The sequence below is a fragment of the Arvicola amphibius genome, chromosome 7 (assembly GCF_903992535.2).
Source record: "Arvicola amphibius chromosome 7, mArvAmp1.2, whole genome shotgun sequence".
Taxonomy (NCBI): Eukaryota; Metazoa; Chordata; class Mammalia; order Rodentia; family Cricetidae; genus Arvicola; species Arvicola amphibius.
In genome coordinates this window covers 14051570-14628285 of record NC_052053.1, presented here as the reverse complement: position 1 = coordinate 14628285, position 576716 = coordinate 14051570, and the positions used below count along the sequence as shown (strand labels likewise).

The following is a 576716-nucleotide window of genomic DNA, read 5'->3' as shown; positions in this document are numbered from 1 at the left end:
GGTTGCAGCTATGACAATATTTTAGGGTTAAACACATTTATTCTCCACGAGTTTTATTGGCAGTTTACAAATTGCTACGTTGGAATTGAAAAAGATTACCCCTTGCAGGTACTCCCAACCAAAGAAATTTTGCTGTCTTCCCTGCTACTACGTAACAGGTGCTACATATGAATGGATTCTCCTGTATTCTCTTCTACACTCAGTATCAATCTTTGGCATCAAGCAAGAGGAAATTTGTGAAAAATGAAAACGCATCCTCAACTTTACACAAGCATGTATGTAACTCTGATTTTTAGTAGGGCAGAGAATCCTTTTCCTACTCAAAGGTGTGGGGTTTCTCTAGAACATCATTAGATCCAAATCACTTCTTATTTTCATCATGGACTGGACAGGAATAACCCCAGAAGAGAGCCCGATGAAGCAGCTTCCCTACCTGCAATGTGCGGCCTGGTGGGGTACTGTTCTAGAAGTAATTTGGGATTTTCGAATCCATCCACTTCCTGCAGGCGACTCTCTAGTTCCTTAAGCCTCAACTTCTTCATTGTTTTTATTTTAATTTGGGCTCCCAGGGTTTAACAGCACAGGATCTGCAGGGAAATCTACCTAACCCGGGACCTCTCTAGCGGTGCAGGCCGGGAGCGGGCAGACTATTGAGGATTCAGAGGGAATCTCGCGGAGATCGCCGGAGATCGCCTCACCGGGACGCAGGACCGCACCACGAAGCAACCTGACGATCCTCACAGGCCCTCCCTGCAGCGCCGGAAGCGCCAATGAGCACGCGCACACGCTGCTGGCGCCGAGCGGCAACCTCCGCCAGGCGCGGGGGTTCCGCCTAGCACTGGAATGCATTTTGGTCCGCTTGGGAGACGTCGGAAGAAGTGGCCATCGTGTCCGGTCACAAACCAGTCAAGACGGTCCCCGGGAATGCCAACTATACCTATATGTACCTATATGTACCTAAATGTACCTATAGCCGTGCAAAGCTTGAGAGAAAGAATTGAAGGCGATAAAGGACTCTAAGGCAATGCGACCTTTTCTCTAGGTTTCTCCCAAGTTTCAGAAAGTAGCGATCTACACCCATTTCGGAGTCCTCCATTCGAATGCTCGGCTTTAACTTCGCGTCCCTCTTCTAAGGGACCGTCTTCCTTCCTTCCTTCCTTCCTTCCTTCCTTCCTTCCTTCCTTCCTTCCTTCCTTCCTTCCTTCCATTCGTGTCCCTCTTTCTGAGGCATCGTGTCCCCCCCCCCCCTTATTTATTATGTATACAGTCTTTTGCCTACATGCGTGCCTGAATGCCAGAAGAGGGCACCAACTCTAATTATAGGTAGCTGCTGGGAATTGAACTCAGGTGCCCTGGAAGAGCAGCCCATGCTCTTAACCTCTGAGCCATCTCTGCAGCCCGGCATCGCAGTTAGTGATGCTAGTGAAGCCAGAAGAAAAGAAAAGTCAAAAGAGTGTTTAAAAGAAAAGACTGTGAGGCTGGAGAGATAGCTCAGAGGTTAAGACCATTGGCTGTTCTTTCAGAGGTCCAAAATTCGATTCACACAAACCACATGGTGGCTCACAACCACCTATAATGATATCTGGTGCCCCCTTCTGTCATGTAGGCAGAACACTGTATACATATTTAAAAAGAAAAGAAAAGAAATATGTCTGCATGGGTAGCATACGTACATTTTAGTCCCAGGAGGATCTCTGTGAGTTCAAGACCAGCCTGGTTAACATAGAGAGCTCCAAGCCAGTCAGGGCTACACACGCGCGCGCGCACACACACACACCACACACACACACACACACACACACACACACACACACACAAAATAAAGAATAAGGTTATGGTATGAAATGAGAGAAAAGTGATAGAACTTGTTAAACTGGGAGCAAAGTTGGATTTTGGGAAAAATGAAGTTTAGGAAATAGGCACAATAACAGCCAACTTAAAAAAATAATTATAACAGATTCAACGCAATGCCTATCAAAATCCCAGCAAAATTCTTCAAAGACCTCGAAAGAACAGTATTCAACTTCATATGGAAAAGCAAAAAACCCAGGATAGCCAAAACAGTCCTGTACAATAAAAGAACTTCTGGAGGCATCACAATCCCTGACTTCAAACTCTACTATAGAGCTACAATAATGAAAACAGTCTGGTATTGGCATAAGAACAGACAGGAGAAACAATGGAACCGAATAGAAGACCCAGATATCAATCCACACATCTTCAAACACCTGACTTTTGACAAGGAAACAAAAAAATATCAACTGGAAAAATGAAAGCATATTTAACAAGTGGTGCTGGCATAACTGGATATCAACATGTAGAAGAATGAAAATAGACCCATATCTATCACCATGCACAAAACCCAAGTCCAAATGAATCAAAGACCTCAACAAAAAGCCAGCCACACTGAACCTTATAGAAGAGAAAGTGGGAAGTACACTTGAACGCATTGGCACAGGGAACCACTTCCTAAATATAACCCCAGCAGCACAGACACTGAGAGAAACAATTAATAAATGGGACCTCCTGAAACTGAAAAGCTTCTGTAAAGCAAAGGACACGGTCAACAAGACAAAATGACAGCCTACAGAATGGGGAAAGATCTTTACTAACCCCACTTCGACAGAGGTCTGATCTCCAAAATATACAAAGAACTCAAGAAATTGGACACCAAAAGAACAAATAGTCCAATAAAAATGGAGTGCAGACCTAAACATAGAACTCTCAACAGAGGAATCTAAAATGGCTGAAAGACACTTAAGGAAATGTTCAACATTCTTAGTCATCAGAGAAATGCAAATCAAAACAACTCTGAGATTCCATCTTATACCTGGAAGAATGGCCAAGATCAAAAACACTGATGACAACTTATGCTGGAGAGGTTGTGGGAAAAAGGGAACACTCCTGCATTGCTGGTGGGAATGCAAGCTGGTACAACCCCTTTGGATGTCAGTGTGGCGATTTCTCAGAAAATTAGGAAACAACCTTCCTCAAGACCCAGTAATACCACTTTTGGGTATAAATCCAAAGGATGCTCAATCGTGCCACAAGGACATGTGCTCAATTATGTTGATAGCTGCATTGTTTGTCATAGCCAGAACCTGGAAACAACCTAAATGCTCCTTGACCGAAGAATGGATAAGGAAAATGTGATACATTTACACAATGGAGTACTACACAGCAGAAAAAAATTGACACCTTGAATTTTGCAGGAAAATGGATGGAGCTAGAAAACATTATTTTGAGTGAGGTATCCCAGACATAGAAAGACAATTATCACATGTACTCACTCGTAGGTGGTTTTTAAACATAAAACAAAGAAAGCCAGCCTACAAACCACAATCCCAGAGAATTTAGACAACAATGAGGACACTAAGAGAGACTTACATAGATCTAATCTATATGGGAAGTAGAAATTAGAAAAAGACAAGATCCCCTGAGTAAATTGGGAGCATGGGGACCTTGGGGGAAGGTTGAAGGGGGGGGGTAGAGGCAAGGAGGGGAGCAGGGAAAAATGTAGAGCTCAATAAATGTCAATAAAAAAGTCAAAAGAAAAAAAACATTCTGAACATAGTTAAGTCATGCCTTCGCATTGTATATTATGAGTAAAACATTTGACAATCATCAGTTAACAGTGTTACATAATTTAAAGTTTTCTCAGTATTTCTCTAATGGATCACCAAATTATAACCCAAACAAGGGGCTGGCGAGATGGCTCAGAAGCTAAGAACACTTGATCTTCGTGCTGGGCTCAGGTCCCAGCACTTACATGGAGGCTGACACCCATCTGTAAGTCCAATTCCAGGGGATTCAGTGCTCTCATCTGGCCTCTGAGGGCATTGAATGCACGTAGTGCACAGATATTCATGTAGATTAAAACACCCGAACACATAAAATTAAAAAGTAAATAAAAAAGAATTTTGGAAAACCTAGCTGGGTGTTGTGATCCACACCTTTAATCCCAGCATTTGGGAGGCAGAGGCAGGTCAATCCCTCTGAGTCTAAGGTTAGCCTGGTCTATATAGTAGGTTGTAGGCCAGCCAGGGCTATGAAATGAGACCCTGTCTCAACAAAACAAAACAACAACAACCAAACAAACCCCAAACCATAAAAAGGCAAATAAAACATAGGAACACTTTTAACTGCTAACTGTGTAGAAATAGTGTGTCCACCAGCACACACTAATCATTGTCTGTGAGGCGAAGCACATATTGATCAGTGTCTGTGGGATGTGTGTTGGTTTCTCTGCAGGACCACATTCCCCTGGAGAAAAACAAGGACCTTGGGCCCACGTATGCACGATGATGCCTGCTGACACACGCAGCCTTCCAACATACCTCAGGAGTCTCCACACATCCATGCATTCTACAAAATCCGAGCATCTATCAACCTGTTCCTCAGCCCTAGGACAGGCATAGCAAGAATGTTTAAATGCCACCCGGCTAATTCAGTAGCAGGGGCATAGCTGTCTATGTACAGAGGCCCAGGTATTTAGCAGGTTTCTTAGCTATACTGGTCATGATGTCAAAATTAGAGGACCATTCAATATAATCATCAGTAACATGACTTAAAAAAAAACACAGCTAGTAATTAAAGAAATACAAATTAAACTCCAATGAGATGCCTACCCTAGAATGGCAATAAGAAGATACACAATAACTGCTGGCCCAAACCTTTGATCCCAGAACTCAGGAGGCAGAGACAGAGGCAGGTGGATCCCTGATTTACAAGCCAGCCTGGTCTGCAGAGTGAATTACAGGACAGCCAAGGCTACACTGAGAAACCTTGTCTCAAAAAGAAAAAAAAAAGGAAGAAGAAGATACACAATAACTGTTGTCAGTGAGAGCTGGGTCCAGCATGGCGGCTCATGCCTGGAAGCCCAGGATTAGTGAGGTGGACCAGGAGCAACAGGAGCCGGGGGCCAGCCTTGACTGTATGTGGAATTCAAAACCAGAGTAGGTTACTTACTTAAGACCATGTCTCAAAAAACAAAAACAAGACAAAATGCTCTTTTGGGAAGACAGGTGATGTCCTGTGTCACTGTAGAATGTAAAATGAGTCTCCCTTTCTTGGTACTTTCTTGTTCCTTCGTTGTCTCGCTCTGTAGCCCAGGTTGATTTCAAACTAACCACTCTCCTGCTTCCGCCTCCAGCGTGCTGAGTTACAGATGTGAGCCACCTTGCCTGGCTCATGGTCCAACTTAACTAAGAGTGGCTAGCAGTTGGGGCATTGTTTAGTGAAATACTAGCATTTCAAAGTGTTAAGCCAACTCTTTGATAATCTCCTTTCTCGATTTTCAATTTTCTTAGGCAACGAAAATGAGATTCTGTCTCAAGAAAACTATTAAGAGAGGCTGGCGAGAGGATCAGAATTCAGTTTCCAACACCTAAATCACAACCTGTAAAGTCAGTTTCAGGGAATCTCGCGCCTTCTGGCCTCTGCTGGCAGAGTCTCAATCTCTCTCTCTCTCTCTCTCTCTCTCTCTCTCTCTCTCTCTCTCTCTCTCTCTCTCTCTCTCTCTAACACACACACACACATACACACTCACACACACATTAATAATGAAATAAATCTTTGAAAATATTTTATTTTTATTTCATATGTGTTTTGCCTTCACATGCATGCAGTTCATGCAGAGGCCAGAAGAGGGCACCAGTACCCTTGGAACTCAAGTTCCATGGATTTTTGTGAGCTGCCATGTTGGTGCTGGGAATTGAACCTGAGTCCTCTGGAAGAGCAGTGTGTAAGTGCTCTTAACCACCGAACCATCTCTCTAGCTCTTTTTATTTTTTATTTATTTTGTGAGACATGATATCATTATTATTATTAAGATGGCCTTGAATTTGTGGTGATTCCTATTGTCTCAAACTCTCAAGTACATATATCCTAGGCTAGCCTAGAAATTGGGATCTTCCTGCCTCAATGTCCCAATGCTGGGATTATAAGCATGAGTTGTTATCCCCGGGCCTCAAGCACACTAAGCAAGGGCTCCACCATGGAACTATAGCCCTAGTGACCACGGTGACCAAGTTGCCTTTGAAATGAAAATAAAACCACACAGAAAAAAAGTCATGACTGAAAGATAAACGCAGTTTCTTCCAAAAGGCTGTTAACAGAAAATTTGCATTTATTAAAGTTCTCACCATTGTAAGAGGAAGAAAACTCTATTTTAAGCCTAAAATGAGAATTCCATGTTGTGGGATATTTGTTTGCACTGACTCAGAGACTGCCGATCAAGTTTAACCTTGAATCGCTGGACAGAGTTAGCAACTGGCTGAATACTTGACCATAGAGGTTTGGAAGGACCCAGAATACATATAGAGGGACCCAGAAGTAGTAGAGAGAGGCTTAGAAAGATTCCTGGTCCCTTTTGGATAGGGGAAGGAAAGAGAGGAGGTCACAGATCTCTTCTCCATCCCTTCCCTGATCAATCAGTTTTACCATGATATCTAACTCCTGAGTTTGATTTGATAATTGAACATACAACATATCGAAGCATCAACCATCCTTGGAATCCCGTATTTGTCATTAAAAAGAAATCTGGGAAATGGAGGATGGTAATGATCTAAGAGCAATTAATAAGATGATCCAGTCAATGGGCTCTTTACAGCCTGAAATTCCCGTCTGCTTTATTATCTAAAGGCTGGTGTATTATAGTGATTGATTTAAAAGACCACTTTTTAACTATAGCTTTACATGAACAGGAGAGAGAAAATTTGCCTTCACAGTGCCTACTTATAATAATTCTCAACCTGTTAAAAGGTATCAGTGGAAATACAAATTAGTAGTCATCTATAGCAATCAAATTTGTGGCCATGTTTGGTATGTTTTTTTTAGGCCAAACAGAGATATAGTTTAGATAGATACATGATTGTCTTTTTTTTTTAAAGATTTTATTTTTTATATTTATTTATTTATTTATTATGTATACAATATTCTGTCTGTGTGTCTGCTTACAGGCCAGAAGAGGGTATCAGATCTCATTACAGATGGTTGTGAGCCACCATGTGGTTGCTGGGAATTGAACTCAGGACCTTTGGAAGAGCAGGCAATGCTCTTAACTACTGAGCCATCTCTCCAGCCCCCCATGATTGTCTTTAAACACTTCAGAGAACTACAGATATGGCATTTAAGATGTTCTAATAACATAAGGCTTTTCATGGCAGTGAGACACATCTACTCCTGGAAGTATCAATTTACTTCAAAAAGGATGATGGGCACCAAAGAACCTCCATTTGGAATTGCTTTTATTGTGCAAAGTTAGCCACTGTGCAATAAACTACCCTTGCCTTGAATGCTGATGGTATAGTGTCTAAACTGGGCAAGCAGGACTCAAAAGAAAGCGACCGCTGAACTTTATGAAGCCAAGGTGAGACAGTCTTTCAAAATTTCTGCTTCACAAACTGTCAGATATTCTAGGCATGTAGGCTGAGGATAAATACCCCAATATTACAGAGAAAAGTCTGGTGACTGTCCAGGCAGCCAGATGTCTCTTTCTGAACCTTTAGAAGTTGTTTGCTCTGTACTTCCTGTTTACTCAAGTAATATTATATCCTTCTCAGATTGCTGATGGGGTTGGAGACTAAATAATTAAAGTTACAATTTTCTTGTTACCAACTTCAGAAAAGAATCTCACAAAAATGTGAGTTCGAGACCAGCCTGGTCTACAAGAGCTAGTTCCAGGACAGGCTCCAAAGCCACAGAGAAACCCTGTCTCGAAAAACCAAAAAAAAAAAAAAAAAATCTCACAAAAGAGATGTAAAATGTAGAAGACTGAGAGACATAAAAGTTTAAGTTGTTTATCTAAGGAAATGTTTTTAGGTCTAAAAAGATATTTCTAGGTTGTTAATACAAGTTATGATAGAAAGTGAATTAGATATAAAACTTTGTCCTTACCAAGAGAAGATAAATAAATGAGTATTTTCTCTGAATTTGCCTAATACAAATGGGCTGGACATTGTGAATGTAATTCTTACCTGATAATTGTTCTTATTGTTTATAGTTTTACCATGTTAGAGTTAAAACGTTTCCTTTTTATTTAGACCAAAGGGGGAAATGTTGCTGGAGATATGTTTGTACTGTTGCTCTGAGACAGCCGATGGAGTTAAACCTTGATTCAGTGGGTGGAGTCCATGTTCAGCTGCCCTGAATAAATTATAGAGTTTTCTGGTGAACTCAGATGAAGAGAAAGAGAGGAAGAAAGAGGGGCTTGGAAAGATTCGCTGGCCCTTTGGACCTGGGAGGGTGGAGAGGAGGGAAGCTGACCTTCTCTGTTGTTTTGTGGACAAATCATATTTATACAATAAAAGAAGCCACTATAATTATATTCAACCTTTCGCACAGTGAAGGACGAAGAGCTGTCTGTAGGCACCCGTGACTGTGATCTGAGTCATCAGCTCCTCTTTCTCCAACACAGACTTTGTCCATGGCTTTCTCTTCACCCCAGCTCCATGCTGAACTCTCTACAAAGCTGAATATCTCTTTTCTTTCAGGTCAACTCAGAACCCTGAAGAAGTGACCACCCTAGCTAGTGGCTTGTGTCCCTTTCTCGGCAAGAAGCAAGAAGATAGTCATGGAAGAGGATGCTCACAACAATATTAACATTTTCAATGTCTATTTGGTCTCCAAATGCAGGTCATCTCCAAATGGCAGGCACAGTACATTCACAAATCTTTTGAAATCATATCATAAGAACCATTGTGCCTGCCACATGGCAAGTTACTCTGCTAGATGATCTCACATTGAGACTAACTTGGAACTGGGTTGTGGTGGCCCACGCCTTTAATCCCAACACTTGTGAGGCATTGTCAGGCAGATCTCTGTGAGTTTGAGGCCAGCTTGGTCTATAGAGTGCATCCAAGGACAGACTCCAAAGCTATAGAGAAACACTGTCTCGAGGGCGGGGGGGGGGGGAATAAACAAAAAACCACCCCCCTCCAAAAGTCTTAACCTGCATAGGTCATTGTGTTTGTTTCTTTGTTTGTCTTTTTTCCTTCTAAAGGGTTTCTCTGTGTAGCCCCAGGTGTCCTGGAACTCGCTCTGTAGACCATGCTGGCCTTGAACTCATAGATCCACCTACCACTGCCTCCCAAGTGCTGATTAAAGGTGTGCACCACCTAGCCGGGCGGTGGTGGTGCATGCCTTTAATCCCAGCATTCGGGAGGCAGAGGCAAGCGGATCTCTGTGAGTTTGAGACCAGCCTGGTCTACAAGAGCTAGCTCCAGGACAGGCTCTAAAGCTGCAGAGAAACCCTGTCTCGAAAAAACCAAAAAATAAAATAAAATAAAATAAAATAAAATAAAAGGTGTGCACCACCACCACCCTGCACAAAGGTCATTGTTATTTTACCTGTTTTATACGTAGCAGTAATACTCCTTACATAGCCTTTGAAACAGCTCTTCTCTTGTCCTTTCTTCAATTTCTGATTTTTTTTTATTTTTTATTTTTTTGTGAGCTAGGGTATCATGTAGTTGAAGCCGGTCTTGAACTTGGTTATGTAGGAGAGAATGATTTTGAAGTCCGTTCTGCCTTTACTCCCAAACTCTGGGATGAAGCCCGGTGTGGTGGTGCACGTCTCCGATTCTAGCATATAGGAAGGCAGAGGAAGGCATATCTCTATGGATTTCAGGCCAGCTGCAACCTTGTCTCAAAACAGAGAAACAGCTGGAGAGATGACTCAGTGGTTATGAGCACCAGTTGCTCTTCCAGAGGTCTTGAGTTCAAGTCCCAGCAACCATATAGTGACTTCCAACCATCTCTAGTGGGATCCTGATCTGATATGCTGGTGTACATGCAGATAGAGTACTCATATATATAAAATAAATAAACAAATCTTAAAAAAAACCAGAGAGACAACAAAACAACACAGAAATAGGCACAAAAATAAATAAATAAATGAAAAAAACTGAAACCAAGTGTCGGCACATACCAAACCCAGCTCCAGTCTGTTTTTCTATTAGTAAGTATTAGCTTCTTCAGCCATACTCATAAAAATGTTCACAGGAAAAATGTTCAGTTTTCTCTTTCAACATTAATTATTGCCTAACTTTTTTTTTTTTCATTTTGTTTTGTTTCTTGGGTTTTGCTATGTTGTCTAGGCTAGCCTCCAACTCCTAAGGCCTGAAGGATTTTTTTTTTTAAAGGCCAATTGGGTTCTTTTCGTTGGGCCCTGCCAAGGTATGCCACTGAGGGGGAGCATGCCACTGGCAAGAGAGTCAGTGCAAGAGGTTTATTGATGAAAGGGGAAAGGAGTGCAAAACAGAGAAAGGCATTCTGGGAATGGGGACGTGAGAGGGACAGGTAGTCAGGCAGGCAGGCAGGCAGGCAGGCAGACAGGTAAGCAAGAGGAGCAAGAGACAGAAGAAGAGAGCAGGAGACGAGAAAGGCAAGAGAGAGACTGTGCCTGACGGACACCTTTAAGGGGTGGGCATAGCGATAGGTGATGATGTAACTTTCTGGGCGCCAAGGTTGGCTGCTCTTGCAGTGGGAACTAACAAGGCCCAAGTTGTGCTCCTGCCTCAAGTGTCCGGAGCATCTGGGAGTGTAGGTGTACACCGTCGCGTCTGCCTTCATTGTTTAGTTTTGAGATGGGTCCTCAGGTAGCCCAGGATGGCCTTGAATTCCCTACGTGGCTGAGGATGACCTTGAACGTCTGACCTTCCTGACTTTTTTTTTTTCTGAAGTGCTGGGATTACATCAGTTGCCACCATGGATGGGGGGGTTCGTTTTCTTTTTTTTCTTTGGAAACATCCGAGTCTTTTAGACCTTGCTGCTATACTTTCTGCTGTTCTCTCATTTGTTTAATATTGAAACAAGAGCATTTTTAGTAAGTTTCTCAGCTCCTGTTTTAGAATATTTTTGGGCAAAAAGCATGACAGTGCATTTACAATCTGGCCTACATTAACTCCTCTGCAGTCTGCTCCTCAAGACACTGTGAAGGTACATATGAGGTTCTCAGGAGTTTTGTCTGTTTGTTATCATCTAATATCTTAAACACATTCCTAGGGAATGTTCTTTACCTGCATCCGTCAAAGCCCAAAGATTTCTAGACGCCTTGTTCACGCTGTGTAACACAGTCTTAGCGCAAACTGACTCCATGGTGGAAGTACCATTCAGGCTGTAAACTTCAGCACGTAGACAGCACCACTTGCCAAAAATGAGAACAAAGACCTAATCCATCAAAGGCCATGGTTATGGGAAAGTCTCTAAATGTACTAACCTCACTTTTTGGCTTCTGTAGTTCTGTTCTGCCTGTGTTTGTTAACTTAAGTATGCCAACCCAGAACATGGTTTTTGTGCTCCTGACAAAGGTTCGGGGCTACACTGGGATCCCAAACACTCAGTGTGGTCGCTGACCAGCTAATAAAGACTTTCCATGGGCTTAAGCCCATGTTCGAGTAGTCTTCTCTGGTAAATACCCCACAACAGCAACCAATTATTTACCAGATGTCTGCCAGGTTGCAGTCAGTTGCTCCCTGGGACAGCTGAGGAACAAGACAGATGATGCTGCCTGCTGTGTGTTTTTGCGCATATGAATTACTTAAAATTTTGTTTCCTCTACTGCCACTTAACAGGCTTATTAAGCAGGTTAGAAGAAAGACCATCAAAGAGCTGGTAGGCACTAGAAAGTCTAGAAATGTGTTGCCGATTGGAATTATTTCTCATTTAGCAATATCAGACAGATGTTTGACTGTTTGCCAGCAGTGATAAAGACTGATTCTTTGCCCTTGAGAAGTTTATCAGCTGGAGTGGAGGAACAAGCTTGCAATCCTGGCTCTAAGGCAGGAGGAGGCTCTGGTTTGAGGGTAGCCTGGGCTACACATTGCTTCAGAACAAACAACCCATTCCAACCTATAACAACACAGGAAAACGACCAATTAACAGTAATGTGGTGGGAATAAAAATTTTCTGCTCAAAACAGTTATCAAATAAACCATAACCTTTTATTTTCTATTTAAAAAGTTTTTATGTACGGGCAGTTTGCCTGCATGTATTTCTGTGCCCATAGAGCCCAGAAGAGGCCTTTGAGTTTCCTGAAACTGGAGTTAAAGACAGTTGTGAGCTGCTCTCTCTCTGGGCGCTGGGAATCAAACCTGGATCTTAACCACTGACTCATCTCTCCAGCAACCCCCACTAAATTAAACGAGAGCTGGGGATGTGGCTCAGTTGTTATAGTGTTTACGTAGCACACACGAGCCTCTGGGTTCAGTCCCTGTTATTGTATAAAACCAGGGGGAGCAGTAGTTCCAGCACCGGGAGAAGGAGGTCAGAGTTCAAAGTCATCCTATGCTATATAGAATGCTTGAGGCCAGTTGGGGCCACGGAAGATATTCTCTTAAAGCAAATGAGCAAACAAACCAACCTAACCAAAACCCTCCTGATACAGTGATCAGGTTCCAGTGGTCATCTTCTGTCTGTCTCTGCTCCAGACAGTGAGAAATTGTGATGTTGGCGCGTTTAAGAGACAATTTAAGGAGCTTGGTTTTTCCTTGAAGAGTTTGGGTAAGAGATAACAAGACAGCCATGGACCCGGTCAGCAAGGAAAAGTGCCTGCTGCCAAGCCTAAGAACTTGAGTTCAATCCCCAGGAAACCACACAATGGAAGGAGCGAGAACCAACTCCCACCACACCCGCATCAGAGAGCCCCTACTCAAATAAATGGAATGGAATTTAAAAAACACAGTAAGAACATATCTTACTTTTTAAAAAGAATGTATCTTAGGAGATTCACATCGAAGAATTGTGAGGCTGAAAACTCACTCAGGGAAATATTTAGCAGGCAGTTTTAATAATAGCAGGAATCCAGCAGTAATTAAGACTCTGGTACCAGGAATCAACATCTGAAGCCTAGATACAGATGCCTAAAATACATCTGGTAGATGTGTATAATTCCTATGTTCCAGGCAAATAAAGAAAGCCCACTCTTACTAAAGATGGCCTTTGGGCCGAGTTCCTGTGTAAGTGGTTGTCAGTTTCCAGAATAGGGCCAACAGGTTGGGAGGGAAAATAGAAACCGGCCCCAGACCGGCGAGGGGAGGAGCCCGACAAGGGGCGGGGAGTGCGCGGAGGTGTTTCGCGGAGCCGGGTATCGCGAGAGTTGGGCGGGCCGGGGCCTCGCAGCCGTCAGTTCCCCCACCCTCCCGGGAGGAGCCGTGGGCTCTGGACTCTCCAAATTCTGAGCTCTCATCATGGCGGCGGCGGCCGCGGCGGCCGTCGGGGGGCCGCAGGCGGCCCAGTCGGAGGTGCCCGAGCAGGGGCCGGCCCTAGACAAGGCGGCCACGGCCGCGCATCTGAAGGCCGCTCTCAGCCGGCCCGACAACCGTGCGGGCGCCGAGGAGCTGCAGGCGCTGCTGGAGCGGGTGCTGAACGCAGAGCGGCCGCTGGCGGGGGCTGCGGGCGGCGAGGAGGCGGCGGGCGGCGGCGGCGGCCCCGGCGCGGCCGAGGAGGATGCCCTGGAGTGGTGTAAGTGCCTTCTGGCCGGCGGCGGCGGCTACGATGAGTTCTGCGCGGCCGTGCGGGCCTACGACCCCGCGGCGCTCTGCGGCCTGGTCTGGACGGCCAACTTCGTGGCCTACCGCTGCCGGACGTGCGGCATCTCCCCTTGCATGTCGCTGTGTGCCGAGTGCTTCCACCAGGGCGACCACACCGGACACGACTTCAACATGTTCCGCAGCCAGGCCGGGGGCGCTTGCGATTGCGGGGACAGCAACGTAATGCGGGAGAGTGGGTGAGTGGAGCCCCGGTGAGGCGACACGGGCCGTGTGGTCCTGTGGGGTCGGGGGGAGGCCTAAGGGGAAATCTGGGAGCTGACCCCCATCTGTCGGGGGACGTTTGGGGGAGGGCGCAGACCCGAGGGGCTAGAGGTGACTGAGCTGTCACTGGTGGGAAGGGGGTGGGGAGGATGGGAGAGCAGCATGTGCGGGGAACCGGGCTGGGGATTTTTGAGGAGGTCAGGGTGGGCGAGTGATGGGGGAGACAGGAGTCAGTGCGTGGGGCGAGAGGGCAAGGAAGACGAGCGGATACTTGGGGGAACCTGGCGTGGAGCTGTCAGTTGTGTACTTGCTGGGGAAAAGCTGTACAGCTGCCTGCCCGGTTCTGGAGAAGAGCCTTAGAAGTGATTTGGATTGACTGGGAGTGGTTTGGGATCTGAATTGGGTCACCTGATGCTGAGGGCCAGGGAGATGGTCTTGTACTGCAAGGAAGGACCCTTGGGGGAAAAGCTGAACTGTCTGTGTGTGTCTGTCTGTCTGAAGGACCCAGCTCTGGAGCTGACGGGAGCTGAGGGAGGAGGGAAGAGGAGGGGCTTGCATAAAAAGGGACTGTTGAGCTGTCAGTAGAGTATTTGGTGTGCTGGAGTGACTTCGAGGTTTGGGCTCCCAAGCAGTCAGATATAGAATATCCCTCACACCAGGAGAAGGAAGAAATCGCCGAGTGAATTAGGAGTTAAGTGCTAGATCTTATCTAGTTAAGGGCACCTTAATCATTAATACGAGAACATCCGTCTGAAGGAGACACTCAACACATGCATCTTCGACAAACGCATGCGTTTTTTGGTATCTGCAGCACACCTGGTGTTGGCACCTATGTCTTAATTCACTTACCCTACAGTCGTTAGTGATAAATTCCTTAAATAGTCAAGAAGTTAGTGGCCAGGGAAAAGGTTTCTGAGCAGAAGGATTAAGAAAAAGGATTTAGAAGGAGATAGTAAGAGCTTGCAAATAATAATCAGGGCCAGCAATTAGACGTTGAAATTTTTTGCTTCACTTTTAGCGTTTTAATATTTATATATTATTGAATATATAAGACAAAATATAATAGACTGTTGGAAGTTTTCCTCCTTTCTGGTCTCTTGTCTGCCAGTCCTTTCTCATGGCTGAGTTTTTCTAGTGCAAAGCAAGCAACAATAAATGTTGTTTCCTACTTATGCTGTTTCCTTTCATCCAAAAGGTAACGTTGTTTTACATCTTGTCGTCTTCACTTTGATGTCTTTCATATCAGTAAATCAGTTTCCGGATTCCATTGTGTAAAAACCACTACACAATGTCCACGAGTCTTCTGCCCTTAATTAATTCATCTGATAGGCACGAAGAGTTCTAGTACAAAATAAAACCCGTGCATGGTGTAGGAGCCTTCTCTCACCTGTGCAAATATATCAGTGGGGTAAATTAAAAAGCTGAGATGTAGAAACATTCCTTCCCAAGGCTTGTTATAATTAATGTATGGAGTAGCCTATTTTCCAGTAGCCTCTTTATCAGTGTTATCAAACAGTGTTATCAAAACTTTGGATTTTTTTTCTGTTTGGTGAAAGTGTCAAATTTTAACTCCTTCATATAATTTAATTCATTTAATCTTTAACAATTTTGAGATACTTACTGTTATTATTCCCATTGAATTGGAGAGAAAAATAGGGCACAGATTTTTAAAACTTGCTAAAGATCACTCAGGTAGTAAACTAGGCATGCTGGCTCCATATCCTCTCCTCTCAGTTACTTCTGCCTACTGCCTGTATTAAATAGTATTCTTTAATTTGTTTGGTTTTGGGGACTTATCTCTGTGCTGTGCGTGCTAAGAAGGTGCACTTCCACCTTCTTCCACATCCAGCCTCTAAATACTCTTACTGGTTTTTCTCTTCAGTACTGTTTTGTCTTTTTGATTTTAAATGTCATTTTTTTTGAAACCTCCAATTAAAAAATAACAGACACACAGCACATGTGCAGATTTCAGAAGACAACTTTGAGTTGTGGGATCTGGGGATTAAATTTAGGTAGTCAGGAGTCAGGCTTGTGTGCTTTTTTTTTTCTTTTTGCTTTTTTGAAACAGGGTTTTTCTGTGTAGCCCTGGCTGTCCTGGAACTTGCTTTGTAGACCAGGCTGGTCTCGAACTCACTGAGATCCGCCTGCCTCTGCCTCTCAAGTGCTGGGATTATAGTTTGCACCACTGATGCCTGACTGTGATGCTCTTTCTATACTGAGCCTCCTGCTGCCACATCATACTCCTTTAAAAAGAGGTGCATCAAGTCATGGAGGATTTATAGCTGTCTCACTGAGGCATTTTTACTCCTTGTTCTAGGTTATCATTCAGGGGAACTAATAATGAAAGAAGTAATGTTGGTTCTTTCTGAATTTGGAACAAAGTGATAATTATCAGATTGTTCTGGAGGAAATGCAAACCTGGCACTTTAAAATTATGATGCTTTGTTCTGGAAGTGGAAATAATATTAGTAAGGTTTTTGTTTTGTTTGACATAGGGTCCTGGAGCTTGGTGTGCAGACCAGGCTGGCCTTGAACTTTCAGTGACTCTCTTGCTGCTGTCTTTCAAGTGTGAGTATAGGTGTGAGTCACCATGCTGGGGACTCAGTTCTCTCTGTCTTTCTCTTGAGACAGGGTCAGTTTTGATGCCTAATCCCAGCTGGCAGCGAATTGTCTCCCTGCCTCATTCCTCCAAATGCTAGGATTATAGGTGTGAGTCATCATGCCCAGCTTCCAATGATTTATTTATTTATTTAAAAAATACAAACATAGCTAGGCAGCGGTGGCACACGCCTTTTCTCCTAGTGCTGGTGGGGGGGTGGCGGAGGCAGGTGGATCACTGAGTTTGAGGCCAGCCTGGTCTACAGAGCAAGTTCCAGGACAGCGAGGCTACACAGAGAAACCTACATCAAAAACTCAAAACAATAACAACAAATTAAAACAAAACAAAAACAGGTTTAGGGCATCCATGCTCTAGATAAGTACATGTATTTTTATTGAGGTTTCAGGGAATTTATTTTGTCCATGGTAGCACTTGTACGTGACTTGACAATTAATATTTATTGATTTAATTGTTTGTTCCAGGAGTTGCCATGTCCAGTGTCAATGGACAAGACTGAAACAGCATTGGAACCATGTGTTTATTCTAAAATTTCTACACCTTTAGTGGTTTAGATAGACTAGTTCTGGGCTGAATACCTACTCTGCTCCCTTTAGAGAGCTAGGTGATGATGACTGGGAGTGTAGGCTGAGGTGCAGCTTCTGGAGTCATTTTAGAACTAGAACCAACGTTTTATTACAGTGTTCCAGGTGGACAGCACTGTGTTACCCTGGCATGGGCAGCAGTCCCTACAGGTAGCTAAAACTGAGAATTCATATATTTTGAAGTTGCTTTTCTCATTAATAAAAGCTTGTGAGTTCCACTGTACTGCTCAGGAAATCTCAGAAAGATCCTACTTTCCCTGGGCTCTTACTACTGGATTGGCTATTTGCAGTGTTGGGGATTGTAACTAGGAATGTGCTTTATCCCAGAGTTGTACTTTGTCCTTGTCTCGTCATACTCAAAAGAAGAAGCCTTGCTGTGCCTTAGTCCTTTTCCCTGTGTCTGACTGCTGTGGTTGGAGATGGTCCGTCACAACTATTAGCATTTCATTTATAAATTTGCAATTATAGAAATAAGGGAAAGAAAGATTCAGTTTTTTGGGGGGGGGCAGGTTCTCTTTACTTAGCTCTGACTGCCTTAAAATTCACTGTGTATACCAGACTGGACTTGAACTCACAGAGATCTGCCTGCCTCTGCCTCCTGAGTGCTGAGATTTAAAGCATGTGCCACCAGTCCTGGCTTGAATTATTTTAGATTTAGTAACACTGATATTGTCAGTGTAGTAGTGGTTTTAGCAGATATAGGAAACAAAGAGTAATTGAGGACTCATTGTGAGATGATATCACAAAGCATATGGGAACGATGTATTAACAGCCACGTGTACCTGGGCTAGGGAGATGGCCTGGTGGTGAAGAGTACTTGCTGCTCTTGCAGAGAACCTGAGTTCAGTTTCCAGCACTCACATGACGACTTACAACCATTGTTGCTCTAGTTCCAGGGAACCTAGCATCCTCTTTTAGCCTCTGGGGCTACTTTACACATGTGATGCACATGAATGTAGAAAAACACATACACATAAAAATAAAATAAATCTTGAAAAGGGAAACAATTATAACAATATGATGTTTTTGTCTGTGGTGCTGGAGAGCGAGCTGTGCTTCCCACATGCACAAGAGTCATTATTATTTAATGTTAGTCATTATTATTCAATACAAGATGGGTGGGTGAACTTAAAAACAAACAAAAACAATGTGATAAAAAAATCTAAAATAATAAAGCCAGGTGTGGTGGCACATGCCTTTAATCCCAGCACATGGGAGGCAGAGGCAGATCTGTGAGTTTGAGGCCAGCCTGGTCTATAGAATGAGTTCCAGGACAGCCAAAGATACACAGAGAATCCCTGTCTTCAAAAACAAAGCAAAAAAAAAAAAATCTAAAATAATTTCTGACTTGGTGTGGGAGGTCCTTCTGTCTATGTGTTGCTTTTATTGGTTAATGAATAAAGAAACTGGCTTGGCCTGATAGGGTAGAACAGAGCTAGGTGGGAAGACTAAGCTGAATGCTGGGAGAAAGGAGGCAGACTCAGAGAGAAGCCATGAAGTCCCACCAAAGACAGACACCTGAACTTTAGCTGGTAAGCCATAGTTACGTGGCGATACATGGATTAATAGAAATGGATTAAATTAGTATGTAAGAGTCAGCCAATAAGAACCTAGAGATAATGGGCCAAGCAGTGATTTAATTAAGATGGTTTCTGTGTGATTATTTCGGTTCTGGGTGGCCGGTACAAACAAGTGGCCTCCTTACTACACTGACTAGCTGGTTTTAGGTTATGATGGGAAACTGAACAGAACTGTGATTTTAAACATTTCCCAAATTTTGATGTAGTTATTTTAACATATTATCATGTCTTATAGATTTTTTTGCTACTTTGCTCACTTTCTGTCAGATTTTAAGGTATTTACAAATAGGCACCCTAGATGCCAGAATAAATGCTTCCTAAATGTTAAGTTGTCCTTTATCTGAAAGGTCACCCTAAGATAAATTATTTTATTATTCAGGAAATGGCTCCCTTCCCCCACCTTTAAAATGTCAAAAGTAGTCCATATGGGCTATGCCATGTATGAGTGGGTAGAGCGAAAGGTCCTTTCCCACCGTTCCTCACTAAGGGATCGCTCCCATCTTCATTTGACCTTAATTATGCACTTCAAAGATGTTAGCAATAATGGATCAGTACTTTAGCTGTCTTGTTGGAAATATTTTGGTAGTTTGGTTTGTGACAGTGCTGAAGTGGAGGCAGTGAATATCTGGCTAACACTCTTTTTCTGCAGTTATTTCCCCTATGTGTATTGGGCAGTATCTCATATTAGCACACGGTGCATTTTCTTTTCTTGTTTTAAAAAATACTTTCATCTGTTTTATTTTATGTGTTATAAGTGGTTTGCTTGAATGTATGTCCATGAACCACTTGCATGCCAGGAACTAGAGTTACAGATGGTTTTGAGTCACCATATTGGTACTGGGAATTGACTGGGTCCTCTGGAAGGTCAGTCAGTGCTCTTAACTTCTGAGCATCTCTTTAGCACCCCGCCCCCTTTTTTGAGACAGGTTTTCAGGATGTTGTCCCAGTTGGCCTTGAACTCCTAGGGTTCTGCCTGCCCCGCCTCCTGAGTGCTGGGATTAAAGTGGGATCAGCAGTCTCACCTATTCTCTGTTCAGTGGTTACTTAGTATTCCAGTGCATTTTAATGGGGCTGTTGGCTGGTTTAGTCAGTATTGTCATATAGTTTGTGTGTGCACACATATGTGTGAAGATAAACGCCCAAAAACTACAACTCAGTTAAAGAAGGTGTACACTGTAGTCTTTGATAGACCCATTTAAAGTAACCAATTTATACTCACCTCAGTGTATGAATTGGTTTCTTTCCATCCTGGCCCACATAACATGTGTAATATTTTATTTTTGATTTTCCACTTGCATTTTTCTTCCATACAGAAAACTCAGCAGTCTACATTTAACTCACCCTAGTGATAGGTTCAGTATAGCCTTTTCCATTTCCTATCTTGGCAGTGTGGCTTTTCTATCAAGCCGTGAGTTTTGTAGTTGTTACCATTGGTCCTGGGGACTTCTACCAGCTTAGCCAGGACTCTTCTTTTTCTGAGTTAACCTGTTGAAGCAATGGTGGTATGAACTGCTCTGGGATGATGCTCTTGTACTCTGTAAAGTTTTGTCACTTGTATTGGTTTAATAAAATGCTGATTGGCCAGTAGCCAGGCAGGAAGTATAGGTGGGGCAACCAGACTAAAAGAATTATGGGAAGAGGAAAGGCAGAGATGCAGTCACAGCCAGATGCAGAGAAAGCAAGATGAGAATGCTGAACTGAGAAAAGGTACCAAGCTACATGGCTAAACATAAACAAGAATCATAGGTTAATTTAAGTTGTAAGAGCTAGTTAATAGTAAGCCTGAGCTAATAGGCCAAACAGTTTATAATTAATATAAGCCTCTGTGTGTTTCTTTGGGACTGAATGGCTACAGGACTAGGCAGGAGAGAAACTTCCAGCTACAATGAACTTTCAGTATAAGTTTGATAATAAAGATATGTGCCTTTACTCTCACATTTATATCCCATTTATACATACTGACATTTTAGCAAATTAATTGTGTTATGTAATATGGTTAATGGTTGAAGTACTAGTATTATTTATTTTTTCTTTTTTTGAGACAGGGTCACACTGTGTACACTTGGCTAGCCTGGAACTCACTATGTAAACTGGATTGGCCTCAAACTCATGGAGGTCTCTTGAGTGCTAGGTTTAAAGGCATGCACTACAACTCCTGATAGAGATAATCTCTTAGATTATATGTCTGCATATATTTGTATGGACTGCTTATTAAATTTCTTCCCTATGAACTTGGAATTTTCTTTAATGAAACAGTCATCTAACTGTGAAGCTAACAATTCAAACAAAGGAGCAAAACACCTTTTGTGATATAAAAAGCTTTAAGTCTGTTGCCTTGTTTTCTAGTTATCTTGTCTGTTCTTTCTTCCTTCTTTGGAGTGTGTGTGTGTGTGTGTGTGTGTGTGTGTGTGTGTGTGTGTTATGAAACTCATTCTGTAGCCAGGCTGGCCTGGAACTTTACTTAGCCAAGCTTGGCTTATGACTCAAATTTATGACGGTCCTCCTGCCTCAGCCTACCAAATGCTGAGGTTACAGGAGTCAGTTCCTATGCCCAACTTGATTCTTTAAAAAAAATTTTTTTTTTGGTTTAGCTATATTTGTATTTCCTTTGCTAGTTTATGAGCTATAATTTTTACTGTACTGTGGTATGCAGCAAGAGATTGGTGCCCAGTGCCAATACACTGGTACTGGTGTTTGCAAAAAGAAGAGCTTTAGCGTAGGCCTTTTGACAAGGAGATAAGAAGAATGGTAAACTCTCTCCCTGACTACCGGCAGCAAAGGGATTTAAGTGGACTGAGCTGATTGCTTGAAGTCAGGAATTTTGGTTTCAGATACATTAGACTAGATGGAATTTGTGGATCCTTTGTAATTGAGGAGTGTCTGGCTCTATCCTGCAGCTGTGGATGGTACCCCTTACTTCTAGCCTGTGATGTATTATGTGCACACACTGATGGGTATGCAGTTGTGTTAGTATGCAGGGAGGTGTTGAGGCCAGGGGTAGATAGATACTGGGTGCCTTTCTTTTCACTATTGTTTGAGACTGGGTCTCTTGTTGAACTTAGAACTTGGTGTTTGGGCTAGACTTTCTGGCCAATGTCTGCCTGTCTCCCCTCTGCTGTTGCTGGGGTTACAGATGGGTGCTACTCTCCCTCACTTGTTTTTGTGGGTGCTAAGGATCTGAATTCAGGACCTCATGTGTGTTTAACAAGGACTTTACCCACTGGGCCATTTCCCTGACTTGTCTGCTTTTCCTTTGGGCTTTTAGTGATCTTTGCCTAATTCTCACATGTGTGTTCTGAGTCAATTGTAATCAATGATTCTCATAGTTTTGGTTCCTTCCATCTCTGTCTTCTGTATATTCCGTGCTTGGCACTGTTAGTTGTGCCTTGCTGGTTGTGCTATATATTTTTCTTTTAAGCATTTTTTTAACTTTGTTTTTTGTGTAAAGTTATTTTCCTGGAGACACTTTGGTCTTTTGGGTCTTTTATGATTTGTTAGGAGGGTCTGAAGTACTTAGTGTAGGGCTAAGTTTTGTCTTCTGAGGAAAAATGCTTTTGAGTTGTTGACTTAATGAATGAATGTAATTTTGGCTGAGGATGTAGTTAAGTGGGAAAGTGCTTGTCTAGCAGTTGCAAGGTCCATGGTTTATTCTCTGGAGCCTTAAAACTTAATTCTTGCCTGAATTTCTATCTGCTTGCCTGCCTGCCTGCCTGCCTGCCTGCCTGCCTGTCTGTCTGTCTGTCTATCTATCTTTTTAGATAGGGTCTCAACTGTGTAACCTTAGTTATTCTGGAATTCACTAGGCTGGCCTCAAACTCAGAGATCTGCCTGTCATTGTCTCTTGAATGTTGGGATTAAAGACCTGTTCTACCACATCTGGCTTTTTGCCTGAATTTTGTAGTTTCCAGGGTGATTATAAGAACAGATGCCATCCTTCCATTCTTGGTCCAAGTGTCTGTGCGTTTTCTGTGCTTTCAGAGGTGTTTACCCTTGGCCTTGGGTAATTTTCTTACATTTGTGTGCTGTTCAGTACTCAAGGATTCAGGAGTATTCTCTATGCCTTCAGTGATTAATTTCTCTGGATTTTTTTTTTTTTTTTTGATGGCTGTCCTACAAAGTGTAGCTGCGCTTATCTTCCTAGACTTCCTAAGAGTCTTCCAAAGTCAGGAAATTTGCCTGGACCATTTATATTCTCCTTTGTGTTGTACCCTGGAATCCTATAAGAAAAGTAAGTTGACATTGGTAGGCCTCACTTTGTTTCCTATCTATTAGAGATTATTGTCTTTCTTTGATGTCTAGTGTGTTGAAAAACACTGCTTTATATTTTATCTGGCCTTGAACGCACAGAGATCCACCTATCTCTGCCTCCCAAGTGCTAGGATTAAAGACATGTGCCGCCACCGCCTGGCATTACCTTTTTTTAAAACATACTATTTTTAATGATTACTTGGAAATTTCATATCATATACCCAAATCACACTACCTTCTCATTCCTCCCAGTTCTGCCCTGCTACCTCTGTTACCTCCCTCCCCCAAAGGAAAACAAACAAGTAACAAAGGTCCAATTTGTGTTGCTCATATTTTCTCTGGGGCATGGTCAAACTCCCAGTGGCCAGCCCCTTAAAGAAAACTGAGTCCTTTTCCACCACACCCTGATTAGAAACTACTAATGTGGAGAGCTACACTGCAGCGTCCTTATCACAATTTTTAAGAGTTCTCATCAATGGCTTTCTGTGTAGACTGTTTCTTTTTTGGGGTGGGGTGGGGTAGGGACAGGGACTGTCACAGAAGCCTTTCATGTCGCTCTTTCTCAGCTATGAAATCTGCAGTCATCAATACCATGGCAAAAGTAGCTTCCTTGCCCTTTACAGTCAGTGGGAGCACAGGTCATTGGACACACATAGATTTTGGGACAGCACGGACCATGGACAGCGACATGGTGTCAGCTTGTGCCATGGACCTCAGCATGTTCTCCTGTGGCAATACAGACTACCGACGTCAACATGGCCCTCTGCTGCAGTCGATCACCGGCAGCAGCATGGACCACAGCTATCAGCATGGCCTCAGGTGGCCGTCCAGCTAGTCACATCAACATGGCTCCCAGCAGTAGCTTGGCCCACATACATCAACATGGCTTCAGGCAGCAGCACAGACTACTGATATTTGCATGGCCTTTAGTAGTAATATGGGCCACACACATCAACATGGCCACAGCTGCAGTAGGAGAGTGGACCCAAACATGGCCCTTAGTGACAGCTCGGACCACAGATATCAACATGGCCTCCTGCAGCGCCTGGAGCATGGACACTAATATGGCCTCCTGGAGTTGGCCATCACCATGCTTCTAGTGGCAGCCCAGATTTCAGACATCCATCTGCGTGAGCCTTGGGCTTCAGCATGCATGGTCTGCGGCAGTGGACCAGGAACAGCAGCATGTCCTCTGCAGCAGCACAGACCATAGAGGTCTCTCAAGGAGGTCCATTCCAGAAAATGAACTGACTTCCTGTTGTTGCTCAGAACCAGGTTGATTGTCAGCTGGGCATTGTTTTCAGGGCCTGAGTCTGCTCAAGCTCCAGGCTGCTGCTTACCACCTTGTTGAACTTACTCGGCAACAACATGTTCTCCTGTCCACTGCAGCCTTTCACGCCTGTCATTGCAGTTGCATCTCTAGTTCCCTCTTTTACTGCTCACTCTCTGCACTGTTCCTCCATCTTTCCCACCTCTCCATCAAATATTCGTTTGTTATAGTGGCATTGGAAGCTGCAGTATGTCACATAGTATATATGTTTTTAAAGATTTATTTATTAATTATGTACACGGCATTCTACTTGCATGTGTCCCTGCAGGCCAGAAGAAGGCACCAGATCTCATTACAGATGGTTGTGAGTCATCATGTGGTTGCTGGGAATTGAACTCAGAACCTCTGGAAGAACAGTCAATGCTCTTAACCTCTGAGCCATCTCTCCAGCCTCCCATAGTATATTTTTTGCTCAGCTTTACATGCAAATACTCATTGCAACGAGTCTGGTTGAAAGTTTCTAATTTCTGAACACGTAAATAAATACTGGACCATTGCTATTGCCCAGAGTCAGAGTGATGTTGCTGCTGAGCAGCACATCCCGGGGCAGGTTCTGTGAGAGCGCTTGGCTATCACACACCTCCCTGCCATCAGTGTCTGCAACCCCAGGCTTGCTGGGCTCAACTTTTGTGCTTAGAGCCTATGGGTAGTGCCACTGCTGGGCTCCTTCCCAGCAAGGCAAGGAGTGCAGGCTGCATTGGCAGTGACTCCATGCTGGGGGGTGGCCAGAGAGTCTAGGACTGGTCCTATTTCAGTAATGTCTTGTTTCTGTGGGAGCTCCAGGCCTCTGCTCATTACCCACCATGGCTCACCAAGTACTACTGTTGAGTTTGTAGGCTTACTGCTGTTATCAGTGTCCCAGTAGGACAAGTCACATGGCTCCCTGCCATGGTGGCTCCGTGCTGGTTGTTGGCTGGTGGGCCTAGGGACAGCCCTATTCAGTATTGACCCGTTACTGTGGGCGCTCCATGCTGCTGCCTTGTGCTGGCGAACACGCTGCCTCTGTGCTTGCAGCCTGTTGGTGGTGAAGGGTATAGATTTGTTATTTTCACCGCTCTTGGCTGTTTCACCATCTTTCTTTCCAGTTTCATGAGTCCACTTGTTTTTTGTTTTTTTGTTTTTTTTTGTTTTTTTTGGTTTTTCGAGACAGGGTTTCTCTGTGGCTTTGGAGCCTGTCCTGGAACTAGCTCTGTAGACCAGGCTGGCCTCGAACTCAGAGATCCACCTGCCTCTGCCTCCCGTGTGCTGGGATTAAAGGCGTGCGCCACCATCGCCTGGCTATGAGTCCACTTTTTAAAAGCATAAGACTTGCCTTTTTATGTAGTTGTTCTGAGCCTCCATGGGTCTATCAGACCCCTTGGAGCTCCAGTGTCTTGAGGCTGCTGCTGTCTTTGTTTTTCCCAGTAATCACTAATGTATGTTTTTATTTTATTTTATTTTATTTTATTTTTTTGGTTTTTCGAGACAGGGTTTCTCTGTAGCTTTGGAGCCTGTCCTGGAACTAGCTCTTGTAGACCAGGCTGGCCTCGAACTCACAGAGATCCGCCTGACTCTGCCTCCCGAGTGCTGGGATTAAAGGCGTGCGCCACCACCGCCCGGCTGTTTTTATTTTCTTTACAGTTAAGTGGTGTTTTGATTAAAACGTATTGAAGAAAAGGTGATATTGCTTATCTTCTCTTCTGGAAAACAAATATTTTTTATGAGATGCTTAATTCCTTTAATTATGTACATATATTTGTAGTACAGTCTATGTGTTAAACTCATTCCCCTCTCTTTTTCTATCCTTTCTCCACTGACCATAATACTAGGAATTCTGCCACCTGGTTTTGGTCGCAGTCTGTGGGCATTCACCTACTGCTTTCTGCAGTCTTGGTCCTCTGCTGCGTTTTTGGGAGGGAATTATCTCCTTCTAGAAAAGGACCCACACTTGGTGGACGTTTATCCCCATCTGCTATGTAAAGACTTTCTTGGAAACCTGTCATATTAGCTTCTACTTATTGTGTATAATTAATTAATTAGTTAGAGACACAGTACTTCGTAGTTCTAGCTGGCCTGGAACTCACAGAAGTCCTCTTGCCTTTGTTTCCTGGGTGCTGGAATTAAAGGAATGTGTAATCACACCTGACTAGAATGAAAAATGTTAGACACTTTTATTTATTTTGATTGGTCATGACATGCTCGAATATATAGGTAAAATATTTTTTATCTTTTCAACTTATATAAACCTATATATCTTTATAGTTCAGATGCTTTTTTGAAACCAGGTATGGTGGCAAAGTCCTGTAGTTCTAGCACTTGGGAGGTCGAGGCAGTTAGTGAGCTACATAGTGAGGCTGATGTAGGAGACATTGTCTCAAAACAACAAACAAAATCAAAAGAATGCTTTGTGTGCATGTGTGTGTGTGTGTGTGTGTGTGTGTAGATGATGTATTTAGATATTGTTCTTAAAACTTTATTCTTGCCGGGCGGTGGTGGCGCATGCCTTTAATCCCATCACTCAGGAGGCAGAGGGAGGCGGATCTCTGTGAGTTCGAGGCCAGCCTGGTCTACAAGAGCTAGCTCCAGGACAGGCTCTAAAGCTGCAGAGAAATCCTGTCTCGAAAAACAAAAAACAAAAAACAAAAAAAAACAAAAAAAAACTTTATTCTTTGTCTTTCCCCCTTGGTTTCATTTTATTTTCTCCTGTAAGGGATATAGATCTTGCTGCATTGCCCATACTGTTCTCCAGCTCCTGTCCTGAGGTTTATACATGGGTGCATAGAATTTTAATATCGGAACCTGTCCTTGAGATGATTTACTTTCATCTCTTCATTTGTGATTGAGATTTACCTTACATCTTTGGTGCAGATTCAGATTTCTGTGTGTAAAACACTTCACAGTCTAAGAGGACTTTATTTGATTAATAGATCAGTGCAATAATGGGCTAGTTTGATTACTGGATTAAGAAGACATTTGCGTTTTCTGTTCTCTGGCTGTATACCTTTTGGACCCCTTTGTTGGCAAACTATTCTCTGAAAGTTTCATGCTTGTTTTTGAAAATAACATTTAATTAGATCACATCACACTCCAGGCGATAGTGGCCCAGGACTTTAGTCCCAGTACTTGGGAAGCAAAGGTAGGAGGATCTCTGTGAGTTTGAGGCGGTCTACAGAGCAACTTTCAGGACAGCCAGGGTTAACTCCCTGACCTTAAAAATATAAACTTATCATACTCATTTATTTGCATATTGTTCATGCTTTCTTTCACTTTATAAAAGTAGCATTGATTGTTTATAATAGACTATATGGCCCTAAAGGCAGAATATATTATCTGTTCCTTTAAAACAAAACAAAACATCAGAAACATGGTTAAATTCTGTACTATAGTTACAGGTTTTGTGAACTTAAAAATTATATTCTTTTTTTAAGCAAATAAAATTGTTAGGAAACATGTGGATACATGTTAATTTAAGATCTCATCCAAACTAAGAACAATAAAAGAGTAACTATAAATGATACATTTTTGGTTTTACCATGACTTTTTTAAAAAATCATATACTAATCTAAATGTAGCAGTCACTTAGCCATTTAAATTTCATCCTGAAAGTTGAAAGTGTTACTTATAAATACTTGGGGAAATGATGCTGTTATTATCTGCAGTAAGGAGTCTGGATATAGAAAACAGGTTAACAAGGTTTGTACAAGAGTTAGGCGGTGGTACATGTTTTTTATGGACTTTCTTCTTTTTACTAGCAATGACTTATTTATTATTAATCAGGATTTGGTCTAAGCTACAAACAGAATATTTTAGTCAGACAGTTACAAAGATGTACAATTTCTTTCTTTCTTTCTTTTTTTTTTTTTTTGTTTTTTCGAGACAGGGTTTCTCTTTGGCTTTGGAGCCTGTCCTGGAACTAGCTCTGTAGACCAGGCTGGTCTCGAACTCACAGAGATCTGCCTGCCTCTGCCTCCCGAGTGCTAGGATTAAAGGTGTGCGCCACCATCGCCCGGCAAGATGTACAATTTCTTTTCCTTCCTCCTTCCCTCCCTCCCTTCTTCCCTCCCTTTCTTTTTTTTAAAGATTTGCTTATTATGTATACAGTGTGTGTATGCCTACAGGCCATAAGAGGGCACCAGATCTCATTACAGATGGTTGTGAGCCACCATGTGGTTGCTGGGAATTGAACTCAGGACCTCTGGAAGAACAGCAAGTGCTCTTAACCTCTGAGCCATCTCTCCAGCCCCAGATGTACAATTTCTTATATAGACACTACCATTCCTCCTTATAAAGAGATTTATGACTTTTTTTTTTAAATCTGCAAGCATCGCTTCTTGGCCTTTTGGCTAAGATCAAGTGTAAAAAATCTGCAAGCATTTAAGTATGAGTATGGTGTATGGGAATGGAGTTTTGAATATACACTGGCAAATATTTTGTAAATAGCGGGAAAATCTATAAAGTAGGAGCTCTAGTTCTGAAAAGTATATTGTCATAATTTTCATAATTTCAGTTTTAATATCTGCTCAGTTACTCATCCTCTAATTTACTCTAAAGTAAAAGAGGGTTAGATTTCTACACACTGGGACTTTAACGCTGCAAATAGTTGTTATTCTTTTTCTCATTGAGAAAACAGGAAGTGCTCGATTGCTTATGTTTAAAGTTACACACATGTGATGTATCTGTGTTTATGGACTTCCTCCCTCTTTACTTTGATACTGGGAATCTAACCAGGATCCTACACATGCTAAGCATGAACTATACCTCAAGCTTGCAGAAATAGTGAGTAGAGATCTAATGTAAGTTATAAGTCCCTATGTTAATAAATCTTGCATTTTTTTCTGGTCACCTAATTTATAAACAAAGGAGAGAGTTTATAAAATGTCTCTGTATAGTTATGAGAATTTCTGGGGTCATGTATGGTAGTCTGTGCCTGTAATCCCAGCAATGGAATGTGGAAAGATTGGGGTTTAAAGGAAACTTTAGTTACGTTAGGGATTTTGAAGCCAGTCTGGGTCATGAGACCTTGCCTAAAAAACCCCACAATGTGGGTATTCATGTATCACTGTCAACGTTAGGAAATGTGACAGAATATTATCTCATAACTGAATTATAATTTAGAATGAACTCAAACTAATGTAGTTACAAAATTTGAAAGTAAATTTTTTCAAAAGGTTTTAAAGAACTGCAGAGAGTCTGGAGAGATGGCTCAGGAGTTCAGAGTGCTTGGGAGGCAGAGGCAGGTGGATCTTTGTGAGTTTGAAGCCAACCTGATCTACAGAGCAAGTTTGGGACAGCCAGGGCAACACAGAAAAATGTTGTCTCAAAAACTGCCACCAAGAAAAAACACGCAAACAAGACTGTTTTCTGCTCTTCCAGAAGGTCTAAGTTTGGTTCCTAGTACGTAACACCTGACAGCTCACAACCACCTGTTTCTCTAACTGCAAAGGATCTGGCACTAGGCCTCCTCCAGCATGCACCCACCGCCCTGCCAATGTGGTATACAAACATACACATAAACCTGAAAAAAAATAAATATTTTAAGAACCAATCTTAGAAGGTTAAAGGATTATGTCCTAAGATTAGAAAGAGAGTAGAGAAGTTTATCCTTAATGTTAGGGTAGTAAGCTATGTGTACTGAGTCCAGGACTAAGATGGAGCATTGTGCCATTCTGGGACTAAAACACAGGGTTGTATTCAGTTAGCCCTTTGGCTAACTCTGAATTATAAACATTTTTCTGTTTTGTCATTGACAAATGAATGTGTGTGATATTTTTCCTTATAGGGCTTTTCCTGATAAGTTTCTGTGTTCATTAATCATCAATGGTGGCTAGATTTTGTTAGGCTTAAATTGTCCCCTTTCTTTCCTCCCCTTTTCCTCCTCCTTTTCTCCTCTCTCTCTCTATCTTTTTTTGGAGACAGGTACTTGCTGTACTATCCAGGCTGGCCTAGAACTGCTATGTAAATCAGTCCTATTGCAAATTACAGAGACCTGCCTACCTCTGCTTCCCAAATACTGGGATTAAAGACACATGCTCACACATGCTCCCACATGTTCCCATCCTGACTCAGATAATTTCTTCTTTTTATTCTAATGCTTTTTCTCCCTTTAGATTTTCCCTCTTATATAATATATTCTGATTATAGATTCTCCTTCCTCTGCTCCTCCCACTTCCTCCCAATTCCCCTCCTATTCAGATCCACCCTTTTCTGTCTTTCATTAGAAAACAAACAGACTTATAAGGGCTAATAGTAAAATAAAATAAGATAGAACAAAAACTAACTCATTGGAGTATGACAAAATAAACAAAGAGAAGGCAAAGAGCTCAAGAAAAGGCACAAGAAACAGTTACAGATATAGAGATACTCAGAAATCCCATAAAAACACTAGACTAGGTGCTTTTATGTAGACTCAAAGAACTGTAGAATAAAAAGAAAGAAGAAAAAAGTGTAGGGGGACTGCCATTATGAGACAAGATCCTAAAGAGGCCATTGAGTTTGTTTTCTGTTGACATCTACTGCTGGGCGTGCAATCTACCCTCAAGAGTAGGTTTGTTTCTCAGTGAGAGTCCCTTGGAGAGATCTAAAATTTTATTTGCAAGTGGCTATCAATTGGAGACAGCTCCTGGGTTGGGCATGCATCTACTTCTCCTTTCAGTTCTAGGACCCCCATCTGGTGCAGACCCATGCAGGCCCTGTGCACACTGCCTCGGTCTCTGAGTTCATGTGTGCATTGGCTGATTTAGGAAGTCTTGTTTCCTTGGTGTCCTCCACCCTTTCTGACTTTTATGCTTGTTTCACTTCCACTTCCACAGGGTTCTCGGAGCTCTGGGAGGGATTGATGGAATACCTATACAACAGTGCCTTGCTTTGCCATCATTAGAGAAGCTGCCTCCTGCAGCAGATGGGAACAAATAGAGAGGCCAGTAGCCAGACAATATGCAGAGAGTGAGAGACCGCAGAACATTCATCCTAAATGGGGATATCTACACATGTTAAAAGGAATGTCTCCCCCAAATAATTTCTTTGTCATTAAATATCCATGAACATATTCTAGGATCAAAATGCCATTGTCATATCTAATAAAATTCACTGTAGTGAATTAGTGTGCAGTAGTTAATCAGATCACCTTGGCTGTTCACACATTTTATCTGATTACTTGATCTCTCAAACCCCTTAGACTAGCCTTTTTACCTGCTTGATCCCTCTGAAACTGACAGCTTGCAGAGAAACTGAAACCAATTTTCCTATGTATAATGTCCCATTCTAAGTTTGTCTGTTTTCTTGAGGTGTCAACTAGTTCCTTCATTTTGCATACTTCTCATAAGGAGTTGGCCCTTGAGGCTGGTGCCGGTCACTTTCTGTGTTCATGCTGTGCGCTTCATATGCATTGCAGTGCCCATTCTTTTACTCCAGGATACCAAGATCAGTATGGTTATAGTTCAGTTCCTTAGTGGGGTGCTTTCCCTTAAGCTTTCTCTTAACAAATACCTTCTAGAGACAGACTGAGAGGGGGGAGAGAGGGCAAGAAGGAGAGGGGAGGAGGGAAAGAGAGGGAGGCAGGGAGAGAGGGAGAGAGGACTATTAGACCATAACAAAATCTAGCAGATACTGCAAAATAATTTTCTCATTACTATTTTTTTGTTTGAAAATTACTTTGTTAGAGAACCAGAGCATCTTTTCATATATTTACTAAAAAGTACTTCTTTTGCTAATTTTGATATCATGTCCTGATTTTTCTATTGTTTTCTTTTTTCATTTTAAAGAGTTTCTAATTATAGTAATTATCTGCTTTACATATTGTATTTTTCCAGTTACTTTGTATAGAAGCTAAATCTTACTAGATAGGCTTTCTATACTCCAAGATAATGAAGAATATTATTTTATTTCAGACTTTTTGTATATAATTTTTAATGTTATATAAAATATATAATGGTATATATTTTGTGTTGTGTAAGGTAGGGATAGAATTTATTTTCTGAGTTTAATAATCAATTTTTGACCTAAAAGAGCTTGTTAAAAGTCTTTAGATAGGGTAGAGAGAGCTCAGCAGCTAAGAGTTCACCTTGTTTTTGCAAAGGATCCCAGTTTGGTTCTTAGTACCCACATTGGATGCTCACAAACTGCTGCATCTCAAGCCTCAGGGGATCTGATGCCTTCGGCTTCTGTGGGCACCTGTACTCTTGTGTACACACAAGCAATTGATATAAAACTCTTTATTTATTTATTTATTTATTTATTTATTTATTTATTTATTTATTTATTATGTATACAATATTCTGTCTGTGTGTATGCCTGAAGGCCAGAAGAGGGCACCAGACCTCATTACAGATGGTTGTGAGCCACCATGTGGTTGCTGGGAATTGAATTCAGGACCTTTGGAAGAGCAGGCAATGCTCTTAACCTCTGAGCCATCTCTCCAGCCCCCATATAAAACTCTTATATAAATCAGCTGGGTGATGATGGTGCACGCCTTTAATCCCAGCACTTAGGAGACAGAGGCAGGTGGAGCTCTGTGAGTTCGAGGCTAGCTTGGTCTACAGAGTGAGTACCAGGAAAGCCAGGGCTACACAGTAAAACCCTTTCTTGAAAAGCAAAACAAAAACAATAACCAACCAAACAAAAATCTTTTAAGTCTTTTCACCATATTGGGTTGTTATGCTGTGTTAGTCATATGTTAAACCCATGAATTTGCATATCTTTATCTTAGACTCAGTTGTAGTCTATGTTATTAAATTACCATAGAATTTTGGTTAAAATAGTTTGTACTGTGTTTTATAGATCAGCTTGTTGTCATTAATTATTTCTTGCAAATGTTGCTGTCACTTTTCACACATTGACTCTTTCACATGATAGAATTAGTTTTGATTGATTCCATTGCACTTTAAATTTAATGACATTTAAGTTTAGAAGAATTTCTGTGTTTTATGAAATAAAATCATTCTTCTACTTAAGAGTGCTGTTTTGTATTCAGATTATTAATCTTTGCTTTTCTTTTTTAAAGCCAAAATAGCTTTTGTATTATTCCTATTAAGTTTATTTTTTAGACATTTTATATGTTTAATTAGTAATTTTATGTTTGATAGCAAAGTAACTTATTTGTGATGATTTGGGTTGTGAATATTTGTCTTTGTTGCTCAATGTACCAGTCATTTTTTTCAATACTGTGTAATGGAGATTAACTAGAGTATATACGCTTGAATGCATAAACTTCTAAGATAAACTTCAATTACTTATATCACTGATTAATTCATTGAGGTAGGAATGGAAAATGTAAATACTTCAGATAACTACCAAGTTGTGCTTACAGGTTTATATTATTTTTTTTACTTTATGTTTTTTTGAAGCAGGATTTCTCTGTGTAACAGCCCTGGCTGTCCTGGAACTTGCTTTGTAGACCAGGCTAGCCTTCGACTCAAAGAGATCTGTCTGCCTCTGCCTCCCGAGTGCGTACTTACAGGTTTATAAAGGATGGAAATAATAAAATAGCTCTTGGAAGTAATATATTACAGTCAGAAATGTAAAACTGTGGTGGTTTTCTTTTTGTGTTCTGTTTGGGGCTATTATGGTCTTTCTCAGAAAGAGTCTCTTTGGGTGCCACTTTTAATTTAAAGGCCTACTAAAGTTGTATTCGTTTAGCTTGCTGCTTTAAAATTCACAAAGAAGGATTATTCTCGCTTTAATATTTGCTTGTATTTTTTATGAATATTATAAATAGAAGTAAAAAATTTGCCTGGCTAGACATTGTTATTTTTCCCCTTTTCTCAGTTCCTTTTTCCCCCATTACAGGTTTTGCAGAAGACATCAGATTAAATCAAGTTCAAATATTCCCTGTGTCCCCAAAGACTTATTGATGATGTCTGAATTTGTTCTTCCAAGATTTATTTTTTGTCTTATTCAGTACTTAAGAGAAGGCTATAATGAACCAGGTATGTTTTAATATGTTCATCGAAATACTCTTAAATAATCACATCACAGAATTTTAGCACTAATAATAAAGTGAAAATATAAAGCAATTAAAGTTTTATATTTTTAACAATGTGTGTATTTGTGTGTGTGGTCTTTGTGTGTTTTAGTGCATGTGAGTGCAGGTGCCTAGGGAGGCCGGAGGTGTCAGATTTCTTAAAGCTTGAGTTTTAGGCAACTGTAAGCCTTCAGATGTAGGTGCTGAGAATCGAACTCAGGTCTTCTGTAGGAGCAGCGCATGCTTCAAACCACTGAGCCATTTCTCCAGCCCAAGATAGCACTCGTTTTTAATATTTTGTTGGTACTTTTTTGAGACAGGTTTCTCCCATTTAACCACCCTGACTATACTGGAGTTTGTTCTGTAGATCGGACTGGCCTCAAACTCAGAAATTCATCTGCCTCTACCTCCCGAGTGTTAGGATTAAAGATGTGCACTACCACTGCACAGATTTATTTAAACATTTTCAATACTTAAAAAAAATAAATATAGTATATAAACTAAAGGGCTTCATGATGGCATTTTTATAAATTATATTTTATCGTAAGTAACCTTATCCCCTCTCTGCACTGTCTTCTGCTGTGCCTTATGCTCCTTTGCTTAACATTTTAAAGTATTGACTATGAAAAAGAGAAAAATAATGGTATGTATAACTTTATAGATATATTATAGGAGGCATAGTTTGGTACTTTTGCCTCTAAATAGTGATTTGCAATTATATTATGATTGAGAAAAATTATATAATTGAGAAATGTTTGAATTTGATAAATTTTTAGAAAATAAATTGCTATTGTTTTCCTCCCTGAGATATTTTATATAACAACTTATGATAGACTGAAATTGTTTGCTTTCATATTACTGTATCAGTGCTAAGTGTGCATTAAGTTAGTACTTAAAAAGAGGAAAAACACTCAACTTACACTTACTGTATTAAGATTTTTGTCATAATCTTGAGTAATGTGCTTTAAATGGTTGATTTAGGCACATATTAGAGTTTGTTGTAAGACATCATGAATTAGAGATGATAGTGGATAGAAAAAATTTATTAGCTTTTTATAATGTCTTCTGCAGTTCTAATGATAGTGGCTTTTTATCCTGTGGTACCACTTTTTATACTTTTCTATGTTTTAAACAATTTAATCTGTAAATCTTATGTTCAGTTTGAAGCTAGGATATGTCTATCTTCTAGCCTCTTTCTTAAATAGGAGTAATATCTCTGTTTTTTTTTATTTTATTTATTGTATTTTTACTTTTTTGAGGCAGGATCTTGCTTTGTATTTCTGTCTGGCTTGAAGCTCACTGTGTAGACTGACCTCAGATTTGTGGTGCTCCTTTGCCGCTGTCTCCTGGGGCTGGGATTGCAAGGTGTACATCACCATGGGCATTCTATAATCTCCTTACCATTCCTGAGAGTCTCTGTTGTGAGCAAGCCATTACACTCCCTTAATTGTGTTTTAGGCAACAACATAGAATTATTTTTGAAGTACTTTTCTCAGAATATGTATCTTAAAATAAAGAAGAATATTGTTTTGATTGAGTCCCAGGCCGCCGTCTCTTCAGAGTGAGGAAACTGCAGATACTAGACGAGCTATGTCTAAAGTTGTTTTCTGCGTTATTTCTCGTGAACTTGCTAAGCTTTTTGGAAATTTGCATTTTATATTACAGGCATTCTATTTTTAAAAAATAATAAAACATTTTTTTGTGAGAATTAAAAAAAATTACAATTACTTTAAAGAATATTCACACAAAAGTGTCTCATTTTTCCTTCGGTAACATTCAGTGTTAAAAAGGTAGGTAGCTTAAGTACAGTGCATATCCATGATAGTTTTACGCTACTGCTATCTGGTTTATTTATTTATTTAGAGACTAGGTCTCACTATGTAGTCTGGCTCACCTGGCTCTCTGTGTAGACCAGGCTGGTCTTAAACTCAGAGATTACCTGCCTCTGTCTTCAGAGTGTTGGGACTAAAGGTGTGTGCTACCACACCTGGCTTTTTACTTCATTATTATTTCCTTTCCTTTCCTTTCCTTTCCTTTCCTTTCCTTTCCTTTCCTTTCCTTTCTTTTCCTTTCCTTTTTTTTTTTTTTTTTTTTTTTTTTTTGGTTTTTGGAGACAGGGTTTCTTTGTGTAACAGCCCTAGCTGTCCTGGAACTAGCTCTGTAGACCAGGCTGGCCTTTAACTGATGGAGCTAGATCCGCCTGGCTCTGCCTCCCAATTGCTGGGATTAAAGGCATGTGCTACCACCGCCTAGCCCCCCCCCCCTTTTTTTTAAAGTGCTGTACACAGAGAGCATTTTTTTTTTAGATTTATTTATTTATTATGTATACAGTGTTCTGTCTGTCTGTATGCTTGCTGGCCAGAAGAGGGCACCAGATCTCATTACAGATGGCTGTGAGCCACCATGTGGTTGCTGGGAATTGAACTCAGGACCTTTGGAAGAGCAGTCAGTGCTCTTAACCTCTGAGCCATCTCTCCAGCCCCTGTTTTGTTTTGTTTTAATCTGAAATTATGAAGAAACTAGTGGAAGCATTTTTGTCTAAGGATGAGTTTCATGAACATACATTCATTAAGTTTTCTTCTCTTGCTTAACATTAATTTCTTAGACAATCAAAAAAGAAAAAAAAGGGAAAAAAAACCCTCACCAAAAGCTGTGCTTGTTTGTGACCACACTATAAATTCAAGATTATAGAAACTCATGGATTCACAGAAATCTTGTGGATTCATAGTTGCTTTGGGTTCTTTTTCTTTTCTTTCTTTTCTTTTTTTTTTTAAAGATTTATTTATTTATTATGTATACAGTATTCTCAGTAGTCTATCTGCATGTATGCCTCAGGCCAGATTTCATTACAGATGGTTGTGAGCCACCATGTGGTTGCTGGGAATTGAACTCAGGACCTTTGGAAGAGCAGGCAATGCTCTTAACCACTGAGCATCTCTCTAGCCCCTGGGTTCTTTTTCTTTACCCCTAAAATGTCTATTAGATGTCAAAATCCCTGGAAACTAAAGCAAACATCAGTTATACATCTCCTGTGTTCCCATGTAAGTCACTGGGAACTTTGGAACCCGTTCTGGAACTGTTATAGACCAGGATGGCCTTGAACTCACATAGATCCGCCTGCTTCTTGCCTCCTGCCTCCTGAGTGTTGGGATTAAAGGCGTGTGCCACCATGGTCCGGCTTTTAAAATTATTCTTAATTATACAATTATGTAAATATATATACATACACATATGTTTCATAAAAAACTCTTTCTTTTTAGCAGCTGATGTGCCATCAGAAAAAGATCTTAACAAAGTCCTGCAGCTTTTGGAGCCTCAAATTTCCTTTTTAGAAGACCTGACTAAAATGGGAGGAGCAATGAGGTCTGTTCTTACTCAGGTGTTAACAAACCAGCAAAACTACAAAGATCTGACTTCTGGTAAGTGGTAGGAGAAGTTTACAATCTACTTATTTGTTGTAGTAAAAAGTAGCATCTTTTAGAATTTAAAAGTGAAGTTAATATTTTTCATAGACTTATTTTATTTTATTTTTTTTATTTTTTTGGTTTTTCGAGGCAGGGTTTCTCTGCAGCTTTAGAGCCTGTCCTGGAGCTAGCTCTTGTAGATCAGGCTGGCCTCGAACTCACAGAGATCCGCCTGCCTCTGCCTCCCGAGTGCTGGGATTAAAGGCATGCGCCACCACTGCCTGGCTTTTCATAGACTTCTAAGGCTTGAAATTATTAAGGAAACTTATAGATGAAGAAACTGAACTTCAGAAAAGTTATGTGGCCTTTTAAAGACTTCTAAACTAATTTCTATTGGAGCATCCAGTCTCTTCATTAGGCATGATGGAACTTGAGAGAGTTCAGCTCAGGTTGCTGGTCGCTGACAAGTGCCTTTACCTGCTGAGCCATCTCACTAGACAAGAATATCAATTCCCTGTTGTTGGGGTGGGGACATGCTAATACCTCACCAAGAAGGCAATGTTTATTCAAAGTAAAATCTCACAGCAGAAGTCATGAGCTAGATGGTCATGGTATTGGGTGGTAAAGGGGTTAGATCCTAGGAAGATGTTCTAGTGTTTGTCATAAGTAACATGCAACAGGACAAAAGACGAGGCAATTGTTTGAAAGCATAGCAAAGCAGGTAGTACACACTGTAGACTCTTGGGAAAAGGAATAGGATGAGTCTTATGATTGTTCTGGGAGACTTCCTGACTGTACATGATGGCCCTGAAGCAGATCATGGTGGTCCTGCTGAGTTAAAAAAAATGCACAAATTGGGGGCTGGAGAGATGCTCAGAGGTTAAGAGCATTGCCTGCTCTTCCAAAGGTCCTGAGTTCAATTCCCAGCAACCACATGGTGGCTCACAACCATCTGTAATGGGGTCTGGTTCCCTCTTCTGGCCTGCGGGCATACACACAGACAGAATATTGTATACACAATAAGTAAATAAATAAATGAAAGATTTAAAAAAATACACAAATTGATCATCATATTGGTCTGCTGAAGCTGGTGGAAACTGGAATTTTGGGGGCAGAATACCAAGGAGTGGTGGGCAGAGTTTTGGAGAACCAGTGAATATTCACTGTGATACTACCTAGGCCTTTTTTTGTTGTTGTTGTTGTTTTGTTTTTTGTTTTTTGTTTTTTCCTTTTTAGATTTACTTACTTTATATGTGTGAATATTTCACTTGCATGTGTGCCTGTGAACCACTTGCATGTCTGGCATCTGTGGAGGTCATCAGATCCCCCGGAACTGGAGTTGGAGAACTAGGCTTTAAGTTTAACACACTAAACTGCTGTGTGATTACATAATAAGCAGCATTCAGAGCTTAAGTAAGACACAAATCACCTAAGAGTTGGCAAATGCCATGGAATTAGACTTTTATATAGGGAATAAGTTTTCCTTAAGAATTCTGAATTACGGGGCTGGAGAGATGGCTCAGAGGTTAAGAGCATTGCCTGCTCTTCCAAAAGTCCTGAGTTCAATTCCCAGCAACCACATGGTGGCTCACAACCATCTGTAATGGGGTCTGGTGCCCTCTTCTGGCCTGCAGGCATACACACAGACAGAATATTGTATACATAATAAAATAAAATAAAATCTTAAAAAAAAAGAATTCTGAATTACTACTCATTTCTTTCACTATTTTTTCATTTTCCATAATATATTAAAAAAACAAGAAGAAAAACAGCAATAATTAGTAAATTGAAATGCCTGAATGAAAGTTCTAAGATGAACTGTGGAACCTAAATGTTGTGGAGAGAAATTGTTCAGTGGTGCTTCAATAGAATTTTTACTTTTTGTTTTTTCCTGCCTGCCTCCCTCCCTCCCTCCCTCCCTCCCTCCCTCCCTCCCTCCCTCCCTCCCTCCCTTCCTTCCTTCATGTAGGGTTTCTCTTTTTGTTTTTCATTTTTTCAAGACAGAGTTTCTCTTTGTAGCCTTGGCTGTCCTGGAACTCACTTTGTAGTCCTGGCCGGCCTCAAACTCAGAGATCTGCCTACCTCTGCGTCCCAAGTGCTGGGATTAAAGGCATGTGCTACCGCCTGGCTATACATTATACTTTTAGTTTCTTAAATGTGGTAAGATTGGAAAAAATAAGAATCAAATGTAATTTTATTTGCAATATTTGAAAATTTCTACTGAAGCTTTATCTCCTCAGGAATGCCTTTCTGAGCACTCTTCTCTGGATAAGTCTTTCATGGTTGGTGTCCTAACACCACAGATGCTCAGGTCACCTGCAGAATTCTGCTTAGCAATTGTCATTGTAGCATTTTCTTTTGCCTTTCTTTACCACTGATTTACAACAGTATTTCATTCCTGTTATAAACTGTTGCTCATTCTGGAATTGTCAGTGCCAAGCATAAGCACAAAATATTATATGAAACAAATTTTATGTTTATTGTAGTTTCCTCTTCCATTAAAATATTTAGTTATGTGTATTCACAGGATGACTATTTAGATTTTGAGTGGAATATTTTCTTCTGACTCTAACTTTATTTTAAATATTAGGTCTTGGAGAAAATGCTTGTGCAAAGAAAAGTCATGAGAAGTACCTTATAGCTTTGAAGAGCTCTGGACTCACATACCCTGAGGATAAGCTTGTATATGGGATGCAGGAGCCGTCTGCTGGCACTAGCACTCTGTTAGTTCAAGGTTTGTCTAAATATTTAATTTGAACCGTAGCGATATTATTTTATTAAAACAGAAAGCTCCTCAAACTTTCCTCATGATTTAACAAATTTATTTTGAGCTTTAACAGTATCATTCTTTATATTAGAATCAAGAAAGAATTGATTGGCCTTTCCTTTCTGCTGAAGAGGTGGGGGGATATCCAGACCATGAAGAATCTTTTACTTTTACTTAAATGCGAGTTGTTGAGTGTTTAGTGCTGTGGCTCTGATGTGCGAGAGAAGTGCAGTAGTTGCTACTTAGGTGTTACCAGCTTAGTGTTTAGCAGTCATGTCTCAGACCTGACAAGCAAGCTCCTCTGGAAGCACCACTTGTAGTTATTAAATTTAGGTTTTCACTGGCATTTTTCTATTGAAGTACCAGGTTATCCTTGAACCTTGCCAAGGTAATGTTTAGAATGTGGTGTTTTCCCTCATAGAAAGTTCTGATATTTTCATATCTCAGAGTAATTTTCAAGATGGCCAACCTCTTTTTCTTCTACCCGAAGGTCTCACAGGTGCTTCGGGAGCACTGGGACAGGTGGAGTCTTCAGATGAGGTGAGTTTACATTTTAAATCATTTTAGAAATAGAATTTTTAGTGTTTCTGAGCTATAAAGATTGGTAGTTTGGGGGTGGGTAGACTACTCAGTGGACAGAGTGTTCACAGTGCAAGCATGAAGGCCTGAGTTTGGATTTAAGCACCCAAGCCAGGTGTGCGCTTGTACCTGTAACCCTAGTGCTAGGAGTTGGAGAGAGGGACAGGAGGTGACCCCAGCCTAGGCAAAATGGAGAGTTCCAGGTTTAGTGAGAGCCCCTCTCCCGAAAAATATAGAAGAAATTGATAGAGGCAGGTACCCATTGTTGATTCTGGCCTTTGGAAGTACAGGCAGGAGCACACACCTGCACATAACACGCATACATCTGGCTCCCCAACTCAAAATTAACGTAGAATTAAGGTAGGATTTATGGAAAAAAAAAACCAACAACAAAGGTTTATGGTTGTTATTTAGTGTAAGTTTCTTATGCATCTAGATACATTCTGAAGCTCAAGAGTAGCTCTGGGATCACAGTTACTTTGTGACAGGACAAAGGATTATGTTAGATTGTTACTTTTCTTATGTAGAATGAAAAATTTAAAGCATTTACTTAGGTAGCTGGGCAAGGCGGCTACTGTAATCACTGTAATCCTAGCACTTGGGAGGGAGGCAGAGTCATAAAACCTGTTGGGTGGCTCATGCCTGTGATCCCATCATTTGAAGGTGGAGGCAGGAGGTTCAGTTTAATAACTCAGTAAAGAACAGAATGTGCACATTGAGGAGGAAATTGAAAGGATGAGATGGAGTTGGGGCCTAGATGTAGAGCTTTATCAGTGACTCACTTCTGCCATTTGCAAATTTCACTAAGGCTTTTAAAACCTTCTGCCCCCACCTCCTTCCTTCTTTCCATTTTCTTTTACTGTTTAGTATCTGGAAGCCTTAGTGTTCATATTGAAATCTGATGAGGCCTGACGATAGGAATTCCTGCATTCTTACTCTGCAGACCACAGATCAGCAAGCCAGCCCTTTCATTGTTTTCGTCTGCTAATCCAACAAATTGTGAGAGAACGGTGATAGCATGAGAAGAGAACAGCGACATTTTAATCGCCCTGTTCTTAGAGCAGTGAAAAAGTGTTTTAAAGGCTAGGCGTGTAGCTAGCTAGCAGGGCAGCTGTTCCAGCAACACACTGCCCTGGGTTGATCTGCAACATATGCAGAATAACAAAACTAGAATTTTGAATTGGAAGAGATACCTAATTTAACTTTCGGTTTTAAGATGAATAAACAGACTTGAGGAATGGCTCGGTGTTAAAAGCACCGCTCTTCCCGAGGGTCCGAGTCTGGTTCCCACACCCACCTGTAGCTCTAGCTCCAGTGGTTCTGAATCTGACACCCTATTCGGGCCTCTGAGAGCACCCACACGTGTGGCATACCAACATACATGTAGATAAAATATTTAAATAAAAGAAACAGACTTGAAACTGCAATAGTAGCAAGATTTATTTCTATCTTGGAGTTTTATTTGAATGAGTATATATATATTGCAATCCACTTAATTTTGATCCTGTCAGTGTGTCAGATACTTATCTTTGTTGTCCCCAGAGTAACAGAACATTGTGTACTCAACAGTGCTATTTATATACGTGACATTTTTCATAATATCACTTCTTGTTTCTTTCTTGTATAGCTCATCTGAAATAACAGAAAATGTTGTTTGTGCTATATGGAACCAAAAATAAAATCAAGAACACATCAAATTTTTATGAAATATTTTAAAATTTAATATACATACTTTTAAAACTTGTGACTATCAGATAATCTAGTTCACTAGAAAGTCATCATCAGTCTGATCTGTGAGTGGGACTAGTTATAATTAGATGCTTCTGAGAGGGAAGGAAGTGTGTTGTACGGTAAGGCATTTTCCTCCATTTTAGTCATGATCTTGTTATGTAACCCAGGCTGCTTTAGGCTTTTGATACTCCCACTGTGGCCTTCTGAGTACTGGGATTACAGGTGTGCATCATCATTCCAGCATACAGATAGCTTCTTACAGGAAGTTTAGATAGACCGAGGTCCATAGCAATGTCTATGTGAACCGTAAGTGGATCATTAGTTTCTGTGACTTTGAGGTACACATGAAATAAAACTCTTTTCTCTCATAAAACTATGACCATCCGAATGTCCAATTTAAAGAAATGGAAGAATAGGGGCAAAAAGAAAGGAAAAACAAAAAGGAAATGTTTGCTTTCAGCCTGCCATCATTGTTATTAGTTTTGCTTACTCATGACTATTTTTTTCCTTTACACACTTATATAGTTGAAAATAATCATTAGCAAAATGTTTAAGTATTTTTGTAGACATTATTTGATTATTCTTGCTGCTATTCAGTGCTGAATCATAGTTAGAGAGAAAAAAACTCTTAGTTCTGCATCAAAGGAAACTGGAACCTTCCCAGCTCCGTTTTAAGAAAATTAGTTCGCATGTCTTGCCCTCAGCTCAGGACCCCTCCCCAGGAGACACACCTGCAGCTTTCCCTTTCCCTTTATTCATTTTTTTTCTGTTTTGGGTCTGGCTTTTACAGAGCTCTGGCCTCTGTTACTGGGGTCTGCATTTGTTAGCTGTCTCATTCTATTGTACAGTCTCAAGCATCCTCTGAGACAGCCGAAACCATCCCATGATATTTTCTTTGCATACAAAATGAGTTTTTGTATCAATTAGAGTTTATATACTTCTTTGGCTATGAAGTTGAATAGGTTCTGAGTACTCTCCCTAATTAATACATTTTATTTGTAAAGTTTTTCACAAATGTGTGCATTATAAGTGAGCAGAAATTGCTTTTATTCTTGAATGTTTTTCCAAAGCATATTATTATATTTTACAATGTCAGTTTCAGCTTCTAGTATGTTATGCTTATTTCAGAATTCGATCCCTCCCTTTTCCCTTTTGTATGTGTGCTGTGCATATGTCTTGGTTTGCTTTCTGTTCTGTGATAAACACAATTAACACAAAGTTAGGAGAGGAAATAGTTTATTTGGCTGACACATTCTGATCACAGTCATCGAAGGAAGCCAGAGCAGGAACTGAAGCAGAGACCATGTAGGAATGCTGCTTCCCAGCTTTGCTCCACATGGGTTGCTTAACTGCTGTTTGTATACAGTGCAGGACTACCTGCCCAAGGCATGGCACTGTCCTCAGTGGGCACTGCCATATCAGTCATTAAGGTAATACCTTGCAGAGTTGCCTACAGGTTGGTCCGATAGAGGCAATTCCTCAATTGATATTACTTCCCAGAAAACTCTAGTTTATGTCAAATTGGCAAAACAAACTAGTATAGTACGTGTGCTCATGCACGTGTGTACATATTTGTGTGTGTGTGATGGAGGAGTGTTTATGTGTTACTTTCATTATTAATAAAGATACTGCCTTGGCCCTTTAAGAGAACAGAAAATTAGGTAGGCGGAGTAGACAGAACAGAATGCTGGGTAGCAGGCAGTGGGGAGACGCTTCAGGCAATTGCCATATGCAGTTGCCATGGTTCTCCTCTCTGAGATGGACGCAGGTTAAGACCTCTCCTGGTAAGCCACCCCTTGTGGTGCTATATAAATTACTAAATATGGGTTAAAGCAAGATATGAGAATCAATCAATAAGCTACAGATAACGGGCCAGGGGCCAGGCAGTATTTAAATGAATACAGTTTCTGTGTAATTACTTTGGGTAAAGCTAGCTGGGTGGCGGGACACAGCCCCGCCGTTCCCTTCTACATGTGTGTGTGTGTGCGCGTGCTTGCGTCCATGCACATGTAGGGGTACATGTGTGCATGTACCTGTGCTTGAATTTGATATTGGGATCATCTCCCATCATTCTCCCACCTTATTCAGGGTTTCCATGTTAAATGAGGTTAGTCTTGATAGCCTGCTTGCTCTAAGAATTCTGTCTCCAACACCAGAAAGCTGGAATTATAGACAGGCTACACATCCATCTGGCATTTACGTAGGTTCTGGGTATCTGAACTCTGGCTGGTCCTCATGTATGGCAAACACTTAAACCACTCAGTTATCTCCTCAGCCCCTCCTTTCTTGCCTTGCCTTGTCCGTCCTTCCGTCCTTCCGTCCTTCCTTCCTTCCTTCCTTCCTTCCTTCCTTCCTTCCTTCCTTCCTTCCTTCCTTCCTTCCTCCTCTTCCTCCTCCTCCTTCCTATGAATTTCAATAAAGATGCATTAAAACATTTGTAGTTACATAGAAGTGAATTATGTTGGTCAATTGTATGTAAGAATGTATATGTTACATTTATTTATTTATTTTCTTAGCTATATGTCACATTTATATAAAACATACATTTATGAGCATGGCTATGGGTAATGTTGACTTTTTCTTCCAGGAGGACCAGGATGGGAGTCAAGGCTTGGGCAAGAGAAAGAGAGTAAAGCTAAGCAGTGGAACCAAAGGTATTTATATTTTGTCCCCCTTTTCTTTTTGAGATAGGGTTTTACTACATAATCTAGACTAGCTTTGACACCTGATGACAGGTGTGTGCCACTACACCTGGTTGTATTCTGTTTTTTTTTCTTTAAAAATGATAAAAAAAAAACAACAACAACAACAAAACACTTAATCTTTAGGAATCCCAGCTACATAGTAAGACCCAAGACCCTGGGTTTATTTAAACTTAAATAAATTTAAAATGTAGTTAACTTTGAATTTTATGTTTTCAGTAATTAGTTTTAGCTTTAGATTGTTTTAAATTTGTATCATGACATTATTCTTGTTAGGAAATGGCAGTTCTGAAACACTTGGGGGCAGTTTCTGGTTTTAGTGTTTTAAATTTTTTTTATTATTATTTTCTGTCTATGTGTGTGCACAGTGCTTGCTGAGGCCAGAAGAGGGAGGACAGAGGACCCCTTGAAACAGCAGTTACAGACAGTTGTGAACTGCCCTGTGGGGGTTGGAAATTGAACCTGGGTCTTTGGGAGGACAGCCAGTGCTTCTAACTGCTGAGCGCCCCCCCCCCCCCCTTTTTTTTTTGGTCTTTGATAGGATCTTGGTTGTCCTTGAGGTCTGTGTACATTCAAACTGACCTTGAACTCACTAAGAGCCACCTTCCTCCCCTCTCTAATGCTGGAAAAAAGGCTTTTGCTACTATTGCTACCATGCTTTTTAAATTTAGAAAAACTTTGAAAATTTTTCATAGAGTTTTCTATTTATGTGCCCAATTTCAGATTTTGGAGCATTTCACGTTTTGGATTAGTAATGTCAAGTCTAAAATTTGGAGTAGTGAAATTTTAGATAGAGGGCTATATTTAAGAACGAGTACTATATCTCAGTGTGGTGGCCCACGTCTGTAATCCCAGCGCTCAGGAGGCAGAGGCAGGTGGATCTCTGAGTTCGAGGCCAGCCTGGTATACAGAGCGAGTTCCAGGACGGCAAGGACTGTTTACACAGAGAAACCAAAAACCAAAACCAAACCAAACCAAACAAAAACCCAGAAAGACAAATAATACTTAATTTTGAATAACTGCTTTATATTAAGATTTTAGGATTAACTGCGTTGTTGTTGTGCCCTGTGGAAGTTGTGTTTATTTCAGTGCGCTGCTGAAAGGGTTGCCTTATTGGAGGTTCTGTCAGGTGTGTGTGATGGCTGCTGGGGTGTATGATAAAGTTTAAATGAGATGAGCAACTTCATTAGTGATAAATTTTCTCTTATGCAGATCAATCCATAATGGATGTTTTGAAACATAAAAGTTTTTTAGAAGAACTATTGTTTTGGACAATAAAGTATGAGTTCCCTCAGAAGATGGTAACTTTCTTACTCAATATGCTTCCAGATCAAGAGTATAAGGTATCTATTTCTTTCTTCATTTTGGAACTTTGGTTTCATTCTTTTTTTGTCCTTAAATTTTTTTTTTTGATTTATTCCTGAGCTGAGGCTCATAATAATATAACACAACGGGACATTGGTTATTCTCTTGTTTGTTCAAGTCTGCTCAGAATCCACAGAATCCAGCTCTCCCTCAAAGGAGCATTACTCAGCAGAATTCCAAAGCATTGCCATTTTTGAATTTAAGTTTTAAGACAATTATAAACACTATGGTTTAAGAATATAAGATTTTACTTACAATTGCACATCACTTTTTTGAAAAATTATCTTTGTTCTGTGATTTTTACAACAATAAAATCTAAAGTCTTAGCTAAAACCACCTGAGTCATATTACTAAACAAATGAGTTTCAGGTTCTAACCAAGTGGAGCTAGGTGTGAAGGGAATGATGGGAGATAATAATAAAATAATTCAGGAAGCAAGTAGTCTGTAAAATGTCAAGTCCAGTGTAGAACAATGACAAGGTACTATGAGAACATGTAATGGGTGATTGAGAGTAGATTATGGATTTAGCATAGGTTAGTAGTTGCTGGTTACATTGTTAATGGGAGAATAGTTACTAACTCACATACAAGTATAGGAAGGTGTAGTTTCTAGTCCCAGGAGGATGTGGACCCAGCTCTGAGCACTATATGTTATTGCAAAATGACATAGCACAGTTTATGAAAACCATAAAGCTTTCATGGCCCTGTGCACATCAGGAGAGACACTCCTGAGCAGCGTTATTTTGTATGTCTTTATACACACTAAAAAGTGCAGCAGGAAATGTACTTGTGACTTAGAAAGGGAATAACACCAACTGTAATTAATACTGCAGAGCATTGGGTCCGACTGCTGCTGGTCAACTTTCAGAGCCAGGGGCTGGGGGCTGGGGAGTTACTTATTGTGGGGTAATCACACCAACTCTCTTGGTTAGTGATGTTAGTTTCTAGCTAAGATTTCAGATTTTAAAGACAAAGATAATCTCCATTTCCTCTTTCCCCCCATCAGGAACAGGAGTTTTCTTGTAGGCTGGCTGCCTTGGAACTCACTCTGTAGACCAGACTAGCCTCGAACTCAGGTCCAACTGACTGTCTCCTGAGTCCTGGAATTAAAGGTGTGTGTCATCACCACCTGGCTAAACATACTTTTCCAAAAAAAATTGATGAATAATTTTAAGTAAAATTTTATGGTTTTTTTTTTTTTTTTTTTTTTTTTTGAGACAGGGTTTCTCTGTAGCTTTGGAGCCTGTCCTGAACTAGCTCTTGTGGACCAGGCTTGCCTTGAACGCACAGAGATCCTCCTGCCTCTGCCTCCCGAGTGCTGGGATTAAAGGCGTGAGCCACCACTGCCCGGCTAAATTTTATGTTCTTAAACCATAGTTTATAATTGTTTTAAAACTTAAATAGGTTAACTTTAAAAACCATCAAAGCATTTTACTAATGTTCCAAAAAAGGCAAACTGTGACTTAAAATTACATTTTAATTTTTAAGCCTACATTATTTAATTACCTTTTCATTTAACTTGCCTTGCTTCATAAGCTACTAGTGACTTTAAAAGCTGATTATAATATGCAGTGTAGAGTAGTAACAGCAGTTTACATTTGCAGTTAAACTGATTTTTTTCTATTTAAATTTTTACAGGTTGCTTTCACAAAGACTTTTGTTCAGCATTATGCTTTTATTATGAAAACACTGAAGAAAAGTCATGAATCAGACACAATGTCTAACAGAATTGTGCATATTAGTGTCCAGTTGTTCAGCAATGAGGAGCTGGCCAGGCAGGTGACAGAAGAGTGTCAGCTCCTGGATATTATGGTCACTGTGCTGTTATACATGATGGAAAGTTGCCTTATTAAAAGTGAACTGCAAGGTAAACTCAGAATTATATTCATTTGTTTATTATTAGGTCTAAACATACTTTGTATCCTTAAAAATAACTTTAAAATACTATAAAAATAATGCATGTTTGGAAAACAAGTATTTGACAGTTTGTAGTTTAGTGTAAAGAAAAAGTTAAAATCATTCCTATTTAGTCAATTCCAAATAACTTATGTTAACACTTTATTATTGTTGCTGTTGTTACTTGAGACCGAGTTTCTCTGTGTAGCCGAGACTTTCTGGGACCTAGCTCTGTAGACCAGGCTGGCCTCGAACTCACAGAGATCCGCCTACCTCTGCCTCCTGAGTGCTGGGATTAAAGGCGTGCGCCACCACCACCCAATGTCCAGGCTCCTATTTTGTTTCCTCCCCCCCCCCAATAAATTTGTTGCTGTTTACCTTAGATAGTTTAATACAATCATTCTTAAAATTTTTTTGAATTGGAATAAACCTTTCATTGTCTATATATCTATAGGAAGAACTTTTGTAATCTTTTATTCCCACCATGTGTTTGCTACTTCCTGACGTAATGTTTTCACACATTTTCCATTCTTCTTTTCTGTCCTCTTCATCTACCTTCCCTTAAATAATTCATGCCATTGATTATTTGCTGTGTACCAGGGACTGTGGTTGAATACTATAAATGTGTTATCTCAGCTCAGTGTCTGAAGTCTCTGAGATTACCTTTGGCATTTTTATTTTTAAGATGAAAACTTAAGATGTGCTGGTGAAGGGTTGCTAGATGTCTGAGTTATTTTGGGCAATGCTGGACTCCTTGGTTTGTGATTTTCCTTCTATTACTTTCTGTAAGGCTGGATTTGTGGCTACGTACTGTTTAAATGTGTTTTTATCTTGGAATATTTTGTTTTCTCCATTTCTGTTGAACGAAAGCTTGGCTGGGTATAGTAATCTGGGCTTGCATCCATGGTCTCTTAGTTTCTGCAAAACATCTATCCAGGACCCTCTGGCTTTCATGGTTTCCATAGAGAAGTCAGGTGTAAGTCTGATAGGTTTACCTTTATAAGTTACTTGACCTTTTTCCTTTGCAGCTCTTAATATTCTTTCTTTATTCTGAGTTTTTTCCCATTTGTTTTCCAATAACTATTGTATTGAGACCATTCTTCATGAAAACTGTGTGACTCATGTGCCTATTGGTTAAGTATGTTACATCAATTACAATCTCCCAGCCAAATTCTAAAGCTACAATTAGCAACCTTTACTTTACCATGATTTTTTAAAACCACTTTCAATAATAGCATGCCATTTCAGAATGCATACTTTTGCTTTTCCAAAAGTACCATAAATTTGTGCATTTTTATGTTAACAGTATTAGAATGTGGCTAAACTTTATTGAGTAGTTATAGATTCTACAAGGTCTGTTTTTAAAATTTTTAAATATTTGCAATAGCTTCTGTTTAGCCTTTGTATGAATTGTTACTAGGTACTATTCTATTTTTAAAATTTAGTTTCTCACAGTAGTTGATTAAATCCAGAACCTATCCATGCTAGACATGTGTTTCATCACTGAGCCAAATTCTTAACTTCTAGATAACATTTAAAAATTACTTTATTAGCCGGGCGGTGGTGGCGCACGCCTTTAATCCCAGCACTCGGGAGGCAGAGGCAGGCGGATCTCTGTGAGTTCGAGACCAGCCTGGTCTACAAGAGCTAGTTCCAGGACAGGCTCCAAAGCCGCAGAGAAACCCTGTCTCGAAAAACCAAAAAAAAAAATTACTTTATTGTTAGTAATGACTAAAGAGAATATAATGAGGATTCTCAATGCCACAGCAACAGCTAAAGAATAAAAGGAAAAAGCCTTCTAGTGGTCCTAGAGCCCTACCTTATATGCTTACTTTATTATATACACAGTTGTTTTGCATACTTTTAAATTTTTACTGTAACTCATTTTTCATGTCTCTGAAATTTTATAATTTGTCTTTTGAAACAGTTTGTGTAAAATGGAATTTATAACTGTACATCATATAACTATAGAAATGCAGATACTGATAACCACCAATTGATCTATCTTGGAAATATGACTATATATTGAAGCATATTTTTTGGTTGTTTATATGTGTCTTCAACATGTAAAATGCACAAGAAAACCCCACCAGGCTTGTGTCCTTTTCCATTACCCTGTGTCAGACCCATGGAACTGAGTTACAGACGGTTGTGAGCTGCCACATGGGTGCTGGAAATTGTTCCCAGGTCCTCTGGAAAGGGAGTCAGTGTTCTTAACGGCTGAGCCATCTCTCTAGCTCTAAATTTATTAATTTTTATTTTATTTACATTGGTCTTTTGTCTGCATGTCTGTGTGAGGGTGTTGGAACCCTGGAACTGGAGTTACAGATAGTTGTGAACTGCCATGTGGATACTGGGAATTGAACCTGGGTCCTCTGAGCTATCTCTAGCCACAACAAGTATTTCTTTTTGTTTTTTTTGTTTTGTTTTGTTTTTTCGAGACAGGGTTTCCCTGTAGTTTCTAGAGCCTGTCCTGGAACTAGCTCTTGTAGACCAGGCTGGCCTCGAACTCAGAGATCCGCCTGCCTCTGCCTCCTGAGTGCTGGGATTAAAGGCGTGTGCCACCATGGCCCGGCAACAAGTATTTCTTGATGAGTGTATTTCATTTAACTGTGAATCATTGCTCTTTACATCTTTAGTCAGAAAGTACCAGCTTGGATAAAAAAAGAATCGTAATTGCCTTATTTCTTTAAAGATTACAAGGTGTTTTTTTTTTTCCTTCACAAGAACAGTTGTATTTAAAGCACTGTTAGAAAAAAGTGTTTTTTTAAATTATTGTTTCTGCTTATTTATTTTCTAGTCTCAGTTAAATAGGTCAGCAATTCTAAATTTTACTTAGTTTATTTTGTTATTCCCAACATCCTGGAACACTGGCTCATCAGCATCTCTGGCTCATCAGTTTGCATTGTCGGAGTTTTAGCTGGGAATTTTCTTCAGAATTTTGGATGTAGGCGATTCCTCTTCCATAATGGAGTTATGTAGTTTCCCCTTTTTTGTTCATCTGAAATCAGAGTAACAGGCAAACTTAACTTTTCATGGGTCCTGGTTTTATTTGCTATAACTTACAAGTAGGGTACAATTATTCTGTGGACTGAAGTATAAATTTAGTGTGCAGAAATAAAGAAGTTCAGTAGAGGCCCTCCTTTACTGATGAATTTGGCAAATGCATGGTTAGTTGAAAAGTCTGATAAGGTGAGGAATCATTTAAATGTGATACATTGTTTTTTAACTTTAAACATAGAGAAGAATTTTTTATTTTCCACTTCTTAATAAAAAACATACCGTGGATGCAGGTTGAGGTCAGAGGTCAACCTTGTAGAGTCAGTTTCTTCCTCCACCTTCGTATGGATTATAGGGATTGACTCAGGTTGCCAGGCTTGTGGGACGAGCATCTTCACCTGCTGCATTATCTCAGTGGTTCTCATTCTTCAGTCTTTTAATTCTTTGTAAAAATTGCTTTTAGAATGTGGTTTCCTTGGTTGGATTTTATCTTATCTATACTGTATCTGTAAATTCATTTTCAGTCTGTTTAAAGTAGAATTAGCATATTTTTGAAACAATCTTGCTTTTCTGCCCTGAGGTTGCTGTTTTTTTTTTTTTTTAAAGATTTATTTCTTTATTTTACATATGTGAGTGCTCTATCTGCATGTATGATGTTATGCCAGAAGAGGGCATCAGATCCTAATAGAGATGGTTGTGAGCCACCATATAGTTGTTGGGAATTGAACTCAGAACCTTTGGAAGAGCAGCCAGTGCTCTTAACTGCTGAGCCATCTTTCCAGCTCCATCCCTGAGATTTTTTTAAACCCCTGTATCGCTATGCATTTATTTTAATTGTATCTCAAAGCATATGATTTAGTTTTTGTAGTACCTCTTAATGTGAATTTATATTTCATTATTTGTTATACTCTTTGTTTAAATCTATAATTATGATAAAAAGAACATCAGCATGAACAGAAAAGAATGGACTTTTGGTAACTGTATACCTCAGTGTGTACTAGAAACTAGTACTGGTGTTGAGCATTTGGTGTGCTGTGAGTATGGTGTATTTCATAGTGGGGATGGAGGCTCCGTAGTCCAGTATGCTAGTTAAGGAGTAGGTTAAAAGGATTTTTGGGTGAGGAGGTGTTAAAGAGGTTTCAGTGCTTTTTGTGTATTTATTTCAGAGATAATACTGCTTGCTAAAAAATTGCATTTACACATATTCTTTGACTAGAAGATAACAATATGTCCCATTTGAAATCAGCAGACTTGAACGATAAACTAGAATGAGATTAATCTAGTGATAATGTTTTTGATTGAAACAGAATCCAGGAAGTGAGGTTTTGTAATCATTGTAGCTGCTCGGTTTCAGCAGTGAAGAGGACATGTAGTATTGAGTACAGTCACAGTGCACTCAGGGCTTCATGTTAACAGTCCATTTAATGCCTCGGAGAGACACTCCTTACTTTATTTTAAGAATGAAGAGTCTAGAGTCATACAGATTTTAAATGCTATGCTGGGGCTAGGATTTAAGTGTTTCTGATTCTAACGTCTATAATAATATTTTGTATTGTTAGTGAAGTTGTTTTTTTAAAAAAATAATCTTTGGATTTTTTTTAGATGAAGAAAATAGTTTACATGTTGTGGTGAACTGTGGAGAAGCCTTACTGAAGAATAACACGTACTGGCCTCTTGTTAGTGATTTTATTAATATTCTTTCTCATCAAAGTGTGGCCAAGAGGTTTTTGGAGGATCATGGCCTGTTAGTTACATGGATGAACTTTGTTTCTTTCTTTCAAGGTATGAATTTAACCTTTGTTGGTTTGAAAGATACCTAATGCTAAAATATTAAATACTAATTAAAAATAATAGCACACCATTAAGGTTATAAACCAGATGTCTCATTATTTAGATTAGTTATTATTTATAAGAACTTTAATATTCATAGTAACATAGCAAGGGTTTATTAAGAAATGAGTGTGGTTTTCTGGTAGCACATTAAACCATTAGTTTAGAAACTTGAAATCTGTTTTCTCAGGTTTGTAACATTTATAACAATTTGGACAGTCAGCAATTAAAATTGTTTTTCATTTTCTTTCTTTTTCTTATTTTATTTTATTTTTTCTGAGACAGGGTTTCTCTGTGTAACAGCTCCAGCTGTCCTGGACCAGGCTTGCCTGGAAATCATAGAGATCCGCCTACCTCTTCCTCACAAGTGCTTTAATCCTTTAAGGGATTAAAGGTGTGCACCACCACCGCTTAGCAGTTTTTGATTTTTTTTTTATTTAAAGATATTCAGTTCTGTTTGTGACATTTACAAAGTTTCTTTTTTTTTAATTTTTAAATTTTAATTTTTTGGTATTTTGAGACAGGGTTTCTCTGTAGCTTTGGAGCCTGTCCTGGAACTAGCTCTTGTAGACCAGACTGGCCTTGGACTCACAGAGATTCACCTGTCTCTGCCTCCCCGGTGCTGGGATTAAAGGCGTGTACCACCACTGCTGGGCTATTTACAAATTTTCTTATGAATGTTAGTTTGTAAAATTCTAAGAAAAAGTACTAGCTGTTTTTGTATTTCATTGTAAACTTATTTATATGTTCTGTGTAATTAATTAATTGAGACTACTTGATTAAAACATGTTGAGTATAGGGAAGTGTTTGATTTTAATCTGTATACTTGTGTCTACTTGACAAAGTCCATGTGTGCTTTACTCTTTACAAGGTATGAACTTGAACAAGCGAGAACTCAATGAGCATGTGGAGTTTGAGTCTCAGACATACTATGCTGCATTTGCTGCTGAGCTTGAAGCCTGTGCACAGCCGATGTGGGGACTCTTATCACATTGTAAAGTTAGGGTATGTTTGAAGTATTTTTATTAATTTCTGCATTTTAAAAATGACTTAAGAAAGAAAACACACCTGCAAATATATTTAATGTGTAGTGTTTAGTTCTGTTTCAAGTTGAATTCATCTTTGTGAAAGCTTTTCTGAAACAATATATTTTATTCTTGGGCATATTGAAATTCATTTATATCACCAGACCTCCCCAGCTGCCCCTATTTGGAACAGTTGTTGAAACTCCATAATACTCCACCTTTAGCATTATTGGTTTGTTTTAACTGTCCCTAGCTATCTAATACTTTGTGTCTTTCCAAAGATAACGATGTCTTCAAAAAAAAGTTTATCATTTTATACAGAGTTTTGCTATATAGCTCAGGCTGGCCTTGAACTCAGTTTGTCTAACAAGCTGGACTTGAGTTTTCAGTCCTTTCGCTTCAGTTGTCCACGTGTTGGCATTCTAGGTGTGTGCTATCATGACTGGCTTAAAGTTTCTAATTTTAAGGTTCTAAGCACAAAATAGTTTTATACAATTTGCAGTTGTTTTTTATATATACTTAGTCATTAGTTTGATGGGTCTTTAGAAATCAGAACGACTTTTCTAAATCTATTAAGCTAAGGATTACATGAAGATTTTGATATAAAACCCCATGAAGCTCAGCCCATTAGCCTGTATCAGTAAACATTCTACAGGTCTCACTACATATCATTGACTAGTCAGGAGCTTGCTCTGTAGCCCAGGCTGGCCTGGCACTCACAGAGATCTGCCTGCCTGTGCCTCCTGAGTGCTGGGATTAAAGGCATGCGCCAGCACTCCTTGCATAGGTAGCCTCTTACATTGGGAACACTTTAAAGCCCATTGTTTTAGTTTCTGCTTTCTCTTTATATGGGGTGACTAGGTCAACCCATGAACATCTTTTTGAGATTTGTGTCTTTTTTTTTTTTTGAGTATTTTCTCCCACGGACTTATCTATTCTCTAAATTCAATTCCTTAGAACTTAGTGTAGTTCAAATTTCAAAGTTCAAAGCATCATGCTAGTCATGCCGATTTTATAGGCATGTGAAATGTCTCAAATCTCTAATAACCGTGTGTGTGTGTGTGTGTGGGAGACAAAGATTATAAATGAATGAATATGGATATGTTTAGTGCTAGGGACTTATCTGTTAAATAAAAATCCAGGGCCTTATATGTTTTAAAAAGCAAGGACAAACCTCAGTTACCCTGCTTCATTAGATTTTGTTTTTATTTTTGATGTACATTCTCACTGTTGAGTCTCAAACTCATGATCCTCTCAGATTGGCCTCCCAAGTGCTGGGACTACAGATGTGTATACCATGACAGCTTAAAAAAAAATTACCCATCCACACTGTATTTCATGTTGTGTTCTTCATGCCATTTACTGTATCATTAATGATTTAAGCTTGACTACAGTTTGCCTTAACTTAGATGTGGACTCGTCCTCTTACACCACCTCCGTGCTGTGCCCCATGATTGTTCCTTTCTTAGTTTCCAAGCCCTGGTTCAGGCAAGCCCTCCACTCTCCCATTTTGGAGTGCATGCTTTCCTGCAGATGTCACACAGGGAAACAACCCCACAAATAAATAATAATGAAAACCCAGTGCAAATTGACTTCATCAACTTGGACCAGACATCAGGCAGTCTAATAATACCAGGTGATTCATTGTCAGCATATTTAAAACAGGACTATTTGGGAAAAGGTATCCAGGCAATTATCAGTCCAATCAGTTCAATTCCAGGTACTCAATAAAGCATAAGGTATGACCACATAGAGACTCTTTTACAAAGTACATGTGACTGAGAGGGTTGGGTTCTGTAGCTAAAAGACCTAGAATCTAGTGTGGTCTCTGACCAATAGTATAGAGGTCAGCAGGCCATAAAATACATGCGACATCTCCCCTAGTGATGGGTTGATGGGTAATGGTCTAGGAAGGAAAGAGTCTGGAATAACTATTCTAGGGAATTAGGGAGAGGTCTGCCTCCACAGATAGCAAAAAGGTCACCAGGTTGTTAACAAAATCCACTCTCAGCTTTCTGGATGGACTGCGGGTATTTGATTTTATCGTCTCCATTGAGGAGACAACTCTATGTGATTAACATTCCTGGTTCTCAGCCGGGCAGCGGTGGCGCACGCCTTTAATCCCAGCACTCGGGAGGCAGAGGCAGGCGGATCTCTGTGAGTTCGAGACCAGCCTGGTCTACAAGAGCTAGTTCCAGGACAGGCTCCAAAGCTACAGAGAAACCCTGTCTCGAAAAACCAAAAAAAAAAAAAAAAAAAAAAAAAAAAAAAAAAAAAAAAAAAAAAAAATTCCTGGTTCTCTAAGTGCCTCTCTGTAAGTACAAGGAGGACCTCTGTGCCCCCAACACTTTCTCATTCTCTTTCCTTGCTTGGCCCAGTGATTTTCTTTCATGGAAAGTTATCTGGGAAGTAAAAATAAATAAACAAATCCCCCAAAAAACAAACCGACAAACAAAAAAGAATACATTCCTAAGCTCCAGTGTTAGAGGTTTTGATTGATCTGATATGCAGATGAATCTGAGTAGCAATTCTAACTAGAGTGAAGAACTGTTAGGGTTAACTTTTGAAAAAGTTTGTAAGATTCAAGTTGATAGCTTAATGTCTTTTTTTTTTTTGTTTTTTTTTTTTTTGGTTTTTTCGAGACAGGGTTTCTCTGTAGCTTTGGAGCCTGTCCTGGAGCTAGCTCTTGTAGACCAGGCTGGTCTCGAACTCACAGAGATCCGCCTGCCTCTGCCTCCCGAGTGCTGGGATTAAAGGCGTGCGCCACCACCGCCCGGCAACAGCTTAATGTCTTTTCATCAAATAGCATTCCTTGTGTGTTCGTAGTTCCTTGTTTAATCTCAGCTGTAGCATTTATTTAAGAACTGTTTGTTGGTCATTTACTCAAAAACCTTTGTTAAATGCTGGTCTGTGTTAGATACTATATTTTAGGTATTTTGGTATTAAACCAGATAGACGTGGTTGTTATTTTCATGAACACAGTGTAAACATATGAATTTACTTTGTTATTATGCTCTGTGGCAAAGTAACACTGTTTTTGTGTGAGAGAAAAGCATGTTAAATCTGAATATCAGAAAAGGCCTTTCTGAAAAAAGAATATGAAGGAACCAGCTGTGTGAAGAATAAAAAGAGGGTGGGTTAGTGGTGGTTGTGGAGAGGTAGATGGGAAAGTGTTTGGATAGGGAGTTGGTGTCTAGACTACAAGAGTAGATATGCTTCACTGGAGAGAGAGGGATCAGATTACAGTTCAGGTTTTTGAAGAGACTTTGAAGAGTCCTGGGTTTAATTAAAGAGTAGTCTGTGAATATTTTAAAACAGTTTGCTGTCAGATTTCTATATAGACGACTACGTAGAGGAGGGTGTAGCATGGTGGTGGAGCTCTTGCCTAGCACATGCAAGGCGCAAAAACACAATATACCCACGATTAGGAACAGATGAATTAAGATGTTTTGATAAGCCAATTTCATGGATATTTCACTTCTGATTCTTAAAAAGCACTTCTAGGCCGGGCGGTGGTGGCGCATGCCTTTAATCCCAGCACTCGGGAGGCAGAGGCAGGCGGATCTCTGAGTTCGAGGCCAGCCTGGTCTACAAGAGCTAGTTCCAGGACAGGCTCTAAAAAAGCTGCAGAGAAACCCTGTCTCGAAAAAAAAAAAACAAAAAAACAAAACAAAACAAAACAAAAAACAAACAAACAAAAAAAGCACTTCTAGAGGTGAGGAGAAGAACCATGCTCTCTGGAAACTGATAGTGAGGGAACTTTGGAAAAAGGGGAGATTTTGAGCCGGGCGGTGGTGGCGCACGCCTTTAATCCCAGCACTCGGGAGGCAGAGGCAGGCAGATCTCTGTGAGTTCGAGGCCAGCCTGGTCTACAAGAGCTAGTTCCAGGATAGGCTCTAAAAAAGCTGCAGAGAAACCCTGTCTCGAAAAACCAAAAAAGAAAAAAGAAAAAATTAAATAAATAAAAGGGGAGATTTTGACCAATGATTACAAGGCTTAAAACTGACCAAAGGAATATTTTTGAGATTTGAAGCTTAGCATGGTGATCAACATTAATAAAGTGTATATTTCAAACTTTTTTTGGGGGGGATTTGTTTTAACATTTGCACATTTTTCTTTTTAAAAATTTGACAAATTTTTAAACTTAGTATACATAGGCATGCACATCCTATGGCTCACATGTGAGGATCAGATTGCAGTGTGCTGGAATTGATGCTCTCCTTTTATCATACGGGTCCAGAGATCAAACTTACATCATTAGGTGTTGGAGGCATGCACCTTTACATGATGAGCTATCGCTCTGTGCCTACCTCACTATTTCAAATTCTCTAAAAAAATAGATTTTGAATACTCTCATTATTAAAAAAACCTCACAAAATACCATTTCTCTTTTTTCTCTTCCATCTCTTCTTCCTCTTCCTCCTCCTCCTCCTCCTTTTGACCTAAGGGGGCTAGAGGAATCAGTGGTTAAGAGCACTTGCTTTTCTAGAAGACCTGAGTTTGGTTCCCACCACTCACATCAGGCAGCTAGCAACATCTGTAATTAAAACTCCAGGGGAATCTGATGCTTTTGGGCACCTGCACTCACATGCAGGCACACCTACACATAACTAAAAATAATAAAAAATAAATCTTTTTTTTTTTTTTTTCCGAGACAGGGTTTCTCTGTGGCTTTGGAGCCTGTTTAGGAACTAGTTCTCGTAGACCAGGCTGGTCTCGAACTCACAGAGATCCGCCTGCCTCTGCCTCCCAAGTGCTGGGATTAAAGGCGTGCGCCACCACTGCTCGGCTAAAAAAATAAATCTTAAGAAATAAAAAAGATAAGCATCTGAGATGATTGTCGATACCTTTATATAATCATTCATTGTGTACACACACATCAAAATGTCACATTTTACTCTATAAATAAATTCAAGTTAATTTAAATGATGTCACAATAATAGTTTAAACATGAGATCATAAGCATAAACATGAAATTGTCATATTCAAGATACGTATTTTGAATATTCAAAATGTATTGTAGAGACATAATTAATAGACTTGGTGATGTATATTTTTGTTGAGAAGACTTGACTGTCAGATAATGTGTACAGAGGTGGGCAGAGTGACAGAAGGAGGGGCGGAGTTAGTTTTAGAGGTGTGTGACATGTCTGTGAGATGTCCTGATGGAAACCGTGAGAAGACAGTCGCTGTGAGGCTCTCGCTGATGAGAGAGACCTGGACTGAGGCTGTACGCTTTAAGTCCTTTGGCATGTAGATTATGTTTAGTGCTGTAGAGAATGGGATCACGAGGGGAGATGAGACATGAACCGTGAAGAGAGAAGGGAGAGGAGGAGACACAGAGGAGGAGGCCTTGTCAGCAGCGCAGTGATGCAGGAAGGTAGACTGACCCACGGAGGTGAAAGTTTTAGGCAGGTTATTTGGTCAGTTTTGCTTAGGGTGAATTTGGATTGTGAAGCTGGATTTATATTTATCTGTGTGATAAATCATTGGTTCTAAGCAATGGTTTATTTTTTGTCTCTGAAGGCCAGAATCATAGTATGCTATATAAGTTTCCCTTAATCTAAGAGGTATAGAAGACTGAGAAAACAGTCCTGTTGAATTTATTTTGTAGTCTTTGCAGTAACCCAGAGAGTGACTTTTCAGTTAAAGAAGCATTCAGTTTCTAGAGAGGTGTTTTCCTGATGAGCATCAAGATGATACCAGATGCTGTGCTAGGCATTCTGTAGATACTTTCAGAGCATCTCTTAGGAAGCATCAGCCCTTTCCTTCAGAGATTAGACAACTTTCTTGTTTCACCAAGCTACAAGTAGAAGCTGAATCTGAAAGCATGTCTCTCTGATTTCAGAGCCAGTGCTTTTTACCAAATTATTGTTATTTATTTTTCAGTGAGAATGGCCAGAGCTGTTTTTAGCAGTCCTGACAGTTTTTAGAAATAGAAACTAGAACAAACAATTCTATTTAAAGTTAAGCATCTATTTTTTATCTACATTTTCCATTATAAAATATAAAAATAAAGGATTAAGAATTAAACAAGTTGTGATTCATATGATTTATTGCTTTGTATAATTGCTTCCATCTAGTGGCATATTTGGTTACTGCAGATTCAATGAATCTCTCCTTGATTCTTGGCACATACCACTACTTGCTAATGAGACCTAGTGCTAGACAGACATAGAGCATCTTATGCGCATAATTTCGCTTGTATCTTCATGACTACTGGGAGGTAGGTTGGGTTATGCCCATCTTACAGACAGAATTAAAGTTGCTTCTAGCAGGTTATAAAATGATGAATATCAATCAGTATGTACACTAAGGTGGGGAATGTACGTGGGAGGTTGAGAAGAGATCAACTGAACACAGTATTGAAATACACTACATTTGGAAATGGAATTAATAGGCCATCTTCAGAAGCACTCTCGGTGCCTTGGCTAAGTTGTTCTGTGGTAAAGTTTTGTTGTTTAGACACTCAGGTAACAGCCTGTTCAGACTTTGAAAGTGGTATATTTGGTTTTCAAAGTTTCTTTTTCTTAAAAAATAAACCTTATTTTACACTTTATCTATTTTTGATTGACCGACTGGCTGATTGTTGGAGGGTGTTGAATGTGTACGAGTGTACCACAGGGTGGATGTGGAGATCAGGAGTCAGTTCTCTTCTTCCACGATTGGAGTCCTGGCTGGTGAGCTCGGTCAGGCTTGGTGGCCATTGCCTTTACCTACAGAACCTTCTTTCTTTCTGGACCTTCAAAGTTTCTTTATACATGAATTAACTTCCATTTTAGTTTGTTTAAGACAGATTATTTATTATTAACTTGTCAGTGTCATTAAATTTTTTTCAGTGAGAAATGGAGAGCAGAATGTGTAAGATAATATTTTTATAAAGATAAATCTTATACAGGATAGGTTGGGACAGAGTGAGGCTGTTGGCAAGGTGACCAGATAAGTGATGTTTGGACTGGATGGTGGCAGCAAAATAGGCGAGGACCTATTGATAATGTCGTGGAAGAAGTGACAGGACGTGGAGAAGAGCAAGGTAAAGGAGAAATGAAGACTGAATGGGGAGTGTGGTGTGGTGGATGCAGAGGCTCAGGAGTTCAAGGCCAGCCTGGGATACATGAGACTCTGTCTCAGGAAAAGAAAGGAAGGAATGTAAGATTTGCCTTGGGTTTTGAAGGCATGGTGGTTTATATAGGTAGCTATGGAGGTTGAGCCACTGACTTAGATGCTTCATGCACTTCTATGCTATACATTGCTTCCTGAAGTACATTTCATAATGGTCTTAATTTAGTTAAATTTGTTGTTCTAGCCATTTTAATTATAAAACTCAGTTGTTAATAGTGTATTTTCAAAGTTGTGCAACCACACTACACTAACTATAGAACATTGTCTTGTCCACCAAAATAACCATTTACTTTCCAATTCTGACCTCCCAGTATCTTCCGGGAACTACACATACTTTTGGAGAGAAGGGGGAAGAGATTTTTATTTCAGTCCTTGCATATATAGTTCTTTTTTAAATAGGAGCCTTCTTTAGAGTCACATTTTCATCTAACTTAGAACTTAACTGAGTGGATCCATTTTACTATAAGACATTGAATTGCTTTTCACAGCCCTCATGCTGTAAATGGCTTGCACCGTTTCTTCTTCCAAACCAAGATATTACAGGCAAATTCTAGCACGTATATATTGTAGCCTTCTTTTTATTGTCTGTAATAGCCATTGAAAATTGCTCTTTAACCATTTTCAGGTGATTTTTAGACATCACCATTATTTCTGTCTAGTACTTTTTCATCATCTACAAAGAGACTTTATTGAGTAATAGTAATAATAGCAATGAATTTGTAATATTTTGGGGGAGCCATTGAAATAGAACTTGCATTTAATTTATTTAAAGTTTTTGCCAACTTCGCTTCAATTTCAAGAATATATAGAAGGCAGCACATTGTACTCGGTAATTTACATAATTGTCATTGGTTCCCACTTTTAGTTTATGAAGGAATGGTTTCTTGAAACAGAAAATATAGGTTATCTTGAAAATATACACATTTTACCATTATATATGCAATGCTTATAATTATTATTACATGTAATTTAATGTTGAAAATATGCATGTTTATGTACTATGAAATTTCGTAACTTTTTTTCGTTCTAAAGGAAACTCAAGAGTATACCCGAAATGTTGTAAGGTACTGCCTTGAAGCACTTCAAGATTGGTTTGATGCTATTAACTTTGTAGATGAGGTATGTTTATGTATATTTTGTATAAAAAATGCTTAAAATTTTGTTTTGTTGGGGATTGAATCCAGGACTCTGTGCACACTAGACAAGTGCTGCCCTACTGAACTGCGTCTCTAGCCTGTCTAGGTATGGGTGGTTGTTTTGGCATATATAAAAGCATTTAAGGAAAAAGTGTTAGATTTCATTTAACATTGAAAATTATGAGTATTTTTTTATGGGGTTTAGAGTAGAAGAATTAGTATCATAAAGACTTCACAGAGCAAATGGAAAAGGGACGGCTAGTCCTTTGACATCTTGGAAATTGCAGAGTACCTTAATTATGTTTGCTTATATCCTAGAGGACAGAAGCATATTTTTTCCATTTTAAGTTTATATGTGTCATTTCTCAGAAGAGAAAATTAGCTTCAGTTGAAGAAGTAAAAGTGTTGACATAAATGTGAATGGGGCAGAAGAAGTTAATAAAAAGTATATTCCAGTTTTATTATTTGAGCAGTGTTCTTGATAGAGAATGGAAGAATGGCTGGAACCAAGGTGTGTTTTATTAATAATGAACAGAGCTGGCACAGGGCACACTCTGTTGGCATTGAAGAAGTCACTCCTTTTATTAGAAGTAGCTCAGAACACACAATGCAGAAGAAAGACTAGACAGTGCTCCCCAATTGCCCAACTCCCCAATTTAAGTTCTGAACCTTGTACAGGTAGGACTCCGGTTGTGCATGTGTGTAAAGGTGGTGAATTCTTTTTTAAAATTTAGCATACAAAAGTCATGGGCATCTTCATATATAGTTTGTTTTTCTGAAAAATTTTTTAATACAGTAAGAAATTTAGAAAAGTTAGGAATACAAAGAACTTTCTTTTCTAAAATCCGAGTTACTGATTCTATCCCCATTTCTACCCAAAGCTTTAATATGCACTCACTGTAAGTTAGAATATTCACTTACATTAGCGGAATATAACTTTATAGCAATTCATGTCGTCTAAGAATCTAATTTTTAGAAAACATTTGTCTTAGTAGTTGATATATATATATATTTTGTGTGTGTGTGCACATGCATGTGTGTGCGCGCGCACATACATATGTACATGCAAATCACACAAATGCCTGTGGATGTCACAATCAAGTTTGAGTGTCATTCCTTAGGAGCTGTCCACCTTGTTTTTGAGACAAGATCTCATTGTCAGGCTGCTCACCAAGTAGGCCAGTCTGATTGGATAGCTCTAGGATCTTCTAGGATCTGCCTTCCTCTTCTCTTCCCAGTGCTGGGATTATAGGGAAGTAACAGGATACCTGACATTTTTGACCTGAGTTCTGGGGAGCTGGAGTATAGTTCTCATGTACATTTTACTATCTCTCCAGTTCTTACTGATGCTCCTCTTGGGGTTCAGTCACTTGGTGAATTTTGTTACCGTATCTCAGATCTCTTTCTGGAACACTTAATGTTTCTTTATCTTTCTAGAGAGTGGCAGTTTGAAAGGCATAGATTATTTGTCATCCTTCAAAAATAATAAAAAAAAATAATAAAAAATAAAAAGGTTAGTTATCTTGTAGTGTAGTAGCCTCAGTTTAGGTTTGCCTCATTATTAAATTCAGATTATATATATTTTCCAGGAACATTCCAGAAAGACTGTTGGAGTCTTTCGTTGTGTCTAGTCTGATGGTCTGTGACGTGTCTGTCCCAGTGCTTGTTCACTGTGATCACGCACTCAGTATGATTGTTGCTGGGCTGCTTCAACATGAAGTTCTTTTTCTCACTGTAATAAGATCTTTTGTGAGGATACACCTTGAAACTATGCAAATATTTCTATGTTCTCATTCAGTTTTCAGTTCACTAACCTACTTTTATATGGTAGGGGTTCATAATTTCTGTTTTACTCAGGGTGCTCTATCTGTTTGATGCTCAGATTGTTTCAGATAGTTGTATTGAACTTGATACCAGTGAGGACCCCTGCAAGTTGGTTTCTGTGTCCACGTCCGTGCTTTATGTCCCTTCAGATGTTTTAGGCTTATTGTATAGTTTTCCCATTCCTTTCCTGGAGTCAACATTTGTAAGACTGTCTGGTGATTTCTAGTGGAGAAAAGTGTTTAGAAAGCAAGAATTGGGTGTAGTTGTGTTCATGCTGTGGACTTTCCTTCTTCCTGGGGTTAACTAAGCAGTAAGAGTGTAGATAGGAATATAGATAAATCTGCATCTGTCTGTATTTTTATAGCTACATCTATAGTGATGAGGTCAAACTTACATTTTAACACCAAAGAAATTATTCTAATTTGGTATTTGTAACTGCAGAAGTTATTGCTGAGATGGTCTTTTCAAAGCTTCTAAGGTTTTAAGTGCTGATTAAAAACGAGTGTAGGAGTTAATCTAGGTGGGACTGTGTCTACAATGTTAAAGCCTTGGAACATGTGCTAAACCTTCTTTGACTTGTGTACTTTGTTTACTGCAGCCAGCACCTAACCAGGTCAGCTTTCACCTGCCACTGCATCGCTATTATGCTATGTTTTTAAGTAAGGTGAGACTGTCAGTCACAAATTCCCCTGGTGGTGTTGTTTGTAATTTAGGGAGAATATTGAATTACTAACATTCTAATCATGGATTTTTTTAGGCTGTGAAATGTCAAGAATTAGATTTGGATTCCCTTTTGCCGGATCAGGAGATGTTAATGAAACTGATGATTCATCCCCTCCAAATTCAAGTATGTATGTGGCTTCTAGAACACTGTGAATGGGATTTCTTGTAGTCTCATCCTCTTTTAGTTGATGCTGACATGAAGAATTAAGTTCTAATAGAATAAGAACAATTTCTAATCTGAGGTTTGATTTTAGTTCCATTTATTTATGAGATTTTTTTTTTTAGGTTGAAAGTTGAGTTAGATTGAGCTAAAATAGAGTGTATTCATCGACCTTGACCAAATAGATTTGTTTTATGGTCGTTCTTTAAGCATTATGTGTATATTTTGTATGGCGAGAATTGAAGGAAAAATAGAATGAAAAATAAGCATTGAATTCTCAAAAAGATTTTAGTGAAGTTACTATAGATGAATCCAGAGACCATAGTGAAAACTAGCTCATTCTTAAACTTCAATGATGAGAACTATATAAAATACAGTCATTAGTTTGGATATTTAAAAATAAGTCTACATAGTGGAACAGAGAGAGGCTAACCTGAGGAGCATAGTGAATTTGTGGTCAGCCTGGGCTATGTAGTGAGACCCTATCCTAAATATAAAAGCAAAACTAAAACAAGCAAACAAAAAAGTGTATTTAAACTGAATAATGTTGGACAGAATGCTAAGCTTGTATTATGATTAAGTCAACATTTTAAATAATTGCTTGATACAATATATTTTACTGAATTTAGATGATATATTTTTAATTCACTTTTTGTTAGGCTAGTCTTGCTGAAATTCATAGCAACATGTGGGTACGAAATGGTCTGCAAATCAAAGGACAAGCCATGACCTATGTCCAGTCTCATTTCTGCAATTCCATGATTGATCCAGACATTTACTTATTACAGGTGAGCCACCTTGATCTTCAGATGTTGTGCTTTATAAGTGCCTTGTTGTGCCTGGTACCTTAATTCACGGAAGTAACAGTGATGATGGGAGAACTTAGTTCACTGAGAAAAGAATATGTTACTTCAGTTTCCCAAAGGAAGGATGCTGTACCATATGAACCACAAGGGAAGCATCACGTTTTAGTTAAGAGGCAGAAGCAGGAGCCTGGAGAAAGCCCAGGCAAGTACTGTTCTGAGGGTTTCCGTAGGAAAGACCAGATAGAATGGAGGAAGGAGTTTAAATAGTTCTGGCAGGCTTTGCAGCGTAAGTGCTATACCTACTTGTGCTGCATGCAGCCTTAGATTCATTGAGGGCTTGGGAGACACTGCATTCACATGAGAGTTAGATGAACTGGGTGGACACTTGTGTGGGACTGCATTCCTACATGGATTTTCTACTGTTGAGGAATTAGGTATCCCCAGCTATCATTAGTATATAAGACTTCGATGCTTTTTCTCGTTTTGTGTGTCTTATGGCTTGTAGAAGAAAACAGAAAATTTAAAAACATGACTAATCTAAGAAGCAACACTAAATGTGAGAAATAAAGTTTTCCTTGTGTTTTAAAGGTCTGTGCTTCTAGACTTGATCCAGATTACTTTATATCGTCTGTCTTTGAAAGGTAAGCATATGCATAATAAGACAGGTATTAGGAGGTATCGGGAATTGAACTTAATTTTGTTTTATTCTCTAAAAATGAATTTGCAATATTTCTTCTTCTAGATTTAAGGTGGTGGACTTACTGACCATGGCTTCCCAGCACCACAATACCATACTTGATGTGGAGCATGAGCGGTCAATGCTGGAGGGCGCACTCACCTTCCTTGTGATTCTTCTGAGTCTTCGCTTACACTTAGGTAAACCATGAATTGTGATATCAATGACTGTTTCTTTCTCTTCTCTAGTCCTCTGTTAGTATTGGGTTTATGGATGTGGATATATTTAAACATACCTTTAAAATCTTGACATGTACAATTCACACATGGTTTAGAATAATCTTTAAAAAGTTCTTGCTTACAGGAGCAGCAATATCAAGGCAGTGAAACTGCAGTTCAATTTGGGCTTTGTACTTGTTACTCTTTATCTTAAGGCATTTCACATTTTGTAGATCATTATCATAAAATATGTGATGAATTTTTATAATGCATCTCTATATAGATTAATTCTGTTTTTAATAATTTTAGGAATGTCTGATGATGAGATTCTCAGGGCAGAGATGGTGGCCCAGCTGTGTATGAATGACAGGACACATAGCTCTTTGCTTGACCTCATATCCTTTAAAACTGTAATTTTGTGCTTGTGGTAAAAATTACTTTTGTGGATTAAAAATGTCTCAATTTTTAAAGATTTTTTTTTTTAAACTTGAAAATACGAAAAAAGAAAAGGGAGAAAAATCTCTGTTGTTTGCTGAAGGATATGTGCGGGCAGGTGGTAAGTGTTTGTCTCCTCTTACTGTCTCTCAGGAAGATTTTTTTAGACCTCAGGTTGACCTCAGAACTGATAGTTCTGGACACATAGGACCCAATCCTCTAAAACAGTATTAGGGAGAAGAAGCTGAACATTTTGTAAATGGAACCTTATGTAGCTAGCCTGGAATGCATAGAGCTTAGAGAGAGTCTTTATAATTACCATTAGGGTTTTAAACATCCTCAAGATTTTTTTAGAATTGGGTCTTGAATTTTCAAGTTTATGAATTATCCTCTGCCTACTGGCAGCATGATCCTTGGTGTTGAACTTATTGTTTAGTAGTGGGTTTTTGAGACAGGGTTTCTCTATGTAGCTCTTACAGTCCTGAAACTTGCTCTGTAGACCAGGTTGGCCTCGAACTCATACAGATCCACCTGCCTCTGCCTCCTGAATATTGGGATTAAATGTGTGCTACCACTGCCCTGCTCTTTCTGGGTTTCTGAAGAAGGGTATAGCATATTTATACATTGATGAAAATGGAGATATTAAAATTGCTTTTCCTCTCATTTGATGTAGTTTGATGAATTTATTCAGGGGAAAGTATGCTTGGGACTACTTCACTGTATAGTTTATTAACTAGCTCCTAGATTTAAATTATTGAAAAAGACATCATAATAAAGTTAATACTGATCGATTATGTGGCCCTCTTGTGGCCAACCTTATACATTACGGCTAGTCATTTTCTATTTTGGTAAAATTAGAAGTGAGTAATTTGCAGTCTTTAAAGCTTGTCCTAGTCATTGTTTTTTCTTGACAAATGCATCATATCCCAGAAAATCCCAACCCCAAAAGTGGCATTATTCCTGGAAGTTACAGCTTTGAATCAGTTTTATCTGCTGTAGCTGATTTTAAGGCTCCTGTTTTTGAACCTGGAGGCTCTATGCAACAAGGCATGTATACTCCTAAAGGTATGTTTACACATGTAAATAAATTCTTTCCTGTGTACACTGAAAGAAAATGCTTGTTTGTGTATTTACTTATTTAGTGTGCATGCGTGTTTGTATGGGTGTGTGTATTCATAGAGCCAGAGGTCAGCTTTGAATGTGTTGTTCATTCCTCCAGCTGTTCACCTTGTTCTTTGCAACAGCTCTTTCAGTGAAACCGGATCTCACTTCACAGGCTGATTGTTGGTTGAGGGCCCGAGAGATGTGCCTGTCCCCACCTCCTTAGCTCTGGGGTTGGAAGTGCATGCCACCTGGCCTTTTCATGTGTGTTCTTGGGTGGAACTCAGATCCTTGTACTCTAAAACAAGAACTTACTGACTTTACCCCTAACACAGTAACCTTTTATTAATTCAGGTTTGATATTCTTCTGCCAGATTTATCATAAATGTATGTTTTTTTTTTATATTTAACAGTGGTATTCCTTCCATTTAGGAGGCAGAGGCTGGTGGATCTCTATGAATTCAAGGCCTGCTCAGTCTACATAGCTAGTTCCAGGATAACCAGGGCTACATAATAAAGAGACCTTGTCTCAAATAACAACAGAAAGTATTCATGTTATATTATGGTCTTCTAAAATGATTGTTACAAAAACAGCCTTAGCTAGGAGCTCTAGTTCATTCTGTAAGTGACCACTAACATAAATGAACCATAAATTATAAAAGAAAGAAGGTATCTTTTAAAATTTAATTTGAAGCAGTTTTCATTATATTTATTCATTTATTTTGTTGAATTTAAAAAAAATTATTTCTTTATTTTATGTGCATTGGTGTGAGGATGTCAGAGCTGGAACTGGAGTTACAGACAGTGTGAGCTGCCATGTGGGTGCTGGGAATTAAACCTGGGTCCTTTGGAAGGGCAGCCAGAGCTCTTAACTGCTGAGCCATCTCTCCAGCCCCTGTTGAATTTTTTTTTAAAGACAAAGTCTTACTATGTAACTTTGGCTGACCTGGAACTTGCTGTATCCACCAGACTGGCCTCAAACTCACAGAGATCTACTTCCTCTGTCTCCCATGTGCTGGGATTCAAGGCATTTCCCCTAATGCTGAGCTCACTAACTTTTAACCTGAGACAGGTAAAGTCTGTATAGGATGCTGATGGTTCTTTCAGCATAATAAGTTTAAATTTACAGAGGTCTTTCCCTTAAGTGGTTGATTTTCTAAGGGTTTCCTCTTATGTTTTTATATGATTTGATTGACAAGAGTGAAAAATAGGTGGGATTTTGATTGGCAGAGAGGTCTTAATAGAAAAAAACACTGCTTTTCACATTAAAAATTTGATAGGGTTGGAACTGAAGAAATGGCTCTTCCAGAGGTCCTGAGTTCAGTTCCCAGCAACCATATGGTGGTTCACAACCATCTGTAATGAGATCTGGTGCTCTCTTCTGGCCTGCAGGGATACATACAGGCATAATATTGTGCACATAATAAATAAGTCTTTAAAAAAAAAAAGCAATTACTGCTCTTTAAAAATCAAGAAAATGAAAGGGTTTAAGTTTGTATTCTTTGACCTCCTCAGCATTATTTTGTAAATGAAAGTTCAGTATGCATTTTGAAGTTACATATAGCATGTACTACATTTAAAGGATAGAAGAAAAGCCTTATGTGTTGTTTACTGTGGCATTCCTAAGTCGAAGGAATAATCCAGTGTCCAGGTAGAATATGATCCCAATAAAGAGAAGCGGAGTATGTCTTTATTATTATTTAAAGAGCACATTGTTTCGGAAGTTGAGAAGAACTTAGGAATGGACTAGCCTTCCTGTATGATACAATGCTTTATGAGGTACACCAGGCTCACCCCATGCCTCATTTCCTCTCTGCTTTCACCAGAATTTTTCTGGGCAAAATCTGGGAACTGCTTGATAGACAAGCTCTGTGGATGGTTGTTGTGCACAGTAGAGTTCAGGATAGACGAGGGACTGCTCTCAACAGTTCCTGTGCTAGAGGGAAGTGAGATTAAGCTCTGTCTGGCTTTGCGAGAGTGGAGAGCAGAAAAACCATCCAAACTAGTGAAACATATGCTGTTTCTAAAATTATTCTCAGGTCATATTTTAGTATTTATGTTCAATTTAAACCATTTTGAAATTAAAATATATTTACATAATATCTCCCTTTCTCTTTTTTTTTAACCCCTCTCATGTTTCCCCTTTTTGCTCACTCAAATTGATGGCCTCTTAATTGTTACTTTCTCTCTCTCATATATATAAATATATAAATACAAATTGCTTAGTCTACCCAGTGTTACTTGTATATGTGATTTCAGAGCTGAACAGTTATTTTTTGAGGCAGGATCTCACTATGTAACCATGATCTGGAGCTTCCTATGTAGAATTTACTGGCCTTGAAGCCACATAGCTCACCTGCTTCTGCCTCATGATGCTATGATTAAAGGTGTGAGCCACCACATGTGATATATTTTTTTGTTACCATTATTTCTTTATTTTTATTTTTTGTTTTTTTCAAGACAGAGTTTCTCTGTGCAGTCCTGGCTGTCCTGGAACTCACTCTGTAGACCATGTTGGCCTTGAACTCACAGATATCCACCTGCCTCTGCTGGGATTAAAGATGTGTGCTACCACTGCCTGGATGGTGACATATTTTTTAAATTATTATAAAACTTTTATGAGTGTTTGTCATGCATGTATGTGTGCCAAGTATGTGTCACATGTATGTCATATGCCTTTGGAGGTCAGAAGAAGGCATAAGATCTTCTGGAACTAGAGTTAAAAGTATCTGTGAACAATCATGTAGGTGCTGGAAATTGAACCCTGGGCCTTCTGGAAGAGCAGACTGTGTTTTTAACTGGCGAGCCATCTTTCCAACTCCTTGGGACACCTTTTAGACATACTTAGGTTACTTACTTAGGGTTTTACTGCTTACCACCCCCCTCCCCCGTGGGTTAATTTTTTTAATATCTCTTTATCCAGACATGATTATTAATGAGGTTATATGTTTTATTTGTATCTTATAGTTACTTATTAAATCTGAAAATTTCATGTTGAAAATAATTATATAAGTATTAAAAGAAAATGCTGTATATACACTTAATACTAAAAACAACCTGTGCATCATCAGTTGTACACATTTAGTATATGGGATCGTGACTCTTAATTGTACAGAACGGAAGGAGAATCATCACTGATTTTTAGCTGAGGGGCAAAAAGCAACAGCTTATAAAGTGACCTTGTAATTCAGCTGATCAGTACATTTTTTAGTTTTCATAATTTTACAGTTGAATTATTTTAAAGGTATTTCACTCTTTCTAATATGTACCTTACCAAGAAAATAAGAAAACAAATGCTTAAATCCAACAGCAATAATCTAAATTATATAGTGGGGCATTGTTATGTTATAAAACTTTTGCTTATTGAGGCTTGTAGAACCCCAGAGGACATTCCTAAGATTGAAATTATGGTTTTTAACTTAGTAAAAGTAATCATAGCATCAAGATCTCATTAAGGAAATTTAATTAAATTTAACTTTCAATTTTTGAATTTAAAATGTTCTCAATGAATTTGATAAGTAATTTGAGTTTGATTTATTCCTAAAAAGTCAGGTTTCTGTTTCTGCTTCTTTTGTCTAATAGCTGAAGTCTGGGATCAGGAATTTGACCCCGTCATGGTCATTCTTCGAACAGTTTACCGCCGGGATGTGCAATCTGCAATGGACAGATATACAGCCTTGTAAGTCTGAGGAGTTGGTTAATGTCATTATGGAAAAGTTTGTATTTCTATAGGAAAGTTTCCATTGTAACACATGATATGGTCTCATTAAAATATACCTAAGAGAAAATGCTATCTAAAGGTTTTTTTAAAAACAATTTAGCTGAGATTTATTTTCTCAAAATCTTTATAAAAATTTGATATAAAGCTAGATGTAGTCTCCTAGTAGGCAGTCATATAGTAAGTATTTGTCAGACAAGTAAAACTGAAAAGTTCATGTTGAAAAATTGGAACATACCAGGCATGGTTACACACACCTTTAATCCTATCACTCAGGAGGCTGAGGTGGGCATATTTCTGTGAATTTAAGGCTAGCTTGGTCTACATAGCCCTTTCAAGGACAGTCAGAACTATTACGAGATTTTGTCTCAAAGAACAAGCAAACCAAATCAAAAAAGAAAGAAAAAGTAAAAATTGAAAGATAAGCCGGGCAGTGCTGGCAGCACTTGATCCCAGCACTCGGAGGCTGTGATCTTGAGGCCAGCTTGGTCTGCAAAGCAAGTTCCAGAAAAGCCCTGTTTTGAAAAACAAAATACAACAAAACTAACAAAAATTAAAAGATGTAAAATTCAAAGGAAACATTTGCTAGGAAAATCTATAAGTTGTTATGACTTTTTCAATGATTATGGATGTTAGCCATTTTGAATATATAAGGAAGCATACAATAAATTTAATAGTCTATTACTTTGTAACTAATAGAAATTTATTAAATTTATTAAATTCATTAAACTAATACAAATTTAATGAAAGTTCTATTTAATTATTTCACATACAGGCTGGAGCTGTGGCTCAGCACTGGCTACTCTTCCAAAGGACCTGGGTTCAATTTCCAGCACCCATATGGCAGTTTGCAACTGTCTACAACTCCCAGGGATCTGACACCCTTATATAGACATCCATGCAGACAAGATATCAATGCGTATAAAATAAGAATAAACAAATCATTAAAAAATTATTTCACGTAGGGCCTTGGTGGCACACGCCTTTAATTCCAGCATTTGGGAGGCAGAGGCAGGCGGATCTCTGAGTTCAAGGCCAGCCTTGTCTACAAGAGCTAGTTCCAGGACAGGCCCCAAAGCTACAGAGAAACCTTGTCTCAAACCAAAAAAAGAAAAAAAAATTCACATAAACAGTTTGGTAGGGGGAAATTTTATTTTATAGTGTCTGTCTGTTGTTATGTGCCAGGCACTGGGCTAGGAAAGCAGTTGTCTGTCTGTCTTTCTGTCTCTCTCTTTCTTCTTTTTGATACAGGTTCTTTCTATGTAGAACAAACTGGCCTCAAATTCAGAGATCCTTTGCCCCCAGAGTGTTGGGGTTAAAGGAATGCATCACCATGCCAGCTTTTCATATAATTCTGAGCCCTTCCTTCCTTCCTTCCTTCCTTCCTTCCTTCCTTCCTTCCTTCCTTCCTTCCTTCCTTCCTTCCTTCCTATTATTTTCTCTTTAAGAGCAGAATTCTCAAGTAGGCACAGTCTTGTCTCCAGGGAGTTTGGCTTTCCCTAATGACTGGTCGAGTTGCTGCTGACAGCTGATCCCTACACCCTGATTTTCTTGACTCCAGTGTCATGGTTACTAGTGAAGAGAAACCTGTTGGCACAAACTGACTTAGAACTTTTCTTGAGGGATAATGTGTCTCCTAATTAATGTTCTGTCGTTAGCTGTTTAGGTCTAAGTAATTTTTTATTGATAACTACTTCATACAGTCACATAAAATCACATCTCCAAAGCGGTTTTTAAACTATTATTTTCTACTTTCCTATTTTATTCTTTGTCTTTCCATACTTCTCCATTTGTCTCATTTGTCTTTTTAGTTCCTGCCCGTATATGTACTCCCCCTTGTAGGCATATCTGGAGGTCAGAGGTTGACATTAGGACGTTTTCTTTAATCATTTCTCCATCTTAAATTTTGAGATAGGATCTCTCACTGAATTTAGAGCTGACTGTTTTGTTGACCATCCCCCTGGGATCTGCTTATCTCTGCCCTCTAGTGCTGGAGTTACAAGAGTGCTACCACTCCTGGCTTTTATGTGGGTTATAGGGTTGAAACTCAGGTCCTCACGTTGTGCAGCAAGTGCTTTACCATTGGGCCATCTTGTGCCTGCAGTCGCAGTGCAGCTCCTTTTGATCCCGTGTCAATGATGTTTACTTTAGTCCTCTTTCCCTGGCATCTCTTGCCCCTGAGACATGCTATCTACTGTTCCATCTCTAGCTTCCAGGTCATGGGCATTCCTCAGATTCTGATATTTCCCGGTGCCCGTGAATAAGAGCTTTCATAGACTATGTTGTAGGTAGGTTTGTAAGAAGCCTTGTGTCTGGTTGTTTAGATTAACCTTCTCAGAGAAGTATCTTTAAATATCTTCCCAGAGGTAATGGCCTCTTTCACATTAGTCTGTGAACCAAATGGGAGGGAGACAGGGTTCGATGGTTTGTACGAAAATGGCTTCCAAAGGGAGTGACACTATTAGCAGGTGTGGCCTTGTTGGAGGAAGATGTTGCTATGGGGATGGGCTTTCAGGTCTCTTGCTCAAGCTTCCCTCAGTTTGATAGTCAGTTCACTTCCTGTTGTCTACAAGATGTAGCACTCTCAACTCCAGCACCATGTCTGCCCACATTCCACCGTGCTCCCCTTCATGATCATAATGGACTGAACCCTGAAACTGTAAACAAGGCAAGGACTGCCGTGGTCATGATGTTTCTTCACAGCAATAGAGACCCAAACTGAGACACAAGGCTTAGTGGTTTTGAATCAAATTCAAATCATGACTTTAATATTGTCTTCTCCCTTTTACCGTGCTTGACATTTTGTCCTCAGGGAGAGGAATCCTTCCAGCAGAATTCTTTACAGTGGTAAGGGCAACTTACGCCCTTATTGGTTTTAGCTTTTACTGTCCCACCTATAATTATTGATACAGCAGATACTGATAGTGTCATTGTGTATTTAAAATTTCCAATTACAATTATATTCTATATGTGTGTATGATGTTTTTGTGTAGATGCATGCGTGCCATGAAGTGTGGTGCTCAGAGGGCAATTTTGTAAGCTGGTTCTCCTTTTCCACCTTTATGTGGGTTCAGGGATAGAGCTCAGGTCACTAGACCTGTGGTCGTGCTTTTACTTACTGAGCCGTCATGTCAGCCTCTGCTGCACAAATTTCTTTTGCCTTTAGTTATGTGTAGGCATGGGGGTGTGTGCACTGGAGAGATGTTGGGTCCCCTAGAGCCGGAGTTACAGGTGGTTCTAAACCCCTGATGTGGGTGCTGGGAAACACACTCTGGACCCATAAACTGCTGGGCTTTCTCTCCAGCTCTTATTGACTATTGAACAGGGCATCCTGCATTATTTAGCAACTTTTTATAAATCCTCTGAGTGCACTTTGTATAAATGTATTAAATGTACTTAATAAGCCATAGACTTGGACTTATTGTTTTGTTAAAACTCTTCCTTTCCCCTCCCCTTGAGCTATGAGTAACATGGGTCTGTCAACTTTTCTATGTAATTTTCTCAAAAATTTTTTTTATTGTGCTTTGAGCCTGCTATTATTTGCATGTAGGATTGTAATTACTGTCTTTCTGGGGTCCTCCTGTTTCTTTGTTCAGATACAGATAAACACATCTCCTTGAGAGTTAGTCTCCTCATTTAGATGTAAAAGATATTCTAGGTCTCAGCAATAGAGGTATCTCATTTCCATGTCTGGGCCTTGTGTGAATCCAAACACAAGCAGTGCTAGGCCTCCTTAGCCCCCTTATTCCCCAGGGAAAGGTAAGTGTACTGTCCACCCGCTCAGCAGTCCAATGATGCAGGATAATCAGATGTGCTAGGGAGTCGAGTCAAAGCAGGAACTCAGTTTATTACTGTTAGCATCAACTTATATAGGCTAAGTGACATGGTGTGATGTGGGGCACCTCCAGCCAGTGAGAGACAGCCAAGCCCTCCCTCTGGCTGGAGCCTCTACCTAGTTTCTGCTGTCTCCTCCACACTTGGTTCCCTCAAACTTGAGCCAGGCCTTTCTCTGTCCTACAGGCCTTGAGGTACAGGTCCTGAGATAATTTTGGCCCAATAAAGCAGAGCAAGTAGACATACTACTGAAATACTGTATTTATTAAATTGTATTTGTTTAGTGTGTGTGCCTGTGGCCACGTGTTCCTACCATAGGTGGTTGTGTGGAGGCCAGAGGACAACCTGTAGGAGTCAGTTCTCTTCTGCTGTGTGGGACATTAGGCTTGGTGGCAAGTGTCTTTGCCTAGTAAGCCATCTCACTAGCCCAAAAGACTTCAAAACTATCTCCATAGCGTCAGTGACTACTGGTGACCCTTTCCTCTGACGCCTCTAGTGGGGGTCAGAAGAATGTGCCTCTTTTTATCTGCTTTCCAGCCACTAGCAGTGGGAACACTTTGAGATGACTGATTTTGTCAAGTGTTTGACGAGGAAATTGCTTTGCTATACGTTCTTTTTGTTAGTATTTTTATATTTATCTTTAGTTTTTAGCCTAGCTTTTTTGATAAACTTTTATCCAATAGGAAAGGAAAAAAAATAATGTTCATTGTGTAGTGAATAAGTATCTAGCCTTTTAAAACATTTATGATCAATTAGTAATGTTTAGAAGATGTGATAGAAATTAATGCCTGTAAATCAGTTTAAACTGTAGTTTAAATTTGAGTCTATCATGTACTTTTGATTTTGTTTTATTTTTACAGTTTAAAACAGAGTGGGAAGTTCCCTGGCAATCCCTGGCCTCCTTATAAGAAAAGAACACCATTGCACCCCAGCTATAAAGGCCTCATGAGACTTCTGCATTGCAAAACTTTGCACATTGTGCTCTTCACTCTGCTCTACAAGGTATAGTAGAATTTGATTAGAATGACTGAGATTCTAATATGTTTTCATATTTTTCAAGTCAAAATGCTAAATGATAATATTTATATGAAAGTACCACGTATAAAGAGCAAAGTGTGTTTATAAATTTTTTACTGTGTGAATATAAGTTATGATTACATGTATTTGAAGTCCTAATTGAAAATTATGAAGCAGTTATACTTGTCTGAGGAATTATATAGTGGACTAAGGGAATAAATAGCCAGCGAGCCTCCTGCTTGACAGGCAGCATTGTGTGAACTGTTGACCTTACTTTAGAGTGGCTTTCTCTGCTTTTTACCTTTTATAGGAACTTGACAAAGAAAATTTTCTATGTGGGTTCTTTAGAAACTTGAAACAGCTTCCATTTTCCTGTTACCTAGAATTTGTTTCATTTTTGGGGTGTTCTGTCACAAAGCTGACTTGTCTTATAGTATTCTAGAAGTTGCATGAAATATGTTATGGAGTGTTGCACATGTGTGTGTATAGGTGTGTGTGTGTGTGTGTGTGTGTGTGTGTACAGACACATGTATACTCTGGGATTTATAATGATTTAAGCTGTATAAGAGATGAAAGATCAGATAATCATACCTGGAGAATACTGCTCAAATACATAAGCATCTATAAAATAATAGGCATAGGTGTTATCTAATTAGAAATAAAGAAAATGTATAATTTTTATTCCTTCATTTGAAAAATTAAAAAGATAACTGAGAATATTCTATTCTGTATATAGATCTCCATTGACTGTGTACAGATAATTTTTAATTATTCAAGAAAGCATGATTTAATTAGTTAAGTAGAACTCTTAGTGTTAGTGTTTCTATTCATGTCTTCCTTTTTTTGATATTTATTGAGCTCTACATTTCTCTCTGCTCCCCTCCATGCCTCTCCCCTTCCCCTTTCAGTCCTCCCCCAAGGTCCCCATGCTCCCAATTTACTCAAGAGATCTTGTCTTTTTCTACTTTTTACTTCCCATGTAGATTAGATATATGTACGTCTCTCTTAGTGTCCACATTGTTGTCTAAATTCTCTGGGATTGTGGTTTGTAGGCTGGCTTTTTTGCTTTATGTTTAAAAACCACCTATGAGTGAGTACATGTGATGATTGTCTTTCTGTGGCTGGGTTACCTCACTCAAAATAATGTTTTCTAGCTCCATCCATTTTCCTGCAAAATTCAAGATGTTATTTTTTTTCTGCTGTGTAGTACTTCATTGTGTAAATGCATCACATTTCCCCCATCTCTTCTTCAGTCGAGGGGCATTAGGTTGTTTCCAGGTTCTGGCTATGACAAACAATGCTGCTATGAACATAATTGAGCACATGTCCTTGTGGCACGATTGAGCATCCTTTGGATATATACCCAAAAGTGGTATTACTGGGTCTTGAGGAAGGTTGTTCCTTAATTTTCTGAGAAATCGCCATACTGACATCCAAAGGGGTTGTACCAGCTTGCATTCCCACCAGCAATGCAGAAGTGTTCCCTTTATCACACAACCTCTCCAGCATAAGTTGTCATTAGTGTTTTTGATCTTGGTCATTCTTACAGGTGTAAGATGGAATCTCAGAGTTGTTTTGATTGGCATTTCTCTGATGACTAAGAATGTTGAACATTTCCTTAAGTGTCTTTCAGCCATTTTAGATTCCTCTGTTGAGAATTCTCTGTTTAGGTCTGCACTTCATTTTTTCTTTTTTAAAATTGGATTATTTGTTCTTTTGATGACCAGTTTCTTGAGTTCTTTGTATATTTTGGAGATCAGACCTCTGTCTGCTGTGGGGTTTGTGAAGATCTTTTCCCATTCCGTAGGTTGTCATTTTGTCTTATTGACCATCTCCTTTGCTTTACAGAAAATTTTCAGTTTCAGGAGGTCCCATTTATTAATTGTTTCTCTCAGTGTCTGTGCTGCTGGGGTTACATTTAGGAAGTGGTTCCCTGTGCCAATGCATTCAATTGTACTTCCCACTTTCTCTTCTATAAGGTTCAGTGTGGCTGGCTTTATGTTGAGGTCTTTGATTCATTTGGACTCGAGTTTTGTGCATGGTGATAGATATGGGTCTGTTTTCATTCTTCTACATGTTGATATCCAGTTATGCCAGCACCACTTGTTAAATATGCTTTCTTTTTTTTCCATTTGATATTTTTTTGCTTCTTTGTCAAAAATCAGGTGCTCAAAGATGTGTGGATTGATATCCAGGTCTTCTATTTGGTTCCATTGTTTCTCCTGTCTGTACTTATGCCAATCAATACCAGGGTGTTTTCATTACTGTAGCTCTGTAGTAGAGTTTGAAGTCAGGGATTATGATGCCTCCAGAAGTTCTTTTATTGTACAGGGTTGTTTTGGCTCTCCTGAGTCTTTTGCATTTCCATATGAAGTTGAGTACAGGCTTTTCCCTGTTACTGATTCTGTATACCACAGACATTGTAGTCTCTCAGTTAGTTCTGTGTTATTCTCAGTTTTTAATGAGAGGATGGAGTTTTTGAGGTTAGACAACTAGTTCAGACAACCTGAGTACTGTTTTCAATAATAGCTAAGAACTTGTGATAAATGAAGAAAGCCTTACTGGAAATCTCTTCTAAGTTAATCTTTTTCAACTTTTAAAATTTGCTTAATCTAGAAGAATTTAATCAGAGATGAAAGATGAGTGCTTTGGTTGTTTGAAGACTCGAATGACCATTTTTTTAAATTTCACATTTCGTTTATAACAGCTTTTCTGACGCACTTAGTTGTCGTGCTCTGCTGAGTCAACTCTACAGAAGGCGCTTGCGGCGCCACCGTCGTTCCTCACCATGTGTGATGCTAAAGAGCATGGTGACACTTCCCAGAAAATGGCTTCAATGTTTTGTTCAGGATCTTTAGCTTTTATTTTTCTCGGCTAAATCTGTAATACCACCGGATTTCAATTCAAAATTTTTTTTTTTATTTAGACAGTAATGCTTTCTTATCGAGAGGAGACAGAAATGGCAGGCATCGGCCTGGGCGGCTGAGAGCTGTGTGTAGTGCTCAGACAACTGAGTTTGGTGTGAGCCTTGATTTTCCTCCATGATGCGATGGGCTAGAAAGGGTGACCTCTGCAACTCCTGCTCTTAGGCTCCCCCATGGCCTCTTTCTAGTCTTCGCACTCTTGGCACCATCTGCCTGCTGTTTGCTGGGACTCCAGCTGCTAGGCCTGTTGTAAGCAAATGACAGATGCCAAGGGAACCCAATCTCAGATAATTCTGGACTTCTTTGCCCTTAGGTATGGGAAAAATGAGGCCAAAGATTGTTGCTTCAGTAGGTACAAACAGACTTAAGGGTGAGGTTTTACAAGAGACAATGGAGACACCCTCCTGATTGTCAAATAGTAGGAAATCCGTCAGTGCATGTCTGCACTCTTAAGTTACAAAGAATTGTTTTTTTCCCCTTGTCACCTCTTTTGGACTGTTCTTGTGAGGCTCAGCTTACTTACCATCCTTTTCAGCTGACAGGGCCACTTCCTCACTGAATCCTTCCTTCTGTCCTTCCCCTCATTTGGTCACATGCCTACTTATAATGAGGACAAGCTGCGTGCCATCTTGTTCCTGTAGTAGTCCAGATATCTTTAGACCAATCACTGGCTATCACAGTCCTTACATCCTGTAGAAAATGAGTAAGGCTTGAGTTGTGTGATCTATGTATAAGGTAAGGTTCATTGCATTTTCCTTTTTCCATTCTTACCATGTAAAACATACACTGACTTACATATTTATATAGTCACACACAAAATTTAGAGGCCAAGAAGGTTAAAGACAGAATTAATATTAATGATTCATGTTGGATTTCAGCTGTTAGCCAAATACAATTGCATTTAAATGAGTGATGCTAGTTAGCTAACTCATTATTTGGCACCCTGTCTTCAGGAGATTATAATGTAAAGTGTTCTTGGTAAATTTTTTAAGTAAATACTGCTGTATTTATATTAGTGACTTTTGTGTCTGTTAAATGTGGTACTCTTTATTTAGGAAGTCTTTAAACTGCTATTTCCAGATACTGCATAATATTCCTATGTAGGCCTGGTCACTTAGCTCTTGCAGAGGATGCTGAGTTTCCAGCACCCTCATTGTTTTTTTTTTTTTTTTTTTTTTTTTTTTTTTTTTTTAAATTTATTTATTTATTATGTATACAATATTCTGTCTGTATGCCTGCAGGCCAGAAGAGGGCACCAGACCCCATTACAGATGGTTGTGAGCCACCATGTGGTTGCTGGGAATTGAACTCAGGACCTTTGGAAGAGCAGGCAATGCTCTTAACCTCTGAGCCATCTCTCCAGCCCCCTCAGCACCCTCATTGTATAGCTCATAACCACCTGTGACTCCAGCCTCGGAGGATTCAATATATGACTCTGACTGATGAGAATGTCTGCAGTTATGTGCATACACACCCCATGCACATCATTAAAAATAAATGTAGCAAAAGTTCTATATAATCTTCAGAGGAAACCTAGTGTTCTAGACTGTATTTCACTAAGATTTGCATTTTTATATCTGATAATTATCTGATTGTGATTTTTGTTTGTAATAGATTGTTTTCATCTCTTTAACTGCAATATATAATGTGAAAAAGTTAATTATGAGGTGTTTTCTTCTTTTTCTTCAAGATTCTAATGGATCATCAGAATCTGTCGGAACATGTGCTGTGCATGGTGTTGTATCTGATTGAATTAGGTTTGGAAAACTCTGCTGAGGATGATTCTGAGGAAGAGGTAAGCACTGCCTCTGTCTTAGAACATTTAAGAGGGAGCAGCCTCTGTCTGCCATCAGGCAGTTCTTTTCAAGAAGTGTAATTTGGATTTTTTTTCTTTTTCTTTTTCGGTTTTTTAAGACAGGTTTCTCTGTGTAGCCCTGGCTGTCCTGGAACTCACTCTGTAGACCAGGCTGGCCTTGAACTCACTGAGACCCACCTGCCTCTGTTTCCCCGCGTGTTGGAATTAAAGACATGCATCGCCACCACCAGACTAACATTACCTTTGTTTATATATGGACAATTGCCTGCACCTTTATCCAGGCATCACTTACATGCAGTGCCCATGGAGGCCAGAAGAGGGCATCAGGTTCCCCAGAACTGGAGTTAGAGATGGTCATGAGCTGCTAAAATGTGTTGGGAATTGAACCCAAGTTTTCTGGGAGAGCAGATGGTGCTCTTAACCACTGAGCTATCTCTCTAGCTTTTAGTTTTGTATTCTTATTTATTTACTTGTTTGTTTGTTTGTTTTATTTATTGTGTATGCAGTGTTCTATCTGCATGTATGCCTGCACACCAGAAGAGGGCATCAGATTTCATTATAGATGGTTGTGAACCTCCATGTGGTTGCTGGGAATTGAACTCAGGAACTCTGGAAGAGCAGCAGATGTAGGGGGCGAGGTCGATTAATAAATAACCAGACCAGCTCTATTCAAAAGATTTTAATAATTGAGGGAAAACTTACACGACCAAAGATCCCGTGAATGCCAGGAGCGCAGGAAACCAAAGAGGAAGGGGCAAGCACACCTGGATGTTTTATATGTTTCCTTTGGCCTCAGGGGAACACACCCAAAACAGAATGTGATTGGCTGAAGTTCCCCATCAAGCAGATTTCATTATAGATGGTTGTGAACCTCCCTGTGGTTGCTGGGAATTGAACTCAGGAACTCTGGAAGAGCAGCCAGTGCTCTTAATTCTTAAATTTGAAGACCTGACAAGACGATCCTGTTCATATATTTATTTAGCATCTGGGTGGGGTGCACACCACATGCACGTGTGCAGGTGGAGGACAGCTTGCAGGATTTGGTTCTTTCCTTCTGCTATATGGGACCTGGTGGTTTAACTTAAATTGTAGGGCTTGGCAGATAGTGTACCTGCTGAGCCAACTCTCTGGCCTAAAAAAGCCTTTATTCTTAAAATATATATGGTCCTTTGAAGCTTTCCTCTAAACGGAATTACATTATATGTGGAACTGTTGAAATTGAAGATTTAGTATTCAAATGAAAAAAATTAAGGAAAGCTGTTTGTGTATTTTTTGGTATTATGGTGAGAACATCAATTATGAAGAAGCACTCACTGAGTTAGAACTTCATTGTATCTCAGACTCGAAGTGACAAGTTTCTGGTGTACACATATTTATTCATCCTATCTATCATCCATCCATCCATCTACCAATCTACCAATCTATCATCTGTTTATGTCTTAGGTATCAATGGGTGGACCAGAACGTTGTCATGACAGTTGGTTCCCTGGAAGTAACTTGGTATCAAATATGCGACATTTTATAAATTACGTCAGAGTGCGAGTCCCAGAGACGGCTCCTGAGTTGAAAAGGGACTCACTTGCCGGCACGAGCTCTGATGATCTGGGCTCCTTACAAGTAAGTTTAAAAGTGAGGGAAATGGAAAGGGAACGGTTTACATTATGCTGAGATATTGCATAGATAATCTATGGCATTCAGAAGGAAATGCTGGAAGTTGTCATCTATTTTCTGATATGTCTAAATATTGTTGCTTAACTAGTCTTTTTCCTTTAACCTGATATAGAATTCCCGACGGCCTAAAGTTCTTCAAAGAGAGGTAGATGTGTATGATATTTGTATTAACTAGCAGCCTGACTAATTGCAAATGAGGGGGAAAAACCCACTAGAGTATGTGTGTGTATGTATATGATTAATATAATAAAATTTAAAACATTAATTTAATTTAATGTTTTTTACTTTTAATAAAGTTATTTATATTTAATTTCAAATAAGTTTATGTTATTGATTAAAAATGCAGAGTGGTTAGTAGCAAAGTTTTCTTGCTGGTGTTAAAGTATTCTGGACCAGTGACAAGTAGCCCACTTGGCTCTGCTTCCATTAGCACTGCAGTTGTTTTACTAACCTCTTACAGATGACTCCACTGCTTCCTAAGCCAAATCAAATGCAATGCTGCAGCATGGCCATCAAAAGATTGTGGGTTTTTTTTTTGAATTTGAAGGAGGCGCTTTTGTGGCAATTAACTGAAACAGGCCCATAAATACTTGTATCCTGTATATTGTGTTTGGGAACTCAGTGTGAAAAGCAGCTCTTTGCATGAAGCTCAATTAATCTTTAAAAATAAAATGAGAAGTGGGTCTGGAGAAAAGGCTCAGCAGTTAAGAGCACTAGTATCCCTTCCAGAGACCTGGGTTCAGTACCAACACCCACATGACTACTCACAACTGCCTGTAACTCCAGTCCCAAGTATCAGACATGCATACAGCCATAGCACCCATAGCATATGACATGCCAAATAATTAAGTAGTATTTTCCTGTAAGCTAGGTGTCATGTGAGTGGAGAGAGAGAACTGAATTCAATGTTTTTTTGTGTCAAGCAACATGTTTTTTTTTTGCTTTTAGCAACATGTTTTTGTGAATACTATAAAAGGTTTTAATTAAAAACTTGAAACCTCTGTCTGAGGCTCTTTTGCTTCTAATGTTATAAAATACTTTTAAAATCGTGGATGTAAAAAAAAATTGAATACTATAATTTGACTTAGAAAAGCATACTTCTTATGCCCATTTTAGAAAAATGAACAAAATTCATTAAACTGATACCTTAATTAAGATGATTTCTAAGAGGCCTGATGTGTGTTTGCTTTAGCAAAAATGCTGTTTAAGAGACAAATTATTGAGATGAACACTTGACTAAAAATGTCTATTCAAATAACATATGGTGATATACTGTTTGAAGCAAATTAATTTATTCCTTTATTCTTACATTTCAGTTTTATAACTTGAAATCTGTAATTTTCAAACTTTTGAAGTTCCTTAAATGTGAAATTAATTTTCACTATAGATTTACTGTCTTAAAGAAATACGAAGAAAGCCAGGCGGTAGTGGCACATGCCTTAATTCCCAACACTCAGGTGGCAGAGGCAGGCAGATCTCTGTAGGTTCAAGGACAGGCAGGGCTACACAGAGAAACCCTGTCTCAAAAAACAAAAAAGCAAAAACAAAAAATAACAAAAAGAAAAGAAAAAGAAAAACAACTTTTCTTATTAATGTGAAAGCTGTAGCAGGCTTTCCGAAGTGAATAAAGAATTTCTTGATGTGTGGTGGATAATACAGAAGCTTCCCTTATTGAGAAACTTAGTTTATAGGTTTTTTGTTTTGGTAATATGGCTGCAGGTATGGCACAAGCTTTGTTTGTTTTTTGTGGAACATAGAGTCAGGCGGTTGCACTGAGGTGACAGGTGACCTCCTTTTCCTCACCACTGTCCCTTTTAAAGCGGGGCTGTATCCATTTGAGAAAGAAATGGAAGAAACATGTTTATCTGCTGGAGAGATCTTTGGAAAAATACAGAAAAGTACAGTAGAATTGGTATTGAGTAATTCTTCTTTTTTCTGTTTTCTTGTCTTTACTGGTAGAATTCCGGTACAGCTCAAGTTTTCAGCTTAGTAGCAGAGCGTAGAAAGAAATTTCAGGAGATCATCAATAGAAGCAGCAGTGAAGCAAATCAGGTGATTCGCCCGCCCTACACTCCAAAGAAATGGTCAGCTCCTGGTTCAGCTCCCCAGTTAACCACAGCCATTTTGGAAATTAAGGAAAGCATATTGTCTTTGCTAATCAAACTTCACCACAAACTCTCAGGAAAGCAAAACTCTTACTATCCTCCATGGCTTGATGATATAGAAATCTTAATACAACCAGAAATTCCTAAATACAATCATGGGGATGGTATAACTGCAGTAGAAAGAATTTTGCTAAAAGCTGCAATGCAAAGCAGAATGAACAAACGCATCATTGAAGAGATATGCAGAAAAGTAACTCCTCCTGTGCCACCCAAAAAAATCACTGCAGCAGAGAAGAAGACTCTGGACAAGGAGGAAAGGTATTTTTATCTTTAGTGTCTTAAATCTGTATTGTACAGTTGATGACTTGGGTTTTTCTGGTTCTCAGTCGCTCAGGGCTCATGACCTGGTTGTTTCAGTTACAACTTTACTTGGTAAAGTATGTGATTGAACATAGCCTGTGCTAGTGTGTGTGATGCTCAGTTCTTTGGGGGGTAAAAACATGAGTGTTGCTGGCCCCAGTGTTAAATTACTGTTGAAAGTTGGAAGCCTCTTCAGAAACATTGCAAATATATTATTGCTGTGTCACCTTAGAATGCTCTTGTAACTTTAAGTAAAAATAGAAGTATGTTAGATAAGTTTTAAAAAATTTTTATTTTGTGTATATACATGTGTGCATATTTGCATGTCAACACACATACCGTAAGTGTGCATGTGGAGGTCAGAGGACAGCTTTTGGAAATCTGTTCCCTTTTTCCATCTTGTGTGTCCTAGGTTTGAACTCAGGTCATCAGGCTTACTTGCAAGGGTCTTTCCTGCTGAGCCATCTCACCAGCCCTTAAGTATTTTTTGAAATAGAAATCAAACTATTTGAATTTTTGGTACTTGTGTTTATTGCTATATGATTATCAATTATTAGAGAAAGCAGTGTTTCTTAAAACATTTTTCTTTTGCCAACTTTTGTTTCCTAATTTTCAAAGGTAAAAAATTTAAATTAGATTTATTCTTTTTATGTGTAAGTATTTTTCCCAAATGTATGTATTTGCACCACATGTATGCTTGGTACATATGAAAGTCTGAAGAAGTTATCAGGATATCAGATTTCCTGGAACTCGAGTTGCAGCAACCATGGAAGAGTGCTCCTTGTTGGCTCATTCACAGGTTCTTGGTTAACTGTCTTTCTTATATGTATAGCCCAAGGCAACATTCCCAGGGAATAGTGGTGCCCACTGTGGGCTGGACCATCTTACATCAGTTAACAATCAAGACAACTCCCTGCTAATCGGCATAGGCCAGTGTGATCTGGGCAATCCCTCAACTCAGGCTCCCTTCTCAGTTGACTCTGGACTATGTAACATTGATAGTTAAAGCTGACTAGTACAAGTGGCATTAAAGAAGATATAAGAGGCCAGAAAGGAAAACCTGTATCAAGATTTTCTGATGTTATGAGTTTGGCAGTCCTGTGTGATTTGCTAGTTATGAAGGATGGGAAGGATCCTGTGATAACTGTATGAGAAGCCATTTTAGTCACAAGGTACAAGTGGAAGTCTTGGACAGTTTTCATAATTTGCTACTTCAGTGTCCTCAACTTTAAGGATAATTTTGAAATGTACTAAATCTGTCAGAATTGTCATTTGTTAATGGTCTTTAATTTACATGTTTACCTAATTTAGAAAAGCAATAATGTAGTTTTTTTTAATGCTGGTTTCACAGAAAGCTGATAAACACATTAAAACAAGATTTATGTATTTTACATGCATGGGTATTTGTATGACTGTATACCATGTGTGTGCCTGGTACCTGTGGAGGTCAGAAGAGGGTGCTGGATACGCTGAAACAAATTACAGATGGTTGTGAGCTGCCACATGGTGGTTGGGAACCAAACCCAGATTCTCTGCAAGATCAGTGAATGCTCTTAGCTACTGAGCCATCCTCTCAGCACTTGAGAAATGAATTTTGATTTTAGTTATACCAGAGATTCTCTTATATTTGAATTGCAGATTTACTTTTGGTATATTGTTTTACTGGAATATACTTAGAAGTGAGATGTAGATTGGCATTAATGAAAAAAAAATCCTGAAACTTTAGAGCTCACCTAGTTCTGGTAAAAGAGACCACCCATGGATTAATCAAAGTTACTATCTATCAGAACATTTCTACATCACTCGTGGAGTGCTTCGAGTGTCCACACGATGAACAGTTCTTCTCTGAGGATACACTTAGATTTTTATGGGCTTTCATTTCAAAGTAATATTAAATGTAGAGAAATGGATTAAGGACAGTACCAGGAACTTGCTGAAGGTTTCAGAGTAAGTTGCTGGTATGTTACCCTCCACACTGGGATACTTCAGTGTGTAGTTCTTAGGGGTAAAAGCCCTTTTTTTATATAATCAAAGTAGAACTACAAGATTAAGGAGTTAACCTTGTGTTTAAGTATGATCACATAAGATCCCATGTTTAAACAGTTGTTCAGAGTTTCTCATCAAAGAAACATCCACTTCATAATTGCTCATTGAATTTAGTTGTTGAATCTTTTTAAATCTCTTTTAAAGTGGAACAGTTTCTCCATCTTTCCTTTATTTTCATGATTTTGAATCTCTGAAGGGTTAGGACAGTGGGTCATTTTAGACTGCCTCACCATGGGCTAATCTGCCATTGGCAGGCACATCAGTGAGATATTGCTGCTTCCACCAGGTCACTTGACTTATGTTTGTTTGTTAGTAGTGTTTACAATTGACTGCTGGTTAGGGAACTGCCTGCTAGATTTCTGCACCGTCTGTTTATGCTGTTCCTTTGTAATTATTACATCATTTAAAGTAGGGTGATTCTTTGAGATTCTGTAATTTCCCATTTATCACCTTTGAAGGTACTATTTATTTTCATTAGTCATGGGCTCATGAAGTTCTTGCTTTAGTTTGAGTTATCATCTACTTGATGTATTCTGATGATCAAATGTTCCAGATTTAGCCACTAAGAGTTCTTAAATGGTAAGTTCTTTATCCCTTTTGATCAGTTCTTATCATGCCTTAAACATACTCCTTTTTGTAGGCAGAGTGATCTTCCAGGCTAATCTTGCACTTGAAGCCAGCCATTTCCTGTGGAGTTCTCATTGCTTTTTACTAGAGAATGGGATTTAGAAACTTAATCCTTGTTCTTTTTCTGATGAAATATAGCTATTTTCATGTATTCTTAGTGAATAGAACTGGAAAAATTTATGTGTGTGTCTTTTTTTTGGCATTAGAGGCTGAAGAGAAAAGACATTATTTTTTTTACCTGTTCTTATGCATTCAAAACTATCCTCTCCAACATGAACTGTCACTTGTGTGATTGATCTTAGCCATTCTGACAGGTGTATAAGGGAATCTCAGAGTTATTTTGATTTGCATTTCCCTGATGGCTAAGGATGTTGAACATTTCTTTAAGTGCCTCTCATCCATTTGAGTTTCCTCTAATTGAGAATTCTATTTATTTCTGTACTCCTCTTTTTAATTGGGTTTGTTGTTTTTTGGATACCTAATTTCTTGAGTTCTTTATGTATTTTGGAAATTAGTCCTCTGTTAGATGTGGAGTTGGTAAAAATCTTTTTCCATTTGATATGCTGCTGTTTTGTCCTATTGATGATATCCTTTGCCTTACAGAAGCTTTTCAGTTTCATTTCTTGAGGTTCCATTTATTAATTGTTGATCTTAGTGCCTTTGCTATTGGTGTTCTGTTCAGAAAGTTGTTTCCTGGGCCAATGCATTCAAGGCTATTCTCTACTTCCTCTTCTATCAGATTTAGCATATTTGGTTTTCTTTTGAGGTCTTGGATCCACCTGGACTTGAGTTTTATGCAGGGTGATAAATATGGACTTTTTCACATTCTTCTACATGCAGATGCCCAGTTTGACCAGCATCATTTTGTTGAAGATTCTGTCTTTTCTCCAGTGTGTATTTTTGTCTTCTCTATCAAAACTCAGATGCATATAGGTGTATAGATTTATGTCTTGGTCTTCAATCAGTTCCATTAATCAGCATGACTGTTTTTATGCCAATATCATGTGGTTTTTATTGCTGTAGTACAACTTGAAATTAGGGATGGTGGGACATCCTGCAATTCTTTTATTGTTCAGGATTGTGTAGCTATCCTGGGCATTTTGTTTTTCCATTTGAAGTTGATAATTGTCCTTTCAAGGTCTGTAAGGAATTGTGTTGGAATTTTCATGGGAATTGTGTTGAATCTGTTGATTGTTTTTGGAAAGATGGCCATTTTTACTATATTAATCATAATTAATTTTTACTATATTAAACTTGATCCATGAGGATGGGAGAGCTTTCCATCTTCTCTAGTTTCTTTCTTCAAAGATTTGAAGTTCTTGTCATACAGTTCTTTCACTTGCTTGATTAGTGTTACCCCAAGATATTTTATATTATTTAGGCTGTTTGTGAAAGGTGTTGTTTCCATGATTTCTTTCTCAGTCTGTTTGTCATTTATATAGGAGGGCTACTGATTTTTTTTTTAAATTAATCTTGTACCCAGTCACTTTGCTGAAAATGTTTACCAACTGTCAGAGTTCCCTGGTAGGACGTTTTGGGTTTTATGTCTACCCCATTGTTTCATACTGTAGGTGCTGCTTTAGTTTTGCTTATGCAAATAGTGGCTTGAAGTCTTTTAGAAGGGATAGAATTGTTTCAGAGACATTCAAATCTTACATGATATTTCATATGTAATATAGAAAACAGGTTGTTCTTGATTGTGTGGCCACCAATCAATAGATTAGTGTTGAGCACACATGTACTCACAACTTCATTTCTCTTTAGGCGACAAAAGGCTAGAGAAAGGCAGCAGAAATTGCTCGCAGAGTTTGCCTCACGACAGAAAAGCTTTATGGAAACTGCAATGGATGTTGGTAAGTCAGAATTTTAGCTTGAAACTCTCACAGTTAGTTCTTATTTATAGGAATAGTTTGATTTAAACTCTCAGCAGCTCTAAATAGTATAGATAATTTACAGTCTTTATTTAAACAGTAGAGAAATTGAGGGATTAGAATAATTCTTAACTATGGTGTGTGTGCACATGGGCACAGGTGAGCCGGTTCCACAGCACAGCTACGTGGAGTCAGTTTTCTACTTCTGTCAGGCAGGTTCAGGCATGGAACTCAGGTGGTCAGGCTCGGGGGAAATACCCTTCTTACCTACTGCACCGTCTTGCCTGCCTCAGATCAGATCTTTATTATAGCCATTGTGTTGTAGAACAAAGGCAGTAGTTAAGAAAAGCCCTCTCTGTTCTCTATAAATCTGTCCCTCACGTGTGTCAAGTCTGTCAGTAAGTGTTTGATGATTTATTTTGGTGTTGTTCTCTGATGTTAGCCTAAGATCCTTGTAATGATTTCTAAGAACACTTTTGGGTGTCTCTTTGTGTCATCACATTGATATTTCGAAAAATCACGCACACCTTTTAATTCATATTGGCCTTAGGATTTTTATAATGATAAGGAATACCATTTTTCTGTATGGTGGTAGAACTATGAATAGTCTTTTAAAAAATATATTTATGCTTTCCCTTCCTTCTTCCCCTTTCCTCATCCTATAATATTTCCTTCACTACTTTCAGATTATTGTCTTTAAGTTTATCATTTTCTGAATATATGAGAAAATAACTAATGATTATCTTTCTGCATCTGCTGATGTGTTTTAATTCCTTGTTGTTTATGATATATATATATCATGATATATATATATGATATATAACAGATCACTGTTATATTCTGTATTCTGTTTATTAATATAAAATATAGGAATATACAATGATTTCCTTATATAAACATTGATGGCTATTACTTAAAATATATTACTGAAATAGAGAATTAGGAAGCAGTTTTCCCTCTATTATCCCCTAGTATATACTACTACCAATTTTCAAAGAGTTGCCATCTTATAAATTTCTTTTCTTCCTAATCTCAAAATAAATTGAAACTAATGATTTATTTGTTCCTTAAAAATTTAATTAAAGGGGGCTGGAGAGATGACTCAGTGGTTAAGAGCACTGCTCTTCTAGAGGTCCTGAGTTCAATTCCCAGCAACCACATGATAGCTCACACCTATCTGTAATGAGATCTGATGCCCTCTTCTGGCCTGCAGACAAACATGCAGACACAACATTGTATTCATAATAAATAAATAAATTGTTTTTAAAAATTTAATTAAAATTTTCTCTTACATAGATTAAAAAGCTTTTAATGTATGTATATGAATGTTCTATTTGCATGCATGCCTTCATAACAGAAGAGATCATCAGATTATAGATGGTTATGAGCCACCACGTTGTTGCTGGGAATTGAACTTAGGACCTCTGGAAGAACAGTCAGTGCTCTTAACTGCTGAGCCATCTCTCTGGCCCCTTACATAGATGTTTTTGTTTCTGTTTTTTAGTGTCAATTTTTATCTGTAATTGGTACAACATAAAAAATATTTAATCATAAATTACTCAAAGTTGTTTTTATCACTTCACATTTGTGGTCTTAGAGTTAACATTTTACTTGAATAAGAATCTCAGTAGTTGTGTTATGATGCAACTTTGTTAGTATTTGACCTGAAAAGTATTTGAAGTAGGTCTTTGGGAATAAGAGTTTATTGAAAAGGACTTTTCTTCTAAGAGGTATGGCTTTCCTTTCCAGATTCTCCTGAGAACGAGATTCCTATGGAAATTGCCACAGCAGAGCCACAAGTGTCTGAGGCTGTGTACGACTGTGTTATCTGCGGACAGAGTGGGCCTTCTTCTGAGGACAGACCTGCAGGACTGGTTGTACTATTGCAAGCATCATCAGGTGAAGTCAAAGAAGCTTTTTAATAGAAACATTGTAGACAGTGGCATCCAGAAGCTGTTAGTATGAGATGAGAGCTAGTGTTAGAATTCAGCTTTCTTGTTCACTGTTCTAGAATTTACAAACCTCCTACCTATCATTGTTCGCTTCAGTATTCTAATTACATGTGGCGGGTCCCACCAGTTCTGTTTTTGATTCTTGGGTTTTTAAAACAGCAGACAGAAGTTGTTCTTGACACAGCATGGAGATTGCTCTCTGTTTGCCAGTCTATCTGTCGAAATGTTGTCCTTCCTTTCCCATTCTGAGGAATTTTGAAGTAGTAATAGTTCTTAGACAATGTAGTCTATATGGATTTAGTTCTTCTACAACAGGATATATGAGGAAATTAGTCTGTATATCTAGATTTTAAATTAGATTTTGGTGTATTCTTACATAAATAGTGTAGGTATTACACAGAAACAACAGAGGTGAAGGTGGAGGATGAAATGGAAAAGAGGTTTATATGTTATTGAAAATAAGTAAATATTAATTCAAAGTTCACTATTACTAAGTGAAGTTGTTAATTCTGTCCTTCAAGTAACCACAAAAAGATCTTCTTAGCATAATAATAATAATAATAATAATAATAATAATAATAATAAATCCATATTAAAAGAAAATGGGAAGGGACTCAAAATTCCATCCTAGAAAATTTAGTTATGAAAGAGAACAATAATGACTGAATTAAGGAACAAATAGAAAACAAAAAAGCATAATTGCAGAATCAAGTTCTTTGTCAGCAATCACTTGAAATACAATGAACTTAATTTTCTAGTTAGAATGTGGAGATTGACATATTTTAAAAAATGACCATACTGTATGCTAGGATAAGAACTTCACTGTAGGACTGACGAGCTGGCTCGTGGTTAAGAGCACTGACTGCTCATCCAGAGGACCAAGACTGAATCCTTAGCTCCCAGATGGCAGTTCTTAACTGTCTATAACTCCAGTTCTAGAAGATCTGACACCCTTACCCAGACAAATATGCAGCCAAAACACCAATGCACATAAGGTAAAAATAAAATAATTTTTTTTAAAAAAAAAAAAAAAAAAGAAATTTACTTTAGACTTGAAGATGCAAATAGATTGAAGTTGAAATGCTTGAGCTCACTATGCAGCTCAATTGGTAGAATACATGCTTACATGCACAAAACTTTGAGTTGAATGCATGAATAGGAGGTAATGGTGCATGAATATAATCTCTGGACTCAGGAGGCATGTAGGCAGGAGGATCAGAACTCCTGTCAGCAAAGTATAGGATAGTGAATTCTGTTGAAAATGAAAAGAATTAGTACCAAGCCATCTAAACTTGTTCAAAAAATACAGAGGAAGGAACATTTTCAAAAATACCCTGTGAGGTTTAGCATTCCCTTGATAACCAAGTGTTGGTGGAGGCTGCTTGTTTGTTCCCAGGTCCCCAGACCATGAAATAATCACTCAGAAACTATATTATTTGCAATACTGTTTGGCCAATAGCTTGATCATATTGCTAGCTTACTCTTATACCCTAAACTAACCCATCTCCATTAGTCTGCATCACCATGAGGTCGTGGCCTATGGGCAAAGCTTTGGCGGGCTCCAGTGGAAGCATCTGTCCCCAGTGGTGGCTACATGGCTTCTCTTTGGCTCTGTCTACTCTTTCTGGCTTTACTCGTTTAAGCCATTGGCAGAAAACAGCTTCTTTATTAACCAATAAAAGCAACACATAGACAGAAGGATTTTCCACACCACACAAGTACTAGCATGCATTACCAAGTGTAGATGCAAAAAAGCCTTCATCAGAATTCTTGTGAATGAATTTGGGAGTGTATAGTGGATTGTACATTGTGTGTTTTGTCTGTGAGCATCCCCTTGATTCTTTGCTTTATTTCTATAGCGACTATGAATCTCCAAAACCCAGCTGCAATGTGATATACCTTAGAGTCCCATCCTCCAAAGCAGCTCTTTCCATGCAAATGCATTAAAAAATTACCATTCTTTTTTCAATTAAAAAATTACCATTCTTTTTTCAATGACACATTAAAAACAAACAATGTAAACTCTTGGCAGTGGTGCTTTGGAAGTGTGCACTGTGTGATAGTCTTGTCTGTCTAGTCCTTCTTTTGGTTTTTGACATTTTATACTTACAAAATTGTAGCCTTAGTCATATTTATGTCTGTCTTCCTATTTTTTTCTCAGTGTTTTGTGTCTACAGACAATTGAATACCTTTTACCTGCTGCTAGTTGTACCTATATTGCCACATTTGATACTTTGTGCACCAGAAAACACATGCATACATAGGCCTGTGAACGTAAACACCCTTTTCCAGAAGAAAATAAAGGACATTATCTTATATAATAACAACACTACTGTCATACTCAGTAAATTTAATATTAATATTATATATTATGTCTATATTCATATTCTCCTAATTATCTGACTTTTTGTGTCTCTGACTAGTAATTGTGATGTTTTAATACATATATATATATATTATAGAGTGAGTTATGTACAGCTAATTGATATATCTTTCACCTCACCTACCCGTCATTTCTTTGTATAGCATGTATTTCTTGTCTTTAGTGGTCATTTATGTGGCTCTCCTTTATTTAGAGCAGTTTCTCAGAGCCTTTCTCTGATTGGCTGTTCGCTAGACAGAACATGTGGATTTGTGTGATTATTTTCTTACTGTGAGGTCCAGAGTAAACACTTTGGAGAGGGTATTCCACAGCATGTTCCTTCTGATGGCATCACTTTAGGAGGGTTCCATGTCAGAGTGCTCCATCAGTGACACATTGGCCTTTTGTCTTTTCACTGGGTGTTTCTTGCCTGAGTCCGTGAGTGTAACATCTGACTTTGGCATCATTCTTTCTGCTACTAAATTTCTTTAATTTGGCTTAGGTTCTTATAGATTATCTGCTCAGTAATGGAACCCTTCTCTTTGTCACATGTAATTCAGGCTCACCTCCTGTTTTTCTCCAACCGTGGGCTCATTGCTTTCTCTAAGCAGCTCTGCTTTCTTTTAATAACATATTAAAAATGAGGTAGGTTAATATGGGAAAGTTATTGTTTCTAGGTTGTTTTTTTGTGACAGACTTAGGAAGTCATCCATCATTCACTTACAGTCACTTCATTTTTATTATCGTGACAGGGTCTCACTTTGTAGCCCTGACTGGCCTGGAACTCATAGAGTTCCTCCTCCTCTCCTCTCAAGTGCTGAGTTTAAAGGACTGTGCCACCACATCTCAATGTTATTTTAATAGTAAATGCTGTCCTATTTGGGCCTTTATTTATTAAAAAAAATACCTACTTTTTTTGTTTTGTTTTGTTGAGACAGGGTCTCTTTACATAGTCCTGGTTGTCCTGAAACTCGTTCACTCTGTAGACCAGACTGGCCTCAAATTCACAGAGATCTGCCTGCCTCTGCTTTCCTAGTGCTGGGATTAAAGGTGTGCACCACCAGGCTTGGCAACCACTCTTTTTTTTTTTTTTTTTATTAAGGTCTTCAGAATATTTTAATAAGAGATTTAAACATTAATGACTGATACTTAAGTATAATTTTAATTTTTGATATTTAAAAATATTTGAAAAATTTGAAACTTACTGTTAGTTATTGTGAAGGACCTGGGTTGTTATTTAGATCTTTGTATTATTTAGTGAACTTTTGTCTCTGTTGTTACTTAGTTTTAGGGCAGTGCCGGGATAATGCTGAGCCAAAAAAGCTGCCTATCACTGAGGAGGAACAGATTTTCCCGTGGGACACATGTGCAGCAGTTCATGATGTGAGACTTTCCTTATTGCAGCGTTATTTTAAAGATGTAAGTATTCTTATTATCAAACAATTTCAACTCTTTTAAAATGGTGCTAGAGATTGAATCTAGGGTCTTACGCATGCTAAGCAAGAGTTCTACCACTGAGCTATAGCCCTAGCACCCAATAGCTTGCTTTATTTATTTGTTTTCTATCTATCTATTTGTCTATCTATCTATCTATCTATCTATCTATCTATCTATCTATCTATCTATCTATCTATCATCTATCTATCAATCAATCTATCTTATCTATCTATCATCTATCTATCTATCTATCTATCTATCTATCTATCTATCTATCTATCTATCTTCATTTGTCTGTTTATTTATTTTTATGTATATACCTGTTTTACCTGCATGTATGTAAGTGTGTCATGTGTGTACCTGCTTCCTTTGGAAGTCATAGGAGGGCATCAGTTCTGGGAGTTCTTACTTCTACCAATGCTCAGATCAAAAGGGGGCATCTGTCTCTATGAATTCTTAGACTGAGTCTCTCTCTACAAAACCTTAGACTGCATGCTGTCTCCACGATACCTCAGACTGACTCTCTCTCCGAAACCTCAGACTGCTGTTGTCTCTATGAAACCTCAGACTGCATCTGAGTTCTTCTGTCTAGCCATATCACTCCTGTCTTCACCTCCCTAGTGCTGGGATTAATGGCATGGGATCCCAAGTGCTGGGGGCATCTTTGTATGAGCTCTGTTTCTCTTTTAGACAGATTCAGTCTTGTGTAGCCCAGGGTGACCTTGAACTCAGAGAGATCTGTCTACCTTTGTCTCTTGAGTCCTGGGATTAAATGTGTGTGCCACCACTACCTGGTCTCTATGGCTAACTAGGGGCTTAGCTCTGCATTCTGATATTCAGGCAAGCTTTATTTATTAGATTACACACAAAATATCACTAAATTTCCCCCCCTTTTGTCTACAATAAAGAAGGCTATAGCTAATATAAGAAAAACTATATACAATATATATATATATATATATATATATATATATATATATATATATATATATAGGAAATAAGTACACCAACAATGTCCAGTCCATTTGCATTTGCCAAATTCAGAGAAAATATCCTATCTTGCTGAGTCCCAAGTGTTGTACCTAATTCACTTTTTATTCTAACTTGCATTACCATCTGAAACTATCTTTTGATGTCTCTCAACTTTATACAAAAAGTCAAGCAGTGTGATATATGTTTTAAATGTTGTTTATTGTGTAATCTACATAATTTGTTTTAATGAAATAATAAGTATTAACTCTTCAAATAATTCATGTAGTGTGAATATTTTATGCAGGTTTTTTTTTTTTTACCACATTTTACTTTTGTGAAAGGATGAATACTAGAATTTTCATGTGGTATTTTAAAAATGTAATAGACTGTGTTCTCTTACTTCCTGTGAGCTTGGTCGCTTATTTTCCAGCTTCTTTTCAGCTGTAACTTCTAGCGTTAGTAGTGTCCCAAGACTTTAAACGTTACCTCAACAGCAGTGACATTGCTAACTTCTTTTTAAGGTCACTGGAACACTTCCCTACCATGTGTGAGGCCATGGCTTCCATCTGCAACACTGAGGAAAAAAAGTAAAATTGCTGTGCCGATTTTTATTTTTTCTATTTTTTGAGGGGGTTATAAATAAGATCTCCTTCCTTTTGTAGATTGAAACTAATGAATTCTGAATTAGATAAACATATAATAGTTTAAAATACTTATAAAGTGTTATTTTTAGTTACTGTAGATTATTGTTTTGATTGCTTTCCAAATAGATCTTTCTTGCCTGTGAATCTGTTAAGATGTGCAATGTCAGTAGCACAGGTGCAAGACACACTACTTCCTTATTGTCAACAATCATTGGCAAGATGATAAGACAGTTCAAGCAGTTTGCTTCCACAGCCCAAGGAAGTGAGGTTTCTGATGGCCTCAGGAGGAACTTACAGTTCAAGTAAGGAAGGCATTGTGTACATTAGAATGAGTCCTAGTCAATGGACAATTTTGTGGATAAATACTACTTACCAAAATTAAATCAAGACCAGATAAGCAAATTAAACAGACCTATAACTGCTAAAGAAATAGAAGCAGTCATCAGAAGGCTCCCAACCAAAAAAAGCCCAGGGCCAGATGGTTTCAGCGCAGAATTCAATAAGATTTTCAAAGAAGAACTAATGCCAATACTCCTCAAATTGTTCCACACAATAGAAACAGAAGTAACATTGTCAGACTCCTTTTATAAGGCTACAATTACTCTGATGTCCAAACCACACAAAGACATTACTAAGAAAGAATTACTAATCAGTTTCACCCATGAACATTGATGCAAAAAATACTAAATAAAATACTGGCAAACTAATCCAAGAACACATCAGAAAAATTATCTACCATGATCAAGTAGTCTTCATCCCACAGATGTAGGGATGGTTCAACATACGAAAATCTGTCAATGTAATACACCATAAAAACAAACCGAAAAAAAAATCACATGATCATCTCATTGGATGTTGAAAAAGCCTTCGACAAAATACAACATCCCTTCATGATAAAGGTCTTGGAAAGAGCAGGGATACAAACACCAGACCTAAAAATAATAAAGGTAATATACAGCAAGCCAACAGCCAACATCAAACTAAATGGAGAGAAACAGCGATCCCACTGAAATCAGGAACAAGACAAGGTTGACCATTCTCTCCGTATCTATTCAATATAGTTCCTGAGGTCCTAGCTAGAACAATAAGACAATCAGAAAAGAAGAAGTCAACTCTCACTATTTACTGATGATATGATAGTTTACATAAGCAACCCCATAAATTCTACCAAGGAACTTCTACAACTCATAAACACCTTCATTAAGTAGCAGGATACAAGATTAACTTGAAAAAATCAGTAGCCCTCCTTTACACAGATGATAAATGAGCCGAGAAAGAAATCAGAGAAGCATCACCTTTCACAATAGCCACAAATAGCATAAAATATCTTGGAGTAACTCTAACCAAACAAGTGGAAGACCTGTATGACAAGAACTTTAAATCTTTGAAGAAGACACCAGAAAATAGAAAGATCTCCCATGCTCTTGGGTAGGCAAAATTAACATAATAAAAATGATAATCTTCCCAAAAGCAACCTACAGATTCAATGCAATAATGCCCATCAAAATCCCATCAAAATTCTTCACAGACTCGAAAGAACAATACCCAACTTCATATGAAAAGCAAAAAACCCAGGATAGCCAAGAAAAATCCTGCACAATAAATGAACTTCTGGAGGTATCACAATCTCTGACTTCAAACACTAATACAGAGCTACAATACTAAAAACAGCCTGGTATTGGCATAGAAATAGATAGAGAGGACCAATGGAACCAAATCGATGACCCAAATGTCAACCCACACATCTACAAACACCTGATTTTTGACAAAGAAGCAAAAACTATAAAGTGGAAAAAGAAAGCATATTCAACAAATGGTGCTAGTATAACTTCATATCAACCTGTAGAAAAATTAAAATAGATCCATATCTATTGCCATGCACAAAACTCAAGTCTAAATGGATCAAAGACCTCAACGTAAAACCAGTCACACTAAACCTCATAGAAGAGAAAGTGGGTGGTAAGTACACTTGAACACATTGGCACAGGAGACCACTTCCTAAATATAATCCCAGTAGCACAGACACTGAGAACAACAATTAATAAATGGGACCTCCCAAAACTGAGACGCTTCTGTAAAGCAAAGGACACGGTCAACAAGACAAAACAGCAGTCTACAGAATGGGTAAAGATCTTCACCATTGGACAGAAAGCTCATCTCCAAAATATATAAAGAATTCAAGAAATTTGTCATCAAAAGAACAAATAATCCAATAAAAAAAGGGTGGGGGGCTACAGACCTAAACAGAGAACTCTCGACAGAGGAATCTAAAATGGCTTAAGGACAGTTAAGGAAATGCTCATCATCCTTAGTCATCAGAGAAATGCAAATCAAAACAACTCTTGAGATTTCATCTTATACCTGTAAGAATGGCCAAGACCAAAAACACTGATGACAACTTATGCTGGAGAGTATGTGGGGTAAAGGGAACACTCCTCCATTGCTGGTGGGAGTGCAAACTGGTACAGCCCCTTTGTATATCAGTGTGGTGATTTCTCAGAAAATTAGAACACAACCTTCCTCAAGACCCAACAATACCACTTTTGGGTATATACCCAAAGGATGCTCAATCATGCCACAAGGACATGTGCTCAGCTATGTTCATAGCAGCATTGATTGTCATAGTCAGAACCTGGAAACAACGTAAAGGTCCCTCGAATTGATAAGGAAAATGTGGTACATTTATACCACAACAGAAAAAAAACAATTACATCTTGAAATTTGTGGGTAAATGGTTGGACCTAGAAAACATCATATTGAGTGAGGTAACCCAGACCCAGAAGAACAAATATGTGTAGTCAGTCATAAATAGCTTTTAGACATAAAGCAAAGAAAACCAGCCTACAATTCACAATCCCAGAGAACCTAGACAACAGTGAGGACACTAAGAGAGAGATACATGGATCTAGTTAATCTACATGGGAAGTAGAAGAAAGAAAGGATCTCCTGAGTAAATTGGGAGCATGGGGAGCATGGGAGAGTAGAATGGAAGGGGAGCAGAGAAAAATATATAGCTCAATTAAAAACAGTTATAAAAACAAAAAAGGAATGAGTCTTAGTCCAGAAAAAAAAAAAGCTGTTTCTGATCTATGTGTGTGTGGCTAAACCTACTAAACTTCTAGTTCCTTATCCGTAAAGGGTTCAAAAGGTCTTTTTTACTCTAGCTTTTTGGGCTAGGTCAACATAAATGTAAAGTGAACTTTATACTATTTATGGTGCCTAATTAGGACATCTCGTATTAGCCCTTATAATTTGGATAAGATAATATAGGATCATGGCTCTATTTGTTTTTAGAGTTTCCAAAGTGAATTTATGTTGTTAAAAATGTATTATGTTTTTATGTTTTATTAATGTCTGTATTATTAGTGTTTATGAGATCATATTTGATGTGTGTATGGTGGGGCATGTAGACCATGATGTATTTGTAGAGGTCAGAAGACAACTTTGGGTTCTATTCTCCCCTTCTCCCCTAAAAAAGTTGCTTTGGCCGGGCGGTGGTGGCGCACGCCTTTAATCCCAGCACTTGGGAGGCAGAGGCAGGTGGATCTCTGAGTTCGAGGCCAGCCTGGTCTACAAGAGCTAGTTCCAGGACAGGATCTAGAAACTACAGGGAAACCCTGTCTCGAAAAACCAAAAAAAAAGTTGCTTTGGAGATTTATTTTGTTTTATATGTATGAGTTGCTTAGTTACTTTTCCATTGCTGTGAAGAGGCAGATTCTTCAGGCAAGCAGGCTAGTTAGACACATAAACACCACACATCACACATGCAAAATAAAAAAATGGTTCTATTTAGATTTGGTATTTACCTTTATGTATTTAATTTAACATATTCAAATATAGTGCAAAGTATTATGACAAAAATTCATCTAATAAGGTGGCAACAAAATTGTACAAAGTAGGGTGCTAGAAAGATGGATGACCCGGGGGTTATGAACACTTGCTGGATCTGAATTCTGTTCCCAGCACACATATCAGGTGACCTCTGATTCCAACTCCTAGAATCCAGTATTCTTCTTTTGGCCTCCATGGCTATCTGTACACATGTGGCACATACATATTCATAGACATATACATATAAATAAAAATAAATATTCAAAAAAGTTGCACACAAAAAATATCTTAGCATAGTTATTTTTTTTTTCTTTCAAGACAGGGTTTCTCTGTGTAGCCCTAGCTGTCCTGGAACTTACTCTGTAGACCAGACTAGCTTCAAATTCACAGAGATCTTCTTGCCTCTTCCTCCCAAGTGCTGGTATTAAAGGCGTGCGCCATCACTGCCTGGCCTATCTTAGCATAATCTAATCAACAGTACTTTCCTGGAAAATACTTATTTGAGGGCTGAGGAGATGACTCAGCAGTTAAGAGCACTTACTGCTTTTCTAGAGGACCCAGGTTTAATTCCCAGATCCACATAGTAGCTCACAACTGCATATAATTCCAGTACTAGAAGATCTGACAGGCTCTTCTGACTTCTGCAGGCTCTCTGCAGACATGTGGTACCCAGTTGACTGTTGTACCTGCCTGGCTTTTGTGTGCTGCTGGGATCTAAAGTGCTCGCTGAGCCATATCCCAGTCCTGAAAAGGTGGTTTTGTTTGTTTGTTTGTTTTTTAATTTAGTCAAAATATAACACAGTGTGATAATTTTGAAGAAAAGAGATCTAATAATAAAGAAGATTGATTGTGTATCTGTAGATTGTGTGAGCAGAAGACTAACTTAATTGGCATTGATACGGATCATAGAATTAAGCTATGCATGTTACAGAATTTTGGTTATGTAAAATAGTGTATATGTTCTCTGTAGAAACACACAGTAAATGTGGCACAGTGGAAGCAGGGACTTGAGTCTTGGGTTAGGTTTGGACTTGGCCTCTGTTGTTTATAACTCAATAACCCTAATAGTGTTTTATTCTTCTAAAAAGAGACAGCACTGTTTACTGTATGGGATTTTCACAAGTACCGACTTTATAGAGATGGTAAGCACTTAGCACAGCAGTGAGTAGCTATATAGTTGAAATCTTTCTAAAATATTTCTCATGGCAGTTTTCCTGTGCTTTTGACTCTAGCAAACTCATATAAGACCTCTGTTACATAAGAGTTACCAGTATCTTCAGTTTTTAAGCTAGCTACTGGTTAGGGACTGTAGCACGAATAATAAAATCCAAAGACAGATATTGGGGCTCAACCTGAAGATCAGAAAAGCATAATATCCAGTTACTGGCTCTTACCTCTACCTTAGACTGAAAATGGCAATCCTGCCTCCACTAATTCTTAGAATAAGACTGAGAACTGTCTCCTCCCATTTTATATTCCTTTCTAATGCTGGAATTATAGCTGTGCACCACCACTGCCCAGCCTCTATGACTAGTGTGGCTGCTGGGATTAAATGTGTGTGCAACCACTGCCTGGTGAAGGGGCGTGGTCGGTCAGCAATTGGAATTAACCAAAATAGCTTTATTATAAAATACTCAGCTTTAATAAAAGGAGGGAAAGGGAAAAACTTACAAAGCCAGAGTTCCAGTGAAGCGCAGGAAACAGAGAGCGAAAACAAAAGCACAGGGATGCCCCTCAAACAAGGGGATTGGTTAGCTCCCCTATCAGCCTGGCCTGTATGGCTGACTAGTGTTGCTGCTTTGCACTGACCTTCAGGCAAGCTTTATTTATTACAGCATAAATAAAATGCTACCATAAGGGGCTGTTGGAATACCTGTAATTCTTGCACTTTGAAGGTGGAGGGAGGCATGAGGATCAAGAGTTTAAGGTCATCCTGGACCACAGAGTGAGTCAAGAGCAGACTTGTCTCCAAAGAACTTAATGGACAAAGAGAACAACTAGCTCCTGTCACTAGAGGTTAAGACCACTCCCACTTTTATGATACTGTGCTGAAGAACAGAGTGCTTGTTAATTGACAACTCATTGACTCTGAATTGATTTAGCCCTCAATCTGTTTCATGTAGACAGAAGTTTCTGTCCCACCTGGCCCCACAGCCATTCAGCCCCAAAGAAACACATGGAGTCTTACATTAATTATAAACTGTTTGGCCTATTAGCTCAGGCTTACAAACTAGCTCTTGCAACTTAAATTAACCCATAATTCTTATCTATATTTAGCCATGTGGCTTGGTACCTTTTTTCAGTAAGGCATTCCCATCTTTCTTCCTCTGCATCTGGCTGGTAACTGACTCTCTCTCTGCCTTTCTTCTTCCCAGAATTGTTCATATCTAGTTGCCTTGCTTATACTTTCTGCCTGGCTATTGGCCAATCAGCATTTTATTAAACCAATATGAGTGACAAATCTTTACAGTGTACAAGAGCATTCTCCCACAGCAGTTTCTATTTTAAGGATCTCCAAAACGTAAAGCAGAGATGAGTAGGCCTCCTGTTATTTTTCTAAATGGTAATGGTGGAACCTTGTTACCTGTTGTGTTTGGTTTATACTTCTGCAGACCTTTGTCTGGGGAGGCATTTTATACTGTAGTCTTGTTTCTTCATGTTTTAGATGTGTGTATGTATGTATGTGTGTGGGTCATGTATATACCATCACTTGTGAGGAGGTCAAACTTTGGGGGACTCAGTTGTTGCCTTTCCCCTGTGGTTTCTGGAGATTGAACTCTGGTCCTCATCCTTGCATGGCAAATGCTTTTACCTGCTGAGCTGTCTTGCCAGCTCCTGTGCAGTATTTTCAACTTTTGTGTTTTCATGAAGAATTTTTATTTACTGTTGGAACATTGGATTTAAAGAACATTTATATCACCTTGTGTTATGATATGTAATATTCTTTCCAACATAAAAAGTAAAGATTTATAATTTTAAGCATATAGAAACTTATATGACAGCTATCAAGTATTTGATCATGTGACTGTCACTCATGTTGTCTCTTGTGCCTCTTATGACTCTGTTTGTCCTATTACTACAAATCCTACAGGATGAATTCTGGCTTAGTCCTAAATGCTGGTTGGCAGATCAAATGATAAAATGAGAGACAGGAAAAGGAGAAAGGGTGGGAGCATTGATTTTTTTTTTTTCAAGTCTTTGGCTTCTTTGTAATGTGAGATAGTGGTTGGGAACTAACGTGTGGTGTATAGTTAAATAAGGGCTGATAAAGAATGACTCTTAATTTTTTTGACAATGAGTAAGCACTTGTGTAATTTTAAGCCAAGAGGAAGAGAATGGGGGAGAATAATAGAGTTAATATAACATAGTAATTTTATGTTAACTGAGGGACACTAAACTAGAAATTTCTAGTTTCTGGCTTAGGAAAAAACCCCATGTTTTAGAGTCTCCTATCTATATCTTTTTTTTTTTTTTGCATCTTCTATCACTTTATTCCAAACAGAGAATTTTATTGTAATTATGTACAACTGTACTGAATTTTGTCCTAATGCACTGCCCAGTGCTCTCTCTTGAGCCATTCTGGCAGAACACTGCTGTGTGTGGATTTCTCAATTCCTTTTTCATTTATGGAAGATAAAGAATCAAGATCATATGTGAAATTCCTATCTATATCTTTGTCTGTCTTTCTGTGTGTCTCTCTTCTATCCGTTTGCCCGTCCATCCATCCATCCATCCATCCATCCATCCATCCATCCATCCATCCATCCATCCATCCATCCGGTAAGGCACCCAGGATTATAGGATAGATGAAATTATGAACTAATTCCCTAGGTGGCACAGTTAATAATGGCAAGAGAATGGCACTCCCTTGAGAAGTGCATACATTGAAGGGGTGGGTAAACAAAGGAAGAGTAAGTATAATGGGGAGGGGAACTTAAGAGAGATTGACATTATGGAAGTTAGGGGTAGGTCTGCATTCCAAAACAGAAACTGAGTTGATGTTAGAAATGGAGAGGTTAGTGCCATACAGAACATCTAAAATGATCAACAGCAGTATATATAATTCATACCCAACCGTAGTTTTTTTTGTATATGAATGTGTGTATGTGCACGTGTGAATATGTACACACAGTCTGTAGGTTGATGTTGAGTGCCTTCCTCAGTCACGCTCTACTTTATGTTCAGAGGTAGAGTTTCTTGTTACATTTGACATGGGTACTGAACTCAAGTCCTTATGCTTTTATGGAAGGCACTTTACAGACTGAGCCATTCTTCCAGCCCCTGAATGATAATATTGAGAGCATATATGTTATAAGATAGAAAAAAATATTGTTTATGATGTTTATTCTTTTTTATTGTAAGTGTAGATATTTGGAAATTAAAACTTACAGTATTCTAATTTTAGAGATTTTGCTTTAGGACTGTCTAGTAATTTATTAATTTATGTCATAAAACTACAACCTGTGTATTAGGCTATGCATAAAAAGATGGCAGGTTTGGTTGGATGTATTTCTTGGGTGTATTTTAGTATGTTCATAATTTTATGTTAATAATTTTTAAAGTTAATTTTCTTTTGTCTTTTTTTTTCTCTTTGAAGAGTTCTTGCCTTTTGGCAGTATCAATTGGCTGGGAAGGAGGTGTTTATGTACAAACTTGTGGCCACACGTTACACATAGATTGTCATAAATCTTATATGGAATCATTACGGGTAAGTTGATTAGAAAAAAAAATTTAAAGATACCTGTTTTCTTTCCAGGCATTAATTTTTTTTATACCATACACACCCAGTTCCCATCTCCAGTCTGAGGGATTGTGTTTTTTATATGTATTAGCTGCTAACTCCCATGACTTCCCATTAGTCTTGGTTATTGTTGCTCTAAGTGCTATCTGGATCATGTTTTTGCATGATCACCCTGTCTTATTTTCCCTGCCATCAGCACTTTTAATCTTTGCACACTTCCTAGTTGATTAGTTTCACTTTCTTGTACTGAGCCCTGTCTGTCTTTATTCCCAAGCATCGATCAGCTGCCTTTGATTTGATGTAGAAGTGAGCCAGAAGATGGTAGGAAATCACAAGACAAAGTGAACTGTTGTCTAAACATAGGATTTCCTATGTCAGAGACTGAGATTATGTTCATGGCCTATAAATAAACTTATTCATTTATATCTCTGTTTTCATCATGTCTCTTTCCTGTTTGCCTCAGCAGCTATTTCAGGTCTTTGTCTTCTTACACCCAGATACTTCTAAATCCTAAAAACTTCACTCATCAGATTCTGTTTCTGCTTATGCCACCAAGATTTCAGTGCGTCTTCATCACACCCCTTATCTCCTTTCATGTAAAGTACAGTTCCCTAGCAAGTGCTGTATGCCAGCATGTCTTTCCTTTCTGCTTCTGGAACAGTGTTTCTACTGCGGCCAGGAGCCGCCTCCCTGTCTGTACTCTAGGAGCCCCCTTGTTTCCAGCACTGCAGAAGCCATGATCGAAGATAACATCTTTTTTATTATGTTGCTTTGCTGTATGTGGAGTGAGGCTCTTCATCTCAGCTGACTCAGTCTAGACACTCCATCAGAAGCTCTAGGTCTGTCACGTTGACATTCAAATCAGCCGTCTTTGTGCACCAAAGTGGACAAGAGTGCTAACTGTTGTAAGATATATACAGGGTCCTAGTGACCATTTGCAGTGTGCCAGAACATTTTATGAATGAAGGTACTTTTGAGTCATTGTATCTAGATCTGTACATTGGAAGAACTAATTAGAAATCTGATTGTAAAGAGCTTTGTGGTCCATATAAACAATTGAGACTTTATATAACTTCCCCAGAGAAAGATATTAAAGGTTTGCATATGGAGGAAAAGTGCACTATTGCTTAGGAAAGAGGATAGTGTCTTGTATGTGACCTGGCATAATGCTGTATTATAAGAAGTGCTTTAGGCCAGGTCATGGTAGCGCACGCCTTTCAGCCCAGCACTCAGGAGACAGAGGCAGGTGGATCTCTGTGAGATTGAGACCAGCCTGGTCTACAGAGTGAGTTCCAGTACAACCAGGGTTATTATACAGAAAAACCCTGTTTCAAAAACCAACTCCCCCCCCCCAAAAAAAAACCCAAAAACCCTTTGATAACTAAACTAGAGATTTTATTTCTTTGTGACATTTTAGAGATGCCTTTGATATGTATGTGAGTTTACTGTAAAATCTGGTAGTGCAATTTTTGTTTGCTGCAAATGTGTGCATCAGATATCTGCATGTTTATTTCATCTTTCAGAATGACCAGGTTCTTCAGGGCTTCTCAGTGGACAAAGGAGAATTCACATGTCCCCTCTGTAGACAGTTTGCTAACAGTGTTCTTCCATGTTATCCTGGAAGCAATGTGGAAAGTAACCTTTGGCAACGTCCTAGTAACAAAAGCACACAAGATCTCATAAAGGAAGTGGAGGAGCTGCAGGGACGACCGGGAGCTTTCCCAGTAAGCATCAGTGTAAGGCAGAAAATATCCTGGTTAATTTATTAACTTAGTTTGTTTTTCATTTCCCTCTGTCCCTCCCTCCCTTCCTCCCTTCGTCCCTTCGTCCCTTCGTCCCTCCCTCCGTCCCTCCCTCCCTCCCTTCCTTTCTCCCCACATCTTCCCTGCTATATCTACACTCTTTTCTTTTTTCCCTAAATTATCCTGGGCCTTTATACATTTAGTAGAAATGTATAAAGAAATTCATTTACTAGAAATTGATCTTTAGATGTTTTTGATTGTGCTTATTAAAAACAGAATGAAAATATTAGAAATTATTAGACCCTATACTTTTCCTTAGTCAAAATCATTATAATTTAATGTATTAAGGCTATCTTCCAGATTGTGAACTTAAGCTTTGTCCTAGTTAGGGTTGTCATTGCTGTGACAAAACACCATGGCCAAAAGTAACTTGGGGAGGAAAGGATTTGCTTGGCTTACACTTCCACAGCACTATTCATCACTGAAGGAAGTCAGGACAGGAGCTCACACAGGGAAAGAACTTGGAGGCAGGAGCTGATGTAGAGGCAGGCCATGGAGTGGTGCTGCTTACTGCCTTTCTCCAAGTGGATTGCTCAGCCTCTTTCTTATAGAACCCAGGACCACTAGCCCAGGGGTGGCCCCACCCACAGTAGGCTGGGCCTTCCTCCATCTATAACTAAGAAAATGCCTTACAGGCTTGCCTGGAGCCTGACCTTATGGAGGCATTTTCTCAGCTGAGTCTCCCTGTGCTCTGATGATTCTAGCTTGTATCAAATTGACATAATAATAGCCAGCACAAGCTTAAATGGTTAGGCTTTTTAAAGAAGTTGAAATATTTAAAAACAAAGCAAAACAAAAAGTATATATATGTTATATTGCTTATTTAGCAATAGATACATTTGGAAAATGGTATCAGTAGATAATTTTGCCATTGTGTGAATATCAGAGTACATTTATATAAACCAAATGGCTTTGATGTCTGCAGGTACTATCTTTTAAAGGGACTATTATAGTATATCTGTGGCCCATTCTGTACCACTACAAGATATGCAACTCTCTCTGTTTTTGTCTCTATGTACAAATATAATATACAACGTAAGTGTCAAATACAATGTATCATTTGAAAATATATTTGTTACATTAAGATTAAGTTTGACAATGTGAGTTTAATCTCTAAGGACCCACATGGTGGAAGGAGAGAACTGACTACCCCAAGTTGTCCTCTGGCCTCTGCTACCCATGTGCCATAGTATGCACAAGCCCACTCACCAAATAATGTAATAAAAAGAATGTATTTACACACATCTTTATTTACTCTGTGTATGTTAGAAAATAGTATGTGACAATTCACTATAAATTAGTCTACTATAATGTGAATTTGGCATAAATGAATCTGTTTTGTAATCTCCACCAACAGAATTTATGTGATTTAAGTTCTTAAAATGTTTTACCTATATTGTAGATTTCTGTTAACGGTCTCTACAGAAGTGACAGATGCCTACCACCCTGTAGTTTTATAGTGCTGGGAACTGAACTTAAGGCCTCTTATGCTCTAGACGGGTGCTGTGCCACTGAGCTATATGTTCCTAGCCCCTAAAGATGCTGAGCTATATGTTCCTAGCCCCTAAAGACACTTAGCTTTTGGAACCAAAATTTGTATTAAACAACTCAGTTTCGTTTCTTGGCATTTACTTTCTCAAGTTAGAATTTGAGGGTGTGTGTGTGTGTGTGCGCGCGCGCGTGCAAATTTATGTGTTTAAAATTTGCCTAAAAGTAAGGGAAACTGATAATATATTTCTTTGAAACCAATCTTAAATGAAGTCAGGCTTTTTGCAAACCTAAAATGGTTCTAAAATATTATTTAGTGTTATGTACTCATTAGATTAAGATAGAATTTTTGTGGCTAACTCATAATAATTTATAATTGGCTTAGTCATAATTGAGTATTATTAATTGCCATCCAGAATTTGAATAAACAATTATAAGACAATTCATCCAGAGGTCCTGAGCTCAATTCCTAGCAACTACATGGTGGGTCCAACCATCTGTAATGAGACCTGGTGCCCTCTTCTGTCCTGCAGGTGTACATGTAGGCAGAATACTTTATATATACTGAATAAATAAATCTTTAAAAAACGATTTATTTTCTTTGCACACTAAATTGTGCAAAGTTTTTCATGTTACGTCTCTTTTGACTTGTGTTAATTTTCTAATGTGTTCATTTGATAAATATTTCAATTTTAAGCTTTTATTAAAGAAAATGAATATAAACTTTACATGTATGTTCACTTTTTTATAGTCAGAAACCAACTTAAGTAAAGAAATGGAATCTGTAATGAAAGATATTAAAAATACCACTCAGAAGAAATACAGAGACTATAGCAAGACCCCAGGCTCACCAGACAATGATTTTCTCTTTATGTACTCTGTTGCTAGGTAGGTATGTGTAATAATTATTAGTATTTTCTTAATATTAGTTTCTCTTTTTTGTTCAGTTGATCTTTGTTTTATCTGTTGCTATTTATATTTGTTTAAAGAAGGGATAAGTATCTTTAATATTGGTTAAAAGAATAGCTCATTTTTAAAACTCCCAGGAGATTATTTCCTGAAGTTATTTTTAAAATTACTTTGATGCACAGTTTGGATGTTGTTGAACATTATGGAACATAAGGGGAAGATATAATGCTTACTTGGGATAGATAAGTTCCTTAAAGTATGACATTTTATGTGTGATTAAGTCCTGTCAAGTGCTAATGCCAACAACTAAAACCTAATGTTATGTTCCTTCATTACAGAAAACACAGCATCAAGAGAACTTGTTTCTTTGTTGGCCCTCACAGTGTTTTAGGAAATGACAGCTGGTTTAGAGAGACAGAGAGACAGAGAGAGAGAGGAGAGCGCGGGAAGGCAGGTGTTCTGAGCTTGGTGGAAGGCTCAGGAAGCATTAGTCTAGTTGCTGAGTAGGTGGACCATCACCAATGAACATATTGAAACAGGAATTTTGGAAAATGTGTGAAAATGGAGAGACACAAAAGAAGTAAGTAGGAAGGAAGCAGTACATACAGCTAGGCACCTACAAACACATTCTTCAAAGCTGACACTGTAGAACCTTGGATGTCTTTTGTAGTCATACTACTTATTTTTTCTTCCTTCCTTCTTTCCTTCCTTCCTTCCTTCCTTCCTTCCTTCCTTCCTTCCTTCCTTCCTTCCTTCCTTCCTTTCTTTTTTTCAAGACTAGGTTTCTCTGTAGCTTTGGGTCATACTTTTTATTATGTTCAAATAGTATTGTATTCAATAAGATTTAGAGAGATGATGTGACAGCTTCCTGGGTATAAAGGACTGGAATTCAGATCATTTGAGTCAAGAGTCAGCGGCTTTGTTTTCCCACTAGTTATCTCTTTTCCTGTCTTGTGCTCAGCTTTCATAGGGGTGTTATGCTTTCTAATCTCTTTGCCTCTAGCAGTGCAACGAAACAGTAAATGAAAGAGTATATGTAACTTTTAAACCCAGGAAAAATGGTTCCAGACTTAGAAGATTTATAGCAAGCAAGATAGAGCTCTTTAAGAGCTCTTCCGTGTGGAAATATAAATGTTGGACCCAGGTTGATACAGAAGGGTCTGCTGGATTAGAAAATGACTTTCTAATCTGTGTGTTCTTAGGCTGTTGTTTATCCAGAATGATTTTTTTTTTGTGTGTGTATGGTGGTGGTGGAGAGGTATACAGTAATTATTTTGTTTCTGGAGTTACCGATTATTGCGTATTTATAACTAAATATACTTATAACATTAAATTTAATATAGATTTTATATATTTAACTTTACTAAGGATCTAGGATAATGCTTATTTCTATATAAAATATAATAACATTGTAGTTGAATGCAGGTCAGCTATTATACTCACACATACATTCTCTCTCTGTCTCTCATGTCACTTGTATATTATGCCTTCAGTTTCACTAGAGTTAGCATTATCGGAAGATCCTGAGATTCTGATTGAATGGAAATGATCAATACATGGAATTTATCCAAATGATTGATTGTTTTTCTTTGTACGCTGAATTGTGCAATGGAATGCAATTCCAAAAATGGAATTTTCCTGTAGTACAAATTTGATTAAAGTATAATTTGGGTGATATTTTAGATCCTTGTTTTCTTGCCATAAATTATAATAACTTTTACAGAGAAGAAAGGACAGGTATCAGATGCTAAAGGTATAGGTAGAGAGAGCAAAGTCATGTACCATCTCCATCCTTCTCTGAAGCCCAATAATAATCTGAAGTAGCAAGACAGTGACTGGCTAGCAGATCAGCTCATCTATCCCACTCTCATGATGAGCTTGCAGTGCTTAGTCACTGCAGTAAGTGCTGAACAAGCGAAGGCCAAAGTGACCAAGATCAAAATCTAAACGGAAGGACAAAGGTTTTTATGGTATTGAGTCGGTAATGTCAAGATATGATACTAGGCCTTTATCTTAGTCTAACACACAGCTTATTTTGTTAAGATATTTTAATCCTGCTAAATATTTTAGAGCCTACTTTTCAGGAAAGATATTTTTGAAACTAAATGTTTATGAAATAAGTTACAATAAACTTACTTTGAATTACTTAACTTTTGAATTAATTGTGATTCTCAGAACTTGAAGATATATTTGGCATTTTAATAAAACACAATTCTAGTTTCTTAGTTGAATTTCTAGCTGTGTAAATATTTTGTCTGTTCTTTTTTTTTTTTTTTTTTTTTTGTTTTTTTGTTTTTTTGTTTTTTTGTTTTTCGAGACAGGGTTTCTCTGTGGCTTTGGAGCCTGTCCTGGAACTAGCTCTTGTAGACCAGGCTGGTCTCGAACTCACAGAGATCCGCCTGCCTCTGCCTCCCGAGTGCTGGGATTAAAGGCGTGCGCCACCACCGCCCGGCTTTGTCTGTTCTTTAGGAAGCATAACAGTTCTGCTACTTGGGATGAGAGTACCCATTAGGATAGCTGCAGAACTCATTCTCCTAAAGAAGAAGGCACATGTCTTTGTTTTTAGTTTGATTTGTATGACGACTCTCTGGAAGATTTTTCCTGAAAGCAACAGAGGAGAAATTGTTGGAATGTGCTTTTGAAAATTAATTCTCAAATTAACCATAGCTGCTTTATTCAAATTTCAACTTGTTTCTGAAATTTTCATTCTGTTGCAAATATTAGTCATAACAATGGATTATGAAAAGGTTATGACAGGTACGAAGGTGTCCTTCAATAGTCACTCATTATTGTTTACTGACACTAAGAAAGACACGGCTTTCCGTAATTGATTTCCCCTAAGGGCTTTTGTATCTAAGTTACAAATAATTTAGAGGTATTGGCTCATGGCTCTTGGTGTTTATATTGTAAGAAAAATGGAAATGGTAGAAAGAAGTAGGAGCATCTGAGTTGAGGATGAACAGATGTCTTTTCATCATGAGTGGACTGGTGTTCAGGAGAGTGAATCTACCTGTCTTCATAAGATGTGTTGTAAGTCTAGGTCTCTGAAAGGAGTTATGCTGGAAATAGGAAGAATACTTTCTAAAGTGCCAAGTGATCGGCCTTTTGTCTTTTGTAAGTAGAGTCTGACTGTGCTGTGCATGCTAATTTCCAGATTCTAAGCTTAAGCAATCCACTTCAGCTTCTTGAGTAGCTGGGACTGTGGACAAAACCCACCATATCCAGTGTCAAACTGAACCTTTGAGTTTACTTTTGTTTCATGTCTCTTTTTTCCCTTGGGGAAAAAAAAAATCTATCCCCCCATTAGTTGTTCTTGCTTTTAAGGATTGTAAGGGTCAGCAAAAGGAGATAACTACAAATCAAAAAATAGAAGTTGTTAATTGTGTGTGCGTGTGTGGGTGTTTCCCCTGCAGCTGGTATGGAGTTTCTTCTTCAGCCACTCTTCACCTTTGAGGCTAGTCTTACTGGCCCTGGAGCTTTCTGGTGGTATGCTAAATGTGCCTGGCTTTATGTAGGTATAGGAGATCTTAACTCTAGACCTCATGCTTGCAAAGCAAGCATTTTACCCCCTGAGCTGTCTCCCCATCTTACCATGTTTTTTGTTTTTTATGTAAAGCATGTAAATAAGTATCATTGAGGATTTAGACACTAAGATATGGTCACTGTTCTTCAGGAATTTACAATTTAGTTGGAGAGCCCAAACTGAGAAACACTGTATATAAAGCAGAATAAAATAGGTTCTAAATCAGAATATAATAAGAAAAAATGTTATATAGGGAGGATGCTGTAGAACTTCCAAAGAGAATGTCAGTGTATCTGTTGCTGCAATGAAACACCATAACCAAAAGTAAGTTGGGGAGGTCAAGAATATTCCAGTTTAGCCGGGCGGTGGTGGCGCACGCCTTTAATCCCAGCACTCGGGAGGCAGAGACAGGCGGATCTATGAGTTCAAGGCCAGCCTGGTCTACAAGAGCTAGTTCCAGGACAGGCTCTAGAAACTACAGGGAAACCCTGTCTCGAAAAAAACTAAAAAAAAAAAAAAAAGAATATTCAGCTTACCCTTTTACATTGCTGTTCATTACCAAAGGAATGAACTTTAACAGACAAGGACTTAAACAGGTCAGCAACCTGAATGCAGGAGCTGATACAGAGGCATGGGGAGTGCTGCTTACTGGCTTGCTTCCTGTGGCTTGCTCAGCCTGCTTTCTTGTAGAACCTAGGAAACTAGTCCAGGGTGGACTCTGGGCCCTGCCTATCAATGACTAATTAAGAAAGTGCCTTACAGCTGGATTTTCCTCCTTTCAGGTAATTCTAGTTTGTATGTGAATTAGGCATAAGACTAGCTAGTACAAGGAATATAAACAAATCGAAACAAAGTATATGAAATAATTTATTTTCTGTCTCAGAAAGGCTTCCTAGAAGAGCTGCATCTTCAATGTAGGCTATGCTTTGGATGAAAGTATGCTTCCCAACCTCCAAACCCTGCTGAGAAACTGAGTAGCTTGCTCAGAGAATAAAGTGGCAGGTTCAAGTTCTTAGATCTGCAGATTTCTGAAACCTTTACCCTCTCTATTGTCCCAGTTTGGTTTGATTGATTGATTAATATTGTGTGTGTGTGTGTGTGTGTGTGTGTGTGTGTATGCATGCATGCATGCACATGCACTTTTTTGGTGGCTGTGTGTGTACATGCGTACATCTGTTTTTCAGATTATTGCTCTAAAAATAACAGCAAGAAGGGGAACATAACAGGAGCACAAACTTTGATTAAGGATAATATGCAGTTAAAGGATTTTTTTAATGCATGGTGTATATAAGTGGTCCAGTGATAGCTTTCGGCAGGCTTGTCATTTTTTGGATGGAGAGGTTTTCTCTGCTGCCAAATTCACTTGGATATATTTTGTGCTAGAAAATTCAGGATAGAATTTACTTTTCTTCAAGAATAAAATGCATAGAAAATTCATTCCCAAATTATATTTATTTTTGTATTTTCCATTCAGGAAAGAAAACCAGATTGCAGTGGTTTTCAACTGTGAGGTGTAATAGACAGGGGGCACATGGCCACCTGGGTGGTTTTCTCTAGTACTAAAGGTCCAGTTTTGGTATAAATGACGCAAGGAGATAGTGATGGTTAGGGCCTGTGACATTGATTTTTTTGTAATTCTAGATATTATATATTAATCCTTTGTATAGACAGTTTTAAAAGATGAAATAGAAATATGTACAAGAGATCTTCCAGCCATATTTTAAAATAATGTCAGACTTAACAGGCTTATCTCTTTTAGAATAAAATTCACATAACTTATTTGTTATCCTTCTAAAGTATATATGGTGATCCAATAAACAGAATTGTTTTTATAATTTAATGAACATTTTTGTAAATAGTGAGATGAAAGTTGACATTCATTTGTTAAGATTTGTTGCTGTGTTTGGTTGGCACTTTAAAAAGTACTATCTAGGAAATCATAGTTTTTATAAGAGAATATAGCCATTAATTTTTTTCTACAGATTAGGCAACAGAAGATTTGTGAAAACAAAATGTATTGATCTCATTTATATTCCCTTGATGAAGGAACACATGCTGGTCTCCGCGCTCGCTTTCTGTCCACTAATATGAAATCCTTGTCCCTGCTTCCTTGCTGGTAGGTTTTTAGAAGTTCAGTGAGCATTGCAAATCTCCTGAAGGGTGGAAAATTCCCTTGTCACACAGATGCCCTTATCAGCAGCAACCAGATGGAGCTCTGAGCAGGAACATTATCAGTGTTAAATTGCATCTTCCCCACCCCAAGAAGATTAAACCATCCTTTAGAAATGGGTGGAAAATTTACTGACTCAGGAATATTAATATTTTAAAGTTTGCATTTATAAGTTATACATGAAAATACCATTTTAAAATGTAGCCAAAGCCAGTTTAAATATTTTGTTTATAAATAAAATAGGATGTAGTTTTTCTTAAATTCACAACAGAGTAAGCTTGAAGCCTTGCCTCTCTTTAAGGCAGGGTTGAGGTGGTTGGTGTCTCATTAGCATATTTTGGATACAAACTAGTTAATTCGGTTTTGTTTGTTGAAAAAAATATTTAAGGTGATAAGTACTATTGAAATGCAGCAAACTGATGTTATAACTCAAAATTAAATTTTTTATTTTGGTAAATCATTCTTCTACTGTTATTCTTTGTGAGTAAATATTTCAGTTCTGCATAGGTTTGCTTTTTAAAACATCAGTTTACTAATAGTTGCTATTCTGTAACTAATAAATATTGAACACTTTGTAATTTCAGATGTTTTGTGAGCAATACTGATCTTTATCTATCAATAGTTGCATAATGCATTTTAATAATTGTAGAAGTTTATAAAAGAGACCATGATTAATTAATTATGTGTTGATCATAGTCACTTCAGTGTTTGTTTTGTTTCATGATACTGATTTCCAGATACAACCTAATTTCCAATGAATGAGAACCATTTCTTTCATAGAAAAAAAAATCGGTATTTTTTTTAATAACAGTAATTATATCTACCTGGTAGCTGGCAGCTGAAGTACATATATTTTCATGTAATTTATAGATAAGCTTATGAAATACATTGCAGATTTTTGTTGTTGAGGCCTAGTTTTTAGTATTTGCCAAGGGCTGAGACTTTGCAGCAATCACATAGTTGTATGTGTAAATTTTTTTACAGGTATAAATTTGAGCATCTAAACAAAGATGGATAACTTGTTACTTTTAATTTCTAAATATAAGAAAAAATCATTACTCTATAAGCTGTGATTTTTACAAGCAATAAAGTTGAAGAATTTTATTGTTTAGCTTGATTGAACTCTGTCAGTAAAGCAGAAAAATCTTTTTGCCTTTGACTGAGATGGGTTTTAATGCTTTGCTTACAGAACCAATTTGGAACTGGAATTGATTCATCGAGGAGGCAGCCTTTGCTCAGGCGGTGCAAGCACAGCTGGCAAAAGATCTTGTTTGAGTAAGTACTGAGCAGTGTTAAATTTGAGAAGATTTCTATTTATGTCAGATTTGAAAGCCTGTACAGGGAAAGTAGTCTTTCAGTATTGTTGATTTTCTTCAAATTCTGTTCATATGTTAGTTTTCAAATGTTTAAAATGCTGCTATCTTTAGAAGAACAATATGAATATCTGTATTATGATAGGTCAGCAATATAAATGTCTAATTGGGCAGATTTACATTAGTTCAAAAATTTTTTAAATGTATTATTCAAAGAAATAAAATAAATTTAAGTTTTTGAAAGAAATTTTACATTGAGTTGATTAAAATATAGTCTTATAAAGATAGTTATGTTTATTATATTGTTGCTGTTAAGATAATGTGCTCCGTTTTGCTGTATATTAACTAACATGTATTAAAATAATATCTATTTCCTTTATGTGTATGCTTTATCTTATAGACATAATTCTTCAACACCATTTGTAAAGATATGCTTAAGAGAAGTGTAATTTGCAACCTAGACTAGGTTTTTCAAGAACATGGCTTTTCATGATGTTTGCTCATTGATTAGAGAGCTTATGAATACTAGGAGTAATATTACCTAATGTCACAATATCCATTATTAACCCCAGAATGCTAGAGTTGAAATGTTATCTAAGGTGCTGGCATAGGGAATAAAACTTGTTTAAAATAAAATGAATTTATTTTGTTACATACTAAAAATAATATCCAATAGCAATACATAACAGCTTTTAAACATAATATATGCATATATTATTTTGAAAAGCTATCTATTAGGATGAATTTAAAAGTAAAGTACCTCAAATTTTGCATCATAAAAATATAAATATAAAATTTTGACGAAGCTATTTAACAGTTTTTAATGTTTATAATTGTTTTGGGTATTGTGGGGTTATCTCTTGATTTCTAGAATCAAAGATTTGGGAAGTTCTTTTTTTATTACATGTTTAGTGACCTCTAATGTATGCACTTAAACCCTATGTATATCTATAGTGTATGTAATATGTTTTAAATGGGCAATTGTTGAGATGAAGAAAGTATAGTTTATAATATGTTTGAATTAGTTCAAAGTACAGTTACATAAGTTTAAATAGTTTGGCACTATTCTAGAGAATTGTTCTAGAAGGTTTTCAGTAAAGGAATTTTAGGGTTTTTGCACATTTTTCTTCAAAGACAGTCACATTTACTCAGAGACTTAGAATTGGTGAATTTATCCATAATCTTGACAAGAGTGAATGAAATTCTAGTGGCATCTTTTTGAGTTCTTCTTTGGCTTCCAGTTGTTCTGTTTCTTACCACTTTTCTGGTTGCTTCCCCCTTGATCCTGAAGAGTTCCATCTGCAGACGTCCATAGCAGTTCCTGCAGTGTTGCCCGATTCCTAAGTCAGACTCTGAGGCCTCCTCATCCAACAGGGACCCCAGACAGACCCTTAGGGTACTGTGTCCAGCAGATGAAACAAACACTTGGTCCTTGACTGTAAGACAGGTTGTTGCCTGTCACTGTTCTAGAAATTTGAAGGTTGGGGATCATTTTATATGGTGGAACTGGTGAAGCTTTTGGTGGGCATGCCATTGCACCAAGGCTTTGAAAGATAAATGAGAGAGTGTCCATTGTAAATTAGGCAAGAAGAACTTTGTATCAATATGCCTTCAATAGCTGTAGGACCAAGCAAATATAAAAATAATGCATAACTTTTTATTAAGAGAAAGCTATTACTAATGTTATTCTGTTTACTTCTTTATTAAAATAATTTGAAAATAGATATGAAACTCCATAGATTCTAGTGACATTATAGGCTATAAGGTTTTTTCCTTTCCAAAAGTAGAAATTGTTGAAGCCATTGGCAGGTATCACTGGGTAGTTATTAGTGTCGGAACATCACGAGAGTCAGTTATCTCTCAGCAGGAAAATGAGCACTCTTCTGAACCTAGGTCTGAGACTTTCTGCTTATTACTGTAGTTGAGAAGCCACAGGTTACAACTCTAGTGGATTCTGTGATTTCATAGAGGTTAAATACTGACATTAGGGGTATAGCTCAAGTGGTAGAGCACTTGCCTGGTTGTTCAAGACTTGTACCACACCATCACCATAAACAAGAATAGATCACAAAATTAGCCTAAGTTTTAGTCAGAAAAGGTAACTTCTCGTTCTGATACCTTCATTCGGGAAGTTCTAATAATTTAGATATAATTCATGATCTACACTAAATAGCTTCTATCTGTGTATGCTATTTCTAACAAGCAACTTCACCAAAGAAGAACTTTTCTCTGAACTGCTAAGAATGTTGTTATCCATAACACCCAGGTAGGGACTTAAAGGCAGCAGATTTCAGTTAGAACATGGCTCTAATACTGAGAAGTACAAATGGGCGTAACCGCATCATGAGATCAGATGAGGACAGCAGACGACTTGTGGGGGGCGCTGAGCATAGGATGGTCTGGATTCTGTGAGAGACCACGTGGAGTCGTGCTTAGAGCACCGTAGAAGGGAATGAAGTAGTGCAGCTTATAATGCTGATCTTGGTTGTACTAGTTACTTTTTGTCAACTTGGTGTAAGCCTAGACATATCTGGGAAGAGGGGGTATTAACTGAGAAAATTCCTTCATAAGATTGGCCAGCAGGTAGTTCTGTAGGGCATTTTCTTGAGCAATGATGTTGGTGGCCCAGCTCATTGGAGGGAGTGCCCCTCATGGGGAGGCGGTCCTAGATGGTATGTGAAAGCCGCAAACAAGCCATAGGCAGCAAGAGTGAGCTTCTCTTCCCTGGCTTCTGCTTCAATTCCTGCTTCCAGGCTCATGCCTTGACTTTTCTCAGTGATGGAGTGTTACCTGAGAGTTGAAAGATGAAATAAGCTTTTTTCCTCAAGGTGCTTTGGTAATGTCCTTTGTTAAAACAATAAAAACCTAAGCAAGATACAGGGTAAACTTTATTAATTATATATAATGACTGAACAGAATAAAATGATTATATTTCCTTATTAAAGGTAACTAGAAAAAAAGTAACTAAAACTTTGAGAACATTTTGTCCTGGAAGAATTGTATCAACTTTCTCATTAGTTTTTTTCCCCCAATTTATTCAGATCAGCTGTTCCACGTATTAGCCTTGCACATGCGGCTTTATACCATTGATTCTGAGTATAATCCCTGGAAAAAACTCACCCAGTTAGTAGAAGATATGAATTCACAGTAAGTATTATTGAAAGGTTAAAATCAGTTAAAATTCTTTTTAGAAAAATAGTCATTAAATTTAAAAATGGTATTTAAGTTCTATATGGATACATTTCCTTATGAAACATTAAGTGTATTATAAAAATTTAAAACTACTCACCATTATACTTTCTGTAAAAATTACACAAAAAGATTCTACTAAGTGAGACAATCTCTAGACGAATCCTGCTGGTTTTTAAGCAAATGACACATTCCAATAGAGGTACATAAAGGTTGATTGCTATTTTCTGTTAGAATTTGGTCAGTGGGTTCATTCAGCCTTTGTAAATGCTCACATTAGTTTTCAGCTGATGACTTGATCACCTCTGATGAAAACTGCCCGTCTGCTGACTTCGAAAGGCAGTTTGACAGCATGACTGCTTGATTCTTTCCCAGGTTGTACATTTTGAGGGTAATGAGTTAGTGCTCTGGCAGCTCTTGTTAATGCCCAGTAAGTTGCACTTGTTTGTTTATTTTATATTATGTTATTTTTATACATTTAATGCATTTCATTGTAGTCATTCTCTCCAGTGCACATTGTTCCCCTAGTCTAGAGAAGCTCCTGGGTTGGCTGTTTCACTTCTGACATGTTTTAATAGTCTTATGTAATACCTTTTGGGTAATGCTGATTTTGAACACTTTATTCCTGGAACCTGCCATTTCTCTGTGTAATTCTCTTTATTTAGAAAGCATGGTCTGGGTCCTCAGGGGTCTAGCACAGCTGCTGGGTTGTTTTCACACCATTTCTGCCGGCTTGCTTGCCTCGCTGCCTATCTTTTCTGTCCACCCACCCGCCCTTCCTTCCTCCTTACAGTGTGTTTTGTATGTGTGTGTGAGTTTGAGTGAAGGTATGCCATGTATGCAGGGTGCCATGTATGCAGGGTGCCATGTATGCAGGGTGCCATGTATGCAGGGTGCCATGTATGCAGGGTGCCATGTATGCAGGGTGCCATGTATGCAGGGTGCCATGTATGCAGGGTGCCATGTATGCAGGGTGCCATGTATGCAGGATGCCATGGAAGCCAGAACTCTGTATCTGGGGTTATGGGAGGATGGGAGGGCAGTGAGCACCTGATGTGGGTGCTGGGAACCAAACCTGGGTTCTTTTTTTTTTTTTTTGAGAAAAGATCGATCTTGAATTCTTACTGATATTTCTAAGTCAGGTTATTGTAATATTATAGAACCTTTAAGTCATAACATTTTGTCATGTTTATCTTTTTGTTTGGAAAAAACCCTTGATTCTTGATATTAATGTTACTACTCATTTGCATAATTATCTGCTGTTACTGCTGGCCAGATAAATTACTTTCTTCACTGCTAGGACAAAATACTTGACAAAAGCAACTTAAGAAAGAGCTGGTTTCAGCTCATAATTTAAGGGTGCAGCTATCGTGGCAGGGAAGTGGCAGGGAAGTGGCAGAGGCAGGAGTGAGAGGTAGTGGGTCGCAGTACACGCACAGTCAGGGATCAGCTACTGTTGCATGTCGTGTGCATTTAAGGTGGGTATTTCCACCTCATTTAACCCAAGCTAGAAACTTCCTCACAGACACATTCAGAGGTTCATTTCCTCAGTTATCCTAGGTCCTGTCAAATAGACAGCATAAACTACCACACCAGATACCTTTATTGTTCTCAGAATATGTGTCATTATAGGTGTATATAGTAAAAAAACAAACAAAAAAAAGCTTCATAACAATGTTGCTTCACTGTACCATCAGCTTTATGTATGGCTTAATTTATCTTTTTCCTCACTATTTAAAGACATTTTCTCTTCAGGCAGTGGTAGCACACACTTTTAATCCCATCACTTGGGAGGAAGAGGCAGGTGGATTTTAGAGTTTGAGGTTAGCCAGCGCTACACAAAGAAACCCTGCCTTGAAAAACCCTAAATCAATCAATCAGTCAATCAGTCAATCAATCAATCAATCAATCAATCATTTCCCTCAGAGTAAAGCCTCAGTAATAAAGTAAATTTAGCCTTATATGTCTTCCATGAACTACTTATCGTGAGGCCTCTTATCTGTTAACTAATTCTAATTTCCTGTCATGCTTAAGAGTATGGATGTGAGCCCTTTGTGTTGTGAGCTGAAAATACTGGTCACCGGATTCTCAGATGTTTTTTTTACTTGTTTTATTTTTTTGTTAAAGCTTTAAAATTAGGGATTTATTAATTTTTCATTTTCAGTCAACAGGTTTTCTCCCACTCTGTTTTTAATAACACAATTTACCCATGGTTTCTTCTAGTACTTTCATGATTTTAATCTGTTTGGAATTTATTATAGTGTATGGTATAGATATTATACAGAACTTTATTTTATTTGTCTATATAGCTGTAAAATATCTTATTATTTACCTTTACTTAGTAGCAAATTTAAATGGACTTACAGTTTAACAAGAAAGAATAAGGTAAAGGTGCTTTTGTTTACTGCCATGGAGTTGAAAGAGAACAACCAGGAGAAAAGATGGAGACTGTACTACTGTCTGTGTAGAAAAAAGACAGTAAACCAGACCCCATGTGTTGAGATAGTGGGTTTATGGCAGATGAGTTTATGGAGCAGCTGGGAGCATATTCTTTCTGATATTGTTCTGAGTTAATTGGATAGTCTCATGGAAAGCAATATTGACAACTACCTCATACAAATTCTATTGAAGGTTTGCCCATTGCTTGGAGAAAGATGTAGCAAAAGAACATTACAAATTTAAAGATCATGTTTGCATCTGATTTTAGTGTCTCTTTAATTTTTTTGTAATTTGAAATTGATTCTTTGAAATTGATTCTGAATGTTTCTTTGCATTTCATGACATCTGATTTTTTTTGAAAAGAGCTAAGACCAGCCAATTATTTTATAGATTGTTTTTAAAATTTATTTTTGTCCATTATCTCCCAGTGATCAGATTATGAACTTTTTGTAAACCACCACACTGATGTGCTCCTGATGTGTAACGTCAGCAGGCATGATCTGTCCTATGACTTACCACAGGTCGTCTGGCTGTGGGAGTGATTGCCAAGCTATTTTATTCTTTGTATCTACAAATTGAGTATCATGTAGGAAAATGCTTTTGAGACAAGATGTGTGTGTGTGTGTGTGTGTGTGTGTGTGTGTGTGAGAGAGAGAGAGAGAGAGAGAGAGAGAGAGAGAGAGAGAGAGAGAGAGAGAGAGAGAGGGAGGCTCAAGGGCTGCATCTCTGAAGATAACTGATTCTCCCAGCCTTGGTAGCCATCAGCTAGGGGTGGGACTTGATGAGCTCCGCTCTCCATCCTGGGATTATGGCTGGCTTGATCTTGTGAAGATCTTGTGCATGGTCTTACAGCCATTGAGTTTATGTGTGCAGTGGTGCTATCATGACATTCTCTGCCGCTGTGATGCCCACTACCTCTTTCTCTTACATTTTCTCTGTCCCATCTTCCATGATGATCCCTGAGCTTTAGGGAGAGAGACTATGATATATCTATATAGTATAGAGGTGGGCACACCAATCTTTTGTTCTCTGCACCTTGACTAAGGTGCTTGTGTCTGTATCAATCACCATGTGCTGTAAAAAGAAGCTCCTCTCATGAGGGAACCAAGCTTCAGATCTCCCCAAGAGCAGTAAGAGCTCTTAATCACTGGCCCATCACTTCAGCCCTTTTGTAATTGAAAGGATAGTGCAAGTGCAGTGTAGCCAAGGCTGTCCTTGAACTAATGGAGCTGCTGCTTCAGCCACTGAATGCTAGGATTACAAGGCATGTACTATCTTGCCTTGCTCTTTGTGAACTTTGTTTTTAGGATCATTGTTCTTTTTTTCTGCTGGCATCTTATTTTTTGTTGTTGTTTGGTTGGATTTTTGAGTCAGGGTTTTTCTGTGTAGCTCTATCTGTCCTGGAACTTGTTCTGTAGACCAGACTGTCCTCCAATTCAGAGATCCACCTGCCTCTGCCTCCTGAGTGCTGGGATTAAAGGTGTGGGCCACCACTGCATTGCTAGCATCTTATTTTTTAAAGTAACTGAATAATTTTTTATTGTTTAAGATACTGAATTTTTATTTTGTTCACAGTCAGGTTAAGAGGTACATGTGAGGGTCTATTTATGTTGTTTTTTTCTTCATAGTTTCCCAAAAGTATATTTGCCTTTTGACCTTATAATTACTTTGCTCTGCATTTAGAAAATTGAAATTTTTGTGACACAAATTAAATTTGGTTTTTATCTTTTTTAATTGCTTTTATACATTGAATCCCCATTTCACTCAAGATCTGTTGGTTACTTTCATAACCAGTAGTCTTTTTCCCAGTCTTAAGATTCATAGTATTTACCTAAATTTTCTTCTCAGAGTTTTTTCGTGGGATTATATCTAATATTTAATATATAAATATGTGTATATAGAACTTGGAATTGATTTTCATTGGCAGTATCAGGAAAGATAACCATAATTCCAGGTAGTTGTATCCAAGTATATATAAAGTCAAGGGTCAATGAGATGATGACTTAGAATGTCCACTAAAGTTTATAATTAAGAAATCATTATTGATCATATGGAAAATTTATTTCCATGATGGAGTTTGATAATGAAATGGTACTCTCCTTCTTTCCCTTCCCAATTTTAGTCTTATGAAGTTAGGTGCATAGAAAACTGGGGAGACAAGATAATAGGAGCCATGGTCTTAGGGAGGAAGACAAGTATAGTATGTGAAGATATATATGTAGATAATGGAGAATTTCAAAGAGCTGTCTTTCATTGGCAGTCATAAAATTTACAGAAGCTTGAACTGTCTTATCCAGCTGTATGTCCAATGCCTGGCACATAGTAGCAGCCAGCACTTACTGATGACTTTGCTGATTACAGCCTAATCACAGACTCAGACAACACTACTCAAGCCTCGACAGATGTATAGCTTCAGAATTTAGTCAGTTTTGGAAGCTTGAGATTTACTGTTTTATTAAAATTTAAACCTGCAATAAAAATAATTAACTCTCCAATATTAGGGCTATACTCATGATAGAGTACTTGTTAGGTAGATATGTATGAGCCCTGAGTTCAGTTTTAGCAGGACAAACAGGCAGGCAGGCAGATACACAGACACACAAACACACCCACACACGCACACACACCCACACATGCACACACACCCTCCCACCTTCCCTACTAAAAGCACTTAGGGAATTCTTTAGTATGGGCTCTGCTTTGAGGTCTGTGTTTTCATAGTGCTGTGCATCTCTAGGTCTTTTGTAGTGTGTGTGAGATGTTCTGCTTTGATTATTCTGTGTTGAAATGGCAAATGTTAAGGCTTTTGTTAGAATTTGTGTCAGCAATAAAGTTTTAACAGTTTTTAATGAGACTATTAAGCAGAGAAGATCGGTGCCCCTGCTTCCTTGTAAGGTGAGCATTTCCCTTGAGCTAGTTGTGATGGCGCCTGAGCTGCCTCATCTGTCTTGTTTTCTCGTGTTCTAGTCAATGCCTCACTTAGCTTCTGTGATTTCAGTGATTCCAGTGACTCAGTGTCACGTTAATGCAGCTTAGATGTTTACTTAGGTAACGCTTAATAAAATTCCTATGTGGTGTTTTCAAATTAGAAAAAGGAAGTGTATGCATTACCAAAATGATCATATTATTAGTAAAACAAAAAACGGCCTTCTACTTCAGTTAAGATTTCTTTCTTATTTTTATTTCTGTTTTGTAGACATACTTATTAGATACAAAATGAATTAGAAAGATATAAACTGCACTAGAATGTAACCATGCAATCTTTTTTTTTAGGCTGGGGAATGAAGAACAGCAGCCTGAAGTTCCAATCCTTTATCATGATGTGACATCCCTTCTGCTCATCCAGATCTTAATGATGCCACAGCCCTTACGCAAAGGTAGTTCTTTAAAATTCAGACTCGCAGATTACATTTGGAATATTCTGGAAATTATAGAAGCAAATAGGACATCTAGGCTGGTAGAATGACTGTGAAGATGATGCAGAAAAAATGATGGTCCCTATGCAGTTGGGACCAGCCCATGCATGGGGTGCACTCCAGCTGAATAGAACAGAGAACGCAAGCTCAGCACTGCTGGTCACTTTCCTTCAATTACTTCCACTGCCCCTTTACTACAGATGGTATGGGACACAGCGCCTTGTGCTCCTGCTTCCTCTAACTGTGAATCAAGTAAAACTTTCTTTCTTTAAAAAAAAGAAATTTTTTTATGATAAATAGCATTTTATTAGTAGCATATTTTAATCACAACCAGGAAGTGTGAGAGAGAAATAAAGTTGCTTTTTTGGGGTGATTTTATCCTTTATTGTTTTTTATCAATAAGAAATGAAATGTGTAAGAAAGCACTCTCAATATTGTTGTTCAAAAAATTGAAGTATTCTTACAAAAGAAAAGTTGAAAAGCAAAGCAAAGTGTCAGCTTTAATATCTCCACCCCATTTATGTGCACACAGTGGTTAATTGTAGATCTATTAAAAATGTGATATACTAAAAAATGTTCTATCATTTTAAATTAGTGGTAGTATTCTGACATTAGATGAACAGCTTCAATATTAAATTAGCAACTTTTCATTATTGCCCCATAGTTTTCAGAGGATTTATTTTAAAGCATTTAAAATATTTTGTCAGCAAATTAACTTTCTTTTGTTTGAAAGATAGTTTATTTATTTTGTTTTGTTTTTGAGGTAAGCCATCATTATGTAGTCCTTCCTAGTCTAGAACTTTCTGTGTAGACCAAGTTGACTTAGAACTCTTAAAACCCCCTACTTCTGCCTCTTGAGTGCTGGGATTATTGGTGTGCACTACCATACCTAACTGTTTTGCTGTTCTAAGTTACAGTTTAATGTGGGCATAAAAAGGCTTTCTCCCCATGGACAACATTCTTTGTGTCTATTTCAGTTTTAATAAAATCAACCTAGGGGAAGAAGTGACCATTTATTTCAAATATAGACAGATTACAATATGTCATGTAAATTATATTTGTTAAAGGATAATGTCGTTAATATGCAAATCATATTTGTAGCAGCTCTGTGAATTTTGATGTAATTATTTGATTGATTTTTGTTTTTAGTTTTTTCTGAGACAGGGTTTCTCTGTGTAGTCCTGCTATCCTGGAGCTCTCTCTGTAGACCATGTTGGCCTTGAACTTGAGATTTACTTGCCTCTGCCTCCTGGGTGCTGGTATTAAAGGCATGCACCACCTGGCTTAATTACAGTATTCACATAACATACAATATGCTGCTTAGACATCTTTAGGGTTGTGATTGCATTGGCATTTGATACATCATTACCATTGCTAAATTCCAGAACAATTTAATCAGCACAAAAAGAATAACTATCAGTAGTTACTCCTCATGTCCTCCTTCTTTTGACATTAAGTTTTTTTAAATATTGTTTTTGTGGGATTGACTATGGCTTTGAGTTTATTCATTTATTTTGTAACTTGTCAAGGAGCCTAATTCTTTACAAAATAATGTGAGGGAGAATTTTTGGTTAGTCTCCATTACTTGAGGGAAACAACTATAAGGGGTCTATAACGTGCTAGAGCAGTAGACATCTTATGTCTTATTTGCAAGATGGAGGCAGAAAGAGACTGGGCCTGGCATGAGCTTTTGGAACCTCAAAGTCCACCTCCAGTGACGCACCTCCTCCAGCAAGGCCACGCCTCTTCATCTGTCCTAAGCAGTCTCCCAGCTGGAAACCAAACATTTAATTTAATTCTATCAGCCTCATTCTCATTCTCATTCAGACCACATACAGTCAGTCAACATTTGCAGAATGGAATGAGTGTAGGGTCCGAGAGAAACCCTCAAAGAAGACCAACAGACATGTATGCAATAACAAGAGCGCTTTATTAATTCCAACATTGGGGTAGCACTTGGCGACCCCCAAAGAAGGTCACAAGCTCCTTTAAAGCAGAGTTAGGGGAATTCCAGAGAGGAGGGATTAATCTGCGGTTGATTGGCAGAGGAAAGATTAGTTCGGGCGCTGATTGGTGGAAGGTCCTAGTGATTAGGGACCTTCCAGTAGCAGGGTAGGGAAAGCTATCTTTAGTTATCAGGAGACTGGGGGTGCCTGCTGAGCCAGCAGAAGACTGTGGTTTTTCTGAAGATTGACTATTTAGCTCTGTCTCATTTTATAAACTGAAACTAAAACTTAGATTTCTGATTACCCTCCCCCCCCCCCATTCTCTCAATGAGAGAGAGAGAACTGTATAATTGTTTTCTGTATAATGTTTATTTTCTATTTGGAAATTCAAAAACACTATTACTCTCACTTCAATATTTAGCTCTTCTGTTGTGATCACTTATATAATGTTCTTGAGGATATTGACAGTGTTAGGTATTTTGTCTTAGACCAGCCTCTCCACTGACGTAAATAATTCCAATCAGACCCAATTAAACCAAATTATGTTTAATGCAATACTTCTAGGTAGCCCTGGGAAAACATGGAGAGGGAAAGAGAGAAAAAGGGAGACCACGTGTTTGTTCTCTGGGGGGCAGTTTAAATAGACTGTGGGAGTAGATCCGACCTTACTGGGGAGGGGTCACCATTTGGCAGGCTTTAGACTGAGGCAACTCTCAGGGGAGGGAGCTTATTCCAGGAGCTGGGGTGAAGCTCCCAGCCAAACAATCTGGACTTTTGTATAAAGGGTGTTAGGGAGCTGAGGTGATGCTTTCGACCAAACAGGCAGATTATTAGAAACAAAATTCAGTTGCCTGAAGTATACTCAAGGGACCAGCATCAACTGCCTTAGTAAGTGTGAGGTACACTTTGGGATCTTTTCTTAGTGCTATCATAATTAAGGCAAATAAAATCTTATTAAACTATTTGGGTTCTTCACTCATCAAAGAGAAAATGGAATGTAGCTTCTGACCTGACCTAGAAAAGTATATCAGAAATTAATTTTTTGTAGGCTATATTTTGGGGGAGGGTTGGATCACATGTAATTAGTAACGCTAGATGATAAAAGGGAAGAATAAGAAGGTTTGGTATTTCCATGTAGTGCAAAGTACTCCATAGAAGGGCCCCCTTTCTCTCTCTCTTCTTTGTTTTGTTTTTGTTTTTCAAGGCAGGGTTTCTTTGTGTAGCCCTGTCTGTCCTAGAGCTCACTCTGTAGAGTAGACCAGGCTGGCCTTGATCGCTGCCTCTGGAGTGCTAGGATTAAAAGCACACACCACCACCATCCTGTTTTTTGTTTTTGTTTTAACAAAAATTTTCTGTGGCACTTTTAGGAGAAGGCGAAAGCATCTAATGCATCTTCATATTCTGTCCTTTTTCTCGCACACTTTTCCCTAGGGCTGTTGCATTGTATATTTACCTCATCCTAAAATGAAATTTAGAGCCTTTTGTATTTTTTAACTCCAAAACAATTTATGCGAAAAGAGCTTTTATAGTTCTTCAAGATTTCATCTTTATGAAGAAATAGGAAATATAGGCAAAATTTAATACATTATTTATTTCAAATGTTAGTTTCCCGAGTTATGACACCCCCTTTGACATGGTGTAATGTTTGGGTGCGGCAGCTTATCCTTGTTTTACCACTTTTCAGCAGCCAAGAATCAGAGATTAAGAATGTACACGGGGGCCGGGCGGCGGTGGCGCACGCCTTTAATCCCAGCACTCAGGAGGCAGAGGCAGGCGGATCTCTGTGAGTTCGAGACCAGCCTGGTCTACAAGAGCTAGTTCCAGGACAGGTTCCAAAGCTATATAGAAACTTTGTCTCGAAAAACAAAAAACAAACAAAAAAGAATGTGATGTGTTACTTTAAGGAAAAATTCACTTTTTAAGTCCCAGGTTCATATTTCTACCTTAGCATCTCCTTATCTATCCTTATTTTTCTTAGGTTAAACATTTAGGAGCAGACCTTTTCTCCTTAATGAATGTCTTATGCTGGTATTGAACCCCAGGCCTGTGCCTGCAATGCCAACACTGTGCCACTGTCAGTGTCAGTCTGGTAGTAGAGACAAAGTCCATGGCCTCCCCAGGCCCTGCTCCTAAGGTGGGGCACCACTGTGACGCCTGAAGTCTGCACTGTTGGCTGGAGTCTGTTTGCTTTAGAAGCATTTTAAGTAGGGATTGATCTTTTGTTCAACTTCATGTTTGTGTGCCAAGCACTTTAATAACTGATCTCCCTCCCCAGGTCCCATCTTTTTTCTTTTTTCTTAAGGCAAGGTCATTAATTGCCCAGGCTAACCTTGGGCTCACTCTACAGGCAGGGTATGTTTTGAACTTGCAATTCTTTTGCCTCAAGCTTCCAAGTAGCTGGAATGACAGCTCTGCTCTACCAGGCCCAGGTGAGAGCACCTTCTAGAAGACACTGCTTCTCACTGACACAAATCCTCTAGAGGTGTGTTTCATAATTTCATAGTAGAGGTGCTTACATAAATTTGAATTTGTTGGGAAGTATGATTTTGGCTGTCAATTTGGTTGAATTTTAAGAAGTGCCTAGCAGAGATAGTGAGAGTCTTTCTCTAGGAGATTAGAGGAACAGTTTGGCTGTGTCTGTGAGGGGGTTTCTTGGGAGGAGAAGCCAACCATGAATGTGGGCAGTATTATTCCACAGGCTGGGTGCCAGTGGGAGAGGAGAAGGGAAAGCAGCCGAGAGTCCCAACGTCATGCTCTCATGTGCCCCCGACTGATGCTACAGCTGAGGTGATGAGGCAGCAATCTCCTGCCCTAGAAGTCGTTGTGTCATGAATATTCGTCACAACAACAATAAAAGGAATATAGCACATAATTTTGTGTTACTAACTGCATAAATGCTGAAAAATTACACATGCAGGGAAAGGTAGAGACATGTGAAACTTTCTTGGGTTCAGAATGTCAGCCTTCCTATCCAACGGTGCTGTTGTCTTCCTGCTGCAGAGCACTTCAGCTGCATTGTGAAGGTGCTCTTCACCCTGCTGTACACACAGGCTCTGGCAGCACTCTCAGTGAAGGGCAGTGAAGAGGATCGGTCGGCCTGGAAACACGCTGGAGCTCTTAGGAAGGTAGTCTCCCCTGAACTCCGTCTCACTCACTCAGTAGTTTGGGAAGCCATTCAAGTTGGGGATGGAATGAATGAGAGTATGTATTTGGAATGTTTTTCTGTGTGTATGAATTTTGTTCTTGTTTTGCTTTTGTGTTGTTGGGGGTTTCAGGCCTCCTGAATGTGCTATATCACTTAGTCCAAGAGTGGTTGTTTGAGAGGCAAAATGAATTAAAGTTGTTTTAATTGGAAATGGAGCACCTTTGGGGGAAAAAAAGAAAAAAAATAGGAAAATGTTTTGTTGCATGTCTTGATTGTTACTATTGCTGTGATAAAATGTAATGACCAAAAGCATCTTAGAGAAGAAAAGTTTATTTGGTTCACCTGGCCTGCGTCACAGTCCATCGAAGGAAATCAAGGCAGGAACTCAAAGCCTAGTAGGAGCTGGAGGCAGAGGCTGATGGAGAGGTCATGGAGGAATGCAGCTGCTTACTGGCTTACTCACCATGGCTTTGCTTAGCTTGCTTTTTTTTTTTTTTAAATGTAAATAGAACCCAGGACCAATAGTCCAGGGCTGTCTCCACCCACGATTGACTGGGCCCTTCCCATCAATCACTAGTCAAGAACATACACTACAGGCTTGCCTGCCCACAGCCTGATCTTATGGAGGCATTTTCTCAATTGAGGTTCCTTCCTCTCGGATGACCTTAGCTTGTCTCAACTTGACACAGATCTAGCCAGTACTGTACTGTTAGGCTTTCTTTATCTCTAAATTTGGCCTCCATCAACTTATTTAACAGTTTTGTCTTGATTTTGTAGTAAGCCTTAAACCTGGAGAATTATGCTAAAAAAAAATGCCCGTTTAAATTGTCTCTGTTTCAAAAGAGCTAGATCCACTTATAAATGCATGAAATGTATTGAACGTGACCTGCACTTTCCTACCGGTTCACTCCCAGATCACAGTTACACCCACTGAAATTTAACATAGTATATCACAAAGTGCATTATGCTTTAATTTGGGATGTTGGTCAGTTGATCATCTGAAATACTATGAAATAGTATGCCAGACTGCTTTTGAGGACAGAAGTTAGTTTTAGACAAAGAATTGACAACTGTCTGAGCCACAGCTCTCTTAAAGGTAAATAAACTACAGGCTGGGCTGTATGATTTATAAAGGCACCTGCCAGTGTTCCTAGCAAGGGGAAGAGGGGAGGCTAAAGAATTACAAGTTCAAGCCAGTCTGGGCCAGCCTGGATCACATAAGGAACTTGGGTTAACCTGGAGTACTCTCAAAACAAAAAAGAGAATGAATCTTTATAGCAGAATTTCTTAGTGTGGACCTTTGAATATTTTTGAGTTGCTTTGTGAAAGTGGCATCATAGCATCTGAAATATGCTTTAAGGACATGAACCCACCCCAAAGTTCATAAAGAAGTATTTAGACAAAAGCATTAAACCAATATAGACCTTATGTATTCCTGAATTCCTTTTTTCAAAAGAGGTATATGTGTGTGCATACATGCATGTGCGTGTGTGTATACATACATTCATGTGCATGTGGATAGCTGCAGAGAGCAGAAGATGTCAGATTCCCCAGAGCCAGAGTTACAGATGGGCGTAAGATGAGCATAAAAGCGCTCAACCACTGAGCTGTTCCTTCAGCCCAGTGCCTCTGGATTATGATCCCATTCTCTGTTCAAGTCATTTGCTTTTGCTACCTCTTCCCTAGAGTTTGCCAGGTCTTGATTTTAGTGTCCCTGCTCTCATTAGTCCTGTCCTAAGCTTTGTGAGTCTACTCTTTCATTGTTCAAAAATTGCCTGTGTGCGTGCGTGCGTGCGTGCGTGCGTGTGTGTGTGTGTGTGTATAAAATAAAGTTTCCCATTCAGTACCATTTACAGAAAGGGAGAGGAAAGATAGTAAAACCCAGAGGGCCAGGATGTCTGCAGGGAGATTTTTATCATCTGTATATGATAGGGAAGTTGCATTCAGGAAATCCCAACAATATGGTCACTTAAATGAGACCTGCACAGTGGCTCCAGTTGACATGCCAAGGTGGATGAGAAAAATCTAAGGCCTCACCCCTAGATGAAGACCCACAGGTGGTTGGTTAATGGCTGCTGAATGGAAGAATCAGTCTTCTCTAGGTTCAAGCCCCCTGATAGATTATCAAATGGTCAGCCCTAAATACTTGTACATACAAGCAACACTAATTGTCCCACAGAAGTTGTACATACACACACACACACACACACACATAAAGGAGTAAGTCACAAAGCAAAACAATCCCACACCAATTAGGAATTATGATTAATAAAAGGGTTATTTATTTAAAGGGAAAAAAAAAGTTAACAGATCACCGTCCTAGACAACAGCCTCCTGCACGACCAGGAAAAGCATCTGATAGCCAGAAGCGGAATCTGAAGCAAGCAAGCAAGAGAGCGCAAGGGCTGCCGCCGCTTATTTTTAAAGCGAAAGATACCACATCCCAGTGGGCTGGTATCTCAAAGGCTATTGGCTAAAGGAACAAAAGTAGCTCCCACAGCGCACACATGCATGCACGCACGCACACACACACACACACACACACACACTAAAGAAGAGGTTGTGAATTTGAGAACGAGTAGGGCACATGGAAAGAGATGAGGAAGAGGGAGAGTGGGAATTATGTAAATTAACACAGTACTCTTGTGCAGTTCTCAGATTTCCAACACTGCTCCAGTAAGAAGAGTTGTCAGTGCAAAGCAGTAATCCTTGCACATGTAAAGTTCTGCGTGTGAAATACTTTAAGTGTGTTTGATGATAGTTTTACAACTTATTGTCTCCTAGTAACTGACTTCAGTGATCTAAGCATAAAGTTGCTCTTTAAAACTTCTCTTTTGTAATATTCTAGAAATACTTAATTTGAAAGAGTGAGTATATTAAACTTAGGAAGCTTTCAAGCTGGGTCATGTACTAGAAATCTCATTTATTAACATAGTAAATCTATGTTCTCACTCTCTTTCATTCTCCTTTTTCTCTCTTCCTCTCCTCTCTCTCTCTCTCTCTCTCTCTCTCTCTCTCTCTCTCTCTCTCTCTCTCTCTCTGTGTGTGTGTGTGTGTGTGAAAGAGAAATTTAAACCTTTTGGATTAAGTGAACTCTGCCTAAATATTTAAGGAATAATTTAATTAAATAAAATTTTACTGTTTTGATGTTTAGTAAGGTATTGACTTGTGTAAGTTATGTGTAATAGATAGTGATCATATTTATGAAATAATCATTGTTAATTGGGCAAGAGTAAGGCAAATCACACTATGAGAGCAGTTGTAAAATCAGGAATGTTTTGTAATTTAGAATTAGGTCATAATATACACAACTAGGTACAGTAGAAAGTAGAAGAGAAAACTTTAAATAAGAATTTGCTTATTAAAAAAAAGCATGTTCAGACAAGTTCTAAGGTCAGAGCTGCAAATTATCAAAAAAAAGTTCCACTCATTAGCCAGCACCTATTTGTTGTTAGAGTTTCTTTATGAAGAGGACTGTGGGAAATAGAAAGCATAGTTATGGACACTGTGCAAGTCACAGTCTAGGTAAAAAGAATGCAGAAGCGTGGATGAAACATTGAGGATAAATGAGCCAAGGGTCACCAGATAGCAGATTCTGTTCTCCAGGCTGGGGTGGTGCTGGAGGCGCACTCAGTGGTAGAGTTCGTGCTTAGCATGCCCTCACCCCTGAATTTGGTCCCTAGAGGGAAGGGTTTGATAGGGGTGGTAGGGAGGTGGGAGATGAGAGTGGACGGTATGTATTATATACATGTATGAATGTGAATTAGTTAATTTAAAATTTAATTAATAACAGTAAGAGTTCAGAACAAACTTACATTCCTTGGTATTTATTCAATTATTCTTTGTTTTAAAAGTATAGTTAATAAGTAGAATGATATCCTAGAAAAATATTTCTTCTAATTTATGCATTATTATTATAATTTTATATTTATGCTATCCTTTAATATATCAATGAGTAAGATATATTTCTTTGATACGAAATTTTTATTGAAAATTTTTTTGTTTTGATTTTTGAGACAAAATTTGTTTCTCTATGTAACAACTCTGGCTGTCCTGGAACTCGCTCTTGTAAACCAGGCTGGCCTCAAACTCACAGAGATCTGCCTGCCTCTGCCTCCCAGTGCTGAGATTAGTGTACACCACTATGCCCAGCTATTGAAAAGTTTTAAATCATAACTTTTCCCTTTCTTATAAAAATGTAAATGGTTATTAAGCTTCATTTATAATCCATTATTTAATGCAGCTATTGAATATTATATGGTAAATATTTTATCACAGTTAGATTTTTTTGCGTTAAACTTTTAAAAAATATCTTTAGGGAATTTGTAGACATTGTGATCTTTTTTTTTTAAATTACATACGAAAAGATTTGTACCACTGTCAGGAGGCTGTTAAATTTTCCATATAGTTCAGATTTGTTGTATTTGTTGCCTGTAAAGTACCTCTTTAAATTAGTGCTCCATAATTCAGGGGGCTCCTCTTCAGGATGCGTTCTCAGGAATAAAAGGCCTTTTGTGATATTTACATACATCACACACACACACACACACACACACACACACACACACAGATATTACAGTCATCTTTTTTTTGGATTTTATTTATTTGGGTTTTTGAGACAGGGTTTCTCTGTAGCTTTGGGGCCTGTCCTGGAACTAGCTCTGTAGACCAGGCTGGCCTCGAACTCACAGACCCACCTGCCTCTGCCTCCTAGGTGCTGGGATTAAAGGCGTACAGTTGTCTTTTAAAGACATAATTGGGATAGTTTTAACCACTTACTCAATTTTGTGAATATAGTATGTAGTTAATCTGGATTTAGAAGCAATGAAATTCATGTGTTTGAGAAAAAGTATAATTGCAGTAATTACAGTTTTACTACATTAAAGGGGATTATTTTCAGTGAACTTTTTTCAGTTCCCAATGTAAAGTTGATATTTTGTTTCCCAGAATACGTGTGATGCAGAAAAGTCTTGTGAAGTGCTGCTGAGCTTTGTTATAAGCGAACTGTCTAAAGGGAAGTTATATTGTGAAGAAGGAACCCAGGAGTGCGCGATGGTATGTCTGTGTTAAGTTAGACTTTGTTGCCACTAAGAATGAACTTTTGAAAAGCTGCATGCGCATTTTTCTTTTTTAACTTTAGGTTAGTCCTATTGCTTGGTCTCCCGAGTCCATGGAAAAATACATCCAGGCCTTCTGTTTACCCTTCCTCAGGATCAGCAGCCTTCTTCAGCACCACCTCTTTGGGGAAGATCTACCAAGTTGCCAGGTATAATTTGGGGTAAAGAGTTAGGGGCTTTGTTACAGTAGGCTAATTTCTGAGTCATACTGGTTCATAGTAGAATTCTTATGTCTCTAGTAGGCAGAACTGTGTTATCAGGGTAAGTTGGTCTAGCTCAAAGGACTAGATGTCCACAGTATTACTCCTTTGTGTTTATTAACATCTGCTTTTTTTTTTTTTGATAACCTTGCTAATTTTGGGTGATTCAGCAGTTTTAGATCAATTTAGTGCAAATTCAGGCCAAACGCTTGAGTAAGAATGGTGTTTATTCTGCTGGGTTTACCCCTGCCTCACATGCTTTTAATATTCTTAAGGGTTACTTTGTTCAGAAGAGAAGGTGGTAGACATTATTGTAAGATTTTCTGGCAATAAAAAGTTTGCTTTATAGCCAGTTGTGTTTAAAAATTGGATGATGGGATTACTCATGGTTTAATCTAGTTCATAGAGCCCTGGGTTCAGTAGAGCAGGCAAGAGAGAAACGTGGCGGGAAACTAGAAGGCCAGTAAACCCCCAGTGTGTGGATTGACTCGGGCCTGACAAGGGCTGCCAACTCAGAGAATTTGATGTAAAATTGTAACTCACCATATTTATGGCCTTTAAAGCCTGAATTATATCAGACATAGATAATTTTTTTGTTTCTTTTGTGCTAAGAAGTTGAATATGATAAGTAGTTTGATAGTTTGATTTTTATCAAGTGCTCAAAGGTAAACTGTTACCAGTACCATCTACTTAGAGTAATAAGATGTTGCTCCAATTTAAAACATTCAATAATGAGGTATTCCCCCAGACACACTTTTTGGATGAGATTTTTGATTCTTTAAAAAAAAAATTTAACTTTATAGAAAGCTTGTTCTCTGATATATCGAACATATTTAAGTATGAAGATTGCCCAAGAAAAGTTAGCATCTTTCTTTACCAGTGTCCTCCCTGCACACTCACAGGCTACCAGCCAGGTTGTGCTTGCTACTTATTGCTTCTGTTTCTGTTTTTATTAGCAGGTAGTTTGCCCTCTAACTTGGTGCCTGGAGGCAGAAACTCTGGAACTGGTGTGGCATTTGTGTCAGCATCCAGTGGTGCTTGTTCTAGAGCACCAGATGCTGAGGCAGACCAAGGAGAAATAGGCTGAATCAGGTGTATGAAGCAGCCAGTGCTTTCAACTGCTGAGCCATATCTCCACCCCTAGAAGTCATTTTTAAAAATTACTAGAGCTAATGAGCAAGTTTCACAAAGTTTCAGGATATAAGAACAATCTGTTAAAATTTATTTTATTTCTATGTTTTAGGAATAATTATCCTCAAAATGAACTTAAACTAGGTGTGGTGGTGCCTTCATTCTTAGCTCTTGGGAGGGAGCAGGCAGGTAAATCTCTATGAGTTTTTCGTCAGTCTGTTCTACATAAAGAGTTCCAGACCACACAGGACTACATATAAAGACCTAGACTCAAGGGAGATAGATACAAATAAGTATTAATAAAAATGAAATTAGGGAGTAGTTTTATTACAACAGAGTCAGAGGGTCAGTGGTGCTGGTGCTGCCCTTCTGACATGCCATTGGTAGTGTTGGGGTTTACAAACCGTATCTCACATTCTCACAACTGTGTGACAAAGGACTTGTATCCAGTATGTATCAGAAATCTTCAAACTCAGTAATCAAGTTTAAAAAGTCAACATAAAAATGAGCAAAAAAATTCAACACTTTGTGAAAAGCATATGTAAATGTATATGAATGAGCAACAAGTAGAAGAGAAGTGCTTGATGCATTCCTCCTTCAAGAAGAACAAGTAATGGGACCAAGTTAACTCCGCAAGCAGTGGTCAAGTGTTGCTGAGGATGTGGAGAGCCAGATTGTCACTCACTGCTGGTGGGGATGGAGAACGGAACAGTCTATTTGGAAAAGATTTCTTAGTTTCTCTTAAGAATTAGGCATATGTTTCCTTTACAGCACAGCTGTTCTGTGTCTAGATGTCCAGCAAAATATATGAAGGCATATGAAGACTTGAAAGCACATTTATAACAACCTGATCCATGATAATGAAAAACTAGTTCAGACATCTAGAAATGCACAAATGAAACTTAGTATGTCTATACAGTATACCAGCAATTACCAGGCATAGCTGTTGTCGTGGCATGTACTGGTAGCATATGCCAAAAGGTAGAGGCAAGAGGATGATGCCAGATGTAGTGGCTTACACCTTTAACTCTAGTACTTGGGCAGCATGGGCATGCAGATCTTTGTGAGTTGAAGACCAGCTTGCTCTATCTACATAGTGAGTTCTAGACCAGCCAGGACTGCATAGTGAGACCCTGTCTCTAGGGGGGTAGGGGTTATGGAAAACTGATATATATATATAAAATGTATGAATCTGAAAATTATTCTAAGTGAAAAGGTATCAGATACAAAACACTATGCTGTATGATTCCATTTAATATGAAAAATTTAAAGCCAACGTTGTGATGGTAGAAAGCATATCAGTGGTTGCCTGGTTGCTAAGAATATGGGCTGGGCTAGGATTAACTGCATAGGGGCATGAATGAATATTAGAAGTGTTCAAAATTTTTGCTACAGTGGGTGCATTATATGCATATATGAAATTCACCAAACTGCAGCTAGAATGAGTGTTATTTCATGGCATATAAGTTGTGCTTCAGTAAAGCTGGATTTTAAAGTCATTTCTTTGTATAGTTGTATAAAATGGAGGATCTGTAGTTTCAGCCTGCATATCATTGTGTCATTGTGATTTTTTTTTTCTTGCAACAGAGTTCGGAATGTTGTACTTCATGCATAAAATTAGCTCAGTTATAAAAGTTCACTAAATGTCAAGCACTGGTGGATCTAGACTTATAGGGAGGTGAAGTTATTTTTCATGTTATTAGTGAAAAAAGCAAATATGCAGGAATTGAAGCATCTGCAAGTGTTGGTTTCTTTCCTGAATGAAGCTGGGTGCTAGGCAGTGCCCTTAGTTACATCTCTGGGAAGATGGGCTTTGAGTGGGATAGGAACTGGCCCAGCATACGAAGGAGAGGAGATTTACTAACCTCCACACAGTCTTCAGTAAAAAAGAGGGCCAGGTAATCTTTGTTCATGTCTATAAGACTGACAAGCATCTTTAAAAGTAAGCTTAAGGGGGCTGCTGGTGTGGCTCAGTTGGAGAGCTCTTTTATGGCCTGCAGAGAGCCTTGTGTGCAGACCCTGGCACTGGACGTGGCATTTTATCCCAGAGGCAAGAAGACCAGACTACTTAGGGAATGTGAAGTGAGCCTTGGGTATGTATGCAAGACATAGTCTTAGAAAGAAAATAAAACTTTTGAAGTCAGTCTGGTTTAGAGAGTCCAGGTCAGCCAATGTGATGTAGCGTGATCCTGTCTCAAAAAAAAAGGAAGAAAAACAAGAAAACTTAAATAATATATAAGTTATTCATTCTCATTTCTCTACTTCTTTTATTAATGAACAGAGCTTCAGACCTGACAGATCATTCTATGGATTTAAAAAACCACACACACACACACCCACACCACACATACACTTTAAAAAAAAAACAAAAAACAGACTTTGTTTTCTGTGAATTGAGAACCCGAGAAAATTATTTAGCTCTTCTTCCTGTGAATTCTATGCTTTTGTTGTTCTTTACATTGGCAACCAGTCCACCACAGCCCCAGTGCGTGGGCTGGTGAGCAGACACAGAGCCCTGCAAGCACCCTGCCACTCAGCTCTACCCCAGACATTAGTTTTTTGAGACAGGGTTTCTCTGTGTACCTTTGGATTCAGTCCTGGAACTCACTTTGTAGACCAGACTGGCTTCGAACTCACAGAGGTCTGCCTGTCTCTGCCTTCCGAGTGCTGGGGTTAAAGGCGTGCTCCACCACCTCCCTGCATTGGTAATCGCCAGCTGAGCTGCTCAAACCCAGCCAGTTTGAATGAAAGCTCCGCAAGATGGTGGTGGCTGGAGCCGAGGCACTGAGAGCCTGGTGTGTGCCCTGCCCGGTGTATGCCTTGCCCAGTTTCACTTAATACTCTTCAGGAATTACATAGAAAAGAAAAGCTCACGTGCAAGTTGATTGGAATCACCAAAGGGAATTTAAACAGTTATGAGGCGCAGTACTTGTGTGGCTACAGGTAGTAAAGGGAATTTAAACAATTATGAGGCGCAGTACTTGTGTGGCTACAGGTAGTAAAGGGAATTTAAACAATTATGAGGCGCAGTACTTGTGTGGCTACAGTAGTAAAGGGAATTTAAACAATTATGAGGCACAGTACTTGTGTGGCTACAGTAGTAAAGGGAATTTAAACAATTATGAGGCGCAGTACTTGTGTGGCTACAGTAGTAAAGGGGATCACAAGTGAAGAGGCTGAAAAGCACGGTCAGTTATGACAGCCAAGGAATCGCGTATCTTTTTGATCTAGACAATGAATCTGATGAATTCACAGTGGATGCAGCACGAAATGGAAATACATCTCATTTTGTGATTCATAGTTGCCACCCAAATCTGCATCCCTTGGTTTTTGAGGCATAGTCCAAGGTGCCTTCAAACTCTCTTCAAATGTGAGCGTTTATATTTCTGCTTCTGCCTCCAAGTGTTAGATTACAGGTGTACCACCACACTTGGCTCAATGTATATGCTTTCTAAACTCAAAATAGCTCTTTTGTTTTTTAAAGAGCTTTTATAGAGTTGCTACCTTATGTAAACTGTTCATCAGATATGGCAGCTGTATAAAGACAGCAGATGTTAAGACTCATAGGAATCAACTTCTAATTAAAGAAAACATATTTGGAGGATCTGTGGATAAAATAGAAAGAGGAACCGTCTCTCTCTCCTTGTTGTTACTTCTGCTTCCTTCACTTATTTTCAGTTGAGAAAGTTCCCTATTGTCCCATAATAATTGGTGAGGATGAAAATTAAATATCTTGAAAATTTTCTATGTCATGCCTAAAAGGAAGAAGAAGAATTTTCAGTTCTTGCCAGCTGCCTGGGACTTCTGCCAACATTTTACCAAACAGATCACCCATTCCTCAGTGCCTCATGTCTGGACTGGCCAGTCACAGCATTGGACATTATCACTCAGTGGTGTTCTGAGATCAGATCATTCACGGAGCGGCATGCAGAGCAAGGGAAGGTATGTAGAAAGAAAGAGTGAATCATGTACCGTGGTGACAGTGTGCTTGCTCATGGCTAAGAGAGTAATGGGAATATTCAAATTTCAGGTCATCTGTGGCAGCAGGCTACAAACGGATAGAGTTGTAAAAATAGTTGACTCATAAGTAGTAAAGCAGAAATGTGTCAGTTAAAAGGGTATATTAGTTGTTCCTTTTAGGTTAAGCCAGTAGATTTTGATTAAATAATTTAAGCAACTGTCACAGTAGTGTTGAAAGAGGAAAAAAAATTAAAGTTAGTAAATTATATTCTTAGTGTAAATGTTTAAAAGTATTTGAACTGAAAACTAAAAGATTATGTCTATAACTTTTGAAAGTGGGTTATGTGCCAGCTTGGTTGGTAAAGGGGTTTGTGAAGACATTGGCCAGTGACTTGAGAGTGGAGAAGTAGGCAACAGGGCTCGCTGCTTTTGCCATGGTTTCTATACAGCCTTTTTAAAAAAGCAATTGCCGGTACTGAGAAATGGAGTGATATGATGAAAATATTATTCCGCAGAGTAATTCTGTTGCCCATTACTGGATACAGTAAGGCAGGAAGACACCAGAGAGTGTTTAGATGTGAAGAGACTAGAGTGGTTTTCTGATAGTAAAAGTCAGAAAGTAACTAGTGCAAAAGTCCATGCACATGACTTTCTGATCTTAGATGCAAATCATCAGCATCTCCTAGTTCTCATGGAACATGTTCCCGCCTATCTAGGTGCTGTCTGCACATTTAGGAAGAATCTATCACATTTTGAGGCTTTACCTCTTCCTTCAAGATTGTCTGCTAGTGCATCTTTATATTCCTAACATCCTCCATCTCTTGTGCTGTGTCTAATCATTGCTGTATTTGTGGACAAGATTCAACACAGGGCCTCAAGTGTGATTAACCCTGAATCCCCAAGTGCCACTGAGCTCAGCTTCTGTTTATCACATTTGTTTCTTTGCTTTTGGAAACAGGATTTCTCTTTGTAGCTTTGACTGTCCTAGAACTCATAGAGATCCACCTTCCTTTGCCTCCCCAAATCTGGGATTAAAGGCGTGGGCCACCACTGTCCAGCTCTTTAATGTATCTTAATGAAGAGTTCACAGAACAAAAATTCTTATTTTTCTTTAAATTTCCCAATTTCTAGAAAGTGTCTTATAGAAATTAGTCACTGAAAAGTTTTTGCATCCAAATAAACCTCTCCGCTGAAGCAGTAATCCCAATCAGACCAAATCAAACTGAATTAGAAAAAGCCCAGGTTTAATGGACACCAGCATTCCCCGGTGGCCTTCCAGCTCCCCAGAGATGAGATGGGGAAGGAAGACCAGAAAACCACGTGTTTGTTCTCTGGGTGGCAGTTTAAATACCCTGTGGGAGTGGTCTTGAGCATCTCTGGGGAGGGGTCACCATTTGGCATGCTTTCTCAGAGGTAGAGTCTGGATTGAGGCAACTCCCGGAGTTGTTTGAGATAGAATTTCCACCCAAACATTCCAGACTCTTTGTATATGTGGATGCCAGGGCTGTGGTGAAGCTTAATCCAAACAGTGACCTAATAAATATATGGAACTATACTGTGAATGGAGTACCATCTAGAGAAAACACCACCAGCACCTCTTTACAGCTGGGGGTCAGAAATAAAGTTTGCCCTGCGGGAAGCTTTAACTGACTTGGAGTTTTCATACAGGAATGCAAATAGAAAGTTTATTCAAAGAGTTATGGGCTGGTACTTAGTTACAAGTGACCTTGATAGCCTAGAGTTTATGATGTTACCTATTCTAGGAAGGAGAGCTCATATAAAGCATTGAGATAGGAATCGTGACTTCTGCTAAAGAACAGCTTAAGAGTCAAGACCTGGTGTCAGAAAATGTTTATTTTATTTACAGATGTATTTTCATGCATGTTCAGAGATACTAATTTTTTTCCTCTTAAAAAATAGCATGTTTTAGGGTGCTTATCTTAAATTTTTACATCTGTTATAATCAAAATCTGTATAGAAATAAAAACTAATAAAAATCTATTTTTATTGCTTGTAAAATGGAAAAGGAAGGGTTTTCATTAAATAAGTCACATTCTTGAAGGCAAATTTTCTTTCCTAAAATAAAATCCTTTTAAAAATTGAATATGTAAATTTAATAACCTATATACATGGGACTGATGACTATGTTTTTGGATGTTTTAGGCTTTGCTTATCCAAGAATCAAGATGGAAATTACCACACCTGTTACAGTTGCCTGAGAATTACAACACCATCTTTCAGTACTACCATAGGAAAACCTGCAGTGTCTGCACCAAGGTTCCTAAGGACCCAGCTGTTTGCCTTGTTTGTGGCACTTTTGTGTGCCTGAAAGGACTGTGCTGCAAGCAGCAGAGCTACTGCGAGTGTGTGCTGGTAAGGACGGTTACCGTGAGTGTGCGCTGGTGGCACAGTTACTCTGAGCATGAGCTGGTGAGCACAGTTACCCTGAGCGTGCATTGGTGAGCACGGTTACCGTGAGCGTGCACTGGTGAGCACCGTTACCGTGAGTGTGTGCTGGTAAGCAAGTGGCAGAGGTGTAAAATCCAGCCTTGGGGAAGTGTGGTGCAGTGAGAGCTTCAGCTCCTCAGACTGTGAGTTAAACAGTGCATTCAGAGGTAAACCCAGGCTGTACTTAGGACATAAACCTCTCTTAAGTACAATTTCAGTTCTCCTTTCTCTTGCCCACTGTTCAACCAGCTGGGAAACAGCCTTCACTGATGCCCCAAGGGTGCTAGCCTCAGCTAGGTGAGCTATGGCTGCTTCTTACACAATGCTTACCCAGACTCTTCCCAATGTATTAAAGAGCTGTGGGGGCTGGGGTTATGGCTTTAAATAGATGAATTCTTATTTTAAAACTAAATAGCTTTATATTGTTAACTATTAGTTAAAATGTTCTTGATTTTTATATAAAGGCCATTTGATTTAAAAACCATTTTTTTTTTTTTTTAAGCATTCTCAGAATTGTGGAGCCGGAACCGGAATTTTCCTTTTAATCAATGCGTCAGTGATTATCATCATCCGAGGCCATCGCTTCTGCCTCTGGGGTTCCGTCTACCTGGATGCCCATGGAGAAGAGGACCGCGACCTTAGGTCAGCCATGGAGACCGATGTGCCACCTGGCTTTGTAATTATAACTGTTGCAATATTACAAAGTCTGACAATCTTAATTGACATAGTTATTTCTAGCTTTGAGTTATTTTTCCTATGCAAAATACAGACCACATACAATAAAATCATAATGTTATCTTTGCCACGGAATGTTAAAGAAGAAGTGCATAGGAAGGCCGGGTCGGATTGTATGACGTAACACTCTGTCTTGGTCTGTGTTGCAGGCGAGGCAAGCCTCTCTACATCTGTGAGGAGCGGTACCGAGTACTCGAGCAGCAGTGGATCTCACACACTTTTGATCACATCAATAAAAGATGGGGTCCGCACTACAATGGACTGTGACCCCCACCTCAGCACCGCATATGTTACCATTCTCATTGATACTGATTTCATCAACAATAAGCTTTAATTTAATTTGGGGGAATTGATGTCTTTGCTGAGGGATTAAAAAGAAAACATTATGAAGCCTTTTCAAAATTAGGTGCTTGGTAACCACATTAATGGTATAATAATTTTCTCAAGTATCTGGATAACAAATAAGTTAAATCATTCTTTAGTGGTCATTTTTTTTAAGTGCACAATTAATAAAAAGCACAACTTGTCCACAAAAATCATTCAGAAACGATTTTCCCTAAATACCCTGACCGGCTGTTCACTGATAGAGTGGATGTGATTTATTTGAAGTTTACTACTCTTTCTGTGTTTTCATTTGCATCTGCTAAACATAATGCATCTTTTCCTTTGTCACCCTTGTATTGATTTGAGGTTTTTGCTGTATGTAATTAGAAAATGTAAAACATGATTTATGTGAAATATTGTATAGTAAAAATTGGTCTAATAGTAGAACTTTAAAATTTTTTCTTATTGTGAGGAATCTGTTAAAAGTTTAAGGCTTTGCTGAAAACTTAATTCATTCTCAGGAATTTCATAAACGCTTTCCCCGGGTAAATAATTGAACTAGCTGTAAAATAGATAGCTGCTGTCAGTATAGGGAGTGCAGTGTGCTGGGGTGGGCGGAGCTTATGTGTGGTTGGGGAGGTCCTCAAGAATAAGAGCTTATGGACTGAGGGTCTAGCTCAGTGCTAGACTGCTTAGCTAACATTCACAGAACCTGAGTTTCAGCTTAAGCACCACACACACTCAAAAATCAATTTGCCATTTCAGTGGAATGAACTATTAAAGTTGTTCGTGACAAATAGATTTTACAATAAAATCAAAGGGTTAAGAACGTACACACGGCAGAGTTTTGACTCTGTGCATGCTCACCTTCATCACCAACCAAGCTTGTGTTTCTGTGATCAGATTGAAAATGCTCCCTCACCCCAACAGATGAACTTTAATTTTTGGAACTTTCCTACCGACTGGAGCACTCATCTGTATGATGCTCATGCAATATAATCACTGCGATTTGTGTGTGGTTTCCTGCAGGGAGAAGGCTCAGAGGTGCTGGTCCTCGTGAATGAGTCATGCCTCTGCTTTCAGAAACTGCTGTGAAGATCAGCTTATGTAGTAGGGGTTTTTAGTTCAGAATGGGAGTGGTTGAGCTAAAATACACTCAGTAAGAGGGAAGGAAGTTGACAGAAAAGCATGTTTTATTGGTTCCAAGATTTTTTTTTATAGGCAATTTAATAATTTGATGATTATTTCACATATGTAGTACTATCAAGCAATTCCTGGTACTTTGAATTTCCATGGCTTGTTATATAAAATTGCGTTTTTACTTGTAAAGGTAAAATGGTGGTGGCACACACCTTTAATACCAGCTTTTGGGAGGCAGAAACAGGTAGATCTCTGTGAGTTCGAGACCAGCCTGTTTTACAAAGCAAGTTCCAGGATAGCCAGGACTATTACACAGAGAAACCCTGTCTCACTAAAATAAAATAAAATAAAATAAGCATCAAATGAGAAAATAAAAAGTAACATCAGACCCATGTTCTAAACTTCTGGGATGACATGCGTTACCGAATATGAAAGTTAGCATGAAATGTGGATGGCGTTGTGCTAGAGTGAGGGGAACGGTGGTGCACACACAGAAGAGTTCACAGTCAGGTCACCTGGAGCGCTTTCTGTGTGGAGCTGGCTTGCTGTGTTTATGTCCGTTTCCCGTTCTGAGATAACCTCTGTAAGACAGAATGGTTTGTCCAGCGAGCCACTGTCCTCCCAGCACTAGCTCTTTCAAACAATCCTGCGTTGTAAGTTCAGCCTGTTCCCTGTTTTGCATCGGTCATTATGAATACCAGACCATTCGTAAGTGTGGTTGAGGAGAAAAACGCTAACTGCATCTCTAGTAAATACTCTTACAGGTTTCATGAACTTGAATAATTCTACAGTTTGGAATCTGATGCTCTATATACATGGTATACTGTATTCAGACTTTGGTCACTACATATTTAAATGGAATGTCTATGGTTGTGCATATGGATGTGAAGTGAAAATATTAGCCTTAACTTTAAAATTTGGATATTTGATAGTGTTTATTTTGATATTGGTGAATTAGTCACCAGTAAATTTTAAAAAAGCACTTGGTTGAAAATTGTACTTGAATCCATACGTGCATGCTGCTAAATTAGAACTCCCATTTCCCCTAGCTTTTATAAGTCCCATTTATAAACCCACTTTCAAAAATAACAGGTCCAAGTTAGAGTGATGTGTGTATATTCAAAACCATGTACTGGTGTGATCTTGTGTGAATGATCATTTAAATACAGTACATTACTGTAGAAGCGAAGTCAACCTTTATAATTAAGCAGAAATGACAAAACTAGGAATAAGTGGCGTTGTAAGATATGTTAATAAAACCTACTGTCATTTGCTTTGTGCAAGATCCTTAAAATGTTGAATGTTTATGTTCTTTTCCAATGATATTCCCAGTGAATGATGTAACTAGGAACCACCTTGCAAAGGTCAGCAACAGCCTGGGTGCCCTCTTGCTTCCTCCTGCAGGACAGGCCCCGCTTTTGTGTGCTCTCCCAAGCATGCCTTGGTGAAGTGCCTGTGTTTGGGGAATGGAATAGAGATGCACATGTAGACCCGAGGCACGCTGCCCTGGTCCTTCTTTCCACGGGGAGTTCCCATTTACACTTGGAAACAGCTTCCTAAGGGCATTTGTAGTCTGTGGTCCTACATGAACTGACAGTTCTCATCAGATCTATACAAGATGCTGACCATAAACCCAAGACCCTCCATACCATTTTCGGGAAAGTAACTGCTCATTCTCAAATTCTTTTTCTTGGCTTTTCTGAAGTCATGTTGGAAAACAACAAAATAAAGCATCAACGAAACAAAACCTGTGGTTTTAACCTCTAAAATTAGATCACCAAGGAACATCTCCTGTGATCTATTTGATAGCTACACCTGTGAGGGGGATGAATGAAGACTGGCTCCACCCATCCTGTTCACATCAGTCCTTTCCTCAGGCCTTACTCTCTGGCTGGATTACATTAAGCATTCTTTAATTCAAGAGTGAACAGCTGAAAAGGGCAGAGTTCATTCGAGCAATGTGATTCCTTCTCTGTTTACAACACTTAAAAAAACTCCCTGTTAATCAGGCGTGACTTGAGAGATGAAGTCACTGTATGGTTTAAGGAGCAGATTTTTTATTTACATATATATTTTTTTCTGAGTTAGGGTTTCTCTGTAGCTTTGGAGCTTGTCCTTGAACTAGCTCTGTAGACCAGGCTGGCCTCAAACTCACAAAGATCCACCTGCCTCTGCCTCCTGAGTGCTGGGATTAAAGGCGTGCACCACCACCGCCTGACTAAGGAGCAGCTTTAAAATATTTGTATGTGCACAAGCATGTGCATGAGCACACATGGGTAGGATATTTCTGTGTGTCGGGGCAGGTGTAACAGTATATGGAGGTCAAAGGACAACTTGGTAGACTCAGTTCTCTTGGTTCCAGGATCAAACTCGAGTCGTCCGACTTCTCGACAAGCGTCTTTACCCGCTGGGCCACCCGTCTCCCTGGAGATTAGATTGAACGGGAGCTGCCAGTTTTCTTTTGGAATTGTAAAAATAGCTTCAGTATGGAAGTGTTTAAAGTTCATTTATTGCTGGGCAGTGGTGGCACATGCTTGCAATACTAGCATTCAGGAGGCAGAGGCAGGTGTAGCTTGGTCTACAGAGCAAATTTCTCTCTGTTCACATAGGGGTGTGGGCAGAATCAGAAGAGACTTGACAGGACCAGAGTGGACACCTAATACTCAGATAAGTGCTGGGGACTCCGTGCCCAACAAGACAGAAAAGCCCTGCATCTGCTTACTCTCTAGTAGAAAGCATCACATTGCTCTGCGGGGCACAAGATACTACCTGCAGGTTAGACAGGACTGGGAACCTATTGACCCTTAACATGGGGGAGTTCACGAGTGGTCACACAGAAGTGGTGTTTAAGCTGAGGACAGAAAAGAAAGGTGAACCACTGACAGCGGGGAGTCAAGGTGTGTGTTTAGTGTGCAGGCCCTGATGTAGGTGCACGCGGGGAGATGAAACATAGGAAGCAGACAGAGTTTGAGATGGTGCAGAGAAACCGGAATGGGGTTGTGGCCTCTTGAACCATCTTATGGTCTTGATGGCCTTTAGCCTCAATTCATAGTAGGTCAGCAAACTTTTTCCATAAAGCACTTGTGTGTGTGTGTGTGTGTGTGTGTGTGTGTGTGCGCATGCGCATCTGTCACTCTGTAAGGCAGAAGCGTCCATGGGCATATGTGAGAGTGGTCGCGACTGTTCCAATAAAGACGGTCACAGGCTGTACTGCTAGTCGTTGGTATAAGGAAGAGCTGGAGCATGACTCAGAAGCTGCAGAAGAGAGGGTGTTTTGTACCGGGAAAATGACAGAAACCACTTGGGTTTCAGTCGTTGCTGGGAGTCTTTTAAGAATTAGAAAGCAGTTGGGGGATCGCATTGGGTGATGTACACAGATTTGGACACTGATTGGGAGACCTGGTCCTCTGGTCACAGACAGCTGCTGGTGAATGATGTTTGACTGTGCAGTGCTCTGTGTCACGCGGGAGATGCAGAGCCAGAAGTCAGTTACAGATTGTACCTGAAGCTGCTGTAGGTGACCTCCTGGAGAGAAGACCATCTAGATAGTGCCCTGATAGTGTCTTCATTTAAAGGGTGGGGCTGAAGAGGAGAGTAGATAGGGAAAAAAAGCTGGTGTGTGAAATCCCAGAAGGAAGGGTATCTAAGAGAAGGAAGTCATTGCAAGCATCCAGTGCTGGTGAGAGGTTAAGACAAGAGCCCAAAGGGCATCATTGGATTTCTCTGACAAAGAAACTGATTGATGCCCAGAAGCCCAAATTTCACTACTGTAGCAACAAAAGCAATGAAGTTTGAGAATAATGTGGAGGAATAGGAAATAATTGTCTAGTTCTCTCAAGCATAGCCAGGACTTGACCTGTTTGCACAGCATCTGAGTACAAAGGGAGAGAGGAAGACAGACTGCAGAAGAGTCAGGGTAGGCAGCTCGTTAGCCAGGAAGAAAGCATTTTGATGTCCCGGTCCCCTTATGTGATTTACCAATAATTCACAAGGGCTCAATAAGTAAAAAGCTTTCCATGCAAATGAGGACCTGAGTTCAGCTCCCCAGCACTCACTACAAAGCTAGGTACAACGGCCTGTGCCCACAATCCCCTCCCTGGGGACAAAGAGACAGGAGGATTGAGGTCTTACTGGGTAGCCAGTCTAGATGAAACGGTCAGCTCCAGGTTCACAGAGATCCTGTCTAAAAGATTGGGTGGGGGAGCCAGTAAGACAGCTCAGTGCGTAAAGGCCCTGTCACTCAGCAACGAAGGCCTGGCGACCCGAGTTCAATCCCCAAAATCCACATAAAGGTGGAAGGTGAGGGCCAATCCCACAAAGTTATCCTCTGACTTTCACATGATCTCCAAAGCTACCCCACCTTCCAAATTCTCTCTCTCCCTCTCTCCCTCCCTTCCTCCCTCCCTCCCCCCCCCCCAGTGGTGCAACATGGGAGAGGGAGAGTTGGGGGTTGGTGGGTTCACATTCAGCAGGAGGTTTGGCTGGAGGGGCATCTGGTTTACTGCCATCCTGGAGACCTTAGGCAGCTTTTCCTTGAGGGAGATGAGAAGGCAGGTGGCTAGGAGAAAGAAATATATTGTTATTATTGGTCCTATGAGTGGGGCTAGCCATGAGAAGGGAAGAGTCATTAACTGCCAGAAAGAATGGGACAGAGAAGTTCCCTGGGAAGAGGCACAGGTGAATAAGTGAGACACAAGAGCAAATATGCCCTTTAAAACTAGACTTTAGTTGGTAGGTGTCCTTTGGAGCCAGGAGAGTTGGTACCAATGGTGAAGTCCCAGGAGCTGGTGCAGGTGTTGACATTGTTTAGAAGGCCCTCTGTAAGCTGGTCTTGGTCCAGACAGCAGGAGTGACCTGTAAAATATGCTTGAAAATGGGTGAGGTTAAAATGGGCTCTAGAGACTGTTAGATTTTACCAGACCAGATTTTTGATACAACAGTAGAACTTTTCCCAGGAACCTGCAGACAGCTGGAACAGGAACATTTTAGAAGATATATATATTTTTAATGTGTAGCCCAGGCTGGCCTCAAACTCGTGATCCTCCTGCCTCTGCCTCCTTCAGCAAATCCTACTGGCGTGTGCCACCTTAACCAGCATTTTAGAAGATAATTGAAGGGAACTGGAAACTCGGGATCTTTTAAGATCCACCTGAAACCTGTTAATCCTGGACTATGAAGCCTGTGAATGAGGCACACCTGTCTGGATTTTAGTAGGAAACTTAACAAATGAAGTAACGAGTTACCAGTACTCTAAGTCATCAAATGCCATTGGACAGATCTAAGAGGGATAAATGAGCAGAAATGAGACAGCTTTTTTAGCTACGCAGGCAATCCCATGTCTCTCTGTAGTCTCAAGTGAACACTAGCCTAAGAAACGATACTTGCCTTTAGCTTCTGTGTCCAAGAGGTCTGAAGATTTTCCTGTGGGGGGAAGATTTAGTCTCCACCTTCGAGAAAACCCACCAAACTGTGACCCATCTCCAGGGAGGGTCAAGACCACTCCCACAGGCTATTTAAACTGCCCCTCAGAGACCAAACGTGGTCTTTCCAGTTCTCTTTTTCCCTCTCGTGGTCACCCAACCCCACCCCACCCCACCCCATCTCCCACCTGGTCTTCTTCCCTGGAGAGCCTAAAGGGCCACCTAGGAGCACTGGCATCCATTAAACCTGGGCTTTTTAAAAATCTGTTTGATTTGGTCTGATTTGGATTATTGAGTCAGTGGAGAGGCTTATTGGGCTGAAAAAACTGTACAGTGGTGGTGCACACCTTTAATCCCAGCACTCTTGAAGGAAAGGCAGGAGGATCTCTGAGTACAAGGCCAGCCTCGTCTACAGAGCGAGTTAAAGGATAGTCAGAACTACACAGAAACCCTGTCTTGAAAAACCAAAAACTAAAATAAAATTTAGCCAACCGGTGGTGGCTCATACCTTTAGTCCCAGCCCACGGGAGGCAGAGGCAGGTGGATCTCTATGAGTTTGAGGCCAGCCTGGTCTACAGAGCTAGTTCCAGGACAGTCAGAGCTGTTACACAGAGAAACCCTGTCTCAAAAAACCCAAATCAACCAATCAACCAAACAAACTGTTATGATTTCAGTCACATTAAGGCTGACACTTCCAGGTTCCAGGGCCACGCATGTGTGGACAAATGATCAGGCAGGTCGTGCCGCATGGTTGCATGCAGCTGTGTGAGCCCTTACATGCGTGTGTGAGCTCCGTCACCTGTGTATGACACAGCCACGTCATTCCCCTGTGTGCATGCGCTAGGCAGCCACACCATCTTCAGCTCCAGCTCGCTCTCTCTCTCTCTCTCTCTCTCTCTCTCTCTCTCTCTCTCTCTCTCTCTCTCTCTCTCTCTCTCTCCCCTCTCTCTCTGCACACTGACTTCCCCAGGCATAAACTCCCCCCCCCATAAACTCCTAAGTGGGTTCATTGCGTGTTTTGTGTTCCCTTCTCACGTATGCCAGGTAATTTCACAAACAAGCAAAAAACAAGCCAGGTTAGTATCCTACCAATGAGCTAACATTTCCAGACAGGTCCAACACTTTTATATACATACACAGTATCACTATCACTATCAGGATACTTTTATGTAGTCAATTTTGGGGAAAAAAGTGAATTAGAGCCGGGCGATGGTGGCACACACCTTTAATCCCAGCACTTGGGAGGCAGAGGCAGGCGGATCTCTGTGAGTTCAAGACCAGCCTGGTCTACAGAGCTAGTTCCAGGACAGGCTCCAAAGCCACAGAGAAATTCTGTCTCAAAAAACCAAAAAAAAAAAAAAAGTGAATTAGAATTCTCTAAAGGTCTTTATGTACTTTGCGCATCCAGTATCGTATTGATTCAAAGATGAAAACCAACATAAAGAGTTATTTTTATTAAAATGCTGATAATTTAAGTGGGGGTAAAATGCTATAAAGGAAAATACAAAAACAAAGTATCTGACAGATGAAAAGGTGCATTGTTGGGCCAGTTGGCCAACTGTTGTGCAGGTCTAGACCCTGAAAGCAGGCTAACTTCTGTAGCCACCAGTTGTGTTTTAAAGCCTTGCTTGGAGATGAATGGCTCCTGTCTTCTTTCAGGTCACAACTCTCCTCTAAGAATGCATTCATTTTCTTTGAGGCCCTGCTCATTTGTAAGTTCTTCTGATTTAATATGAGACCCCTCCCACAATGCTCGCATCGAGGTTTGGTGCAAACAGTGCAGGTAATGGAGCAGCACGCTTTTGCATGGATGTCTCCTTGCCTGACAGTGCGCAGAAGTATTTTGAACCAGTCGGTAACTTCACTGTCTGTTCCAGGCAAATGGCGCTCAGATTCATTCAGAGATCCTGGGATTCTGTTGGAAGGTGTCCAGGAGCCGACAAATTATCCATTTGCCAAGGGACATTTTCATCCTTGATGTGTCACACGTCACTTGCTCAGAAATGATTTCTTTGTTCCTCTGATGTTACCATTTGTGAAACAGCAATTGCGGCTGGAGAGGTTTTACTTCCAGGAGTTCCGCATTTAGGATTCAAATCCTTCAAGATTGCAGACTGGAAGATTTCAAAGTTTAGGGAACTTGCCCATTCAGGATCTTAGCATTTGTTGTTGTGTCCAGGGGTGGTGACACTGGTGTTTTACACCAGCTCCATCTCCACTTGGAGGAATGTACTCCAGGGACACTTTCTGCACGTTCTCTAAGGTATCCACTTGCTACCCATCATAAGAGGGAAATGTTTATGAAGCAAGCAGTAACTGCACACCAAGGAGGCTCTGCAGCTGTCAAAAACCATGAGGGGAATGTGTACAGGGCAGAGGGTAACTCATAACATGCGGGGTGAGAGAAGAAAATGGACTACATCTAAAGTAGAAACCATTTATGAACAATTAAAATGCATATATGACAAAAAAACTACACAATTTAAGAGAATAGGTTTATACCCAGGGGTTGAGGACATTCTCTGAGTACCTGTGTTGAGAGACAGGGGGGATGGGGGTGAGCTGGATAAGGAATTGACAGTGCTGGAAGGAGCCAAACCAATGCAGACTTTGATACTGCTCTCTGACCCTAAGGCCACCACTCTCCAAATGGAAGCACCTGTTATGAGACTGATTGATGCCAGTCACAATGCCCACAGTCCTTGCCACCAATGCGTAAGGATAGGAAAACGCGGCACTAGCTGACTCAATCTCTATGAAATAGGCTTTTCTAGAGAGGCAATGATATTTCTAAGTTAGGTGAGGTGAGAGGAACATATTACTCAGATCATCCTGCTCATGGAGAAGCCTAGGAGGATGCTTCCAGGAACGCCTTCAAATGATGGAGACACAGTGGAGTGGAAAATGCACACACAGGAGGCTACTCTAGTCAACCGTCCGTCCCCGGCTTTTTGTCCAATGTTTTGCAGGCAGTGGACACTAAAGCCCATTTAATACATGTGCATCTCTGGGCAAGCATCCTCCTGTACGGACTATAACGTCAAATAACAATAGCTGCCACCTCTTTTGGCTCCAACACTGTGAGTCAATGAAGGGTTTGAAATTGTGCACTAACTTGTCTTTCCATCTCCGCAGAGAATAGAACGGGAGTTGATGGGTCTTGCAGTGAGAGAAGTGATTAAATCTAAGGAAGAACTTTCCTAAGCTGAAGGTCTATTAACCACTGGAATGACTTTGCATGGAAGCTGGGACTCTTGCTCCCTTGTGATCACTGGGGAGAGGCGGCAGCTGCTGTGGGCAGTGTACACTTGCTGAGAGCTCTGCCACAGTCAGAGCGGAGCTAGGAGCTCTGAGGGTCCAGGTCCTGGGGTGACTGCTGTTTGGGGTACAGAAATGGAAGGGAATGTCTGTGACTAAGTGTCTTTTGTCTCAAACGACTTTTGCCTCCTCGGTCCCTTGCCTTCTGTCAAGTTGACGCAGGGCAGGCAATTGGCCTCCTGTGCCTTTGGCTCCTCTCCCCAGTCAGAGAATCAGATTTTGTCTGACTCGATGTCTAAGTGTGCCATTCAGCTTGGTGGGGTCGGGGGGTCAGGCAGTGGTCATCATTACCGTTGAAGTCGCTCAATGAGGTGCTTCTGCCTAAAGAAACACCCTTCATGTTCAGGCTCACAAAGTTTGCCCCATAGCAAGCTGAGGTCACTTAGTTTGTGGTCATTCCAAACTGATTCTAAGAGTTTCTTCTAGTAGATTCTCAGGACATACCTTGCTCCCTCTCCCATAGATGATCTTGGTCTTATTTGGATTGTTTGACTACAAAAGCCCAGAGCTTTTTTTTTTTTTTTTTTTTTAGAAATTTATTTATTTAGAAATATTAAGAATCTGCATCAAAATGAGATTGAGATTTTGTAGATCTCCCATTTAGGAAGAGTTCACACAAGACCCCATTAGTCAAGCCATGGTAGTGGTTAGTCTGATTTTTTCAGGCAAAAGGCAAAAAGTCATCCCAAATGCCCAGAGACTGTTTAAAACCAACCACCCCGTAAAGAATGTCTGCGAAGAACTCCTGCTGGGTCCGAAGTATTTTCTATTAACTAAATGTTCACATTGAGATCAATAGATGAACTTGTGAGCAAAATGACTGCTTATAAATGTGTGCTTGTTTTCAAATGGCAGATCTTAGGTCTGTTACTTATGACCCTCAATGACAGAGAGATGGAAAGGGGTTAATACCAACACCACAAGATGTAAATTATGATCTAAGCTTAATAGATAAAGCCACAGGGGCCTGAAGAAGGGCAATCACTCCTCCCCCCAACACATGATGACTTGGTGTCAGAGCTGGGATTCACTGGGCTGAAACAAACGTGGAACTCAGGAAGGAAGCAGCATTGTACTGGGAAAGATGGAGGCAGGCAGGCTAGCTGTCAGGAGAGCTACAGGGTGATGCAGCTGTAGTCCCATGTCCTCTCAAGGCTGGAATATGCTAACCAAGTGCTAAATTTGAAGCCAGAGATTCAGATTTGGTAGGCCTGGCATTTAGAGTCAGATGCCTTATTTGTAACCAGCTTCTCTTCCGGCATGGAAGGCAGATTGAGAAGCACATACAGGGCCTTCGAGCCCTGACTGTTTATCTGTCTTGCTCTCTGCTGAGTTCTTATGGAGAGGACAAAGGCTCTGTCTCCTCATTTTGTTTTCTAGACAAGTACCAGGAACAGGGAGACATCAACAAACATTTCTCGCAGAATTGCCGTTCTGTTTGAATAGCATGTTCCTCCTGTGTTAACTGGTCTTTTCATGGCTGACGATGGGTATTTTATCCAGGGCATCACACCCAGAGCCACAGGATGGCATCTGCCTCACAGGAATGTAGTTAATTTTGATTTCTTAGTTAAGGAGTCCTGCAGTGTCGCCATTGTCTGGTGAATATTCTGGGTGTTTTTATTATTGAAAATAATAATAGTGATAATAATAATAATGTCAATAAAACCTGGTGATTCAGTTTAAAAAGATCCCACAGAACCCTCACAGCCTCATGATGAAGAAGAGGAACCTCTGACTTTCTGAACCCCAGGAGAACCGTGTGAACTCCTAACTGTACACAGTCATTTCAGAACTTAGTAGAAGGCAAGAAGCCTGACAGAATTGAGCTATGCTGGGAACAAACCAGTCCAACCAGTCACTGAGACATTCTGCCCAGGACACCAGGGTTTCCTCCAGCTCTTTGGTAAAATCAAAAAGCAAACAACAGAATCTTCATTAATGTGTTCTATTATATGAACCCTAGCTAGGCTTAGGAGACACCCTTTGATTGATAGGTCCTGAATAAATATTATGAGGATTCTATCATTGTTGAGAAGTCACCTTGACTATGGCCACGTAGACATATTTCCATCTGTCTGTCTGTCTCTCTGGCAATCCATCCATCCTTTGGATCAGTGGTACTTCTTGAGTAGCAACTCTTTCTAGAGACCCAGACGTGGAGCCAGGGAGGAAGAGAAGATGAAACTCCCCATAAATAAAAGGAAACGTAGTTCTGTCCTGGTGGTGAATAGGAAAAACCTTAGTATCTTGGCATTAAAAAATATATATGTGTGTGTGCATCTATATACATATACACATACACATACACATACATATACATATAGGAGTACAGACCTAAATAGAGAACTCTCAACAGAGGAATCTAAAATGGCTGAAAGACATTTAAGGAAATGTTCAACGTCCTTAGCCATCAGAGAAACGCAAATCAAAACAACTCTGAGATTCCATCTTACACCTGTAAGAATGGCCAACATAAAAAACACTGATGACAGCTTATGCTGGAGAGGATGTGGGGTAAAGGGAACACTCCTCCATTGCTGGTGGGAGTGCAAACTGTACAGCTCCTTTGGATATCAGTATGGCCATTTCTCAGAAAATTAGGAAACAACCTATCTCAAGACCCAGCAATACCACTTTTGGTTATATACCCAAAGGATGCTCAATCATACCACAAGGACATGTGCTCAACTCTGTTCATAGCAGCATTGTTTGTCATAGCCAGAACCTGGAAACAACCTAAATGCCCCTCAACTGAAGAATGGACAAGGAAAATGTGGTACATTTACACAATGGAGCACTACACAGCAGAAAAAAAAAAAAACAATGACATCTTGAAATTTGCGGGCAAATGGATGGATCTAGAAAACATCACATTGAGTGAGGTGACCCAGACCCAGAAAGACAAATATTATATGTACTCACTCATAAGTGGCTTTTAGACATAAAGCAAAGAAAAACCAGCTAACAATTTACAATCTCAGAGAACCTAGACAACAAAGAGTACTCTAAGAGAGATATACATGAATCTAAACTACATGGAAAGTAGAAAAAGACAAGATCTCCTAAGTAAATTGGAAGCATGGGGACCATGGGAGAGGGCGGAAGGGGAGGGAATGGGAAGGAAGGGGAGCGGAGAAAAATAAGAAAAATATATAGCTCAATAAAAACAATAAAATATATTTATATATTGCTAATAATATATATATGTGTGTGTATATACAGAATCTACTGGGGAAGGCTATTCTACTTTTATTATAGGGGAAGGAAAATGAAGAAATATAAGCTGGCTATTTATTTATTTATTTATTTATTATTTTTCGAGACAGGGTTTTTCTGTGTAACAGTTCTAGCTGTCCTGGAACTCACTCTGTAGACCAGGCTGGCCTGGAATGCACAGAGCTCACTGAGATCTGCCTGACTATGTCTCCTAAGTGCTGGGATTAAAGGCGTGTGCCACCACTGCCCACTGCCCGGCTAAGTTGGGCATTTATTCGACAGGACGGCAAACTTGGGAGGTGAGGGGCTGCTCAAAGGCGGTGTTTCACAATGACAGTGGAATTTATAGCTGGGGTAAGACAACACACAGTGGTTGGATATCTTTCTCTGTCCTCTGTCTTGAACTAAGGGACCCAGTGGGAAAGACAAGAGAGCTGTTCACAGGCAGCCTGTCTGAGGATCAGCGTCTGCCGACAGAAGTCTACCTTTGCCCAAGAGCAAGTCCCTGCTACTGGGGGAACCCAGTGTGTTGGCAGTTCTCTGCCAGGGGCTGCCAAGGGGTTGGAGCAGCAGGGCTCTTTCTGACTCAGTGCTCAGACTCCTGGGAACAGTTGGGATTTCTGCTGCTTAAGGAATTAAATCGTTCGAATCTCACTCACCCATTGATAAAACTCCCCAAGATGGTACTGAATGTTGGTCAGAGGAGTTTCTCCTGGTGTAAAGAAATGTGGGGCTACGGGGAGAGGACCCAGAGGAAGGAGCCCGTCTTTTAAACCATTTCTTCAGGGGTGGGGAGCCGGGAGTCTGACAGCTGGCACTCTGGAGCCTCGTGGGCAATGGGCCCACTTCACACTAAGCCTGTTTGTGGAGCAGGGGTTTCTCTGGGCTGGGGAAAGGCTTCATGTTCCATAATTTTTTGCAAGGAAGGAAAACTTTTTAAAAAAATGTTATTTATTTATTTGTTTGTTTGCTTGTTTGTTTATTTTTGTGAGGGGATCTTTCTTCTAGGCCTTTCTGCCTTCTACTCCGGTCACCCAGGAATCTTTCTAAGCTAGGCCAGCTGATCCACATGACTACTAGTGTACACATTTAAGTGATGATGGGGAGGGGGGAGCGCCTAACTGGTGTAGAGCATGACGGGAGTCACCAAGTCACAGAAACAGAAAGGAGAAAAACAAAGCAAGGATAGTAAAACATCCAAGAAGCCAGTGTGGATGCAACCGGAGTTGCGCCTGTCTTCCTCATCATGAGAGACGCACCAGACCAGCGACGGCATACCCGATGTGAAACACCCTGCACCCGAACTCATTCACGTGAACGTCACATGGAACTCTAAGAAAGAATGTAAACTCTCAGATACACAAGGCAGCAAATAGACGGATGGGGAGGAACTACTCCCCCATAGGTGAAGAAGAAGGACAGACTGGTAAGTTTCAAACCTGGGACAAACGGCTGAGGTGCCTATTTAACGGACCTGGCCTCCGGGTTCTCCCAGCATCCCTCAGTCCCCACCTGTTACAGAGTATGGCCTGCATACCCTGCTCTCTACCCCTGACCTCTCTAACCCAGGGTCTGGGCTCCCCTTCCCCTAAAGGCTCTTTGCTGTATAATCCAGACATTTTGGTTACCCGCTGCTTTTGTACCCTTGGTCTCCTGGCTGCTGCACTTGGTGTCCCTCCTCCCCCATAACACAGGTCAGTCTGGTCATGTCCCAGGGAAGTCATGGATTTTTTCCTTTTAATTTCTTTCTTTCTTTCTTTCTTTCTTTCTTTCTTTCTTTCTTTCTTTCTTTCTTTCTTTCTTTCTCTCTTATTTTCTTTCAGAAACAACAATTGCAATGGTCCTAAGAACTCCACACTGAATTTCTGGGTTTATTTAGGGTAGAGTTAAACAATCCCTGTAGACTTAAGTCTGTTCTAGATGGGACAAGTAGTATTCATACATATATAATACATACATAATACATACATACATATAGACTCTGCATTTCTAGACTAGACATTATGGCCATTTTACTTTGTCCTGAAACTTGAAATATATTTGTTCAGAAACCGTTTTGTCTTATAAAACTGAAATTAAAAAAAAACTTTCTGTGTCAGAGCTTGTAGGTACCTGGAGATTTACTCACCTGATGGGCCTTGGGGGGGATGAGGTTCAGCTGGAGAGCAGGTGTGTTTGGGTTTGAATCAGTCTATTTTTGTTACAAATTATATTTCCTGCCTTGAGAGGTATAATCTGAGATTTCACACAGACATTTGAAAATAGCATCAATTCATGCAGAAATTATCCAGAAGCACAAAAGGCCAAGTTGACACCTGGAATCCATGCAGGTTACAAACAGGTGACTGAATACATTTGGTACTTTTCAAATTAAAAAGAGAACTCCAGAAATAGAATTTGAAGTGTTTGAGCTCGTCCCAAGGCTGTTAGGCAGATTACAGTTTTGTTTTGCCTGATATGTTAGACTTTTTGTTACTGTGACCACATGCGGGCTGGAAGCAATTTATGAAGAGGTGGATTTGTGGCTGGGCGGTGGTGGCGCACGCCTTCAATCCCAGCTCTTGGGAGGCAGAGGCAGGCGGATCCCTTTGAGCTCGAGACCAGTCTAGTCTACAAGAGCTAGCTAGTTCTAGGACAGGTTCCAAAGCTATAGAGAAACCACGTCTCGAAAAACAAAAACAAACAAACAAACAGAAAGAGGCGGATTTGTTGGTACTCATTACCTCAGAGAATCCAGTTCACCACAGCACAGGGCCATGGCAGACTCAAGCAAGTTCACTCAAGCCCCGAAGGAGAGAATCGGCCTTGGTTGGCTTCCTCCTTTTAGTCTATTCAGAACCCGCCCAGCAGAGGGCGCTGTCCGCATACAGGGCAGGTCTTTCCCCCAGGTTCATCTTCTTTGAAGACACAGACAAAACAGAGCTCTGCTTCTCCAATCAAGTTGGTGATCAAACTTAACAATGATTACTATGTCCTCCATTTCCTGGACCTCCTCATGTAGAGTGAGCACCAGATTTGGCTCAGGATGGAACCCTAAGGAGACCTTCACAGAAGACCAGAGAGAAAGAGCAGACCTCAAAGGAAACAAAGCAACAGCCGGAGAATAGGGACCAAAAGACCATCAGGTACTGGAAAACGAAAGATGCAAAATTACAAAGAAAGAGGAGCTTGACTGTTTCTATGCCTCTAAGGATCAAGACTGAGAATAGAATGATCATGACTATTATGGCAAAATGGGATATAAACAGGCATCATACTATGTGTTAACAAAGTATGTTATGAAATAATGTCAGCCACGCTGCTGGCTTCAAGTTCCAGCTTTCCCCATAACTTCAGAACCTGCCTCAGAGGGCACCTAAAGGGCCAGCACTTGTTGGCTGTAGTTCTTCTCAGAGCTCAGGCCCAGCTCTGTGGTACCTGCCTTAAGCATATCTGGTTAAAATATAATAATAATATTGGAGAGTCCTCGCCCAGCCACAGAAGAAGCAAGATGTGACTGCCTTGCTGAATAAGGTATCAAGTCACGTGGCTAACATAGACAAGAATAATGGGCTGATATAAATTATAAGAGTTAATAAGAAGCCTGAGCTAATGGGCCAATCAGTTTATAAATAATAATGATAATGATAATGATGATGATAATAATAATAATAATAATAATAATAATAATAATAATAATGGACTAGCCAGGCATAGTGTCTGGTTTACTTTTGTAACTCCAGAATTTGAGAGACTAAAGCAGGAGGATAAGACACAAATTCAAGGCCATCCTGGGCCACGTAGTGCCAGCTTGGATTAGAGAGCAAGCCCCTGTCCCTGATTCACCCAGCCCTGAGCAAAGGCTGCATTTTGCAGTGGACACCTCTATGATCACCCCATTTGTCTTCTAGACACCCTGTGCTTAGTAAGGACTATGAGACTGTGGGAATCCCTGTACGAGTTCTGTTTCCAAACAGGCTCTGACATAAAAGCACGATTTCAGGACAGACCTGAGCCCAGGACACCCAGAACTGCCCTTCGTTGAGATAGACGAGTCCGTGAGGGGAGCAGGCTTGGAATCTGGCTTTGACATATTAAATGAATGTTGGCTCTGAACTACGGGGGGCAGTTTGTGCTCCCAGGAGAAACCTGGGCTGACAAGCCACCTGGAGGCCCCTAACATAGGGGATTAGCCTCCCCAGACTCACTGTCTGGAGATGTTCTGGGCCTGCCTTTTTTGTTCTTAGTCCTAACGACAGCACAGAGAGGGGCTTCATAAATATCTGTTACGTGAAGGCCATGTAGGTAAACCCACAGTGTTTGTTGAATAATTGTGCTTACAGCAGTAAACTGTTTTGAAAAGAAACTTTCTCAGGAACTGAGCCAAGAGGTCAGGGAAGGGCATTGATGATACCTCCGCATCCGCTAGGAGACCAAGCAGATACAAGCGGTCCCTTGAGATGCTTGGGGCTCTGAGGCCTGGTCTCCATCCCAGGTTGATGTTTGGATACAAAGCTTCAGTTCCAGCACAGATCATGGGCCTCCTCTCTCTGAGGAAGAAATTGTGGTCTTTCCCACCTAGCATTCTTTCCCTTCTTCACCGGGGCCTCCCGCTTCCCAGCCGCTTCAAGTTCTGGTGGCTTATTCATTATTCATCCCCTCTCATCTTTGTTCTTAGGAGCGGGGCTCCCCTGGGTTTAGTCCCATCCCTGGGCTGCTTGAACAATGGCAGGTAAGGCCCTTGCTGCTTTGGCCGGGAACTAAGTGAAAACTAATGCCTAGACCCTGGTGTCCCGGTGTCCCAGGCGACCCCACTGGGTTGACAGCAGTTGGAGGGCCTCTGGTGTCAGGTGTCTGTCATGATTCTGCTTTTGCTTGTCCCCTGCAGCAGCCTTGAAGGTGAACAGTGAACACACAGAAGACAAACCAGGGTAAGAAAAAATTTCTCAGGCTCTTTCTACTTGGGAGAACCAGGCTGGGGCCAGTTGGACATGCAGAGTGGGGAGGGGGGGCTTTCTGCTATGCGTTACTTGTTTTCATCCTGAAGAATTTACACACACACACACACAGGCACACATGCATGCACACACGTATGCACGTGTGTGCACATGCACTAATCTGTTACCAAAATTATGCCAGCTATGGTACAGAGTTAAAATTAGCGAGGTTCAGTAGATTTGATTTAAATATGATTGAAAATTTTTACTGTCTACCCTCTTTCTTTTGTTTGATGTGTTCTTAAATTAAAAAAAAAAGCAACAGCCGGGCGGTGGTGGCGCACGCCTTTAATCCCAGCACTCGGGAGGCAGAGACAGGCGGATCTCTGAGTTCGAGGCCAGCCTGGTCTACAAGAGCTAGTTCCAGGACAGGCTCTAGAAACTACAGGGAAACCCTGTCTCGAAAAACCAAAAAAAAAAAAAAAAAAAAAAAAAAAAGCAACAGCTGGGAGTTTTAGTGCAATTCTGAGTGAGTACTAAGCATGTAAAATTATTATTATTTTTTTTTGTTGTTGTTTTTTCGAGACAGGGTTTCTCTGCAGCTTTTTTAGAGCCTGTTCTGGAACTAGCTCTTGTAGACCAGGCTGGCCTCGAACTCACAGAGATCCGCCTGCCTCTGCCTCCCGAGTGCTGGGATTAAAGGCGTGCGCCACCACCGCCCAGCCATGTAAAATTATTTGCCATCTAACTAGATCCCTGGGTAAAGCTTGCTCTCTCTCTCTCTCTCTCTCTCTCTCTCTCTCTCTCTTTGTGTGTGTGTGTGTGCGTGTGCGTGTATGTGTGTGTATGAGAGAGACAGAGAGAGAGAGAGAGAGAGAGAGAGAGAGAGAGAGAGAGAGAGAGAGAGAGAGAGAGAGAGAGAGAGAGACTGAGGACGGAGCCCAGGGCCTTGTGAATGCTAGGCAAGTGCTTTTCAGGACACTAGCATTCCCTTCCTTTTTCTAACGGATCTTGTTGAGACAGGATCTTGCTATGTTGCTCAGGCTAGCAAGGAAGTTGCTACATAACCCAGGCTAGTCTCAAACTTTCCATTCTTCTGCCTCTGCTTCCCAAGTGCTGGGATTATAGGTCTATCCCATAATGGCTCAGCTCCTATATATGCCTGCTGTTTAATCAGAAAGTGATCGGTTAACCCCGTAACCTTCATATCACGATCGCGCCAGTGGCCATATCTTGTTTGTAGGTCAGTGACGTGCAGGGGCCAGCATTGGGTAAGACCATAAAAATTCAGTACGATGAGACAGTAAAACACAGTATTGTGGAATAAGTGGGGTGGGGTGAGGGTGGGAACACTTTACTTGGGGTTAAAGGCTTGAGTGGGGATAGAGGAGTTGGAGGGATAACAGTGGAGGGGTTGACTTAGTCAAAACTAAGGATCCATGAAGAAACTTCATGGAAATCCACTAGTTGGTAAGATAATGAAAATATGTAATATGTTAATATGTTTACATTCGTTATTTTTAAAATCATGTGTGGGTGGGTTGTTTGCACGGGAGTGTGTGGACTTGGGTGGCCGTGTCTGTGACAACCAATCAGATTTCAGGAGCTGGAGTCGAGACAGCTGTGAGCTGCCTGATGTGGGTGCTGGGAACCAAACGTACGTTCTCAGGAGGAGAAGCCAAGTGTTCTTTGCATAATAAAATGTTAACTGTGCGTACAATCATTGAGAAGTTTCTGGAAGGATCTATTCCCTGCTCCCCTACCACTCTGTTTTGGTTGCAGTTGCCTGAGCGAGGAGACTATGCATGCTTTTCTCCTTCATCAATGTCAATACTTTTGAATTTTAAAAAGTGAGTGTGTGTGTGTGTGTGTGTGTGTGTGTATACATCCTTAGAAATGGCAACAAAAATGTGGATCTTAACCATCTTACAGGGAAAGGTGGGAGTGGGTTGTGCAAAGGCACAAGGAGGTACCGCGTGGATGGGAACGTCTGTGGGGTTGGAGGCTGGTCCTCTGTGGCTTTCCAGGTTTAGGGCAGTAGCATAAACATGGTGTTTCTGGAGTGAGTAGTTAGACAATGCTCTGCGTTGAAGGGAAGGCAATTCTGGAGGAGACAATGTCCCATTTTCCAGATGATTTCCAGTAAAATCTTATGCCACTTGACATAAGTAAAGTATTAGTAGATTATAACTAAAAAGATATGATTTAGGGAGAACCTAATATGTCTCTTATTTTGAGCTCTAAGAACTTTTTATTAGAAAAAAATGCTAAGAAAAAAGGTCTAGGAGTGGCTGTCTCTGGAGAAAAATAAATCTGACATTTTTTTTCTTTAAAGCAAATGTGTATTCTGCAGAGGGGCTAAATTATTAACATTTGATCACATGTTAAACATACCTGTAACAGCCAGTGTGGGGTGTAGGGAAAGCTTCATTCTCTCTCTGACACCCTGTTTCTTTATAGGAGGAAGGCTAATGGATTCCTCTGGAGTGGGTTGCTCCCCCTACGGGAGAGTGACCTTATTGTCTCCCCACTCCACACAATCTTGGTGTTCAGCCAGGCGAAGCAGACAGACCAGCTGTGAGGCGGTTCCCTGGCTCAGGGAGCACAGCCCCTGCGGGCAGCTTTCAACCAGCCACCTGCAAGTGTCTGGGCTAAAGAAGACGCTGGTTAGGCAGCTAGTAAAACGCCGCTCTGCTTCTAGCAGGGAGAGTCATGGCAGCTGTTGCCTGGTATGCTTGGTAGAGGAGCTTCCTGAAATTCTCTCTGCGGCTGAGCACTCTGGGCGGAGAATCGACATCCGGATTCTTTCCTCAAATCCCGTGTCTAGCTGTCAATTCTCTATTATATCACGCGGATGTCTGTGGAGGATTGTTTGCCGAGGGAATCTTTTCTTCTTATTTTATTTTATTTTGGATAAGCAATCACCAATAGTTAAGTGTTGCAGCGGTGGCAGTTGCTTGAGGACTCGAGACATGCCTTTTGCTTATGGAGCAGTGACTTTACTCCCTGGGCATGTTGAGAAGAATCTTGTGAGGAAATAAATTAACCTTTAATTTTGTCCAGTGAAAGGCCTTTAGATTTTTTTTTAAGAGAAAGTCTTAAATGGATTTTTAAAAAATGTTAAAATGATATTTCAAAGGTCTGAACATTTCAACACGGGAGCTCCTCGAGCAGCTGGTGTTTTAGCTCCTCAGCTAAAACATCCCCTCAAGTGTAAGCAGCTTGCTGACTTCCCACGTCTATCCGCCACTCTGTCTAAACTCCTGCTCCCGTTCCTGGAACGGCATTGTCTGTGAATGGCTTGCCCGGAGGACAGAGCAGGTAACCTGCCTAATACTGATGGGTGACCCGTGTCTCTGCTACCAGCCCTGTGTGCCCACTGTGAACACATCAGCCCCTTGGGCTCAGCTGAGAAACTAGAGCCTCCGATAGAGAAAGAGGACTCTGGAAATGAACCTTTGGACGCGTTTGTGGCCTCTCTCATGGCATTTTCCTTATTTCCTATGTGCTCCTCCTTTCCGCTCATTCAATATAGGTGCGCTAAAATGGTTAAAGAGCTGAGCCGGGTGGTGGCGCACGCCTTTAATCCCAGCACTCGGGAGGCAGAGGCAGGCGGATCTCTGTGAGTTCGAGGCCAGTCTGGTCTACAAGAGCTAGTTCCAGGACAGGCACCAAAGCTACAGAGAAACCTTATCTCGAATCCCCCTCCCCATAAAAAGACAAGTGAAGGCTGTACTTCTTCCTGTGCAGAAATTCCATGCTTGTGTTGATGAGGGCCATTTATTTACTAGATGGTCAGCTGATATTAGATTGTCTCTGCAGTCTGCTATCTACCTTGACTGGGATACTAGAAGGAAATTATTTCTTAATGTAATTTTATACTTAATTTATAGATTCTATGCCTGTGCTCTTTATCATTATTTCTGCTAGATTTAAAAACTCTATTAATGCTTTAATTGCGATTTTTTTTCTAGCCTAAGGCTATCTGATGGGTAGATAGGGTTTTATAGATTAAGTAAGTAGATGTGGGAAGAAGAAAATGAGAGAAAGAAAATTTTTTTTGGGGGGGGGGGATGATTATAATCAGTTCCCTAATTTAAACAAAGATCCACACACAACATGTAGCTTTGGCTCTGGCCTATATCATTGCTTTTGGAAATTAGGGAGTCTTATCTCTCTGGCTGCCACTAGGCTGACCTTGGATACCAAGGCATGGAACAGTTCAGAAACCTGAAGGCATGTAGTCACTGCTCTTGCCACTTATTAACCAGGCATGTGAACCTGGGCAAGTGACTGGCCTTCTCTGGGTGTCCGTTTCTCTGTCCCTAGGGTGTCAGTAATAATACCTATGTTCCCGGTCTTTCCAGCATCTTCATAAGAAATGATACAATGGCTACAAATCTGTTTTCTAAACTGTGAGGCAAACAGAAGGAACAGGCCCTGCGCTGACACTTCTCTGGTCACACACGGCACGCACGTTTTATTTTCAATGACCTGTATATATCTGTATATTTTGAGATAGGATCTCAGCATGTGGTCATTGCTGGTCTGGAACACTACATAGAGACCAGGCTGTCACTGAGTGTTCAGCTATCAGTCTGCCTCTGCCTGCTGAGTGGGATCAGAAGTGTGAGCCGTCATGTGCTGCCCTGACTTGGATTGTTTTTATTTAAAAAGAGTTCCATATGATGTATTCTGATTATGCGTTTTTTTCTCCCCCGATTCCTCCCAGATTCTTCCCACCTCCCTACCCACTCAATTGCATGACCTTTTTTTAAAACAAGCAAAAATCAAGAAACACACACAACTCCCACCTGAAAAAAAACAAAAACACCAGAAACTAAAATATACAAGCAAAAGGCCAATAAGACAAAAAAGACAAACAAACAAAAAATGCCCAAACAAAGCAAAATGAGATACGATGTCTACAAAAATACCACTGTTTGTTCTGGCTATGGTGCCTACCCTAAGGTGTGGTATACCCAATGAGACTCCATTGGAAAAAACTAAATTTTTTTCCTTTGCCAGAGGGTATCAATTGAAGATAGCTTCTTTTTTAAAAAAATAATGTATTTATTTTTATATGCATTAGTGTTTTGCCTGCATGCATGTCTATTCCCTAGAACTGAAGCTGAGATGGTTATAAGCACCATGTGGGGGCTGGGAATTGACCCCTGGAAGAGCAGTCAGTGCTCTTAATTGCTGCACCATCTCCCCAGCTCTGCAAATGGCACATTGGTTTGGTGTGGGAGCCTGTGTCCACTTTCCCCTCTGAACACTCGGGATACTTGTATTTTTTTTTAAATATTTATTTATTTATTATGTATACAATATTCTGTCTGTGCGTGTACCTGCAGGCCAGAAGAGGGCACCAGACCCCATTACAGATGGTTGTGAGCCACCATGTGGTTGCTGGGAATTGAACTCAGGACCTTTGGAAGAGCAGGCAGCGCTCTTAACCTCTGAGCCATCTCTCCAGCCCCCGGGATACTTGTATTTTTAAAAGAGAGTTGACTGTTGAAAAATAGAATGATTTACAGTAAATCTTGGATTTCTGACTTCTCTTGAAAAAGCAAGCAATGCAGCAACTTGGTCCGTTTCTGTATGTTGACTGTGAATCCCAAGCTGAGCTGTCTTTGCTTGTAGCCACATGCTGCTGTTCAGTCCCTAAATCTGAACCTCCCTTGGCAGCCTTCTGACAGCAGAGAGCTCTTTTGTTATGCGCATGCCTGGCTCTTGCCTTTGAGGTCATGATGCTTGGGCAAGATTTTCAATGGATATTCAAGTTTTGAAGCACAGCACAGTGGAGGGTAGGGTTTCAGAGCTAAAGCTTTCATTCTTGCTGAGACAGGGAAACAGGACAAGGCAATGTGGGAATATGGGACACAACCTTCCTTAATAACATTTAGGACCAGGATTGGTATCAACTCTCTGGGCAGTGGGAGAACACACCTGCCCTTCCCCTGACTGCCTGTAGGTGCATCTAGATAGATTCCCTTTAACGAGGCACTTGAAGCAGTTCTGCCGGACAGTCTGTGGGATGCTGCATGTGTGTGTGTGTGTGTGTGTGTGTGTGTGTGTGTGTGTGGTTACGGAAGAGTGGAGCAGTCACCTCCCTGGTTGCCCACATGGCATTTCTCTGGTCACTCCCATTTGCTGTGTCAGTGACTGCGTAGGGCCATTCATGTTGAAATCACAAGGCACCCTGGCATCTTTACAGAGAGAACAGTACCAAAGGCCCAGTGTAGCAGGGATAATAAAAACCCAGAGACAGATATTGGCACTCAACCCGAAGATCAGAAAAGCAAAGCAGTCAACTCTAGAGAGACCCTTTACGTCCTCCAAATCTTCACACCGAAGGGGTGAGATCCTGTCTCCATGAACCCTCAAACTCCTTACTCCTCTGAGTTCCTGTCTCTTCCCCTTTATATTCCTCTCTCTGCCCAGCCATATTGCTCCTGTCTCCATCTCCCTAGTGCTGGGATTAAAGACATGGGATTCCGAGTGCTGGGATCACCTGTGTGTGAGCTCTGTTTCTCTTTTAGACACATTCAATCTCGTGTAGCCCAGGGTGAGCTCACAGAGCTCCGTCTGCCTCTGTCTTCCGAGTCCTGGGATTAAAGGTGTGTGCCACCACTGCCTAGCCTGTATGGCTGACTAGTAGGGATGCTTTGCCCTCTAATCTTCAGGCAAGTCTTATTTATTAAAAACACAAATAATACACCACTATAGCCCAGTGATGGAGAAAGATTCTTAGCACAGGGAGGGGACAGAAGCGGGAGCCTGGTGTCTGCTTTGTGGGCCTGTAGTACTAACTGAGCTCTGAGACACTCACCTGACTGGGATCTGACCTTGCTCAGAGTGACATCTGTATGGCGTGGTCCCCTACACAGTGAGCTGTGCGCTGCCCTCGTGGGGCTGCTTCCAATGTGCCATAAAGGTTCTGTTGTGCGGCTTTCATTTTCATTTAGCTCCAGGAGAATTTTTCTCTCTCTTGATTTCTTCTTTGACATCATTCAGTGCCGAATAAATCTCCAAAAGTTTGTCTGTTCTACTGGAGATTTGTTTGCTGTACATTTAGACTTTTAATGCATTGTGTTTAGTTAAGATACATGAAGTGATTATCAATCTTTTGAATTGGTAAAGATTTGCTTTATGTCCCAGGATGTGATCTGTTTTAGATAAGCTTCCATGTACTGCTGAGTAGAATGTGTAGTCTTTGGTGTTTGGGTAGAATATTCTGTAGATATCTGTTGTAGAGTATTAGTTAAAGATGTCTTAAATTTGTTTATGCTGTGGAACATTTGTTTAATGATGCAAAGATGTGTTGCATTCTTTTATGTTGCATTTGTTTAACTCGGTGAAGCTGTGTTACTTTCCCTGTCTAAACACCTGATTGGTCTAGTAAAGAACTGAATGGCCGATGGCTAGCCAGGAGAACGGATAGGCAGGGCTGACAGGCAGGCAGGGAGAATAAATAGGAGAACTCTGGGGGGGGGGGGAGGAGATTGAGGAGCAAGAAAAGAGGAGGAGAATACGAGCGGTGGGAAGCCACATCACAGCCAGACACAGAGTAAGACATAAAGAAAGACACACAGAAGTAGAGAAAGATAAAAGCCCAGACGCAAAAGGATAATTTAAGAAAAGTTGACTAGACAAGTCAAGGTAAGGCTGGGTATTCATAAGAAAGAATAAGCCCCTATGTGATTTATTTGGGAGCTGGGTAGTGGGCACCCCAAAATAGTCAAAGAGTAAAAAACAACCAACTACAGATATCTCTTAAGTCCATTTGATGTGTGATGCCATTTAATTCGGATGTTTCTCTGTTTATTAAAAAAAAAAAAGTGGGACAGCAAAATCCCCCATTCTTCATGAGCTGGTGTCAGTCTGTGTCTTTAAAGCAAGCAATGCGTTTAGATCTTTAAGAAGATTTATTTCTATCTTATGTGATTAGGTATTTTGCCTGCGTGTTTTTCTGTGTACCCCATGCACACAGTGCTTGCAAAAGCCAGAAGTGAGCATCAGATCCCCTGGAACTGGAGTCAAAGGTGTCGCAGCCATATGCATGCTGGGAACCAAAGCCAGTTCCTCTGGAAGAGCAACCAGTGCTCTTAATCACCGAGATATCTTTCCAGCCCATACTGATTCAGGAATATTGCTTCAGTGCATTCCCTGAGGCAACTACTAAAAACTTTAAAAATATAGCTGCAGCAAGAACACAGAGTAAATAAGGTTGAGAAAAATTTTGAAAAATGTGTGAAAATCCAAAAAAGAAAACAAACTCCAGATAATATTAACAAAAATTTAGATCATCCAATGAATGAAACAAAAAGTTCTAACCAAGGACAATAATGGCAGCAAAACAGAACAAAAGAAAACAAAGACAAATGCTAGCTAGACCTAACGTAAACTTATCAACGCTTACTAAAGGCTAAGTGGCCTTGGCATATTCCGTCTCTGAGACACTCAGTTAACTGTCATGGCACGGGTAGAAGGTGGGAGAGCATACTTGTTTCCTCCGTCACTCAAACAGTGGCGCAGGACAACGTGCACTCTTCGTCTGGAGTCCTATCTGTCAGGAACCTGGCACGGCTTAGCTAGGTTTTCTACCTTTGGATTTCACAGGTTGCATTTGGGACATTGTTTGGGGTTGTGACCTAACTAGAAATTCAACTGGAAAAAATGTGAATTGGCTGGGAGGATTCAATTTTTTTTTTTGATTTTTCGAGACAGGCTTTCTCAGTAACTATGGAGCCTGTTATTGAACTCACTCTGTGGACCAGACTGGCCTCGAACTCACAGAGATCCTCCTGGCTCTGCCTCCTGAGGGCTGGGATTAAAGGTGTGTGCCTTCACTGCCTGATTTCAATTTTTTTGTGTGTGACTGTAAGACTGAGGCATTGGTTTATTTATTTTTTAAATAATTATACTACTTTTATAAATTATTTTAATTTCATAATTCATACAGTGTATTTTGGTCATATTCATTCCCCCTTTTCCGTACTCCTTTCAGATCCACCTCCCATTCCTCCCAACCCCAACTCTGTGTCATTTCTATTTTTTATCACCCACTGAGTACAATTTATGCTCTCCGTATATTTATGGGTGTGGAGCCATCCACTAGAACATGGTGGACCTAGCTGGTCAACCAGAGCCCACACTTTTAAAGAAACTGTCTGTAGTAGTTTGAATGTAATTGGCCCCCTTAATCTTATAGGGAGTGACACTATTAGGAGGTGTGTCTTTGTTGGAGGGAGTGTGTCACTGTGGGTGGACTTTGAGGTCTCTTTTGCTCAAGCTTCCCTCAGTGTGATAGTCAGTCAACTTCCTGTTGCCTGCAAAATGTAGCACTCTCAGCTCCAGCACCACATCTGCCATGCTCTCCCTCATAATGACAATGGACTGAACCTCTGAAAGCTGTAAGCGAATCTCCTCAATTAAATGTTTTTTGTTTTAAAATAAAAGTTGCCATCATCATGGTGTCTCTTCAGAGCAACAAAAACCCTAATAAAGATATTGTCCCTTCCCCAGAAGCCATTAACTGTCAGTAATTCCTCAGCTAGGAGTGAGAGTTCATAATATGTCTCTCCCCTCTCCAGAAGGAGCTATCCTATATGAAACAGGCCAGTTCTTTACAAAATTAGGGACTACTAAAACTAACCGAAAATTAAACAGAGTAGTCTTGCAATTGTTAAAAGTAGGAGCTGGAGAGATTGCTCAGTGGTTAAGACCGTTGGCTGCTCTTCCAGAGGACCCAGGTTTGAGTCTTAGCACCCACATGGTGGCTCACAACTGTCTTTCACTCCAGTTCTAGGGGATCCATTGCTCTCTTATGATCTCCTCAAACAACAGGCATGCACCATGATTTATAGACATACATGCAGGGAAAATAGGAATGCACATAAAAATTGTGATAACAATTGTCAAAGGGAACAGGATCCATAATCAAAATCCATCCAAAGCTATCATTTTATTAAACACATCAAATATTAAAGAAAACAACTCTATATAGGATCTTTCAGAAAACAGAAATGAAGTACTTCCCAACTCATTGTAGGGGGCCAGCTCTACGTGGGAACCCAAACTGGGTAAAGTTAACATGAAAAAAAAAATCTTCAGACCAATATTCGTGGAACATGGCCACAGAATTCCCAGCAAAACATCCAGCATATCCACTCAGGCAGTGTGAGAAAAGACTATCTCATGGCACCACGACTGGGTGGAGAGGAACCTGGAAAGGTAGGACCTCATGTGACAACTGGTTGACATCTTCTGCCCTGTGAACAGTCTAAAGGAGAGCACCTGGTCATCAGTCGATGCAGAAGAATCATTTGGGGGAAAAAAAAACCCACAATATTCATTCATGATTAAAACAAAATGTCCAAAACACCAACAGCAACTGTGGCAATGGTAAAATCAGCAGATTCCTAATTTTCCAGGTCACTTTACACTGGAGGGCTGCTTTTTGCTGTTGTTCTACCATGTTCCAGCAACACCATCCTAAGGCAATGCTGTTCCCCAAACTGTGCTTGGGTTGTGATTGCAGATTGCTGATCCAGATTGCAGCACAGGGCATGCACTGGGCTCATCTCCATCTGCTGAATGGTTGGGACAGTCAAAGTGAAAAGGTCAGCAAGAACCACTCCATCTTGTGCTCTGGTTGACATTATTTCTATCCCATGGCCACTCCTACCACAGTATAGCACAGTGATGTATCTGCACCTCCCCCCAAGCATGCTCCTTAACTTCAGGGTACAAGCCTTACTTTCTCAGTACCCCTCTCTTCTTTCCCCTGGTCCTCACACTTGGCTGAGGGATCTGCAGGAAATGGTCCTCTAACACGAGTCTGCGGAAGGAATCTACAGAAGAACCTCTCCTGGCTGACTCCCCAGATGTTTACAATGGAGCCTAGACAGGGAATGAACCAAACAGAAACAGAGGCAGTGGGAAAACCCTGTCTCCATCACAAAGGCCTTTGCAGTATTAATACGGTGGAAGATACGAATCTTAATTAGTGTGTGGAAAAACTGATGGTGTATCAAGGTTCTCAAAATGTCAGCTGGTGGATGCTCAGTCCATTCATTCCTAGCTGCAAACCAAGGCCCCGGTGCTGCCGAAGCCAATACTGCTAATTAAAGGTGTAATGACAATCAGCCACCTCACTGCTAATTGATTCTTAATACTCCAATTACTTGTTTTTATGCCAGTTGGATTTAATCAGAAGGGGGGAGTCAGAAAAGTCCTCCAAAGCTTATAATTTTAAAATGATTCGCATATATTAATACGTGCATGCATCATTGCCTGGGTCCAAGCAGAAGTTTATTCATATATACCTTACTTACTCATTAAAGTTTTGGAAAAGTGAAAATAGTGGCATAAATATTTCACCAATAAGAGGAAAATGATATTGTGCCTTAGACTTTGGTTTCCTGTTCTGTTTCTTTATCGTTGGATGAAAAATGACTCTGAAGTTTTCTAATTTCAGTTGGTCATATAACTCACTCTCCAGCATCTTATTTTTCCCTTTTTTGTCTTTGACAAGATTGTGTGTGTGTGTGTGTGTTCTGTTTATCATCTCTACTGGCTGGCTTCTGCTTCTACTGCAATTTTGAAAGCCACTGTCAGAGCCCTTACCAGCAAGGTCAATGGCCTTTTCATGGTTCCTAGCTTTCTTCAAGCTTTTAATTCTACTTCTAGCTCTTTGAAAATTTGCCCTCTTTGGCTGGGATCCCTGCTAGATGTGTTGCTGGAAGCCAATTAACATAGCCTGCCCAACAGCAAGCATAGAGGCCTCATGGGCAGAAGGAGGAAACAACCCTAAGAACTTGGTGGGTTCCTGGTGGGAGGGTGGGAAGCCATTGTACGTGAACACCCAGACCAAAGAGAATAGGAAATCCCAGTCCAATTCTGAGCCCTAGCTGGCTGTAAAGGGGTGTATCAGGAGCAGGTGCCTAAAAGGGTGGTGTGCACACATGGGGTAGAGGGTGTTGTACACATATGGGTAGCAGATGCCATCCTTAGTCAAATCCTTTTCTAGGCCAGGGGAGGACCTTCAGGAAAGCAGTCAGCCTGGGAAACAATGGGAAAAGGAGAAAGCAGTCTCAGTGGCTGAAGCAACCCTATGGAGGACTCTGTGGGGGGTAGGTGGGGTGAACAAGATCCCCATGCCCTTCCCCAACTACTGCCAGGCTCTACTTTTGACTCGCATATTGGATTTTTAAGTGGGTCAAACTTAGGAAGGAAAATTATAAAGTTTACCTGAAACCAAAGAAGAGCCTAGCCAACAATTCTGTCCCTGGGTTTACCCACCAAACAGGAAAACTTGCCCCCCCCCCCCAACACACAAAATAGCTTCGTACAAGACTCAGAGCAACTATATGGAAGAGTTCCTAACTGGAAGCAATGGGGAGTGAGTGAGCTGCGGTGAGACACACACATACACTCTCATACACAAACACACATATGTAGACTCTCACACACATACCCTGTCACACACACACACACTCACACACATGCACTCTTTCCCTCTCTTAGGCACACCACACCACACACACACACACACACACACACACACACACACGCAACAGCAAGGATCAATACCAAAATATACTAAATTGAAGAAATCTATTTCTTTTCCATTGTTTTATTAGTTTGCCATTTAAACTGCTGCAGTCTTTTGAATGTTTTAAGGCGTTGTCCAACAAGCCCACTGATTTACTGCTCAACTGTGTTTTCTTCATTCCCTTCAACAGTAATCAATCTCATGCCAATACAGTAAAAATCACATTGCACTTGGTTAGTTTCAGGCTACTGTACCTTTAAATGCACATGCAGAGGGGACAGGGCTCTCACGTGTATTCAGCATCTACTTGGAGCCAGGCATTTTTGCTCACCCTTTTTCTAATCTTTGTAAATATCGGCTCCAATTTACAGACTAAAAACTCAGAAAGTTTGACTCTATGGATCAGCCTCTCACAGTCAGCAAGGGTCCAAAACCAAGACTCAAGTCGTGATCTCCCTCTCGCCCCAAATATGTTTCATACCATATCCTTACAACATTACATGCCGATCGCAGATTTAGAAGGTGTGGTGGAGAGAATGATGATGCCCAAAGATGCCTGCATCCTCATCCTGCCATCTGTAAATTTGCCACCAGACATGGCAGGCAATGCTGCAGCAGTAGTTAGGTATAGGATGGGGAGGAAACCCTGGAGAGTTTCCTGTCATGGCGTGGTCCTGTGAGGAAGAGGGGAAATCACAGTTAAAGGTGCAGTCATAGATGGGTTGGCCTTGAAGCTGGAGGGGCCAGGAGCAGAGGAAGGACTGAAAAGGCAGACAGAGTCTTCTCTGAACCTCCAGGGGGAACACGGCTCACTCAGAGCCACGGCTGACATCTGCCCTTCAGACCGGCGTGGCAGGTTGAAGTTGGCATTGTTTTCAGATGTGAACTTCAAATGAACGTGCAGGGCAATAGAAACTAATGGAAGAGATAATGGTTAACTAATCCAAAACAAATTTTATTTTCTTTTTTGATAGCTGTGTCTTAATAGGAAATCCTTATAGCTAGTGCCAAGTTAAGATAATACTTGTAGAGGGGAGGAGTGTGGGCAAAAGACATGATGTGCTTATGTGAAAACCACAATGCAACCCATTGTTAGAATGTAACATGTGGTCCTGCTTGTTGGGATTTCTGTTCTGCCTGGTTCCCACAGTTATTAGGTCCAAAAGACCTAATACAGTTATTAGGACCAAAAGAAAAATCACACAGAATTCTACATAAGTTATAAACTGATTGGACCATTAGCTCAGGCTTCGTGTTAGCTCTTATAACATATTAATCCATTCTTCTTATCTATGTTAGCCACATGGCTCGGTACCTTTTTCAGCAGGGCAGGTCACATCTTTCTTCTTCCGTGTCTGGGCAGGACTGCAGGAAGAAAGCTTCCTTCTTCCTAGAATACTCCTGTTCTTAGTGCTCCACCTCTACTTCCTGTCTGGTTGTCCTGCCTATATTTCCTGCTTGGCTACTGGCCAATCAGCATTTATTTAAAACATAATTGACAGAATATAGAATTGTCTCTCACCAGTGCCACAAGAGTCATAGGGTGGGAGGAGAAATTGAGCCCTGATTTTCCTAAAGAAACAGCAACAATAAGGGCAGTTATATTAAAATTCATAGACTAACCAAATAATTGGATAAGTTATTGCTCTCTCTACCATGGTGGACATTATCTGATTTGTCATCTTAAGCCACAAAATTTATTAACGTATTCATCATTCAACAGCCACCACAATTCATTATTCCTTCATGATCATTTTGATTCACAGCATGTCATATGACCACACAGGCACAATTATTTTAGCGAGCGAGCATATATTCAGGCAGACAAAAACGGACACACAAATTCTTCAGGGCCTCAAGATTTCTGTGGCCAGTATTGGTTTACTTACCATCTTTGAGTTAAGTTGATGCATTAATATTTAAAAGTTTATCAGGTATCTTATTACAAGAGACTATAAATAATTCATTACAGAAAATTACCCCTCTGGAGTTGATATACTTGACACACAATATAAATTTAATATAAACAAAGAATTTCAATCTTAGACTAAGTTGCTTTGGTCATTAATCTTTTCTCCACAAAAAAAAAAAAAAGGATTAGAACTTCTACTGAGGAAAGAGCACTCTGACATCTATTAGATCTTATAAAAGCTTGATTTATTTCTTTTCTATTGGAGTTAATTTTGAAAGTTAGAGGGAAATCTTGATACTAACAGATATGGAAAATCCTCTGGTGCAGTGTAACTGTCCTGCAGGAATTCAAATCTCAATTAAATTGCAGAGTTGCTCATTCATCATTAGGCTTTCTTTTTTGGTGGGGAGTTTCAAGACAGGGTTTCTCTGCATAACAGCCCTGGCCATCCTGGAACTCACTCTGTAGATCAGGCTGGTCTTGAACTCACAGGAATCCACTTGCTTCTGCCTCCAAGATTAAAGTTGTGCTCCACCACATCCCAGCCAGACTTTCTCATTGATATCTCACAGGTGGTCCTATAGGAGGCTGAGTGTTATTTGAGGCCTATGCTAACACAAAATTAAATTGACCTCTGACTTGGCTAAGAGTACTATTCCTCTTCTAGAAGTTTACGTGACCTATCGAAACTCATTTTCCTACTAAACGAGGAAGGTACACTATCTGAATTCTCCTCAAACGCTAAAGTGATATTTGATCCCAAGTGAGCAAATTGTGATTCTACCGAGACTTTCCCTCCCTTCTCAGCATTTCTTAATATCTGTTAGCAATACACTCATTCAGTCTGGCTAATGCTTATAGATGCAGCACCTGCCATCTTTAAGAGCGTTGCTACATTAGGTAAACAGAAGACACAGCCGATGTGCCCTGACCAGTGCTTTCATGAGAACTGTGAAAGATGCCGCATCTGACGTGCAGCTAGCTACGCCTGCATGGTGGTTTCAAAGAGCTGTCCTTTTCTCTGGGCAGATGAAGCCTGGATGAGCGAGGGCTCACACACACAGCGAGCAGAGTCTTTGGCTGGATTTCCTTAGCTTCTGTTTCTTTTCTTTTCTTTTCTTTTCTTTTTTTTTCTTTTCTTTTCTTTTCTTTTCTTTTCTTTTCTTTTCTTTTCTTTTCTTTTCTTTTCTTTTCCTTTCCTTTCTTTTCTTTTCTTTTCTTTTTGGGGGCTGGGAGACTTTGAGCAGTCCGCAACCTCTCCAATTGTCGCTTGAAAAGCCAGAGCCAGACAGTAAAGTGCGTCTGTATTCGGTTCTTAGGCATCCCTCCCTGCGACGCTGTTGATTCTCCAAACGGAATCAGAGGAAGCTGGGTGCTCAGGGAGCGTTCACATTTTTCACGTCTCTTCTGAGGTAACCACCATATGGCTGTTTGCAAACTGTTTTGTCGAGTTCGTTTTTTAAATGCCCCAAGTGCCTATGCATTTCGCGAGTTTTGCGTACAAAAATGAGCTTGCTAAACCCCATCCATTCACCCAGCAAACATGTTTTGAGAACTCTTGCCAGGCACTGGGTTAGGAACAGTTGGTGCGTAGGCACCATCCCCTCTCTGCACCAAGAAATATTCTGGCAAGGGGGGTTGGGCACTGTAAAAGATCCCAGATCCTGATAAAGAGGTCTTGTTCTTTGCTAATGCCAGGGCTTCCTGAGCAGGAGGGGTGGGGGCAGTGATGTGGACGGTTGCCAAGGAAACCTCTCTGAGTTGAAAGAATTGCAGGTGGGGGCTGTGCAGGCCTGCATGTCCTCATTCTTAGCCTTTTCAAACTGGAAAGGACTGGGAGATGGACGTCTGCCTGTGGTAGACGTATGGGCAGTTAGAGAAGGCCAGAGGTGCCTAGGAGAATCAAGAGGCTAACTAACCCGTCCTCCTGAGATGGGGCGTCTCTGAAGCCATGGTGATGGGAACGGATCCCAGGAGCCCTGGGCGCAGTGTCTGAAGTGCTCAGCGCCTTAGTGAGACAGAGAAAGCAGAGCCAGTGGCTGAAGACAGCTCATCCAAGCCATGAGAAAGAGTCTTCAGATATATAAGCGTTTTGATTTCTTTAGATCATGCCTAGTCATTCCATGTCTTTTTCCAAACGAGTTTTAGAAACCTTCTGCATGTTCAGTTCATGTTTCCAGTAGCAGAGCTTTAACACGAAATCACTAGGTAGGGGTATGTGAGTGGAAAGGGTTGCTGTCGTGCAAAAGTGTTCATGGGGGTTCACAGTTGACGGCACATGGACCTTCTTCCTCCCTCCCTCCCTCCCTCCCTCCCTCCCTCCCTCCCTCCCTCCCTCCCTTCCTTTCTTCCTTCCTTCCCTCTTCTGTCAATCCTCCCTTCCTCACTTTTTCTTTTCTTTCCTCTTCCCCTTCTTTCCTCCCCACTTCCTTCTTTCCCCTTCATGACAGTGGTGGTCTGCACCCAGGGCTTGGGGCATGTTAGACAAATGCTCGAACACAGAGTGACACTCTCAGCCCTCATTCCAAGAGTTCTAGAAGAACCAGAAGAGGTGAAATTTGCAAAGGGATCATGAAATATGCAAAATGTTATGCTTACATAATACGTTGCCTGCCTTTCAAAAATAAACCAGCGGCCCCCCCCCCCCCCGATTTTGAATAATTAGAGAGTTAAGGGCCAAGTGATGGGGGAAACACTGCTGTGTGGATTTCCTTGAAAAGATCAGTTTTAAACCACACCTGTATTCCCAACTACTCAGGGAGGTTGAGGCAGGAAGGTTGAGCGCTCAAGGCACGCCTAGACTACGGAGCGAGTTCAAGGACAGCCTGGGCAGTTTAGTGAAGCCTAACGCAAAGTAAAAAGTAAAACAGGCCAGAGGCATGGGAAGGGCCCGCCAAGTCATTTCTCCCTTCATTGAAAACTGCAGATGTCAGAAGCAGGTAGACGCCCACCTGCTATTAGCTAAGCTACAGGAAGTTGCTTGCCCATATGTTGTCTCATCTCCTGGCCTTTCAATGGTGCTCCCCTTCACAGAGCACAGGTTGTTCTCCTTCCCTCCCCCGTCCCTGGAGCACTGTTTCTCTTGGTGTAGTCCAGCATCATCTCCTGATAGCTCCTTAGATACATGTGGTATGAAGCCCTCATCCTCAGGGAATGTCAGGGCTGTGTAGCCAGCCTATAGTCTGTTTACAAGCCCTGCAGGGACCTCCTGCTGGCCGGGGTTGAGGAACACACAGGGGTCCTCAGATTCTGTCCTTCAGCTAGGAGGCTTTAAAACCCAGAGGCGCAGCTGCGCGGTGGTAGTGCATGCAATCCCAGCACTCTGGAGGCAAGGGCAAGTTGATCTCTCTGAGTTTGAGGCCAGCCTGGTCTACAGAGCTAGTACTAGGACAGCCACGGCTGTCTCAAAACCCTGTCTAGAAACACAAAACACAACAATACTCTAAATGAACAAACAAAAACCCAAAGGTGTTCAATGCTATAACCCAGACCAATTGCACTAGTGTCCCCAAGGGTGGCACCTGGGGACCAGGATGTTAAAATCTCACACATATGAAACCCCAATGGGATAAACACCATGGGGGATTTTGACCCAGATGCTCATAATACCTCGTATGTCTTTGTGAAACACTTAGGCCATGAGCCCAGTGATGTCACTTCCTAGGGACCTTTGCGTATTTGTTGACAGAATAAGTCACACTGTCCTTCGATTGGAGGGTATATTAGAAGGATTCACTTAAAAACACCAATTTTAAAAGTGTTTCAACATGGTCTCATTTAAAGTGTGATTAGGGGACCAGTAGGACAATATCTCATAGTTTTAAGTATTCGAGAAGATGGAAGATGGTCTTCTTTGTAGAAACAGGCGTAGAAGCTGCGTTGGGGGGGGGGGGCATGAACCATAGTAAAGGCATAGTCCTCAGCCTGTCTCTCCCCCTCCAACTATTCTTTCTATATGTCCTTTTGAGCACAGGTGAGGTCTTCACGTACTTAGCACTGTGCATACACACACGTGCCTATCACCAATAGGGCATGTCTGATTCATACAGTTTTTTTTCTTTTCTTTTTTTTTTTTTTTTTTTTTTTTTTTTGGTTTTTCGAGACAGAGTTTCTCTGTGGCTTTGGAGCCTGTCCTGGAACTAGCTCTTGTAGACCAGGCTGGCCTCGAACTCACAGAGATCCGTCTGCCTCTGCCTCCCGAGTGCTGGGATTAAAGGCGTGCGCCACCACCGCCCGGCGATTCATATAGTTTTAAATCTCACCGGATACATTGCCTGTTCTGTTTTCCATTCAGGGCAGATTTAATACCCAAGGGTCCTTTTTTTCACCACCAATATTTATTTTTAAAAAACAATTAGCTGGTGACTTTGGTTAAATTCTCATTTGACTTAGAATGTCATTTGAAATTGAGGGATAACACCCATGAAATGAAAATGCGGGTATTAAAATAGAGCAGAAAATGGATGATTTGGCTCTGTCTGAAATGCATCTGTTTAGAGCAAAACATAATAGGATGTTCTTGGGGAAAGTTCACCAGAGGGAAGAAAGCCAAACCTTAACTCTAGCAAGCCAAACCTTAACTCTTTTGTTTACCTTTGCAGCTTTTTGGCCACTAAGTAGCTGGTATCCCATAAACGGATGAGGATGTTCTTTTTCAAAACAGTCTCCTTTTTTTGGAGGTCTTCCTACTTGTGTGTGCTGGAGCATGCTCTTGTGCATACATGTGGGCATATGTGATTATGAATTGGTGTGATGAAAGATTCTGCTTCTGTCTACTAGGAAAACAATGCATCTCATGCACATATTTTCCCAGGTTATTAATGATCTGTTTTGTGGAATAAAACCACACTCATTCATGTGTCCCACCATTGACTTATTTTAATTTTATGTGGTCCCATACCTAGCACAAGGTCTGGTGAGGTGTTGGGGGTGGCACATGACATGCATGCTAGCTCCCTGTCTAAATGATGTGATGTTTTGGACATCTTAAAAGCTATGTGTGGCATTCTTTTGTTTATGAAGGTTTTGTGTGTGCGCGCGTGCGTGCGTGCGCGCATGCATGTGTGCACACACATATCTCTATAGTGCTTTCGTTGTTACTTCCATCAGAGATAATAGCCCAAGCAAATCTAAAATTAATAGACTCTATCTGCCTTGGTGGGCTTAGAGATAAGAAGTCAGGTGTGTGACTGCCAGGCTGCTGCTTTCACACTGGGAAGGTGACGTAACTCAGTTCTTCATGTGGAAACACTTGATGTGGACCAGAACTGAGCTAGCTTCTTTCAGGATGGTGACCCTGTCTCCAAAGGCCCCTCTGAGCTAAGCAATGCTGTCAGGATTAAGGTGAAGGGTGGGGAGACCAGAGGCACTGCTAGGACACACCCCCTAAGAGGGCAGGGACCAGTCCTGGTACAGTCGGTTTGGCCACTCCTTTGCAGGGGCACCTGGTATTTTGTCCTCAGCCTGAGCAGGCTGTCTGTGACTCTGTGTCCTGTTTCACAGGCTGAAGTGGGAGCCGGCTGCTTCCCTGTTTTGATACCTACCCCTGCAATAGCTGCTAGAACAATGATTCTCAAAGCAAATCCCCAGCATTTGTCCATTGGTGTGACTCCCCTCACTTCTGAGATAAAGACCTCAGCTCTTCCTTGCATGCTGTTGGAAAGTTCTGCCCTGGATTAGTGAGACTGTTGCTCACCAATCCAGAGCCATCCTTCAGCGCCCTGAGGATCCTTCTTCTGGTACCAGACTGGTCTGTGTAACATCCTGCTCACCCAGCAAGTAGATGGGATGGGGCAGATGCTCATTCCAATGGTGTCCATGGAGGCCAGAAGAGGCCATTGAATCCCTGGAATTGAAGTTGCTGCGTGGGTGCTGGGACTCAAATCTGGGTCCTCTGGTAGAGCAGCAAGTGCTCTTAACCACGGAACCATCTCTCCAGCTCCCATGTTCCGTTTAAGACTCCCGAGGCAGTAAATGGAAAGGCAAAAGATCATTGTTGACCAACATCAACAAGATACTTGCTCTCTTAACCACATCCTTGCTTCTGCATCCTCACGTGCTGTTGCTGGACGCTGACTTTCCCTCCTGCTGCGTGCGCACCAACCCTTTCATTGCTTCCCCAAAACTGCATCTGATCCTCCCTCTCCAGGAAGTTCTCCAACTTGAGTCTTGATCCTGGACTGATCAGATGCTTTTCTGTGCATCTGTGGGCTCAGCAGACACAGCATTGTTTGGCTCCCGCTGCTCTGCAGCCTTTAGCTGCTGCACACAAATCTTATGTAAATCATGATTAATAAAAACTCAGGGAGAGAAACTGAGTTCAACCTGAAGATCTGAAAAGCAAAGCAGTCAACCTCTGGCTCTTACCTCGACCTCAGTCTGAAATGGCGATCCTGCCTCCAAGAATCTCAGAATGAGACTGTGTCTGAGAGCTGTCTCCTCCCATTTTATAGTCCTCTCTAGGGCTGGGATTAAAGGCATGCACCGCCCGGTTTCTACGGCAAACTAGTGTGGCTATTGGGATTAAAGGTGTGTGTTATTACACCCAGTCTGTAAGGCTGGCCAGTGCGGCTGTTTTACTGTCTGAACTTCAGGCAAGCTTTATTTATGAAAATACAAATGAAATATCACTACACTTACGGGTCTTCCATGGTGTGCTGACCTGATGGGAAGATCCCTGAAGAACAGCTAGCCTTGACTTTCTATTCCTGGTTTCCCTTCTCCCTCTTTACCTCAGTCCTCTGCACACAACCCAGGGTGAGGCGCTGAAGGCTATGGCAAGCTTCTCCAACTTCAGAAACTAACCCCAGGCAACCATGGTGTTTGTCCCACCGTTCTGAAGAGTGAGCCTGGCAACTGTACCTGAAGCGACCAAGATGAGCACTCAGGGAGATGACTTGTTTTGGTTGGGCAGTGTTTGGAAGGGAAGGGCCTTTGCAGCTTAAAATCAGGTCATAAAGGATTATAATTATCAAATGACATGCCCAGGGATCCCTCAAGATTGACTGTCCTTGTGCCCAGTGTGCTGACAGGAGACACAAGTAGATTGTGTTCACTATTAACATAGGCTAATCTTGAATAAGGGAGGAGTGAAGCCAGCCAGGAGTTGATGGGTTTGTCAGTTGCTCCCCTAATAGTCACCTGAGGCTAACCCGCTTGAAACCTGGGTGGGGATAAAGTCCTGTCCTCTGGGGCTGGAGAGATGGCTCAGCAGTTAAGAGCACTTCCCATAGTTCCAGAGAACTGGAGTCCTGTTAGGCGGCTCTCATCAGGGGGGTCTGATACTCTCCCCTGTTCTCCACAGGCACCTACCCACAGACAGACGGCAGAACACCGACACAAAACAGAAACTATCTTTAAGGGAAGTCCTTTTGTGGGGCGAGCAGCACATTCCGCTCAGCGCAGTCTGCTCGGTTTTCTGGAAAGGTCCTGCCGTCCCCAGAAGACGTGAAAGCCACGCAAAAGCTGGATGCGGGAAACAGGCCATCCGTGTCAGCCACAGTTATTTTCCTTTCAGCTTTCTCAGCTCACTCGAGATTGCCTTTCTGCAAAGGGCAGCTGTGGCTGCCCTGGCTGAAAGGCAATTGAGGAGGGTGACAGGCTTTGGCCTTGGGCCACTGCCAGGCACCGCTGATTTTGGGTCCCCAGAGGTAGCTCTGCTTCTGTCTGGGCTGCTGGACTCCCTCCACGTAGAGGAAACACCCTCTCTAAATACTGATTTTCACACGGACGTACACACACACACACACACACACACACACATACACACACACACACACACACACACACACACACACTACACCCTCACAACCACACGCTGTAAGGTTCATAGTCCCCACATACCTCACAAACACGGCACACACAGAGCACACACATGCAGCACGGAGTTCACAGCCACTTGATTTGTCCCCTGCAGCCTATAATAGAGCAGGCCTGTGGGATTATAAACCACTTTATTTCTGCACACCATCTCTCAGCTTGAGGCCAAATGGAAGGGCATTAGTCACCAGTAATTTGCAGTTGCTTTTAAATGTGTTTTGCTCAGAGAGGTTTAAGGCAGCTACAGCTCAGATTTCCCCAGGCTTGGGTAAAGAAGTGAGGACTCTGATCATGGAGCCAATCATTGTCACAGCAGTGGCTACTATTGTTCCTCAGTGACTGCAACTTCGTGACCGGCCTGTGAATTAGGTAGCGATTTAAGCCTCTGCATCAGTTCCTGCCCTGTTTGGGTTCCTGTCCTGACATCCTTCAACAATGAACGGTGATGTGGAAGTATAAACTAAATAAACCCTTTCCTCCCCAAGTTGTTTTGGTCGTGGTGTTTCATCCCAGCAATAGTGACTCCAATTAAGACAGGTTGGAGGTTAGATAAACGCCAGGCATTGTGTAGTTATAACGTAAAGGTTATCCAAACACAAATACGCAGTACCTCAGCGCCTAAGTAGGGAATGGGCCAGTACGGTACACAGCGTGGCTACAACGGGTAGAGAGATCTCTATGTCAAGTGAGATAGCACGAGATGATAAGATAGTTCACCGCGTTACTAAGAACCTCACGTAACAGAAAGCCTGTCAACTGCTTTGGGACTTTCTGTTTAACACTTATTTGGACTGCAGTTCACTGATAGGAACTACAGCTAAGGAAAGATAAAAACGGAGAATTGTGACCTTGGGTTGGAGCTGAAGAAAGGAACTAGTGCTGTAGAGAGAAGAAGCCACAGACTATGACACGCTGGTAAAGTCCTAGGTGAGGGTGATATAGGTGGGGGTCTGGGGAAAGAATAAAGCCAGGGCTTTGATTGGATGTTCTCTCACGAGGAAGACGGAAATTGGGCAGGAGACAGAAAGCATAAGAGGACCGAGGAAAGCAGGGTGTAAAGACACAAGAAAAAGAAAAGGGGTGTTTTAGGACGATAGACCTGCTGAGAAGCGGCTGATATTGTAGTAGATTGCAACAAGGATTGGGTAAGTGCATTCAGCTGTCTGATGGAAACCTTTGCTATGCTAGGGATCGGGTCCCACACCCTATGAAACAAACAAGAATAGTTCTACATCCATATGTGCGTATATATGTGCACGTGTGTGCGTTTGTAGAGGTTTGTTTGTTTGTTTATTTTAGACAAGGTCTCACAGTGTAGCCCTGGCTAGCCTGGAAATTATTTATATATATTAGGTTGGACTTGAATTCATAGAGATCAGCCTTCCTTCCTCTGTCTCCCGAATGCTGGGATTAAATGCACGTGCCACCATGCCTAACAGTAGATGTAATTACATTAAGAAAGAGTATATTGGAATTGTAGGGTTTAATCAATGTTGTAATAGTCTTATTTATTAATAATCTATGAAGCCATACTTTTTACAAAGACTTTTAAATTATTTTTTTATTATGCGTACATGTATTTGTCTATGTGTAGGGAGGTGCGTGTGAGGGTAGGTGTGCTGGTCAGAAGTGAGCCTCAGATTCTCTGGTGCTGGAATTACAGGTGATTGTGAGCTGCTTGATTTGGGTGCGAGGAACGGTACCCAGGTCCTCGCAAGAGCAGTAAACGCTCTTAACCACCAAGCCATCTATCTAACCCAGCAACTCTTTCTTTTCAATTAGTTGTTTATTTGAGACAGGGTCTACCTTAGTTTGGGTTTCTGTGGCTGTGATCAGCCACCATGACCAAGAGCAGTTTGGGGAGGGAACCGTTTGTTTGGCTTACATGGTTTGTAGCCCATGGAAGGAAACCAAGGCAAGAACCTGAAAAGGTCAGAATCTTGGAGGCAGGAGCTGATGCAGAGCCCATGGAAGAGTGCTGCTTACTGGCTCGCTCCTTATAGCTTGCTCAGTCTGCTTTCTTATAGAACCCAGAGATGGCTGCGCCCTCCTCCATCAGCCACTAATTAAGAAAATGCCCTACAGGCTTGCCTAAAGCCTGATCTCACAGAGGCATTTTCTTAATTGAGGTTCCCTCTTCTCAGATGATTCTAGCTTGTGCCAAATTAAAATAAAAACTCTGTAACCCAGACTGGTCTTAAATGCCATGCACAACCAGGGTGACCTTGAACACCAGATCCTTCTGCCTCAAGCTCCCAGCCCTAAGATCCTAGGTGTGCACTATCAACTTCACAGGTTTTAATTCCAGTACGGAACACCTATTCGGCATGAGTTGAATGGATATTTGCCTATAGGTCAGCAAAAGGAACTAAGAGATGGCCTCTATGTTGAGCGGACTCACTGGTGGAGAAGACCAATGTGTGAACAATGAGATGTCAGGTCACACGGTTAGTACTGGAAAAAGAGTGTCTAACCAGTGGGGCCAGCACAGGAAGGTCATTGCCAGTGGGAAAATGAGGGCAGCCTCCCGGAAGAGATGGCATTTGAGAAGTACTCAAATTGGTCCTGGCTCTCTGTGTGCAGACAAGTTCCTTCCTACCTGACAGTATAATGATGTGGTAGTAGCTTGTGTTTGGGCCAGGAATTCCCTCATGTGTTCAGGTTACCAGGGATGTGTGTTCTTACCGTGTATATCTCTGGATATTGGCTATATTTAATGTATACTATTATATATAGGATATATGATTATATATGATAATATATAATGTATAAGCTCCTTCTGGTTTTTAAACCCTTTTTCTTCCTAAAAGCACTATAGGATGGGAAGCAATCTTCTCTGGTGTGTGGTTTATAGATATCAATCTCTACCATCTAGAAGAGGCTTCGGAAATGGCATCCTCCTCCCGAGCACAGCATGTTGCTGGACAGGTTTCTATTTATAGCCTACTGGATATGCTTGGCCAGCCCTGGGAGGTCCAGGGCACAGGCTGCGAGTTGCTTTGGTGTGAACCTGGTGCAGGTAAGGCCGCACTTCCATGAGGGATTAAAGAAGGTATTCCGCAAGGGTTGAGGCCAGCCTACCCGGGTTATTAAGGAAAAAGTCAGCTTGTGAGTATCTCAGATCGGCCTCTGTGTGTGTGTTAGGGTTGGGGTGCTTCTGAGAAGATTGCCTTAGGAGGTGTCTAAGGGGATCTAAGGACAGAGTTTATGGCTTCTAAGGATCTAAGCTAGGTGGCCCTCATAGGGCCAGATTTGGAATTCCTAGAGAACTTTCCAGACAGGGCCCTGCTTCTCTCTTTCCCCGCTCTTCTCAGGGAGGCCATCTACTGGGTCCTGTGGTTCCTCTTCCACCCAGACTTCACTACACCTCCGGGCAGGAAGACTCTTTTCTCCAGAAATTATGCATTTGCTCCTTCTTTAATTTACTTTTTCTTAATTTACCTTTTAAAATAGAGTAAATATGTGCATCACAAAAAAAGACTTTTATAAAAAGACAGATTTTAAAACCATTATGTTATCTTCCTCTTTTTCTGATGTCTCTTTTTCCTGGTTTCACTCTCTAAAGCTTGGGACTTTTTGTCCAGTCTGGGGATGTGGCTACGTGGACGAGTGTGTGCTTGTCTCGCATGAGGGCCTGGATTTGATGGTTAGCCTTTCCGCCTAAGTTTTCTGACTGCCCCACCCTCCGAAAAACCCATACATAACATTTTTATACCCTATAAATATATTTATTTTAAATTATACAGACTTGTAGAGGCACAAGCTCAGAAATATGCACATAAATTGACTATAAATACAAACACTCTATACAACAGTTATCTTCCCTCTGCACAATTTAAGAATGAAGAAAGGCCTGTCAGGGTGGTGTCAGACAGGTGTAATTACAGCAGCAGTTGGCTGGTGGAGGCAGGCAGATGACAAGTTGAAGGCCAGCCTGAGTTATTAGCAAGGTCCCCTCACACACAAACAAAGGGCTAGACGGTATTTCATTTTACCTAACAATTAGAACAGATAATTTGGGTTGTGTCTAATTTCTTTATTGAAAACAATATTGCAGTAATCATCTTTGTACAGTCACCTACTGGAAATTATACTGTTTTCGCTTTTACATTTATTCCATGTTTAATTTAATGTTTATGCGTTGTGTGAGGACATGTCTTCATATTTCTGCATATTTTTTTTCAGTACTGTCTGTTGAAAAGTTTTCCTTCTAGTACGCAGAGAAACAGTTGAGTTTTAAAAACTGACCACATATCTCATTTTCAACACATGCCTCACACTTAGTTTTCATGGTTTCCAAAGAAATTCCATGAGGTTTTTAATGCTAATGAGCGTGCCATCTGCAAGTAAAGTCCATGTTACTTCCCCCTCTTCAATCTAGAGGCTTCTAATTTCTTTTCTTGTCTTATTGCTTTGCTTCTACACAGTACTCAAGTTGCAGGATGAGAAGACACACGTTTGCATTGTTTCTGATCCTAAAGGGAAACATTCATTAGGTATTTTAAAAATCATTAAGCACGACTTTAGGCATATCTAAATGTCTGTATCAGGTTAAAGAGATTTTCTTTTATTTCTACTGTGGTAAGAGTTTTATTATTTAAATTATTTTGTCCTGAATATATTTGTATTTCTTTGGAAATTTATTACATTAAGAGAGGAGCAATCTGTTTCTAATTTTTGAAGTTATTTCTTTCCATCATAAATAGATGTTCAGTATTATCAGATGATATTTTTACAAGTTTTTCTGTTTTTTAAAAACTACTTTGACTTATTTTTGGTTGATTTGAAATGTTACTTATCCTATTACAATATTTCATTTGAATATCTAATGTGTGTGTGTGTTCTAATGTGTGTGTGTGTGTGTGTGTGGAGGTCAGAGGACAGTTTTGTGGGGTTTTTTCTCTTCTTTTACCTTTGGGTGGGTTTGGGAATAGAACTCAGGCCACCATGCTCATGTAGTGAGCACCTTTATCCCCTGAGCCACTCACCAACTGAGTTCATGGTTTTTAGTGTCCTTTCTGTACCTACCGAAATAGTCGAATATGCTTTCTTCTTTTAAAGTTTATATGATTAACTTATTGTTTAGATCAACATCATAATTTTGTTTTTAGCATACTTACCTGGCTTATGGCTGGCTTTTTTTTTTTAGTCTCTATTCATTGATATTACAAATTTTTAACCTTAAAACTTTGGGAGTGGGGAGAAGATAGAATTAAACCAAGGGCCTAAGTGTTCTGTCACTGAACTATGCGACCCTAGCTGCTAGTCTTGGTATTTTCCACATTATATTTTGTTTTCTTGTTTTAATGGTTTTTTTTTTTTTTTTTTTTTTTTTGGTTTTTCGAGACAGGGTTTCTCTGCAGCTTTTTTAAAGAGCCTGTCCTGGAACTAGCTCTTGTAGACCAGGCTGGCCTCGAACTCACAAAGATCCGTCTGCCTCTGCCTCCCGAGTGCTGGGATTAAAGGCGTGCGGCACCACCGCCCGGCTTTCCTTTCCTTTTCTTTAACTCATGCCACCTCCTGACTCATGGCTTGTATGTCTTCCTTTTATGTATGCCTCTAACATGAGTATAATTTCCTTATGATACAGTCAAAATTTTATAACCTATTTGCCGATCTCTTAGAGATTCCTTTGATAATTTTATATAGCAGTTCTAGCCTCTGTCCTTATCCCATTGTCTACTTACTGACATAATTAGAAAAATTGGCAGATGTGTATTTTCTCCTTATTGTTAATTCTATTATTTTGCTTTACAAGTGTAATAATTTCAAATAATCTCAATTTCATTATAAAAATTTAAAATGTTTATTTTGTGTGCATATTTATACATGGCAAGTTGCATGTATGGAGGTCAGAGGACAATTTTCTGGAATCAATTCTCTCCTACCATGTGGGTCCTAGGCATTGAGTTCTGGTTGTTAGGCTTGGTGAGCACCTGTACTCACTGAGCTGATTTGCCTGCCCCTTCTTGTTTTATTTTTAAAGTGTGTGTGTGTGCGTGTGTACATGCATGTGCGTGTATGTGTGTGTGTGCATGCATGTGTGTGTGTGTGTGTCCTAGACAAACCTCTCTGTGGATGCGATAATCAAAATCAGACCAAATCAGACTAAATTTTAAAAAGGTCCAGGTTTAATGGATGCCAGCGCTCCTGGGTGGCCCCCCAAAAAAACATGGAGAGGAAAAAGGGGAGACCACATGTTCATTCTCTGGGTAACAGTTTAAATAGCCTATGGGAGTGGTCTTGACCCTCCCTGGGGAGGGGTCACCATTTGGTGGGCTTTCTTGGAGGTGGAGTCTGAACTGAGGCCACTCCCAAGGGAGAGGCTTGGAACTTTCCACCAAACATTCCCGACTCCTTGTACATATGGATGACAGGGGGCTGGGGTGAGGTTTCCAACCAAACATTCCAGACTCTTTAGATAAACGGGTTGCAGGCTCAAGTCTGGCTATTTCCTGTGGGCATGGGGAAATGTGGGAGAGGAGAGAGTTGGGAGTTGGTGGGCTCACGCTCAGCGAGAGGTGTGGCTGGGGAGGCATCTGGTTTATTGCCATCCTGGAGACCTTAGGCAGCTGTTCCTTGAGGGAGATGAGAAGGCAGGTGGCTAGGAGAAAAAATTTATTGTTATTATTGGTCCTATGAATGGGGCTAGCCCATGGGAAGGGTCATTAACTGCCAGAAAGAATGGGACAGAGAAGAGCCCTGGTGGTACACAAGAGGTATGGGTGAATAAGTGAGACATGAGAGCAGATATGCCCTTTAAAACCAGGTTTTAGTTGCTAGATGTCCTTTTGAGCCAGGAGAGTTGGTACCAATGGTGAAGTCCCTGGAGCTGGTGAAGGTGTTGGCATTGTCTGGAGAGAGCTTTGTAAGTTGGTCTTGGCTCAAACAGTAGGAGTGACCTGTAAAATATGCTTGAAAATTGGTGGGGTTAAAATAGACTATGGAGATTGTTTTAATAGACCTGATTTTTTTATTGATTTTTATTGAGCTATACATTTTTCTCTGCTCCCCTCCCTGCCTCTACCTTCCCCATCAACCCTCTCCCAAGGTCCCCATGCTCCCAATTTACTCAGGAGATCTTGTCTTTATCTACTTCCCATGTATATTAGATCTATGTATGTTTCTCTTAGGGTACTCTTTGTTGTCTGGATTGTGATTTGTGGGCTGTTTCTTTGGTTTATGTTTTAAAACCACCTATGAGTGAGTCCATGTGACAATTGTCTTTCTGTGTCTGGGTTACCTCACTCAAAATGATGTTTTCTAGTTCCATCCATTTCTTGCAAAATTCAAGGTGTCATTATTTTTTTCTGCTGTGTAGTACTCCACTGTGTAAATGTACCACATTTCCTTTATCCATTCTTTTGTTGAGGGCATTTAGGTTGTTTCCAGGTTCTGGCTATGACAAACAATGCTGCTATGAACATAGTTGAGCACATGTCTTTGTGGCATGATTGAACATCCTTTGGTTATATACCCAAAAGTGGTATTACTGGGTCTTGAGGAAGATTGTTTCCTAATTTTCTGAGAAATCACCACACTGACAATTCAAAGGGTTTGTAGCAGCTTGCATTCCCACCAGCAATGCAGAAGTGTTCCCTTTACCTCACAACCTCTCCAGCATAAGTTGTCATCAGTGTTTTTGATCTTGGCCATTCTTACAGGTGTAAGATGGAATCTCTGAGTTGTTTTGATTTGCATTTCTCTGATGACTAAGGACGTTGAGCATTTCCTTAAGTCAGACCTGATTTTTGATGCAGCAAAACTTTTTTTTTTTTTTTTTTTTTTTGAATCTGCAGGTTGTCTGTAAGACAACTGGAACAGAAACATTTTAGAAGACAATTAGGGAATTGGGAACTTTGGATCTCTGAAGATCCACCTGAAATCTGTTAGTCCTGGACTATGAAGCCTGTTAAGGAGGCACACCTGTCTGTTAGCAACAGCGTACGTGCTTGCTTAGGGCCAGAAGGTCTGGGCTGTGACCTCAAATTTAAACGGATTAGCAGTTCCTTTTCATTCCTAAATCTAAAAAAATCCACAAGACCCTTAAGATTCATTTACAAAAGGAAGTTCATCAAGATAAGAGAAACGAGGAAACACTAGCTCGTCGGTGTCTATCTTTAAAAACCTTTCTTAATCTTTAAACCTTGTTATAATAACATCCTGCAAGCATTGTCAGGTAGCGAGCCACAGAGTCACACCCATACATGAGCTGACTCTCCTGGGTGGCTCATCCTCGTGTCTTAGATGTTCAGTGCCCACCTCTAAGGCGCTCTCTGTCTTTAGACTCCTGCACGTCAACACGAAGTGGGTGCTATCCTGTATCTCTTAATAAGCTCGCAATCTTTGCTTCACTTGGACTCATCCAGAAATTCTTCCCGTGGTGTGACGGAGGACACAGTTTTGCTTGAGCCGGGTCCTCAGGGAGGAAATCCTCAGACTATGACCACCTCTCTGGGTTCTGTCTCCCACTGCTGCTGCCAACTGTGTAAGCCTCATGGACCCAGCTTTAGCAATGGTCCGTAATGGTCAATGCTGTTTTACATATGCCGTCTTTTGGTTCCCCTTTCATCGTCTTCCCGGTACAGAAGGCACAGATGTGTCGGTTATATGTCGCTAATGGACAAACATAAGCACAAGGACGGCGATCATAACTAATACTAATTATGCTTCCCGATACCATCAGATTTTATACGATCCTTACCTTTTGTGTAAACCCACGCTTGATTTTACCTTAGAGATGTATTCTGAAGTTAAGCGTGTTGGTACCTACCTGTAATACCCGCACATGGCCAACAGAGGCAGGAGGATCACAAGATTGAGGCTAGCTTGGGTTAGAAGAGGTAAACTTTGTTTCAGAAATGTTTGAGAGGGAGATAAAGACAGGATGTGTGTGTGGGGCAAGGGTAATCAGAATATATTATAAATATTTATGAAATTGTCAACAAAATTCACAAAAGTTATTTATTTATTTTTAAACCTTGGGGTTACTCTTATTTTTTTTTTAATTTGCAATGTATTTGTTAAAAGTATTGAGGGTGGGGGTTCTCACAGTGTGGAACTTGTTTGTCATACCTACAGAGAGTTGTTTGGCTGGCAGACCTGTTCTTTGTTAGTCCTACACTTGGTAGTCAGGAGCTCGGCAGGTCCAAGTTGAACGTTTCTGACCATCTGCTTTTTAGGGGTGGGTGCTTGCTGTCAGGAGGCAGAACTCCCAATTTAAGGAGTTAAAATAAATCTCTATGGTAGGGTGTTTGCCCAACCGTATCAGGTTTCATTGCCTATTCTTTAAAAGCACGTCCTCTGCTGCTCATTGAAACCAACACTCCTGGGAAGTCTTTAGCCATTCAATCTTGATGAGATAAAGTGTGGCTGTATCCTCCATTTACAGGCAGACACGAGGTCATCCAGCAGCCAGTGTGAAGATGGCCACAGGGCCCTCTGGATATGACTTCCTCTGGAAGGGTAGGGCTTCTTGTTGGGGGCAGTAGATTTTTCCCTTCCTGAGGCTGGTGAGGCTCTAAGTCATGAGAAAGGGTGGGATATTGACCCCAGTAACATGCTCGGATGTGGGCTAGTCACTCCTCTTGTGAGCTGAGCTACTTTCTCAAGGTCAGCCTTCTTCCCACTCTTCTCAGACAGTAGTCACATCAAGGATGTCAGTGTGCTTGTTCTTGTCAACAGAATTTAATTGGAAGGCTGCTGGCCTCACTAAGGGAACTTTATCTAAAATAGATTATATAATGGTACATAAATCAAATCTTAACTAACATAGGAAAATTGAAATAGTTTCTTATATTCTAGCTGATCACAGTAGAATAATACTAAAAAAATGCTCAGAGAAACAGCAGAATATATACAAACTCATAGAGATTAAAGAATAGTGGTATTGAATAATGCATGTATCATTTAAGAAATCAAGAAATTAAAAAAAATTCCTATAATGGAAAAAAAAACCCTCAACATTCTAAAACCTTTGTGATACTGAGAAACCAGGAGGGAAGAGTACAGCTACGTCTCCCTACACCACACTGTCAGAGAAATCTCAAATTAACAACACTTTAATGGTGTTCCTCTGGGACTTGATAAACAAGCCAAAACCCAAATCATTAGACAGAAAGAAAGAATAAAGATCAAGGCAGACATCAATGAAATAGACATAGACGATATAAGAATCAAGAAACAAAGGAAGGCTTGATCCTTTGGAAAGGAAAACAAGATTGATAAACCCTTAGCCAAACTAAAGGGAAGAAAGAAAAGGTGCATTAAGCAAATCAGAGATGAAAGGGAGACACAGGGGAGATGACTCTGTGGATAACAGCACGCATGGTGCACACCTGAAAACCTGGATTTTGAATCCCCAGTACCATGTAAACAGCCAGGCATGACTGCACATGTCCCCGCACTGGGGGACAGAGATGGGCAGACCCTGAGATTTCACTGGCCACCCAACCTACCTGAACCAGCAGGCTTCTGGTTCAGTGAGAGAGTCTTACGGGAATAGTGTGGAAAGTGGTAGAGTCAGACAGCCATCCTCCTCCAGCTACGCATGCGCACTCTTGCGAATGCCCCCACTACACACACAAAGGGAGACGTTGCAATTGATAGTGATGAAATTCAGAAAAACCACCAGGATGTGCTTTCAAAACTTATGCCCACTATAATAGAAAATGATAAAAGAATGATTTGTATACAGTCTACCAAAATTAAAAAACAATTTAAGCAGATTACTAACAACCGGTGAGATCGAAATAGTAATTAAATAATAATAATGATAATAATCTACTAACTGAAAATATCCTAGGACAAGACAGATTGACTGCTGAGTGCCACCAGGACTTTAAAGGACAGCTAATCCCAAACTATTTCGTACACATAAAAGAAGTAATGCTCCAAATTCTTTCATGAAGCCAATATTACCCCACACCAAAACCAGTCAAAGATACAGCAAATGAGAAAAGCTCATTAATCCACCAATCTCCCTTATAAACATAGACACAAAAATTCTCAGTAAAATATTTGCCCATTAAATTTAAGAATGTGTCTGAAATATAAAGCTATGACCAAGTTGGCTTCATTTTGGAAACTCAAGGATAGTTATTGAACTATACATAAATCAGTAAGTAATACGTTACATAGGTGGACTCAAGGATAGAAATCACATGATCATCTCAACAAATTAAAAGAAGGCTTAAAAATATTTACTTCACTGTTTTCTGCATTATGGGTATTTTGCCTGCCTGTATGGCTGTGTATCACTTGAGTGCCTGGTACCTAGAGAGACCAGAAGAGGGCCTCAGATTCCCTAGGGCTGAAGTTACTGGACTTGTGAGCTGCCTGGTGGGTGCTGGGGATTGAAACCGGGTCCTCTGGAAGAGCAACCAGTGCTCTTAACTGCGGAGCCATCTCCCCAGCCTCCCCAAAAATGTTTTTGGGAAAATTCATGTTAAAATAATGATAAAAGCTCGAAGATACAAGGAATAAAAGAAACTTATTTTAAAATATCAAGGCTATATACAGCAAACCTACAGTCAATAGGATACTAAATGAGGAAAACGAAAGTGTTTTCACTAAAATCAGGAAGGAGGCAAGGGTGTTCAAGATTTCTCAATGTAATGCTTGACATCTTACCTAGAGCAAATATAAATCCAAACAGCTATAGTCCCCTGGTTTTTGACAAAGTTATCAAAAATACACATTTGAGGAAAGACAGCCTCTTCAACAAATGGTGCCGGGAAAGTCAAATACCTACATGTAAAAGAATGAAATTAGGTTCCTCTCTCTCACTCTGCACAAAAATCAACTCCAAATAGATCAATGACTTTGTAAGACCTGAATCTCTGAAATATTGTGGGATGAAATAAGGAGATCACTTCAGAATACAGGAAGAGAGAGAAGCTTTCCACGCAGGATTTCAGATGCTTGGGCAATAAGGCCAATGATCAACAAATGGAGCCTCATAAAATGGAAACCCTCTGCGTAGTGGAGGAAACAGTGAATTGAGACAGAGCTCAGAATGGAAGAAAACCTTTGCAGGCTATACATTTGAGAGAGAATTAATATCTGGACTATACACAAAACTCAGAAAACTAAACAGTCCCCAAAAGAAAAAACACAAAAGGTCAGTGAACACGAAGAAAACATTCAATCTCACTAGTCATCAGAGAAATGGAAAACTACACTGAGATTCCATTTCACTTCAGTTAGGGTGACAGCCATGAGGAAAACAAATTACGTGGCAGGAGAGATGGCTCAGTGGTTAAGAGCACTTCCTGCTCTTGCAGAGGACCCAGGTTCAGTTCCCAGCACCCACCTCAGGTGACCCGCAACCATCTGTAACTCCAGTTCCAGCGCATAGGATACTCTCTTCTACATTCCCATGCCTGCACACACTCACCCACATCCAGCCACACACTTAAGGTGAATGTTTCCAAAATATAGGTCCAGTGTGAAGCTCCATGGTTTCAGATTAGCTGTGGTAGCCAAGGTAAGATGTGTAAATGTTGGGACTGGATAATTTTACTTATGTGTGTGCGAGATTTTTTTTTTTTGCAAGGTCTTTGTAAAAAAAAATGTGATAGATTTTTTTTTTTTTTGTTTTTCGAGACAGGGTTTCTCTGTAGCTTTGGAGCCTGTCCTGGAACTAGCTCTTGTAGACCAGGCTGGTCTCGAACTCACAGAGATCCGCCTGCCAGGCGTGCGCCACCACCGCCCGGCTTATAGATTTTTTTTTAAACGAAAAACAGTAAGGGCAGGCAGGGATGTGCATAAAAGGGAACACTTATATATTACTATAAACTAACCCAGCTATTATGGAAATATATATGAAGTTTTCTAAAAAACAAACAAACAAACAAACAAAACCCAAAACTTCTACCCTGGGAGCCCACTATCCAAGTACACAACTATCCTGGGTACTTACCCAAAGGACTCTAAGCCAACACGTCACTGAGACATTTACTCAGCGATGTTTATTGTAGCATTGTTCAGTAGCTAAGTTATAGAGCCAGTCTTTGTGTCCCCAAACAAAGGAACGGATGAAGGAAATGTGGTGTGTGCACACAATGAAAATTGTCATTCATAAAGAATAAGGCAATGTGGTTTGCGTAAAAACAGATGCAGGATGCCACTGGAAATAATCATACAAAGCAAAGCATCTGAGAAGAATGAATACATTGGCTTTTCTCATTTGTGGCTACGACTGCGCTAGTTTGAGCTCTGGCTGCTGTGAGAAAAACCAAGCAGACACAGCTTGGAGGAGGGAAGGGTTTGCCTCATCTCATTGGTTACTAATCCATCATCAAGGAAGGCCCGCAGCAGGAACTCAAGGTAGGAGGTTGAAGCAGAGACCACGGAGGAATGCTGCTCGTTGGCTTGCTCCCAGGCTCCTGGTCAGCTACCTTGCTTACACACCAGGCCCACCTGCCTAGGGGCTGTGGGCTGGACCCTCCTACATCAATTAGCAATCAAAACATGTGCCCACAGGCTAATCTGAAGGACACAATTCTTCAGTTGGCCCAGGGTGTCAAGTCCGCAACCGAGATTAACTATCACACTGGATTTTATGTAGATGAATAAAATGATGTGTGACTTACACATGACTTGAAAATGAAAGTCTAATTGTCTGTGGGGAAATAGGGCTAAGGGGAGTGGAGAAATGGGGATGTGCTCAAAGCACAATATGTGTTTGCACGAAAGTGCCCTTTCTTCGCACAGTACTATGTGCAATGAATACCACGATGAAAATCTCAGAAAATGATAAGCCATAATTATGTGTGTGTATGTGGGGGAATGTTGTCTCAAATGTCAGATGTACAGTTCTGCCTTCCAGGAATTTGTTTCATAGAGGAAGAAAGGAAGCTGGGGGCGTTGTTTTGAATTTCCAAGGTCAGGACAGCCTTTCGTTAGTGAAGTCTTTTACTAAATGAATCTCTGTCTGTCTAGACTGGAGGTTAGGTAATGAGAAGTCTGTGTTTTCTAGACGGTAGGTTGATGATTTGTGGGCAGGCAGGAGAATGCTTATTCTGAGTTTCTACTGTCTTCCTCATTCTTACTTTCTTAACAGAAATGCCTCTCTGAGGGAAGAACCTTTGCCTTGCTACTGACTCGGCTATTCCTGGTAGAGGAAGGGGTGGGGTCAGACACCGGTGTGTGTGTGTGTGTGTGTGTGTGTGTATGTGTGTGTGTGTTAGGATTTTGTTCCCAAGGCATGTTATAGATAAAATTTTCTTTGTGATGTAGACTGTGTTCCAAAGCATGCTTATGAATTCTTCACTTAGGAGTGGCTGCAGATTCACACTAGAGCCCATAAGGTTTCTGAGTGGTTAGCAAACTTGCCCCTGGATGAGGGCCACCGCCCACCTCTTCCCAGATAGACACAACCCTTTTCTTTGCCTTTCAGTGAATGGAGCTGACATAGCTGGAGTTGTCCAGCCTCGAGAGGCACCCTTTCGTGTCATGTCTAGGTATGGGAAGGACTGTAGGAAGTCTAGATGGCTCTTCAGGGTGTCCTGAACTTCAAAGCATTGTCCCTGTCTCTACAGACTGCTCCTGGCCTTTTCTGTGTTGACTCTGATGGTAGACGGTACCTTTTGCATTAACCCTGCTATGCCCCAGCCCAGACAAGCAGAACACGTACCACCTCCAGCAGCTTTGGGGCTGTAGAAGGGCTGTTCCAGCTGCCTTCCTGGACCCGATCATCACCTCCGTTACAGGGCTGTGGGAACAGCTGCTGCTTGGTTCATGTTTAATCAATGGACAGAGCTTATAGATTAAATTGGTGTTGGTTTTGAAGAGCGAAGACTGGCAAGGCTGTGGGGAACGCCCCGTCCCGTCACTCCTTTATTTAACCTTGTGTGAGAATACCTAGAAGTACATGATGGACAGGCCAGGGGAACCTGGGTCATCAGCGCCCACTGGAAATGAATCCCTCTGGGGAAGAGTTGTGCTGCTTTTGTGGAACCCACTTTGTTGTTCTCAGGAGTATAGGCTGAGTCCCCTGTGGTTGGAGTTATTTTCCTCGTAGAACGTCACAGCACTTCAGCGGTAGGTCCGAAGGAACGAGCCGTTGCTAACTGTCTGATCCCATTCTGCTCTGTGGAACAAAGGCCACGGGACTGGACCGAGGCAAACTCGGATTGCCGCTTCTGCTTTGCTCTTGGATGGCTGGGTCGCCAATCTGGACTTAAGTTTCTTCTGTAAAATGGGATGTATTCCTTCGCAAAGGCTGCTGCCATCAAGGGCCACAGACTGAGTGGCTTAAACAATGGAGCTTGGTTTAACCATGTTCTTGTGTTTTGGAAGCTGGGGCGAGGTTGTGTCTGATCCTTAATCTGTTGTTCTTATACAGACACAAGTCCTAATGCATTCCCTACACCCCCATGCGATCTCAACTCCCCTTGATTACCTGCATAAAGGCTCTGCTGCCAATACAGTCATGTCCCGGGGTACTAAGGGTTGAGACTTCAAAACATTAATTAGAGAGGGCACCACAGTTCAGCTGCCATGAAGGGGAGGTGAGGAGCTTAACAGGCATCTTTCTGCTACCACTCTGGTTATTAATGTCCATGTCTTTGGAAGGCTCCAGAAGCTGATGTGGCCAAAGGGCTTGCTCTGAGATCATTCCCAAATGGCAGCACTTCTGGTAATAGGGCAGAGGCCGTCCCAGGAACACAGGGTGGCTGGTCAAGATGCAACAGGTACTTGGCTCCCTGCCCTCTTCTGCCTGGGCCGTAGAACTTCTCTTCAGCCTTGACTGCAGCATCCCCCACGGATCTGATGTTCCCCACGCTCCTCTCCTGCTGGGAGGAAAGCCCACCCGAGACCACCACATGGACACTCTTACAGGCAAACAGAAGCTATTGCTGCGTGGGGCATTTGCCCAAATCATGCAGCCTCGAGCCTTATAGCTCTTCATCTTTTATGCACAAAGCCACATCCTGGTTGTCACACTTCAGTTAGCAAGAAGCAGAATTATGGAAACCAAAAGACACTGTTAGAACATTCAGGGAACTTCCTGGAACTGTGGACCAGGTTGTTGGTGGATTAGGTCTTTGTTCCCATTCTGGCAGGTGTTAGGGCCTACGTGCTGGGTTTTAAGGTCAGAATGTTGCCTCTAACATGGCCTTGGCTGTGCTAAGGTCTGGGGACCTGATAGACTTCTCCTGCCACGTTCTCTAACACCATCATCCGAACCTGGAATTCTACTCAAGTCTGAAATTAATAACCAGCCAGACCAAAGTTCATTTGGTTTGTGACTGAAAGGGAAATACAAAGTGGGAAGTGTTTTCTAAGCCTTGCTGGGTCTGAGGTGGATCTCGCTGGGCTCTGGCGACACTCCCTGACTGCTCCCAATGCTCCCTGCACTCTGTCACCTTCTGCTCCAAGCACAGGTCCTGTGAATGAAATGGGAACGTGACCTAGGCAGCTGCGGCCACTCTGTGATGCAGGTGGAGAGGCTGAGGCAAAGAGCTGTGCCCTCTGCTGAGTCTCCCAGCTGGCCGGGAGTGGGGCAGTTTGTTCAGAGCTCAGCCCAGTGCAGGTGTTTCTACAGATGGTGAAACAGAGGTCGTTGTGTGAATGGCGAGGTCACCTTCTGCTGTGACAAACCCTTGACAGAGCCACTTAAGGATGGGAAGGTTTATTTTGGTCAGAGTTTGTGCGATGCACCCTTGCAAGGAAGCCACGGCAGCAGGAGCATGAGGCAGCTGGCCTCATTGCACTTGCAGTCAGAAAGCTGAGAGATGAGTGCTGGCGCTCAGCCCGTATTCTCCTTCCTATTCTGCTCAGGATCCCATAGACGGAAGGGGCTACCTGCAGTGTTAACACTGATGGACGGCTTGCCAGGATCTGGAGTCACCTAGGAGGCACAATCCCTGGTCACGCCTGTGAGAGGCTCTGGATGGGGTTAACTGACGTGGGGGAGATAATGGCCTGAATGCACAAGACAAATGGCTGATGGACCATGCTCTGGGTATCTCCTCAGCCTTTCTGACCAAGCCCAGCTTGTCTCATTTCTTGCTCTCGTGGAAGTCCAGCTTCAGAATGCTGTCGGGAGCAAGCAGGAGGCTTGGGGGTTGTTGTGGCTGCTTGAAGGTGGAATGTCCCCCTACTTGGTCACCAGCTGGTGGTGCTGTTTGGAGGAGCATGTGGGACTTTGAGCAGATGGGCCTAGGTGGAGGGAGTGGATCCCTGGCAGGGTAACAGTCCACTGTGTCCTAGCCCACGTCCTTTGGTGCCTATCTTTGGTGTCATTTGTGTTGTGACCTTATATTACCTTATATATAGAGAGGTGGTCCTGTCCCTACCCCCATGGCTTCTCTACCACAACAGACTCTATCACCTGAACCATAAGCCTCTCTTTTGTGCCCTGGATATTTTGGCACAGTGACAAGAACAGCAACACAAGTCTCAAAGCAAAGAACAGTGAGTCATACCACAGCAAAGTTGCTCCTTTCATAACCGATCTTCCTTCAGTTCTTCTGATGGTAGCAAAGAAAGTCCGTGCCAGTCTTGAACTCCACACCATCCCTGGGTGATTGCCAGTTTTACATAAGATTATCATTACCCTGGAGCTCAGGGGCAGCGGTACCTGGCTGGACGTGAATAATTTTCTTTCGCTTCTACTATAATTGGTTCCCTTTGATATGCTGTGAGTGATACTGTTTCTGCATTTGGGAAACTGCTATCAAGTGCCTTTTAAAAGTGTTCAAGAGGGTCCAGGCGGTGGTGGTGCACACCTTTAATCCCAGCACTCAGGGAGGCAGAGGCAGGGGAATCTCTATGAGTTTGAGTCCAGCTTGGTCTACAGAGGAAGTTTCAGGACAGCCAGAGATTCACAGAGAAACCCTGTCTCTAAAAACAAAACAAAACAAAACAAGACAAAACAAAACAAAACAAAAGTTCAAGAAGGAAAAGCGAATAATCTAGAAGTAGTTCGTAGTTAACAGCACCAAAGGCGTGGAGATACCTCAGCTGCAATGAATAGATGGTGAGGAAGACTGGCTTCTGAAGGGCTGGGCGTTAGGAGAGGCTGCGACTCCTCTGGACTTTGAAAGCAGCACTCAAAGACTGGGATTGCTCAGCCAGCTGGATTTCTGGCTTCACCGGGCCCTGGCTGCAGGCACACTGGACAACAGGACTTTGATTTGGTTTCATGTGGGTTTTGGGTCATGGTTTTTGCTTTAGTTACTCTTCCTATTGATGTGACAAAGACCCTGAAGGACAAAATAAGGGTTGGCTTTGTCTCAAGGTGGAGAGTGGGGAGTTCCCCTTACCCCTCTCCCTTGCCCCTTTTCTCTTCTCCTTTGTTCCCTTCCTTTTCTCCCTCTTCCTCTATCTCCTGTATGTATCATCTCTTATTCCCTAGCCTTCATCCCTCTGGGGCAAATACATCTCCTTTGTGCTGAGAACTTTGTCTTAGGGTCCTGAGCTGCTACTTTTCCTTTCAATGGTGGAAGCCATGACAGCAGGAGGTTGGGGCAGCTGGCACATGGCATCCACAGTCAGGATGCCGAGAGAGATGAACGCAGCTGCTCAGTCCACTTGCTCTTTTTCCGGAGTTCAGGACCTCAATCCATTGGATGGTGCCACTCACAGACTGAATCTCTTCTGCTCATTTGAACCTTTCTGGAAATACCCTCATAGATACACACAGAGACATGTTTCCATGGTGATTCTAAACCCTATCAAATTGACAACGAAGATCAACTATTATAGATATACATGTGACACATGCATACACACACACACACACATAAACACACACACATAAACACACACACACACACACACACACACACACACGGGAGATACTGGTCTGGAACTCACTGTGTAGCTCAGGATTGACCTCAACATGGTGGTTCTTCTTCCTTTACCTTCTGAGTGCCGGAATATAGGGATGTATCACTGAGCTCAGCTTTAATATTTTTGATATGTTCCCAATTAGTCAGGGCAAAAGGAAAAAAATTTTGTGCCAAGTCACAGGGCTTTGCTTTGAGAGAATTATCTAGAAAAGAGAAGTTCAAATTGGAATACTCACCACAAGGCTGAAGTCTAGGGGCAGGAATTTGGTGCCATGGCTCTTGCTGGTGGATCCTGGGTCGCTTTTGTGGGGTCTAGACGCAAACCTAGGTTAAGACACTCCTCTCAGCCCGAGGGCACCTGGTTCTAAGTGGGCTTTCTCACAGCATCGGTCCTGGATTTTGTGTTACTAAAACCTTGAACTCTGAAAATCTCTGTCCTTGAAGCAAGGCAGTGAGCCAGCAGTCCCAGTCAGCACCTTAGTGTGATTTGCCTGCGTGGTGATTGCTTTGTGGACGGGGCACAGGCTTGGCTCCTCTTTAAAGGGCCCTGAGACTGGTCAGTGGGTCCTGTGCCCAGACCAGCACCTGGAATGTGCGCTTTTGACCTTGCACACAGGGTGCGCATTCATTTCCAGCGACTATCCAGGAACCCGGGTCAAGTTTGCAGTAAGTGGGGGCGAGCATTTAGACTGCCATCTTCCAGCTATGTTCCCTGGTAGCAGCCACCTCTCGCCACTCAGCAGCTGCGCAGACATGGCAGCTGCTCCCTTCCGCCACCTTCCCTTTCTCTCGCAGTGCCTAAATCATCTTTTACATCGGTGATTTTAGCGTGTGTCAGAGTCCCGCTACTTCTCTACTCTATCGCCTATTACCATTTCTTATGGATGCGTCGGATTCCTTTCCTTCCTTGAAAATACAGGAGGAAACAGAAAAGAAGTAACAAGGCTACCTATTAAGAAACGAATCAGAGCCGGGCGGTGGTGGCGCATGCCTTTAATCCCAGCACTCGGGAGGCAGAGGCAGACGGATGTCTGTGAGTTCGAGGCCAGCCTGGTCTACAAGAGCTAGTTCCAGGACAGGCCCTAAAAAAGCTGCAGAGAAACCCTGTCTCGAAAAACCAAAAAAGGAAAAAAAAAAAAAAAAAAAAAAAAAAAAAAAAACGAATCACTTCTGTTCCAGGAGCCTGTTCCCTTTAATCCTGCGCTCCACTGCTCAAGATACAATTTCTCAACAGGAAACACCTGTATGGATTATTTCGCTACAACCCCATGATGCTTCGACTGGAATCCCTCCCAGACCCCACGGACACCTGGGAGATTATAGAAACCATTGGCAAAGGCACTTACGGCAAGGTCTACAAGGTGGCCCACAAGAGAGACGGGAGTCTGGCGGCTGTGAAGATCCTGGACCCCGTGAGTGTGAGTAACGGAGGGAACTGGACCCACGTCTGGTGTGTCAGACACACTGGGTCGGCCATTTCTTCTCCTGATTTTTGGGGATAATTTTCATGAACGCTGACAGGAAATCTCAAAACGAATCCAGCTTTGTCAGCGCCTCTGAAGGAAAGGACTTGGCTTGGAGTTAAAACTGCGCTGGATTTGCTGGGCGTGGCCGAGGATGTCTTTAATCTCAACACGTGGCTGGGTGGGGGTGTGGCGGATGGAGGGGTGGACTGGGGGTTGCGGGGTCACAGAGACAAGCAGAGAGGCCAGCCTAGGCTACAAAGCAAGCTCGAGGTCAGCCAGGGCTACGCCGAGACACCCTATCTCAAAAAACCCAAAGCAAACTAACAAAACAAAAACAGAGCTTCCCTGGGCTTTGGTGTCTTGTCTGTTTTATTGTTATTTTGGCTTTAATGTCTTGGACTGTTAGAAATTATTCTTTTGGGGAAAATGCTGTATTTCACTCCCAGTTCTTTCTAAGTTACAAAATGAGCCAGCCTTACGATAGTCAATCATCTGAGGTGACATTTTCTCTCGAAACTCCGAGGTTACAATGCTCTGCTCTGCACAGTGAAGTTGTGTCTTGCGTGGGCCCCTTCAATCTTTGAACATCCAGACATTTTTCAATAAAAAGTTATTTACAATAATACAGTTAAGGAAAAATATTATAAAGAAATGTTATTGCTTATGATAACCAAAATTGTTATCATAATTGTATCAGTGCAGCAACTCTTAGCTCTTTTTCATACCTGACAAGGGTGACTTTAATATAAGTGGAGTCTAATATGGTGGTGCACACTTGTAATTCCAGCCCTTGGGAGGGACAGGCTTGGGGGGGGCGATTTTGAGTTGGAGGTCAGCATAGGGAGCACAGTGAGTATTAGGTCATCCTGGGCTCCATAGTGAGATCATGTTTCAAAAAATCCTGAACCTGTGATCAACATGTTTTATTAACTGATGATCTGAGCGCAATGTCCTTTCCGCGCCTTTCCTTACATACCTGTCTAAACCAAGCATGGATTTGCGGTGATGTCTTCTTTGTGCTTTCACAAATATAGCTTGCCTGACGATCAGAGCGCAGAGCTAAGCCATTAGGTAGCCATAGAGGCCTGGCAGTGGTGGTGCACACCTTTAATCCCAATACTTGGGAGTTACGCACCTTTAATCCCAGCACTAGGGAGGTAGAAACAGGAGTGGTATGGCTGGGCAGAGAGAGGAATATAAGGCAGGAGACAGGAGCTCAGTGCTTTTAGTCTGAGGATTCATGGAGACAGGGTCTTGCCCACTTTGGTCTGAGGGTTTGGTAGCCGTGAAAGGTCTCTCTAGTAACTGGCTCTTTTACTTCTCTGATCTGTCAGCATTTACCCCAATATCTGACTCTTATTATTATTAAGACCTATTAGAAATCACACTTCGTGTATTTTTTAACCCTTTTAGGATATGGATGAGGAGATTGAGGCTGAATACAACATTCTGCGGTTTCTCCCTAACCACCCCAATGTCGTGCAGTTTTATGGGATGTTTTACAGAGTGGATCGTTGCGTCGGAGGACAGCTGTGGCTGGTCCTGGAGGTGAGAGGCTCCTGTTGCCCAGCCACTGCATGGAAGTGAGCGCTGAGCACTGGGGGAAAGCGGGTGCTTTGTTGGCCAGCGTGTTTGCTGGTGTGCGGCAGAGGAGTAGACCCCTCCTGTGCACCAGGTACCTGGCCAGCTGTGAGACACTACAGCCTGTACAGCAAGGTGTGTGGATGAGGTTTCTTCTTCAGCTGCTTCAAAGAAACCCAAAACAAAACAACAACAAAAAAACCAACCAACCAACCAAACAAACAAACAAACAAACAAACAAAATCCCCCCAAAACCCTCCCCCCCAAACCTCCCACATAACCCTCTTTTTTTCTAACACAGAGTGGATCTAGGAATCCAGTTGGGAAATATTACTGTGTTCTACAAATTGGAAACATTTTATAGAATTCATGTTCTAACTTAGTATGGCCCCTTTTGGAACTCTGCCTATGATGCGGTTGGCCGGCACTGTTTGTATCTGCCTGTTCATATTCACTGGGTCCAGAAAACTGAGTCTGAGAGTTGTGTGTGGGGTTTGTTAGGGAGTGCGAGACTAGCGGAGAGAGAGGTGAGGGAGTGAGGAAGGCCACGGGGCAAGGAGAGGTTAAACAGTCGTGAGACTGTGATCACGGTCTCAGCTAATTCTCAAGTGAACCAGACAACAAGGAATTTGCTCACAGTTGCCCCTCTGCCCTCCTGCAGCAGTTGGCAGTGGTGGTGGTAAGCAATTCCTAGTGAAAAGGGCCAGGGAGGAGGGGACAGTCGACATTCCCAGGAGTATCAGCTGTGCAGAGGGGACCTGAAGAGAACGTAATGTGTGCACCTCTGTCCCTCCTTCTCCCGTTTTTTAATGGGAATGAATGACATCTGGGGCAGAAGACTGAGTCCCCTACATTATACTCCCCATGAGACTGAAGAGAGCAAGGACAACAGGAAAGGTCATTTCCTCCATTCTCATAGGACCCACCCTGGTTTGTCTTGGATCCAGCCCCTCTGAACTAGCTTACCCCTCCCGGCCTCTGGTCGTCAGGATGATACAGGAGTGTAAGGACACACGTGGACACCTTAAAGGAGCCCAAGAGCCACCTTCCTTTCACCGATCAGTCTTCTTGGATCTGGGAAAACACAAGAAGGAGGCAATATGTACTGGCTGCCATGGCAACCATGGATGGAGAATTCATTATTGCATCCAAGTGTGATAATCTGCAGGAAGCTAGTCTCAATATTTCTGCCACATCAGCTACCTTCCTCACCATCTAGCAATGCAGGGGTTTTTGATTTCTGTGACCCATCTTTGAGACGTTGTTGGTATGTTAAATCATGCACATTCTCCCATCATCTTTTGGGTTTCATTAACCACCTGCCCTTCACCCCCAACCTGAGAAGGTTATGGTTTCTAATCTTGCCACAAAGCTGTGTAACCCTTGATGCTTTGTTCAGGAATGGCATAATTTCTTGAGTCTCTGTATTTTTTTTTTTTTTTTTTTTTAGCTCTGTAAGAGCTCTGCCCCTCGCTGTAACTCCATCGTGGAAATACAGTGACCAAGAAATCTCCTTTCTTCCTCATTCCTTTCTCTGCTCATCCCACCCCACTCTGAACATCTCTGTGTTCAGACAAAGAGAACTGAAGCCTTCAGGATGTCTTTAAGGCTTGCCAAGGGTCTGCTCCTTGTGCTGCCGAGCAAGCAGGAAGCTGCTCATGCTAAAGGTGCTTATGAGGCAATGCTCTTCCTGATCAGGTGAGATGGCAGACACTGGGCTTCGTGTGCACCCAGCGCAGCCAGGAAAGCTGTGAAGAATGGGGAGGAATCAGGCTCTGACCTGAGCCGGGTGCTGATGCTCCCTGGCCAAATATCCTCTGGCTTTCCTCCCCTTCACCAGGGGCAGGTAACAAGGCCACTCAGAGACACCGAGAGACTTATCCCTCAGCATGCAATGTACTGGCATTTATCATTTTGCCAAAGCTACCTTCTTCAGCCCAGCACAGGCTGTCTATAGCAGGCTGCTAGGTAGCCGGATGTGTCCAGTGCCTCCAAAAGTCTAAGAAACACAAGCATTTCTGGACTTCTGACAGTGACAGAAGTCCTTGTATTCTTTAGTTTTGGTCTCTTAGTATTCCAGACAGTGAGAAGGTTAGAGGGGGGAACAACATGACCACAACCAGTGACATCACAGGTTTGAATGATGTATGTCAGTTTGCTCCCCTTTACTATAAGCAAATGTCAGAGATAAAGCAGCTTTCAAAAGGAAAGACCTGTTTGGACTCATGACTAGAGAGGTTTCTATCCGGTGGCTGTTGGGCCCGTGAAGAATGAGTGCATTATGATGGGCACAAACTGAAGAGGAAATGGTTTGCTTCATGGTGGCTTGGAAGCAAATCAGGGAGGAAAAGAGAGAGGCCAGCATCCTGACATCCCATCAAAAGCAGAGCTCCAATGACTTGACTTCTCCCACTGAGCCTTACACAGTAAAGGTACCACCACCTTCCAATAGCACCATGTGCTGGGGGTCAGTGCTTTAGTACATGACCTTTGGGGACACTGACTGGGATGTTGGCACCCTTGCCCCATCACAGAGCTGGATGACGGCAGACCTCAATGTGTCCCCATGGTTCTGTTCCACCTGTGACTTTTAAAGGTCTGTTTTAGGAGACTCACAATAAAATTATGATGTGTTTAGAATTGTTCTTCTCATTCATTACACTGATTAAGAATTAGGATTAAGTTTATATTGCATTTGCTCTTTGTCTGCTGGGTGCAATGAGAGGGCCAGGGGGCAGCTATTCAACGGGGCAATTTTAAAAGTTAGATAAAGGTTACTAATAAGCTCCTCAAATCAACACAAATCTGGAAACAAAAGCAAATAAAATGTTAGTTCTGCAATTTATTACCAACTTGTTAGTTGAAAGCAAAAGAAACTCCTTTCTTTATAGACACCTACAACATTAGGAGGGCACATAGGGAGCGTGCTCATGTATAACTTGCTGGACAATGTGCATTTGTTTTAAGTAAGTATTAAATTTAAAAAATTCCATGTCTTCGGCTGGGCGGTGGTGGAGCACGCCTTTATTCCCAGCACTCGGGAGGCAGAGGCAGGCGGATCTCTGAGTTCGAGGCCAGCCTGGTCTACTAGAGCTAGTTCCAGGACAGGCTCTAGAAACTACAGGGAAACCCTGTCTCGAAAAACCAAAAAAAAAAAAAAAAAAAATTCCATGTCTTATTTGCTCTTACCCAAATAAGATGTAATACAAAATTAGACCTTTGAGAGCAGCCCGGTACTCAGAATTGATATCGAATATGTACTTAGGCCCACTTTCTTTTTCTGCTTTTAGTACAAAAACCATGATGTTGGCAGAGTATGGCTGTATCTGTTTTCTGCATTCATACTTCACTGATATACACTGTACGATAAAGGACAGTGTGCAGGTGAAATCTTAGGATGTTTTACATTACAGACAGAGAGAGAAAGGGAGGGAGGGATGGAAGTAGAGAGAGAGAGAGGGAGAAATAGAGAGGCTTAAAGTCTCCTAAAACCTCGAGTTGAACCAGAAAAAGCCAAGCACGCCACAGGACTGACAGACATGGACACTTTTGGAAGAGTCTCCGGGCAAGCCTCAGATGCCTGTGGTGCCCGCAAGGGAGGCGGGAGGGGTTGAAATCATTGAGATTTGTCTCTTGTCTGGTATCAAGGGCATTCATCTTGCCTCTTCAGCTTTTTTTTTCATCCTCAAAATGGATGCTTCAAATAGAAAAATACCAGACAATAGTCTCATAAAGTGAAAAGTAGCCAGTAAGTTGCCATGGTTACTGATACGCTTTTCTCTTTCAGATTTCTAAATAATAACTTGTGCTTTTATATTTGACTTGGCAATTAAAAAGTCAGCCTTTGGTATCAGCATGTTCACTCATAAACCATTACGTTGAATAAAGACTACACATATACAAAGAACCTGATGTGGTTGTCTAATAGAAATTTGCAATCTAATTATTTTTAGTCTGGAGTTTTGCGGTCTGCAAATTTACCACATCGTCAGCAATCAGTAAGATTTCTCTTTCTAAATGTATTTGTCTTTTCTTTTTGCTTTGGTTCTCCGGCTCCCTCTCGGTCCCCCACCTCCTCTCCCAGCTGTGTAACGGGGGCTCTGTCACTGAGCTTGTCAAGGGCCTCCTGAGACGTGGCAAGCGGCTGGATGAAGCTGTGATCTCCTACATTCTGTATGGAGCCCTCTTGGTAAGAACATCGGCGGTGGAGAGGGGACAATTCATGCACAGCGTGGCTCCTCACTGCACATTAGCAGAGGGGATTCAATCTGGGGATGGTATCACCTAGTGTGGACTTTGATGAAACTGTTGAATCAGCTTGCTGACAGCTCTGATCTCCTCTCTCTCTCTCTCTCTCTCTCTCTCTCTCTCTCTCTCTCTCTCTCCTGCTGTGGTGCTGGGACACCGTGCAGGGCCTTCAGCATTTGCACCACCATCGAATCATCCACCGGGATGTGAAGGGGAATAACATTCTCCTGACGGCAGAAGGAGGAGTCAAGCTCGTTGACTTTGGTAATGACTGTATCATTTGTTTTCTTGATGTGTGTGGTTTTAGCCCAAGGGGACAATTTATTGCAATCTGAATACTGGGGCCTCTCTGCTGCACCAGAGGCTTGGGGACTTTCCAGGCAAACGGGCTGGAGAGTGGGGGGCTTTCCAGATGGATCACCCTCGGAGATGCTCTTTGCTAATTAGTTTCAGCTTTTGAAGCAATTTTATTTGAAACAGAGAATAAAAGTATTGGGAAAGAAGAACTTTACAGAAAATGGTAATTTGGTTTGTTTGTTTGTTGTTTTCCGTGAAAGTTTCCCACCTCAGGGCAACTGTCTGTGATTTACATTTTTCATCTCTCTTTTGCATATGAAAAGAGAAAGCAGTTTGATTTTTTTAAATGGCTTTCTCTAGCCTTGGGCATACTTATTTGCAGTGCACAGAAGGTAAACGGGTCCTCTGGGCCTGGGAGATGGGAAATTCTGACTCCTGCTTCCACACGTGAGGCAGGTTGACCCACAAACACCCACAGGAAATGTGGACAGTACCATCTGGGGCCAACACTCTGTTCTGACAGTCCTAAACCAACAAGCCATTTAGTTTCCTCTGTTTTGGCATATGGGGTGGTTTACTCTTCCAAATAAGTTCAAGGGTTAGTTACAAACCACGAGAAACCATTTAGAACACTTGGGAATGTTACCAGTGTCACAAAACAAGATGGTGGTTTTTAGCATTCGCTATTTTACTGGTAAGAAATAATTTGGTATAAGAATGTGTCTGCAAATTATTTGTGTGAAAAGAAGTTATTTAAGAATAAATGATGTTGGGGTTGGAGAGATGGTCAGCCATTAAGAGCATCCCTGTTGTAGAGGCTCACAGCTGTCTGTAACTCCAGTTCCAGAGGACATAACACTTTCTTCTGGCTGTGTCTTGCAGCATGCATGTGGTGCACACACACACACACGAGAGAGAGAGAGAGAGAGAGAGAGAGAGAGAGAGAGAGAGAGAGAGAGAGAGAGAAAACACTGACACACACACAAAGCAAACATTTTGAAAATGAAGTTGTTTCAGGTGCGTCGGTCTGTGCTTTAAGAGGCAAATCAAGAAGAAGGGTGTAGAGGAAGCGGGTTGTCTGAGGCTGTGCTCCTCTGGAAATAGGAGAAATGATGGAACTGTAACAATGTGTATTTTCCGTTATCCATTCCATTTTCCATATGACTCTGAGGGCAAAATATGCCAGGGGGATAGCCTAGAAGCAGGAGGATGGGGCTTCAAACCAATTTATCCACTAATCAGCTCTGCAAGCTTTGAGAGAGAAAATGTTCTTAGTCTTTCCAGTAAAAAGTTCCTGAACATCCAGTTACTATACAAGAAATTTCTAGAAATTAAAACCAGAAAGAGTAATTGTTCGTTTACTATATTGTTATGGAGGACTTGTTGGGGCCCTGTGTCATGGGTATAATCCCAGGTACTGGGAAGGCTGAGGTGGGAGACTCACTTGAGTCTGGGAGTTTGAGACCAGCCTGGACAACACAGCAGCGTCCTTGTCTCAAGCGTAGAAGCTGAGAGATGGCAGCCCTTCCAGGCTTTTTAATAAAAAGAATATGATTGGTGAATCCTGGAACCTGGGGTCCTCTGTGTATCACCCAGGGCCCGTAGTCTCTAGGGTGGGTCCATCCATAAGAAGCATATGGTGTTTAGACTTGAGTTCTTGTCTTCAGCTGCAATAGTACCAACGTTCCTCATTTTCTTTAGGGCTGCTTAGGATAAAAAAAATACATTACACTTATAAAGTACCTGACACAAATATTCTCTTGGTATTAGAAGAATCTATCTGTAGGTGTGATTGTTGCCATTATCCTAGTTTGAAGATGAGAAAAGTGAGGTCACAACACCAGTAAAAGGCGTAACTGAACTGGAAGGCAACTCTCTGGACTCTTAATCCAGTCTACATTTCCTTCCAGTTGATTTGATGGTACAGAGAAGAGAGGGTCATAAAAGGACATTGGAATAATATTAAAATTCAGGCCTTCAACACTGAGCTTTAGATAATAATGCTGTCGATTTCTTTTTCCATTTGAGAAGCATTGCTTTCTTGCCAAGTTTCCTAGTCTTGTCGGCTAGATAAGGCCTGAAATCTTCTTGTGTCTAACTGATGCTCTATTACAGATAACGCTTGCCAATCTTCCTCCGCCATAAAATCAAGCACTTATTAAAGAAATCGTCTGAAATAATTGGGAAGCATAAATTGGAAGATATTTTGGGTTGGTCATATTTGTTGGTGTTTTTCCTTATACTCCAAATCGGCAGCTATACGGACAGGAATGTTCCTAAGGAAACACAGGTTCTGCTGAGTTAGATAGGATGATTAAAATGTCATTCACGGGTTGGCAAAGTACTGTTCACGGGACAAATATGCCCCAACTTCTATATGCAGCTCATGACCTAGGAGATGTGTATATGCTCATATACAGCTATGGTAGTTTGAGACCAGGCCTTGTTATATAGCTCAGGCTGGCCTCAGACTCACTATGTAGTCCAGGCTTGACTTCAACTCTTGATCCTCCTACTTCAGCAGAAACCCAAGTCCTGAGATTGTCGGCATGTGCCACCAGGCTTAGTTTGATTTTTATATTTTTATTGACTGGTAAAAACTCAGAATAATACATTGTCATGTGAAAGCCATACTTGATTCAAATTTCAGCATCCATAAATGAAGTTTTAATTAGGTATAGCCAAACTTATTTATTGATGTGCTTTTTTTGTGGCTGCTTTAGTACTCTGGCAGCAGTTAATTGAGATAGGGGCCATGACACCTAAAATAGTTACGATTTGGACTTTTATAGAAAACATTACCAGTCTCTAGCTACATAGCACCTTACGCAGCCTGCTGAACTCTGATACTCTTTTCCTGCAGGTGTCTCTGCTCAGCTTACAAGCACACGCCTACGGAGAAACACATCAGTTGGGACCCCATTCTGGATGGCCCCTGAGGTAAGCAGGAGCTATCTAACTCTTTGTACTTGTTGGGTGCCTTGCTGTTGTGCCTTTGTACAGGCAAGACATATCCTCTCTACAATTTTCAGGAAGAAAATCCTTTATCCTTACAGAACTGTGAAATCCTCGTGGGTGAGGGATGCTGATAAGACAGTCTCAGAGAATCAGGATTACATCACAGTCAGCCCATAGGGTGCCTTTGTGCCATTAAGAAAAGGTAACCCCCTGGGAGAGGCAGCTTCTACAAGGGTGTTGGCTTGGTAAGTCCGTCTAGCTTTGTCTATGGTAGAAGCCATACCCCTTTCTAGATAAATGCAGCCCATGCCCCACGGCTGGATGGCGAGCCTCATTTTATCTCCAAGCAGCCTAGAGAGCCGCATGCAGTGTTCCCCGGATGTTTCTATTGCGTACATAGCAACGTCTCTGGCGTATGTTGTTAGCTTTCTGCCATAGAACAGGATTTGGTCCTAATTTAGTTCTGGCCTCAATACAGAGATGAGGCATGCAGAAGTAGGGGGGCTGTCCACTGGGTAAGGCGTGTGTGAGTCACCTGTGAAGTTTGCTCACCGGGTCAGCATTTCATTCCTCAGTGCTCCGACCTTCGCCTGAAGTACATTCTCTGGGGAAAAAAACAAATGGATTCTTTAAATCAGAGGGCATAGGCGGTCACCTCTCCCCGAGATGGCTTTCAGTCTCCAATCTGTCCACGTGGTCAGTCTTCTGTGTGATAGCCCAGGTGGTCTAAGACAGCAAGTAGCTCGTTCCAATCTCTGCTCAATTTTCTTCAGTGTTTCCTACCACCTATGACCTTCCAGTTTTATATTTGAGTAACTAACAGATTCACTTTTCACAAAAGGAAAAAGCTGGCAGATTACAGAATTTACTTATTGTAAATGTTTCTTAAATAGGTTGAAATGCATGAAGCTGGATCTAAATGTTTGGTCACACATTATAGATCTGTAAAAAAATACTTAAAAATCACAAAGTCAGGGTAACCAAGGTAGAAAACGCTCGGGCCGAAGCTTTAGTGGTTCTTAGGGATGGCGGCAGCTGCAGCAGGATCTGCAACGTCCCAGGGGTTTTTCCAGAGCTTCTCAGATGCTCTGATCGACGAGGACCCCCAGGCGGCGTTAGAGGAGCTGACTAAGGCTTTGGAACAGAATCCAGACGATGCACAGTATTACTGTCAGAGAGCTTATTGTCACATTCTTCTTGGGAAATATCGTGATGGTATTGCTGATGTAAAGAAGTCTCTTGAACTCAATCCTAATAATCCTACTGCTATCCTTAGGAAAGGGATGTGTGAATACCATGAAAAGGACTATGCTTCTGCGTTAGATACTTTTGCAGAAGGACAGAAATTAGATAGTGCAGATGCAAACTTTGCCATCTGGATTAAAAGGTGCCAGGAGACTCAGAATGGATCAGAATCTGAAGTGTCTGCATCTCAGAGAACTCAGTCAAAAATCAAGTATGACTGGTATCAAACGGAGTCTCAAGTAATCATTACACTTATGATCAAGAATGTTCAGAAGAATGATGTAAATGTGGAGTTTTCAGAAAAAGAGTTGTCTGCTTTGGTAAGACTCCCTTCTGGAGAAGATTACAATTTGAAGCTGAGGTTGCTTCACCCTGTAGTACCGGAGCAGAGCACGTTTAAAGTGCTTTCAACAAAGATTGAAATTAAAATGAAAAAGCCAGAGGCTGTGAGATGGGAGAAGCTAGAAGGGCACGGAGATGAGCCCACACCAAAGCAGTTCATAGCAGATGTGAAGAACCTGTACCCGTCATCATCTCATTATACCAGGAACTGGGATAAACTGGTGGGTGAGATCAAAGAGGAAGAGAAGAACGAGAAGCTGGAGGGAGATGCAGCTTTAAACAAGTTGTTTCAGCAGATCTACTCAGATGGTTCTGATGAAGTGAAACGCGCCATGAACAAATCATTTATGGAGTCTGGTGGTACAGTCTTGAGCACCAACTGGTCTGATGTAGGTAAAAGAAAAGTTGAAATCAACCCCCCTGATGATATGGAATGGAAACAGTACTAAATAAATGAGTTTGCTATCACAGAAAAAAAAAAAATCACAAAGTCAGCGACCTTCAAGATCAGCAGTTTAATGAGACGGACACTCTTGTTTGGGGTGTTATTCGCGTTCTGCGGTTTGACTGTGCCTCAGGACACAAGTGGGGTTCTTTGAGTCTGATGCTCCTACCACCGAGTACCACGTGCTGACCTCGCCTCCCCGCAGCCCCCAGTTTAGCTGTGTTTCCGCCCACGTGATCGCTCTATGCAAACAGTACCTCCGCTGACTTCCAGCTGTTGCTTTGTGTAAGCTGGGCACGGTTTCACAGGAAGGGAACGTGGGCACTAAGGTTGTATGGCAAGTAGTAACCCAGATGATTTGGGGCATTTGCATTTGCGGCAATACAATCCATGAAGTAAAAATGAAGAAATCCACTTCCATAAGGACCTTGTGAACCCCACAGGGGAGGATGTGGTCATAGTTCCTTTGGATGCTGAACAGAGCCCTTCTTACCACATTCTTTTGGATCCTCCGAGGTTGGTCTTCAGTTTCCTTCCCCTAACTCACGTCTTAATTCTCCAACAGCAGTGGTGACGGAGTCCCCTCCCTCATCGCTGGCCCACACTGAGGCTTTTACCTATATCTAGGTAGGAGCTTAGTACTGCAGCTTTCACACCCCAGCCCGCCACTGTCCCCTCTGTGCAGCAGCAGCGGGCTGGACTCCCAGGGCTTGAAGCTTTGGTGGGGACTTGGATGCTAACTAAACCCTCCGCTCCCTGCTGGCCCAGAGCAGGGGCTCAAAGAACATTTGCTGGATAAATGAACATGTTGGCGGTGAAGCCACAGGGATAAGGTAAAGGGAACACAGTTCGAGGGAGAACTCCGAAGACAGTGGAATCGGCGAATTCCTCGCTAGATTTCAATTGATCTGTCCTGAAAGGGAAGTCACTCGGATGGCATAATGTAGAGATTCCTGTTCTCATCCCAGCAGACTGGTTCTCCGAGTCTCAGGGAAAGATGCAAAGAGCCCTTCCCCCGGACTGTGGGCATTCACTTGACGTTTGTGGCTTCCCAGCTTCGCTTGAGTTGAGGAAAGCGCGTGGAATCTTTCTGTAAGGCGCAGTGAGGAGACCCACGGTGAGTCTCTGTTTCCCAGGTTGCCTAGCCCTGACTCCCTTCTTGGCAGGGAAATCCAGGGTCTCCCCCGTCTACCGCAGTGGGTTCACGGAAAGGTGGGAAGTCTGAGAAGTGGGACCTTGACACCATCACTCGGGAGCGGGGTTCTGCCGGCTCCACGTGGGATTCTCTTCAGAGGCGCGCTGGGTCCCAGCCTGCAGTTTTTAGCCTGTATCCCTCTCACGCTTTAATTTTTGAAACGGAGTGTGACTTTTTCCAGCCAAGCTCCACTGTGCTCTGTGACCCTTCGTGTACACTCACAGGAACAGCCTCCTGCTTGTCAGATCAGTGCAACCAGCATTTACGCTTTCCACCCGTGAGCAGTGCTTTGGGTCAGCTGCAGGGTTTGAGAAGTCTAATCAGTAACAGTTCAAATTAGCATTGTCTTCATGTGAAGCCTGAATACCATATCGATTGTAATATGCTTTTCCGTCAGTTCCTGTGAGTAAGTGGATTTGGATTAAATGTCCCAACAGTGCCTGTCCTAACAAGGTCAGCGGATTAAGACTTGCAGATGGCCTATACTTTATTTTCAAAATGCAATGGAAAGAGCCCTGATCTTATTTTATTTCTGAGAAATTAAGCTGTTATTTCCTTCCATTTCTACGACACCAGCTTGAGTAACTGTGATATCTAATTCAAATAGGCTGTCCTACCAACCAGGTAGCTAACGAAATGTGACCAGACCACAATCAAACGTTGATGAGCCGTCAAGACTCACAATTCACTCTGGCTGCTAGAAGCTAGTCAACGCTCTTCCGTCCCTTCTGCTCATTATGGTGGGGAGAGTGGGTAGGCACTACTGCTGTAGCAGAATGTTGGTGAAGGGGAATCAACCCAGCAATGCAAGGGAGGGAGGATTGTTCACACTTTGCAGCAATACTGCTGGGGAAATAAATTGCTGGTCACAGTAGAAGGAACTGTCTGTCCATCAAGGTCAGTAAATACCTAAGTAGCATGCTGTGGCCACAGTGAAGAAAAAAAGAGCTCAGCATGAAAAATATGCTTTATATTGCCTTGAGAAAGATAATTTAGGCAACAGAAAACTGTTGTCATGTGATGGAAACAGAGGTTGGTGAGTCTAGGGTTTGTGACTTGGCAGCACAATAACATCACTAAAGTCCAGGATCCTATTTCCTTTTCCCCTGATACTGGGGCGTGAGCCCAGGACTTTGTTCATTCTAGGCAAGTGCTCTACCACCGAGTTACACTCCCAGCCCTGAAACACCAGTTCTCAAAACCTCCTTGGCTAGGCTTGCTGCAACCTATATGCCTTCCTTACCCAGGGCCTGCCTTGATGATGGGTGAACGAGCACAGCGTCTGTGATGGTAGTGAGGCAGGAGTGGTCCCAGCACTTCAAAGGACCCAGAGAAAGCACTGAGTGTGGAAAGATTCCACAGAAGCTTACCTTGACTCCAATGTGCCAAGCGTGGGGCCAGGTGTGCGCATCTGTAATAAATTCACAGGTTTGCTGTAACCCAGTGGCGTGGAGTGGATAACAGCACAGAGAAGGGTCTGCTCTTAGTCTGGAAGGTAGAAATGGAGACTGAGATGTGGAAGCACTCGCTCTCCCTAAAGGCCTCCATCCCTTTGTGTCTTTTGTGTCTTCCTGGCTGCTGGAGATTAGCTGGCCATCCTTAGTGTCTTTTTGGCTTGCGATAGCATGGCAGTAGTCTCTGCTTTTCCTCCAGCGTGTCCCTGCCTTCATGTGACTGTCTTCTCATGTGGACCCTGGTTCATGGGTGAAGGACCCACCTTATTCCAGCATGACTTCATCTTAACTAGTTACATCCACAGTTGCCCTGCTTTCAATTACTAAGTTCATGTTCATGATTCCTGGGAGTTAGAACTTCAACATTTTTTCTTTGGAGAACACAGTCCATTCCATAACAATTCCCCAAAGACTCAGGTTCCTTCCTTTGTAGCACAGTGTTCAAGTTTGTAAAGCTGTTGGGTGATTGCTGGGATGCCCCCAAAGGCTGAATGTCATAGGTGCTAATTTAAAGTGACTGTATACACACACACACACACAGAGAGAGACATGCATGTATACAGACACACATGCACACATACATGCACATACATGTGCACACACACATTTATACAGACACACAGAGACATGCACACACACCACATGGCTGCCTCTCTGGTGTCTGGCCTGTGGTTTTAGCCTATAACTAAGGCTCCTTTGTGTGTGTGTGCTTGCACACTTGGGTATTGAACACAATTAATTATTGTTTCTTTTCTCCTCTACTGCCTCTTGATGGTTGATTTCTCTTAATCAATACTATGAATGATAGCTCCTTATGTTTTCTTGGTGCTTGCTTGCTAGTTTGTAAATACTTAGGCTCATCTGGGAGAATGCCCGTTAGTGTGACTACCTCAGTGTCATGATGAGGAGCCCAGGGCTCTGCTTGTCCAAGTGCCCATGAATGCATGATGAGTGGTGAGCTGGGGTGACTGGAATCTATCTTTTGCGAGTCACTGCATTAAGAGATTTCCAGTATAATCCATGCTAGCTATCTACAGTAGTATTATACAGCCCATATTTATATCCATCACACTCAGTAATATCCTGTGGGTAGCAGAAATGGGTAGAACCTATTCCCTGTTAGCAAGGGGTGAGGGTAGTTGGCAGCCTTCCAGACCTGCCTTCTCACTTTGGGAAGAATTGCATGGAAGTAACAGGAGGTAGTGGAAAGAGACAGTAGACAGTTGTGTTCAGTGCTAAATATGATGCCTCAGATAAAGGCTAAAATCAGAAGACCGGATGTGTGTGTGTGTGTGTGTGTGTGTGTGTGTGTGTTGTTATGAATGACAGCAGTCTAGGAAAGGGGATCCACATTGTTATCTATCTTTTCATTGAGGTTATCTGTAGACCATGTAAAGTGACACCTTAGACTTAGCTGGTGTGTGCAGGTATGGTCGTGCTAGCTATTAAAATATTAACATATTTCCATTCTGAGTGGTAAGCGCCTGCCACCAGGAGTGCTTGCGTTTTCCTCAGTCATAGAGACACCGTGTTTTTGCTCAGGATATCCCGGTCTCTTCACCAGCTGCAGGGGCAAAGCATCTATGGCATCTATAGCTTCTATAGCGCCTGCCACGTGCCAGCCGAGTGTCCCGCTGAGTGTCTGAGTTTGGAGATATGGAACTCGCTAAGCATGAACACAGCAGGAAGTAAGCCTTCCCTCACGGAGGCTGACTCACCCCCAGGACTCTGATAGGGGCTTTTCATTATGTACTTTTAGTTCCTTCTCAAGGGTGGATATTATTTTTTCCATTTTATCACTGAGAAAAGCGAGGCTTGGTTAAGTGGAGGTGGCGCTATGTCCCAATCTGCTTCCCTAGAAAGTGCTGAAGCAGTTTGGTTTTCCAGGCAGCATGAGAATGCAAGCCCCATTTTATAGATACCTAAGGCATGGACAGAATTCTCATCCTTGCTTGGTTTTAAGGGTGTTCATAGGAGATGTCAGGGGTGGGATTGGCATGCCTGGTGAGTGAAACAGTTCATCCGTCAAGACACAGAAGTGTGGCAGAAGGATGCTCTGAAACCGGAGTTTGGAACACATCCTTTCAAAAGAAGCCATTCATAAAGTACAGCCTAGCTTCATGGCGCGATTCTACCCATTGAGAGGCATCCTGTGTAGTCGGGACCCCGTCCGTACACTCGGCATCCTTCCAAAGCAACTAGCGGCCAGTTTTTGTATTGGAAAACAGACTCAGGGATAAAATAAACATTTGCTTCTTTTCTGAAAAAAAAAAAAAAAAATCCCCCCCCCCCCATTTACACTTCCGTCTGCTTGTTGTTGCAAACAAGTGCTAATCAGCAGAGAGGAGAAACAGATGTGCTGTGACGCTCTTTGCCCTGCTCAGGGTCCTTGACAGGGATGGTTGCCATAGCAACCATCTTACACCAAATGCAGAAATAGCGCAAGCATTTTGCAACCACTCTTGACTTCATTAATTATGCCATTCCCGGCTAAATGCTACGACAATGCTATTTCCTTTGGCCCTGCCAGGAATAGAAATGACAAATGAGATATTTTGTGTTGAAGGGTTTGAAAAAGCCGTAAAACGTTACAGTTCTGGGACAATTTTGCCATCCTTGTCATTTATATTCACTAAGCTTTTGCTAGTGGATTTGGCTCCCAAACAAGAGCCTGGCATTTGCTTGCTACGTAGGAGGCGCTGAATGCTATATGTGTACTGACTGACCTGGGATGCTGGGGACAAACCCCGGAGGGCAGGGCTGTTTCTCACTGGTGAGGTGAATACGTCACAGGAAGTAACCATCCTTTGTCCTGGATGGTTATTAGAATTTGAACTGAGATGTTTAGTTTCGAAGTCCTCATTGCCACCACACACATCTGCATGTGTGTGTATGTGGTGTGCATATGTGTGCACATGTGTATGTGTGTTCAGGTGGAGGTCAGAGGTTGAAGTCTTCCTCTGTCTTCCCCAGTTGTTCACCTTATTTTTTGAGACAAAGTCTCTCACTGAGCGCAGGGCGTGTTAATCTGGGTTTACTGGCTGGCTCATGAGATCAAAAGCTCTGCCTGGCTCTGCTCTCCCGGTTTTCAGGTCACAGACACATGCCTCCTTGCCAATTCTCTTCTGCCTGCCGTGTGAGGCTCCAGATTCAGGTCTCATGCTTTCCCAGTGAGCACTCTACTCACTGAGCAACACCAGTCCCCAAAGTCCTCACTATTAACACTACAGAACTTGTTTAATTGAGTACTGGTGCACCCAATAAAATAAATGTCTTGATTAATATTTTTATCAAGAAGTGTTCTTCTTGGTGTCAACCTACAGTGAGAAATAGAGAGTCCAACTTTCTAAATAAATAAAGAGTTTGTCCATAAAGTCAAGGCACTATAACACAATTTGTGAATGTGATGATCACCCCAAGAGGGGGGGACTTAAAACTTGTTATTATTATTATTATTATTATTATTATTATTATTATTATTATTATTATTATTATTATTATTTGTATGGGTGCATATGTCTTGGCACATATGTGGCAATCAGAGGACAACTTTGCCGGGTCAGTTCTCTCCTTCTACCTTTTTGTGGATTCCAAGGATTGAACAAAAAAACACATATGGCTGAGGCCACAGCCCAGAGGGCTTGGCTAGCACACACAGACTCTCAGTTCCATGCCTCCGCATCACACATACTGGTTACAGAGCTTATCCCAGGAGGTGACATCAGTTCTTTAGCAGAGGCAGTGAGTGTGTGGCCAGTGTCCTTGGTTAGTGGTTGTCTTTTATTGCATTGCTAGACTCACATGGCAAGTGGCAGTTTGGCAAAGCCTCCTTGTGGTATCTGTTAGGACTGCCTGAATGTCTCTTCTTCATGGCACGTGGCTCCATCTTACCAGGCTCGGGAGTAAGAGACTTTGTTTCGGTACTGCTAACCTTTACTCTGGTGCGTCAAAGAAAACATAGTAGTTCAACACATCACTAAATACCAGTGATTAAGCTCAAGGGAAGAATCTGGAAAAATAAAGTACTTCAGGAGAATAATTTTTTTCTGATCTGAGCTCTGCCATTCACGGTTTAAAAACAATGATTGCTCAGTTTTTTTTTTTTTTTAAATAGGCTTTAGTTTGAATAAAAAATTAAGAGTATTTGTAGTTTAGGGTCAGAACTGGGAGTTTTCTCACATTACCACTGATGTGAGAAATGTTGAAGACTAGTGTGAGTGTGCATGTGTGTGAGATGTGTGCATGTACGCGTGTGCATGTGTGTGTCAGTGTACATGTATGTGAGCATATGTGCATGTATGTATGCACATGTGTGAGCTGAGCGTGTGTGTCAGTGTGCATGTGTGTGTCAGTGTGCATGTGTGCATGTGTGGGTTAGTGTGCATGTGTGGGTCAGTGTGCATGTGTGCATGTGCGCATGTGTGTATGAGCATGTGTGTGTACTAACTTGTGCACATGTGGAGGGAGAGCAATCTTCTCTTATTGCTTCCCACCTTAACTTTTGCATCAGGTCTCTCACTGAGCCTGGGTGGCTGGTTCAGCTGTTACTTAGGCCATGAGCCCCAGGGATCTAGCTGCCTCTCTCCAGCCCCCAGCATGGGGATTGCAGGCACTTCCCACTATGCCCAGCTTTCCCTTGAGCACTGGGAGCAGAACCTCAGGCCCTCCTACTTGAGCAGCAAACACTCCAATCACTAATCCGGCTCAGCTGAGAACTTGCTGAATATTTTTGACCAGGAAAGTGGGAGAAGATTAAAAAGTAAAATGAGGAGGGAAAAGAAACTGCCTGCAAAGACAAAATAAAATAGCGTAGTGAAAGTGCGGGGAGGGGGATGCAGGGGACAGGCGGGGTGCAGTATCTGCCAGGGGTGCCTTCAAACTGATGTCACCGTGAGAGGGGACAGGAAGAAGATACTGCGAGGAGCTGACTCTTGCTAGGCACTGGCTGTGCTGTCACTTGATCTCAGACCTCCGTCTTCAGAGTTGTAAACTTCTGCTCTTTATAAGCTAAACAGCAATGAGTCATGTGCAATGCAGGCCTTTGATCCCAGCACTCGGGAGGCAGAGACAGGTGGATCCCTGAGTCTGAGGTCAGAGTGGTCTACTGAGTGCGTTCCAGGACAGCCAGAAAGACACAGAAGAACCCTAATTTGAAAAACCAAAATAAATAAGTAAAATCAACAGCAACAACAAAACCCTTGTGGTCATACATGAGAAGGGACTGACATGGGCAGTCTCTGCCTTCCCTGCCTCTTCCATTTCACGGAGAACCCTTGTAGGTTTTAGTGGGAAAAGTTCCTCCCTGCTTTTACGTTCCATGGCTTTTACGTTCCTTGCATAGTGAGGCTGGAGTCTCACCAAAGTCTTGGTAAGGCAAAGTGATGTTGGTGGCCTGTTTTGGTCTGTGTCACATAGACATCCTTTGAAATCTTGGGAGAGTCATAGTGGGGTGCATGGCTCAGTGACAGCACCTGCCAAGTAGGCACAGGGTTCTGACACCACACACTTGTGCAAACACACACACATACTCAGAGAAAGAGAGGGGAGAAGGAGGGAGGGAGGGAAAGAGGGAGGAAGGGAAGGAGGGAGGGAGGGAGGGAGGGAGGGAGGGAGGGAGAGAGAGAGAGAGAGAGAGAGAGAGAGAGAGAGAGAGAGAGAGAGAGAGAGAGAGAGAGAGAAAGCGCACCTGGGGATCCTTGAGGACCTGCCAGTACAATCACCATGAGAAATGAAGGCTTTTAGAGCGTTTGAGACCCTTAGAGACTTCCTGTTCTTCCCCAGTGGGTTCATCTCTGAGATCCCATCGCCTTTGGCGGTTCCTGGCTTCCCAGGCATTTATTCCCTCCCTTCTTATTTGGGAAACAGAACAGAAATCTCCCTGCCCTTCCTTACCCTCTCAGAAGTGGCTTGGCCTCCTAAGGTCCGATGTATGCTCGAAGAGCTTGTGTGGGTGACGGGCTGCAGCAAGGTTGGTGACTGGGTCCAGACATAACTCCCCCTGGGTTCCGGGGGAAGCGCGCCCCTCAGCTGGAGCTGGGTGGAGAGGTTGAGTCATGTGTCAGTGTGGAGGTGTGGGGCGGCCCCGTGAGCGGTGGTGAGATGTCACCACTCTTCTCGGTGGGCCTAAGTATAGGACCCCATCTGTCAGCCTTCGGGGCCAGATGTGCCAAGCACACGTGCACAAGGGAGGATGCCTCTGATCTCTCCACCCCGCTAAGTAGAAAGTGTCAGAGCAACAGCCTCCAGTTAGCATTTGGAAGCAGTCAGGCTTTCCTCCCCATGCTCTGTGGGGAGGTGAGAAGAGCCTGTGTTCTCAGGAGCCGAGGCACGTGCCCTGCGGAGGGAAATCAGAGTCATACAACTCTCCCGAGCCTAGAGTCTCAACGCCCAGGAGGCTTCTCATCCGGGGAGCCCATGCTCCACGGATGGACGGGAAAACATTGCTTCCTTGCTGGGTGGTCGCTGAGCTACCGGAAGAAAGCCTCAGGAGGAGACAGGTGGAGTTAGGAGCGACTCCGGAGGCTTTCTTTCAGTGCCGAGCCTTGCAGCCAGATGATGCAAAAGCAGGCAGGGGCGGGACAAAGGCTGGACACCGTGCTCTCTTCTGCCCTTGGGGATGCCCATGCTTTGTTTTCAGTGTGAGAAAGTCAAGGAGAGCCACTCTGATAGGAATAGTGACGTTTCCAAGGGTGTCATGAGGCCCAGGGTGCCAGGAACCTGGGTGAGGACCCAAAGCAGAGGCCGCTGCGCCGGACAGGGGTACACCCCAGCAGGAGCATCCTGTTCCTCTGACTTGCTTTCCTTCCTAATTTCCGAATGCAGCCTGGATGAGAAAGGCATGCTCTCTCTCAGCATCTTCCTGTTGAGGACACAGTCTTCACTTCCACCGGCACACTGTGTGATGCTGGGCAGGTTGCCTACCTGTTCTGAGCCTGTTTCTTCTCCCAGGGTAATGGTACCGAACTGGAGAATTCTCTGCAGTTTGCTCTCGGTGGGAGGGGCCGTAACAGGCAGAGGGAAGAGAGAGCTTCTTTCTTGCTTCAACTCATAGAAAATGCACTGTCATTGGTGGCGGCTCTGCATTCCTTACATTATGAGAATGCCTAGACTGTACCTGACTTGGGTGATACTGGGCACCATGGAATTTTGCACCCACATTGACTTTGAACCAATGATGTGACTTCGGTTAAGTCAGCTAACTGCCTACAGGAGACCCCAGTTTCCTTTTCTGATGAGTCCCAAGATCCTTCTGTGTCTCTCAGCATGAAGGAAGCTGCTGAATCAGGGAATGTCCTGGGTCTCCAGGCTGATTGGGTGCCTAAGGTCTTAAGGACAGAGGTACAATTTAGCGTGCTGGTTCATCTTTCATAAAGGAGCATGCGGTGCCAACCCTGATTCTAGGAAGGGGATTTACCAGCTAAGAAACAAATGGTGGCATGCTCCCCAGGGCCTCAGAGAGTGTAGGTGCAAATGCCAGTTGTATGCTAGCTTCAAACCTAGAATGAGCCCCCCTCTAACCCCTCCCCCCACCCTCCCCCCCACCTCCCCACCCCCCCCCACCAGCTGTGGTGGGAAGTTGACATTATATAAGCCTGTGGTGTGTATTTTAAATTTGAACCTGAGTTGATTTCTCTAAAGGCTTTGAATTAATATTACAAGTTTTGGGGGGGGGGGTGGGGGAAGACTTGTTGAATAACACATTTAAATTCAAGACTGTTCTGAAGTTCAAAGAACAGTCTGAGTTATTTCTAGCAATTTCTTGATGTGTAAAGTATGGATTCAGTCCCATTCTTAAGCTCTGTGAGAGAACAGCAAGGACATCTACTCTTGCTCATCTGGTCATCCAACCAAACCGAAAGCACTCCTAAAATCTCTAGCACATCCTCCCTCTGAGCTATAGTTCATTCTAGGGAGGAGGGAACTCTATTCATTTGCTCACGACCTCAGCAAGCAATCAGGTAAGGTGGTTGTGTCATAAACTGGTAAGTAATGTTTACCCCTGGAATATGCACTGCTGCAATTTCTGATTGCATAGATGATGTTCTACTTTAGCAGTCTTTCCGATCGATAACCTTTACCAGTTGTGCTGCACGGATTGTGTAAGCAAAATGAAGGCTCCTATTCACATTCCTGCCTCTCAGCCCATCTTATTTGCCAGTCTGTTGCCTGCACTTTGGGGCTCAAGGTCAGTCGGGGAGCAACAGCTTTAGGTAGGTCTATTTGCCTTGCCTCTTATTAGCTGAATTTAGCTCTTGAGATAACAGCATTTTGCCTGTGTACTTGAATGAAAATTTAGTCTCGACCTCTGGTATAATTTTGGACTGCATGATTGATTCTAGCAAGGTGAGAAATCAGACTACAGAAAGCAAACCTAATTAAATCTCTAATGACATTCAGAAATATTAGTGGAGAAGACCTATTGCATTTTAACATTTGCAGGCTTTTAGGAGAGTAGACCTCTGGATAATACCACCTGCCGGAAGGTGATATTGAAGAGAGTTTAGCCCAGCAGCTCTTGATGTTATTGATAAAGGCTTAAGCTAAATATCTTACTGGAGAAATATAGGTTCCTGGACTCTGGAGCTCCTGAGTGGACTGTTTCTTGCCTTTGGACATTCAGGGTGGCCAGGTGTTCTCTGCAGATAGAAGGACCTTGTGATAAAAAGAGCTGCTCCCTTGGGCTCTGAGAAGAAGGTTCCAAGTCTTTCTGGAAGAGGCTCTTGCCCACTTCTTGGGAGCCCCATCAGTGAGCTTCACTGTCTGTCTGGACTGAAATGAAGCTGCAGCCACGGGGCATTGCTCAGGACCTGGTGGCCCCGGGGAGGTTAGAGCACCCACAGTAGAAATGATGCAGATGGGAGTTTGTGCATCCTTCTTTGATTAATCTCCTGGGAATCTGGTTTTATAATCAAGACATCACCTCCAGTTCTTCCTTGATGAGGAATCCTGAAGGTAGCTATTCCAGAAGAAGGAAACACAGACAAATGCTTTAATCTTTGACAAAGGTCAAGTGAAGAACTTGCTATTTTTATTATAAAAATCATTCACGATTCCTATAGTCATCTTACAAAATGCAAGAGATGTCAAAGGAGTAAATAAATAAGTTACCCAACAGCAACAGCCCACTTACCTGCTGAGAAGCTTTCAGTGCCAAAGAAAAGGTGGGACAATCAGTATTTTCCTTGACAGTACTTCAAGGAAGGTGCTTGAGAAATGGGCCGGCCCATTCGTGTGGAAAGAAGGGCAGAGAGAGATTAAATATGTTGTCGAGTTCACTCACTGAGGGGTGTTAAAACCAAGATGAAGCCAGGTGGTGGTGGTGCACGCCTTTAATCCCAGCACTCGAGAGGCAGAGGCAGGCGGATCTCTGTGAGTTCGAGGCCAGCCTGGTCTACAGAGCGAGTTCTAGGACTGGCTCCATAGCTTCTGAGAAACCCTGTCTCAAAAAACCAAACCAAACCAAACCAAAAACCCAAAACAAACAGGCAAACAAAAGCAAAGCAAACAAACAAACAAGAACCAACCAAGATGAAGATGCTGGCCCGCGTTTTCCTCTCTTAGCCAGAGTCCAGAGCCTACATGACCCAAGAGTGCCCCTCCACCCCAAAGCTGGCAACAGACAAAATCATCAGCTGCTTTTAATAGACTCAGATCATCCTGAGAAGGACAAGGAGACAGTGAGGCCCAGTGACTGTGACATCAAGTCAAGGAAGCCCTGCCCCCAAGCTTCAGAAGTTCCTAAACGCAGAGGGAGGACACTAATCCCACAGCGTGGGAAGAGGTGATCAGGAGGCCTTCCGGAGTCTGCAACCTGACCCTGATTCCCATGAAGTAGACTAAAAAGAGCTGTCTCCATGGTCTGGACTGCTGGCCTGTGCTCTGTGATCTACGCCATTGTGGAGACCTCCGCTTGTCCCCAGTCTCCCCTTGAAAGAAAAGTTTTGGAGGCCAAAGTGGTTACAACTGCCATTTGGAAACCTCAAGGCCACCTCTGTGTAGGATAGCTATTGGTATTAGGCACTGAGGCTGCCAGTGCATAGATACTGCTGGTAATCCTGGCATTAGCGTTTCCCTTCTGCCCAAAATGAGCAATAGTGAGTCTAAGCACCACCAGTAGAGCCCTAAGTTTGTATTTCGAGGGAAGAGCCTTGGACACGCTCCATTAACCAGCCTCCAAACAGTTGTGCTGTGGCTGAAGTTCATCTTCCTTAACGGAGGTGTTAGCACCTCTACTAACCTTAATTCCGCCTACAAAATATCAGTGGTAAAATCCCTTCAAGGTTCCAGCCATCAAGTAAGTGCCTGCCCCAGAATGGCCTGCACTGCACTCCAGCTAATTTGCACGGGGGTGTGGACCCCCCTCCTTTTCAAATACTATCTCAAGGTCGCTTGCTTAGAAATCATGAAGTCAGAGAATGTTAGAGCTGGAAGGGACGGCAGAAATGACTCGTCTCCCAACCAATCCTATCATTCTATAAATCAAGAGAGGTCCTGGATTATGAGTTCAAGACCATCCTGGGCTGCATAGTGAGACTTGCACACACACACACACCAAAAGAAAAAACAAAGAAAGAAAGAAAAAAGAAAAAAAGAAACAAGGACTGAGCCCTGGAAAGAAGGCTCAGTGGTTAAGAGCACTTGCTGTTCTTACAGGGGACCTGGGTTTAGTTCCCAGCATGGCAGCTGGGCCACACACAATGGCCCGTGACGCCTGTCCCAGGGTATCTGATGCTTTCTTCCATCCTCCATGTAATCATACACACAAACCCGTGCACAGATGCACACATGTAAATAAAAAATAATAGCAATAATAAGCCAAGGACTGGGGACCCAGCTGAGGAGTAGAACAGAGCTTGCCTGAGTCCCTGGTTCCATCTCCATACTGCAGAAGAAAAGCTGAGCGAGATCTTGCAGACTTAAGTGGCTGTTTCCATTCAATTAGGATAAACACAGACTCCCTGCGAACTAGCAAAAGGATTTCTTCAGTGTTGTGTACAAAACTGTCATTCTTCTGGTCACCTAGGGTCAAACATGCCACTGTTCATTGATGTGTCCCTCCTCATCTCTGCATTAAATGGAACTCCAAGTCCCTCAGTTTCCCCTTGAACTCTTGCACACACGCCTATCACTCCCTTCCTGCGCTCCTATGTCGTTCATATTCCTCACACAGACACCAAGTCTCTACTGGAGGTGACAGAGAAAGTGCACACCTTCATCACTGTGGGGCAGAGAGGTGATAAAGGAGTGGGGGGGGGAGAGATGACGGGCTTTGTGGGACTCTGGACCCTTGTCCACTTCGCTTCAACGTGTCTGTCTTCACATTTCTAGTATGACTTCCCGAAGTTGGTCAACTCAGTTCAACACAGTGCTTTGCCCGCCATAGCTACTCTCTTCATCAGAGTGTCCTAACAAAGATTCAGCTCCAGAAGTCCTGCTCCTGAAGGTCTCATCTCCCCAGGCGAGGGAATCAAAGACCAGGCAGTCACAGCTTGATTAACTCAGCTTTATCTGAGACACAGAGGATGCTGAGAACCCCAGTGCATTTTCTCCTGTCCATAAAGACACTCTCGCATTAGATTTATAGGACATCCATTTACAAGATGCTCTGACCTTCAGGTGGGAAGCATCCTTAGAGTGTTTTTTTTTTTTTTTTTAAAAAAAAGTACTTCAGGTTTACAGGTCTGCATGAAATTTACTCTTGTTGAGTAAGCAGCTACAAAAGGAGATAACAGCACCCACCCCACCCCAGGGTTGCCTGTGAAGACTAAGCTGTGCTGTTTGACTTTCCCTCTTCAGGGCCTAGCACATTGTCTGGCTCCTGGCTACAAAATAATGGTTTGTGAATGATTTTATCCGTGCGATTTTCTCTAAATGTCCGTGGAAGAGTTGCTTTGGGTAGAATGAGCTGAGTTCTGGAGACGAATTTGCCAGAGAGGTGTTTTTCTGCTTATGAAGACAGTGTCTGTCTGCGAAGACAAGTTGAAACCGGTTTTCATTATTTTATGGCAACCCTGGGGAAGTGACAGCATGCCTCCAGTTTGACACTTGGGTGCTTTTGGTATTGCCTTTTGTGTTCTGGTTGAGATGGCGTGAATGTCTTCCTGGAAGCTGTAGACTATTGGTGCAAGCTGCTTTCCCATCATCTTTCTCAGCTGTCTTTCCCTAGTATTCTGAGATTTTCAAGCCCACATCCCTTACCAGACATGCTAGTGCACACTGTCTGAGGACATTCATTGATAATGGCCATGGCTTGCCATTTAACTATTAGAGCTCCATTTTATATTCCAACTGCTCCCAGACCCTGCTTAGGGAAGGGTAGAGCTTATTTTTCTTTCTCTCAACAGACCCATCACAATGTCATGAATAAACTGGCCAGCTGTCTGCTGATTGATAGGTCTAAAATGATGTTTGTCCTGCACTTTCAAAATGTCATTCCAGAGAGGTGCCCAGGACCCTTCTCCGGGGCCTCTTGTAAATGCTGCAGGCTCTCACTTGATTGGGGTAGGAGAGTAGGGTGTTTGGGGGCATCGGAATAGCCTCTGGCTCCAGATGCAGAGGAATCTGAACTTTGAAAATAGCGTGTTGAACACATGACAGGACAGTCTGCGAGAAGACGTTCTGTTCCGACAGAGGGGTGGCAGCCAGGTGCGTGGTGGAGGTCTCCAGTTCGGAGACCAGGAGAGAGAGACAGAATGCAGGAGAGAGAGCACAGGTTGAGTTGAGGGTGGGAAGCTTGGAACATTTTCCCAGTGGCCTGCTGTGGAAGAGAGCCGCTACGTTAGTTTTCCGTTTCTGCTTTGGAAACATAAAGATATAGGGGCTCAAAGTAACATACAACTTTTATACATACAGTTCGTATTATTTTATCTTTTTAAAAAATGTACATCGGTGTTTTGCCTGCCTGTGTGTCTGTGTGAGATTCCCTGGAACTGGAGTTTCAGAGAGTTGTGAGCTATCATGTGGGTGCCGGGACTTGAACCTGGGTCCTCTGGAAGAGCAGTCAGTGCTCTTAACCATTGAACCATTTCTTCAGCTCCACAACATACATTTTTTTTTATAAAAAAACTGCTTTACTTTGTGATAAACAGCCAAGGTAGGGCAATCTCTAGAGAACAAACTTTATTCTCTCACAGCTGTAAGGTCTGAGACTGTGAAGATGAAGGTGCTGGAGTTCTGTGAGAGAACCTTCCATTCTCATGTCTCATATTGTCACGGATCTGTTCAAGAGGTCAAGCCTCATGACTGAGCACCTCCCCAAAGGCCGCATTTCCTAATACTGTTTCACTGGGGATTACATTTCTGATGCATGAATTGGGGTGGGGTAGCACATACAGACCGAAGGACTTATGATTATCCGGGCCAGAAGTCCAGTAGGGGGTCTTGGGGTCTTAGGGTTTAAAACCAGCATCTCCTTTTGGATACTTCCCTGACATCTGAGATTTGAAAACTTCAACTCTGAGACCTGGACCTGGTTTTCCTCCATCCTTTCCACCTCAGAGAGCCCGTTCTCTGGTCCACGCTCAGGTCAAACACTGGGGAGTTACCCGGGAGCCATTTTTCTTATCAGCTCCCTTACAATCCCAGTTGGTTCAACCTTAAGAATTACATTCAGAATCTGGCTATTTCTCACACCCTTATGGCTGGAGCCTACAAAAGCTCTGTAACCGGCCATGTGTTCTTTTCTTGATTCTGCCCTCAGCATGCAGCCAGGGGATCTACTAGAGTATAGACCAGACCTCTCCCTTGTCTGCTCACAAGTAGCTGTTGTCTCCTTCTGAGTAAAAGCCAAAGACAACATGATGGCCCGAGGGGAGCAGCCTGGCCAGCCTGTGCTCACCAGTGGGGTACTTGGCACATCAGCTTCCTGCCTGCAAGGTCAAATGGAGTACTGGGTCCCTCATCCCCATCCGCGTGGTCCTTTCTTCTGCTCTCAAGTGATCGGCATGAGTCTGTGTATGAGCCTTTTTCCTGTCAGTCCTGGAACATTGTGATAGAAACCAAATCTTCTAATGGTTTGTGTTCTCCAAACGAAGCAGTCATTTCTGATCCTGCTGCTATTCTACCCAGTTAGAACAGGAAATGCAATGGCATCGGCAAACAGCGGTTGAGGTTTGAGGAGGGTACAGACGTCGTTGATACAAGGGAAACTACACTTTGAATCGCAGGGGTCTTCCAACGACCCCCCTGCTTAGTGTGTTTCACCGAGGATTCTGCAGCAGCCCTTCTTAAGAGCTTCAGCTCTTTGTTGAATTTACCCACAGGTGGGGAGGGGCAATTTGCATATCAAGCCTTTTCTTTAAAGGAACAAAGCCAGGCTGTTGGGGGGGGGGGGAGTGGTCCCTTCCCCACACACTCCCGAGGCTCAGTAGTTTTTTGAATGGAACTAACACTTAAAAAAAAAGTTAACAAATCCACCTGCATCTGAACACTCATGACTGTCACATGAGAATGGAAGGAAGGAACTCGCAGAGGTACGTCTTGTGAATTTGAGACCAGCCTCAGCCACATAGTGAGACCCTGGTTCAAGACGAAAGGAAAAAGAAAAAAGTCAGTAACCATATCAGATGATGAATCAGTTATGCATAAACAGGGTCTAGAATGCAAACACTGCTACTATTCGGTATTAACACAGTCAATGGTGCAGAAAAATGGTGCGAAAAATGCAGAGTCCAAAGTTGTTTTTGTTATAGTTTTAACGCATCTGGGGTGACAGCGGGCTGATGTGCTGTGTCTTGCTTTTGTCTGGTAGGTCATTGCTTGTGAACAGCAGTATGACTCGTCCTATGACGCTCGTTGTGACGTCTGGTCTTTGGGCATCACAGCCATTGAGCTGGGAGATGGAGACCCTCCCCTCTTTGAAATGCATCCTGTGAAAATGCTCTTTAAGATCCCAAGGTAGGACACCAGATGGCGCTCTTGACTCATCAGTGCCTCGTGAACCCGGTCGGTGGGAAGCTAGTTGGTATGCAATTTCTCTCCTAATTTGAAAAAGCCTGATTGTGAGATCTGTTTCCTTTTCAAAAAGAAGAGAAAGAACAACAGACTTGGGAGGACACAAAGAGGGGATGTTTCTGCAAGATCACACCCTGAGAAACGGTGCGAGCCTGGAACTGTTGTCAACTTCCAGTACGACAAATTTCCCGAGAAGTTCATTTTGTGCTTTGCACGAGAGGAACACAGACGCAGTTTAGGACTATATAGTTGGTCTAAACACTGCGGTTTTCTTTTCAAGTGTACTTTCTCTGGTATTAGGGAAATTCGGTGGCACACCCAGCACATATTATTGAATCCACTCAGATAAGCAGTGACTACTGTTTGAAAAACATCATATTATCCTTGCACCTTATTCTTCACCCCTAAGTTCCAGCTTAGTGGGACAGTCCTCTCAGAGGAGTCTTTGGGGTGATTTAGATGCGAGAGTATTTTCTACTTTCTGTGTTCGCTCGTGGTCCTTACAAGAAGTGTGGTTCTTTCACGGAACTGAGTCAAACTGAGCTGATCTATGTTAGGAAGGTCAAAGGATGGGAAACCCAGCTCAGCCTGGTGCAGACTGATAGATAATCTTTCAAAGGAAGACTCTGGGCATTGGGCGCAGTCACAATACGCGTGTTGACCTGTTCTCACCCACACAAAGGCACAGCTATCTGCAGCCTTTACACATTTCTGGAGACTTCCATTTGCATTTCTGATTAGGTCTATTTATATGCAGATGGAGCTCTCGAGCGTTCATCATCATAATATTATCGCTTTAGACCTAGTCCAGATGTGAACAAACCAACAACCAATCCTCCCACAGATCCTGACTCAAGTCAGGCTGATCTTCTTGCCTTTTCCGAAAAACAAAGCCAAGTGGTGGTGACCAGTGGAGCAGAGGAAGCTCCTGGCTTTTGAATTAATAGTCTGGTGAGCGTTCAAGGGGATGCGGGGATTGCAGGAGCCAATAGCAGCCCAGGGAGCAGTAGCAGGTCAGAAAATGAGAAATGAGGCCAGGAAGGATTTCTCTGTGCGTTTTGGTATATTATAAAGGCTTGCTCACTGGAGCAACACAGTTTTCCGAAGAGCGTGCTTAGTGAGATATATACACTTTCAATAAGAGAACATCTACATGGGTGTATTTACTCTTTTCTTTTTAAAAAGTATGGATTTGTGTACATATCAGTTGTGTGGTCATACATAGAGGCAGAATGTTGTATACATAATAAATAAATCTATAAAAAAAAAATCACCCAAGCTGATAAATTCAAGTCAGCTCAGAAGGTGTGTGAATGTGTGTCAGCATGTGCACGAGTGTACACACATTTGATTCAACAGGCTCTTAGCTTTTAGCTAATTTCCGTGCCTACAGCCTCTGCTCTCCAATCGCCCCTATTCCAGCACCCTCTTGCATCTGGGGAGAAGGCTTCAGATCTAGAATGAGATGACCAAATGCCCTCTCCCTACCTTGATACAGAATGGCTCAGAGAACAAGGGCAGCTGAAGAAGTTGGTCTTTACCCCAGCATAGGCTGAGGCTGTTTCCCTGAAACTTCCTGCCTCTCTCCTTCCTTCTTCCTGTTCAGATGAAGGATCAGATATTGTCAGATAGTTCGGCAGATTCTCCGTGCAATTATCTGGACTCAACTTTTGCTGTTGTTGCAACTATTGTGGTCTGGCTTGACAATCTCGGGCAGGAAGAAAAGGACACAGTGCAGCCTCCTTGCTCAAACTGTTGTTGCTGGTTTCTTCCTAAACCCTGGGAGAACGCCATGGATTTATATTCACCCAGTGATTTCTTTAAGAATTATCAGAATTGCACAGTTCTCATTGAATGAGTATAACATGAGTGCTAAATGTATCGTCTCCTCAGAAGAGCTCTTTGATGGAGGATGGGGAAATTACATTATTTATTTATTTATTTATTTATTTATTTATTTATTTATTTATTTATTGGGAGGGCATGGGAGAGTGTGTGTGTGTGTGTGAAGAGGTCAAAGAACAACTTTCATCAGTCAGATCCCAAGGGCTGAACTCAGGTTGTCAGCCTTGACAACGAGCATCTCTGTGTCACCTCACTTAACTTCCATTTACATATTTTAAAAACCCCGTTGAATTGTTGACCTTTTTCATGGGAGTAGGTCCCCGCACCCCGCCCTTCCCTCCCTTCCCTGCAAATAACATTATTGTCAGAAATCCTTGATTCTATTTGGCTTCAGTTCCCCCCCACCACCACCACCATTTGAATGTATTTTCAGTGTACTGAAATTTTCTTTAACCAAGCAGTTATCTATGCCACGATAGCCTGGAATCTAGAAAACTCATGGCTTCCTTCCTTGGATTTCCCTACTGGCCTCTTCCGTGCAGTTACTTTATTCCTGGAATTACACTGACTAAAAGACCCAGTGGGGGAAGAGAAGCGAAGCTTGGCTGAGTCACGGAAGAAGTGGCTTTCAGAAGTCACAAAGGACTTGTGAGTTAGTGGCCTCCTGATTACCGGGGAGGTGAATGCCTCAGATGTCAGTCCAGGCAGTAATTACACAGGTCCCGGGCACTGTGGGAGCCATGCAGCAGGCCCTACGTGGATGTGTTTGATCTGGTTCCATGCGGCTTCTGTCTGTTGTCTGCCTTCTCCTCTCTCTCGACCTTCACGTTACAGGATGACAAACAGCAATCGTGACCTGTCTTTAAATAGCGTGACTCACAGTTCTCCCTACGAGGCAAACACACAGAAATTATCTGCTGATTGGCACAGCATCCACTATTTGCTGAACCTGTCAGCATGTGTCATCTTGTCTAACGCCTCTGCTCCAGAAAAAAAAAGTCACCCCCTGACTGCTGGCGCTGTCTGCTGCTCTTTTTCTTTCCTGGAGTTAGAAGAGAGGAAGAGAATGAAACCATTTCTCCGAGCATCTGTAGATTCCAGTCTTACATGTCTCTTTCTTGAAGATGCTGTTAAATTTCCAAAGGCTTGGAAGGCTTATATAGATGTATGTATACATATCTACATGTTTATGATATGAATATAGTTACATCCATGAAACATATATTTCACTTTAGAGGGGAATCTGTTTCAGAGCCATAATTTCATGAATCAGTAGGGTTAAGAGAAATGTACAGTTATATTGGTCTCGTGGTAACCACGCATCTTTCTTTAGCTCTGAGTCTCTAGTTAATGATCCCCTTTGTCCACTGTGGGTGGGTTCAGAAAGGCAATGGAGACCTGTGTGGGCTACTGTGTGGGTTTACTGAACAAGCATCGAGAACCACACTGTGCATTTATTTTCTGGGGGGCCCAACGGAGGGTGACTTTGCTCAGTGTCTCAAGATGCACTTCATGCTTCCACTTTAGTCTCTGTAGGAAGAAGGAAAAAGAAAAGAAAAGAAAAGAAAAGAAAAGAAAAGAAAAGAAAACCCCCAAGACTTCCAGTAGAAACTGGCTTGATCATTCCGATCCCGGGGCTGGTGATTGCCTTTCCCGAAGAGAGCTCTGCCTGCAGCACCCAGTCCCTCGGGAGAGGAGAACATGTGACAGCCTCTGCCTCGTACATCCATCACTAAATCCAGGTGTTCCAGAATTGCTGTTCCCAACCGGCTGCGTGTCCCCGGGTTGCCACACTAGATTACCGGAAATTCAATGGGTCTGAACAATCAGAACTTACACTCTCATGGTCCTTCAGGTCACAGGTCCAAGGTGCACGGGGCAGAGCAGTGCTCCCTCCAGAGCTGCCTGGGAGGCTTTTGGAGGACCTGAGCCTTCCATCTTCTTCCTCTCCATCTCTTCCAGAGGCACGGGATCCCAGTGCAGGATGAACACATCTCCAGGGCAACAGTCATGCCGCCATTGCCATAGCTGCGAAGACCCTGGTCTTCTAATTGAGGTCCTAGTCTCAAGTCACAATTCAGCCCAATGCATTAACCAGCTTTCCTGGCCACCGAGTTCCCCGTGAAACTAATTTGAAGGCAAAAGCCCCAAACATTTAGCTAGTGGGTGAGAAGAAGCAAATAGGAGAGACAAATGGTGAGGAATTTGAGCAGCTGAGACCTCCCAAGTGCTGCTAATAACTATGTGGCGAGCCTATCATTCTGTGTTTTACCCGCTTGCATGTGAGCCCCACAGTGACCCTGGGAGGTGGATGATGTCACCAGTGCTTTACTGGGTCAGGTGACTGAAAGCCCACAGAGGTTCTGCAGCTGGTCCCTGCTCTGCACTTAGGGAGGGAAAAGATTATAGGAATCTGAGGAGCCTAGCTCTAAAGCCCACATATTTTGCTGGGATACTGAAATGTTAAACCCTCCCCGATTTTACCCAAGCGGCAATGTCTCCAGAGTGCACAGAGACAGATAGGGCATAGGTTCAGCCTTTAAGAAGCTTAAGTGTAGCTTCCCTTCCCCATTCCAGATTTTAAGCTGATGGGAGCAACCTAAAAGTCAGACGTTGTTAGCACCAGTGATTGTGCCAGTCAAGGAATTGAGGACTAGACAGAGTGTCATCACAGGGACACGCAGGACATGTCTAAGCACTCATCAGTTTCTGACCCCCAACCCAGAAACCCGTCTCCTTGTCAAGCTCCCCTTGAAACTGCCTCTTACTTACTAATTTAGAGCATGGAAGAGCTTGGACGGAAGGTCTCTGGGACGCGTTATGTAAGAGCAGGGAGATGCTTCAGAGCAGCAGTCTTTGAACCAGAAGTTTCTGCTCACGGCACGCTTGGAGCAAACTGGTATCTGCCAGGCCAGCGCTATTTCTGGAATAGCCAGCATCTTCCCTCTTGCCGCCCTTTGTTTTCTAGTTTTTCCTATTATTTCTTCAGCCGGAAAGCTTACTCTGGGTACTGGGGAAAATCAAAGCCTGTTTCTGGCATCCTGAGCTGGAATGCATTTTCTTATGAAAACAGCATTTTTAAGCATCTATTCAGGAAGAAGCCATATAATAACCAGCATTTTCTACTTCGGGCGTGTTATTAGATTTTTGTGGCTAAATAAAGTTTTACAGCCTAGGCTGAGGACTTAGTCTCCGTTAGAACATTATGCTTATGTGGGAAAATATTCTCTAAGTTCTATGCTACCATTACAAAAATGCTTTAGAGCCCAGCCCACTGAGAATTTAGAAATGTCTACGTCTTCTGTCTTATGATACTTTCAACTTTATTCTTGCAAACTCAGTTGGATGAGGTACAAAAATGAAAAGACTTGGTTTGGCTTTGAGGAGTGCCTTTTCTTCTGTCCCCAACTTTTACCGTTCACTTTTAAAAGTGAAGCATGCAGAGTCCTGGACAGAAGGGGAAAAAGGGAAGGGAAAGCAGACATTGAGAATGCAGGGTCTGGGTCCTCTTGGATGGTTTGAACACTGTGGGTGGTGTGGTCCAGGTGGGCAATTCACCCTTGGAATCAGTTGTGAGACTATCTGAAGGTTTTCCTCAGAGACTTGGGGCCTGTAATTGGCTCTTGTCCCAAAAGAGCCCTGGAGCTGGCTTTTTATTTTGCTAAAAGACTTTACAAGTCCTTTAGATCCTGACTTTCTAAACCCACAAATTAGATCATTCTGACATGGGATGCAGTGGTCCTCACCTATTGCACAGTTGTGAGGGGATGCAGAGGCAGTGGTCCTCTCTGCACAGCTGTGAGAGGATGCAGAGGCAGTGGTCCTCTCTGCACAGCTGTGAGAGGACGCAGAGGCAGTGGTCCTCATTCACTGCACAGCTGTGAGAGGATGCAGAGGCAGTGGTCCTCATTCACTGCACAGCTGTGAGAGGACGCAGAGGCAGTGGTCCTCATTCACTGCACAGCTGTGAAAGGTGCAGAGACAGTGGTCCTCATTCACTGCACAGCTGTGAGGGGGTGCAGAGGCAGTGGTCCTCATTCACTGCGCAGTTGTAAGAGGGTGCAGAGGCAGTGGTCCTCATTCACTGCACAGCTGTAAGAGGGTGCAGAGGCAGTGGTCCTCATTCACTGCACAGCTGTGAGAGGATGAAGAGGCAGTGGTCCTCTCTGCACATCTGTGAGAGGATGCAGAGGCAGTGGTCCTCATTCACTGCACAGCTGTGAGAAGATGCAGAGGCAGTGGTCCTCATTCACTGCACAGCTGTGAGAGGATGCAGAGGTAGTGGTCCTCTCTGCACAGCTGTGAGAGGATGCAGAGATAATGGTCCTCTCCTGCTGCACAGCTGTGAGAGGATGCAGAGGCAGTGGTCCTCATTCACTGCACAGCTGTGAAAGGTGCAGAGGCAGTGGTCCTCTCTGCACAGCTGTGAAAGGTGCAGAGGCAGTGGTCCTCATTCACTGCACAGCTGTGAGAGGATGCAGAGGTAGTGGTCCTCTCTGCACAGCTGTGAGGGGATGCAGAGGCAGTGGTCCTCTCCTGCTGCACAGCTGTGAGCTGGTGCAGAGGCAATGGGGATCCCTGAGTCACCACTAATCACCTTACTATTACAGAATTGCCACAGGACATTTTCCCTTAAGGCCACAAAATACAAGGAAAAGAAATTAAAACTAAACTCTTATTCTTGAAACGTAATGAGTGGGGGTAGTGGGTGTTTAATGGCACAGTAAGGATGGGTTTGCCCCAGGGAGTTTTGGTTTCTCTTCAGCAGCCCAAGTTACTTCATTATTGGCCTTTTAAGAAATGAACCTTCACAATCCAAACTTCACTCATAAAGCAAGAAGTATCAGGAGAATTGCCGTCATTTAGCATTTATAAACTACCTACCGGCAGAAAGTTTTGATATACTCCAATAGAAAACAATTATCCTTTATGAGTCTTTCTTTTGGATGACATTTCACATCCCGTTTTTAGTTAGCATCCTTCAGGATCCCTTGGGTGCATGCCCCTAGTCTGCCTTTGGAATATCCCCTGTACCCAAGACTTAACACTCCATTTCCTTGGGAACCCAGTGGCTGGATAGCCCTGGCAGGCATGCCCCAGAAGACTAGCACTCTATGAGACCGTTTCCAAATTCTATTCTAATTTGAACTGAGCAGCTGGGGCCATTAGTTCCTGTGGAGGTACAGCTTGCTGCCCCTCTGAGTCCTGGCAGACAGGGAGAATTCGGTTTTGCAACATTTCTTTTGGGGATCAGGTGGCAAAGCCTGAGCAGGTCTTCAGGGACTCCCAGTCCCCATCCAGGCTGAGTAAGACGCTTACCCTGGGAAAAAGCAGAGGCCGGAGCTGCGGAGCGTTGACGTACCGTGTTATCTGTGCTTTCCTCCTCATTACCCCTGCTTCCGTTATGTTGGCACCATCCACTTAGGCTAAATCTGACTTTAGCTCCGAAATGATGGAGGGATGGGCAAAGAGGATCAGCAAGGAAACAGAGCTCAAAATAGCAGCAAAGAGTCCAAGAACTCTGGCTTCTTCTCAACTCTAGAGAAAGCAGGGGCTCATGGGAAGGAATGGTTACAAATGCCTTCATGGCTTGGGCAGAGTGGCAGGACAGGCAAGACAGAGATGAACTGGTCACCTGGAGGGTCTTTGCGGCAGAAGATGTCCATGTACAGAGAGTCAGATAACAATTAAATTTTTATTAATAATATTTAACTCTAATTAAATATTATTGTGTCAGTTTTCCAGAGCTGCGTAACAAACATCCCCAATTAGTTGTTTGATACAACAATAATGTGTTTCTCAGGAATTTGTGGTTCTTTCAGGGCTTCTTCAGATCATAGCTAGACTCCCTCATACATCTACGATCTGCTGGGGGTTGGGCTGGCATTGGCTGGTCTAGGATGCCTATGGGTAGAACAATTTAGCTGTATTCTATGTGTTTCTTATCCTCTAGAGGGCTAGCCAGGGTTGTTTTCACATTGGGGATAGGATTCTGAGCAAAGATTCAGAAAAAGGTAGAAAAATTTGATATTAGATTCTTGCTGCGCCCTTCAGCCAGTCTGTCCCAGCACAGCGAGCAGTTCCACTATCTTCCATTTGTGTAAATCTGACCAAGTTTCTCCATGCCTCAGGTTCCAGCTTCCTCCCCTGTCAAATGAGGATAGAACCAGTGCCAGCCTCATAGTCGTGAGGAAGGAACAGATGTGAAGCGCTAAGAATGACTCATGGTAAACACTGTTTCAGTTTGTGCTGGGTGTTACTAAAGCAAAGGTCTCCAGGGAATAGTCACCCTGAAAGGAATTTTCTTTCCCTGGTAGCTAAGGAATTGAAAGCTCCCGTTCATGGAGCGCCACCCATGAGATCAATCATTTGAAAGTTCAGCTAATTGATTGACGATTACATTAGGAATTAAGAGAAAATGAAGACAGATACTTAATAAATTTTTACTTCTTACATACCACTTCTGCATCAAGGAATTTTACCATTAATATCCACCATCACCTTCCTTTGGAGTTAACAAACACACTGTGGGAGATATGCCAACTGCTGTCCCTATGGCCACCTTGGATACTGTGGCAGAAGCTACCTACAGCAGGAAGCAGGCATGCTCTATGACCCAACTTCCACTGTGTCTACCCTGAATGTAGATGCTGTCATCTTTAGAAGGAACTTGTTTATCAAGTGTATGGTGGCCTTCTGCTTAACTGATGAGTTACATGTTCTGCCTTGGCAGCCTTTCCTGCCCCGTGGAAGGTTCAACTTTTTCCAGGATTCTAGTTTTTTTTTTTTTTTTTTTTTTTTTTTTTTTTTTTTTTGCATCCTCAGGTAAGGGGACAGTATCTGAAGTCCCAGATTCAAGACCAAGGACTCAAAATTGAGTCATTTTGTACCTATTTTCTCTAACAGAGGGAATTGCTTTAGCCGAGAAGGTCAAAAGCATTGGCAAGAGGAAGCAGAAACCCAGGCTGGGTAAGAGGGCAGAATGGGGAGCTAGGGTATTTCTGAAGAGTTCAGATTTCTCGGCTGGGAGGAAGGATAGCCAGGCATGGGAACACGTGGATAAAGCCGCTGCCCACTGCCAGGGGCCATAAAAGAGCACAAGAAAGTAGGACCAGGGCTAGAGGGATGGTGAAAGAAATGTGCATCAGGGCTTCTAAGCAAGGAGGAAGGCAGAGGCTGCCTTCAAACTACCATCTGGTAAGGGATGTTCACAATCGGATATAATCCTGAAAAGAAAAAAACCCGGTGCTCACTAAGACTAGCATGGGGTATAAATCCTTACCTAAAACTACTCTCAGACCATTGTTGGTACTCTAAAGCTAGGGTCAGCCCTGCAAAAGCTTGTGCCTGCCTGTTCCGTGCCCACCCTACACGGCGCATTGAGGAAATGAGAGTGGGGAAGGTTGAGTGGCGTGAGTTGTCATTACACAAGTAGAAAAAGAGTTCTAGCGAGAATTGTCAGTGCTGATGGCTATGGACTCAACTGGGCTACACATCCCCAAACCAGATAGGTCGAAGTTCTAAGCTCCTATACTTTAAAATGTGGACTGATTTGGAAATGAGCTCTTGATAGAAGTAATTAAGCTGAGATGAGGTGATTAGGCTGGGCTCTCATTCAGTGTAACTTGTGTCCTTTGCAAAGGGGTTCATTCGGATATGATCGGAGACGCAGGCAGAAGGAAAGGGTCACTCTGAAAGCCAAGGAAGACAGGGCCACCAGAAGCCAGAAGAAGCACAGGAAGGCATTTTTCTTGAAGTCTTCAGCAGGTGAATGGCTTTGCAGATGCTTGAAGGACTTTGGGGCTCTGGCCTCCTCCAGATCAGTGAGACGCTTTTCTGTTGTTCCAAGTCATTGCAATGTTTTTACTGCTTAGTTGCAGCAACTGTAGAGAGCATAGTCTGTGCCCTGAAAAGACTCAGAACCTCTGCTATGGGAGCCGAGGAGGAAGCTAGGCATCAGGAGGAGCAGATTATTCTCATGCTTTTTGACTCCCAGAACCAACCCCAAGGCTAGGAAAAGAGAATGTTGGGGAACTCGCTGTTCCCCTCAGCTTGGTGTTGAGCCTGCTTTGGTGGCCCATGTGATCTGGCAGAGGGTTCCACTTCTAGTGTCTTTGCTTTGCTGACAGTGCATGGGCCTGGGTCCTCTTGGCTCTACCTTTTGTCTCCTTCCTTCCAAAGTTTGCAGATTAGCACTTCGGTGTCTGTTAAAAAAGAAAAGAAAAATACCCAACTGGAACTAAATACATCTCTCAGCAGAGAAATAGTTCATTGGCTTGGTAATCCTATGTTCTCTAACTGAAAAGGAATTTTTTTAAAAAAAAAAAAATCAATGTACTGGCAAAAAATTGCAAGTAAGGAAAGAGTGACCCCCGGGGAATAGAGTTTGCCAAATGAGTTTGGCAAAAAGCAAGCATTTCCTAATTAAAACTCTATAGTTCTCCAAGAGTGTGTGTGTGAATGGTGACCTACTTACAAACGGACTGTAAACTGGTGCCAGGTCTAATTTATTCAATCATTTGATAAGTATTTGTTGAGCGTGTCCTATGGTCATGATACTACTGTATCAGGCATACAGTGAACCACGCTAAGTCCTTGCTCTCCTGGAGGTTAAATTCTAGAGGAAGATGCGGAGAAATGATAGACAAATAGACAAGTATACTATGATATGCTAAGTGTTGATAAATGCCTGTTGTGGTTCAGATATGAATGTCCCCCAAAAGGCTCACACGTTAAAAGGCTAGATTTCACTGATGGAGGGTCTGGAAAGAGAAGGGGTTTGCATCAGACAAAAGGGCTCTGATTTCACCAATGGTCTTGAAGTTGGGGCCTGGTTGGAGGAAGCAGGTGCCCAGGAGCATGCCTTTGAAGGAGATCTTTTCTTCTTTATTCTGCCTCATGCTTCTGCTGTGAGGATCTGCCTCCACACAGGCCTGCAAGCAATGGCACAAGAAAGTCATGGACTATGACACCTCTGGTCATGTGAGCCAAAACAAATCTTTCCTTGGTTAAGTTTTTTTTCCCTCGGGGGGCGGGGTGGGTTGTTGTGGTGGCAAAACGTCTGACTAAAAGCGTACCTGTGTGCAGGAAAGAAAGTAGGCTAGGGAACCAGGGAGTGACCGATAGGGTAGAGCTCATTATAGTCTAATTTAAGGTAGTATAAGCTGAGGGACAGCTTCTCTCACAAGGCAAAGAGGAAAGTCTCGGTGGAGGAGAAGGAGAAGACAGAGAAAGGAAGCACAAGACCCCGAGGGACAAACACAGCGGCACAGTTTAGGATAGTAAAGAGGCCATGGCGGGATGTACCGAGGAGCATGGTGGGAGAAGATGCCAAACAGAGAGCCGGGGACAAGGTGTAGCGGAATGGCCTTCTGCATCACTGTGGTGATTTGGGTTGTTACTGGGAGTGAAATGGAAAGCCATTGTGCTTTGGAACAGAAAGCTGACACAGATCACTTCTGTGGAATGCGACCTAGATGTGGACACCAGGAAGTTAGGAAAGGAGAGAGTGACGCGGAGATGTGACAAGACACTCTTCATGATGGGGTCAGGAGAAGCACAGCCTGAGGCTGGGGCAGAGGAGACAAGACTAGAGTTGAATCATGGCTGTAATTCAGCGGTGGGGCTGATGATTCTGTTGCTTACAGTTGAGCAACCTGACAACAGGAACTACCAATGAGGTGGTTGTGGTAGAGATGAGAGTGGCAAGATGCCCCAGGCATCCATCTCAGGCGTGGAGATTTGTTAGCTACACAGAGGCATGAGTAGGCAGCTGACAACAGCCTAGAGCTATATGGAGACATCTGGACTGGAGACCCCAACGAGGGAGAATGTAGGTGGCTCTTAGTATAATGGCCGCCGGACTCCTAGGGGTTGCTTCGCTAGAGAGGAGAATGGAGGGAGAACCGGGAATGAAGCTGGAGGAGTGACCACTGGGGTTAGGCAAGAACTAAAAGGTATGCTATTCTAAAAGCCAAGAAAGCAAGGAGCTGGGAGAGCCCAGCGCTTCTGAATCAAGTAAGACGCAGACAGATCGAGTCTGTGGATTTGATAAAGGTTATTGTTGGAGAATATCTCCTAGAGTTGGCCAACACCTCTGGTTCTCTAGTGCTCTGAAACCAGCTTTTCTGGCTCATTGGTTTCCTCCAGCCTGTGATCGTTAAGGTCAACGCTCTACGTGGTGATGCGTCCTGCTCATCCTTGTCTGTCAGGGCTGAGGGCTGAAGGGTGGGGATGGGATGGATGGCCCTGGTACAGGGGCAGGAGGTCTTAGGTTCTGTGTTGACATTATAAAGAGCCATCTGGAGGGGACTTCAGGCATCTAGGATCATGACATATCTCGTCCATAAGTCATAAGTTGACAGAAAGCCACTAAAAGCTCTGTTCAGTCTTATGTCATTCCTCACAGGTACTTTGTGGTGACAGCAGTGTCTAGTAGTGGACAGTGGAGGAAGGGCTAGCTGGGATTAAGGATGTGTTGCCATGAAGGACTCTCTTAAGGCTTTTTACCACAGGACGTATTTATATGGGGTTGTGTTAAAAAGAATTTAAAAAGTACAAAAGCGCACACAGTTTTGTTCTGCCTCTAGAGTCCATCTGTTCAGTAGCTACAAGTGAGCCAGTGCTAGTCTGGTGAATGCTGGCAGTGATGAGACACAGAGCAACAGAGTCTGCTCCTCTGTCAACCTTGGAACCCATAGTGAGCTGAGGTATGACACACAGCTGCCCCGATGCCCCGCCTTGACGCTGCCTGGGTGAGTCACTGCAAAGGCCGCCCTTTGCTGTTCCCTTTAGCTACTGCAGCAGAGTAGAAGAATGATCTAGGTCAGGTCTTAAAGCTCCCACGTGAGAGAAAGAATCACGGCCCCAGGAAAGGGGACCATTTACCAGGAAGCCACACCTCCCAGGTAGCCATTGCGTCAAACTTAGACCTTTGGTAAGTATCGTAGTTATGTCTTCTTTGCTGTACTAGGTACTACAGCTGAGGAGCCTATGGAAGGGTTTATCGGGGGCTTGCTTCCAGTGTCAGAGGGTTAGGGCCCATGGCCGTCATGTTGAGGAGCACGGCAGCAGATAGGCAGGCATGGTGATGTAGCATAGCTGAGAGTTTATATCTTGAGGCAACGATGATGAGGCAGAGAAATCGGGGGAGGGAGCGAGCTACTGGGAATGGTTAGGCTTTGACACCTCAAAGCCCACTCCCAGTGACACACCTCCTAATCCCTCCCAAATAGTTCCCTCAACTGGGGGCCAGGCATTCACATATATGAGCCTATGGGGATCGTTCTCGTTCAAACCACGACAGTAAGTTTTGTTGCTTTGTTCTTATCCACCAGCCTTCCCTTAGCTGAGTTTGTATAGTAAATGTGAGAGAAGAGATAGAAAAGAATTTTACATGGAGTATTATCTCAACTCATTCTTAGCCCCAGGAAAGCAATGCTATATGCAATGCTATCTACAGCTTCCCAGACAGGGGACCAAACAGCTGGTACACACCGGCCAGGCATTGCCTTCTGTAGGTGCATTGTCAACAATCCAGAAGTAAGAATGGTTCCTTGAGCCTTCCTCCTGGTATTGCTTTGACATTTGTAAACAGGCTTAGGGAATAGGCGGGACTCAGGCAACATAATGGGGTAAATATGTCTGAGCTCTAACGCCTCTAATTGGAAAGTGGCATAATCTTAAAATAAATGTTATTACTTTGTTTCTCAACAATGCACACATTTCCTTTCGACAAAATGGAATCATATAGGTAGACCATAAATCTCTTGAATAGGGCCCTCTGGTGCCTACGGATACAGATAAATCACGCTGAGCGGATGGTGAACCATGAAATGATTCTGTTAGCATGTCATCTGTCTAGAATATATTTTCAGATCTCCAGCAGAAGGGTCCGAACCATGGAGGTGCATAGCCTAACAGAGTTTGTGCCTACATAGGCCTTTCTACCTTCCTCCACTGCTGCCTCTGTCTGAGGGTGGCACCCTGCTCAGGGAGAAAACACAGCTGATGAGGGGCATCAGCCAGGATAACAGGTGACAGAGACAGAATGTCCTTAACTCTACTACCCTAGAACATAACACACCATTTCTACTTGTTTAGTCTTCTGAAGGAACTTAACAGTTTCTAATAGTCATGGTGAGCGTTAAAATCGCAATTATTTTGCTCTGTGCCCAATGAGAGTTATAAACTTTCCCATTTGTCTTCCAGTTACTTTGAATATACTCTTAGAATGATGGCTTTCTGTGTCTGGAAACCTTGCAGGTGCCAGCTGACTGGACTGGCAGAAGTGTTTCCTATATTTATCTCTTGTCCCAAGTTTTTATGATGTCACTAAGTGAAGGCAGAAGAGAAACTTCCTTTTGGGCTTGTACAATAGCTCATGGGCTATTCTAACGGCTTTCAGAGATCGGCTTCTGAACTGATCGAGTCTGCTCCTCTTGAATCTACACAAAAAGTCAGATGTGTCTAGCATAGTGGCAAACTATGTAATCCCAGTACTGGGGGGGGGGGGGCAGAAGCAGGAGGATAAGAATTTTAGGCCAAACTGAGCTACCTAGTGAGCTCCAGACCAACATGGGCTGTAGTGTGAGACCCTGACTCAACAAACAAACAACATCAAGACAAATACAACACAAAGAACAAGAAAAGAGGTGAAAACCCTACTGATGTGCTGAATCAGCACAGCCTCTGGGAGCAGGACCCAGGGTTCTGTGATGTAAAAAGCCCTGTGGGCATCTTCTTCCCTCATGGTTGACGGCTGTGCAGTGTAGCCCCTCATCAGCCCCAACTGGATCATCAGCGTTCCCCACAAGAGGCAGCCTTTCTGAGCATCCATTCTCCATCAGTCTTGGTCTCCTTAAGGAAGCTCTCATTTCATCTCATCTCCAGTAGAACATCTGGACATGCCAAGAAGTTCACGTTCCCATTTCCTGCATTCATCCAGAGTTGGCTGATACAGGGGACACAGTGGACCACAGTACTGATAGGACATAGGTGGGAACCAGTAGGGGAAGGGGTATTAAGCAAATGCCCCACTTCTCTTTCCTTTGTTATAAATGGGGGTGATGTGGTGTATACAGGCTCCTTTCGAGAGCCACTGTACTTGTTGCTTGAGATGTAAGATCAGGAGGACTAGGATTGAAAAGTGGACCTGTTGATTCAAAGAAGTCTGCCTTTTTTTTTTTTTTTTGAAGGCCTGAAGGCTGCTTGAAGCTGAGTCAAATGGGACCCTCTAAAGTCATGCTCAAGAACCATGCAAGGGTGTGAGTTCAAAGCCTCAGCTGATAATTAAGAGTCAATGAGCCAGGAGCAACCCTTCTGCATGTTTCTTTTAGGAACTAGAGGCAAAAGTGGCATCTGAGAATTCTGGAACCCAGAGTCCCTGCTGGACATTGTCCTGCAAGTGAAGCGTCTTAGTTAGCCACAAACCCTATGCAGAGGAAAGGGTTTATTTGGCTTAAACTTCAGCCTTGCTGTTCATCACTGAAGGAAGTCAAGACAGGAACTCAAACAGGGCAAGATCCTGGAGGCAGGAGCTGATGCAGAGGCCATGAAGGGGGTTCTGCTTACTGGCTTGCTTCTCCTGGCTTCCCCAGCCTGCTTCCGTATAGAACCCAGCATCAGGGTGACACCACCCACCATGGGCTGGGCCCTCCACTGCTGATCACTAAATGAGAAAAGACCTTACAGCCAGATCTCATGGAGGCATTTCCTCACCTGAAGCTTCTTCCTTTCTGATGACTCTAGCTTGTGTTGAGTTAACATAAAACTAGGCAGTACATGAAGCATCCTTTCCCCTCACACACAAGGATGGCCCATGATTGTCTGTATGAGGAAACTCAGATCTCTTTATAGCTGCTAGGCCACTATACTCCACATCCCGTTCTTCTTTTGATTCTGTCCAGTGCCCGTGACTTTCTAGCCTTATCAAATAAAGCCCCCTACACAAGATGTGTCTGCTAGGTTCTTCCTGTATCCAATGTCTCCTCAGCGTGGGATACACACCTCCCCTTGCTGGCAACTACTATGCCTCACATCCCCCACCCCCACCCCGGAACCCTGCCACAGTCCCCTTGTGACTGTCCTTCAAAACCTAGTTCCTAGGCACCACCTCTGTGAAATTCTCCTCAGTCCCCTGAAACAGGATAAAACACTCAGGTGCACGCAACCCTTTTAGCAACAATTGTCTTGCCCATTGAAGTCAGACATTGCCATGACCAAAATGACCCCAATTTTCTAGGCCTGGTAAACCTGTTTTAAATGGGGAGAGGGGAGTGGCAGCTGGGGAAACCACAGACCTTGGTGCTGAGCCAATCCGAGTGCTTCCTTTGGAGATTTTTAACTGGAACAAACTGTCAGCCAATTAGAGCATGCGAGCTGAAAAGCTCTGCCTGGGATGGTCAGATTAGATGTCAATCAAGATGGATAAGTAGAGAGGAAGGACAATGAGGGAGGGAAGGAAAGACGGATAAATTGACTTTAGCTACCAGTGAGACAGTGGTGGCCAGGGACACAGCCCTGTTTCCTCGGCTTTCTCCTTCTCTCCCAGCTTGGTTTACTTGAAGCCTATCTGAATATAATATGTCTTATCATATATCAGAGTTCATAAGTAAAATGTTTAAAAAGCATTTTTTGGCAGTCCTGGGAAATGAACCTACAGTCCTGTGTGTGCTAGGCGGAGGCTGGGCCATTGATCTTCATCCCCAGCTTGTGTTTTATTTTCTATTTTATTCCTTCATGACGTTGCCCAGGATGGTTTTGACCTCACTCCATAGCCCTGACACACCCTGAATTTGTCATTTGCCTGCTTCAGCCTCCCAAATAGCTAGATTTTCGGGCCTGTGCTCCTCTACTAGGCCCTGTTGAATAAAACTCCTTTTGCTTAGGCTATTTGAAGCAGGTTAACATAACCAGGAGAATTGTCTCTGACATTCCCCTTGGGGCTTTCTGAGGGAGACACGGGTGTCTGGTACCTTCAGTTGGGTACAGCCAGGGTCAGCAGGCACTCAGGTGATTAACGGACACAAAGGGTAGTGTCACTAGAGCAACCAGGATTACTCTGTAGAATCAAAACGAGAAAGGCAACCGAGTGTCTTGGTGTACATGGATAATCCCTGTCTTGGCAGTGGAGACTTGGTGATTTTTTTACTGTGTTAAATTATGACTCAATAAACTTGTCTTAAAATAAGATTTCTCTATATAACCTTATCTTAGTCAGGTTTCTATTACTGTGATAAAAATTATGACTGAATTCAGTTTGGGGAGGGAAAAGGTTTATTTGACTCACATGTCCTGATCATAGTCCATCCCTCAGAGAAACCAAGCAGAAACTCAAGAAGGGAAGGAACCTGGTGGCAGGAAATGAAGCAGAGACCATGGAGGAAGGCTGCTTACTGGATTACTTCTCCTGGCTTGCTCAATTTGCTTCTCTAGACCATCTGCCTAGGGGTGAAACCACCCACAGTGGGATGGACCCTCCCACATTAATTATTAACCAAAATGGAAAAAAAAATCTCCGACAGACTTGTCCACAGGCCAATTTGATTAGGCCTTTTTCTCAACTGAAGTCCCCTCCTCCTAGATGTCTCTGGCTTATAACAAGTTGCCAAAAAAAATTAAACAAGCAAAACAAACAAAAAAACCATTAAATGCTAACCAGCATAAACATTCATTTCATAGAAGAATCTCGACCCTTTCAAATGCAAAGCTTTACCTAGTATTTCCTTTCTAACTTTAGATCTTAACAAGGTGGACACTGTAGGATATGGTATGATTTTTACTATGATAAGTGTTGTTCAAAATGTTGTTGATTATTCTCTTCTGTCTAGTTCTGAGTAGATAAAACATTGTGCTCAAAGAGAACTCTTATAGTGGTATATTATTTGTGTTTTAATAAATAAATCTTGCCTGAAGGTCAGTGCAAAGTGGGCACGCTAGTCAGCCATACAGGTCAGGCAGTGGTTACACACACCTTTAATCCCAGCACCTATACTAGTCAGCCATAGAGGCCGAGCAGTGGTGGCACACGCCTTTAATCCCAGCACTAGAGAGGAATATAAAACAAAAGGAGACAGGTCTCAGTCAGTCTCATTCTGAGGATTCGTGGAGACAGGATCTTACCCATTATGGTCTGAGGTAGAGGTAAGAGCCAGGGGCTAGCTGCTCTGGTTTTCTGATCTGCAACTTGAATCCCAGTATCTGTCTCTGGGTTTTTATTATTCATGCTACAAAATCTGAACCCTTAAGCTTCGTTTTCTGCAAGGCCAGCACTGAATAATATCGCCTAACCATTAGCTTTTTGATTGAAAGTTTTAAATAGTCCTGACCAGGCTATGCTAAGGAGGTATTTCCCAGACTTAAGTGCTGGTTTGTAGGATGTGGAAACAGTCTGAAACCAACAACAGCCAGCTTAGGAAGGTTACTAGGATCAAACGCATTAAACCCCGGCTTAAACAATATAAACAGGCCTCGCTGACTTCCTGAGACCTAAGGCCATGAAGTTTCACCCACAATTTCCGGATGCTATTCCTCTCCCACATCTTCACATTGAAACTTGATTTAATGGAGTCATTCCTACCACTATGACATATTTCATTTTAACTGTGTCCTAAACACTATGTAGTTAGATTCACTTTTTTAAAAATTTTTTTAGGAAGACTCAAAACTAGTGTCTTTTGAATATCTTGTTTATGCTAATTAATACATATATTGGTGTCCTGGTTAGTTTCTCATCGGCTTGACACTATCTAGAGTCATTTGGAAAGAGGGAACCTCAGTTGAGGAAATGCTCCCATTAGACTGGCCTGTGGGCAAGCCTGTCTGGCATTTCCTTGATAAGGGAGGGCACAGTCTTCTGTGGACGGTCCCACTCCTGGGCTGGTGGTCCTGGGTGGTATAAGAACGCAAGCCATGAGTAGCAAGCCAGTACATAGAGTTCCTCCTTGGCTTCTTCAGCTCCTGCCTCCAGGTTCCTGCCCCGACTTCCTTAGATGAGGCATTGGGAGGTGGAAGCGTCACCTGAAGTAAGTCCTCTCCTCTTGAAGCAGATTTTGCTCTTGGTATTTTATCAGCAATAGAAACCCTAACCAAGAGAATTAGCTGCATCCCCATCATCTTGCATTGAAGTGCAGTAGCCCCAGGGCATACCTGCTTACCTTAAAGGTAAACACAGAACTAATAAAGAGGACATGATGTCAGGGAGCAGGTGGCTCCCCTGCTCTTCCAGGTTGGCTTCGGAAGTGTGTTTCTGCACTAGCGAACTGTCTTCTGCTTTGCAGAGGGTACATAGGAAAGGTTTTCATGTTCAATGATAGTGTTTCTGCCGTGGTAGTGCAGGAAAAAAAATAGAACCGAGGTAACCCCCACCCCCACCCCCGTGTGGCTCTGCATGTAGCTACAGCGCAAGCCGTTCTAGCGAACATGGGTCTTTAAATACTTCCCATCCTTTAACGGTAGAAGTTTGTGAACTTGACTAAGTCCAAGCTGCTGTCCTCTGCAGTGACCCGGTATCCTTGCCTCTCTGCAGCTCTGTACTTTTCCATGCTGCCAGTGTATTTCTCGGAAGGGATCATTCCTAGAGCACTCGTGAATTTCGTTCTACGAAGTGATACTCATGCTAGACAAACCAAATCATATTGAGTCCCAGCGTGAGTTTCCCAACTCTTTGTACTGCCACCCAGAGGGGCTTATAGCCACATCAGGAATGGGCTGCCTGGAAACCAACATGGGGTCAAATCACAAAGGAATTATTTCCAACATTATTTGGTTATGAGAACTTTGTTATTTATTGGCCACTTCTTCACAAGATCCAAACTGCAGTAAGCCGGTTGTCATGGCACCCAAAAGAACGATTCAGCAACATCTGTATGTTGCTATCCAAGAGCTTCCAAACTCCATTTTTGGTAAAACAAAGAAACATTAAAATATAATATGTCAAACCCTGGGGCTTAACAGTCCTGTCATCTTAATTATACAGTTAGCTGTTATAATTAGATTGTAAATTTGTGGTCAGGTACATCTGACCAATTATTGGAAGCACAAGAATAAATCATTATCTGTCTTATTTAGACAAAAGGGGGAGATGTTGGGAAAGCTGACTAATCCCTTGTCTGAGGGGCGTGACCCCTCCGGGGCACAAAATACCTTTAAAAGATCTGCGTTTGGCCGGGTGGTGGTGGTGCACGCCTTTAATCCCAGCACTCGGGAGGCAGAGGCAGGCGGATCTCTGAGTTCGAGGCCAGCTTGCTCTACAAGAGCTAGTTCCAGGACAGGCTCTAGAAACTACAGGGAAACCCTGTCTCGAAAAACCAAAAAAACAAACAAAAAAAAAAGATCTGTGTTTGTTTGTTTTGTCTCTTGGTTCCCTGCTCTTCGCTGGAACTCTGGCTCTGTGAGTTTCTCCCATTTTCCCCTTTTATTAAAGCTGAGTATTATATATATATATATATATATATATATATATATATATATATATATATAATAAATCATTATGAGAGCCTGGAATGGCGGCCATCATTGAGGCAGGTGGGACACTTAGTATTCAGTCCTTCACCGTGAGACAGGAAGCCTGTCCAGGATGGCCAGTTACCTTCCTTGTACACAGAGTTCTTTGATCTCTATTCCCATTGGCAGCTGCAATTTTCTACATAAACGTTACCAACAGCAAAAGAATCAGGACCCTAAGGGGTGGAGGGGCTGTTTTCACTTTGCAGCTTATTCCTGTATTTTGATTATTATTCTCACTTCCAGTTTCAGTATATTCCAAGGTGAGATTATTCAATGAAATCCTTCCCCCAGGGCTGTTGTATGGATTATATGGTGAATGGGACCCAAATGCAAAATGCTATTATTCAGATCCAATTGGTCAGGCAGGCGAATCAGCCCAGGCACGGAGCTCACCAGCGCTGTTTGCTTTAGTGGAAAATGACAAGGTCAGTGCTGGGAGCCTTGTCATCAAATTGCTGCAGCATCAGGACCTCAGGACACCTCCCCCAGCACCTCACCAAGCGAGTTCCTGGGGTGCAGGGTTTGAGGGACCGAATGCCGACTTTGTTCTAGAGATGGTGACTGTAATCGAATCCCCACGGCCCTGTTCTCAGAGTGTGTTTTGCTGTAAGAAGGCTTCCTCAAGAAGCCAGAGTGTCAGGGTGTCTGTCACTGACCACAGCTGGCATGTGGCAGTCTCATAGGCAATATGAAAACCCCCTAGATCGAAATACATCAATCTCTGCTTTCTCCTGATTTTTTTGCATGCTGTAAAATGGCTGGCAGTGGCTCCACAGAGATCACACCGGGTGCTGCTTTTGCAAAGGAAAGGAGGCCAGAGGGAAATCTGCCCTTTCGGAAAGGTTTCCTACAAGGAGTCTATTCTAGGAAACCATTACTTTTCGGCTGACCATTTAATGATAGTGGTTTGGGGGACTAAGAATTTCTTCTTCCCTCCACGGTACATCCAACCACAAGAGCAATTTATAAACTAAAAAATAAAAAAAAAAAGTAAGTATTGCCTCCAATGTATTCTTCAGACAATAAAAGCTGCAGGATCCCCCAGGCAACAGTTAGCTGTAGTTATCAGTTGTTTTCTGTCTTCTATGCGGAATACTTATGCAAACATTTCTCAGTTTGCTACCTACCCCCCAGCATTCTAGGTGGAATGTATTCTAGAAAGAAATTTTCTGATATGTCATGATACAAACTAACTATTAGCGTTTCCAAATTATGTTTGCATGTCTAGAATAGGTTAAGACAGAGGCACTTTCGATGCCCATTTATCTCTGTAATTATCCCAAGTCCCCGGGAGACCACGGATGGTTTATTAGCTAGATTTAGAAAGACTAGCCGCGGTATTAAGCTTTTTCCCCCCCTACATAGTGGGCTTTCGGTACACAGAGCATTACAGTTATTTGGAGACAATTTGTAGTCTTGGAGACAATGTGGCAGATGTGACATCAGCAGCAATTATGTGTAATTTTTACCCGCAGTTTATCACCAAGGTAACCAGAGTAGGTTTCCCTGCTCGCAATTTTAAGAATGTCATCGTCCTAAAAGCAGCCTGGATGGAAGAACAGATTATGCTCAGAATCTCTCTTCTCTCTATTCCGTTTCCCTTACACAACAGCCCTTTGGAATTCAGATAGCACGGGTCTATTTTTGGCAACAGCTTTGGGTTTTTGAAGCTATTAAGAATGATTTCAAATACCCTCCACATGAAAAAGCATTTGTCAGTGTTTAAACCATGCAATGTTCCTTCTTGGTAGAATATCTCCTTCCTTTGGACAACAGTCATGGGGTAGAACCCTAACAAGGGAAGGGAGATGGGGGGAAAAGCCATTTGGTCCTTTATAAGCCACACTGCCTGGCTCACCTCTCAAACTAACTTCCCTAAGGCTAAGAGGCAGTCTTGTTATTTTGTTTTGTTTATTTGTTTGTTTTTGAAGTGCTGGGTATCAAGCCCTGGGCCTTGAGCATGGTAGGCAAGCTCTCTACAATTGAGTTACAACCCCACCCCCCTCAATGGTAATATTTTACAAAAGGTTTACTTATTACATGTATATGTACATGTTCCTGGTGCCTGGAGGACAGAGGTGGTATTGGGTCTCCTGGAATTGGAGTTATAAGCTTTGTGAGGTACTGGGGATTGAACCCAGATTTTCTGCAAGAGCAGCAAGTGCTCTTTCCCACTGAGCCATCTTTCCGGTTCCCCCAGCAGCGAGCCTGTTGACTGGAAATTTCAGGACAGCATTCTGTGCAGAGGCAAAGGTCAGAAGGCTAGCGATGAGCAATGAGGGTCCTAAACGAAGAATGACAAGTACGGTGGCATGTTGCATTTAGATTCTTGGGTTGTCCTGGCTCTGTCATACTGACCTGGTGGATGAAGAAGCAGGTAAGCGACCGCAGAGATTCTCGAAGGTTCTGCCCTGTGTGTTTGGGCAATGTTGCAGCAGTCGCCCAGCCCCTCCGTTTCCCAAGAACCCTGTTTGGCCCACAGCTGAGCTATTTCTTGTGAGCTCTTTGCCTGCATGGGGTACTTCTAGTCTCTAATGTGAGCAGAATCCCAGGAAGCAAAGACCTCAGTTCCTTTCTGGTCCAGAGTGGAAAAAGTTTTGTCACATATTTATCCTTTAAGTCCGTGGGGGAAGGGATGATTGAACAATTGTTCTAACCTAGAAACAGGCAACAAGATTCTTCTAGGAGTGAGCAGAAAGTACATCATAGTACAACTATGATGTATGTATGTCTACTGGGGTACATATACTGTGTGCATGTGTCTACTGGGGTACATATACTGTGTGCATGTGTCTACTGGGGTACATATACTGTGTATGTGTCTACTGGGGTACATATACTGTGTGTATGTGTCTACTGGGGTACATATACTGTGTGTATGCGTCTACTGGAACTACAGAGAACTACAGGTAGCCTGCTTCAAGCCTTTCTTATTTTTATTTTGAGACATGGTCCTACTAAGCTGCCCAGGCTGGCCTTGATTTCACTGTGTAGTTGAGCGAGGCCTCAGAGTTATGATTTTTCTGTCATAGGTTCCTGACATGCAGGGATGGCCCTGGAGTGTGTCTCAGAAGTACAACTGATGTATCAACTTAGTTATCATCGACTTCCATACCCAGGAGGTGTGGGGTGTGAGCTTTATGAATTCACGGGAACAGTTATGTACTCTGGACTTAACATTTTGCTGTGTTGCAAATGCTTCCTCTTAGTCTGTATCCTGTCTTCTAATGCAGTTTTGCAAAAGCACCTAGGGATTGTTCCTCAGTGTTTTGTCTTTGATTTTGCTTTTTCTATTGTAGAAGTCATTATCTATGTCAAAGTCAACATTTTCCTATAAGCATTAAAGCTTTGATTTTTTTAATTGAAGGTCTAGTTCATTTAGAAAAAAATAATATGTGATACAAGGAAGAAATCTAAGTTTTTTAAATATGCAAAGCCAATTGTAATATTATTTATTGGCCTCTGTAAACCAGAACCCACTGATCTATTATTTCATATCTTCTATGTGATCTGGGTCTTGTCTATAAGTAAATCTATTTCTGGACCTTGTATCTGGTCCCATTGTCTTTATGGTCCCAGTATGAATATCATACAATTCAAATTATTACAGTTATTATTCATAATAATCCCTAGTAGTGTAAAGCAAGTTCTTTTTAATCAGCCAAGTTATGGCGTGTGAACCACATATGAGGACAGGAGAGCCGAGCTCCCAGAGTGGAGAATAGTAACAATGAGGTCTGAAGAGGAAGAGCCTTCTAGAACTGATGACCCTATGCCTTGAGGCATGATCACATGCAATGCATTTTCCACATTGGCCGTGGATCTTGCTGGGTAAATCCTGGGACAAGTGGCCGTCACTTTGCTTACACTCTGGTGTAAAGGGTGTTTCCCACTTGTGTCTCCCTCAAGGCTTTCCAGACAGATCTAACAAGGTCATCACTCTTCCCGTTTCTTCTCCTCTTCCTACAAATTTAGGCTATTCTTGTCCCTTTACTTTAAAATATAAAATTTAGAAACTGTGCAAAATTCTATCTTATTGTGAGTCTGTTTGGAATTGCATACGGGGTAACTGGGTAATTAATTTCCTCTACTATGTGAGCTTTTCCATGTATCAAAATGGCACAGCCTTCCTTTTGCTCTATTATATCCTTTAGTTTACATTTTTGACCTTTTTCATTAAAAGTTTGCACGCTAGAAAACTATTAACTTGATAGATAATTTTTGTTGCCGTTGTCGTAAATGGTGTTTTTGCTCATTATTTGTTCAAATACTTATTAGTACTGATGCTCATTTCTTGTGTAACATTGAAAAGGCCACGACAGCGGGCCTCTGGCTCAATTGTGGTCTCATGAGAATGCTTTTCTGGCGTTTTGATGGCAATGCTGTTTGAGGTTATGAATCGCTGTGGGGCTGGTCTTCTGGGTCAGTCTCTCTGTAATCTCCATGGTGCGCTCTGGTTTCACGAAGCTCCCTCTTTCCCGGCATTGGGACAGCAGTGTGGGAGCTCATTTACTCCACTTTGCTCCACATTTCCAATGACTGCCCAGAGCAGTCTAGGAACAAGTAGTTGGAGACAGAGGGAAAAAGCAATGGGAGTTTACCTCACCCGTGTGACACAGCTCTTCGGAGCGGTCCCTGGAGAGTTTAGGGTGCCAACGGCAGTCTGAACGCCTGTTTCTTGCTTCTTACTGTGAACTGTGGATTACTTCCAGATCTTTCTCCGTTCATGCCGGTATCCAGTTCTGGGTTCATGCTGCTTGATACCAGGATGGGGTTGTGGATGGAAAGTACATCATCTTTAGGTGCTACGTAGGATTTTGTTCTTTTTCCCCCACTCCCAAGTATTTTCAAGGTCCTCAGATAATTGTTTTGTTCAGCCATCCAACATTTGTAGCTATGTTGACGAGGGGAGACAAAGCAGAATGTATTTCCTTCATTTTGCCTAGAAACAGAGCCCACTGGCCTTTTCAAATAAATAGTTTTTTGGTTCAATCAATCCTGTTATTTCTTTATTTCTACTTCATTAACTTTTATGCCTAATAAAATTTCCATCATGTTCCTTTCCTTAAGCGACTTGAGATTCTTCCACCGTTGACTCCAACCTTAAGCTGAAGACAGTTTTCCTTTGCCCCATACAGCCATAGAAATAAAATACTATCAAATTTCTGCAAAAGCTGATTTCAAATATAAATATGTTCATTTCTATTGCAAGTTTGTTCTCTGATGCTCCTGGTTTCCAGTATTGTGTTTGTCTTTGACTGGCAGTGTTAACCTGTGCTTTCAAACAAATGGTTTGATGCATTTCTTTTTGAAAGTTGAATTCTAGGTACATTTTGTTGGGGTCACACACTGTAGCTTATACTAATTCAATTCCATATTGTTTATTCAGAAGTTGTAGACTGGTCCATGCTCAGTTTTTGGATTCAGGGGTGCTTGAAAGAGATGTGGCTGCTTTGATTATGAATGGCAAGATTCCACATATCCTCCTAGCTCCAGATTAAGAACACTTGCAAGAAAGCTTCTGAGGTGGAAGGTCTCTCCAAGAGAGACATTTCACATGGAATGTTCGCCCTAAAGCCCTTACCCAGATAAACAGAGTGCTGGGTCCTGTGTAGGCGGAGTCAGTCTAAAGTTCAGCTGAAAGACATTAGTGGTGGAAAGATGCTGTTTCAAGGGGAGCAGATTGTTAAAGCTCGTCCATGTCCGGGTGGGAGAAGCAATCCAATTTTTTTTTTTATGCTATTCCTGTATCTGTGCTGGTGGTTGGGGTACAGGCCCACTCAGTGATCCGATGTAAGAGTGTTCAGATGGACTCTCCAGAGGGAATTGCTTAGATGCCTCCCCATCAAAGCAGGCTGTAGGAATTCCTTTTATCTAGGGACTGGAAACTACAAATAATGTGGTGTGGGCTTAGAAGGTGGCTGCTGTCCTGATGGAATACGCCACATGACATGCCCTGTGACAGAGAGTTCTGAGAGCCTCTGTGGGCCACGAGCCCGCAAGACCCCTTCACTAATTCAGCCCTGTCATGTATTCAACACCGTCACTAATCGGGAGTGACCAGCCTTGGAGGACAGTCACAGGAAGATGCCCAGCCTTGGCAGACAGTCACAGGAAGATGCCCAGCCTTGGTGGACAGTCAGTCACAGGAAGATGCCTAGCCTTGGCAGACAGTCACAGGAAGATGCCCAGCCTTAGTGGACAGTCAGTCACAGGAAGATGCCCAGCCTTGGTGGACAGTCAGTCACAGGAAGATGCCCAGCCTTGGCAGACAGTCACAGGAAGATGCCCAGCCTTAGTGGACAGTAAGTCACAGGAAGATGCCCAGCCTTGGAGGACAGTCACAAGAAGATGCCCAGCCTTGGAGGACAGTCACAGGAAGATGCCCAGCCTTGGAGGTCAGTCACAGGAAGATGCCCAGCTTCATTTTCATCAAACCTCCATTTAATATTCTCTGTGGCTAAGGCATGTCAACAGTATTGGACCAAAAGCTTCACCTCAGAAAAGATCTTTTCTTCCTCTGCCGCCATATTTTATAGACACGGGAAACAGAGTCTTTGCACACACACCACACACACACACACACACACACACACACACCAGATTGCTGCCACAGACGGTGAGAATGTGTGGGCGTTCTCCATATACCTTTCTTAAAATGGATTGAGCTAAATTATAGCTTTCCGTTTGTAAAACAGTGGTAGTCTAAAGCCGTAGAGAGCAAAATCCAGACATTGCCATAGTAACTCTGTTTTTCCCAGGAAGTAATTGAAAAAGGCACTTTTACAAAAATAGAATATTGATGTTCATATCTATAAAGGAATTAATTTACTGACTTATAGAGGGGAAAGAAGAAAGATGAGCTGCTGGCTGCATTTTAATGTGGTTGTGATTATCCCCAGGGTGGCAGGCAGCTTGCGCTAGTTCTTTTATTTTTGCAGCAAGGAGCACTTTTCTTTTCAGCTTGGTTTATGTATAGAAATCGTTTCCAGAAATATAGAGAGTAATAAGGAATTAGCAAGCACATTTAAGTAAAACACTGAAAAGCTCCAATTTGTTTCTTGCCATTATCAATTTGATGGATGTTAAAATTGCTTGCAGGAGAGCTAATCGCCATTCTTGATGGGCACAGCGGCAGAGCAACATGAATAGCCGAGAATGGACTTCGCACTTTGGGAACACTGGCCTGTCACAAGTGCCACTGTGAAAATGAAGGACAAGTGGAGAGGGGGTGATGTTTAGGACAGGAAATAATGTTAACTGTGCCCTGCCAGTACTATCAGGAGGGTGTTAACTGTTTCAATGAAGGCTTATGGATGTGTTTATCTATATGTGTATATTTATACACCTACTTAGATGTATATAATCTTATATTTCAGGGATGTCTTAGTGGATATGTTCTTCTAGGTAACTTGAATTTTTCCAGTTAATTAATAATTAGCTAATGATTAATTAATTAATTAATAACCAGATCCTAGCTAGCCAAAGGATGAGCCTAACAATGCATCTCAGATGCAGAACCATTAGGTCTCAAGACAGGATCAGAGAGGAGAGCTTGAGGGTAACTTACCCCAGTACCATCCAGAGCACATCTCTGGGAGGAAGTGAGAAGAATGTGGTTCTTCCCTCCGGGCTATTTCCATCTTAACGAGACAGATAAATTCTTCAGCAAGTGATGCAGCATGCAGGGATAGAATCGGAAGCCTAGAGAACCTGCACGGGAGCTGTGGATGGGTGCTGAGCAGCGCTCCCCTGGGGCTCTCCTGACGTGTGTGTGCCTGGGACAGTGTCCCTCAGGCTTGGACCCCTGTTGTTCATTTATGTCTGTGTCGTCCTACTTGGGTATGAGTTCACGGGGGAAGGGAACGCTGGTGCCATGATTGTACCTGGAGCCAGAGGTCAGGGGAGTTCCTGAAAGAGGAAGGGAGTGGTAAATGCCTGCCTGTTGACGAAGCAAGCTGATCTATGGTGGAAGACTCACCCTCCATCTTTGATAGGCGTTCTCACTCCCATTGCTTCTGTCTGACTGTGGCCTTTGAAAGAACCTGCCAGTAAATTTTTTTGCCACAAACAGGAAAGACAAGGAAAGAATCAGGATTTAGTGGACACTTGCTATGAGTTTGTTGCTAGTTCAGGCACTTTAGCTGATACTATGTAGTCAGTCTCTTCAAACAGCAGGGAGGGTGTTTTTGTATTTGTACCCTCACTTTTCAGAAGAGAAAACAGAGGCAAAGAGCAACTTGCTTTGCTCTTGTGTGTGTGGTGTAGATGTTTGTGCACAAATGTGGGGCGCTCTGCCTATCGGAGTGTGTGAGGGTACACGTGGAGGTCAGTGCTCATTCTGGGTGTCTTTCTGGATCACATCTCCGTCTTACTTGTTTTTACACATTGTTTCTCATTGAACCTGGAACTTGCCGCTTTGACTAGACTAGTGACCAGCAAGTTCTTCAGATGTTCTTGGCACCCTCCCTGCCTTTCCCAGGCTATGGTTACAGCTGCGTGTAGCCATGTCTGGCTTTTACAGGGGGCTGGGGGTCCTAACTCAGGTCATCAAACTTGTACAAACTCTTGGCTTGTGGGAGGAATCTCTCTTGCCCCTTGCTTTTATTTCTTGAGACAGGTCCTACGCTGGCCTTGACCTCATAGTGATCAGGGCTCAGCCTACTTAGTTTGGGATGTAGAGGTGAGTCACCATGCCTGGGTTTAGAACTAGAACATGACTGAACCAGAGTTAGAAATCAAGCTGTTTAGCTTCCGTTATATTCCTCTGATTTTCCAGAAATCAGGACACAAAATCTTTTAATTGGGAACATGGGCACGGAGGGAAAAAGTTCAGCCCTAGATCACAGACACATTTACTGTAGATTCTTTGTTGAGATCAAAAGCCATAAGCGGCTTTTGCTGAGCATCAGAGAATGTTCATGCTTACAATGCTGGAGATGGTAGCTTCTCCTCTTGGGAAATGGCTTGGATCGTTCCAGTGCTGTGGTATTTGATGCAACAACATGTTGTCATCTAGGCTTTTGAAGAGAATGGTCACGTCTTGTTTTATCTGAGGTACTCAGAGTGGATAAGATAGGGAGTAGAGTTAGCTCATATTCAGGTTCCCTGCTGTGGGCAAAGGGTGGCTGACTCTTCCACAATACTCTCTGCAAGGCTGCTGAGAGCCTCCGTGGGAGTATACAGCAGGTGACAACTAGTGTTCACCACCAGACGAACGACTTTCTGATGCGTCTGAATGACTCTCTATGAGCTATTTTGGCCAGGAGATGTAAGTAGAAACAGCATGTGACTCTCCTGGGTAGACACTGTGGTCTCTCCTCTGCTTCGAAAATATTCATGTTGACCTCTTACTTCTGATGGTACCAGAGAAGGTTCCCCTTTAGCCCTCAACCTAAGAAAGGGCTGTTTCCCAAATCCTTACCCTTGTGTAGTTTATTATAATCCCTTTTCTCACAGCTGTCTCTCTGAGGAGTAATGGGTACCACTGGTCTCTGTGAGGACACTTGGTGTCAGAACAAGACTTCGTGCTAAAGACACAAGGAAGCATACTTCCTTTTCAGTTCGTACGTGGGCTTTTCTCTGAGGAGGGTGGCTATCCCACATGCCACTGAGGATTCCTACCAGTCACTTTCATTCTAAACACATTCAATCTGTCAACATCTTCACCTACTGATGATGAGGCAGGCATCAGGGTATCTGGCAGCCTTTTGAAGCCTCCTTAACATACCTCGAGTGACTCACTCAGTAAGACTTGTGGCTACAGCTTTTAAATTCGACTCCTCCCCCATCTCAAAATTAGCTGAGCATGAAGATGCAACAGATTTCCAGGTACCAAACCTCGTGGGTGTTAAAAGCAAACTCCAGGAAGAGGCACTAGGTGACAGAGAAGGTTTGTTGAGTTGGCTGTGGAAGCATGGGGGTGCCTGCTCGTAGCACATCTGAATTCACAGGCTGCATCTGTGCCTGCTGCCTGTGGAAAGGGCAGCCCGCTTGGGAAAGATCCTTTTAGCAAGAAGGAATACCAAACTCTAGCTGGAAGGCCATGGAAAAATCTCCTTGAATGTTAACCCAATCTTCTTGTCAGCATGTGGCGATCACTCAGTGGACCCGGGAAAGTCACAGGCCCCTTGGTTATCCGTACCAATGACTCAGGCGAGTTCTATTTTGGTTGTTGAAATGGGAGGCTTGAGATCAGTAAGTGAATCCTAGCAATATCTTCAGAGGTCAAAATTGGGAGTGTTGATATTTCCTAGTGCTTTTTTTTTTCTTTTACAACAAAGGATTTATCCAAAATTAGGATGACAGTGATAGTCATAAACTTCAAATTATCAGTGGTTGTGGATTGCTGTGATCCACTTCGGGGAACTAATGAAGGTGGGAATGTGTTCTAAAGAAATTTCTCTGCAATCCAAATCTCCTGCTCAAACAGCTGGAAGTGGGAAAAGTCCTTTAAGGAGAATGCCTTAGTCAGAATGCCAGCATTCATCAACTGAAACAAAATAACAGATACTTTAATGACTAATCTTCAATAGCAAATGTGCAATAACAAATGATAGTTATCATGAGTAATTGTTTCCTGAGTGTATGATGTGTAGTCACTTGGAGAGCGGGCGTGGGGGCACACTGGCCCAGCAACAAGGACCTTTTTGTTCACAAGGGTCCATGCAAGATGAGCAAGCCCCTAAGATATAGGCTTCATAGAGTTACCGAAAAGCAAAACGGAGGCAGGAGGCTGGAATTTCCCTCTCAGGCACCGGTTAGGTAATTAGAGCCAGCAGCGGGAGGCAAATGAAAGCCTTACTGGGAGGTTCTAGATAGATCGGTGTTTGTGGGGTTTGGAGACTTCTCCAAAGCCCTCGAGCAAGACTGCAGTGCTGGGGCAGGCACCAGCAAGTCTCTCCGAGCTCGATGTGTCCCTGGGTAGCTTTCGAAGTCTTCTAAGTCCAAAAGACTGCCATAGGGAATGGTGTCCATGTGACCTCTGATTTAATAAATGGGCACAGTGCGTAATGACAATGGGAAAGGTCCATGACGAAGACTGGCGTCCTGCATATGGTCGTGTAGTTCTTTAAGTCCGGCACCACAGAGCACTTGCTCTTAGCGTCTTATCTAAACCTATACGCTATTTACTTAGATTGATCATCAAAAGTTTGAAAATAGAAACAGTTCATTCACAGGGTCTCCTGCATGGCTGGAATGCGGTAGTTGGGGTTGGAATCGGGCAAGGTAAATACATGAGCATTGCTGACAGCGATAGTGGCCTTGACCGCAACCCAGAGTTTTGAAGGATTTGAGTAAGCAGCCCTTAGCGTGATGGGCTCCAACCTTGGTACCTCCAGGCTCCTGGAAGGGCTATGACATATGTTTGTTAGTAAGAAGACTTTGTGGATTGTGAAGTTCATTCTAGTTTGTTCTATGACGTGTGGAAGAGAAGATATAGCTGGAGGCGATTGTAAATGACCGGTTTGGAGGTTTTGCCTTCTTTCCGCGTTTGCATCGCTGCTCTGGAGTGAGTGCCCCACGAGACAAGCTCACACGCATCGCTTGGCCGCTCCCACCTTGAGCTTCTGTCGGAAGACGACTGAAACGTAGAGGAGGTTGCGCTCCTGAGGCAAGGGTGCAGGTGGCATTGGCGCTCTGATGCAGCTGCGAAGAGAAGATGGTGCGCACTCGTCGCTAGCCCCTTTATTCCACTTCATGCCTTGATTGGTTTTTCTATTCTGGGACAACTGTGATAGATCCTTGGTAGGAAGTGATGGCTCAGTCTAGAGTACAGTTAATTTCTGTGTTCGATGAAGCCTCTAATTACAGTTTGGCTAATGTTTCCTTTCTTCATTCGTTCGGGGGTACGTATGAATTTATGTGATCATGCGCATTTATGTCTTCCTTAGGCACATGCTAATATGTAAAGTCACTTAGAAATGTAACTCATTTTGCTTCTTGCCTAATTGAGGTTTTAATTACAGTATCACTCTAAGGCAGTAGGAACCACGGCTTCTCATTGCTGAGCTGTGTCTTTGTGCTTGCTTGTTTTGTTTTGTATTTTTTTTTTATTTACTTGCTTTTATGTGTATGAGTGCGTGCCCGTGTGAATGTCTGTGCATCACGTCAGTGTCCGTGGAGGCCAGAAGGGGGCTTTGGGTACCCTAGAACTGGAGCTATAGAGAGTTGTGAGTGACCATGTGGGTACTGTACATCGAACCCAGGCCTACCACCCAGTCCTCTTAGCCAGTCAGCTGTCTTCCCAGCTTCTTGTCTAGTAACTTAAATACCCACAGTGCACACTGAAACCCCCAGCATCCACGAGTCTGCACATTGTATTACATTGTCTCCATATCTCTGGGTTGCATTTTCTTACCTGGGAGCATGAGGTTTCATTTTAAACAGACAGACATTAAAACAAACTTCTCTGCTGGTTTTCCCCTCGTCATTGCCGAGAGGCTGCTGATTTTAGGATAGCCTGTGGCAGTCAGAGAGGCTGCCCCTTTAGGTGTGCAGTGGAAAAATGATCCACTCCTGGTGCAGCTCTGTGAGTCTAGCTTCCAACCCCATCCCTAAACATCACCAAGCCTTAGATAATAAGGAGGAAATGATGCAGAATTTCCTGTCTGCTCTTAATGTCGTCTCAGGAGTCTTTCCCTAGTGTTTGTCACTGAACCGGCCCTTGCCTTGAGTGCTCATAAGTTTGGTTCCACACGCCAATTACTGCATGGCAATCTATTCAGAACCAGACTGGATTAGAACAATAGGGATTTTATACTTCATTGACTTACATTTCATGATTTGGGGGGGTCAGGAATTTAGGCACAGCTCAGCTGGATAATTCTGTTATCTTACCTGTGGTGACCTGGGGTTGTTTTGTGTCACCTATTGTCACTGGCTGCTTCACCACCTGTTTGGTATCCTCGTTCAAATACTAGATGTTCAGGCTCACAGGAACCCTGTCAATAGATATGGTCTCTCTAGCAGGAGAATTGGACTCAGCAAATCCAAGGGAAGGCATTTCGAGAGACAGGAAGTAGAGGTTGCCATTCTTGATATGTTTCGGCAAGATCCTGTTGATCAAAACAGTGGCAGACTCTGCCGGATTCCAGGGGTGAGTGGAGATCCACCTCTCAGTTGGAAGAGTGTCAAATTTGTGTGAGGTGGTTTGTAATAGCTATTTGAGTATGCTCCATAGCAGAAAGAACTTAAAGTTAGAGCAGTGGAATTCACTGGTTTATGAACTCCATAAATGTGTATGCAGAATGTGTGCAGGTAATGGCATGGGGAGATTAGCATTCAAACAGCCAGCTCTTGAAAGTGATTGGTGACCAGGCAGTAGCTGTTGAGTGGCTATTGTTTTGACTTGTGGTTTTCAAAATGTCTTTGTGGAATGCATTTCAGATGACTGAGCCTGAAGTCAGGGTGTTAGTGTCCACACGCGACAGGATGACTTCTGTCATTCTGGCCCTGAGTTAGCCTGTCTGCCACTACATGTGTGGCTACAAACTGACAACAGGGACGGATGTTCCTGTGAAGCTGTGATAGGGGCTTGAGACCTTCTGTTAGTGCATGGATGGTACTGAGTGCATGCATGTGGATATTTTGTATGTTTGAATATATTAGTAGCAAACTTTTTTAAAATTTTATTTATTTATTATGTATACAGTGTTTTGTCTGCATGTATATCTGCAGGCCAGAAGAGGGCACCAGATCTCATTACAGATGGTTGAGAGCCATCATGTGGTTGCTGGGAACCGAACTCAGGACCTCTGGAAAAGCAGTCAGTGCTCTTAACCTCTGAGCCATCTCTCCAGCCCACAAACCTTTTTAAATTAACATTATGTTCAAATACCTTTGTATGTTCCCTGGCAAACATAGATGAAGAAAACATTTCTTTCTTTCTTTCTTTCTTTCTTTCTTTCTTTTTTTCTTTTTTTAACCTTTTTTCATGTTTACCCCAAATACAATTCTTCCATTTCAAAGTTTCTGTGACTCTTCAGGTCTCTTCTTTTAGATGGATGATAACATGCTATTTTCTTCTTGACTATTAGCTTGAAATGCCTTAAGCACTTTCACCATAGAATGGGTTCACTGAAGGAGTGAATAGTGCTTTTAATTAAGAAAATCGAGATGCCCAGCTCAGTGGTGTTTCCAGTGTCACTTTTCTCACAGTTATAGTGTGACAGGGAATCTCTAGCGCATGGGTCATCTATGTGACCCTCTTAAATTGCGGGATTGCATTTCAGACCAGATCCTCCTGCCCTCCCATATGATCTTGAAGTACAAAAGCAAACCCTTCCTGTCATCCACGGATGGAATGATTGGTCTCAGCTAAGAGCAGAAAGTCACTCTTTCCTGCATGCCCCGTGCCTAGCCTGCTCTAACCCACAGGAAAGACACAATCCCTGTATATTGCATGCATACCCAGGGCGACGGTCTGAATGTGCTGGCCTCCTACACCTGGTCTTTTATTTGCTCTATTGAACTCCATTGTCTGAACAGTGAACACACTGCCATAATAAACTACCCTAAGCTTCTGATCAAATGCTTGATCCTGAGCTGCGGTGTTTTCTGGGGAAGATTCTGGAAGCTCTTGGGGTATAGCTGGAGGATGGGTGTAGGTCACTGGAGGCAGTTTGCTCTCTGCTTTTCTCTAACCATGAGGTAAATAGCCTATTCTTTACGTTCTCGCTTCCATCTTCTGCCTCATGCATGGACTCAAGACCATGGCTGCAATTCTTCGACATTGTGAATTAAAATAAACCTTCTTTCCTTGAACTTGTTTCTGGTGAGTGCTTTCTCACAGGGGTAAAAATTCCAACATGGGTACAAGGGAACGGTAGTAGGAAGATGACATGTGACAGATGTTCTTCTTGGTCTTGTCCAGCTGGGACCCCCTAGATGGTTTGTTTCTTTGTTTGCAAGCACTCAGAGTACAAGGGTGGGACCCCTGATATTTAGTACAGATCCTGGCTTTCAGTAAAGTTTTACTCTATACGTTTAAGCATATGACTGAGCAAACAAATCCCCGGCCAAATGTGAATAAACATGTAAGCCTAGGAAAAGGTTGCTGAAGAAGGTATTGCTGATTAGTGATTAACGAGGAAGTATTTACATTGTGATCTAAGCTACACATTTCATCTAAACCTTGATTGGAAGGCTGTTTGGGGAGAGTAGATGTGTTAATTTCACAATGAGCTAAGGATAGGAGGAGGGACTTTTCTGACTGTTTTACTTGACCAAGTGTCAGAAGTCCATGTTAGCCCATTTCCTGAGAGGCTTGAGGTCTGTCTCTATGATTATTGGCCACTGTTTGCCAGGGAAACCACACCTATCTGCAATTTGGGGGAGTATTCTGACCTGGGATTGCTTGAGTTCTGGTTGCCTTTCAAATTTGTAGGGGGTTTTGTTTTGTTTTTGGTGCTAGGAAGCAAGATAGCCCAGAATATTTTGTAAATTAAAAGTGAGTCTCTTATTGAACCTCAGCATCTTTGGCTCCTATTTTGCTTTAGTCTTCTTGCTTTGATGAGCCATTTCAAACAGGAATGAGCAGCTAAGGCATCATGTATTTTGTTCAGAATTGTCCTAGCTTCCTGTAAAATAAGGGTCTGGACTCGCCGTGCGTGTGAACGGCTGACACGGAACGTGTGGATCCTGTGTGTGAGATAGGAGTGCTCACACAGTGCTCAGTAAGCGTACAAGAGGGCTCACCACCATCAGCCAGGAAGGGGTTGGGAGGATCTCAGAATCCTCTCCCTAAACTCATTGAGAAACGTGCTGGTTTGAGCCTGGAAATGCGATTGCCTATGGAAGGGGGGTGAGGCTGCAGCTGAGTCCTTGGAGTGGTGGCTGCAGCTGCACCTGTGCTCAGGGCCAGCCTCTCCAAGTATGAGCTGACTGCTGTCTGAGGCCCTGACCACCACATCTTTGCACTCAGAATGTCCTTCAAAAGGAGCTCCTCCACATAGCTGTCTGGACCCCAGATTCTGTTTTAACGTCAGCGGCTTTGGTCTTTCAAACGTATTCCTTGGGGGTTACACTGGAGCCATTTTGATGTTTTCCCTTCAGGGTCTCTTTTCTTTCCCCTCTCCATGCACCCCCCCCCCTTGGCCCCCGTCTCATCCTGGCAGCTGCAGGCAGACTTTTTTTTTTTTTTAATTTCTCCAGCTGTCTATCAAGTCTTCAAAAGGCAGCCGGGATGTAATTGTGATCCATTTTCCGCACTTCAATAGCTGTGGGTAACACACACACACACACACACACACACACACACACAGATCAGAATTGCGAGGAGAGCGAGCCAGAACTGTCTTGTGACTCACACAAGAGCCCACATGGGTAATTACTGCCATTCATTACTGGACCAGGAAAGAGAACAAGGCTCTGGGTGGGTTTTAGGCAATCAGAGCCTACTGGGGAAGGAGAGGGGGAGGTGCTCCCTTTCCCATTTCCAGAAAGATAGCAGGCTGCTGTCCACTCTCTGCCCAGGGTTTGTCTTTTAACTGTCCGTATTTAGCATGCAGCTGAGAATCCGGCAGGGTAACCACATTCTGCCAAGCGCCTCTCCCCAGAAGGCCTCCGTAACCTTGAGTGGCACCTGACCTTCGGGTTTGCTTGAATGAGGGTTAAATAGGCTCAGTTTCATTAACTCCTGAATGTATTCAACCAGCAGCTGCCGGGAAGTCCCAGCTGAGCCAAGTCTGTGGGAAAGAAAGGCTCAGGTGGCATTCATCTCGGGTAGTGTGAGACTTCCCTCTTCACTCAGAACCCTGTCCTGGAACACCTTGGCAGCCAAGCTAGGGGTTGTCTTTCTGGCTGGACACTAGGCATCCTCTCTGCACTGTGCATTCCCTTACATGTGCTGCTCTAGCATCTCTCATTAGATCTTGAACTTATGGGAGAGAGCAAACCATGGTTAGCAAAGGAGACACATACAAAACCATGTACATCCCCTTCAGCTCCCAGCACAGAGCTAGCTCTCTCTACCACTATAGGCAATTCAGTTAAGTATTAGGGAGCTCATGAGCATCCAAGTAAGGAAACTATGCATTTGTAAGCTAACCATCTAGAGATAGCTAGAAGGTGTGTGGCAGGTCCTAACAGGAAACTAAAGTTTGGGAGGGTTCTCTCAGATGGGGAATTGTTGCATTAGCTTTTTTGGAGGTGATGTTAACAAGAACCTATTCACTCCAGGTAGGATTCAAGAAAGGATTCCCAAATGTCACTTGTGAACCAATTAAGTGTACAGGAGCGTGGGTGACTGCCCAAACAGCTGCAGCACAGAAGCATCCTACCTCAGCCGAGGGTAATGGCCTCCCAAAAGCTTTATAGGCAGAACACCCCCTAAAGTTAATATTTCTCTTCCCATAATCTCTGGTGTCTCCTAATGCAAATGGGATGAAAACACCTAGGGGTGGAAGGGAGAGGCTCAGGGGGAGGGCGTGGCTGGAATCTCAGGCGACAGCCAGATGATCCCTGCCCCCGCCCCAGCATCCTCTCTCTCTGAGGGATCATCAACAGGTCCAATCTTGTGGCGGTCTCCTGTGGGTAGTCAGACTGCTCTGCCTAAGGTTATGGCCATATTAAGCCCAAGGACAGAGCTCCCCCACAGGAGTTTGAGAAAGAGAGGCATCTGTAGCTGATGCCGGGACTGACTCTCTGGAATGGGAGGACAATAAAAGACACATTAATGCTGTTGACATCGTGTTCCTCAGCATCACTCAATGTTGTCCCCATTGTCTGCTTCATGGGTGTTCCATCCACACGGGTTTGCTTTATATGGCCCCAGCCATTCTCGGCAGGGACTCATTAGCTCCACGGAATTAGTGTTAGGTCATTAAGACCTTTGCTTATACTTTGGGGACTGACAACTTCAGTTCGCTTGCACCTGACCGTTCTGACTGTCTATTCTGTTACTGTTTTGCTCTCCAGAAATAGCACATAGTTTGCCTTTTCTTTTGCTTTGGAAGCCTGAAGCCTCTGAAATAAGAAACAGTATTTAATCTGTAATTCATGGGAACCCGCTTATTTTGCAGACTGATTGCTCACACACTTCTTACACAATGTCAGGGGAAATCTGGAGATGTAACGAAGGGGAAGAGTCTCTTGATTTACTTCTAGATTTTTAGCAGTGGGATCAGTTGTTCTTACCACTCCTTCCTAAACACTTCTTTCATGGCTGACCTTGTGTTTAATGTTTTACCCGAGTCCTGCTTCAGCACGCACTTGACTTCTATGGTGAACGCATCATTACAGTCCTGGTTTCCACTGGTGGAACCAAGGCTTCGAGGGGTCAGGAATACGCAGTGGATATCTGGGAACTAGCTTCAGAGCTGACACGGTCCGGACACAAAGGTGGAGGCTTACACTCTGTCTCAGGAGCTAAGTAGATCCATGCAGATGTGACCTCTAAATGACAGGTACCTGGGCTCATTCAGGTTGATTCCAGAGCCGACTTAGGTCGTGATTGACAGGGTTGCTATTGATTGTTACTGTATTCATAGGTGAAATGATTTGGCGAGTGTCCTCGCTTCGTTTCTGTTTCTGGGATGATAAAGTACTCTTGACAAAATGCAGTAGAGGAAGAAAGGTGTTTATTTGGCTAAAAACTCCAGGTCACAGGCTATCATTTCATGGAAGTCAAGGCAGGCACTCAAGCATCTAGTCGCATAGTCAAGAACAGAGAAAAATGAAGCCCCCAGGCCGCCTGCTTGCAAGACCCAGCTCATTCTATTTATATATGATCAGGGCTTCAAACCAGGGAATGGTGGCTCCCACAATGGTCCTGTCCTTCCTACATCAATTAGCAATCAAGATAATCTCTCCCAGACATGTTCATAAACCAATATAATATAAATAAATCTTTAAAAATTCTTCCCATGTGATTCTAGGTTGTGTCAAGTTAAAACTATTTGGGTGGCGGTGGCGCTTGACTTTAATCCTAGATAGGTGGCTCTCTGTGAGTTCGAGACCAGCCTGGTCTACAGAGAGAGGATAGCCAGAGTTACACATGGGAACTTTGTCTCAACACCCCCCCCCCAAAAAAACCAACCAGCACACTATTCTACATTCATTATTCCTTCCATGTTACGATCTTCAGAGTGTTAGCCAGATATGCATATAAGAAAACTCAAGCATTTAATCATATGCATACACCATAACGTATCTGATTTTAATGCCAGTTATTTTTATTTTAGGCTTGCCAGTCTATTGAACTCTGTCCAAGGTACACGGAAACTTGGAAAATCAAATGGGATTCTTCCAGTGATCTCTGAATGGATCAGTTATCCTTCCAAAGAGTTCGTTCTCAAAAAATAGTCTTCCCTAACTACATCTTCTGAATATTCATAAAACATTCCCTTTTAAAATCTGAGGTTGTTATCTTGTCTACCCACCCATTCCTGGGAAGAAAATTTTAAAGGGTTGTATTTGTGTTTTTTATGATCTATCAAGGATGTTGGCCTCCCAAGTTAGCAGCTGCTTGCATTTTCTAATACCCCTGATTCTCATCAGAAATGCTCTAGAACGGGCAGCCCACACTCCTCCTGCTGTCTTGCCTTGTTCCATTTGATTGTCATAACGCTGGTGCAGTCTTGTTCATGGTCTTTCCCCCAGTGCCAGGAAATCGCAGCATTGATAATGAATTCAGTAGTTATGGTCACATTCTAATTTCCTTAAGTGCCTCCGTCTTGAACAGCCCCCTGAGTGCTGAAGTTTGTAATGTAGTTGAGGAGCTGTGGGAAGGCCATATGCCTGAGAGAACTGGCGGAGGCATTCTTGACTCTGAAGGTGGAACCACTTGTCCAAATCAAGATCTGAGACTTAAAATAGCTGGCCTTGGAGACCTGGCTTGACTTTGCTTTGTAGAGAGATGGGGCCATTTGAGGCTACTTAGATGGAAACATGAGCCTTGAGTGGCATTTATGTAGATAACATTTTTGTTTATTGAGTATAACTGCTGTACTCAGCTTTGTATAAAGCATGGGAGTAATAGGATCAAATTAAGAAAAGCTACTTAGATGGAATAGCAGGGAAGTTTCCCTAATGAAGAGATCTGATAGACCATGGAATAGCCTTCCCCAGGAAGGCTGGTCTCATTGAGAAGTGGTTATTTACCAAGGAACCAAATAGTACCCTGTTGGATGCATCTTGGGCCATTTCCATTTCAGTTTGTGACTTTGATTTAATTGGAAAAGTATCCTCACATCTGTTGTTGGCTACCTAAAGTTGTGCCTCTCGAATTTCGAGTTGTGCCAGAGTCCCTTAGCGAGCTTGTTACAATGCAGGTTCTCTGTCCCTGTCCTTAGGTTTAGCCCTAGTCTGGGAGTGTGTATGATCTCCAGATCTCCTGGGTGGTTTTGATGTAGACGTGCTATTAACGGTGCTTTGAAAACACTGAAGACTCAGAATTGCATCAGGAAGGCTCCACATTTTATGGTCTGTCCATGCACTTTTAGTTCTCCCTTATCCTTGTCCCAGTACTATCTACTTGCCATCCTCACTACAGACCCTTTCTCTTTATAGACAGGAGGCAATATTTAGGGAGAGGCTAGAGGCTGCCAAAAGAAAGGGTTCCTCCAAGAAGCAACATCTTTATTCAATTGGCATTCTCTGCACTTCTTGGGAAATGGAGTGGTATATGGCAGTGGTACTCGGAATTCTATGGTACATTAACAGTTGCTGGATGAGAAACAGCCAGGCAAGCGTGGGTAACAATGTGAGTTACCGAAGTAACCAGGTTTTTCTGCTGTAAAGAGTTCCCAGACTCTTGATCATGTTACAAGTCTTCACCATGTGAGTTTCTCGTAGGAGGATCAATCATGGAATTTACTGAAAAACTCAGTGAATTAAAAGCAAGAAAAATTAGTTTGCAGGCAAAGCGCCTCACTTAATAACTAAGTGGCATTGGATGTGACATTGATGTTCTTGAACCTTGCTCCCTCATCTCTGAAATGAGAGTCATCCTGCTCCTTTACCTATTAATAGATCACCTGGTCATTTAGAGGATAGAATCAAATCCACCTGTGATAGTGCTTTGTAAAGAATAAAGTGTAGTTTATTGCCATTGGGAAACTTTCAAGTTGCGTTCATTTTGGAGATTGGATAGTTTGTCTTTTTGCTTAGACTTTCTGTAGACTGACTAAGTGGGACTGGAAACTCTGCTCTTCTTGGTTCACCAAGGTCTATTCTAATATCAACAGTTAACTAGCGATTATCAGGATCGCTCTACGGATACATACTGATTCGACCACGTATTAGAGTCCTAGACACCCTGGCACTGGTTAATACATGAAGAGGTGGCTCATAGTGGTGATGTTCAGGGTGTTAGCTAGGAAGAGAGCGAGGACTGGGAAGAACTAAAATCTGGGGTGCTGGTGAGGTTGTTGGTCTTAACCTATGGAATGAGTGCTTTCAGGCAAAATTCTATCACTGCAAGAAGTGTGTAGAAGAAGTGTGTAGGTTAGGGCCATGTGTGGGCTTGGCTAGTGCAGACTAGTGGGCTCGAAGGCAGAGCAGCAGCGCTGCTTACACGCTGAGGAAATGCTCATTATTTGATAGGTAGAGTGTGGCAGCTAAATTGTCGCTGTGTGTTGGGACTTAATGACAATATTTAACTAGCATCTGTAGGTGTGAGACTCAGGCTCCATGTCTTCTGCATTAGCCAACTTTCTGTTACTTTACCAAGTACTTAACATAAACCACATTATAAAAAGAAAACGTTCACTCTGGCTTGGAGAGTTTTCAGTTTGTGACTGATCGGCCCTGCTGCTCTGGATCGATGGTATCACACAGTGGTGGGAACACGTGGTAGACCAAATTCCTTACTTCCTGGTCAAAAGGTGAAAGTGAGAGAGACAGACAGAGACACAGAGGTGGGGGGGGGGCGAGGAGGGAGAGAGGGAGAGAGGGAGAGAGGGAGGGATGGAGGGAGGGAGGGAGAGAGAGGGAGGGAAGGAGGGAGGGAAGGAGGGAGGGTGAGGAGGGAGAGAGAGGGGGAGGGAAGGAGGGAGGGAGGGAGGGAGGAGGGAGGGAGGGAAAGAGAGAGAGAGAGAGAGAGAGAACAGAAGATCCTGGGGTTTCACTGTCCCCATTTAAGGGCACACCTCCAGTAACAGGAAGACCTCCTTCTAGGTTCCCATATCCTAAAGTTTCCACCACCTCCCAATAATGCACAGGCTGGGGACCAAGCCTTTAATACTTTAACTTAACTCATTGTGGGGACATTTTAGATGAACATTATAGCAAGAGGTTGGAAATATCTCATGTCAAGGTTCTTACCCAATGATCCTACTGCTGTAACAGAGCATAATTTAGAGAAACAATAGAATCTGATGGAGCAAACATAGGAACTTGAGAGAAATGCCAAAAGGATCAGCTATGTATGGGGTTCCTCTCTTATCCCTGGTCTCAAGTTTGAAGTACAAAAGGCATTCTAGTCTATACTTGCTTACAATGCCGAGAGTCCTATATCAACAGTATAAGAGTTAGTGACGCTCTTCTTTACAGAGAACAGTATGTTGAGTAGTTGGTGTATTGTATCAACTAATTCTCAAGCTGTGGATCTCAAACATTATTAACCTTCTCATTTTCTAGATGAGAAATAAGAGGCAGAGGGGAGCCAGGTCAGGAATGCTGGTTCACACTCCTGTGAACGGTAGTGTACAGGCTGAATCGATGAAGCTCATTTCCAGAGCTGGGTGTGTTTTCACTGTGCTGTGCCCATACCACCCTACCATCAATGACCATGAAAAGTTCAGAAATTGAAATTAAAAAAGAAAACCTCATTTAAAAAATTTAAAAATTAAAAAATTAATTATTAATTAATTAATTAATTAAAAAATTAAAAAAGAAGGCCTCAGCAGATAGGTCTATGGAAATGGATCTGAAGAACACAGGAACAAGATTGAAAAAGAAAACAGTCACAAAAACATGAAACACTGTTATACATTTTAATGTACATGTAAATTATATTTCAGAAGGAGGGTAAACAATAAATATATATTATTGGTATGTATGTATATGAAGAATAATGGGTTAAAATGACCCAAATTTCATTAAAACAGTAATCTATACAAACAAAAAGCTCAATAAACATAAATTAAGTGTCTTAGTCACTTGGTGTGAAGAGGCAACAAGACCATGGCAACTCTTACAAAGGAAAACATTAAATTGGGGCTGGCTTACAGTTTCATCATCATCATGGTGGGAAGCATGGTGGCCCACAGGCATTCATGGTGGTGGAGAGGTAGCTACCAGAGAGTTCTACGTCCAGATAGGCAGGCAGCAGGAAAGAGTGACGTTGGGCCTGGCTTGTGCATTTTGGAAACTCAAAGCCCACCTCCAGTGACGTGCTTCCTCCAATAAGGCCACACCTCCTAACAGCGCCACACCCTGGTGGCCAAGCATTCGAATCTATAAGCCTATTGGGGGGTATTATTCAAACCACACTAATACAAATTATGTGATATCTTGACACTGGCAAGGGAAAACGCCTGGTCACATACGGAAGAACACCAATATAATTAACGGGTTTGTTTTCATATGAAAAATCAAAGTCAGAAGGCAGTGTGATGATATACGCTCAAAGTGTTGAAAATATTTGATCACCAAGAATTTTATACCTAGCAAAACTATCATTTGATCACCAAGAATTTTATACCTAGCAAAACTATCATTTATCCATCGAGTGAGAGAAAGATAATTTCAGTCTCAAATAAGCAAGGACTGAAAAATTTTGTTGCTTGACCTGCCTTGGAAGAAATGTTGAAGATTGTCTTTCAGGTCAAAGGGAAATGATGGCAATTGGTAACAGAAAGCCACAGTGAGAGCGAAGGGCACAGAAAATGGAAGACATGTGGGCTAGAATAAAAATTTCCTTAAATATTTTCTTCTCATTTTTTTCTATTAATTTTTTTAAATACTGTACTTTATAAAGCAAAATTATGTAGGGTATATACACACATATGCACACGCCACACACACAAACGCACACACAGATACACACCACATGTACCACACACAAACACACACTTGCTATAAAACTACAGAAGCTGTAAAACTATATTCAAATTCCAAACATAGGGCTGGAGAGATGGCTCAGAGGTTAAGAGCATTGCCTGCTCTTCCAAAGGTCCTGAGTTCAATTCCCAGCAACCACATGGTGGCTCACCACCATCTGTAATGGGGTCTGGTGCCCTCTTCTGGCCTGCAGGCATACACACAGACAGAATATTGTATACATAATACATAAATAAATAAATATTTAAAAAATATTCCAAACATATTGCTAATATAGACATACAATGCAATATAGGCTACAATGCAATAAAACTAGAAACAAAAACAAGGTCTCACTGCTTGGGTACAAAATATTAGAACTGTCTCTAACAGCTTAAGCTGAATAAATATGAAAAAGTAATTATTAAAATGCTTCATAACAGGAAATAGCTAAAATAGAGATCAGAGGCAAATTCATAACCTCAAAACCGTAACCTGTGTTAATGTTGAAGAAAGATGTTTAATTAACCTGAGCAATTAGAATTTTTAAAAGGGAAGACTTAAGACAGGAATGGAAATTAATGAAGCAGAATATTATAAAGACAGAGGAACCAAGGTACAGATCATGAGCTTTTATAGATAAAAATTAAAAATAGATGAATTACTAATCACATTAAGAAAAAAAAGTAAGTTTAGATTTACAAGGGAAAAAACAGGATAAGCCACAAATGTGGGGAAAGTTTAAAGAACGGTGTAGAGCTATATAGCTCAAGACAGCACAAATGAACGTGAACACCAGAATGAACTGAGTGCCTTCTGCAGGGCAATATAATTTAGCAAAAGAAAGGCTACTGGTTGGACAAGAATGAAGCATAGTCTACTTGTCCCTCAGCTAGGATGCAGGGAAAGGACAGGCTACCCTCGGGGCTGCCTGAGACCTTTGTCAGCAGAGGACTCCAAGTGGACACTCTGTGTACTCAGTGTCTTCCTGATGAGCCAAGGCATCACTTTTAATAAGCAGGATATTCTTCTCTGTTTGCTGAACACACTTGTGAAATATGCTCACTGGCTTCCTGGGTTCCTACAACCTCACCATGCTGGTTTAGCTTGGATCCTCCACTCCACCTTACTCCTGCCACAGGAGAACCCAACAGATTGATTTTTTTAAAAAAAGGAATCTGTGAAGTAATACAGACTCATCTGTATGTCTCCAGCATCCCTTTCCAATATGTCTGTCCTGTGAAGGGGTTGCTAGGCAACCAGGTAGAAAATGGCTGAAGCCCTTGTAAAGGGAAGACATATAATGTCAGAAAAAAATAAATGTGGCTTTCCTCACTTGGGCCTCCCTAACAAAGTGCCAGGATTTGTGGCGTAATCTATTTAGCTGGAATGATTGCAATTGACCTTGAGGCCCGTGAGAACAATAGGCCATAATCTGGCCCAGAAAGGTTACAACACAAGCCACTGGGTACCAGAAGGGTATGGCCCTGGAGTCTTTTTGCCTCTGGAAGGGGAGAAGTGCGTTCTGCTAGAGCCACATCTCTCTCTGAGTCTGCATAGTGCTAGAGATCCACGGTCCCTAGGAAGCCTTTTTCAGAGCCCACTGTTAATGCCTGCTCTTCCTAAAGAATGCTGTTTCATCTCCCCCGGCATTTGCTACAGCCCGCTGATTTCAAACGGAACCTGCCTGCACTTCGTTGGGCTTTGGCACGTGTGTCGTCTCTGGTGACCTGGGCTCAGATTGCTCCAAGGAACTGCACAGCCTTCCTACCTGGCGTGTAAGCCAGGGTCGGCTCCTAGTGACAGGTGTTAGCATTCAGCTGCTAATTTTCCCCATTACAGACAATGTGGCCGGATCTGATGGGCCAATCTGTTAGTCTGAGGTTTGCCCTGGTTTTCCGTGTCTACAATGTATTGCTAAATTTCTGGAAACAAGAAAGAAATAATAGACATGCAGTCTGCCATTTGAATGGTTTGACTTTGCTGGGGAGGAACATCGATAGCAGTCAGTGTCTTTTATTTATTTATTTTTTTGTTTAACTTATTAATGGTGAGTTGTAATTAGATGCGTGGCTTTGCCTTAGAGAACAAATGGTGCTTGGTGACCCCTGGCGTCAGTCTGATTGTGGTAAAAATGACCTATTTGGTTTCACCAGCTGTGACTTTGAAGGGAGCAGAATGACAGAAAAAAAAAAATACACAGCTCAACAGACTTCCCATTTCTTGTCATCCTGCACCCCAAAGTGTCTTTGAATTTACAGGCTGACATCTTGGTGATCTGAACACTCCGGAGCTTAAGTAACTGGGATGAAAGGTCACCTGGCTTCCTGTGTTCCTATCCATGTTACCCATCAATGTGACATGAACTGCTCGTGCTGTCTCTTTAGCAGAGAGGGGTCCTCTCAGTTTGGTGCTGAGGCTGTAAATGTGTGGTTCAGGTGAGTTGCCTGTGTTTGAAGCTGGTCACACGGTCACCAGCTTTTGGTCTTTTTAAAGCCTCTATTTCTTTATCTGTAAAACTGGGTACCTGCCAGGCGGTGATAGTGCACGCCTTTAATCCCAGCACACAGGAGGCAGAGGCTGGCAGACCTCTGTGAATTCGAGGCCAGGCTGGTCTACAAGAGCTAGTTCCAGGACAGGCCCCAAAGCTACAGAGAAACGCTGTCTTGGACAAACAAACAAACAAAACCCAGAAAACTGGGGACCTGTTTATTTGTCCTGTGGGGTTTGTGTGAAGACTAGACTCTCACCACAATGCTGACACATAGGAAGCTCTCAAGGAATGTTAGTGAATATTATCATTGTCCAGAAATAGCATTAAAACTGTGTTGCAAGGTGAGGGCCTGCTTGTTTGTCCTGGCCGCCTGGCTAGCTTACACCCGAAATAACCACACAGGAATTGTATTAATTTAAACACTGCTTGGTCCATTATCTCTAGCCTCTTATTGGCTAACTCTCACATCTTGATTTAACCCATTTCTATTAATCTGTATATTGCCACGTGGCAGTGGCTTACTGGAAAAGATTTAGCATGTCTGACTCTGGCAGCTCTCTCTCACTCTGCTTTCTTCCTCCCAGCATTCAGTTCCGTTTTCCCTGACTACCTAAGTTCTGCCCTATCAAAAGGCCAAGGCCATTTCTTTATTCATTAGCCAATGAAAGAAACACATAAATAGAAGGACCTCCCACACCAAAACTGCAAGGATAAAAATAGCAGATTACAGAGAAACCTTGGGTTTGGCTAAAAGGACCTGGAGCCACTGTCTGTCCTTATCAGTCTCCCCAAGCAACTGACAACATTCACAATGACAGTGACAGGCAATGGGGCCCCAGGAGGAAAGGATGCCCCCTTCTGTGGCAAGGATCCTGGCACTAGAGATTTGAAGCACTTTAACTTTTAATTAATTTTCATTGGCTCCTTTTCCTTCTTGTGGTGGAAGAAATCTTAAAGGCCAATGGAAGGAGAGATAGATAGATGGATAGATAGATAGATAGATAGATAGATAGATAGATAGATAGATAGATAGATAGATATAGAGATATAAAGAGATAGACTAAAAGAGAGAGGGAGACAGAGAAAGGCAGAGAAAGAAAGAGATACAGAAAGACACAGAAACACACACACATACAAAGACTCAGAGAGAAACAGAGACTGAGAAAGAGAGATAATATCTGTGGTTCTCTCTGCTGGTCCCCGAACTTTTACTTTTTTATTCCTCACTGCCTCTAGGATAGCTTGGCCATTGAAGGTTTCTGATAGGACACCTTCCAGAATGACCCTGTTCTGATATAAGAGGTTTCCAGGATAGAAAGAGCCTTACTGAGGACATTGTATGTCCCACGACAAGACAGGTTTTTAAGGCTTTTTACCTAAGAGAAGAGGGATCTCCATGATCTCTTCATTATATCTTAAACATGAAATGTCAGGACTTAGAGGGGGCTGATTCACTCTGCAGCTTGAAGCTGCCTGTTGTGATACAGAAGTTGAAATTTCTTAAATCCGATGCCGGCAACACAGCAACTCCTGCCTCTGTCTGATCTCTTCTCCACACATTCCCCAAGCAGGAATCAAGTTGTTCCTGCCCTTCAGCTCAGGGCTCCCCACAGTCTACAGACTAAGCATTTCACGGCTATGGGGCAGATGCAAAGTTCTGTCAGTAGAGGGCATTGGAAGGCCACTGCAAGAGAAAAGGCCACTGGTCTCATTTTTCCCTTGATGCTGTTTCCTTAGGATTCCTGTGACATTTAAACACCCTGGGGCACTCACTTCCAATAATTCCGCTGCCTGGGGAGTCTCAAGATACTCTGTCAGGCAGGCAGTCTGGTCAGCTTGCCAGCCTTGTGTGCTCTAAAGAGAGGGGTCTATTACCAAGGGCCACTGTCACCTCCTTCCCCATGGGGTCTGAATCTCAGCTGGGGTGTGGATGGGTGCTCTGAACTACTGCTAGGGGCAGCAGCTACTACCGGCATCTATTCATTTTGTATTTTTCAGAGGTCTTGTTATTCTTGTGCATTCAATCTGATTCCACCAACGGCTGCCCGTAGTGGTCCAGCTAGCTCCATGGCTGTCCAACTTTGCCTTGCAATCTGAGAAAGCCCCTCTAAGCTAAGCTGCCTCCTCCAAGATCAGTTCCATCAGCGGCAACAGCGGGGAGTGAGAGACTGCTGGCCGCCCGCTTCATTTGGTTCCACAGCTGATTCTCAGGCCAGGCAAGGGTTGTCCTTGCCTTAGTGATTTTCCCAACTTAAATGCCTTCCCGCCAGAGAAAGCCACCAATACCCCATGAAATCACAGCATGTTGAGCCCTGGCTTTGCCTGCCTTCATCCTCTCCTGTATCACTGGGCTTTCATCTTACTGCATGTGAAGTTAATTTTTCATAAGACGCTACCTAACCAGGGAGTGATGCTTATCTCCAACACGCTATGACAGAACCATTCGCCGGCACAGTGCATGACCACGAGGAGCCCACATAAACAGTTAAGAATTTCACCATGAGGAAATGCGTAGAGGACATGGTTTGAACCATACTTCTTTAAAGTCATGAACGTGTGTGTGTGTGTGTGTGTGTGTGTGTGTGTGTGAACATGTCCATGTGGGTGTGTGCATATATGTGATCATGTGCATGGTCACAGGTTGGCAATGTTCAGGGTATTCCTCAATTACTTCCACTTTATCTTTTTGAGGCAGTTTAACTGCAGCTCACCAGTTAACTGACTGACTGGTCAGTGAGTTCTAGGGATCTGCTGGTCTCCGACCCCTGGAGCACTGAGTGTATAAGCATGCTACTGTTCCTGCCTCTCACATAGGAATGGGAAACTGAAAACTGAATTCAGGTCACATGCTTGAGTGGCAAGCACTTTGTTGAGACTAAGCCATCTTCTCAGCTCCAAAGTGATAAATTCTTTTTTTTATTTTTGTTTTTTTGAGACAGGGTTTCTTTGTAGCTTTGGAGCCTGTCCTGGAACCAGCTCTTGTAGACCAGGCTGGCCTCGAACTCACAGAGATCCACCTGCCTCTGCCTCCCGAGTGCTGGGATTAAAGGGATAAATTCTTAAAGAATTACGGATTCTTAAGTTGTGTGCAGAGGGCTGGCATGACAGCTCAGTGGTACTCTTGCCTTGTTGCCAAGCCTCATGACCGAGTTGGATCCCTGGAAGCTACGTGGTGGTAGAGAAACACTGAGTTCTGCAGGCCACCTTCGGAGCTCCACACAAGTGTCATGGCACATGCTCTTGCAAACACACACACACACACACACACACAACATATCAACACACATCACACAAATCAATACATACACAAGCACACATCACACACACATCAGCACATACATCACACACATATCACACACATAAACACACACATCGCACACATACACATACAACATATCAACACACATCACACAAATCAACACACACAAACACACATCTCACACACACATGCATATAAACACATAAAGACACACAAACACATAAACAAACACAACCATACATACACATAAACACACACACACAAACACAGACACCCTTAATTTTAATAATTAAATTAAACAAAAACCATGTGTAGAAAAGAGCAGGCTTTTGTTTCTCAGTCTGTGTGAGGACTGTGTAGGAGAAAGGTCATTAGCCAGCCCTGGGGCAAGGTCTAGTTCTCCGTCACACTGGACGGTAACAGTTGGATATGATGGTGTTGCTGAGTTCTTGTTGAAGGAGGAAATTAAGGAACAGATGCCAGCAAATGACCACATTGGTTCAGACAGCAAGCCACACATCAACCTGTCCCTCTGTCCTATGGACACAGCATTACCTTTTACCTCAACTTGGCTTGCATAGTGCATGCATGGCCGCGCTGTGTCTCTGTCCTGTACTCTTGTTGTTGTGTAAACAGAGGACAGAGGTGGTGGAGAGAATGAGCAATGAGGCTCATGTGTTTTCCAGAGAATGAGAAATGTCACTTGTGGCTTTTGGGAGTTGAAATGTTGGGGTAGTGGTCAAGGATTACTGAAGTTCGACGGACCCTCTCACCCCACATCCTTGCCCCTCACCCTCACTCTCCAGCATAGACCGGGGGTAATATTGGCCGCTTGAGATGTTGAGATGGCTGGAAGCTGACTCGCGCAGAGCTCAAAGCTAGAGGAAGGGAAGTCTGTGTCACTTCCTGGCTGTAAGTGAAGGATTCATTGTGAACCATGAACATTGATGGAGTAGCTTTACATTTTAATAGTTATAGCCTAGTGTTGCAGATGGCATTGCTTAAGGAACAGGGTGACATATATTATTAAAACTAGACACCGGGTGTGACGGCTCGCTCACTCCAGTCTCAATCCCAGCTTTCAGAAGGTGGAGGCAGTAAGACCAAAAGCCCAAGGTCATCCTTGGTTACACAGGAACTCAACCAGCCTGGGCTACATGAGAACCTGTGGAGGTAATAACGATTAGACTCAGAGCAGCACAGAGGCCCATGCCCGAAGTCCCAGCACTTAGAAGATCGACTGTGAGTTCCAGGCCGGCACAAGCAACATAGCAAGACCTGGTGTCAACTCCCATCTTCTCCCTGGCAAAAGAGAGAAAAGTAAAAGAACAAACAAGCTTGAAACTTAAACGCGTGCTCTTGTTTTTCTCTGCTTTGTCTTTCTCAGTTCCAACGGTTATCGTGGGCGAAACTGTCATAGCTGTCAACCTTAGAACTTGCACTTCCTTAGGCAGTGGTGGACTGCAGGTGACACGGCTCTGGTGCCATTTGTCTCTGCTTCCTTCCGAATGCCTTCCCACCTAGAATCCTTGCAAAAGTCTTCCTCCCTTGCTTTTCCTCGCAGTGTGTAGCCCCAGGCATCTTTTCCAGGAACAATCATTCACTCTTGATGAGGGTGTAGTTTATGGTGAGATCGCGGTTTCGTACCATCTAGTCTTGATTTTAAAGAAATGTCTTCAACTGTTTTTTTTTTTTTTTTTTTTAATTGGAACTTATTCTCCTTTGGCATGATTACAACACATGTAGGTTCTGAATAGACCTTAGCCTGTGCCATGTGTGTTGGTGTGTGGAGAATGGCGGGCGGGCTCTTGCAAGCGGCAAGAGCCCAGTAGTAGGGTTCAAACCCTGACGCTGGTGGTTTTGAGCGACTGGAGGTTGCCATTCCCAGCTATTCCAGAGGTCCGTGGTTCCTCTGCTCACCGAGTCCTCTCCAGGAGACCAGGCAGCCAATGCCAGCTCTCTTAGTGTTTAAGCTTCTTCGTAGGATGGAAGTGTTTCCCACTGAGGACTGTTTGCCACCAAAGAAACTTTATTTTAAAAATAGTGTGTGTGTGTGTGTATGTGTGTGTGCACGTGTGTGTGCGCCACAGCTCATATGTGAAGATCAGAGGACAGCTTTATGAAGTTGGTTCTCTTCCTCTTACCTTTACGTGGGTTCTAAGGATCAAACTTAGGTCATCAGGCTTACACAGCAAGCATCTTTACCCGCTAGGCCATCTTGCCAGCCCCAAAGAAGCATTTAAAAGTTAGAGATCACAGGCAACATGGAGCATTGTAAGCTACTTCAACTGTCTGACTTTTGTTGTTCGTTTGTTTGTTTGTTTGTTTGGTTTTACTCTTTGTTCTTTAGGGGCCTGCCACCCAGAAACTTATTATTACTTATAAACGCCCAGCCTTAGCTTGGCTTGTTTCTAGCCCGCTTTTCTTGACTTAAATTATCCCATCTACCTTTTGCCTCTGGGCTTTGACCTTTCTCTACTCTAGAGCTTTCTTTCCTTCTTACTCTGTGGCTGGTTGTGTGGCTTGGTGGCTAGCCCCTGGCATCCTCTTCTCCTTTTCTCGCTCCTTATTCTTCCTGCTTTGAGCCTGATTTCTCCTCCTATTTACTCTCTCTACCAGGCAGCTCTTCCTATCCCTCTCTCCTGCCTAACTCCTGGCTGTTCAGCTCTTTATTAGACCAGTCAGGTGTTTTAGGCAGGCAAAGTAACACAGCTTCACAGAGCTAAACAAATGCAAGACAGAAGAATGCAGCACATCTTTTCATCTTTAAACCAATAATTTCATGGCATAAATGAATGTAACATATCTTAAGCTAGCATTCCGCCAAAACTGTCTCTCTTATAGCTAGAAACATAGAAACAATCTATGCATACATTGATGGCTAAATGCATCAATGATATGCCCACATGGTAGAGCGTTATTTAGGTATGGTGTTGACATGAGATGATTTTCAATTTGTATTCCAGGATGGAAAAACATAAGAGACAGGACATTTACGGGTAGCAATTTCTATTGCCCAAAACTACAAATATGAAAATTAATGTATCATAAGCATATATTGAATTTACATGCTTACAGCACAAAAATAAGCACATCTATATTAAGAACAAGTGCAATAAATGCATATAAAATGTCTGAACGAGGAACATGCAGAGTACTGCTCTAGCCAGGAGACTGGGTTAGACATTGGAATGGGGGAATCTTGTTTCCCATTCTATTATTCCTGTATTGGGGGATTATTCTTTATATAGTGAAATGGAATCATGTAATACAAATAAATGTAAACATTTATTTTTGAAACAATTAGGATTTAGTGTATAAGATGTGATTTAGGGCAATAAGCCACTCTGACTAGGATCGGAGTGTGATACTGAGGGGCCAGATACAGACACATGCCTAACTATTTAACTCCATTAATAGGATCTACTAATTGCAATCAGAACGGCAGCTCCATGGCTGTAGTTAAGACTCTCCCAACAGTTTGATTGCACTCAAATGTCTTGTTTTTTATTGCTTTTATGAGTAAATAAGAAGAATCCCTCTGAACACACCCTGAAGTATTTAACTGATGTTTACTACAGCTAGGGACCATACTTCATTTTTTATCTTCTTCCCCTTGTCCACGTTCCTTCCCTAGCATCCTCCTTGTATGGACCCTCTGCTCAGGACCTGCCTCAAAATTCACAGCCCCCAGGAGACCCAGCTTAATGAACCTGGCTGTGAAGAGAGACCTCTCTTCACACCCTCACTGAATGTGTTCCCTGTGTTTGATAACTTCATTTTGTTTCTTTCATGAGGGTTGCCCGCTAATTGATTTCTGGCATTTTTTTTTTGCATACATGTTCACCTAATTCAGCTCCCAAAGTCATAGACTATCCATGAATAGAAAACAGTGGAGTATGTAGATGCTGAAGAAAGAAATGTCATAAAACCCAATCCTTCTACTTTTTCTGGATATTTTTGAGGGAGAAAAATATTTTTTGTAGGTTTTTTTTGAGTAGGAAAGAGAGACCTAGGAGGAATTAGGCAGAAAAGACATGATCAAAGTACAATGTATAAATAATTTTCAATAAATAACAGCCCAATTAAAAAGCGAGGCACGGAAGTAAAGAGGCAGGGTCTCACTGCGTAGACAAGGCTGGTCTCAAACTCCACATCCTAAGTTCTAGAATTATGGAAATGCACCACCACCCCTTCTGACATGTTTCTGGGAGCTGCGTTTTCCTCATTTCTAATTTTGTAGGATTTGGGGACTGGTAAGGTGACCTGCAAAGTGAGGCGTTCAGCTGGAGCCTTGGAGACCGAGAATTCAGTATGACGCCTATTGATCTTCATCTTCTGTCTCCAGGGCCACACAGGAAGCTATCCAGTGTGCTGATGTCACTGTGTCTATAATGGGGCTTAAGTCATTGTTTGTTTACAATTGTTGAATACTGTGAGAGTATATACTGATTGTCAATTGACTGGGTGTAAAGTCACCGTGGACTCAAGGCATGTCTTTGAGAAATTATCTTGAAGACACACCCCATCCTGCCATCCTACCACTGCCACCACCACCACCACCACCACCACCACCACCACCACCACCATCAAATGTGGGTGGCGTCATTCCCTTGGCCCGCGTCTTGAATAGAAAGGAGGAAGCAAGCAGAGCACCAGAACCCTAAGTTTCTGCTTCCTGACTGGGGACACAATGAGGCTAGCTGCTTCTCACTCCTGCCAACACAATGAACTGTCCCTCAAACTGTGGGCCTCAATAAACCCTTATCTCCTTAAGCTGCGTTTGTCGGGTACTTTGTTGAAGCAACCAGACAAGTAACCAGTGTATTCAAGTATGTGGGGATCTGTGGGCTTCAAAAGCGGAGACTGAGGAAAGCATTGTCAAGTTCAATTCATCCTCATTCTTTCACTCAATTTCACCCTGCTTACTGCGAAAAATTTACCTGGAATCTACTTTCATCCAAGAGGGCTATTCCAGGCTTTTTTTTTTTTTTACATATTGTACCACTTTAGGGGCCAAGGCGTATTTATTCCCCAAACTATTTCTTACTTACAACGTATATGTATTTATTCATGTAGTCACTTATTCATCAACAATTTATAGACTAAGGGGTAGGAAGAGACGGCTCAGTGGTCTGCTCTTCTAGAGGACCTGGGCCCAATTCCCAGCACCTACACTCTGCTTCACAAATGGCTGTAGCTCTAGTCCTGAGGGATCTGATTCCCTCTTCTAGTCTCTGAGGCACCAGCACACATGCGATGCACAGACATACAGGCAGGCAAAGCACCCATAAACAAACACGAATAAATTAGGGTTTAAAAAAAACTGTAGCGCCGGGCGGTGGTGGCGCACGCCTTTAATCCCAGCACTCAGGAGGCAGAGGCAGGCGGATCTCTGTGAGTTCGAGGCCAGCCTGGTCTACAAGAGCTAGTTCCAGGACAGGCTCTAAAAAAAGCTGCAGAGAAACCCTGTCTCGAAAAACCAAAAAAAGAAAAAAAAGAAAAAAAACCTGTAGAATGGTAAGGGAGGGCCTTCTGTCTTGGTGTTGCTTTTATTGGTCACTGAATAAAGAACTGCTTTGAACCTATGGCAGGGAAGAACAGAGCTAGGCAGGGAAAGCTAAGCTGTATGCTAGGAGAAAGAAGGGCGGAGTTAGAAAGAAGCCATAGATGCTGGGAACTTTACCCGGTAAACCACAGCCACGTAGCGATACACAGATTAAGAGAAATGGATTAAATTGATGTAAGAGTTAGCCAATAAGAAGCTAGAGCTAAGTGGGCCCAGCAGTGATTTAATGAATACAGTTTCTGTGTGGTTATTTTGGTTCTGGGCGGCCAGGATGAACAAGCGGCTTCCACCTACAGTAGAATGTTGTTGTTTAAGCACGATAGATAGGCACGGAGAATGTACAAGAGCTCACCAGGTGGGCAAATTGGGGAAGTTCACCGTGTGCAACGGTCCTGAGGAGGTAAAGGAGGGAACCTGTTGGGAGGTACAGGTTCTGAGAGGAAGATATGGTTTGGCATGGGACTGGGTAGATAGGAAAGATAACCTAGATATTATGTAAAGGAGTTGAGACTTGGCAGTGAGGGTCTGCAAAGAAATTTGAGCAGGGACACAAGGTCAGATGTGTTTGTTATGAGAAAATTTCAGCCACTGGATACCGTTGGACTGCAGGGAACAAAATGGAGGGAAGGAGAAAAACACAGAGGTGTCTGGGGAACTATGGGGCGAGATGATGAATGGCCGCTTTGGAATGTGAAGGAGGGATTCAGAAGTCGAATAGAGAGGACACGGTGCTTGATTGATGTATTAGGTCTCTTTATTGTCTCAGCAAATTACCCTGAACTTCGTGGCTTAAAACAATGCGAATTTATTATCTCACAGTTCTGCAGCCTGGAAATCTGATGTGACGCCACGGGGCTAAGACCAAGCATTCAGCAGGGCTGCATTCTTTCCTAAGGCTTGGAAGAGAATTTGTTTTCTCACTCGCTCAGGTTACAGGCATAATCCAGTTCCACGCATCTAGAACTGAAGGGCCCTCTTCTTTCCTGAATTGGGCTTGGCCTTGGGTTTAGCCCCACCTTACAGGGGCTGCCTGCTTTCCTGATTTCACAGCCCACCCAATCCACCTACAAAGGCCGCAGGAATGAGCTGTGTTTCTTTCACACCCTCTCTACCTCCTGTTTCACGCGCATGTGTTTATGTGTGTGAAGGCGTCTCTGTGTGTGTGTGCAGGAATACATATGTGAGCGTGCAGCGAGAGGTCAGAGGTCAACCTCCTGTGCTTTAGTGGTGTCTGTGGCCATGGCTCTTTCTTTTTAGGAGTTCAGTTTTAGGGTCAAACCTCTAGGCACGGAGGCAGGCAAATTCCAGACTGTCGTTTTCCTTCAGATTGATCTTCTTCTTACATTACTTTGAAGTGCCTATAAATTTTATCCAAAGGAGAGCTGGTTGTTCTGCATGGCATGCTAACCACCCGTACTCATACACCAGCAGGTCTCAGCACATAGGATGCACAAGGGGGAAGACGAAGGGTAACATGTCTCTTCTTTTTGGAAACACCATAGACCAATTTGACTCATATATCACTGGTCAGAATTCAGTCATGCAGTTGCACCCAGTACCAAGATGCCCAGGAAGCCGCAGTCTTTGTTATGGTAATGATGTCATAATAAAGACTGTAAAATGGGAGGAAAATCGATATGAAGAGATGTATTGCAATCACGTTATCTGAAACATTTTTTAAAAAATCTCTAGCTGTTCTTACTACTTTCCATTTCTCTGTCCCTTGAAGCTGAGCACCCGTCCGCTTTAGGAAGTGGTTAGTACTCAAGCAGAAACGGAGATTAGATACAGTGGGCTTAAAATGTACAGTCATGACGAGGGTGTGTGGAAATGTTCTTTGGTTTACTGAACTCGATTTGCCCACCAGCCCCCATTTCCACTAACGGCAAGGAGTAAGGCCAGCTCACTTCTGGTCTGCGTGTGTGTGTTCACGTGCATGTGCACGTGGCTGTGTGTCCAAGGCATACTCATGTAGACATCAAAGAAAGAAGAACCATGTCTGATGCTTTGTTCTATTGCTTTGCACGTTGTTTTCTGAGACAAGGTCTTTCATAGAACCTGAGGTCACTGTTTGAGCTAGGCTGACTGCTCAGTGAGCTTCCAGGATGTGCCTGGCTCCACCCCCTCCCTTCCAATGCTGGGGCTACAGGCATGCATAGCCATGCCTCCTTTCTCTGTGTGCAAGGGATTTCAATGCAGGTCCTCTTGCTTGCATAGCAAGCATCCTTGCCCACTGAGCCAGCCCCGCAGCCCCATTTCTGTTTTATAGATGAATCTCTTTGAGGAGCTTTTAGATAAATTCAAGTCTCCTTTACTGCTTTCTCACCAGGGGGTGGTCTAGTGAGCTGCTCACCTAAGAACTTTCCTGTTGGGCTCTGTTTTCATGGATCGCCTGTGATCAGGCATGGGATATGTCTGCCTCCCTCTGGGAGCCTCTTAGAAGCTGGAGCACCGTTCTGAGGCTTTCGGTTTCTCCTCTGCTTATTGCAGAGGTTGGCACATAGGAAACAGTTAAAATGTGATGGATACAATCATGAGTCTGCTTTAGAGGCATCATATAATTAATTCAAATGGCACCATAATGATCTGAAAACCCTGCATAATTAAAAGTCTATTTCTCTATGGCCCCCCTAGCATTATGCTTATAGCTTTCTTACAGCACCCATAATCCTTTGCTCTCAGATACAATGGTTTGTGTGTTTGTCTGGCTGCTTATTAGAGCGTCTGTCTGTTCTTGAAGAATGCCCCTGCTCTTTGTGCCTCTCACTAGTGCTGAGGTCAGGAGAAAGTCCCCTTCAATCTGGGAAAATGAGTGACCACAGGAGGAGGAGCTTTGAGTTTCCATAAGTGAATGATTCCTACCTGGGAAGGAGCAGAGCCGGTTTCTCTACCCCTCCCCCCACCCAGCTGCTTAGAAGGGCATCAACAAATCCCAACTGATATCTTGCCCTTTACCGAATCTCAGCTTATTCTAATGGAAAGCATTGCTTTTGTTTTTCAGAAATCCTCCCCCCACTTTGCTGCACCCAGAAGAATGGTGTGAGGCCTTTAACCACTTCATTTCACAGTGAGTAGTTCCTCCTCTGGGAGCTGCCTGCGCAGCAAGGTCTTGACCCACGATTCCCGGGAAACCTAGCTGAGGAATGTGCTCGGTCCTAGCTGGGCATGTTCTGGCCCAGGGTGGCCCTAGTAAATAACTTAAGGAGTTCCCACAGAATCTGAAGAGTAAGGAATTCCCGCTGATTCAACTGTCGTCAGTCCTGATGATCACCTGTATCTGCAAACCTATTCTGTAGAAGATGCACACCTGGAACTGGTGGCTACTCTGGGAGTGGAGAGACACAGATCTTTACAGCTTTGGTGGATGGGTCACTGGGCTTTGTTCTGGGATTTTCAACCCAGGACTCAGCTTTCAGTTTCCAAGACGATGGGGAGCAAAGCAGGATGTTTGGCCTAAGGCATCAAGATGAGGTATCCTAGTCAATACAGAAGGTCTGGAGAGCTTGAGGAAAACCGTGTAGAACAGTGTGAGGCCCCTGATGGGAAGTATGCCCCCAGGCAGGACTTCCTGAGACTAAGACAATAGAACACAGAGAGACCAAAGACTAACTCAGTGCCGAGATCATGAGTTTGGGACCTGGGCCTGGAAGAGGACCACACTGGTACCAAGTGCATGGAAGATGTTCATCTTCCCAAAGATGAAGTAAAGGCTCAGTAGTAATTGAGTGAGAACCCATCATTAGAAGCCACTAGCAGGGGCTAGATCTGGGAAGAGATGCCTCAACACCTGGGATTCCAAACAAGAGAGAGCTTCAGAGACTATGGCAGGAGAAAGTAAATGGCCAACGGTGCTGATAAATAGGGGAAGAAGACACATTTTTTCCTCATTTATGCCTATGTGCAATCTTATCTTCCACAAAGGGTCATGGTAACAAACCAGACAGGATCATCCTCCTTAATATTTGTCTAGATTTACAGTCTTCACCCACAATCCCTGAATCCAAAGAGCCCTGAGAATAGAAGCTATTCTGTAGTTGAGCCATCCAGCAGCAAACCGTAACCTTACATGACCTGACCTGGGGGCAGCAGGTGCCCTGAACTGATGAGGGACTGTTTATAGTCACCGTCTTTCTTAGTGTGAATATTCATGTGTTTCAGTGCAGATATACTCCTGTTTGGTGGGAGTGCCCTATCCCAGATCATTCTGCCTTGTTACATAATGTGCAGTGAACGAGCCAGCGTAGCTGTCTAAAATTTGATCAGATTTAGAAAGCTAAACATGTTTGACCCCAAGGGAGTTTGTATGAAAACTTGAGTTTGTGTTTCATTTCCATTTCAAATGCAACAGAGCTTGGGGGTCCTGAAAATTGTTTGTTCATCTAATCCCTCCTGGACCTGCGCCATATCCCTCTTAGCAGAAGAACGGGGGTGGGGAGGACTCAGAGAACACTACCAAGAGATATGTTGTTGGAAGGTGACTGAGAGATTTAGGGCCAAGGGAAAACTCAGAGAGGTAGTGTTGGAGGGTGAGGTACAGGGCCAGGGCTGGAGGGCATACCCTTGCTCCTCAGCCCAGCTTCATCATTTTTGCCCTAACTACAGAATGTATGGGGCCGGCCTCAAGTCAGAGTGACTGGCTACCAACACTTGCTAGGTGGGAGGTGAGAAAGGACCACTTCCTGAAAGCTGGTAACCACAGGAGATGGTGGAGGGAATTGAAGAGCCAAAGACACTCTAGTGGCTTGCGACCACATTTTGGAGCACCACACATACAGAGAAAAATCTCTCTGGATCCAAAGAATTTCCCTTTCACTCCATTGCTGCACAGATAACCTTGATCCACCTTCTCTGAAGTTGGCCTAGAAAACTCCATTAGGTATTCACAGATACACCTTCCCATTCCACCGTGCTGCAAAGATGTGATTGGACTCACAAGTTCTGCTTAAGTGTGTTTTTCTCAAGAGTATGGTAGTATTCCTAAATGAACACAGTGCTGCTTCTGTGGATTTAAGGACAAGGTAGACATCTCATGGCAAATAAAAACTTTTAGGGTCAGCCTCGCTATAGAATATCTCCTTAGTCTTTATGTTTCCTCTTGACAAATTCTATGGGATGGCAATTCCAATCTGATTATGTTTTCCAACTTTGGTATTTCCAGAAGTACTCATCCCAAGTTACTTTGAACCTTGAAAGCTCTGGAACACTGGAAAGGCAGAGGAGCGGGGCAAGGGGATAGAGGGGCAAACACAGAAAGCAATGTCTTTGAGAATACATGAGAATACATGTTGTCCGGAGTATTAGAGTGGAGAAATCAAAGCAAGCACAAATAAGCAAGCAAGCGAGTGTGCATGTATCCATTTTTCTCTCTGCTCTGGGTTGTAGATAGGACGTGATGACCTGATTCAAGCTCCTGCTGCCCTGAATTTCCCACAATGGTGGACAATCTCAGGAACTGTTAGCTAAAATTGAAATTACCTGGCACGAGAGAGAAGGAAACACGGAACACACAACAAACCCATTTAGGAGTTTATTAGAGGGTGTGTGTAAAGGCCTGGGGAAGTCAGTGTGGAGGAGAGAGAGGAGAGAGAGAGAGAGAGAGAGAGAGAGAGAGAGAGAGAGAGAGAGAGAGAGAGAGAGAGAGAGAGAGAGAGAGAGAGAGAGAGAGAGAGAGAGCGAGCTCTGGCACGACCAGCTTTTAAAAACTGCCTAGCAACACAGGGGGTTGACATGACTACGTCATATGCAAATGATGGGAGGGCTCACGCATGTGCACAAGGGCTTAGCTGAGTCATGTGGATGATGCAACCGCATGTGGGTCACGAGGGGCCCTTTAACATCCCAGGACCCTTAGGCCCTTCTGCCTGAGGGCTTGTCTGCACATGCATGGCCTAGAACCCGGAAGTGTCAGCCTTCTTGTGGCTGAAATCATAACAAAAATAAACCCCTTCTCCCCTATATTGCTTAGCACCGGAAATAACAGCTAGAAACCTGTCTGCTATATCCAATCCTGCCCCCCTCCCGCCAGGATTTCACCTATCTCAGGCTGCCCTCAGACTTGACGGATATCTAGTGTTGGCCTTGAATTTATGATCCTTCTGCCTCTACTTACTGAGTGCTGGGGTTACTGGCATTGACTACCATGCCTGGTTTATATAAGTACAGGATACGCTAGGCAAGTACTCTTCCGACTGTGCTACGTCCGTAGTTCCACCCTTCGATTTTCTAAATGAGAATGACTGCTCTAGCCTGCCATTACTCAGCTCCCAAATATACTACGACCAAATGTGATCTCATTAGACTTATTCAAATCTGCAGTTAACTGTAAACAATGACAAACTTTGCATCTGAAATATCTATTTAGAGAGCTTTGGTTTGCTTTTATACTTAATGTCTCATACTGAGAAAAATGAGTGGGGAATTAACACCTTCCAACCATAAAAGGGTTTCATCTTTGGAGATACTAGTTGGGAAAGACACAATCTGAGAGTTGTAGTGAAATCGTTTTAAAGCAGAATCATTCGGAAAATAGATTCATTCCCCTTTATAGAACAAGCCACAGGGTATATTCTATGAAAGTAAACTGCCTAAATTTTCTCTAAAAAGAAGCAAGAAATATCTTCTTTAAAAATGTTGTGGTTTTTATTATGTGTGTACACTTTGTGCACATGAGTGCAGGTGCCATTGGAGGCCAGAAGGGGGCATCAGATCCTCTGGAGCTGGAGCAACAGGGAGTTGTGAGCAACAGGGAGTTGTGAGCTCCAGGTGTGGGTGCTGGTAGCTAAACTCTGGTCATCTGCAAGAGCTGTGTGCATTTTTATCCTGACTAGAAATACCTTTTGTTGTTTTGTGTTGTTGTTGCTGTTGTTTTCTGAGATAAGGTTTCTTTGTGTAGCCTTGCCTGTCCTGGACCTCACTCTGTGGAGACTAGGCTAGTTTTGAACTCAGATCTGTCTGCCTCTGCCTCCTGAGTGCTGGGATTAAGGGCATGCACCACCACTGCCTGACTTAACTTCTCTCTCTCTCTCTCTCTCTCTCTCTCTCTCTCTCTCTCTCTCTCTCTCTCTCTCTTTCTCTTAGAGATTTGTTTATTGTGTATTTTATGTATATGGATATTTATCTTCATATCAGAAGAGGGTATCTGATTCCACAGAACTACAGACAGTTGTGAGCCACCATACAGGTCCTCGGAATTGAACTCAGGATTTATGGAAGAGCAGCCAGTGCTCTTAGCTGATGAGCTACAGCTTTAACACCTATTGATTCCCTATTGCCATGTGACCTCTGAACCAAAGGTCAGAGGTATTGAGGATCTTAATATATTAGTTACTTTTCTCATTGCTGTAATAAATAATAGGTTTTCTGTATCTCTATGATGGGTTTCTCCATCGACTCAGTAAACCAGATCAAGCCAAATTTAAAAAGCAAAAGAACAGGTATATTGAGCTACTCCTGGGTGAGTCTTCCAGTCCCAGAGCTGGGACAGAGAAGTCACACACCTGAACTAAAGCAGGGAGCTTGTATGGCCTATAGGTGAGGAGTGATGGTGTGCCTGCCACAAGCTGGGTTTGTGACCAAGTATGGCGAAAAGCTGACCACTTTAGGTGGGATCTTGGACTACTGGCCACCTCAGGAGAGGAGCTACTACAGCTGCTAAGAAAGCAGAACTGGGCTTTTGTGTGCCTTTTCTTTGTTGGAGATTATCTGAGAAGGTGGGGTTTGGAGAGAGAGAGGGGGGAGGAATGGGGCTTTCTGGACCAAGCAGGAGTGAGTTGGAGGTTCCAGCCAAACAATAAAATACCTGCTAGAAGCAACTTAAAGGAGGAAGAGTTGGGCTCATGGTTGGGGGGGGAGGAGGGTATCTAGGGTGTCTAGTCCGTCATGGAGCAAATGCCAGGCAGAGGGCTCCATGTGGTGGGGGCTTGCAGCAGTTTCTGAACACAAGAAACAGGAATGTTCAGCCCAGGCGGAACTGACTAAAGCCCCTGAGGTCCACACACCCACGTCCAGTTCCTTCGGCCAGGCCCCACCATCAAAAGGCTCCACAACTTCCCACAAAATGCCATCGGCTGCAGACAAAGCATTCAGAACACAGGAAACTGTGGGACACACTTTATATGTAAACCACGAGCGTCTTTGGTACTGGGTGACACACCACTGATTGCCACAGGATCTGGCAGACGGGACAGAAATGCTGAGATACGGGTTAGTGTCTTTCAGGTTTGTTTCCAGCCTCCTTCTTTGGAGACAGCAGAGAGGAAAAAGAAAAAAAAAATTTTTTAAGGACCTAAAAGCCTAAAATCCTATTAGCAAACCTGTCATGGAGTTAAAAAGAGAAAAAAGGAAGCCCCCATCACCCTGGTTGGTTCTGGACCTTGGTTGTTAGTGATAATTGACTCATTCATATGAGTTAGTTACACATTTGTCAGCTTAGTTAAGATAAATTAAACATGGTGCGCACATAAATTCTGCGCCGCATATGGAAGGACCCTGCCTGACTCTTTTTTTTTTTTTTTTTTTGTCACCGCTATAATATGTGGCTGTCTCCCCCCAGCCCCCTCATGGCTAAAACTATTTGCATAACAAGTTTATCTGGTTCAAGTCCCTGCCAGACTTCTACCGGGTTAAGAGGCTCCCTGCAGAAATAGCCTTTTGATAAGATAACAATAATTTTCATTTGCTAACTTCACCTTGGTCCCCAGGGATCCTCCTTCCCATTTAAGTTCAACCTAATTTAAGGCCTTTGGACTAAGTAGCCGAAAGGTCTTTGCGAGCCACACTCTTTCATTTTGTCTCTCAAACTTGCGAGGCTTTTGTTAGGAGTTAGTTTCGGGACAGCAAATCCACCAAGAGCATCCTGGCTGCTCGGTCCAGTGATGATGCTATGTGATTACCGCCCCCCCCCCAACACACCCGTAAACTGCTCTTTCGGAGCGGCTGCTCTGGCAGCGTAGGGAAGAAAAGTATTGAAAGTATTGTCCCTTCCTCACTCGCTCCAAGATGCAAGCCAACACTCTCCTGACAATTGTCTTTAATGTTAAGGTCAGGTGACTTTCAGAAATGAAGATCTAAAGCCCAGGGAACCTGGGTGTTTCTTGGTTTTATGAAGACTGTAAAAGTACAGCTGAGCAAAGTGTGTATGTGTGTGTGGGGGGGGGGGGGTCGACCTATTGGCTGGGAGACTCAGCAAGGTCTATCTGACCACAGCGTCTCCTTAACCTCGCCTTACAGACTTCCTCTTTCCAGGTGTAGTACAGGGCGCCTATTTGAGAGTTTTTAAATTGGGAAACTCAGAAGGGTCCTCTTCAGCTTCTAAACACTTCCTGTCCGGGGGAGTGTTTCTAGTCCCCAGTCAATGGCTAGCAAGCAAGACTGTCTCTCTCCTTGACTGAGCACCATGTCTGTGCCCTGCCAGCCAGACACCAAATACTGGGGCATTTCTCCACTCTGTATTTCAAACCGCTTGATTCCACCTGGCTTTATAACATCAACAAACTATGCACAATAATATATAGCCTCAGCTAGCTAGTGACTTATTATGGTCCACAGAATTCTCAGGTTTTTACATCCTGGTAGAACCCCAGGAACCGTACAAATGGTTAACTCCTCCAGGAGCCGAGTGAGCCCACTGCAACCTTTATTTACATCTCTTCACACGTTGGTAATTTTAATTAAAATGAGCAGCAGTATCTCCAGTGGCACACTCTCCATTTTGGATTTATTTAGCCAATGATTAGCAATTGTGGCTTCTTGAATTAATTAGCATCTCTTGAGCTACAGGGAATTAGTGGATTAGTAAAAAACTCATGGAAAAGGTTGGAATACTCTAAATTAAAACCTAATAAACTCTCCTTTGCCCTCTTCACAGGTATTGATCCGTAGACTTTTATGTGAAACTTGACTCTTTCCAGATTTTGAAAAGTTGGAATTTTTCCCTCCTCTGTGAGAAGAATAAAGTTATGGGTTTCAAGCTTATACTTTGAAGAAGTATCTAATTTAGATGATGTGATGGGTATTGTAACTTCCTGGAAGTTTCACATCATTATTGCTGTGACTGTATCACGTGACCGTATCTTATTGCAAAGGAAGATAAGGAATGGTCACTGGGTGGGTCAGCAATGGGTCCAGATCATGACCACTGTCCCTGAATAAAGAGAAGAGCTCACAAAGAGGCCATTCCTGCTGAGCCACTGGATAGGGAGGTGCGCGATTCCAGAGTGCCAGACAACAACCAACAAGTGTTAGGGCTCAGGATTATTATTATTATTATTATTATGATGATGATGATGATGATGTATACAACATTCTGCCCCCATGTATGACAGAGGAGGGCGCCAGATCTCAGTACAGAATTGAACTCAGGACCTCTGGAAGAACAGCCAGTGCTCTTAACCTCTGAGCCATCTCTCCAGACCCAGGGCTCAGGATTCTTACCAGCAGCTGCTAAGAGTTTGGAAGGCGATTGGGTGGGATCCACCAGGCAGTGTCCTAACAGAAGAGGGTCTGGGGTTGAGGAGAGGTTGTCCTAATCCTACCCAGGCTTCTGGAAGAGATGGAAAGTAATGGGCCACTGGTAGGGATAGTGGAGTAGCCCTGTGGTGTGAATGTCCCTCCTGGGCTTTTTCCCCCCGGAGAGCTGTGACATTCTCCTGTGACCACATAGCCCACAGCTGCCTCCTTTCCCCTGCATTAGAAAAGGAAGCGTAGGCCCATGTGATCAAGTCTACATTTTTCCAGCTTGCTGGTGACTTTTAGATAGGGTTAAAAAATAACAGACAAAGTCCTTTGGCTGGAAGAAAGGGCTGTGTGTATGTGGTTTTTGTGGATTTATAATTTACAATCGTAGCATTAAATACAACTAGCTGCCACGCCTTCCATTCTATGTTATGTGTATTATATTGCATTCTTGGTATTTTAATTCAGAATTTCCTAAGATTATCAAATGCATGATACTTAACTGCCATACTGGGTTAATGAGTAGGAAGAATCATAGTTGGAATTCTTGTTATTACTGCTATTAAGACAAGGTCTTGTTATATATAACACGGGTTGTCCAGAAATCAAGTTCCTCCTGCCCCAGTCCCCTAAATTCTAGGATTACAGAGGTATGCCATTATGACCAGCACGATTTGATTTTGGACTGAAAGGGTATTTATTGAATTCAAAAATAGTCTTATTGCCGGGCGGTGGTGGCGCACGCCTTTAATCCCAGCACTCGGGAGGCAGAGGCAGGCAGATCTCTGTGAGTTCGAGACCAGCCTGGTCTACAAGAGCTAGTTCCAGGACAGGCTCCAAAGCCACAGAGAAACCCTGTCTCGAAAAACCAAAAAAAAAAAAAAATAGTCTTATTTAAAAATAGATATTATGGCTCAGTGGTTAAGAGCACTTACTGCTCTTCCAGAGGTCCTGAGTTCAACTCCCAGCAACCACATGGTAGCTCACAGCCATCTATAATGAGATCTGGTGCCCTCTTCTAGCGTGCAAGCATACATGGAAGGAATGCTATATATATGAAATAAATATATATACAAATCTTTTAAAAAATAGATATTATAATGAAGTAATAGAAATTCTGCCTTTAAGAAAGTATGGACGCTTAAATCACCAGGCACGAACAGTGCTCCCAATACTGGCTTTCGCCTCTTAGGCTGTGGCTTGAATGGTGTCTCTCAAAATCCACACAGTTTAACCCTTCTTATCTCAGATGGAAACAGGCCTTGGCAGATGAAATTAGCTAAGATGAAGGCATGCAGAGACAGGGTGGGTCCTAACCCATTGTAAAAGGCGTCTTTATAACATAGAGAGGTTTAGGTGGTGTATTGGTCAGGGCACTCTAGAGTAACAGAATTCATGTCTTGGTCAGTATTCTTTTTTAAAAGATTTATTTATTTATCATATACACAGTATTCTGCCTGTATGTATGCATGCATACCAGAAGAGGGCACAAGATCTCATTACGGATGGTTGTGAGCCACCATGTGGTTGCTGGGAATTGAACTCAGGACCTCTGGAAGAGCAGTCAGTGCTCTGAACCTCTGAGTCATCTCTCCAATCCTTCTTCAGCGTTCTATTGCTGTGAAGAGACACCAAGACTACAGCAACTCTTCTAAAAGCGAGTATTTAGTTGGGGCTGGCTTACAGTTTCAGAGATTTAGTCCACTATTGTCATGGAGGGGAGCCTAGTGGCATACAGGCAGACATGGTGCTGGAGAAGTGGAGACTTCCACATCAGATCTGTAGGCAGCAAGAAAAGAGAGAGACTCTGGGTTTGGCATAGGTTTCTGAAACCTCCACAGCCTGGACTCAGGCTGTCTCACACTAAGGGGCGATCAGCAACTAGCATAGAGGTCCATGAGACAGTAAATGTCTGCTGTTGAAGTCACCCAGTTTGTAAGACTTCTTATAGCAGCCCCAGGCAATTAATACACCCCATGACTACATAGTTAGAGAACTGCAAGTGATTTGATATTCCAAACAAGGACAGCAATGCTCACCCACCTGCCACAAGGAGTAAATGGCACATCGCCATAGCAGGTCGCCCATCCCCTCCTGTCCTTATTTCTTCTCTTCCCTCCTCTCTATTTTCTTTTTTTTTTTTTTTAATTTAAATGTGTATCCATTATTAAGGCTTATGTTAAAAACCTGTCACAAACACACTGCGCAATAGTTAAAGTGGGAGAATTTCTATAACTGTTAATAATGATTTGTGGACCCTAGTAGAGGACTGGGCATTAAGATGTTTTGGTCATAAAAACCTTTATAAGAGGAGCATATTATCTTAGGGAGATACGGCAAGCTGGCATCACCTTGTGCCCAGTACTGACCAAGAGATCACCATCAAGCTGTGTTGAGAAAGATCTCATAAATCACTATGGTCCCTAGCGATGCAGGCATGGGCCACTGTCATTTAGCGATAACTGCTATGTGTGAGCTATGCGTCTGGCAAGGTGGATACACTTTGTCTGTCTGATTTCACTGTATCCTAGCTGCTACTAAACAAGCGGGTGACTACTCACAGGGGAAGCTGAGCTTCTTGGCAGCTAAGTGAGTGATGGGCTTTTGCCTCGCAGCTGAATCTGAACAGAGATGGGATTCAAACCCAGGTCTCTGTGGTGTTCCAATATCTTTCCTGGGTATTCAGATACCAGAATGTGTATATGTGTCTAACATAAACCTTTTTAAAAAGTATGCTCTGTGTGCCTATGCACATGTTCATGCTGTACATACGTGGAGGCGCTAGATGGATGTCAGCTGGTTTCTTCTTTTGCTCTCTCCATCACGTACAAGCTGATACGTATCCTTGACAACTGAACCGTATCATTACCTCTTGCCCAGCTCGGATTGTCTAGTGTGGAGCTATTCTCTCACAAGGATGCTAAGTGAAGGGGTTTTAAGGCAAACTTCCTGAAGACAGTTTTCTCTCACACAACAGCAAAACAAAAACCAACCAACCAAACAGCAAAATAAAACCTCTCTGCTGGAAAATCTCCTTCCTGAGAGGCGATAAAAGAGGCTTACGGCATGGGGTTGGAGGAGCTGGGGACATTGATCCAAATCAGGAAGGATGGCACCATTGTAATGGAACAGCGGGTGAGGGTGATGCCCATCATGGCTGAGGGGTGGTCTGTGTCCAGCATCTGAATAACTCACTGCTGACATTTTACACGCAGAAGTGAATCGGTGAAGGCCTGGAATGATACTATGCCCGTGACTTGCTGCTGTTTTTGGTTTTAATAGTCACCTGTAGGAGAGTTTTGCAAGCTAAATGAAGAATAAGCATAAATATAAAATTCTGACTTTGCCCTGTATGTATAACAAGTGCACAAGATGAATCTAAAGTAGCCTGTAGAAATGACTTTAAGACGTTCTCCCTAATGATTTAAGACCTCCTAAGGTTTGGCTGTGTATAGGGACAAGCTTAGGCTGAAATGCTAAGTGTATGTGTTGCCTCTGTTGTTGGCTATGGAATCACAACCCTGTATTAAACTTGTGGTTAGAAATAGAAAGAAAATGTAGAGGAACACTGGTCTATGCAGTTGCTTTTATTGAGCAGGATGCACAGTGATGCTTCTGCCAGAATTCTAAGTTCTAAATTTTTGCCATTACTTGAGAATGGCATAGCTCAACACCAATCTAAAGAAATTTATTGTGCTGGGCATTGGTGATCCATGCCTCTAATCGCAGCACTTGGGAGGCAGAAGCAGGAAGATCTCTGTGAGTTCAAGGCTAGTCTGGCCTACAGAGTGAGTTCAGGATAGCCAGAGTTATATAGAAAAACCCATCTTAAGAAACAAAAAAAGAAGAATGAATGAATGAATGGAAGATATGAAGGAAAAGAAAATAAGAAACTTATCCTAAGAGCTGCTAATTGAGGGCATTACTTATAAAACTGCATTCCTGGATATGCTATCTTAAGATGCATGTGTGTATCCATGCATGCAAGTGTTTGAGTGTGTGCATGTGCATGTGCATGTGTGCACATACATGAGTTGCATGCGTGTGTGTGTTTACTGTATGCACACGCACCACGTTAACCAGTTCTGCTTGCATTTCCCCCATTCTCTTTGGAGCATGAGCAGTGCTTCCCAGAGCTGGGAAATTTAGAAACTGAATGAAGACACCTGAACACAAAGAAGTAATTTGCATGTATAATCCAGGAAGGTGTTACAGGCTTCCTTTAAGCCATTTGACTTAGATACCAAAGTAACTGTAATTTAATGCAGAGAGTTTAGCAAATTATAATGAACAGCTTTCTGGCGGTATGCCCAAAGTTGTTCTATGTTCACATGCCAAAATCTGGACATCAGAATTTAAGCAATTGCTAAAATGTCTGAAAGTATCCTTAATATACTGCTTATAAAGCAAAAGGACCCCCAAAACTCTACCATGGCACCATGCTAGTAAATAAGAGTCTTTATAAAGTTGTCGAGCCGTAGAATGCAGGACACCAGAGTGAACGCTACTTCAAACTATGGGCTTTAGGTAATTACGGTGTCTTCACTCAGGTTTATCATTGTAATGGAGTACAGGTCTTGTCAGGATGGTGTCAGTGGGGGCTGTAAGGATATGGGCATGAAGAGCAAGAGGAAATCTCAGTGCCTTCCTTTCAAACTTGTTGGGAACCCAAAAGTAGTTTAATAATGAAGCTTTTAGTAAGACAAACAAACAAACAAACAAACAAAAAGGAAGCAGAAAAAAAAAGCCCTGTGCATGTTTCTCCTCTAAGTGAAACCATATGGGAATTTATTGGGAAAACGGGAGCTGGTGGTATTCCGTTATTACAGTATTTATCATACAGTTATGGAGGGGAGTAATTTATGATCCTTGCTTGGAAAGCCAGATCGATACAGAGATAAATGTCCTTGCCACAATAGAATTTATATCATCCATGTGATAATTGACCACTGTGTCATCTGTCCAATCATTCATCTCATTATCTGATGGGACTAGCGGAAGGCTAACGCGCACGTGATTTATTAGTGTGCACCAGTGGGGAGCCATTGGTCCAGCTCACCTGCTACCTGTCCTTGTCAACACAGAGCATAGCTGTCTACCTCCAGCTGCAGGCATCCACAGAGAAAGCCGCCAGCCTTGGCCCACACTAGGCATCTCTCGTAGAATTAGAAACAATCTTCCAGTTCTTGTGCTTGTAGATTCTACTCCATTTCTGCCCTCCCGCCCCGCCCCAAACACAGCAGTCTGCCTAGAGCAGAGGGGCTCAGGTAGTCACTAATTACAGTTACATTTGTGACATAGTTATTCCATATCATCTATTTATGCTTGGCATCAAGACACATGGCTTAAAACTCAGAACATAGCTACAGCACAGGTAAAGGGAATTAATAGGCTCGATAAGGACCAAAAATTGGGCAAATGAGAAAGAAGGCCAGAAAGCTCACTGAGCAAGCAACCCGTGCAGGGTTAGTTCCCCAACAGGGGGGATGGAAAGAAAAAGCGATTCCAGCAGCCCCTTGGTTCTCTCAGCCCCCTGGGAACACTCGTTGCCTGCAGTATCTGTGATTTGCCTTGTGAGGGTTAATCAGTGGGTCTATTATTCAGCAAATTAAAGGCTTGGCTGCCAGAGAGTCCCTTTCAGAAAGGATTAGGGTTTCTGATGAGGCTTTGAAGTAATGGATGGAGCTGTTCTGCTAATGGAGGAGGGCTAAGGACTCCCCAGACTCCCCCCGGCAGCCAGTGTGGTGTCTTTATTCAGTCCCTTGCCTAAAAACGAAAAAAAAAAATATTTTCTCTTGCACAAATGTGATGTTCACACAAGGCACTGGATTGACAACCCAGCGGGTGGGGGTGGGGTTACTTCTTTCTGTTGCAAGAGTATACGGAAGTGCTTCCTGGCTGCTGTGGGTGGCAGCGTCCAGAGGAAGAACCATTTTCCCAGAGATCAGCAACAGGAATCACTGGAAGGGGGGGGGGGGGGGGTCCTATAATTTATTGTCCTTTGAAAAGTTCTGGCTCAGAAGTTGGGCAGAAGGGCTAGCAGGTGACAGACAGGCTCAGCGGTGGTGGTCTGTGTCCTCAGGACCACTAAGTAAGGCAGCCAATAGCTGTGCAAAATGCTGATTTGCGCAAAACATTGACAACTACCTATTATCTGACACCCCCCTCCTCCTGCGCCGCACTGCCCTGGCTTTTCAGTAGCAGTGAGGCTGTTATAGAAACCAGGCTGCTTCATTTCCCCCAGTGTTACGCTTCTACCATCCATAGAGCCATGGAGTTGGCAATCGGCCAGAGAAGTGTTTAGTCCGTCGTCACCAAAAGAGCATGCATCAAAAGAGGAGCGCAGAGTGTGGGTGTTGGTGGCGCCGAGACCACTGCAGCTGTGGGCCCGGATAGCTCTTTACCGAGCTCCCTGCCCCCACCATGCATTACGTTCTGGAATACCGGCTGGAGCCCCCGGCGGCCGGAGCCCCTGGTGGCTGCATTTATCACACTGTTCTCAGACCACTTTTGCAGTGTGGTGTCATGCTCTGCCCCCACTCCCCTACCCCGGCTCTCTCCTTTGGGTCTTAATCATTCCTTTCTTTGAGCTGCTTTCTACCCATGGGCTAAACTCTTTCTAGAATCTTCCTTTCGCCCTTTGCAATGATCAGAATAAGTGTTGGCACCTGGCTTGCCATGACTCCATCAGTGCTAGCGGCTGAGCATTGAACTCTACAGCTTGGGAACGTGGGGGAAAGGCCCACCAACTCTCTGGCAGAGTTAGCCCTAGATTAAGACAGGGAGCTCCGTCTTGGCCACCCATGGTTCCAAGCACGCCCCAGGATTGGAGAGTGTTGTAAGAAACAGCCTTATGAATTATAGGGCCATGTTCATCACAGAGCTGTGGTTCTCAGCACACTGCAGGCTCATTATTATATTTATCTGTGGAAAGTCGGAATATATTTTCTTCAATCTCGCTACCAATGTTCCTGTCTCAATGTAGTCACAGGAGGAGCTGGGCTGCTCACAAGTCACAGAGGATGAGACACATGGAACGAAGTTTTCCCCTTCCACATTGTCTCCTAGGATGCTGGGAGTCAAATTTGTTCCCACCCTCAATAAAGTCATTTATTTGGTAATTTTGTTCCTATTTTCCTGACTGAATTTTTCCATTGCTTTATCATTTTTCCCTTGGCTTACATTATTTTTATGTTGCCTCATTGAACATATTTTTGTATATTTAAGCACATATTTTGTCCTTACATTATTTCTGGAACAAGATAAAGTATTAAAAAATAGTCAATCGTGTGCCCTGCTAGGGAGAAGGCAGAGTGAAGGGACTGCTTTCAAACAAAGACTGGTGTTTTGTTCAAATCATGTCAAAGGAGCCCCATTCTTACCACCAACTAATTCTCCATGTTGTCAGCTTGTTTCCTCACGCAAAGACATCCATGGCCCCCTCAGGGGACTCGTGAGCCCTTCATCCGTCTCTCCCTTGCACTTCTTCTCAGTGTCCATTCTGTCCTTTAAGAATGTCACCACTCAGCTGGGCAGTGGTGGCACATGCCTTTAATCCCAGCACTCAGGAGGCAGAGGCAGGCGGATCTCTGTGAGTTTGAGATCAGCCTGGTCTATAGAGCTAGTTCCAGGACACCTTCAAAGCTACAGAGAAACCCTGTCTCAAACAAACAACAAACAAACAAACAAACAAAAACCCAACAAACAAACAAACAAATAAATAAAAGAATGTCACCTCTCATGTCAAACACTTGTCCTTACTGCTAGAGTCGTTTACTTCTTCGGGGTTATGGCGGGCCATGGACTCTTCAGTCTTGAATTACAATTCCTGATACATCTCTTCTGCCATTTGTTTCCAAATTCTACAAAAGCAAATGTCTAACCCTAGGCACCTCTGCCCTCAGCACTCGGTGTAAGGCCTTTCATGGCCCCCGCCTAACATACATGTTTATGAAGGAACGTGATGTCAGTTTCACCTAGCCCTTTGGCTATTTCATGTGTGTGAGGTGGTATTACCCCAGATACATATGTTTCTTTTGGAAACCCCTGCCCCATTCCTGGGTAGTCATAGGCAAGTGCTTGCCTTTCCCCGGGGAGCTAGTTATTCAGTTATTTTAGGAATTGCCTAAGTATTATCTGTTCCCTGCCCTCAGAGGTAAAATGCATACAAATGAGAATTATGGATTAAAGTCAGGGCAGGGTGGCAAGCGGGATCAAGGGAAAGAATACAATTCAGATATCCCCAGGCACTGAAGTCTTTGCTAAGAAGCCGACCATGACTGTTTGTCAAAATAGAAACTGATTTTTAAATCAAAGAAATGACCCAGACATTCAAAAGCAAGAGTACCCAAACACTTGAACTTGAAAACATCAAGGATTTTTCTTTTTGCTGAATTGTCAGACCCAAAATGTCGCCTCTTCCCCAAATGTCACAAATTCTGCTTAAGGACATCTACTGTCAAACAGAAATTTTGTCCTCAAGAATGGGAGTCACATGGAAAGCAACGAACTAATTACCCATCAGACTGAACTCAAGACAGGTTCGTATAACCCTGGACCGATTGAGTTAGGTGGGTGATCAACTGGGAGACAGCAGACCCTAATACTAAAGACAAACTGGTCTTATGGTCCAATAGCTTCCTTCAAAACGCAGGTACTGAGAACGCTGTCAGATGGTAGGGGCATCAGGTCATGAAGGGTCCTTCCCCGTGAGTGAATTACCTTCTGCTATGTGAGCCTGAGGCATCCTTCCTTTGGGGAAACCATATTGGAAGCAGAGAACATTCTTTAACCTTCTTCATCACAGATATGAACGTTCTTGTTCATGTCTCGATCTTGGATTTGACAGTCTTTAGGACCGTGGGAAGATAAAGTTCTTTTTGTTTTCATCTGCTTACTCTAAATATTGTCACGGCAGTACAGGTTGGACTATAGACTAAGACCTATATGAGTCACTCCTGCTTGTTGGGTTGCCGTAACTACCTTCTTCTGCCAATCACTTAGTACAGGGCTGACTACAGAACCAGCATTTATTGAGTGGTTATTGTATAGCGAGCAACGTGTAACCATTACCTTATTTACCCTCCACAACAACCCTGTGTCCAATATGTAAATAAAAAACAGGAGTTTATTGACTCTAAGTAAAACTCATATATCAGTGCATACATAGCTCCAGGAGGGTTAGATTTGTCCTCAACACCTGACTTAATGCATATCATTGCCCCAGTGTTTTTAAAAATACCCCATGCTTGGGAGAATAATGGGTTTTGTTATTGAATGTATCATTTAAATGCTTCAACAGACTATTTAGGAAGTTCTGTATTTATGTGGACAATTGTTCCCAGAGGCTGGGACTGGAAAGGCTGATTGACTGATTAGAACATCAGTCAGTGTGGAGAGGTTGGGATGTTGCAGGTCTAGGACCCAGGTAGAAATTATTTTATCTGGCTGTCCTGCAACTCAGTGTGTATATCAAGCTGGCCTTGAGCTCAGAGATCCACCTCTTTCTGCCTCCAGAGTGCTGGGATCAAAGGTGTGTGCCACCTGCCAGATATCTTGGGTCCTTTAAGGGCTGCCATCTCCCTCTTAGTGTGTCTGAGTGTGACCTAACATCCTTGTGGCCATCAGTGAAACCTTTTGGGATATATTAACTTAATGAACCACTAGGTCCTCTCAACCCCAAGCTAATGTCACTGGGCAGCATCTGAGGCCCGAGGAGTATGACCACCACGTCGCTGTGACTCACCTACATGGTACCTCCTGGAAGATACTGGAAAAGCATCTTGATTTGTGATTTTCCTTGTCTCATTATAAAGCTTGATGAAACTATTACCACATTGGAACACGGTTTTTAGAGAAACCCGAGTCTGTGTTCTGAACCGTGGTCACTCATATTTGGCTACAGGACAAGTCCTGTTTTTCTTTCCTTTGAGGTGAGAGCACATAGAGAGGGGGTTGTTCACTAAAATCATATAAACAATATCACCACCCCCACCTCTTTAAGACATTAATCCCTTTGGGGAAATTCCTATGTCTGTCACTCTTGTTCTTCAGAATGGAAATTTTCTTCCAAGACAGAGCACCGTGGGCTGTTCTGCTCAGCCTATAATTACCACATCCTCAGGAGGGTTTCTCTCCTCTTGCCAGTCAGGCTTCTGTGTGGCGATGATAGGAACCGCGTGGCAGCAAAGTGAGTCACGGGCCCAAGAAATGTTTGCTCAGATCAACAGTATTTGGGTGTCCTGTACCAATGGGGACGCTTCATCTAAGTAGCAAGGCTTAAGAAGCAACAGACAGGACAAAAGACAAAAAAGAGACAAGGAAATGAGAGGAGATGGAAACCGTGGGTTTGGGGTTAGCACGGCCCCAGTGTGTGGGGGCCGATTGCCCTCCTCCTGTTTTTTTCTTTTTCTTTTTCTTTTTTTGTTTTCAAACTCACCAATATTTTTAGTTTTGCTTTTTCAGCGGCTCTATATCAAGTGTGTTTATTTATGGGTGACTCTTGATTCTTGGTAAATGGCTTCCCTGTACAGGCATCTGGGGTTTCAGTCATGAAATGTCAGGTTACAGGGACAAGGCAGCTGCATCTTCAGGGCAGCAACAACCCGTGTTTAATGTGGGAACACAAATGCATTCTGAGAATTAATCTTTAGCCAAGAAAACATGACGGAAAGTACTAGAATTTGACATCAGGTACTGAATGGATTTCCTTCAAGGCTGCAGCTTGCCCCATTTCCTTCTGGCGGGTTTTTCTATCATATTCAAACTGTCAACTGTGGCCTTGTAAACCTCTTACTGTTCAGAATATAAATATGATTTTATTGCACTTTACTTTGAGTGCCCTCATCACAGAAAAACCACATCTAAATATGATTTTTAAAAAAGAAAGAAAAAAGTAGATTAAAAGAACACATCCATGAAAGATTTTACCAAGGATTTAGTTTCCCAGAAGTTAGTTCATGTTCAATTTTATTTTTCCTTAAGTGAAAGACTCTGAGAAGAACTGACTAGGGCCAAGCATATCCCTAGTTTGAGACTCTTCCCTCTAGGAAATAGTAGCTCATGGCTACCCCAGGTACAGTGACCATTAGGGACTCGCGGATCTTGCCTTGATCTCCAAAGAGGGGAACTCATCTCTGTCCCTCATTCTAAAGATACAGCTCTAATCTAAGTTGTGACAGAACTTCTGTGGAATATATGATCCACTAACCGCAGGAAAATGGGAAAGAGAAAAAGAAAACCTATCTATGGGGACTGGAGAGATGGCTCAGTGGTTAAGAGCACTGACTGTTCTTCTAGAGGACCCTGGTTCAACTCCCAGCACCCACATGGCAGCTCACAACTGTCTATAACTCCAGTTCCAGGGCTTCTGACACCCTTACACAGATATATATGGAGGCAAAACACCAATGAACATAAAATAAAAATAAATTTTAAAAAAGTCTATGACCAAGTAAGCTTGGAAACATTGATTCAAACGAAATAAATTTTAAAAATTCCAATGCTCAAAAACCCCAAAACTTTTAATATAGTCAAACACCTTATGAAACCCCAAACTTTCTTGGTTACTAGGAAACTATATCTTTTCTTCTTTAAATCTCTTCCCCATCTCTGTCTGTCTCTGTCTCTGTCTCTTTCTCTCTGTCTCTCTCTGATTGAATACTTACATGGCTAGCACTTTAACTTAGCTTGCACTGACAGTTCCCGTGTCCCATGTCAGAGATCCATGCATTACACATCCCTTTGTAAACCCTGCTTAGGGAATATATTCTGCAATGAGACATTACAATCCTTGACTTAACAAATACTCTTGAAGTGAACAAATACCTTTCACTTTCTTAGTTTTTCCTGTTTGCCCTCTAAGTGTGAGACCTTCCTTGTTGGCAGAGGCTGCTCATTCATTTCCCAGCTGCCCTGACCCGAAATAGCTAGCTCTTATATCTTAAATTAACCAATTTCTATTAATCTGTGTATCACCATGCGATTGTGGCCTACTGGTAAGTTTCTGTCTGGTGTCCAGCATCTGTCTCTTGCGGCGGCGGCTACATGGCTTCCCACTGACTCCACCTACTTTCTCCCAGCATTCAGTTTAGTTTCCCCCGCCTAGCTCTACTCTGCCCTATCACAGGCCAAAGCAGCTTCTTTATGCATTAACCAATAAGAGGAGCACACACACAGAAGAATTTCCTGTATTACTCCCTCTTGTGAAAAGGTCACAGAGACTATCGGGGGTTCCTACCCATATTGATAGTCAGTTTTATCTTCATCCACTAACCTTCTGCTTGGAAATGATGGGCTGAAAATCTTGAGCGAGAAGAGTAGGCCATCACTCTTCAAAGTCTTACGCAATAATGATTATTCCATAGAGTTGGTGAAGGGACAAAAGACAATCATTGCCCTAAGGTGGTGAAAAGTGGCAGGCTTGAAAGGTGAAGGTGCGTGTTCTGACGATTTCTTAGTTTCTGCCCACACCCCTTAGCTGGTGCTGTGTGTTATGCTGACCGATGTTTCTCCACCTAGAAATGCCTTCTGCCTCTTCCCCATCATCTAATTCATTCTAGTTTCCACAAACCTTGCTCAGGTCTTGCCAGCTCCAAGAAGTCTTCCATAAAGAGAGATCTCTCACAATACACTCCTCCCAACTGTAGTGGTTGGCACGCCGTAGCTTGCCATTTTTAACACCACAGAGGAGAAAGGGTTCTCCTATGGGAGTTGGCTCAGGGCCTTATCACTAGCAGGATGACCTCAGGTTCTTCACATTCTGAAGGGAGATTAGAATAGAAAATCTCAGCCAGGTGTCATGGTGCATGCCTGTAGTCTGGAAGCTGAGGCTGGGGGATTGAGAACTTTAAGGTCATCTTGGGTTTCGTAAAGGACTCTGATTTAAAAGCAAGCAAGCAAACCCAAAGAAAAGAAAATTGGGGCTTGAGGAGATGGTTCATTTGGTAAATTTCCTGCCTCAAAAGATGTGAGGACCCCAAGTTTGAATCCCCAGCACCCACATAAATATGGGCACACAGCTAACATTCAGGGTTGGAGTAGTGGTTGGCTGAGAAGGTGAATACCTAGCTCTCATTGGCCAGCTTGTCTACACAGTCAGTGAGTCAGGTTCACCGAGAGACCTGTCTCAAAAAATAAGATGGAGAACAATTATGGAAGGCACCTAAGGTTGATCTTTGGCCTCCATACACATATGTGTGAGTGCGTCTGCACGCGCGCGCGCGCGCGCGTGCGCGCGCGCGCACACACACACACACACACACACACACACACACGAATATGTACATACAACCTTCCCCCCTACACACACACATACAAATAGAAAATCTTGATCCTTATGGCTCTGAAACTCTGTATTTCTGTTTTTGTTTGTTTTGGTCTTTTGTGACAGGATCTCATGTGATCCAGGCTGACCTGGAAGTTACTAACATTCTGAAAATGAACCTTTCACTTCTAATGCCTTTCCTTCTCCCCACAAGTGCCAAGATGACAGGCACGCACTGCCTTGCCTAGTGTTTTTCTGTTATTTGTTTTCTTCCTAAATATATAAGCAAACACCAGATTTTACTGTTTCCTATGTTTCTCTAGTCTTTCCAATTAAATCTACTGTAGGTGCTTGAGAATAAACATCATAATTGTTCATGCATTAGTTCATTTCATTTAATTCTGGTGTGGCCTAATAAATGTTTGCTGAGTAAATGGAATGAGATGAGGTCCCGTTATCTAGCGGACAGAACCTTTGCCTCTGCCAGTCAATATACTAACAGCTCCCTTTCAGATTTGGGATTTGTCCCCGTGAGAACGAGACACGCAGGTCTGTTTGCAAATGAAGGCTGTGCTCTCAAGGTCTTCTTGTCCTTCTCCTAAAAATCCTTCCCGTGCAGCTGGATGCGTCACCGTGCTGTTTAACATTCCTCCCAAGCACACTCAGTGTCTCTTCTGTTGCTTCTGTGGTGTAGCGTTCCACCCACTCCAGTCTTCTGAGAAGACCGATGCACCGTTTTCCAGGGTGCTGTGCCCACCATCTCTTAGATTCCTGGGTTGCTGGCTCCTCACCTGGCTCCCTCTCTTCGGTCTCCATGCCTTCCTCATATCCACTCTGTGATCTAAAGCAAAAGCTCCCCATACAGCAGACAGTCTTGTCACTTGTTGGAAGTCCTGCTTTGCAGGTAGATGCTAACATGGTATGACAGAATAGATGTCCTACCATCAACGGCTAGGGACAGGCTCTCTAAGGCTACCCAAAAACTCTGTCTGCAGGCAGGCCTCTCCCAAAGGTTTCTTTTGAGCATCTGTCCCAGGGAGGAAGGCGGAGGTACATGATGCTCACTGCCCATTTCATGTGCCATGAACTATTATATGCAGTCACTTAGTCCATGTTTGGCTTTGCCCATGGGTCTCTGTGTGTGAAGCATTGGCAACAGTTACCTGGCAAGGAAGGCATCTCTATTTTACCTTTTCTTTTCTTCCTCAAAAGAGATATATATTTGTGTCTGTGTGTTCGTGATTTGTTTGTTTGTTTGTTTTACAACCATGTGAGGTGCCTGATGGGGCCAGAAGAGGGTGTTGGATCCCCAGGAGCTGGAGTTATAGGCAGTTCTGAACAACCCGATGTGGGCGCTGAAGTCAGAACTTGGGTCCTTCACAAGAGCAATAACTGTTGAGCCATTGGGTGAATCCTGGATTTCCCTCCTACCCCATTCTGAGGATCTAGGCCTGTCTTCATCAGCCCTCAGGGGCACATGCCTACTTTATTTTAGGGATTTTATGTCCCACACTTAAGCCAGGAGGGAAGAACATCACCAGGATTGCTAAACAGATAGCCTTCCTGAGTTCCTCCTTTTCTTACTAAACAGTGACTCAAATGTGTTTCCCTTTGACAATCTCATGGATACATGAGTATACATGGAATCCAGGGAAGACTGGATTACAAAAGAGCTGTCTTTTGTAAACATGTGTGCTGATTTTGTATTGTTGCTAGGAAAATTAATAGGCTATACAAACCACCCTGGACCAATAAAAGTCAAATGATTGATTTTTCCTGGTGGCGAGGTGGAGGTGTATTTATAGTCTTGTGGACATCTGTCTAGAGATGCTCTGGGTGCGGTAGGCTTTTCTAGCTACAAGCTCTGGTTCTAGCAGCCCCTGTGCCATCCTTAAACGGACTGACCCAGGAAAAGTCCCCGAGTCTTTTCGACTTTGGGACCAGAAGGTGAGGAGGGATGGGAAAGTGTTTTGAAGTGAAAATTGCAACGCTTGAAGCTCTGTGTAAACCTGGCAGCTGGGGATTGCCGTGAAGGATGCCGCTTAAATGCTCTGTCCAAGATGCTCAGAAGGTCCTGACTGCTGCTGATTGTCGGGGTGTCAGGCTGCTGCTGGCATGCCTCTGTGGGAAAAAGAACAGCTGTCGGAGACACTGAGTGGGCAGTAGGGCATTCTGTGTTTATCCCAAGTCTCCAATGCTAGCTTGAAACTGAAGGATGCTGAAATTTCCTCCTCTGACTCAGGGAAGCTACTCAGAATAGAAGGACGGGGTAACTGGAGTGGTATTCATCAGGTTCCACTTCACTAGAGATTTCCGTGTGTCAAGACCATGTTAGCACAGAGCAAGCAGCCACAGGTATCGAATCATTGTTTTCTTTAGATAGGTCATTGAATCCAAAAGAGAAAACCATTCTTAGGTGTGTGGTTCTAAGCAATCTAGTGCAGAGGGGTTTAAATGGAACCTGAGTTTTTACCATTTCAAGTAGACTTTTTGTTCCCATTTTGCAGAATTTCATCAAAATTCTTCAGAATTGTGTGCTAGTCACGTCCTGTTTTGGGACTCCTCTGTTCTCTCAGAAAACATCAGAAATCAATGGCTGGGCTTTTCTCTTCCTTGCAGATTCATTTTTTTCCTTACAATCTCCTAAACAACCACCCCAAGCCCTGCACACGACCAAATAGGAACATCTCCATGAGAGTAGTTGCGGTGATAGAGGTGATAGATCTTAATCCTATATGCTCCTAAGATAAACTTCCTTCTCTTGAAAATGTTTTTCTGTAATGAAAAATCAGACGGTCATTTTTCTAAGCATTCTATTTTTCCAGTGTTTTAAATACTTGACAATAAATAGAGAGTAACATTTATTGAGCTTTTAATATTTACTTATGACAATCTAAAGTAGGTTTCTGATCTTTTTAACTAATCAAATCAATAAAATTTTTCTACTTTCTGGCACATATTTCAGAGGAAAGAGCTGTTTGAGGTTAACGACTGAGTGTACCACCAGGCTTCCTCTCTCCTGCATCCTCAGGGAAAGAAAATGTCAAATGTTTTACTTTTGAATTATCTGTTAATTTTTTACAAACAGGTGTCTTATTAAAGATTTTGAAAAGCGGCCTTCGGTCACCCATCTCCTGGAACACCCATTCATTAAAGGAACTCAAGGCAAGATTTTGTTTCTGCAAAAACAGCTGGCCAACGTGCTCCGAGACCAGAAACGTCTGAACCCTGTTACCAAAACCAGGTATGGTTCTGTGCACCTTTCTGGCTTCCTCCTTTGGGTATTTGGGAGGAGGGCATGGCTGTGCTTTGCTTTGCTCTACATCTTGATTGGTAACAATTATATCTTTGTGTTTTCTCAGAGTTTCATTTGTGTATCATTAAGCATGTCCTGTGGATGAATAGGCAGGATTCAAAATCTGCCTATCTGAATTCTTGTGACTAATTTCTCAAATAGTTGAGATCTCATTGTCCTCCTGTTCAGTTAGCACTCATTAAAAACGCAGTTACCTTTAATACAAATGTAAATGTTGCATTTACTATAGATGTAACTGTTACATTTAGTATAACTGTGACTTACATTTAGTTACATTTAGTATAACTGTGATCGTTACATTTAGTTACATTTAGTATAGCTGTAACTGTTACATTTAGTTACATTTAGATAACTCTGACTGTTACATTTAGTTACATTTAGTAGACCTATAACTGTTACATTTAGTTACATTTAGTATAACTGTGATTGTTACATTTAGTTACATTTTAGTATAGCTGTAACTGTTACATTTAGTTACATTTAGTATAACTCTGACTGTTACATTTAGTTACATTTAGTATAACTGTGATTGTGCATTTAGTTACATTTAGTATAGCTGTAACTGTTACATTTAGTTACATTTAGTATAACTGTGATTGTTACATTTAGTTACATTTAGTATAGCTGTAACTGTTACATTTAGTTACATTTAGTAGACCCATAACTGTTACATTTAGTTACATTTAGTATACTGTGATTGTTACATTTAGTTACATTTAGTATAGCTGTAACTGTTACATTTAGTTACATTTAGTATAACTCTGACTGTTACATTTAGTTACATTTAGTATAACTGTGATTGTTGCATTTAGTTACATTTAGTATAGCTGTAACTGTTACATTTAGTTACATTTAGTATAACTCTGACTGTTACATTTAGTTACATTTAGTATAACTATAGCTGCAAAGCAGTCTTGGCTAAAATATGTTAAGACGTCTTGACCTGGCTATTGGAAAGCAGGGAGCAGACGTGGACTCTACAAACAGGCCGTGGAAAGAGTGTATGTTCAAGGTCAGAGACCTTTTCTTGGATGGTCTCTGAGCCCATTTTCTCTTTATTTTTTAAAAAATCTGTAGGGATATTCTGGTTTTCTTCCTCATATATTTTGTCTATACTATCTAAAGCAACCAGGACTTCTACATGGCTCTATCCCACCCCTTCCCCCTGATTCTTAAAGGGTAGATCTCATTTAATGTTTATTTTTAGGGAATGGGAGGAAGTCTTTAAAATTATTCTGTGTCTATCTCTAAGAAGCAGATCTTTGATTTCTGTCCAGAGGGTGGCAGAGTTTCTCTTTAAGAAAAAAATTAATTGCAAACAAACCTCCTCTGCCCAGCAATTACTTGGTTTTTATATCTGGTCAGAATGCAGATAAGCACCAGTCCAGTATTTTTTAAAAGAGCATTCAAAGTGCCGGATGTGAAGACAATCAAACAGCGAAGTCAGTTCTGGAGATAGCCCTGCATTCTGCAGAAGGCTGTGTACAAACCAAAAGCAAAAGCCAGGTTTGCTAGAGACGGAATTTCAAGGTGACTGTGTTGTGCTGATTTTCTCCATTGTCACAGGTTTGCACTTAGGATAATGCAAAGCAAACATTTTCCTATTATCCCAGGGCCATTTCTGTGTCTGTGGCTAGGGACAGGGCAGAGAGACGCAAACATTCCTGTGACTCGGTTCCTTTTGACATGGTAGGACTTCGTGCTTACGGCCAGGGGAATCAAAAGCCCCCTTTCCTCTAGCTCTGAACACGAGCTTCTTCCACACAGTCACACACACTACCAAAATGAAGACAAAATACAAATACCCGTGAACCAAGCCTAATGCAACCCAACCCTCAACTGTTGAGGTTCGACCCAGCTTCTCATTTGGTTTGACCAAAGGTCCCTTATCCAGTGGCTCCTAAGACGGCTCCTAGACTTACCAATCACAGTACTACTGGCCAAGTCTGCCTGTCCAGTTCTATGTTCTCATTTAAACACCCTTTCCCCTTAGAAAGCAGTGATTCAGTGTATGCCCAGGCCATTGCCCTAAGTTTTTTTTCTCTTCGTCAAGTCTTTTGATGTCAAAAGTCTGGTGGGTGGCAAAGTATTTTTTTTCAGAGTCCTTGTAATCACCAGTTTCATTCCCTCGTAGTTTGTGTCACTTTGAACAGTCATTTGAAAAAAAAATACAACCTCACAGACACACATCAAAATGTTGCACAGCCTTTTCCTTAGGAGGTAGGGAAACGAATCCCAAAGGGACCACAGTGTACTCGACACTTAATCTGCCGTGACTCCCTCTCTCAAGGTGTTGGCTATATAGATGTTTTCTGAACCCACCAGGAAAGGCTCTCAGCTGTCATTTGCGGCTGGTGAGCCAATCTACCTAAAGTTGTGAGTTTCCAGTAAAGGTGGAGAAAAGAAAGACTAACAGAGGCGAGGGCACAGAGGAGAGAGAAAATAGCCCCCTCATTTCTCTGCAAGGATGCCCACACAGCAGGCAGGGCGATTTGATGATTAAAACCACCAGCTTTGTCAGATTTGAGCTGTTAGCTCAGCCACTTGCTGGAAAAGTTCTTTAACTTCTTCTTCTTCGGAAGTTTCTTCTATAGAACGGGGATTATTCTGAGGGTGGATTGAATCTACACATAAAAGGTTAGGATGGCTCTAACTACAGTGTCAACTGCCAATAAATGTTGGTCATAGACGAAAATACCTGTGCATAGTCTACTTGGAGTCCTTCATTTCTTTACAATACTACAGTCTTAGGATTTTTATCGCTCTGACAAAACTCTAATACCCAAGCCAACTTGGGGGAGGAAAGGGTTTACTTTACTTACCCCTCATTGTCATTCTTCGTCATCAGAGGCACTGAGGACAGGAACTCAAACAGGACAGGAACTCAAAGAGGACAGGAACTCAAACAGGGCAGGAACCTGAGGCTGGAACTGGTGCAGAGGCCATGGAGGGAGCTGCTTACTGGATGGCTCCTTGTGACTTGCTCAGCCTGCGTCCTCAAACCTCCAGCTCAGGGATGGCACCATTTACTGGGCTGGACCCCCCACCACACACACATCAGTCACTAAGTAAGAAAATGCCCTCCCCACTTGCCTACAGTCCAATCCTATGGAGGCATTTTCTCATTCGAGGCTCTCTCCTCTCGGATGACTCTAGCCTGTGTCCACTTGACATAAAGCCAGCCAAATACAACTACCTTTCTCTTGCCCTTCAGCTGTGAAAATCTGTCTCTTTAACTTATCAAAGAAGATCATGAAAATAAATAGTAAGGAAGCACTAAAGGTTAAAAATATTGATTTCTATCTCTTACCCCAAATCAAATTTATTCATTTATTCCCTGTAGAGACATTTACATGTGTAGGTGTCAGGCCCCAAGCTGAGCAGAGGAACTACAAAGGCAAACCAGATCTGGTTCCTGATAAAGTGCTAATAGCCTTTGTGCCAGGCAGACAGGAATCAGAGAAAACAGTGGTTCTCAATCTGTGAGCTGTGACCCCTTTGGTAAGCCTCTATCTCCAAAAATACTTACAATTCACAACAGTAGCAAAGTTACACTTATGAAATAGCAGCAAAAGCAATTTTATGGTTGGGGTCACCACACCATGAAGAACTGCACTAAACAATTGCAGCATTAGGAAGGCTGAGGGCCACTGAGATAAGAGCAGAAGTATTGGGGTAAGGAAAGCCTGTGGTCCCCCACTATGTCCCTGGGGAAGGGTACTTAAGTTAGCCTGGGCTTGGGATGTCTGGGGAACATATTAAAGAGAAAAATCAAGGGACTTCTCCAGGAAGTGGCTGAGCTAGGAAGTAAATCTGGCAGAGCCAATGGTTTCACATTTTTCTACCTGCTACAGGACCATCACTGCAGAAAAAAAGAATGGGGGTTTATCATCTCAGCTCCATTATTCTTGGTTCTTCTCTTTGTTTGGTAATCATAACTGGTAGGGTGATGGACCTTGAACAGGATCCTGAAGATCAAATAGAAGATGGACAGGAAGGAAGCTACTGAGAGAGGTAGGGGGGACCTGGGCTGGAAAAGGGGGAATCCTGTGTATTATCTGGCAGCCTTGGGGCTTTGTGTGAGTTAAGAGGCAGGGAGGAAGTAAGGGGAGATCAGGTCCATAGACCCGAGCACCTCAGACTTGTGCCTTAGATAGAGGGGCCGCTGAAGAGTTCCAGGCAGGTATGTGTTCTAGATTGTTCTGATAGCAGAGAGTAGAATGGGGTGGCGGCAAGACTGGAGACACATATTGACCAACTCAGTGCTATAACACTACTTCTGCATAGCTGTCTCTATAGCTAAATCTAGATAAGGAGTTAGTTTACATGCAGAGGAGCCCATCAAGCACTAGATTTCCATAAAGCGGCTGCATGCAGAAGGGCTACTGTTTAGACCCACAAGAGCTAAGATGGGCCTCACAACTCAGGCCCTTCTCCAGGCATGGTGCACTTTCTACTGCATTGTGACCAATGCCCTGTGATGCCTAGCTTTGCTCCTATACTCTTGAGTGCCGATCCTGTCTGTTCATCATAATGGAGATAACTACTTATCCACAGTGTTATTGTCCAGCATCACTTTCTATCTCTCACTGTGAGGGCAGGGGGATTATGTATCCTGCTCCCTTCTGCCTTTCCAGCCTTGTTCACCTTAAGCTTGGAAAACTTCATTGCAAGAAAAATACACACTTCTAAAGTGGAGGACCCCTCAGGTATGAGCGATAACAGAAGAAGCAGAAAGCAAAAGAAGTCAGGTTCTGAGGAGAAGGAGGTAGAAGGGTGTGTGGATGCTAACACAGGGAGGCAGGTTAGGGAGATCCAGGTTGGCACGGCAGAGGGGTGCAGGAGGATCTGCAGTCCCTGGCACGGTGATCAAGTGGAGCTAAGTTTGGCTTAGGGCTGACACAGCTTATGCTCAGCAGCAGCAGCCGCCTTGTTCTCTCCTAGTTGACTCTGTAATTCCCGCTGCTACATGGAAATGGTAGACACTTTACAGAGAGGCTGCTGGGAACCTGTATTCCCCCTTCCCCATCCCAGAGATTCTAAGCAATCAGGAACCAGCGATAACACATTCCATATGATGGACACTCATTAACTAAAGGACCAAACCTTTCCCCTTCCCCTACAATATATCTAATTTAGGTACAACAGATAAGAATATAAGATGTACACTTTGTCAAAGGGGATAAGAATTTCTCAGCACCTATAGACAACAATTTAAGGCCCCTGTGTCTCTTAATTTGTCAGGAATGCTTTTAAACCATTTAATTTTTCGGTGACACCAGCCCCTATTTCCCTGACCTTCAAAATGTCTTCTTTCCCAAATCCACTTTGCAAAGCCATGAATTTATCACTATGGCCCAGCATGCGGCCTCTCTACATTAGATCAGAACGGTAGACTCAAAAATGTAAGCCTTACCACTTCACAAGAGTCACTGGGAGAGAAAACGGCTCTCTGGAATGTGATGGAGGCAGGGAAAGCCCTGGGTGGCTGCACTGTGACCATGACCTCAGCTGTGAGCCTCAGCAAAATGACAAGCTCTAGTGTGTCCTGCCCCTGTAGGTGGCTAGGGGCTTGCTGAGCTGACAAAGGTCTGCTCTAAGTATTATTTGCTAGGAGAACTTAGTAACAGCTATTTTTCCCTGTTATGCTTAATGGCTTTTGGGTTCTACTCTTGTAAATTGCCTGAGGCTGATTAAAACAATGGCTTCGGTTGTTCTGATTTCTTTTCAGCTTGCTGTGGTGACCTTTAAAAATGGATTTCTCACTACTTTCCTGCCAAGCTTTCCCCAGTCAGGCTTGCTCTCTCCTTCTACTTGCAAACATGTATGTACATATACACACATATGTGTATTCTGCATGTCCCATATGCCCGTGGGCTCCTGGTGCTCACGTAAATGAAAACCTCCTGAATGATCACATAAAATGCTAAGGATGTTCCCCACACAGAAGCTGACTCACAATAGAAGTGATAGAATAAAGTCCCATGGGTGAGCTGTGGTGGTTTGTCTCCAACTAGTTGTAGGGTTGTATAGTATATAGTCAAATGAGATGGTCCATTCTCTTTGACCCTGAATCCGAGGGTATACTGCAGTGGGAGTGATTTGGATGGGCGACTTGATATCACAGACTGATGTACCTCTCTCCTCAGTCTTGAGTAATGCTTGTCCTACTGTTTGCAACCACTGACTATGGTGATCAGTGAATGGTCTCTGTCCGTAATTATAGAGGCCTTCAGCCATGGTCATTGAAACTGGATCTTCTTCCTCATTTCTCTTCTTGTAGTGATATTTCATTTGTATTTTAATAAGTAAAGCTTGCCTGAAGATCAGAGAGTAGAACAGCTGCCTGGTCAGCCTTACAAACAGGCAGTGGTGGCACATACCTTTTTTTTTTTTTTTTTTTGGTTGAGCAAATCTTACTTATTTTTATTAACCTCTATGCAGACAATGCATCATAATGATTAATTAGAAGAAACCTAAAAAGAAGAAGATACTGAGTTTTGTGTGTTAAAAACTAATGTCAGGAGTGAGAAAATATAGTAAAGAAATGAAAGTCAGAACTCAGCTGAGGTAGCCATCATCCCTCTGCTTCATGCCCCTTTGTATAAATCTGTAAAAAAAAGATGCACTCTATAACTCACAAATAACAGAAGGGATGATGGATAAGAGTAGATCTTGTTAATATTTCTATGGATGAGAATTTGATGACAGCTCTGAGGTGAGAGACATACATAGCCCATAACAGCACAAGGTAAACTGATTATATGCCATGCTAATCTGGGGGGACATGATTGAATTTAAAAGTGTTTAAGGCTCACCCATTCAGTTTACCATAGAATACAGAGCTGAGTGGAAAACAGGCTAAATAATTTGGCGGTAAAGGCAGTTGGTGAGAAGACCAACAGTTGTAGACAGTTCCAGTTCATGCCCCTTTCCCATGGAAGTAGACCCCATGAACACAAGGTAGATTTGTTGAACAGATCGTATCAGACTATAGCAATTTTAATAGTAAGACAAATAAACAGCCATATTTGTCAAGTTGACTAGTATATTATATAGAATTTACTCACAAAAGTAACTAAAGTAGAAGAATATGGAAAGGCATGCTATCTTACACAAGGAAAAGACACTGATAGAGTCATAATTGTGTCAAAACCCAAGTATGAAGAGGAGATGTTTTCTTTAAGTTAAACAGCTCCTTAAGAATTTGTTTTTTATATTTTGGACTTATAATTATAACACTTTCCATTTCTGTTTCCTTCCACCCAACCCCTTTGTGCCCCATATCCACCTTTCATATTCATGGCTTCTTTTTCTTTAATTGCTGTTAAATATATTTATATGTATTTAGGAATATATACATATTCCTATGTACATATGTATATATTCTTAAATACAGCCTGGCCAGTGCATATAATGTTACTTGTATGTACAAGTATAACCAATTTACTCATCCTGGGGAAAGTTTTCCTTAGTTGCCTGTAGTTCTTTGTGTAGGATTGAGACTCATGAGATTTCCTCCATCCTTGTTAGGGTATCTGTTGGTGTCATCTTGTTCACCTCGTGTTTAGACAGTCATGTTGATGAGACTTTATGTGTGTAGCTTCTGACAGTCCTAGCAAACACATCTCACAGCAAATTCCCCTTTTCTCTGGCCCTTATAATCTTCGCACTGCCTCTCCTGCAATGATCCCTGAGCCATGAGTACAGGAGTTGTGTTGTAAATCCATCAGTTGGGATGGGACTTTACAACTCTATAGTTGACTCAGTTTCAGTTTTGTGTAATGATCTCCATCTGTTGAAAAGAATGTCTTCCTACTGAAGGGCAAAAACTACCCTTATCTGTGGTTACAAGCCAAATACTTAGAATACAGCTAGAACTTGTGTTGGTTAAATAAAGTGGAATTGTAGGTACTCTTCCAAAAACCATGACTTAACTAATCCTATGGAGTTGGCTAGGTTTCCAGAACCAGGCATGATTTTCCTCTTGTTGTGCTAGTCTGAAGTCTAATTAGAGACTTTTTGGTTATTTCCAAGGTATTTAAGCCACTATCGCATTCCTACAGTTATCCTTAATGTTGTTCATTGTTGTAATTCATAGGCATCATAGTTGGGTAAGACTGTTGGATGCTTCTCTCCTTTGGAAGCTTGCATGATGCTTTCTGGTACCATGAAAGCTATTGCTCAGGGAGTACACTTTCAGATCAGATCCAACTAGCAATCTCTGGACCTTTTGTCTGAAGTGCATGATGTCTTCAGCAATAGGGACTTACATTTCATCTTGTGAGGTGGAATTTGCAGTGGCAACCAAGGGCAACACAATAGCTTATAATGTAGCTTATAATGTTGGCACATACCTTTAATCCCAGCAAGCCACACTAGTCTGCCACAGAAACCGGGTGGTAGTGGTACATGCCTTTAATCCCAGCTGTAGAGAGTAATATAAGATGGGAGGAGATAGCTCTTAGACACGGACACAGTCTCATTCGGAGATTCCTGGAGCAGGATGGCCATTTCAGACAGTGGCTGGCTGTTTTGCTTTTCTGACCTTCAGGTTGAACCCCAATATCTGTCTCTGGGTTTTTATTAATTGTGCTACATCTTCTTTACCCCTTGGCCTGCTCTACCTGCTTTTCCTCCATCACTAGCTGATGTCATTACCTCCTTTATTAAACATGAAACCTGACATACAGGTTAGTCTTTCTTCCCTCCTTCCAATTCCTCCTTGGGAGGAAAGGAAGGGCTGTGGCCTATAAACAGAGGAACAGGGCCAGAAATGATCTCCATGACAGGCTTGCCAGAGGGCCCCTGTCTAAAACAATGATTCTTAATCTTCCTAATGTTTTGATCCTTTAACACAGTCCCTCATGTTGTGGCGACCCTCAGCCATAAAATTATTTTCTTTGCTGTTTCATAACTGTGATTTTGCTACTGTTATGAATCGGAATGTGAAGATCTAATATGCAGGATATCTGATGTGTGACTCTTGTGAAAGGGTCATTAAACCCCCAAAGGGGTTGCAGCCCACTGGTCTACCCACTATAGTGCAGAGAGTGGCTCTCAGTGAATGGCACTGAGTAGGTATCGGGTGAGAGAGCCCACTCCCTTCTCATTCTTGGGTCATGATTTAGAGTGTTTCCGTCTCTCGCTTACATGAGGACAATAACACATCTGCCTCCCCTGCCTGGGGCTCCTGAACCTATCTGTACCCATCTACGTGGAGTCTCTGCTTGAAGACAGGAAGCTGATGGATTAAGGATTTGTTCTGGGGGGAAATCACACCCAGAACCAGCAGCCTCTCAAAGAGATGGAGCTCTTAAAGAGCATGGCCCCAAAATTGCTGCACAAGCACAGAGTAAACCATAGTTTTAGCCGCTTTGGGTTTCTCGAAAGCCTCCTACACATGGCTTGGACTAAATACAGCTCATAATAGCCCGTCATTGGCTCCACACATGCCGGTAGTTGTCGTGGGGATCTCAGCCCCTGTCTCTGCCTTTATCTACTCCTCAGCTCCCTGGATTGAGTGGTTCAGACTTCCCTATATTTCTACCTTAATATACAAACTTCATCCCTGATTCTTGAAACCGGAAGTCTGCCTGACTCTACACTCTGCTGCCTCTACTGCCTGCAGCCCAAAGCCAGACCACACAGCTTCAAAACCCAAACTCTAGATGCCTCATAAACACAAGCAGAAAATACAGAAAAAGGCAGCGTAGACTCTGACGGAATTCCAGAACATCTTCTGAGCCATTGAAGCTGTACTTTACCCCATCACACTCCCTTAGAAAATGCTTTAATTGCAGCCTTTGCTCTGTGCACACAACTTACACAGCATTGCAGGGCACACAGTGTGAACTTAAGTATTCACCTGGAACGTATGTTTCTGGATGTTTATGTGTACACAAAGTATGTTAAAAGTAGAAGTAGTGGACAGCATGCTTTGCATGATAAAAAATCAAATCTACATATTACTATATACCTTTATTTAATAAAATATCTTTTAGTATTACCCAGTCATTTATATGTATCTATTTATCTAAGCTTTGGAATACTCAACCTGCAAGCGTCACTGCTGGCAGGGACACAGGGAAACGATCCGCATGAGGTGAAGAATGAAGCTGGGGTCTCTTTAGCAGGTGCTGCATCAAAACTTCTAGAGTCTGACCTCATAGTTTATTTCTCTTACACATTTAAGCCCAGCAAAACTTTGAAAAGAGGTTTCCATGGGACAATGATCACATCAAAGCTCTAGGCATAGCTACATAGGAACTCCCCTGCAAAGTAGCGAAGCACCTGTGACCTTTACGATGAGTATCTGTTCTATTGACTGAGAGACAGTGCTCAGGGTAAGGGTCTAGGGAGGAGGGATTTAACAAGCATAAGGATGGATTCTGTTGGCAGATGGTGTAAAGTGCATGGGACCTTCTTCATAAGGTTGGGTTCCATTCGCTGAGAGACTAAGCTCAGGATGAGGGTCTAAACCATACCCGATATTATTGGAGGATTCAGGAACGTTGGCTCCATAGGATCTCCAATATACACTCTAACCTTCTGGGTAACCAGGCATCAGCCAATTCCTTGCTATGAAGAAAATAGGCCTGCCTTTTTAACCAGCCTGCTTGTTCCAGTGTTTTCTCTAAGGTGTGCCGCTTACATGATACAAGCATTTTGGTTGGTTGGGTTTTGCTTGTTTGTTTTGTTTGTTTGTTTGTTTTTGTCAAGACAGGGTTTCTCTGTGTAGCCTTTGCTGTCCTGGAACTCTCTCTGTAGTCTAGGCTGGCCTCAAGCCTGCAGAGATCCACCTGCCTCTGCTTCCCATGTGCTGGGATTAAAGGCGTGCTCCACCAACTCCCGGCCAAACCCAAGTAATTTTTTTCTTTTTTTTCTTTTATTTTTTAAAAGAAAACAAACAGATTATCTTTTTTCATTTTACATACCAATCCCAGTTCCTACTCCCTCTCCTCCTCCCATATCCTCTACTTAACCCTCACCTCCTATCCACTCCTCAGAGAGGGTGAGGCACATTGCTTTGGGGAAGGTTCGAGGCTCTCCATACTATATCTAGGCTGAGCAAGGTATCCAGCTGAACAGAATGAAACTCAAGTATTTTTAAGCTGAAGATCTGTAATTTTTGTATTAAACAGGAATTATTTAGAGACTTGTTAGCAGATGCTATTCTTAAGTTATGACACTAGGTGGAGCATGAGAGTTTTAGAAAATCTGAGTTTGTAGTCACTGGTAAGAACAAACCGTTAAAGAAAACAGAAAAATAAGCCAAATTTAATTTTGTTGATTTTAACTAAAATTAGAGAAATATAAAACATTTTATAAGTTCATCTAAAGTCTAGGATTTTTTTTTCAAGAAATAAGCATTGGGATCAGTCTTTCCAGCTCTCCAAACCCCTCAGGAGGAAAATGAAGCAGACGTCCTTTTAAAAGGAATACTCCTGGAGATGGCAAATAGAGCTATCGGAGTGATATGTGTGCATGTGTATGTGAGTGTGCATGTGTGTGCATGTGTATATGTGAGTATGCATGTGTGTGTATGTGTATATGTGAGTTTGCATGTGTGTGCATGTATCTATGTGAGTATGCATGTGTCTATGTGAGTACATGTGTATATACATGTGGTTATGTATGTATGCATGTGTGTACATGTGTATATGTGAGTATGCATGTGTATGCATGTGCCTATGTGAGTATGCATTGTGTGCAATATATATGTGAGTGTGCATATGTATACATGAGTACACATGTGTACATGTGAGTGCATGTGTGAATGCATGTGTATATGTATGTATGCATGTGCATATATGTGTGCATGTGTATAAGGGAGTGAGTGAGTGTGTGTGTGTGATTGAAAAAGTGAAATGATCTTTATCATAGCAGAACTATCTTGTATGGGCACTAACTTCTAGATTGCCAACTACAATCTTGAGCAAATCTAACCCTAAGGATTAAATTGCCCATTAGTAGGAGAAAAGGCCACACAGTGCTAATAATAGTAATTAAAATATCTTTTTCAACTTGTTTTGCTAAAATTCTTGTGGGAAGATTTTGATGAGATCCGAGCTCGTCGGCGTGATTCCTGGAGATGAGGTGTGTGAGACGGACAGCAGACAGATACACTGTCGGAGCTATAGACAATCTGCTGGTGGGCTTGGAAAACACCAGTTTGGATCTTGGTGGTGTCTAACTGTGTCTGTGCACACTGAGAACCAACTTCATGCTGGAATCTATTATTTGTGAGATTGCAGCTGAGGTTTACAAGGGCTTTCATCTGTAGCTGCCTGCAAAAGCACCATCTAGCACGAAGGACAGACATCCTTCATGCAGTCCAGGCTAGCAGTGGTGGGAGGAAGCACATTGGCTTGCTGGGATCTCAAATTCTGCTTTCTTTACCCCTCTGCCCCTGAGCCTTCACTTCCCACAATCCTTAGCGGCTCAAGCATTCCATCCTGAGTAGTTGCCTTTAAGTGGAGACACAGGTGGAGGATAGATACTTACTCCACCCTAACAGAAGCAGCTCTTTGGGCAATGTCTGTGTATCACGCATGTGCCCCGAGCCCTTGAAAGCCAAAAGAGGGCAGCAGATCCCCGGAACCGCAGTTACAGATGGTTGTGAGCTGCTGCGTGGGTGCTGGGAATGGAACCAGGGTCCTCTACAAGAGCAGCCAGTTCCCTTAACTCTTGCCATCTCTCCAGACTCTTGCCAACTTTGTCAGATAGCTTATTTCACACAATTTCTAGGCATAATTAAGGAAAGAGGTAAGCTGCCTGAAGTTAATACAATGAGAATTTGGTTGCTATATTAAACAGTTGAGGGTTTTTTCTTTATGTTGAACTTTAAGGGGGAAAACTTAGGCTTATATAGAGGGGATTTGGGTAGAAGTATGCACTGTCCTGGTATTTTATTTACTAAAGAGTGCAGATGGAAGCTCTTAGTAACAGTGAAAATTAGCATTCCCTCCCCTGTTCCCTTTTCATGAGCCAAGGTCTCTTTGTAACCCAGACTGACTGGGAGCTCCTCATGCAGCCCAGAATAGTCTTGAACTCCTGATCCTCTCACTTCAGCCTCCCAATTTCTGAGTTTATACCTGTGCGTTACCAAACCTGACTCAGAGAATGCACTTTAAACCAATTTGATTTCTTTATCTTAAAAAGAAATAATTCTTATTTTATTTATTTTTGAGACGATTTCTCTATGTAACTTTGGCTGACCTGGAACACACTATGTAGGCCAGGTTGGCCTCCAACAGAGATTTGCCTGCCTCTGCCTCCTGAGTGCTAGGATTAAAAGCATAGACTGCAAATTTTATTATTTCAAATTACGTGTATGCATCGGTGTGTACTCATGATTGCTGGTGTCTGCAGAAGTCAGAGCCCCTGGAGTTGGGGTTTGCAGGCATGTGGGAGTTGCCTACTGTGAACATGGGTGCTGGGAAACAAACTCAGGCCTTCTGGAAAAGCAGTCCACACTCAGCCACTGAGCTCTCTTGACAGCTCCCAGTGTGGCTTCTCTTTGACCTCTCCTACACGGAAAGACATAGACAAAGAAGATGTTCTGGTTAACCACTTAAGAATGCCTAGCTTACTGATTTAGACTGAGTAAAACGAAGCCCACATTTTAATTTCAGACTTTTGCAATTAAACTGGCTCCCATAGTGGAGACGGCTAACATGCTTTAGACGAACCTTCTAATCAGAAACTACCAGTGATTGGGACTGGGAAGGGAGGCCGTGGTGTAGCTGACTTGAAGGTGTTTTCCTACCTACTTCCTCTGTGTGTGTAGCAAGGAGGAGATTACACGTGAAAACTCCATGATTGTTGTACATGGTATTGTACAGCAAAACCAACTGTGGGACGCAGGGAGACAGAGCTACCATCAGAGGGTGACACCCTTTAAACTGTGACGATATTGGGTATATGGCACCACCCAGGGAAGCAGGATGCTACCCACTGGTGAACCGACAGGCCATAGGAGAGCATTTTACAGGTATAATGTAATAGTATTTTTGAGTCTTCATGAAAGAAGTTATGCAAAACTTGATTCCAGATTTTGATAAGGGCCTAAGAGCAGTTCCTGATGCATTTTAAAATCCCATTTGAATTTTTATGTCAAAGATTGTGTGTGCTTTCACAGCCGCCTGCTCCGCGGATAGACCAGCTGTGAGTGGCTCCATTTAGAGGTGAAGAGGGCTGAGTTGCTCCTGTTAAGGGAGTTGTTTTGAGTGTCTCACTCATGGTTAGCCACTCTGAGACAGGGACCAGAGCTTTGACCCTGTAGGCCAATGCTCGCCCCCAGCAGCCGTGAGCATCAGAGCTTCACAAGGGGAATTATGGGAGTGCCTACTTCAATTAATTCTTTTACTTAAGGAATTACATTTTGGATTGGGATGTGACGAAGTTGATAGGGGGCTTATGTGACTTATACAAAGCCCTGGGCTTGATTGCCAGCACCAGGCTAACTGGGAGGGGTGGTGCGTGTCTGTAATCCCAGCACTCAGGAGGCAGAGGCAGGAGGATCAGCAATGCAAGCAAGGTCCTTCTCTATTAACACAGTGAGTTCTAAGGGGTCAGCCAGGGAAACACAAGACTTTGTTAAACAAAGAAGCAAAAACCAAAACAAAACTTTGGAATACCAAAGGGGACTTTTATTTATTGTCATTCAAATTTTTGAAATAGTTGGTAAGCAATGCCCCAAATAGGATTTTATAAGTATGGGTCTGAAAGGATGACTCAGTGGGTAAAAACTCTTGTCACAGAAGCCCGATGACATGCACTCAACTCCTAGAACCTAGGTAGAAGAAGAGAACTCACTCCTGAAGATTGCCTTCTGGCTTCCATGAGAGCCTGTGGACACACAATATGTGGACGCACAAGTGCACACGTGCATAAGTAAATACTAACACAACAGATAAGGTTGAGCGCAAAAACACATTTGCTAAGTAAAACTCCCAGAATATCAATTTTTATAATTCAACACGCATAACCCACGTGTTGCCCACAGACGCATTTGGCCAACACTTAGGAATAGGCTGAGAGAATGTCTCGCGAGAGGAGTTGTTCTGGGGAAAGGTCATAAGGCATTTTCAGACAAGGTAAAAAGCAAAACACGGTCAACTCTTTGGGTGCTGGCAGTCAGGTGGAGGGGACATTGTGGCTCAGTGGAAAGTCTATGCTCCAACAGGATGGAGAAATGGTCTAAACGAGAGCTCTTGCCGCTTAGTGTCGGGATTTTGGTTCCTTTCATACGAAGCATCGCACTGGGGCAGACCGCGTACCACACCGAGCAGGAAAAAAAAAAAAAAAAAGTAGAAGACATCTCCTGAAAGTGCTGCAGCGGGAATTTAGGAAACAAAAAAGTATGTTTGGTGCCTCCACTTGGTAAAGCTCTTCACTCTGGTGGAAGAGAGACTTCCCCCGATGGCGCCACAGACAGAGGGTGGCGTCTAGACGGGCTTTGCTCTCACTGCCGCTGAGGTCGCTGGATGGGTCGTGGGCTGGGTTCCCAAGCGAGCCGCCCTCATCGCCCGCCTTCTTCCGCAGTAGGCACTGTCTGGATGTTGATACTCTCTGCATGTTTCCAGGCACGAAAGGATGCATACCAGAAGACCCTATCGAGTGGAGGATGCTGACAGACACTGCCTCGAAGATGACTTGGTCAATCTCGAGGTCCTGGATGAGGTACTGAATACTTAGTAGACTACTCTCGCGGATGGTTTGTTTCACACAGGGGGCCTGCCCCTTCTCTGGACATCTTTCTAAAGTCATTCAAAAACTGTTTGATTAACTATGCAGTGACGCTTACGGAACATTCCATTCGGTGACTACGCTCCTCTGTGTGCTTGTATGTAAGTTTTGGAATGATGAAGAAAAAAAAAATCTCTAGTAAAACTCCCTTTGCCATAGGCCTGACCAATGAAGCTCACCAACCTAAATTTATTTTCTATTAAATAAAAAAAAAAGATACTGCACTTTACCCTGAAGATAGTTGTTTGTTCTTCGTAAGGAGATATTTCCTTCACAGAGATGGTGGAGTTATTATAGTTGATGTTTGAAATCTGAAAACCAAGATAATTCCTCATTCAGAATACTTACATTTGCTTGGACAGTCAGTTAAGTTGAAACTGCGTCTGTAGAGTCTACTGCTGGGGACCCTCAGCGTCAATGTATAACAGCACAGTTCAATCCCATAGTTCCACAGTCAAGACTTGAAGTGTAACTTTTGAGAAACTACTAGAGCTGGCAAGATGGCTCAGCTGGTAATAGCAAGAGTGATTGCTATTGTTCCAGATGCCCCAAGTTTGGGTCCCAGAACCTGGGGGAATCTGTTGTATACAGTTGAATTTAATTATAACTAGAACCTTCTGATTGGACAAAGTCTGCCCCCAACCCAGCAACAACTGACATCTTGGTTGGCTATCTCGATGCCTGTCAGCAACTCTTAATTATTTCAGCAGCACATTCTTATGGCGTCTTTTCAAGGCATCTGTCACCCTTTCAGAGACTTAGGATCATAAGAGTGTTAAGATTTGAGCAGGTTGTCTTCATCTTTTTAGACTGAAGTGTGTAAGGGGTTCATTGCCGCTCTCAGCATCTCTGCCTTGACTGATACTGTTTCTCAAGGCTGTGCCTCCTTCCTAGGACACAATTATCTACTGGCTGGAGAAGCGCTATGCAGACGCGCTGATCTACACCTATGTGGGAGACATTCTAATCGCCTTAAACCCCTTCCAGAATCTAAGCATATACTCTCCACAGGTGAGGACTGGTTTAAAAGCATGTTTTGATCCTTGATGGGTGATTAAAATTCATAAGGCTGGAGCAAGGAATGTAGCTCAATGGTAGAGCAGTGGTTCAGTGTGCCCATGGCCCTGGGTTCAAATGCTGGCACTGGAGAAAGAAAATCAAACATGCGAACAGAATGAAGTAGTATTACAACTGTGTGATCCATTGCCTATCATGGGGCTAATATCCCAAACCGTAGACAATAATCTAACATGAATGGAATTTTTATCTTTGGGAGAAACTTCTTAAAACAAGTAGCAATAAATTAATTATTGAATGCTTGCTACGTGCCAAACACTGGGTTGGGTTACTTCTTCTCACCCTATGAGACCAGAAAGCTGTAAATACTATGGCTTCTTCAGAAGAGGAAGAGGCAGAGTAGGGCAGTCAGTGCCCCTTATCCGAGCTTGTGTAGCCATTAACAGAGAACAGGGGTCAGAATATGGGCCTGCAGATCCCCGAGCCTTTCAGAAGCGTGAAAACCCTTGTTCTTCGGGGTAATAGGTAGTGAAAGCCTTAGATGGCCCAGTAGAGCACTTGAAGGGTCCTTTAAATGAGCTGCGTTTTCCCTCCAGTTTTCCAGGCTTTATCACGGGGCGAAGCGAGCCTCGAATCCTCCCCACATATTCGCGTCAGCAGACAATGCTTACCAGTGTTTGGTCACTTTCAACAAAGACCAGGTAAGGACTCGCCTTCCTCATCTGCGAGGTGGAACATGGTTCATCTGCCCATTTCTGTTTGGACCTGAGGTTGCAGAGGCTAGCCTGGGGAAATGGGACCTGAGGTTGCAGAGGCTAGCCGGAGAAAATGGGAAATGGAATTGCAGTACACGGGCCCTGGATGCCTGAGGAGGACAAAACCCTTTTGAGATTCATAACACACAGGGAAACTTCATTTTCTCTCGTGAAATGCAGTAAAGACATTTCTAATATGGATATAATGAGAACATAGGGCAGCCGCAACCTGATTACATGCAATGGCTGTAATAAAAATGGGATGTATAATGGCATAAATGAAATTCCCTCCTATTAACATCTCAGGATCTTCATGACTAGGTCCCCTGTGTGTGAAATACTGCACTCCCTGGACACCTGGTTATATATCATCTAGTTGCTGGGAAATTTGATGGGCTAGGGTTAAGACTGGCAAACTTTTAAGCTCAATGTTAGTTAAACACAAAGTTAACCCATAAATTTTAATTGTCTAGACGTCTAATTTTCACAGCATGGCTTATCCTGCCTTTCACCCCTCCTCCATTTTGCTAGGTTTATTTTCCTATATTTTTGTATTCTGTAAACAAATAGAGGGAACCTAATTTTGCAAGAAATTTTTATGATAGCGTACTATGTATTTATTTCCAGAGACAAAAAAAAAAAAATCTAACCTTTTGGGTCTGTGGAGGGTAGACAAAATTAGTACCAGTGTGTATTAGTTACTCTTCTGTTGCTGGGAGAAAACACCATGGCCAAGACAGTTTCCGGAAGGAAGAGTTTATTTGGCTTCCAGTTCCAGACGTGTAAGAGTCTGTCACGGTGGGAAAGTATGACAGTAAGCAAGATCGCTACTGGAGCAGCAACCGAGAGGGCTCACCTCGAACTGCCCACGCAGAGCAGAGAGCAAACTAGAAGCAGGCAGAATACTTTTACTCTCAGAGCTCCCAAGAACCAACACCCCTCCAGCAAGGCAGCACCTTCAAAACCTCCCCAAGCAATACCACCAGCTAGGGACCAAGTGTTTAATCGCCCTAAACTATAAGGGACATTTCTCACTCAAACCACTGCACAACAAAATTCACAGAAGAGAGGTTTGCTGACATTAGAGATGACCTTCTCTACATTATTATGTAGATTTAAAAACTGTCCACAGATTTACCAGAGAGGAAAGAAGTGGACAGAGCAGCATGACTTTCAAGTTAAAAAGCTTGCCTGTTGGAAGGTTTTTTTTCCTGTCATCCTATCTCCACCCTAATTTATTTCTGACACCGAATTGTGTGTTTTCCAAAACTAAACGTTTTCTCCAGGGTGTCCTACAATTTAGAGCAATCCTGACACACTCTGGAGTTAGCACAGACCCCACAGGTTATAGGTTAATTTCAACAAAAATGCCCACATGTCAGATGCCGGCCACAAATGGAGTACCCAGGAGCCTCACACTCCTGCCAAGCCAAGGACAAGTTCAGGGGTTCCAATAATCCTCTCAGCCTGGCTAATTCTCTAGAACAACTCGAAGAATCAAGGAGAACACTAAATTTGTCTTGACTGGCATATTAGGTACAAACCAGGGCAACCATGTGGGAGACATGCATGGAACAGGTGGAGGGAGGGGGTAGGAGCGTGTAGGATCCTGCCTTCACCTGAGCACTGTCTCCCAGGACCTTCCCCAAACTCACTGAATCTCATTTGTTTAAGAGATTTTATAACTCCGTGGCTCAACGGTTAAGAACACTGACTGTTCTTTCAGAGGACCCAAGTTCAATGGCAGTTCACAACTGTCTGTAACTGCAGTTCCAGGGAATTCAATGCCCTCACATAGACACACATGCAGGCAAAACACCAATGCATATACAATAAGAATAAATAAATCATTTAAAAAGTTTTTATAACTCAGGGAATTAGACTGAGAGGAATATAGTCAAAGTCCAAGATGTACTTGAAAGAAATTACCTTTGCGGAAACCCAACATTATGTGCAAGGGATAGATGCTCATAGAATATTTTAAATAATAAAATAAAGTAGTTCTTTTCATTAAAAGTTTTTTATGGTTTATTTTAACTTTATTTTTTATGTGCATTGGTGTGAAGGTGTCAGATCCCCTGGAACTGGATTTTCAGACAGTTGTGAGCCGCCATGTGGGTGCTGGGAATTGAACCCAGGTCCTTGAGAAGAGCAGTCAGTGCTCTTAACCACTGATCCATCTCTCCAGCCCCTCATTAAAAGTTTTTATTGAGCTCAATTTGCAACCTCTTTTCCTTTCTGGAAGATGGCGGGGGGGGGGGCGGTTCTGAAAGTTTCCATCCTCTGCCCGTCTGTTTGTTCTTTCTCATTGCCCATCCCCATGTCTGGCTTCCACTTGGAGCCACCTCGTGCATGGCAGAGGTGTGGTTAGAGGCATTCATCCTGAGCAGAAGATGCTCTCATCACTCCATGAGCAGAAGATGCTTTCATCACTCCATCAGTTAGGAAATTCCAAGAAGCTGCTTGCCAGGACCCAAGGACAAAGGCCAACCCTGCCGCTTTTATTCTCCCTCATCCCTGATTTCCCTTGTGCAGGAAGAGCTCCGGGAAGTGGTGGGAAGAGCACAGCCCACAACACAAGAAAAAACAGGCAATAGAGATGAGGACAAAAGGAAAAATATGGTTGGCCTTAAGCATGTGGCAGGCATTTGACCTCACTCATAAAAAGGAGGTACAGATTCAAAGAGCATTGAGTACCTGCTTCTAACCAATCAGATTAGCACAAATCCATACGCTGTGTAGTGAGGCTGCAAGACAGCAGACTGCATCCTGGGTACCGGCCTCAACTCCACATGCCCTGTTCATGTCTCCCACGTAGCTGTCCCTGGACACTTACCCTTTCTAATATGCCAGGAAAGATAAATTGATCTCTAGTGAACTAGAGAGCGGGTATGGTCCCAAGTCAAGCAATCCAGTAGTAGCTATTTTACAAATATTTTTACTTATTGATCGAATGTTGCCCACTTGGAATTTATTCAGATGAACCTGGATGTAGATACAATGACCTGTGTATATATAGCATGATTCGTTGCAATACAGTTTATAACAAGAATTGACCAAACAACCCACAAGGATCAGTTAACAATGGCACCATCAGACAAAGCTAGATCTAAACTTTGCAATGACAAACAGCTGTCCCAGCTCATCATATACTGGAAAGAGTTCCAGGATAGAATGATTGTTCAATGAAACATGAAGGAGTATAGTGGGGTATGTTATGTGGAAAAACCACAGCCAAATGTGCAGGTTGTTTCTGTGTGGTGATTGGTTGGGCTCCTCCCTGACTCTCTTTTCTGTGTCAGTGCATCGTCATCAGTGGAGAGAGTGGATCAGGGAAGACAGAAAGCACCCACCTCATCGTTCAGCATCTGACTTTCTTGGGAAAGGTAAGGGCCAACCGAATTCTGGATCACGGTTTGAAGGCCCCACAGAACCAACTGTTCGTTTTAAAGCAGATGGGAGTACTATAGTCTTTTTTTTTAAAATCAGGAATCACATAAGAACACCCCATCTTTGTTGTGTTGCCTCCTGATAGCTAGGCTCTTAAGATGCCAGTGTGCTGTCCTTACTTCATCTCGTGAGAAAAATAAAACCAACATGGAGTTACTACACTGTGGGCAAATCAATTATTTTGTGTTTCCCATGTAATAGAAACATTGAGCTGTTCAGTGGGAGAAGTGAGTAGGCTCTGAGTCAGAGCCGCTGTGGCAGTTAGGAAATGGTGAATGGAGTCCCTTGAGCAGTGGTTGAGGAAAAGGAAAATGGTAGCCCGGACAAGGGCATGGAAGGAAGGACTGCCAAATTAGTCCAGGAGGTGCCTATCCTTGGCCACTAGTGCATCATGTTGACTAAGGAGGGGCTTGAGGACTCCTTTATTAGCACTGGAGTGCATTGGCAAGAGGCAGAGTGGAAAAGTTAGAGGATGTCTGTATTTGGAATTCTTTCTAAACTGTTAGGCAGGAAACATCTGTCAAGACTTCCCTATGCAATGCAATCAGACTTTAAAACTGCCACCGGGGCTGGAGAGATGGCTCAGAGGTTAAGAGCACTGGCTGCTCTTCCAGAGGTCTTCAGCTCAATTCCCAACAACCACATGGTGGCTCACAACCATCTATATAATTTGATCTAGTGCTCTCTTCTGGCATGTAGGCAGAACACTATATATATAATAGTAAAAACAAAACAACAACAATAAAAAAATACCTGCCACCAAATCTGGCTTTGTGACTCATGCATGGTACCTAGAGACTCCTTCATCAGGGTTGACACTAACTTTCCCAAAGTTGAGTTCTATAGAAAAGGTGCATGGGCTACTGGGCTACCTCTCTCTCTCTCTCTCTCTCTCTCTCTCTCTCTCTCTCTCTCTCTCTCTCCCTCCCTCCCTCCCCCCTCTCTCTCTGTGTGTATGTGGTGCCTTTTGAGACATTATTAGAATGCTGCTTCTGAAAGCTTCTCCTAACCACCGTCTGCTTACCCCAGGCCAACAATCAAACCTTACGCCAGAAAATCCTCCAAGTGAACTCCCTGGTGGAAGCTTTTGGGAACGCCTGCACAGCCATCAATGACAACTCCAGCCGGTTTGGAAAGTATCTGGAAATGATGTTCACACCAACTGGAGCTGTGATGGGGGCGAGAATCTCCGAGTACCTCCTTGAAAAGTCCAGAGTTATAAAGCAGGCCGCGTAGGTGCACTTAGGTTTTCTCACCGGTTCTTGCTTTGCCAATCTAAACTTGGAGGATTCGGGAGCTTCAAAGGTTCCATTTCCCCTTGTTCATTAGTCTCTCTCAGTGTTTTAAACAAAGGATTAGTGGTGGTTAACGTTTGTTTTGTAAGATTTAGTTTTGCCTTATGTCATGAGTGTTCTAATTGCATGCATGTCTATGCACTATATGGGTGCCTGTTACCCTAAGAGACCAGAGGAGAAAGTCAGGTCCTCAGTTGTAAGCTGCCATGTGCAGCCTGGGAACCGAACTCAAAGCCTCTGCAAGAGAAACCAGTGCTCTTAACAGCAGAGTCATCTCCCCAGCCTTTGGTGGTAGGTTTGCTTTTGTTTTTATTTTTGTATTTTGGGATTTTGTTTTTGTTTTTACCTAAAAGGTGTTAAGGGGAGAGTGCAAAGGACTTGGGGAGGGCTTTATGGATGGTGTGTTTGTTTCTTTTGAATTGGTTGTGTAAGGTAGGGTGTGACAGTAATTAATTTGCGCACACCTTAAGGGTTTGCATCGTCTCACAGTTCCAATGGGGATATAGTCCATCATGTCTGGGAAAGGTGATAGCCAGGAGCATGAGGCTGGCCGATCACATTTCATTGACATACAGGAAGCCGAGAGTGAGGACAGGAAGTCTAGTCAGGCGGTCAAACCTCATAGGCTGCCCCAAGTAATGTACTTTCTCCAGCAAGGCTCCACTGCCTAAGGGTTTTATAACCTTATCAGATGGTGGCACTAGCTGGGGACCTAGCATTCAAATATACAAGTCCGTGAAGGACATTATTCAAACTACAACACTCTGTTTTAGGAAAAGCAAGGTAGTAATTGGTAATAGTCATTAAGGGCATGTCGCTCTGGGCTTGACCCTGGGTCTGACACTCTGACGTTGGGCCTGTCGCTGAATTCCTGGGTCTCATTTGGGAAACAGAGATGCTACCAGTCAATGGCCTCACAGGTTTGCTGGGAAGACTGACAATTCATCTGTATAAAATGACTCAAAAGCATGTGCGATGCGGTACAGATTGGCAGTATTAGCCACTCTTCTCCTGATTGGTTCTGATGACTACAGGACACAAGAGTTTCTCAGGAGCAGGCCCCATGCACACAGCCACTCAGTACTGAACGCCCGCTGTATGACAGTAACGTGTTCTCTGCAGGAACTGCCGGAGTAAACAAGGCAGGCAAAGTCCTCGTGTCCACAGAGTTTGGAGTGGGTGTGTGTGGTGGTGATGGTGGGGGCAGGGATGAGAGGCTCACAGCTGTGAATGAATTAACGGAGCCTCTATGACTAGTGTTCAGAAGCAACAGTGCTGCTTCTGAGTGAGAGCTAGGAAGGTGAAAGGGGCAAAGAGGAGAACACGCAACCTGCTTTAGGAAAAGGAGTTGCGTGGGGTACATGAGGAAAGCGGAGTTCCATTTGTTTGTGATAAGATACCATGGCCAAAGGCAACTTGGGGAGGACAGGATTGCTTTCATTTACACATTGACATCTCAGCCCAGCATCAAAGGGAGTCAGGATAGACACCTGGAGTGGGAGGCAATGCAGAGGCCACAGAGAAGTGTTGCTTGCCAGTTTGCTCCCAAGGTTTGCCCAGGCTGCTTTCTCACACCAAATGCTCCACGGGACAGTGCTGGTAGGAGCATTTGTTTTCAACTGAGGTTCTCTTTTCCTAAACGACTCCGTCTTGTGTCAAGTTGACGTGAAACACCTGGGATCTGAGAGGAAAGGCGGTCTTCAAGATTTAAGACATTTGATCTGAGATCTGTGGATCACTTAGGAGTTAGCCAACAAAATGGAGACAGGAGTGGGGGGAGAAAGAGATAAAGCAAGAGGGGAGCTGGGAGTGAGGGCTTTAAAGGAAACAATCAGGGGGCTATGATAAAGAACAGTGTTGAGAATGGAGATCACTTACACAAAGTCAAGGGAAATAAATCTACAGCGAAGCCCCAAGGCCCGAGCAGGAGTTGGGAGCAGTTGGAGACAGAAGGGAAACATACAGAAATCTGCACACAAGGACTCAGAGCTGTCTTACACTTGGCCAGCCTCTCAAAGGTTCTTTATTCAAAACCCATTTGTCAGACCTTCAGACAGCCTTATTCAGAGATGGGGGACCAGGAATGGGATACTCGAGTGTGCCCAGAGAAGGGCAGAGCCACCACAATTAGGAGGACAGGACCTGAAAAGCATTATGTCTCCATTTCATTCAAGTCTCTCTCTCTTTCTCTCTCTCTTTGGTTTTTTTTGTTGTTGTTATTGTTGTTGTTGTTTGAGACAGGGTTTTTCTGTAGCTTCGGAGCCTGTCTTGGAACTCACTCTGTAGATAAGGCTGGCTTTGAACTCACAGAGATCCGCCTGTCTCTGCCTCCCGAGTGCTGGGTTTAAAGGCATGTGACACCACCGCAAAGCTAATTCAAGAAAATTCATTCAAGTCTCTTACTAACTTGGGAGGATGACATTATTAGGCCTGTGTGACACATGGAGAAAGTAAGATGGGACAATATAACAATATAACCATCTAACTCTGTCTAGAAGGAATGCTCCAAAAGGCTATGAATCCTATTGGTCCTGTTTCTCTGACATCCAGAGTAGTTCCTGCTATAAATTTCATTCAGTACATTTATCCATTAAAAACATAATAATCTTTTCAAGTCATCTTTGTATATTCTGTGCTATATTGCATACCTTAAATACAAACAATAAAGTTTATTTTAAATAATAAAAGTGGCTTGGCATGGTGTCATGTACCTTGTTATGCCCGTACTGGGGAGGTGGAGGCAGGAGGATCACAAAAAGCAAGCCAGTGTCTGGGGTTTTAGCTTTTGGTAGAGTGCTCAATCCTGGAGTCCTTGAGTTTATAATGAAGCTACATGTGTTCGGTAAAGTGCCATTGCCATTACTACTCTATGAATATTACCGCTATTACTGTTTTCTAATTTGGATGATACATATTTAATTGCCTGCATATGTAAATTTGTTGCAAAATAATATTTTGTACAAAAGAGGAAATGGAATCAATTATTTAGGTCAGGAAAGCCTGGACTACGATATAAATAAAACCTCTTTCTCAATTTTTTTTCCAGGGGAGAGAAAAATTTTCACATATTTTACTATATTTATGCTGGCCTTTATCACCAAAAGAAACTTTCTAAGTTCAGACTTCCTGAGGAAAAGCCTCCTAGGTAAGTATAATTGCAAGACCTCTTGCTGCTGGCAGGAAGGAGGCTGCTGGTTTATTATTATTATTATTATTATTATTATTAAAAATTTCTGCCTCCTCCCCACCTCCCATTGCCCTTCCCCTCCCTCCACTCCCCTCCCCCTCCCTCTCCAGTCCAAGGAGCAGTCAGGGTTCTCTGCCCTGCGGGAAGTCCAAGGTCCTTCCCCCTCCATCCAGGTCCAGGAAGGTGCACATCTAAACAGACTAGGCTCCCCCAAAGCCAGTACATGCAGTAGGATCAAAACCCAGTGCCATTGTCCTCGGCTTGTGTAATTGCAAGACCCCTTGCTGCTGGCAGGAAGGAGGCTGCTGGTTAATTTTGAATGAGGGTTCAGTTAAGCCATTGACAAATCTAGAAGTAAATGGAGCCTTTTCCTTAACTGGAAACTCATTCTGTTAAGCTAACTATGCAAGAGGAGGGAGCAAGAACCACATCTCAGCACGTGCTTCGTTTAGAGTGATCGAAAGCTCAGTTACAGCCGTCTCTCCCAGCCATACCATTAGCCTGTTAACGAAATACCCTTGCGAAGAGGCCCAGGTTTGCCTGCCCTGGCCCACAGCGCTGTGTGCTGAATGAGCGCTTACTGTGTCGGGTCATGTTCCACTTTATTCAGATACATAGCTGCTGAAACTGGGCGAGTCATGAAGGACATCACGTCCAAGGAGTCTTACCGGAGACAGTTTGAGGCGATCCAGCACTGCTTCAGGATTATCGGGTTCACCAACAAGGTACATGCTGGACAAGGGGGAACAAACACAATGCAAATGTCTGCAGATGGCTGGGAGAGAAGGCACGTGTGTTCTAACTTGCTGGACACGTATCAGATGCATGTCCCTTGTGAGATAACGCATGTCTACTCAACATGTGGTATAAAGATCCCAAACTGTTATTCCCTGAGAGCCTGTTTGGAGTGCGGACCCTCTGGTCCATCCAAGAATGACCAGATCAGAATCTGAATTGGAACAAGGTGCCCCAAATGAACATAAATTATGAGACTAAGGACTGGACACCTATCGGTCGTTACTACTGTCATAAGTTCAGCCTGGTTATAGTAACGGATGCCAAAAGAATACTGCCATATTTTGAGTCGATATTGCTTCTGAAAGAAGGCATTTAGGAATGTATAGGTTATGCCTAAACTCTAGGACATTCATGTTTTGCAAGTAGCTCTTTGTGCACATGACAAACTAATTAAAACCCTCCCAGTCGTGTTCCCCGCCATAACTGGCACACTGTAGCTGACTGTAGGCTTTATGCCACTGTCGTCATACCTACATAGAGACTTTCTCTATCAGACACACGCTAAGCTTGACACAGCATTTATGACTCAAGGATCAAATATGGCTCCGTGATACATTATTTCATAGTTTCTGGGCTCCGTGCCATCGGTTTTGTAAGAACATACAAGCTCTTTCGCTTTGCTGGCACTGGGCTGAGTGGTTAGGAGGAAAGCTGGAGAGTTAAATCTTAGGAGAGTAGATTACAAACTTTCTGTTTACCTTGGGGCGGCTGCTCTGGATAAAGCATTGCTTCTGCAATCCAGCGAGTTTGACCCGTCCTTTCCTCCCTAGCATAGTTGATTTTAGTCCTAATAATACGTTTCAATTTTTTTTTCTAGATAGCTGTTCATTTTGTTGTTGTTGTTTTGTCTCTCGGTCCCATAAATGGACAGGGGAATATTCCAAAAGTCAAGATAAAAATAGAAAAATACTTCACCCAGCTCCTTTGAGGGCAGTTTAAAAGGTTCCTGCATCGTTAAAAGATTTTTATGGCGACTGACTTATGGAGTTCATTTTTATCAATGTCAGTCACATCATCAGAGGAGTTGATGGCAGAGGCAGAAATGAAGCTGTTTAAAGCACAAGCCCATGCCCGAGGTCATGCCAAAGTGCGGCGCATCTGTCCTTAAAGGACCCATGGTGACGGGAGCCTGTCGGGGAGATGATGGTTTGCTTTCAGTGAATAAAAAGATGATAGAATGTTATGATGTGATTGGCCTGGGCATCGGAAGAGAACACACAATGATATTATTCTGATAGAAATAAGCTTCTGTCCTACTTAGATTTTCTGTTGCTATAATAAAATACCATGACCAAAAGCAGCTATGGGCGGGAAGGGTTTATTTCAGTTGAAAGTTTGTCTAGGGAACTCAGGGCAGGGAGCTGGAGGCAGGAACTGACACAGAGACCTGAGAAGGCCACCTACTGGCTTGTTCCTCGTGGCCTGATCAGCCTGCCTTCTTACAGCGCCCATCTATGGTTAACACTGCTCGCAGTGAACGGGGGCTCTCTACGTAAGTCATCAGCCTAGAGAATGCACCACTGGCTTGGCCACAGCCACTCTAGTGGCTGCATTTTCTCAGTTGAGGGTCCCTCCTCCAAAAAGACTCCAGCCTGTGCGGGGTTGACATAAATACTAGCCAGCATGGCTGCTGATCATCAAACAGATGGTGATGCTTTAACAGGAAATGAAAGAGAAGCGGTTAAGCATTTGAGTATATGTCGTTGAGGCAGGTCATTCCTGGGCACGGCGTGGTGGGTACGCTAAAGGGAAAGAATGACAGTGTAAATGGATAGGAGAAGAAAGAAAATGAGAAAGATGGCAAAACTTCTTAATGTGTGCCCGGTCAGTGAGCAACAGGAGGAGTATAATGGCGTGCTGCTGTGTATCCTCTCGCCCGTGTAGAGCAGAAATGTGGTAGTGTGTCACTAGGTGTAGCTCCCCAGCATATAACCGGAGTATGACGTCCCAGTTTATAACAAGAATGTGACAGTGTCTCTCTCCAGCGCATAACAGGGAAGTGACAATGTGTCACTGTGTGTCTCCTCCCTGTGTCCCACATTAATTCATTTGGGAATAAACCAACCCAAGTTAATCAGTAGCTTTGGAAACGCAAGGGAGAAGATGGGTTTTATCTCTCTGACCCTGTATCTCCGCAAACAACCTTCCCCGCCGGATTATCACTCCATGTCACGTTTGTAAAGTCACGGCACCATGACTAAATTCAGGAAGACTAGGTTGTGTAGACACAGGCAGCAGATGCCAAATAGCTGACGGGACAGAAATTCTCTAACGATTTCCTGCCAGTCACTTCTCAACAGAGCTTAAATGAACTGACCAATTCAATTAAAATTGTATTTCCGGTCCTTTCCTAGTTCCCTGTGGAAACTCCTCGTTTGTTTTTTTTTTTTTTTTTTGTTTGCTCTCCTTCACCCCCCCCCCCACAACCTCACAACAAAATTATGGTACACAAACCTTAGTGCAGACTTGAGAGGCTAGATTTTAATTCCAGGCCCCATCCAAAAGCATTCAGAATAATGTTTGGCCCCGGGAGTTCCGTGAAGAAACATTCCGGGCAGAAGGAATAATGGGGCTCTGTGCAAGGGACAAGGGGATTTGACTGTAAGCCCAGCTGAGGTGTCTTGAGCACAACCACGCTGTTTCTGTTTGGTATTAAATAACGCTGACCCTGCTGCTACAGGCTTTATCTTAACATACTGTGTAAGCGAATTGTGGGACTTAAAGGGGCATGAAACCCTGGATGCTGCCTACGATGATAGAGAGGATGAATGTGGCTGATCCTAGGACACAGAGGTCAGAAAGAAACCTAAGCTCAGGGCAGCATTTCTTCACTTTCTTCAAACTATATCGCCAATCGAAATGATATTGCTGAAGAGAGATTCTGAAGAGTTCTGTGTTAAAACAGAAACTGAAAGGCTTAAGGGTGGGATACGCTGACCTAAGTCACTAAATGTCATAAGCTTCTGCCAAGGAGGGAAGTAATATGTTATAATCTCCAGCTGACCCTGATTCCAGTACTTAGACAGAACTGGTGAAAATCAGAGATTTTGAGAAAAGAAAGGGATGAAGTAAATTTCCACTGCAAGAAAGACAGCGGCCTGAGGGGCCTGGGAGCCAGGTCAGAGGGGTTTCAGCAAAGCAGCAGCAAGTCCATCCTCACTTTGAACTTGGCCTGAACACCATCTAGGCAACACTTGCCTTGGGAAAAACTGAGAAAAGAGAGCTTTGGTGGGGAAGGGCTCTTCCCTCTCCCACTGCTGCTGACTGAACTGCTCAGAAGCGGTATGTTGAGATGACCCAGTTGGAGGACTGGGTCTTAATAAAACTCTCATTTGAGTGAGGTTTGATCATTGTATCATATAGAAAGGCAGAGACTAGAAATAGCTCTGATGAGGCAAGAGAAAACAAGTTAAGGAAAGTGAAAGAGATTTCCATTCAACCAAGAAGTTTTGGGGAAGGTGGAGCCATTCCTCGATAGACACAGCATTGGGAGCGCTAGAGTGGCTGGCTATGGTATTTTGAATTGAACTCTATGGTAGGTGGAGGTTTCTAGGTCTGAAAGGAAGAGGTGATTCACCCCTAGGCCAGGCTAATGGAGTAGAGTGGGAGACAATCCCAGAGATGCCACATAAGGGGCACCCTCAGGGGATGAGACCATCCCTGCTTCCTTTTTGATCCAAGGAAGGAGACCTAAGGAAGCAGCTCTAGAGCATGGGGTTTGAATCTAAACGTGCTCCCTGGAGGTCAGAGGTAGGTTCCCAGGTTTGCTGACCCTCTGGGCATAGCACCGAAGAGAACGTGGCCAGAAAAGCAGCATGGTGAGTTGTTCATCTCAAGAGCATGGTCTCTGGTGTTCATTTTCTTTGGAACTCATCATCACAGTGCTGAAGCGCTTGAAGCCCTTTGGGTGGGGGGGAGATGCCTTGGCTTGTATGGCAGGGACTGTGTGTGTTTGCTGGAAGAACTACAGTTTTCCTTAGAGTGAGGAGAGCTGCAGATAACTCCTTGGATACAGACACGGTGGATGCAGAACTCACGGCTGCAGTCTTGGCTGCACACTCTCAGATCTGCCGCTGTCAGGAGTCGCTTGATGCATGCAGCTCATCCTGTATTGATCACGGTAATGAGGGGCTGTCATGTTAAATCCAGGCAAGTTTTTTTAAAAAAAACCCATTTGGTAGGTGTTCTCCTTAGCCACTTTTAAGTGGTGTGATTAAATAGGGATTCGCGAAGTCTGGAACATGCCATCTTGCCCTTGATTTAGAAGCTGGAAGAACAATACTTATCTAGGGCAGAAGCCCGACTTAGAGTCCTCTTTTGTCTCTGCAGCATTATCAGGCACCCGGCAGATGTCAGTGTTACAGCCTGCATTCAGATTTGAGGCTTTACTGAGTAATGTCTGCAGGGAAGCTCAGTTTGGGGGGCTGTATCTATCAGCAGTCCAGTGACAGTTTCTATTACTTGGCTGCTGGGTATAGTATTAAATCAAATAGCTCATTTGAATATGTTTTATGGAAGTATTTTGTTTATTAGCATAAAAATTCCCAACTAGATGTTTCCTTATTGTACATATAGAAAATGTAAAATTTAAACAAATTGTAAGTAGGCCTTATTTTTAATCCATTAATGCTACCTTACATGCTCAGCTTTGAACATGAAAACAGGACTTAGATGATCTGGATATATTTTACTCCGATTTCTGTCATCAAATATGTGAGACTTTTTTATTTTCTAAAATTCCCTATCAATTAATCTCGTATTCCAACTCAATGGCCTACAATTCTGAGTCTCTCATCTAGAGTTAGTATCAGATTCTCCCAAGTTCAAGGCTCAGTCCCATAAGAGCCCCCACTTTAGACACCATTTGGAAGCCCCAGGCTTCTTACACTTCTGAACTAGTTATAAAGTTACTATGACCTTATTCTATAGCTTGATTAGTTGGTATAACTAATCATTATTATTATTATTATTATTATTATTATTATTATTATTATTATAGCTAATAACTAGTTCACAGAATTCAGTAAAACATTTTACTTAAGGTTGCAGACTTATTATAAAGGTTACAACCCAGGGATAGCTAAATGAAAAATAATTGGGCAGTAAATAGAAAGGGACTCATATCCTTGGGCATAACACCCTGCCAGCACCTACATGGATTCACCAGTTTGGAAGCTCCCTGATGCTGTTTCAGGTTTTTGTAACACACACACACACACACACACACACACACACACCTAATTATTGGTCATTTGTAATTAACTCAGTTTGGAGCCCTAGCCCTCCCTAGAGTTTGATGGGATCAGGTGGGAACTAAGTTCTAAGATTGGTTTTCCATTGAGCAACCAGCCTCTCAGACTGCAAGTCTTATCTAGATGCCCACTAAAATTCACTTATTAACAGAAGCACCGGTATGGTTAAAGGTATCCATAACAAAGATTTGATCACCTAGACAATTTTAGAAATTCTTGTGCTAGGAGCTAGAGACAAGGGTCTTTCAAAATAAGTTCTCCCATCAGGCATTACAACCTGTAGCTCTGAGATACCCTAGTAAGTTCTAGGGTGCCCTCCTAGATATTTTATAAAACACTGTACCCAAAAGAGGTGAGGGAACATCTCTCCTGTTCCATCTCAGAATTGGGAGCTGGGATTAATTAGAGCAAAAGGCTAAGTGAGTCAAAGGACAAAGGTCATTTCTCTCTTGGTCACCATGCCAGCTGACAGAACATCTGCATTCCATGTGGTCCTTCTCTGGTCTAATGCTGAGGTCAGGTGGCCGGGAGCCCACACCAGCAGCAGTGAGAAAGAAAGCATGCGCATGGACGAAGAGTGCTCACTTCCCCGGGACGGGGACTCAAGGAGGCACAGTCTACTTGTTTCATTGTTAATGCTTAGTGACCTTGCTACCTCTAACTTCAGGAAGGTTAGGGAGCCTGTGTGTGTGCAGAAAGAGGCAGAACAGAGTTTGATGGGCAACTGTAGTATTTTCAACTAAAGGGTGAATGATTTGTCCCTTTGATCAGTGATGACCTCCAATCACGGCTCTCCCTGCCCTTTCCAGGAGGTTCATTCCGTGTACAGAATTCTGGCTGGGATTTTGAATATCGGGAACATCGAGTTTGCAGCTATTTCCTCTCAGCACCAAACGGACAAAAGCGAGGTACCCAACCCTGAAGCTTTGGAAAATGGTAATTGATGCTTACATGCTTTCTTATCAAAGTTCATGTCTTTCGCTTCCACAGTTTTTCAAGAATCTATAGAATATGATACCACTGTAACATCCTCTTGTTAGCTCTAAATGGTTCCAGTAGCTAACATTTCCCAGAAGGACATCCGGTGATATAGCAACATTCACCCCCTATGTGATAGACGGTGGTTCTGCAGAAAACCTGTCTGTGGCAAGAAACTTTACACAGTGGGTCTCCACTTCTGCTGCTTTGCAAAATCATTTATTAAAAAGAAAAATAAAAGGTTTACGAATCCATAAACTCAGCATCCATAGGAGAGAAAGCAGCACCGCCTTCTTATTTTGAAAGTTCTACTAGCAAGCATGATGAAAGAAAGGGTGAGGGGTCTTCATGTCTATAAAACAAGCAGATGACGGCTGGAGAGATGGCTCAGTGGTTAAGAGCATTGCCTGCTCTTCCAAAGGTCCTGAGTTCAATTCCCAGCAACCACATGGTGGCTCACAACCATCTGTAATGAGGTCTGGTGCCCTCTTCTGGCCTGCAGGCATACACACAGACAGAACATTGTATACATAATATATATATATATATATATATATACATAATATATATATAAACAAACAAACAAAAAACAAGTGGCTTACTATGATGCTGCATACCTGTAATCTCAGAGCTTGTGGAGAGGCCTGGGGATGCAGAATCTGAAGCCAGCCTAGGCTACATAGTGAGACCCCGTCTCCAAAACAATTGATTAAAAAAACCCTTTTTGGGAGCCTGCATGGGACCTACCTAGGCTCTCTGCATATGTATGACAGTTGTGTAGCTTGGTCTACTTGTTGGGCTCCCAGCAGTGGGATCAGGGCCTTTTGTTGGAGCTAGAACTGGCTCTGGGAACCTACTTCCCATGCTGGGTTGCCTCACCCAGCTTTGATGCAGGGGAGGAGCTTGGTCCTGCCCCAATTTGCTGTGCCCTGTTGACAACCATGGGAGGCCTTCCCCTTCCTGAATGGAGGTGGAGAAGTGGATGGGGAGGGGTGATGGGAGGGAGGTGTGTGTCAGGGGAACAGGAGGAGAGGAGGGAGGGGAAACTGTGGTCAGTAGATAAAATAAATGAACAAATTTAATTAATAAAAACAACCCCCCCTAAGCCAGGCGGTGGTGGTGCACACCTTTAATCCCAACACTTGGGAGGCAGAGGCAGATGGAGCTCTGTGAGTTCGAGGTCAGCCTAGTCTACAGGAGGTAGTTCTAGGACAGGCTCCAAAGTCACAGAGAAACCCTGTCAAAAAACAAAACAAAACAAACAACAACAACAACAACAAACCATGAATAAAAACCAAAAGCCCTTTTTGTTCTAAGCTACAGCATTCTAGTTAAAGGTCATTCCTACCCAATGTGTTTGTGACTGTCTAATCTTCCAATCTATTTGATAAAAGATCTTTCCCTCCTTAGATCCCCCACCTTACTTACTAAATACTTGGGGAGAACATTCAGAACAGTTTGGGGGTTGTGCTGTACGGTCCAGAGGCTTCTTAAAGTTAGGAATCTTGCTTGTCTGGACCATGAAGCCCTTTGAATGGAGCCTGGCACACCCTGGATGCTGTAGGTGCTAGCATGGGCTGTATGAACGTGTGGCCTCATGTTTAAGATCGTATTTACTCTTTCTTCCAGCTGCCTGTGTACTCTGCATCAGCCCTGAGGAGCTCCAGGAGGCTCTCACGTCCTACTGTGTGGTCACCCGAGGCGAGACCATTGTCCGAGCCAACACCGTGGACAGGGCTGCAGATGTCAGGGATGCCATGTCTAAGGCCCTCTATGGGAGACTCTTCAGCTGGATTGTGAATCGCGTCAACACACTCCTGCAGCCAGATAAAAACATATGGCAAGTGGGAGCCAGGAGAGTGGAAGCATTTACTCCTGAGAGAATGCCTGATGGAGCCACTGCGGGGGGCAGAAGGGAAGGCTTGGTGGGGAGCTAGGTAAACCATGTTCATGCCCGATGATATATATTAAGGTAGAGTCCTGCTCTGTAGCCAGGGTGACTTCGAACTCCTGACAGCCCTTAGTCTCCCGAATGCCGAGGTTACATGTTGGTGAACTTGTGAACTTATACACTCCTTATTTTGAGATAAGAATGTAACTGGATGCAACTTCTCCTGACATGTTCTCTCTCTCTCTCTTGCAGCAGTGCCGAGGACAGGATGAACGTGGGCATCTTGGACATTTTTGGCTTTGAGGATTTCCAGAGGAATTCCTTTGAACAGCTCTGCATAAATATCGCCAACGAGCAGATCCAGTACTACTTCAATCAGCACGTGTTCGCTCTCGAGCAGGTAGTGGTTGAAGCAGAAGCTAAGAGTAACGGGGTGGGGGGTGGGGCTGGGGGAGGATGGCCAGGCTGCCCACAATCTGAAGCCAAACCTGGTCAGTCAGGCTGTCAGGTCACGGCTACAGAAACACCAATGGCAAGACAGTCCTGTCAAAATAGACAGTCTAAATTTAGTCTGGGGAAAATAAAAAGGTCCCGATTTCCATGGAAAGGTACATTGCCTCACAGGGCAGTTCCACTGGACCCAGAAAGTCCGGGCTAAACTGTGATGGTGGTACGGAGGCCAGTTTCAGGCCGTGGAGTCACGGTCTGTTTCCCTCCAGATGGAGTACCAGAACGAAGACATTGATGCTGTCCCTGTGCAGTATGAGGACAATCGCCCGCTCCTGGACATGTTCCTCCAAAAACCCTTGGGCCTCCTTGCCCTTCTGGATGAGGAAAGTCGGTTTCCCCAAGCGACAGACCAGACCTTGGTCGGTAGGTACCGTTCAGGGAAAAGGCACACAGACTGGGAGTGGAAGTTGGCACAAAACACAAGGTGGATGTGTTTTAAGTTTTAAGAAGGAGTGTCTCTGTCTCACTTCGGACACTTAGTGGGTTTTAAAACTATAGATCTTGGGGGGCTGGAGTGGTGGCTCAGAGGTTAAGAGGATCTGCTGTTCTTACTGAGAACTTGGATTCAGTTCCCATCACTTGTGCTGGGCAACTTACAACCCTTCACTCTACTCACAGAGGTTCCAGCACCATCTTCTGGCTTTCTCTGGCACCTGCATGCAGACAGTGCACATACAAACAGGCAGGAAGATGCACACACACACACACACACACACACACAAATACAAATAGATTTAATTTTAAAAAATGTTTAAAATGTACTGGTAGAATTTGCGACTTAAATCTATCACCACTCCTATGCTCTCCCCATCCTATAATATTATAATACAATAATATCATTTCCTTATGCTTATATCATCTTATACCTTCCTCTGCCCGAGTTCTCCCTTTTACATGTTATCTTAGCCCAAAGGCTAAGAAGTGGTCCTGCATATCCTCATTGCAGACCTGTGTCCTGTCTTCATGGGGTTCCTATCTATCTCTAGTCCCAGGTTGTACAATGTCCCCTTTTCTGTAGACATTCCTGCTGGTTTCGTCTTTCTAAAGCCACCTCTTCTTAGGTTACCAGTATCTTCTGGACAGAGATATGTACCTCCTTCTAGCATCTGAAGTTCTCTATTTTTCATATCCATATACTTATCTATCTTCCTATCTACCTATCCATCCATCCATCCGTCCGTCTGTCTGTCCATCTGTCCATCCATCCTTCTATCTGTCTCATGTGTAGAAGGCAGTCAGAGGACAGCTTGCAGGAGTTTGTCCTTTCCCTCTACCTTGTGTTTGAACTTGGGTCATCGGGCTTGGTGACAAGGACCTTTACTGACTGAACCATCTTGCCAGTCCATATCCAGTGTCTCTATCCTGCCCACATTAGGCCTCATCTCCATCCTGCATAATCCCTTCAGTTTAAATGAACTTTGTTCTTTACCTGTGCTGTGATGTGAGAAGCCCTTGGGCCCCAGTCCCTTGTCTGCCTTCAGTACCTAGCACAGTTCCTCACACTGAGCTCCCAGTCAGGTCCACAATAATGTAAAAATTGTTTGTGGGGGAGAGTAGAAATTTTCAAGTTCCTTCCTCAAGGGAAATCCATGGATGAGAGTCTCAGTTCCAAGTGTGAAAGCTGTCAGTGGTTTTCTCTTATCTGCACATTGTCCAGATGAAGTTAACCTGGAGCTATCTGCCCTCCTACGCTAGCTGCATGGTTCCAAAGCTCCTTGGCAGGGTCCGAGATTGTCTCGGATGTCCGTACTTAGTATTTCCTAGAGATAGGAAGGGACTGTGACATCTTAACAGCTAAAGGAAGACAACATGGGACCTGCCCATCTGAGTGGGGCTGCTTGATGCTGGTCTGCAAGCCCCTATTCGGTGTCTCGGGCTAGAGGAGCAGATTTGTGTTTGAAAGAGCAAACAATTCCCACTGTGACTCTCTAGCATGAAAATCCCATATGAGTCTAGTTTAAAATATTTTGTTAATATTCATATGTGCATTTGGTGTGTTTAGATCAAATCTATCCCTATCTCTTCTGTAGTGGGAAGCGGCGGGGCTGCGTCCCGCCACCCGCCGCCGGCTAGCTTTACACCCGAAATAATTACACGGAAACTGTATTCTTTTAAATCACTACCTGGCCCATAGTTTCAGCCTCTTATTGGTTAATTCTCACATCTTCCTTAACCCATATTTAGTCTGTGTAGCACCACGAGGTGTGGCTTACCAGGAGAGATCTTAACCTGCGTCCATCTCGGAGAGGAGCAGCATGGAGTCTCACCACGCGACTGCCTGAAGCGTCTCCCCAACTCTACTTCCTTCTTCCCACAATTCTGTTCTGTCTACTCCACCTACCTAACTCTCTGTCTCTTAAAGGGCCAAGGCAGTTTTCTTTATTAATTAACCAATGAAAGAAACATAGACAGATAACTCTCCTCCATCACTCTTCCCCTCCTGTTCTTCACTTATTCCACTCTCCATTATCTTCCCTTTTCAACTCCATGTGCTCAAGCAACCCTCTCCTCTCGAATGCCCCCGAGTCATTTAGATCTTTGTATGCTTGGCTGTGGGTCATCTCTGGGATCATGGTAGCTTCTCAGGGCCTGCATCCCTGAAGAAAACTGGCTCTTCCTCCCTCTAGCAGCTGCCAATTGCCAATGGCTTCTCACCTAAAAGTGGAACTTCACGGGTCCCTCCCCAGTGATGTGGGATTCCTCTCTATATGCTGTGATTACCATTTATTAATAAAGAACTGCATTGAACTTATAGCAGGGCAGAACTTAGCTAGGCAGGGAAAACTAACTGAATGCTTGGAGAAGGAAGGGCGGAGTCAGAGAGACAGACACCAGAACTTTACCTGGTAAGCCACTGCCATGTGGCGATAAACAGATTAATGGAGATGGGTTAAATATATATGTAAGAGTTAACCAATAAAAAGCTAGAGCTAATGGGCCAAGCAGTAATTTAAATAATATGGTTTCTTTGTGATTATTTTGGTTCTGGGTGGCCAGGGCAAACAAGTGACTTCCTTGCAACACCCCCATGCTGAGATTTGGGGGTTGGTTTAATCTTGGGCAGGCCTTGTGAGCTGTGACAGAGACATAGTTACAGACTGCGTGTCGGAGCTGCGGTGGGCTCATGTGTGCATCTGTACCATCACGTCCAGCAAGTACTGTTTTCAATACAGACGTCTGCGCCCTCTCTTTCTACCGCTTCTGTGATAATCCCTGCGCCTTGGCGTGCGTGCGTGCGTGCGTGCGTGCGTGCGTGCGTGTGTGTGTGTGTGTGTGTGTGTGTGATATAGATGTCCCGCTTAGAGATGAGCACTCCAGTCTCCTCTCCTCTGCACACAGATAAATTTGAAGATAACCTACGGTGCAAGTTCTTCTGGAGGCCCAAAGGAGTGGAGCTCTGCTTTGGCATTCAACACTACGCTGGCCCGGTGAGAGGGACAGGAGTTAGGGGACCCAAGAATGACAAGAGATTTGTGTCCCTCGGAGGGATGCTCAGTAAACTGCTTGGGAGACTGGGCCTGGAATGGGTTTTTGAAACCTCAGAGCCCACCCCCAGTGACATACCTACTCCAACAAGGTTACACCTGCTAATCTTTCCCAGGTCACCAAAGTGGGAACCAAGCTTGCAAGCGTATGAGCCTATGTGGGGCATCCTCATTCAAACCACCACACCACTCCAGTGATTTGTAGATTATCCCTTAAGATACGTCTAAGTTGGACTCCCTCATTGCTGAGGACCAAGAACCATTTAGACTCTTTGAGTGATCGCTCAGATTCTGAGTACTTTGAGAGGCAGTGAGGGCGTGGCAGTCATGAGCTAACAGCCCATCTGTCCCAGTATGATGATCACCAGACTCTTACCTCCTTCAGGCCTTTGCTGAGCTCCTGCTTACCCATCAGTAGAATGAGAATGGGTGTTTCACACATGACTACTCAGCATATTTTAAGAGTTTTTCTGATGTGCTGTATCTTCAGTAGGACCACTTTTCTTCAAAGATAACGGGACAAGAAGCCAAGATAAACTGACCTGTCAAAAGTACAACTCCTCCTTTTCATCCGGTGCTCTGTAGCCAAAGGCCCAAGTGTAAGAGGCTAGTTATAGCCGGCACTGAACAATGCTCCTCAGACGATCTGCCAGTGTCACTAGCCTTAGTTAACTTGTACACTTTGCTGTGTTTTCTAGGTACTATATGATGCTTCTGGGGTTCTTGAGAAAAACAGAGACACTCTCCCGGCTGATGTGGTTGTAGTCCTGAGGACGTCTGAGAACAAACTTCTTCAGCAACTGTTCTCAATCCCCTTGACCAAAACAGGTACCTGACAGCCCCCAACAGCCTCCGTCCAGACTATCAGTGAGCTATCATGGTGTCTTCTAGTCAGTGTCTAAATAATGTCTGCACCACCAATATCGAATCTGCCCCCTTTTAAGATTTATTTTGTTCTGTTTTATGTGTCTGTGTGTTTTGCTTACATGTATGCCTATGCACTATGTGCATTCCTAGTGCCCACAGAGGTCATAAGATCCCCTAGGAGTTATAGATGGTTATGAGCTGCCATGTGGGTCCTGGGAACCAGACCTGGGTCCTCTGCAAGAGCAACAAGTGCTCTTAACCACTGAGCCATCTCTTTATCCCCACATTGAACTTCTTTAACCAGGGTCAGGGTTCAATCCAAGTTCAAGAAAAAAGCATGACTATTTCTTTTGTAAATTAATGCTGGAGAAGATTTGTACGCATACACACACACACACACACACACACACACTTCCCACATCATCTCTTAGACTTCTCATTTTCTCTGCCTCCTCTTAACTCTTCTCTTTAGAAAACTGTACATCATTTTTAGTTCACGCTAAAGTCTACCCAGGGTAGACTTGGTTGGTAGAATTACTGAGACAATTCTTTCTATTTATGCAAGATTCCTATTTGTGCAAGGGGTGTGGTGCACCAAAGGTCTTCTGTGCATGAGCCCCTCAGAGGCTGCCTGGTCCAGTTCTCAACCCTGTCGTTTTCCTAAGCAACCTGGCACACCCATGACTTCCCTTGCTGGAAGTTAGCTGCTGAAGCTGCCATTCTGTGGGTCCTCATGCCAGGAAGCAGAATGCTAGGGCCCCAACGGGGAACTCCCAGCTCTTATCTGTCTCGCCAAGTGGATTCTCACTGGGTCAACTGCCTTTGATTTACCTGGGATCCAGCTGTCTGTCTGGGCTGGCATCTCAATCCCCCTCTCACAGGTCTGCTCTCAAGGGCTTTGGATTTTTGAGACTGTCTAGACACAGCTCTGAATGCGCTTTGCAAACAAGGGCGAGAGCTTTTTAAATCAGTCCTTCCTGCCTTCCTCCTAAAATCATTGGCACCCGTGTCTCTCACCTGGTACCTTTGCTAGGCAGAACGAATTAGCACCATGTCTGATTTGTAGCTGAATATATAATGTGCAGAGCAATGAAAATCCTCTCTAGGGGAGAATGAAAAGGTGGTCTACAGCCTGTTCTTCATCTTAACTTGGTGGTGTAACACGCCTCTATGGTACCCAGTGCCCATCAAAAGTCTCTGCCAGCTTCCTCTATAGATGCTTCTTGGCTACAGTTGGAATTGATTCATATGGGCCCCTGGGATCCCTAGGGCAGGCATGGGCAGAGCTGCCCGGTGTTTCTCCACTGGAGACCTCTCTGTAGCTGGTTTCAGGGCAATGATGCCCTTAGTAGCAGGGCGAATAGTCTCTGAAATAAACTGCACTCCCCCATAAACATGAGTAACAACTTGTCAAATCTGTTCAGAATCTTGGAAATTTACCCTTTTAACCTTTGGCCAAAGAAAAACAAGTTCATAGTGCTAAGCACTAGGTGGATCTATGCAGAAAGCAAGGCTCAACAGGGAGCCTCCTGTTCTTCCCGAGTCACCCAAAAGCAGGAGAAAACCCAACAGAACCTTTCCTATTTCTTGTTCATTTTAAAATTATCTTCCAGAGGGCTTGTGACTCAGTGGTCCTAAACCTTCTTAATGCTGAGACCCTTTAATACAGTTCCTCATGTTGTGGTGAGCAACTATTTTTGTTGCTACTTCATTACTGTAATTTTGCAACTGTTATTGATTGGAATGCAGATATCTGATATGTAGGATATCTGATATGCAACCTACAAAAGTGTTGTAACAGGCTTTTCCTCTTGGGCCCCCAACCAGCTCCCAAATCAAGATACAGAAACTTATTGGTTATGCATTTTCAGCCTTAACATGCGCTCATTTCTGGCTTTTTTTTTCCCCTTTAACTTAAATTAATCTGTTTCTCTTTATCTACGTTTTGCTTCAGGGCTATTTTACCTTTATTTCTGTATGTCCTACTCCATGACTGTAGGCTGGCGGCTGCCTGGCTGCCTGGCTCCAGGCATCACCCTCTCTTCCTTGTTCTCTCATCTTCTCTCCAGCCTAAATTCCTCATACTATTTATTTTCTCTGCCTGCCACCTATCCTTTTCCTGCCTAGCTATTGGCCACTCAGCTTTTTATTAGACTAATCAGGTGCTTTAGACAGGCAAGGTGAAACAGCAACACACCTTTACATAACTAAACAAATGTGACACACCTTTAAACAGTTAAAATGATATTCTACAGCATAAACGTAACACACGTTTGCCTAGTTAAAGAAATGGTCCACAACGGTTGTGACCCATAGGTTGAGAACCACTGTTGTATCTTTTTTCTGAATTTTTCCTGGAAATGGAACTCTACCTCATCTGGGAGTAACAAAAGTTGGGGAAAGAAACACTAGAAACAGATATGATGTCCTGGCAAGCTTCTCTGAAGTTTTGTATTCTTGAATTTGCTATGTTATTATGAATACTATGTTGCTAATTTCATTTATAATCATAAGCTCATTTTTCTTCATATTTTGAATATTACTAAGTAGCTGCACATAGCCGGGCAGTAGTGGTGCACACCTTTAATCTCAGCACTTAGGAGGCAGAAGCAGGGGGATCTCTGTGAGTTTGAGGCCAGCCTGGTCTACAGAGCAAGTTCCAGGACAGCTAGGGCTGTTGAATAAAGAAACTCTGTCTTGAAAAAAAAAAAAAACAAGAAAAGAAGCTACACATATAAATAAGCATAAGTATTAAAACTAACAGGCAAGAGTCTTTTTGCTTTCTGGACTTACTCAAGCAAAAATGCACTCAGTTAACAGACAGAAGTCTGCTAACAAGGTGTTTATTGAGACAACAGGAGGCTACAACGGAGTTAATACAGTGTGTTATAAGAGAAACAACTTTTGTGTGCCTTCGCTTTCTATCTGGAATTGGGCCCCAATTTATTACCTTATAATGATAATTGTACTCAGACCTCCATTCAAAAGTGATGAGGTGTCCTGCATTGAATGAAATGGCTCAGTGGTTAAGAGCACTTGCTGCTCTTGTAGAAGAAACAAGTTCTATTCCCAGCCCAGGATGGTGGCTCAGAACTGCCTATAATGCCAATCCCAGGAGATCTGATGTTAATGAAGCTTTTAAAATCGGAAACATCCATGCCTATCTATTGTCTGTCTGGCTATCTCTCATTGCAGTATAGCCTTTGAAAGGAATCCTCCTGTTTTCACTGAAATTGAAAGCATTTGTTTCACGTGCCTGCTTGTCTCTTTGGAGGGGAAGGAAGTGGTTATGCCTTGCTGCTTGAGACAAATAAAGCCCCAGTTATTCTGGCAAAATAATACCAGTGCTTAAAAACCTACTGTTTAGGTCATTTTTATTTACCCTGCTTCAAAATTTAAATAAGTGACTCAGAGGTTAAGGTTACTTACTGCTCTTGAAGAGAGGTTCTATTCTCAACACCCATACGGTGGCTCAAAACTGTCTATAATTCCAGTCTCAGGAGATCTGATGCCCTCTTCTGACCTCCACAGGCACCAGGCACACCCATAGTGCACATACATACGCACAGGCAAAGCACACACACATATAAAATAAGGTGAGTAGTTTTTATATATGGCAACAAACATACACACGGCTCCCTAAACAGTACTGGCCATGTGCAGATGCCTTGGCTCCCATCACAGTGGTCGGCACCTGGACGCTTGCTTCATTGTCGTCAATATGCCTTGCAAACTCCTCCACGTGCGTTCCATTTCACGGTAGTCTGGGCTTTTGCCAAAAGCTGAGAAAAGCCCCTCAAAATTCAAAGGAAAACTTTAATTTCATTATCAAAGAATTCCTTTCAGCTAAGTTCAGCTTCCCTAGGAGCTAGACTGATGCTGTCCTTTGCTTCCAAAGTGAGGCCTCAGAGGCCCCCAGGCTGGCTTTCTTGCCCTTTCAAGGGAGCCTTCTCCCTGGGTTGCCAGGTAACACTTCCTTCATTAGTGGATAGAGAAAAAATGCATTGGCTTAACTTCTTATCAAGGTTGAAAAGATAAACACATGGCTCTGTGTACAACTTTGTAGCCTCCGATGACTGTGTGAATACCAGAGATAACCAACCCATAAAGAGAAAAGATGGATTTTTTTTTTTTTTTTTTACAGTATTAGAGGTTTACAGTGTATGATCATTTGGCTCTGCTGGTTCTGGACTGGGGAAGCAAATCATGGCAGGTGTACCTGGTGGAGCAAATTTGCCTTTGTCCTGAGAGAGAAAAGAAGACCAAGTTTCTATCAACTCCTTTAGGGACACACCTCCAGGGATCAGAAGGCCTCTCACTGGTCCCTGCCTCTTAGAGCCTGTGTCATCTGCCAGTAGTTGCCAGGGCTGGAGACCGCGCTTACCTTGGGGAGACGTTACATATTCAAGCTGCTACAATAACCACATGTGAAATCTGAGACAGTAACCACGTAGCTTTCTCCCACTGCCTACTTCAACTGTGCTGTTCAATAGACTACTAAAGAGATGACTGAACACGCAGAATGCGATTGTGAGGCCTAGGGTGGCCAGGAGGCAGGGTCACTCCTGGGTTGCCTAGCACCAGCCTTGTCTGGTGGAAAAGATGCCCGTGTTGAGGGATGCTCTCATCCCAAGGTTCCCAGTCACCACTGGGGAAACAGAGGCAGCCACAATCAGCATGGATTCTCTCTCGCTTTTGGCATGCTGACATGACCATGCTTTGGTCTGCAGATAGGCCATTTCAGATGTGGTAATATCTCCACTGTAACTCCTTCCTGTTGATAAGACCTCAAAGGTAGTTCATGGGTAAAATTTTGATGTGGCCGCAGAAATACATTCTAACCTTTCAGTTGGGACTCTCAAGTTGAAGGGTGCAGGCAGAAGAACTTAAAAAGAAAGACATTCAAACGCAGTATCCAGGCATGCTTTCCCATTTGGAAAATGTCCTGTTGTTTGTTAGTAAACTGGGGAAAGTGCAAAATGCTTGGGGGAGGGAGAAGAGGTTTAGAAAGAACTTGAAAGACTCATATCTACATTTGATCATAGACTCTGATATCCGAATAGTAGTTTGGGGTTTTAAAGGAGTTAAGAACTTGGGGGAAAACTGGAAGAGAAGAAAGTAAACGAGAGGGAACATTCTCTAACTTCAAAGACTGGGCTAGTTTCAATGCCCAGAACTGAGTCCTGCTTCCATCACCTTCTGCCTGAGGTCACACACATTCCTCCTCAGAACTGGAGCTGTATTGAAATCCAACGCTCTCATTCTCTCGGCTTTCATTTGTTGCTCTTTGTACGGGGGGGGGGGAGGGCACGACACGGGCACTGTCTCCCATCTTATAAATCTTTAAGGCATGTTCATACCTTCACTGCCAGTTCTTCAAGTCAGTGGCATCCTAATTCTCTAACTCCCAAGTTAATGGCATTAAGCCCTGAAGAGGGCACCAGCGGGTCACCCTCTCACCGGTTCCCTTTCTCCTAGCTTGCTCCTCTGCTCTGACAGTTCAGCAGACAGATACAGAAGAGCACCCGGGAGAGCTGACAGAGTCTCGGGGCTGCACCCAGCACAGGTTTACTGAAGGGGAGACCCAGTTGACTTGTCCCACGGTAAGGAGCGGGCTGCAGAGTGAGCTCCTTTTTATGCAAAGGGGACACTCTTCTTCCTGTTTAACTTGAGAATGGAGTGTACCTCAAGTCAACATATAACCACGAAATTAGCAAAAATGTCAAGATCTGGTTCCACACATCAGTACTTTCTAAAAGGGATAGAAGAAAGTTCAGCCAGAGCAGTCAAAGACAAGCAGGATTGTAGTACTTAATTTAAAAAAAATGTATAAAGCATAACAAAAACTAAATTCTGAATAGTTCTAAATAGTGTCTAAGTCAGAAGTGGGACAATGGAAGCCTTTAATCTATCCAAGTGAAAGCAGAGGGGAATATTGTGGGCCACATAGGGAGGAAAAGGTTGTAGGTTAGAAGAAATGATGTCTTTGACTAAAGGAAGGTTTTCTGGAAAAGATTTTTTTGTCCCATTAAGAAAATAGAGAAGGGGGCTGGAGAGATGGCTCAGAGGTTAAGAGCACTGGCTGTTCTTCCAGAGGTCCTGAGTTCAATTCCCAGCAACCACATGGTGGTTCACAACCATCTGTAATGAGATCTAGTGCCCTCTTCTGGCCTGCAAACATATGTGCAGGCAGAACATTGTATACATAATAAATAAATAAATCTTAAAAAAAAAAAAAAAAGAAAATAGAGAAAATCAGGCAGTTTGAAAACCATGAAGCATCCGTCCCCAAGCTGGAAACGGTGAGCCTAAAGAGAGAGGAAGGTGAAGTAGGTGCCTCAGTAAACAAGACACCACTACAAGCCTTCAACACAGAGGGAGGTGTGAGGAGCAAGCAGGATGGGAATCGGATGGCCGCTCTTAATCATGTGGTCTTACAGCGCTAGTCTGAATTGCTGGAGGCAGTCAGAGTGGTCCCTGGTCAGAACAGCTCCAGGATGAGGGGCGTGGGGAAGGACCGGCTGATGGGATGGGTGGGGGAAGGACCGGCTGATGGGAGGCATCATTTCACCCATCTTGCCCCACACAGGCTCTGTCAGTTCACACTGCAGAGACTGAGAGGCAGGACTGGCTAGGTGACGGCCTCCCATTCTCCTGGACCATCTGGATAGGGAGCTACTTCAGAGATGGGTCATATAGGAGGTGGGTGATCACAGACAGGTAGACAGGGGGCTTCTGCCGGGTGGAGACTTGTGGCCAAATGACACAAATCTGGGTTGATTCTGTCACTTGGTGAGTCTGTCTGTCCATGTTACAGTTCCTGACATTACGCTGTGGAGAAGCTAGAGGGGGCTGTGCCCCAAAGCTGTCTTATAATGATCAGACTCACCAGAAAGAGGTCCCCATGGGAGATGAGGATCAAGTAAGGCAGAGGCTACTAGTCCTATAACTATCAGGAGATCCTTCCAGTACCAGCCTGGAGTGGATGATATCCTGTGTCAGGCAGGACAAGGGGACTGACAGAGTCAGTGACTTAGGAATAACAGAAATAATAAATATTATTGCATGACTGTCGGATCACAATGGACAATCAGGGCTGTGTGGTTAAGCACTTTGGTCTATCTAGCCCTGCCATTCTGCCTTGTGTGAGCATGCTGTGTGCCTTCCCTCTAAGACTGAGCTGCAGATTTGAGACAGTGGTATTCATTCCACGGATCTGCCTAGCATATAGCCAGCATTCCTCATGTTAATTGGCAGATCCCATTCAGACTGACTTCTGCTCCCCACTCCCCCAACCACCACACCTTCCCTTCCTCCCCTGCCCCTTGCAGCACTTCCTGGGGGGAATTCCAGGTTGAGTGCCCTGTTTGACTCCTCTGCTGGAGACAAGAGAAGAATGGCGCCTCCTCCCAGCTGCTGGAGAGGAGCTGGCACGTTGAGGCTCTGTCACTCCACAAAGCCATTTGTGAATGACATTTCCTGGTAGTCTTGAGAGTACTTAAAGTACATCAGAAATGAGCATGGTCTGTGATTTACCGTGCTGGCCACCAGCCTGCCAGTGCCTGGGATTTCTTTTAATAAGCTGTGAACTTCAGAAGGAACGCCACTCAGAACTCTATATTCCCAGTCTAGAGACAAGCATGAGGCCCTCCAACACTCGCGCAGGGAAGGCAGATGTGACTACAGTCACATCCATCTGAAAGTGATTTGGAACCTCCCAGGGAGGAGAGCAGCATGGGGTCTTCCCTGGAGGCCCCAGAAGCACAAGCATAAAGGAGAAGAGTGTCCTTTAGTGGACCCATGGCCTAGGGCTCCCCATAGCTGGCTGTACCTGAGTATACACCCAGATCAGTACTCAGGGACTGCCTGGCCTGGGGCTTCAGAGGCTTATGAGTACCCCAGGGGTGCCAGCTTCCATAGGCCGGAGGAGAAGCAGAGTCCATGGCCATAGGAGAACCCCACGTTCTCCTGGTTCTTTCTCTACTTGTTAATGTTTTCAGTCCTTGTCCGTCAAGATCTGGTCTTCATTAGACTCCACAAGGCCAAGTGTGTGGTGTGGCAGGGTGAAGAAAGTAAACCTTGGAACTCTCCATGCTCCCCCACCTCCATGCCTTTAGGCCTTGCTTTCTCCTCTCCAACTCAAATGTAGTACTTTCAATGTCTCTCTCCTCTTTAAGTTCAGTACACAGTTTCTCCCACCCTGTCAGCTAGGTTTGGAAAGCAGCTATCTAGCTATGGATCCGTGAGTCGGTATCTGGCTCCAGCTTCCACAGGTACAGAGGGGGCTTTGTATGGAGAAGGGCTTCCAGATAGAAGGGATCCCTACCGATCTCTAGCCCAGGTGCCAGCTTGAGTCCCAGTCTCTTGGTTTTCCCTAGAGCAGAGTGATACATGTTTTAAAAAAATTAAAACTAGGTAAAATAAACGTCAATAGTATTTCTATATCATAGTTTAAAAATAGTATTTAACATATAATCAGCATGAATTGAGGTCTTTTACCTTTGGTAATGTTTTCAAACTCTCGTGCGCACTGACACTTAGGGCACATCTCAGTTCAGACCAGCCACAATTGCACATGCTCAGTAGCTGCTGTGTGGCTGGCATGGCTGAGGGAAATCACTGGTGCAGAAGCACCTCATGCTTGTTCTCAGAGAGAAATGCAGGCATGTCAGGATTACAATGGGCCTCCGAAAGAAAACGCCAGGAGAGGAGACAGGATGGTGCTGTTGGCTCTTTTCTTTTTACATTTTTTTTTAAATCACATATGTGTGTATGTTAGCGTATGCCGGGTGTGTTCAGGTGCCTCCAGAGGCCAGAGAGAGACCAGAAAGGAGCTGGGGGTGCAGGTGGTTGTGGGAGCTGCCCCTTGTGGGTGCTGAGAACTCTCTTAAAAGGCCAGCAAGGGCTCTTAGTCACCGAGTCGTCTTTCCAGACCCTGGTTTCATTTATCTATAAACTATATAATTTTTTAATGTGTATACTTCCAACCATTCCCCAGTGTGAGAGAGAAAATACTGTTTCAAGTTTTTGCAGAGTTGCAGCAAAGTCTAATGGTTCTGTGGTTCTTGACATACACACTCACGTTTAGTGTTTTCAGTGTGGCACAGTGCTTTTCATTGCCTCATGAAGTGAAGGAATTGTGAGATGTGAAGGAATTCAAGACGAATTGAAGTGTGTGTGTGTGTGTGTGTGTGTGTGTGTGTGTGTGTGTGTGTGCGCGCGTGCATGTATGTCATGCGTGTGTACTGGTATGGTTGCATGAGTGTCCACATATGTGAAAGCCAGAAGTCAACATTGAGAATCTTCCTCAATCTCAGTCTCTTCTCCTCATTTTGTTTATTTTGCTTTTTGTTTGTTTGTTTGTTTTTGAGACAGGGTTTCTTCCCTGTGTAGCCCTAGCTGTCCTGGTACTCTCTCTGTAGTCCAGGCTGAACTCAGACTCACAGAGATCCTCCTGCCTCTGCCTCCCGAGTACAGGGATTATAGGTATGCATTAGCATGCCTGGCTTCCACCTTATTTTTGAGACAGTGTGTCTCACCGAACCTGAAGTGTACCACCAATCCAGCTAGAGTGACTGCCTAGGAGGCTGCAGAGATCATCCCTCCTGGCTCGCCAGCTCTCCAGTCTCTGGGACTACAGGCATGTGCTGGCTCAATGGCTTCTTATGTGGTGCCCTTTAGCGACTGCTCCATCTCCCTAGCTCCAAGTGAGAGATTTTCATGACCAAAAAAAGGAGGTGAATATTGATTATGAAACTCCAAGATCATCTCTGCTGCAGAAATATCTGTATGGAAAGTATAGAAAACCCATGGACCCCACTGAGTCACTGCAGACCCCAGACCCCCTTTCTCCCGTCTTTCTCATCTAGAACTCTCTATCTTTCTTTCCGGGAGTGGAAATCCATCTTCCAAAGCTCCCCTGGCATTCCTAGCTCTAGAGGGGTCCCCGATGCTGCTCCATCCTAGGAGAGAAAAGTACAGCTGAGAACAAACATCACTCAGGACTGTGAGACTGGGGGGTAGCTGGTGTCTGCCATGAGTCAGCTTCACCACCATCCTGCTCCCATGTGGCTATTTCCTGCATCACTCTGAAATCTGTGAGGAACGCACCTTTTGTGTTTAAGTGGCAGTTCAATTTAGGGCAATTTCGTTTTATTTCTTTAATGATCGTGTCAAGTATAGCAAATATAGCAACTTTGATTTTTTTTTTTTTTTTTTAGACAGAATTTCTCTGTGTAACATCTCTGGCTGGCCTGGATCTCCCTATGTAGACCAGGCTGGCCTTGAACTCCTTGAACTCACAGAGATCCGCTTACCCCTGCCTCTCAAGTGCTGGGATTAAAGGTGTGCGCCTCCTGGCTGAAGCTTTAACTTTTTAAAATGATCAGAAAGAATAACAAGAAAAATTAATTCTGTCTTTCTCTGCTAGTATTCTCATTCATAGAAAGGAAAGATCTTCCTATTTAAGCCTTTAACCCCAGCATTCAGTAGGCAGAGGCAGGCAGATTTCTCAGAGTTCAAGGCCAGCCTGGTCTACAGAGTGAGTTCCAAGACAGCCAAAGCTACACAGAGAAACCATATCTTAAAAAAATAAAACAAAACTAAACAACAACAACAAAAAAAGATGAAAGAATCTTCTTTTATTTTGCTATTTATTTCATATTACAATAGCTTACACTGGAGAAAAGGTCCCATAGCCCTTACAGTTTATTAATTTATTCTAGTATAAAATCTGTTTATAGGCCGGGCGGTGGTGGCACACGCCTTTAATCCCAGCACTCGGGAGGCAGAGGCAGGCGGATCTCTGTGAGTTCGAGACCAGCCTGGTCTACAAGAGCTAGTTCCAGGACAGGCTCCAAAGCCACAGAGAAACCCTGTCTCGAAAAACCAAAAAAAAAAAAAAAAAAAAAAAATCTGTTTATAGTATGGCATTCAGGTCTCTCTCTGCCCACCTTCCTAAACTAGCCTTGGGCTCCATGAAGAAAGTAAACGAGAAACCAAGCCATTATCATTTTAACCTCTCTACTGAGATGTGGCTCAAAACTTCACACTCCACCCGCCCCTCAGGAATTCAGGTCATGTGACTAGAAGCTCTGGTTTCTCTTCAGAACCCAAGCCCTTCTTCTAGCAGTCTGGCCCATATGTTGGATCCATATGAAGTCAATCAGTTGGCTTTGGTGCCAGTGTGTGCACAGCGAAGCTGTAAACCCCAGCTGTGCGGAGTAACAATTATGAACTTCACTGGCTTGCACATGTGAGGCCTCAGTAAATGAAATTAAGTGCTTCACAGCACTCGAGGGCAGGAGGCCGGGAGGTAGAAACCGCTGAGATTCTATTAGGAGCCAATATTAGTAGAGTGGGCTCCATTCTTCGTACTCCACAGGGGGAGTTCAAACGATAAAGAAACCAGATGAACTGTCTTCCAGTGGATGGGGTTTGGCTTAACCATCCCAATTGGTTTCTGGTAATCACTGGGATATATTGGCTGATCTGATGTAGTCTGTAAGTACCTCCGCCGCCAGAATATCTAAAACAGTGCTCTCTAATGTTACAACCCTTTAATAAAGTTCCTCACCTTGTGCTGACCCCCAACCATAGAATCACTTTGTTGCCACTTGATAACTGTAATTTTGCTACTGTTACGATTCCTAATGTAAATATTTGGTAGGCAGGATGTCTCAGTGTTCTATTACCACCGTGAAGAGACGCCATGACCATGGCAACTCTTATAAAGGAAAAACATTTAATCGGGGTGACTTGCTTACAGTTTCAGAGGTTCAGTCCATTATCACCATGACAGAACATGGTGGCATTCAGGCAGACATGGTGCTGGAGAAGGAGCTGAGGTCCTACATTCTACAGGCAGTGCAGGAAGTGATCTGTCTCAATGGGCATGACTTGAGTAACACACTTCCTCCAATAAGACCACACCTACTCCAACAAGGCCACACCTCCAAATAGTGCCACTCCCTTTGGGGGGTCATTTTCTTTCAAACCACCACACAGGATAATATCTGATATGCGACCCCTTATGGGGGTTGTGACCCGTAAACTGAGAATCGCTGATCTAGAAGGAATGGGGTGCAATCAGTTCCATCAGTTTCATCATTCAGTGGTTTGCCTATAATATCAAAAGGCAGCCACAGTTTAGTGGCCACCGTTGAGTTCAAACAGGTGAGGAGCTGCCTGGTGGTTGCTGCTCAGAGCTCCGACTTTGAGCAAGAAGCTTCAGCACCCTGTGCCTCAGTTTCCTTCCTTGGTGGCCTGATGAGATGACTCGAGGTATTATTGTACTAAGTAATTAATTTTAGACACTAAGTGGGGTGTCTACCACATTGTAAATACTCAATAAATATTAGTAGTTATGTGGAGAAAAATATTCCAGTTTCCACAGTTATTTCCTTTTTCTCCGGAAATTTTAAAGTAAGCAATGGATAATATTATACAGAACTATAAGTCCCCTGTGTGTTGTTGGTACTTTATGATTTCTAGCTTTTGAAAATTGTACCTTCAGAAGATTAACAGGGAAAGAATGAAATAAATCTTCCATTTATTTATTTCTTATTTCCTAAGTAATTGTCCATCCCAACACTAGTGAAGCTCTAACCAATAGAAAAAAATGGGTATTCCATAAAATTCTACTTCACTGGAACCCTTAATTGATAGCATTTTCATAAATCACATATGATGAATAGACAGGCATTGAACTGATGACTTAACCACAACATTTAGCATCAACTTGAACTTGACCAACCAGAACCTCCGAGGTCTCATGTGGCTTCCATCAACCTCCTTGTGTTGCCAACACCTGCACCTCCACTGCAACTTCAACTCTGTGAACTACAAACTGAACAGACTCAGCAAACCTTAGTCCAGAGCTCTAGGTAATAAAATCTAGTTAGTTAAGTGTGCAAGTGACCAAAGCCTTCTTAACAAGTGGCAAGTCTGAGACAAACCGCCGGCAGTGGGACCCTGGTTCTCACCAACCCCCCTCCCCTGAGACATGGTTTCTCTGTGTAACAGCCCTGGTCATCCTGGAACTCTCTTTGTAGACCAGGCTGACTTTGAACTCACAGAGATCCTCCTGCCTCTGGATCTCACATCTTTATCCACTGCCCCTCTGCAATGAAAGCATCACCCAGCAGAAGCAAAGACTCTGAAATACAAAAATAGCACAGCAGGGCCAGAGACCAGCAAAGAGCTCAAGACACAAGGAGGGAAGCGAGATGAGCTGTGGACTCTGAGGACTTTGAGTGACATATAAATAAAACCCAGTGCCACACAATTCATTCACGCGTGCATTCACACGCATATATTGTTTGCCACGAGATAGGCATATAGAGCTGAGCACTAGGTGTAGCCTGACAACAAAATGAACTTTGGTGCTTGCCCCTGGAGCTTAGAAGCAAAGGAAAGTCAAAGGTTCAATGTTAATTAGATGTCTGGGTAGTTTTCAGTAGGGCATCATTTATTTGTTTGCTTAGTTGTTAGTTAGTTAGTTAGTTAGTTAGTTAGTTATGTGCATTGGTATTTGGCCTGCATGTCTTTGTGAGGGAGTCAGAACCACTAGTACTCGAATTACAAACAGTTGTGAGCTGTCATGCGGGTGCTGGGAATTGAACCTGGATCACCCAGAAGAGCAGTCAGTGCTCTCAACTGCTGAGCCATCTCTACAGCCCTCGGTGAAAGCTTTGGTTTGGTTTCTTCAAACACGGGTTCTAGAGTTGCTAATTATATTGAAGGTCTTTAAAATACAAGACAATACAGGGGCTGAAGAGTTAGCTCAGTGCTTAAGAGCACTTGCTGAGGACCTGGGTTTGGTTCACAGTTCTTAACTCCAGTTTTAGGGGATCCGATGTCTTCTGACCTCTAAGGACACCACCAGGCGTGCATATGGTGTACATACATTCATGCAAACAAAATATTCATACACATCAAATAAAATAAATGAAACTAAATTAAAAAGTTTAATTTAAAGCAGTACAAACCAGGAAAGCTGTTTTTTAGGGTTCTGAATTTCTTACATGCGTCATCAAAGCTGGAGTTGGGTAGTAAGAAAACAGCCAGTTTGTTACCTGGGTGTTTCTTCTTTTCCAGTTCATCCATTCATTACTGCTAGTGTGTGTGTGGTGTGTGCCTGCCTGTGTTCACTGCGGCGTACGTGTGGAAATCAGAGGCCAGCTTTTAAGAACTGGTCCCCTCCTCTGCCTTGGTGAGGCAGGCTCTCCTGTTTCTCCCGTGCCACAAACTGCAAGCTAGGCGGCCTAGGACATTTCAGACGACTCTCCTGTCTCTAGCCCCATCTTGCTCAGGAATACTGCTCTCTGTGTTGCTTTCCTTGGGACAAGTGTGGTCAGCCTGGTTTCTTAGTTCTTCTTGATTCCTTTACTCCACCAAATGATGGTCCCCTTCTCTCTAAGTGTATCATCTGTTCTCCTTCCCAAGAGATTTAGCCATGTCTACGTACGCAGGGAAGTTGTTTACCACTCCGCCTCTTTATTAATATCAACACCTACAGTCATGGATGAATGCCAGGAAGGAAAGCAAAACAAAAAAAACAAACCAAGAACAAAATCTATTATCATATATTCTGTGCTCTTTGGGCTCCTGCTGCCCAAAGTTTGTGGTGATTTTAAATTTCCTCAACATATCAAATCTACAACTAGTCCCTGTTGCAGACTTAGATGGTCGTAAAAAGATAAGTGCTTTTTAACATATAAAATACTACAGTGTGCTTTTACACAACCGCTGACTTTAACATATAAAATACTACAGTGTGCTTTTACACAACCGCTGACTTTAGTTGTTTGTGTTTTATTAGCCGCCCTGTTAGAAACTCCAGGGAGTAGATCTGAGTCACTGCAACCATCAGAGCAGCGCAGGTCTGCCTGAGCCAGCTCCCCACAGGTTGTTAACACAACTCATGATTCTAGCCAGTAAGGAAGACTAAAGCTTTGGAGGAGGCAGAATTAGTTGAGAAATCAAGTTTGAATCTGGTAGGTCTTTCCAAGCGAGGCCCTCCATTAGGATTGGGTAAGAATCAGCCAACAGCATTCGGGGGAGAGGGTGTGTGGATGGGGGCGAGAGCGATGGGCGGAACCAACAAGGGGAGGGCTAGAAGTGGGGGTTTATAGAACTCTCTCATCAATCTTTTCTGATACTAACTGCTAGAGCCTTCAAGAAATCCGTCCTAGCTGGCGGTGGTGGCTCATGCCTTTAATCCCGCACTAGGGAGGCAGAGGCAGGCAGATCTCTGAGTTCGTTGGAGGCAAGCCCGATCTTCAGAGCTAGTTCCAGTACAAGCTCCAAAGCTACAGAGAACCTCTATCTCGAAAAACTGAAAAAAAAAAAAAAAAAAAAGTCCGTTCTTGCCATGAGCATTCAGCATTCACTCAGGCAGGAGACTCCCTCAAAGGAAGCAGACACCAGGTCAGAACCAGCGCGGCCTTTGTAAAGTAGACCCGAAGGTGTGCTTTCCATAGCCAGTGTGAGCTGGCTGTGGGCTGTCAGTTCCCTGCAGCAAGCTCAGACAGCCCAGAGGGGCAGCAGAGGGCACTGAAGTCTGTGGAATTACTGAAAACAATCACCCTGCTTTGGGGGCAATAATTAAGAGGTAGCTAGAGGTGAGAAGTCCTCAAGGCAGGAAACGACCACCTTTTTAAAGTCCCACCTCTGTTTCTCAGACCACCGTCTCTTTTCCCTTTAACGTGGAAGCAGGAAAATAGCCCGGGTTCAGATTCCTGCAGAGGATCTCAATTCCATTACTGCTCCTTCCCCAGCCAGGACAATATTGGTAATCACTGTTTCCCACAGGCACAGGAAGAGACTGGGGTCAGGAGGGATGCTCAGCTGTGAAGAAACCACCTGGGTGAAGCATCCAGGGTGCTTAACATTTGAAAGGAGTGTGAACACTGTATTTACATATAAATGAAAATGGAAAGTTCTCATAGGTTAGGTTTCTGGAAGGTGTGTGCGGTGGGACGCTTGGCTGGGATCTATTGTTTACTCGCGCTGTAAATCCTTTGAAATGTGTTAAAATGCTTCCCACTCATTATAAAGCTCCCGCCATACCCCCCCCCCCCCCCGCCGGATTACGACTTTGATGTCACCAATCCTGCTTCAAAGGGTCCTTCGCAGGCTATTAATCACAGTTTAGCCTCTGAAGATATCAGCAGAGAAAAACATTTGGACGACTCCATGCTAGATTTGCTAAAACTTTGAGATCCTGAGCGTCTTGCAGACGCACACATCCTTGCTTTGACAAGTTTTCATTCTGTTACACAATCGAATGACTCTGTTAGGAAAAATGCAGATGAATGTTTCCGCACACTGGCGTTGGTGGACGGTAAATAGGGAAGGGAGGAGAGAGTCTAGAGGCTCCTCAGCCCTCAAAGGTAAGTCACAGGGATGAGCAAGGCCAGGAGCTGGGCCAAGTCTGTTGGCGCTTGCTTTTCACTGACTGATGCTCGCAGAGGCCAATGGAGAGCTCCCCATCTTCCCTCACCTACATAATGCTTGAAGACCTACAGGAGTTGCTTATGGCAAATAGTAATAGTGAGCCTGCCAGCCACTTGTCCAAGGGCCTGGGAGCAGAAGCCTTTCAGATTTTGGAGTTTCAAAATTTTAGATTTGGATTTGAGAATATTTGCATCTGCATAATGGGCTGTCTAGGGAATGGGACCCTAGCCTAAACACAAGATTTAGGTTCCACATATATATGTGTATATGTACCTGCAGGTGATTTATACCGTATGTATATATGTGTATATTATTAATGTAGAGACACATAAATATGTGATACAGGTTGTATATATACATACTATACCTATATGCATATATATACACATATCTTGGACCTGTACCACCAGTTCCTATTTTATACAATATATGCAATAACTTTTTTTTGTTTTTTTAAGACAGGGTTTTTCTGCATAGCCCTGACTGTCCTGGAACTTGCTTTATAGACAGGGCTAGACTTGAAGTCACAGAGATCTGCCTGCCTCTGCCTCAAAAATGCTGGGATTAAAGGCATACACCACCATGCTCAGCTATAATATCTTATGTATGTGGCTGGGGATATAGTTCAGCATCAGGGCCTGGAGAGCCAACATTTAGCAGGTACAAGGCCCTGGGTTCAATCTTTAATACTCATGGTACTGATAATCATATAGTTTTGTGCATGGAACAAAGTTCCAGGTGGGGTGGGGCGGTTCCACTCAAATTTTTTGCCTCTGGGAACATTTGGAGATTGGGTCTTCATATTTAGGGATGCTCAACTGGTGTCATTAGATTACATTCATTATCAGGACCAAAAGCTATGAAACCTTTTCTATGGAAATTTTACAGCCTCCTGTCTTTTATTTAAGTCTTCAATAATCAACCAGTTGAAAGTTTTCAGCTTTCTGGGGTGTGTGTGTGTGTGTGTGTGTGTGTGTGTGTGTGTGCGCGCAATGGCACAGGAACGCCATGGCACACTTTCGGAGGTCAGAGGACAACTTGCAGTAGTCGTAGTAACCAGTGTTCTCTTTCCACCAATGTGGGACCCAGAGATTGAATCCAGGTAGTCACGCAGCAAACACCTTTACCCACTGAGCCATCCTGCCAGCTCAAATATTTTCAACTTTCTTTTACTTCTTAGGATACCGATCAGAAAACTCAGAAAAATACAAGGACATAAAAGGAAAAATTATTCATAACTCAGTTCTTTAACTTTTTCTTTAATTTAAACATTTTTGTATTGTTTTGTTTTGTCTTTTTGGCTCAGGTAATTTGGCCCAAACAAGAGCTAGGATCACAGCATCTTCAAGATCTTTGCCTCCACATTTCAGTGCTGGGAAAGCCAAGGTGAGCAGCAGATTGGTACCACTGATGGGGTTGGGAGTGGATGCTGCCTTGGAGCAAATGATGGAGTGGGCAACCTTGCTTCTCTCGATCTGTCCCTGACTGCACAGTCCGCACACGAGACTGGCAGTGTTCGGGAAACAAGGGCAGTTCTGAAAATTCAGAAAATTCGAATTGTGGGATCATTACAATCCTGACAGTCAGGAAAAAATAATACCCAGCATGGAGAAGAATGACATGTGAATGAGGCCTTTCCAGGAAGAGATAAAGCAATTTTCTGTGCTGTCTCCCTCCCTGTTCTATATGGCATTGTCTAGGCCTGCCCTCCTGAGACATGTGCCCTCTACATTTAAAAGCACACAGGTGATGAGTACACAGGACCTGAAGTTTATTCTAGTCTTTCAAAGGAGATGAGCTGAAAGTTCTGACTAAGACATTCAAAAATATGAAGACAACAGTGATTAAGCACACACACACACACACACACACACACACACACACACACTCACAGAGGCAGGCATGGAGTGCACACAGTAACCCCAGTACTGGAACCACAGAGATAGGGTCAGTCTACATTATAGATCATGCTGTGTGAGTGAGATTACCTCAAACACAAAGCAAAACAAAAAAGCTAACACATGGGTACTAAGAGGGTCTGATGGAAGTGGCTCTCTAAGCTGGACCCATCCGAAGGTTCCCGGTTTAGATCCCCATTTCAAAAGACAAACTTGGAACATGGGGAAGGAAGCCCCAAAGGCACCAGGAAACTGTCTAATTAGCCAGGCAGATACCCGGAGGACAAAATTTAGCAAGCCTCATTAGTTAAAATCCTTGGTGGCGGCCTTCCTTGTGATCTGAGGTAGGACACCTGCTTGCCTTCAGGGGATAGGGAGGTCAGAGAGTGACCTGCTTAGGTGAGAGAGGCCTTCCTGCTTCTGCTGTTTGCACAGACACAGGTGGGGTGGGGGCGGGCTTCATCCTGCATCTGGGCTGCACCAGCAGGCTCGGGCTGCTAGCAGGGCAGGCCACAGAGCCTTCTGAGAGGGGAGGGGCTGTAGGGCTCTTTTTCTCAAGAGCTGGGCATATCTATCTCTTGATAGAAGACCTCTTGATAAAGGGCCTTCTCAGGAAGATGGGTAGAGGCACTTCTGAAGTTTTGGAATGCAGATGGTGGGCACTTCCTCGGACCAGGAGAAAATTCTTCAGCTTTTCCTTTGGTTTAAGGGATTGTTTCGAGTCCATATCTTTACAGTAGAATAAATTCAGGAGACGAACGAGGTGAATCTTTGTGATTACGCTATACTTCCAGACTTCTGTTTCATAAGTTACATCAAACCATGTAGATGGCAGTGCATAGTGACAAGAAGTGAGGTTCAGAAACCAGGACGGGCTTTGAACCTAGACTAGCGTATGCTGGCTGCAAGACTGTGGGGGCACTTAACCTAAAAATCTATGAGCCTTAACTTTCCATGTGCAGAATGGAATAATAGCTGTTCTTGCATCTGAGGGTCATTCTGAGAATTCCGTGGCAGAGTGTGGACAGAGTGAGTTCATGTACAATAAGCCAGGTACTGGATTTGGGTTTTAACAACCTTCTAAGATTCTGGGCATGGAGTCTGTATGTCTACGACAGCCTGATAAGCTGTGGGGGACAGCAGTCTGTGACCCCAGGTGCTGAGTTGCTCGGGAGAACTCTGAAGGTTATCTAGCCCCATGTACAGGAAACCAGGCAGGACAGGCATACCAGCAGAAAGTGAGCTTGCTCAGCTCCTGCTGACTTACACTGCTGAGGTTCTTAAAGTGGAAGGGACCCCAATAGTGAGCCATTTTCCTTTGTAAAATACAGCACTAAGCATGCAGGTGATGAGCTGCAGACAGGTGCTCCCATTCCCAGGATGTGGATAATGAAGAGCAGGCGCTCACTCTGCAGTTATGCAGAAATACAGACGTTGAGGGGTCAGACAGGGGTTTCTGCTCACCTCGGATCCCCTTCCTGCCCACGACAACCTTACAACTTTTGAATATGAATTGGTACTTTAGTCTGTATTTTTCCATTTTACTGTAGTTGATTGATTTTAGTGAGCTTCAAAACGGTAAGTATTATTGCTTTAAACAGTGCCACATCCGCTGGTAGGTAGACCCTACTAGTCAGGAGGTTGAGGTGGGAAAATGGGATTGCTTAAGTTCATGTGTTCTGAGCTGTTAGCGGAACACCTAGCCATAAAGCTTAGTGCTGGGTCCAAAATGTCAGATGTGCCAAGAGAAAAGACATTTCAATTAGACAGTTAGATGCATATCTAGATAGATGATAGATAGGGTCACAGATAATAGGTAGAAAGATAGGTGACAGATAGATAGGTATATGACAGATAATAGATTGATTGATAGATAATAGGTAAATGATGATAGGTAGGTAGGTAGATAATAGGTGGGTAGATGATAGATTAATGGGGATGGTGATAGGTAGATAGATGATAGCCAGATGATAGATAATAGATAGGTAGATAGCTAAACTGTACCTTTCCTATAGCAGTAGAAAAGACACATTTTATAAAAATAAAAAAGTCAGGAAATACACATATGCAAATGAAGCTGTGTGCCCCAGTTCCTTGGACTGGGAGAAGAGTCTTTCTTCTGGTAGCTCTGGTGGCTCTTGTGGCTCTTGGGATAGGCCATTTCTCGTCCTGGTTCAGTACTTTCTGCAGGGCTCCTAATTCCTAGGCCTGGTTACAGTTAAGAGTCTGGGCAACACAGTGATACCTCCATGCCAAACAAATTGTCTCAATTACCAAAATGTTGAGAGCTTGCTAGTATTCTCGGGGAGAGGGACTGACCAATCTATCTGCACCTGCTAATAGAAAGGCAGAGGAGCTCCTTGGCGGCCCCGAGCCTTCGGGAGCAGCTCATTAGCTAAGCTGAATAAAAGTGTGGGGGGGGGCAGTACTGAACAAAAAGTGAGGGGAAGGTGAGAGGTATTTCTCTAATGAGAATTTTTAAGTAAAGGGCAATGACAGAGAAATTCCCAGAAGTTGTGTAGATAAGGTGAAGTGAGAGGGAAAAATAATAAGAGAAAGTTGAAGAAAACTCTCAAAAATTGCCACCAAGCTGCAGGCTGGTGCTAGCCAGGGTTTTCCCTTCAGACTTGATTAGCTTGCCCCAACTCTTACCAGTGCGCTCTCTCTCTCTCTCTCTCTCTCTCTCTCTCTCTCTCTCTCTCTCTCTCTCTCTCTCTCTCTCTCTCTCTCTCTCTCTCTCTGCAAGTGGAATCCAGGGGGGATGCCAATGGAATTCTCTTCTCTTTTCTCTCATGTGTATGAGAGCAGCCTTCCTTCAAACAGTTCCCCACTCCTCTTTCCCACTGGCCAGGCAGGAACAGCACCGAGCAGTCTGTGTGTGACCTACCAGCGCCCCAAAGTGCAGCCCATGAAAGAGAAAGCTGCATGGCTGATGCTTCCACACCCGGCTCACACCTTGCCAGCTCCACAGGAGGCACATTTAGACCTCTCATTGTCTTAAGACTATGTCTCCCTAGGTAGCACAAGCTAGCCTCAAACTCACCATATTCCTACATCAGGGTCCTGCGTGTTTTGTTTATGAATGCGTCGTTATGCCCAGCTACCTCAAGTTTCTGATGACTTTGAGCCACACTTTCTCCCCTTCTTAAATAAACTCGCTTTTTAAAATTCAGCTGATGTGTTTCTTTCCATTCCTTTAGAATATATTCCTTCAGTTGGGCATCATTATCCCCCTGCCCCCTTTAACAGCCTTTCTTTTTCCTGATTTCTCTGAAGAAGACTACAGATGTCCTCACCCCACGGGGAGGATGGACCTGGACGGCAGTCTCCTGGGCAGAAACCATATACTAATGACAGTGCCTTCCCATTCCAAAGGCCTTGCTCCACACCCTCGTCACCTATCTCGATTAGATGGGAGGCTCCGTCATCCCGAAATGCCTGTTAGGCACGGCCCCAGCCAAAGCAAGTTTGGTTCTTGAGCTGATAAGGAAACTCGGGTTGCTTGCAATGCACTGCTATGATCATTTTCATCCTGAAGTGCCTTCCAGTCAGCCCAGGTGGTTGCAGAGAAGACAGGCAACGGGTTATACCATTGGGAGCTTCTCGATTGATTTGGTACCCTAACTGCTGTCTGCAGGAAGCAGGTGGGAACTGCGGTGGTAGGAGCAAGCTGGGCATCAGGCTCTGACGGTTGGGATGTTACGGAGGCTGGCCCGATTCTCTGTGGTACAGCTGGGCTTGCGGTCTGCTATGGGTCAGTTGTGGAATGTCTTTCACAGGCTCATGAGTTTGGTCCCCAGCTGGGGGCATTTTGGGAGGTTATGGAGCCTTCAGCAAGCGACTCTGGCAGGAGGGAACAGGTTGCTAGGGGGATAGGCTTTGAATGTGAAAGACTGGCCTGGTTGCAGCCTGCTTCCTGATCCTGGAGATGAGACAGGCCCCCTCGTACTTCCACCGTCAAGTGACTCCCTACCACCATGCCTCCCTCACTACGATAGACTCTATCCCCTCAAACCAGAAGTCAAAATCCTTCCACCCAAAAGTTGCCTTTTTATGGTGTTTTATCAAAACCTAACTAGACAGGTTCCATGTCTTTACAATTGCATCCCAGATTCCTGAAATGTTACACATCTCTCCTCCTCCTCTGCCTCCTTCTCCCCTTTTAAAAAAATGTCTTTCAGAATGTGCACGGTTGTGTCCTAAATCCTCCACTCCCCGAGGTTACTGACTAACCAGCCCTTCAGGTTTTGGAAACTGAAGGAACTGTCCACATCCTCAAACCATTTCCCGTTTCTTCTGCCCCCAGGTAGACACCCTGGAGATGATCCGTCATCCAGAAGAAACTACCAACATGAAGAGACAAACCATGGCTTCTTATTTCCGGGTATGAAGGCTGCTGCTTCTCTGCTCTTCCTGCTTCCGGAAAGGACTAGCCCAGCCTTCCCATGTGTCTTTCTCAGTGTTCTGCTGCTGTGAGGAGACACCATGACTACAACTCTTATAAAGGAAACCATTTCATTGGGTGGCTTACAGTTTCAGAGGTTTAGTCCATTGTCATAAAGATGGGAAGCATGGCGCCATGCAGACAGACATGATGCTGGAGAGGTAGCTGGGAGTTCTGCGTCTTGATTGGTAGGCAGCAGGAAGGAGAGAGAGACACTGGCCCATCCCCAGTGACATACTTCCTCCAACAAGGCCACATCTCCTAATCCCTGTCAAGTAAAACCACTCCCTAATGACCAAACCTTCAAATATATGGGCCTGTGGGAGCCATTCCTACCTGAACCATCATACCATGTGTTTCATGTTCTTTCTTAATAATCTGTGACTGCTTCACGAGTCTCCCTGTTCTGACAGCCATCACAGGCCCCTGTGAGTGGCACCTCCTTTCTCATCTCACGCTTGTTTTCTTCCTGCTAGTACTCACTGATGGATCTGCTCTCCAAAATGGTGGTGGGACAGCCCCACTTCGTGCGTTGCATTAAACCTAACAACGAGCGCAAGGCCCTGCAGTTCTCCCCAGACAGAGTCCTGGCCCAGCTCCGCTCCACAGGGATCCTGGAGACAGTCAGCATCCGCAGGCAGGGTTATTCCCACCGAATCCTCTTTGAAGACTTTGTGAAAAGGTCAGTGTTCTTGTGGATGCATCCTGTGTGCTAGCTTCACCCTGTCTGCCTTTGTCCCCGCCGGGGAGGCAGATCCTTCTCCCCAAACCCCTCCCAGATCTTCCCTCTAAACATGTAATTGTTATTAATACTAGCTGTCATTTGCTTGTTTCAACACTGTGTTTTTATTGTGTTCCAACTACACTGCAGAAAACTTGAGAGTGGTCAGGCTGACTTCCAATCATTTTTCAAAAATGTTCATAAATATTTTATATAAATTCTTGGGTCTCAAATTCTCTGGATATTCCACTGTAGTCCTTCCTAGTTGGGCCCATATTCTGGAAGACTTGGCTGTGCCCAGTGCCCTCTCCACTCCCAGGGTCCGATGCATCACACCATGACAGTGGTAATCAATGTCCTCCTAGCACCTAAGATGTACAAATCCAGGGCATCTTAGGCACTGTCCTTAAATGTACAGTCTTGTTTGTCTATAGAACAATCCAGTAAGCTAGCCTTATTCTTTTCTCTGCTTTCAAGGCGAGGAACTTAGGACACACAAGTAATGTGACTTTCTCAAGATCCCATTTATTGGAAATGGGATCCCAAGACCCAAGGTCAGAAATGAAAGAGCCAGGATTTGAGCACCAGCAGGCCAGCTTCACCTTCCACTTTTTTGTTTGTTTTGTTTTGTGCTTTTTGTTTTTCAAGACAGGGTTTCTCTGTAGCTTTGGAGCCTGTCCTGGAACTAACTCTTGTAGACCAGGTTGGTCTCGAACTTACAGAGATGGCCTGCCTCTGCCTCGGAGTGCTGGGATTAAATGCATGCGCCAGCTTCACCACCCAGCTTCACCTTCTACTTTTTAATCTCTCCAAATGAATGCCTTTTTATGTTTTATGTTTATTATGAAACATAAATCACAAGGTGTGTGTGTGGGGGAGGTTCTAAACTCGGAAGCTGCCTTATCTAAGGAAGCTAGCTCGTTCTTGTGTCCACAGCCGGTTCAAGTGCACCTTGGTGTGCCACATAGTCACAGGCAGGACTTCACTGAAGAAATAACAAGCAGCAGCAGTGCAGCAACAAAAGCCACCTTCGAGAAAGAAGCACACCTATCAGAGGACGCCAGAGTGTAGCGAGAAAAATCTCATAAACTCTGCCTTGCCTGTACTGTCCTTTTATTCCCATTCTGATATCATATACACACATATATGTGGAAGTAAAATACATATGTTAAAATTACCTTGAATATATACATGGTAGCTTACTCCATCGAATCTTCCAAACTCTGCTAAGTCACATGGGAAAATAAAAGGGAAAAAGAAATTCTTGCAAATAAGATCTTCTAAATTTAAAATAAGAATGTAAAAAATTTTTTAAATGTACCTGTGAGCCCTTTCTTTCTTTTTTTTTTTTTTTCAGTCTTAAAATTGGAGTTGTACAAAGGGGGAGCAAAGATAATTTTAGCTCCTGAATGTAACTATTTTTAACCACAAAGTACTGAATACATGAAAGCATTTAAGAAAACTGGTCAAATGCTAAACAGACTGGTACCTCTTTGTTCATGATCAGAAAACCATTAGGCGGATATGAACGAGAATTTCAAAATGTCAGTGAATCTGAGGGTATCAAAGATTTCCAAGCCAGCGAGCTAATTGGTATTTTGAACCTTTTGAACAACTGAACAACAAAATGGATGAGCTAGCAATTTCCCCCTTGATGTTATTCAGCAAATAGGAGCTTCTTATCTCTCCTCTCAGAGTGCTGTTTTGTCAACTCTTAGCAGGAAATAGGCAGACAAAACAATCAAAGGCAGGGAACAGAGGCAGGAGGCTTATCAAACAGAGGTAAATAAAAGGTAAATGCTTCCTTAAGTTTGCTCTCTAATTCTTCCTGTTTTCTGAGACTCAAGCCTGAAACCCCCGAAAGGTCCTGTTTCTTCTGATTGTGTTGTGCCCCTCTGGAACCGGAACCTTCATCCGGGGACCTTCATCACTCCCATCTTTGCAGGCAGCAAAACCTAAGCACTCCCTTGCTGGGTCCTTTTTGAATTTCCTGGCAGATTGCCTTGGAAGAGCTGTCTTCTCCCATGGAGGGCCTTTGAGGAAAGGGGAGCAATCCACACTGGCTCATCCACAGAGCCAAGTGAGTTGGACATCTTCACAGGCTTCTTGGAAGCCAAGCTGTTGAAGGCATCACAGAACAAAGTGTGGCTTCCTTGTTTCCTGGTCAGTGGACTCCAAGGCAGGTTTCCTAAGAAGGTCGGCCCTGTGTGGACACACTGGCCCGCAGGTGTTGAGTGTACACTGGCAAAAAAAAAAAAAAAAAAAAAAAGGGTCAAAGCTAATGGTTTGTTTACTCCAGAAAACCGTGCACTTAATAAAGAGATCTGAGCTATAGTCTCCTTTTGGACATATTTGACAAATAATCCAACACAATAAAAGCTGTTCTCATCTGCCTGGCAGGAAGGCGTGCTGTGCCAGATGATGTCACGCCAGCTTGCTTCCAGTCATGTCCTCTAAGTAGGAGACCTGTACCCACCAGGACTCAGTCCCCAGTGGCTGTTGAGTCAACACACAAAGAAGCTCTTGTTTTCTGTTCTCCCTTAGCACTAGGGTAGTGGGTACCTAAGTAGTGGGTCACAACCATCTGTAACTCCAGTCCCAGAGGATCTGGCACCCTCCTCTGACCTGCATGAGCACAGGCATGCCTTTGATGAACAAATATACATGGAAGCAAAACACCCATACATGAAATAAATGAATTAATAGCTTTTTTTTTAAAAAGAATTGGCTTTATCAGCTGACTCCCATCAGCAGTTTTATGAGGAAACCATTTTCCGTTGTCCTCGTCAATTCTTACCATTGTTGGTCTTTCCAGTTTAGCCATTGTAGTGAGTGTGGAATAGTTTCCCCTTAGAGTCCGGCTTGCATTTCTGCGGTGGCTAATGGCACAAAGCATCTTTCATGCACATGTTGCTCATTTGTATGTCTTGTGTGAAGAAATGATTATGTAAGCCTTTCCCCTTGTTCCACTCTTATTTGTATGTGTTCTGGACTCTAGTCTCTTAGACACAGACATGTCATTCACAACAGTTTTCTTCCATTTTCTCTGCAATCTTTTAAATTTCTCCCCTTCCTTCTAAGTTCTTCTCCCTTTCTTTCACCCCTTGCTCCTCCTCTTTCTTTTTGAGACAGAGTTTTACTATGTAGCCCTGGCTGGCCTGAAACTTGCTATGTAGATCAGGCTGGCCTTGAACTCACAGAAATCCACCTGCCTCGTTCCAAGTGCTGGGATTAAAGCCATCTGCCACCCTACCCAGCGTCTTTTCAATTTCTTGATAGGTTCGCTTGAAGCATAGTGTTTTTAATTTGGATGAAGTTCCATGTTTTCTTTCATGGTTTGTGCTCTTGTTGCCCTAATTAAACAACCACACAATCCAAGATTACAGAGATTTACCCATGTTTCTTTTTCTAATAATTATATAATTTGAGTGCTCCTATTTTATACCGACAATCCATCTTGCAGTATTGTCTGTGTATGTATTAGGTAGGGGTCTTACTTTATTCTTTTGAGTGTGGCCATCAGCTGTTCCAACATTATTGTTTTTCTCTCCCTGAGTTGTTTTGGCATCTTTGTTGAGTGTCTCTGAACCAAGAAACCATTTGGGTTTCTTTGGGATCCTGAATTCCATTTCATTTTATAAGCATTTTTGAACTCCTGTCTACTCTTCTACCATAGCATCCTGAGTGAGCTTTTTGCCTGTTTCACCCCCTGAGACGCCAGCATGGTGTTTATCTAAAATTCCACTGGAAGCATGCTGCTGCTGCTTCTGCTAATGTGACCATCAAGACCCCACTGGGGAAGCTTCAGCCCCACTGCTTGGTAAAAGGGAATCTTCCTGCATTGCTGCTCTGCTTTCTCAGTCACCTCTTTCATCCTTCACCTCTGAGAACAACCTCCAACCAAATCTGAACTAGCTGAGTGTCCAGTCCGGCCCCACTTGTCTATGCATTCCTGAGAATGGGAGAGTGGATTAAGGAAAGAAATAGACAAGAGACAGAAGATAGAGTTGGGAGGGCTACCAGTGAATACTGTAACAAAAAGCCCTGAGTTTATTTCTCACAGTCCTTATATACCCCAATCAAGAGGGGAGGGCACAAGACTTCCATGATACAAAGAACAAGCGAGCATGATTACCTTCTTACATCTCAAAACACCTGGTAACCATGCCTTAAGTCAAATATCTTGTTATCTGGCCTTTGAGGAGCAAAGCTTCCAGTAGCCACACCTGTTGTTCATCCTTAAGGAACAAGAATAGGTTTGAACTCTCTGACTTCTAGTCAAGATAGAACGGATCCAAAACTGTGAGCCCTCGCAGTTGGGACTTGTCAAAATACCTTACACACTCCATTCTTTGGTGTCTTTATCGCATTGCCGAGTCCTCAGTCACCTGGGCAAGCTGATTCCTTGGGACTTTAAGTAGCATTGTCTTCTCTGTGGTGCTCAGTGTAACTTCCCCAGGCTGGCTTAGAAGTCCCTAGGTGCACTTATTATCCAACACTCCCTTCAACCCTAACCACCTGGGAGGCACAGCCATGGCTGTGTCTCTCCTGCCAAAAGTGGTACAGCTCAAGCCAGAAATATTTTAAAAATGTTTGTGGAGTTGAATAAAAATTTCACTGTGGCTGGAGGTTTCTCATCCTACCTGGTCCTACAGACACTTCCAAAATAACCACTTAGATGTTTAATATTAATTGCAAACTGTTGGACCTATTAGCTCAGGCTTATTATTAACTAGCTCTTACCACTAAATTAACTAATTTCTAATACTGTATATTTTACCACAAGGCTCTTGCTTCCATGGAAGCTGTTGATGTCTCCCCTTTACTCTGCCTTCTTTCTCCCTGTATTCAGTTTGGCTTTCCTGTCTAGCTATATTCTGCCCTGTCATAAGCCAAAGTAGCTTTATTCATCAGCCAATAAAAGCAACACATATTCGCAGCGTACAGGAGGGCACCCCCCACCATTTCACCTCTTCTTCTCCATTTTACCATTTCTGACTGTTCCTCTGACCCTTGCTCTTTAGTTGATAGATACATGTGACTGGCTTCATTGAGCTGTAAACTCATATTGCAATGCACATCGAAGATTGGCAGAGTGTGTGTTTTCAGGTCGTCATACCCCTTTATCAGTAAGAGCTCAGGGGAAAAAATTAAATAAATGGGTTTAAAAGGTTCTAACCAAGTTTGGAAAAAGTATTGTCATTTATTAGAGGTCACATAGAAAGAGTGATGTTAATTTGCCAACCTTCTCTCTTTAACTAAGAAAGATGTTTATAAAACTCAAATATATCAAACTCCGTAAGACACAGGAGACTACTGTGTCTCCGGATCCAGCTTCTTCTCTCTTGCCTCACACCAACCCACTCAGCTCACCTCCAGATGAAAGGAGTCACTTGGCGCATCATTGTATAGCATGGGTATATCTCATGGAGAGCTGTGCTTCGAAGAAGCCTGCTTGCTTATATGGTGCATTAGTCATGAATGTCTCGATAATAAGTGACCCAAACTTAAACTAGCTGAAGCAAAAATTAAAAGGGAATAATATATTGGCTTATAAAATCCAGCACTGTGTCTGGATGCAAGACATCAAACAGTTGCACCAAGCCACTTCCTCTCCCTTTGATCTGCTTTGTTTTTGAGGATTAATTCTTATACAACAAACTGACTGTAGCAATTTGGATCACATGCCCGTCCTTGGACCAATCTCTAAGTCAAGGAAGAGCTTTGGGTCAAGTAACATGATCAGCTCAACCCTCTGAATCATGGTGTGAAAGGTCCCATTAAAGGAAAGAGGTGTGTGTGTGTGTGTGTGTGTGTGTGTGTGCAGACCTGTACCCTAGATCACCCAACCAAACAGAAACTTTACACTCATCTATCCATCTATATAGGCCCTTTAAAAATATTTCCTTTAAAAAAAATTTGTGCAACAAAAATTTTTGTTGACAACAGCTAGATGTTACCTTGAAAAACGCACTATACACTGTTTGTTTGCATATAAATATCTTCTTGGTTTTTTATATATATACAATTTCTTATACTTTGAAGATTATCAAAAAGAGTTTCCAATCCCACTTCCCTCCATCAATTCTGGCTCAGTTTGAATTAATCTTCTGGTAGCTGACATAGATCTCTGATCATGTCAGTACATTTCGTGATGCACCTGATGCATGGGGAACCATAGAGGGGCATGCCACTTTCCTTCGTCAGGGTCTCCTAGTGGCTGTCTGCAGTCTCTGCATCGTCTACTTTGTTCTTTTCTTCCTGCAAAATTTTAGTCACTATTTATGATTTTCCTGACAAAAAAAAATTCTTTTTGTTTCTTGAGGCCTGGATTTTCTTTCTTCCTGCACCAATATTCATTGAGTTCTTGATCAGCTGCCTCTGAGTTCTGATTTCACCTGCCATCTCCTCCCTTTTAGAACAACAGTAAAAGATTTTCCTCATTCCTTTTGACAGTGGGTGTTGTGTCCTGGAGTGCGGGGGTGGGGGTGGTCCAAGCTGACTCAAATTTGACTTCTGAGCAGAATCGCAGCTCTACAGCACAGCCCTGATTCTTACCCTGACCTCAAAGATGGCACCGTATGGCTAGCTACCCACAGATTCCTTGGTGTTGATTCAATAACAAGGTGGCATTTGCCCCAGTAAGATTCCAGTGAGCTGGTTTTCTAGATCAGCTCCCAGGCTTCTGGAGTCCAGTGCAGGAAGAGAGCACATAGTCTTCTGCATTCTGGATGTGCATGCATGCAATTATTCTTCACATACCACTCAGCTTTGAATGTTACATCCAAAATCTTCTACTCTGGGAAATCATCCTCAAGAGCTAGAGAGAAAAGTCTGAGGTTTTGGCTACTTCTTCATTAATGTTCTTATTTTTTAAATTTAATTTAGAATGTATGGATATTATGCCTGTATGTGTGTCTATGCACTACATGTGTGCCAGGTACCCATGGAGGCCAGAAGAGGGCATCAGATTTTCAGGAACTGGAGTTTGAGATTGCTTGAGCTGCCATATGGGTGCTGGGAATTGAACTCAGGACCTCTGGAAGAACAGCCAATGTTCTTACCCGCTGAGCCCATGATGCATTTTTGTTGTTGTTGTTTTTTCAAGACAGGGTTATCTGTGTAATATTCCTGACTTGTCTGGAACTTGCTTTGTAGACAAACCTAGCCTTAAACTCATAGATATCTGTCTACTTCTGCCTCCTGAGTTCTGGGATTAAAGGTGTGCATCACCACACCCAGCTGAAGAAAAATTTAAAAAGCAAGTAATTCACTGCAAATCATTTTTCCTCCATTGCACACTTAAGTTTCTTTTTTACAGATTATTACTTTATTCTTGACCCAAGACATCCCAGTTTTTCATACCATGAGGCAGTCCAGCTAAGGAAAACCTTTCCTGTCTTATCCTGTCTCTTTTCTTTTTTCCTCTTTATTTTTCTTAGTTGCATATATTTGTTTATTTTGTGGGAGATAAGAGTGTGTCCATGCCATTGTACCTGTGTGGACGTCAAAGGACAACTTGCAGGAGTAGTCAATTTTATTCCTCTACCATGTGGGTCTTGGGAAATGAACAGGTTGTGAACAGGTTAGCAGCAAATACTGTTGCCTGTTGAGCCAATGAATCAGCCCTTGCCTTCTCCATTGGAGGAGGTTTGATTTGAAATCTCACTAACATGAACAATACTTTGTGTTTTTTCCTTTCTAATCATCCCATCACGTGGTTTAATATTTCTCCTTTCCTTTTGTATGCCTTCCCTTTGTGATTAAAATGAAATTAAGGAGAGTGAAACAGTTAAATTTCCTGCTGTCATAACAAGTGTGAAGAAGCATAAGTCTAGCTGTGGATTAGTGGACCAATTAGTACATTTTATGTCCATCAAGGGTCCGAGTTCCTCAGGAGCTTAGACACTAGAAAAGAGATGCAACAATCCTATTGTTACTTGGAGGATTGTTCTATTCCCTCCTGTACCCCCACCACTACTTTTGAGCTTCCTTTGTACCTAAGTTTGAAATTCTGATCCTCTGTCAATCAAATTAGTCTGTTCTTTTCTAATTTAGTCACATCCAAGTTCTCAGGACAGAGGCAGAATGTAACCAGACTCTTGCCTCCACTTCCCAAGTGCTGGTATTATACACATGCACTACCATTCCCAGCTAAAGTTTAGATTTCTGTTACAAATTAATGTATAAATGAACAGCCTTTATTGCTGTCTCTCAGTCTCACCATGGTTTTCTTCCTTCATTTAAACTTGCAAAGCGTCAGCAGCAGAGTCAAAAACATTAACACATACCTAGTGTGTGCCAAGAGTTGTCATGTGATATTAGTCACATGACACATTAGATGGGCCTTTAAGAATGTCTGTGCAGGGTTTTTCTTAATTACATTAATATGAGCATTGGAGGACCCATTCACTGTGGACAACACCCTTTCTCTCGGTAGGGTATCCAGGACCGAGTAAAACTGGAGAAGGTGAGCCATGCACTAGCAAACACATATTCGTCTCTGGGTCTTGACTGTGACTGGTTCTCTTGAGCTCCTGTCATTTTGATTTCAGTGCTGTGATGGACTATAATGCGAAACTTGTGAATTAAAATAAACCCTTTCTCCCTTCAGTTGCTTTTGTTGGGATATTTTATAACAGCAACAGGGAGAGGCACCAAGACATGCAATGAGTACTAGAACATCAGAGAAATATATAATCCCAGGCCTTCAGCAGAACTTCTTATCCCAAGGCCTAAGGATGTAATAGATATAATCATTTTTCTTGTTTGGTAGCAGATGGTGGCCAGCTGTTCACTTTCTTTACTGAAGGATAAACACAAAGGGAGAAAGAAAAATAAAATGGCTTATGGCAAATATAAGAACTTAATAAATGAAATCTGGAATTTTAGACACATAAAGGGAAGTGGGCAATTGGGGCTAATTATCAAATTATCCAGGCAAAATTGCTGTGCTACATCTGTTATCTACATGAAAGAAAACTATTTATGTGGATTAGATTATTCAGATAATTATCCAGTGTTTTGGGGTCTCTGATGAACCAGGCTGGATAGTCATGGATGGAGACAGAGGATCCACAAATGACTACTGGAGACAGGAAGAGGTCTATGATTCTACCACGTGGTCAGGACTCTGCTACTTGTGGACAAATGATATTGATGCAATTTGTAGATTTATAACCCTTTGACTGGGACTTGGGCCTGAACACAGGACTGAACAATAACAATCTTTATCTAATATTTTAAATTACTTTTAATTACAAAAATGTGTGGCTCATTTCCTCCAACATTATTAAATATTTTATATATAAGACTGAATTTCTGTTCCCATATTCCTAATTCCATTCCCCAGCTTCTGCTCAAACAAGGTTTCTTTCTGCCATTATGCTTTTAGTAGCTTTAAACTTTCAAAGCACATACACACACACACACACATACACACACACACATACATACACATACACACATACATACACACATACACACACATACATACACATACACACATACATACACATACACACATACATACACATACACACACATACACATACACACACATACATACACATACACACATACATACATACACATACACACACACATACACATACACACACATTCACACACATACACACACACATACATACACATACACACATACATACACATACACACACATACATACACATACACACACATACATGAGAAGCGGGGGTTTAGGGGAGAGAGGAAAGCCCCATTTTGAGCTTAACTCAGATGCTACTTTTGTACCATTTGAAAGCTTGCCTTTGTATTTAATATTGTGCACTAACTGTAGATCCATATAGTTCCTGTAGATCCGAATAGCTCCTGCATATCCGTATAGCTCCTGTAGATCCGTATAGCTCCTGTAGATCTGTATGGTTCCTGTAGATCTGTATAGTTCCTGTAGATCTGTATAGTTCCTGTAGATCCGTATAGTTCCTGTAGATCCGTATGGCTCCTGTAGATCCGTATAGTTCCTGTAGATCCATGTAGCTCCTGTAGATCCGTATAGTTCCTGTAGATCCGTATAGCTCCTGTAGATCCGTATAGTTCCTGTAGATCCATGTAGCTCCTGTAGATCCGTATAGCTCCTGTAGATCCGTATAGTTCCTGTAGATCCGTATAGTTCCTATAGATCCGTATGGCTCCTATAGATCCGTATGGCTCCTGCAGATCCATATGGTTCCTGTAGATCCGTATGGTTCCTGTAGATCTGTATGGCTCCTGTAGATCCGTATAGCTCCTGTAGATCCGTATGGCTCCTGTAGATCAATATAATCCCACAGTTTTCACACATTCCTTCCACTTCCCCATGGACTCTGGTTCTTATCTAGCCTTTTCTCCACTGTGAATATAGAAATTATTTCCAATTCCTAACAGCAATACTAAGCAAACAATCCTAAATACTGAACATGTGAGCGTTTCTGCAGGGTGGATGGACTCTGGGCAATTGACTTTTTCAGGAGGAAAAAGACGATTTTCCCTAGAAATGCCCCTAAGTGATTTATGTTAAACAAAGAGACAAGATGGTGGAATTTGTGGGGTCCCTTCACTTCCTTCAGAGGCACTTTCACTGGGGGTTCATCACCTTGTTTTGGAATTCTGTTTCTTACAATGGTTCTCCAACTTTCTCATCAAACACAGTCTCCTGGAGGGCTCTTTGAAAATACAGGCTCCTGGTCCATGCTCCCAGAGTTTCTGATTCAGTAGGAGTGTGTGACTTCAGGAGATGGGTGGGCACATTTACATTTTAGCAAGTTTCTAAGCATTGCAGCTGCCCATGGCCTGGGACCACACTGAGAGGCACCCTACTAGGTGACTCTTCAGAATGTCCTGTGAGAGAGAACTTGGCTGAGTTACTAAAAGCTCCAAACATACTTCCTAGAGAAATTGTTAGGAACCTTCTTCACACTGATCCAAATATTTCAACAATAGTCCTGGGCTTTGGACAGTAGGCCAATGGCAAACATGATTTTTAAAAGATATACAATTCTTTAGGCCAGGAGAGAAGTCAGCATAGCATCTTTGTTTGAAGGCCTCCCAAAGGGTCCTCTGGTCCAACCATCTAGACAAAACACCTAGAAATTCCTTGACAGTACCCTCAACTTTCCCAGTTAGCTTCCTGTGGACAGTTTCAGGGTCCAAACATTCACCTCCTGATCCCCAAGGCACCCTGCCCCATGATCACTGCCGTATCATGTGAACTCTAGGTAAAATCTGCTTCCAGAAGCTTCTGAGCACTTGCCTCAGTTCTGTCCTCTGGCATCACTGGATAAGTCATGCCTACTTGAGGTAATTAATTGTCATGTTCCCTAAAGCCAGAGATGTCAGAGACATTTACTAAAGTGCAGATCCCCACGGCCAACCCTAGAGATTTAGACTGTGTCCAAAGCATCCCCAGTAGAGCTTAGGAGCCAACATCTTTTTTTTTTTTTTTTTTGCCTCCAGATGATTCTGATCAGTTGGTCTGCACATGACCCTTTAAGAGACCTTGCTCTTTGTTTCTAAGCCCAGTGCTTTCAGCTCCTTCAGTATCTACCATCATGACATGGTTTAAATTACCTCACTATCCTGATTGCTTAATGCTGCCTGTCAGAACATCCCCAAATATACCGAGATCCCCTTCTACCACCACCTTGGTGTAGTATTCTTTTTTTTTTTTTTTAAAAAAAAACTTTATTTAACTTTATTTCATGCGCATTGATTGGTACAACAATGTCAGATTCTCTGGAACTGGAGTTACAGACAGCTGCGAGCTGCCATGTGGATGCTGGGAATTGAACCCGGGTCCTCTGGAAGAGCAGTCAGTTCTCTTAGTCACTGAGCCATCTCTCCAGCCCGTGTAGTATTCTTCATAGGACATATCCCCACCCAAATTGGTGTCCTCCCTATTTTTGTTTAATGTTTATCATCCCCAGTATTATATAAGCTTCATGAGGGAAGGGAAGTGTCTACATTGCTTACTTGTACCAGTTAGCACCTCTACCAGTGTCTGGCCCATCGTGTATTAATTATCTTTTTCCTTGCTGTAACAAAACACCCAAGGCAGGAAGCTTATAAAGAAAAGAGGTTTATTTAGATCATATCTTTTTTGAAAGTTCAAGTTTATGGCACTAACAAGAGATCAGCTGTGGAGAGTTTACATCCTAGAGCCATGACAATGGCCGGAAGAGTCCACATCTTGTTACAGGACACCAGAGGCATAGGTGACAGACTCAGGATTTGGTAAGGATCTTTTCCAGGAGGCCTCCAATGACCTAACATTTCCTAATGGCCCCAGCTCTTAAAACTTTAGCTATCTCCAAAACCCACCACTTTGAGGACTAACCCTCAACCACAAGAGCCTATCGGGAATATCTGAATTACAGATTGCACAAAATCGTATCTGTGAATAAGCAAAGGAGATGGAAAACCAACATAATACAGAAAACATGGAGACAGTGCAGGCAACAAATTCTAAAATGACCCAGGTGAACTCCCACAAGTTGAACTTGGACCTCCACAGATGCACTTTGGCATCAATGTGTACCCACAAACACACACACGCGCGCGCACACACACACACACACACACACTCACTCACACACATACATACATACACAATAATAATAATAGTATAGTATAGTATAAATACATTGTTTTAAAGAAAATGAAAATTAAGAGCACAATTCAATAGTCAGCTCTCACATCCATAGGTTCAGTATCAACAGAGTTGACCAACTTGTCTTGATAATATTGTTTGAAAGTTCACAGCTGTACTGAGTATGCACAGATTTTTTTTCCCCTTAAAATTCTGTGAATCTGAGCATCCTGGAACCAGTACCCATGGATACTGAGGGATAACTGTATCATTTGGTATATATGTTGGCAGTCATCAGTAAGTTCAGACTCCTTGAACTGTCATAGGTGGAGAGAGATAAACTCAAGTGATATATTATAAATTGGTGTGACCTCTTAAGAAAACATTTATATTATAAATTGGTGTGACCTCTTAAGAAAACATTTATATTATAAATTGGTGTGACCTCTTGAGAAAACATTTTGACGATTGGTAGAGTCTATCATGGACATATTCTACGAACTGGTATTTTACTTTTGAAAATTATTCGTAGAAAAGGTGTCATATGTGGTTTGGGACTCACTAAGCCCATTAGGACTGCCCAGTGTTGTCAGCCCAGGAGCAAGGACTGCCTGACTTAAGACATGACTGTGCCTTTTGGGCCAAGTCCCTCTAGCCTGGGTATTTGCATTCTGTCTTTCTCTTGTCAGAAGATAACATACAGAAGAAGACAAAAATCACGAGTGGAATACAGAAGTGTTCAAAGCATCATTTTCTACATATGATAAGAGGGACTAGGTGGATGCTATCATCGGTTCATAGGAAAGGTCTAGGCGGCACGGCTTCTGCAAAGCAAAGGAACATTGCAATGAATAACAAGCAGGGACAATACTGGTTTTCCAGAGTGGGGAAGAAATCAATTAAGATGCCACCAGGCTCCGCTGGCTTTCTGTATCTATCAGGAGCTGCCATTCAGCAATGCTGAAGATGGCATTGAGGGCCTTGTGTATCCTAAGCCAGCCCTCCGCCACCGAGCTACAGCTGCTGCCCCGTGCCAGCTGTTTAGAAAGAGCCACAGAGCGTCTCAGAGAGGAAGAGCAAGGCTAGAATCTGATAACCCACACGGGTTTGGAAAGACAATGCGTACAGCTTTCCACTGGGAAGCAAATTTTCCTATCCCACTCCAAACACGATGCTGGTGGATGGGAGCCTCACAGCTGCTGCTCAGCCATAGGAAATCAACGCTGCTAGCAAAAGCCTCATAATCCAGCTCCCCACAGGAACACACTGGTTCTAGAGGCAAAAAAATGCTGGGGCATCCCAGCTGCCAGTTTGAGAGTCAGACCATGCTGTGGGGGGCATGGGCTCCAGAGACACAAATATGAAGGGGGCAGAGGCCTGTGTTCACATGAGAAGGTGGTCTCAGATTGTCCTCTTACCGCGTCCCCAACTGTGAGCCATCTTCTTTCTACCTTCCTCCTCTATTCAAAGGCAGACAGACAGATGGCGGGTGTGTGTACATGTGGCATATCGGAAGGATGCACACACATCAATAACTCCACTCCCTCCAGTGTCTTAATGTTTCTTAGAGGGGCCAGCTAGGCCCCTGGAGCACCGAGCCGCAGAGTTTCGCCAGGACAGGAAAGCTCTGAGGCCTGTGGGCATGTGGAGGGGCAGTGGGACAGGTTACCCCAACTGCTCACACATAGTTCAGAAACCTCTCATCTAGGTGGAGCCGGAATTCTTTCACCTGAGGAAGAACTGGTAGTGAGGAAAGGAATCACCTGCCATATCCTCTTGTTTCAAGGGGGTGGGAAGGCCTGGTTTCTACCCTGTCGCGGCATCATAAGAAGCAGAGCACAGGGGCTGGAGAGATGGATCAGTGGAGAGGAGCGCTAAGTGCTCTCCCAAAGGACTCGGGGTTCAAATCCCAGTGTCCACAGGACAGCTCACAACTGTCTGTAACTCCAGTTGCAGGGAATCCAACACCCTCACACAGACATATATAAGAAGGCAAACAAACAAACAAACAAAAATAGTGCAAGAAGAAGCTGTCTTACAGCTTTGTCTGTTCAAATGGCAGAGTGGGTGGAGCTCATCAAGTATTCCAGAGACTTAGAGTGTGTGTGTGTGTGTGTGTGTGAGTGAGTGTGTGTGTGTGTGTGTGTGTGGCCAGGAGAGAGAAAGAGATAGAGAAAGAGAGACAGACAGAGACAGACAGACAGACAGACAGACAGACACACACACACACACGAGAGAGAGGGGGGTCACGAGAATGTGTGCATGTGTGTGTGTGTGGGTGTGTGTGTGAGGGTGTGGGTAGCCAGGAGAGAGAAAGAGAGACATAGATAGACACATACATATGTGCACGAGTGTGCAAGCACACACACACATAGAGGTCACAAGAATGTGTGCGTGTGTGTGTGTGTGTGTGTGTGTGCGCGCGTGTGTGTGTGTGTAAGGGTGTGGGTAGCCAGGAGAGAGAGAGACAGAGATAGACACACACATATATGCGCGAGCGTGCAAGCACACACACACACACAGAGGTCACGAGAATGTGTGCATGTGTGTGTGTAGCAAAGTTTAAAATGTTCCCTTTGGCGTTCTTACTCATATGGTTGGTTTTATTCTGACATTTTGCTACATGGTTTTTATTAGTCACATCTGATCTGCCATCACTGTCTCCTCCTCCTCCTTCTTCAAGATTTATTGAACATTTTGCACAGCTTCATTTTATCTCCTTTGTTGATCTGTTACTTGTAGCTCTTTGCTCGGTTGTTTTAGGGCTGGCTTTGTGATTTATGCCACGCATCTTTATTTCTCTTAGCCTGCCTTACATCCACACTGCACCTTTCCACACACAGCATAAAACACTTGTGATAACCCACTTCTGTCTCTTTTCTCCTGATCTTTATGCTATGCTCGTCCTATATTTCATGTCTCTGTGTATTATAAATCCGATATATTACTATTATTTTGGCTCAGTAAAAATAGGGTAGAGATATTTAAGTCATAAGAAAAGTATTTTGGATAGTTACCATTAGATAGTTCTCATAGCATGCCCTTCAGTCCTTTCGATAGAGTGAATCCTCCCATCTGGAATTATTTTCCTTCTTCAGTGATGGACTTCCTTTAGCATTTCTTTAGGAGAAGATCATCTAGGGATAAATTCTTTCAGCTTTTATTGTGTCCTAAACAGTCCTTTCTTGCCTTTGTTTTTGTGTGGTGTCTTCCCTGACAGTTGGATTTATTTTCTTTTGGTGCTTTCAGGATTTGCTCCACTGTTCTCTCACTCACATTGTTCCTATTGAGAACTCGCTGGGCAGTGGTGGTGCACGCCTACAATCCCATCACTGGAGAGGCAGAGGCAGGTGGATCTCTGTGAGTCTGAGGCCAACCTGGTGTACAGAGTGAGTTCCGGGATAGCCAGGGCTACACAGAGGAACCCTGTGTCGGAGAGAGATAGAGATATAGAGAGAGAGACAGAGACAGAGACAGAGAGACAGACACAGAGAGACACAGAAAGACACAGAGAGACAGAGAGACAGAGACAGAGAGAGACCTCTGCTGTTAAATTTGTCTGAACTTCTCTGTGTAGCTTGTCTTTTTTCTGTAAGATATTCTCCTTATCACTGGTTTTGACCAATTTCATTGACCGTCCTTTGATATAGCTGCCTTCAGTTTGTGTGTGGAGTCCACTAAGCTTCTTCAATATGTTGGTTTATAGTTTTTATTAAATTTGGAAAAGTTTTAATCACCCTTTCTTTGAACATTTTTTTCTCTGTGTCCTCTTTTAACTCTCTTTAGGAACTCTGGTTAGATATATTTAAGTCTCTTAAAAATGACCCACAATTTACTAAACCTTTTGCTTTTCAAATTATGTTTTCTCTGTTCTGATTTTTAAAAACTTTTTCTATTTGTGTGTGTGTGTGTGTGCGCGCGCGCATGCGCGCGCGCACACAGTGCATTCCCTGTGTGTGCAGGCCAAAAGAGGGTCTCGAGTCTCTTGAGCTGGGGTCACAGGCCCTTTATGAGCCCCCATCATGGAGTCTAGGAGCCCAACTCAGGTCCTCTGAAAGAGCCACAAGCACTCCTAACTGTTGAACCACGTCTCCAACACCCTGTTCTCTTTTACTTAATTTCTTCTAGCATGTCTTTAAGCTCGCTCATCTTCTTCTCTGTTCTGACTCACCTGTTGCTAAGTTCCTTTTATACAGTTTTTTTCCTCAGACATTATAGCTTTCACTTCTAAAAGTTCTTTTTGGTGTTTTAAAAAAAATATCTTTTATATTTCTATAACTTTTTGAACATTTGAAAGAGCATTAAATGTTAAATGTCCTTCTTTGTTGGTTTGTTTTAAAGCCAGACGGTGGCAGTGCATGCTTCTAATCTTAGCACTCAGGAGGCCGAGGCAGGTGGATCTCTGTAAGTTGGTCCACAGAATGAGCTCCAGGAAGGCCAAGGCTACACAGAGAAACTCTGTCTCAAAACACCAAAAAAAAAAAAAAAAAACCAAAAAACCAAAAACCAACGTGTTTGAGTGTTTTGTCTGCATGGGTGTCTGTGCATTGTGTGCACACCTGGTGCCTGCAGAGGTCAGAATTACAGGACGTCAGAGTTACAGAAGGTTGTAAGCCACCATGTGGGTGCAGGAAATCAACCCTAGTTCTCTGGAAGAGCAGCCAGTGCTCTTAACCGCGGACCCAGCTCTCCAGCCCCCTCCTTCATGTTCATTTCAATACCTGTGTCACTTCCTGATTCTTTCCTATTGCCCTCCAGAAGTCTCTCTTTAGCCTTCTACTCTGTCCTACAGATTCTAGCTGTCCTGGTTCTTTCCACACACGGTAGTGTCTGAAGTCTGAGGATGCAATAGCAAAACAGTAAGGGATAGGATTCTGTTTTGAGGGTCTAGACACCTAGAGCTGTCAAAACCACTTCTTCCCAGATGCAGCTGCTTTTGATAGACAGGCTCCATCTCACAGTCTGGGTCTGAGTGCTGAGGTAGGATTTAGAGCATCTCTATCAGACTGTGGACATTTCTGAATTCTTGCCGTGGGAAAAGGAACCTGGTGAATAGTGTTACAGCCTCCTTCTTCCTCTCCTTCTTCCCCTGCTCCTTCTCCCCCTACTTCCCCTGTTCCTATGGTAGACTTGGACTTAAGACTATGAGTATCTGGCATTAACTACATCATCTATCTTAGAAAGTGTTCTTGTGGCCTGAGAGAAGGCTCAGCAGTTAAAAGTACATGCTACTCTTACAGAAGACCCGAGTTCAAGTTCCTAGCACGCATGTCAGGGAACTCACAGCTGCCTGTAACTCTACCTCCAGACAGCCTCTCCCAGCACCCATAGGCATACATGTGTCATGGGCACATACGTACATGTGCACATGGGCACATATATGCACATTTCAATAAAAGTAATTTTTTTTTTAAAGAATTTAGCTTAGTGTGAGTGATTCCCCTGCTCGGAGAAGAGGGACATCCTCCTCTACAAACACAGGGACTCTCAGGGCAATCTGAACATTCAGGCCTTCAAGGTCCTTCCACGTTGCTGGCTTGAGGCCACACCCTCCCGTTCAATTGTCTGTGTCCACCATTGCACCAGACCGGGCATAAAACTATTCAAGAGTGACTGCGTCTGAGGACTTCGTTTCCTCATGAAAGAAGGTTCCCCTGCCACAGAGAACTGCATCAAATAAATATGGGTGCCTTTCTCTTGGTACTGTGCCTTTTGTTATAGGGCCACATCTATGAACCTGGTTATGAGCAAGGATGAAACACCTGGCCTTTTCTGCAGTGGTACTCTTTGACCCTACCCTGAAACCCTTTCTTCATACAGTTTAGACGGCCACTAAAATGAAGGTATTTGGGAAAGCAAATGTGCCAACAGCGGACATGCCTCCTTCAGACAGAAACTTAGGGATCACCTCCTAGCCACACTATGCCTCAGATGGGACTTTTCTAAGCCCAGTCAAAAGCCCTGCAATGCACTCTAAACCTTAGCATTTACAGTTATGGAATTCAGTATAGCAGCTATCTGAATCCCAGCATCCTAACAGGGGCAGATATTTTAATTTTTGCATATGAAAGACAAAAAAAAATACAGACATTGAATATGGGTTAGAAAAAAAGACAACATTAAAAGGAAAAAATATAGAAATAGGGAAAAGCAAAGAAATGAGGTATAAATTGTATATCTTTCACTACTTACTGGGCTATTGTTGACAGTCAGAAAAATGTACTAGTTAGGAGAAAAATGAGACTCGCCAGTGAGTCCTGAACAATTCTACCATTAAACTAAGCGGTGACTGAAGAGGCTGTTTGCTCTTTTTTTGTAGGTATTATTACTTGGCGTTCCGAGCACATCAAACACCTCCTGCTAACAAAGAGAGCTGTGTTGCTATCTTGGAAAAGTCCAGATTAGATCACTGGGTCCTGGGAAAAACAAAGGTAGCCCTCTCTCCCTATTGTTCAGACTGTCATCTGTGGTGCTCTCTTGTCCTGGAAAACTAGCACGCATGGGTTTGTACCTGGCATACCATAGCACGCAAGACTCTGACTTAAAAATGGTTTTGCTGGTCTTAACTCTGATTCTGGGACCATAGGAGGATGGTTCATACACTGTTCTGTAATTTGAGAACCTTTTAGCATTTCTAGAAAGAGATCTTTGGATGCACTTTAGAATGTCCCCTTTTCCATATTTCATAACCGAGCACACATGCTAACATATAAATCATAGTCATGGTAGTGATGAGTTCCCTTTAGAGTTTCGCCCATTTCTTGTGTTAGACCTGGGCTGTTTATTGCTGACTCTGATTTTACTTTCGTTGTGTGTAGCTTTTCATTTGGGGAAACATCATGTCTCTGCAGGAGCCCAGGTTTTTATGGTTAAATTCTACAAGGCCAGTTCCAGCCTGCATGTGGATTTCCTCTCTGGAAATTAGGTCACTGAGGGTCATCTGGGTCTCCTGGCCTCAGGACTATCTGCTGACCTCGGGTCAGCCTGTTGGTCTCAGCACCTCCCTCAGAGGCTATAAGGGGCAATGAGGGCAGAGCTGGGCTGAGGAAATGGAACTCCCAACTGTAGGGAGGCACTCCCAAATAACACCTGGGCTTGTCTAAGTCCTGTAATTTCCTTCAGAAATCACCAATATATGCAATAAGTTAATATATGAACTTTACTTAGACCATGGCTTTAATATTTGCATGGAGAATAGGATGGAGTGGAGGGATTTGCTGTTGGGAAGCCCACATGTAACACTAAAACAATGATTCCTTTTAGGTTTTTCTCAAATATTACCACGTGGAACAATTAAATTTGCTACTGCGAGAAGTCATAGGCCGAGTGGTCATGCTGCAGGCATATACCAAGGGCTGGCTCGGAGCCAGAAGATACAAACGAGCCAGAGAGAAGAGAGAGAAGGAGAAGGCTGCCATTGCCATCCAGTCAGGTACGCAGCCTGGTCCTAGCCAGTGTCACCTCTTGGTATTTCCTTGAGTGCTGGGGGCCACTCGCCTAGGGCTTCCCCTTTCCCTTTCTCCCTTCTTCCACCCCCCCCCCCCCCGTCTTCCCTTACTTCAGCAAACATTTTTTCCAGTATTTACATGAGTTAAGCCTCGAACTAGGTGCTGGGGATGTAGTCAAGGGCATCCCTCTATGGTCCCTGACCTCAAGGAGAGACAAACATACAAGCCATTCGAACTCCCGGGAGGAGTCGTAAGACAGAGGCAGTGTGAGCTGACCAGTGATGTCCAACTCTATCACTCCACATGGGCTGCCTCCTGGAATGACAGATGATATACACTCCGGGTGATACCTAGATTGTACTGTCACATGACTGATACCATCTTGTAGGGTTTTGTAGCACAGACCGGATTTATCAACAGAGGAAACCAGCCTCTAGGTTGTACAGAAGCCTGCTGGTGCCTCTGTCCACCTACATATGCCATGGGTGCTAGGAACAACACCTGGACTCTCATGCAAGCTCTAGACCTTGAACTTAGAAGATGAATTTCTTGGTACTCTCATAACAAGAAACTATAGTGTGCTTTAGCGTGCTTTGGCCCTCATGAGCTTGTCCAGAGACTTGACGATGCTCGGGCCCACGTTGGGACACAGAAGACGGCTGCTCATCTTGGGTGGATGCTTTGTGCATCACCTCTATCTGAGGGATGGCTGTCTCCCATGCTCTGTTCTCTCTCTCCTCTTGGCTTTCTTCTTTGCCTTCCCTTTCTGTGGAAGATGTTGGTACTTTGTTCTCCCTCTGTCCCCTTTATCTTCATCTCCAATTATACCTTTCTTCTAAACATAAAGTGATTAAAAGGACTGGGCCAGCTCAGTGCCTCCCATCATCCCTCCAAGCCCTAACCCTGGGTGCTCAAGGCAGGGTTTCCTCCCTGCTCGGGAAGATAAGAAACTACCTCACCTGGGGCAAGGGGCACTATTACTAAATAGAACTTAAAATGTTCCAAGAAAAACACTCTTTGGCTAAAAACAGTTCCTCAGAAGCATTCTGAAAAGTTGACCAAGAGTTCAGAAAGGCCCTTCCTACACTGTAGCACATCTGCTGATTTCAGGCTCAGGGAGAAGGGGTAGGTGGGGGTGGGGGTGGGGGGAGGGAACGCGAGAAACAGATTGGAGGTGGAACAGCTTATATCAATTCTCTGGCAAGTTTTAAAATTAATGTCATTCCCGGCACATGGTTTTATATTTTTAGCCTGGAGAGGATATGATGCTCGGAGGAAATTTAAGCAAATCAGCCACAGAAGGAGTGAGACTGCGGTTCATGCTCAAGCAGGTAATTAAAACATCGTTGGCAGCGTCCACTTGAAATGTTCTGTGATTCCAGGCAAATGAGTTCAGAGAAGCTGAAAGGCTAATGACAGTGGCACACAGGGGTGAGTCAAGAGTCCCACAGTGTGTCTGCGAGGGTGGGCTGGCCCCCTTTGGCAGCTCTTCTGGCTGAGGCATCGTGCGCATTTACCAGGGGCCATGCTTACTAAGAAGACTCTGAGGAGTCTTCTTATTATATTCCTACTACAAGAGAAGAGGAATCTGGGGCACAGAGAAGGGACATAACTTATCCACTATCACCCAGCTTGCTCACAGCAGAGCTGGTCTTTGAAAGCTAGGCAGTTTGGGCTGAGCACACTTGCTGTGATGTTGCTGCTGGATGCGTCTCTTTCTTTCTTCCAGTTGTAAGTCCGTCATCAGTGTAGTGAGAGCAGCTGGCTTTAAAGGCGGGTGATGGCTGGTTGTGGTGTGCCAGCCTTTAATCCCACCCAGCACTCCGGAGGCCAAAGCAGACAGATCTCTGTGAGTTCAAGGCCAGCCCTGGTCTACAGAGCAAGTTCCAGGACAGCCAGGGCTACATAGAGAAATTCTGTCCTGAAAAACAAGGTGTGTGTGTGTGTGTGTGTGTGTGTGTGTGTGTGTGTGTGTGTGTGTGGTGATGATGATGATGATTTGTAAGGGAGACTCAGGGATACCCAAAAATCCACATCTGTGGGTCCTGCTCAGAATTCTTAGGCCCTGGTGGAGGCCAGGCATCTTCACTAAGAACTCAGGTATTTTGGAAGTAGGGGTGGCCTTTAAATACAATTGTGTCACACTTAACACCATCTTCTAGCAATTTCTAACCTCTGCCACTTCAAAGCCCCGTGAAAAGTGAACAATTTCTTGTTGCAGCTTAAGAAACCCAAACTCAAAGTGCATCTTGTGTTCACTACTTACTGCCAACACACACACACACACACACACACACACACACACACACACACACACGTCTCTCCTCAAGAGGATACCAGCTGATCTCAGATTTTGCAATATGCTCAACATATGTCTTAAAATAAAAACTTTAAGCCTGTATGTTGTTGATCCATTGCGTCCATTATATGAAAATCATGAAATGTCTGAAAATCACATTTGAGGGCCAGGTGAGCACTAAGCAAAAACAGACTGGCCTCATGATCTCTGTCTAAAGACAGTGATGGGTGGGAGTGCTTCATCCTTGAAGCACGTGTGGGCGGGTACCGGGGAAGGGTAATTTGGTGTCTTCCTAAAGCACCTCCCTTTTCTTTTTAGCTTCGCAAACACTCACCTCCCTTAGCCTCACGACCAGTGTTCTCAGCCACTAGGTAGCATGAAAATGTGTATTAGCCAGTTCTGCAGGGCTCTCAGGTGAGGGTGAAGGTCACACCTACGCCTCAGTGCCCTGGGTGGCAGGAAGCAGGTGGAGTCTCTCTGCCTTCAGCTGACAAAATGGACGGGAACTGACGCGCCCTAGGGTTAGGACTGGGGCCACGGTTGTGATTTGGCATAGCTGTCTCCCCACAAGCCCCCTTTCCTGCCAAAGAAAGTGCCCCAGATAGAACCGTCCACATAAGACAACAGCAAAACTGCATAAAGAAGCAGGTGACCAGCGTGACACAGCCATTTCTGTGGTTAATTTCTGACTAATTATTTTCCCCATAAATTACTTTCTTTGAAATTTCGATCCTGTGGAATGCATTTGTTTGTATTTTACCCACAGCCTTCTTTTATTTAATGGCGTTGCTGAGATACTATATATATATACACAAACATGTATATGTATATATATATATATATTTAATATATATATTAAAGAGCAGCCCTTGAAATTTAGGAAGCATTTGGCCTACATGTTGCTGCAGAGCAGCACAGAGCGAAATTTGTTTCTCTTTCATCTCCTTCCCAATAAAAGCAGCCCAGCGCAGCTTAGCCCGTCCTCAGAACTTCCTCTCAGAATTCCCGATCTATTACAGCACATTCGAATACCAGCAACAAGCTGCCTTTTCATGCTGTCAACCTTTTTCATCTGAAATGTAAATTAATTCTAGCTGGTATGCCTCGCCAGAGATCAAAGTCCGCATTAACCTTGCTGCTTTCTGCTCCTGAGGACTGGGCGGCCACTGATAGGAGCCTCTGGCCCCAGGATCCTGCCCTCCTCCGGGCAGCCCTCAACAAGGAGCCACCCTATCAAAGGCCCCGTGTTCTTTCGTTAAGGACCTCTGAGGTGCTTTAAACCAGACCCCGAATAACCCGCCCAGCTGATTCTAGAGCCGTGAGCCTGCTGCGTTTAATTGTGGATTCTTCCCTGGGCTCCCAGGGGTTAAGTGGCCGGTGCCCTGGGTGCGAGGCGAGAGGGAAGGAAATCCACGCTGAAATCACTTCTCCCTCCCATTCGGTCTTTGAGGTAGGCAGATTTGCATTTTTAAAATAAACAGATGCCTTTCAAAAACATGAGCTGGTGGTCTGGAGACCTCTCCCGGCCCAAAGGTGCAGCAGCCAGCGCTCAAATGTTGGAGAGAAAACAGACGGAGAAAACACCCTGGGTACTAGAGGACACGTTTCCTGCGTGGCGTCCCAGAGCAGCAGGCGGTGCGAGCTTCCAGGAGCTGGGGGCGGAGCCAAACATTCCGTGCGGGCTTCCTTTAGGGACTGGGGAACAACTTCGAATGTCAGTTACCTTGGCTTCTAACAAGTTTCCATTATTAATTCTGGCGGAGAAAAGTGCTCTCTGTAAGAAAATCAGGTAACAAGACAGCATTCCAAGAAAAAAAATTAAGTTATATTTATTCCACTACAAATCTATTACTTTTTGGTTAGCTGTTGAGTTTCAGAAAGGGAGCCTAGCTACCTACATTCATTCTCTGAAGAAAACAAACAAAACATGTATTCCTCAATGACTAGTATCAAAAGAAACAACCGCGGGGAATTTCTCAAGCATCTACAGTGGCGGTTTCATTCTTTAGGTTTTTCCATTCCGACCCAGCCTGGTAGTTCACAGCTTGTTTTCACTGAAACTGTTAATGCTGTGGAAACTTTCCGTTTGCCCTCCTCCATCAGAGTGCGCACTGGCTCCCCTCCTTGGCCCTGCCAACCACACAGATGTCATCGGATGATGGCGCCAGTGTCAAGAACTAGCTCTGAAGGAGTTTTTCACTAAGGGGAGCCTTGAACCTGTGAGTACACATTCTAAGCCAGCTGCCTGTGAGGAGCGCAGAATGGAGCTGCTTCAGAGTGCCTTCCAGAAGGAAAAGCAAGCATTGCTTGACCCTATCCTGCAACAGAACGGCGTTTTTAGTGTTGGGTTTTTAGTGTTTAAAATTGCTCAAACCCTTAAATTGCCTTTGTTTTGTTTAAAGACAGGGCCTCTTTAGATAGCCCTATCTGTTCTGGAACTCACTATGTAGACCAGGCTGGCCCCAAACTCACAGAGATCCACCCACCTCTGCATCCAGAGAGCAAGGATTAAAGGCGTACATCACCATGCCTGGCTAAACTGCCTCCTTTTCTTAACTTTAAATGGCTTGGTGATGGTGCACATCTACCAGGAGGCTGAGCCTGGACTGTACAGTGAAACCCTGCCTCAAAATCAAAATTTAAACCATGCATTGATGGTGTACCCCTTTAATACCAGGAGGCAGAGGCAGGCAGATCTCTGTGAGTCCATGGCTAGCCTGGTCTACAGAGCAAATTCCAGGACAACCAAAGCTACACAGAGAAACCTTACCTCAGGATAAATAAATAAATGAATAAACAAATAAATAAATAAATGTTAATTAAAGGAGCGGGGTGGGGCAGAGAAATGGCTCAGTAGTTAAGAACACTGACTGCTCTTCCAGAGGACCTGAGTTCAATTCACAGCACCTACTACTAACACAACAACTACTACTACCTACAAACTATTGAGACTCAGGCCTCCATTAAACTTATCAATGGCCAAGTCCTACATGGCAGGTGATAATGGTTGGAAGTAAAGAACTTCCTTTGGGTGGTCTGTTTCTATTTAGCTTATCATGGCTGGCTCCTACATTGTGATAAAAAGTAGGATTCACTGGGCCTTCAAATTCTCCAGCGCTAACACGTGGTTCTAGAACATGGTCCCCTCAAGGGATGATAGTGTCAACACTCATTAGAAGTGAGTTCTAGAAAAATCTAAAACAAAAGATTATTTTTATACAACGTGTACATGTGTCCTCATGTACACGTAATATTCTACAATAAACACATACAATTAACTTTGAAAAGTCATTAATATAACCAAGCATATGCAGTACAATGACATGATTCTTGCAGCTGCAAAAAAATCAAATATATATTATTTTTCATTCTAATAAAGCTGTGTGTGAGTAGATTGTGGCTCACACACCAGTCAGGAGAGGGGGTACAAGAGACCCTACTCTTAAGGGAGACAGCGAGCAAGGCTGCGGTGTCCCTTCTGGTCCCTGTTTATTGTTCCGTCTCTATTGAACTGTCTGGCTTTCTAGTCTGTTTCTTAGGAAGCCTCTTGGCTGTTTCACACACAGGCTGAGTTCCTCAAAGCAAGAGCTGGAGGCAGAGAAGGCACAGGTGTGAGAACAAACAAGCTCTTAACCGGAGGGCGGGAAGCAGCGGCCTCCTTTCTCCGGTGTTCTCACCTATTTTAACATCTGGAGGAAATCTCTCTAGGTGCACCTGGGCTTGAGCTGAGCCTTAACCTGCAGACTGTGCCATCTTCTTCTTCTAAGGTCTTGTCTCACAGAACACGGTGGGAGGAGCCTGAGGGGGAGGTCTAGACTTCTCCATCTGCTCTCCAGCTACCTGGGAGTCTCTGACTCTCAGCATATCAAGACAGGGGTTGACTTCTGACAGCTTTGCATATGGGAGAGGTGTTGTGAAACCTGACCGCACTGTGAAACCTGAGACTGTGTTAATAAAATCAACCTTGGGTCAGGAAATGGAGCCAGCAACTGGTTGACAGGAATTAACTATAGAGAGTATGGAGAAGCCAGGAGGATGGATAGAGAGACTCACAGGAAGAAATGGGGAGAGACTTGGAGATTCGGGGTCTTTTGGGTTTGGGACAGCTGGAGAGATGTCCTCTTGCTGGGTCTCTGGCCAAAAAGGAAGGTCAATTGGTTGCTTCTCAGCTTCTCTGATCTAGGAGGTTTTCACCCCAACATCTGACTCCCAAGTCTTTATTGGTAAATAGAACAATAGAGACTCAGTTAAAAACTACATTTGGTGGCAGCAGCAGAGATGGTGCCCTTGGGACTGGAAATTCTACCAGGTCTCTATCTGGCCATTGCCCATGGATATGTGCACCAGTCAAAACTTTGGAGAGAGTTAAGATCCTGTCCTATGTAAATGGAATTCAGAGTAGAAACAATGGGTATCCCATCCTTTCTCATATAGCTTGGAGAAAGTTATTGTATGTGTAGTGTATATGTATACCATGTGTAGATGCACTCTTCCCTCTGTGTGTGTGTATGTGTGTGGGGGGGGTGAATGGGGGAAGCTGTTGATATCAGGCATTTTTCTATTGCTCCCCATCTTGTTGCTGATGTTGTTATTGCTACTGTTATTTTTTAATTTTTATTTATTTATTTATTTTTGAGACAGGGTTTCTCTGTACAACCCTGGCTGTCCTGGAACTTACTCTGTAGACCAGGCTGACCTGAAACTCAGAGATCCAGCTGCCTCTGCCTCCCAAGTGCTGGGATTAAAATCATGCACCACCACCACCTAGTTCCCCATCTTATTTTTTTGAGGCAAGTTGTCTCACTAAACCTGGAGCTTGCTGCTTTTCCCTAGACTGGCCGGGCAGTGGGTTTCAGCGATCTGCCTGTCTCAGTCACCATCCCTCAGCTTCCCCTTCCCCAAGCCCTAGGGTTATAGACATTCTGCCATGTCTGGAGAATTTCCTCGCTGGAGAAAATTATTTAGCCTCAGGGCCTTGGTTTCGTCAGATATGAAATTTAACAAGATCCGATTCTCAGGGGCTGCCGTAAAGATAATGGTACGTACAAAGTTTCCCTGCCTGTACCCCCCACAACCCCTTCACCTGAGGAAAGGTAACAATTGTTCATCGCCTGGGCCCTCCTGCCACTGCTTTCTAACTTCCTGAGGGGGAGGAAAGCCTGCAAGACTCTCTTCTAAGGTAAGCATAGTAATGCCAGAACTTCAGAAAGCCTTTCTTACTTTCAGATAAAAACAGCACCTGTCAAATCACAAATATAATGACAATAACATCTTTATGAGGGACCATGGGTTTTGTTGTTGTTGTTGTTGTTGTTTGTTTGTTTGTTTGTTTGGGGTTTTTTTTGAGTCTTAACTTGTGTCTGGGTTATCCAACAAGAGAAAAAAATAGCATGCAGCAGGCCCGTGACCCCTCTACTGGTTTTGTTTTCATCTTTGCTTTCGAGCCTCGTAGTACTGAGAGGTCCTGAGGCCCTGCCACCGTTTTCCCTCCTCACTGGCTTAAGGCCTTCTCGCAATCTGTTCTGGAAGTCAGTTAATCTTTCTGGGTCCCTGCAAAGCCAGGCGTTAAACTGTCCCCCTGATAGGTTGAGGCTGGTGTGGAGAGCAAGTTGCCTTTGTACGTCTGAAGAGTTGAAGACCTTTGTGGGCCGACCACATTTAGCCCACCGTGATGCATGATTGGCAGCATAACAGATAAGTGACGGCCATCTGGCCAGGAGTTCAAACCCCGGCTTGACGAGCCATAGCAGGATCCTTGTTTGATTTGCTGTGGCCGTGAACTCTGAATCTCGCCAAGAACAGGAGCGGTGGCAAGGGTGACAGCTGGGAGCCATTCTTGTCAATAAAGTTGTGATGGTTGAGATGTACAGGCGGCCAGAGCTAATTTCACAGACCCCGAGCCAAGTACTTAGTGTCAAAACCAGCTATGGTCAATGATGCACACAGTCTCTTGTCAGCAACCATCTCCCCCTCCTCCTTCCTGCTCAGCTAAAGTTAGGTCCTGCTTTCCAGGACTAGGTCTAGCCTGCAGAGAAAGAGTACCCCCCATACCTTTAATCTGAACAACCTCTTGATGGTTTTATTATGATACAGTTTAATACAGTAAAATTAAGTTTGATAAGACCGGGCTACCACACAAACAAGCACATCCCTGCACAGCTGAGAGGATGCATATTTCCAGATAGCTCCTTCTGGCCTTCTGGATCCCTTTTTAATCTTCTTGCTCACCAATGGGTCTTCTGTCTCTATAGTTTTTCTCTTTCCAGAATTTTCTACACATCGAGTCACACCACGTGCAGACTTTGTAATGCACCATCTTCCCCTTGGAGGTTCATCTGTGTTGCTGTGTTGGTCAGGAGTTCCTCCTTTTCCAGTACCAAGCAGAACCCTGTGTCTGACTGAGTCATACATGTTTTGTCCTACTCACTAGGTGAAGGACATTTAGGTTGTTTCCCATTCTTGGTGACCATGAGTAAAAACTGCTACAAACATTTGATCTTTTTAAGAAAAAGTTGTTGCAAGTGCATAATTTTACTTTGTAGAAAACCAGAACTATTTGAGCCAGAAAGATCCTAGCTGGAGGGTGTATCTCAGGGGTCCAGTGAGCCAGAAAGATCCTAGCTGGAGGGTGTATCTCAGGGGTCCAGTGCTGGCCTAGCATGTGTGAGGACCAAGGTTCCACCCCCAGCATTGAAGAAAAAGACAATATCCAAGAGATGGGAGCTGTTTGATCAGCAAAGAAGCGTATTGGGTTCCTGGTGTCCTAGACTTCTGCACAGCAATGTGTATGGTTTATAGAAAACTCTTTCCCCGCTTGCCTTCCCTTAACTCTCACTGTAGGAGCCTGTGAGGAGCCCCACTCCAGGCTCTCCTCCATGGTTGCGGGGAGACGCCCTGTTAGTAGGACTTCCTAGCTCCTGGCCTGCTGTTCTTCCCCCCACGTTCTCAACACCCCATCAGGGTAGAACATTTTGATGACTGTCATGAAAACAACACAAAGAAGCCTGTGAGATGCTCTGGGACACAGCTCAGTGGTGGAGCATATGCTTAGCATGTGGTTAGCATGTGTAAGGCTCTGGGTTTGACTGTCAGCAGCATAAACATGTTCTTTTCCTATCACATGGATAACAACAGACACCTCTGTTGTGAGTTTAAGAAGGTCACTAAACTGGCCAGCAGGCACAGCTACATGAAGGCCACACTTCTGGAAGCCACCAACCCCTCTCCCCCTTTAAGAAGCACACTGGGAATAAATTATAAGAAATAAATCCAACTGTGGGTCAAAGGAGAAGAAAGAGAATGGAATGACCATCCCACCGTGCAGAGAGGGGAGGGGCCTTCTTCAGATGACGATGTTTGAATTTCTAGAATCAGAGAAAGTTTCCACCTAAACTTCCAGTGCCAGTAAAACGGCTACAGCTAGGACTTTCTCTGAGCCTAAAAGTTTAGCTAGGGTAATGGTCAGCACTAAGGGCCAGTTCGCGAGCTTCAGGCAAGGGGATGGAGGTTGAGAATACACACGCAGAGACAGACCGACACACAGACCTTCAATCACTGGTACCAAAAGCCCCTCTTTAATAGCACCATGGAGGTTTAAATACCCTGCAGTCAATGGCCAACAGGTGAAAATCCTATCCTCTGATCCTCTAGGCAAAGCACAGCTTTTAGTCACTTCAATTAGAAGGCTCTAGACAGGGAAGAGTAGCTGAAGGCCAGGACTCATTAGTCCCAACAACCAACCCCCTTTCGAGAAGCTGACTGGGAATAAGTTACACTCTTAAGCCTGGGTATTAGCTTCCTGTGGCAGCCAGAGCAGATTATCACAAATCTGGTGGCCTAAGGTGACAAAAAATGTATTCCCTCACAGCTCCAGCGGTTAGAAGTTCAAAACTAAGGTGTCACAAGGCGGCTTTTACTGGAAACTATGAGGGGAAATCCCATCCCCCTTCCCCCGTGTGCCCTCTGCCCCATGTGTATGCATGTGTGTGGGTGTGGGTGTGGGTGTGTGATACACTTGCTGGCACACAACAGCCTGTGCCTCTCTTGTAGTGCCTTTGAACATGTGCTGTTGTTTTGTCTTTAAGAGGAATGCACTTTCTGGCTACCACAACAGTCAGCATCACTCAATAGCTTCTCCGCTCACCCCTCACACATCTGCGTCTCCGGGCCCAGAAGCTGTCCGGTGTGCAGCGTTGCCGTAGCTTTGTTTCGGTTGCTGTGATAAAACACCGTGACCAAAAGCAACCTCAGAGAGGACAGGTTTATTTTAGGTCACATTTCCAGGTGGCGGTCCGTCACCCCGGGGGACGTCACGTCGGCGGGAGCTGGAAACAGCTGGTCACATCACATCCATTACCAAAGGCAGAGATAGAATGAATGCATGTGTGGGCTCGGTGAGTCTCTGCTACTCCAGATGGTCCAGCACTCAGAACTGAGGCGCGGCGCTGCCCACTCTCAGGCTGGCTCTTCTCACACCGCTTAATCAAGACAATCTCAGCAGACATGCACACAGGACACCTGGTCTAGACAGCCCCTCCCCAAGACGGTCTTCCTAAGAGACTCCACGTTGCATCAAGTTGACATTGAAAACCAGCCAACACAAATACCCTGCTTTAATCCCTGGACACTGAAATGCCTTCCCGTTTTATTTCAAGGTAATCTAATAGATACTCACTTTTGGTGTTCCTGGGAAATACGCAGAGCTCACAGGGTGCGGTCTGATTCAGGACGTTCTGCCTCACTTCGCTAAGCCAGAAACACTCAGGTGACCCAGGCCTGGCGATGCCTCTGCCACCCTCTGTACACTGTCCCCAGTTCAGCCTTCGGTGACCATTTCTGTTGCTCACGTTCATAATTTGATTTCCCATGATGTCACTGGTCTCTTTTTATTTTTTTGCCTAACCTCTTCACCTAAAACAGGTGACTCTCTCTCTCTCTCTCTCTCTCTCTCTCTCTCTCTCTCTCCCTCCCTCCCTCTCTCTCTCCCTCCCTCCCTCCCTCCCTCTCTCCACCCTGCTTCCCATTTCCATTTCCCCATCTTTTCTTTTGAGGATCTGCATGCCAGAGAGCTTCCAGGTGATCCACGCTTGCACCAGGATGCCCTTAAATACTTAATAACTTGGGGTCCTGCTTTGAACTCAAGGGATTGATCCTCTTGACTTCCTCATCTCCTGAGACGGACCCATCCCTCTCCTGTTCTAGAGGCCATGCTGGGGATGGAGGTGCCGACTTCATCTAAGCTTTACTAGGAATATTTTCTAAGTTTGCTGTTTGGTTTTTATACTTCAAATAGCTCTTAGAATCAATATTTTGATGAGTGAAGTGTAAATGAATGAGACATATAGAATGAGTTTCCCCTTCGATTGCATGAGGAGAAATTCTGTGAGTTTCTATCAGAAAGCAAGAGCGTAACCGGGCACGCGCTGAGCTCCTGGGGAAGGCACGGCTACTGTTTCTGGCCGTGGTCACGGACCTCACCATCTTCATGACCTTTCTTCGTGACCTTTGCCTTTGGGGACTACTATTAAACTGTCATTGTTCCTTTTTAAAATTAAGGTTGCAAAATAGATAGAGATGCTAACCAGAAATCCTAGCTCTCCACACACGCAGTACTGTTTAGCTAGCTCTTGGTGCCCTTGAATTGGGTGCCAAAACAAGGTAAAAGTTCACTTTGGGAGATTTTTTCCCCTCCCTCCCTCGCTCCCTACCTCTCTTTCTTTCCTATCATGTTGTTGTTGTTGTTGGTGGTGGTGGTGGTGGTGGTGGTGGTGGTGGTGTGTGTGTGTGTGTGTGTGTGTTGTGAGACAGAATCTCATGTAGTTCAGGCTAACAAGAATTCAACCATGTAGCTGATAAAAAAAAGCTTCAAACTTCTGACCCTCCACCCTCCTGTTTGTCTCTCCTGAGTATTGGGGTCACAGGTACAGGCCTCTGTGCTCACTCTTGCTTAATGTTGAAGCTCAAACCTGGAGTTTCCTGCTTGCCAGGCAATCACTCCAACCACTGAGCTACATCCTCAGCCCAGTTAAGGCAACTTTCCTTCAGAATGAAGAACAGACATTTATTTGTGCTCAGGAACAAGCTCTTTTTTTTTTTCTCATGTCAAGTTTTGCTTTTATGGAGCTTATCCCAGCATAACAAGTGAGTTTGAGCCAAACAATCTTGAAGAGGGGGAGACGTGTCTTGTACCCCAACTGGAAGAATTTATCAATCAAGAGAATGCAGGTGGCAAGGCAAGAAGCTGGCTAACGGGCTTCAAGCTATAGCTCTTCACTTCTGCATGCTTTCATTTTTTTTTCCATCCAATTTTCACTGGTTATAAAGCTTTTTGTGTCATAATAAAAATGTAATAATGTTCCATTAAATTTTTTCTTTTTATCCTTTTGGCATTTGTATAATAGCAATAATAAGGGCAACAGATGGTTTTATCCACAACAAATAACTCAAAGAATTACATTTTTTATGCATGCAGATATTTATTTTGAAGGAAGCAATCTAGCAATCTAAACTGAGAGCACGGCTTTCCCCCAGCATATGCAAGGAAAGCAATGAACTCTTCCTTCCTCCCTCCCTCCCTCCCTCCCTCTCTTCCTCCCTCCCTCTCTCCCTTCCTCCCTCCCTTTCTTCCTATCTATTTCTATCATGTTGTGTCTTATCATCATGACAGTCTTCTTTCTGTGTAATTTTTTTTTGAGATAGGGTTTCTCTGCATAACAGCTCTGGCTATCCAGATCACTCTGTAGACCAGGCTGGCCTCGAATTCACAGAGATCCTCCTGCCTCTGTCTCCCGAGTGCTGGGATTAACGGTACGTGGCATCACACCTGGTATCATAACAGTTTGTAACTTAGGTGTGTACCTTAATATACTGCAATGGCCACATTTACAGGTTACCTTTGTTGGGTGCATTTTGGGTTGGGTTGGGTTCGTTGTTTCTAGACTGTCTGAATGAGAATGGCAAGTAGGTGTGGATTCGCTTCACTTCCCTAGTTGATGGACAGAAACCAATAGGAACTATGGTTTTCAGCCCTGGCCCTGTATTAAAGCTCTCTGGGACTCTCTTAATAATCGATGCCAGTCCCAACACAAGTCTAGCTGTAGGATCTCTTGAGGGTGGAATCGGGACTGTTAACATCTCCCTGTGTGATTCCAATGAATGCAGCTCCAGTGATAACCATCATTGACTGGGAAGCATGGCTTCATACCCCAACAGGGATCAGGGGCCTATGGAGAGCTTGAGGAAAGCAGCTCCACAGGTCCACATAGTCCTCAAAATTTCCTGGTGGTGCTGTGCCGCTGGGTGGGGACCCATACTCTAAGAACATGAAACGCTGTGTCGAGAAACTTGACATGGAAGTGAGTTCAGCGGAAAAGAGAGCCATGACTAATTAGCCGCGGGTGCCACTGTCATGGGAAGGAACAACTGTATTTGTTTCCTATGTTAGGAGACTCATGGGGTAACTGCCTTGCAGAACAATGTAGAAATGGGCCACCTCTGGAATGGTTGAGTCTTTACAGCTCATTTTCCCATATTCTGACAGGCAGAACCAGGAGTCGCTCAGCTACGTCTAGCACAGTGCTCTTCAGCTATTATAGGCAGCTTCTGCTGGAATCTACCTCTTGTGGTGCCTGGAATCTCTACCCATCGTAGATAGCTGATACCAGAGAGGAGTAGCTTGTCTTCCTGTGAGCTATTCTATCTGACCTGGGGGCTGGTTCTTAACGTGGGGTTAGACCTCGAATCCCAGAACATGCCTGTTTTAGTGGCATGCCCTAGAAGTCTGCAGATGTTCAGGGGTAGGGCTCAGGGCTGGAAGAAAGGAGCTGCAGAACACTGGCAGGCAACAGAACTCAGCCCTACCTGCTTCTGACCTCGCCCTTTGACCTCTGAGTGCTCCGTGGTGTTTTTTTTTTTTTTTTTTTTTTTTTTTTCAGTTCTCCAGACCTCTCCTGAGAAGAGAAGCTGTCCAGATTCAGATGCAGAATCAAACAACGGCCACGAAGAAACTTCAAGTGCCTCCTCTGCTAAAGCCGCCACAGATTGGTGAGTTAACTGCCTTGCTTATAGTATCTGGTGTGGCCCAGACTGACCTCGAATTCAGCGTATAGGCAAGGATGGCCCTGAACTTCTGACCCTCCTGACTTTGTCCCACAAGGGATTATAAGCATGCACCACCATGTCTGGTTTATACAGTGCCAGCGGTAAAATCCAGAGTTTCACGTAGATCAGGTAAGCGCTCTACCAGCTGACATCCTCGGTCCAGATAGGTGAGTCTTACTCATCTGAGTTCTCTCGTAAACCCAGGTGCTTCATGAACCATGTAGCAATTCCTACCATCTTGTTAATACGGTAAATTGGGAAGAGAGGAGCCCAAACATGTTTCCTTTAGAACCTCCAAAGTGATAAACCATCGTTCTATAGAAAGAAGTCTTCATTTCATAAGGACAACCTGAATTCAATCTTGACTTTTTTTTAAAAAAAAAAAAAAAGAGAGAGAATTTAATTATATTTATGTGGGTTGGTGTTTCACCTGCATGTATCTGTGCACCATCTGCATGCAGTGCCCCTGGAGGCCAGAAGAGGGCATTAGATTCCCCCAGGATTACAGTCACAGATAGTTATCAGCTACCATGTGGGTGCTGAGAACTGAACCCAGGTCCTCTGGAAGAGCAGCCAGCACTTTTAACTGCTGAATCGTGTCTCCAACCTCCAAGTAGAATAAAGTTAGTGCAAAAAAAAAAAAAAAAAAAAAAAACCTGATAAAACACACTGAAGTGTTCAGTCCACAGAAGAAGCTGGCACGCAGCACACAGTTCCCTTCAATGGGGGAAGAAGGCTGGAGAGAGCCAGGGGGAGTCTGTAGGAAGAGTCAGACATGAGAGAAGTGGTGTAGAAGATGAGGACCGCAGGGACGGGTGGAGGTTCTCTCCGCAGTCCCCCCATGCTCAGCACAGGATCGGTCTCCTCCCATGGGCATCTCACATAGCCGATACCCCAGTCATCTGCAGGCACTACCACTCCGTTCCAGTTGGGGAAAGTGAGTCTGGTGACAGCTGTCAATCAGACATCATCAGTGTCTCAGATGTGCATGCGTGCTGGGTTAGTCTACGTGAGATCTGGGTTCGATCCCTGGCTCTCTGAAAGTTAAACAGAAGTGATTAGTTCATGAAAAGAAGGGGAAAAGGAAAGGTCTCGCTCGGCTTTCTCGGATTTCCTACGGGCTGCCTGCCCTCCATCAGCAGGGGTGCATCAGGTGGTGCCATGCTGCGCTAGGGGGCAGACTGAGCTCTGAGTCTAGAACCGCTGTCTCCAGTAGCAACACCAGCTACTACTTGTTTACCATTAGCACCTTCCTGAATAACCGTTTTACAGACAGGAAGCTGCTCAAGCAGAGAAGAGCCACATATTCTAGCATCTTCTCACATTTAGAGATTGTAAATTACAGCTAGTGTCACTTACAAGAGAGTCAGGACTTGAACAGAGGCCATCTACGCCAGCATCCACACTTTGAGTCAGTAAATCCTACCGCTTCCCTAGGCTCCGGATGCCAAATGATTACTCCAGGGATTTGTTGTTGCTATTGTTATTGTTCTATCCATATTGTGTCTTTACTTGTCATGGCTTAAATCTCAAATCACAGTGAGCTAAGGAATACGTCATGATTAGCATGAAACTGTCACTCTTAGGTTGGCGGAGAATATTCCAGCACCCAGTTCCTCGTCTGCAGCCTCACGGGAAAGGTGGTCCCCTCTCTGTGTGATAAAGTGGGTTAGTTTAGCAGAGGAGAAACCAACTGGGCCTGGGAGAGGGAGTCAGGAGGTGCAGCGCTGCAGCTCAGCTCTGTTTTCTGTGTGAACCGGTGACGGTGTCCAGTGAATGACAAAATAAAAAGACAGGAGTTCCTGGGTTGTAGGCCCTGCTCAGATGATGGGACCCTCCATAGTAATGCTGGGAGGTGCTCCTTGCTTTAATCTCACCTGCTTGTAGTGAAGCCCTGAGGCTTTCTGTGTTCCATTTCCCACTGCAGCCAGCCTATTATATAAGAGGGACCCCAGGAAGGAGGCAAGGGCACACATCGGGAGGATGTGGATGGTTCTGCATGGCAGCTGTAACACACGCCAGAGGAGCTGCCTCACTGTGGACACCTCAGAGTGACTGGAACCCTCGTGATTCAGGCAGCTTGAGGAGAGTTGGCATCTCACAAGAGGGAAAGACAGGCGCGTGTTTCTTCCGAGTGTCCCTTGTAGCTCTGGGGCTGCAAGCCAACTGTCCTGACCTCAGAATTGACAAGCCAGAGAGGCAACCTCCCAGTCAGCAGGGCCAACTGTGGGCCAGATTTCCATGTGGCCTGTGAAGTACAGATTGCCACAGTGCTTGACAAATGCTCCGTGTAGTGAGTCCTTTGTGGGAATACACGGCAGCGCTCAGAGGACTAATGACAGTAAATCCCCCATTAGATGTCTCAGGTGGTACATCCACCTGTTAGAGGCGATGGAGCAAGAGGGAAAATGGCGGCATGGAGAGAAGGGAGCGAGCAATAGTCGTCTTAGGAGATTCTTATGACATGGTGGGCCCTATCTACATGTTACTCTATTTGGGTAGAAAAGAATGAGTTTTGTTAGCAGTCGTGGGTTCAAATCTTACTTCTGCCACTCCAGGCTTTACTATCCTTGGTGTGTTCCTCCCTTTCTCAGAACCGAGACTGCAGGAGCAGAGACAGCTGGGACGGCTAGAGAAAAGTCTCTGTGAAGGAGCAGGCACAGCGCTAGACACAACAAGGAAGGTTGCTGGGTTGTTGATAGTGGTAACAGAAATAGTAGCAATCGTAGTAGTAATATTAGCATTTAAAGCTGATGTAGGAAGGGCCAAGACCTCATTGGTGCAGCACTGGGATTATAGTCCAAGATAAACACCGAGATTTCCAAATCTTTGACAGATGTTTACTCTCTACTTTGACTGGAATGCCAAACTTCATTTGTGTTTCTGGTTCTGAACTCAGGGGTAAATCCCAGGTTGACTTCAGGCCCTGGACTCACCCTTGGCCGTGGGGCCAGGATGTGGCTAGCATACATGCCCACATATAACCTTCTGAACTTCGCTGACTGTTAAGTGTCTTCTTAAACCCCCAAGATGGTTAAGCTATTAATTGGTCACATTTATTTCCCAGCCCTTTGAAGCTAGGAATCTTATCACCAGCTGAAAGGGCTTCAAGGAAAAAATATGTTTTGCGTTATATTTTTCCTTGTGGATTGGCTTATGGCTGTACATAAATATTTATCTGAACTATTTCAACAAACCCTAAATCATCAGCAATCCTTCTGCAGAGGACCCTTTTGGAAGATTTGTGTATGTCGAGAATGTCAGCAATCTCTTTATAGTACCAGATTCCAAGGGCCAGAGGCCCTTTGCAAATATTTGGGAGGTTTTCAACACATCTTTTACTTTCCAAAATCTGTGCATCTCTTCCTACTGATCCTTTGGATAGGATTACCCTGCCTGGCCTTTCTTTACCTGTTGGTGTTGTGCCGTATTTCAAAGTCTCAATCCTGTGGCACCTCCCCCAGGGCCTAGAGCAGACACAAGCAGAAGACTGCTCCAGACAGAAGAAGGATCAGGCTGTGCTCCAGCCCCAGGGTGTGTGGGAACTACTCTGGGGGACAGTGACCGGTCCAGTGGGAAAAGACTAAGACTGAGTGGGAGCGGAGTGAAGCAAAGACATAGAAGGACCTGGACTTGAGAAACCTCACCACAGTGACAGGCAAAGGGGTACCACTCTGTTGACCAAAAGATACAAACCAATCCTTTGATTAGACATTTCCCCCTGTACAATATTTTTCCATTTTGATTAGTTTTTCTAACATACAAAAATAGAAATATTTCATGCAACAACCCAGATTTCAGATAGCTTTTTAAAACTTGGAGTATCTGGTGGTGATGTGTTGGAATAGAGACAATGCTGTCTTCAGTAACTCCCTGCTTGCTGGTTTGCTCATCTTTGCTTAGCCATGCCAGCCTTTGCATTGGAATGTTGTCCTCTGTGTCCAGGGGCCTCCGCCTGGTAGAGGAGACAATTCAGACTACCAGCACTGGAGCTAAAGTGTCTCTGTCCAGGTCCGTGTCCAGCTAGCTCCATGACCTTAGAAAAGTATGCTCCTAATAATTTCACCTTTGCCGTATGGCTGGTGTGGGAATAGACATGTACAGGACTACCCGGCCTGCCATAGGTAAGCAAAATATTAGTTGTGATCTCTTTATACCGCGAGAGACAGTCAACACTAGAGCTGAAACTGGCACTCATTTCTGCGACACACAGAGCCTAGAACGTGGACTCTTAGGCCGTAACAGACAAGAAATAGTTGATGAGGGACTATGTTTTCAGGGATCCTAGTTCTCTAAGGTTTAACTTTAGTATGCTGGTTAACCTTTACACAAAACGCGCTGACTTTCTTCAAAAGCCATCAGTACTAAGGAAATAAGTTTTTCTGAGCTCTCCCCTCCAAACTCAACATTTAGAAAGGTACTTACTTCGTTGTTAGTTGTGTTTTTCCCCCCAGAAGTTCAGCTGTGAGCAGGCGGCTGTCTAAGATTCATTTCTCAAGCTAAAGTCAGTCGCTAGAGATTAGCGCATAGGAACTTCTGCAGAGAGGAAGTCGGGGTGCCTGTTAGACAGGACCCTGGGCCTTTCTGAGCTGATCCCCACCCCTCCCCCACCATGAGAGTCAGGGCTTTGTGCTCAGTGCCTCCAACATGATGGCCTGTTTGTGAAGAACCAGTTTCCAGTGTTCCAACACACTTTCTATATGCTGCAGTCACAATCCCACCCCTCCAGGTCTTCCCAGAGGCAACTGGGGGACGTGGGCAGGAGATTTGTGGTTAGGTTAATGCACTTCTTGTAGTGGCACTTCAATGGTATTTTAATAACTAAAGCTTGCCTGAAGATCAGAGAGTAAAACAGTCCCACTGTCCAGCGTTACAGACCAGGCAGTGGTAACACACACCTTAATTCCAGTAACCACACTAGTTTGCCATAGAAACCAGGCTTTAGTGATGCTCACCTTTAATCCCAATCCTAGAGAGGAATATAAGATGGGAGGAGACAGCTCTCAGACACAGTCTCATTCTGAGGTTTCCTGGAGGCAGGACCCCAATATCTGTCCCCGAGTTTTATCAGTCATGCTTCAGTTTCCATCAGCAAAGTTGGTCACAAAGTTGGATTCACTGTTTCCTGAGAAAACTCGCACATCTATAAAGCCACATTCAACTTCTGTTTGGATAAATAGCATCTAAAACTGAGTGACAGAGCCAGATTCTAAAACAGCAACAACAAAGAGTTCTTTAGGTTTGCACAGTAAGAGAAAGATAGTGCTCTTTTTGTATACAAATGATTTCCAGTCTGAAAAGACTCCTACTTTTCAAAAAAAAAAATCTATTTCCTCAGCCTCCCCCCACTTCTCTCTTTCTCTCTCTCTCCTCCCATAACTAACGCCGGCATCTCTAAAGTCTCCTTCCTCCTCTAAAAGGCAATTTCAAATAATGACAACACGTGGTTGGTTCTGGCTGCTTCTCAACCCTTGCTCCTCCTCAGCGTTCCGGGAGTGTGCACAAGTCTGGCAGGTCAGTGCTTCGATCTGCCGTGAGACCCTCGCCATATGCGGCCTGGGGATGGCGCTCTGCCAAAAACACATGCCGGGTCCATTTTGAAGGAGTTAAGAGAAGACACTCAAGGAAGAGGTGTTACAAGAAATATTTTCCCTTCATATAAAAATGAACTTTGTGGCCGGGCAGTGGTGGCGCACGCCTTTAATCCCAGCACTCGGGAGGCAGAGGCAGGCGGATCTCTGTGAGTTCGAGGCCAGCCTGGTCTACAAGAGCTAGTTCCAGGACAGGCTCTAAAAAAGCTGCAGAGAAACCCTGTCTCGAAAAACCAAAAAAAAGAAAAAAGAAAAAAAAAAAATGAACTTTGTGTGTGGGTATCCTACCACAAATATTTAAAAATGCCAAGGTCATCGTCTTCCAGGCTGAAAAACACATGAACTTTGCACGTTTCCTAATTTTATTTCATTTTCTCTGTTTTGTGAGAAGGAAAAAAAAAAACTATTAGTATTTAGTCCCAAATTGGTTTTGTGACTCGCAGCCCCTGGCTCTTACCTGTGAGAACACAGATCTACCAAGATATTTTCCATCTGCATTGTCCCAAGCAAGCGTTGGCCATGCAATGCTAAGCCTCTCTGCACGCATCTCAGGCACTGCTCTGACTTGTCTCCTGGGTCAGGAGATCCAAGAGTGGCCTATGTTTGTTCTTTTGGGGAAGAGTGTGATGGAGAACTTCGGAGAAACAGAGATTGTGTGAGGTTGCGATTGGGAAGTTAGATAATAAACAGCCCCTGATAGGACCGTTCTAGTGGCCAAGATCAACACAGTCTGGATGTGGGCAGGAGTAGCCTTCCTGCCTGCCCCTCCCCAGAGGGCCCTTTGTGTCAACAAGCACAGCCAGCCTCCTGGCCGGCTCCCAGACTCAGAGTGGGGCTATCATTTTTGTTTGCTTTGCAAATATCTTAATGGGAAGTGGTTCAACACCACCTATGGGTTAATCTGAGGGCTTCTGCCTGGCAGCTGTTGACTCGGCAAACCACATGGCTGCTCTCCGGTGGAGGGAGCCGAGCTGGCGCGCGCTACCCAGTGCCAGGTTGAGGTATCGTCTTTGCCTCTTGGGTTTGCAGACTGGCAGGAAGCACCTTGGTGTCCTTTATTTTTAGTTTGTTCCTCCTGGGAGGGCAGGGCTGCTCCTATCTGTGCCAACTGTGCTTTCGCTTCAAGGCAGGGGAGCGGCTGAAATTTGAGGCAGCCTCCTTCCCCTAAGCCCGTACTTGCAGAATCTGCGATTTGTATTAAGTGTGGCGATGGTGGAGGCGGTATTGCGGGAAGATCTAGTGGGCCAGCACACGGGGAGCCCCCAGGGAGCCCCCAGGAAGCTGCAGTCTGGTCTTCACCTGGGATCTGAAGAGCTGAAGAGCTGCTGAGCATCTGCAGATTCCCATTCTGCTAGTCTGTCAGCTCTGAGAAAGCCCAGACGTGGCTTTTGTGCATCTAGAGGGGCCAAGCATGCTTCCCAGAGGGACATGGCCAAGCCATGCCTCTCTGGATCTGTGACTTCTGAAGTGACACAGACCATTCCCTTCTCCATGCTTCCCTCACTGAGTTCTGGCCAGGGTGAGCTGACTCCCTCGAAGCCGGGTAGGGAAGTCCGTGGAGTGATAAGGTCTTGGAGACAGCTTCCAAACGCCATGTTTGTAAGTGCGCAGAAAGGTCAGACTGCTCAGTGGGCGAGCTGCCCGGTGGACAGTGCACTCCTGCTTGCAAAGTCTTGCCCTTTTTGGGGGTTTTCACACACACTTGAGGGGTTGTTACCCACAGTGAAGTCCCAGAGGTCACCCCACGACCTTCTGATGGATGAGAAAACCTTCCTGAACCCACTCATTTTCTCAGGGCCTCAGTTTCCCCATAGTTAAGAGCAATTGACACAACTGCTCCCTCACCAGGTCAGGAAAGATCGATGAGATAACACACACCAAGCGTGTAGTGCCTCATCTGACACACGAAGTCCCCCGTGCCTAGGAACAGCCAGTGTTATCTTGGCAGCACGATTGTTTCTTTATGGAAGCTTTGTTGGTTACTCCAAATCCTTTAATATTAAGCCAGAGCTAAATTCAGGAAAGTTTGAATATCAAAGTAAAGAATGCTGAAAAGAAGATATAAACCCACCGATTAAAAAGAATTCAGGAGTCTACATTAATAGGAGGAAAAAAAGATAGGGAAGGTGTAAGGAAGCTCACATTGTAATTAAAATGTGAAATAATAAACGTAAACTTGATGATTGAAAAACAGACATTTTCAAGTTCCAAAGCTATCACTGCTCTAGGCAGGAATCATGAATGGGTGCTAAAAACAGCAGGCGAAAGACTAGGGAACAGCAAGCTATTTTCACAATGTCGGAGTAAATCCCCATAAGAAAGCAGTTAAAGGACACAGAGGAACCTTGCAGAAACCACTTTGACCAAATGACAGCATCACAGTGATGGAGCCACCAGACCGCACGGGCTTCCTGAGAAGAGCGTCTTGTCTGTGGATTTCCTGCCAAACGAGCATGACCTGGATTTAATACCGAGGAAACAGCAGACAGACCCCGACAGAGGAGTCTGTTGGAAGACAACGGGCCAGTAGGCTCCACAACAGAGCAGAGAGGGGACTGAGGGCTCTCTCAGGTGGAAGGAAACATAACTGGAGGTGACGCCAGGGTTTGCTCTGCCACAGAAGTTGTCACTGGGATAGTATGCAAATTCCGAACACTATGGAGTGGGACACAGAGTCTTGCTAATAATATCAATTCTCTGGTGTCAGTCACCACATTCTGGTAAGAGCGCACCCTCCTTTTGAGAAACAGACAAATAGGTAAGAGATAAAGGAGTGTGGGGTTTCTCCAAAGATCCAGAAAAAGTCCGTGTGTTTGCGTCTGTCAGTGCTCCTGTCTGTTGGTGACAAAGCAAGTAGGTGCCTGGCCATGGCCTGCTCTTCCTGCCTCTCTTGTAGAAGTTTAAAACTTAGCCAAAACAAGAAGTTAAAATTAAAACCCAAGTCAGGTCCCCTTCATCTCACAAACTCACCAGCCTCATTCTCTTCGAATGCATCATGATTTCCATCGCTCTTGCCAAACTGTAGTAGAGTGTCTAAGTTTCAGTGTCTAGTGTCCTTGCTTGTTTGTTTAAGACAGAATCTTTCTAGGTAGCCCTGACTGGCCTGAAACTATGTAGACCAGACGAGCTTCGAACTCACAGAGATCTGCTTGTCTAGGCCTCCAGAGTGCTGGAAGGAAAGGCGTGCGCCACCAAGCTTGGTGCTAATTCAGTTTTTAAAGGGCTAAATCTATGACTCAATACAGGTCCACCTATAAGCGACTCCAAGGCCCACTCCTCAAGTGGCTGTAGTCCCAGCTACTCAGTAGGTGGAGGCAGGACTGTTTCCTGGGCCTATGAGTTCAAGACCCAGCTGGACGACATAGTGAACTCCTTTGGAAGACAAAGCTACTCGGGAAAAGCAGAGGTGACACAAAAGAAGCTGCTTAGAGGCCTTGTCATTGCTTCCTTGCATTTCTGCATCTAGGAACTTCTCTCTCAGAAGTAAAGGGTACATCTTAAGCGGGAACTAGAAAACTTTATTTAAAGACTGTGCTTTGTTTCTGACTTCTGGATCTGCACATCTTCTTATTTAATTCTTGTAAGAACCAGTAGATCTTTTTTTGCTTTTTTTCCTAAAAGCACAGATGTGATCATTTTCTCCCAGCCCAGCGAGGGTTTTTATTTACAGTGTATTGATGAAGAAAAGGAGGCGTTGAACTCACTTGGGCAAATGGAAGCACAGGCTGCCCCCTTCCCTTTGACGTTCGTGAAAGCGACAAATCCCTCTTCCATATAAGCGTGTTACTAGAAGTATCCGAAAATGCTTAAAGAATTAGTCATCACTTACACGAAATTCACATTCGACTGGGTATCTTATCTGTGTTTTATCTGACAGCTGGAGCCCTAGTAGTTTGGAGCTAATTATGAACCATGTGCGTAGCATACGGAGGCATCCTGAAGTGTGGCCCTACGCCTTGACCAAGTGCTCGCACACTCCTCTGGTTCTGGCTGCCATCAAACAGAGTTTTCCTACCCTTTAGCAGTCTTGGAAAACACATTCAAAGCTCCCCATTACTGATGGTTTACCAAGGTCTTGACTCAGCTGTCACTTTCTGTAGCCACTTAAGCTACTCACAGCCTCTCCTCCAATACTTTCCGGCCCCTTCCTCTGCTTTTACTTTCTTTTTGGGCTCTGACTTTTATTTAGCATTCTGTAGTTTTTATTTGTTTCAACTGCCGCCCACCTCTGTTGGGAACTGGGTTCCCAGCAGAGGAATCTCAGGCCCCTTGTTCACAGCTTTATCTTCAGGGCCTAGAATGGTGGAAGACTAATTGAAAGGTGTTTGTGGGATGGTGGATGGACGAATGCATGGACGGACAGACAGACGGATGGATGGATGGTGTCCAGAGAGCTATGAGAAGGCTTGCATTGCATGGGTCATACGTATTGCTCTTATAAAATCTAGAGAAGGCTTTCTACCAAGTCAGATCCTATGCATGGCATGCTGTGCATTCCTTAACACTGGCCCGCAGATACAAGGTAGGTTTAAAGGTCAGACAGGGCTCAAAGGGGCCCTCGTGATATAGCAGAGCATTTCTTAATCCGTTCTTGAATATTTTCCAGAACTTAATGTTGACTGCACCAGGTGTCAGTCATCAGGATCCCCGATATAGTGGTGCAGTTAACTGATGTGTCCTATACAAAACAGTGCTGGGGACAGAGAGTCCAGGCTCTGTAGCAGCCAAACCCAGTTTATATTTGGTTCTGAGTCGTACTGCTTACTCAGGCAGGTAGCCCAGCTTCCTCTCCCTGATCTGTGAAATGGGGGTGTTCGGGGACCTAAACCATCAGCTGTGGTTTGAGGATGAATGAGGCGATCCCACCAAGCCCTCTGTACTCCCCAGGCAACAAGAAGGTTGCTTCTGTTGCTGCCCTGGTCTCTGGTGACTCCACCCCCACCCTCCCCCCACCACAGAGCCTTATGAAGCCTTGCTCAGCCCTCCCGCCCAGACTGTGGCCCTCAGACAGACTGTGCTGCCTGCCTTCAGATCACCGACATACTTGTCACTGTTCCCAGCCATTCCTTTTCCCAGCCAAAGGCTGGGTGCTGATAAAAAGCCCACGACAGCTTTCTAAGTGACTGTCAGTGGAATGTCACTTGTCCAATAAGGTACCTTTCTCATCAGGAGGAAGAAAAGTCTCCGCTCCCACCTCGGGCTTTTAGAGTGACAGCCGCCTGCGATCGCGTCGTGCAGAAAAGGGTAGGAAAGAAAAGAAGCGAGACTCTAAGAGCTCATAAATTAACACTGCAGGCTCACGGCTGGAGAAAAGCAATAGGGTGAACAACTATGATCATCTATAAAAGCCTAGTAGGATTCGGGAAATTAGCCTAAGTCCATAACCTAACTGGCTCTGACTCAAAGCAGTACAATAGGAAACGTTCATTAGCTCTTGGAGTCCTTCATGTGGATTAGTCCTTGAGCCATGTTCTAAGAGAGAAAAACACGTCTAGTTTAGAGCAATCACGTGTCCACATACTTAAGTAAGATTTGCATTTCCAACTCCTTCAGCGATAACACTGACTGGTGAGAGATAGGAGATGTGTGTTTCAATGTTTTTATTAAAATCCTGAGTTATTCAGAACAAATGAGAAAAATAAAAACATAAGCCAAGCTGTTAGATGCAGTTCTCCTGGGTCCCTGTTTTCTAAACACATCCTGTTAAGTTCCTTCCTCTTCTCTTATGCCTTTTGTAGTTCCATGGTGTCATATAGTAAAGCTCATGACAATATTTTCCTCTTGATAAATGTCAGGGAGAAAAATGTCAAGGCACCGGCTTCTGACAAAAGCTGTGAAGATTAAGAAAACGGATAGCATCTAGTGTTGGAGATACAGAAAACAGCACCTTTCGTACATTTGTGGCTAGACGTTAAGCTTTGTTGCTTTTTAGGGAAGAAACTGATGTTGTAGTTTAAATCCTTAGAGGAGAAAAAGGACATTCTTATCCTTAGGCCCAACAACTTCACATCAAATATTTATCCCAGGGAAATAATCATATTAGAACTCAGAACCACATCCTCTGAGTGAGTATTAAATAATGATTCCTTATTCATAATGTGAGAAATGGACACAATGTCTATATTTAAAAATATATGATTATTTAATTCACTTGTGGTAATCACTCAATGCAACACTAGATAGCCGTAAATATGATGGTGTAAGAGAGGCGAATGCAATTTTTAATATTTAAAACATGATTATTCAATTTTCTTATGCCAGTCACTCACTGGAACATTGTGCAACCATAAGTATGATGGTTTTATCTTTGCATATGTGGGTATTATGTAGTCACGATATATAAAATATGCTCAGAATTATAAAAGGGAAGGTTAAAATGCTGATCTGAAAAGACACTATTTTTTTTTTCTAGATAAGAAGATTATCCCCACCTGTATTGTCCTCTCCTTTGGTACCTATATAAGAGACAGTGCAGAGGGAATATGTATCACTTTCCATCACAGAACATAGTCTTTAGTCAGAAAGAAAAAGAGAGAATGGGAAAGATTTTGCTGCCAGGTCGGTTAGCTATTTATTTTGGTCAGAAAAGAAGATGTTGGTACATATTCATAGATTAGTGATTATGGAGATTCAGGTGCCTGGGTTCATAACTGTCCCTCAGCTAAGAAATAATGCCAGAGCTGGTGAACTCTCCAGTAGGAAGAGCTGATGGATCACCAGACAAGGAACTCTGAGGTCAGTGACTTTGCTCACCGCTGTGACCAATCACCTGAGGAGAGGCCCTTAAGAGAGGAAGGCTTTATTCTGGCTCTCAGCTTGAAGATGCAGCCCATCCCACCAGAGACACAAGTGGCGGAATAGGATGTCATTGCTTACATCTCGACATATCAGGAAGCAGACAGAGAGGATGCTAGCATCCTGTAGGCTTTCTTCTTTTCCTCCCTCTGTTTATTCAGTTCAGGACCCATGGGATGGTGCTACCCACATTCAGGTATCCCCTCAGTTGAGCATCTTCGGAAAAGTACCCCCAACACATACCCATTAATGAGGTACCTCATTAACACCCTAGTTTAATCTAAATTGGCCATGGAGGCGAACCACATCATGGTGCTCGCTGTTCTTTGTGCTGCCCCCTTGATCATTTCCCCACCAAGTTTCCTCAGCAGATGAGATGCAGATCCTCAGCTTGTCTGCCCGGTTGCTTGACATCTGCCCCTCAGGGACAGGAAACTGAGTTCCTTTGGTCCCATGTCCTCAAAGGGACAGGGACAGGCTGCTAGTTATGTTGAGCAACCTTTCTTCCAGAGCTGCCACCTGAGAAACAAGCTTGACAGAAACGCTCCTATGTTTAGAGTCACCAGGGACGATGTGGCTGCAACCTGCCCTGCTTTGAAGTTAGCATATGCTTTCAAGTGCGCAGTGCTAATACTGGTCTCAATTCATTTAGGCGCCAAGAAGTTGTAATTGATGCAAGACGAGACATAACTTTCGAAATGTAATCAAAATTAATAAAAAGTACACGGAGAAGGCAGTTTAAGTAAGGTTTAGGAAAGAGAGACTCAGCTGGGCGGTGGTGGCGCATGTGTTTAATCCTGGCACTAAGGAGGCAGAAGCAGGTGGATCTCTGTGAGTTCAAGGACAGCCTAGTCTACAAAGCAAGTTCCAGGACAACCAGAGCTAAACAGTGAAACCCTGTCTGGAATTCTCCACCCCCACCCCAAAAAAGGAAGAAGAGATTCAATAGGCACCTTCTGTGTCTCAACTCTCATCTAAGGAAAGACAATAACAGTCTAACCTGACACAGGAAGAGAGACCAGCTGTCAGACAAGCCCGATGATGAACCTCGTCCTCTGACGTCACTTTCTAATTCTACAGCACTTTAGTCTCTAGAATGTATGGACCAGCTAGTGAAGGGACAGATCTGGTCCAATTTCCTGCCCCTTGCAAAACTTACACCCCATCATCCTGCTTTTCAAGTGTGCGACTCCATAAGTTTGGTTATAGTGTAACTCTGATACCCCTGTCCATCATTCCTCATTGAACTGACAAATGGAATTTCAGAGCCTGTGAAGCTGAGGCCCAGACCCTAGCCCGTAGTGACTTCCCTTCCCGCTGTGCTACCAGCACAGCGTGACAGAGCCAGCTGGCTTCATGATCTTCACTGCGGAAGAAAGATGCCAGGCACTCTGAAGAGAGCATGTGGTGAGCCAGCCTTGGTACTGCCCCTCATCCGTCACATGAGAGAATTAGGTGCCAGCCTCTTTGTTTTTGTTTGTTTGTTTGCTTGCTTTTTTTTTCTCCCTAAGGTGGATTCCTAGAAGAAGGGTTCTCGGTGGTGGCTGGGGTTGTCCATCCTCTCTAGAGCACACAGTTAAATGCACCAACTGCATGGAACCCGGAGGCATCTGCAGGAGAGACTAGCAATGTTTCTGAGAGGCCCAGCTGCCCCGGACATGTGTGGTGAAGGGAGAGCCTCATAGTCCTCTGATGACAGATTCATTGATTTGTAAATCTTAACAGAAATTGAAGACTTATTTTTTTAAAACTTTTTTTTTTATGCAGATTCGAAAAGCAGTGTCTCAGGGCTGGGGAGAGGACCAAGTGGATAAAGGAATTCCTGTTAAATGTGAGGGTGGATTTCAGTCTAGAACTCATGTAAAGCCCAGGCAAGCAAGCAGAGAGAGATGGGGATGGACCCATGGAGCAAACTGACTGGCTAGGCTCACCGAATTAGCCTGCTCTAGGTTCCGTGGGAGATCCTGCCTCAGTAAATAAAGAATGGACGAGAAAAATACCCACTATGAACCGCTGGCCTCCACACACTCATGTGCACATGTGCCTATCTACACACATGCGATCATGCATACACATATGCACAAATACTACATGTGTAAACATGCAGAAGAAACAAACCAATATTACATTTAAAAAATGAATGCTCTCTTGTTAGTTACCTAATCGTCAAACCTTCCCAGGACCTTACCTTTCTGAACCACATTTCTTCACTACTGTAGGTATAAAAGTGCTTGACTCAGATGATTGTCAAGATCTCATTAGATATTTAAGAGCATTTTAAACACCAGAAATGCAATATTAATAATTAGCTGATTTAAATTTGCTGTTAAGGATATTTTTCCTGGCCTGTGTGGCCATACATTTTGGAATTTACCCAACTTATACTTGTAGTTTGATTTTTCACTCTTTTGGCTTAGCGGGGGGGCACCACCCAGAAACCAAATAAATCACATATACAGAGGCTTACTCTTAGTTTTAAATGTCAGGCCTTAGCTTGGCTTGTTTCTTGCCAGCTTTTATTACCTTAAATTGTCCCAACTAACTTTTGCCTCTGGGCTTTTTCCTTTTCTTACTTCTGTGTGTCTTACTTTCTCTTTTTCCATGATGGCCGGGTGGCTGGCCCTAGTGTCCTCTCCTTGTTCTCTGGGTCCTCCCCGTCCTCATTTCTCCTTTTATTTATTCTCTCTGCCTGCCAGCCCCGCCTATCCTTGCTCCTGCCTCGCTATTGGCCATTCAGCTCTTTATTAGGACCATCAGGTGTTTTAGATGGGCACAATAACACAGCTTCACAGAGTTAAACAAATGCAGCATAAACAAACGTAACACACCTTAAAGTAATATTCCCCAACATGTACTAACATTTACCAAATACTTAGTGCCCCGGGCACTGAGATAGGTGCTGATGAAGAATGTGCAAAGCAGCCGTTCCGATCCCTTACCTTCCATGTGTGAGGCGTGCGATGCTAAAAACTGACAGTCCTTTCCCCGGGTCTTGAGGGGTTTTTGATGGGTGTACTATTAATAACCACCGCTGAGATGTATTCACAAATGGTCCACATGTGTTGAAATGAATTAATCAGTTTAATTAACTAATAATATTTAAAATGTAGCACTGGAGGTAACCTTAAGATCAATTTCTCCCAGTTTCCTCGCTTTATAACTGAGGAAAGCAAGAATCCAGAATACTTGAAACTTAACCAGAATTACATATTTGTGTGTGTGTGTGTGTGTGTGTGTGTGAGAGAGAGAGAGAAAGAGAGAGAGAGAGAGAGAGAGAGAGAGAGGGGGGGGGAAGGAGGGAGGAAGGGAGGGAGGGAGAGAGAGAGAGAGAGAAGGGGAGGGAGGGAGGGAGAGAGAGAGAGAGAGAGGGAGAGAGAGAGAGAGAGAGGGAGATACCAGGGATACTCGGGCAAGGTCAGAACACAGATTTACCCTCCCAGGCCAGTGCTTTTCTCTTGCTGGTTTCTATCTGAGGCAGGATCTATGTACACTCCTGGCGGGCTTCCAATCTGCAGTATTCCTCCCACCTCTGCCTCCTAAAGGCATATCACAGGCATGTGCCTCTAGGTCAACTGAAAGATGCTAACTCAACCTTGCTTTGTGCTTTTGACTAGGCTCAACTCTGCCAAAGTTTTTTTTTCCTATGGAAATTTAGCAGTTCCCTAGATGTTAATAAGTTCTTGGTCTGGTAACTTCAGATCCTGTGATCAGCCCTGCCTCTGCTGCAGAGGTCCAGTGTGGACTGACCGTGGAAGGGGCATCCCTGTAGCAAGGAGACTCTTCCACACCACACCACCCACCATTCCCAAGCCCATCTGACTAGGGGACCCATGTGTGCCTCTTGCTACAGGGTGTGGCAAATTCCCTGAGCAGAAAACACAGCCTCATATCAACCTGGCAAGCCTGGCATTGCTCCCTAACGCACACAGCTTCAAAGGGGCAGTTTCCAGGTCTTACGGCTGTAGGTAGCCTGTGGATCTGTGGGACTACAGAGAGGCAAGGCCAGTAGGAGGCAGCTTTTGCATGGACAGAGTCCTTTTGACCGAGGACTGGCACAAGACGCGACGGGAGCTGAAGGGATAAGTTTGCATATCTGTTTTTGGAGGAAAAATGATGTTTTTTTCTCAATAGTAATTTTATTAGTTTTTATTGTAATTTTCAAGCCTTTTACAGATTCTGATTTTTATCATCCTTCTAGGCATCTGCAAGCCCGGAGTTCCCCATCAGGCTGTGATGTTGTCTCAGAACATGTATTTAAGACAGCTGGGCATCCCAATGCTGAGGTAACACTTCCTTCAGTCTGGCCCGAGTCCATGGGTGTGGAGCCTGTCTGTGACTGCCTGACCCAGTCATCCACACATGAAACTTGTAGTGATATTTTTGAAGTTTTTGAGACAAAAGCTTAGCTAAAGAACCTTGGTTCAGTGGAGAGACAGGGAGGCACAGTGAAGGGAGAATCAAAAGCCTGGAAATTCGCGGCTGAGAATAAACGCGGCTGCTCCCTGAGGTGATTTGAGTCCTCCCTGCTGCAGATGGTGGAGTCTCTCTCCGAGAGAGGACCTGAGGTTCTCTGGTAGCACTTTGATACCCTGCTTGAATTCAGCACGTGAAATGGAGGCGTCTCTCTGTGACTTGGAGCCCACAGCAGGCTTTGAAGTCTGATCCAATTTTTGCTGCCTCCTATTTGATGTTGAAAGGGTGAAATGAAGAAAATGTACAGTTTTTGCCAGTAACTCTGCCGAGCATATGTAAGATTGAAAGAAAAAAAAACAACAAAATCCTCTGGATGATGTGCTTAGAAATGGTAGGCAGATTAATACCTTCCTATTCGTCTTCTTGTTCCTCTCTTAAGGATAGAAATGAAGAGGAGAATTGGCACGTGTCTGGTTTTCTGCCCTGCACTAAGTAGTTGAGGGGGGTGTTAGTGCTGAGGAAGAAATAGGTGGCTGAAGTCAAAGGTGCCGCGGCTTGGCTCCTAACTGCCCCAGGCGAGGACCGTCACTCAGTTCTATACAAGACACAGCGAGCATGCAAATGCCATCAATACAGTCAGGGCCAGGTCCCTTACTTTAATGGAAACCATGTCCTTAAGGCTACTTCACCAGAGGATGAAAATGGCACTTCTCTCGCTCCTTCTTTCGCTAGCTCTCAGTTGCTGGAACTGATGTGTCGTCTTCCTGGACGTGTTATACTGCCCCAGCTCACCAAAGACCGAACACCTGCGAAGGCGCTCCCACACCCGGTAAGGAAGACATTTGGAGTGCATGCCGTTGGACCGTTTGCATGCTGGTATACGTGCCAGTGCGTTGTTTATGAAGCCCTGTCTAGAAGTCAGGACCTCATTAGATGATAAGATGATGTAATGTTAGCAGGAAGCTATGAAGCCTGGGAACAATAGTTATATTAAAAAGTAGCTGTTTACCCCAGACAGTGGTGGTGCGTAAGTTTAATCCCAGCACTCTGGAGGCAGAGGCAAACAGATCTCTGTGAGTCTGAGGCCCTCCGGGTATACAAAGGGAGTTCTAGGACAGCAAGGGCAACACAGAGAAACTGTCTCAAAAACAAAAAGTGGCCGTTTAAGATTGGTGTGGTAGCTCAATCCCGCTTAGGAGGCAGAGGGAAGAAGACCTGCTTTGGATATACAGCAAGTTTGAGTCCAGCCCGCGCTACATCAAGACTCTGCTTCAAACAGCCGAAGTATATACATTCATACATACATAAGCGGTAGCAATTTACCTTCCTACTCATGTGCTTAAATGAATATCAAGGGCCATACTTCCCTTGTAAAGCCCTGAAATTATTCCTAAGCTTCTTTTGTTAAAAAAAAAAAAAAAGAAAAGAAAAGAAAAAAGAAAAAATCTATATTGCAGCAGAGTTAATCATTCAATCACTCAAGGGCAAAATCTCTGGTTTAGTAACGAATATGAACTTGGAGAACACCTCTGCATTCTGGGTAGCAAGGCCATTTACCTAGCAAAAGACACACGTCTCACCGCTCGTCTTTGGTGCCAATAAATTCTGGCCCCTTTACAAAATTCCTTGCTATGGAATATGGTAGAAGTCAGTTTCAGGCTTGTGGGCAGCTATAATCAGTGCTTCTGGAAGATAAAGTACAGAACATGATTGTAGAATATATTTACGAACAGATATATCCTTAGCTCAAGGAAAGAAATCTTGCGGCTGGAGAGACGGCTCAGCAGTTAAGAACACTGATTGCTCTTCTAGAGGACCTAGGTTTGATTCCTGCCCACAACCATCTATAACCCCAGCTCCAAAGAATCTGAGGACATTTTCTGACCTTCATGAGCACGGGACACACACACACATGGTCCACATACATACATGATGCCAAGCATTCACTTAAATGCCATTCACTTAAGATGAAATAATAATTGAAAAAACGAAGAAAGCTCTCCACTTCAAATATGGTTGCCAGACTCAACGTCAACCTGGTCTGTCTTGCTGAGAGATGTAGTTATTTCTCGGCTCTCTCCACAGTCCTTCTTACCTGTTTTTCCATCAGTGGAAATGCAACATAATGGGAAGTGGAAATGTGGATGAATGAGCCCTGTCTCCCAGCCCACGAGACTTGTACTCTTTGCGACCCTAGGGTGTGTGCACTATTGGAGAGCCTTTCCCGTGACTAATGTAGTAGATGCTGACAAATCTGAAGACTCAGTGTTTCCTCACAGCCAGGCAGTGTTCAGGAGTGTGGCCATGTTCTGCATTACACCACACGCAGTCCCTGGGCTGTAGATATAGCTTAGTCAGTAAGGTGCTTGGCTCTCCAGAACCCACAGAAAATCACCGGGCTCAGAGGGAGGCAGAGACATGAGGATCCCCAGAACTGCCACCTATTGTCTAGAGCTCCAGGTCAACAAAAACCCCTGCCTCACAAAGGTGGATAGCTTTTCTGAGACTGGCACAGGAGTGTCCTCTGGGTTATGCAAGCACATGCACACGGGTACACACACACACACACACACACACACACACACACACACTCACCCCATGCCTTAAAAACAAATAGAATACATGTAATTCCCTAAGAATAAAAGTCAGTATGGATTGAGTAGTTAGAAACACAGGTCTAAAGTCAGGCCTGTCTGGGTTCACATTTCTGCTTTCTGGGTAATGGTAACCAGGCTATGTAATATATTGGTAACTTTTCTCATCAATTTGATAAAATGAGTTACACATTTTGATAAAAAAATTGAGTGTGATGGTATATGCTTTTAATTCCATACTTGGAAGGGGTTTGAGTCCAACCTGGTCTACATAGAAAGTTCCAGGCCAGCCAGGGCTACATGGTGAAACCCTGTGTCAAGAAGAGAAAACCAAACAAAGCCAAGTGAACAAAACTCCCCAAAGAGGGACAAAGTGTTTATTCTGGCTAACAGTTTAAGGCAAAACAGTCCACGTGCAGGGGAAGCCATGGAGGTAGAGTGTGAGGCAAATGGTCACACGGAATCCGCAGTAATGGATCCCTCCCTTTCCTCCCATTTTATTCAGACGTCATTGAAGGCTCCCTGTGCTCCTATGCTGGTCTCTCTTTCGGGCTCTGAGTTTCTTTGGTGCCTCTTTCTCCTTCAGAGGTTAATGGACACCCTGGAGAGAGTATCTGCCAGGCAAGTGCTGCAGAGGCCACAAGTTCCCTTCCTTAGTCACTTGGTGTCACTGTGAAGAGACACCATGACCAAGGCTACTCTATTTAAAACAAAAACAAACAAGCAAACAAAATGTGGTATTTAATTGAGGCTGGCTTACAGTTTCAGAGTGTTAGTCTGTTATCATCATGGTAGGAACATGGTACTGGAGCAGCAGCTGAGAGCTACACCTTGATCTTCAGGCAGAGACACACACACATATACACACACACACACACACACACACACACAGAGAGAGAGAGAGGAGAGAGAGGAGAGAGAGACCGAGAGAGAGAGAAGAGAGATGAGAGACCTGAACGGAGACTCGAGAGAGAGAGAGAGAGAGAGAGAGAGATGAGATGAGAGGAGAGAGAGAGAGAGAGGAGAGAGAGAGAGAGAGAGAGACAGACTAGGCCTGGCAAGGGGCTTTTGAAAACCTCAAAACCCACCCTCAGTGACACATTTTCTCCTCCAAGGCTACACCTAATCCTTGCAATCCTTTCAAACAGTTCCATGCCCTAGTGATTAAGCATCCAAATATATGAGCCTGTGGGAGTCATTCTTATTCAGAACAGCACATTGGGGCTGGAAAGATGGTTGAGGGGTTAAGAGCACTGGTTAGCTCCCAGAGGACCTGGGTTCAATCCCCAGCACCTGCATGACAACTCACAACTGTCTGTTAACTCAAGTTCCAGGAAATCTAGCATCATCACACAGACATACATTCAGGCAAAACACCAATATATATATAAAAAAAAATTTTTAAATCATTAAAAAACAAAAACCACCATACTCCCCCAAACCACCATAGTCTGGTCTTGTCCCTGACATGTAGAAAAGTTCATTACAAAGCCTATGACATCACTTCTGCCTAGATTGTTTCTGCCCAGTCTTGGCATGCTCCCCTGTGAGAGTTAGATTGGGATGTGCTTTCTGTCACTGCCAAGTCCTGGCGTTGGCCCAGGACATCAGGAGCACAGCTGCCAAAGACAGCGAGGTGGTGCTGTGTCCTTAGCTTCCAGGACTCAAGCCCATGGCAGGACTGAGAAATGAGGGCAGAGAGACTTTGATCCTAACTTAGGTGATATCATTTGTAATACACATAGACTCCCCTGTTAATCTTAGCCGTCTACTTTATTTCATTCTAAACTCAGCTTTAAAATCAAACATAGAATGGTTTTATGGTAGAAATGGTTTTTCTTTTTTACTTCTGTTTATTTTCTGAAATTAGGTATAATACTTTTTTCTGAGTTTGGGGTGCGTGCGTGTGTGTGTGTGTGTGTGTGTGTGTGTGTGTGTGTGTGTGTGTGTGTGAAAGAATTTCTATATAGCCTTGGCAGGTGTCTTTGTTACTTTTCTATTGCTGTGACAGCATCATAACCAAGGCAACTTATATATGAAATTATTTTATTTGGGGTCATGGATCCAGAGGATTAGATCCGTGACCATCATGGCAGGGAGCATAGCAGGCAGTCAGGCATTGTGCTGGAGCAGTAGCTGAGAGCTTACACCTGATCCTAGGAATAACTAGGAACGGCATGGACTTTTGAAACCTCAAAGCCAGTGACACACCTCCTCCAACAAGGCCATACCTCCTAATCCTTCCTCAACCATTCCACCAACTCCAGGAACAAGCATTCAAACATATGAGTGCAGGGGGGCGGGGGGGGTGGCATTCTCATTCGAAACACCACAGCTGGCCTGAAACTCTCTGTGTGAAGCAAACTGGCCTCAAACTCAAAGATCTGCTTGTCTCTGCCTCTCCAATGCCGGGACTGAGGGCGTATACTACTCCAACCAGCTGTTGTTTCTCTTTCTTTCTTTCTTTCTTTCTTTCTTTCTTTCTTTCTTTCTTTCTTTCTTTCTTTCCTCCCTTCCTCCCTCCCTCCCTCCCTCCCTCCCTCCTTCCTTCCTTCCTTTGTTTTTGTTTTTTTAAGACAGGATTTCTGTGTAACAGCCCTAGCTGTCCTAGAACTAGCTCTTGTAGTCCAGGCTGACTTCAAATTCACAGAGATCTGCCTGCCTCTGCCTCCTGAGTGATGGGATTAAAGATGTGCACCACCACCATCACCACCCAATGTAAACTGTTGTTTCTTTTTTTTTTTTTTTTTTGGTTTTTCGAGACAGGGTTTCTCTGCAGCTTTTTTAGAGCCTGGCCTGGAACTAGCTCTTGTAGACCAGGCTGGCCTCGAACTCACAGAGATCCGCCTGCCTCTGCCTCCCGAGTGCTGGGATTAAAGGCGTGCGCCACCACCGCCCGGCTCTAAACTGTTGTTTCTTAATAGACTTCCAGTCATTTTTGTGTCTTTGTTTGTTTCAGGAACACTAAGCAGAAAAGTGCATAATTTCCATATCTTCCCCCCACTGTATTTCTCTGTTATTGACATGCTTCAGGGCTTCCTTGAAGCTCACTGGAACGGCATGTGTTTATAATTTAGGAGCATTGGTTTAAACTCTAGCACCACAAAAAGTGATTTTTGCCTCCAGGTGATTCATTTGAAAGACAGTGGTGACTCACTATTACCTAGTGTCTCTGTTCACATCAAGGTTCACTCTGTGTGTTATGCATGCTGTGGGGTTTTCAAACAGATAAGGGTAGCTATCCATCGTATGACCTAGAACATTCTCACTGGCCTACAAATCTCACCTATCCCTCCACCTATTCTTTCCTCCCTCCTGGTGCGCAAGCACCTAGCAACCACTGTTTGTTTGTTTTTGTTTTTTTTTGTTTTTTTTTTTACTCTTTATTTTATTGTCTCCATTGTTCTAAGCTTTCCAGACTGTCATACAATGGGAATACATTCTTTTTAGATTGATTTTTCTCACTTATCAGTGTTCACCTGAGACTATATTGCTATGGGACAATGGTCTGTACCCTGTCATTTAAATTCTAAATAAACGCTGATTGGCCAATAGCCAGGCAGGAAGTATAGGTGGGGTGACCAGGCAGAAAGTAGAGGCAGGGCAATGAGAATTCTGGGAAGAGGGAAGTTTCAGTCTGCAGTTGTCACCCAGACACAGAGGAAGCCAGACACAGAGCAAGCAAGATGTGACTGCCTTGCTGAAAAAGGTACAAAGCCACATGACTAACACAGACAAGAATTGTGGGCTAATATAAGTTGTAACAGTTAATAAGAAGCCTGAGCTAATGGGCCAATCAGTTTATAATTAATGTAGACCTCTGTGTATTTCTTTGGGACTGAATCAGCTGTAGGACCTGGTGGGACAGAAACCTCTGTCAACACCATGTTATGTTTTACCATGACTCTATAGTTTGCTTATTTTCATCGCTGGATAGTATGCAGTTATATAGGTATACCACAGTCGTTTATCTATTTATCAATCCAGAGACCTCTTAGTTATTTCAGGCTTGGACAATTAGTAATGAAGCTACTATAGACATTTGGGCATGCTTTGGTGTGGAAGAAGGTTTTTGACTCATTTTGGCCAGTACTAGATTATGTGGCCTAGGCATCTTTGCTTTGTTAGAAACTGTCAAATTGTCTTCCAAAGTGATAATTACTATGTTTTGTTTCCACAACCAATGCATCAGAGTCCCCATGGTCTGAACTCTTTGCCAGGATTTGATGTCATCAGTATCTTGGATTTGAGTCATCTATTAAATATATAGTGGCATTCTGTTATCTTAATTTGCAACTTTCTGATAACCCGAGGACTGAAACATCTTTTCATATGGTTATTTACTATCCATACACCTTCTTTAGAGTGTCTTCTCAGCTCTGCCAACTTTAAGTTTGTGTTGTTAGTTTTTTTATTGAATTTCAAAAGTTCTTTTATTTTGAGACAGGGTTTCTCTGTAGCTTTGGAGCTCAAAAGTTCTTTACATATTTGTATACTGGTCTCGTGTCAATTTCCATGTATTTTCTCCCAATCTTGTCTTTTGATGATCTTAATACCATCATTTCTAGAGCAATAATATGTTTTTAATGACTATAATCAGAGAGAAAAGCAGTCTTAACTACATGCAATTCCCACCTTGGCTTGAAAAATGAGAACAAATGGCTGTTTGGAAGCTGAAGTCTGAGAGCCATGATAAGCGTAATGTTGAAAGAAGATGTAGCCAGCCTCAAGTACTGTGGAGGGGCAAGATAAATTTAATCCCAAATTAAATAAGAGATAAGGGACACTTGATCGCATGACTGTGTGCAGAACCATAGAAAAGCTTTTCTCCCAATTTTCACTTTTGTTTGTCCCCCTTCGTGTTATAGTTTGCTTTCTGTGGTTGTGATAAACACCATGACCAAAACCCAACTTGAGAAAGCAAGGTTTTATTCAGCTTACCGATCACGTGGAGAGAAGCTGGGTAAGGAACTGAAGTGAAGCTCATGGAGGCACACTGCTTGCTGACTTGTGTACCTGTTAAACCCATTGATGTGAGGAGAAAGACCACCCATCTAAATCATCATGGCCAAGCAATTAGCTAAAGGAAGCTTTTTTTTTTTATTTGTGGGCACAGGCTGTCTCTCCCTTCAGTCAGGGTTCAAGAGGTCAGCACTGGACATGGGTAAGATAAGGGTTTTTAAAGTTCAGGAGTAGGGGATTTCTGAATGAGAGATCTGACAGGCAAGTAGGTGAAGTTACAGAAGCAGAACATAACAAGTTGGTCATAACAACCTCCTGAAACAAAGATGTGGTTGCAAGGTAGTCAAAACAAGGGGTCATAATAACCTTTGGAAACAAAGGCATGGTTTGTCTTTTCCTGGAACAGGCAGTGCATAACCATTTGTAGTTAAGGCTATAGGTGGGACATAGGCCAATCCCTGAGAAACACATTTAATCATAAACAGGAACGAATCTAGTTTGTCTTTACTAGAAGATGGCTTTCAATCTCAAGATGGAAGCAGGCTGGTTCATTGTCCCCTGACTTGCTCAGCCTGCTTTCTTATATAACCCACACCCACCAGCCTAGGATGGCACTGCCCACAGTGGGGTTGACACTCCCACATCGATTAGCTACGAAGAAACTGCCTCACAGGGGCTGGCAAGATAGCTTAGCAGGTAAAAAAAAAATGCACCCAACAAACCTGATAACTTGAATTTGATCCCCAGGACCCACCTATAGCTGGAAAGAAAGAAAAGGTTCCACAGAGGAGTCCTTCCGGCCCACACCCTTCTTAAGAGTTCCAGAAAGACTGGCCAGTGATATGGTCAACTGTCCACTATGACATCCGTTATAACCAAGTATTCGTCAGAACTTAGTGTTTCAAGATTCTGGCCTAACTTAGCTCAAAGGCAAAAAAAACAAAATAAAGGCCATAAAGTGGTGCTGTTGCATGGTTCTGGTGTTGAATTTGGGCTGTTGTTAGGTTTAAATTAGCACAAGTGTTGGTTTAAACAAGAATAGATATATTTCTTATTGAGTTATGAGTCTATGAACGTAGTCAGAGAGATGATTAGGGAGGAACTCAAAATAAATAATGGCTAGTAAAAAAAAAAATTCTGTAATTTTTCTCCCAACCATCATCAGCTGGAGGAGCTGTTTGGGTGTCTGTCTTCAGGTACAATGGATTTTAACTGAGCACCGCCCCCAGATCCTCCCTCAAACCCCTCAATCATATTCTCCCTGTTTGTGGTGTCTCGCTGATATTTAAGCCTTTTCTTATGAAGGAGAAAAATCTTTGTGTTTGTGTGATACCCTGATGGAGCAAGAGGATTCCAAATCAGGGCTTGTCCTTCAAAACCAAGATTCAAGATTCTGAGCTCACTGTGAGGAGAGATCCTGGACCCCTGCATGAACCTAGTCACATTTAGTTACTCCCAGTGGCCACTTCTTGCTCCAGTGGGAGCCACTTTTGAAAGGTCTGTGTCTCCTTCATGCCACGCAAATGATCAAGTCTTCTGCTTGTGCTGAAACTGCATATGGTTCCTTCAGCCCCGCCGGGTCTAGCGGGTTAATCACTTTGAACCTGTGCTGCCCGTGTACCTGTGAGGATTTTCTGCCTTGCTGTGGTACTCTCTTCAATTCACTAGGGAAAATGTGGGAAACCTAGAGACAAAGCCCCGTGTCCCTTCCCCAAACTCTTCTGGGGATTTCCCTCATGGAAACAAACGGAAAGAGATGAAATTCTACAAACTGTGAAACATATATATGCAGTGTGTGTATGCTGAGTGTGCATTGTAAACACACATATACACACATGTTAAGAAGCAGATCAAGGGGCTGGAGGGATGGCCCAGTCAGTAAAGTGCTTTGCTTCTCGAGTGCTATGACCTGAGCACAGATTCCTGGCACCGATGTAAAGCCAGGCACAGTGTCAGGTGCCTATCAATTCCAGTGCTGGCATGGTGCAGACATGGAGACAGTGGGTCCCCAGAGCTGGATGGCCAGACGTTCAAGCTAATCAATGAACTCCAGGCTCAGAAAACCTGCCGATAATGATGATGGTAGTGATAATGATGATTAGTAATGTGGAAAATGATCAGAGATCAGCATCTGAGTCCCCAGAACAAACATGGTAAAAACACACCAAGAATTAGGAAGGAAGGAAGGAAGGAAGGAAGGGAAGGGAAGGGAAGGGAAGGGAAGGGAAGGGAAGGGAAGGGAAGGGAAGGGAAGGGAAGGGAAGGGAAGGGAAGGGAAGGGAAGGCAGGCAGGCAGGCAGGCAGGAAGGAAGGAAGGAAGGAAGGAAGGAGAAAGAAAGAAGGTAGGCTGTACCTTTGGAAAGGCCCTAACACAACTTAACATTCCAATAGAAAGCTCACCATTCCTGTCCCTACAGTGATGAAAAATACCTTAGAGGATATTTTTTAAATAGTTAGAAATTGTTTTCTGCTTCAAGAACCATCCTAGTTTGCAGTCGTTATGATTTATGGTGGCACGAGTGGCCCCAGCAGGTCCTATTGCAGTGGGAGACAGACAGATAGGTCTTGTGGAGAGAGCTTGGGTATGGAGTTTATTTAGTGGGTATTGTGAGGGTGTAAGGGTAAGGCATTATGGAGGGGAGAGAGAAAGGGGGAGAGAGACAGAGAAAGAGGAAAGGGGGAGGAGAAGGCAGAGGCTGCCTCTTCAGAGAAGAGTGGACAAAGAGAGAAAGAGGAAGAGAGGAGGCGCAAAATCAGCTTGCCTCAGTGGGAAGGGGGAGTTGGGAATGAGCAGACTTTGTCTCTTAAAGGGTAAGGGTATCCAGGTGACAAGTCAGGCCAGCAGAAGTATAATTACATAATTATAATTATAACAACAGTGACTTTAATATATACATCTGTGTTTTCCTGGTGTCATGGGAAGGCCAGAGGAAGCAATTATTCAAATTGACTTAGAAGATCAAGAATAAGCAAGGCCAGTGTTCTCCATTTTCTTTGTTTTCATGGCCTCTCAAGAACATACAAGAAGTGGCTACTGCTAGACCTGCATTTGTCATGGCTGTGTTCTGTCGCTAAAAGGATTTCCCCAGAAGCACACTCGTGTCTTCTGCCCACATTTCATTGCTTCCTTCATTTGCAGAAGCTGAGAAACATATCTGGGTTGATTACATTTGTTCCCTCCTGTGATTGAAGGCTGCCATAGGGGAGCAAGCAGGGGAGGTATTGAGCAACAACTGTAAACGGAAGTTTCTTGTCCCAACCACCAGGTCCCAAATAGCCAACTCAGGGGCTGAATATGAATTATAAATGCTCAGTTGATAGCTCAGGCTTGTTCCTAGCTAACTCTTACACTTAAATTAACATATTTCTATTTATGCTTTGCCACGTTGCTTGGTACCTTTATTAGCATGGATGGTCCATCTTCTGCTCCCTCTGTGTCTGGCTGGTTACTCCTGACTCCACCCTTCTCCTTCCCATCATCCTTAGTTTGATTGCCTTGCTTATACTTCCTGCCTAGCTACTGGCCAATCAGCATTTTATTAAACCAATTCAAATGGCAAACCTTTACAGTGTTCAAGAGGACTATTCCACAGCGAACAACTAGTAATGTTTGACCAAAATGGAACCTAGTCACCTGAGCACGGGGCTCAGAGCACGGCTTCAGGGTGGCTTCCAAACAGGAGGATTTTTAAGTCACATGAGTCAGGTCTTCCCTCTTGAATCATCAGATTTTACTCCAGGTCCTTCCTTGTGAGATACCAAGATCTTCAAGCAAGAGAAGGACCAGCCAGAGGAGGTAGTTCTAAGATTCCAAGGCAAATGTTTAGGTTCGCCTCATGGAAATAATGTGTGGCATAAAATGGCACTATTCCAAGTTGAGAGAAAGAGAAAAGATGTATCCTGTTGGTGTGTTGGTAGAAGCATAAAGAATGCAATGTAAAGAATACAATGTGTTTGTCCAAAAATTAATTTTGTAGTGCGTATTGAAAGTCTTTTAAAACTTTGAAATTAGCAAGACATCATTACAGAAATTTGGTACGGACACCTTGTAGCATAAGATTTAACTATTTTTATTTTCATTTTGTTATCTCACATGCATGGATGTTTTGTTTGCATGTATGTCTATATACCACACATGTGGCTGGTAGCCTAAGAGGTCAGAGGAAAGTACTGGATCCCCTGGAGCTGGAGCTGCAGATGGTTGTGAGCCTTCTTGTGGGTGCTGGGAACCAAACCCAGGTCTCTAGAAAAGCAACCACTGCCCTTAATGGCTGGCTGAGAACCTTCCCAGCACCAGTATTTAACCACCAAAGCTTACATTCATCAAGCACTTCAGACAACACGTAAGAGTGGTTTTATATTCACATCAGCCTAAGTTTCTCCTGCTGATTTGTTTGAGCAATTTCTCCTCTTCTAACATCTTTCCTTCCTACATATTCAGATGACAGACCAGGCTCCTGTCACATTCAACAACATGTTCTTCTATTGCTTATTACCTCCTCAAATTGCAGGGGAAGAAAATCCAACCCCCCCCCCATCTTTAGAAAGAATGCTAAAGGGCAATACATTAAATGAGAAGAAACAAATGACCCATGCCTTCATAAAGAAGCGTTGACCTCAAAATTTAATTAGAAATGAAATTTTCATTTTTCTCTATTAAATAGGTTAGGATAAAGAGAGAGAGAGAGAGATAATAGAAAGGCTGCCGACATCAACCTTGTTTGGAGAGTGGGTGCTAATGAATCACCTGACCCAGCAATGCTGCCCTGTGAGCTTGTCCACCACACCTGTCCTTAAAGGTTTGGACCCCAGGAGAATGCTATTAGGAGGTAGTAAACACTTTGGAAGACCTTTTAAGGTTTTTAAGTCACTGTGGTGTGCCTCCAAGGAAGACTCAAGGCCCCTGGAAGGTTTTCTCTCTCTTCCTCTCTCCCTTCGTCCTTCCCTCTCTTCTTTTTTTCCTTCCTCCTAGCTCATAAAGTGAAGTTTTCTCTGTCATTTGCTCCTGGTTATTGCCATCTTGTGCCTTCACCAGAAGCTCAAACCAAAGAGTTGTCCAATCTTGAATGGAACCTTCAAACTATGAGATAAAGAAACCCATTCTCATTATAAGTTAATAGCCTTGGGTATTTTATTATAGTAACACTGGGCTGACTATTTAACAGGCAGCCTGTAGGGTAGAAATGAGATTTGTTTCAAACGGCAATCTTAGATCTTGCAATCAGTCACATGCAAATATTTCTGGTCAACAGTTGTCTCCCTAGGAGTGGACCTTATAAGATGGGGCACTATGGGATGACATTTCGATCTGACTGTCTGTTTCACGCAGTCACATTTGTTAGGAAAATGAGGGAGGTCTCCATGTAAAAGTGGAGAAGAGGATTGGCAGTGGCCCTTGGAAAAGTCTGTAGAGTCAAGGTACCTGGGTGAGGTTGCTCTGTGCTTTGTTTTACTGTCTGATACTCTGGATGAAAGAGAAAGTGGGTTATCTGATTGATAAACATAATCACGTTAGATTTGGATGCAAATGCCCAGAGGGATGGTCTCTGCCTCCCAGAAAGGAGAGTGTAGTTTTCCTTGTCTTTCTCCTCCTCTGCTCAAAGCCTCTTCCCATGACACCATCGCAGAAATCCCAGACCTGTATGTAATCTCGAAGGTGTCTGACTGCAGTAATCAGCGAATGCTCACAGCGTCCATCCCCTTACAGCAGGTTTTAGAACATCAAGTATGCTTTGATTTTAATGATGAAAACACATGGAGTTAGAAAGCACAGAAGTTCTACTATTATTTTCTTAGAAATTCCCACCGGATGATATTCAAATCACTTCTCAAAGGAAAACATCTAAAACAGGAGATTAAGGGCCTTAACTGTGGATGTTACAAAGGGAAAGATGAAATATTACAATTCAGTTAGGAGGGCTCTTTGGGTTTTTCTGGATCTGTTTGTCTGATGTTAAAATGTCCATCACAGGCTTACATGTTTGAACACTTGGTCCTCACCTGGCGGCACTGCTTGGGGGAGTTGTGGGACCTGGATGCAGAGGCGGTACACTGTTGGCGGGTCTTTGGGGCTTATCTGGCCTGCTTCCTGATGTCTGGGCACACAAGTTCCCATCAGGGTGCACTGAAACTCTCCTGAACTGTGAGCCAAGTTTGCCTGGTCAGGTTTTGCAACAATCACAAGAGCAGTAACAAATACATTTGGGGACTAAATGTTGTTGGTCTGGTAGAGAGAGCTGAGAGTGGCCAGCAGGGAAATTCCCATTCCTTCAAGGGCATTTTCACCAGACAGCTTAATACAGACATTCGCACTAAACATAAAGATGCTGAAATCTGTAGAACTCTGAGACCACACTGATAAAAAGAATACACAAAGGGATGAGGAGGTCCAGCAATTTGAAGAAGATCGAGTGTTTCTTATGTCTTCCTAGGGATGCCTGGAAGGCAGTGTGTGAGTACCTCACAGCATCATACAATTGAGTCCAGGTGAAATGCAGTACTCCATGCCTGAGTCAGGGAATTGGGACTTTAATGCGGTGCTGCCAATCCAACCCTTAACATTGCTGTGTTTTAAAATGAGATATCCAGTAAAGTGATTATAGAATTTTTTGCATAGTCAATCTGTAGTTGAGATAATTGAGCTGCATGTGCTGCACCCATGGTCATGAGGAGCATGTCTTCTGTCTTCCCAGTCTGTTTCCTAAGAGCAGGATCAAATCCAACAGCAGAGGTTGAAGGGGAAGTGGTGCAATTAGAAACCCAATGCCTCCATAACGGAGTGGAGGATGAAAACTGCCGTTCACCAGAATCATAACCAGCTGGAGTTGGTCAAATGAATGTCAACGAAATCTTTGTGAGTTTGTGATTCTCAAGTGGTCATGTGAATTTCTTCCCATGACTACAGATTTTAAGCAATATTAGATAGGGCTCTGTGTAATCCAAAACAAAGGATCGTAGAAGGCATGATGTTTCTTTTTACATTTAAAACATCACACAGTAATGTTGTATGTGTGTGTGTGTGTGTGTTCATACTGGACTATGTATGCATGTTCGTGTGTGTGCTTGTGTGGAAGTCTGATGTTCTTCCTTAGCCATCTACCTTGTTTTTTTGAGACAGGGTCTCTCACTGAGGCACGGGCATCTCTAATCAGGGTAGGTGGGCCAATGAGCCTGTTTCCACTGCACGAGCACTAGTATTATATGCACACACTACCACCCCAGCTTTTGATGTGGGTGTTGGGGATCTACATGACCTCATGTCTCCACGGGGGGCAGAAGGGGGATGGCCCATGACCTCATGTCTACATGGGGGTGGAAGAGGAATGGTTCATGACCTCATATCTACATGGGGGTAGAAAGGGAATGATCCATGACATCATGTCTCCACAGGGGCAGAAGGGGGATGGTCCATGACCTCATGTCTACATGGGGTGGAAGGGGACTGGTCCATGACCTCATGTCTACATGGGGTGGAAGGGGACTGATCCATGACCTCATGTCTACATGGGGTGGAAGGGGACTGGTCCATGACCTCATGTCTACACAGGCGTGGAAGGGAAATGGAAAATAAGCAGCTCTTCCTCAAACGCTGACACCTCTGGCAGCAGCGACAACTGCGCATCACCCTAAGAAATCCATGTATTTACTGCTTCCTGGGTTGGAAACAGCCACAAGTGTTTGTGAAGTTATATCTTAAGTAGTCTTAGCACAGACCCAAATTCTGAAAAGTCTGATAAAATATAGGATGGAATAATGGAGTCGTACTTTGGTGTTTTTTTTTTTTTTTTTTTTTTTTGCTTTTAAGTAAAATTTCACATCCTTTGTAGCAGCTTTACATGTAAAGCAAGCAATATTAGAACCACCCAAGAAACTCTACAAATAAGCCTCAGTGTGATGCGCCCAGGAAACAGTGGTGGGGTGCGATTGAGTTATGGTTGTGCCGAGAGATGCCGAAACAGTGAGTGCGCAGGGCGGGGCCGCTCCAACCGCCTCTGTTTGACTTCTCTGCATACCAAGCCCATAGCCTCATTTTCTCTGTGGACTGCGAAATGACAAAGCCCTTAAAACATGTCTGTGTCCATTAACTTTCTTGCCACTGTTGAAAAGAAACCTCAGAAAATGACTTAAGGGTGGAGAGGTTCCGTCCCATCCTGGCCGGGACGTGTGATGGAGGTCCTCACTGGGCAACTGGGAAGCAGAGAAAGACTCAAGGTCCTCATCGGCTTTCTCCTTTCCCTCTTGATTTCAATCCAGGCCCCCAGGCTATGGGCTGGTGCAGAAACCCATCCAGGGTGGGTGTGCCCTATTAGTCCATTCTTCCAGAGGTATCCTCCTCATGCACACACCAAAAGGTGCGTGTTACTTGTCCCCTAGGCCTTTTTTTGATCGGATCGGGTTGGCCATCATGTTCACTTGTGCAGAACTATTTTTCCAAGTCCCCGAATTCTTTGACAAGTGGCGTGTAAAATCGTGAGTGCATAAATATGTTGGGAGCAGTGAGACCCCAGATCCTGAATTTCTTGTAATCCCCTGATCTGAGTGCCTACAGCTGCTCTGAGCACAAGACCTTCAGGAGTTCCTGATGGCAGAGTGGTTTCTGGTGGGTTTGGCTGGGGCGTGGCTATATCTATATAATCTGCCTCTGAACACAATAAAGGGGGCATTCTTGGGGAATTCAAGGATGACCCATGTCGCTGTCTGTCTGTCTGTGTGTGTTTGTGTATTTTGACCTCCTGCCCCTTGCCTGAAGCTCGGTAACTGGGTAAAAGCACACCGAATGCAGACACGGGGGCGCGGTGCGTGGAATAAATAGAGGCAGAAAGAGCACCTGGTGTGTTGCTGGTGATGGGCTGAGTGTGAAAGCAAACCACACTCCCTGGAGGGAGGCCAGGGACTTCCCTTCTGGGCACAGTTGCCTCTTCTCCTCGACCACACTGACTTCAATGATAAATAACTCAGAACTGTTTAAAAGTGAAGGCATGTGGAGTGCTTGGTTTTGTTTGTGTTTAAAATATAATTTCCACTCAGATGGCATTGCTTTAGCTGCGGCGTGACTTTGTTTGGATCTTCTGTTGCTCGAAGAAGAGGCAAAGCCCATAGTTGTTTGAAGCCCCGGCTATAAGGGTTGCACGCCATAGCTTGCTGTGGTGTATTCTGCAGGGATGGAGGTTCTTGTGCCTAGAACCTTTTCACTTATCAGGGGGGGCAACACTGACTTCATACAGGTGGTGCCCTTGAAATATCAAGGTTAGGGCACCAAAGAGGCTTTGAAAGTGTATGGCTCATTGGTTCAGGTGTTTACAGGATTAGAAGAGAGTGCAAGGACTGTGGGAGGCTTTGACTACAAATGTAGAGCCGCGCGTCAACTTGGCTTTCCTGTGAATGGTGAGATAGTCTTTTGCAAAGATGTACAGGGATAACGTTTGCAAAAATCGAAAGCAGTGCCACATGTATCCTGGTGGAGAGAACACCCTTCTCCTCCTCCTCTTTCCCCTTCTTTGTTTTAAGGCATGGTTTTATTGTGTATCCCTGACTGGCCTGGAACTTGCAAATCCTCCTGCCTCAGCCTGCCAAGTGCTGAGATTACCTCGGGACAAGGGAAGGAAATTCACAGGATCACTTGAGAATCATAAATGTTGGGATCACAGACAGAGATACATGTCCAGATAGTAAACTGGTATTTTGTACCCAAAGCTATTTTTAAGCCTTCAGCCCACTGTTTCACCATCTAACCCTAAGAGTAGAAATAGCATCTGGAAATAGTAGAAAGTTATAGAACTATGAACATCATCATTTTGAGCCCATATGTCCTTTATTTGGGGTCCAAATACTTACCCGAAGAGCACTAGCTAAAAAGCAGTAGTCCTATTGCCTTTCCCAGGGACAGTGGGGATGCAGGCAGTTTTTGGTGCTAATTAAGTTAAGCCACGTTTTCTTCACACAACTGTAGCAGTTTGGGTTATGAGGATGCCAGGTTGGTTAATGCAGCCTCAGGAGCAGGCTCTCAGGAGTACACGGACCTGCCCATTCACTGTGTGCTACCATGGAAGAGTCATTGCTTTCTCGGGAGAGAATGGGATGGAGGGGGAGCAGTAGGGAAGGAGGGGGGGGGAAGGGGACTGGGAAGCCAGTCTGCTGTCTCTCAAACTCCACACTCTGAGTGGTGATCCCAAGCAAAGCAGGAGTCGTGGTCTCTAACTTCTAGAATCTGACACTTCAGGAGTCCTGTCTGCCGGACCTTAGCCTTCACAGGTTGCCTATCGTTAGGCAACACCGGTCATTTGAACACAGTGTAACTTCTACTAAACTCAATGGAACAAATCTGGAAGGAGACTGTGAAACTGGTGTGGTATTTGGGGAAGACTCGGGACGAAAGGACTAACCTTCCGGGACTATTGTTTCAGATTTTGGGAAAACAGATTTAGCGCTTGCACAAACATTCCTGGCTGTAGAAAGAGTTTTCCAGTTTAGGGAGAAAGTCTACAGTTGCTGTAACGGGCAGGGGACGGGAAAGCAGGCCTGGGCACGGAACTTTAGGGTTGTAGTCGAGGTGGTGGGTGTGGCTTCCCTCTGAAAAATGTGTGTGTGTGTGTCTGTGTGCGTGTGTCTGTGTGTGCCATAGTGCATGTGTGAAAGTCAAAAGTTAAATGTCAGTCCTCATGCTACCCTGTTTGAGACAAGGTCTCTGTTATTCTCCACTGCACAGCCTGTGCTAGCTAACCTGTGAACTGCCCATTTCCCCACAGGAGAGCTAGGGTTACAGAGGTACTGTGTCCAGTTTTTCCTTGGGTGGTGGGAATTCCTGTGTAGGTTCTTAAGCTTGCCCTGATTTATCCACTAAGCCATCTCCCCTGCCCTTTTTAATTAACTCTTCTATATTAAAGAACCTTATGCTACAAGACAAAAGAAAAATTAATGTTTTATACTGGATCTGTGTAAACAAAATAACAAAGCACTCCGTTCCCCACACAAGGAAGCAGCTACCATCGCCCACACTTATCCAGCTAGGAAGCATCGTTCCTGGAAAACTGAGAGTCACTTTGGTGCTTGGATCAGGAGGCCTATGGTTAAGGACCCCTCCCCTGGAGCACCTTCTCAAATACGGAACCCAGCCCAGACCGGAAGAAAGGTTAAGGAAACAGAACGAAACTAGAGTTCAGGGGAATGCCTTGCAAGAAGACAAAGATCCGATTGTCCCGAGTCTTTATCTTTAGAAACCTTTGATGAGCTGGGTATAAACCTTGCCTTCTGTCCCTGAAGAGCTAGCCTTATACCTGTGCTCCATGTAGTCCGAGCAAGGAGGAGCAGACTGCTCTCTTTCCATCTCTGTGCGTTTAACTCTGCAGTCATTCAAAGACCGCGTGGTCCCAAACTGAAGATGTTGTTTCTGTCGGCTTAGCAGCCACACCTGAATCTACTAATAATTTACCTGCTGTCTGTGCCCCATGGTCCTGCAGTGGGCACCCCGCTCAGACAGAGCTTGGCAGGATTTCCAGTCCCTACGGCGCCGGCTCAGCCATGGCCACCGTATGTAGTTTTTAGCTAAGTCTCTATCATCCTGTTTACCAATAAAGACTCGGAAACCAAATGTGGAGGTGAAAACCTGCTGAATCAGAGAGGCTGAGAAGCAGCCAGCTGACCCTCGTTTTTAGCCAGAGACTCAGCAAACGAAGTATCTCTCCATTTGATCCAAATCGAAAAGATGTGAATCTCTAAGTCCTTCCCTACTCCTTCCTGTGAGTCTCTCTATCCATATTCCTGGCTCCTCTTTCCTCTCTGGCTGATTCTTGTCAACTAGTCTCTGGCTCCATCCCCTGATGCAAGGTTAATTTTATTAACGCAGTCCTGGAGTTTATCCTGTAAGAGGATTTGTGTTTGAGATTGGAGATTGCCAACCCTGAATTTGTCCTCTAGCTCTCATTAGCTTTGGGCCAACCATATTTACTGTCGTTAATTCATCCTTTCGCTTTGTGGCCAGTTTGGGCTCCAGGCTGCTCTTTTGGATCAGATAGAACTAAGCAGTGGCAAGAGTTTGCGGTCTGCTTACTGGAAGGTTAGTACATGAAACTTTTAAAGCTGGTGGTTTGAGAATCCATCTCCTGTTCCAATTCCCCAATTCCTTGCTTTCCCTAGCAACATCAGAGCTAAAATTCAGCCCGGGCTGGTCCTGGTCCATCTCTGATGGCAATCCATCTCTCTACTTGGTTGTTGTAAGACTCTCAGCTCTGCTTTTTGGTGGAGCTTCTCAGTCATTATTACAAGGCCAGCAGGGCTGGTTGTATTTAGCAAAGGACTGTTCTGATTATTTGTTTATGAAGAACAGACTTCTGGGCATTGTTTTGATCTGAGTTTGGGATTCTTTGGCTGTAATTTTTCTTTAGTGTTTTTGAAGAGTCCCCCAGACAGTTCTCAACTGCACAGAGAGCAAGGTAAATAGTTCTCTTGCATATTAACATTACTCTAGCAGTCCCATTTGTGAATGAAAGGCAGAAGGCTGAAGCTCCTCAAGCCTCCTATTCCATTGCTGTCTGTGTGGCATTGGGAATGAAGGTAGATGTCACAGTTTGGTAAGTAATCCCAATGTCTAGGTGTTACAGGCTGGAACTGTTTAAAAATGGTAGCAGCTTTATAAAGTGGAGCCCAGTGCAGAGCTGCAGGGCCTTAGCCTCTTCCTCTTCTCTTTTGCCTTGTGGCCATGAGCTCAGTAATTTGATTCACCCCTTGCTCCATGCCTTGCCATTGACCTTGCCTGCCAATGGCCCAAAGCACTGGCTGGGCCTGTCTGATCATGAACTAGAACCTTCAGGACTGTGAGCCCAAACAAACCTCTCTTCTTTATGCATTGTCTCAGGTAATCTGTTGCAATGACAGAATGAGTAACACAGTAGAATTCAAGTCAGTGAATAAATAAGTCTATCCCATGACACCAAAAACTTACAAATAGCATCTCTCTTGCTGATGTAGGATTACTTCCTGAAAGCATGATCTTAAAATCACTGTTTCTTGAGTTAAATAACGTTTATATAGATTTAATTCCTTTCGCCTAGACAAGTCGTTTCTGAAGAAATACTGGTGGGTATTTACATGCAAAAGCAGCTAGAGGATTTTTCCCCGTTCCTTGAATATATAGTGCTTACTTACTAAGATCCATACCACTGAATATAAACATAGCCTAGTTCTCTACCTTCCCTTAAATGCGATAATTGTTATCTCTTCAATCTAGCATGAAATGAGAGCTAAAGACACGGACAGATGCTTGACTGGGCTTGAAAGTCAGAAAAGTCATCTCCTGGAGGATGCACTTCTAATGATCTTACAGACTAGCAGGGCTGGGAGTCTGTGGCACAAAAGCCAGAATGAACTCCGAGGATCCGTGGGAAACAAGCTGGAGAGGTGTGGAAGTGTCAGGTCAGGACTTTGTGCTGACTTACGATGTGGGCACCATCGTTTCTCTGAACACCGTGGAGAACCATGGAAGATGATTGAGTGGAGGAATGACATCCTTGTTTTAAAAATTGTCTCTGGTAACCATGTGGAGGGAGCCAGAGATGGAACCAGCAGGGAGGCAGTCTCTGTGGTCCAGGCAACAGCTGATGAGAACTGGGATGAAAACAGTGAGATTGATGGGTAGACTCCTGCTGGGAGGATGAAAGTGGCATGCACAGGACTTGGGGAAGGATGTACGGCGGGCACTGATGGAGGGAGGAATCTGGAATGAGAGCCCCTTGTTTCTGACTTGTGTTCTTCCTAAACAGATTGCAGAGAAGTGATCCTTTCAACGGTGCTTTAGGCAGTGAGCGTCAGTGACAGCTGTAAGATTATGATAAATTGACGCTGGCCAAATAGCATCAGCTAGTCTCTCGGTGTGCAATGGAAACGTCCATCGTTGGCTTTGTAGAGGGGTAGAGGAGGAGGCTTAGGATTCTCGTGGCTTCCCATACCCAGCACAGTCTCCTTTCTCAGGGTCTGTGTGCTTCCCTGGGCTATGACACAGCTGTGGGCCGAGCTCCACTGGGCTCTTCAAATAATTTCAGCAAATAACAGCAAATACATCTCACTTAATTTGGGAAACAGACATGTCCCAGTTTCCTGCCCCAAGTGCTCTGAACCTCTTGCCACATCACTAAGTTTGTCCTGTAAGCTCTGACCCCTCCCCCCCAACGCTTGTGGCTGTAACTGACCTTTGTTGCGAGTCTCTACACTTTTTCTGATCAGGGATAGGGCTCATTTTGGCTACGTTGAAGGTCTCCAAGGCAGAGCCACTCTCTCTAGGATAATGTTTTATTCCAGAAACTGGGCTGCTTCTCAAAGGTGTCGTATGTATGTATACCATGCTGTGCCAGCAAAACTGAAGTGTATTTGGCATCAAATTGTTTATGTAATAATTAGTAGGATGGAGGGTACTTGTGCAAGACGATTGTAGGGTGGCTGCCTATGCGGTGAGTTAAAGCTAACTGCACCTGTACTCACAACAACTGCTTCTGTACCTATGAACATGGGCCTTCTGGTGGGTTAGAGAGGACTATCGACCCCATTATAAATCTCTGCACTATGTACTTCTCCAAGGAAACTGAATAACTAGCAAAACCTGAGCATGTTTATACGTGACATTTAGTGGCCTGCAGATGCCACTTTAGTTGGCTGAAAGACTTCCTAAAAGTACTTTGTCCTATTACCTCTGAGGGAGGAAACGGCTATCTCAACGTGAGCTGATGGAATATCTTAAGAGATGGGAAGATAATGCTGCCGTACATTTCACTATACATTTCTTTTAAGAAAAAGGCAGGTAGCCAGGGAGTGGTGGCGCAGGCCTTTAATCCCAGCAATTGGGAGGCAGAGGCAGGTGGATCTCTGTGAGTTCCAGGCCAACCTGGCCTACAGAGCGAGTTCCAGGACAGCCAGGGCTACACAGTAAAATCCTGTCTCAAACAAAACAAAACAAACAAAAAAAAAACAAAACAAAAAATTAGGTCGATTTTTTTTTTGTATAAAGGAGGTTCTATGAATGGTCCTGCCTAAGATGAACTTGCAACAATCAATTTTAGTTGCCCTTTTCCTTCCCTGTTTGCTAGGTTCCTAACTAGCTGTAGCCCCAGTATTTTAAACTCACTGAAAGTTGGCGTGTAAGGTCCCATCTCGCTATCATTTCTCCTAATCCTCCAGCCCACCCCACTCATTTTCATAGTGAGGGCGACTGGAAGCCAAGAAAGGGAAATGGCTTACAAGAGCTCTACCAAAAGACACCCCGCCCGGACACACCCCGCTTCCCACACTGAAGCACCCACAGGAGGCAGAAACCTTCGTCAAGTCCTTAGTGAGTGAGGTACGGCCGCAACTCTTCGCCAGCTCTGCCTGGACCTTGCTGCGGGATGGTATGCGCAGCCGTGAGCTTTTATGAACCCTTGCCGGGTTGAAGAAACATTTCATACTCACTAGTCCCATTTTCAGTTGGGCGATATTCGATTTATTGAGCTTGACCAGTGTGATATATGTTTGTAGGACTTTCACACATTTTTAATTTTTAAAAAATTTTTTTTCAGTACAGATACTTTGCTTTTGCCCATGGCAATAACAGACAGGGATAACAAACATTGCGTTAGAGAGGGTGTCTGCTGATTTACATATTTTAAAAGTATCAAGATCAAAGGTAATGAGAAGTTAATCCATATGGCATGCAGGAGATAAATAAGAATATTAATACTGAATCAAATACTAATTAAAAGAAACACACGGATCTCATTTTAAGAATGCAGCACAGGGGTGAAATGCTCTGTAAAGTCAAGACCTCCTCTTCTAAGGGACAGTGGCGTGAGATGGTTTTCTCACCCCTATGGGGTGAGGACTGGCTGAGTCATATACATCCTTTCGCAGAATCAGGGTGATGAGGAGCCCTGTCCATGTGCTTTAAATGTTAAAAGATGCTTTCATATACAAATATTGATCCTCAAAGTAAACCTTTTTGCTCCTAGTTTCTCCATCCCTGTCCCATTATAGAGGACACATGCTTGTAAAGGTTCATAAAGGTAAATGAACCTGGACCCAGTTAATCTTAGCCCCCACCTCTTCCGCACTTCTTTTCTCCTTCCTCTCCCACCCCCTCAGTGATACTCTGGGTACCAGGCAGCGCATGAGCACTGCCCCTTCCCCGAGACAAGTATGATGTTGGGACAAACTTAGGGTGACTTTTCATGCCATCTCACTTCTAAGAATCCAATCTCCAGAAATAATCAAAGATAAAGTCAAATGTTTATGCGTAAAGGGTTTCGTGGCATTTCTAAGGGAAACTAAATCAGTAAAGCACATGTCTAGCAAAAGAACGTTTAAATTACAGTTCATCTAAGGGGTGCAGCTCGGTGAAGTACTTGTCATGCGTGCACAAGGCTCTAGGTTCAGTCCAAGGCCCTGTAGAGCAAACAAGCCATAGGTCGTCCTAAACGATGTCGTACCAGTGTACTATTCAAAGCACGATTGCAAAGAAGTTGAGTTGCCATCAACCGTTTATGAAAACGGGGTGCTGAGAAAAAGGGTAAAACTTCCGGGGATACACGTACGCTCACATGTATGTCATTTCTCCCAGGGGCCAGCAAACGTTTTCAGTATGGGACCAGATAGCAAATACAGCAATAGTTATGCAATCTGTTACATAGTAGCAACCGACCTTGAAGTCAGTGATGCCTCTGCACCCTCATCAGACTCTGCCACTTGGGGGGTGAAGTCAGCATGGGCAGCGTGTAGACAAATGAACAGGTCTGTGACCTAATAAAATCTTAATTTTGTGTAATTTTATGGGCTATCCGATATTCTTTGGGGATTTTTTTCAATCATTTAAAAATACAAAGTTATTCGTAACTCATAGGCTTAATAAATGCAGTAATAGTCCAGATAGGGACTGATATTATACCTTGCCAACTTCTGTTCTCTATTATGTGCAAATATCCTAAAATGCCTGTTATTTGAGAATCATAGGAGTGAGATCTTACTTTCTTCCTTAGCATACTGTTTTCATTCACTTTCTTTCCCTGTGACAAAGCACGGAGACCAAAAGCAGCTTGGGAGGAAAGGCTTTATTGCATCCTCCAGCTAGCTATCAGGTGACCCTCCATCACTGAGGGAAGTCAGGACAGGAACAGCTCAAGGCAGGAACTGAAGCAAGGCCATGGAGGAATGTTGCTTACTGGCTTTACTCTGCCCGAGTTGCTGTGTTTACCTTCTTATATGGTCCAGGACCACCTGCCCAGGGATGGCCCCATCCACAGTGGGCAGGGCCCTCCACATTCAATTATTAAGGGGAAAAAAAAGCTCTACAAGCTTGCCTAAAGGCCAATGTGATGGGACATTTTCTCAACTGAGGTTCAGATGATTCCCCAAATTGCTTTTATTTTGTACATTCCCAAGTGAAGGTGGAGTATCAGACCTTTCTCTCATATTTACTGGGTTTGCCTCTCACGGAGGGTATACTACAGAGGGGAGAAAATAGTACGTTTTCCTTGCTAGGTGCCGCGTTTATGCTTGAAGTACCTATAGCAAAACAAAAACAAACAAACAAAGCAAAACAAACGTTGCTACCAAAAAAAAAAAAAGCAGAAGAAATTTATCTCATATATAAGTCTTGTGTAACATGAACCCTTCAAAGGCAGAGACCAAAGGGGCCAGAAGATTTGTGTGTATTTTACATTAAGTTTCATCTACAGGAGCAGGGTTGGACAATGGAGGGGGTGCCATAGTGACAGTGAGCTAGGTGGGGGTGGGGCTTTACCTATCTAAGGTTCTCCTCTGATTCTGGGTCTTTGGTGTCTTTCTCTGGTATAAGGATCTGTTTCCCAGGAAGGTCCAAGGGTTCCTTCACACTCTGATTCAAAAAAGAAAGGCAGGGAGAGGACAGAGAGACCTTCCTGCTTTCCTGATTTTGGATACCAGAGTGCCTGCTGTACTTTGGGATAGCCTGTCCTGAACTCCATCAGCGTTCTGGAAGTGCTTAATTTATGTGTCCAACACTACGCCTTTGTATAAGACTTCAGGGTTCTTTATAACTGCACACAAGTTCAGTAACAAGATGCCTTCATTATGCATCTCTCGCCAGCAAGTAATTGCACACCTAACCGGACCAAAGTGAACAATAAGGAAGATTTATAGTTCCAGTTAATTTTAATGTCCTGAGTACATGAGGCATGACTTCATTACTTCAAGCTTTGTCCTTTACAGCTCCCTCGGTTCTGCCACCCTGCAGGGTTTCGCATCACCTTCAGCTCGGGTCCCCTTGGGGTAGATGGCTGGAGCTGTTTACTCCGGGCTTTTTACCTCTTACTCCGTTACTCTAGGTTTGCACCTAAACAAAACGCTGCTCCTCTAGATCTTCAGGGCTCAATCAGCATACTCCCAGCCAAGTCCTCCAGTCAAGAGAATGCCTGGGACTAAGAGCTTGATGCCTGTGTTGTCTGACCCAATCACCGTAAGGAAGAAAATGGAGTCACTCTGGTTCAGACCCATCCAAGTCCGTCCCTGAATCCAATCTCTCCGTGTGAATGCTATCTATGCATGGTGGAAAGGGTGAGCTCCGTGGTGGGAAGACCACAGGGAGAATTTCATCAGCCAAGGTCCAGCAAGAAGCAGAAACCATGCCAGTTAAACAAAGAATTGAACAGTTCTCTAGTTGTTAATGTTAGAGAATTGAAAAGTCAAAGAGGAGACACAGGAATGCCCCCACGGCACTGACTTAGAAAGCATGATAAGAAAGATTGGACAGTTAGAATGTCCCTGGGAGAAGAGCCCTTGGAGTTAGAACCTAGACCTCTGCATAGTGTCGCCATCCACTGGGCACTGGGCTCTGAGGGGATCAATGGTTCTAGGAGTGTGTGCAGACACCGAAACCTGCAACCAACTCCCACAGCTCCAATCAATAGTTACCGCAAAGATGAAGACTGGTTGCTATGGTGACTCTGTTAAGAAAGGGAAGTACCAGAAAGCAGTGAGTCCCTCCTTCCTAGCCTACCTCGAAGCCTCCTGCCAGCTTCCCCTGTTGACAGTCTACTGGCATCCTATGGCAAGGGAGTAACGGGATTTACAGTGTTCCATCCCAGCATCATAGAGTGTGGTGCCGAGAGGAATGGAAACACGTGAGGACGAAAAGTCAAGAGAAATCAGCATGTGTGTATAGACATGCCTGTGTATTTAAAAAGCAAGAAGTGTGCAGTGTTTGTGGTTCTTGAGACGATAAGTGAGATGCTCAAAAGGCTGGAGTTGGTGCTATGGTTCACCTAGCCTTTACCCTATCACCTCTCAGCAAGCATCTCAGCAGGTCAGGTTTCCTGGCACAGCAAAGTGACCCACCTACCCAAATCTTGTTCTGGAAGGGCCTATCTTCTTGTTTGCTATAGTTTCCGCTCATTTGTACCTGGATTTTCAGTTCTGACATAAAAGTCAAGGCCTGACTTGTGCTAGGCAAATACTCCACCATGGATCTGTCCAGCCCCACATGTGCTCTTCACCCCAGTTTTGTAGCTCCAGTTCCTAACTGATGGGGACCAATACCCCCCAGTAATCTCTCCCTTTGCCTGTTGGCTCTGTAGGATAAATAAAGAACCCGCACAGGCTGGGCAGTGGTGGCACGCTGCTTTAATTCCAGAACTCGGGAAACAGAGGCAGGCGGATCTCTGTGAGTTTGAGGCCAGCCTGGTCTACAGAGCAAGTTCCAGGACAGCCAGGCTACACAGAGAAACCCTGTCTCAAAAAAAAAAAAAAAATCAAAACCAAAAAGAACCTATATGGCTGACTGGCAATCTCATCTTCAAATTCAGAAGGACGATTGCTGTGCCCCCGGTGGAAGGGTTCCTTTATTGGTACTTCAGGCGGACAGAACTCGAAGTTGTGGGCTACAAATAGTGAAAACTCTACATGAAACCATTTTACCTATTCGGAAAGCAATAAAACATCCATAACAGATCCATTCTCTCGGATTTATCACTTCCCTAGAAAGGTAATTTTATCTCTGACTTTACGCTCACGAGCACCACCAGATCTGAAGCTGGCTGCCTTTGGAATCCTCAGTGGATCTTACAGCAACTGTCGCCTGCACTGCAGCTAAAGCTGCTTGAGTCCACACGTCATGGGCAGTGGCTTAACGTTTTTAAATTTTTTCTATGACATTTTTTTTTTTTTGGTTTTTTTTTGAGACAGGGTTTCTCTGCAGCTTTAGAGCCTGTCCTGGAGCTAGCTCTTGTAGACCAGGCTGGTCTCGAACTCACAGAGATCCGCCTGCCTCTGCCTCCCGAGTGCTGGGATTAAAGGCGTGTGCCACCACCGCCCGGCTATGACATTTTATTGTACGTGAAGTGTGTGTGTGTGTGTGTGTGTGTGTGTGTGTGTGGTTGAATACATGTCACAGCACATATTTGGAGGTCAGATGACAACTTGCAGGAACCGGTTCCTTCCTTCCATCATGTGGGTCCTGGGGACTGAACTCAGGCCATTAGATTTGGAGGCACATACCTTAACCCTCTGAGCCATTTTGTTGGCTCAAGATGGTTAACATTATTATAAAGTAACCATTTATTCTTATTTTCATTTACCTTCCCCCATGAGAACAAGTTTGGTCTCAGATTCATGAATGGGCGAGGCACCTGTGGCTCAGCAACTCCGACGCTTGGTAGTAGGTTGAAGATTAGCATGAGTTCCCGGTGGAGGCAGTAGGCCCCCTCTCCCCTTCAGAACACAGTAGTGTTTAACCTTGATGTGCCCTTTGAAATAGAATCTCACATTTCAGAAGGCCCGTTTCCCTATAAGTGACTTTAAATCAGGGAGCTTTTCATTAGCCCCTCTTTCCAAGTCCTTGGAGCTCTTGCAATTTGAGCCGAGTGTCTGCCACTGCCCAGAGTGTCCTCCTGACATCAAACGCCGCTGAGACCTCCAGTGTTTCCACATCTGAAATGTGAAAAGGAAAGATTCTACTCACACTGTGAAAATACATGCGCGTGCATTGCTCGTGCATGCTTTTCTTAATGTGGAAATTTGTATCAAGAGTCTGTCAAAAGTTGCATGAGCAAGAATACTTACTTGGATTCGTAGAAGGCGCCCAAAGCACAGGCAAGCTGTGGGCCCTAGGTGACAGCCTGCTGCTCTTGGTGCAGTAATGTCTAGGGACTTAAAGCTGGGAGGGTGGAGTAGACACGCGGCTGACCCGGTAGATTTGCTTTGATTGTAGCTGCTTTCTGAAACGCAGACGCGAGCACTGGCCTTGACTCTAAAACAGAACAGCTGCTCTGTGTGGGAAGCTTCCCGCTCTCCTGTGTCTCTGTGAAGTTTTGTTGTAAGTGAGTACTCCAAGTAATTAGCTAGTGTGCGTTTCTGTTGAAGTGTTTCACAAGAACCGTGAGATAAACACAGTGCACCTCTGCACTACCGAGTAAATTTGCGTGGGGCGTGATTCATGCTTTGCTACGAATGCGTAGACCGTCCTGGGCTGTTAGGATAGTCCCTGTTATCTACACTTGGCACTTGTTTGTCTGAAGGAAGTGCTGGAACACTGCCACCTCTGGACACCCGTCCCCCACCCCTAACTCAGGAGCTATCCCCAACTGATAGCCACTTGGAAACAAAAATGAGTTTTCTCCAAGGAAGTCTCACTGGGGATACAAACCACTCTTCAGGCCCAGCAGTCGATGGCTAACATAAAACTAACACAGTGTCATCTTTGGAAGTTCTTTGTCTTATAATGTTAAGTCAGGGCATTTCCCCTTGCCTTGTACTCGTTCTTTCAAATATATTATGGTGCCCAGTTTTGGGTTTTTGTTGGATTCCTGTGTGTGCAAACGTGTGTGTCTCTGCACCTACACATATTCCTTGTGATTTTTCTTTGGCTCTTTCTTTTGTTCGGTTGTTTTGTCAATATTCTGGTTATCTTGTTGTACTTGTTTTATTTTATTATTATCCCTGAGATGCCTGTTTTCTAAAGAGAGATAGAAAGGGTATGGATCTGGATGGAAGACAAATTATAAAATAAAATATTCTTGCTTCTTACTCAAAAAAGGCTTTAATACAGAGATGTGCCCCAGAAATTATGTCACCCCAACCTGTGGTAGTGTCCCCTGGGGCCTACAAAGCTCTCCCAAGCTTGGATCTTTAACAGTAGTAGGTCCAAAGTACTGAGTATTTTATTAGAAAAAAAATGATTAGTTACCAAAATGTTTGACAGTTCTAAAAGCAGCAAGGTCTTGCTTTAAGAGATTAGTATTCTAGACAGTCTACAGATCCTGAACAAAGTGGAAGTCATGGATAGGATGGCATTGCTCAGCGAATTTGTTGGGTCCCTTGCTATAGAGCAACTCTTCACACAAACATCGTCAAAATCCAGTGGATGGTTGTGGGATTTGTAAAGTGGAGAAACTATGGCCAGCAAAGAGCAAGGCCATCAGGTTCACCCACGGGAAGGCTTGTGATGTGTAGATCATGTGACTTCCTTGGATGAAACCTTTGACATGATGGGGCTGCCAGTTATAAACTCAAAAGTGAACACTGTGGTTTTAGTTTATTTATCTGGTCGTTCGCTGGCTTACTTTCTGAGGCAGGATCTCTTGCCTCTCAGGTTGGTCTCGGATTCACTATGTAGCTGAGGATGTCCTTAGACAGTGGATCCCCTGCTCCAGTTCCTGAGTGCTGAGGTTACAGCTGTGGGTTACCACTCCCATCTAGGTGGTGCTGGAGACTAAATCCAGAGCTTCCTGAATGCCGCCAATTGAGCCACAGCCCCAGTCCTGATATTTGTAAAAACAGAGCTATAAATACTTCGTACACTCAGAGGAAAAGAAAAATAACACAAAGTACCCATGGCCTTAATATCTTACCATCTGTGCTTCAGCTTGGCTCAGTGAAAATCTTCTGTGGCCCCCACACTCTGCTGACCTAATCCTATTCTGTATCCCTTGTCCCCATAGCAACCACCATCCTATTCTCACTTCATCCCTGCCTTGTTCTGTGTTTCTCTAAATGTGTAGGCAGAAGACAGTGAACCCAAAGCTAAGGTCTCCTGGGCTCTCCCCAAGGCTCAGAATTGTCAGGGCCACAAGGCTGGAGGCTTACATTGCCGCCCATGCCCAAGAGCACCCCTCCCTCAACTTCTTCCATAGCTTTCCAGCTCCAGTGAAGAGTCTGGTCCTGGTAGATGTGCCCATTTAAGAAGGATCCATCTACTCCTTTCCCAGGGCCAAAGCCCAAGGTACCAAGAGACACCCAACAGATGTTCAGTTATGCATCAGGACAGGAGCTGTGGCACTAAAACGATTTTTGTCCGAGTGTCATTTTTTCCTTAAATTTCTTGATCAATCAAGCTAGAGAAAAGACGAAACCTCTTTGTTACTCTGTATAAAATATACACCAAATTATAGTTAAAATGTATCTAACAAATATAAGGAAAATGGTACTGAAAAGATATGTCTAATTGGTAATAATATTGCATTGTCTTCCTCTCATTTTGGGTTTTGTTGTTGTTGTTGTTGTTGTTTTGCTTTGTTTCTTTGAGTCAGGGTCTCATGTTACCCGAGAACACCTTGAAGTCCTGCCTTATATCCCAGGCACTGGATTTACAGGCATCACACTTCGCTTACATTGTTGATTTTATTGTTTCCTGTGTTTGCCAATGTGCTGGCTAGTTTTGTGTCAGCTCGACACAATCTGGAGTCATTTGGGAACAGGGAATCTCAATTGAGAAAAAGCCCCCACCACGGTGGCCTGTAGTGCATTCTCTTGATTGAAGACTGCGTGGAAGGACCCAGCTCACTGTGGGCAGTATCAACCCTGGGCAGGTGGTCCCTGGTGCTATAAGAAAGCAAGATAGGCAAAACTTGGAGAGGCAAGCCAGTAAGCAGCACCCCTCCATGGCCTCTGCTTCAGTGTCTGCCTCCAGATACCTACGATGAGATCCCTCCCTGACGTCCTTTGATGATGGACTGCGCTGTAGGACCGTGAGTGGAATAAACCCTTTCCTCCCCAAGCCGCTTTCTGTAGTGGAATTTTAATACAGCAATAGAAACCCTAACTGAGATAGTCAGCTCTTTTTGAATTTATCTTTTTTATTCAAAACAAATTAGCTTATAATCCAAATGTTAATTGTATATTCTAAAAGAGGATCTCAAACTGAAATACATCTAAGAGTCCAGAAAGATAATGCTCGAAATGAATATATGGAATATGCAGATGTGTTCCCATATGCCATAAAAACCAATTTAAATACATAAAAATACTTAAATATCAGTAGAAAATGCAAGCACAGTAGGCAGCCCTAAAGATGGCTCCTGATAACTCTCACCTCACTCACCCCCTTCTTGGCATCGCCACTCCTGTACTTTATAGGACTTAGATCTAGGTAACCAGTGGGATGCCACAGCAATAACAGTGTGTGTGTTTAAGGTCTTAGGCTTCAATGTCCTTCTTGAACTCTGTGAGTAGAGCAAGTCATCGTGTGTTGACACCACGATTCTAAGGAAAGGCCCATGTGGTGAAGAACTGAAGCCTCTTGCTGCAGCTACTAAGGAACTGAGACTTTCTCACGGCCATGTCAGAAACAGATCTCCCTGCTCCAGTCAACCCTTCCAGTAGCTGTGGTGCTGGCTGACTTTTCCAGGCTCGTTTCCTAAATCCCTGGCTGTGAGAGATAGGCAAGGAAGGGGTGGGTCTCACTAACAGGCTAGGGATTTTGGATCTTACACTAAAAATACTTTTCCATGACTTGTTAATGGAAAAATTATTGTAAGATATCCTTTAAAGATGACTTTATTCAGGGCCATCACAGTAGGCATGAGGACCCCTCATACTAAGATCTTGCAGTAGGAGAAAGGGTGGGCTCTACTCTGAATATAGCATGAACAAGTGAGGATGTATAACCAAGGTGCAAGCTAGGATTAAGTGGATGGAAAATTCCTAAATTTACATCAGCAGTAAAATCACTGACTTAGAGGATTTTTGCTGAAGACAGGTCAAGGTGATCAGACATCACCTGGGGGATGAAGAATCAAGCATGGTCAACAGTGGAAGGGGAGAGGGTTCTGGTTAAACTGAACCACCAGGGTTCTCTTGCTAGTTTAAATACTTTTTCTTCAAGAAGTTCATAGGTGGGTCTAGGAGAAGGATCATGAGCCTTACTGAAGTTTGACCACACAAAGAATCATTGCTCACTGGTAGAAATTAATGTTTGTTAAATTATTCCATCTTCATTTCCTCGGTAAATGGAAAACGTCAAACAGTGCTACCCTAGCTGGCTCTGAGCAGTCAGCTGGTAAAGTCAGCAGCTGGACTGGAAAGCTGTTGGAGAACTGGCCCAAAGCTGCACTCACGCCCTTCCTCCTAAGGCTGGGTGCTTATTAAGGGGCTAGGAAAGGGATGCCGATGAACTGAATACTGGGGAGGGACCCCTTTCATTGTGATGAACTTTCATCTTGCCTTGTGATTCGTCATAGCTCCTATGCAAACTTGAGTTGAGTCAACACCAACGAATGTTAACAAAGCAACTTAGCCTCTGATCTATTATAAAAGCTCATATTATTAATAATAGCAACATGTATAGTAAGAAAATAGTGCCTTGAATTATGGTAGTATATGTTAATGAATCATCTTTTCAGGAATGACTCTTCTATGACAATTTTAATAAACCCATAGAATATGTGCTGTAGACAGGAACCATGAGGTGAGTGTTATTTTATTAGCTAAAAGCACTCCCCAACATTGAGGATCATCTTACTCTAGTATAAGATTATTGCCCTGGGGTAGCCAGGCTTGGAAGATAACATAATGACTAATAAATTATTTTATAGTCATTTCTCAGGAAGAAAAAAATCTATACAAGGGCAAAGGTTCTTCAATGCATCATTGTTTTGTGATGAAGTAGTTCTAGCTAGGACAGCAATCGAGTTCATAATGGCTGGAAAGACACTCTAGGAATTTTCCAGCAACTGAAAGTTGGGGTGTCACCCAAAGAAGTAGCTTGGCAAGGGTTCAAGAGTGGAGAGTTGGGGCTGGAGAGATGGCTCAGAGGTTAAGAGCATTGCCTGCTCTTCCAAAGGTCCTGAGTTCAATTCCCAGCAACCACATGGTGGCTCACAACCATCTGTAATGGGGTCTGGTGCCCTCTTCTGGCCTACAGGCATACACACAAACAGAATATTGTATACATAATAAGTAAATATTTTTTTAAAAAAGAGTGGAGAGTTGTACTTAACCTAGATGTCCTCACTGCCATCTTCTCCAGGTCTAGGCTCATTGCTGATACGGCTCCATCTGACCTCACATCACTAGTGAAGGGTGTCTCACATGGCCACCAAGATGGCCGCTCCAGTGGGGCAGTCACGTCCGGAGAGTGCTTCTCTCCCCAGACCCATAGAGATCCATTTTCTACCTTGTCTTATGCCCTTCCTCTATTCTTATGTCTCTCAACTTTGTACTTAAGGATAAAAAACTTCTCAAGAGCAGTAATTCCCAAGGGGATTCACGATTTTCCCCTAAAATAGTGAAATAAGTAATGGCAACAGAAAAATATTTAAACTTTTTTGTTAAAAAAAGCAATTATTGGTTTGGGAAGATGGTTCAGTGGGTAAGAGTAATTGTTTCACAAGCATGAGGACCCGAGTTCAAATCCCTTTAACCCCTCCCCCCCCCACACACACACAAAAATGAGTGTGGTCATCCATACTTTTAACCCTGCCCTGGGGGGCGGAGTGGGTAGAGACAGGAATGTTGTTAAGGTTTAATGGCCATTAGCTTAGCTCCAGGTTCAGTTGGAGACCCTGTCTCAAAGAAATAAGGTAGAGAGTTACAGAACGGAACACTTGATGTCCTCCTTTGGACATGTATACACACACACACACACACACACACACACACACATCACAGAGGTTGGAAGGGGAAAAGTGGAGAGGGATGGAGGGAGGGAAGGAGGGAGGGAGAGAAGGAGGAAGATACACACACAATTGTGTTGTGGTTTTGGTCTCAAAAATCTAAAAGGAAGAAACAATAGAATTTTCCCCTTCCCTGACCCACAAGCATCCCCTCCTGAACATCCAAGGAGATGGAAGTGTCAGGGGAGACCAGAATATCCCTTCCAGCAATTGTTACTCCAATAGGTCTAAAGGAGCAGTCTGGCTCAAACATGCCCTCCCGTTTGCCATAGCTATCCATCAGGACCCCCAGATGGCCCTGATGCCTGCCCTGCCCTTGATCTGCTTCCACAGTAGAGGTCCGGGTCGCAATCTCAGGTAGTTTAACTGGACTCTAGTAATTGTGTGTGTGTGACTGTCACTTGTCTCCTCTTGAGCACTGTGCTCTATGCTTTCAACAGAGTTAAGTTTCTATCCGCTACCGTGTTTGATCAGGCAAATATCTTCTTAGGGAGGCGACATCATCCTTCCCTGATGAGACATCCACAGAGGGGCTGAACACCCGAGCCCAGGGGCATGTGCTGGAGCCTGACCTCAACCTTGAGTCTCATAGGAAGGGGCAAATGTTTTCTGTGTTCATATATAGCTGCAACTTTAATGAAAATTAAGCCCTAGAAAGCAAACTTTTTGTGTGCAAAACATCATGACAATGATTATATATACACACACTCAGATACACATTCTTTCCACTTTCTTGCTTTTTTTCCCTTCCATCCATAGTTATGTTTACATGATGCCAAGCTAATGAATCAAAACAGAAGTATGGTAACACATAGGCTTAGAATATCTAGAATATCGGGGCTGGAGAGATGGCTCAGTGGTTAAGAGCACTGACTGCTCTTCCAGAGGTCCTGAGTTCAATTCCCAGCAACCACATGATGGCCCACAACCACCTATAATGAGATCTGGTGCCCTCTTCTGGCCTACAGGCAGGATACTGTATAAATAAATAAATCTTTAAAAAAAAAGAATATCTAGAATATCTTCTCTACACACTACCAAGCATTGGGATGATTAAATAAATCTGAATCTTTCTTTGATTTTAGACATTTCATTATGGACCATGTTTCTTCCATGAGGCTCTGTTTCTTATGTCTTCTCACTGCCCCTTTCCTAACCCTCGGAAAATATGTAAAGCTGAACAGAATAAGATTTGAGTATCTGCACTCAAGTTAGAAATAAAGGTCCCTCCTGTTTTTCTGCTCTTTTAAAAAGGAAAACAGAATCTGGGCAGGCATCACCATTTCCATCAGGTATTTATTTACCAATTAGTCAGCACTGTGAACTGGTTGGTTTAACGACCTCCTGAATGATTTATGCATAACTTATTAATTGAGCCTGTGGAGATGAAGGGCAGTTGTAAATTAATATGGAAAGCGTACCTCTTGTCATCCCTTTAAGGAGGTATACTCTCCTCAACAATCTGTGCTGGGTGTTCCCAGCTAAGTGTTCCTGGGATGTCAGGTAAAGTCTCATGCCTATCAGAGCGTACTCAACGGGTCTTCACACTTGTTACCCCAATTGCCACGGCCTTCTGTAGATCTGCAGCTTGATGCTGAAGAGCTACGGTTTCTCAAAGGGAGACTGCGATGAGCTTACACGACAACTTAGAATTTCCATCGTTGCCACCAGCTGAACCAGCTGCTGACGAGCTATTTTTAGACTTTCTGCCTTTGATTAGACCCTGAGGAGGAAAACAGAAATAAATTGTCAGTGGACACTAGGTAGTCATACCCTAGAAACCTGGATGCTTTCAGCAGTCAGCTTGCCCATGACGGTTTCCACATTGCTGCTCTCAGCTGCCAAGAGTCTGTGCTACCCTGCCACACAGCGCTTCAAGCTGGCTGCACAATGAAGTCCCCAAGGGGCCTGTCTCAGTCCAGAGGTGCTGATGTGATCTTCTAGGGTGTGTCCTAGCCGTTGGGGTTCTTCTAAGGTTTCCTAGTGGGCTCTCATTGTCAGCCTGTTCTCAGGACACGCACAAAGATGAAACCCAATAACTAAGTCTTAACAAATCGCAGCATAGCCTTGGGTCACAAGTGTCTCTACCACCCTGAAGAATGCATCCCCACGTATGACATATTATTCCTGGAGCTTCTCTGTGTCCTGCACTAACAAGAGCTTCAGGGGTCACTTAACACTGCCTTTCTTATACGGGAGCCCCCCAAACTGCTTCTGTTCCCACTCTGGCTGGTCTTGGAAAGCCCAGGATGGAGCAGTGTGGGAAAGCACTCTGCTGGACTCCACAGCCTGCTTCAGCCCCTACACTGCCACTCCTGTTGGGCACACCTTTTCTCTGATTGTGTAGGCGGTGACACAGGCATGCAGAGGATGGGCATACTCGACGGTGGCCCCTTTGTGACATTTGTGAGAGAAGCAGCTAGCACTGGATATATCATTTATGTAAAGTAGAAAGGTATAGGCACCATGGTATGCATGGGCCGGCCCTCTCCCTGTCATATGTTGGAAACTTACCCACTAATTCAATATATTAATGATATTTGAAGAAAATTGCCATTGTTGGGGGCGATCAGGATTATATAAAGTTGTGAAGGTGGGAGGCTTTTGATGGTACCAATGGCCTTGAAAAAGAGAGAGGGGTTGGGCTTGTGGCTCAGGTAGAGTGGCTGCCTGTGTGCGTGAAGCCATAGGTTCGGTCCCGAGCATCACCTAAACTGGGTGTGGTGGAGCGTGCAGCAGTCTCAATGCTAAGCAGGTGGAGGCAGGAGGACCAAAAGTTCAAGGTCATCCTTGGCTGTGTAGCAAGCTGGGAATCAACTTCAGATTCGTGAGACTTGGTCTAAGAAAAAAAAAAAAGAGAGAAAATGAGACCTGAGCTAGCACACTGCTTAGCTGAGGATAACCTTAAACTCCTGATCCTACTGCCTCTGTGTGACTTTGTCTGGGCTGTCCTGATAGAGGATCACAGACCCAGTCCTTTTCCAATTCCTCTGCACCATACTCAGCAGACACCCAAGACAGAGAGCAGTACGCTTCACAGCAGCCCGAGCCTTACAATGTGATTCATGTGTTTTTACTTCAGGACAGTACTTTAATGCTGACATTTTCCTGATTATCTTTGTGTGTGCACCCGCACGCCACATGGGCTCTTAATTTAGAAAATGCTCAGCAATTATACGTGGAGTTGATACTTTACATGGAAGCAAAAACGGTGCCTCTCGTGTGTGTTTCTAAAATTTGTTTTGATAGCTTTTATTTTTCTGGCAACAGAGATACATGACTCAAGACATTGCTCAATATTTTTCATCTTCTGAGAGATTAAGCGTTCATGCCAAAGTGATTCTGCCCTTGGATGAAGGTCTCACGGGAAGGTTTCCTTCCCAAGCACCAAGTCTTCGGTAGTGTACTCGTGAACTTTAATTATCAATGGCTCTGAATCAAATCTCAATCGGATTAAGCTAAATCTGAGATTGTAGGAAATAATTTTTTATGTCAAACTCAGCAGCTTCACAGAGCACAACTCCTCTGGGAGCTGCTACTTTGACAGGAGATTAAATGTTTACATTAGTGAAAACAAACTCAGATGAACACTTTAGAGATGAGTTTGAATGGCTTTTCTCTGTCTAACAAAAGAACGTGTTGGTTTTGTAGTGTGCCAAGTCAAGTCAGTCCGATGCCAGCAAAGAGGAAAGATCCCCTCTTTTGCTAAAAGGTCACTTTGTGATATGTAGATGTCACTCAGTCAACTGTTATGAGTAACCTCTCACATCCGCCTTGACAGCTGTGCCAGCCTAGAATTTTAAGAGTATTTTCTTGAATTCACACTAATACAACACTAAAAAACCCTACCTACCCCCACACAGAAAGCCACAGAGGATTTCCCTCTGAATTAGCTGGGTCAAAACATATCTCAAACTGGGCATTTTTGTACTCAGTACTCTTTATGACAACCACTCACCAAATATAGTGAATTCAAATGGAAAAGGGATGATATATTCTCATATAGACACAGACACACATATGTGTGTGTGTGTATATATTCTTTACTTGCATTATCTTTTGTGTATATTTCACAGAAGTTGGGACTATAAGGTCTCGGATGCCCACATCTACCAGTATGTGTGTCTAGTGTATGGGCTGACAAAAGGAAAATTCTCGAACGCCACATTTGCTCTTCATAATTAACAGTGATCATTAGCAAACAGAGCCCTTGAGAACATTACTATTTCCCCTCTCTAGCTGCAAACATATTTTTCTTACAGTAGCCTCAGGCATAGTAGTTTTTTCTCTTTTCTTAGGAAATTTTATTGACATAATTATGAAATGAGGATTTTGATTGGTTAACTCAACACCCACAGACGCCTGCAGACTTAAGAGCTTGCCCGGTATCAATACGTGTCTGCAACTTGAGACCTCCGCAAAGGCGCGTTCCCAGGAGGCCTCTAACTCTTGGGTCTCTGTGTTAGCCATCTGAGGGGCTAGTATTTCCCGTGGCCTTGTTAAATGAGTTCGAACTACTTTCTCTGAGATCAAAATCAAAACCATCAAAGAGATGCGGAGTTGTAAACCACACCTTTCCACATCTCCATGGACAAAAGAGATTTTCTTCCGAAACCAAGCTAGTGACAGACAACAAAGGCCGGCCAATACCCACTCGTTAATTCTCGAGTTTGGTATGGGAAGGAGAGGGAGGCCGCTCCAAAGGCACACATCACACACAGGTGCACGTTTTTGGCAAATTCTCCCTTATACTTTCAGCCCTGGAATCACACAGTTTTAGAATGTAAAATGGTCTGGGACCAACTTTGCTTCACAGAGCAGGAACTGAAACCCTGAGCCCCCAGCTGTCCTAAAGCCACCATGCTTGCTAGTGACCTTTCTCACTGTCGCTTACCCAGCTTTTTGCTAAAAGAATAATGGATCTGTAGAGCTTGGAGGTAACACACCTGTTACAGGCTGACCTCATTAAATCACCTAGAACCCGATCAGAGCTCTGGAACCAGCTGCCGGCGCTTTCCTTCTGGTGGCTGCTGCTTACAGCCGCTGTCACCCTGTGGTCACTTCTCAAGGTAGAACATCCTGTTTAGGAAACGCCCCCTCCACACCTGCATGCACCATCCATTTCTCTTCTCCTACAAAGCTGTCATGGAGCAAAGCCTTATAAGAGGCTCTGGGGTAGAGAGAGTAGATGGTTCAGTAGGTAAAGTGCTTGCTGTACAAAATGAGCACCCAAATTTGAGGCCTCAGCTCCCATGTAAAAAGCTAAACATTGGCAGTATGTGATGTAATTCTAGTGTTGGGGAGGCAGAGACCGGAGGGTTCCTGGAGCTGATCCTGTGAACTCACGTTCAGTGAGAGCCTCTGTCTCAAAAAAATAAGGAAGAGAGAAACTGAAGAAGACACTCAAGGCCAAGCCCTGGCTTCCACATGCACTTACACATACATGTGTAAACACACACACACACACACACACACACAATAAAAAAGTAAGGTAATTAAATAACTCATGAAAGAGGCTCTGTCGTGCACGTGCCCCATCCAGCCTGCATGACGGAGAACATGGAAGGGGGAGAACAGCTCCACAGACCTGCGTTGATTCCCCATCTCCATAGGGTGTCTTGGGTCCTCCTGCCTGTTGGACAAGCTGAGTTCTCTGCTCTCCCACAAATCCTGTGAGTCCCTGTCTTCTAACTTCCTCCTAATACATCTCTTGTTATGAACAGAAGTCTCAATTGCTCTCTGATGGCTGCAGCCAAGAACCCTGAGCCAAGATTCTGGTAGGAACTACAAGGTCGGTGAATCTCATGGCCAAACAGAGAGAATGGTGTCTGTGATTGGCAGTTCTGCTATCTGCATTTCTGGCCATGTTCTTCAATAGTTTGTTGTTCATATAATAACAACAATAATAATAAAACCTTTACACTCTCATACAGTGAGTTGGAGGAGGATGGCTAGAGAAAGATGGGAACAGTGTTGGATCGAGGAACAAACAATTCTAAGTGGGTCTAGTTGTGAAACCTGCTTCTTCACTCAGCATCTAAATATACCATAATCACAGCATTTGGGGACAGCTGAGATGACTGATTTTGCAGAAAATATTTGTTGTTTAATTACTGGATCAGATGGGTCTTTTGGCAACCAACAGATGCCAGAGCAGACTTTAAGCACCATCTTGAGAAACTTGTGATTTGTTTAGTGTGTTTTTAATTTAAAGCATATGGTTTCCCATTTGACTGCAGTATCCAAGATGAAGCCATTCACAGTGAGTCACCCTCCTGGAGAACATGCAGCTCACTCCGGCCAGGTCTCTTGGTCTGTGTTTTCAAATGGTTCTGTTTAGAGATATAAACACAAAGCAGCTCTCCCTGTCATGGCCTGGCATTCCTGGGAGGCATGTGACATCAAAGGACCTCACAAAAAATTCCTCTGCTCTTGACAGCGCTTGGCATCGTGGCCTGCCTCCATCTGAATAAACAGCAGAGTCCCGTCACTGGAACATAGGATTAGAGTCATCTGAAGGCTGAAAGGATCGTTAATTTTGCGACAGCTCTTCCTTTTAAGTCTCCTGGCCTTCTAGCTCAGCCTGATGCTCCCTGGCCATCAGAGAACACTAACATCCTACCTGGGAGTTCAGAGCTTCAGGCTTTCAAATAAGAGCCACCGTTGAGCTGGTGGTGGTGGCACATGCTTTTAATCCCAGAATGTAGGAGGCAGAAGCAGGTGGATCTCTGAGTTTGAACAGCCAGGGCTATGCAGAGAAACCCTATCTAGAAAAAAAAAACAAGCAAATAAGCTACACTTGAGGCTGTAAGCTGCAAACCCAAGCCTGCCAAAGCTGCCTGTGTCCACTTGCCGACAAAGGATGCCCGATGAACCAAGTGCACTAGAAGAATGGGCCCTGGGGTTAAACGGCCCAAATCTAAATCTCCACCACTTCCTAGTTATGTGAACTAGGTCAAATAGTCCCTCCATGGGAATGACAGTACAGTCTTCCAGCATTGCTATGGGAAACGGATGCAATTACCTCTGCCCAGAGCTGAGATCTTGGTACCGGTAGGCTGGACTCTGATCGTTTACTTTTGCTGTAAATGCTATTAAAGGCAGGGCCTGTCTCTCCTCCAGCTCTTTGCCTCAGCTTGCCATGGTGCCTCCAGTTAAATTCAGTCACATTTACTAAAGTGTTGCTGCACCTCAGGCAGGACCTCAGGGTTGCATTGTTTCCACAGAGGAGTGCTACATGCCTTGAACGCCAGCTTTTGATTTCTCTATCCACTTTCTCCAAGGTTTCCCATCTGCCGGCACTCAGTTCCACTCTCTGAGACGTCCCCTCTCAGCCGTTTGGCATGTCCTAGCCGCTCTGTCTTCTCAGCACCCAGGAGACAGGAACGGGCCAACTGGGGCATGCAATGGTTAGGATGGGGAGTTCCTGTTTGGCCACACTGCAGGAGGCTTCATCCAGGGACATGTGGACAGGAGAGAGGTCCGTGCTAAAGCTTCCCTCTCTCAAAGACTGGCACGCTCTTTACACGCCAGCCCTAGTGCACTGTTGTTAAGTGTGTCCTTACAAAGGTCTCCCCCACTTTCTCACTTTGTCCAAGGTCCTTTCTCTTGGTCGCTCACTTCTGTTTACTGCTAAGTGGGCACGATGTTCTAGTTTTCATCTTAATGCAGTCAGCTCGGTACTTCAAGGTGCCTACCTCTGGCAGGAGACCTTTCCCACCCTCTGAGAGTATAATATATTCATTCATGTCTTTTCATTTTCAAATCACTTTTAAGCTGCTTTTTAATGTTTAACTTTAAGTATTTTTGGAAAATTTTCCATAAAATGATATAGAACTTACCTGGCACGCTATTCCTAAGTCAACCCTCATGGTTGGTCCTTCTCTTTCTTGTCTTGTCTTGCAACAGGTGGGGCTCCCAGAAGGCATCGATAAAAAATAATGCAAAATTGTCTCTTGTATGTAAGCAATAGGAGCTCTGAAGACAACCACTTCCTTGTCTATACACAGCTTAAGAATGTATTGTAATGGCTTGTCCTATTAACTTTCCTTTTTTCCTATATTTACAATGCGATTTTGAACTCAGAGTGACTCACTGCTAGTTGATGGGATTCGTCTGCTCTTCCTTCCCAGGTACCAGGACAGAAAGAAAGATCGGTTTCCCTCCTGGGCTTTCTTCACTTTATGTTTCTGTTGTTCTAACTCTGGCAAGGGCTGCCTGTCTTGGCCTCCAGCTGGACCCACAATGCCATGAATGGTCCTCTCCTTTCCTGTAACATCTTCTGATTTACTGGGGATGTGCTGCCAGGGGCTGCGTGCCTGCTTCCCATCAGAAGCGACAGTGCTCCCTGGGGCGTGTGGGATGAAAGGCAAAATCTTCACAAATCACTGCCAAACCTCTGAAAACAAATTTGCCCTGTATCTCCACACTAACATCGCCACCTCCCCACCCCTGAACCACGCCTACTAACAAGCACTGGCCCTCCAGGGAGGCTTGCAGTACTTCAGCTGTCCCTAGGATACAATACGCAAGTCTAAGGTAGTCTCCCCCTCATTTTGTCTGAAATTGAAAATAGTGTCTATCCTCTATAAAGTATAAAAGAATCTTTTAAAACTGCGTTTTTAAGAAACCTAATAGCATATTATCCAAGAATAAATTCTATTCTTGCTATATAATCATTTGTTAGCCCATGTAATTTTTTTCCTGGATTGTTTTTCTAAACATCTTTGAACGGTCATGATGCTTTTCTCTTCCCGTTATTCCTGTGGTATAGAGTAATCAGAACATCTGCCATCTTTCCTTACTACAGATTGTGAAAAGAAAAGTTAACCCCAACCCAAACTTCTCTGGACATTGTTTGGATTGACAGTTGTTTAATTAATAGTGAATGAAAGTTTTGTGTGTTGTATATAACTGTTTAAGAACCTTCTGGTTTATGGTTTTAAAATCCTAACAAAAACTACCTGTTCATTGATAGAAAAGTTGTTAATAATGGCACGTTCATAAAATGAAATAACATAAAATCATGAAAGAGAATGGGGCTGTATCTATTTATCCTCTGGGACAGACTCCATGATGTATTGGAATGTTTGAAGAAAAAGAACCAAGATCATAAACAGCGTCACATTGGAAGGATTTGTTTGTTTTGTTTTGTTATCCAATCAGGAAATATTCTTAGAAATATACACCAATAGAAGAGTTCACACAAGACGGAGATTTCTCTGCAGCCAGAATTAAGCACCTTGCCAGGAGTGTCCCCCAAAATAACCCTTTGTACTATTTAATTTTTTGCCATACCTAAAATAGATGAAAATTTCAATGAAAAATATTAAATGTCTGTGGCTAAAATCTGAATGGAAATCGACCATTATTTAATATAAGCTAAAAGATATCACACTGTGTCAAAAGATATAGAAACTAATTATATTAGCATTGAGCTGTTGCTAATGAACCCCTCCTTACGTGGAGCCTTCTTCAGGGGCTGCATCCCAGGCGGAGCTTAAGAAACAAGGAGATGAAGCCAGACAGGCGCACTGGCTTAATTAGAGCTGCCCAGGGAGGCCCCTCCAGAGACAGGCAGGCTGGGGAGAAGATGATCTTTCAAAACAAGGCCACATAAACAGGGGCCCAGAGTCTCCATTCTCCTGATAGGCACCAGGTCAGCTCAGGCACCCCTGGGACTTCTTACAGTCCCTCTTTAATGAGCCCTGACGCCTCCCTCACCCTTCTCCTACCCCCTTCTTAGTCACATTTTTAAGGAGCTTCTTGACTGCACCTGCAGTCTGGATTTTGCCATCCAGGATCTCCTTAGACGTCATTCCCGTTAGGAAACTGAAGATCTTATAAGACCTGGAGGGACTTCTGCTCTGATCCACCTAACATTGGCATGTGATCTTCTTAAGTGTGTTCCTGGCTTGTTCCCCAACATCATGGCTACTCTGCTTTTCCTGGCCAGGCCCCCCAGTGTGAGCATCCTGCAGATATCAGGGAACCTCTTCTCCTTTTTCTGCACGTTTACTCCCCAAACCTGGACTTCTGTTGATAAGCTGTTGACTCCCCCAGTGCAAGCATTCAGCCTACTGTGTTCCCCTGGATGCCAGACCTGCTTAGAGCTTCAACAAGATGTTTCACGATAGGCATATGCTATCTGGAGCTGAACTCTTGACCTCACTGTGATGGAGTTTGGAACCCCAGGGGAAAGACCATAGACTCAATCCAATTATAATTAAAAGACTTATTGATTATTTGATGGCAGGATAAAAAAAAAAATTAGCCAAATTTGAGACTGCCATTCAGGAGGGGAAGGACTTTTAAAGGGGGCACAAAGACCTATACAAGCAAGCAAAAACTGTTCTGTTCTGCCAAGTTAAGTAGTTAAGACAACTCAAAACAATCATTGGGTATCTGTGTGAGGAAGTCACAGAACAACAGTAGTTAGTAGTATCATAACAAGTAGATAGTCACGGCTGCACGTTTTTTGGGTGGGGATCACTGAGTCAGGATTATCTTCCATAGACTGAAGTCAGAGACAAAGGCTAGTGAGCACCAAGATGGACCCTAGCATCCCAGGATCACTCCCCACCTTGACCTTCTCTTGTTCACAAATGGTATTCCCAGCCACCCAAGAACATAAGGCAGACGTGTGAGAGCCAGTCTTTTTTTTTTTTTTTTTTTTTTTTTTTTGGTTTTTCGAGACAAGGTTTCTCTGTGGCTTTGGAGCCTGTCCTGGAACTAGCTCTTGTAGACCAGGCTGGTCTCGAACTCACAGAGATCCGCCTGCCTCTGCCTCCCGAGTGCTGGGATTAAAGGCGTGCGCCACCACCGCCCGGCTGTGAGAGCCAGTCTTAAAAAATTAATTATTTTATGTGTATATGGGTTTGGGGGGGGGGACAAACACATACCACAGCATGCATTTGGAGGTCAGGGGACACCTTGTGGGAGTTCTATCTCTCCTTCCACTGTATGGTTCTGTGTGCTGATGGTCTCAGGTCATCAGCCTTGGCAGCAAACGCCCTTGCCTGCTAAGCTGGCTTGCTGTCCCCTGGAGTCCTTCTTGGCCATTTACTCTGAGTTCATCAAGCTCTGCTTCTGCCCTCCCACACATACCTCTTTCTCCCACTCTGAGCTTTCCTCGCTCTTGCTGTTGTTTTTGATTCAGGGTTTTACTTGCTTGCCTAGATTAGCCTGGAACTTCAGACTAGCCTCAAACTCACGGTGATCCTTCTGCCTCGGTCTCTTGAGCTCTGGACTCATAAGCCAGCATTTATGGCAATACTCCTGTTCCTATTCTCCTGCATGGTAGGGACTATGAGCAGAGAAAACAGTATTGGAGAAAACTGCCTCATGACGGGTTTCTTCCCATCCCTTCTCAGTGACTTCTCATTGGATCATAAGAACATTCAAACTCTCTCTAAGGCTGGGGTTCTCAGTCTTTGAGGGATCAAACGACCTTTTCACAGTAGTCCCCTATCAGACATCCTGCATATCAGACATTTACATTATAATTCATAACAGTAGCAAAATTGCACTTATGAAGTAGCAACGAAATAATTTTATGGTTGGGGTCATGGCAACATGAGGAACTGTATCAAAGTCTCACGGCATTAGGAAGGCTGAGAACCACTGCTCTAAGGCATATTTCTTAAAGCCTCCTCTTTCTACAGTTCAGGATACCGGCTAGGGCTGATCGTCTCAAGGACATAGATGTGGCCTTTGCACGTGCTGCTCCCTCAGCCTGGAATGTTCCCCGTGCCCACTTTCCTCAGTCGTCATAGGCTGGATCTCATCCTTCTTTACCTCTCTGTCACCTCACAGAGAGGTCACCTGTTTCCCATCCCCTGTAATTCTGATGCACACTGACCTCTTTGCTTCCTTTCTGTGCACTATCGTAATTTGTAACAATTGCAGCATTTACCCTTGAATTCCATCGTGGAGGAAAGAAATTCTCCAAGACGGTATAGGCTCTGTCTGTCCTGCTCACCAGTATCGCCTTAGAAACTGGCCCATGGGGAGCACTCAGCTGACAAGGAGAACCGCTCAGGGGTTAGGAACGGATGTGTGTTCGCAGCCAATGTTCTAGCTCTGTCATGATCTTCTCTATAAAAATGAAAGTGATACAATTGTTATTCTCGTAATTAGCGATCGTCGTCTTAGGGTTTCTATTGCTGTGAAGGGATACCATGACCACAGCAGCTCTTTTAAAGAAAACATTTAGTTGGGGTGACTCTCTTATCATTTCAGAGGTTCTGTCTGTTATCATCAGGATGGGGAGTATAGGGATGTGGAGGTAGATGTGGTGGTGGAGCTGAGAGTACTTCATCTTGACCAGAAGGCAGCCGGAAGTCGACTGACTGTCACACTGAGGAAAGTTTGAGCAAAGCCCGCCCCCACAGTGACACACTTCCTTCAACAAGGCCACACCTCCTAATAGTGCCACTCCCTTTTGGGGGCCATTTCCTTTCAAACCACCACAGAAGGGGAAGCATTCATGAGTAGAAATTTCTACTTATATGCCTGTTTTTTCTCAGTTATACTTAATTTTATAAGAGTGCTGCTGTTAGGTAGTTTGTGGCTATCAAATGATAAGATTTGTAAGGCAGAGACTAATAGAGTGTGCCTGGTTAGTTTTGGCTGTGATGTCAACTGGGACAGATTAGGTTGTGACAGAAACGAATGGTCCCTCCTACATCCCAGTGCACACAGCCATGGTGTCTCCCCGTCTTCTTATACAGCCTGTGCAGGCTGTGGCTCTTCTCTCACCTGTCTCAGGATCCAGGGTGACAGGGTAGCTTCCACCTATACCACTGGGAGTTCTGGAAAACTTAGGAAAGACATTCTAGTATCTATCTAGAAGCACACACACACATACACACGCACACACACACACACACACACACACACTCCTAATCCCTGGGCAATATTCATTAGCAACCAAATATCTTCCATGTATCAGCTTCTGCGGAGATACTAATGAGCAAGACCACAGGTCACTGGACAAAGGAATGACTGGCTACTCCTGGGTTTAGCCCACTGGGGACTGTGGTTTGGGGTAGATAGAAATATTTCATGTAAAAGGAATAGAGCTTACCAAGTCACTAGTGGCTTTTTTCACCTGATGGGAGCTGAATTCATTTCAGGTAGGCGGCCTAGGGATAAGTAGGAGAAGGCTGCCCCTCTTAGCCTGTTCATAAATGCAACAGCTAATAGTAACAGCACCTACATTCTGCTCTGTCTGCTGTGTGTTCAGTGTAGGGCTTTTGCTGTTGTTGTTGTTGTTGTTGCTGCTGTTTATTCACTACAAGTTCTAGGTAAAGGATTAGCTCTCACAGATGCCAGGAACTCTAAAGTGACAGAACTCTCCCCGCTTTGCCTGCTGACATGGGTTGGTTTGTCAAAGGCAAATACCTTCACAGGACACCGACGCCCTGTGCCAAACCTCTGTACTGTCAAAGCTAACCATGGCCAAGAATCAAAGGACGTCCCAAGGCTGCCCAAAATGCGGGGCAGGTGCATTTCAGAAAGTTCTCTGACTCACTGAATGAATTGCCTGAGGTAATGGAGAGTCACAGGTGTTTGGGTCACATTGGAATTCGGGCTCTGAACTAATGTCATTGCTTACATCCTTGGGGCACTTTCTCTTCCACAAGATACAAGTATCTGCCATGTGCCAATGCCTCAGACCTCTCAATATTGCTATAAGTTACATAGGAACAGATGATCCGTTAATAACATTAAAATAACAGCACATTGTAAGCTGGCTTCTCAGTCGGACTTTCTGAGATGGAAAGAGCCAAAGGTCACCAGAAGCTTCCATCAATAGTAAGCAGGGTTTCCCACTCACATGCCTTTGCTTCAGTGGAGTCCACGGGACATATCCTACAACTTCTAACATAGGTTCTCCCTCTTATCTAAATACCCTTCATGTAGAAACTGTCCAAATTCCTTTACGTGGGGAAAGCCATAATCCAAGTAGGAAAAAAAAAAAGGCATTGATTTTTTTTTTCTCTTGGCCTCAATATATACAAACTGACTCATTCAGGTCCCAAATGTGTGTGTGTGTGTGTGTGTGTGTGTGTGTGTGTCAGTGTCTGTGTATCTGTGTATTTGTATAACTGTATGCCTATGTGTCTGTTTGTCTGTGTGTCTGTGTCTACATTCCCAGCATTCTTTGCCTTTAATGAAATTATCCATTGATCTAAAAGTCAGAAATGCAAATCCAGAGAAAACTGGAAGCATGCCAGGGCCCACAATACGAACTTAATTACCTAAGGAAAACTACAAGAAAGACTTTTGTTTTCCATCGAAATCTCCTCCCCGGGCTGTTAGCTATGTCGTACAAGGGCCCAATCGATATATTAGCGCTTGAGAACCAAAGTCCCTTGGAATAAATTAATCTGTCAGGGAAAGCAATAAACAAAGAACAAATTAACATGTTTTAAGACGTTGCTTAAATTTTCATAAATATAGACCTTGAGATGGAATGATGAGTTCCCAGGGGCCAGAGCTAATATTTGGTTGTAATTAAGAACTGCTCTTTCATGTTCCTTCTGATGTAGGTGGGAAATCAGCCCCATGCTTGCCGAGTTCTGGCTTGTGCCTCCTCACAAATGCCACTGTTTGCTTCATTAAGAAGAAGTGGATGCCTCACAAGCAACCCTGGCACACACAGCCTGCTTCACCGCGGCTGATGTTAAATTATTGAAATGCACACACACACACACACACGCACACACATGCACACACACGCACACACACACGCACACACACACGGCTCAAGCAGAAGTTCCTTCAGGAACCTGCATCCCTTAGCTTACTAGAGGTTTCAGTGGATCCAGTGACATACATAATACACCTTATACACCAGGTCAACTAAGAGGCTTAGGCACAACTGACAAATAAGTCCCTGGTGTGTCCCACACTGTGTACAGATGTGGAGTGACTTTGCTGATTGATGACTAGTAAGTTACCCCTTTATACGGGACTCATTTAAATATAAGAACCAGAAACCTACCTCACACTAGCTCAGGCCAGAACACAATTTGTAGGAGTTCCATTGATGTCTTTAAGCCCCTCTTTCTCTGTGTGGCTCCACACTGCTGATGCAGCGTCTGGCATGCTCAATGCTGTCAGCCCTGAGCACAACCACAAAGAGGCACTCAGGATGCCTAAGGCCAGGAGCTGTCCTCACAGGGTCTGTATCTCACAGCTCCTAGCAGACTCCAGTTCACTTGGGTTCTGTGCCCACTCTTCAGATAACCACTAAAGGCTGGAAATGCACCCTGCTGGGCTGGGCCTGGGCTGCATGCCCAGCTTGATTTGAGGGAGCAGAGAGAAGGAATTACCGCATCTATCTAAATGCTGGGATTGTGTCTCTACTCCAACAGAAGAGCAGAGATGTTAGACTGGCCACAATGACCAATATCTACGCAGGGCCTTTCGTTTCCAGTCTATTTGTCATGCTTAGTTCCTGAATGCAGCAATTCCCAGAAAAGATCAAAACATGATCTCTGCTTATTTAAAAACTCTAAGGCTCTATGGGCAAAACTGACGCAGTAGGAGGACCAAACAATTTCCTGTCAAGCTCTAGGCCTGACAAAACCTTCTGTCAGTGGCAGATAGGGTAGAGCAGGGGCAGAGGTGGGGTGAGCTCAGTCGGTGCTGGCCTAACATGCTGGGCTCCATCCCCAGTCCTGCTATCTTAACACTTTAGAAGTAGAAAGGAGGGAAATCTGAAGTCTGAGGTCATCCTTGGTTACAAAGACAGTTCCAGGCCGGCCCATAACGTGAGAGACTTTGTCTCAGGGGTTGGGGTAGGGATTGAAAAATGGAAAAGATGGAACAATGCTAACTGTGGTAGTGCCCTCAAATGACTCAGAACACCTACCACCCAGCTACATTCTATCATGACTGTAATCAGGATCAATGGCTTATACTTGCTATTATTAAAGCACACCTAGGAAAAAATAAACCGTGCATGAGGCTTCTTCCCAGTTGAGAACTTTAAATTGCTAATTTTGCTGAGTGGTTTCATAACTCCACACTCTGGGGACTGTAGATAGAGTCCGAATCGTACATTCTGATGTGAGATGCTTTTTCTAGGTAATGAGTAATAGACACTGGAAAGGTGGCGTACGTATTTCTTGGTATATGGAGATAAAGACAGAAATGTACTCTTCTAAGCTGTATTAATCACAGTGAAGAGACTAGAGTCCCTGATCCAAGGAGTCTGCAACTCCTAGAGGTGAGGGAGTGGCAGATATGAGGGACCGAGCATCAAATAAACTAGCCAGTGGGGGCCATTCCCATCCAAACTACCACACCAGAATACTTTGAAAATACTATACTTATTTTCAATGAAGAACTTGTGTTGAAGAAAGTGTAACTATTAGTGTTTGCATCTTTGTGTGTGTGCGTGCATGTGCGTGTGTGTGTGTGTGTGTGTGTGTCCTGTTTTCACAGCCTCCATGCTCCCAGATGGTGCCTGAGCCAAGCTTGTCACAGACCCTTAGCCTCCTGCTGCCTTTTAATGCTGGTCCTTGATTGCCAATGACCCCTGGCTGGACTGGCTCCTCAACCCATTTAACCCCTCTCTGCTGGGTCCCTGTCTCATGCAGGAGGAGAGGCTGGTGAGAGCTGGAAGTGAGAAAGCCAGGGCCTTCCACCCTTTCAGAGCTGGTGGCCCGTTTCCCAGCATTCACGGATGGCCAAGATCACTCCGTCAGAGAGTTGCTGATAATACGATTTTCTCTGTATTGCCAAATAAATGCTACCTACTTTCTGATTATTAATGTTTTTTTTTTACTATGCCAAGACAATCAAGTCCTGAATGTTTCCTGCAGGGGATAAGGGCTAAGGACCACTGAATGTAATCCCTGGAAAAAGGTGCACTTGGCAACTTGAAATTAAACCCTACTAAGATGTTTAGTCTCAGTGTTAGTAGCCAAGACAGCGCATGATTGTCAGAACACAGAGTCAGAGCAAAGAAGCTTCAGGAAGACAGTGATTAATTTCCCTGTCAAGGCCGAACTCACTTGTGTGACACATGGCACATGGATGCCAGTTTTCAGAGATGCTGATAACGCCAGCAAGAATTTCCTTCGGTGAAGCTTGGCTTGGCTTTGGTGGCGTGGTAAGGAAAGGTGATGGTTCATTTGGTAAGGATCTCAGAGTCCAGAGTCAGACAGGGCTGGGGGAGTCAGCCATTTGGCATTCTTCCTATATTGGGCTTTTGTTAGCCTCACACCAAACTATAAGAAAACAAGGTAAAGAAACTTAGTGGTCCGGTGTCATCCTGAAGAAATGGAATGTGATTTTTGTTTTAGAGAGACTATTTTGGTTTTTATTATTATCATCACATGACTTACTAATGTGGACCACCTGTGCCACACAGCCCTTGTGGGGGTCAGAGAACAGCTTGCAGGTAATTAGTTTTCTTCTTCCACCACTGGGTCCCAGAAACTGAACTTAGGTCGCTGGGTTACGTGGAAAGTATCTTTACCCTTTGAACCATATGTCAATCCAAACTCTTAAATTCTTTCTGTTGTTGTTGTTTTGTTTGTTTGTTAAGACAGGGTTTCTCTCTGTAGCCCTGTCTGTCCTAGAACTCAATCTGTAGACCAGGTTGATCTTGAACTCAGAGATCCACCTACCTCTGCCTCCCAAGTGCTGGGATTAAAGACATGCAGCACCAAGCTCCAGTTAAATTCATTTATTATTGTTGTTGTTGTTTTACATGTGTGGATGTTTTGTCTGTGCGCCGTGTCTGGTACCTGAAGAGACCAGAAAAAGGCACAAGATCCCCTGAGACGGGCATTGCCCGTGGTTGTAAGCTACCACGTAGGTGCTAGGGACGGACCCCCAGTCCTCTGGCTGGTGATTTTAACCACTAAGCCCTCTCTCTAGTCCTTAAAACTCTAAATTCTTGATTGGAGCAGACAGCCAAAGACTCACACCCTACTCTTTGTGTGATTCTCTGAATCTTTACAGGAAAATTAGACTGACTGTATTTTGCAATATGCAAAAAGACTCAGCACAAAACAGGAAAATAATTCCAACAGTAATATTTTCTTGACTTTTGGATATTAAGGTTGAAATGGCAGCAATGGTTGAGTCTTTCATCACGAAGAGTTCACTGTTTTTCTTTCCCAGTATTCTTCATGTTCACGTGTGCTCCGCCCTCTGATCAGTAACCAATCATGTGTAGGCATAACCTCCCCTAAGCCCTCCCCGTGTATGAAATAGTTTAGAATTTATAGACGCGTGCAGGTGTTTGCACAGCTGTGCCATACTAACCTGTTCATTAGTCACAGCTCGCAAAGGCTGAGTCGGTGAGATTTGGATGAGATCTGTTAGTCCGTCTGTAAGCAGATGATCAGGCCAGGGGCTCAGAGGGACCCGCCTCCTTGTGCAGCCTTGTTCTGTGGACAAATGCCCTGTGCTAAGAAGAAATCGTGGCGTACCTACTGGGGAGCTTTTCCGTCTGACATCGGTCTTCTGCAAAGTGAAACCAGCTAAGAATCAAAGGTCCTTGTGTCTGCTTCCCAAGGAGACCCCAAGAGGTGAAGGGGTGATTACTCTGCAGTTCAACTACTCCGAGTTGGAAGGGTCTTTAAAGAAGGTTCTGGGTGATAGCGCCCCCTTTCCCGGCCTTCACACTGGCCCCTCAATGCTCTCAGGAGAGCCATGGGCCCCTATATACTTGTACAGAAAGAACGGGGCAGCAGAGGGTGAGGACTTTACCCAGAGCCCCATGGCAGCCAGGACCGGAACTTGACCTCTGTATGTATAGTTCGCTGTCTCTATCTGCAGAGCCACCAGCAGAAGAAACCAGAGTCCAGGATGGGTACAGAGCCGTAGACAAGGGCCTCAGCATCTCCCATCATGGGAGGCCCCAAAGATCCGGTAATAACTGGTCTAGTCAAACCAGCACCATGGTGTCTCCCATGCTTGCTTAAGCAATTAGAATGCTGTTTCTTCGGAGAAATTCATTCACTCTCCTCCAGGACACCGACTCCCTGCTCGCAGAAATGACCTCTCCCCAAACTCCTGCCGGCTACTGCTGGTTTTAGTGTTTTCATGTGAGTGGTTTAAACAGCTGAGTCAGAGCCGTGTGGTGGTGGCGGCGTCTCAGAACCGTTTAAAAGAAAGCTGTGAGTGGCATGAGGCAGACCTATTGGTATCACACAAGAACGTCTGGGTAAAGCATAACCAATCCGGTTGCTTTCTAGACACCTGCAACTGGTCCCGCCCTCTAGCAGCCGTGCGGATTTTTCTCTGCATTCATTATTTTATTTTTATTTTTTATTTTTTGGTTTTTCGAGACAGGGTTTCCCTGTAGTTTCTAGAGCCTGCCCTGGAACTAGCTCTTGTAGACCAGGCTGGCCTCGAACTCAGAGATCCGCCTGCCTCTGCCTCCCGAGTGCTGGAATTAAAGGCGTGCGCCACCACCACCCAGCTCTGCATTCATTATTTTACTTTATTTTTTTCCTTTAAGGAGAGTTCCTGGGGTCAGAATGGCTTTGGGCCTTTGTTATTTATCTGTTACCTCAAACCTCAGAAGAACACCACCACAGGTCTGGAAACCAGAAATACTATGTCCGTGGTCAGCGAACAGTTCTCTTGCGAAAAGAGAAATGATTTTGCTAGTGTCCTGGGAGATCAAGGAGCCCTTACGTATGCTCTGGAATTCAGTCATTTAATGCAGCTGCCTGTTCAGACAAATGCCTGGCAGTGCCCAGGACCCTAGGGGGACACTTCCCCTTTCCAGAATCCCTTTTGCTCAATTAAAACTTCTCTGAGCTTATGCCAGCTTTTCCCAATGACAGCTAGCTAATCCGCAAAGCCCGATCAGCGCTAAGAGCCAAGGGTCAAATCTCTGGCTTTCCCAGCCCCTGCTATAAACTAAAGCCACCTGGAGGAAGGATCCTTCTTAAGCAACCAGAGTGCCAGAACCCCTGCCCCCGACCATTTGAGTTAGGACCTCCTAAGAAGGGTGGGACACCTGCATCATTCCAAAGCCTTTCCATGGCTCTGATGTGCAGCGAAGGTGTCATTGACCCCCACGGTTCCACCAGAATCAGGCAGCAGCTGTACTGTGCAGCACCTGTGAGCTCCATGCTTGTCATGAGTCCTCTCCTTCCAGATCTTTCCTCCCCATGGCAATGCTGCCAGAATGGGTCTTGTCAAGACCAAGCCATAGTATATGCTAGGGCTCTGTAGTCCGACATCCATAGTTGGGTTTTTCCAACCCCTGTCCCACCCCACCCTGTTCTACCCCAAGAACACACATGTACATAACGTTCATGTTACTCAAATGTGGTCTCCAAGGTGACTCTGTGTGGTGTGTGGATGGGACAGGAAGTGACACTGAACTTTACAACACTTGCTCCTTGTAAACACTTTACACACAATCCTCCATGTAAAATCTTCGCATTACTTTAAGAAAGCAGTCTTAAAAAGAGAAACAAAAGAAGAATCAATGAGGTTTCAAATAGAATGTCTTCAGTTATCCAAAAATTATTTGTCGGTATTACTTTAGGACTCCGTGAACGCTGGTAGCCCTGAGAAGAGGAATATATAAGGACAGCGTTAAAGTCCAAACCAAATCCAGGGTAACTACTGAGGTAGTCTAAGGGGGAGGAGAAATGGGAAGAGAAGACATCAGTCTTGCTTTTTAAGACACAGCTGGTTCTGCTTTATAGCCTACCCCAACTGTTCGAGGAGATGTAGATCTAAGCAAGCCCCAAAGGTGAGCTATAAAACATGTCCCATGAATTCAATTCCATTGTGAAAAACCTACAGCATACCAAAGTAATAGGGACGGAAGTTCAGAGTGCATGTGTGGGGGTGGACATGAAATGTGGGATAATTATCAGAGGAATCAAACTAGGTAGGTTGGATTTGTTATTGGTACAACTAAGCGGAAATTCTAAACTCAGCATTGTAGCTCAAAGGATGATGGTGTGTGGCTAGAGAGGCTCAAACAGTTTGCATGGTTAGCTGAAACACAGCCCAGAAGGTGGCTGACATGAAGTTTCAAACCCAGAACTGCTTTGGTGTCACAGAGGAAGGCGACCAGGGCCTCGGTGGGACTGGAATGTTACACTAGGTTCATCCCAGTAGTCTGCTCATCCACGCCGGGTGGTCCAGAGGACACTGCCCTGACCACGACAGTGAGAAGACATTTTCTCCAGTGAATCCCCAGCATCCATCGGGACCACTGTGCTCTCTCTCCGTATGTCAGGAATTCCTATGGGAACCACAGCCACGCTGGGGCCCATAGCTGCAATGGGGATAATTAGATGGGCATCAGGATCGATGGCAGTGTGACACGGGTGTGGTGACACTAAAGACAGTGGAATCAAAGAGGGGTGAGGATGACCTTGACTATAGGCAATGTGGCAAGCTGGCTAGTTGACACGGATGATCTGAGAGGGGAAACGGACGACAGTCTTGTTACATTGTTATTTGGTGTGTGAGCAAAAGCTTTGAAGCTCAGTGGTCAGAAGTCTAACTTGAATTAGCTGACAGGGTTGTAGTGTATCAACTAATTGTCTGAGCCAATTTAGAACCCCAGAGGTGTGGCGTGACTGTCTTAAATGTGTTTCACACTTGCTTTTGTGCATGTTTTTGTTTGTTTGGTTGGTTGGTCTACAGAGTGAGACCAACCAGGATAGCCAGGGCTGCACAGAGAAACCCTGCCTTGAAAAACAAAAGCAAGCAAGCAAGCAAGCAAGCAAACAAAAACAAAAACAAAAAAAAAACAAACGCACTGTGCAGCCAAGAGCAGCGGTGTTTGCAACCCCAGCTTTGTTTAAAGAGAAACACTGGAAATCATTTCTATGCCCCAATAGGAAATACCACATATTAGCCATAGTTCATCTATAAAGCAGAACTCATGCAGCCACTAGAAATAATAAAGTTTAGACTACTACTGGGCAGTGACGAAGAAACCTGTCCCAGCCACTGCTATGAATGAAAGGAGATCAAAGAGTCAAACCATTGCATTTATCACCTAAGATTTTGATCATAGTGCTAATCTAATTTAATAAAACAATATAACTCTGTAGTAGGAGACTGCTCATTCGTTTCCCAGCTGCCCAGACCCTAATAATCACACAGAAACTATATTAATTACAACACTGTTTGGCCAATGACTCAGGCATATTCCTGGCTAACTCTTATATCTTAAATTAACCCATTTTTATTAATCTGTGCATCGCCATGAGGCTGTGGCCTACCAGTAAGGATCCAGCGAGCAGTAAGGTTCCAAAGCTTCCTTTGGCAGCTTTGGCGTCTCCTTGATTCCACCTACTCTCTCTGTGTGTATCTCTGTTCTGATTTCCCACCTGGTTTCACTCTGCTAAGCCATTGGCTCCAAAAGCTTTATTCATCAACCAATAAATGCAACACATATATAGAAGGACATCCCACGTCATCCTTAAAGAGATATGTGATTTTCAAAATAGGCTAATGCTAAGGAAAATAGTTATGATTCTATTGTTCAGAAGGGAAAGCTATGATACAAATTAGATGGACGGCTAAAATGTTTTTAGTTAAAAAAAAATGAATGCAAGTTTGTTATTGTTATTTTATGTGCAGGAGTATCTTATCTTTATGTATGTCTATGTGCTGTGTGTATGCAGTACCCACACAGGTCAGAGGAGGGTGTCAGAGGCCCTGGAATCAGAGTTACAGATGGTTGTGAGCTGCCATGTGGGTGCTGAGAACTGAACCCAGGTCCTCTGGAAGGGCAGCCAGTGCCCTTAACCACTGAGCCATCTCTCTAGTTCCTGAAAACCTTTTTAAAAATGGCAATTAACTTGCCTTGAAAGACTGGTTTTATCACCCTTTTTGGTAAATTTCACTTTCCTAAAGCATTTCATGATATAGAATACTATTTTCTTACTAGAACCCTTGACAATAAGCCAGTTGGTAGAACCAGAGAACAGACCATGAAGAGGAAAGAAATCTGAACAAGAGGGGGGAATTGCTACCACTGCTACCACTAATTCATTTAGCCAATGTATGTGAGTGTGTGTGTGTGTGCATATGTGTGTGCAAGTGTGCATGAGTATGCTCTTGCACATTCCAGCCCCTGAACTATGAAATGGTTTTCAGGGAAAATGAAATTTTCTGCCATCTCTCTAATTTAATATTCCACATAGACAATTTACAACTCTAGCATCTTCCACAGGCACTAATTTAACTCAGGGATGTTTTCTTTGTAGCAATTTTGTGATTTTGAAGGAAATTATTTATGACATAACATGGCAACTGGGAAAATTTGTATCTTCCTTTCATCTTAGAAAGCAAGATATGAATTACATGGATAGCCCAGGAGAAAAATTCTCTCTCTCTCTCTCTCTCTCTCTCTCTCTCTCTCTCTCTCTCTCTCTCTCTCTCTCTTTCTGAATTTAGAATTGGTCAGGTGAAAACTTTTGAGAAAGTCCCAGTTTAAAAAAATACATACATACTATCATTCATACACACACAATCACACAGTCTCACACACACACACTCAAGCATGCACGCGCGTGCACACATACAATCACACAGTCACACACGCACGCGCACACACACAATCACACAGTCACGCACACACGCATGAGCACACACACACACACACACACACACACACAATCACACAGTCACCCAATAGCGGAAACCATGACCTAGACCTTGGGAGTTTGTTTTGCTTGTTGCTGTTGTTGTTAGAGTCAGGGTCTCACTATGTTGTAGCACGAAAATAAAAACCCAGAGACAGAAATTAGGGTTCAACCTGAAAACCAGGAAAGCAAAGCAGCCAGGCCACTAGAGAACTCTTACCTCTACCAAGGCTGGGCGACTGCAGCCTAAGCAGATTAAGCAGACTAAGCAGTCCGAGCCTCTCTCTCCTCCCATTTTATATTTCCTCTAGTGCTGGGATTAAAAGTGTGACTGCCTAGTACTGGCATTAAAGGTGTGAGCTACCACCACATAGATTTGTTTCTGTACTGATCTTGTGTAGCCCAGGGTGGCCTTGAACTCACAGAGATCCACCTGCCTCTGTCTCCCAAATCCTGATTAGAGGTGTGTGCCACCACTGACTGACCTCTAGTGGCTTAGCTTTGTCCTTCTGATTTTTAAGCAAGTTTTATTTATTAAAACATAAATAAAATATCACTATATTCTTTAGTGGCTTGGCTGCTTTGCTTTTCTGGTTTTTAGGTTGAACCCCAATTTCTGTCTCTGGGTTTTTATTATTCATGTGACACTATGTAACCCTGACCATTTTGAAATTCACTATGTAGACCAGGCTGGACTTGAACTCATACACATCCACCTGCCTTTGCTTTCCAGGTGCTAGGATTAAAGGCATATTCTTCCATTCCCAGCACAATCTCGAGGCTTTAAGTCAAGATCTTTGTCTCCATTCTGACAGTGGAGTGGGTGTGTTGGGAAGCTTAAATTGTCAACGTTGTACAGTCTAGTATCACCTATGAATAGAGTCTGCATGAAGAATCGTCTAGATCAGGTTCTCTTGTGGGCACAGCAGTAGGAGGGAGAAAGACCCACCCTGACTGTGGCCTGCACCACATCATGGCTTGCACCCTGGACTGGATAAGAGTGTGGGGAGCCAGCTGAACACACCATGCTTGCATGCTTCTCTGCTCTTCACTGTGAATGTGGCCAGCCACTTTAGTCTCTCCCTCTGTTCCCCCTGCTGTGATGGACTGTAACTGGAATCGTGACCTAAAATAAACTCCCTATCCCCAAAGCTGCCTTTTGTCAGGTTTATTTTATTACAGCAATGGAAATCAAACTAGAACACCAGGACGGTGGGAGGTTGGGGGGGAGGGGGGACTTTGCTCAAACGCCTTGAATCCCTTCAACGTAAAAGCAAAGGGCCAAACCGAAGAGTTAGCTTACAGGGAACTTCCTGACTTCAATTTGAAAATCTGAACTCCCAAGGTAGATGTCTCCCTTCCTCCTCCCTGTGAAGGTTCTGAGCATCCCTGAAACAGCTTCCCCTTTGGAGTACACCAGGCATTTCCCACCTCCTTGGGAAGATTATTTCATTGATAGCCCTGGTGAGAGTCTACATATTGTTATCAACTTTCCACTGTGTGGTTCTTACTGGATGGGAAAGGCTCCGTGGCCAGGGACCATCTTCCTCAGTCCTGGCTGCACACTAAAGGACTCTAAAGAGCTTTTACGTTCTCATATTGATGACCAAGTCTTGATTCTGGCATTGGTGTTTTAAAGATTGGATAGCTGGTATAGTTTGCAGGAACTAGCCTCAGTGAGACCGGAAACCCTGAGTTCACAGTTGCAAAAATATGCCTTTTAACTAACTGTGTGACCTCTCAATTTCTTTATGCCATACTTATATCTTTAGGTTCATTTATTCTTCCTCAAATAAGATAAAGTAAGGAAAATAATTAAGATATTTTGAGTTAAAACAAGATTTATTACACAAAAAGTGAAGTGGTAGGAGAAACAAACTTCCTGGAAGGATTGACAAGAGGACTGTGCAGTGATCTGCCTGATTGGAGAGGGATTGTCCAGCTAACAGTTGAGTTACTGTCACCTCCAAATGCCTGAGAACATCAGTCAAAGGTTACATAACCCCCCTTTCTACATGGAGTTGACAGGACTTTGCACATGCATTGTATAATTCTGGTGCTATTTAAACACCCCAGGGGTAGATCTTGTAATCCCATAAGGGCTTTGCCATCTGTAGATCTAGAACAGTGAACGCTCTGTTTGCTTCAAGAGGATGTTTTCCTCGGCAAGTGATGTTGGGAATGCTTCATCCATAAAATGGCAATAAGATCAGTGCTTTCTGCTCAGAAACCCACCACGCCTGCTAGGGTTCATGGGAGGGAGCAGGACCAGTGACTCCCCAGGTGTCCACTCCTTTTGTCCCAGGCTTCTGTTCCCAGCTCACAGCCTTCATAACTCCCGCTCCAGAGGACCAAATGTCCTCTTCTGACCTCCATGGGCACCAGCATGCATGCGGTGCACATACATACATGCAGGCAAAATGCTCATACACGGAAAAAAAAACAAATAAATTATTAATTTTTAAATACAGTGGTGGTGCATGCCTTTAATCCCAGCACTCAGGAGACAGAGGCAGGTGGATCTCTGAGTTCAAGGCCAGCCTGGTCTACATTTAGCAAGTTCCAAGACAGTCAGGGCTACAAAGGTAAACCCTGTCACAAAAAAAAAAAAAAAAAAAATCAAAGAAACAAAATACCATATACCCAAGTAAATTTGAACCTCACAAATGCAACCATTCTTTAAAAATAAATATATCTTAGATATGGCATGGCACATACTTAGACAGGTTATTATCAAACTTAACTGCTTGTCCTGACGAGAGTGGGGTGTAACTATATGTTCAATAAAGAGCAAAGCAATATTCAAGTTCCAAACTCACTACTTGAAGTTAAGTAACAAACCACCTAAATTTAGTATGGGTAAGTGTGCAACCGCATGGTCTGCAGATTCAGGATAGGGAGCAAGGGGTGAGTATCTCCCAGGCTCCTGAACCACTGCCCAGGTTTCTATGTTCCGACAGTCTTGGCTCCAGTTGTCAAGTCCTATAACTCAGAACAGAAGGAAGAATGGTGAAGTTCTCAGATACAGAACCAAAGGTACTGGGTCTCTTGACAAAGAGAGACCCACATTAAATACAAATTGGTATTTGTGGCATGATGGGCCTTGGAAAGACTAGTAAGGAGGTACCGCCCACCTAGTAATCCATGCATGGGTGTCCAATCATGGGAGACAGATAAGCAGCACTGCGTGTTTATTTACCCTCAAGCCACACTTCAGGGTAGACAAAAACCTCCAGTCCAGAATTTACCTGTTTACCCAGAGGCCTCCTCCCAAGCCTTCGGACCATTGAGGTTTCAATAGAGGAGCAGTAGGAACTGTTTAAGGTGAAGCTCATTGCCAGGGTGATTGGGCCTCTTCCAGCGTCTCGTTTCTTAGCTACAGTTCAACATGCAGGTCTCCCTCCCTACCCAGCGGGCTTCCAAGGCACCGGATTCCAAGAGCTGTGTTTGCTTCAGTCACCGAGGTACAGTGGCATAGCGTTTGCACACATAGCGCCCCCGGAAATCCGACTGTGTGTTGTAAGTCATGTCTAGGTGACGCGTACTCTGTAAGGCCACGTCAGTGCCGTGGCGATCATTCTGGTACCTTTTTGTTCAGGAATAAGTGAGCAGAACAGTGACAGAAAAAAGCAAGTCTCTACAGATCAAACAAGTTTTGAAATTTTAAGAAGTATTTTTGGGGATCTGGTGGTGTAGCGCAGTGGTAGAACATGGCTTATAACCTGTGCCTAGTTGACGGGGCGGTGCATGCGTGTAGAGAGCACAGAACGGCCTTGATGTTAACTTCTCAGGAGCTGTCCACACGTCCACCTCTCTTTTCTTTCTTTCTTTCTTTTTTCTTTTCTTGTTTTTTTCCTTTGAGACAAGATCTCTCATTGGCCTGGAGCTCACCAGTTACAGTCGCTGGCAAGCCCCAGGGATCTCCCTAGTCAGTCCATTTGTATCTAACAAAGTACCTTGCATATAGGGAAAATGTTTTCTAAGACACCCCAAAGCACAGGAAACAAAAGTAAAAGTAATCAAATGAGTTTACACCAAGATAAAAAGCTTTTTATTCAACAAAGGAAATGATCAATAGAATAAAGAGACCAATAAAATGGAAGAAAATATTATCAAACTGCATATTTAGCAAGGGGTTAATATCTAAAGTACAAGGAGCTCAAAAGCTGACTAGCAAAAATAAGATTTTTTTAAAAAATTACTTCACACACACAAAATAAAGAAATAAGTTTAAAGTATAAAGATTTTTAAAATTATGTCTATGTATGTATATAGTATGTATATATGAATGTGGGCGCCCATGGAGGCCAGAAGTATGAAATCCCATAGAGATAGCGTACATGTGGTTGTGGGCCCGCTAGAAAAGTCAATATGTACTCTTAACCGTCGAGCCATTGTCCAGCTCCCTTTTCTTTCAGGGCCAGTTGTTGTAATTAAAAAAAAAAAAAAAAAAAGCGCAAAGAGAAGTCACGCCATGTAACAGGGTTCACATAGGAGGTTTATTAGGAGAGAAGAGGGTCAGAGAAAGGGACAGAAAGGGGGAGCACAGAGACTGGTCCCTGGGGACAAGAGTAGCAGAAGAGAAAGAGAGAGGGAAGAAATAGAGACTGGAGGTGGGCAAGCCCACCTTTTAAAAGGGAACAGAGCGCATGCGCACAGGAGGTGCCCTTAGTAGCTTCAGCTGAGGGTATAGCCTGTCAGGACCCTAAGGGCAGGCCAACACAGGTGCCTGAATACTAACACCAGTTAGCTGACTCACCAGGTAAAGATTTGGTTAGAATTTCTATTGTTGAGGTAAACACCAGGACCAAAAGCAACCTGGGGAGGAAAGGACTTATTTCAGCTCACAGCTCATATCCTTGCTTCATCAATAAAGGAAGTCTGGGCAGGCGGGAACTCAAGCGGGCAGGCACTTGCAGCCGGGAGCTGATACAGAAGACGTGGAGGAGTCATGCTTACTGGCTCGCTTCTCATGGCTTGCTCAGCCTTCTTTTCTTTTTGTCTTTTAATATTTATTTATTTATGTAGGTATTTGTTTATTTCTGGTGTTGGTTTTTCAAGACAGGGTTTCTCTGTGTAGCCCCGGATGTCCTGGAACTTGCTTTGTAGAACATGCCGGCTTCTCACTCAGGGATCTGCCTGCCTCTGCCTCCTCCCGGACTCCCACTAGATTCTGGGACTAAAGGGGTGTGCCACCACACCCAGCAAGCCTTCTTTCTTATAGTACCTAGGACCGCTAGCCCAAGAGTGACTCTGCTCACACTGGGCTGTGTCCTCCCACGTCAATCATTAATCAAGAACATGCACTTCAGGCTTGCTTACAGGCAAATCATTTTCTCAAACGACTCCAGCCTGTGTCAAGTTGACATACAACTGACCAGCACAGACACCTACCACCAAGTCTGACAACCCCAGACTGACCCCCAGAACCTACATGGTGGGAAAGAGAACTGTTCTTCTCTGACCTCCACACACATGCCAAATCACAAGCATATGGGTGCAAATAAACGAATAAGTATATGTAAAAAAATCATAGTGAACCTAAATGGGTATTTACCAAAAGAATCTACAGACAAGAACTGGAGATAAAGCTCAGGGGTTAAGAACACTTGTTATTCCAGAGGACCTGGGTTCAGTTCCTAGCACCCACACAGCAGATCACAGCCACTTGTAACTCCAGTTACAGAAATCTAATGCCCTCTCCTGGCCTCCGTGGAGGATCCAGCACCCTCACACAGACATACATGCGGGCAAAACACCAATGTAATAAAAAAATAAACAAGAGTGTGTGCTACTCTTCAAGGAACCGAGTTCAGTTCCCACCATCTATGTCAAAGAGCCCACAAGCACCTGTAACTCCAGTTCCAGGGCAATTGGATACTCTGACTTCGAGCTCTTGCACGCACACACACACACACACACACACACACACACACACACACACACACCCCTGCCAAAGGGTATTGTTCTTCAATGTTACAGGATAGCAAAGAAGGCTTTTCATGGACAGCGTGTAAATGATAAGCTAATTATTCACAGACAAGAGTTGGGGGTGATAGAGAGAGGGCTCGGTGATTAAGAGCACTGGTTGCTCTTGCAAAAGACCCAGGCTCATTTCCCAGCACCCACATGGTGACACATCTCTAACTCTGGTTCCAGAGGATCTGACACCCTCTTCTGACCTCCAGTGATGACACATGCATAGGTGCACAGACAGATACCTGTAGACACAACAACCATGCACACAAAGTAAAATAAAAATAAACAAATCTCTAAAAGAGGATTGGAGGTTTGTGTTTCAAACCATATTTTAACCTCAATAGAGATTTCCACTTTGGGTGGAAATGACAGAGAAACGTTTTCTTTTACATCTTGTACGCTGTGTTCTAAAATCTAAGAGCTGACTGATACATAAATCATTAAAATGGACACATTCTTAGGTTGCCATACAATGGTTCTCTGCATATGCCAGGTAATATTTAAGTCAGGCCACGTATCTCTACCTTTAACATTACATTTCCTCATGAGGGGAAGCACTTGAACTCCTTTCTTCTGACAGTGAACTAAGTGCGCGGTAGATTGCCGTGGCATGGAGCTGCCTACTGTGCATCAGCACACCAGACTTTCATATTCCTGTTTCACCTGTATCCGCCGATCAACTCTCCTCCCCTCCTCCTTCTGTCTCCCGCCCTTTGGTTGGTCGGCTTTCTCCTTCTGTGAGATAAATCCCTGCTTATCCCGCAAACAGATGGTAGGTCCTGTTTTCCTTCCCACAGTCATCCTTGGTTCTATCCATGCTGTTGTACACTGCAGGGCTTCACTCTTGCTGGAGCTGAGTAATGTCCTGCTGTGTACACGAGCCACACCCTCTCTAGGCATCAGCTGGTGGACACGGCTTGTTTGCAGTTCTTGGTGGGTGCGAATAGTGTTTTCAGGAACATGGGAACACAGATTACCTCTTGGACACACTGACTTGATTTTCTTTGGGTATATGCCCTGTAGAAGAATTGCTACATCATGCAGTATTTTTTATATTTAAAAAATTGTAATTATTGACTGTAGGTGGTGGTGCACGCCTTAAATCCCAGCACTTGGGAGGCAGAGGCAGACAGATCTCTGTGAGTTCGATGCCAGCCTGGTCTACAAAGTGAGTTCCAGGACAGCCAGTTACAGACAGTTGTGAGCTGCCATGTGGGTGCTGGGAATTAAATCTGGGTCCTCTGCAAGAGCAATCAGTGCTCTTCATCACTGCGCCATCTCTCCACCCTGAACTGCTGAACCTTGACTCAGATAGCCAACCAAAGGGACAGCAGAATCCACAAAAACTCGTTTTCTTAGAAGGGAAGTGAATTGTGGCTTTATCTGCCGTGTGGTTTCCTAATCCACAGTGCTCTCTAGGTCTAGGGTTTGAAATGAAGGCAGACCAGAAGAGGCTGCCCCATGAAATCGAGCAGTCCTCCCTCTCCTCCTCCCTTCTGTCACCTCCAGAGGCCACATGGATCAGTGGCATGGTTCAAAGCACTTCACTAAACACTAGCTCAAGCCATGTTCCCCTGAAATGCATCCCACTGAAAGATTTGCTCTCCCCTGGAGTATGTGCACTCCAGATGTCTTTGAACTCTCACTAGAGGGTGTGGGGCAAGCGATGCCAGATTGCTTTGTTGTCTCTAATGGACTTATCCTGCTCCAGGTACTTTCCTGGGCAGAGGCTGACCACCAATCAGCTTGTACCTCAGCAGTGTGGACAAACCAATTTGCTTTCTGTCACTCTGGCCTGACGGTTCAAGTTGGAAATATGCAGCAAAGTTACAGATGCCAGAACTGTGCTTACAGTTAATGATACTGTGTGTGTGTGTGTGCGCATGTGCGTGCATGCGTGTGTGTGTGTGTGTGTGTGTGTGTGTGTGTGTGTGTGTGTGATGACATAGCCCCTAGAAGTAACAACACTTCATTAAAATCGGACAGGGCTTATACCAAGTACATTTACACGAAGAGTGGTTCCCCAGTTCGGTCTCCTTACACCCAGCAAGGCTTGCAATGAAGTTTCCTTGTCTGCAGGTTCAGAAGATGGTCTCTCCCAGAAGCAGCGAGCACCTCGCAGACGGTGTCAGCAGCCCAAAATGTTGAGTAGCCCCGAGGACACCATGTACTATAACCAGTTAAATGTGAGTTCAAAGTGGCCGTAAAGCCGTTTTACCGGCTTTGTTTCCAGTTAATAATTCCGTTATTAATACCTGTTCCAGCCCCTCCAGCCCCACCCCCACTCTCTTCTGCTCTCCTCGTGAACATGTGCTTGGGCTCTTTATCTGTTGCTTTCATGTCAGGATGTCTGCCTTCACGGTGAATAATTGATGTGGTTTATCAAAGACGAGCAAGATGCATGCTTCATCAGGCTCACTTGAGCCCTTTGATCAAAAAAATTATGCTGTGACTTCTGATATTATCAGCATCTGCTTGCATTCAACACAAAATCACTTTGAATTAAAAATTAACGACTTGGTGCTTTGCTTTGACTGTGTGTTCTTGGCCCTATCCACAGGGAACTCTAGAATATCAAGGGAGCCAGAGGAAGCCAAGAAAACTTGGGTAAATATCTGTCTTCTTAGTTTTCAGCAACTGTAAACAGAAGGGGTCCTTTGTGATAGCACAGAAAAGGGGAAACTTTCTAGAGAGCCTTCTAAAAATACTCCACCCGGACACTGCCACCGTTGATGGCACTAGCAATTCCTTTACACAGAAATAAGTACGCAAAACTTGAATCCGTTCTGTCCAGAAAGGTTGAGATTGTCACCTAGGACAAATGTTATTTCCCCTGACCATCCCCAAGGAAGCAGAATCAGAATTAAGACTGGTTCTGAGTTGTACAAAACTCTCCTTCCACGAGCAAGAGTGCCTTTTCCCCCCCCCCCCCGAATGCAGACAGGCGCTCCCGCCATGGTTCATCCTTCCTCAGGCTTAACCCTTGCCGGGAATGATGAGGAAGACTGCCAGCATCACAATGGAGACCAGAAAGAGAGGCCATAATTGGCACTGCTCCAAACTGAGGGAGGTCGGGGCAGAACTGTCTCTAGAGGTCACCAGGTGGAGACAGACCACTTGACCATAGGAAAATCAAGTTACGATATGATGACAGATTTTACATACTGCTTACCAAGGCCCAGAAAGATGAAAAGCTTCATTATCAGACCCAAGATACTGCCCCAAATGTAGGCACTTTAAGAGTTGGCCATGGTGTATGTAGCCCTGCCCCCGGCCCCGCCCCCACTACCTTGCCGCCCCTCCTCCTCCCCGCCCCCACCCCCTGAAACTTTAGGTATGCCAAGGATGATCCTGGCATCTGTTTGATTTTCCTGTTGAAAAGCCTCTTTTCTCTGTTGCAGACAAATCAAAGTCCTGGACGGGGAAGACCAGTATTACAAATGCCTCTCCCCTGGGGCCAGTGCCCCTGAGGAAAACGACTCCGCTCACCTGTTCTTTTTCTCCTCGTCACCCAGAGGAGACTCCGATGCTCCGCACTGAGTTGTGCTTTCTAGCCCCAAATGTGTCCCAGGTAGAAACCGTTGTGGTAACTGACCATCTCATAACAAAGCGCTGTCATGGGGTCAGCGCCTTTGGACACGGCCTGTGCCTGACCCTCACTGAACAACTCACACATCCCTGAAGATTCTGTCTCTTGCTCTGTTTCACCTGCCCGGCGGCCCGAAGCATAGAACCTCTGTTCTCTTCATCCGGAGAGAACCCCCCTGCCTCATCGATGCAGTCCTCCCGGCTCCCAGCAATAGAAGAGGGTAGACAGGCCCACTGCAGGACAGCTGTGGAGTCTGATAACTTGTCTATTTTTCCACTAAGCATAATCCAGCAATCTCTTTCCTGCTCTTCTCTGCCCCTGTCCACTTTGTTGGGATTTTCTTCCTCTGCTTCCCCCAGGATCAGGGCTTCACTGCTGAGTGCTATATTTCCAGGAAGAGCTGTCCAAGATTTCTGTTTAGATACAAAAGTCGAAATGTTTCAGGTTCTCTCTATGGGGCACATGGGTGTCTCTGTTGCATGTTGTTGTGGTGAGAGCGTCTTCACCTGTTTCTTCTAGCTTGCCAGCCGTGAAGAGCAGAATGTGGAGGGTGAGAATGTGGGCCTGTGCTAGGGCAGGCCCCCTGACTTTGTCACTGTGTTCCCAGGTCAGCTGTCTCCACAGGCTGTGATGGATGGCAGAGAGGGGAGATCTCGTCTTGCCCATCTCTGTGTTCCTCAGGCCTAGTCCAGGGCCTAGGAGAGTGGACACCCAGTGCATAAGAACGAATTCGTTCACAGCAGCATGGCTGGCAGGGGAGTTACTGATATCTGATAGATGAGTGACCCCTTTCTTATATCTAAGTAACCTCTGATGTTTTGCTCAAGGTTAAGCTGTTTGTATGGTAATTATAATGACAGTATATGGTGTCATACTCAGTGTATTCAATACAAACTTGAGCACAAACTCTATAAAACATTATGGAAAGCTGCTATGTGCTGGAAGAGCAAAACATCCTCTAGAGCAGATGTTCTTAAGTTTTCTTTCTCCAAAAATACTTAGCTGATTTAAGAAAAATACTTCAAAGATAAGGAAAAATATTACTATCTGATTTTTTCTTTAGTGGAAGTCATTATAAATATTTCCCAAAGAGAAACAATTAAGTGAAGTTGGTGTATTAACTTTCCCTATGCAAAAGTGAAGAAGCCTCTATGACTCCAGACAAGACAATAGTGACAGACCCAAGAAAAGAACCCACCCAAGTCTAGCTTGTTGAACCAGTGGATTCGACTGGGCTTCCTGGGGCTGGAAGGATGAAACAGGTGTAAAGAGCACTTGATCTTTTGTTGTTGTTGTTGTTGTTGTTGTTGTTGTTGTTGTTGTTTGTTGTTGTTGTTGCTGCTGCTGCTGTTTTTTCAAGACGCAGCTTCTCTGTGTAGCCCTGGCCATCCTGGAACTCACTCTGTAGACCAGGCTGGCCTCGAACTCAGAGATTTGTCTCTCTCTGCCTTCCGAGTACTGGGATTAAAAGTGTGCACGACCACTGCCAAGCAGGAGCGCTTGTTCTTACAGAAGACACGGTTCAGTTCCCAGCACTCACGTGTGGGCCCACAGATATCTATAACTCCATTTCCAGGGGATCTGACATCCTCTTCCAAACAAGGCACACATGTGGTTCATATTCATACATGCAAGCAAAACATTCACACATATAAAATAAAATAAACCTAAAAAAGGAATTGGGATTACAGACAGGAGCATGGGTGAAGGGCTGCTTACAGAGTTTACAGAGCCATGGACACTATAATTTATAGACAGCTATTCCTTGGTGGTAACCAAGGAATACTCCCTCCCCATAGCAACAGCTTCCCCACAGGGAGAGGCAGAGTCCTGTACACACCCTTGAACACCTTCCACACTTCCACAAGGAAACATTAGGGAGTGCTCTGTTGCCCTGAATTCAAGATGGCAACGGCTACATCATGCCCAGAGGACAGAGTTCCACAGCTGAGACTTGTAGAGAGCTCAGAAATTATAATGGTCTAAGAAATAGCCACAGACAATTTCAGTAGCTACATTGTACTTTTTAAAAGAAAAAAAAAAGCTAAATCTTGGGGGTTTTCCAGATCTTTCCTTTGAAAAGTAATGTTTATATGCTGTGAGAATAGAGCAGACAAAACAAAACTTAGTTGCTTAAGAAATAATGCTGAGGGCCATTCTGTGAGAGACTACTTGCTTAGCACGGGCAGGGCTTAATCCCAGAGAACAGGAAAGACGATAAAATGAGAGAGGAGACAGAGGGAAAGCCCAGAAGATACAGATTTTCTCTGAGTGCCTTCAGAAATTTCAGCTTTATCACTGATTAATCTACTTTGATGTGTTTTTCAAACTGGTGAATAAAAATGTTCATAACTTCCTGCATGTCTGCATACAATGTAAGTCTGCCTTGTTTCTTTCGCACTAAAATGTGTCTACAAATAAAGGTTTTAAGAAAAGAATCACTAGATTTTAATTCAGAGGGTCTGTGATAACTGGGGAAGCAGCTGTAACTCCAGGCAGTTGTTTTAAAGCCGTGGTTGGTGTCAACTCTAGCATGGATAAAGTACACTATAGACTTTTCTCTTAGGCCGTTCATAATGCCGTGGACCCTGGTGTGATTCTTCCATCAAGTAAATGATAATATATTATAACCTGGAACTTCATGTTTATCAAGACAATAACCATCTGTTTTTTTAAAAAAAAAAAAAAAAAAGCAAAAGCATTAATCCAGAAAGGCTGTACCAGAGATCTCATGCCTCCCCATAAGAAGCCATCACTTAAATATTATTTCTGATTCCAGCCAGGCATGGTATTACATGCCTAGAATCTCAGCACCTTGAGAGGCTGAGGCTTGAGGACACCAGGCCAAGGCCAGCTTGGGCTACATATCCAGATGGTCTCAAAGAAACAAAAATTATTTCTAGTTCTTCCAATGATTTCCAACCTTCCCTAAGCACAGTCACCTGTCACAGAAAGACACGATGATCAGCCATAGGCTCCACATCCCACAGCAAAGCATCAGCTTCACCATACCGCCTACGGGTTCAGTAGACTATGCTGTCTAGGATTGATTGACTGATTGATTTGCTTCTTTGAGACAGGGTTTCTCTGTGTAGTCCTGGCTGTCCTGGAACTCACTCTGTAGACCAGGCTGGCCTCAAACTCAGAGATCCGCCTGGTATTAAAGGCATGTGCCATCACTGCCTGGCAACTCCATCTAGGTTTGTATCAACCCCCTCTATGGTGTTCCCACAACAAAACCAATCTTTATTCATTATACAGACAATATTTATTCCCCCCATTATGACTTAATTCAGTCCTTCCTCTTCCTCTGCTGTCTCCAGTATTTACCATTTTATAGGCATTGCCTCTCAGACCTCACCATATATAATTAAGCATTACTCTTTTGAGTCATCCGCTTTCAGTAGCATCCGTGTGAATAGCTCTAATATGAAGGAAGACAGCAGACTGCAAGTTGGTATCAAGAGAAACATAAATGACTGGGCGTAGAACCTTCTGTAGAATCTGTCTGCAGACCCTGCTGATTGTTTTCTAAGCAGCAGCTGGCATCTAAGATGGTTTCTCTTCAGTTATACTTACATCCATTTGTTCTAGCTTTCTCTAAATGTGTGTGTGTACACAAACTAGAAGACTAGGATCAATGAGTTGTTACAGGGCAGCCACCATGGAAGCACTCCTGCAATCTAGAATAGAAGGTTGTCTGCACACTAGGTTGCTCCCTCCTCTCCCTGCACTTCCCCAAAGACACACACACTCCTGACTCTAAGTGGAAAGATTTCCTTTACTGCGATTAAAGCTTTGCACGTGTGTGTGTGTGTGTGTGTCTCTAAACACTGTAGTTAGGTTTTGCCTCCTATGGTTAAGTTCTGGGGACTCTGATGGTTCTGTTTGTTTTTGGAGACTGTGTCTCTCTAAGCATCCCGGACTGGCCTCAAATACATGATCATCCTCAGCCAGAGCCTTCTGAGTGCTAAGAATACAGGTGAGTGCCACCACCCTGGACAGTTTTGGGGAGCTACGCATAAATGGAATCATACAGTAAGGAATCCTTTAGTTCTAACTTCTTTCATCTAATTGATGCTGCATACCTATATCATGGGATGTGAATATGGTTTGTGTGCTTTCACGGGTGTAGAATATTCTACTGTATGACAGTTGCCAATGCTATTTTTTTCATGGGAAAATGAAAACTGTTTACAGTTCAGAGCTATTTCAGAACCCTGCTGTGCCTGTTGCCGCATCTGGCTGTCTATTGGTGTATATCCTCATGATTTCCTGTTGACCGTGATTCCAGAATCAGAACTGAAACGCAGTAAAGCATGTGTTTCTTCACCTGGACAGACGCTGCCAAAGTGTTCTCTAGAATGGTTGTACCAGTCTACGAACCTACTAGCTCCCACTAGTGATTTAAGATTGTGCCCAGCTTTCTGCCCTCCTGCCAACTCGTACTGTTATCAGACGTTTTTGTCTAGGTATCCTGCTCAATCTCTATTAGAATCTCTCTGTGACTATAGCTTATATATCCTTCATTAATAGCGATGTTGAACAATTTCATGTGTCTTCTGGCCATTTCAGATAAATCCCTTTGTGATCTACCCATTTTAATTGGATTAACTTCATCTAATTTTAAAGGAGCGCAGACACATATATACGGTCGGTCCTGCACTGCAAACACTTTCTCCTCTAGGTGGCTTGCCCTTTCAGGGTCTTCGGAAGCCTTTGATGGGAAAACGTAAATGTGCAATGGTAACAGTACAGTTTGCCAGTCATTTCCATCTTGGTTAGAAACATCACAAAGATGTTTGCCTCAGAATCTCCGGAGAGTGCTGCTGTTTGCCTCCCTCGCTTTAATCTTCCACTCAACCGGAACATTTATGCATTCGACATATACGGTGGCTGTCTTGGCCCATTTGGTAAGAAGGACTTTTCCCTAGTGCCCAAAACTCAAACATTTACATAAATCAAGAGCTCAAAGGTCTGTCTCTAGATTCTAAACTCTACCCACTATTCTTTTTTTTTTTTTTTTTTTTTTTTTTTTATTTAGTTTTTCTTTTTTTAATATTACTTTTAATTTTGTGCGGAGTAAGACAAAAAAAGGTACCTGGAGGGACAGCCGTGGGTGCTGGGAACCGAACTCTTATATTTTTGGTTGTGAGCCTAGCCTTTAACGGCTGAGCCATCCCTCCAGGCCTCTACCCACTATTCTAATGTCTATCTTCATCTTAATAATATACCTTCATGATACACTCTGGTATACGGAAGAGCAAATTCTCTGCATTTTTTTTCCATCAAAGATCACTTCATTTATACAAGCCTTTTGCATTTTGTAGGATCAAGTAGTAAATTCTGGGGAGAAAAACATATGAGATGACTTTGGAATTATCTAGAATCTTCAAAATGGAAGGATTTGACATCTTTACTATAAGAATCTTTTTTATTTTTTTTTCCTGTTGCTTGTTTCTGGTTTTAGTGTTTTGAGACAAGGTATCTCTACACAGCCCTGGCTGTGCTGGGACTCACTCTGTAGACCAGGCTGGCCTTGAACTCACAGACTCACCTGCCTCTCCCTCCTGGGTGCTGGGATGAAAGCTGTGGGCCATTCCGCCTGGCCCACTAAAGGGATTGTTTTTTCCTATCCACAAATGAGGTTGTAACTGTTTGTATTTTCTAAACAGCTCTTCTCTAAGTAATGATTTAAAATCTTATATGAAAAACTCTTTTATCAGTTTTATTAGTTCCATTTCTTGTGCCACATGTAGTTTGCTGTTATTTAAAGTCTTTACTTATGGTCTGGGTGTGTGTTACCTTCATGTATGTGTACTAAATGCATGTATGATGTCTAGAGGAAGTATCACATTCCCTAGAACTGGAGTTACAGATGGTTGTGAGGCACTGTATGGATGCTGGGAACCCACCTGGGTCCTGCACAGAGGCAGTAAGTACTCTTGACCACTGAGTCATCTCTCAAGCACTCTAAAATGTTTTGGGCTTAAAAAAAAAATGTTTTCTATTTGTTGCTAAGATTTTAAGGAAATATAACTGACATTTTTATTTTGAGGTTCTACAACTTAGCTAAATGGACCCACTAATTCCAAGAATGTCTGTAGATATTGCTGAGTTTTCTACATTCACAACTGTATCGCCTGGGATTATCCATTTTCCTTCTATGTTGATGGTCTTGATTCACCACCGGTATCGTTTGGCTATTATTTTACAGCCCACCCCCAAATAACCACAGATTTCTCACAAGCCTCCTGAGCGTCTGGTATTACCATTGATTTTAGCTGGTCACGTGTGTAGCTGCAATTAGCTTCAGATCAGATCAGCAGCTTGACCCATCTGGACTGAGTTCTTCTCACACTGGGGCTACCGCAGAGATAGCTGGGTCAGCTACCCATGGTCTCCGACTTGCTGTTTCCTCCACAGGCTGTGGCAGAACACGAGAGATCTGGAGAAGGAAGGAGGGGGCAAGGAGAGAGGGAGTGAGGAGGGTGTCCCAGTTGGTACACTGTCAATTCTACTGCATTCGTGTAAACAAAGCAAATCACAAGCCCCGCCCGGATTCAAGAGATGAGTAAATTAAATTCATCTCTTGATTCGAGGAAATGCGAAGTCAGTGGCATTGGACAGGGCAGAGCTATGGGAGAGGCAGTGAATCCGAGCCCTTTTTGGGAATCAGGCTGAATGAGTGAGATTTCCAGCATGTCACTGATTAAGAAAGTTTATGTACGATATTCTTGTCTCTTTCTTAACCCCAAAGAGAAATATTCAGTATTTTTCTATTAATTATGGTATTTGTTGTTCATTTCCAATCTGAAGGTTTTTTCTTAAAAGTCATTGAGTTTTATGAAGTACCTATCCAATGTACATTTGAGTAATCCTGTTATTTCTCTCATTTATTTTGTTAGTGTAGTTACACTCATTTTCTTTTAAAGAAAAGAAAAATTTTCCGTAGCAAAAATGGAGCCCCGAACCTCATTGTTGTAGGCAGATGCTGTGTCACTGGCCTGCCCAAATCACGTTACTTTTCTTGCGTTAAACTAATCTTGTACTTTTATATTAAATAACTTTTTTTTTGAGACAGGGTTTCTCTGTAGCTTTGGAGCCTGTCCTGGAACTAGTTCATGTAGACCAGGCTGGCCTAGAACTCACAGAGATCTGCCTGCCTCTGCCTCCTGAGTGCTGGGACTAAAGGCGTGCGCCACCACTACCAGGCTAAATAACTTTCTTATGATAGTACCATTTTACATTATGTTGGAGTTATTTTTTAAAATAAAATCTATGCTCAGCCTGGAGGGATGGCTCAACCGTTAAAGGCTAGACTCCCATGGTGTGGGTCACGGGGCTGCCATGACCCTTTAGTGTGGTTTGGAGAAAGTACCACAGCATTGCACACACATCTATGCCGTTAGAGCAGCCCAAAATACCCAGGCAGACCCCAAACAAATGAGACTGCAGGAAAATAGAGTCCCTGATGCAGATTGGCAGAAACGTGGAATAAATAAATAAAAGGTATAAATGAAGAAGCAATATGGAAGATCCCACAGGCTGAGCTGAGGAGTTCGAACCTAACTAGGAAACAAGGAAACACTCGGGATTTTGTTTGGGAGAACTGAACAGAGCTGACTATGAGCAGAGCTGGCTTTGGGGAGAACTGATTGACAGTGATATACAGGGGAAGAGAGAGGCAAGAGCAACTGGAGGATTCACAAGGTGGGACCCCAAGATTTCAGGAGACGAAAGCAAAGCTAGACTAGTAGAAGGTGAGTGGAAAGGAGCGTGGAGCCTCACATTCTAGGGAACTGGAGTAGGACCATGGGGAAGGATGCCTTAAAAATGGCATCGTCCAGGAGAGCTGGCTCAGAGGTTAAGGGCACTGGCTGTTCTCCCAGAGGAGCCGGGTTCAATTCTCAGTGCCCTCATGACAGCTCAGCACTGTCTGGAACTCCCGTTCCAGGGGTTCTGACACCCTCACACAGACATACGTGCAGGTACACCAATGCACATAAAATAAAAATAAATCATTTAAAAAATGGCTTCATGCAGAGGAGTTGGGGATCCAAACCTACAGAGAAACCCGGTCTCGAAAAAAAGAGTTGGGACCTTCGCCAGCATATTAACTGGGTTCCTGGGCTGATCATTTCGGGTTCCTGTGCTGACAGACTATTGCCCCCAAGAAACTTGAGAGTAAAAGAAGAGGAAAAAAATCCACGGCAGTTTCATGACTGTTCAGATTTTTAGGATGGGAACAATCAAAAACGAAACAGAAAGTCAGGACTGAGATTTAGACTGGGGATGGGAGGGATGACGTTTTTGCTATGTCCATGGAAGAGACGACATTCCAAAGGACAACGTCAATCTGGTACCCGGGCTTCGGGTGCTTGTTGATCATTAGTCTCTAAAAGGTGGCTTGCTTGGGTAATGTATGCCAGTGTTGCTATGTGAGGTTTATACAGTGTTTATTGCCCTGGTGACAGCTGATATGGCCTCCAAGAGAAAGAGGATGTCACATCATCTGCACCATTTCATAGATGTTTCCAAGTTCCAAGACTGTCCCTAAAGTAGATGTTTAGTGGTTCCATTTTGCTTTGTGTGTGTGTGTGTGTGTGTGTGTGTGTGTGTGTGTGTGTGTAGGGTACAATTGATTTTACCCTAACTTAGATGTGTGGGAAATTAAAGATTATTTTTTAGAGATGCCGAATGTAATTTCTCCTGTGTTCTTTCATGTCTGGATAAAGACTTACTCACAGCACCAAGTCCAATCACAATCAGTGAATCAAGGCCCTGGATTCATTGAAAACATCTCAATAATGTCAACACCTGATTATTGATCAAGCTAATTGGTTGGCAACCAGATGGATAACCCTTCACACTCTGTTGATGTTTGCAAACCTGTTTGGCTCTTTTTACTTTAGAGGTTTGAGTGAGAATGTGTCCCAGATATTTGAATACTTGGTCCCCAATTGGTGATGTTGTTTAGGGAAACAAGACTCTTCTAGAAGCCAGATTTTGAGACTTTGAAAGCCTTCTGCCACTTCTTGCTCACTGCCTCTACTTCATGCTTGCCGCTATGCTTCCTGCCATGAACTCTTCCCTCTGTAAGATGCTTTTAAACATGGTGTTTGAGCACAGCAGCAGAGATGTGGCTAATACATTACTGAATGGCCCAGCTGACTCCAGTTTTAATACACTTATCCAAAGTATGGCCAGCTTTATGATTTTACGTATGGCCTGTTTGAATCAGAGACAAGCTATGCCTAATGCATGACTGAGGTGAACCCCTTTGGTTAGCTTCTAAGTGAACCTCGAGAACTTACTATGCTCCACACCAGCCCCCTTCACCAACAGATGCAAAGAATGCCACTATTCTTCACAGATGCTTGAACTGATATTTTAGTTCACCCTAACTTGAAGATCTGTGGATTCACCCCTGAGGATTTGCAGCAGGTGGTCTTTATCCACCTTGGAGTCTGGGGTTTTTCTCCCCTATCTCCAATGCTCTGAGGCCTGAGCTCTGGGCAAGCCAAGGTCCGGGGGATTCTGGGTACCCAGAAGCACTTAGAGAAACACTGGCATATCAGTTGTTAGTCTCTAAGAACCTCTGTCACTTCTCTCTGAAATAGGGGGATTCTGCTCAGAGCCCCACACACATACATCATACACACACACACACACACACACACACACACACACACACACACACACCACCCCCAACTCTATCTTCTACAAGTGAGAGGGATGGCTGTGTTCCTATGCCCTGGTCCCTGGCTTGTATTTTTATGGCTTTCACACCTACACTGAGGTGAAAAAACATGCCAATGTCAAGTTATAAATGAGACAGAGATGTGAGCTAAGTCTAAAGGAGCATTATTAGGGAAAGGTTGATCCTGGAGCCAAGTCATCCGGAGAAATCGGTCAGTGTTCATGCCATCCTTATAAGAAGTGGGTTTTTTCCCAAGGCGATAGATTTGTAATTACTAGGTGAAACAGTCATCTTGGCAGGTGTGCTTATTTGAACAAGAAGACAGAAAAAGGAACGGATACACAAAATAATATAAGGGGAAAAAAACCACATCAGACAGAGCACTTTATATACACAAATAAATAAATCCTTAAAAATAAATAAAATAGAGTTGTTCTAATTCATTAACAAATTATTGTGATCTTCCTCTGCAAACGAGGACGTGGGAGCAGGTGTCACACATCATGAGATAGGCCTGATTGTGACTCTTCTCTTTCCTGGCTCGTCCCAGAGCCCATCTGAAGACTGAAGCTGCCATGGTGACTCAAAAGCTAAGGTATCCTTAGGGTTAAAAGGCTGGGGACAAGGTCTTATCTATAATAAGAAGCAGGTCTCCCTGACCAGCACATTGTGAGTGCCAGAGGACCCAGCTATGCCATGGCAGGTTGGGGGTGCAGTCCATGTCTTTGGGGAAGCTAGCCTCGCAGTGGCGGGACATTCTGTGTTAGATATGTCATGTCTCTAAAATGCCATAGAGCTGCCGTGAGGGAACCCTAGTGACTGGCACCGTGCTTTGATGATCTGTTCCTACGGTAAAGGCACATGGCAGCTACTGAACGGTGAGAACTCCAGAACTGCCAGAATGAAAGGCCCGGAAGCACACCTGTCGCCATGGTGAGCACCCTCTCTTTCCCTAACTCCTTGTCTGGCTTTTTCCAAATACTACCGGCACGTTTCCTAAGTCTCAAGAGGTTAGAGAGAGGATCCAGGCTGAAGCTGACAGCCTCGTGGTTAGGGTTTGTAGATTAAGGAGAAAAAGCCTTTAACAAATAAGAAAATCCTGGTTAAATCAGAATTCTCTACTTAGACGGTATTGCAGGGTCTCGATGGTTTAAGTAAAATTCCCTCTTAATTGTCATGATCTTATGCTGCCTTGAGGAGGAGTTTAGTGCTAAAGTGCTTGTCTGGGTTTCGTCCCCAACACTGAAAAATAGTACATACACACAAGCACACATGCATACATACATGCATAATACACACAAGCACACATGTATATATACATATATACACACATACACACAGGGATAGATATATGTATGTATAATGAACATAAAGAAAACTTTCTTAGCTTTTCCAAATTAAGGGTTCCAAGTGCTGCCCCCAGACTCTGAGTCTGGCAACATTTTCTTTCATCTAGGAGAAGGGAAATGTTAATTTGTTTACAATGTAATTACAATGTAATTGTGTTTCATTTTGTGACTTCACTTCTTAACAGTATCCATTTTATATCAGATGATAATTATTAAATGCAGTATTTTTTTAAATCTTATCATCGGGACTTTACATGACGTCAGAGACGCTGTCCACAGAGTCAGCCCCTACCCGTGTGTCCATCTCAAATATTGCTACATTACTGTCATTGCACAGAACAACTTAAAACATTCAAATATTCTCACGTGTTTTCATCCACGCTTCTCTCTCTGTCTCTCATTCCTAGCAGTGAATTACTTCCTTGGGGAGCTTGCCATGACACTATACAAAAGGGGGGAAAGCTGGTGAAAATCACCAGGAGTAGGAACAAGAGAGGTTGAAATGAAAGCTAGCTTGCCAGTCACCTGCCAAGTGAACAAACCGTGACCATTCACCAGCCTGATGATGATCTGAATGGCCCAGTATTTTTTTCTATAGATAAAAAGATAATTTGTACATAGAAGATAATTTGCCTGAGTGTCTGATTCACAAAATCTCCAGCACCATCTAATGCTACTTTTAAAAATGGATGAATACATACATCTCTACCTCTGCTTTCTAGTCGGAGCAATGTTATGATCCAGGCCTCATTACCTTGTTAATTAGCTAGCATTTGTAAAGTGCTTTGAAGATGAAAAGCATCTTATAAATGCTAAGAATTATTAAATAATACGAAAGGAATGTCATGAAATAGATACATTGTTAACATTAATTTGTATTTTATCTTTACTTATCACGGGTTCCCTCGCAGCTGACATTTGGGGCTGAACCACAGAGAAACGCTGGGGCAGGGTCTTGTCTCTTTCCATTGCAGCAGGCTCCAAAGGCATACTTCCCTCCCCCCCAAAAAATGCGTTTTCACATGGAAATAAGCTATCCAGAGAGAGAGAGAGTCCCAATTAAACTGCTGGAGTATTAACTAGTTGAACAATTCGCCTCCAGCCAATAGTTAAAAGATGTGCTAACTCAGCAGTGAATAAGCACCTCTGAACACAGTCTGGAGTGGCTCTAGCCAGAATCCCATCACTTGGGAGGCAGAGTCAAGACCAGCCCGAAATACATACTGAGTTCTAGGCCAACCAGAGCTGCAGGGTGAAACCCTGCCTCAAGAAACAAACTAATAGATAAAACAAAATTTCTGCTCCGTTCAAGACAGTGGAAAAGACACCAGCAAAAAAAGGCATCCAAACGTGTGAGTCTACTTTGCCCTCTGATCTGTTGCTGAGCCTCCCCCTCCGGGCAGTATATTGTGGAGTGTTGACTGGTCTCTACCTTCTCCTGTCGTCAAAACAAGTTAAACCACGTCTTCTGAAGCTGCAGTCTGACTCCCTGTCATCTCTTTCTCTCTCCCAGTGCGAAGTGGGCAGGAGGCAAACCAGCTTTCCAAAGCCCCTGGCAGCCTGCCAGGAGCTGACACTCTGGAAAAAGGCTGGAGCAAAAAAAAAAAAAAAAAAAAATCTTAAGACACATGCGTGGTGAAGACTTTCAATGAAGCAGGAACTAATTGACGGAGAGCATTCGAAGTCTTCGCCAAGTGTCTAAATTGCCTGAAAGACAGCGGACCTCTACAGATCGTCGCAGCGTCTTCGTCGCGAAGCCCGCTTCGGTGATACTGAAAGTTAATTCAGAGTCCTGTTACAGGAAACTCGTCCTTATTAAAGTCACATTAAGTACTCCCTTTTTATTGATCTCCCCCTTCAGCTTAATGATAGAAACTTACTGATGTTTTAATAATAACCTCGCAAGCTTTATCTCATTTTACTGTGCCTCGCGACTAAAAGATGTCGTGGACCCGAACTTGGCATAAACATTTTGCAGATAATCTTTAAAGGCAGGGGGAGATGGGAAGGGGAGGGGGGCGGGGGTGGGGTGGGGTGGGGGCTCAATTGAGCTGCGTGTTAACAAAGGTGGCTGGAAAACTAAAAGATAAAAGGGAGGCTCCGGTGTGAACATCAAAGAATTGTTAATGACAAGAAATACCATTAGGGTGAGTATTGCTTTTGTTCCAACCCTTCTTTCACACCTGCGGAGTGTGGTGTGCTCGGCCTTTGTTCCCCAGTCGGAATTACCTCCATTAGCATTTATAGGCCCAAAAAAAAAAAAAAAATGGCCGCAAAAACAACAGAAACCTACTTCTGGCTCTCCCCCTTTGGCTTGAGAAGTCAGAAATGAGTTAGCTATCTGCAGATTTCCCTCTGGTCTCTGGGTGTAGGTATGGTAGAGGTGTAAGGTAATAGGTTGCAAATGAGTCTGCTGGAAATGTGAGAATCGCTTTGTAACTCAAAAAAAAAAAAAAAAAAAAAAAAAAAAAAAAAAGGAACAGGAGCTGCTGGGAGACGCGCCCAGAAGAAGCCCAGACGTGCGCAATAGCGAAATCAGAGCGTGAAATTCAGATTAGCCCTCCCCAGGCTGTGCGGGGAAGGGGGCACGGCAAGACTTGGCATGGCAAAAGGTGTAACCTGTTTTATTTGGCCCCTGAAAAATTTTAACAGATGGTGGGACCAGCTGTCTTTTTCAGCCATTTAATAAACTCCTCGGTGGTAACAGTTTGAAAAGTGGGGGATTTTTTTGTTTTAGGCCGGAGGAGAAAATAAAGAAATCTGTCCCAAATTGTCTTTGCCAAGCAGTAGAGCCTCAAAACATGAAAAGTTGAAGGAGGAACAGACACAGCCGTCCAAATCATGGTCTTGTTGTTTTTTAAGGGAACCACAACAAAACCAAATTCTCTTAACAGCAGGGGTGGGGGGATAAATTTTGTTTCATTGTTTTGATCTGAGATGTTCATCTGCCTTTCGGAAAGAGATGCCTGGCTCTTTAATAGTCATAGACAAGTGCACACAAAGTCAACAGTCACTTGGTTATGACCGACGAAAGGACGGATTCCTTCCGGTTCCATAAAGAGTCTAAAATGATACAGACTCCTCCAGGTCAAGTCAGAACACAACCGAAGAGGTTTGGCTTTGGGGACTTAAATATTTTCTAAAACTGACACCTTTTCCTCCCACCAATAAAATGGCAGTTTTTAGTAGTGAGAGTTCTACAGTTTTCCTGAGGCCTCCAAACTCAACTCCCCTTTCTTACAATTGCCAGGGATTCCTGGTTGAGCAACAGCCACTTCCACTTGACAGACCTTTGTTTTATCTGGACAACTTGGAAAATTACACAGAGAGGCTTGGCAATTAAATTTGAAACAAGGGGATTTCCACTTTCAAGAATGACAGAAGCAATTGCAGTTCATCCAGGTGACACTTCGCAAAAAGCCCACCCTTTTGCATGTAAAATGTTTGTTTTACAGTCTCTGGTCCAAACAGCTAGCTATACAAGAATATTCCTCACAGGTTAAAGGTGTCTAGTAAGGCTGGGTATGATGGAGCATGTCTTTCATCCAGGCACCTGGGAGGCAGAAGCAGGGGCATCTCTGTGAGTTGGAGGTCAGTTTGGTCTACACAGCAAGTTCCAGGCTAGCCAAGGCTGTACAGTGAGATTCTTTCTCAAAATCAAAAACAAAAGAACAACATGACTGGTCTGTGTGGGGAGGAAACGGTGTATGATGGTTTATTGTACATAAATGGAAAAGCATATCAGAGGCAGGAATATCTGGGAGAGTCCAGAGTGAACATGACCCTGAGCTAGACCATGTAATGAGAGGGAGAGCCAGGAGTCAAGAGACCAGGAGGCGAAGAGGCCAAAAGGTAAAACGGCTGGGTAGAATGGGAATCAGAGAAGCTGGGGAAGGGAAAGCAGAACCCAGTCCCTGGACTGGAGAAGTTAGGGTAGGGGATGGGGTAATCAGTCAGGAGGTGCTTGTTATTGGTAGGGACTGAGGGGTGCTAGGAGAACCTGGCAGCCAATGACAGCTTTGATTTGTTAATGAGCACCTCAGCCATTTGTCTCCAGTTTGAGACCCAAGGCCTAGTATCTAGTAAGCATTCTGCTTAGCTTCTGGCCTGCCTGCCTTCTTTCTGGACCTTTAGTAATGTTGGAGTCTTAAGCTGCAAAGTTGGGGGGATTGGTAATGAAAGATAAGATAACAAGTATACATTCCCTTATACAATACAAAATACTATACTAAGCTTGGGGAAGGGATAGCTTCAATTAAAATTAAAGAAATGGGACTTCATAAGATACATCAAACCTGTCTACAAACTAGATTTATCCAGACTCTACCTCCAAAATGTCCAGACCTTAATATCTATGTAAACCACATACAGATACCAAATCAAATAAAAAACAGAATTCAGGCCAGAACATATAATAAATATGCTTTATCCTACAAACAAGAAGAAAAATGAAATGATTCTTTTAAAACCCAACTGAATACACACACACACTTACATATATCTGTACATACTTATATATATATATATATGTACAGAATATATATTTCTAACACACCCTCATAAATAAATGTCATATTTAATATTTCTTTTTACAAAAAACCAGAGAGAACTGTAACCTTCCTAGCAAATATAAATACTAAAGTAAAATAAGTACACATATGTGTATACACTTTCCCCTGTTCCAATATCATTAGGTAAACTGTGGGCCAGGTTAAGTAAACAACATGGTTTAGGACTAGCTGTCACCATTAAACCTTTAACATCTCCAGCTTAACTTACTTAGGCTTTCTGCCTGTGAGGCACACCCACAGCCTTAGACTCCTGCACACAGGACACTTTTTGCCCCATATATGGCCACTGCACCTTCAGAACCATCACAAGTATCCCCAGTAGTGATTATGACCCAAGCAATGACCAGCAGAGAAGCCCACAGAAAAGGACATAGAAAGTGGTTACCTCTAGGATTCATCTAGCAACAGGCAAGTCATAGCTCTAACTAAGTCCAAATTTTGTGCTACTTCCTGATGCATCCTCATAAATAAATGTCATATTTAATTAACATCATTTATTTTTACAAAAAAAAATCCTGAGAGAGAGCTGCAGCCTTCCTAGCAAAAATAAAAGCAATATTTTACTCTAGAGTAAAGAATTACAGATAATGAATCCTATTAAAAAATGATAAATTCGCCAGGCTGTGGTGGCGCACACCTTTAATCTCAGCGCTCCAGAGGCAGAGGCAGGAGGATCTCTGTGAGTTCGAGGCCAGGCTAGTCTACACAGAAAGTTCCAGAAGAGCCAGAGCTACACAGAGAAGCCCTGTCTCAAATAGATAGGTAGATGGATAGATAGATAGATAGATAGATAGATAGATAGATAGATAGATAGATAGATAGATAGATTATAAATTAATTTGAACCGAAAGAACTTAAATTCTTTAGGATTGTCAGAAAAGATTAATTTCTCAATTCTTCAGATATCTAAGAAACTGAAATAAAAGAAAGAGTGCAAGAACTCTTTATGTTAGGTACTTCCTGTTAAGATACATTTTTAAAAACTATATGATCAGTAAACAGTTAAATTCTCAGCATTCAAATAAATGTTTTAACAGATTAGCTAGCAGCTGGTTATACATTAAAAAAAAAATCTACCTTCAGTTTCATTGCAGTAAAGAACATAACTACAAACACTCGAAAGGGGCTGAGTAGTTCACAAAACAGTAGAATTAAGGTCATTCCAAAGCTATCACTGGATATATGCTGTGTGCCAAACAAAGATCAAGTGTGACAGGACAGGGGTAAAGAAGAAAAAAAAGTAGTTATTTATATCAAATGTTAAAATAAAGGTTACTTAAAAGAAAAGAAGAAAAAAAAGAACAAGAAGAAAATAGGAATTTTTTGGCTCCAGAAGAGAAACAGAACAAGAAACAAAGTTATAACAGAAACCCAAGGTTTTTTGATGATACAGATGAAACTTCAAATTGGTCAAACAGTGACTCGATGACATTTCCTGAATTTCAGGGGAAGCCACAAAGTACTTGCAAAGCAGCCATATTTAACCTGCTCTGTGGATTTGGGTGCAAGATGTAGATTGTTACCATTCATTTTAGTAGGAGTTCCCTTTAGAGTTCTGTAGAGTAACAGGAAAGGAGGAGGAGCTAAGCCCCTCCTGCCCCTGGCTGGTGATGGGCACCCACTTGTCACAGAACTCTGGGTGTTGGAAAATGGCTATCTGCAACATGGATGAACTTAGGATCAGAAAAAGAGAGTAAGTCTCAAGCCCCAAATTAATCATTAGATAAGGCTTTGTAACCCAAATCAATGAGATTTGGGGGACTTGGGAAGTAGATAAGTTCTAGCCTAGAGGAGAAAAGAGAGGAATTTCTCCTGATAGGGGATCTTTACAATTCACAGTCTTGTGCCCTATCAGCATGCCAAGCATTTGTGACTTTTCTCCTGCATTCCTAGATTCCTCCTCTTTCGTTCTCTCCCCATAAATCCTGCCTATACCTCCTGCCTAGCTATTGCTGTTCATATTTTTTGTTACATCAATATCATCTTCACACAGTGTACAAATACCCACAGCAAAGAATAACTTACAGGTGTTAATTAGCACTTTATCTTAAAAAGTCCTAAATAGATGAATGAGAGATCTGTGTGGAAAAGGAAAAGTGGTTATAAAAGTAGGAAAAAAATAGGTAAATGTTTCAATACTTTTTAGGTGAAAAGACCTTTCCAAAACAGGATGTCAAAGGCACTGCCAAGCTGTGGTTGTGCATGACTTTAATCCCAGCACTTGGGAGACAGAGGCAGGCAGATCTGAGTTTGAGACCAGCCTAGTCTACAGAGTGAGTGCCAGTACAGCCAGAGCTTCTGTTATATGGAGAAATCCTGTTTTTGAAAAAAATAATAATAATGTCAAAGACACTTTAAAGAAAGAAGCAAAAATAGGCCAGGCTTGGTGGTACATACCTGTGACAGTAGAGGTAAAAGGATTGGAAATTCAAGGTCAGCTCGGGCTACATGGTGAGCAAGTCTGAGGTCAACCTGGGCCGCAGAGTAAGACCTTGCCACAAAAAGAAAAAGAATAAAAAAATTTTTTTTTCTTTCTTTCCCAGCTCGTCTACAGATAGGAATTCTCTGGAGAATGGACGGAGCTATGTACAATGTGTCATTTTTTACAGCATTATATATAACAGCACCAATAAAACAAGGATTGATTGAGATATTCAAACACAAGGCATGATGGCCCATAAACACATTGGAATAATATATAGACTTTCAAATGGTCCAAAGGGTCAGGGGGAAAAAAGCCTGGTACAAAGATATTTTTTTACAATATAGTTCCCTTCCTCTATACTAGAGAACAAACCCCAGCTTTTGCTCATAATAGACATTCACTGAGCTGTATCCCTAGTCCCTACAATATGCTCTTTAAAAATATAGGTATGGGTACTATTTTCAATTTCCAAACAAGCCTATGAAGTGTATTGAAAGCTAGTCATGGTTGTCTTTTTGTATGAAACATGTAGTAGTCAGTATTACAAAGGAAATGTTTAAGGAACCAAAGTAGCTGGCTACCTTCCTTTCATCCCATGCATAGTGTTTCCATTGGAACCAACGTAATTATAAGTTAATTCATCCCCAAATGCTTTTCTCTGTAATCCTTGTAACATCATCAAATTCTGTTTTAACCTTTCTGATTTCTGCCTGAGGTTCCAGGAGTGCACTCCCCTCCAGTGGTTCAGAGAAGAGGCCTATAAACTGCACTGTTAGGTAATGATTACATTTTTGGCACACCATTAGAAATGGATTATTATGAAACGATTGGAAATTAAAACTTTTGTAAGTTATGTAGCAATATAAATATAAACATATACCAAAAAAAACTAAGTTAAAGACCAGAAGGATAGAGGCACAGGCACAATAGGTTTGAAAGTGTGTCTGTCAATAGAGAAAAAAAAACTGCAGTTGTGTTCATGGGGTGAGCTGATGGGCAATCGGGCTGGTTAATTCTGTAAATGTTTTCATTTGAGTTTTAAATAAATACAAGAAAGAACAACTATGTGAAACCCAAAAGTGGATTTTTGTAAGAATGGAGTTTTGGACCAGGGCATGCTGGGTTGGTCATTTTCAGTGAGGTTACACTCACCAAGGATACAGCCATACAGCCTAACGATGTGTGTGTGTGTGTGTGTGTGTGTGTGTGTGTGTGTGTGTGTGTGTGTGTGTAGGGAAGGGGGGCAGAAGAGAAAGGGAGCGTATTGTCCACAAGACAACCTGAGTAGAGTCCAGACTCAGAAGACTGTTGCGATGGGGTGGAGGGTGAAGCCAGTGAAGGGGAGGAACTGAGGGTTCTCGGAGCACTGGCTGAGCAGTCCCGTGTGACATCAGTGCAGGCCTTACACCAAGCTCCACAGTGAGAGTTATCAGGCTCCCAGGCAAGACCCAGAAGTCAGCACTGAGCCACCGCGTGCTCCCAGGGTTTGCAGGGAGAGAGTGGAGTGATGTCTGAGGTTCCAACACCCCCCTCCTGCCCTCCACCGCGGATTGGGGGCTTCCAGCGGGGAGGATGCTTTCCCAGAAGGCAAATACTTCATCCTTCAAACTTCTGCCCAATGCTTCACTTCCTTCACCCAAATCCTCTGCCCTTAGAACACCGTTTCTGAGAAGACAGAACACCACCTAGAGAATACCGTTCTTCGGAACACAGAGATGGCTCAGCGGTCAAGAGCCCTGGCTGCTCTTCCAGAGGACCCGGGATTCACTTCCCAGCACATACATGGCAGCTCACAGCTGTTTGTAACTCCTCTTCCAAGGGATCCAACACCCTCATACAGACATACATGCAGATAAAACATCAATGTACCTAAAACAAAATACATAAATTATATTAAAAAAAATCCAAGAGGGCATGGTTGAGCTAGAGATGATGGCTCAGTGGTTAAGGGCTTACTGTATTTGCACAGACTCTGGGCTCAGTTCCCCCACCTACATTGGTTGGCTCACAACCACAGACAGCTTCACTCAACACACACAACACAAATAAATGTAATTTAAAACGCTGGCTCTCCTTCATGAGTATCTTCAGTCCCTTAAAAAAAAAATTATTGGTTCTCACATGACCCAGAATGGCCTTGACCCTGAGATGCAGCTGAGGGTGACCTTGAATTACTGTCTTCACCCTTGAATACCAGGTGTAGAAGCAGGTGTAGCGCCTTGTGTTTGTGCTTGCTGGGAATGGTACCCAGGGCTTCCTGCCTGCTAGGCAAGCACCCTACCGACTGAGCTACTCTGCCAGTCCCTCACTGCCTTATTTACAAATAATCTCTTAGAGTAGTTTAAGAGACTCCAAAGACACATCATTTCATAAGCACTTACATTTCCATCTCAGAGGAGATTTTTAAAAATGTCATCATTGAATATTTATTCTTTATTTTTTATTGTTTTTATTAAACTATATATTTTTCTCCACTCCCCTCCCTTCTTCCCCTCTCCCCTTCTACCTTCTCCCATGGTACCCATGCTCCCAATTTACTCAGGAGGTCTTGTCTTTTTCTACTTCCCATGTAGATTAGAACCATGTATGTCTCTCTTAGGGTCCTCATTGTTTTCTAGGTTCTGTGGGATAGAACTGTAGGCTGATTTTCCTTTGTTTTGTGTCTAAAAGCCACTTATGAGTGACTACAGATAGTATTTGTCTTTTTGGGTCTGGGTTACCTCACTCAATATGATGTTTTCTAGACCCATCCATTTGCCTGCAAATGTAATTTTTCAGTTTCAATATGTCATTTTTTTTCTGCTGTGTAGTACTTCATTATGTAAATATACCACATTTTCCTTATCCATTCTTTGGTAGAGGGGCATTTAGGTTGTTTCCAGGTTCTGACTATAACAAATAATGCCACTATGAACATAGTTGAGTGCATGTCCTTGTGGTATGATTGAGCATCCTTTGCGTATATACCCAAAAGTGGTATTGCTGGGTCTTGAGGAAGGCTGTTTCCTAATTTTCTGAGAAATCACCACACTGATATCCAAAGGGGCTATACCAGTTTGCACTCCCACCAGCAATGGAGGAGTGTTCCCTTTACCCCACATCCTCTCCAGCATAAGTTGTTATCAGTGTTTTTGATCTCAGCCATTCTTACAGGTATAAGATGGAATCTCAGAGTTGTTTTGATTTGCATTTCTCTGATGGCTAAGGATGTTGAGCATTTCTTTAAGTGTCTTTCAGCCATTTTTTAGATTCCTATGTTGAGAGTTCTCTGTTTAGGTCTGTACTCCATTTATTTTATTGGATTATTTGTTCTCTTGATGACCAGTTTCTTGAGTTCTTTGTATATTTTGGAGATCAGCCCTCTGAAGATCTTTTCCCATTCTGTAGACTACTATTTTGTCTTGTTGACTGTGTCCTTTGCTTTACAGAACCTTCTCAGTTTCAGGAGGTCCCATTTATTAATTGTTTCTCTCAGTGTCTGGGCTACTGGGGTTATATTTAAGAAGTGGTTTAGAAGAGACTTTTTTATGTTCTTAATTTTGCCTATACTACTTGAATTCTGAAAGATCTCCATTAACAGCAATTTATAAATTCAAAACTTTTACTAATAGAACACAATAATAAAATATTTCCAAACTCCTCCCCATTCTAGTACTTTCTTTTCCTCAACTAAAATAAAATCCTCTAAAGGTATGGCCACACCCACAGCACCGACTTTTTGTTTTAATTTTATTTCACTTCTGACAGCAGAATTCAGGAACCAACGCTCTGCATTAATTACACTGCTCGTTTGATTATAAAAGAGTTGCGGGCGACTCTTTGGAACAGTGCTGGCCAGATGGACCTGGAGTGTAGACGTGACCGTGCCTATGGAAACTGGAGGGTTGGCTTCTCTGGGGAACAGAACTTCAGAGTCTCCGCAAACAGAGCATGTGTGAGAACAGCAAAGGTTTGAACTCTGGCTGCCCGGCCCCTGCCATGGGGCCTCGGTGCTGTCCTGCCGGGGCCACCAGCCACCAGCGCCAGGTGGAAGAGCAATCTCATCTCTTCTTGACTTAATCCTCGCCTGTCTGTAGAGTCCTCACCGAGGGTGCCAACTGTGAGGATGGCTCTGGGTTGAAACACCTGCCCATCAGGAACTAGACTTCTACCCCCAACTTCCTTTCACGCAGCCACAAGGCAGACATCAGATGGTGGCGACTTCTGGTCCCTCCTGAGAGGCCTGGCTATGCGGCATCCCACAGCTTTGTCTTTTCTGCGTATTTACCCAAGCATGGAATTTTAAAATAGCAGGCAGAATCTTCAGGAGGCTTTACTTGAAGCATTTGGGCAGCAGGGCCATGCTTTCCTCTCGGAACCTCGCGGAACTCTCCTATCTATGTGTCTGCGTGTTTAGACACCGGACATTCATCATGTGCAGGGTTTGAATCCCATTGTTCACGAACTGTTTTAATCCGCGTTGCCCCAGGAGGGAACACTGCTATTCCCAGCATTTTCTAGATAAGGAAATGAAGCACAGACAAGGTAGGGTGGGCACAGTCACAGAGCAGCAAGTGGAGGACCTGAGACTCAGAATGGTCCCCGAATAATCTATGCCTGAAGTCCCGAACAAACTCGTGGCTTTGAACAGTTGGTCCCCAGTTGATGGTAAAACTTGGAATAGCTGTGGAACCTTTAGGAGTTATCAAGCAGCTAGAGAATGTCGGTCCCAGGTTAGATAACCCCACCTCCATGTGAGCTAGTCTCTCTCTGTGTGTGTAGTGAGCGCCTTGCAACAGCAGCTACTACAAGCACTCACTGCTAGAGACTCCAGCCATCTTGCCTGCCCTGATGTGGTGGACTTTATGTCCTGAACAACGAACCACTATGAACGGCTCCTCCGCTGGCTGTTGGTGTCGGGTGCTATGTTACAGCAACAGGATAGCCACTAGCACGGCTCTGGTCTCCCACATCTTCTCGTGAATAATCCTCAGGGCTGATAGGCTGTCTGCATCACTCACAGCTGGTTAGTACTAGTCTCTTCTAACTTCAAGTCCTGGCTAGCTCTTCTTTTATGCTGTGGTAGCCCTGCTTCCCCCTGCCTGCTGTGTTTCCCTCCCAGGGCTCGCCCCAGTGAAATTGAGAGCCTTGAAACCTACCATCAGTGTCTGCCGTGGGCTCTGCCGTGGGCAGAGGCATCCTTGATCTGGATCACCTCGTATGCAGCAGACCGAGATCTCCGGCGGAACTAACTGGGCAGTCAACCTTTTGCTACCACACGTGAGCAGGATCCTGACTCCTTCATTTGTTTATGTGGTCAATAAGTATTTAATGAGAACTTACTGGCAAGCACCACGTGAGGTACCAGAGACACATAGTAAGCCAGATGCACAGTCTCTGCCTCTGAGAAACTCCTACTCCACACGGACATGGGATAAGAAGCAAGTCTAATGCCCAGGAAGTAGACTAGGAAAGGGCAAGCTAGAGAAAGACACAGCACACTGCAGGGGAAATCCCAAGGGAAAGGGCTCAGGATGCAGTGCCACCCAGCCTCGGACCTTACTCAGGCCACAGCCGGCAAGGGTCCATAGCAGGACGTCAGTGTGGCGCTCGTTAAAGCTGATGTGCAAGATCCAAAGTGTGCTCCACTCCCAAACACACACACAAACAGACAGGGTCTCTCTGTGTAGCCCTGGCTGTCCTGCAACTTGCTTTGTGGACCAGGCTGGCCTCGAACTCAGAGATTCACCTGTGTCTGACTCCGCATGCAGGCATTAAACATGTGTGCTACCATTGTAATGGTCATGGAGGAGCCAGGAGTTGACATGACAGATGGAGCTGTAAGGCTCTTTTTTAAATTATTACATTTATTTATTGTGTGTATGTGTGGTGGGGTAGGGAGTAGGGGTGAGTGGCGGGGAGGGGCCTGAGATATCACTGCATGTGTGTGCATGTGTGATGGGAATCTGTGGAGAACTTGTAGGAGTTGGTTTTCGCCCTCCACCATGGGAACAGCAGAGAGCAAACTAAGGTCTCAGGGCTGGCAGCAGGCACCTTTCCCAGCTGAGCCATCTCACCTGCCCTGGCAACTCTGCTTTCAAGACGATGCCTGCACATTTTAACAGCATGCTCACAGTAAGGTTACGGGGCTGGTGTGGGAGGCTTCATCATCAAGCAGTAAAGCCAGGATATCAATCCCAAGCTCATACTCAGAACCCAGTTGCACAGGTGATTGCATACATACTCAGGATATTTAGTAGCTACCTTTAAATTTTCTCTATAGTCCGATGTTTTTTATTCTTTAAAGACCTATTTATTTTATGCATAGAGGTGTTTTGTGACATGTATGTCTTTGTACCACATGCATGCCTGGTGCCTCAGGAAAACTGAAATTATGGATGGTTGTGAGCCACCATGTAGGTGCTGGATCCTCTGCAAGAGCAAGAAGTGAGCTCGACCACTGAGCCATCTCTCTAGCCCGTTCTAGATTCTCGTTGGAATTCTAGAAGATATTGGGGGTGGGGTGGGGAAGTGAAGTGAAAACCTCGTGTACTTACACACTTGTACATATGCTTACAGCAGAATCATTTATAATTGCCCCAAACTTTTACAACCAAAATGTCTGCTGATGGGTCAATAAATAACCTATGGAATAGGTTAAAAAAAAAAAAAAAAGAAACAGTTGTTACACACCAACAACTTGGTGTGGGAAGTTTCCGAAAGTCACATACTGGGCAACTCTGTTGAAGATTGTAGAGATTGTAGGACACCAGATGCAGTCTCTACGCACAGGGAGAGGCGTTCAAAGGCAGAAGTGATCAGCCAGGGCAACGGGGGAAAGTCTTGAATTGCTTACTGGCTTGGACTCCTTGAGGCTGCTGGTCTCTAGAATTCTGAGCACTTTGCCCATTGCTGTAGTCCCGGACCCTCCTGGCTGTTTCCTTACCAAAGCCTCCAGTGTCCGGGGCCAACTTCATGACCTGTCTCTTCCACCCTTTACAGTGGCCTCTTTACAAAGAGGGACTGAGTCCCAGCTGTGCAAGGCCGATTCGCCCTGTGGCAAAATCTCCTGGCACTGCTGCCCTCCAGAAGGATGCCAAGCATGTTAACACCTTGAACCCCAGTGCATATTAATGTTTCAAGTGGGTTATTAATTACTCTGGATTAAAAGCAGGTCAATAATCAACAGCTTATGCATGACAGCTGGCTCAGGTTTTATCCGGGTCTCCAAAACCCCAAAAGGAAGGAAATAGCTGCTGGAGGACTGAAGGTTCCTCATTTCCCTGGGAAACTGGTGAGATGGGAGCCACGTGTGTCCTTCTTTAACAGAGGCCGACCACCCACAGAGCTTCTGGGAAGCTGGGGAGCAAGCCCTGGAACGCATTTTCTGGTAGCTGAAGCTGGATAAGTGGCGGACTTCCTGGCTGCCTGTTTCTTTCTTTCTTTCTTTCTTTCTTTTAATAGCCTCTTGGCTGGCCCTACTCAGAGACGTTCTAGCAGCTGGGGACCTGCCTTGGGGCGGATTTGAGCTCCGGGAGCCCTGATGAGTGGCTTTGTTCTCTTAAACACTATTGTCGTCCCACTCACCTATTACTGTGAATAATTTGCTAATTTTGGCCATAAAAACAAGTTCTTAGACAATCTCCAGTAATGTGTCTTTTTATGTCGATCAGGGGAGTATTTTCCTGCCTCCGTTTTGTTTGATATGGAAATGAGCCCGATAGCTTTCTAGCCTGGCAGGAATTGGAGCAAGGGAGAGAAAGAAAATTGTGTCCACCACAAAGGTGGCTTCTGCCCGCTCTGCAGAGCTTTGAAGAATTAGTTCCCAGAAAGCAAAGCCTCTCCAGATAAATGAGCATCAAATTAGAGTTTCTGCGGGTATGCAGGACTACTTTCTGGGGCTCTAGAAAACATACACGTCTATGCATATATAATTATGGGATGTGGTACTGATGCCCCTATTGATAAACCACCTGAGACAAAACTTCCTTGTATCAGAAATTAGGAAGAGTCAAGCCATCATCAGTTATCTGAATCTTTGGGTTCACCAACATTTGGTTCTGGCCACGGCAGTCAGTCCTACCCAAGTTCCCAGGCCCACACCACCTGCAAGTCTGGCAGTCCTGAGCTCCTTCTTTCTTCCCTAGTGAATTCCTCCCTTTTAAGACATCCCCCACCCCACTCCCCCAAAAAAGCAAAAAACCAAGCTGGGCAGCGGTGGTGCACACCTTTAATCCCAACACTTGGGAGGCAGAGGCAGGTGGATCTCTTTGAGTTCAAGACCAGCCTGGTCTACAAGAGCTAGTTCCAGGACCGGCTCCAAAGCTACAGAGAAACCCTGTCTCGAAAAACCAAAAAAAAAAAAAAAAAAAAAAAAAAAAAAAAAAAGACATCCCAGCACCCCATTTCTGCTGCTCACTTTCTGCCCCAAACTAGTGATGTTGATTGTACCTGACTGCCTCTCCATTACTTTAGGCAGGCATCTCCACCTGCGACGACTTTCCTGCCTGTAGTCCCCAGGCCATCTTTGTCTAGGGTTCGGTGGATAGGGAAGAGGATAGTAGAGAAGGAAACTCATCCGCTGAAACTTCGCCCATGGGGGGAGGAGGGCATTAAAAAGCAAACAAACAATTTAACCCTTAGGGCAGAGGTGTTGCTTTTCTTGCTTAGAGGCAATTTTCTGAGCCTGGGATTTCCACATCCTAGAGGCTCCACGGGACCTACTGCCCATAGCAATAATCAGATCTGCTGTGGTGTGCTAGGCACCCCAGGCCTAGCCCCTTTCGCTGGCTCTTTACCCTACACTGCCGATGCTTGTGGAACCATTCAGGGCTATTTCTCATTCTAGCCAGTGCTCTGTAAACCCAGTGGCCCTGCAGCTCACAGCAGCTCCCTCTATACACAAAATGCGTGTGTCCCCCAAGAGCCTAACCACCCTGTGAGGTAGCCTGGCAAGGCTCTTTCACCTTCTCCGGCCCTCAACTTCCATATTTAAAAATAGACTGGATTCCAAGGTCTATTACACCCTTTAAATGTATGACGTTAGACCTGCCATCCGGAGAAGGGTTTCTTTTCCTTATCTTCTCTCTTGCATTTGAGGATCATTACTCCAACCTTTAGAAGGAAGGCAGCTACTACTCAGACTACTACAGCATGGGCGAAGCCCAAGGGCATCCTGGGAAGTGCAATGAGCCAGGCGCAAATGGACAAGCATGTGTGATTCCTCTCATATGACGGATCTGAAGTGTTAAATCCACCCAGCCAGAGCCAGCGCTGGGGATAGCGAGGAATGGAGAGATGTTTAACGAGGAGAGAACTTTCCATTTTGCAAAGATGAAGATCACCTGGAAGTTGGATGGACGCTAGTGTGACTCTACTTTACAAAGGCTAACATGGTCAAGATGGTACAGTTTTGCAAAACTTGGGCTTTCTGAAAACACTGGGTGGGAAAAGGAAAAATCTTCCCAAAATCAGCACGTGAAGGAAAAGTGTCTCCAGCGTGTCGTTAGACTCCAGAAACCTAGAGAAGCCAAGAGCCTTCCCAGAGCGGCTCAGCCACACTGCTGCGCTTGCTCTGGAGGGTGCGTTCCTGGCTGTTTTGTAATCACGACTAAGACCCTCAGCTGGAGTGGATGAACTAGGCCTAGGGTGCAATTACCAGCTCCTTCTGGGAAAAAAAAAAATTAAAGAAACTCCATAGTTATCTTGGTTTTGGAAACGGCATCAGCCCTCCATGCTATGCAGAGTAGAGCAATGGATATGGTCTCGTCAGTTACCAGCCAGGTAAGGGGAGAGTAAAAACGCAGGTGTTTGTATGTACCAAACACTACACTGACAGAAAAGCCAACGTGTATCTGTTCTTTTCCGCACTGGATGATGTGATCTTCCATGTATCATTCGGATCAATTCCACTTTCAGGGCTTCCCAGGACATGAGGTTAACTGGAAAAGAGAAAGCTAAAACCGTGCGTCCAGTGGGCAGTGGCTACTGAGCCCTGAGAAATAGCTAGCGAAATTCAGGAACTCCAATTCAAGGTAAACAATGAGAGCAGCCCATGTGCAGATGGGGAATGGCTACTGGGCTACCATATTAGTTAACAGTCTTGGGTGATGTGAAACTGAAACCAGTCTGTGGAAGTGTGTAGAGACAGGCAGAGGTAACATGGCCAAGCAAAACTCCAGTGTCTTAAAACAAAAGGTGTTGTAGTGAGTGCATGTGGAAGCCACGGGTAGATGTCAGGGTTTTTGTCCTTAATTGTACCCACCTCATCACCCATTCATTTGTTCGTATGTGTATATATGTTCATGTGTGTACACCAGTGGACGTAGATGAGCACACACATGTATGTGGAGGCCAGAATCCAATATCAGATGTCTTTTTCAATCGCTTTTCCCTTTACTTTGATTTTTTTAAATTTTATATGCATTGATGTTTTGTCATGGGTGTCGGGTCCCCTGGAACTGGAGTTACAGACAGTTGTGAGCTGCCATGTGGGTGCTGGGAGAACCTGGGTTATCTGGAAGAGCCGGCATGTTCTTAACTGCTGAGAAGCCTCTCCAGGCCCCACCCCTTCGTTTTTAAAGACAGGGTCTATCACTGAACCCAGACTTGGCTGATAGACTAGATGCCAAGCAAATCCCAGGGATTCTCCTCCATCCACTTCCCCATGCAGGCACTTACCAACAGGTCCAGATTTTCACATGGGTACCAGGGAATCTGAAGTCAGGTTCTCAAGCTTGCAGAGCAAGAACCTTGCCTGCCGAGCTACATCTCCATTCCTACAAGTAAGGCTTTTTTTAGCCAGTAAAAATATAAGGCATTTAGCAATTTGTATAGATAATAGAGTGTTGAACGTCGCCTAGATCTCTGTTGCTGGTGATGAAACACCCTACACTTAGTGGAGCATGCTAAGAGCTCCTTTTTGGTGTGTTTGCGGACCTTCCAGGACAAAGCTGACCATCTGAGAATGGCTCATCACTGGCCCCTCAACTACAGTGACTCAGCTGAACACTGGTGGCGCTTGGAGACTTTATTCTCACATGGCTGGGATAAAATGGCCCAAAGGTTGAGTTCTGGTGCTAATCAGAGCACAGGCAGGTAACTTTACATGTGACATGAGTTGATTACAAAAGGGGACAGGCTGACAGAGTGAAGAGGCCTAGCTTAACTTAATCCTTGAGGCAGGGCCTCTTTCAAACATCCCCCCAGGACATTTTCACCATGAATCGAAGAATAACTGCAGTGTGGCGGTGTGGGGGTCCTAGGGTTCAAATTGAAAATGGTACCACAGAGCTACATAGGATGTAATCATTTTTTTATGCTAAAATTTTGCCTTCATGCCGGGCGGTGGTGGTGCACGCCTTTAATCCCAGCACTCGGGAGGCAGAGGCAGGCGGATCTCTGTGAGTTTGAGGCCATCCTGGTCTACAAGAACTAGTTCCAGGACAGGATCCAAAGCTACAGAGAAACCCTGTCTCAAAAAAAAAATTGCCTTCATGCCCTCATCCACGCGGTACTCTACCGAGGTGAGTACAAAGTTGCCTCCGCCCTGGAGTACCACGATCCAGATCCAAAGCCAAGAATAAGAGTATGCAGGACTTGGACAGATTCCTTCACCCCTCCGTGTTACAACTTCCCCCCTGGTAAGGTCCCCTATGGCTGTGACCTGGAGCTGCTGCAACGTCACGTGACTTCGTCCTCCAGCAGTGAAAGGATTTATGCACACAGACAAGGCACAAGTGTTGTGACAGCAGACAATCCCACAAGCCACAGAAAACCATGGCTTGGTATCACAGCTTTCTCCTTCCTGTGTTAGCCAGACCAACTCCTCTGTCCGGTCACCCTGGCCTCAGAGGACTGCAAATGGAAGACCCTGACTTGGCACATGCAGCTCGTGACATGAAGGACATTTTCTCACTGAATCTTCACTAGACGCTCACCCAAAGTTATTTTCTTGCATTGCAGTGCGTGTTTTTATTTTATTACTACATCCAGATCAAATTCCAAAACCTTTTAATGTGCAAAAGCTTCAAAGGAAAACCTGACACTTTCGTCTCTTTTCAGGAGACAAATGCCCCTACAACCGAGGACGAGCACATTGGACATCTTTCCTGCGTAAGGAGCTCATTTGTGTCTCGTCACCGTTAGTCCTCCCACGGTTCTCTGCAAACCCAGGAAGCAATGTCACTTCTTTGGGCTCTCTTAGTCATTAGAGATAAATTACCAAGGTCCTTTCGCCTTTCGTTTCTCATTTTGTGATCCTAGAATTCAGCTGCGCCTTCCTCTAACCTCCCTTCCGCTCAACTCTAGATTACAAACTCCCTGAGGGGGGAAAAAAAATCTTGTGATCATTGCCCCTGGATCCTACTCACACCTGGCACTGTGCCTGTGCCCACATGGACATACCTGCACAGCAACCAGTGAAGGCTGGCTTCCCAGTGCCTGGACATTCTGGTGGAATTCAAGCCGTGGAGGACTTTGAGCTTCCTCAGGTGCCTACCATGACCCTCCCTCCCCTCCTTGGGCTGGGATTATGCCCGTGCACACCATCAAGCCCAGCTTTTTCACGTGGACTCTGAGGCTTAGAGTCAGGTCCCCATGCTTCTCAGGCAAGTGCCCTACAGATTAAGACATCCTCCCAGCCCCTAACATTTCCTTTTGATTATATCCGAAGACACACGCCTAAAACTCTTGACACCCCCTGCCATCTTTCTATTCCTGGCGTGCAGAAGCTCTTCACATCCTCCTGGAGTTTGTGTTGCTCACAATCATTGTCTCTCTCTCTCTCTCTCTCTCTCTCTCTCTCTCTCTCTCTCTCTCTCTCTCTCTCTCTCTCTCTCTCTCTCCCCTCATATGCCTGTTCTCCAGTCCCTGGCATACCCAGGAGTCTTATTCCTTCCGTCATCTATATCTGTTCCTCTCACCTGGATACCTCTTTCCCGAGGCTGTCTTGATGGTCTTTCTTCCTCTGTTTTTCTATTTGTGTTTCTCTTCTAACTTCTCTTGTAGTTTTCTACCCGTGTAGCTCCACTTACTTCTGTGAGCTTGATTAGTCTACCATTATGAAAGTTCACAAATTCCTTTCTCCACAGAACACACACACATGCACACACATATGCGTGCACATGCACACACATACACACATACATACACACACATGCATACACACACACACATACCACTTACTCCCCTCCTTGCCAGTTTTCTTAGACTCCAGTACCCAGCCTGCATTTGGCACGTAGCCTCAAACTCTCTCTTTTCCTTTTCTTCCACCTCCATCGGCAGCTGAGCTTATTACTGTCTTATTACTGATAGGGTAAAACTTTAGTGCCATTGTGAGTTTTAAAAATAACTTTACTGAGGGGTTGGTATAATATGCCATACAAATCAAATGTAAGGACCTGAGTTTGGATCCCCAGCACCCATATAGATTCAAACCAGGCGCAGCAAGCAGTGTGCTGATAATCCGAGCACCAGAAGGCAGAAACAGGAGCATCTCAGGAAGCACCCTGGTCCACGAGTCTAACCACATCAATGAGTTCCATATTCAATGAGAGGCCCTGACCATTGAAATAAAACGGAGAGGGATTTTTAAAAAGAAAACCAACCTCTGACTTCTACACACATGTGAGCAAACATATGAATACATACTCCTCTCAACCCAAAGAAACTTTATAAAGATACAAGTAAATGCTACATAACTTTTCCTGGGAAGATTTAAAAACAAAACAAAACAAACAAACAAACAAAAAACCCAACTATTCACGCTGGATAGAGAAGGCACCAGCAGACCAAAGAAAAGTTTCTAAGTGCAGGTTCCTGAAGCAGTAAGTTTAACGGAGCTGCTTACCAGAGCCTGGGTGAACTGAAGGCCACTATACCTCTGGGAGGTCCTGTGGGTTGCTTACTTATGGACAGTTATACTGCCTGAAGCGTGGACGTAAAAAGTGGCACCAGTGAAGAGTCCTCTGGGAAACTTGGGGGTAGATTCACTACCTGAATCACTCCTCCTCTTAGCTGTCTTATCTAACCTTGGGGAGATGAGGAAAGCCTGTGGGCCTGTGGGCCCACCCCCACTTCCCTCCACAAGGACACATTAGCAAACCAGTCCTGGAGAGAGACTCCTGTGGCTGACCACACCTGCTCTGACTCACGGTGGCAATGGTCCTCTTCCACCCAGAGGACACAGGGGTGCACTATCAAGGATCCTCCAGTTCATCCATTCAGACCGTACTGTGCTGGTTAGCCCTGTCACTGTGCCAAAATGCCTGGGGAAACCATCTTCAAGGGGGGAAAGGAGATTTGGGTTTACTGTTCAGTTCATGGTGAGTTGATTGTATTGATTCTGGGTCAGTGATGAGGCAAAACTATCATACCGTGGGAACATGTGACCGGGCTCTTCAAGACGCTCACCTCACAGCATAGGAATCCCAGGAGTGACAGTGGGGACGAGACCTTCAGCAGCAATCTCCTGGGAACGTACTCCTCCGTCTGCACACCATCTTCCAGAGTTTCCAACATCTATGAAGTTATAACACCCCCACTGGATTAACTCATCGACGAGGTCAAAACCCCCATGATTCAGTCACCCCGTCTCTGAACTCGGCTGCGGACAATGGGAATAAGCCCTCAATGGGAGCTTTCAGAAGACAGTTGAGATTCAAGCCATATTAGGTTCCATTCGGTGTCTCTCGTATATATTCAGACTTGTGATTGTCCACACAATTAACTTGAGAACATTTTCCTCTCCATCACAAAGGATATATCAATAATCCCCTAGTCCTCTCATGCCCAGTTCCTAGTGACCATTAAGGTGATTTTCTCTATAGATTTTTCTATTCTGGGCATGTTATGTAAAGAAAAACACACAGTATCTGATCACTGTTGGTTTCTTCACTCAGCATATTTACAAGGTTCACCTATGCTGTGACATATATCAGTATTGTTACTCCTTATAAATATTCCATTGCACAAATAGATTACATTTTGTCATTCAGCAGAAGATAGATTGGAGTTGTTTCCATTTGGGGCATTGTGAATGAGGTTTCTGTGAACATACACATAGAAGTTTTTTGGCAAACATGTTTTCAGTTATATACATAAGAGTCAATTATAATTCTGTCATGTCCTACATCCTGGCAACAACTACTGGGTCCTGCCTAGCTTATTCACCCATGCTTGTAGGGAAGCATGAGATTGAGAAAGAAATAGACAAAGGACAACTGATAGAGTCGGAAGGGCATCTGGTAAATACTGAGGTTTGCCTCGAGTTTATTTCTCATAGGCTTTATATACCCCAATACAAAGAGGAGAGGTAACGTGAGAGGCTTTTTTTACCAAGATACAAGGAACAAATAAAGGAGCTACCTTCACAAAAACCCGAAGCACCAAGTAACCACACCCTAGGTCAAAACGTCCTGTTAGTAACCACCTGGGTCAAATCTCCTGTCATAGAACCATGAAGGAGCAAGAATAGGTCTGAACTCTCTGACTTTTAGTCGAGGTGGAACCGACCCACTTCTGTGGCTCCCACATAATTCCCTGTTTTCCTTCTGAGGAACTGACAAATTACCTTCCAAAGGGGCTGGACCATTTTTCACCATCCGCCATACTGAATAAGGGTTCCAGTTGCTGCGCGTCTTATACAATAGTCCTATTCTCTTTGTTGCAGCTTAGTAAGGGTGAAGGGTTTCTAACTGTGCACTCCAGGGACGGCTAACGATGCTCGTGGAGGTCATCAGATTTGCGCAGCAGATGTCCTCACCAGATGAGCGACCTCATCAGCCCTATCTTTGAGTTGCAAGCATTCTTCATACACTATAAATTCAAGTTTCTTATTAGGTACAGACTTCGCAAACAGTTCTCTCCTGTTGTGTGAGTTGTCTCTTCCACTTTCTTCAGAAAATTTTTATAATTCATTTTTCTTTACATGTATGAGTGATTTGCTCGCATGTATGTGTGTATGCCACACACACACACACACACACACACACACACACACACACACAGTGCCTTCAGGATCTAGAAGATGATGTCAGATTTCCCAGAACCTGGATTTACAAGATGGCTTCAAACCTCCATATGGGTGCTGGGAACTGAACTCAGGTCCTCTGCAAAAACAGCAAGTGCTCTTAACATCTGGTGAGCTGCCTCTCCAGCCCATCTTCCACTTTCTTAATGTTAGCCTTGAAACACAAAGGTTTGATATTTTGATGAAATTCAATTTCTTTTTTTCACTTTGTCCCTTTGATATCATATCCATCTAAGACATCTCTGCCTAACGTAGGTGAAGAAAATGTAGCTCTGTGCTTTTATGTAAGAATTTTAGGATTTAGCTTTAACACTTAAGTAGTACTAGGATCAGTTTGGAGATTTTTTTTTGTGTATGTCATAAAGAAAGATGACCTTTTATAGCTTATACACAATAGTTTATTCAAATTTTAATTGATATATGTATATATGGATTACAGTATACTATTTTAACATATAGTATATAATAGTTAAATATGTAGATAATTTACATATGCATTACCACAAACATTATTTATTTGCATTATGAATATCCAAAGTCCTCTCTCCCGACTATTTCAAGATGCATAATAAATTATTGTTGATTATAGTCACCCCACTATGCCATAGAGCACCAGGACCGATTCCTTCTAACTGTAATTTTATGCCCACTAACCCGCCTCTATTCCCTGCTCCCGATCCTTCCTAGACTCTAGTAACCACCTGTCTGTACATGTCTGAGATCAACTTATAACTGCTACATATGAGAACATGAAGTGTTTACCTAAGTTATTTCATTTAACGTGTTTTACAAACTCATCTATGCTACTTTAAATGACAGAATCACATTCTTTTTCAAGCTATGTGTATATCACATTTTCTTTGTTTACTGCAATGTCCTTCTTCTACATTTGAATTCCAATTGTCTTAGCACCGTTGCTTCAAAATAGGAGTCTTCTTTTTCTCTGTTTTTTTTTTTTTTTTTTCCTTATTCTAACCTATTACCAAATTTTGGAGTTTCTCTTAAAATGCTGAGTCATTCTTTCACCAGTTTGCCCATCAAACCTTCCTTCCCTAACTAACTGTCAAGCCACACAATGCCAATGACTAACTGCATCTGCACCTAATTCTTCCAGGCTCTCTACCAAGCCTGGCCTCCTAGAGAGGAAACCTTCAGACATGGAGCTATATTGGAGAACAGAAGAAATTTCCAATATACAAAGCCAGGGAAAAGAACTCCCTGACTTTTTTAATCTGTCCCCCTCCTCGTCTACACCCCAGCTTCTTTTTGTTGTTGTTTTTTTAATGTTTTGTTTTAAACTTTATTTAATTTTATGTATGAGTACTCCACATGTACACCTGCGTGTCAGAAGAGAGCATCAGATCCATGTGGGTGCTGGGAATTGAACTCAGGACCTCTGGAAGAGCAGCCGGTGCTGGTGCTCTTAACCCCTGAGCCATCTCTCCAGCCCCACCCCAGCTTCTTAAACTCAGACTTGCAATTCCATATGGGGTCACACAAATGAATGGGGGGAGGACGCTGCAAACAAAATTGGCAACAGTAGAAAGGTTTGGAAGTGCAGCGATCCAAAACTAATTCAAAATCAAATGTGTGATGGATCTGAGGGGTTTCTGGCAGATTGCAGACAGGGGCTCCTCCATGCTTGCAACTGCAGCCTTGCTTCGGAGCACACAACACGCACACTCTGAGTTGAGCATTTTGCCACACCACACAACACCACTGAATGCTGCTTGAAATGTAGGTCAAATTTGAGACCATTGTATGTGATGAACTACGGTGTTTTCACTGCACAGTTTCCTAATCTCATAGAAACATAATGGCATAATTAGGAAAAACAGAGACCTTCTTAATATTGTCATTCCATGGCATTTGTGCCAGATTTGTATCTCTATGCTTATCTACTATATTAAAAACTCTGATCTTTAAAATTGTTGAATGATAAGGTTGAGTTTCATTTTATATATATAATATATATATTATATGAATTTTGCCTTAGGATTAGGTTGGAATTTCCAACAACTTTTGAAATAGCCCTAACACATTTCTTCAATTTTGTACTATATATTTATTTGAAGTAGTAAATCTCAGTGTTGACAGTTATAGTATCAAAATATTATCCAACTCTGAAAAATATTGAGGATGCTCTCTGCCCTGCGGTATCAAATAGACAGCAAAGATTTAATTCTTTATGTAAAAATAAAAAACAAAGCCAAGCATGGTGGTGTACAGTTTAATCCCAGTACTTGGAAGACAGAGGCAAGGGAACCTCGGTGAGTTTGAAGCCAGCCTGGTCTATAGTATGAGTTCTAGGCCAGCCAGGGCTACACAGTAAACACCAGTCTGCCAAACAAACACACACACACACACACACACACAAAACAAAACAAAAACAAAAAACCACAGCTCTTCTAGCTCATTAGTATGCAAGTTTGACTTAATCTTTAATAAATGGCAAAATAAATGGGAACTGTCTTAAAATAACTTTATGGTTATTATCAGTGTTTTGTTTGTATGTCTGTTTTATAGACATATATACCTGGGACCACGTGGCAGTTTCTTGGGAGAAAGGGAGTTGGGAGTGGAACGAGGTCTAACATTCCCTGGTCTCCAGCAAATCCAAAGTTTCCCTTACCCTCTCCTCTGGGCTCCTTTTGCATGTGTGTATTCTGAGCACGAGGCAATCACTCTATAGATGACATCTGCCTGAGGGTTCCAGCCCGCCTCCCTACCACGCACAGCAGTTACTAAACTTCTCTGGAACTCCCAGTACTTTGAATGAAGGACACGGTCACACAAATGCTAACGGACTTGGGTGAGATTTTTAAAAATCTCTCCTGCTTTTCTGCCTGTTAACATCTTGACTCCGTTTAGAAGCTTCAAATCCATGTTAATGTGAAGTCCTCAGCAGAGGAAGGGAAAATCTCAAGGGAAAGTTTTGGTTCCAAGCCAGGTTTCCAGCATGTCAGCCGCTTGCGACTGACCCCACCAACTGAAGATGAAGAGACTTTCCGTCCAGGGCAGGCTTTAGGGCATCTGGGATTTGGTTTGCACCTTAAACTGTAAGACCACTTGCTCCAAACACTGAAGGTTAATTAGGAGAGTATCCGACTGCCACCCCTCCCCAACACAAACACTTTTTTTTTTAAAAATGTTTCAATTGAAGACGCAAAGTTTGATCTCTTCCATGTTGAGATCTGAGAACAATAGCAGCTTTCTGAGGCCGCGAGACTTCAAAAGGCCGCTGAGGGACCGCTCAGAAAATGCTTGGTCCTAATGACTGGAGCAAGGCGCAGGCATCCTCCTGAGGCTCCGTACCCATTAGCACAGGAAAATCCATCATCCCCTTTCTTTCCTGGGTCCTTTGCTAACCAGGCAGATGCAGGCAACTGGAAGGCGAAGCCTGGAAGAGACAAGGCCAGACCCAGCTGGGAAACGTAGAAGACTATAAAAGCCAATGAGATAAGAAAGTATTGAGATGACCCAAATAGTATATGGATTTTTCTTTTTAATTCAAAAGAGAGGAAGACAAAGTACATAAAGTTGGGTGGGTAGAGAGATGAGGGGACCAGGGAAGAACTGAGGGAAGAGGAAAAGCTATATATATATATATATATATATATATATATATATATATATATATATATATATTCGAAAAAGAAAAGGAAAAACTACGGAGGGGTGACTGGTGCGTTTATGCTGTAGGAAGAGCTCTGGGAAAGTATCAGGTCGGCCCTGAAACAGCCACACCCCAGAGTTGATAAGAGAAAACCAGAGCAGGTCCGCCCCTCTGTGCCAGGGCGGGTGTGGGTTCATCTCCCCTTTGCCGGCCCCACAGTTTGCACCTGGATGACTTCTGCTGCCCGCCCGCCTGCGAAGAAACCGGGCTGCAAACTTCCCAGTCTCGGAACCCTGCTGTTCCAGGAGCAGTTTGGATTACCGCTCAGCCCCGCCAGCCGCCCCCCTGGAGAGACTAGTATTCAATCTCCCCCGCCCCCCGCTGCGGTGAAAGTTTGCTCCCACTTCGCTACTCCCCCACCTCCACCCCGAGGCGTGAGGAACGAGTAGGAGTTCCCGGGTCCGCGCCTCACAAATACACTCATCAACAAAGGAAAGCCCATTAAACCTTCCCTCCTGTGAACTCGCCCCCGCGGATACCTCTTTGAACTGACCCCCGCCCCGCAGCCCCAGAGTCGTTTGGGGGGGCGCTGGCCCTCCCGGGTTCTCTCCTTCCCTCCCGGAGGCTCACTTTTGCTGCGCGCCTTGTCTTTGAAGTCTCTTTACATTACGCTACGGCAGCCACGCGCTCTCGGCCCGCGCGGGGGCTTTGTGTAACGGAACTGACATTTGGCCTTGATACCTGTATCTCTTGGTGATTGCAACAAATTTCCAAAATAAATATTGTGCTTTGATCTCCCTGTACTGCATTTTTAATGGACGCTCCCAACATTACTTCATTAGGAAGTTTTTTTTTTCTTTCTTCCTTTTCGGATCTCCATGCGAAGGGAGGAGAGTTAAAGCGCAGTTCTTCGAAGTCTCTCTCCAAACTCTTGCTTGGCCCTGGAAAGGCTAGAACTGTTTCAACAACAAAAAAAAAAGCGGCTGTAGTGCTCCAGAGTGTCCGGTGCACCTAGAGCAAGCAGTTCTACAAACTTCGCACTGAAACTTTTGAGCCCACAAGCACTGTGACCGAGGCAGCACATTTTACAGATGGGCAAACAGAGGCGTACTTACCAGGATTCTCAGTAATAAGGCGGGAAAACCTGGCTTCAAAGTTTGAGCGCTTAACCGCTCTGCTTGGCCCCCGTGGAAGCTTAACAGCCTAAAAAGTTAGCGGGAAAAGTTAACTCTTGTAACTATTGGAGTGTGTGTAAATTGACTCGTTTTGCCTTTCGGGTAAAATAGCTAACACTTTTGGCCAAAGAGGATGCTTCCAGCTTGCTTTACCGCCTTCCGGGTGAGGCAGGATGGGAAGGCTCAGAAAGGGAGAGGAACCAGACGGACAGCCTTCTAGGTTGTCCTGGCCAAGCTCCCTGGCTTCAGATGCGTACATGAGAAATGTCTCCTTTTGGTCCCAGGTTTCTCCAGGGCTGGGTCCTTGCAATTGGACCGAGAGGGAGCAGGTCGGCCAGGTCTCAGAGCAAACCTCTTAGTCATCTCCCCTTCCCGCTTGCACAGCACCCCAGACTCATGTTCTGGGAGGTCGCGTGGGTTGAGCTGTGAGGTGGCTGTTCACTGGTCCACGAGTGGTAACTCGTTGGGGAGAAGGACCGGATGCTAGTACGGGGCTTGTGAAGCCTGTTAGTCATTTCCATTTCGAAGGCGCGTCCGAAGCGTGGGAGAATATGGGCCTTCTTAATGGCATGGTGTCAGGACTCTTCTTGATAAACCTATGAAGGGCACCGATCTGCAGTGCAGAGTCTGAAGTGGTAGGGGTTCCGCTAACCTCTGGGTGCTAATTTGGGAGTTTAGGTCAGTCCTGATCGTCTGGTGGTCCCTGGATGGCGCATAAACACCCGATGCGAGCTGAACTGGTTCCGGGCTTCCAGAGAGGCTGGTGGCCTCAGAGACCGAAGATCTCAGAGGCGGAGAGGCCGGAGAAGAATCAGGCTAAGTCAACCTCAGGCGAACCACTTCTCTGTGCAGTCACCCAAGTTGCCACTGCTGGGTCTCTGACAGGACTCCAGGCCACCAAAGCGGTGAAGGCCCCTTGTCACCCTGCCAGCCTCTAATCTATCCCTTTCGGCTCCTCCGGAACTAGCAGGGACAGGTCCTGGACCAAAGGCAGGCAGGAGGCCTACTGACCCTGCAGGACGGGTCGACGAAGTTTTGAAGGGGAGGAGACACCCCGGAGAAGACTCCAGTGTCCGAGACAACGCACTGCTGTTGATGAACTTCCAACGATGACAGCAACAAGTGTTTGCTTTGACTTTTCTCTCCCCCCCCCACCCCCCGCTCCAGGAACCTCCTCCCAGTGATCTGTGGGTTCTTAAAGCACCGGGATGGGGTGAGATGGGGTAAAGGGACTGCAGAGGAGTTCTCAAGCCTTGCTGTCCAGCTTGTGACATCGCTGCTGCTTGATGGTACTGAGACGTTACTAGCATCTCTGGCAAGCCTCGATGGAGCCTAACAAGTGGGAGGCTTGCCCGGTCCTGCTCAACACACGGAACTGCTTGTCTGGAAAGTACAATCCAACTCCCCTCTCCCGAAATCCCCGGCGCCCACCGCCCCTAGTGTCTGTTCTGGGTTGTTCTGGTGTCCTGCCAAGTTCGGTTGTGGGAGGAAGCAGTAAGCGCGGGGCGGGTTTTTCTTAGATTCACTCTGCAAAAGTTGTAGCCCCAGGAAAGCTTCCAGGTCACCAGTGGGAGCCTCAAGAGGACTCTGCGGCTTGTCAAGCGGGAGGGCCTGGAGTGTGTGCGCCACCCACTGCCGCCCTGGGAGGCCGCCCAGCCCTGCCCAGGGTCACAGAGCTGCCTGTGCCTCGCGGGCTGCCAAGGGGTGGGACACGCGGCCGACAGGGTTTGGTCAGTCCCACGCCCCGCCCCGCCCCAGGATCTCGCTCTGGTCCGCGACGTGAGGGTGCCGAGTAAGTACGGGGAAGTTACCCTCATCCCAGTCTCAAAAGTACCGCTCCTGAAAGCTAAAGGCAGATTTTTTTTAAGAGATAACAAAGACACTTTGTCACTTTGCGCGCTGCCTTAGTGCAAATCTTTAATTGCAAGTGGGGGTGGGGGATCGAGTGTCCCGAGCAACCCAAGCGCGAGTCTCCAGGCGGCAAGGCCCCCTTTGATCAGGAAAATCCAATTATTTGTGTATATACATTTCCCACATAGTGATTACTTCATTAATTGTCCCGCCTTTATCTCCTCCCTTCCCATCCCCCCTAATAATCAGTTCTTTTATCCAGACCAACAAACACACCATAGGAGCTTTGTGGATTCAAAGGATTTGCTTTCGCTTCTGAAAGAGCCGCTATTCTTTGATGATTGGGTAGCGGCAAACTTCAAAGCCATAAATCTTTCCTCTGACTGGCTGGCGGCCCAGCAAAGCCCTTATCAAATTCTTGGAGGTGATCCTGAAGCGCTCAGAACGCGCGCGGGGCGAGCGAGCGGGGCGCGGGCGGGCGGGGAGGACTCGGAGGCACGCTGGGCGGCCGATCGTCCTCGCCTTCGGGTGTCCATGCCTCGGCGGCCGCGTCTCACTCCACAACGAGCGGCCTTCAAGCAGTAGCCATGGCCGCTGTGGCCGTCCTCCGGAACGACTCTCTGCAGGCCTTTCTCCAGGTCAGGGCCGGGCCCGGAGAGGGCGGGAGCAGGTGGGAATCTGTAGTCCGGATCTGTGAGGGTACTCTGAGCACCTTGAATCTCAAAAGGCCCTCCCCCTTAAAGGTGCGACTGGAGTCAGACCTAGGCGCGCCCATGCCATCGTGACAACTAAGCTGGTGTGTGTATATGTGGCCTATGGGGAGAGATGCATGGATTTGGGGAGGAGGATATGTGGATGTCAAAGTGGCAGAAAACTGGGCCTGAGTTCACCTTGCCGGGCACTTCTGCTGACTTCAGCCTAGAACAGGCCAAAGAGGAACGTAGTGGGTGCAAGGAAAAGAGCTCATAAAATGCTAGAGCAGATGGCCTCACAGCCCCGCTGTGGGTGTTTCCAGGCTCTTCCTGACCGGTCCGGTCCCTCTGCCTCTTTCTTTGCACCTACCTTAAAGGCTGATTGGCCTGTCTTTGAGCCCAGTAGTTTAGCAGAAAGCTACCGCGCATCGGGGGTTCAGGTAGCACAGGCGCTGAAAGTTTCCCAGGACCACTGGGTGCGTGCGTGGGGTGCGGTGAGGTCTGGGAGAGGGATGGTCCGGCGGAGGAGGGGCAGGGGTATAATAGTGGGGGTGGCGGGCCTGCCCAGAGTCGGCGTTTGAAAGGCTAACCTTTTGTCTCTTCCGCCCTCCCTTGCCGCCGCCTATGCAGGACCGTACCCCCAGCTCCTCTCCGGACCTAGGCAAGCACTCGCCCCTGGCTCTGCTGGCCGCCACCTGTAGCCGGATCGGCCAGCCTGGCACGGCTGCAGCCCCCGACTTCCTGCAGGTGCCCTACGACCCAGCTCTGGGCTCACCCTCCAGGCTTTTCCACCCTTGGACCGCCGATATGCCAGCTCACTCGCCAGGCGCCCTGCCTCCCCCGCACCCCAGCCTGGGGCTGACTCCACAAAAAACACACCTGCAGCCGTCCTTCGGGGGAGCGCACGAGCTCCCGCTCACGCCCCCCGCGGATCCCTCGTACCCTTACGAGTTCTCGCCGGTCAAGATGCTGCCCTCGAGCATGGCGGCACTACCTGCCAGCTGCGCGCCCGCCTACGTGCCCTACGCCACCCAGGCCGCTCTGCCTCCGGGCTACTCCAACCTGCTGCCCCCGCCACCACCTCCGCCTCCACCGCCCACCTGCCGCCAGCTATCCCCCGCCCCAGCCCCGGACGACCTCCCCTGGTGGAGCATCCCGCAATCGGGCACTGGGCCGGGAGGCTCCGGGGTTCCTGGGACTAGCCTCTCCAGCGCCTGTGCCGGGGCCCCCCACGCTCCCCGCTTCCCTGCCTCGGCTGCGGCTGCTGCAGCGGCTGCAGCTGCTCTGCAACGGGGCCTAGTGTTGGGCCCGTCGGACTTCGCGCAGTATCAGAGCCAGATCGCCGCGCTACTGCAGACCAAGGCCCCCCTGGCGGCCACGGCCAGGAGGTGCCGCCGCTGCCGCTGCCCCAACTGCCAGGCGGCTGGCGGCGCCCCCGAGGCGGAGCCGGGCAAAAAGAAGCAACACGTGTGCCACGTGCCAGGCTGCGGCAAGGTGTATGGCAAGACGTCGCACCTGAAGGCGCACCTGCGCTGGCACACGGGCGAGCGGCCCTTCGTGTGTAACTGGCTCTTCTGCGGCAAGAGCTTCACGCGCTCGGACGAGCTGCAGCGGCACCTGCGGACTCACACGGGCGAGAAACGCTTTGCCTGTCCCGAGTGCGGCAAACGCTTCATGCGCAGCGACCACCTCGCTAAGCACGTGAAGACGCACCAAAATAAGAAGCTCAAAGTTGCTGAGGCTGGGGTGAAGCGGGAGAACCCGCGGGACCTATGAGCTCACTCGGGCACCTCGGAAGTTACTCCCGCCCAGGACATCCTTCCCCGCACCTTTGCTGGCACGCCCGGAGCAGATCATCAAGGCAGCTGGCAGAGTGGGAACTTTAAAAACTTTTTATTGTCCTTCTCCCAAAGCGTAGCCCTGCTGCTGTCCCGTCCTGAGCGGAGGACAGGACAGGCAAGAATGGGAACTGGATCATGGTTGAGAACCCTAAGTTACCCCAGGACAATTCCAAAGTCCGAGCCATCGCCTGCCTGGAAAACCTACAGGCAGGGATTCCACCCAGGCCTGGCCTTGCTTGTAGGATTCGCTGCTGATGGAAAAAGGAAGGGCCTTAGGAGGTTCAAAACAGGGCTTGAGTTTTCACTAGGCCCGATTCGGGCTTTGTACAGGTTATTTAATGATAGCTTTGTTAAAGAGTAATTATAATTATAACATTAATAAATGTTTCTGTTGTTCTCAGCTCCACCCAGAGCTACAGCATGGTGTTTCTGTAAAGCGCTCAGCAGTTGCAGAGTGAAAATAAATACGTTCATTCCAGGGTCTCCTCAGGAAGACCCCCGCAGAGCTGGTCTCCTCTGATCTTTTCTTCTTCCTGGAGTCCTCACTGAGAGGTCAGGTTTCACCAGGGATTTGATGGTTCCTGTGTGCTGCTTGTGTCTAGGGAAGTCTTTGGTTTCTGAAGTTTGGGGGAAAGTGTGTACTGGATGCATGGGCAGTCGATTTTCAGGTAAAGACCTTAGGGCAAGATTTGCCCCTTCCAGCTTAGGTTTCCATGCAACTGCAGGACTTGATGTGGGGTTAGCATTGTAAGCTTGATACCCGCTGCACATAGAACGAGGCGACTTCCCTGCTGAATCGATGATACTTTGGGGACCTGGAAGGAGCTAAGCGTTCTCAGGGCCCTCTCCCAGGTGAGATTTTGAGAGTTAAATTGGTAGTTCTTATGTGGATTGGGCAGTGCCACGATAACACGGAAAATGTAACTGTCACTCGCAGCAAGTCAGCCTGGCCATACAACTTGTTTGCTAACTCACCAAGAACAGCTAGACAGACAGTCGTCTAGGTAGGCCAGGAAGTTCAATTCTTCTTGTAGCTTGGACTTTCCTTTTAATCACCTGGCCAGACAGATTTTCTCAGGGAAGAGCCAGAAATTCTCGCTCATGGCCTAAAATGTAGGAACAAGGCTTTTTTTCCCCCCAAGATCTACGTTTCTCACCTTTTCTAACTTTTTAAAGCTTGAAGTCTTTTCTTTTTCCCAAGTGTCTCAACTCATCTGTATTGCACTATTTGGGGTTTCAACCCCACAACTTAACAAGCAATCAAACTCTTTCATTCAGAATCAGCAAACCTCAAAGCAAGCTTTAAATCTCGTTGCTGTTTTAAGCCGATGTCAATGCGGTGACTGATCTCTGATAGTCATGATAGATTGGTGTCCGTGTATTTATAGTTCACAGCCTATAAGTTCGCCGTGAAGTTTTTGCCTGAAGTCAAACTAAAGCGCAAATTTTCAAATGCTCTTATGGGTGGCTCTTGAAATTTATGTAAATAAAACACAGACATAAACATCATTGAGAGGGGAATAACTTTTATAGTCATAAGAAAATGCTTTACTATATAATGTGAGACAAGATAGCAAGTGTATGTTAGATTCCTTGGCAAGGTACACCTCAGAGCTACTTGTCCTCTTTAGAGACTTTGAACTATTTAATAAACCTGAATGCCAGCCATCCTGGTCCCGCGCTTCAGCAGAGTGAGCTAAATGTGTAAGGGTGTGGCTGGTAAACAGTGTGATCAGTGCACACGTGCATGTGCGTTCTTAATCTAAATCTACTGTAATTAGTCAGGAACATCCTGATTAGACCTGTACATGTTACATGAATAAGCAGGAAAGCTGCATGAAGTTTTCAGTCATTTCCTCTTGAGCCACTGCCTCGGATGTACTTCAGACCCAAAGGTTTCTAGGCAGGGGGTGGAGACATAGGACTCAGGATATTTGAAGTGATTTTGTCATGTGTGTGTAAGAAGAGTAGCTTTGATTTTTTTTTTTTAAAAAAAAAGGAAAGTGGCAGTTTTGAAACACACTTGTGATTACTGACAGGCACAATCCTTTAGGATTCAAAGAGAATGAGAGGGAAACAAGCCTTTCTCATGGGGAAGAAAAAGCAGACAAAATGTATCAGATTGAAAATTAAATGTGAGAAATAGAGAAGGTCATTTTCTTAGAACTTTGTAATTAAGGGGAAAACTAGGTCAACTACATGGAATTTGCCAAAATAAGGTATATATAACTTTAAAAACCAAACTAAGCGTTGTCATGACAAAACTAACCTTTTTAGGATTGTGTTTAATTGAACCATCCAAATTTAAAAGCAGCCTTTAGCTTAATTTGATACACAGTATTTGTTGATCATTCATTGTATCACTGAAGCTCTGTCATTTGCTGTAGAAATAGAATTACTGCCATTATTTAAGGAGAAGTCAGGAAGCCACAGTGATAATATCATCCAAATATAAGAAGGCATTCCATGGATATACTGAAAAAATATGCTAATATAATGTAGAAATGCATTCAAGTTTACAAGCTGTGGAAATTTGATTTTTGCATGCTTTATTTTATACGTTACAACCAGAGTACCAATTTAAGGACATTGAAACTTATTCTGGAACACCAGTATGCCAAAACGATATGTATGACTTAGCCACAAATTGAATATATTACTTACAGTAGAAAAATTAATGGAATTAAAATTAAAAGTTTAGAAACAAATTATTGCAAAGTGTAAGCTACATGTTATTTTAAATTGGAGTTTGCCAGCCCCCCAAAAGTGAGTTTATCTGCTAACTTTTATCAAGTTTTTTTAAAAGACTTTGGTACACAATTATTTAAAAGCTGAAATGGGTATGTTAATGATTGTCTCAAATAGCACTACGCTCGAGTTTTAAGAAGCTGGTTTGGGCAGAATGGAAATAGAGTGTATATGAAATTCCAAACTGGAGACATTTTAAAGTATACACTCAGTGAATAAATCAATCATCAGGGTCAAGAGTTAGAAACAAAGAAATTGAATAATATATAAATTGGCTAATTTGGAATTTTGCGTTTCTGAATTTAACAATATGATTTTCTGCTTTTCTCAAGAAAATATTGGGAAGAAATTTTCATAATTGGTCATTTGTTTTTAATGGGTCTGGTAAACATGCCAAAGGAAATAGTGTTGCTAACCTCAATTCCAATTGCTTCTACATGCATGAGAATTAAACTCTTATTGCTGTGTTATATATATATATGTATATATATATATGTGTGTATATATATATATATATATATATATATATATATATATATTTGCCTTAATCCAGTCAAATAAGACTTGCCACTAAAAAAGTAATCTTGCTGAGGGTGCTTCCAGGAAAAAACTTGTTTTGTTGACATCATAAAAAGGCAGGTTTTTTAGCCCAATGTTTGCTATGTTTTATTCTAGAACCGTAGGCTTTGAAGGAATCAGTTTAAAGTGGTGTCTGCATTGTTCCTTGGGTCTGCTGGGAGAATGTGACAAAGGCTGTTACAGAAGTAGCTACGAGTTCCTACTCTTTCACAGTGTGGCTGACGCCTGTTTATGTAGAACTATAGAACTGCAAGACATTTTTACTAACTTTAACTTATTGCATTACACAACCAAGTCAATTAGAAGGTTGGGGGGGTTCTTTTTGGGTTGTGGTAGGGAATGAGCTATGGTGAAGAATCAGACTTAGACTTTGGTGTCTGGTGAACAACTGCAGTTCATTACCATCCCTGGTTTACTGCCACTACTTTTCTCCTGTTTGCACAACAGAGGGAGGACTTTTAAAAGAATCTGAGACCTGGGACACCTATAAAATGCTAGTGGCACACACCTTGAATCCAGTAAAAAGGAGGATAAAGCAGGATTGCCCAGCGTTCAAGGCCAATACATGTTACAAAGTTAGTTTGAGGCCAGCCTGAACTAGCAAGCAAGACCATACTAGTTGCAAAACCCCCTCCAAAACCAGGGAAAAGTATGCTAACACAGTTTGATAAAGTATGGAAAACATAAGGAAAATATCTAGGTAGACCCATGTTTACGATGAGATATGTTTAGCTTAATATGCCAAAATGGCATGCACTATAGTCATAATCTGATTCATGTAACAATCTATATAGGTAACTTAGCTTTATCTCTGGTTATTAGTAAGATTTCGCATTTTTGCATAAATATCTTTATGTCAATTGTTTTTTAAAGAATGTGTTGATACTAGATACAGCAGTAGTTCAATTTAATTTATGGGCACTATACAATAGCCTTCATAATGTCCCTGACTGCTACGTGTAAGTGATTCTAGTTTAACAACGGTGTAGCCCAGTAGCTTCGGACCATTGCTACTTTCGTGACCACTTCCCTGGATGTTTCTCTACTACAATTTCTTATGTAAAGTCGCGCATGTGTATGGCATCATACCATTTCAGCTGACACTGTAATGTCTTTCTGGACTGTACACTTGCTTGCCTTCCTCGTCCTTAGCAATTCTCTAAAGCAGTTCTCAATAGGAAGGTCGCTATCTAGTCCATAATTTAGTCCACACACCTGGACTTCAGTAGTTTTTATACAACATATAATAACTAAAGTGTGGGTTAGTTTTCTGTGTAATACAAAAGTCAAAACAGGGAAATCATAGCTAGTTCTTAGTTTGGTATAACGTGGAAAATCTACAGCTTTCACCTTCCAGAAAGTCGATTCAGCCCCGAGAAGACAGAGGCTGCAAACTATGAAATGTAAGTTTGAGATACAATAAAAATATTTACTAGTCACACTTCTGACATCAAAAATACACGAAAGTAGTATAATATCCAACAAGGTGTCCCCATGCCTTCTGAGTTTTTTTAAATGTGAAGTTAAACCCTTCTGGCATGCAGGCATGAGTCATTCCTTAGTCACTACTGTCTAAAACTCAGTGGAAAACATCTAGTCTTCAGCTCTGTTTCATACCATCCCCGAGGCAAGCATTGGGCCCACCTCGTCATTTTTGCTTAAGACTGGGAAATGTGTCCTCATTTTGAACATATTTGGCGACATCATCCTATAAATCTATACAAAGCTTATTCGTATGGCTTTTATTCTTATGTTTTGTGGACTTTTTAGTCTGTGTCTTGAAGAAGGCAAATGTCTATCCATCCATGTCCATCTCTTTGATAAAAGCTTTATGTAATGTGTCTCTTCCTTAAAAGTACACCACACTGGGTGGTGTCAGTGCACACCTTTAATCCCGGCACTCAGGAGGCAGAACTAGGAATCTCTGAGTTTGAGGCCAGCTTGGCCTACAGAGTGAGTTCCAGGACAACCAGAGTTTCACAGGGAAACCCTGACTTAAAAAAAAATAAAACAAAACAAACAAAAAATCGCACCCACTATTTGACGTAACTCCCTACAGCACAGAACCCAACTGGTTTCTAAACTATAATGATTTTAAATTGTATTTTGTTTGTGTTTTCAGTAATGGAAATTGAACCTAGTACCCATTCAGCTAAGGAAGGCTCTACCCCTGATCTGCATTCCCCAATCCTGGGCAGGAACCTTCAACCCTCCGCCTGAGTTGCTAGTTTTACAATCGTGGACCACCATGCCTCGTTAAATCTGTTCACTATATTTTTAATAGATATTTGTATCCCTTGGGTCAAGTTTGCAGACAGGGACAAATCACTTTACTTCGAATCATATTTTATTGACATAGAGTCTGCTGATGTTTTTAGGTTTATGGTGTCAATGAGAATACTCACATAGCAAACTGTAAGACAGGATAGAAGATGCTGACTTGACATAATCCCCATCTGGATGGATTTTTCACCGCTTAGAAAACATACGAAAAAAGCAGGGACTGTAGGTTAAGTCGGTAGAGTGCTTGCCTTGCCTGTCTTGGGCTCGGGGTTCAACTCTAGGACCACAAAAAGCTGGGAGTTGTGGCTCACACCCCAGCAGTCAGAAAACAGGCCAGAGGCTTAGAATTTCAAGGTCATCCTCAACTACAGCGCGAGCTCGCTAGAGGCCAGCCTGGACTACACAAAATCCTGTCTCAAAAAAAAAAAAAAAAATCTTATTCAGGCTGTATCTGGAGACTTTCTCATCCTTGACGGAGTCCACGCCATCTCTTAACTCGACACGGGTGGAAAGAAAGCCACAGTGGAAACAGTCTGGGCCTGAGGCACAAAGTCACCAGTCTGTTTCCCACGGAGACAGCACCTCTTCAGTCAGGACTCAGATTTACCAAGAGTAAGCCTGTGTGTGTCCTGAACCCCCTTAACTAGAACCTGTGGGGCTCTCACCACCCCCTCGCTAGTGCAGGCGCCTTTACCTGCTGAGCCATCCTGATGTCCAAACTGGGTTTGGTTTTGTCAGGAAAAATGCTCACAAGTTTGCTCACAAATGCATTGGCAACCAAACAAAACTGATAGCTGAGACATAGGGACCATGCTTACACTGAGATGAAAATTCAGGCTATACTGCCACTGGTGACAGAAATGGTTACTTTCCTTTCTGTTTGTTTGTTTGGCTTGGTTTGGTTTTTAGTTTTTTTTGAGACAGGGTTTCTCTGTGTAACAGCCCCGGCTGTCCTTGGAACTCGCTCTGTAGACTAGGCTGGCTTCAAACTCACAGAGAGCCACCTGCCTCTGCCTCCTGAGTGCTGGGATTAAAGGTGTGCACCTGTAAGGGTCATGAGGAGAGATGGCTCAGAGATTAAGAGCACTTGTTGATCTTCCAGAAGACCCTGGTTTGTTTGCCAGCACCTACATGGTGGCTAACAGCCATCTGTAAGTCCAGTTCCAGGAGATCCAGTAGGTGCTGGGAACTGAACTTGGATCCTGGGAAGGACAGCCTGTACTCTTATCTGCTGAGCCAGCTCTCTAGACAATTGTACAACCTAAAGAAAGAAATAAAGCAAACTATAACTTCACCCTCCCAGACAGGTGACCTCACACTGTCAGAAAAAGACAGGGGGTAGAAAACAGGTCCACAGCATCCTGCAGCTTCAGTGCCACAGCTTCAAGCCCAAACCCTCCCCTTGCTTGCATCACAAGAGCTGAAGAAGGTACCGTCCCCCTCACAGCATCGGTTCTGGGGCTACTACCATCACAGCCTCACAGCTTTGCCCATACCTGTTCGCTGGGAGCTGGGAATATGGCCAATGACCCCAGCACCATCTCTACTTCCCTGGTGACAAATAACAGAGATTTCCTTCTTAGCCTATAAGTGGGGGGTAGCTACCGCTGCAGCTGCAGTGCCAGCATCACCTGTCCTGTGCCCTGGGAACCGGAAAAGGTCAGATTAGGGTCATTCCTCTCCAAGGATGCACCTACCAGCAGCTCTAGCCTCAGCACCACCAGCCCTCACATGGCAGAATTAGGCACAGTCTCCTTCCCAACCATGGTCTTCTGACCACATCTGCTACCATCACACAAGCTTGCCCTGGGGAACCAGTGCAAGGTCCATATATGTTTTCAGCTCCAATACTGTAGCTATCTATGCCACAAGGCTCTTCTCGGTGAGAACCACCCTCCTGTGACGGGGGAACAACCCCACCCGTGCCCAGCAACACCCAGAACCACAAACACCAAACATGTGCCCCAGAGCTAAAACATCCAAGGGAACGATGACAGTCTATAAGTACTATATGTGCAAGAAAGTGACACTACCTTGTTCTCTACACACACACACACACACACACACACACACACACACACACACACCACGCCAGCTCAAAAAAGATCAAGGACATAAATATGAAGCTCTAAATTATGCAATTACCCCTAGGACAACATGAAGACAGCAAGTACTTCAAGGGGTTGGTGTCAGACAATGGTTTTTTAAAACCAGGACCCCCAAATACACAAACTTTGTACAAAACTAAAAACAGACAGATGAGATTATATCAAACAAAGAAGTATCTACACACCAAAAGAAATAACAGAATTAAGAGGTAAGGTACAGTGGGCTGGAGAGATGGCACCGTGTGCTCAGAGCACGAGCTACTCTTCCAGAGAGGATACTGGCTTGGTTCCTAGCACACACACCACAGAGCGGCTTACACACATCTGTAACTGCAGTCCCAGGGAATGCTCTCTGGCCTCCCCAGGCACCAGGTACACAAGTGGCCCACAGACATACACACAAGCAAAACATACAACATAAAGTCAATAAATACTTTTTAAAAAAAAAAGAGATAAAAAACAAATTGAGAATAAATATTTGCAAACTCATCATTTGAAAGAGTATTAATGCCCAGCCTGTATGAAGAACTCAAAAAGCTGAGCACCCAATAAACAATCAAAGAAATGGACTAAAGTAGTAGACACTTTCACAAGAAGACACGAATGGCTAACAGTCACCTGTAGGGAGGGGGAATCAATGTCACTGACGTTGAATAATGCAAATCAAAGCGACAATGGAATATCACCTTCACTCCCCACCCCCCACCCCTTGCCCCCCCCCCCGGTCAGAATGACTATTATCAAAAAGACAAAAAGGCAGAAACACTGGCAAAGATGTGGAGGAATAAGAACTCACTATTGGTAGGAATATGAATCAGTAGAGAGACTATGGAAAACAGGGTGGATATTTTTTTAAAAAAATATTTATTTTTATTTCATTTGCACTTGGTGTTTTGCCTGCATGTATGTTGGTGTGAGGGTGTTAGATCTCCTGGAACTGGGGTTACAGACAGTTGTGAGCTGCCATGTGGGTACTAGGAAGAACAGTCAGTGTTCTTAACTGCTGAGCCATCTTTCCCAGCACCTAGTATGGATATTTCTAAAAGGAAGGAAAGAAGGAAGGAAGGAAGAAAAGGAAAGAAGGAAGGAAGGAAAGAAGGGAGGGAGAGAGGGAAGGAGGGAGGGAGGGAGGGAGGGAGGGAGGGAGGAAGGGAGGGAGGAAGGGAGGGAGGGAGGAAGGAAGGAAGGAAGGAAGGAAGGAAGGAAGGGAGGGAGGAAGGAAGGGAAAGAGGGAGGCCACCCAACTCATCATCTGTTTCATCACTAAGAACCTATCCAACAGAGGTAAAATTACACCAAGCAGACACCTTTGCTCCCTACTTTACTGGAGCATCATTCAGAGAAGCTGTGATCAACCAGGACACCCAGCAATGAACTAAGGGACAGAGAAAAGACAACATAGACACACAATGGACTGTTGTTACTCGGTCATAAACAGAATGAAATCCTGTCTTTTGCAGCAGCGTGGACAGAAATGGAGGTCACGGTGCTAAGAGAAATAAGCCAGGCATGACAAGTATCAAAGCTCTTATTGGTTCGTAGAAACTAGTAAGTCTCATAGAAGGAAGAAATGGTACTCCATAGACCCTGGGAAGAGCAAGGGGGTAAGGAGATAGGAAGAAATCCTTTAGGACAGGGGTTCTCAACGTTGCTGAGGGTGCAACCCTTTAATACAGGTCCTCGTGTCATGGTGACCCCCAATTATTTTTGTTGCTACTTTATAGCTGTGATTTTGCTACTGTTATGAATCACAATGTAAGTACCTGTGTTTTCTGATGGTCTTAGGTGATCCCTGTGAAAGGGTGATCCGACCCCAAAGGGATCATGACTCACGGGTTGAGATCCCCTGCTTTAAGGTAAACCAACACAGAGAGAAGGAATTCGTTCAGTTTTGTTGCTGTTGTTGCTGTTGTTGTTGTTGTTGTTGTTGTTGTTTTCTTCATAGCATGTAGCATTAGCATTGGTTTAAAGAATTTACAGTATGTTACAAAATGACAAAATTTGAGCACATAAAAATATTAATGTTTAAGGAAATGCTCATTGCTCTGATTTGATTATTGCCCACTGTATACATGTATCAAGTTAACATAATGCAACCCATAAAGACATACAGAAACCTGTCTCAATAAATGTCTCAATAAAATGTAAGTGGGTATAATTAGATTTGAAAGTACTGGCCCTCGTTTAAGTAAACTACCCTTTCCCAAACCCTCAAAGTTAGGCAAGTTGGTGTGTTCAATTACAATATGTGAACTGTATGCTTAATTTAATTCTGTATTTGTGCCTTCAATTTTTAGCCTTAGGAAACTAGGCCTAAAACAAACTCAAAGCATATAAACATAGCTAAATTCAATTTATCAAATAATGATATAATGTCTGCAACTTAGCAAACAATGAGATAATGTCTGCAATGGGATGGATGTAAGGTACAGTGAGGGTTCAAAGATGAAGCAAATCCTTCAAAGAACTCCGTGTCCCAAAAGAGAGAAATCGCATGCACAGATGGACAGAACGCAAGACTAAAGCCTGCTAAAAGCTGCCACCAGATACAAGCAAAATTCCTCAGCCAAAACAAAAGGAAGTGAAATGGCTTCAGGCAATAACAATGCACTGCTCTAGTTGACACATGGGTGTCCTGCTTGAAAGAACTGTCCACAAACCACACCCTGAGGATTCAGAATATAATTCAGCTATTACCCAGAGACGACAGTTCAAGACAGACTGGTTCCCAAACCGCAGCAAGGACACCAGTGGGATCCCCTGTTAGAAATGCAAATCCAGGGGCTGAGGACAGGGTACATGTCCAGCACGGACGAGACTCTGAGCTCCACTCCCTTCCCAGGGCCACAGAAAGCCAGGCGCCATGAAACATGCCTGAAATCCTAGCGCTTGGGGGTGGAAGCAGGAGATTCAGAAGTTCAAATCATCCTCTGCTACATGGTGAGTTTGAGGACAGCCTGGAGATCTTGGAGCCACTGGAGATCTTATCTCAAAGGAGAGAAAGGCAGGGAAAGGCAAATCCATGGGTCCAATCCTCAAGACCCCCTAAATCAGAAATCCAAGAGACTAACAGCCTTAATAATCTCTTAACAAATCTCCCAAGTGTGCTAATGTGCTTAAGCTTTGGAAATTGCTTATTTCAACCAGTGTAATATGGAAAGTCCATGTAGTGTAACCGGAAGCTAGCCCAACACATTTCTCACGAGTTACTTTGGGAATGGAAAATGGAGACCCCACTTGGCTGACATGTCTTCCTAAATAAGACAGTAGGGAATGGCTGCCAATAAGAAAACATTAATAATAATCTTAATCAAATAATGATTTCTATGAGCACAATATGCAGTCGCATAGACGGTCCTTTTATAGTCTTTAATGCCAGTCAAGGCTAGATTTTTGAATCCTAAATCACGTATTTCATTTCTTGTTGTTTCTCCTTTCCCTTTGCTCTAAATATCTAAAGTCACGTTTTTGACATGGTAGTGGCACTTTCTTCATAAACTTTGGAATGATGGCTTTGTAGCAACATCTGTTTTCTTTAAAGGGGTTCTCCGCCAATTCATCTCACTCAGTGTCACTGGATAATTATAGCTCAGACTCACGGGGCACACATGAACTCCACCACTGAGAGCGGAAACCAGACGCATGGCCCGTGCTGCAGAACCGTGGTGGCATGTGACAAGACCAGCACCCCTGGGAGCCTCCAGTTTGCTCAACGGCTTCCAAAAGCCACCCAAGGGAGCTCAGAAGCCAGGGACTTCGCTTCATCTGGTGTCACCCAGGCCCATATTTACCTCCCTTTTCAGTGAACTCCTTCTTGTCCATAAGCTATGTTTTCTATATTAATGCACAGTTGGGTAGATCTGCTTTGAGACATAGCTTATTTCTGAGCTTGGGAATAGCAGAAAGCCTCGGGGAATTACCAGGATCAGGGTTTTTTGATTTTTTGTTTTTTTGTTTTTTTGTTTTTCTTCTCCAGTGAATGGCTCCTCTCTCTGCCCTTAGGCTAAACTACTCAATCAGCACTGACTAGAGGTTCTTAAAGAATAACCCCAGGAAATGACAATGTCTAGTCCATAACACACAGCCCATCCACAAGGTCCCAGAATACTGGGAGACCAACAGAACTGTCTGTGACTTAGATGAGCCATAGCCATCGATTCTGGTTGGTAAATTTAACATGTCAGGATTAGAGATCTTAAGAACCATTATTCAGACCCTCTCATTAAACAGAGCTGAAACCAGCATGCTAGACCAGAGAAGTAGAGCAAACATCCCAAAAGAAACCCAGCAGCCAAGAAAAGGAGCCGAAGCCAACAGAGATGGAGACCAGGAAAGACTCGAGAAGTCACATCAGAGGTCTGACCTGACATTACCAAGGAACTGTGAGCAGCGACTCTCAACTTCTTGTATGAAGGAAAATTGCCAATCATACTTATTTAAATGCAGAATCTTGAGTTATCCTTACAGCTGCTCACTGAGTTCAGGGATGAGTTCAGGGCTAGCTTCATCATAACCATCTCCCCAGTGATTACCACAGGCAGTTAGAAGATACACTTGAACAGATACAGAGGGGAAGTCTACCCAGTGAGGAAATCTCTGGGCTGCTAATGGCAGGTGCTCAGGAAATCATCGACAATAGAATTTTCCTCTCTTTAAAGTCCCCAGTCCGGAGCTGGAGAAATGGCTCAGCAGTTAATGGTGCTTGCTGCTCTTGCAGAGAACCTCCCACCTTCTACTGACCTCTGTCGGGACCAGGGACGCATGTGGGGCACATACACATATGATCATACACTTGAAGTTAAAAAATAAAAATCCACAGCGGAAGTGCTAAGACACAAGATTAAAACATTCCATGCTGCTGAAGAGGGGCAAATGCCGGAGGCTCTTGCTCCTCAGCATCCCAGTGCCAAGCCCTGTGGAGTCAGGATCCATTCTCTGCTAGAATGGAAGAATAAAGACACCAAGTGGCCACTTCTGTGGCTAAGTGCTCAACCAAAACCCAATAAATTCTCAACAGAAGTCAGAAAAGTTGATTAAATACATGTGCTCTGGCCATAAATCTTTCTGACTAGTCAAATCAAGAAGTTATTAAGATTTATGACTCAAGTGATGTCAGAGTTCACCAAACTGAAAGCCTTTATTGTACAGATACAAAGCAACCAGAGCTGGTCAGGGACGCAGAGGCACTGTCAGCCATAGGTCATGAAAGCCGGTGCTCCCAAAGGTACTTCCGCCTCTGCACTCCCATTGGTCACATAGCTCGTGATGCTTTACGATCAAGTTGCTTTATGTCCACATCGAGGACAGTTTTTGTTATAATTTATATAGGAGATTAAATAGCAAAGCAAATGTTTCCAAGGGTTTTCAAACTATATATATATATAGGTCTTGACAGAATATGCAGCATGAGCATTTAAAATTATCTCTAGAAACCTCAACTCCATTTGAAAGTTATTTGCTTTCTTCAATAAGCATATACGGATGGTCTGGGAAGGTGGATCAGGGGTTAAGAGCACTCGTGCAAATCTGAGAACATAAGTTCAAATGTTCAGAAATCACGTAAAAAGGTGTGGTTGCCCATGCCTGTAATCCGAGCTGTGGGGAGGTTAAACCAACATTTAGTACCTCACAGGTTTGGTGCAGCCGAAGTCCAGTTTGGCCTCAGCTCATGAGGTTCTGCTAAGTTAGTCTACAATCAAGATGTTAGTTGTATAAACTGGCCATGTGACTGCTCCATGCTGTGGCTAAGGGGAAGGTTTTCATTGTAGAAATGAGGGAGAGAAGAGCCAGAAGCATCTGGAAGAGTCGGGGGCAGGGAGAGGAAGTAGCAGATGGACCAGGACAAGCAGACTGGATTTGGCCATGAGAAAAGCAGGCTCAAAGCAGAGAGGTAGAGAGGTGGACATGAGAGAGTGAGAGGAGACCTGGAGAGTATGGCAAAAGAGGAAGCATAGTCAAAATAACAGGGTTATAAGGAGAATGTAGAGCTGACGGGGAGGGGAGGAAGCCCATGAGCTAGAGAAGTTCAGGGTAGGGGAGGAGGTGAGAAGAGCTAGGTATTTGTGATACTGATGGAGCCTAGAGGCCGACATGCACTTGGTATGCTAATAGGCACCGCACATAGCCAACTGTCCCTTCTGTCAGTGATAGGGAAATGGCTCCTTTTGGTACAGGAGAACCAGCTTCACATAGTTACTGAAGAATGCTGGCCTTTGTTGGGCTTGACCTTGGCCAAGAGAGCTGGAGAGATGGTCCAATGGTTTGACTATTAGTTTCTCTTGCAGAAGACCCATGTTTTATTCCCAGTACTCAGATGGCAGTTCAAAACTACCTGTGATTTCAGTTCCAGAGGCTCCAACCCCTTTTTCTGGCCTCTTGGCACTGAGCACACATGTGCTCATATATACATGAATGTAAGGAAACACTCATACACATAAAACAATAAACAAAAATAAATCTTGAAAGAAAAGAAGATGCTGGCCCAAGCAGAGGTCTGGTCCGAAGGCTTGACTATTTCCAAACTCATGTGGGTTGTTGGACTGAGGATCTCAGTTCTCTGCTGCTGTTGCATGGAGACCGGCCAGTTTCTTGCTATATAGGCCTCTCTACCAGGACTACTTCATCACAGTATACAAGCTGGGAAGACAGTAGCGTCCGCGAACAAGACAGAAGAACATTATGAATAATCGAATTACAAGATAATAGCCTATAACATTTAATTCAGTTATTATTCGAAGAAAAGAGAATTGCACAGGGCTTGCATACCAGAAGGCAGGAATAACTGAGGGTTTTTATAATAACTCACTGGGTAAAGCACCTGCTATGCAGGCCTGGAGCCTGAGTACAGTCCTCAGAATCCACACAAAGGTGGGAGGAGAGACTGATTCCACATAGTTGGCCTCTGACCCACTGTCTAGTGATTTGCTCCTTTGTCTCTGATCTTTCAGCATTTACCCCAATATCTGGCTCCAGGTTTTCATTATTAGGACCAATTAGAACTAATGCAGCAATTGGTGCTCAAATTTATGGAATGAATTCACACACACACACACACACACACACACAAAGCAACTTGCCATAGAAACCGGGTGGTGCATGCCTTTACCCCAGTGGTGCATGCCTTTAATTCCAGAACTAGAGACCGTTCTACAAGGACTATCATAACACCAATAAGCTGACAAACACCACCAAAAGATCAGCTTTGGACTACAAACTGCTCAGGACAATTTTGTGGTGGGTAGCTGTGATGATCCAGCCTCACAGACTACTGCAGCCAGGACTTGAGATAAACCCTGCCCTTTCCATTACCCAGAGACTGGACAGCAAATGATACAGCTGCCTCTCCCAGGACTTAACAATTAACCTAAATTTTTCTCTTCAGGATCTCCTAAAGATATTACCGCCCACAGACAGCAGAAAGTAATTTTAGGAGCACGAAGCCCACATTCCCTAGAGGTAGAGGGTATGGGGTTATGGATGTTTGTCATTGTTTAGGGTAGTTGGTTACAAGTTGTTATTGGTAATAGGAAAAAAGTTGAACAAAGGAGATTAAGTTCAGAGTTCTTGTTTTGAAAAGAAAGAAGGGGGATATAGATATGATAGGATATATGAGTAGATTATTGAGTCTACTCTGAAAAGAAAAAGGGGGATATAGAAATAGGAGTTTAAAATGTAGATTGTTGAATCTACTTTTAAACCAAAAAACCAATTAGTATTTTTAAATATTTTACATTGATATTTGAGATTAATATTTTTAGAAGTTATTGTACATGTTCTAGTCCTTGAAAGTTATTATTACCAACTATTTAGGATAATGAGGAAATGCATGTGAGTAATTAGCCACCTATTACAATTGAACTTGTAGTCACGTTTTCATAACTTCATTAGGTCAAACAGAGATATGTTTTAGATAGACAGGTCATCCTCAAACACTTCAGAGATCTACAGAATATGGAATTTAAGATGTTTTAATAACATAGGTCCTTTTTTTTATGACAGTGAGACAAGTCTGCTCCTGGCAGCACCAATCTACTTCAGAGAAGATGGTGGGCATCAAAGAAACTCCATATGAAGTTTACTTTCTTTGTAGCAAAAGTAAGCCACTGAGCAAGAAAGTACACTTGCCTCAACTACTGACAGTATGCTGTCCAAATTGGACAAGCAGGACACAAAAGAAAGTGACTGCCAAATTTTGTTAAGACAAGGAGGGACAGCCCTTCAGAATATCCTGCTTCACAGAAAAGTCTGTCAGATATGCTAGGCCTGTAGGCTGAAGGTGGATGCCCCACCATTGCAGAGGAAATTTGGGTGACTGTCCAGGCTGCCAGTTGTTTCTGTCATTTCTCACATTTTTTGGAAGTCGTTTGCTTCTACTTCCTGTTTACTCAGGCAATATTATTTCCTTCTCAAGTCTCACAAAGAGGTTGGAGAGGAAGGGGTTTATTTGGTTTACACGTCCATAGCACTGTTCATTATCCAAGGAAATTAAGACAGGAATTCAACAGGGAAAGAACTTGAGGCAGGAGCTGATGCAGAGGCCATGGAGGGCTGCTGCTTACTGGATTGCTTCCCATAGCTTGCTCAGCCTACTTTCTTTTTTAAAATTTTTATTTATTTGTATTTATTTATTTATTTTGGTTTTTCAAGACAGGGTTTCTCTGTGTAGCTTTCTTATAGAACTCAGGACCACCAGCCCAGGGATGGCACATGCCTTTAATCCCAATACTTGGGAGGCAAAGCAGGCGGATCTGAGTTCGAGGCCAGCCTGATCTACTGCGCAAGTTCCAGGACAGCCAGGCCTACAAAACAAACAAAAAACCAGAACAAAGATAGTCATTCTATAACACACTTTCCAAATACAATGGAGGATATACATTAAGTTGGTAATTGCAGCAAAATGGGGGGAATTCTGATATAGGTCTTAGATGCTGACAGCCTTCTATGATTGGTGGAGACTAAAGGTCTGGTCACACATTCCCAAGGACTTACCTAGTGATTACAAAAGATGTTAGGTCATGCACAGAGGATGGCAACAGATTACTCCTAAGGGGGAGGGCTTTGAGACTGGAAGATACTTTGACTCTGGACTTGCAACATTCCGACCTATTCATATCCCTGTTCTACTCCTGTCAATCAGACTCATTAGACCCAGCTTCTTTCTGGGTCTTTCTTTCTTTTCATTCGCCACAGGCCAGCTCTCTAGAACATCCCTAAGCTTAGCTAGGCTTTTAAAAATGAGAGCTGTACCCTCTTGCTGAGCCATTGTTAAGTGGTGTCTGTTACAGTAACTAACCGAACTCTGGTGGATCCCACAGTTTTGCTAGGGCAGCTATTAGAAGGGTTCCTGCTGAGTCTCCTGGGGAAACTGTAAATTACACCCTTTCAGCAAGCTGGTTTGATAGCACATCCTACCTCCGGTTAACTAGGCTTGCTGTGTCCTCAACATGAGTTCTCCCTTCCCCCGAGGCATGTCCTTTTAGGATATGGTTGTACAAAACTCAGCATGGCTTTAAGCTTTGCTCGTGCCCGGGTGTCCGAGAGACCTCATTCAATTCTTCATTCACACCACAAATTAGGGCTCTTCTCATGAGTCAGTCACTATGTTAGCCACTAGGGAAACAGCAGGGAAGGAGACATAGACGTGAGTTTAATCCCTGTGAGAAGACAGGAACAAACAATGAAACAAGATACTTTCCGGGAACTGGAACTACAAAAGGACAACCTGGAATTCCTATTTTTGTGTCCAGCAAGATCACACAGCCAAACCTCAGTGTCATTTAATATTCCTAAGTATCTCAGGGACTCACTGGTAGTGAGCCACAGAAATGGCTTCCCAAACACCTGGTCTTATGCATAACTACCTTTAAATGAGAGAGAGAGAGAGAGAGAGAGAGAGAGAGAGATCATTTCTGCTTACATGCCTTTGGTGAAAACCCATCCCAGGGATACTACTGCAAGCTCAGAAGATGGGAAGTACAGAGGTGGCTATGTCTTAAAACTGACAGTGGTCTCTGAGCATGACTATCCTAAAATCCAAATAAACACAAGGCTCAGTAAAAACAGCTACTTTAGCCTCACCCCTCATAAAGAACTCTGTGAACATTTAGTACATTCATACAAAAAACTGGGGCATTTATTTTACTCCCCATAGTGTGCCAAGGCCTGCCCCAGAAGCTAGATAAGCTTAGGATGTACTAAGGTTGGTTTCAATATGCCCCCGCCAACATCAAGGTCAGAAACCCAGACTCCAAAGCTGCAGTGTAGGTGATAGGACTCTGAAGAAGTCTCGTGGCAAGCAGGATTTGGTGCCTGCTCTAATCCCAGCACTTGCAAAGCTGAGACAAGAGAACTGTGTTTGAAACTAACCAGAGTTATGTAGTGGGTTGTAAATTAGCCTGTCTGAATTAATAGAACCCTGTCTTAAAGAGAGAGGGGGGTTATTAGATAATGAGAGATCTTGTCTAACAAGGATTAATGCCATATCAGAAACAAGCTTGTTCTTGTCAAAGGTTTGTTATAAATGTGAGTTTGCTCTGGTTGTCTTTTCTCTTGTGTTTTAGCCCTTCTGCCTTCTGCTACAGGATGGGGCAGCAAGAATTTTTCTTGACAGATGCCAGCTCCCTGATCTTGGATGTTCCAACCACTAGAACTATAAGAAATAAATACCTTTTCATTATAAATTGCCCAGGCTGTGGTCCTCTGATTCAGACCCCAAAACAAAGTAGGACCAGTTCCAATTTCACAAGGTTCCGATTAGAGGTGTGTGTTCCTCATTTGACACTCTGCTTCTATGAAACCTCACTAGGTGACTTAAGGTACCTTACCTCCTAGAGACTCAGTCTCCTTATTTTCAAAATGGGTATAATAATAGTATCCAATGTATAAGGGGCATTGTTGCAGGAATTAAATTAGAGAAAATAATGTAAACCAAAATTAGAAAGGTGACGTATAGTAAGTACTCAGTAAGAATTGGGTACTGGTAGTAACCATTTTTTCTTTTTTTCTTTTTTTCCTTTTTTAAAAAAAATTCATTTTGCATACCAGCCACAGTTCCCCCTCCATCCCCTCCTTCTGCTTCCTTCACCTCTCCCCCAACCTACCCCATCCACTTCTCAGAGAGGGTAAGGTCTCCCATGGGGAGTCAACTAAGCCTGGCATATGAAGTTGAGGCAGGACCAAGTCCCTCCCCGCTGTATCAAGGCTGAGCAAGGTATCCCACCATAGGAAATGAGCTCCAAAAAGCCAGTTCATGCACCAGGGATAAATCCTAGTCGATCTGCCACTTTGGAAATCAGTATAACAGTTTCTCAGAAACTTGGAATCAATCTACCTCAATACCCAGCAATAACACTCTTGGGCATATACCAAAGAATGCTCAATCATACCACAAGGACACTTGCTCAACTATGTTCATAGCAGCATTATTCATAATATCCAGAACCTGGAAATAATCTAGATGCCCCTCAATCAAAGAATGGATGAAGAAAATGTGGTACATTTACACTATGTAGTATTACTCAACTCGGCCTACAGAATCTGAGCTGGGCAAGCGACAGGTGTCTGCACACTGGATTGGCTGAGAACCCGGCAGCTCCTCAACCCACAAGGCTGATGCCTCAGCAGGCTCAGTCAAGTGCAAAGACCTGGCAGATTCCTGAGGAACTCAAGACTAAAAAGTTGAGGTAGAATCCTTTTCCCCAGAGAGGCTGAATAGCAAGCAGCTCACCTAGCTTACCACCTCATTTCCTAAGAAGTTCTTGTGCTGTTTCTTGGCCCCTCCTTTAAAAAAAAAAAAAAAAAAACCGCTTCTCCACCTGGCTCCTCCCTACAACTTCCGGTCAGCAAGTTGCTGACGCAGCCTCCTGACCTCAGGTGAATTTTATTGACTCAAACATCTATTTGCACTATTAAACAAATGTTCTAGAGCGTAAACCAAAGTAACACACCTTAAAATAATATTCTACAACACTTCAGCCCACTTGGAAGGCTGAAGAGGCTTCATTCTGGTTATCCGTGAAGTGCTATAGTGGGCGGGGCCACAGTAGCAGCTGGGTGAATGTAGTCCCCAGCAAGACCTGAAAGCCACGAGGCAAAAGAAAAGCTTTTTGCTTGGATCTCCTTTCATTCTGGGCTGCCACCCACTTACCTCCAGAACTGTGGGGACATTTCCGTCTATAGCAGTTTGGAATGGCTAGGACATGTGCAAAAATTTTCATTTCAATGTGAACTTTTTAAAGAGGGTAAACTAATTGAATCCTAAGAATCAACAATCCCAAAGTGGTTAAGAACTCTGATTGAAACAAACCTGCCCCCTGACCTTAGATATTTTTACATGTGTTTTCCATCTGTATGTTAAATCATTTCTCTGCCTTAAATATGAAAAAAATGCAGTCAAAAAACAGAAACAGCCAGGGTGGTGGTGCCGCACGCCTTTAATCCCAGCACTCGGGAGGCAGAGACAGGCAGATCTCTGTGAGTTCGAGACCAGCCTGATCTACATGAGCTAGTTCCAGGACAGACTCTGAAAACTACAAAGAAACCTTGTCTGGGGAGGGGGAGGGTGGGGACAAAAAACAGAAACAGAGCTCAAACCCTAGTCCTGGTTTGAAATGAATGGTTTATATTATACTTTCAGCTTTCCAGCTGGACAAGCGTGGTCACCATCTTCATCCTTGGGTGAACCATCTCCCTCTGGCTCTAAAGGCAGTATTTTCTTTTTCTCTGCAGAGTACAGTAGACTCCTCCCCTTTGTAGCCATTGAAGTCACCTGGGAGGACTCCCGTGCTTCCACTGAACATCCTTTAAATGATCTTTTCGCTCCACTTTGTTGTTGCTATCTGCATAGTCTCCAGTTGTGATGGGAAAATGAACTCGGAATAGCAAGGAGCTTAGCATTCAGTTACCACAGATAAGGCTCGTACAGGTATACCTGTACTTGTTTGGATTCTCGGAGATTTTGTTTCTGAGCTTCACTGAGAAAAAAGACCATGTAGGAAAATGACATCATTCCTGAGATGAGTTTATTCTCCAACTGGAGTGAGTTTTCAGAGGTCTGGATGCAATTCCAGGACACCCTGGTGAGAGATGATAGGCGTCTGTGGAGCCTCTTTGTGGACAGGTGCCCGGCTTTGTCTGTTCACATCCTGATGTTTTTCTGTTGGCTTAGCGACTGCACCTGAATCTGATATTTTAACTATTGTCAGCACACGGTGACCCCAAAGTCAGCACCCCACCCTCAGGCAACAGCCTGGCAAGATTTCCGGTTCAGCCTGCACCATCAGGCACCGTCACAGATGCAGCTGCCATTCTATTTACCAACAAAAACTCAGGTGTCAGATGTCGGGTTGAAAACCTGATAGATCAGAGAAGCCAAGAAGCAACCACCTGACCTTCGTTTTTGACCAGAGATCCATCTATCAAGAGAAGCATCTCTCTTATCATTTCAAACCAAAAAAAAAAAAAAAAGCCCAAGAATCTCTAAGTCCTTCCCTATTCCTTCCTGTGCATCTCTCTATTCATATTCCTGGCTGCTCTGCACATTCTGTGGCTAATTCCTTTCAACTAGTCTTTGGCTCTGTCCAGATCCAAGGTTAATTTTATTAACACAGTCTCAGAGTTTAGCAGTGCAATCAAATATCCCACAACAATCCTGATTTCTTTGAAAACCCACCAGCCCACTGGATAATCCTTTTCACTTCTGTTAGAACCCTGTTCCCAGTAACACACATAGCTAGTCATGACGCCCATGCTTCTAATCCCCAGCACCCTGGTGGCAGAGGCAGGCTCATCTCTGTGTGTTTGAGAACAGCCTGGTCTACATGGGTAGTTCTAAGACATAACTCCTGATGGGTTCCTTACCTGTGCAGAGAGGTACGGGAGCCGAAGGGCACAGAGTACACGGAAGGAATGAGATGGACCCTGGGGACCCGGGAGAGGGTGGGGCCCTCAAAGGAAGGTGGCTGCGTGGATGGGTTAGAAATCTGTTAGGGCTGGAAATTTGTGAGACGCGAATCCCCTCAGGGAGTGAGCTGAGGACATGCTGCTCAGACGACACGATGATGGGAATGGTGCTCACTGGACGGTGGCTGCGCCTAGCACGCTCGGTTGTGACCATCTCCAGGGCACTGCTAGAGAGAAGCACAAACTAAGTCGCCCGAAAGACGGCTCAGTGGGTTAAGGGGCTTGCTGCTAAGCTCAAGAACCTGAGTTCAGTCCCTGGAAACCGCATGATGGAAACAAATGACCAGTTATGAGATAACTTCCACATCCATGCCATAGCATGCTCACTTCCACACATGTAGACAGACATACACATAGTAAGCAAATGTGAGTTTCTTAAAAATAGAATTATTTGGTAGCACAAGGGACTGTCTTCTAGAAGGATGCAGACATGTCACATGTGAAGAGCAGCCACTGTCTTGGGCTGACGAAGGTCCCGAGTGAGGAAGGTCCCTCGACGTATATAGGCGCTCTCCATTGAGCTGTAACGTGGCCCGGGGGCATCTTTAACATTAAAATCTGTTAAAAAGTCTGTAAAATCTGTGGGAATGTGCTGGGGGGAGGGGGTCTCCCTAGAAGACTGTGAGATTTCTGTAAGATGAGAGGGCTTCCCTTTGTGCCCAGGGGGAGACAAATGACCACGCTGCAGTGACTACATCAAGACAGAATTGGAAGTGGTGACAAATTCTAAAGTTCTAACAAAGCAAAGAGTCTTCACAGTGTGTCCACAGAAATGGAAGGGTAACCCACGCTGTGCTCCGAAAAAGGAGAAAGCATCCATCGCGCACAACTGACCTCAGCAGCATGTTGGCGCTGGGATTACTTGCTGAGAAGTCAAGAATATCGGAATTCTGTTTGGCCCCTCGGAGAACACTTAAGGCACCCAACTTGCACTGGCAGCCAGTCTCTTCCTGGTCTTTTGAAAAGAGATTGAAGCAAATCAACTTTAAAATCATTGCTGTTTTACATACACACCAGTGTTTAAATTCATCCACATATCAAGAACTGGAAGACAATCATGATTTGCATGCCCTCAATAGTAATCTTTTGGCTCCAGGCTCCCTCTACTGACTCCAAAATAATAAATAACCATTTTATGGGCACCCTTCTGACTAACTTCAGCCATAGATGAAAGCCAAGGCAAACCCTCTTGTGCAATCACAAAGGACATCCTTACTAAAAGAAGAAGGAAGTTGAACATTTGTGGAAAGGTGAAAATTATAAGCTAATTTACAAAGTATTTGTAAAAAAAAAAATAGAATGACATGCAGTCGCCACCAGTTTGTAGCCACAAATGAAAAAGTCTTGTGGTTTGACCCAATATTTTAATTTTTAATTGTGAGAGAGAAAGGTGTCATGAAGACACAAGTATATACAAATGTGTTGGCAGCAGTGGTTGCTGTATTTAGTTTAAAACTCTCTATAAGGAAACTCCCTACATGCAATAATCAACTTACATATCTCCTGACTAAAACTAACCACAGGATGTGTTAAGCCAAGTGCCTTACAGGAATGTGTATATGATAATTTTTGTTTGGAAGAAATAAGCCTTGAGGTCAGTGTAAAGATCCCAAGTGCTTCCCATGAGGAGATAAATGGAAGAAATGCACACCAGCCCTGTGTTTACAAGAGAGGAGCTGGAAATTAAACACCATCCTTAACAATTTAACTGTGAGAGGAGGAAGTGGGGTAATTTGCATAGACTTCAAACAATCTCACACTATTGAGCAAACCAGCAAATCCTGGAAAGAATTAGAGGCGAAAGCCCAAGTCAATATACTTCAAACACCCTTGGTGTTTCCCAGCAACTGGCAAGAAAGCATCTTCTGGGGAAGTTCACACTTTGCACAAAGTAAATATTAAGTCTGCTGTTGGTACTTTTCCAAAAAGTTAATATTTTACAGTTCAGAATTTTAGTTTAAGCCGGCCTCTGAAGCTCCAAGAATGCCTTTTGAAATTATGTTTTCATAGAGCTAGGAATTTGGTCTGGGAATGAAAGATGTCATCAAAGATTTATTTACAAAGATGGTCATCAAAACCTCATTGCTTACAGTTCTTCTTCAGTGCTCACATCTCATGCCCGATACACAGCCTCTAGACAGCTCCCAACAAAGGTTTTCAGAAACAGTGAGTTAGCAGGAGAAAAGTCAGAATTTTTCAAATTAGGGACTCTGAAAAAATTACAAATAAGGTGTAATACATATCATACATATGCTACTAAAACATTTTGAGGACTAAAGACATTGGGAAAATATTCTAGAGAAAATGCTAAATAAAAAAGAATACCAACCACATAGACCTTCAAATAAAAACGTTAGTAAGTAATTATCTATCTGCCCAAAAGAGGGCTAGAAGTAAAAGTTACAGTTAGTGACTGGGATTACTACTGGGCAGTAGCATTCTGGGTAGTTTATTTTAGCTGTGCTTTTTATTAATATGTTGTACATTGTCCTTCATGAGTGTGTATTGATAACCCAGGCTTTTTGTTTGGCAGGGTGCTTGTTTGTTTTTGTGTGGTGTGTTTTCAGTGCTCAGCATTGAGCCTAGGACTACCATGTGCTGGGCAAGTACTTTCCAACTAACCTACACCCCTAATCCCTGCGTTTGGTTTATGATCAGAAAGCCATGCATGCTATTAAAACAGTTTTTTGTATCATGCTCTGCTAATATTCAGATCTGAGATGAAAATGTAGCCATCAAAATCAAGGGGATGGTCCTGGCATGTAGCTCAGTAGCAGACTGCTCTCCTAGGGTATACAAAGTCCAGGACCACTAAAACCACAGCACGATGAAGTTTAATAATAGATGCTATGAAGTTATTTGGTATTTGTGTGAACATTTAGCTTTCTCTCTCACTTCTTTAGAGCAACCGCTCACTAGGCAGAAACTTTAGATCAACATCCAGTGTCCAAATGCACAGGCCAGAGCTAAACTTTCTAAGTGAGCATCATGCCAATAACAACGCCTACATAAAGGTGATAAAGGTGGGTGAATTGTTCCCGACGTTATGCAAAGCAAGATGAACTGTAACGCTTTTTCATCAATGAGAAGAAAGATAACCATTGTGGGGTTGAATAGGCCTTGGGTCAGGTGCTCTGCTGGAGTGAGCTTATCCTTAGTTACTCCGGAAGTAGGTTCTTCGACTTAGATGCAGACCACAGCAGAAGAGCTACTGTTACCTAGGAGTTCCCGCTCAGAAGTCATTGTTCCTTGGGCAGCAGAGGAAAGGGTGCCTGAACTGGCCTTGTCCTATAGCCACACTGATGATTATCTTGCATATTACCATAGAACCTTCATCTGGTGATGGATGGAGATAGAGACAGAGACCCACATTGGAGCACTGGACTGAGCTCCCAAGGTCCTAATGAGGAGCAGAAGGAGGGAGAACATGAGCAAGGAAGTCAGGACTGCAAGGAGTGCATTCACCCACTGAGAAGGTGGGACAGATCTAATGGGAGATCACCAAGGCCAGTTGGAATGGAACTGATGGAGCATGTGATCAAACCGGACTCTTTGAATGTGGCTGACTGAGAAGCCAAGGATAATGGGGCTGGGCTTTGATTCTCCTGCATGGACAGGCTCTGTGGGAGCCGTGTCAGTTTGGATGCTCACCTTCCTGGACCTGGGGGGAGTTGGGAGGACCTTGGACTTCCCATAGTGTAGGGAACCCTGACTGCTCTTTGGCCTGGAGAGGGAGGGAGTGGGGGTGTGGGTGGAGGGGAGGGGAAGAAAGTAAGAGGGGAGGAGATGGAAATTTTTAATAAAAATAAATATAAAAAAGAAGTCATATGTCAGATTGAACATCTTTTCTCTTTCCATGTTCTGAGCTGTAGGAACAATAGACACACCTTGAAAGCCCTGCGCTGTATAAACGTGCGTGAATTCATCTTTTGGGGTGCAGGTGGTAGGAAGAGACGGCGTAATCAGGTCAGCTTGACTTCTTACACTTACAATAGGGCACTGTATGCAGCAAAAGCCACCATTATCTATTTATCAATGCCAAGCAAATTTAACAGAACTAACGTTTTTAAACGCGATCAAGAAATACACTTTCTCTTTGCCTTTACTAAGCAAGATCTTGGGTAAAATTTAGACATCTGATGTGTAGCGTCCCCATTCTTGCAATTGTGGAAGTTGCCACTGGCTAGGTCCTCATCAAACAAGCCTGTCATGTATTTGTTAATTATTTCACTGAGTTCCTTAAACTTCCATTCTAACCTTTTTTTTTTCTTGATGCTTTCCTATCATTCATGACTCAAAGAGATTTTGAGAGCGACTGGATGGACGAATCAGAGAATTTAAAAAATAACTGAAACTCTGTCTATTCTTGGTTCTGAATGCTTTGGCTGGCTCTATTTTCATAATAATGTTAAAAATTAAAGCATCTTTTATACATCAAAACTTACATGTTTTCACCAAAAGATAAAGTGCGTGTCCCCAGAGGGCCCTTAATATAGTGCTTATATCTCTTCTGTGTGAAATTCGAATCCAGATTTGATTCCAACAAACGGGTCTCTCTTCAAAACTGGTTGCCTAGCGACAAGTTCTCCGTGTTCAAGGAGAGAGGTTACCCATTTTTTCCCTTAGAAGATAAGCTTGAGAAACAATTGAGATTTTCTAACAGAGTCCTCCCACCCTCTTTTGTGACCGAAGCGGTGAAGCATAAGACCTCCAACTGGCTGAGTGGCTGCTTCAGTAGCGGCCCGGGCGCGAAAGGGAACCCAGACTTGGCCCGGGCTGGTGGGAAAGGCGAGTCTGGTTCTAAACACCTGAACCGGATCCCTAGGAGAATTGATGTCGAGACCCCCAGAAAACCCATAATCATCTCGGGGCGATCTCAGGTGCAAGGGAATCTTGTTCATCTACATCCACACGCACCCATCCCTCCCAACTCAAGGCATCTTTTCTTCCACAAGTTGTAACTCCCAAAAGAGGCCACCTCGCCCCTTTCCCTCAGCCACCTAGAGTCAGGATCAGGTATGGAAACCGACCTTCCACTCCCCCTGTCTCCGGCCTTTCTTAAAGTAACCAGGGTACGTGCTCAAGTCTGCCCCAGGGTATGCGCCCCCAACTTGACCCACAGCGTGACCCCCAGGCCCGCGGGACGCTGGGCAACCCGCGCCGCACGCTCCACCCTCCGCGTGGTTCCATCAGCTAGCCCAACCCCCGGCCCGCCCCCGGCCCGCTCCCTGCGCCCCACCCCGGGCCCGCCGCGCTCCGCCCCGCTCGCTCCACCGCTGCGCCCGGCCGTCCGGTCGCTGGGCGGCTCCCGCGGCTCCCGGGGCTCCAGCGGCAGCCCCTCCTGTCTCCATGGCGACGCGGCGTCCCAGGCTCGCAGCTCTGAACCCAGCGCGGGCTGCGAGCGGGTCTGGCCCTCCTGGTCAACCCTTCGAGGGATCTCCTTGGCAGGGTCGCCAGCGGGTAAGCAGCGCCGCGGTGACTACGAGTAACTGCCTGGTGTCCCCGCTAGTGGTGGGACCCAGCCCGCACCTCCGAGGGCGCCTAACCCCGAAAACTTCTCTAACACTGCAGGTTGGGGCTCTGGAGCCCCACGGCTGCCGAGGCACCGCCCGAGAAGGTAAGGATGCTTAGCTGAGAGGAGGGGAGGTCTGCCTGGGTATGTGTATCTCACCCTGCAGCCCAAAGGAAAACTGTCACCTTCCATCGCGGGGCCTTCAGCTCCACCCCAGTTCTCCCAGTAGCCTGCGATTCTTTTAATTATTTTGGAAATAATTTAATGATTTATAAGGTTGAGCATTCCCTGACTTGCTCTTCTTGATTGCTCAAGAAAAGTGTCAAAATCCAGTCTGGATGGCTTGGACTGTCCAAAAAAATCAAGAGTTTGACTTTTGACTCCTTGAACTACTCTGTACCGCACACCAATAGGATTTCAACAGTATCTAGCGCAGTAACACTGGTAGCGTAGGTGAAGATGTTTGTTTTGCCCCAAGAAAACTGCTTTTTTAAAAGGAGATCTGAAAAAGATACCTTAAATACTTTAATTATCCTAAAACTCAAAGTCAGTGACTCCCGAATACACACACACACACACACACACACACTAACTGCCAAGTTTCCAGAACTAAATCCCAACACTTTCCTAGGAATTCCCACTGCACCCGCTCCAGAATTCCAGTCTCTCATCTGTCTTCGTTTGAAAGCTGCATGCCTTGACTGTGTGTGCTCTCTGCTTCCAAACAGTCTGGGGTTTCAAGTAGAACTGGTTTTCATTTCCCAGGTTTCAGGGCTGTGTGTACAGAGCCAGGCGATTCATAATGAAAGCACTAGGAATTATTGAGGTGGCTGACTTCTAGTGGCAGTTAAATTCTGTTGTTATGTGTGTTTACCGGTACAGGAGCCCACGGGGGTGAGTGAGTGATTTACCTTGTATCATTTTATTCTTCAATGAGCTGAATTACACTGAGGTTAAGGAACTGGATCAAAATTACAAGGTCTGTTGAGATTTGAACATAGGTTGCCTCCAGCAAGCGGCTGTCCTGCCAAGGAGGGATTAAGGGGTGGATGATCATCTTATATGGATTTGACGCTGTACAGTGAAGTATGCCTTGGTTGTGTTATGCTTACCCCCACTAGCCAGCCCTTCTACACCACAGTGTACTCCTCCATTCGTTATCAGAACACAAGGATGTTTATGAAAACAAATAGAAAAAAAGAGTAAGATAGTTGCGTAAATACAACAAAGGAAAAATGTTATGTCTTCCACTATTACAAGAGAAACCTAAAATAATATTTGGGAATTTGACCCTTCAGTGTTAGCAGCTCATTTGATAAATAGCTGTTTGGACTTTGCAGTCCACATGGGACCTGTGTGGCCCCACTAGCTGCTATTTAGTGACATGGGCCTAGATGCGTCTGTTATGAGATACCTTACATCCATTTTTGGGTACTAAATCTTTTTGGTACCGTCCGTTGGAGGTAACCACGTTCCACAGGCTCAGTTCCTGTACATGACTTCATGGCTACCATGGTAAACAGCTGAACTCTAGTTGACATGTTGTGTTGTTTGTTTCTTTCCAGTTCATTCAGCAATTGCTTGCTGAGCAGCAGCTTACGTGCTATGGAGCTCACTAGGCCCTAGAAATGGGCAAATCCCCAAAGTCCCTTCTCTCACAGAACTCCCAGCTAGTGAGAAGACCACGCGTGTATATAAGTGAATGAAACTGTCATGACCTCATATTTGGCTTCATGAAAGACCTCTTTTCTTTTATCTTTAACATTTTTCTTTTTTCTTTTTTGTTTTGTTTTTTGAGACAGTACTCATATGTAGCCCAGGTTAGCCTGACATGGACAGTCAAGATGCTCCCGCCTTGGCCTACTGGGGTTGTTGGCATATACCACCATACCCAGTCACGCTCATTTGTTTGTTTGGTGGTGCTTCACTCCAGTCTAATGAGTACCTGATGCCTTTAAATGGATGTAGGATACACACTTGTGACTGAAAAATGGTTTCTTTGTCACTCTCTCTGTTCCTCTCTCACACTAAAGACTGAACACACCGTCTTGCGTATGCTAGGCAAATGGCCAACCACTGAGCATTCTTGTTTGAGACAGATGTGAGGCTGTCCAGGCTAGCTTTGAACTTGGCTGTGTAGCCCAGGCTGACCTGGAACTTGGCCTTTCTTCTTCCTCCCTCAGTCCTCCTGTAATTACAGGTATATTACCACTGTTCTGGGCTAAGAACCAGTTCTCAGGTACCTTCCTCTATGGTTGTGGTCATTCCTGAATTTTCTAGCCAGATCTCCGTATCAGGAGGTATGTGCATATTGATACTGCACCCCATCTGCTTCTGGGATGTTAATAACATCCATGATTGATCCTATCCTTGACTTCTCTTGGTCCGTATGGAATGTTGCAATCCAATACAGTTCTGTTTATAGATGTATGTAGGCAGTGAATCACCATGGTTGGCCAGAACCTTCCCTGAACTCTTTATCTGGTCTTTTTGCCTGTTTCCTCTCAAATTTACCCTCCACCAAATTTCTGGGGTCAATTTAATCTTCGGGTCTTCTTCAAAGCCTTGAATGTGGTTTACCTCGCCCAATACAGCCCTGACTCCTTAGCAAGCAATCCCAACTAATGACCTTTGCTTTGCTATTTACAGTCTTGACCCTGAATTTTGTATTCCAGAAATCCCCAGGTATGTAATAATAACCATTTTAAAAGTCTCATTTGAGTGCTGGGCATGGTGCCACACATCTGTAATCCCAGCACTTGGGAGGCAGGTGGATCTCTGTGAATTCAAAACCAGCTTGGTCCATGTTGGGAGTTCTGGGTCAGCCAGAGCTACAAAAGTGAGGGCATTGTCTGCCTTGGGATATGGAGCCCAGTGGGGAAGTGAGTGGGTTGTTAACATATTCTATAATTAAGTGTGACCTTTTCCACAAGTGAAAAAATACAATTAAATGAAATTTATCTAGACATTTAAATGGCTCCATTATGGGGAAAACCAATTATATAACTAAGTAACTTAGAAAGCACCAAAACCTCAGAGAAAACATTTAACTTCTAAGTATTAGTAAATGCATGTCATGTGAAGATTTATGAGAAAAATTTACAATGTATCATTAGATAAAGTATTTTTTTTTATTTTGTGTACAATATTCTGTCTGCATGTATGCCTGCAGGCCAGAAGAGGGCACCAGACCTCATTACAGATGGTTGTGAGCCACCATGTGGTTGCTGGGAATTGAACTCAGGACCTTTGGTAGAGCAGGCAATGCTCTTAACCACTGAGCCATCTCTCCAGCCCCTCATTAGATAAAGTAAAAGGTCAGTTTTTACTTTTATATATTGAAATGATACATGTTTTTAAATAGTTGAATAATCAGTGAAATTCCATATCCTTCCACCTCCCTCTGGCTCCCTGCTCTAAAGGGTGTCCTTCCTGGCACCAGCAAACTGGACTGTGGCAGCAACTGACTTATCCTGTTCTAGTTTGTTGAAGCTGGGGAGAGAATATAAACGCGAGCTGAAATGAAGTACGATTTCAGGGTCAGCTCAGTGGGAAGGATGTCCTAGGCCTACTACTGAATGTATTTTAATCTAGACCCAGAGTCCAAGACAATGAACCAAAAAGGTAGCAGCCCTAGAGGACTGTCCGGCACATCGCCACTGCCCCATGCAGAATCCTTTCTGCAGCTCTGTCTACATGCTTGCCAAGGAGAGATAAGAAAGTTGGTTTCTCTAGACCAGTGGTGTTCACCCTTCCTAATGCTTCGACCCCTTCGTACAGTTCCTCAGGTTGTGGGGACCCCAACCATGTAAACTGTTTTCATTACCACTTCATAACTGTAATCTTGCTACCGTTAGGGATCATAATGTGTTTTCCAATGGTCTTAGGGGACCCCTGTGGAAGGGTCGTTCAGTCTCCCTAAGGGGAACGACCCACAGGTTGAGAACTGCTGCTCTAGCCTTTCTAACTTCATCCTTAGCCTGGATGGATCCGTGCTCTACGGCCTGCTGACAGCTCTGTGTTTTGCTTCATTTGTGTTTGCATTCATACAAGTATTCAGAAATTTGCAAAGTGAATATCTTGTTCCTTTGTTTTGCAGAAACTACCTAGACAAGAAAGATGTTGTAAAGGTAAAGATGTTGTGCAGAGCTGGGATGCAGCTCAGCTGGTACAGTGCTTGCCTGGCATGGCAAACGGGAAACCCCCCTTCCATCCCCAAACTCCATGAACTGGGCAAGGTAGCCCAAGTCGGGCATACTTGCCCTGTGCATTTTTGGTTGTGTGCCTACCCTTTTGATGGCTAAGCCATTTCTCCACCTCAGTCCTAACACTTGGGAGGTGAAAGTAAAAAGATTAGAAGTTCAAGATCATATATGGCTACATAATAAGTTCAAGGCCAGCCCTGGATGCTTAAATATGCCTTGTCTCAAAAAAAATAGGTAAAATGTATACTTCTGAAGGTTTTGCTCTTGTTTTTGGTTTTGTTTAGAATGCTTTGAGTCAGCTTTACCATAAATTTATAAAGTTTAAAAATAATTGGCTTTAGTATATATTACACAATAGAAATATTTACACAAAGGCTCTTGATATATTTTTCCAAATACTTCAAACTGAAATAACAATGATAATTCTAGTTTTTCTTCTCACTTCTATTTTAGGCATCAAAAAGCAGACCGAATGGCACATTGCTAGTGTTTGACCCAAAGGGTAAATGATTTATTTCTTAGAATGTGTTTGACCATGATCTTGTTCTGAATATTAGTTAAGAATATTGGAGTGGTTGAATGTGGTTATATGACTAAATACTAAATCCTGTGTTATCTATCTTTCAAAAAAACCTTAACTATTTTTCAATTAAAAATTTATGTTAGAAATAGCAGTTGAAAAAATAATAAATATTTTTTTCTTCTCTTTCAGAAAAAGTGATGATTGACCCAAATAAAACAATGCCACAGTAAGAAAATGTCTTTGGCCTTGCCATTTAAGTAATTAGACGTAGATAATGCAAACCGTTTGTCACCTAATTAAACTTGTAAAAGCAGGCTTGCATGAATCGGCTTCAGTTGTCACTTGAGTGGAGAAATATTTAAAATGAAAGCTGAGCTGTGAGGAAAAGTGAAACAGGTGCTATTCACTCTGCCCGGTGTCTAAATGAGTGTCAGGGAGTGTTCTCTGGCTACGCTTTCTACTCTTCTGTTCTTTTTGTTTTGTTGTGTTTTGTTTTGTTTGTTTTTTGAGATGGAGCTTTGGATCCTGTCCTGGAACTCACTCTGTAGACCAGGCTGTCCTCAGACTCACAGAGATCCACCTGCCTCTGCCTCCCGAGTGTCGGGATTAAAGGCAAGATCCACCACCACCCGGAAATACTGCCTCCTTCTTTAAAACATCCCTGTAAGTGGGTAGTTACTTTAAAATTACTATTCTCAGCTGGGCTGTGGTGGTGCACGCCTTTATTCCCAGCACTCGGGAGGCAGAGGCAGGTGAATCCCTGTGAGTTGGAGGCCAGCCTAGTCTACAAAAGCTAGTTCCAGGACAGCTAGGACTGTTACACAGAGAAACTGTCTTGAAAAAAAAAATAGTATTCTCAGCTCATTTAATGTACATCGTTAGTCCTACATTAAAAAAATAAATAAATCATCTTGAATAGTTGAAGAAGCTGGCGTTTAAAAGTCATGGCGGAGTAGATCAGTCAAATTGCTGACTGAATACTTACCTGGCAGGGGAGATACCATGATCACAAATTGCTGACTGAGATCCTGCTCCATTCACAAGATCTAATACTTGGTTAAAGTCCTTCATGATACTATCTGGAGGAAAATAGAATATTTGTTCTGTGAATATTGTAAATAAATAAATAAATAAATAAACAAATAAATAAATAAAGTTTGAATATTGACCTTAAAACAAATTCCTAGGGCTGGAGAGATGGCTCGGCAGTTACGAACCTCTTCCAGAGGGCCCAGTTGTGAGCCACAAACATCTGTAACTCTAGTCTCAGGGAATCCAACAGCCTCTTCTGGCCTTTTGGGGCACTGCATACATATGGTACAGACTCTTGCAGGTAAAGCACCCATACACATAAACTAAAATGAAAAACAAAAGATGCCTGTGCCAACCCTGACCCCCTCAGTTCAGTTCTCAAGATTCACATGGTTGAAGGAGAGAGATCTCTCCCAGGAATTCATACGAATCAGTGGGTTCTCCACCTTCCTGAGGGTACAGCCCTTTCATGCGATTCCTCATGCTGTGGTGACTCCAACCATAAAGTTATTTTCGCTGCTACTTCATAATTATAATCTTACTGCTGTTGTGAATGGTAATGCAAATATCTGGTATGCATATATAGATATGATATACACATGCAAATATATGATATGCACGTGCAAATATATGATATACATATGCAAACAACTGATATGCATATGGCCCACTAAGACCCCTGTGACAGGGTTGTTCAACCTCCTAGGGGTCTTGGGCCACAGCTTGAGAATCATTAATACACACACACACACACACACACACACGCACACGCACATGCACATGAACATAGCTCTTGGGAGCTGCAGGTAGATTGTCTATCATGCCCAAGGTCCTGCTTCATTTTGAATCCTATTGGCCAAGAAGAATTCTACTCCATGCAGCATATATCTTATTTTCATATTGTAATAGCTAAAATAGCCACCTTCAGTTTTGTTGCACTTTATACATCATATAAATATACCTTAAAAAAAACTTGAGCTGGGCATGGTGGTGCATGCCTTTAATCCCAGCCCTCAGGAAGAAGAGGCAGGCAGATCTCTGAGTTCGAAGCCAGCCTGATCTACAGAGTGAGTTCTAGGACAGCCAAAGCTAATCAGAGAAGTTCTTGTCTCTACAAAAATAGCAACAATAAAAAACAAACAAAAAGCCAAACTTGTGTATATGTAGTGAGTGACACGAGCCACGTGTGTGAAGGGCAGGAGACCA

General features: G+C 43.2%; 6 protein-coding genes across 11 annotated transcripts in view; 5 read left to right on the top strand and 1 right to left on the bottom strand.

The window, feature by feature from the left end:
* Mettl5 (methyltransferase 5, N6-adenosine) overlaps positions 1 to 756 on the bottom strand; it is an 11607-nt gene extending 10851 nt beyond the window's left edge. Inside the window, exon 1 of the mRNA XM_038336775.2 lies at positions 434 to 756. Coding sequence (XP_038192703.1) covers positions 434 to 542 — 109 coding nt within the window. The 5' untranslated portion in view covers positions 543 to 756. The remainder of the gene's footprint in view (positions 1 to 433) is intronic.
* Positions 757 to 13172: 12416 nt separating this feature from the next.
* Ubr3 (ubiquitin protein ligase E3 component n-recognin 3) lies at positions 13173 to 148164 on the top strand. Of its 6 annotated transcripts, none has more exons than XM_038335827.1 (40): positions 13173 to 13726; positions 33873 to 34012; positions 37311 to 37466; positions 40042 to 40185; positions 40709 to 40758; positions 45116 to 45182; positions 46443 to 46573; positions 48234 to 48462; positions 53094 to 53273; positions 54193 to 54326; positions 62501 to 62587; positions 65027 to 65092; positions 65186 to 65275; positions 65971 to 66099; positions 66706 to 66758; positions 66860 to 66993; positions 67321 to 67406; positions 68370 to 68511; positions 72130 to 72226; positions 76960 to 77101; positions 81731 to 81835; positions 83300 to 83473; positions 83640 to 83672; positions 85487 to 85950; positions 90430 to 90518; positions 92286 to 92435; positions 96136 to 96269; positions 106332 to 106442; positions 107999 to 108211; positions 110517 to 110653; positions 117557 to 117642; positions 120722 to 120827; positions 126582 to 126685; positions 131671 to 131795; positions 136763 to 136870; positions 136956 to 137081; positions 142026 to 142205; positions 144387 to 144596; positions 145174 to 145313; positions 145556 to 148164. In XM_038335827.1, exons 1-40 carry the CDS (start codon positions 13188 to 13190, stop codon positions 145671 to 145673), a joined length of 5709 nt encoding a protein of 1902 aa, XP_038191755.1. In that variant the 5' UTR covers positions 13173 to 13187; the 3' UTR covers positions 145674 to 148164. The 6 variants fall into 6 exon arrangements, with proteins under 6 accessions (XP_038191755.1, XP_038191756.1, XP_038191754.1 ...); XM_038335828.1 differs by having other exon boundaries at positions 37308 to 37466; positions 107999 to 108199; XM_038335826.1 differs by having other exon boundaries at positions 37308 to 37466.
* Positions 148165 to 206079: 57915 nt separating this feature from the next.
* On the top strand, positions 206080 to 499280 carry Myo3b (myosin IIIB). Its single transcript, XM_038338032.1, has 33 exons — positions 206080 to 206256; positions 207718 to 207852; positions 211970 to 212074; positions 212298 to 212397; positions 215294 to 215370; positions 234819 to 234964; positions 293682 to 293747; positions 317485 to 317640; positions 333303 to 333399; positions 334360 to 334476; positions 335079 to 335183; positions 338540 to 338623; positions 339717 to 339919; positions 343029 to 343127; positions 343780 to 343894; positions 350029 to 350155; positions 351827 to 352037; positions 352341 to 352488; positions 352808 to 352961; positions 355938 to 356026; positions 356782 to 356911; positions 374715 to 374794; positions 379613 to 379690; positions 380227 to 380432; positions 399398 to 399509; positions 400342 to 400510; positions 401777 to 401857; positions 414759 to 414867; positions 431509 to 431593; positions 432456 to 432552; positions 497820 to 497926; positions 498301 to 498347; positions 499142 to 499280. Exons 1-33 carry the CDS (start codon positions 206107 to 206109, stop codon positions 499278 to 499280), a joined length of 3924 nt encoding a protein of 1307 aa, XP_038193960.1. The 5' UTR covers positions 206080 to 206106.
* On the top strand, positions 216370 to 217439 carry LOC119818966 (protein SGT1 homolog). Its single transcript, XM_038336866.1, has one exon. It carries the CDS (start codon positions 216414 to 216416, stop codon positions 217422 to 217424), a length of 1011 nt encoding a protein of 336 aa, XP_038192794.1. The 5' UTR covers positions 216370 to 216413; the 3' UTR covers positions 217425 to 217439.
* A 41248-nt stretch (positions 499281 to 540528) lies between the features above and the next one.
* Sp5 (Sp5 transcription factor) lies at positions 540529 to 543064 on the top strand. The gene is made up of 2 exons (XM_038337732.1): positions 540529 to 540666; positions 541351 to 543064. The coding sequence occupies exons 1-2, from the start codon at positions 540616 to 540618 to the stop codon at positions 542494 to 542496; spliced, it is 1197 nt and encodes a 398-aa protein (XP_038193660.1). The 5' UTR covers positions 540529 to 540615; the 3' UTR covers positions 542497 to 543064.
* A 26192-nt stretch (positions 543065 to 569256) lies between these two features.
* Positions 569257 to 576716, top strand: part of Erich2 (glutamate rich 2) — a 23738-nt gene continuing 16278 nt past the window's right edge. Inside the window, exons 1-6 of the mRNA XM_038337927.1 lie at positions 569257 to 569698; positions 569810 to 569855; positions 572400 to 572435; positions 573850 to 573880; positions 574409 to 574457; positions 574668 to 574704. Coding sequence (XP_038193855.1) covers positions 569257 to 569698; positions 569810 to 569855; positions 572400 to 572435; positions 573850 to 573880; positions 574409 to 574457; positions 574668 to 574704 — 641 coding nt within the window. The remainder of the gene's footprint in view (positions 569699 to 569809; positions 569856 to 572399; positions 572436 to 573849; positions 573881 to 574408; positions 574458 to 574667; positions 574705 to 576716) is intronic.

Excerpts from the sequence above, each read along its gene's own strand:
- Ubr3 (XM_038335826.1), top strand. The coding sequence starts at position 13,188 with ATGGCGGCGGCGGCCGCGGCGGCCGTCGGGGGGCCGCAGGCGGCCCAG. Across the intron at positions 40,759-45,115 it reads AGGTGGAGTCTTCAGATGAG|GAGGACCAGGATGGGAGTCA; the intron begins GTGAGTTTACAT and ends TTTTTCTTCCAG. Across the intron at positions 46,574-48,233 it reads TTCCAGATCAAGAGTATAAG|GTTGCTTTCACAAAGACTTT; the intron begins GTATCTATTTCT and ends AAATTTTTACAG.
- Myo3b (XM_038338032.1), top strand. The coding sequence starts at position 206,107 with ATGATGCTTCGACTGGAATCCCTCCCAGACCCCACGGACACCTGGGAG. Across the intron at positions 215,371-234,818 it reads CATTCTGGATGGCCCCTGAG|GTCATTGCTTGTGAACAGCA; the intron begins GTAAGCAGGAGC and ends TTTGTCTGGTAG. Across the intron at positions 498,348-499,141 it reads AGGAAGCCAAGAAAACTTGG|ACAAATCAAAGTCCTGGACG; the intron begins GTAAATATCTGT and ends TCTCTGTTGCAG.
- LOC119818966 (XM_038336866.1), top strand. The coding sequence starts at position 216,414 with ATGGCGGCAGCTGCAGCAGGATCTGCAACGTCCCAGGGGTTTTTCCAG.
- Sp5 (XM_038337732.1), top strand. The coding sequence starts at position 540,616 with ATGGCCGCTGTGGCCGTCCTCCGGAACGACTCTCTGCAGGCCTTTCTC. Across the intron at positions 540,667-541,350 it reads CTCTGCAGGCCTTTCTCCAG|GACCGTACCCCCAGCTCCTC; the intron begins GTCAGGGCCGGG and ends CCGCCTATGCAG.